General features: G+C 44.7%; 8 protein-coding genes, 1 long non-coding RNA gene, 2 other non-coding genes and 7 pseudogenes across 19 annotated transcripts; 11 read left to right on the forward strand and 7 right to left on the reverse strand.

Moving 5' to 3' along the window:
- Positions 1 to 96,318: 96,318 nt before the first annotated feature.
- Positions 96,319 to 243,725, forward strand: ADCY1 (adenylate cyclase 1). Of its 2 annotated transcripts, none has more exons than XM_055347810.1 (20): positions 96,319 to 97,130; positions 114,715 to 114,864; positions 132,339 to 132,457; positions 144,664 to 144,775; positions 170,024 to 170,151; positions 179,074 to 179,232; positions 181,375 to 181,516; positions 183,408 to 183,563; positions 199,201 to 199,395; positions 199,498 to 199,595; positions 201,038 to 201,122; positions 206,404 to 206,493; positions 207,387 to 207,640; positions 207,972 to 208,098; positions 223,710 to 223,826; positions 223,934 to 224,080; positions 224,847 to 224,945; positions 228,671 to 228,785; positions 230,847 to 230,971; positions 234,352 to 243,725. In XM_055347810.1, the coding sequence occupies exons 1-20, from the start codon at positions 96,492 to 96,494 to the stop codon at positions 234,652 to 234,654; spliced, it is 3,360 nt and encodes a 1,119-aa protein (XP_055203785.1). In that variant the 5' UTR covers positions 96,319 to 96,491; the 3' UTR covers positions 234,655 to 243,725. The 2 variants fall into 2 exon arrangements, with proteins under 2 accessions (XP_055203785.1, XP_055203786.1); XM_055347811.2 differs by having other exon boundaries at positions 96,448 to 97,130; positions 230,847 to 231,017.
- A 444-nt stretch (positions 243,726 to 244,169) lies between these two features.
- LOC101126300 (uncharacterized) lies at positions 244,170 to 289,421 on the reverse strand. Of its 3 annotated transcripts, none has more exons than XR_008667534.2 (12): positions 289,032 to 289,386; positions 279,448 to 279,548; positions 278,444 to 278,578; positions 277,303 to 277,386; positions 271,906 to 272,023; positions 268,957 to 269,045; positions 267,545 to 267,641; positions 265,331 to 265,382; positions 257,098 to 257,221; positions 248,813 to 248,942; positions 244,973 to 247,956; positions 244,170 to 244,643 (listed from the first exon to the last, which is right to left on the reverse strand). It is a non-coding gene; the product is annotated as an uncharacterized lncRNA (long non-coding RNA). The 3 variants fall into 3 exon arrangements; XR_004071004.3 differs by lacking the exon at positions 244,170 to 244,643 and having other exon boundaries at positions 244,669 to 246,358; positions 246,818 to 247,956; positions 289,032 to 289,385; XR_010134674.1 differs by lacking the exon at positions 244,170 to 244,643 and having other exon boundaries at positions 246,967 to 247,956; positions 289,032 to 289,421.
- Positions 289,422 to 289,448: 27 nt separating this feature from the next.
- On the forward strand, positions 289,449 to 326,182 carry LOC109025131 (putative uncharacterized protein FLJ46235). Of its 5 annotated transcripts, none has more exons than XM_055347814.1 (14): positions 289,449 to 289,839; positions 293,931 to 294,040; positions 295,130 to 295,261; positions 299,035 to 299,100; positions 301,260 to 301,318; positions 302,395 to 302,890; positions 309,776 to 309,840; positions 313,062 to 313,185; positions 314,301 to 314,422; positions 315,479 to 315,675; positions 316,525 to 316,589; positions 322,223 to 322,345; positions 323,090 to 323,284; positions 325,483 to 326,182. In XM_055347814.1, exon 14 carries the CDS (start codon positions 325,559 to 325,561, stop codon positions 326,180 to 326,182), a length of 624 nt encoding a protein of 207 aa, XP_055203789.1. In that variant the 5' UTR covers positions 289,449 to 289,839; positions 293,931 to 294,040; positions 295,130 to 295,261; positions 299,035 to 299,100; positions 301,260 to 301,318; positions 302,395 to 302,890; positions 309,776 to 309,840; positions 313,062 to 313,185; positions 314,301 to 314,422; positions 315,479 to 315,675; positions 316,525 to 316,589; positions 322,223 to 322,345; positions 323,090 to 323,284; positions 325,483 to 325,558. The 5 variants fall into 5 exon arrangements, with proteins under 5 accessions (XP_055203789.1, XP_055203787.1, XP_055203790.1 ...); XM_055347812.1 differs by having other exon boundaries at positions 323,090 to 323,280; XM_055347815.1 differs by having other exon boundaries at positions 322,223 to 322,341; positions 323,090 to 323,280.
- A 26-nt stretch (positions 326,183 to 326,208) lies between these two features.
- LOC115930148 (putative uncharacterized protein FLJ92257) lies at positions 326,209 to 329,853 on the forward strand. Its single transcript, XM_031013233.3, has one exon. The coding sequence runs from the start codon at positions 326,209 to 326,211 to the stop codon at positions 326,695 to 326,697; it is 489 nt and encodes a 162-aa protein (XP_030869093.2). The 3' UTR covers positions 326,698 to 329,853.
- Positions 328,040 to 329,853, forward strand: LOC134758920 (uncharacterized; annotated as a pseudogene).
- A 562-nt stretch (positions 329,854 to 330,415) lies between these two features.
- Positions 330,416 to 331,544, forward strand: LOC129523876 (nascent polypeptide-associated complex subunit alpha, muscle-specific form-like; the record flags this gene model as incomplete). The annotated part of the gene is made up of 1 exon (XM_055347837.2): positions 330,416 to 331,544. A coding segment is annotated over one exon (822 nt), but the record flags the coding sequence as incomplete, so codon positions are not given.
- A 6,936-nt stretch (positions 331,545 to 338,480) lies between these two features.
- On the forward strand, positions 338,481 to 339,169 carry LOC134758921 (putative uncharacterized protein FLJ46235; annotated as a pseudogene).
- A 452-nt stretch (positions 339,170 to 339,621) lies between these two features.
- LOC134758922 (nascent polypeptide-associated complex subunit alpha, muscle-specific form-like) lies at positions 339,622 to 340,750 on the forward strand (the record flags this gene model as incomplete). The annotated part of the gene is made up of 1 exon (XM_063708536.1): positions 339,622 to 340,750. A coding segment is annotated over one exon (822 nt), but the record flags the coding sequence as incomplete, so codon positions are not given.
- A 457-nt stretch (positions 340,751 to 341,207) lies between these two features.
- Positions 341,208 to 342,269, forward strand: LOC129523878 (putative uncharacterized protein FLJ46235; annotated as a pseudogene).
- A 679-nt stretch (positions 342,270 to 342,948) lies between these two features.
- Positions 342,949 to 345,335, forward strand: LOC129523869 (putative uncharacterized protein FLJ44672; annotated as a pseudogene).
- A 743-nt stretch (positions 345,336 to 346,078) lies between these two features.
- Positions 346,079 to 354,362, reverse strand: LOC129523879 (protein capicua homolog; annotated as a pseudogene).
- Positions 354,363 to 372,551: 18,189 nt separating this feature from the next.
- LOC129523954 (U6 spliceosomal RNA) lies at positions 372,552 to 372,658 on the forward strand. The gene has a single exon (XR_008667584.1). It is a non-coding gene; the product is annotated as a U6 spliceosomal RNA (small nuclear RNA).
- Positions 372,659 to 394,216: 21,558 nt separating this feature from the next.
- On the reverse strand, positions 394,217 to 404,157 carry CCDC201 (coiled-coil domain containing 201). The gene is made up of 3 exons (XM_055392671.1): positions 404,140 to 404,157; positions 397,168 to 397,635; positions 394,217 to 394,303 (listed from the first exon to the last, which is right to left on the reverse strand). Exons 1-3 carry the CDS (start codon positions 404,155 to 404,157, stop codon positions 394,217 to 394,219), a joined length of 573 nt encoding a protein of 190 aa, XP_055248646.1.
- A 15,600-nt stretch (positions 404,158 to 419,757) lies between these two features.
- On the forward strand, positions 419,758 to 425,057 carry IGFBP1 (insulin like growth factor binding protein 1). Its single transcript, XM_031013011.3, has 4 exons — positions 419,758 to 420,388; positions 421,946 to 422,115; positions 423,330 to 423,458; positions 424,357 to 425,057. Exons 1-4 carry the CDS (start codon positions 419,974 to 419,976, stop codon positions 424,486 to 424,488), a joined length of 846 nt encoding a protein of 281 aa, XP_030868871.1. The 5' UTR covers positions 419,758 to 419,973; the 3' UTR covers positions 424,489 to 425,057.
- An 18,622-nt stretch (positions 425,058 to 443,679) lies between these two features.
- Positions 443,680 to 453,034, reverse strand: IGFBP3 (insulin like growth factor binding protein 3). Of its 2 annotated transcripts, XM_004045417.5 has the most exons (5): positions 452,049 to 453,034; positions 448,545 to 448,771; positions 447,881 to 448,000; positions 446,137 to 446,277; positions 443,680 to 445,162 (listed from the first exon to the last, which is right to left on the reverse strand). In XM_004045417.5, the coding sequence occupies exons 1-4, from the start codon at positions 452,449 to 452,451 to the stop codon at positions 446,152 to 446,154; spliced, it is 876 nt and encodes a 291-aa protein (XP_004045465.2). In that variant the 5' UTR covers positions 452,452 to 453,034; the 3' UTR covers positions 443,680 to 445,162; positions 446,137 to 446,151. The 2 variants fall into 2 exon arrangements, with proteins under 2 accessions (XP_004045465.2, XP_055248124.1); XM_055392149.2 differs by having other exon boundaries at positions 443,680 to 446,277; positions 452,049 to 452,629.
- A 53,716-nt stretch (positions 453,035 to 506,750) lies between these two features.
- LOC115935460 (U7 small nuclear RNA) lies at positions 506,751 to 506,812 on the reverse strand. The gene has a single exon (XR_004071088.2). It is a non-coding gene; the product is annotated as a U7 small nuclear RNA (small nuclear RNA).
- A 22,239-nt stretch (positions 506,813 to 529,051) lies between these two features.
- LOC101130772 (ferritin light chain-like) lies at positions 529,052 to 529,575 on the reverse strand (annotated as a pseudogene).
- A 1,640-nt stretch (positions 529,576 to 531,215) lies between these two features.
- Positions 531,216 to 532,280, reverse strand: LOC101130397 (tetratricopeptide repeat protein 4-like; annotated as a pseudogene).
- Positions 532,281 to 576,716: the final 44,436 nt, after the last annotated feature.

Consider the following 576,716-nt stretch of genomic DNA (forward strand, 5'->3'; position numbering starts at 1 on the left):
TAAGTAAATTCTCACAAGATCTGATGGTTATATAAATGGTAATTTTTCTTGTGCTTGCACATGCTCACTCTGTCCTGCCACCATGTGAAAAGGTCCAAGTTTGCTTCCCCTTCACCTTCTGCCATAATTGTAGTTTCCTGAGGCCTCCCCAGCCATGTGGAACTGTGAGTCAATTAAACCTCTTTTCTTTATAAATTACCCAGTGTGATTTATAGCAGTGTGAAAATGGACTAAAACAGCTGTCAAGCCATGAAGAGGAGCTTTAAATGCATACTGCTGAGTGAATAAGCAATTGATACAAGAATTCACAGAAGAACATAGCCTGAAACAGCTACATAGTGTATGATCCCATTTATATGAAATTTCAGAAAAGGTAAAACTATAGAGATCATGGTTGCCAGAAATTCAGAGACGAGGGAGTTGAATGGGTGAAGCATAGGATATTTTTAGGATGAGAAATCTATTTTGTATGATTTTGCTATGGTGAATACATGACACTATGGATTTGTCAAAACCCATAGAGCTTTACAGTCTGAACAACAGTCAATACCAATGAATGCAAATTTCAGAAAACATTTAGGAGGTTAGGGGATTCTGGGAAGATATTCAGATTAAAACAAAATAATCTAACTGAATTAAAAGTGCAGGAAACAACCTCACTGATGGGAATGGTGGGGGAAAGGTACTGACATAAGTAATTTTGGAAATTAGTGGAGTCTGCAAGACAAATAGCAAAAGAAATGGCACATTAAGCATTGGACTGTAGTTAATAAAGTTCTTCCCCGGGAGTATGTGTTAATAATTTTGAAACCACTATAAATATACACTGGAATTGAAAAAGTAAGAAATAGCGTGGGTGTTGGTAGCCAAGTTTGTTACTGTTGATTGGAAAGGGAGGTTAAAGGTAAGTAAGAGAAAGGGGCTAGAATGGTTTATGTGGAGTTGGAGTAGAGTTAGGAACTCATGGATAGCTTAATTTAGATTCAGATCAACACACATAGAAACATTTACAGTTACGAGTCTATAGACGAGTTAATATACACACATTTATTCCCTTGCTGAGCAGCTGAGGGAGTCTAAATACAACGAAACTTTAGTGGCAATGAGCACACTTGGTGCCTAGATTTTGTGTTTTATACCATTCTTGAATAAAAGGAACTAGGAATCCGTAGAGAAATGTCTGATTCCAGAGCTGGGGCAGGGAATATACAAAGTGAGCCTGAAGCATCTCCTAGTGACAGGAAGAAAGAAAGTGCTCAATAACAATAATGACCACAACAGTGGAACCACAATGATGGGGCATGTCAAAGAGACACAGGAGCCTACTGAACGGGCTTCCAGTGGCCAAGGCTGGAACAACTTGGGCAACAAAGTTAACAAAATAGTATTGAATTATAACCCAAAGTGTAAAATAAATATTCATGAGTATATGTATAAACACACATACATAATATATACACACATGTATAACTCCTGTATGTACATTTATATAAATAAATGATCAAATAAATAAATAGATGAGGAAGCACAGAGAAATTTCTTACTCAAAAGAATCCCAAATAATTTATTTAGATAGTCCTCACTTGTGTTAGTCAGGACACTCCAAAGAAGCAGAACCAATAGGATGTGTACATATTGAAAGAGATTTATTATAGGCAATTGGCTCCGTGATTACAGAGGCTGAGAAGTCCCAAGATATGCAGCCAGCAAGCTGGAGATGCAAGAGAACAGACAGTATAAGTAATAGTCTGAAGACTAGTAAGCTCAAGACCCAGGGAAAACTGATCTCTCAGTCCCAGTCTAAAGGCAGAAAAAGACATATGTCCCAGCTCAAAGTGGATAGAGATAGTGGTTGCCAGCGATTCAGGGGAGATAGTTGAATGGGTGAAGCACAGGGTACCTTTGGGATGATAAAGATATTCTGTATGATTCTGTAATGGTAAATATATAATACCATGGATTTGCCAAATCCATAGAACAGGAGTTCCCTTTTAATCAGAGACAGTCACCCTTTTATTTCTATTCATTCAATTGACTGGATGAGGCCCACCCACATTGGAATGTGATTCAAACGCTAATCTCATTCAGAAACACCCTGAGAGAAAAATCCAGGGTGATATTTGACCAAATATTTGGGTACTCCATGGCCCAGTGAAGCTGTCACATAAATTAGCCATTACAATCCTCAAGGAGGAGGAGCATAACTGCCACCCTTAAGTCTAGACAATGAATAGTTACTTTCTTCTAAAATACACATTGTGGAAAGAGTGAGGAGAGGAACTTTACAGTGGAGAAACCTGACAAACATGACCTCAGCCAGGTGATCAAGGTCAACGTCAAGAGTGATAAGTCATGTCAGTAGTATGTGCTCTTGATATGATGGGATGGGGAAAATGATACTTACCTTTGTGGTCTTCCTCCCTCAAACCTATGTGTCCTCCAGGCTGGGCCCTTGATGTGCAAAAGGCTCACAGTCTAGAATCTCCACTCAGGCAATAGCCTGGCCTTCAGTCCCATTTGCATGTCACATAACAGTAGTTTACACAGTAAATCCAAAAATTCCCTCTTTATTTCTTCTTAAATTCACTTGGTGTAAATTTTAAATCCTGCTCCCTAATGTCTCCCCCAATGGATTTGGTGGGCCAATAAAGGCCAGGACTTCAGAAAGGGAAAAGAAGTTGCCTATGATGGATCTCAGAGTGCCCTCCCATACCAGCCTGGAAGGACAGTCTTAGAAGAGACTCACACAAAATCTATTTGCCATTTCTGCCCTAGCACCTGATTTACAGAGCCTTCCCCACCCCTGCTCCCTCTGCTTTAAGTCGTCTGGCTCTCCAGTGTTCCTTCCAGTCTTCCAAGGCAGAGCAGCTCTTGATGATCTCTGTCTTGGGTTCGGGCATTGTGTTTCCATGGAGGTGTCCACGGCTGCTACAGCATCACTGGTGGACATGCCACACAGTCACCTTTTATAGCCTTGCAGTTCACAGAGTCTCCCGCATCTTTTGTTAATGAGCTACTGTTGAGCCATGATCTTTTTCTTTACTCTTTTTCACTATTCAGTATGAAATGTTTCAGAAATACAGGAAAGTGGCGGGGTGCAGTGGCTCACATCTGTAATCCCAGCTACTCAGGAGGCTGAGGCAGGAGAATTGCTTGAACCCCGGAGGCGGAGGTTGTAGTGAGCTGAGATTGTGCCACTGCACTCCAACTTGAGCAACAGAGTGAGATTCTGTCTCAAAAAAAAAAAAAAAGAAGAAAGCACCAGAAAGTGGAGTGAATATGAAAATGAACATCTATAGACTCATCACCTAGATTTCATTAACACATTGCCCTACTTATTACAGCTATTGTTTTTAACCAAAGTATTTTAGAGTAAATTACACATAACGTGGCGTTTTACCCCACTTTTGTTTTCTCCTATAAAAAATTAATTTTCCTATGTAATCCCAATCCTATTGTTCACACCTAAAAATATTAGCAAGCATTTCTTAATATTATGTAATACCCATTCGAAAGTTAAATGTCTCCAGTTGTCTCCAAGATGTTTTTAAAATGTGATTTGGGCAAACCAAAGACAAAACTTTTGGTTGTATGTTTTCATAGCTCTCTAAAGCTAGTTAACCTTTCCTTCTGCATCTCTTTTTCACTGTGTTGACTTGTTGAAGAGACCAGGCCAGTTGTCTCACAACGAGTCCCACCTTCTCACTGTTGCCACTCATTCCTGCTTCCTGCTGCAGTGTGTAACTGGTTCCCTATCTCCTGTGTTGCCTATAAACTGGAAGCGAGGCCCTCAATGACCTGCTGTGATCTAGTCAAGCAATTTAGGCAAGGACACATAGGGGATGGATCATATCAGGAGCCATGCATTGCCTGGTGGCCTAAAATAGCTAAAATATGCTAAAATAGCTCTCTGGGTAGCTTGACAAACTGCATCCTCCATTGCAACATTGTGTTTCCCCTGGGTATTGGCCAGAAATCTATGGGATGTGCATCTGGAACCCTGAGAGTATCCAGCATCCCATCAACCTCCTTAGCATCCCTGGATGTGCCTTGCTTACATCAATTATTTTGCTAGGAATGTTAAAGAGGATTTTCTTACTCTATCAATTCAGTTTATTAGCTGACCTTATTCTATAAGGAAGAATTTTATCTCATCTGCTAAGCCTACTCAGTAACCACAAATATAAATTCTGCTGGAAAGGTGGCACAAGTGCTTCATTCTCCTAATTGTGAATTTTCAGAGGAAAGAGCTGACTTTATACCTCATTCCAACAGACACCAATTAAGACAGATTGTTTTTGCTGTCTTCTTTGAGAATTAATATGGGGTCATGGATTTCTAGAAATTGAGCACGTTTTAGTCAGTGACAGCCATTATTTTTTCTAATGCCCTAATTAACCCAATTTTGGTAGGGGGATCCCTGTTGAGCTGGCTCCTGCTCTGTTTCTCCTTACTTAGTATTTGTGATGTCGGAAGCATTTTGGGAGCAAATCTCAAGACTTTGCATTTATTTCAGTTAAATAGGATCCCTTGCCCGAGACTGTTAACGTATCATTTTAGATCTGGGGCTGATATCCACCGTCCCTTGCCAATCCCCATGTCACCTCCAAACCAATCCAGCTACTATCATCTGCAAACTTGCTGAGCTATTTCAAGACCATCCCAAGAGAACAAGAAAATACAATTCAAGTTTATTCACTTTGTGCAAAACAGGTTCAAAGATATGATTTTCCCTCAGCATTGTGAGAACTATGAGGTGCCCCTCAGGGCTGATTTGCCCCCAGGCATCACAGTGTATAAGTCAAGGTGACAGGATCAAGGGCGGGGTCCTCATCAATGGAATTAGTCTTAATTTGTCACATGAGAGTCATTCTGCAGTATCCCCAGAGAGTAACGGCTTAGACTTGTGGCCAATTTGCAGAAGGCTCAGCTGGAGCTAGCAAGAGAGCTGTGGATCGCCCCTCGGTCCTGAGAACTGCCCTACAGGGGGAGGCGCGGGAGTCACTGTGAGATAGTGATGAGCAAAGAAGCAGGAATAGCAAGGAAAACGGAAGGGATCTTCACCTGGGTGTAGACTACCACTCTGCTGAGAATCTGCTGCCATGTTTAGAGTGCCCGGCTAGACGCTGATTGTAGGTCAGATACTGACGGTGACGTCACATAATTTTTCCTGCAATTGTACAACAGCAGCACCGCTTTATCTCCATAGCATAAGTGAGGAAAGGAAGGCACAGACATGCCCAGTAACATGTCCAAGTATCATAGCCAGCAGGGTGTGGAAGCCAGAATCACCTGGCTCTGCTTGTCCCAAACACCTGCTCTGAAGGCCACCTGTTTGATTGACCCCCTACACCATCCAGAGCTGATTTGGTTATCAAGAGGAATGGCAGGAAAGAGGAAAAGAAGGCAGGAAGCACTATCTCTGATCACTCCATGCAAACTCACTTCTCAGAATCACTGCACAAGGAAAATAGGATTTCTGTCAGTTAAGCACTAAAGCACTGCAGCTGAAGGCCATCGCCTCACGCCACTACCAGTGGCTCAGTTCAGTCACCTCCTGAGGGAGCTGTGGCTCTCCCCACTGCCTGCTCACCCCTGCAGGGGATCCATGGGAAGCACTTCCTTTGCTGGATGGCTCAGGGCTCGTTTGCAGTCTGCTGAGAAATTTTAGTGTTCTTTTCTTCTTATTACAGCCACATTATTAGTCCGCGTAGTCCTGGTGCAAGCTGGGAGGAGTTCCCCTGATTATAGGTTATAAAACAGGATTTTCCCTCTAACAGCTTGAATGGCTTTCACAAAAAGAATTAGGAAGTTTGTTATTTCACTTGATGTGCCAAAATATGCCCATTAAATTCAGCAAATTGATAGAAAAGATACCACACACACCGTCCTGCAGTCTGCATTTACAGCATCACAATATTTGTATTCTGAAGTGTTGCCTGGAACACATTCTCCATATTTGACTTTCCAGACCCCATTATGCAGTTTCATTCAGTTTTTATTTCTACTTTAGTATCAAAGCAGTCTAAGATTTTAAAATTGAAGAAAATATGTTTTCAAGTATGTTTTGAAATATCATTAGCTTTGAAGACTAAATATGTTTTTTAAAATAAAAAGGGTGTGCATTTTCCAGGACCCTAGCCACCCTGCAGAGTTTATCCTGAGCTCTTTAGGGTCTCCACCGTTTGGCCACTTATGTCACACCTTTTATCTTTATCCCTTACACAAGGACATACCATTTTTCCAGACGCTGGTGTTGCCCATGACCTGATGTTAGGCTCAGCAATATTTTCAGATATGAGTAAGAGAAGAGCAGCACTCGTGGCTCAAATAAACAAGAAGTCTGGGGCTTGGTGCAGCAGCTCAGTGGTGTCAGGGCAGTTCCCTTAGCAATCCCCTTAGCTTGTTTCTCACAAGCCACAGAGTAGCCCCTGCAGCTCTAGCCATCATATCACCTTCAAGGCAAGAACATAGCCCAGACCTCTGCCCACCTCTCAGTGCCCTCCAGACTCTGCCAAGTGGCTCTCACAGCGGTAAGGACCAGGAGAAGGCAGGGGCACCATTCAACTTTTGAAATATATGTATATATATATACACACAAACACACACATATATACACATATATATATATACACACTATATATAGACACGTATATACATATATCCATATACATACACACACATACATATATATGTGCATATATATGCATATGTATGTACAATATTTTCGAAACTCTTGAGTTTTAAATAGAGAAGAAAAAACTTCTGTGTTATGGACTGAATATTTACATCCTCTCAAAATTCATACATTGAAGCCCTAATCCCTCAGTGTGATGGATTTGGAAGAAGAGGTGGGGCCTTTGGAAGGTAATTAGGTTAAGAGAATGGAGCCTCCATGATGGGATTAATTTGTGTTTTCATAAAAGAGACACCAGAGAACTCTCTCACTTTCTTTCCACTATGTGAGGACGGAATAAGAAGGCAGCTGTTAGGGCCGGGTGTGGTGGCTCATGCCTGTAATCCTAGCCCTTTGGGAGGCTGAGGCAGGCAGATCACTTGAGGTCGGGAGTTCGAGACCAGCCTGACCAACGTGGAGAAACCCCGTATCTACTAAAAAATATATATATATATCTATATATACAAAATTAGCTGGGTGTGGTGGCGCATTCCTGTAATCCCAGCTATTCCGGAGGCTGAGGCAGGAGAATTGCTTGAACCCAGGAGGCAGAGATTGCAGTGAGCCAAGATGGCGCCACTGCACTCCAGCCTGGGCAACAGGAGTGAAACTCCGTCTCAAAAAAAAAAAAAAAAAGAAGGCAGCTGTTTGCCAGCCAGTAAGAGAGCCCTCAACGAGAACCAAATCAACCAGCACCTTGATCTTGGACTTCCCAGCCGGTAGACTGTGAGAAATTAAGTTGTTTAAGCCACTCAGTCTATAGTATTTTTTGTTATAGCAGCCCAACCTGAGTAAGACACTCTGCATATACGTCTCAGGGAACAGTCTGTCAAACTTTTTATTAATTTTTCCTAAATTGGAAACTTTAAGAATAATTTCCGCTCACATTTTAGGAAATTGGTAAAACTCATTTGATTATCAGTCATGCTTAAGAACAGATTCAGGCTACTATTTTTTTTTTCTTAATATAAAGGCCATGTTTGGGTCTAGAAAATGCAGTGTAAGGAGAGAGGTGAAATTGGTGAGTTCTGTCAGGGCAGGGCTGCTGGACTTAGATCATAAAAGTATTGATATTCATTTAAGTTCTTTCTAATTAGCTATGTATATATTCATTGATATAAAAGAAACATATTGCATGGATATATTTGTACTAAGAATTATTCATCATTTAGCTGAAGTAAATTATAAGAATCTAAGTTACATACCTCTCTTTTATTACATTGTCTTGATGATTTGGTTCTCCTTAGCCATTTCTTGTTTGTAGAACTTGTTTAAAAAATTCCTTGCAGTGATAGCTCATTTTCCGTTTCCATTGTAATATACCTTCTATGTTGGGCACATCTACTTTAGTCACTCTTCTGCCCACTGGCTATCATTAATGAGAACAACTGTGCAACATTAGCATTATGAGCTGGCACACTGAGCACACCCTGGCATAAAGTTAGCAACTCTGAAAACTGCCCTTGGGGTTTGATTTGTTGAGGTGCATAATACCACCTCTTTAGTACAGCTTGCTTTCTCATTCTTAGAGATTCCATTGTATCTCTCATTCAACAACTTTTGAAGATGTGGCCCACCACCAACAATAAAAAGGACAGTCAATTTTTATTCCCTTTAACATTACACATGATGTTTCTGGTTGTTCCCAGGTTGGGAGAGTATTAGTAACATTCATGTAAAAGGAAGAAATTTTTAAAGTGATGAAATCCATTTCAAAGATAGTCATGGCAAATGCCATAATAATTATCCACTTTGAGCCAGAATTTCGTTTTCTGCTCATAATTAATGTTGTCCCTTTGAAGAACAGCCATGACACTTAAAGGGATAAATATTTCTTTAATGGTTTCTTTAATGTATTCACAAGTTCCTTTAGGCAATAGAGTCCTTCAATAACACTGTTTGCTCTTCTCTCAATTTGCATAATCTTATTGCTAAGGGGATATTGAAAACTCTGAGCAAGAAATAAGTAGGTTTCACTCAGTAAATTATTTATAAAGTCAAGAAGAAATTTTAGTGCCTTTTCTTCAGAATTAGAGTATGATTTCAGTGCTTCAAATAAACTGAGGAGTCTCTCAACTGAATTTGTTAAAGAGAGAAAACAGTTTTTGAATGTGAGTGAATTGAGCACTACAGAATGCCCAGAAAATTACCAAAGCCCTTTAATTACTCAGTTCAAACAGTATTAATGCTGAAATTAGAGAACAATTTTGTGACAATTACTTTGATGTCAATAGAAAGAACATCAGCTGCTGTTTGAGCAGCATTATGCAGAATATGGGCAGGACAGCCAACCCTGCCACAGAATCATTTATTATGCCACTTTCAATAGACATTGTCTTCTGCACCTTTACACAAACATCCAGCAAAATGTGTATTTGTATTATTTCCATGAAAAGCAGTACTTGTTTTCATTAACCACAAAGTCAATAAGAGAATCTCTGCGAAAATCTGCTAATATTATTGATGTCTCCTCTGAAAGATATCTTACTTGCGACAACTGTAGAAGCAAGTGTTTTTCAAGAGAAACATATTGCATGAGCAAAGGGAATTAATGTTTCTGTATTGTGATTACTTGGTTTTGCTTCCGGGTCTGTGCTGTAAAAAGATTAGGTAGTTGGAGCTTTGATAATCTCTGTGATAGTAAATGGAGTGGTTACATATTTTATTATTGCAGGAGATTCTGTTTTGGCACTTATAAATTTTCTTGCAATGTTGGAATCAGAAAATACTTTTGGCAGCAGTATGTTAAGGCAGTCATTTGAGCTGAAAGACTGAAGGTGATATACAGTGTGGAAGTCATCACAACTTCTGCAATTATTTTGTCTTCTTCATTTGAATTCCTGTAAAGCAAAAAAAAAAAAAAAAAAAGTTATTTTATCACTTTCTTCGGTACTAGTTGAGGAAATCACATGTCTCTTATGTTTAGCTGTTTGCCTGTGCTAGTTTATGGCTGACTTTCCACTCTTTCTATATTGAATGAACAATTGCATCCTGAACAAAGAGTTTTGTGGGGGCCAAGGCCCTTGGTACCTTGGAGGTTTGCTGAAAATCACTGACATGAAGTAGATTGATTAATAGGAGAAAAGTGTCAACAAAAAGGAGTCAAACTCTAAAATGTTTGAAGAGATTTATTCTGAGTCAAATGTGAGGACCATGACCCATGACATAGCCCTAGGAGGTCCTGTGAACATGTGCACAGGTGGTTAGGTGACAGCTTGGTTTTAGAGAGACATGAGACATCAATCAATACATGTAAGATATGCATTGGTTCAATTGGTTCAGTCCAGAAAGGTAGGACAACTTGAAATGGCCAGCGGGGTGTGGGGAGGGGAAAGGGGGTTGGGGAGAGCTCACAGGTCATAGGTAGATTCTAAGATTTTTCTGATTGGCAATTGGTTGAAAGAGTTGAGTTATTACCTAAAGACCTAGAATCAATAGAAAGGAGTGTCCAGGATAAGGGGAAATGTGTGTGGAGACCAAGGTTATTATTATATAGAGTAGATGGCAAATGTCTCTTATCAGGCCTTAAAAGGTGACAGACCCTTATTATCTCTCCTGGGTCAGGAAAAGACCTGGAAAGAAGGACAGGACTCTACAGAATGTAGATTTTCCCCACAATAGACAGCTTTGTAGGGGCATTTAAAAATATGTCAAAATATATTTTGGGGTAAAATACTTTGATTTCTTTCAGGGCCTTCTATCTGCATGTGATGCTATACTACAGTCAGGTTGGAATTTGGCATCTTATTGCAACAAAGTCTGTTTTGTCTTTTTTTTTTTTTTTTTTTTTTTGACCGAGTCTCACTCTGTCCTCCAGGCTGGAGTGCAGTGGTGCAATCTTGGCTCACTGCAACCTCTGCCTCCCGGATTCCAGCAATTCTCTTGCCTCAGCCTCCTGAGTAGCTGGGAATACAGGTGCACACCACCACGCCCGGCTAATTTTTGTATTTTTAGTAGAGACGGGGTTTCACGGTGTTGGCCAGGCTTATCTTGAACTCCTGACCTCAAGTGATTTGCCTGCCTTGGCCTTCATTTTTTTTTTTTAATCTTGGTTTATTTTATTACTTTACGTCTCAGGGAGTTCTCCTATCTGGAGAACAGATAAATATTTGCCTATATTTTCGCCTAGATTATTTTGTTTTATTTTAAGTTCTAGAATATGTGCTGGATGTGCAGGTTTGTTACATTTGTAGACATGTGTCATGATGGTTTGCTGCACCACCTATCAATCTATCACCTAAGTATTAAGCCCAGCATGATTAGATATTTTTCCTGACACTCTCTCTCCCAGCTCACCACATCCTCCACACCAGGCCCCAGTGTGTGTTGTTCCCCTCCCTGTGTCCATGTGTTATAATCATTCAGCTCTCACTTATACGTGAGAACATGCGATGTTTGGTTTTCTGTTCCTGCGTTAGTTTGCTGAGGATAATGGCTTGCAGCTTCATCCACGTCCCTGCAAAGAACATGATCTCATTCTTTCTTATGGTTGCATAGTATTCCATGGTGTATATGTACCACATTTTCTTATCCAGTCTATCATTGATGGGCATTTGGGTTGATTCTATGTCTTTGCTATTGTGAATAGTGCTGCAATGAACATACGTGTGCATATATCTTTATAATAGAATGATTTATATTCCTTTGGTTATATACCCAGTAATGGGATTGCTGAGTCAAATATTATCTCTGGTTCTAGGTCTTTGAGGAATCACCACACTGTCTTCCACAATGTTTGAACTAATTTACATCCCCACCACAGTATAAAAGCATTCCTATTTCTTCACAGCCTTGTCAGCATCTGTTGTTTCTTCACTTTTTAATAATCGCCATTCTGAAAGGCATGAGATTGTATCTCTTTGTGGTTTTGATTTGCATTTCTCTGAAAATCAGTGATGTCAAGCTTTTTTTCCTATGTTTGTTGGCTGCATAAATGTCTTCTTTTGAGAAGTGTCTGTTCATGTCCTTTGTTGGGTTGTTTGTATTTTTCTTGTAAATTTATCTAAGTTTCTTTTGTAGATTCTGGATATTAGACCTATGTCAGATGGATAAATTGCAAGAATTTTCTCCCATTCTGTAGGTTGTCTGTTCACTCTGATGACAGTTTATTTTGCTGTGTAGAGCTCTTTAATTAGATCCTATTTGTCAATTTTTGCTTTTGTTGCAATTGCTTTTGACGTTTTTCTCATGAAATATTTGCCTGTGCCTATGCCCTGAATGGTATTGCCTAGATTTTCTTATAGCGTTTTTATAGTTTTGGGTTTTACATTTAAGTCTTTACTCCATCATGAGTTAATTTTTGTATAAGGTAGAAGGAAGGGGTCTAGTTTCAATTTCCTGCATATGGCTAGCCGCTTCTCCCAGCACTATTTGTTAAATAGGGAATCCATTCCCCATTGCTTGTTTTTGTCTGGTTTGTCAAAGATCAGATGGTTGTAGATGTATGGTCTTATTTCTGAGTTCTCTATTCTGTTCCATTGGTCTATATGTCTGTTTTTGTGCCAGCACCATGCTGTTTTGGTTACTGTAGCCTTGTAGTATAGTTTGAAGTTGGGTAGTGTGATGCCTCCAGCTTTGTTCTTTTTGCTTAGGATTGTCTTGGCTATGTGGGCTCTGTTTTGGTTCAATATGAATTTTAAAGTAATTTTTTCTAATTCTGTGAAGAAGATCAATGGTAATTTAATGGGAATAGCAATGAATCTATAAATTACTTGGGCAATGTAGCCATTTTCATGATATTGATTCTTCCTATCCATGAACAAGGAATATTTTTCCATTTGTTTGTGTCCTCTCTGACTTCCTTGATCAGTGGTTTGTAGTTCTATTTGAAGTGGTCCTTCACTTCCTTTGTTAGCTGTACTCCCAGGTATTTTATTCCCTTTGTAGCAATTGTGAATGGAAGTTCATTCATGATTTGGTTCCCTGCCTGTCTATTATGGTGTATATGAATGCTTGTGATTTTTGCACATTGATTTTGTATCCTGAGACTTTGCTGAAGTTGCTTAGCAGCTTAAGAAGCTTTTAGGCTGAGACGATGGGGTTTTCTAGGTATAGGATCACATCATCTGCAAAACAGAGACAATTCAACTTCCTCTCTTCCTATTTGAATACCCTTTATTTCTTTCTCTTGCCTGATTGCCCTGGGCAGAACTTCCAATACTATGTTGAATAGGAGTGATGAGATAGGGCATCCTTGTCTTGTTCCAATTTTCAAGAGGAATGCTTCCAGTTTTTGCCCATTCAGTATGATCTTGTCTGTTGGTTTGTCATAAATAGTTCTTATTATTTTGAGGGTATGTTCCATCAGTACCTAGTTTATTGAGAGTTTTTAACATGAAGCAGTGTTGAATTTTATCGGAGGCCTTTTCTGCATCTATTGAGATAATCATGTGGTTTTTGTCTTTAGTTCTGTTTATGTGATGAATTACATTTATTGATTTGTGTACGTTGAACCAGCCTTCATCCCAGGGATGAAGCTGACTTGATCATGGTGGACAAGCTTTTTTGATGTGCTGCTGGATTCAGTTTGACAGTATTTTATTGAGGATTGTTGCATGGATGTTCATCAGGGACATTGGCCTGAAACTTTCTTTTTTTGCTGTATCTCTGCCAGATTTTGGTATCAGGATGATGGTAGCCTCATAAAATGAGTTAGGGAGGAGTCCCTCCTTTTCAATTGTTTGGAATATTTTGAGAAGAAATGGTACCACCTCCTCTTTGTACCTCTGGTAGAATTCAGCTGTAAATCTGTCTGGTCCTGAGCTTCTTTTTGGTTGGTAGGCTATTTATTACTGCCTTAATTTCAGAGCTTGTTATTGGTCTATTCAGGGATTCAACTTCTTCCTGGTTCAGGCTTGGGAGGGTGCATGTGTCCAGGAATTTATCCATTTCTCCTAGATTTTCTAGTTTATTTGCATAGAGGTGTTTATAGTATTCTCTAATGGTAGTTTGTATTTCTGTAGGATCAGTGATGATATCCCCTTTATTGTTTTTTATTGTGTCTAATTGATTCTTCTTTATTAGTTCAGCTAGCAGTCTATTTTATTAATTTTTTTCAAAAAACTAGCTCCTAGATTCGTTGACTTTTTTGAAGGGTTTTTTGTGTCTCTACCTCCTTCAGTTCTGCTCTCATTTTGGGTATTTCTTGTCCCCTGCCAGCTTTGAGGTTTGTTTGCTCTTTGTTCTTGTTCTTTTAGTTGTGATGTTAGGATGTCAATTTGAGTTCTTTCTAGCTCTTTGATGTGGGCATTTAGTGCTATAAATTTCCCTCTCAATGCTACTTTAGTTGCACCCCAGAGATTCTGGTACATTGTCTCTTTGTTCTCATTGGTTTCAAAGAACTTCTCGATTTCTGCCTTAATTTTTTTATTTACCCAGGAGTCATTCAAGAGCAGGTTGATCAATTTCCATATAGTTGTGTAGTTTTGAGTGAGTTTCTTAATCTTGAGTTCTAACTTGATTGTACCATGGTCTGAAAAACTGTTATGATTTCAGTTCTTTTGTATTTGCTGAGGCATATTTTACTTCCAATTATGTGATCTATTTTAGAGTAAGTGTCATGTGGTGCCAAGAAGGATGTATATTCTGTTGTTTTTAGGTAGAGAGTTCTGTAGATATCTATCAGATCCACTTGATCCAGAGCCCAGTTCAAGTCCTGAGTATCTTTGTTAATTTTCTGTCTTAATGATCTGTCTAATATTGACTGTGTAATGTTAAAGTCTCCCGCTATTATTGTGTGGGAGTCTAAGTCTCTTTGTAGGTCTCTAAGAACTTGCTTTATGCATCTGGGTGCTCCTGTATTGGGTGCATATATATTTAGGTTAGTTAGCTCTTCTTGTTGAATTGAACCCTTTACCATTATGCCCTTCTTTGTCATTTTTGATCTTTGTTGGTTTAAAGTCTGTTTTGTCAGAAACTAGGATTGCAACCCCTGCTTTTTTCTGCTTTCCATTTGCTTGGTAGACTTGCCTCCATTCCTTTACTTTGAGCCTATGTGTGTCTTTGCACATGAGATGGGTCTCTTGAATTCAACACACTGATGGGCCTTGACCCTATCCAGCTTGCCATTTTATGTCTTTTAATTAGGCATTTAGCCCATTTACATTTAAGGTTAATATTATTATGTGTGAATTTGATCCTGTCATCATGATGCTAGCTGGTTATTTTGCAGACTTGTTGATGTAGTTGTTTCTAGTGTCATTGGTCTCTGTACTTCAGTGTGTTTTTGTAATGGCTGGTAGTAATTGTTCTTCCTTTACATATTTAGTGCTTCCTTCAGGAACTCTTGTAAGGCAGTCCTGGTGGTTATGAATTCCATCAACATTTGCTTGTCTGAAAAGGATTTTATTTCTCCTTCACCTATAAAGCTTAGTTTGGCCAGATATGAAATTCTAAGTTGGAAGTTCTTTTCTTTATGAATGTTGAATATTGGCCCATAATCTCTTCTGGCTTATAGGGTTTCTGCTGAGAGATCCGCTGTTAGTCTGATGGGCTCCCCTTTGTAGGTGATCAGGCCTTTCTCTCCGGCTGCCCTTAACACTTTTTCTTCCATTTCTGCATCGGAAAATCTGACGATTATGTGTCTTGGGATTGGTATTCTCATGGAGTATATTACTGGGGTTCTCTGTTCTCTGGATTTCCGGAATTTGAATGTTGGTCTGTCTTGCTAGGTTGGGGAAGTTCTTTTGGATGATGTCCTGAAGTGTGTTTTCTAACTTGGTTCCAGTCTCCCCATCCCTTTCAGAAACCCCAGTCAGTCATAGGTTCAGTTTTTTTTACATAATCCTGTAGTTCTTGGAGGTTTTGTTCATTCCCTTTCATTCTTTTTTTCTCTAATCTTGTCTGCCTGTCTTATTTCAGCAAGATAGTCTTTAAGCTCTAAAATTATTTTCTCTGCTTGGTCTATTTGACTATTGATACTCGTGGTTGCATTGTGAAGTTCTCGTGTTGTGTTTTTCAGCTCCATAAGGTCATTTATGTTCCTCTCTAAACTGGTTATTCTGGTGAACAGCTACTGTGATGTTTTATTATGGTTCTTAGCTACTTTGCATTGGGTTAGAACATGCTCCTTTAGCTCAGCGAAGTCTGTTATTATTCACCTTCTAAAGCCTTCTTCTGTCAGCTCATCCATCTCAGTCTCAGCCCAGTTCTGTGTCTTTGCTGCAGAGGTGTTGTGATCATTTGGAGGAGAAGGGGCACTCTGGCTTTTTGAGTTTTCATATTTTTTTCATGGATTCTTTCTCATCTTCACAAGTTTATCTACCTTCGATCTTTGAGGCTGCCGATTTTTGGGGGGTTTTTGTGGGGACTTTTTTGTTGATAGTGCTGTTGTTTCTGTTTGTTTTTCTGTTAACAGTCAGGCCCCTCTTCCAGAGGGCTGCTGCAGTTTTCTGGGGGTCACTCCAGACCCTATTTGCCTGAGTCCCTCCTGAACCCAGAGGTGTCACCAGTGGAGGCTGCAGAACAGTAAAGATGGCTGCCTGCTCCTTCCTCTGGGAGCTCTGTTCCAGAAGGGCCCTGACTTGATGCCAGTGAGAATGCTCCTGTAAAAGGTGTCTGGTGACCCCTGTTGGGGGTCTCACCCAGTCAGGAAGCACAGGATCAGGGACCCACTTGATGAAGAACTCTGGCTGCCCCTTTGTGGAGGGGGTGTGCTGTGCTGGGGGGAATCTCACTCATTGGAACTGCCCAGATTCCTCAGAGCTAGCAGGGGAAAATACTAAGTCCACCGATCTGTGGAGACCACGGCCGCCCCTCCTGGCAGGGCCTTCATTTCAGGGAGATCAGATTTCTGTCTGTAAACTCCTGGCTGGAGTTCCTGAAATCCCCATAGGGAGACCCTGCCCGGTGAGTGGGGATGGGTCCAGGTCTGGCCTAAAGAGGCAGTCTGGCCAGGATCTGCCACAGCCACTGTGCTGTGCTGTGGGGAATTCCTCCTGGGTCCAAACTGCCCAGTCTCCCCAGCACCAGCGGCGGAAAACAGCAGACTGGAGCCGCAGTGATGGCAGCCGCCCCTCCCCGCGGGAACTTGGTAGTCTTAGGCAGTCTCCAGCCAAGTGGCCACCGAGAATCTCCACAGCTCTGGGCTTGGGACCCAAGGCCCTGGTGGTATGGGCTCATGAAGGGATCTCCTGATTAGCGGGTTGCACAGATCCATGGAAAAAGTGTGGTTTCCCAGGTGGGGTAGCACAATCACTTACTGCCTCCCTTTGCCCCGTGCGGCTCCCGGGTGGGTTGTTGCTCCACCCTGCTTTTCCTCGCTCTCTGTAGGTTGTGCCAGCTGCCTAGTGAGTCCCAGTGAGTGAACCTGGATACCTTAGTTGCCAGTGAGGATTCACTTGCCGTTTTCATTCTTCTTGGTGGGAGCCTCCAACCGCAGCTGTTCCTAGCCAGCCATCTCGCCCCCTCCCTCACTTCTGTTCTGTCATTCTTCAGATCTTGGTTTTAATGTTAATGCTGGTCAGTTCTGCCTGAATTCCAGAGGGAGGAGGGTATAATGAGGCACATTTGACACCCCTTTCTCATCATGTCCTGAACTAGTTTTCTGGGTTTACTTTGGAATGCTCTTGGCTGAGAGGAGGGTCTATTCAGTTGGTTGGGGGGCTTAGAATTTTATTTTTGATTTACGAAAGGCATACAATTTAATGTCTATACACAGGTGTCTTCAGAATTAAGACCCAGCATCTCAATGAAGTACAGAAGCTTATATACAATTTTGAGGTTATAGAAAGAGTAGAGGCTTGCATCCTGGCAAAACAGGTTATGGGAGTGGGAGAAGAGGAATTCTATTGAGTTGCAATAAATGATTATTAGGGAGAATGACTGGATGGGAAACAGAAATTAACTTGTAAATGGTTCTCTTTGGTATTTAAATGATCCTTGGGAACAGTCATTATCTTGAAAAAGGTCTCTTCAGGTATGGTCACATCTTGGTCTTCTTTTCTGCAATAACATGACAACAGGGAGGGGAAGATAAATCATTTGTTTTCCATGGTGGCTGTGGACTTTAGGCAGATAAAGGAACTTCAGCTTCTTTGGGAGAGGTGGTGGGGGCAGGGAGGGAGGTCAGCGAGAACTTGAGGCTTCTTCAGTTCAGCATCTTAAAGTGCCATATTTGAGGGTATCATTTTCTGAGCCCCAACAGATTCAAAGTATTTTTTTTTCTGTTTAGTAAATGTTCACTGTTCAAATAAGTTACCACAAAATTTACACTTGTGTTTTGGCATTTTGGGACTTCAATACATAAATAAAACATAGAATAAAAAAGATTGAGCTTCATAACCTCACAGCTGCTTAGGCACATCCATTACTCACAAGTCTGAACTCATAACTAATCATAGACAGGAGTTTGAACAGATGAAATTAAATGATTATGAACTCATGAACTAAAAAAAGTTGAACTTGATATTGGATACAAAAATATGGGCACTTTTTAGGGCTTGGGCGCCCAGGTTGAAGCCAAGCTGATCTCATCTAGGGTTTTGGGGACCGTGGGGTTTGGGCTGGGTGGACAGAAAAAAATAGCAGTTTTCAGGACTGGAGTTTGTTGGAAGCTTGGGATATCACCACTGTGCTTCCTTTCAGAAGCCTGGCCTCGGTTAGGAAGCTGGTCTTTAGAGCACAAGGACGGACCTGAAGTTAGCGCTGATTAGTGATGGTGACTTGTTCATGACTTGGGGCTTTGGCCAAACAACAGTCTTTTCCTTTCTGGAATATGAAAAATAAATACTTTTAATTCTTAGCCCTCCCTCACCTCCCTCCACTCCCCCACCAGCCACCATCAGCCACACCCTCAGGCAAGGCTGTAAGGCTCACTCAGACCTTGGTTGTGAAGGTCCGGCTTTCTGTGAGTGGTGCCATTTAGTGATTCAGACCTCAATTACTGCGGTGGCAAATTAGCTCTAACTGTTAAATTTTTGTAATTTATTGGAAAAAAAGAAAGCTGAATATAGGACATTTAGGGCATCCTGACAAAGCAATACACGATGCAGGGCCAAAGCATTAAATACAGGACATGCCCTGTATATACAAGATGCCAGGTTACCCTAATTTAGGAGTCAGTGGAGCTGAAGTGGGTCATAGCTTTTTTTTTTTGCTTCTACTCACTATTTTAAGACAAACGTGAAGTTTAACCATGAGACAGACTTTCAGATCCCCGACTTCTAAGTGAGCCATGATGGAATGGCTCCTGACAGTTGACTAGACAGTGGGGTCTTCCCTGAACATGTTGAAAGGGGAGGAAAGGACACTGTGGTTGCAAAGCTCCACTAAATGTCTCTCTTACCCAACTCCACATCCCCAGGCATCAGCCAAGCTCCTGTGGGCAGCATGGCCGGGGCCCTTCCCGCAGAGAACAGGGCCAGCAGAGTTCCTCTGGGCATCTCTGCTTCTGGGAGCCCCAGAAGGGCACCTGGCAGCGTGTAGTCACAGAACCCTTTGTGCAGTTGGTGATGGGCAGGTGTTTCCCATAGTTTCTATAAAAACAATTAGACTGTGAGAGAGTTTAGAGAAAGACTAGCTTCATGGCAAATATGTCAAATAAAAAGCCCTCACTTTCCCAGGAACACCTGTCAGAGAATGATGAGAAAAGCTATTCACTTGAGAATAGAAACAACAAATACACAACGTGAATGAGAATGAGATTAATGAGAGCTGTGGGAGCAACCAGGGACCTTCTGAGAAATGTCAGGAGGGAAAGAAAACCGAGAAGAGAGAGATGGGAGACACGTTCAGGGACAAGAAGGTGGAACATTGCTAAATGCAATTGCTTTTCCATGTGGGCTTAATGCAAATCCAAATCTTTGAAAGTATTAGAAGTATTCCAAAGTGAATGAACATTTGAGAAAATAACCTAAAGAAAAAGACAAAGCATATGTGCAAGATTATCAGAGATTCTGGAACCAAATAGAAGCAATCAAAAAATTCAAGTGCTATAGATAGTGCTGTTGAATTAAAATATATAAGCAAAAGTATGGACACTTAGACTAAAGGTAAAGAATGAAAACACAGCAGTGTCTGAAACTTGTCAGGGTAACTTTCTCAAAAAGGAAAAGGGAAAAGATTACTTAATGAATGTATATTGGATCTCAATCTTGGGAGGGAGCATAATGGGCTCTGTACCTTCTATCATACACTAAAATTAAAGTCAGCTAAATAAAAGAATTCCCTGGGAAAAAAATAAGGCTTTAAAAACTAGCAGAAAACATAAAATTATAGTCTCATGGAAGACTAAAGTTCTTCAGCCTTGAAGCAATGGGAGGGATCACACAGTAAAAGTTAAACAATTTTTAACATAAGGATGTTAAATTATATGTCATTAAAAAAAGCCACTGAAGTCACAGGTATAGTGGCTCGAGCCTGTAATTCCAGCTACTCAAGAGGCTGGGGTGGGGGCATTGCTCAAACATTTTCCTATAGCAATGAAGCCTGGAGTTGAGGGTGAATGATATAAAAATATTTACCCCAAAATATATTTATTTGACATATTTTGAGATGGCTGTCACAGAGCCAGCAAACAGAAGTAGCCCTGCAAAGCTGTCTTATGAAGGGGAAATTTATATCTGTAGAGCATCTGCAGGAAGCAGCTAGGTCTTCCCTTGTCCAGATCTAGGAAAGACTAACTAAGAGTTTGACCCCTTACAGATCTGAAAGAAACGTACCATCTATTCTTCGAAGGCTGCAACCAGTGAAGTTTCATCTACATAACAAGACCACCTTTGGCGGCCAGGCCTCCTCTTCTCTCCCTCCCATTACCTGTTTTGCCATTATAACCTGATTTACCACCATAACCTGTTTTTTGCCTGTGCCCTGGACTCCCATTCTTTCTGTAACCTCAAGATGATATGTAAGCTTCTGCACCCCATTGGTGAGTTGAGCAGTCACTCTGTGGTTCTCCCTGTGCTCACATTAATAAAATCTATATTCCTTTTCTCCAATTACTCTGCCTTTTGTGAGTTTTCAGTGAGCCTTCAGAGGGTAAAGGAGAAGTTTTTCCCTTGTTCCCTACAAGGGTCAGGCAAGTTTGTTCAGATTATCTATCCAGGGAGTTTTCAGAAGTTGAGTTTCTTCAGCCATGTCAGGAATAAAATAATCCCTGCTTTCTTAGAATTGTGGAGGAAATGAACACTAACGATATGTTAACCTAACAGGAAGAAACTGAGGCAAACAATATAAGTACAGAGTTTACTGGGGCCAAGCTTAAGGACTGCAACCCAAGGGCATAGACTCAAGTTGCCCTGGATATACACTCCAATTAGCAGTACTTACAAGTGGATTTGTAAAGGCAAAAAAGGGGGTCAGGGAGTGGACTGATACAAAGTTGTTTGCCAATAATTCTCATTGGTTTATAGAAATAACATTGATTAGTGGTTGGCTACACATTGCTATTCTAAAAGGTGTGAGTTACAGTGTCCAGCATGGCATTGTTAGATTAATTTATAGCTACTTGTGGCAATAGCAAGCAGTTCTAAGAGATGAAAACATAGCTCAAGGGGAAGTAGGACATGATTGCTGTCTCATTTTAATGTTTCTCTGGGCCTGATAATTTAAAAGGATTCGCATTTCTCGGATAAAATTTCTTTTCTTTTCTCATAATGAATATAGAGCATCTGACATACAGATGCTAAAAATAACTCTGATTATCACTACCACAAACATGACACCTGAAGCATTCACTGACATTTTTATGAGAAGAAACTAAGGGTATGAATAAATAAAATTATCCTTTCCCATGTATCTTTTCTTTCAATTTTTTCCTTCTTTATCTGTAAAAGAAAGGTATAAACAGTAAACAATCATCTGTAAGCTGGTCCACTCTTTTAAGATTTCCTAACATACAATTAAAGCATCTTTGAGGATAGGTAGTTGAAATTTTTTAAAGAACTAAAAAGAATGAAAAATCTTTGACACTTGTATTAAAACCTGTTGTGTTAGCCTATTTTTGCATTGCTATAAAGGAATACCTAAGACTGGGTAATTTATAAAGAAAAGAGGTTTATTTGACTCGCTGTTCTGCAGGCTGTACAAGCATGGCACCAATATCTGCTTGGCTTCTGGTGAGGGCTCAGGAAGCTTACAATCATGGCAGAAGGCTCAGGGGGAGCAGGCACATCACGTGACAAGAGAGGGAGCAAGAGAGTGAGGGGAGAGGTGCCACACACTTTTAAACAACCAGATCTCATGTGAACTAACTGAGGAAGAACTCACTCATCATCAAGGGGAGGGTGCTAAACCATTCATGAGAAATCCACCCCCATGATCCAATACCTCCCACCAGGTCCCACCTCTAACATTGGAAATCACATTTCAACATGAGATTTGGAGGAAAACAACATCCAAACCATATCACCAGGACACATCTCAACTGCTACGTCCATTGTCCATTCACATGTGTCATTTCAGAAGCAAAGGGCAGAAGTCAGCAGAGTGAGCAGCCTGCCAACAGCCTTATTGAGGGCCCAGAAAGCCCCGGGGACAGGGCTGGATGCTGTGGGTACAGACCCAACGCCCTGACTCTGAAGGCCTTATAGTCTGGTGGGCCATGTAAGGGCAAATACAAATTTAAAATAAGATTCATAGTCTCCTGTAAAAGTGAGACTTTCATTCCCTTTCATTACAGTATCTACTTCGGAAAACTTTTAATAAATTATTTCTCTGCCACTTTGAATGTACATAAATCTGTTTAAAAGCTAAAAAGCCTCTTGCTGGCTTTACAACTGTGAACCAAAAATAAATCCTAAGCCCTCAACCGACTGAATAGGCCCCCTTTTGGCCAAGGGGACCCCAGGGTAATCTGAAAAACTAAATTCCAGACCATGATGGGAAGGGAGATTGGTAACACCTCATTATTCCTCCCTTCCTTTTGGAGTTTAGGCACAACTGATTAGCATTAAGGTTAAAATAGAGATCGTAAGACTGACAAAATACACTCTTTGTGGTAATAACAAATTATAATTAAGACCTAAGGCCACACAAGGCAACAGTTAAGTCACACTGTATAAACCGTAAAATATTTTTAAATGAGTTTTAAAAATTAACCCAGTACAGGCTGGGCACGGTGGCTCACTCCTGTAATCCCAGCACTTTGGGAGTGCAAGGCAGGCCGATCATGAGGTCAGGAGATCGAGACAATCCTGGCTAACATGGTGAAACCCTGTCTCTACTAAAAATACAAAAATTAGCCGGGCGTGGTGGCGGGCGCCTGTAGTCCCAGCTACTCAGGAGGCTGAGGCAGGAGAAAGACGTGAACCCGGGAGGCGGAGCTTGCAGTGAACCAAGATCACGCCACTGCACTCCAGACTGGGTGACAGAGCAAGATTATGTCTCAAAAAAAAAAAAAAAAAATTAACCCAGTGCAATGTGGCTTTCTCTCCAAGCTGATTCTGGTATAACATCACATGACAGCAGACCCTGAAGGAAATAAAAATATTTTACCCCCAGATTTATTTCTTTGACATATTTTGAAACAACTCTGCAAAACTGTCTTTTGTGGGAGAAATTTGCATCTGTAGAGAATCTCCATAAATGCAGCCAGGTCTTATATTAACTGAGAGTCTGACACATTTAAGGTCTGAAAAGAGGCATTGACCATCTATTTTCTTTGAAGGCTGCTGCCTATAAGTCTTCATCTACATAACAAGGGCCTTGGCCCCCACAAATTCCATATCTTAACTCAAGCTGTCTTTCTATTGACTTCAGCTCTTTAGACAAAGCTCAACTCTCTCAGCCAACTGTCAACTAAAGAATTCCTAAAACCCATCTATGTCTTGTAAGCCCCCACTTTGAGTTGTCCCACCTTAGCGGGTTGAACAACAATGTACACCTTCCATGTATTGATTGATGCCTTTGCCTGTAACTCCTGTCACTCTAAAATGTATGAAACCAGGCTGTAAACTAACTGCCTCAGGCACACTTACTCAGGACCTCTTGAGACAGTGTTGTCCAAGTCATCAGCACTCATACTGACTCGGAATAAACCTCTTTAAAATATTTTACAGTTTGGTTTTTCTGTTAATGCAGCCCAGGGATGTCCTTCTCAAAGACCTGGGAGCCATCTCTTTATAAAGTCAGCATCCAAGGGAGATAGCATGTCATCTCCCAGTTTCTGTGGGACAGTAAGAGGCTAACATTGGTGGGCACTGGCTCCAAGTTGCAAACATACCTCCTGTCATGAAGATAGGAGTTTTTTTGTTTTGTGTTTTTAGAAAGCCAACTGCTAACTCAGATTACCCTTGCAATTACCAGGTAAATTTAGTATGAACTATGTGTGACAAGTGGTGCTGTCAAGTCCCCTTACTGGAGGACAATTTACAATTTATCTGTAGAACATAGATAGAGTGGGTTGTCTCTGCCTGTCTATACGAGGGGACAAGCATTCTCTCTGTCTTCCCAATCTTTTGCTAGGTTGCATATTATGTACACCACATTGTGGTACAATGCTTATTCCGTAATAAAACAGTTTTCTTTACTATCTATATGGATGTTGTAGGACTTTCTCCTTAGTTCAGCTAAAAGCCAGGTTCTTGTCACACAGTCATGAAAGATTAGGCTCGCAGACACTTTGATGGGTGAGAAAAATGGAATTTATTGGGCAAAAAGGAAAAAAAAAAAGGGAAACAGGAACTCTCAGCAAAGCAGGAGTCCACCCTGGAGCAGGAGAGGCCAGGCTCCTCTCCCCTGCAAATGGCACAAACTTCCTGAGCCTCCACCCCAATGTGCACTCCTCCCAGTGTGCAGGCTGGTTGGAGGTTCTCCAGTGACCCCTTTATACTTGGCTGTCTCACAGAGAGGTTTTATGGTTTGGGAGATTTTGTTCTTAATTGTATTTCCCCCAAATCATGAAGGGGTGCTGGGTGGGTCATGGTGTGCAGTAAGCACACAAGAGTGGAGGGTTGCATGGTCATCAGTGAAATGAGAATAACAGTGTTACCCCCAGTGTTAACAACAATAATTTACTTAAATAGCATATGCAGACTCCACAAGCTGGACCTGTGCTCAGTACTTGTGTCTTCCCAATCCTCACTCTAGTACAGAAATAAAGGAAGATGACCCAGTGGAATGAGGAGCTTGGTCATGTCCCTGGAGTGATGGAACATGTGGCTCAGGCCATGCTGACTCCAAAATGTGGAGGGATTTGATGAATTGGATCGCCGCTGGGCCCCACCAACACAGACCTGTCTAGACAGATTTTACCTTGTACTTTTTCACTGGTATGAGCCTCTCTGTGCTTAGCTGTGCTGAAAAGGGGAAATGCAACAAAATATGAGCAAGGGAGATATTTTGGCATTCTTTTCTAAGGAAGCCAAAAGAATTGCTGATTTTACAAGGAAACTTTGGTCTCTGAAGAGTTTAATGCTAATTTTGCAGATTTGGAAATCTCAGTTATTTATGGAGTATTTAAAGCAAAATCCCAAGTTCTGAGATTTATTGAATCACAGACTTCCAAGCCTCATGAACTCTGAGTGAAATCACTTTTGCAAAGATTATGGCAGTGAGAGAAATCTAGCGTGGCTGACTCCACCTTGTTTGTAGCCTCACAGGCTGGCTGTCCTCGCTCACTCCTAGGCATAGGCCAAGCTAACCGGAGGAGGAATTCACTTTACAGTTTAACTTTGCCTGACTACCATGGTGAAACACCGTCTCTACTAAAAATACAAAAATTAGCCAGGCATGGTGGCAGGCACCTGTAATCCCAGTTACTCAGGAGGCTGAGGCAGGAGAATCGCTTGAACCTGGGAGGCGGAGGTTGCAGTGAGTCAAGATTGCACTATTGCACCCAGCCTGGGTGACAGAGTGAGACTCCATCTCAAAAAGCAAAAATAGCTCCTCCTTAAAACTGATCTCCCCTCCTTGTTTGGGGGCCACAACCACTTTTGTAAGACTAGTGAAAGATCACAAGATCAGGATTATGGGAGGGGCCTGAACCCTGCTAAAATGTAGGCATTGTTTCTATAATTTCTTGCTGCTCAGAAGTCACATGGCCAAAGGTTATAAGATTTGTGATTTCCCCGATTGCTCCTATAGATAACATCACCATTGTAAAACCTAGGATTGGTCTTTTGAGATGTTTTTCAGACTGACCCCATCTGGACTCATGACTCATGACTCAACTTGCCCTGTAGCCACCAACCCAGAGGCACGCTCAGAACATGAAGACCATTTTCCACACCACTATGATTGCATCCCAAACCAATCAGCAGCACCCATTCCCTAGACCCCTGCCCACTAAACTATCCTTGAGAAATTCTAACCTCCAAATCTTCAGGGAGATTGATTTGAGTAATAACTCCATCTTCCACATGGCCAGCCTCAGGATAACTAAACTCGTTCTTTACTGCAATATCACGGTCTCAGTGAATCGGTTTTGTCTCTGTAGTGGGCAGGAAGAAGCTGCCAGGTGATTACATGAACAAGGCCCATGTCTGGGGCCAGGATTCCCAGTGCTCAGGTGGCTGCTGGTGACAATCCAGAGCATGACCTTCTGTCAACCCAACTCTTTCTTACCAACCTGTCTGTTGTTAAAAAGAGAACCAGGGGCCAGGGACAACTGGACTTAAAGGAACACAGTAGCAACTGTGGCCAAGGAGAGGGTACTTCAGAACCAGCTTCTGAATCCCTATCCCTGGAAACAGACAAAAAACCAAGGGAAAACAAAACAGGGGGAAACTTCACAGCCCCAAAAGTAGAGAAAAGTGCCCAGATGCCACATGTTCCATGGAATTCCTGCTAGATGCACTAAAAATGGGGCCAGACCAGGGGCTGGACACATCCCTTCCCAGGAGTTGGTGTATCCAAGGAGGTGTGTAGAGAAGGGACTGCAGAGGTCCACAGACTATTTGGAGGGAGGAGGTCAGGAGACTGGCTGGACCATGGGAAACACCAGCTGCTTGAGTAAGATGATGGGTCTGACCATCAGCATGACTAAACAACTTGGAATCTATTAAGTGGAATTTTCAAATAAAGGATGGTGGTGAGTCCAGCTTGTAAGAGACTCAAATGTGCAGCATCCTTGTGAGAAGGGCACAGCAGTGTATGCTAAGCGTTCTTAAGGAAATTAAGGGCACCAAAAAAGATCAAAAGGGGGTCAAAGCAAATACCTTGAGATGACAAAGAGGACAAAATGTAACAGAAGGAGCATGAGGAAATAAATAATACCGAGCAGCACTAAAAGCTCATTGATGGAGTGAGACACAGAAGGCACTCTTCAGAGAAGAAAATTAGTGATATGTAAATAAAGTCTGGGAGGCTTTTTGAGATGGTGAAGAAAATGTCAAAAGTACAAAATGGATGAGAAAGAAGGTGAAAGAAAAGAAAACAGAACTGCTGAGATCTCATATTGGCTGTCTTTGTTTCTAGAGAAAAGAAAGGAAAAGCTGAACAGACACAATATTCAATGATAACAACAACAAAAAACGTTTTCTTAATTTAAAAAGTGCAGTGGGGAGGAAGAGCAGGTGTGGAGATGATGACTGTGGGGCTGAGTGGATGTTGGGTGGCACAGCGGGGGCTTGACCACCATAGTGAACACAATGGCAGGGCCAGGTAAAATCCCAGAGTCTGGGCTTGGGTTCTGGGCCCCCCAACTCTTTTCTATGTGGAGTGGCAGGTTGAGGAGGCCCAGATGTCCTGTCTCCTAGAGGTGGAGTCAGGAGGATGGAGTGAGGTAAAACACAGACTAAAGGCAGCACAGTGCCTGGCACAAGTGACAGCATACAGGCTGCTGTGACTTTCTGTCCCAGACACTGCCTGGCACTGCCCCTACCACATGGAGGCATGGGCTCTGTGAGGATGCACATTCCCTTCCAGGTCCAGGGCCCTTCCTGTCCAGTTCCTCTTCCTGCCCAGTTCCTCTTCCTGTCCAGTTCCCCTTCCTGTCCAGTTCCCCTTCCTGTCCAGTTTCAGTTTCCCTTCCTGTCCAATTCCTCTTCCTCTCCAGTTCCTCTTCCTGTCCAGTTCTCCATCTTGTCTAGTTCCCTTTCCTGTCCAGCTCCCCTTCCTGTCCAGTTCCTCTTCCCGTCCAGTTCCCCTTCTTGTCTAGTTCCCTTTCCTGTCCAGTGTCCCTTCCTCTCCAGTTCCTCTTCCTGTCCAGTTCCCTTTCCTGTCTAGTTCCCCTTCCTCTCTAGTTCCCCTTCCTGTCCATTTCCTCTTCCTCTCTAGTTCCTCTTCTTGTCTAGTTCCATTTCCTGTCCAGTTCCCCTTCTTTTCCAGTTTCTCTTCCTGTCCAGTTCCTCTTCCTCTCCAATTCCTCTTCCTGTCCAGTTCCCCTTCTTGTTTAATTCCGTTTCCTGTCCAGTTCCCCTACCTCTCCAGTTCCTCTTCCTGTCCAGTTCCTCTTCTTGTCTAGTTCCCCTTCCTCTCCAGTTCCCCTTCCTGTTCCCTTCTTGTCCACACCCCTTCCTGTTCAAGCCCCTTCCTGCTCGAGGGCTCAGCCTCCCCATCCAAGGCCCATCTCCCGCTGCCTCGCAATCACACACACTTGTGTCACATGATCCTCAAAAGCACCCACCTATACCAAGGAAAGTGACTCAAGCTGCCTTCTCCCTAGCCAGGGATCCCCTCCTGCAGATGCTGTGGCCTGGAGCCTACTTGACTTGGGTCCAGATTGCCAACATTTGATGATTTCTGCAGTTTGTAAAACTTCCTTTATCTGGCCCTGCCATTGTGTCCACTATGGTGGCCAAGCCCCCGCTGTGCCACCCAACACCTACTCAGCCCTGGTCATCATCCCCACACCTGCTCTTCTGCACATCTGTGGCTCATCTTTCTTTCTGTGGTACTGGGCCTTACCCAGCCCTTTTTCAAGAGGGGTCAGGCCCCTGTGCTCACCCAGGGGTTCACAAAGGGTGTGGAGCTCCAGGCCTAGCCCCTTCAGCAAGCTCAGCAAGCAGCTAGCCCCTGGGGAAGCTTTTGTGGCTGCCTGTCCCCTCATTAATAGGAGTCAACCCCTGGATGCCTGGCTCCCTGGGCTTCTGTCCAGTCTTTGGAGAGTGGGAACTAGATTCATCTCTGCAAGGAATAAATCTCAGAGAAAGCAGAAAGCCGGAACCCGAGGCCTCGCCTCACAGACACTCAGCTCATGTTGATGTTACTACAGCTCCTGTACTGCTATTGCAACCAGGGCTCAGGGTATTGTCCATAACATCATTATTAGCATTCTCACTCTTTTTTCCCCCTAGTTCTTTTAGTTGTAAATACATATTATCAATCTTAAAGAAGTATTTTTTAAATTCACTGTTTTTTAATATTAGCAGTAAGCTAGCATAATGCCCAGATATTCATTCTTTTAAATCTTCAAATTCCATTTATGTGATCTTACTGCTTTAGAACTAACTCTTAAAGGATTGTACCCATAGTGACACTGTGGATTTCTTTAAGTTGTATGAAATTTTAAGAAAGTGTTTGTGGTAGAATTGAGCCTACTTCCTAACATTCAATTTTTTTAAGACTTATTTTTTTAGAGCAGTTTAAGATTCATAGCAAAATTGAGAGAAAGATACAGAGATTTCCTGTATGCCCCCTTCCCCAACACATGCACAGCCTCCCCCATTATCAACATCCCCCACCAGAATGGTACATTTGTTACAGTCAATGAACCCACATCAATACATCATCACCCAGAGTCCATATTTGTTTACATTACAGTTTATTCTTTATGTTGTACATACTGTGGGTTTGAACAAATGTATAATGACATACAACCACCATTATGGCATCATGCTGAGTAGCTTCACTGACTTAAAAATCCTGTTGCTCTACCTCTTCATCCCTATCTTCCCCTAGCCCTTGGTAACCACTGATCTTTCTACGCTCTCCACAATTTTGCCTTTTCCAGAATGTTATATAGTCGGAATCATCTAATGTACAGCCTTTTCAGATTGACTTCCTTCACTTAGTAACATGCATTTAAGGTTCCTCCATGTCTTTTCATGGCTTGATAGATCATTTCTTTTAGTGCTGAAGAGTATTGCATGGTCTGGATGTACGGTCATTTATTTATCGAATCACCTACTGAAGGACATCTTGGTTGTTTCTAAGTTTTCACAATTATCAATAAAGCTGCTATAAACATCCCTGTGCAGGTTATTGTGTGGACATAAATTTTCAACCCATTTGGATAAATACTGAGGAACACAATTGCTGGATTGTGTGGCAAGAATGTGTTTACATTTTTAAGAAACCACCAAACTGTCTTCCAAGGTGGCTGTACCATTTTGCATTCCCATATTCCCACCAGCAATGATGAGAATTCCTGTTCATCCACAACCTCACCAGCATTTGGTGTTGTCAGTGTTCCATGTCTTGGTCATTCCAATTTGGCATTTAATGAAAGTGTTACCAAAATGCGGGGGTTTGATCTAGGTCATATTGCTTGCTGCACAGAAAGCCAATCACTGAGGCAACAAGTATTGCCAGGGAGGAAGGCTTTAATTGGGTAATGCAGCCAGGGAGAATGGAAGGTAAAGTCTCAAATTAGTCTCTCAGACTGACTAAAATTTGGGGGTTTATTTAGTGGGGAAGGTAGGAAAGCAGGAATAGGAAAGGGTAAGGAAGCAATCATGATGAATGAGGGTCCTGGATGCAGTGATCTGGTGAGTTCCAGTCCCTTGCCTGAGGATCAGTTTCCTGAGGAAGGAACTCAGATGAGACAAATGTAAGTTTCAAGTTTTAAGACCAGGGAGGGTCAATATTAGTTCTCTGGGACTATTGAGCCAGTTTCAAAATAAGTATTGTTAAAGATCAAAGAGTGTATACATTTCCTAGGTGCTTGTCCGCTCCCGGGGCCAGCCTGTCAGGCTGCTTGGCACCCCTCAGGGAACAGTGGCTGTGCCCTACACACTGCAGCAAGTATCAATTTACATCTTTCCCCAGGAAACTGAGCTCCATGAAGACATTGCTTATATGTGGGTGATGTAGAAAAGGAATGAAGAGAGATTTGACTGAATGAATGACACATTATTGTCCCCCGCCCCACCCCCATGTGGGCCATTGAGGCTGACTCTGGCATTTGCTGGCGTAGGGCTAAATCTCCAGAAATATTGGCATCTGGCCAAGCTGTGGCCACAAGAGGGGTTTGAGGGCAGGCCTGAGCACAGGCTCTCAGCAGCAGGCCCACTTGGTTACTGTAGCCCCCAGGCAAGGGAGCAGTGGGAGGCCTCACACCCTTGGTCTGAGGGTTTAAATGTTTAAATAAATCATTCAAGCTCACATAGTGTTAAATGAAATATGTTCCATCCTAATGACAACACTGGAAAATACACACACAAGCCCAGGAAGTTAGCTACACAACGTCCTTTCCCCAGGGGTTGCACATGCAAGGCCCCCAGGGCCAGGCTTGGACCACAAGGAGAGGAGCAGGTCAGGGGGTCACTGTGGGCTGCACTGGGTCAATGAGCCTTGCTGCCGTTAAGAATTCAACAGGATTTTTCAGAAGCAATCAGAATCTAGGTTTTCATGTAAAAAGTCACAATTGTTTAATACTTGCTCCAAAAAACCCACAAAATTTAGATGCTACTTCCATGGGCTGGGTTTGGTCAATAAGCCTCCAGCCAGCAGCCTTGGCCTCATACCAGGTCTGAACGGTCTCCCTGAACACCTGCTCTGTGTCTTCCCCCAGCAAAGCCAGAAGGGCAGCCTAAGTCAGGGGTGACTCAGACATGAGCTGCAGGCACGACACTGACCACCCAGAGCACATGTTTCTGGGAGCACTCCTCCCAAGGACAGGAGAGGACATTATGGGAGGGAGTCTTATCAGCATGCCCTCCCCTTAGAGATAGAGGGACAGTGGTGGGACTGTAGGCCTTGGCCTCCCTGAATTCTCTCTCTCTGAGATGCGCTTCCTCACTCCAGAAGAAAGGAATGTGGGCTCATGACACCCTAAATCACAGCGTCAGAGCCTGGGAGGAAGTCAAGCCAGCAAAGTTGAGAAATGTAGCAAAGACTCTGCCAGGACCTACAGGTGAACAGCTGCGTGCCCAGGTCTGCAGTCTCTCAGGCTCACACTGCCCAGGTCTCAAGTAGGGGCTGAAAATGCAAAACCCTGCTTCAGGTGCCAGGTTAGCCTTGAGGGCGTACAGCTTGACTAATCATCATAGGAAGAGGCTCTGCAGATGGGACCAGGGCCATGGGAGGAGGCAGGGGCAGCTTTGGCTAGGGTGCCCAGAGAATGCATGCTCCCAGGCCCACTGGAGAAAGCCGGCCTCAGTGTAATCCCCTGATGCACCTAGGCCTTCTTGGAGTGACTCTGACCTGAGCCTCCCATCATCTTTGCTGTGTCTGGCCTGGCACACAGATGCCCATCACCATCTCCATCGCCCAGGAGACTGGACACGGGGGAGGAGGTGTACGGTAGAGACACGCAGCGGGGTGCTGTGGGAGAAAAGCAGGTAGGGGCGAGTGGCCCGTGGGACAGCTGACCAGGTGAGGGTGGGAGGTGGGCGTGGGGAACAAGCACCTGGAAGGGCATCCAGTGGGCATCTCCCTATCACAGTGGCAGCATGAGAACACCTCAACTTGCACAGCACATCCAGGGTTCCTGAAGTAGTTCTTCATGAGAGCCTTGGAGCTTTGCTCTTTTAATAGCTCACCGCCCTGTGCTGCCCCACTGTTGAGATAAAAGCAAGGCACCCCATTCATCTCTGTCCAGAGCCTGGAGGACAAAGCGCCCTGTTTAAGCTAAGTGGAGAAAATATGTGTGTCAAACATCTGAAAGAGGTGAGGTTAAGGACGCTCCTGCCTCGGAGTGGGAGGGGATACAACCTAGCATCAGGCGGGAGGTCTGCACTTGGCCACCTCTCCTCCTTTGTCCCCAGGCTGAGTCAGTTTGTCTATATGTTGGAAGGGCTGTGGGGAGAGGTGTGCTCACTGTTGTGGCCACTAGCCTGGACAGAAAAGGGCTGAAGCCTGCTTGGTGCAGCAATGCCCTGCTTCTTTCCCACTTCCCTTATAAACTGGGGGCCCCTTTGAAGGTCAGGTGTCCGTCGGAATCAGACCCACCTCTCACTCTACTATGGCTTCACAAGGTGCCGGTCCCAAGGAGAAACTCAGTGAATTTTCATCAAATTGGATAGAGCCCAGCAGTGATTTTACTGAATCTCCAGAAAACCTGTCTCCAAAAGCTATTTGCCTCTTGAGTTCTAGGAGAGAACTATTTTTAGTGAGTGTTTTGTTTTCTAAGGTGAATGACTATGGCAAAAGCCAGCTGGGGGCTTATCTAATCAAGATGCTCTTGTAAGTGTTTATTCTAATCAGTGCTACCAACCCCATCTATTTGGGGAACAAACCCCTCAGCTCTTTCCAGCTCTGAGCATCCCAGATGTCTGCAAGCAGGTCAAGAAGCCTGGGCCTCGGGTTCCAGGCCCCACTTTCCACACTGGCATCTCCAGTCACATCGGATGCTTTCTTTCTTTAAATAAACCCTCTCATAGAATCTTCCCTATGAAGGGGCCTGGAGATATGCTTGCTTACTCCAGTCCCCAAATTTTTCATGTTTTCAGAAATGTCTGGATTACTGAGTGATAGAGATGTGTCTACTGGCAGACACACACAGAGACATATTTGTAATTCTCTGTGCTACCTCATTTAATGCTCCCAATACTGTGTCAATCCCAAGAAGAAACCTTTGCTGTGACAAAGACCCTGCTTGACCAGGCATTAGGCTCCTATGAGCCCACTTCTCCACTAGGCCTTGTCGTTGGGCTTTTGTCCCTGCCAGGTCTGGTTTTAGCAAGAATCTTTAATAAGCCAGTTTAGAGAGAATCCTCCCAACCTTGCAATCTGATCAGGTCCCTTATCCTCCACCATCCCCCACGTGATGTCTCACCACCCTGGCTGTCTTCTGCAAGAATCCTGCTAGGTCAGTTTAGCCAGATCCCCACTACCCTGATGTTTCCTCTTGTGATTTTCCATCCACTGACCCTTGCAACCTACTCTTTGGGTATAGGTTCCTACTTGTCCTTACTATATTCAGAGTTGAGCCCAGTTCTATGCTGAGGTTTCTTTTCCCCTATTGCAATCATTTCTGAATAAAATCTGTTTTTGCCGCTTCAGCTACCATCCAGCTCTGGTCTTTCTTAACAGCTGTTAGGACAGACATTGTATCCCCTGAGCAATCATTATGCCTTTTTGCTCAGCAGCATGTGCTGCTTGTGTGTTCCAACACCGATTCTCCCACACCAGCCAGTGTCCGATGATTCAATTCAAGTCTGACACCAAACACTTGGAGTTAGTGCAGCCCTCACAGGTTAAAGGGTAAAATCTCCAACAAGACTGCCCCAGTTCAGATACCAGTCACAAGTGGAGTCCCGCTTCTACTTTGCTCACTGCAAATTCATAAGTTCCCACAACAACTATTAGGTTTGCGAATTTGCTAGAATGACTCACAGAATGGTGAAACGTGCTTATTTTCCATTACCATTTTATTATAAAGGATATAGATGAAAAGCAAGATGAAGAGGTTGTAGGCAGGGTCAAGGAGGGTCCCAAGCACAGGAACTTCTGTCTCCACAGAGTTGGGGTGCCTTGCCCTCCTGGTATATCCATGAGTTCACCAATCAGGAAGCTCTCTGAGCCTGGTGTTCAGTTTTTATCCATGCTCCATGACACAGGCAAGCTTGGTTAAATCACTGCCCATGTGATTAAATTTGGTGTCTAGCCCCCTTCCCTCCCTGGAGATGGATTGAAGGTGAAAGTTTCAACCCTCCAATCATGAGCTTGGTTTTTCTGGCCACCAGCTCCATCCTGAAGCTACATAGGGGCCACCAAGCGTCACCTCATCAACACAACAAAGACAAGACATTCCTGAGGCTGGGCGCAGTGGCTCACGCCTGTAATCCCAGCACTTTGGGAGGCTGAGGTGGGCGGATCACGAGGTCAGGAGTTCGAGACCAGTCTGGCCAACATGGTGAAACCCTGTCTCTACTAAAAATACAAAAATTAGCCAGGCGTGGTGGCATGCACCTGTAGTCCCAGCTACTTGGGAAGCTGAGGTGGGAGAATCACTTGAACCCGGAAGGTGGAGGTTGCAGTGAGCTGAGATCGTGCCACTGCACTCCAGCCTGGGCAATAGAACGAGACTCTTTCTGGAAAAAAAAAAGACAAGACACTCCTGCTGCTCAGGAAATTCAGTGTTCCTGAATCTCTTTGCTGGGAAGAAGGGATCAGATATATTTGAGATTTTAATGCAATTTAAGAAAGAGGTAAAGTAAAAAAAAAAAAAAAAAAAAAAAGAGGTAAAGTGTAAATAAATCAGTTGCACTCATTTTTTTCCTTCCCTTCATTTTTATCCTCTTCCTCCCTCCTTTCCTTCCTTCCTTTCTACATGATGCTTTTGAAAAATCAACTGTCCCAGTTTGACAGGTGGGAAGGGCAGATTGACATCAATTTGTAGGAGGAAGTTTTAGCAGGCCGCTATCTTAATCAAAACTGTGTGAAATAGTTTGCAAAGATTTAAATTGCCTTAATAGAAGAAAACCCTCTAGGAAATGGAGACATGACCCACCATTGTGCTCTGCACACATAAAATGAAGATAACAAAAGTCCACCTCATTATTAGGGCCTGAACTGTGTCTCCCCCCAAATCCACATGTTGACGTGGACTTCAGAATGGACCCCAGGACCTCAGAATGTAACCATATTTGTGGACAGGTTCTTTAAAGAGATGATTAAGCTAAAATTAGTTATTCAGAGTTGACCCTAACCCAATATAACTGGTGTCCTTATAGCAAGAGGAAATTAGGACACAGACATGTACAGAGGGAAGACGTGAGGATACAGCAAGAAGGTGGCCATCTACAAGCCAAGGAGAGAGGCCTCCGAAGGAACCAGCCCTGCCAACACCTTAATCTCAGACTCCCAGCCTCTGGAACTGTGAGAAAAGAAATTTCTGTTGAAGTCAGTCAGTCTATGGTGTTTGTTGCAGCATCCAGGGCTGACTAATATTCTCACAGACCATTATATGGCCTGAACACAGCAGATATGACCTATGCAGAACAGAATTTGCCCTTACCACACCATGAGATGCTAGATGTCACTATTCTGCTGCTGATGGTGTTGTTCCTCCTCCTTAAGAGAGACAGGGTGCCGGGCATGGTGGCTCACGCTTGTAATCCCAGCACTTTGGGAAGCTGAGGTGGGTGGATCACCTGAGGTCAGGAGTTCGAGACCAGCCTGACCAATATGACGAAACCCCCTCTCTACTAAAAATACAAAAAAATTAGCCAGGCATGGTGGCATACTCAGCTACTCAGGAGGCTGAGGCAGGAGAATCGCTTGAACCCGGGAGGCGGAGGTTGCAGTAAGCCCAGATTGTGCCATTGCACTCCAGCCTGGGCAACAAGAGCAAAACTCCATCCAAAAAAAAAAAAAAAGAAAAGAGAAAGAGAGAGAGAGAGAGAGACAGGGGCCATCAGAAAGTCACTGAGATCCTGAAAGGTTGGTAAACCCTACCCTGTGAGGACAGGCCCAAGGCACCAGCCACACTCTTAGGAGAGCGTCCTTAGACAGCAGACGGTCTGCAGGGAGACCTGGAACAGACGTTCCAGCTGCATCCTGCAGGTACAACTAGGGCCACAAGGGTAGAAGCCACAGGAAAGCAGATTTTGGTGAAACTGTACGAACACTTCCCAGTAAATAAATCCTCTCTACAATGGAATGACCACTGGTGAGATTGTGTCTCCCCAGGACAGGAATTTAAGCAAAGTTTAGTGACTGTCCAGCTAGCAGGCTGTAGGGCTACTCCTGCGTTTAGCATAGTCATCTGCGTCTAAGAAACTATGACCTGACATTTACAAAGTCTCATGTTTGCTAAGTGGACTTACAGACATGTCTTATATTAGCTTACATCACTTAGAGATAATATAATATTGAAGACATGGTTCTATATATTTTCAACTTAATTTTATTTCATTTCATTCTCAAGAGGGTTTACGATTCCATACTGCACATTTAATTTTTAAGTGTTCCTTACATCGACAACCTACCTGAATTCCATAAACACGAAAAGATTTATCCACTGTACTCAGTGTTGAAAGGTTTTCTTTGTTCTCTGGTTTCTTTGTCTCTTTTTTTACAATCCCTAAGGAAGAATGCATGAGATTACATTTTAATGTGATTAAAGCCCTGGAATGCAGCCAGCAGTTTCTTGGAGGTAATTTTCACAAGAGTCAAATCTAGAAGGGGTCTCCATAAAAAGCAGAAACTAGTGAGGATTTTTGTGTTTTGATTTTTGATTAGCAATTGATTGTCTTGTTAATTTTCTGTGCTTATCTTTCCCATGTTGTTATTAAACATGTCCCACCCCACCCCTTCTTGACACTTCAACTGGGGAAACCAGTTTTCCTGTCCCTGGTTATCAATCTTATTTTGAATTTCCTCTTGTTTGAGCAAAGACACATTAATCTACCCTCAACCTCTGGCAGAGATTTTGGATTTGGAGGACAAATGGGTGTCTTTAACAGAGAGTAATCCAAGTAGGTGTGGTCTTCTAGAGGACCTGGCCCAGCCCCAATTTCTTTGTTTCTTTGCTAGCCCAATTCTGTGTCTTGCAGATTATTAATCATGTGTATCCATATGACTGTACTTTAATGCTGAGCATATACAGGTATGTTTGGCTTCTTAGGTCACTTTCCTTGTCATTTTTGGAACTTCCTTGCCAACACACAAATAAAATCTTCCCAGTACCACCACACTGCCACACATAAACACATACTGCCTTTTCCTTTGTGTTTTGGAAGGTAGGTATATATTTAGATCTTCTCTGTTCTATTTTCTCTTCTGCTTCTTTGATCTGTCTGTGATCACACTAGTAGCCCATCCATTCATTGATTAAATGATTATATCTTTATATATTATGGAAGGCAACCCACCCCACATACCATCACTCCTCTTTCTAAAAAATTTCATTGGTCAACTCAATTACTTATTGTTTTCCTAGCAAACTTTTAGACGACCTTGCTAACAACTTAAAAAATCTCAGTGTCATTTTCTTTGAATTCATTAAACTTACATGTGAAATTAATCCAAGGAACAGCATGTGGGAAAACATAAACTGTATAGTAAATTGTGTTGGAACATGGGCTAGCCATATTATACAGTTGGAATCCATGTCTTACAACATCACTACAGATTTCATAGGGATAAAGATTCAAATGTAAAAATAATGAAAAAAAAGTTGTGTTCCAGTTATAGGCAAGTGGAGGAAGCATACTCTGGTTGTCTCTTCCACTGAATGCAGCTGGAATCCTGGACAGAGTGCATGGAGCAGTGACAAGAACCCTGTAAAGCAAATAATAGCAGATGGATAGGGAAGTAGATGAGAATTTGAAGTACCACTAAACCAGTGATAGGTTCCTGTTCTATTTTCTTCCTTGCTATCCCCAAGCTAAATTCAAGGCAGCCCAAACAGCAGAAGTGGGCACTGACATGAGCAGGGAGACCTTCAGGAGAAGCCCTCTAACTCTGACTTGAAGAATGGAAAAGGAGACTGTAACACTCAGAAAGAGTGGGTGAAATCTTTCTACCATTTCCTTTCCTTTTTTCTATTCTCCCGTGCTCCAACCCCAGTCAATCTTCCAGTGTCAGAAGTGGTAGGAAGGACAACCACCATAGCAGCAGCCATGGTGACAGCAAGAGCAACAGGGTTCCCAGGTGTTTAAAACCCTACAGAAAGAAAACTCCCTCCCAAATAAGAGGAGCTGGTGTCCCAAGAGAGTGGGGCAAACTCCTGCTACCTCTTCTCTCTTTGGCCTTCCACCACTTGACCCAAGATGTCATAAGAAGTGCGTGGTAGAGCAGAGTAACCATAGCACCAGGTTCCAAAGTGATATCAACAGGGAATCAGAAAGTACCAGGGAGTTCACAAACAGGTAGGGATCCATAAAATTGTTTGTGAATTTTGTGAACTCCTGTGTTTACTCCCATGCTGTGCATACATGGACCTGACTCTAAACAACATGCTGAAGATTCTGAGACCTGAAATATGGGATAAACCAGTGCCCAGAACCTAGTCTGGCCAGTGGATGGCACACAGGTGGGACAGATCTAAATAGCACCACAGAAGCTTTGAAAATGTAACTGACGCCAACACCATTACTTACTGAAGCAAGTTGGAACTTGTGGCCTGAACCTAACCTAATTCCACATGTTCAGGATACACTCCAAAATTACTCTGCACACAAAGAATCAGAAACATATCAATTTGTATATGAAAAGACAATCAATAGAAGCCAATTCCAAAATGACAGAAATGATTGGTATTATCAAACAGAGTTGAAAACTGCTACTATTAAAATGCTCTAAGAAGTAACAATAAGCAATCTTGAAACACATGGAAGGATAGAAAATCTCGGAAAAGTAATAAAACATAAAAAGGAGAACTGAATGGGAATTGTAAACCTGAAAAATACAGTAACAAAAATTAAAAAAATGCCCTCGATAGCAGAATAGAAATGAGAGAGGAGTCAATTTCTAACACCATAGAGAAAAAAGGCTGAAAAAGAAGATAGTACCAGAACCTCAGTGACCTGTGGGATAATGCTACAAGGTCTAACATTTGTGTCTTGGTGTTCCCAGTAGGGGAGAAGAAAGAGGGTGTTGCAGAAAATGTATTTGAATACATAATAGCTGTAAACATTTAAAATATGGTAAAAGATCTCAACCTACAGATTTAAGTAAAGCAAACTGCAAACAAAATAAGCCCACAGAAACACAGCAAAGACATATCATAGAGACACTAAAGACAAAAAATTTCTGAAAACACTTGTCGAAAAATGATGCAGTACCTACAGGAAAACAATGGTTTAAATGATATAGATTCCCACCAAAATCATGGAGACCAGAAATAAGTGGAAAAACAGTTTTGAAAGAAAAGAACAGTCAATCCATAATTCTGCATCTAAAAAGAGAATATCCTTCAGGAACGAAAGTGAAATAAAGACACTCTCTGATGAAGGGAATCTAAGAGAGCTACATGCCAGCAGACCCATTCTAGTAGAATTGCCAAAGGAAGTTATTTACAAAGAGTGGGAAAGTTACTAGAGGGAAATAAAACATCAGAAATGGAGGGACTAGGCATGGTGGCTCATGCCTATACTTTGGGAGACCAAAGCAGGTGGATTGCTTGAGTCTAGCAGTTCAAGACCAGCCTGGCAAAGTGGCAAAACCCCACCTCTACAAAAAATGCAAAAATTAGCCAGGTGTGGTGGCACATGACTATAGTCCCAACTACTTAGGAGTCAGAGGTGAGAGGATCGCTTGAGCCTGGGAGGTCAAGGCTGCAGGGAGCCAAGATTGTGCCACTGCACTCCACCCTGGGTGACTGGACCCAGAACAAGACCCTGTCTCAAAAAAAAAAAAAAAAAAAAAAAGGAGGAAGAGCAACATAAATTGTTTACATCTGGGTCAATATAATAGCTTATTTTTCTCTTGAATCCATTAAAATGTATTGACAATGGAGATAAAAAATTATAACATTGCTAGATGGGGTTGTCAAAGTGTGTAGATGTAATTTATAAGACAACAATATACAGGGGAAGACAAACGGGTTTCTATCATGATAAAGATTCTGTATTCCAAATGAAGTAGTAAAATGTGGATTCTAAGTGAACTGGGAAAAGTTAAATATGCATATTGTAATCCTAAAAACAATTGCTACAAAAATACATAAACAGATATAATCAAAACCACAACAGATAATGGATTATTAAAAGCATTCAAATAAGCTGGGCATGGTGGTTCATGCCTGTAATCCCAGCACTTTTGGAGGCTGAGGCAGGCAGATTGTTTGAGCCCAGGAGTTTGAGATCAGCCTGGGCAACATGGCAAAACCCAGTCTCTACTAAAAAAACAAAAAATTAGTTGAGCATGGTGACACTCACCTGTAGTCCCAGCTACTCGAGAGGCTAAAGTGGTAGAATCACTTGAGCTCAGGAAGTTGAGGCTGTAGTGAGCTATGATCATGCCACTGAACTCCAGCTTGGGCAAGAATGAGACCCTGTCTCAAAAAAAAAAAAGTTTAAATAATCTACATAAGGAGGAAAAGGGAAACAGAAGGATGAAAACACAAGAAACAAACATAAAACAAGAAATAAAAGGTAGAATTAAATTCAAACCTAGCAATAATTACATTAAATGTAAGTGGCCTAAACACAGCAATTAAGTTGACAGAGAATGTCAGAATGAATTTTTTAAAGTAACCTAACTGTCTGCTGTCTGGAAGAAACTGACTTCAAATACTATGGTATATTTAAGTCTGAAGTGGAAGGCTGGAAAAGAATATCATATAAAAACTTCAATTAGGAAAAATGTAGTGGCTATATTATTCTCAGACAGAGCAAACATATTACTGAAGACAAAGAGTGGCATTACATAGTGATAAAAAAGGGTAAATTTACCAAGAAAACATAGCAATCCTAAATGTGCATGCATTTAAAAAAATTACAGAAATTAAAAATATATGGAGAAAAATGAGAAATAAACAACCTCACAATTACAGCTGGAGATTCCAACCTTCCTGTCTCTGTAACTTATAAAACAAATAGAAAATCAGCAATATAAAAGAATTGAACAACATAATCAACCAATGGCATCTAATTGATATATAAAACACTCTGTTACAAAACAGACTAGGAGCTGAGTGCAGTGGCTTATACCTGTAATCTCAGCTGCTTGGGAGGCTAAGGTGGGAGGATCGTTTGAGCCCAGGAGTTTGAGGCTGCAGTGAGCTATGATCATGCCACTGCTCTTCAGTGGAGATGACAAGAGTGAGACCCAGTCTCAAAAAAAGAAAAAGAAAAAGAAAACAAAACAGAAAAACAAAATAGAAGAATACACCATCTTTTCCAGTGTCCATGAAACATTCACCACAAAAAATCATATCCTGGGTCAAAATTAAACCTTAATGAATTTAAGAGAATTGAAATCATACAAAGAATGTTTTCTGTATATAATGATATTAAACTAGAAATAAAAAACAGAAATAAAAGAGGAAAGTCTCCAAATACTTGGAAATTAAACAATGTACTTCTAAATCATCCATTAGTCAAAGAGAAAGTCTCGAAGGAAACAGGAAAATATTTTAAACTGACCAAAAATTAAAACATTAAAATTTGTAGGAGGCAGCTAAATCAGTGCTTGGAGGGAAATTTATATGATTAAATGATTATATTAAAAAAAGAACTCAGATGGTGTTAGCTCACACATGTAACCCTAGCACTTTGGGAGGCTGAAGCAGAAGGATCACAAATAAAAAAATTAACTGTGTATGGTGGTGCGCCCCTGTAGCCCCAGCTACCTGGGAGGCTAAGGTGGGAGGATTGCATGAGCCCAGGAGTTTAAGGTTGCAGTGAGCCATGATTGTATCACTGCACTCTAGCCTGGGTGACAGAATGAGGCCCTGCCTAATCTTCCACATTAGGAAAGTAGAAAAAAAAGAGCAAAATAAACCCAAAGCAAGCATTTTCTAAGTTAGCCTCATATCATTTGTAAAATTTTTGATTCCTCCTTTATAATGTTTCTACTTCACCCCACCCCTGTTTTTATACTGCATTAGTTAGAATGCCCAGGAAAAGTTCAAAATTTATTAGTGGTAGCAAATATTCTTATCTTATTGCTGATTTTAATAAAAAATCTCTAATGTGTCAGTCACTATGAAGTAAAATGTTAGATGCTCATTTGAAATGGATTATTTATTATGTTAAGCAATGCTTTTCTTCTATTACTAGTTCAAGAACATTTTTGAAAATTAAAAATAGATATTGAGTTTGATTTTACTTATATATTATTTATTTAATTTATTATTTTTTTTGAGATAGGATCTCTCTCTGTCACCCAGGCTGGAGTGCAGTGATACAATCACAGCTCACTGCAGTCTCGGCTTCCTGGGCTCAAGTGATCTTTCCACGTTAGCCTCCTGAGTGACTGAGACTACAGGCATATACCACCATGCCTGGAGAATTTTGGGTTTTCATTTTTCGTAGAGATAGGGGTCTTGCTATGTTTCCCAGGCTGGCCTTGAACTCCTGGGCTCAAGTGATTCTTCCATCTGAGCCTCTCAAAATGCTGGGATTAAAGGAGTGAGCCAGTGCACCTGACCCTATTTATTTTTTTAAGTGAAACACAGGTAAATGGAAAATAATTCTAACATTCTTCCTCTTTGAAAGATAAAATAATTTTTCATGTCTTGGGAGAGGAGGAGGAGAAGGCAAAATGAGATGTGAATAGAAACAGAAGAAGAACTGTTATATTTACAATAATAATTTTTAAAAAATCATTAGGACAAAATTTTGTACTTAAACTTGGTAAGTCTATTTGTTACTAAGAGGACATGTAGAATAATCCCAAAATGTACATTTTTCTTTAGGGAAGTTTCAATACCAAAAGAACAATTTATATGAAAATCTGTAGAGAAGGTAATTGAGAAGTCCATTCATAAAAATGATTGCAATATCATCACCCTAATTTACATATTCTTAACACTTCAAAAGGTAATAAGCAATACTAGCCATCATTTCAATTTCTTTCTTTTTTAACTATCTTTAGAGTGGATAAAGTCAGGCATGTTTCAGAAATAACCACAAAAGAAAAAAAAGTTAGAAAATTCATGGAGCAAGGAAAATGCCAACAGTTGGTATGAACGCTTGCTCCAGACCATGCGTAACTAACTGCATGTCCTTTCCCAGAACATTGCTGTCTACAATACAGAAGGTTATGCTGGGTGTGAGAGGCTTGCCATGGAGTGCTGAATGAAGTGCACCCATTGCACTGCCCCTCATGAGAGCCTGACAATGGGCTGCAGCTGCTCTGCCCAGGATGCCATTTGGTTGAGACCTCCAGGAAGACTGTGGTGTGTCTCAGTTTGTTTGGGCTGTCAGAACAAAACACCACAGACTGGGGGGCTTAACCAACAGATGTTTACTTCTAACAGTTCTGGAGGATGAATCCCAGATCAAGGTGTGGGCAGATTCGATTCCTGGGGAGGGCTCTCTTTCTGGCTTGCAGACAGCCGCCTTCTTGCTGTGTCCACATGGTGGAGAGAGCAAGCTCTGGTGTCTTTTCCTTTTCTCATAGGAATGCTAACCCATAAATATTCCATCCTCATGTCCTCATTTACAGCTGGTCACCTCTCAAAGGTCCCATCTCCAAATGCCATCACAATGGGAACTGGGGCTTCAATGTATGGATTTTGAAGGAGAGGAACACAAATATTCATCCAATGACACAACACATGCCCAGAATAAGGGTGTGCAAGGGATGCAGGGTGTGGCTGACACCAGTTCAGCCTCCATGGCTGGCACTGGCCAAGTCCCTGACACTGGAGGAGTCTGGACCTCCACTCCAGATACCCTGAGTTCTTCAAAGGTTCCTGCCTTGTGTGGGGTGCCATCCTCAGCATGCCTGCAGTGCCTCCTTTAAAGCTAAGACATCTTATGTGGGGCTGCTTTGTGTCTCGTGAGATGTTTTGTCAAATCTAGACCTGGGCCTAGCCTATTCTGAGTCAATGCTCATGCATTATTTGTCTTATGGCAATTCTTGATATGCAGATGTATGAGTTTGCTAGGGCTGCCATAGCAAATTTCCACAGACTTAGTGGCTTAGAACAACAGAAATTAACTCTCTCACAAATCTGGAGGCCAAAGTCTGGAATCAAGGTCTGGGCAGGACGGTGCTTTCTCCAGAGGCTCTAGGGGAGGATCCTTCTTGCCTCTTTCAGCTTCTGATGGCTCCAAGTGTTTCTTGGCTTGTGGCTGCATTGCTCCAACCTCTGCCTCTGTCGTCACATGGTCTCCACCTCCCTGTGTGCTTGAGTCCAAATTTCCTGCCTCTTATAAGGACACCAGTCCTTATACTGGTCCTTAACTAATTATGTCTGCAAAGACCTGATTTCCAAATTAGTTCATGTTCTGAGGTACTGAGTGGACATAAATTTTGGGGAGACACTGTCCAACCCCTGTAATAGGTAAGAAATATTAGTCAATACTTCACCTTTTCTTAGAAATTTGATCTTAGATTCCTTAACCCATTTAACTAAGGTAAAATGAGTGTAGTAAGGTAATGAAAGGCAGGTTGTTGCATTTATCTATCAATTATTATAGTGTGTTTTTCTCTTCTCCCTTGTGAATAATTTTCTTCTTTTTATAACTCCATCTCTTTTTCCTATTCCAGCTACCCTGGGATGCACTGCAATATTTCCAAGTCCTGAGCTTCCTCTGCAATGGCCTCTTCTCCTGACTTATAGCCTCTGAGTGATATTCTAGAGAAGAGGCCAGCAGGGTGGATAATAGGCACTCTCCATGGGGAGGCAGCTGTGGGAAGAGGCATCTGAACAGTGGATTGCCCATATGGCCCATGCTTAGGAATGGCATCAGTGATGGATGAAGTTAGAGAGCGGACCAGGGAGCTGGGTTTTGCTCACAGGTCTAGGCAGTTGGGGTTCCTGGACTTTTCTGGGAAGAAGCCTAATCAGAGCTTTGAGCTGCAGTTCAGGATACCTGGTACGGAGCAGCAGGGAGGGAGGGAGGGGAGAAACTCAAAGCAGGGCTGGGTGTTTGGGGGTCATTTGCTTAGTCCAGATGAGAGTTGATGAGTGTGCAAGGTGAGACCATGACACCAGAGCAAGAGGCAGGATGGTGGGTGGTAGCGTGTCCAGGAAGTGTAACCCAATAGGATTTGGTTAGGATTTGTGGAGAAAGGGAGATGAAGGTGCATCTGCAGCATGGAAACATGGTCTGATAGCTCAGGGGGGTAGTGGCAGGAGTGGGACAGGTAGCAGGGGACACCAGGGGAGCATTTAGAGCCAGAGTGTGAGGTTAAACCTGGTTCTCTACTCACCCACTGCATGACCTTAGCCCCAGCCATCTGCTTGCCAGAGGCAGTGGTGGTCCCATGCTATGCCACATCCAGTGACTGACTGATACAGGGATGACAACCTGTTCCCTCAGCCCAAGTGAGACACCTCCATGGGGCCATGTGGATTTTAGCTTCCTATGGGGCCCTGGTGCCCTGGGGGTGTTGCATGGGTCCCTTGCTCCCTCCTGCTTGCCTTTCTTCTCCCCAGGTTATCTCCCCACTGCCAAAAGCAACTGGCACATGAGTCCCCATCTCAGAAGCAGCTTCAGGGGCCACCCAACCTGCACCAGCACCTGGTAGTGATAACATTCCCTGGAATGTTGTGAGGAGAAACTGAGCTAGCGTTTGTAGGATGCTGAGAACCCCTGGCAGGTGTAACTGACCATGGACATCATTTTCCAGGCAGAGCTCTGGAGTAGGCAGATGAACATTTAGTGTGGGGCCACAGAAGGAGGTCTAGGAAAGAGGTAGTGACTCTCCTCCTTATGAGTGGAGAGGGGGCACAGAGAATGATTGCTTTATCTCCCAGGTGGCCAAGAACAGAAGCCACTGATTTTCTTTGTTTGCTGTAGATTTGCAAAGCAAGGCAAGGGTAAGCAGGCAACCATGTTAGAGCCTGAGAAGAGTGCAGGGGGAGGCCAGAATTAGACTGCAGGTGGTCACAGAGCGGAGGCCAGCGGGAAGTAAGTGCCAAATACAACATGGGGATGTTAAAAAATACACACTTAATTGCTACAGAAAGTGCTGCGAGAATCAGAACTATATTTGGATTGGAGTGACTTATTGGCAAAATATTGCAGCAGATGTGGGAAGGAGGCTTAATTGGAGGAGTCTGCCTGCTCAGTTCCCAGAGATTCTGAGTCTGATGCAATTTAATCTTTGCAAAATATAACATCTTTTAAAAGGTTGAAAGCGACAATATAAGCCATTTATAGTTGTTAGAGCAGCATTTTTCTTCTTAAGATAATTTGAAATAATCTCTAATGACTGGAAAAGAAAAGTGGTTTCTGGGAGAGCGGCGAAGGCAAAAGAATGACTAGAAATGACGTGCTCCATGTTATTATTTAATTTACCCTTCACACTGAAACCCCTGAAAATTAAACAATTTTGTTTTCCCTTTCAAAATGAATTAGACATCACAGAGATCCAGTGAAGAAAATTGAGTCTATCATTTCTAATGAGAAGAAAACATTGCACTTGAGAGCCATAAAACTCTCCAAGCACATTTGCATGCATCTTTACAGGATATGGCAGTAAAGAGTGGGTTGTCTGCCCTGCCCCAATTCTTTAAGAATTGCCTCATCATCCTGAAAGATGGACCCCCAGAGATTTTGCTTCCTGACCCCAATCCCAGCTGCAGTTGGTTGGATAACTTGGAGGGGTGGCACCTGACCAAAAGTACAATCTCATTGTTTCTGCTGGGAGTAGAGAAAGAGACAGGGAGTCTACAGCAGCCAGACGGTGATACTGCAGTAAACCTAAAAGAAATATAAACTCTTGGCTGAGTGGTCTTCTTTAGGCCTTTCATAAACCCCGAGAAGCAGAGAAAAATATGGGTTGCAGAAAGAAAAGAGCGAAACACATGTGCAAAGGGAAAAAGGGCTGAGAGATGGAGATGAGGAAGAAGGTCCCTTGGGCTCTGGCTGCCTCTTCTTGCTGGTTACAGTCCATCCCCAGTGCGTTGCTGAGTGTCTCCTCCTGAGTTCCTTGAGAAACCCCACTCTCTCTATAACTTCTGCCCTCAACACTTTTGCTCCTAAGCCTGTTTAAATTGGATTCTATAACTTAGAACTTTCCAAAAAAATTCTTTTTGGAGACAAGGTCTTGCTCTGTCGCCTACACTGGAGTGCAGTGGTGTGATCATGGCTCGCTGCAGCCTTGAACCTCTTGGGCTCAAACTATTCTACTGTCTCAGCCTTCTGGGTAGCTGGGACTACAGGTGTGTGCCACCACACTTGGCTAATTTGTTTTATTTTTTGAAGAGATGAGGTCTTGATATATTCCCCAGGCTGGTCTTGAACTCCTGGGCTCAAGTGATCCTCCCAACTCAGCCTCCCAAAGTGTTGGGATTATAGGCATGAGCCATTGTGCCTGGCCCAAAAAATTCTTAACCAAGCCAGAAATCATTCTCAGGACCGGGGCTACAGTCTAGACCTTAAGAGAGGTAGAGAGACCTATGGATTCCTCCTGGACAGCCTGACAAGCTCTCAGCCTCTACCACAAGGTGGTAAAGTAAGGACTCAGGCCACTTTGACAGCAAAATGCGCTGGTTTCTTCCTGCAGCCTTCAGTAAAGCATAATGGAGAAGAGACCAACCAGCTCAAGGGCAAAGCCGCTCAATTGAAGGAAGTCAGAGGAAGCAGGGCCATCAAACAAGGTCTGCCAATGTCTAGATCTAAGAATGTTCCCTGGTAAAGTGTCAAACTCCCTGCTCACCCTTTCCTGCAGATGAAGCTCCAGCAGGCACCTGGAAATGGGTGATCCTGGTGACTAGAAGGGTCACACACTGGAATACCTGGAGATGCTAAGGGGCTCCCAATTTCTAAGCCACTGCAAAGCACCTCCCGTTGCTGACCCTGTCTCAGAGTTGGCTTCTTGGGGACCCAACCTGCAACAGTGATTTGAGGTCAGAGGCCTTCCCAGTATACCACAGAACGGCCTGGAGGGCCTGTTAAAAAACAGATTGCTGGGCCCACCCTTAGACTTCCTGTTCCTCTTGGTCTGGGGTGTGGCCCAGGATCTGCATATCTAACAAGTTCCTAGATGTTGCTGATGCGGGGAACCACATTTGAGATTCATTGGTCTAGACAAATATGATGAAGCTTTTGATTCAAAAATAGCAATACAAATGATTAGCATAGAAATACTGTGTAGGAGCAAGGGAACATTCTAGAAGGGAAGAGATAAAAAAGCAGTTCCTCTGCCCTGTCTGTGGCCTGAGATCAAGACCTAGAAGAGAGAAAAATGGCTCCAGGTGGGTAGGAAGAATGACCTGCCCCTCAGGGAAGGTCCAGTCCTGGCAGTTAAGAAATTAACAAAACAAGACAAGAATTTTTCCTTTCTTTTTATTTTTAATGTAATGAATACACACATTTGTCTTAGGTGTACAGTTTACTAATTCTTTTTACCTACATACCCTGTACTACTGTATCAGCACCCAAGTGAAGAGCTATGGAACATTTTTTTTTATGTCTCATTCATGTTCCTTCATCTCTCCAAAACCAAGGTAACTGCTGTTTGATTTATATCACCATCGATTAGTAGTGATTGTTCTTTGAGTTCTCAGTAACGTAAGCATACAGCAGGTGCTCTTTATGCCTGACTTCTTTTGCTCAATATAATCTTCTGAGACACATCCACGTGCTGCAGAAGTCAGTAGTTTACTTTTATTTTTAAAAGTTGTACAGTATTGGGTTTTAAAAGACTTTTTACTTTGAAATAATTGTGGATGGACAAGAAGTTGCAAAAATAGTACAGGGAGGTCTCCTGTACCCTTCAGCTGGTTTCCCTGGTTGCATCCTACCTGACTGTAGAGCAATATCAAAACCAGGAAGTTGACATTGGTACAATGCATGTGCATATAGTTCTGTATCACTATATCACGTGTATAGATCCATGTAAATGTCACCACTATCAAATTATAGAAATATTCCATTATGGGGATGATCTTTCTGTGCTATCCCTTTAACAGTCACAGCTACTCTCTCCTTCCCACAACCTTCCCTAAGCCTTGGTAACCACTAATCTGTTCCCGATCCCTATAATTTTGTCATTTTGAGAATTATATATATGTAACATAATTATATACTGTAATTATATATTATAGAAATGGTATCATGAAGAATGTGATCTTTGGGGTTGCTTTTTCACTCAGCACAATGTCCCTAAGATCTTGCCAAACTATTTCATACTTTTTCACTACTGAGTAATATTCCATGGAATAGACGAACCACATTTAATTTTACTGGTCACCTGTTGAAAGACATTTTGGTTGTCTCCAGGGTTTGGCTATTACAAATAAAGCTGATATTCATGTACAGGTTTTTGGGTCAACTTAAGTTTTTATTTCTCTGGTATAAATACCCAGGAGTGTGATTGCTGGGTTGTATTTTAAGTGCATGTTTAGTTTTTAAAGAAACTACCCAACTGTTTTTCAGTGTAGCTGTTATTATTTTACCTTCCTATCAGCGTCATGAGAGATCCAGTCTGCGTCCTTGTCAACATCTGTTATCATCATTATTTTTTATTTTAGCCATCCCGATAGGTGTAAAGCAACATCTCCTTGTGGTTTTGATTTGCATTTCCTCTAGTGTCTAGAGATGTCAAACATCTTTATATGTGCCTATTTACCCTTGGAGTATCCTCTTCCATGATTTCCTACCTCTTCATATCTTTTGTCCATTTTCTACTCTTGAGTTTTAAGAGTTTTTTTTATATGTTCTAGATACTAGTTTCTGTCAGATACGTGGTTGCATTTTTTTTACACAGCTTATAACCTTTTAATCCATCTGACAGAGTCTTCTACAGAATTAAGGTTTTTAATTTTTATTAAGTTAAATTTATCATTTTTCTGTAATGAATTGTGTTTTTAGTGTCAAGTCTGAGAATTCTGTAACAAACTATAGGTCCTAAAGATTTTCTACTAAAAGGTTTACAGTTTTACATTTTGCATTTAAGTCTGGATCCATATTGTGTTAATTTTATAGAGTGTAAAGTGTGAGACTTAGGTCAGGGTTTATCTTTTTGCCTGTGGGTGTATAATTACTTTAGCTGCATTTGTCGAAAATACTATCCTTCTTCCACTCGATTGGTTTTACATCTTTCTCAAAAATTAGTTGGCTCTACTTGAGTAGGTCTATTTCTGGGTTCTCTATTCTGATCCATAGATCTATGTGTCTGTCTCTCTGCCAAGACCACACCATCTTCACTACTGTAGCTATATAAGTCTTAAAAGCAGGAAGAGTGATTCCTCATGCTTTATTTTTCTTTATCAGAATTGTTTTATCTATTTTGGTTCCTTTTGCCTTTCTGCGTAAATTTTAGAATGATCTTGTCCATATGTAGAAAGTCTTGCTGAGATTTTGATAGAATTACATTAAACCTGTATATCACTTGGGGGAGGAGTAACATCTTTACTATATTGAGTTCTCTGATACAAAACATTGCATGTCTCTTGATTTGTTTAGGTTTTCTTTAATTTCTTCCACCAGAATTTTGTAGTTTTCAACATAAAAGCTTTGTACATGTTTTGTTACATTTATACATACCTATTTTATTTTAAAACAATTATAAGTGGGCATTGTATTTTTAATTGGTTTCTATGTGTTCATTGCTAGCATAAAGAAGTACAATTGATTTTGCATGTTGATATTGTGTTCTATCATGTTACTAAAATCACTTATTAATTTCTAAGTTTTTTCATAGATTCTTGGGATTTTCCACATAGACAATCATGTCATCTGCGAATAGAGATAGTTTTACTTTTTGCTTTCCGATTTTCATGCTTTTCATTTGCCATTTTTACCCTATTGCTCCAGGTAGAACCTCTAGCGCTTTGTTGACTACAAGGGATGAGAGCAGACACCTTTGGTTCATCTTCGGTTCTGACCTTAACGGAAAAGCATTCACTGTTTCATAGTAAGTATAATGTTAGTTTTAGGCTTTTTTTTTTTTTAAATAAATCCTTCCTTATCAAGTTGAGAAATTTTTTTAAAAGTTGATAAAGTTCCTCTGTGCCTCTAATCCCAGCAGTTTGGGAAGCCGAGGCGGGCGGATCACGAGGTCAGGGGATCAAGACCATCCTGGCTAACACAGTGAAACCGTGTCTCTACTAAAAACACACAAAAAATTAAGCCAGGCATGGTGGCGGTTGCCTGTAGTTCCAGCTACTCAGGAGGCTGAGGCAGGAGAATGGCTTGAACCCGGGAGGTGGAGCTTGCAGTGAGCTGAGATTGTGCCACTGCACTCCAGCCTGGGCGACAGAGCGAGACTGCACCTCAAAAAAAAAAAAAAGTTCCTCTGTACTCTGTTTTTTTTAGGTTTTATAGAAACTAGTAGTGTTGTCAAATGCTTTTTTCTGCATTAATTAATATGATCTTGTGATTTTATTCAATAGCCTATTAATATGGTGATTATATTGATTTGAGTTTTTAAATATTGACCTATCATTGGCAATCTGGATTAAATTCCACTTGGTCATAAGGTATATATTTTTAATATATTGCTGAGTTCTGTTTGGTAATATTTTGTTGAGGATTTTTTGCATCTACATGCGTGAGGGATATTCGTTTATTTATTTATTTATTATTTTTTGGGGGGAAGGGACTGTCATTATCTGGTTTTGGTATCAGGTTAATTCTGTCCTCATAAAATTAACTGAAAAGAGTTCATTCCTCTTCTATTTTCTTTAAAAGGTTGTGTAAAATCGGTGATAATTCTTTAAATATTTAGAAAAATTCTCCAATGAAACTATCTGGGCCTGGAAATGTCTTCTGCGGGGAAGTTTTATATTACAATTTCAATTTTCTTGATAGCTACAGGGCTATCCAAATTATCTATTTTATAATGCATAGGTTCTGTAGTTTCTGGTTTTTGAGATCCACCTCATTTACATTTTTAAATTCATATGTATAGTACTGTGTAGTACATATTAATTTTCTTATTGAAGCCTGCAAGATCTGTGGTGATCTCCTCTGTTTCATTCCGAATTTGGATAATTTGTGTCTTCCTTTTTCATCTGTCTTCCTAGAGGTTTGTTAATTTTACTAATTTTTCAAAGAACCAGTTTTGTTTCATTGATTTTCTCTCTTATTTTTCTGGTTTTAATTTCATTAATTTCTCTTGTTTCCTTTACCAGCTTCCCCTCTCTGCTTTCTTTGGGTTTATTTATTTTTCTTTTCCTTGAGGTGGGAGTTTAGGTGCTTGATTTGAGACTTTCCTCTTTATCAATATGTGTGTAGTGCTATGAAGTTCTCTTTCAGTACTGTTTTCCCTGGGTCCTGTTGGTATGGATACGTTGGTTTTTTTAATTTTCACTCAGTTCCATATATGCTTTTATATCCCTTGAGACTTTTTCTTTGGACTATTATTACTTTAGAAGTGTGTTGTTTAGTTTCCAAGTGTTTGGAGTAATTCCTGTTATCTTTCGGTATTGATTTCCAATTTAATTCCATTGTGGTCTGAGAACACATTCGTATGATGTTTAATTCTTTTAAATTTGTTAAGGTTTATTTTATGGCTTCTTCTTTAAGAAGTGAGATTATTGTGGCCATTATATTTTTCTTGAATGGTAAAATTCTATCATTTATTCCACAAGTTTCAGGATGGTGAAGTGTGACCCCTCTCCTGGATGAAGATCAAACCAGAGGATGGACGTTCATCCCTAGAGAGAGCACAGAGCAGCCAGGCATGGTGCCTCAATGCCCAAAGTCCCAGCACTTTGGGAGGCCAAGGTGGGCGGGTAACTTAAGGTCAGGAGTTTGAGACCAGCCTGGCCAACATGGTGAAACCCCGTCTCTACTAAAAATACGAAAATTAGCCGGGCTTGGTGGCGGGTGCCTATAATCTCAGCTACTTGGGAAGCTGAGGCACGAGAATCTCTTGAACCCAGGAGGTGGAGGCTGCAGTGAGCCAAGATCACAACCATTCCACTGCAGCCTGGGTGGCAGAGCAAGACTTCAAAAAAAAAAAAAAAAAAAAAAGAGAGAGAGAGAGAGAGAGGGCACAGAGCAATGGCTGTAGGGCTTTTTCTGTGGATGTGACCTTGGACTGATTCTCATTATGGAAAGGTGGACTCAATCACAGATAGAGGTAAGGTGGTTAGGTTAGGTATGAGTGTTCACAAGTGCAGTCAGGGTGTGGACTGTAATATACAGTTAGTTATAGGCTATTAGCTTAGAACCTCCCTCACACTGAATTGGGGTGGGCCCCCGGGTGCCATCCGTGCCCCAGGTGGCTCCTTTCTGCACCTTGGCTCCTTGTTTGCTCTTGGTTTCTATGAGATATCCTTGAAACTGATAATGAAATCCTTTACCCTTTTGTTTTTTACTCAACTTAATTTGAGTTGCTTCTTGTAACTTACAACCAGAAGATCTCAACTGAAACAGATTTACTTTTCATGGCAACCTAGTGATGTAGGAAGGCCAAGTACCAGCCTCAGTGAGCTGCCAACACTCACACAGCTTCTAAGAGGCAGATCAGATATTGACTTAAACTCCATCTTTAGCCTACCACTCTTGTTTTATAATACTAAGGTTAGAGGGCATTTGTATTGCTATGGGAGGCAAGCATGCATCCCTCCTTCCTTACTAAGATAATAATAGAGAAGAGAGACAAGCTAAGGCACCAAATCCTGCTTTAGAAAGGATTATTAGATACCTAGGATACCTAGGTTATCTCCATTATATTCATGGTAGTCCATAATTGTCATTTAAGTGTGTGTGTGTGTGTGTGTGTGTGTGAGAGAGAGAGAGAGAGAGAGAGAGAGTTTGAGAGAGAGAGAGAGAATGTCACTTTCTCCCTCTGGCTGCCTATTAATGATTCCAGTCAGCATGAAATACTATTTTCTCACCTACTCAATAAATGCTACTAAAGTGAATTTATTATTGATTAGACCAATTTTTAGCTTTCAACTCTCCCAGATGCCCAAAGTCTCCCAGGAACCCCAGTAGACCCACAGACTCCAACAGTTCAATGGGGACCTCACCAACCCCAGGACAAGGCTCAGGTACCTACTGGCTAAGAAGCTCATCATGCAAAGCCATGCTAGCTCACATGGGTATGGTCTGTTCACACCTACAACCTTGCTAGATTGGCAGCTCCCTGAGGCCAGGAACTGAGTCTCATTTACCTTTGCATCCCAAAAGCTAATATAAGAGAAATCAGAAAATGGGGAATGAATGAATTGATTAATGAAGTAACCAACTGATGGTCAGAAGCCTGTTTCCAAAGGAGAAAGAAGTGTTATCAGTGAGAGGAACTAGAATCCAGAATGTCTCATAACACATTATTAAACTAATGGCTTTATAAGAATTTATAGTTAAAATTTTATATGTATTAACTCAGTGAAAAATCTACTCTGTTAAGAAGTATCATTTCCCTGTTCTACAGCTTGGGAGTATGAGTAGCAAAGAGATTAACTGAGAATTCAAAGAGAATTCAAAAAAGTAACTGCACTCCAGACTGGGCAACAGACAAAGACTCCGTCTCAAAAAAAAAAAAAAAAAAAAAAAAAAAAGAGTAACTGCTGACTCCCAAAGGCTATGCTATTTCTACCATGTTCTATTTAATCATATACTTCTGTTTTTTTTTTCCCCTAGCAAAATATTCACATTCACTTCCACATAAAATGCCCCTTTTCAGTGGAAAAGCTCCTACTCATTCTTCAAAACCCAAATTGAATGTCGCCTCTTCAGGGAAGCCAGACTCAGTCTTAAACTTTTTGCAAACTTCTGCTTAGCTATATCTCATAAAGACAGGCAACCCATCTTTCTCCATCTTTAAGCTCCAAGCTTCTTCAGTTCTGAGTCATGATGGATGCCGGCAGTCACTATTTTTTGTATTAAATAGAATGAGCCCATATATAGCTGATTATGAACATGAATATGGCCTGCTGGGACTAGATGCTGGGACTAGAACCCCAAATGCAATATTAGGCTCTGCTTCTGGTGAAGGTGAAGAGGTGACACCATGCTTGGCCCTGTGGGGCAGCCATAGCAGGAGCCTTGCCATCAGGTACTTTCTACAGGGGCACTACCAATGGGAACATTTCCGCAAAATGGGAATTTGCTCTACCCTCAAAAAAGAGGGTAGGGTAGAAAAGAAAAGGAGTGTGCCTAAGAGAGAGAGAGGACTTGGGGCAGGAGAAAAACCACAGAGGCTTCCTCTCATTCTCACTGCTGCTCCTTGAGCTCCGGCTGTCCCAGGCCAACACTGGAAAGTTTGCCAGGTAGAAGACAAGTCACCTTGTTCTGTTTGACTCTTTAAGGCAAAATTAGCTCCAGGGGTGGAGGTGAGAATGGGGGGCATGCAGAAGGTGGGGCTCTGTTTTGGGTAAGGAAAATTTTGTTCAGGGCGAATCCCCTGACCACAATGGACCAAGGCCTGGTGGCTTCAGGGTCAGGGGCTATCAGCTACAGGAGCTGCTGGGTCAGCATGACAGGTAACTTTCAGGGGGCTACAAGGGCTCATACAGACACAGAAAAAGCTTCAAGGAACATTGCTGGTCTTCTCCGATTCATTCAGTAAAACCTTAGACATCTTTTCATAGGGAATTTAGGGCCAGCTTTAAGGACAAAGTCCCTTTATCATTGTTCCCGAGTCTATTTTATGCATCTGGCTAAGTCAGGGCCATGTTTTATAGCTTAAATGTTTTTCCTTTTAAGTAAGAATTCTAATTCTGTATTATATTTATGAATTTCTTACAAAGCCCTACCTCAATGAGGCGAGATTTTGTGACCCCATTTTCAGCGGAGGCTCCCAAGGCCTAAATTACAGCCCCAGTCAGGGTCTTGGAGCTAAGAATGTCAGAATAGGGCTGGAGCTGGGCTTCCAAATGCAACGATCAGAATTCCCATCTGTAGTTACAGCCTCGAGCTTCAGACGAAGATCAACACTGCAGTTAGTGGATCATTTATTCAAAGCAGCAATCCTTAGACTCCAAATGACTTTTGCCTGATTCTCTGGTCCAGCTAGGGGTATGGGAGCTTGCAGAGACAACACAGTCACACGTCATTTGACTGTCCAGTGGAGAGATGGGTGAGGCCAAGCACGCACATTGTTTCATTCTTATCTACAATTTACAAGATTCAAAGCAAAAAAAAATTAGCTCATTCAACTATCTTATATGAATAATGGAATAAATATAGGGGAGTCTTTTATGGTTACTTCTTGCTGACAATGCATCAGCCACTGAGTGCAATGAGACTTCTTGAAAGCTTAAAAGAAAGGAAAAACTCAGACACCTCCCCTCAAGTGCAGGACCAACTGCAGAGTGGACTCTTTCTGGATGTTGTAGTCAGACAGGGTGCATCTATCTTCCAGCTGTGTCCCAGCAAAGATCAACCTCTTCTGGTCAAGAGGGATGCCTTCCTTGTCTTGGATCTTTGCCTAGAGGGATGGTAGAGAGCAGTTCTTATTCTTAGAGAAGTCACAGCCTCATGGGAAATGAAGATATTTAAATGGAGGATGCTCCACCATAGTTAACAGTTTAATAGAAAGATGTAACAGAATATTAACAACTATTATCTATTGAGCAGTGACCATTTGCTAGTGCTGTTCTAAGTAACCATTTGCTGGTGCTGTTCTAGTGTAGGAAAACATCATTCCTCATAAAGATCCTTTGAGGTAGGCTATTATGACCCCATTTTACAGATGGAGCAGTGCTATGGTTTAAATGTGTCCCCCCAAAAGCCAGTGTTGAAAACTTAATCCTCATTGCAGCAGTGTTGGGAGACGGGGCTCAGTGGGAAGTGTTTAGGTCATGGGGAGTCCACTGATTATAAAAGGGCTTGAGGCTGTTTCATCTCTTGCTTTCTGTTGCTATATGATGCTTTCTGCTATGTTATGACACAGCAAGAAGGCCCTTATTATATGCTGCCCCTCAAACTTGGACTTCCCAGCCTCCAGAACTATAAGAAATAAACCTCTGTTCTTTCTAAGTAAACCCAGTCTGTGGTATTCTGTTACAGCAGCACAAAATGGACTAAGACAAGAAGTCAAGGCTCAGAACAGTCAATCGACTTGTGTAGGGTCATTTGGCTACAAGGGTTGAAGGGGTCTTGAGCCAGGCAGCACAGCTGCATGGCCCACACTCTTGACAACTGAACGGGAGCTACTCTGGGAATAGAGTCTGGGTGTCTGTGAGTTGGGCTCAGAGGATGGGGCCCACTTATCCAGGGGAGGGGATCATCCATGTAGAACTCCCTAAGGTGAAGTTTATAAGCCGAGACTTTCTCAGGTGGAGAGTGGGGTGGGGGTAGTGGTCAGTGAGGAGGTTAAGCCAAAAGGACAGGTGGAACCCAGAGCATGATTTCCCTTTTGGGTCTGCACCTGGAGGTGGGGGAACCAGCAGGTCATATAGATGGAGTACTATAGTTAGGTATATGAGTGAATTTAGGAAAAGAGAAACAATTAACATAATTTCCAGGATTTTTTCTTGGGTAACTGAGTAGGTGGAGGAGTGATTTACTAGACTAAGACAAAACACAACACAACACAACACAACACAACAAATTATAACAAAACTGTACAGTTTAGGGGAGACACACAGGGATTTAAATTTTGCTGACCGAGTTTGAGAAGCTTCTGAGTTAACCAGATGAAGGGTCTTTAGACACATCAGTGGATCACAGAGCACAGTTGAGGACTCTTCAAGAGGTGGCAAGAGATTTGCTATCATAGCTGCTGAATTTCTTTCTACGTTTTGGATGATTCAGCTATGAAGATCTATAAAAAGCAAGAATAAACAGACTGGAGAACAACAACAACAAAAAGCATTAAAAATGATAGTGTGAGCCCAATATGAGTAAATACTTCAGGATAAATGGGAGTAAATTCTCTCACATTCTTAAAACAGCCCCATTACCTAGTCACTGGAAATGTCCTTGGAGGTGGTGTACAGAGGGAAATGTAATAGGAAGCATTGGCTCTGGAACACTGTGTCAGTTAATTTGGCTTTTCTATTAACCCAGACATTCACCAGATGAAGACTGATACTTGAACAGTGCCTCAGTGCCAGCAGGGAATCCAGGCAGGATAGCCCCTGATTGACTTGAAAACATTGATATCTCTTATGGCGTTAGTCACAGAACAGGCAGACTTGGGAGTGGACGTTTTGCTTAGGAAAGACCAGGCAGTGGGAGAATGCAGGGCCCTGGTGAGATCGTTTCAAACAGACATTAGAAAACAAAAATAGATCTTTGGTTTTAAAATAAAGTCTCTCTAAAGTAGTGGTTATTTTGGGGAAAGAATTAACTGGAGGGATGTGAGGGAGCCAGCTGGAGTGCTGGGAATATTCGCTATCTTGATATGAGTGGTGGTTACATGGGTTTATATAAGTAAAAATTAATCAATCCATATTCTTACTGTCTACACATTTTCCTAAAGTATTCAAGCTGTTATGGGCTAAATTGTGTACCCCTCAAATTCACATGTTGATATCCTAATTTCCAGTACCTCATAATGTGACTTTATTTGAAAGTAGGGTTATTGCAGATGTAATTAATTTATACTTAACTAGTTATACACAATCAGGGTGGGCCCCTAATCAAATATGATTGGTGTCCATATTAAAAGGGAAAATATGGACGCAAGTGCACATGGGAAGAATGTTGTGTGAGGATTGGAGTGATGCTGTCACAAGCCAATGGACCATCAGAAGCTGGAGAGAGGCCTGGGACATATGCTCCCTCATGACCTCAAAAGGAACCAGCCCTGCCAACAGCTTGATCTTGGACTTCTAGCATCCAGGACTGTGAGACAACTTTCTGTTTTTAAGCCACCCAGATTGCAATACTTTGTTACTGTTACTACGGCTCCAGACAACTAATAAACAAGCTATACCCCCAATTTAATAATGTCTGTCTAACAGCTTTCAAAACAATTCCCTCACCTTGCTACCTACAAAGACATAGTAAAAGAAAGAGATTAATTATCCATTAAATAACTTACTGAAGATTGAGTAGTCACCACATTGGCTTCTTTTTTAGGCTTTGACATGTTTGGTGGATGTTTAATGTGGACTCTTATTCTTGGGGGGTCTTTGGTGCCCCACTGAGAAAATATACCTATATTTCAATTAAGTCATTGTTAAAAGATAAATTCACAGAGGTAAACATTTACATATTCTCACCATGGGTAAAGATTTCTAGTTATAAAAATGGTAAAATAAATTAAAAAGGAAGGTGCATATTTGGCTACTTAAAAAGTAAAGACACTTTATCCAACAAGAGCAAAATATACATTCTTCTCATATGCACATAAAATGATCTCTAGACTAGACCATATATTAAGCTGTAAAACAGTTCTCAATAATTTTTAAAGGATTGAGGTCAAAATATGTTTTCTGACCAAAATGGAATAAAATTAGAAATTGACCTGAGAAAGAAATTTGAGAAATTCACAAATATGTGTAAATTTAGACATATTCCTAGATAAACAAAAGGTAAAAAAAATCACAAGAGAAGTTAGAAAATACTTTGACATGAATAAAAATGAAAATCCAACATATCAAAACTGACGGGATGTTGTAAAATCATTGCTTAGAGGGAAATCTCTACCTGTAAATGTCTATACTTAAAAAAATTAATAAACAAACTGTATCATTCAGGGTTCTCCAGAGAAATAGAACCAATAGGATGTGTGTATATATATGTATATGCATATGTATATGTGTGTGTGTGTGTGTACATATACACATAAGCACACAAGCATACATACAGAGAGGGAGAAAGAAAGAAAGAGAGAAATGTATTTAATCCAATTAACTCTCATGATTGTGGGAGCTGGCAAGTCCAAAATCTGCAGGGTGGACCAGGGTGGACCAGCAGGGTGGACCCAGGGAAGAGTTGATATTGAAGTTCAAATCCAAAGGTGGCAGAATTTCTCCTTCTTGGGGGAGGTCAGCTTTTTAAATTGCCCCTAAAGGTCTTCAACTGATTGGATGAGGCACACTTACATTATGGAGGATAATGTGCTTTACTCAAGGCCTATGGATTTAAGTGTTAATCTCATCTAAAAAATAGGTTTGCAAAAACATGTAAAATAATGTTTTACCAAATTATCTGGGTACTGTGGCCTAGCCAAGTTGATATATAAAATTAATCATCACCCTAATATTCCACCTTAATAAACTAGAAAAGAAGAGCAAACTAAATGCAGAGCAAGAAGAAGGAAGGAAATAATAAATATTTGAATGAAATAGAGAATAGAAAAACAGAATCACTAAAACTGAAATTTGGTTCTTTGAAAAGATAAACAAACTGACAAACTTTTAGCTACAATGACGAAGAAAAAGACTTAATTTATGAAAATCAAGAATTGCAGGCCAATAAATTAGTTAAGCTGGATGAAATGAACAAGTTCCTAGAAACACACAAATTGACTCAAGAAGAAAAAGAAAATCTAAATAAATCTATAACAAATAAAGTAATGGAATTAGTAATCAAAAAACTTCCAACAAACAAAAGCCTGGTGCCAGATGGTTTCACTGGTGAATTCTATTGAATGTTTAAGGAAAAATTAACACACATACATTGCAAACTTTTCTAAAAATAGAAGAGGATAAAACAATGTCTAATTTATTATATGGGCCACTATTACACTGTACCAAAACCAGACAGAAAAAAGAAAACTAGAGACCAATATTCCTTAGGAATAAGATGTAAAATCCTCAGCAAAATACCAGCAAACTTAATTTAACAGCTTATAAAAAGGATGATGCACCATGACCAAGTGGGATTTATCCTGGGAATGCAAGGATGGTTCAACATATGAAAATCAAACAATATAATATACCACATTAACAGAACACAAGAGAAAAACACATGATCATTTCATAATTACAGAAAAAACATTTAACCAAATACAACACCCTTTCATAATAAAGCACTTAACAAACTAGGAATAAAAGGAAACTTCCTCAATATGATAAAGGACATCTAAGAAAAAACCCACAGCTAATGTCACATGTAATGGTGAAACAACGAATGCTTTCCTCTAAGGTCATAAATAAAACAAAAATGTGTGCTCTTATAACTTCTATTCAACATTGTACTGGAAGTTTTAGCCAGGGAAATTGAGCAATAAAAGAAATAAAATGCATTGAAATTAGAAAGAAAAAAGTAAAACTATACTCTTCATACTTTTTGTTTGTAGATACTATGATCCTGTATGTAGAAAATCCTAAGAAAGAAACACACACACATAGACACACACACACACAAACTAATAGAGCTAATAACAAGATGAGCACATTTGTAGGATACAAAATCAATATACAAAATCAATGTAAATAAATGGGAATGGGAAGGCATTCTGTGTTCATGAGTTGGAAGTCATATTATTGTTAAAATGCTAATACTCTGAATTATCTACAGATTTGATGCAGTCCCTAGCAAAACTCCAATGGAGAAATCAACAAACTTACCTGAAAGTTTATATGATAATACAAGGATCCAAAATAGCCCTAACACCTTAAAAAAGAGAAACAAAGTTACAAGACTTATAGTTCCAGATTTCAAAAAGTTACTACAAACCTGTGATAATAAGGCCAGTATGGCACTGGCATAAGGACACATATATACATCAATGGGATAGAGCTGAGAGTCCAGAAATAGACCCACATGGTTATGGTTAATCGATTTCAACAAGGGTGTCAAGGTAGTTCAGTAGGGAAAAGAATAGTCTTTTCAATAAATGACACTGGAACAACTGAATATCCACATGAAAAAGAATGAATTTTGAGCCTTACCTTACACCATACACAAACATTAATTCAAATGGATCAAACACCTACATGTAAGAGCTAAAACTATAAAGCTTTAAGAAGAAAATACAGATGTAAGTCTTTGTGACCTTGAATTAGACAACAGTTTCTTATTTATGCCACCTAAAGCACAAATTACCAAAGAACAAATATGTAATTTGAACTACATCAAAATTTAAAATTTTGTGCCACAAAGGACATTATTAAGAAAATGAAAGTCCACAGAATGGGAGAAATTATTTGCAAATCATGTATCTGATAATTGTCTAGTATCCAAAATATACAAAGAGCTCTTACAACTCAACAATTTAAACAACCCAGCTAAAAAGGATTTTTTAAAAAATTAACAGAACACAGCATTGTTTGTATTTTTTATTTTTATCTATTTATTTATTTATTTTGAGATTGGATTACGAGACTGGCTAATTTCTGTATTTTTCGTAGGATGGGGTTTCTCCACATTGTCCAGGCAGGTCTCGAATTCCTGGCTTGAGTAATCCCCCACCTCAAACTCCCGAAGTGCTGGGATTACAACCATGAGCCACCATATCTAGACTAAAAAAGGATTTTAATTAACAATTTTCCAAATAATGTATGCAAATGGCCACTAGGCACATGAAAAGATGCTCATTATAATTAGTGATTAGGAAAACTCAAACAAAAAGCACAATGAGATAACATTTCACACCTACTGGGATGGCTATAATAAAAAAGACAATGACAAGTGTTGGTGGGAATATGGAAAATTGAAACCCCTATATACTGCTGGTGGGAATGTGAAATGGTGAACCCACTTTCGAAAACACTTTGGCTGTTGCTGAAAATATTAAATATACAGTTGCCAGAGGACCCAGCCATTCCACTCCTGGGTATGTGCTCACAAGAATCAAAAACATAAGTTCAGGCAGAAAGTTGTATACACATGTTCATAAAAGCATTAATCACAGTAGCCAGAAAGTGGAAGTAATCCAAATGCCCATAAACTGATGGAAGGATAAATAAAATGTGTTACATCCATTTGATGGAATATTATTCAGGCAGAAAAAGTAATGAAATACCCTCACTTGCTACAAGCCGGACAAACTTTCAAAATCATATGCTAAATGAAAGAAACCAGACGCAAAAGACCACAGAACATATAATTCAACTTATATGAATGTCCAGAACAGACAAATCCATAGACAGACAGTAGATTACTGGTTGCCAGGACCTGGGGGCTGGGGAGAACAGAGAATGCCTGCTAATGGGTACAGAGTTTCTTTTTGGGGTGGTGAAAATAGTATGGAATTAGTGGTGATTGCAAAATCTTGTAAATATACTAAAAATCACTGAATTATATACTTTGGAATGATGAATTTTATGGTAAATATAAATTTTATGGTAAATGGTAAATATCTTTTTAAAAGTAAAGAACAAGTAAAATTAAAATGTAAATAACAAACCAGAAAATTATTTGCAATCTTAACAACAAATAAAATGTCACTATCCTTAAGATACATAAAGTTCTGTTGAAATTCATCTTTAAAACACCATGTCTTGTCAAAAGACAAAACACAGCAAACATTCTTACATAAAACGAAAAAAAAACTAAGGGGTAAGAAGTAGATAAATATCTGTCTCACTAGTAAATTAGTTCAAATTAAAAGAGGATATCATTGTTGATGTTCTTATAGTTCTCTATTTTTAAAAAAATATTTTCTGCACTGTGTGTTAGTTTCCTATTTTAGAATCAGAAAAGTTCATTTAAAAGATATATAATGCAGTTAACCTAAGCCCCTGGAGAATGTTCCGGCAGCGGATGCATCAGCAGGCGGGAGGGGCTGTGACTATACATGCCCTGTTAGGTGCATTACACAGGCAGTTCCTTTTAATCCTATAATAGTATATCAACCCTCTCTTTACAGGTGGAGAAACTAAGGCCCATCTCACGATGGAACTCACCAAGGGCCACATGTCAATAACTGGTAAATAACCTGGAAAGCGGGTTCAACTAGGAGCCCCCAAAATCAGGCTCCTTCCTGCTCCAGGAAGCACCAGGAACCCCCTTCTTCATTTGTGCTGACAACATAACCTTAGAGATGAGGAGTCTTACCAGAAGCCATCTGAGTCCAGCCATCCCAGAAGCCTCCTGAGCCAAGGCCAAAGGATAGTACCCAGGCTGCTGGAGGGCTCAGATGTAGCTGGGACCTGGCTCCATGAAGACGAAGAGCCCTACAGCCCCTCTCACAGGAATGAAGGCAGAAGATAAACAATGTAGCACATCAGCAAGGAAGCAGCTCTTCATGTGCACCCCACAGGTGCAGAAGAGCCCAGGAGAAAACTGGGGACAAAAGGCCCTGGCTCTAAGAACCCCAAAGGCCAGAGCAGCCACCACCAACTGTGAACAGAAATATTGGAGCAAAGATTTGAGACCTAGTGGAGACTGCCAAGGTACAGTGGAGTGGGTTGCTTCCTGGGGATGCGGGAGTGCATTTGATAGGGGAGATCCATCAGGAGGGGATATGGCTTCACAAGAATCCTCCTCCTTATGATTGCCAGACCACGTGTGTGTGTATGCCTGTTTGGGTGTGTGTGCATGTGTGTGCTTGCACGTATCCATCGGAACCTACATGAGAGCATGGGTGCGTCAATAGCAGCTTTGCATCAGAACACAGGTTTCTCACTGTCTGTGTGGCCTTGGCAATATCCGTTTCTTTGGACCACAACTTACAGACCCACAAAGTGGAGCTAAGGCTACTCCATCCCAAAACCGAGTGTGCGTCCCCTGGGGGCAGGTAACCACCTGCACAGAGCTGTTCTGGTGTGAAGGATCCCCTGTCCTTGGGCCAAGAGGCTAAGAAGGCCTTTCCTGCCTCTGTTACCTGTCTCAGAGAAAAGTCCCCATGGAGATTACAGGCGTGAGCCCCCACACCTGGACAGCATACTTGCATCTTTACAGTTAGCCACATTAAAAAGAGGCTGGTGACAGCAAGAATGTGGGGCCTGGGCTACCACTGCGGGACCTTGGGCAAGTTACCTACAGCTCTGTGACTCAGTGTCCCTACATGCACCTACCTCCAGGAACACCATGAAGACAGCATGAGCTATAATACGGAAAATGCTTAGAGCAGGGCTTGGCATGTAGTGCAGGCTCTGAGTGTCAGTGACTATGATTTTTACTTATTAGAGAAAACATGAACATCTATATAGGAAGCCATATCTTCTGTACACTGGATGTTTTAACTTGCTTAGAATCATACTGAGTGTACAATTTTCTTTTTCCATTTAACATTAGTTCATAAAAGCCTGGCTATATCATTAATAATTTTAAGACTCTTGATGCACCAAAAGCTCTACATTTTCATCCATATAAATATGTGAGCTAGAAAGAGTGGGGAGAATGAGTACTTCTCCCATGGAAACTCTACTCATCCTGTAGCTCTATAATATAAAACTCATTTAAATCACCAACGTGACTCTTTGGGGTTATGCAAAGCATTTAGGTAAACATTAAAGTCCTTTCTCCAGCTTTTAAATCAATTTAGTGACATGAATTATGAGTCCTCTGTTCATTGGTGGTTGTGTGTGTGTGGATTGGGTCAGGACGGCTTAATCCCAGTTGACCTGCTCAGAATGAGAGTAAACACATATACCACTGGGAATTTTAATAGGAAGAGTTATTGCTTCTATAATTACATAGTTATAAATAGAACAGATTATGTCTGCCAAATAGAATTGCTAATTTTTATTCCTGTTCAGATAATAGAAAATGCAAATTTTAACTATTTAAAAGTATTTTCCCAGCTTTTCAATTAGATTTTAGTCCTTCTAATCTTTTAAACAGAGTGAGGAAATGGATAAGATATAGGCTTTTTAGGCAGAAGGTTTATAACAAATACAGTGGGGGTTCTTAAAATGGGGTACCCGGCATCATATCATCTGGGAAATCATTTAAAATGCATATTCTCTGGCTCCACTGCAGACCGACTAAAAGAGAAACCTTGCAAGGGCGTAGGGAGCAATTCAATTTTTTGCATGCCCTCTAGGAGAGATGATTCTGATGCTGGCTCACATTTGAAAAGCACTCTGAATTACAGCAAAAACATTGGGGTAATATTCTTGGTTCTTTGATTCCCAAAATACATACCAACATACTATACACTCATATAATACATACACACATATACAGACATATATAATACACTTTCATACGTAAACACATACACCCGCATAACATACGGATGCATAATACATATACACATTCACATATACACACATGTACACAAACATACATAATACACACATACAAAAATAGTTTAAGGCTCTCTTGAGACCTTCACAGAACAGGTTCAGTCTGTGAATGACAACCTAAACTTTTCTGCAGCTTGGTTTTTTTGCCTGTAAAAACAGGGTCATGCCAACCTGTCAGTTCGCTAAGAAACTAGATTTGCCCAGATTTTGAATCAGAACATCACTGAATCCTGGGGTCTGACATTGCATATTATCCCATCCAGCCCCAGCCCAGTCTGTTATTGGTGACCTTCCACAGGGTTTTGGCTGAGTGATGGCTCAGCCTGTCCGAGGCGTTTGAACCAGAGCAACTCCATCTTGAATAGAGGCTGGATAAAATAAGGCTGAGACCTACTGGGCTGCATTCCCAGGAGGTTAGGCATTCTAAGTCACAGGATTAGATAGGCGGTTGGCACAAGAAACAGGTCCTAAAGATCTTGCTGATAAAACAGGCTGTGGTAAAGAAGCTGGCCAAAGCCCACCAAAACCAAAACGGAGATGAAAGTGACCTCTGGTCATCCTCACTGCTTATTATAAGTTAATTATAATACATTAGTATGCAAAAAGTCACTCCCACCGGCACCATGACAGTTTACAAATGTCATGAAAAGATCAGGAAGTTACCCTATATGGTATAAAAAGGGGAGAAACCAACCTTCAGTTCCAGGAATTTCCGAGGCATTTCCTGGAAAACTCATAAATAATCCACCCATTATTTAGCATATAATTAATAAATAACCATAAAAAATAGGCAATCAGCAGCTCTCGGGGTGATTCTGCTTATGGAATAGCCGTTCTTTATTCCTTTACTTTCTTAATAAACGTGCTTTCACTTTATGGCCTCATCCTGAATTCTTTTTTGTGAGAGGTCCAAGAACCCTCTCTTGGGGTTTGAATTGGGAGCTCTTTCTGGTAACCTCTATTCGACATAGTACTGAAAGTCTTTGCCAGAGTAACCATGCAAGATAAAGAAATAAAAGGCATCTAAATAGAAAGAGAGGAAGTCAAACTATCTCTGTTTGTAGATGATATGATTCTATATTGAGAAAACCCCGTAAGCTCCTAGATCTGATGAAACAACTTCAGCAAAGTTTCAAGATACAAAATCAATGTACAAAAATGAGTAGCATTTCTATACACCAACAGAGTCCAAGTTGAGTCAGGGGTATTTCCTTCTTTTGTTAAAAACATGTTTGTGCATGTACACACTTGTACTAAGAAAATATCTTCATTTTATTCCCTTTATCATACAACATAAGATTTATTGACTTCATATCAGCATTTAAGTATCGTTAACCTTATCTAATAGTATTTGAGCTGGGGATTGATGCATTTCTGGTTGTGTGAAGGATAGTTGTGATAGTTGTGTTATGTTAGGCATAATTAATTTACTATTTTTCTAGGTAAAGGCAGCTCTAATGGCTTCCATTTGGCCTTTACCACCATAGTAGCCCTCACACTACCAGTTAGGGAGCCAATGTGGGGGTTCTGCCAGCTGCTAAGTATTTCTATGCCAATTAGGCATTCTGGCACCGGGAAAATGACCCAGGATGAGTCTGGAGACCCACTGGGCCCACTATAAGTCAGAACTGAGCTAAAACTCATTAATTACCTGACCTCCATAAGTCCCTACTTTAACTGGAGGACAATTACATTTTGGGTCCCCTGGAATCAACATCAGCTCAGAGACACTGCCCAGTAGTCCCCGAGATGTCTGACCATTTCCCTTTCCCCAATGTATAGTTACCTTGGTAAAAGGCTGGAGGTCTTCTTGGGGAAGGATGGGAGAAAGATACACTCCATAAATTGTTGGTAATGTAGCGGGGTCCTTCCTCAAGGGGACTCAGCCTTCCCTTCATTCAATGGGTTGTGAGTCTGTAAACTGGCTCAAGTCTGGAAATTGATTGAGGAGCCATGGTTCTCTGTTTTTATAATTCAGAGTAGTCTTTTGTCCATTCAACCTAAATTTTCTGCTTATATAAATTAAGTGGGAATGCAATAAACTTCCTATCAATTTCACTTCTGGGGACACCATGATTAACTAGCCAAAGCCGGAGCTCTACACAAGTCAGAGTATTCTGATTGCTGCTTTGTCTTTTCTGTCCGTTAAGGTAGCTATGCCTACCCTACCTTTGACAGTTGAGTGCCACCACTTGGCTCTTGCCACATTGGGATCTAATTATTCCCATCGTATTTAAATTTTGTAGTTGAGTGACTGCAGTTCCCACTCTGACATACAGAGAAGAGCAATTACAGGCCTCTTCAAAGATGCAGGTGCTGCCCTCACAAATCTATTTTGTAAAGCATTGGTCAAGGGTATATCTTCTGGACCCTCCCAGCTGTGATGAGTAGGACTAAAGTGACTAATCCACTCCACCATCCCAATCTCCCTAAGCCTTTGGATCCCTTCCTCTACATTAAACCAAGGGAGATAAGGCATTTCCAGCTCACTCACAGTGGGCCATCTTTTCATCCACATTTCAGCTAACCAAGCAAATAAACGATTAGAACCTTTTTTAACTCCCTAAGCTGCAACATTAAATGCAGAGTCCCTACTTAGTGAACCCAAATCAATAAATTCAGCCTGATCCAACTCTATGTTCCTTCCACCATTATCCTGTACCCTTAATATCCATTCCCATTCCTGTTCTCCAGATTTCTGTTTATATAAATTAGAGAACTCAAGCAGTTCTTTTTGAGTGTAGCATACCTCCTCATGAGTAACACTCTCAATCTCACCTCTAGGGGCCTACCAGGACTTTAGTTATAAGTCTAGAAGCAAGCAGGGGTGTTGGGGGTGGCTTCTAAGGAGAATCAACATTATTTTGCCTGGCAACTGACTCAGGGGAGGCCATCACTGTTACCTCAGGCAGGGGAGAGTTTATCTCCTCAGACAAAGGTGAAAAGGCTGATGGCAGCATGGGTCGGGGAGGGGATGTAGCCACTACTGGGGATGGGGAAGCTGTTTCTTCTGGTAAAAACGGTTCGTCAGACTCAATGTCCCCAGCTTCTTCAGGGTCCTCCTCATTCCAAGTTACAGGGTCCCATTATTTTCCAATCAATGCCCTCACTTAAACAGTAGATGCCTGGCGAGGCTGTGCATGCACCTTTCGTTGCAGGTCAGCCACTCACATGATAAGAGCTTATGTCTGTTTTTCTACAATTTCAGCTCTTTCTCTACAGGAGATAAGACTCTCACTCAGGGCAATCTTAGCAGATTTGAGGCTCAGTATCTGCTTCTGAAGCCAGGAGATAGAATCCCTGAGGTCATCATTTTCTTTCTTTCTTTTTTTCTTTCTTTCCTTCTTTCTTTCCTTCTTTCTTTCTTTCTTTCTTTCTTTCTTTCTTTCTTTCTGTCTTTCTTTTCTTTCTTTCTTTTTTTTTTTTTTTTGAGGCTGGAGTGCAGTGGTGCGATCTTGGCTCACTGCAACCTCTGCCTCCCGGGTTCTTGCAATGCTTCTGCCTCAGCCTCCCAAGTTGCGGGGACTACAGGCATGTGCCACCACACTCAGCTAATTTTTTTGTATTTTTAGTAGAGATGGGTTTCATCATATTGGCCAGGCTGGTCTCAAACTCCTGACCTCGTGATCTGCCCACCTCAGCCTCCCAAAGTGCTGGGATTACAGGTGTGAGACACTGCACCCGGCTGAGTTCATCATTTTCTTTCATCGCTTTGTCCACTGAACTTAGAAGCAACCAACCAGCTTCATTATGTTCCTTGGTTCTCCACATGTGGTCAAAGGTATTATGTATAAAGTCACTAAACTCCTTGCCTCTCACAAGCGATGAATCAGGAGTGTCAAATGCATTTATTTTGCATAAGCCTCCGAACAGTTCACGTCAAGAACTATCAGTGTTCTCCATACTATTAGAGTCCTTAACATTTTTGGGTCTAATCATATTAAGCAGCCAACTCCAGAAACCCCAAAATCAATGAAAGAACTCTATACTTAATATTCTTTTCCTCTAGAACCACTCCTGGTACCAAAATCTGTATTAGTTAGGGTTCCCTAGACGAACAGAACAGATAGGATAGATATATCTATATGAAGGGGAGTTTATTAAGTATTAACTTACATGATCCCAAAATTCCACAGTAGGCTGTCTGCAAGCTTGAGGAGCAAGCAGGGCCAGTCCAAGTCTCAAAACTGAAGAACCTGGAGTCTGATGTTTGAGAACAGGAAGCATTCAGCATGGGAGAAAGATGTAGGCTGGGAGGCTAGGCCAGTCTCACCTTTTCATATTTTTTTGCTTGCTTTATATTCACTGGCAGCTGATTAGATTGTGCCCATCAGATTAAGGGTGGGTCTGCCTTCCCCAGCCCACTGACTCAAATGTTAATCTCCTTTGGCAACACCCTCACAGACACACCCAGGATCAATACTTTGCATCCTTCAATCCAATCAAGTTGACAATCAGTATTAACCATCACAAGTCCACCCCTTGTCAACTTGAACCCATACACATCTTCTGAGATCATATATAATCTTCAAATAAAGACAATAATAAGGTCATAATTATGCCTAACATAATACAACTATCACAGCTATCCTTCACACAACCAGAAATGCATCAATCCCCAGCTCAAATACTATTAGATAAGGTTAACGATACTTAAATGCTGATATGAAGTCAATAAATCTTATGTTGTATGATAAAGGGAATAAAATGAAGATATTTTCTTAGTACAAGTGTGTACATGCACAAACATGTTTTTAACAAAAGAAGGAAATACCCCTGACTCAACTTGGACTCTGTTGGTGTATAGAAATGCTACTCATTTTTGTACATTGATTTTGTATCTTGAAACTTTGCTGAAGTTGTTTCATCAGATCTAGGAGCTTACGGGGTTTTCTCAATATAGAATCATATCATCTACGAACAGAGATAGTTTGACTTCCTCTCTTTCTATTTAGATGCCTTTTATTTCTTTATCTTGCATGGTTACTCTTCTGGCAAAGACTTTCAGTACTATGTCGAATAGGGGTTACCAGAAAGAGCTCCCAATTCAAACCCCAAGAGAGGGTTCTTGGACCTCTCACAAAAAAGAATTCAGGATGAGTCCATAAAGTGAAAGCACGTTTATTAAGAAATGCCTTTTTCTCCATTCCTGTCCATAAGGCCCTCCAGAAGCAATTTGCCTTCAGCTGTCAAGGCCAGCAATATACCTTTACTGTCCTACCTCAGGGGTATATCAACTCTCCAGCTTTGTGTCATAGTCTTATTCAGAGAGACCTTGGTAACTTTTCGCTTCTGCATGATATCACACTGGTCCACTGCATTGATGACATTATGCTGGTTGGATCCAGTGAGCAAGAAGTAGCAAACACACTGGACTTATTGATGAGACATTTGTGTGGCAGAGGATGGGAAATAAATCCAACTAAAATCCAGGCACCTGCTACCTCAGTAAAATTTCTAGGGGTCCAGTGGTGTGGGACCTGTTGAGATATTCCTTCTAAGGTAAAGGATAAGTTGGTGCATTTGGCCCCTCCTACAACCAAGAAAGAGGCGCAATACCTAGTGGGTCTATTTGCATTTTTGGAGGCAACACATTTCTCATTCGGGTGTGTTACTCCGGCCCATTTATCAAGTAACCTGAAAGGCTGCCGGTTTTGAGTGGGGTCAAGAACAAGGGAAGGCTCTGCAACAGGTCCAGGCTGTTGTGCAAGCTGCTCTGCCATTTGGGCCATATGATACAGCTGGTCCAATGGTGCTTGAGGTATCAGTGGCAGATAGGGATGCTGTTTGGAGTCTTTGGCAGGCCCCCATAGGTGAATCACAGCAGAGGACTCTAGGATTTTGGAGCAAAGCCCTGCCATCTTCTGCAGATAACTACTCTCCTTTTGAGAGACAGCTCTTGGCCTGTTACTGGGCTTTGGTGGAAACTGATCGTTTGACCGTGGGTCATTAAGTCACCATGCGACCTCAATTGCCTATCATGAACTGGGTGCTTTTTGACCCATTTAGCCATAAAGTGGGTCATGCAAAGCAGCATTCCATCATAAAATGGAAGTGGCATATGTGTGACTGGGCTCAAGCGTGTCCTGAAGGCACAAATAAGTTACATGAGGAAGTGGCTCAAATGCCCATGTTCTCCACTCCTGCCACCCTGCCTTCTCTTCCCCAGCCTGCACCAATGGCCTCATGGGGAGTTCCCTATGATCAGTTGACAGAGGAAGAGAAGACTAGGGCATTGTTCACAGATGGTTCTGCACAATATGCAGGCATCACCCAAAAGCAGACAGCTGTAGCACTACAGCCTCTTTCTAGGAGATTCCTGAAGGACAGCAGTGAAGGGAAAACTTTCCAGTGGGCAGAACTTCGAGCAGTGCGCCTGGTTGTGCACTTTGCATGGAAGGAGAAATGGCCAGATGTGCGATTATATACTGATTCATGGGCTGTAGCCAATGGTTTGGCTGGATGGTCAGGGACTTGGAAGAAGCATGATTAGAAAATTGGTGACAAAGAAATTTGGGGAGGAGGTATATAGATGGACCTCTCTGAGTGGTCAAAAACTGTGAAGATATTTGTATCCCATGTGAGTGCTCAGCAATGGGTGACCTCAGCAGAGGAGGATTTTAATAATCAAGTAGAGAGGATGACCCATTCTGTGGACACCACTCAGCCTCTTTCCCCAGCCACCTCTTCATTGCCCAATGGTCCCATGAACAAAGTGGCCATGGTGGCAGGGATGGAGGTTGTGCATGGGCTCAACAACATGGATTTCCACTCACCAAGGCTGACCTGGCTATGGCCACTGCTGAGTGCCCAATTTGCCAGCAACAGAGACCAACACTGAGTCCTCAATATGGCACCATTCCTTGGGGTGATCAGCAAGCTACCTGGTGGCAGGTTGATTATATTGGACCTCTTCCATCATGGAAAGGGCAGAGGTTTGTCCTCACTGGAATAAGCACTTACTCCAGATATGGGTTTACCTATCCTGCATGCAATGCTTCTGCCAAGACTACCATCTGTGGACTCATGGAATGCCTTATCCGCCATCATGGTATTCCACACAGCATTACCTCTGACCAAGGCACTCATGTTACAGCTAAAGCAGTGAGGCAGTGGGCTCATGCTCATGAAATTCACTTGTCTTACCACGTTCCCCAACATCCTGAGCAGCTGGATTGATAGAATAGTGGAATGGCCTTTTGAAGTCACAATTACAACACCAACTAGGTGACAACACTTTGCAGGGCTAGGGCAAAGTTCTCCAGAAGGCTATGTATGTTCTGAATCAGTGTCCAATATATGGCACTGTTTTTCCCATAGCTAGGATTCACGGGTCCAGGAATCAAGTGGTGGAAGTGGAAGTGGCACCACTCACCATCACCCCTAGTGATACACTAGCAAAATTTTTGCTTCATGTTCCTGAGACATTATGTTCTGCTGGCCTGGAGGTCTTAGTTCCAGAGGGAAGAATGCTAACACCAGGAGACACAACAATGATTCCATTAAACTGGAAGTAAAGATTGTCACCTGGCCACTGTGGGCTCCTCCTACCTTTAAGTCAACAGGCTAAGAAGAGACTTACAGTGTTGGCTGGGGTGATTGACCCGGACTATCAAGATGAAATCACTCTACTACTCCATAACAGAGGTAAGGAAGAGTATGCACGGAATACAGGAGATCCATTAGGATGGCTCTTAGTATTACCATGCCCTGTGGTTAAGGTCAATGGGAAACTACAACAGCCCAATCCAGGCAGGACCCCAAATGGTCCAGACCCTTCAGGAATGAAGGTTTGGGTCACTCCACCAGGAAAAAAACACAACCTGCTGAGGTGCTTGCTGAAGGCAAAGGGAATATAGAATGGGTAATAGAAGAAGGTAGTCATCAATACCAGCTACGACTATGTGACCAGCTGCAGAAATGAGAACTGTAACTGTCATGAGTATTTCCTCCTTCTTTTGTTAAAAACATGTTTGTGCATGTAAACACTTGTGCTAATAAAATATCTTCATTTTATTTCCTTTTCCTTTATCATGTGACATAAGATTTATTGACTTCATATTAGTATTTAAGTATTGTTAACCTTATATTAATAGTATTTGGGCTGGGGATGGTGCGTTTCTGGTTGTACAAAGGATAGTTGTATTATGTTAGGCATAATTATGACCTTATTATTGTCTTTATTTGAAGATTATGTATGATCTCACGAGATGTATATGGGTTTAAGTTGACAAGGGGTAGACTTGCGATGGTTAATACTTAGTGTCAACTTGACTAGATTGAAGGATGCAAAGTATTGATCCTGGGTATGTCTATGAGGGTGTTGCCAAAGGAGATTAACATTTGAGTCAGTGGGCTGGGGAAGGCAGACCCACTCTTAATCTGATGGGCACAATCTAATCAGCTGTCAGCAAATATAAAGCAGGCAGAAAAATGTGAAAAGGCAGGAGTGGCCTAGCATCCCAGCCTACATCTTTCTCCCATGCTGGATGCTTCCTGCCCTCAAACGTCGGACTCCAAGTTCTTCAGTTTTGAGACTTGGACTGGCTCTCCTTGCTAGTCCAATGGCATTCTTCACAGAATTAGAAAGAAAGTATTTTAAAATTCATGTGGAACCAAAAAAGAGCCCAAATAGCCAAGGCAATCCTAAGCAAAAAGAACAAAGCTGGAGGCATCACATGACTGAACTTCAAACTATACTACAAGACTAAAGTAACCAAAACAGCATGGTACTGGTACAGAAACAGACATGTAGACCAATGAAACAGAATAGAGAGCCCGGAAATAATGCCACCCAGCTACAACCACCTAATCTTTAACAAAGTTGACAAAACAAGCAGTGGGGAAAGGACTCCTTATTCAATAAATGGGGCTGGGATAACTGGCTAACTATATGCAGAAGATTCAGACTGGACCACACCTTTCTTATACCATACAAAAATCAACTCAAGATGGATTAAAGACTTAAATATAAAACCTAAAGGTGTAAAAACCCTGGAGGGTAACCTACAAAATACTATTCTCAAAAAGATTTCATAATGAAGATGCCAAAAGCAACTGCAACAAAAACAAAAATTGGCAAATGTGACTTAATTAAACTAAAGAGCTTCTGCACAACAGAAGAAACTATCAACAAACAACTGCAGAATGGGAGAAAATATTTGCAAACTCTGAATCCAACAAAGGCCTAATATCCAGAATACATAAGGAACTTAAATTAGCAAACAACAAACAACCCATTAAAAAGTGGGCAAAGGATGAAAACAGACACTTTTCAAAAGAAGACATACCCATGGTAAAAAAGCATATGAAAAAACACTCCACATCACTAATCATTGGAGAAATGCAAATCAAAACCACAATGAGATACTGTCTCACACCAGTCAGAATGGCTATTATAAAATTAAAAAAATAACAGATGCTGGTGAGGTTGCAGAGAAAAGGGAGTGCTTATACACTGCTGGCGGGAATGTAAATTAGTTCAGCCATTGTAGAAAGCAGCTCGGCAATTTCTCAAAGAACTTAAAACAGAATTACGATTTGACCCAGCAATCCCATTACTGGGTATATACCCAAAGGAATGTAAATCATTCTACCATAAAGACATACATATGTATATGTTTATCACAGCACTATTCACAATAGCAGACATGGAATCAACCTAAATGCCCATCAATGGACTGGATAAAGAAAATGTGGTACACATATACAGGGAATACTATGGAGCCAGAGCCATAAAAAAGAATGAGATCATGTCCTTTGCAGGGACATGGTTGGAGCTGGAGGCCATTATCCTATGTGAGTAAATGCAGGAACAGAAAACCAAATACCGTGTCTTCTCACTTGCAAGTGGGAACTAAACATTGAACACACATGGGCACAAAGAAGGGAACAAGAGACTGTGGCCTACTTGAGGGTAGAAGGTGGTAGGAGGGTGAGGATAGAAAAATTGCCTATCAGGTACTATGCTTATTACCTGGGTGGCAAAATAATCTGTACACCAAACTGCCGTGACACACAATTTACCTATATAACAAACCTGCACATGTAGCCCTGAAGCTACAATAGACTTTTTTTTTTAAAGCATAGTAATGGCACAAATAAGACATATAGACCAACGTAACAGAATAGGAAACCCAGAAATAAACCCATGAATATACAGTCAACAAATTTTTGACAAGGTATCAAGATACACAATGAGTAAAGGACAGTCTGTTTAATAAATGGTGCCAAAGAACTGAATATCCACAAGCAAAAGAGTGAAACTGTACCCTTCTCTTACACCATACACACATATCAACTCAAAATGGATTAAAGACTTAAACACAAAACCTGAAATCATAAAACTACTAGAAGAAAACATACAGGAAAAGTTTCTTGACATTGGTCTTGGCAATTATTTTTTTTTTTATTTGACACCAAAAGCACAGGCAATAAAAGCCAAAATAAAAAATGGGACTACCTCAAACTAAAAAATTTCTGGTCAGCAAGTGAAACAATCAACAAAATTAAAAGGCAACCCATGAATTGGGAGAAAATATTTGCAAATTACATATCCAATAAGGGTTTAATATCAAAATATATAAGGAACTCATACAACTCAACAGCAAAAACAAAACAAAAGAAAAACAAGCCAATTATAAAATGGAAAATGTATCTGAATAGACACTTTTCAAAATAAGATATACAAATAGCTAACAGGTATATGGAAACACGCTCAACATCACGAATCATCAGGGAAATGCAAATGAACACCACGATGAGATACAACCACATGCTTGTTAGGGTGACCGTTATCAAACAGACAAAAGATAACAAGTGCCGGCGAGGATGTGGAGAAAAGGGAACCCTTGTATGCTGTTGGTGGGAATGTAAATTGGCACAGCCATTATGGTTCCTGAAAAAGCTAACTATAGAATTGCCATGTGATCCAGCAATTTCACCTCTGAGTATATAGCCAAAGGAAATGAAATCAGTATCTCAAAGAGTTATCTGCACTCCTGTGTTTACTGGAGTATCATTCACAATAACATGAAATCATTCACAGTAGATATGGAACCAACCTAACTGTCCATCGAGAGAAGAATGGATAAAGCAAATGTCGCATATGTACACAATCGAATACTATTCAGCCATAAAAAGAAGGAAATCCTGTCATTTGCAGCAACATGGGTGAACCTGGAGAACATTATGTTGTATGAGATAAGGCAGGCAGAAAGACAAATATTGAGTAATCTCACTTATATGTGGAGTCCAGAAATGTTGAACTTATAGATGCAGAGAGTAGAATAATGGTTTCCAGGGACTGAGGGGAGGGGGAAATGGGACAATGTCAGTCAAAGGGTACAAAGTTTCCATTGTGTAGGAGGAATAAGTTCTGGGGATCTAGTGTACAGCATGGTGACTGTAGTTAATAATAATGTATTGTATACTTGAAACTTGCTAGGAGAGCAGATCTTGTGTTCTCACTGTACACACAAAAATGGTGACTATATGAGGGGATGGATATATCAATTAGCTTGATTGTGGCAATCATTTCACTATGTATATATATCAAAACATGTACATGTAAAATAGATACAATTTTTAATTGACCATTATACCTCAATAAAGCTAAAGGAAAATTTGTTTACTTGTTTTCTATTTAATTAATTTCAGACTTTTCTTTACTAACATGGTTCTCATATGACATTTAAATTTATTCTATAGTTCTTTAACCTCTGAAGTTGGGTTCTTACCTTTTTTATTTTGAGCCTTCTTTCTTCCTATTTAACTATTGGAAGCTATAAATTTCTTATTAAGTACTGTTTCCGTTGCATCTTTTAAGTTTTGATATTTTTTATTTATTTTTGCTCAGTGTTAAGGATTTATTATTTTTCTGTTATGCCATTTTGAGTCATGATTTATTTAGAAATGTGTTTAAAAATTCTACATATGTAGGAACATTTCAGCAATTTTTTTTTTATACACTAAGTTCTGGGGCGCATGTTCACAACGTGCAGGTTTGTTACATAGCTATACATGTGCTGTGTTGGTTTGCTGCACCCATCAACCTGTCATCTACATTAGGTATTTCTCCTAATGCTATCCCTCCCCCAGCCCCCCCACCCCCCAACAGGTCCCAGTGTGTGATGTTCCCCTCCCTGGTTCCATGTGTTCTCATTGTTCAACTCCCACTTAATGAGTGAGAACATGCGGTGTTTGGTTTTCTCTTCTTGTGTTACTTTGCTGAGAATGATGGCTTCCAGTTTCATCCATGTCCTTGCAAAGGACAGGAACTCATCCTTTTTTTATGGCTGCATAGTATTACATGGTGTATATGTGCCACATTTTCTTTATCCAGTCTATCATTGATGGGCATTTGGGTTGGTTCCAAGACTTTGCTATTGTGAACAGTGGTGCAATAAACATATGTGAGCATGTGTCTTTATGGTAGAATGACTTATAATCCTTTGGGTGTATACCCAGTAATGGGATTCAGCAATTTTTTTTAACAAAATACGTTTTAATTTTATTGTGACCAGATAACTGGTCTGTAGGAATCCGAGTCTTTGAGACTTTTGAGGTTTGCTTTGTGAGTTAGTATTACATTTTTGTAAATGTTGCGTATGTGCTTGGAAGAATGTGTATTCTCTAATTGTGTACAACACAGCTCTTGATGCACAATAAATAAAGCAAATTTGTTAACAGTGTTGTTCAAATCTCCATTATCTATTAATTTTTTGTCAGCTTTATCCATTAGTAATTGAGAGAGGTGGATTGAAATATACCACTCTAATGATAGGTTTGTCAATTTCTCCTTGTAATTCTAACAATTCTTACTTTATATACATGGAGTTCACTCTTAGCGTGAAAGTTTAGAATTATTATATCCTCGTGACAAATTGAAGCTTTGGTCATTATGTTGTGAATTTCTGTATTCTTAATGCTTTTATTATTTAAGTTGATTTTGCCTTATACTAATATTGCCAGCCAGCATTCTTTGACCAGAATTTGCATTGCTTTCCTGTTTCTTGACCTACAGCATGTGTGCATTATTATCTGTAAAGCTCTTGCAAATAATATATTGCTTAATTTTGTTTGTAGCCCTGGGTATTTATCTTTTAGTTCACTGTACAATACAGATCATCTTTCTGGGTTCATTTTATTTTCCTCCTGGAGTACTTCTTTAGAAGTTTCATTATTGTAGTGCAATATTTTGGTGCAATTCTTTTGGTCTTTGATTTTCTTGGAATGTCTTTATTATCTTTTACATCATTTATTCTGCAAATTGCACAATTCTAGGTTGAGAGGTATTGTTTTCTCAGTTCTTTGAAATTATAATCCATGTTTTATTACTTCTTTTTGTTGCTGTCAAAAAGTTTGTTTTCAGTTCACCTGTTGCTCTTGCATAGGTGACAAGTCTCTTCTGGCTGTTCTTATGATCTCTTGTTTACTGCATTCTCTATTGGTGGCTCACTTTTGTCATTACACCTTTGGTTCCTTAAAATGTGATTCACCATTATCTTTTTTTTTGAGACAGAGTCGTGCTCTGTTGCCCAGGTTGGAGTGCAATGGCGTGATCTCAGCTCACTGCAACCTCCATCTCCCGGGTTCAAGCCATTCTCCCACCTCAGCCTCCAAAGTAGCTGGGATTACAGGCGCCCGCCACCACGCCTGGCTAATTTTTGTATTTTTAGTAGAGAGGGGTTTTACCATGTTGACCAGGCTGGTCTTGAACTCCTGACCTCAGGTGATCTGCCCGCCTTGGCCTCCCAAAGTGCTGGGATTACAGGTGTGACCCAATGTGCCTGGTGTCACCATTATCTTATATTCGCTATCTGATAATTACAACATCTGGGGTCTTTGAAGATCTAAATCTATCATTTGCTTTTCTGCTGGCTGTCACTGTCAGTAGTTTGTTCCCTTATATCTTTGATGATCTCTAGTTTCTTCATCTTAATCTGTGGAGTACTGGGGGCCTAAATTTTGGATGCTTTCCCAAAGAGAGTATTTAGGCTTCTACTGATAGCCAAGGGTACTTCTGATCTGATTCTCTAGGCAGAGTCTTTCCTTTCTTCCCTCCCTCTTCTCTTTCTTAACCTTTGACATGAAAACTTTTTTTTTTTTTTTGACAGAGTCTTGCTCCATTGCCCAGGCTGGAGTGCAGTGGTGTGATCTCGGCTCACCTCAACCTCCACCTCCCGGGTTCAAGAGATTCTCCTGCCTCCCAAGTAGCTGGAATTACAGGTGTGTGCCACCATGCCCAGCTAATTTTTGTATTTTTAGTAGAGATGAGGTTTCCTCATGTTGTCCAGGCTAGTCTTGAACTCCTGACCTCAGGTGATTGGCCCGCCTGGGCCTCTCAAAGTGCTGGGATTACAGCTTGAGCCACCATGCCTGGCCAAAAACTTTCAAACATACCAAAAAGTGGAAAGAGTTTTCATTGACTGAACCAATTCCATGAAAGTTATAGACACAGTGAAACTTCATCCCTGAGCACTTCAGTATGCATTGCCTAAAAATAAGGACATTAGTTCATCCTCCCTGTATCATTATCAATCTTAAGAAAATTAAGTCCACTGGCCACTTAGTCATTCTCTAATATCGTTTAAGACCAGGCCATACTCACATTTCCATCGCTGCTCCCCAAAAGCTCTATTATGGGCTTGCTTATATAAACTAGGATCCAATCAAGATTCTTGGATTGCAACTGGTGATCAGTATGTTTCTTTTATTCTGGAACAGTCCTCATGCCTTTTTGTATAAAATAGAAGGTTTTATTTCCCCTTACATGTAATCATCCAAATGGGAGTGGGCAGTCTAGGGCAGGCTCATCCACCTACATCATGGAATTCCATTCCTGGGTCCAAAGTGGTGGCTCCAGTTGTCATTTTCTACCAGACATCAGGAAGGAAGAAAGGAGGAGTGGAAGAAGCACCCTCCTGCACCCTCTGCCCCCAACAGTGGGGCCAACCCTCTCCTGCTGAAACTGCCTTTGCAGATTATGGCAGTGAGAGAAGGCTAGCATGGATGACTCCACCTTGCATCTAGCCTCACAGGCTGGCTCTCCTCGCTCACTCCTGGGCATAGGCCAAGCTAACCATGGGAGGAATTTAGTTTATAGTTTAACTTTGAAACAAGGATGATAATAGTTTCTGTCTAAAACTGACCCCCTTCTTGTTTGGGGACTGAAACTACCTTTGTAAGACTAATGGAAGGCCACAGGATTAGGATTATGGGAGGGGCCTGAATTCAGCTAAAATGTAGGCAGAGTTAAATGATAGCCAGCCATTGTTTTCCAGCTTGCTTTTCCATCATCCTTTGCTGCTCAGGAGTCATGTGGCCAGTGGTCACAAGATTGGTGACTCTCCTAACTGCTCTTATAGAAACTAAGATTGGTCTTTTGAGATGTTTTTCAGACTTTTGCATTATAGTGGCCGACTGACTCTACCTGAACCCATGACTCATGACTCAACTGGTCCTGTGACCCCCACCCAGAGGCTGGCTTAACGCACAAGGACAGGTTTTCTACACCCTTATGATTTCATCCCCAACCAATCAGCCGCACCCATTCCCTAACCCCCTGCCCACCAAATTATCCATAAAATCCCTAGCCTCTAAGTTCTCCAGGAGGCTGATTTGAGTAATTACTCCCACCCTTCTGTTTGGCTATCCCTGTGATTATTAAACCTTTTCTCTACTGCAATACTACTGTCTCAGTGAATTGATTTTATCTGAGCAGCAGGCAGGAAGAATCCCTCAGGCAATTACACTTCTCCCCATGCCCACTTCCCTGCAGTGGGGCTTATCTTCTCTTCTTCCCCTCACCCACTATCTTGCCCCCTCCCCCCAGTGGGGCTGATGCTCTCCTCTTCCCCTCCCCAACTGTTACCACTCCTGGGGCTGACCCTCTCCTCTTCCTATCTCTCACCCCCCTCAGTGGCTGATCCTCTCCTCAGAAGGCCCTGGCTGTGACAATCTGGCTTCCTTCACTCCCCAGTCTCTCAGCACTTCCACAAAGGTCAATTAATCACTTCATTTGAGAGTCCCCCTCCCTTTTACAGATGAAAATGTTGAGACCTAGAGATTAGGGTCTCACCTGGACAGTTGAGCAGAAAGAGACTGTGAAAGTAAGTAATTCAAAATTCAAGCTATTAAAACTCTAAATTATTTTTATTATGGGGCCTGAGTCATGTAACAGACAGCTGTAACCTAGGCAGCTGCAAACTTTTGTTCCTCTGATTACAAAGTTAAATCTTTCTGTTAGCTTTATTGTTTTGTAAAACATTGTAAATGGCCAAAGGGCACCAGGAAGACCCCTTTTCTCTCTGCTGCTGATTTTCATTGTAAATTAACCTCTCTTACCTTTTTCACCCAAAACTTCTTGGCTATCACATTGCGTTAAGGTAGAATGCTAAGGGAGCTGTGGTGGCTCAGGCTGGTTACCCTGGCACTTGGGGTAGGTAAGGCTACACGTTCAAGGTCAACCCGGTCAACATTGATTAAAAAAAAATTTTTTTTTAAAAAAAGGCCAGGTGCAGTGGCTCACGTCTGTAATCCCAGCACTTTGGGAGGTCGAGTCGGGTGGATCACAAGGTCAGGAATTTGAGACCAGCCTGGCCAATATGGTGAAACCCCATCTCTACTAAAAATACAAAAAAATTAGCCAGGCGTGGTGGCATATGCCCATAATCCCAGCTACTTGGGAGGCTGAGGCAGGAGAATTGCTTGAATCTGGGAGGCGGAGGTTGCAGTGAGCCGAGATCGCACCGTGGCACTCCAGCCTGGGTGACAGAGTGAGACTCCGTCTCAAAAAAAAAAAAAAAAAATGGTAAATACGATCTTTTAAATTGGAAATAAAATGAAAACCAGCTAGAAAGAAAACAAACCACACGGAAAAAAAAAGCCAAACTATAACTAACAGTTTGTTGTAACTCATAAACCAGCCTTGTATAGAAAATGTTGTAATACTGTAAAATTTCTTCATCTTCTTCCTATATAAGCAATAATGTTGCCTTTAACTAGGGAGCACTGACCCCATTTCTCTGGAGTTTGTGTGTCCTGGTGTGGCCATCCCCAGCTTTTTGCTTCAAGAAATCTTTAAAATGGGATTCTGGCCCTTTTGATTATTTTAGCTTGACAAGGTCAAGGGCAAATAAACCTGCAGAGTGTGCACTGGTAGATACTGAGCTTGGCAGATTTTCATAAAGTGAATGCCCCCTCCAAGTAACTCCCTCTAAAACTAAGGTATAGCACCCACGAGCATCTCTAAGGCCTGCTTGGCATGCTCAAGGGCACAGGTGTGTGGCCCAGGGCCAGGGGCACAGGAGGCTGGGGTTTTGGGGCCATGTCTCTCCCACCCCAGTAGCCAAGAGCCAGCATGATCTGATGTTGCTGCATGTGTCAGGCCATTCTTGCATTGCTATAAGGAAATACCCATGCTGGGTAATTTGGCTCATGGTTTTACAGGCTTTACAGGAAGAATGGTGCTGGCATCTGCTTCTGGGGAGCCCTCAGGGAGCTTTTACTCAGATGCAAGGTGAAGTGGGAGCAGAGACCATCACATGGTAAGAGCTGGAGCAAGAGTGAGGAATGGGGGAGGGTGCCACACACTTTCAAACAACCAGATCTCATGAGAAATTTTTCACCATCACAAGGAAAGCACCAAACAATGAAGGATCCGCCCCCATGACAAAAACACCTCCCACCAGGCCCCACTTCCAACACGGGATTACATTTCAACATGAGATTTGGAGGAGTCAAATATCCAAACCATATCACTGCACCCTTGTCAGCACTTCTGAGTTGAGCCATTCTCCTGGGTACACATGTAGTGGCATCTCCTTGGAGTTTTAATTCTCCCGTGATGACTTCAGTAGAATTTTGACTCTTGCAGTTTCTCCCTGTGAATGTTAATTAAGGAGCGATAACTAACCAGTTACCCCCTGCCTGTGTAAAGCACCAGAAGAAAAGCTGGTGAAAGAAAAGACAGAGAGTTTGTCAGGAGAAGTTTGTCAGGGCTTGGCAAAGGTTTGCATGAGCCAACCCCAGTGCTCTGGGCTTCTACTCCTTTGAGTTGCAAGTGAAAGTTTTCTGGCAAATGCAATGGTAAAAGTATGTGTGAATATTAATAAGAAATATATATATATATGTATTTTTTTTTTCAGACAGAGTCTAGCTCTGTCACCCAGGCTGGAGTGCAGTGGCGCAATCTCAGCTTATTGCAACCTCCGCCTCCTGGGTTCAAGCAATTCTCCTGCCTCAGCCTCCCTAGTAGCTGGGATTACAGGTGTGCACCACGATGCCTGGCTAATTTTTGTATTTTTAGTAGAGACAGGGTTTCAACATGTTGACAAGGCTGGTCTCAAACTCCTGACCTCAGATGATCCATCTGCCTCGGACCCCCAAAGTGCTGGAATTACAGGCGTAAGCCACTGCGCCCCACAGAAATATATATATTTGGTCTCTGTCCACGCATGCGTGGTTCCTGACACACAGTTCCTAGAACACTTGGAATCTCTGAAGTGGTAAGTGTCTTTGTATTCTGATGAGATTACTGGTGGCTGGGGACACCTGCATAGCTTCAGGATGGGGACTGGTTGCCAGGGGAACCAGTTCCAACTTTCAGCTCTACCTTTGAATTCTGGGGAGGGGAGAGGAGCTGATGGTTGGGTTGATCACCAATGGCCAACTGTGTAATCAATCTTGGTTACATAATAAAACCTCCAAAAGGAGAGAGTTCAGAGAGCTCGTGTACTGGTGAACAAGAACACATCCAGGTGCTGAGAGGATGGCACTCCCCAAAACTTTTCAGAGACAGAAGCTCCTGTGCTCAGAACCCTTCCGAACCTCACCCTTCATGTCTCTTCATCTGGCTGTTCATTTGTATCCTTTCACATATCTTTTGTAATAAACTGGTAACTTAATAAATACACTGTTTTCCTGGGGTCTGTGAACCACTCTAGCAAATGATGGAAACTGAGATGGGGGTTGTGAGGGGTTGTGAGAACCTCCAATTTGTAATCAAGTTGTATGGAAGGTGTGGGTGACCTGGGGGCCTATTACTTGAGATTGGTGCCTGAAGTAGTGGCAGTCTATGGGACCAAGACCTTAACTTGTGGGGTCTGAGGCCAACTCCAGCTAGATAGTGTCAGAATTGAGTTGAATTGTTCCATCCCAGCTGGTGATGCGGAAAAAACTCATACATTTTGATAACCAGAAGTATTCTGTGTTGAGTGTAAATACACAGTTGAGAAAAATAGTGGTATTTTCCTACATACTTTGCAAGGAGGACAAATGATTTGGAGGGGGCCCAGTCTCCCATGGAGAACAGCAAGGTACATATAGAGAAGGCAAGGAACAGATCAAGAGTCCCCATTGGGGGATGCAGGTGACTGGAAGGCAGGTGTGCTGGGGGAGGGAGTGCCCAGGGCTGAGATAGCACTGTCAGGATTCCACCAGGATTCCCATAAGTGGGTTTCCTGGCTGCAGCATCCCTCCAATGCATTCAAACACAGCATTTCTTTTTTTAGGGTTTTCCTCAGGACTTGAGTGCTGTAAAAACACACCCTAGGGGATGCTTTGAGGCACTAGGAAGTCAGCAATTTTTTCAGAGCAAGAAATGGGTAAGAACCTCTCTACATTTTAGGAAAGATGTGCTGGTGACTGAGTGGCGGAGGGAGAGGAGGCTGGAGACAGAGGGCAACTGGTGGCAGCTCTAGTAGTCCTGGCAGGAATTGGCAAAGACCTGAATGAAGGCAGCAGTGGTGGGCAAGGGGCGGAGACGCACAAGAGGAAGCTATTTCAGGATACATCTATAGGACTTGGTGACAGATTGGGTGTGGGGAGGAGAGGGAGGCGTGGAGTGTGGCTGCCGGGTTCCTGGCTGGGGTTAGGTGGTGTATGGAGATGCAAAGGATCCAGAATGGGTTGGGTGGGCCACATGCTGACATGGGCGTTGTCACGAACCTTCAATGTGATCAGAGCTGCCACCCTTTCCTGGCTCTTTAGCATGAGAAGGGCCAGCTTAGGCAGAACCCCAAAAGCAGCCAGCAGGGACCACGCTGGGCACAGGTCCAGGGACAGCAGTGAGGCTCTGCTGAGCGGTCTGCCGAGCCGCTGGCCCTCTCCATGAACCTCACGGCTCATCTCTCAGGTCCCTTCAGTGCAGCCGCTGCATTTATACAGTCTAAGTCCCCTTCCCTTAAAGGAGATGCAACATTTATTTTAAAATCTCTCTGAGGTTTTGGTTTTCCTTTTAATCCCAAATGGCCTTTTAAGCTTCTGGCTCCTATATTTAACCTATCTAATGAGATTTCTTTTCCAGTAATTCCTGAAACTGGTAATCTCTAATTGGGTCAAATTCTCTACCCACAAGCCAGCGATTCTATTTTTAGTGCAAATCCTCAGGCTGAAGCTCCTCCGGCCTTTCAGACGCAGCTGTCAGAGCCGACTTTCCGCCACACTCCGCTCTCCCGAGCCAGACCCTATTTTGAATATTTTCCCAGTGCATTTCAGGGTAGGCCTGACTGTCCGGCCCTCCTGGCCTCCTCTCCATCTTCAGCCCCCAGGATGGCTTACACAAATCCATTTAGCGCTCATCAGCTTAGGTCCCCAGTGTTACCATAAATAACCAAGTCCAGGCGGCCAGCTTGGGGAAAGCACCTGAGCCCTCCCCATTCCTGTTGCCTTTTGTCCCAGTTGTGGGTGATCCACCTGGGAGAAGGACACGTAACACAGCAGAAAGACAACCCCAGTTTCTGTTACCAAGAGCATTGCTGACCCTGAAAGTCACTGGGGATTTGGAGAATTCCTTTCTGCCATCCTTATTTGGCCAGGGGACTCCGCCCATTCTGAGGATGCATGCAGGCCCCCCAATCCTGCCTACAGCCTTCTCGGGTGCTTCCAAGTGGGAAGTGGCCCCTTCTCCAAGCCCTTATATCAGTGTCCTCACCAGTGTCAGATTTTACTGCCCTGGGTGCTGCTTGCTCTCCCGCCTCCCCACCTCCACCCCTGCACTGCGAGCTCCTGGAGGGCAGGGTGGGCCCTGCCTCTATCTCTGTGTCTCCGCAACTGTGCACAGTGTGTCTGAGGCAAGCAACCGACCTTTCTCACAAGGCTGCCCTCAGGGGGCCTCTGCCTGGGGAGACCCTGGCTCCAGCTCCTGTTTGAGATGCACACATCTCAGCTCAGCTTGAGGGGCCAGGGAGAGCACGAGCTGAGTTTGGTATGGGTGTGCATGTGTTCAGAGTCCACCATGCTGAGCCGATCACCAAGGGGACCAGGGCTAGGAAAGCCCCAGCCCTGTTTCTTTAAAAGTAAGGATGCTGGTGAGAAGGGAGGCAGGCTCAGGGTGTCCATGGTTTCTTATCACCTGCCCAGCCTTTCCCACAATGTCTTTACCCCTCAGTAGGCTCTGCTAAGCAACAGCCCTCCATTGGGCTGTGTCCACAGTGAGACTCTGCTCTCTCTGGAAGGTTCTTTCCCACTTCCCACCCTCACAGAAACACTCAAAAGAAGGAGACCAGGCCAATTTCACCTTTACCTCACAAACCTCAAGTCTTGAATTTGGGAAGACATTCCCAGTTTCAAACAATTTGACCACTGGTAGTCTCTGGATGTGGCTTGATTTTGATTCACGAAAATAGAGTCAGCATATCCATAATTTTTCCCTTCTGTTGACTTTGGCCAAACTTTCCATGATGGTTAATGTTATTGTCAACTTGACTGGGTCACAGGGCCCAGATATATTTGTGGTCAGACATTATTCTGGATGTTTCTGTGAAAATGTTTTGGCATGAAATTCACATTTAAATCAGTGGACTTTGAGTGAAGCAGCATGCACTCCCAAATGTGGGTAGGCGTCATCTAATCAGCTAAAGCCTGAAGCGAACAAAAAGACCAACCTTCCCCAAGGAAGAAGGAATTCTCCCACAGATGGGCATTGGACTTGAACTACAGCATGGGCTCTTCCCTGGATCTCCAGCCTGCTAGTTCACCTTGCAGATTTTGGACTTACCAGCTTCCATAATTACATGAGCCAATTCCTTAACATAAATCTATTTTTCCATATGTATATATATGTATGCATATATAGATATACACACATCCTATTAGTTCTGGTTCTCTGGGGTGCCCTGACTAATATACTCCCCTTGTCCGGCAGACTCCAGATATCACCACAAAGTGTCCTTCCTGAGAAAGCTGCGTGAACATGTATCAAAATCAACCAGGAGGTGCTGGAAGAAAGCGGGCAAGTTGTGGCCTGGTTGTACAAATGCTCCTGAGTGACGTGATGCTCAGCAGGGAAGAACCCTAGGGCAGCTGCTGTTTCTCTCAATGCCACATTCCCTGAGTACCTTTGGGCATCCTGGTCATGCCGGCCAAGAATTGCTGTCCATTGAAAACACACCCAAACAGGATATGTGGCAAAGACCAGGCACTATTTATAAAGTCAGCAGTCATTCCCAAGTCCATCTGGGACAAGCAAAAACCTGTCCCAAGAATCCACACTCAAGGCTGACATCCTTGATCGAAAGCCACATAGAACATGGACAGGGATGGACCTCAGGAAGTCCCCTATGAGGGTGATGTCCCCCCCAGCCAGCTCCACTTTTTGACTGGAGGAGTCCTAAACATATATACATGCCATGGTTTCTAATTTGCAGCATCCCAGGGAGCATAGCAAGGACAGAGCATGTACCACATGCCATGTTTTCCACCAGATAGGAGAGCTCACCTTCATTCTCAGGAGTGGAGAATTGCAGTTCTTTAGTATACCTGCTGTAAATCTAATTTCTTTTCAATTTAGTAGAAAGAAATTGCAATTAAAAAGAACAAGACCAAGATGCACCTGCTTTGGGCTCTTGAGTGGTGTGCGACGTACATCAGGGAAGATGGCTCTGCCTTAGGAAAACCCAAGTGGGTGTGGGGGTGGGCTGGAATTACCTGCTGTCTCCATCCAATAGTTTGGACAGAATGGAACAGACAGGCTTCAGGGCTCTGCATAAGGATAGTATCGGGGTGTTAAAGTTTTTGCTGGAAGTTAAAGAAGCTGGGGCATCAGTAGGCCTGAAATGGGGTGGGGGAAACAGAAAGGGTCTCAAAGGGACTTGTGGGACATCAGGGTCCTAGTGCACTGGGGCCAATGGAGTCCTGGAAAATGAAGTCTTAGGACATCTGGATCTTATGTTCAGTTTGAAAATATCTCCCCTGAGCAGTGCTGTGCTCCTTCTTTCTCTCATCGTCTGTGAAGTTTGCTGTGCAGAAGAGCTTTCCTTTGCTCTTAGAGGATAAAGGAATGTTAGAGGATAAAGGAATGAGGGGAAGGTGTATGGTGGGAGAAGACAGAAGAAAGAGGCCATCAAAGAAATGCAAGCCCCATCCATTCCTGCAGATGTTGGGGACACTGGTTTTCCCTTAATACAAGGGAAAACCCTCTGCTGGCCCCAGGGGAGAAGGTCATGTTGTAAGCCAGCAGGATTAGGGACCACGGGATGCCAGCAATGGCTACTCATGGAATCTTAGAGATCAGTGCCCTCATGCCATATGCGGCCTGAGTTTCCAGAGGCATCTCTAGCTGTGGGTTGAGTGAGATCATATTTACAGTAATCAATCCAATGTCCAGCACTCAGGCCTGGCCTGATGCACAGCCTGTAGCCATCTACCATGGTCCCCATCCCGGGGTCATCCAGACCCTTCCACCCTGGCCCATGGCTGACATCCACTGCTGTGAGACCACTTCTTGTCTCAGCAGTGCAACACAGAAACTTCACAGGGACTTCAGCTGTGTGTAGGAGGGGAGAGCAGCTTCTGCCCACCCAGCGTCAGGGTACCACATCCTGCCCCTCTGGGAATACAGGTCTCCCTGCTGCTGCCTCTAGCCCTTCCTTTTTAGGGCTGGGCACTCTCACATAACCCAGCATGGCTTTGACAACTTGCAGCTCCTCATGCACTGTTATCTCCTAAATCCATTGCTGCATTCCCTCTATTTGCACCGCCTTACCCTGGTGCAGCCCCCACCCCCCACCTCCCACGTTCCGACCTTGGCAATAGCCTCCTCATCCAGTCTTCTCAGAGAGTCGTGTGAGGGCCAGATGCTGACCAGCCACCACCTCACCATCATGACCCCTTTTCTGCATGTTGGGGTACACCCAAGCCATGCCAGAGCCATGCTCTTCTGGCTCCTTTCTCTAGAAGCACCGGGTATATTTATGGTCACATATTTAGGATTATTGGGTTAGTATCTGCCTCTCCCACCTAGCCAGGGTTCCTGATAGAGTGAACCCCACCTACTCTGCTCAATACTGTATTATAAGTGACAATGACTATACATAAACCTCCTCCTGCCAACCAGTTCTCCCTGCAAGGCAGGACACACAATCATGTTTATCTGACTCCTGATGTCCCTTAGTCCAGCCTGAGACCCTGGCATGGCATTGAGGACAATGAGACCTCCAGGGTAATCCTCCCATGAGCATTACCCACAGTCACATGGAGGTGAATGGCAAAGCCAGCTCTGAAGCCTCGCTCAGTCCTCTCACTCAGTCTGCTTCCCATGATGCAAGGGAATGCCACACAGTGCAGAACAGTGATGCTTGGAGTGGCCAAATTGGTGAGATCAGATCTCGCCGCCCTTGTGCACACAGGCTGCTGCTGACTCACCCTCCAGCCCCTTTATCCGGTTGTAGCTCCTGCCTTTAGCTCTAGGACCCTTCCACTGGGTTCCAGCTGCCTGGGTGGTGCCCTCCCTCCCACGTTCTAGGACTGGAGGAAATGGGTGACCAGCAACCCCCACCGTGGTCATGTAGCTTGGCCAGGCCGGGCAGGGTGACATGGGCCAGTAGCGGGAGTCACCACCCAGTGGCCCTCCCCAGACCCCAGAGCTGTGGGTCTGACTGAGCTCAGCTGTTCCCTGCTGAGGGCAGACGTGATTCTGCCATTCCTGGCCCTTCTATTATGACAGCCAACACAGTCATAGTTTTGGATTAAGGTAGTTTGAGTTGGCGTTTTCTGTCACTTTTTGACTGGAAGAGTCCTAAACAGATATACATGCCATGGTTTCTAGTTGCCATCTGCAAGGGAATTAAAGACCCCTTCATTTGTCCCCACGTGCTCCAAGAGGAAATACTCAGAAGGGCTGGGTCCCACACTGTGTCTTGCATCAGATGAAGTCAGGAGTTGGGAGCTGCCCCTATGAAGGGGAGAGTTGGGGAGGAGGCTGCATCTTAGGGTCTGATCTGTCTGGGCTGAGCCCCACTGATGTCAGCTGGTTTCCAGTGTTTCACTGTTTTGAGCCTGTTGTGTGGATCATTTGATTACCTAGAAATTGCTGTGACAAAGTTAACTTTACTGACTATCCTATAGACACAAATCAGCAACCTCTTTCCTAAACAGCCTCATTTCCACAAGTGGCTCAGAGTCAATCGACCACATAGAGGCTGCTCTCTCTTTTACAAATTCACAAGGGAAATTTGTCCCAAAAGACAAAGCAGGAGTGGAGTACGATACACACTCATCTGGAAGCCAAATGTCTGACCAAAGTCAGTGGAAATCAATGAGCTCTCCCAGGACAGAAGCTGGTTAGCTGGCTTCCCTGGCTGTCATGGCTGCTGTCCAGATGCCTAAATGGATATATTTTGCTCTAAGAGTTTGAATGGCACTCACCCACTTCTGTCTACCCAGAACACTGAATTGTTAGAGGAAGAATTGTTGACAGGGCTGGTTGCTCTGCTTTATACTTTGTGTGTATAAAGTGTAGGCTCTGTGTGCATGTGGGCCTCTCTTCCGACAATAACCCTGGGGGCTAGGTGCTAAATTCCCAAACTACAGAACAGGAGAAGCACAGAGAGGTTGAGTAACTTGCTAAAAGTCACAGCTGGGAGGGGTGGTGTTGACATGTTAGCCCAACAACCCACCTCAGGGGTCCACACTCTTTTAGCCATGATATCATGTAGTTTCCCCTGTGGTGGCTATGAACTGGGTCAGATGGGCTGAGGCTCCAGGATGGGCCCGCCCTGCACCACCCCCATGATCTGGACAATTCATTTAGTTTCTACAAAGACCAGGACCTTCAACAGTTATGAGGCTCCAATGCAAAGGTAGACTAGAGAGATTTGTAAATGGTGAAAAGCCACACCCAGTGGTGGTATTGTAGCAAGAAGCACTGCACAGAAAACCAAATACCACATGTTCTTACTTATAGGTGGGAGCTAAACATTGAATATACATGGACAAAAGGAAGAGAACCATAGACACTGAGGACTGCTAGACAGGGAGGGAGGGGGACATAGACTGGAAAGCTACCTATTGGGCACTATGCTTATTACTTGGGAGATAGGATCTGTACCCCAAACCTCAGCATCATGAAATATACCCATGTAACAAACCTGCACGTGCACCCCCCTGAATCTAAAAAAAAAAAAAGAAGCATTGCGGTCATGTCTTGAATAAGGCACCAGCCTCCCATATTGGGAGAGAGAGGGAAAGAACTAGAGCCCCCACCATGTGAACAAGCAGGCTCAAATTATCCAACGAGTTTGTTTTTATTGAGAAGAAGTGTATCTGTGGCTATATGGAAGTAATTGCATGCCCATTCTCCCAGATGTGCAGACACAATGTCATGGATGATGGCGCCCTGCTATTTGCTGGCCTCTGATGAAGGAGGCAGGTGCTCCCCCGAAGAGCAGAATCGCTCATTGTGGGCCTCACAGCACCCCCCTCCCCCACCCTTGGCTGTTGTTCTTTATTTACCCAGTGCAACACGAAACCTTAGCCAGGGTAGACTATATGTTAGGTGTATTTTTTGGCTTGGGCTACCATACAAACCCACTGCAGACTGGGTGGGCTTATACAACAGACATTTATGGTCTTGAAGTTCTGGAGGCTGGAAGTCCGAGATCAAACTGTCGGCAGGGCTGGTTGCTCTGAAGGTTCCAGGGGAGCATCTCTCCTGGCTTCTGGTAGTTCCTTGGCTTGTGGCAGCATCAATCCAATTTTCACTTGGCGTTCTCCCTGTGTGTCTGTGTGTCCACATTTTTTATAAGACACCAGTCATATTGGAGAAGAGGCCCACACTACTCCAATATAGCCTCATCTTAACTAATTACATCGGCAATGACCTTATTTCCAGATAAGGCCACATTATGAGGCAGGGATTAGGACTTCAGCATATAAATGGTGGGCAGAGGGGACCACAATTCAACTTTTGACATCCACTAAGAGGACATCTTGCAATCACTTTGTCGTATCTCAGATAATTTCCCTGTTATGCCTGGTGCAAACTGCCCATCTGAAGGCCTTCTTCTTCCAACCTAGGAAATGTGGAGACAGTATTAACATATTCACAGCTCAAGTCCACACCACTGACAATAACATTTTTCAATTCTTACCCCTCCCAGGGTTTAACAACACGAGTTGGAGGACCCCCAGATTCCCACCAGAATCTGGTCCTCTCTGTGCCTTGGGGCCAGCTCCAGAGCATGTCTAGGTCTCTGCTTCTTCATCAACAAAATGAGGGTGATAAAATCTGCCTTCCAAGATGCCATGGAGCATCAATGAGAACTACAGACATGAGAATGACATGTAAACCACACCACACCATGTATCCCTGGATACTTTATTAGGACTTCATATTAGGACAAGCATGTGTGGCAGGAAGCAAAGGGTACTGCACCTATGAGTGAACCTCTTTCCGTCCAAGGCCTAATCTAAATCCTTATAACCTCGTTTGAAAGCAGTTGCTGCCAATCTTGCCAATGATTTTTTTTTTTTTTTTCTTAAAGAGACAGACTCTTATTAAAAGAGAAGTCACCCAGGCTGGAGTGTAAGATCATGGTTCACTGCAGCCTCAAACTCCTGGGCTCAAGTAATCCTCCTACTTTAGCCTCCCTTAAAACTCATTTGCCGCTGGGACTAAAGATATGTACCATCACTTTCAGCTAATTTTTAAATTTTTGTTGAGATGAGGCCTCCTTATGTTGCTCAGGCTGCTCTCGTGTTCCTGGACTCAAATGATCCCCCTGCCTTGGCCTCCCAAAATGCGGGGATTACAGGCATGAGCCACTGCACCTGTCTGAATGTCATTTTTTGAGTGAGGACAAAGTTGAGAGCCAAAACAGGTAAAAGAAGGTGCCATTTATTTGTAAACTTGGCACCCAGATTAACTTTATCATACGTTTTTCATTTTCATGTAGTTTGATCCTTTTTGGATATTATTCAGCTTTTCTTTAATAAAATTGTTAGGATCCAAAAATATACCACACTAGTTAACAAGAAAATCTTCACTTCAATCTTAACACTTGAAAAGAAAAATCTTGCAGACTTTGCTACTATTTGGGGATAAGCAGGGGACTAGTGGATAGAAGAAGGTGCCTTCTCAAGTCAGTGACAGAGGTTGGGCCATGCCATCTTTTCAGAGCCAGTGTTGCCCTCTGAGGGCTTCAGCTCAAAGAGGGGAGGAAGGCAAATGAACAGAAAATGAGGCTACAGAGCGGTGGGTATGAATTTTCACGGAAGACTGGGACTGGGGAGAAAGCAACGAGCTGTGCCAGAAGGAGCCAGAAAGGTTTCAGAAAGGATGTTCTGTTGGGGATGCTATTCCAGGAGGAGGGACCAGCTGTCATCAAGTGTCTGCTGGGGGCCTTTGGTGTGAGCTACTGGGGACAAGGGATGGGAAAGTGCCCCTATTCTAGACAAAGCCTAGAGGTGTCATCATCTGCAACTATTAAGTTGAAGCATATGAAAGAGCTGACATGTGACAACTTTGGCTCTTTTACAAAAATGTCAATTTTGTACGGTTCAACCTGAAACCAATTCCAGATAAAATGGAAATGCCTCAAATTCTAACCTTTGTTCCGTATAACAACACGTGGAATCCCTGAGAGTTAATGGAATCCCTGGGGCATTTCTAAAATAGACCAATGCCTGGGCGAGATCCCTTAAATCCGGGTTTCTGGGAGTGGGGCCTTCTGCAGGGGGCCTAGCCTCCTGGTCTCCATTATTTCATGGGATCCCAGTTCCTGGTCTATCCATATTGAGGGGACGAGAAGCAGCCGGGGTAATGGAGGAGGCAGGGGTTCTTGCAGTGGCTACTCCTCTCTAGGCCCCTTGGAGGGAGCTGATCATGAGAGATCCTCACTGTAAGGGGGATGCAGGCAGCCCAGGGGCCGTCTGAGCACCAAATGACATCATGTACTTGAAGCACCAGCACAAAGTTGTCTCCCTCATAGTGAATGAATGTAAGCAGTGGAATTCGACTCGCGCGTTTTAACCCCCATGGGCCAGCGGGTCCTTCCCTCCCAATTGTCCTGCTAGAAGAAAACGTTTCGCTCTCTCTCGGGTATCCAGCTAATCGTTAAGGCAAACAGCAGCGCCCCTTTTCCTTTCATCTGTTGCCCCATTTCTGCACCTACAGCCTCACACCTTCTTCCCGGGACACAGCACTGCCAGGAGCCCATCCTGGTTCAGTTCAGTACCCAGGAGGAATCCCTCGGGCCGACACCCAGGACTTTGTTTCTTGGACTTCACCACCGCCGCCTCCCCAGCACAGCTCCCGCAGCCCGCACCCGCCCACAGGGTCTCCGCGACCCTAGAGCTTAGGGAAGAATTGCCGAGGGGCGAGGGGGGTCCCTCATGCGCATGGAAGGGACGTACGCCCCAGGCCTCCACCTTCCTCCTGACCCCGGGGATTCTTGGACGTCGATTCTCCGTCTCGTAGGGGCGAGGGCCCTGGGTTCGCAGTCAGACGCGGGCCCCTCTCAAATCTAGTGGCCTGGTTTTATTGAGGGGGGTGAAGGCACATATTTTCCAAGATTAACTGCCCCGCAACAGGGAATTTCGCAGGATTTCAGTATTTTCGACTCCCCAGGTGACGCCAAGAGGGTGGGTTCCACTGTGCACGGTGGGGAAACTGAGGCTCGGAGGGGACAAGGCAGGTACTCGAGGTCACGCGGCTCCTCCGGCGGGCGGGAACGCAGGACGCGGAGTTGGGGCGCGGGCTGTGCGCGCCCAGGTTCGCGGCTCCCGGGGCTCGGCTGTCGCAGCGCGGTCGCCGCCGAGGACCACGGTCGGGGCACGGGCGGGCTCCAGTGCGCAGGCGCGGCGGGCGGGAGGGGACGCGCTCCGGGCGCGCGCGCGGGGCAGCCGGCGCCCCAACTCCGCCCGCCCCGCGCCCCGGCGCCTCGCCGCCCGCCGCCCGCCCGCCCGCCCCGGCGCCGCCGCCCGCGCCCCGGCGCCCCGGGCCGGCGAGGGGCGCGCCCGCGGCCGCGGCCGCTGCATGGCGCTGAGATGGCGGGGGCGCCGCGCGGCGGAGGCGGCGGCGGAGGCGGCGCGGGCGAGCCCGGGGGCGCCGAGCGGGCGGCCGGGCCAAGCCGCCGGCGCGGGCTCCGGGCGTGCGACGAGGAGTTCGCTTGCCCAGAGCTGGAGGCGCTGTTCCGCGGCTACACGCTGCGGCTGGAGCAGGCGGCCACGCTGAAGGCGCTGGCCGTTCTCAGCCTGCTGGCGGGCGCGCTGGCGCTGGCCGAGCTGCTGGGCGCGCCGGGGCCCGCGCCCGGCCTGGCCAAGGGCTCACACCCGGTGCACTGCGTCCTCTTCCTGGCGCTGCTGGTGGTAACCAACGTCCGGTCCCTGCAGGTGCCCCAGCTGCAGCAGGTCGGCCAGCTGGCGCTGCTCTTCAGCCTCACCTTCGCGCTGCTCTGCTGTCCTTTCGCGCTGGGCGGCCCCGCCCGGGGTTCCGCCGGGGCCGCTGGGGGGCCAGCGACCGCCGAACAAGGGGTTTGGCAGCTCCTTTTGGTCACCTTCGTGTCCTATGCCTTGCTGCCCGTGCGCAGCCTGCTGGCCATCGGCTTTGGGCTCGTGGTGGCTGCGTCGCACTTGCTGGTCACAGCCACCTTGGTCCCCGCCAAGCGCCCACGTCTCTGGAGGACGGTAAGTGCAGCCGCGCACCCCTCATCTGGTCTCGGACACACTTGCTGGGACGATGCTGGGATTGCCCGGAGTCGGGCGCGCTTTTTCCTATGCGGCGGGTGGGGACACTGAGGCTCCGAGTGGGGGTGTGTTCAAGGTCACTCCTGCGAGTTGGGGACGCAGTCGCGGCTGGCACCCTCCGGCCAGGGCTCTCTTCAGAGTTACAATCCACGAAGCGCCCCTGGCGTGAAGTGTGGAGAGGGGAGACAGGTGTGGAGAGAGAAAGGTTTGGCCAAGGTCAGGGAGCTGATGAGCGGCCAGACGGCGGCCAGAGGGGTCCGCCGGTCTTTTGCCGCACCCATCCCCACAGAGGGCGTGAAAGTGGGCGAGGAGAGCGGACCCCCAGGGCAAGCTCCAAGGCCGGCTCTGCGCGCAGCGCTGGGCTCTTCCCCTGCGCACCTAGAGCGCGTGCTGGGCTCGCCTCCCAGCCCTGCGGACCCGAGGGGAGTATATGGGTGGTGGGAAAGGACTTCGGCTCTTCCAGCCTTGCTGGCCACCCTTCTGTGGACATGCCTCCGGCCCAGAAAGAGTGGGGTTTGCCAAGGTCAAACACAGTCTAGTCCCTGCCGCTGCCACTCGGCGGTTGCCCTGACCCTGCCTTCTCTGCGCCCGAACTTTGTCACTGTCTTCCCAGTCGGGCGGGCGAGATGGTTGCAAGGACGGGGACGCTGTCTGCCTGCCGCGGACTCTTCCTGGGCCCTGGAGGAGCCCGCTCTTCCAACTGCCCGGAGGTGGACGTGGACCAGAGGTCTTTGCCCCACGGCGGGGCTTTGAGAGCTTCCCCTTGTGCCCATCTCCAACGGGCCGCGGGGATGGGGCTGGGGAGTGGGGGGTGGGGAGATATGGAAGACCCTGAGGAGGGTTTTGTTTCTGCCTCTAGCTGCAGTTTAGCAGGGGGATGGTATGACTCAAATGGAGTGGGGGAGCCCATCTCACGAAAGGAAGCAGTGGTGGGAGCAAATTGGGGAGAGGTAAGGGGTCGGAGGGGAAGCTGAATCCAGGGAGATTAGGGAAGAATAACTGGGGGGCGGTGGTAAGGAGTCCCACAGCCCGGCCCCAGGGGACCAGCACCCAAGGATCTAAGGAGGCATCCTTAGACGGTGATGCCAGGGGCAGCACACAGCCAGAGGAGCCGTGAGATGCTCAACCTGGCACAGGGATAGACACATCACTGGACTTGTGTCTTAGGGTCAGAGAGAGACCAGCATGTGCTCAACCCGTGGGCAGGGGCGGGAGGGAAGAAGGCAGGAGTACATGGAGAATTGTCAAAGAGGGCGTCGGAGGAAGAGAGGAAGAGAGGTAGAGGTGAAGGGCAGAGGCACAAAAGGATGGCTAAAGGCTGAGGAAAGGGGAAAGGAGCCAGAGGCCTTCATGTCCTGGAGGGGAAGGCGGCTTTTCCACAGCCTCCTGTGGGCAGCACGTGGGCCTTGCCTTACCATTCTCAGGGGGCATTCCTGTATCTCCTACTGCCTCCACCCCCCATCTGTCTGTGTTTAGCCTCGGCCTCATGCTGGCCCCCACAGCCAGACCCGCAACCGCAAGACGGCCTCCCCAATCTGACCAGATGCCAGGGCAGCTCGGGAATAGGGAGGGGCTGAGCTTGGTCCCTGGGCAGGCCCAGGGATCCCAACCACACTGCATTCTCTCTTATTACACCAGGGATTCAGCTGGTGTAATAAAAGGCTGCGTTATTGTCTTTCTCTTTTAAAATAAAGACATTTCCTATATAGCCTGTAGTCATTTCTTTTAGAGAATTAAAGATTAAAAACGAGAGAGGGGAGAGTCTATAAAGGAGTTTCTGGACACAGGGAACTCTGCCTCTCCCCCTGGGATAAGATGAGCCCCTGTGACTGTCACTGTAGTGGGGAAGGAAGCCCATCCTGGGAGCAAGGATTCTTAGGGAGCAGACATCTGGGTTTCCCTGCTAGCTGTGACTCCCTGGGCAATCCAAAGCCTTCCCTCACTGAGCCTCAGGTTTCTCACCTGTGTAAAGGGCAGAATGGCCCCCTGCAGGGTTGTAGTGAAGGCAAACACTTCCTATTGGAAAAGCACATATTGGCCTCTTTAGAATGTTCTATTCAAGTCCACGTGTCTATACAGGTGGTAGTGATACTGACGAACACATGGGGATCAATGCAGGGAGACTTACAGTGGGGGGAGCAGGGCAGATGATTCCCAGGGATTCTGTTTTCCAATTAGAGAATTCCAGGAGCCTGTGAAATCTGTCCATAATGAGCTCTGCAGTTTGGTGCTTGAGATGGTGAAGAAGACAAGCACACACATTTACACAGCATTGATGTTTCTGCTGCTCTTCACTGCTTTACCATCCACCTTCTATTCAGACCTGTGCCACTGTGCAGTGCAGTCACTCGTTGACAGCACCTTGTCCTCCATACTGAGTTTTGGGCGGGTAATAGCCATGCTGGGCATGGAGTGGATGTCCCAAAGAGGATGAAAAATGGAGTGAATGAACGAAGGAATCTTTGCAGGGGATTTCCCTCACTGCATACATAGCAGGATGCTGCTTCAGAGTCTGAGATCTCCACAGTGATCTCCTGGTGCTGAGCCCAGTGAGCTCCAGAGTCGGGTTAACTCCGTGGGGCAAAGGAGCTCCCTCCCTTGAATCCCACCCCTTTCTCTGAGACCCAAATGCCTTCTTATCAAGGATAGCCCTAAGGAGGCCTGGAAAAAGCCTGCGCTTTCTGAGGCCTGGGTTCAAGTCCCTGCTCTGAGCTATGGAGAAAGTTCTTGTCTTTTCTTTCCAGAGCCTTTGCCCCTCCAAAGCAAGGCTCTCAGGGTTCCCTGCAGCATTCATTGTTCCAGTTCTGGTGCGCAGGGCTCTGGGAATGCAGCCTGGGTGCTTTGGGGCATCTGGTTCCTCTCCTGTAAAGCCCAAGCTGCCCCAGGACTCTGGGGGACAGAGGAGAGAACGCTGAAAGCTAGTGTGCATGACTATTAGCACAGGTGGAATTGAGTAGCTAGGGCTTAGCTCCTCCCCCGGAGAAGTGCTTGATGCTGATGTCCCTGAGCAGAGAGGTCTTTAGGGGAAACAGCCTTGTTCCTACCTGGGCCAGCACTGAGGGGGAGGTATCCATAAATATGTGCTAAGTGGCCAGAACTGAGTTCCTTTCCTCTCCCAGCCCCTTGCATTTGGGTCACTGATTGTACCTATATGAAATACAATTCATTTTTATTTAGCCGAGCACCTGTCAGAACTGAAAGCATCCTATTCAAGACATCCATGGCTGCTCACAGTCAGTAGGGGGCAAGGCCTGCCAGGGTGGGCTGAAGATCGTGGGGGTGGGGTAGGGGTGAGTGCCAAGGAACATGGGGGATTAGGAAGGCGGAGAAAGGGAGACTCTGGATGTCTGGGCTTGGCCTCTTGTGATGCCACTCACAGACTCAGAGAGCCTCAGAGGGAGCAGCTTGGAATCTTGGGAAAGGGGGGCCTGGGCAGGGCCCCAGTCCTTCCCACAGGGGTCAGCTTCCCACCCTGTGCCCTGCATTGCCTGGGGAGAACCAGGGTGCAGCACATGTGTGCAAGAAGAAGGCCTGGTCTCTGCCAGCTCTGAGCTTCCTCCCTTTTCTACTTTACTCTGCACCGCCTCGAAATACCCACTTTTTGACCAGTGTGAATCAGGATATTGTATTTTTACTTAATTTTTTTCTGAAGTAGTAGGGATCCATTGCAGTGTGCAAATTATATGCTTTCAATTTCATTGCTTATCAATGTAAATGAAATACATTTCAGTTCTGCCGAGTTCTTAGCTGTAGGCAGGATAACAGAAATCATGATTATCACGGAGAAATGGGAGTCAGCTGAAATTTCCCTGTGCAGCCCCAGTTATGTCTGAGCTCTGGTTCAGAACCATGGCTTGGTTGCTTGGAGGTGAAACAACCTAACCCCAGCACGCAGAATCATAGGGCTCAAGAGCCCTGGATGACCTGGTTGTTGATAGCAAAGCTCGTGGCCTAGGTGTGCGCTGGTGACACCAATCTGCCAGCCCTCAGGCTGTGTCCCATATGCCTTTGTGTGCCCTGTGCCCACTGCCCAACATGCTGTCAACTCCCAGTTAACCCCATGCCCTGCCTCCCTTTCCCCAGCCTCTCCCTCTGCTGGCCCTACCTCCCCTGCTGGCCCCTCCTCTGGCTGGGCCTTCCTCCCCGGCTGGGATCCTCCTCCCCCACCAGCCCCTCCTGCTGCTGGTCCCTCCCCTGGCTGGGCCCCACCTTCTGTGGCTGGCCCCTACTCCCCCACGGACCCCTCCTCCACTTCCCCTCCCACTGGCCCCCTTATCCTCGTGGCCTGCAGCCTGGTCCTGTCACCATGGAGTACCCATCTGCTGTGCATCCCTCTGCCTTGGTGGAGCCACTGCCTACAGCGACAGGGCTAGGGTTAGAGCTGGGTCAGGGAGGGTGAGAGGTGGGGTGCTCCTCCTGGCACAGGGGTCAGGCTGTGTGAAGGTAGGGAGTGGGCTTCCCTGCCTCCTGCTGTGTGGTGGCCTGGCGACCTGAAGGTAGTCTCCTTGTCCTTGGCTGGACGCTCTTCCTGAGGTCAGTTTTGCTGCTGTCCTGGGCATGGCCCCCACAGTGTGCTCCCGACTCTGGCTTCAGTCCTGTGGCAGCCTCGCTGCTTCCTCCAGCTCCAGATTGCCCCCAGGCCTGTGTTTAGTGTTTAGGGAGCAACAGCAGGGGACATCCATGCCCCTGGAAACTGCCCCGCCCCCCCTCCCCCCCATTTTTGTTTTTCTCGTAGGGGTGGGTGGTCCCCTGGTCCATTTCCCTTCACCCCCTGGCTTATCCTTTCTCAAGGGCAGTTAACTTTAACATAAAAAGCTTCCAGAATTGCCCCTGTCAGGGCAGCTGTGATGAGGGTGAGCAGGAAATGAGTCTAGACAAAAGAGAGGGAGAATGGTCCTGGGCATCGGGCCAGGGGCTCCCACTCACTCCACCTCTGAAGTGATCCAGTGGGCCCAGGGGCTTTTCTCTGCCCCTCCACAATGTGCCCAGCAGGGGCTGCACTGTGGAAGGAGCCCTAGACATGTGCTGAGTCTGGTCGCACTGATGGACAGTGGGCTGAGGGGCCGGGGGGCAGCTCCTTCACGGACCAGAGAAGAGCTGGGAGCACAGGGGTGGAGTCTGCAGCTGCCGGGGCCTCCCTGCCTCTCTGCGCTGGTTCCCATGACCCCACGGTGTTTAGGTGCCAGGCTTGAGCACGGGGCTGGGGTACCGGGAGAATAAGACCTCCCTTCCTCTGGGAAGCTGCAGTCTATTGGGGAGACCCTGGTCAATAACTCACACTGTAGTCCCACAGGGCAGGACATTCAGGTGACCTTTGAAGGTGTGCACAGGGGACAGACCAGGCCTAACCACGTGAGGCGGCTTCCCTGTGGACTGGGCGCTCAGCCAGGATCACTGGACCAAGCACAGGGCTGCGAGCGAGCGAGCGAGAGTAGTGGGGCGAGTCCCGCAAAGGCCCAAGTGGGGCAAAACCACACTGTGGACTTGCCCTTTCTCCCAAGAGCAGTGCCGAGTGTGGCCACCAGGAGGTGGGAGTGTGCTGGGGGCTGTGTGAGGACCTGAGGGGACCACTCAGCAGGCTGCGGTCAGTGGTGTCCGCTTGCCACTGTCACCACTGGCTTTTAGAGTTGTTTGCCTGCCCTTTTGGGGCTCATGGTGGTTTTAGGTTGATGTCCCTCTCCTGTCACATCTCTGAGGTTGAGAGGGCCAGGGATCAACTCCTTAGGTTCACAGGTTCCTGCAGATGCCCAGAAATGTCCTTGGACCATTTCCTGACTCAGACGGAAGCTGGTGGGCATGTGAGGTGGGTGACTCTTCTGGCATTTCAGGGGCTCTAGTGTATATGTGTGACTTTGGGCTTGGGATGAGCCCCATGCCTCAGTTTCTCCCTCACCAAAGGGAACAGTAGCTCCCTTCTGTGGTTTTGTAGAACAGATACATCCTCCAGTTAATATGAATGGATTGTGCCTGGGAGGCGTTCCCTGTCCTCCCCACACTGTTCCGGGCTCAGTGAAGTGGGACCTACCCCTTACCGTCACTTACATACATAGCTGTATGTAGCTGATGACCTACTAGTTAGTCTGTGACTTAGTAAAACTGAATAGCTGCAGCGAGGCGCTGGTCTTGATCAAATGTTGGGAGAGACTCCCAGAATGCAGGTGGCAGGCATAGTCTGTTTAGCCCAAGTGTTCTCTGACAACTGTACTAAACACCCTGCGGAACAGCCCCAGTCGGAGGTGGCCATGTGTCCACAGTGGAAGCTGGCATCCCTGTGGCCATCATGCCAGGCTGACCCCTTTTCAGCCATGTTTTTGAGCCCCAAGCAGCATGGGAGCTGAAGTGGCAGGGGCAATGGTTTGGGCAGGAGAAGCAGCCTGGCCACCTAGCCATGTCCACATAACCCCCTTGGGGAGTTCACACGACCACAGGCTCCTCCCTTTACCCTGAGGGGCTGAGCAAGGTAATAGGAAGAGACCTTTCCTGCTGTCCATTTGAGCATATGAGTTATATCCATCCCTCCTCTTTGCATGAACATACACAAACACACATGCTCATGTATAAACACATGCTCATACACACACATAAACACACATACACACATACATTCACATACCCACACAAAAGCCCTCCCAGATGCATACACTCACACCCATTCTCCCCCCAAACATGCATGCACATAATCAGACAGAAACACACACTCATAAACCAGTGCATACTCACACATCCATACCCACTTGCGTGCATGCACTTACACATTCACATGCACCCTCACACTCATTTTGTACCTACACACTAGCTCACACACACACAGTACACTCACAAATGCATGCTCACCCACTTATAGATTCACACACTCACAAAGCAATGCACATTTGCACACTGATGCACACTCACAATAAGTGCACTGACATGCACACTTGTAAACTAATGCACACTTACATGTTCATGCTCACCTACACTCACTTCACTGTTACTAGTATGTGGGTCTTTTGAGTAGATGTGCCATCCTGGTCTCTGAGGGAGGGCAGCCTGTGCCCTGTGTCTCAGCAGCACCACCACAGAGACCTGGGTTGAAGCCCAGTTCCCGCACCTCCAGCTCCGTGACCTTGGCAATCTCAGAATCTGGCTTGTGAAGGGAAGCCAGGCTGCCAGTCTTACCTGCATCATGGAAGTGTAGTGAGGGCTAGTGGGAGGACAGGCATGTCCACATGGGACTTGGGAGCTGTGGAGGCAGGGACCGGGCTAGGACTCTAAAGCCTTCCTTAGGGAAGGGAGTGGGGCTGCCTGCCACTCGGCTGTGCCCCTCTCTAGTGCAGGCCAGGGCAGGCACCTGGCAGGGGGTGAGGGGGTGGGGTGGGGGGCCTGCCTCCATCGCCCAGTCTTCCTGTTCTCCCTCCCAGTGTTTCTCCTCTGTCCCCTTTAACCCTTCAGCTCCCTGTGCCCTCTTCAGGCTGATCTGGGCTCTTTTCTCAGTGGAGCATGGGGTGTCTTCTGCAGTATTTTGCTAAGGGGGTCCCATCTGTTCTCCTACCCCATGTGTGTTTCCCTCTGCCGTGCAGAGATGCCAGCCCCAGGAAGGATGTATGAGGTGTGGGGGAATCCCTGGGGGCAGGGCAAGGAGAATAGGAGCCCACCGCAGCAGCCTAGCTCTGGCTTTGTGCTGAAGGCAGCACAGTCCCTGGAACAATCCCATCTCCCTGGATTAAAGGGATGGCAGGAACTGCTTTGATCTCCAGGCTTTAGTGTTCGCTCTGCCTTCAGTTTGGGTTGGGAAGAAAGCCTGGAGCTGAGAAGAGCTGTCTGCTTCCCAGAGCTCGGGTGTGACTTCGTAGAGCCTGAACACAGCTCTCTGGGTGGGGCCTCTGTATGGGCATGTGCCTGTGTGCACACATGTGCATGTGGATACGTGTGACTGTGTGTACACATCGTGTGTGGATGTGCATGTTTGTGTGTTGGTGCATGCCCATGTGCATGTGTGCATGCATGTGTGTTCTTACATGTGCATGTGTTTCCATGCGTGTATGCTTGTGTGTGCATACAAGTGCAAGAGCATTGGTAACATTTAGAGGAACCTGGGAGCAGGTGGACAGGATGCTGCCAGCAGTGTGGTGGGGTCCCCAGAAGTGCTGGGAGCCCTGCACTACAGCCTCCGAGCCCTGCAGAGGAGAAAGTCCATGCTGGTAGCACATTCTGAATCTGAGCACAACTTTTTGTTTTGATTCTAAAAATACAGAGGAGCTCTTTTATCAGAGTACAGTGTTTCCTTGTTTCCTTCTCCGAAGTAGACTCTTCTCTGAAGTAGACTCTTCAGCCTTTGGGAAGTGGCTCAGCCTGAGAAAATGCAGATGCATGGTGTTTGGCTGGCCTGGCTTCCCGGTGCTTGGCCACCTGAGTGTTCTTTTCCCCCTTCTTTTTTTTTTGAGATGGAGTTTCACTCTTGTTGCCCAGGCTGGAGTGCAGTGGCGCCGTCTCGGCTCACCACAACCTCCGAGTCCCAGGTTCAAGCGATTCTCCTGCCTCAGCCTCCTGAGTAGCTGGGATTACAGGCATGCACCACCACACCCGGCTAATTTTGTATTTTTAGTAGAGATGGGGTTTCTCTATGTTCATCAGGCTGGTCTCGAACTCCTGACCTCAGGTGATCCACCTGCCTTGGCCTCCCAAAGTGTTGACATTACAGGCATGAGCCACTGTGCCCTGTTTTTTTTTTTTGAGACAAAGTCTCTCTCTATAGCCAAGGCTGGAGTGCAGTGGCATTGTCATGGTTCACTGCAGCCTTGAACTCCTGGGCTCAAGTGATCTTCCCGTGTCAGCTTCCAGAGTAGGTAGAGCTACAGGAGTGCACCATCATGCCTGGCTAATTTTATTTTTTGTAGAGATGGAGTGTCAGTATGTTTCCCAGGCTGGTCTTGAATTCCTATGCTTAGGTGATACCTCACCTTGGCCTCCCAGAGTGCTGGGATTACAGGTGTGAGCCACCATGCCAGGCTCTGCGTGCCCTTTTCTTACTGACCTGGTTCACCTGATTGCCGTCCTGCTGCGTGTGGCACACCCTGGCTCTGGTGGCCCCCACTTCCTGGGAGCATCGATGCTTCTGATGGATGGGGAATTGTTGTTTACGCAACAGGTGGCGTGGGGCCCAAGGAATCACATGTCCGAGTGTGGAGATGTCAGGCACCCACTGTGGACGAAGAGGATGGCCCCTTCACAGCAGGGCCGTTCCTGGGACAGAGCCCCCCGCTGCCCCCTGCTGTATGTCTTTAACTGTGGTTCTCTGGCTGGCTCTTGGCCACTAGCCCTAAGGACTCACTTGACCTCCTGTCCCTGGACATGGTCTTTCTAGCGCCCTTCCCTGACAACTGGGCTCAGTGCTTTCTCGATAAACCTGTTTAATACTGCATTCTATGCCCCCTGTGCCCCCCACCTACCACACAGTCTAGAGCCAGGTCTAGAGGTCCCAGCCTGTGGCCAGCATCTAGGCTTTCCATGTGAAGCATTACCTGGTTACACTCCAGGAGGGCTTCTCTCCCAGCCTGTGGGGGCACCTGTGGGTTTTCTCTGCTCTACTGTCCAGTCTCTGGAAGCAGCATTATTGTAGTAAGCATGCAGCTGATGAGGGCGAGTCTGTTTAGGAGGATGGTGGAAAGTTCAGGAGATGCCAGGCAGTTGCAGGCCTGTGCCGGGAGTCAGGGCAGCCTGCTCTGGAACATTCTGTTCCCCAGGGAGCATGTGGCAGTGAGCATTCTGGTTGGTCACCTTGGTGTGCACCATGTGCCAGCCAGTGCAGCAAGCCTGTGCTGGAGCCATGCTCAGTGGCAATGCTCCCAGAAATCATGAGTGCCTTTGCCTTCATTCGCCTATGAGAGGAATAGCCTCTTCTTAAGAGAATGCATTGCCTTTCTGAAACAACCGTGGCCTCAAAAGGGATCTTAAATACTTGTTCGTTGAACTTGTTTTCTGTGACAGCTGTTTTCTCAAACCCTACCTGCCCTGCAGTGTCAGTGATTAACTGAGGGAACACAGTTTAAGAAACATTGGCTTAGCCTAAAGATTTTGAAATATCTCTGATAGTTAATTTTTAAAAATCTGTACTTGCAGACATCACAGATGTTTCATGAGCACTGACCGTGTCCTGGTGCTGGGTGGGATCTCGTCACTGGCAGGGTCCCGTTGGGTGGGTACATCTTTTTTTTTTTTTTTTTTTTTTTTTGAGATGAAGTTTCGCTCTTGTTACTCAGGCTGCAGTGCAGTGGCGCGATCTCATCTCACTGCATTTCTGCCTCCTGGTTTCGAGTGATTCTCCTTCCTTGGCCTAGCCTCCTGAGTAGTTGGGATTACAGGCATGTACCACCATGCCCGGCTAATTTTGTATTTTTAGTAGAGATGGGGTTTCTCCATGTTGGTCAGGCTGGTCTTGAACTCCTGACCTCAGGTGATCCACCCACCTCGGCCTCCCAAAGTGCTGGGATTACAGTGTGAGCCACCACGCCTGGCCCAGGTGGGCACATCTTTTATGCCAAGCACCTTGGCTTCAGTTTGTTCAAGGGTCAGAAATGGGCAGTGCCTGAGAGCTCAGCTGATTGTGTGGCTCCTTTTGGCTGGTGTCACAGGTGCTGTGGGTGGGTGGGGGTGGACAAGCTGGAAGTGGCGCTGTTCTGAGGTTCTGGTGTTACCCTCTCTGGGAGGCTCAGATGGTCACCGTGTCATTCATTGATCTTCTGGGCAGGGATGTGTTGAGACACATGGGGAGCGGACTGCCTTTGATGGGAGCTGTCCCCAGGGTGCTCTACCACCTGGGGGCTTGCATCTGTCTTCCTGACTTCCCTGCCTTGTGTTCCTCACTTTCCTGCTGGTGTCCTTATGTCAGATTCTACCAATGCTTTTTCCTTTCTCCCTCCTAAGCTGACCTTGCGAGTGTGCATGACCTGGGAGGAGAGGCTGGGCTGGCTTGGAGAGGGGCACCATGGAGGAACAGGCTGCATGTGGCCCTAACACCCCCTTGGAACTGAGGTGCCAGTGGTTACACAGGAAGCACCAAAGACGGCTGCTTCTCCAGCTCCCCGTGAGAATCCTTTCCCAGGTCTGTTGAACATCGCTTCACACATTAGAAACCTGATGACGGGAGCTCAGGGAGAGCCTGTCAAATTATTTTTTTAAAAATTACGTTATTTTATTTTTATTATGGAAAATTCAAATATACACAAAAGTAGAGAGACCAGCACAGTGATTTCTTGAGTACCCATCACTGGCTCCAACAATTATCAGCATTCTGCCGGCCCTGTTTCAAATGATGCTAATTCTAAAACACTTTTATTAATTCAAACACCAGAAGCTAACAAGCAATTACGTTAATTTAAAAACCCGCTTGTGTGAGACACTGAAGAAGCAGCCACAGTTTAAAGAGAATGACGTCACACCAGCACTCAGCCGCTGGTGAGCACCATGGAGGGACTGAGTGGTGTCCACTGGGGGCTCAGTCAGGGAGGGGGACAGAGGGACCACTCCACCATCCAGACACCTGGGAGATGGCAGGCTGATCGCAGTCTGGGAATTTACCAATGAGAACATTCCCAGTGCTGTGCAGGGAGCAGTTGTGTGGAGTCAGCTCCTTTGCTGGCCTGTGGCCCAAGTGCTGTTGGTTCATATGAGAAAGCACTCCCTCCAGCAGGCCCCCCCACCTGTGCCTGCACTCTTGCTCTGCTCAGGAGAGGCTGGTTTGGAGGACTGTCCTGCAGTGGTTCTCCTGTCCCCATGGATAGTCTGAATGCCACCCAGGCTGAGAGACTGTGCTGGGGCAGCCCGGGTGATGTCATGTTGAAAATGGGAGCAAATTCAATAGAGAGGTTTTCATACCCAATAGGAGTGATCTTGGGGTGAGAAGGGACCACCCAGACCAGTCCAGGGATCAGGAGGCTGCTCCGTAAAAGGAGGGAAACCCCTCTGGGCCAAGGTTGCAATGAGGGTTGTGGGTCTGAGAGCATGCTCTGCCCAGAGCTGTGGCATTGCCGGGGCGTGTGCTCCCATGTATGTGCATGGCATGGCAGACAGGTCAGAGGTGAGTCCAGGGCTCAGCGGGTCTCTTGTGTGCCAGGGAGGTGGCGCTCCATCCAGAATCTGGGATGATGAGAGGGTCTGCCTCACGGGGACTTTGACTACAGCCTGATTGTGGGTTGTGTCAGGCGGTGGGGTTAGAGAGAAGTTGGTGGCATAGGGCTGTCAGGGGCAGGGCCTGATGAAGGCTTGAGAAGGACAGAGAGAGAACGTCAGAGGACTTGCAGGTTTGGCTTGGGCAGTGGCACCTGTCTCTGGAGGGGAGGAAGGACAGGTACCTGGGGATGTGGGATGATGATGTCAAATTGGGATACTTTCTCCAAGGACTATGGGACGTCTTGGGTTGGGGGAGGGGCCCAGGGCTCCTCCAGAGTGCTAGTCTAGTGACCACGAGTGGTGTCTAGCATGAGGGATGCTAGTCCAGTGACCCTCCAGTGTCTGATGATTTTCTCATGGTTAGACTGGGGTGTTGGTTTTCAGCAGGAGGCCTCAGAGGACATGCCCTCACCGCATTGTGTCAGGGCACATCTGTCAACAGGACTCATCATGGCCAGTGCTGGCAGTTACCAGCTGGCTATGGTGGTATTGGCAGGTTTCTCCTCCGTAAAGGTTTTCTCTTTAGTTTTCCTTTTCCATTTTGTGTTTTTCCGAAGGAAGTTACTGTGCTGAGCCCATACTGAAGGAGTGGGGAGTTTACCTTCTTGAAGGCAGAGTAGCTATAAATGATTTGGAATGCTCCAAATTTTTGACTATTTGTCTGTTATCCTTCATTTATTTTTTATTTAATCATTGATTTATATTAGTACTGATGTTTATTTTATACTTTGGGTTACAATTCAGTACTGCTTTGTGTTGCTCAAATTGTTCCAACTTTGGCCATTGGGAGCTCTTTCAATTGGCTCCTGTGTCCTTTGACACACCCCCTCCCCATCATTTGTGTGTGTGTGTGTGTGTGTGTGTGTGTGTGTGTGTGTGAGACACTTGCTTTACTTTCTGGCCCTGCAAGGTGCTCCAGGCCCGTCTGCTTGATTAGCAAATATTTTCTCTGCCTGAGCCCAAGAATCAGTCATTTCTCCAGGGAGCCCCAGTTCCTTTTATTGGAGAATTTTTTTGAAGATCATTACCTGGCCTCCTCGTGTCCTCGTTGCTCCTGGGGAGCCATTGCTTCTAGTTTTCTCTCATTAGGCAGAGCTAGAACATATATGTGCACACACATTTCTATAAACGTTTGCATATGTACCCGTCTGTGAATTAAGTCAAACACGAGTTCATCCTGGTGCCTCAGAGTCTAACCTGCCTCCCATAGTGAGGAGCTGGCCCTGGTGATGTTTTCAGGTGGTGCACAGTCAAGTAGAGATGCCCCAGGGCCTGCAGACAGGTCCTGCTCCTCCTGGCTACCTTTTCCAAGTATGCTGGTGCTCAGTCTAGCAGACTCCCTGGGAAGCCCTTCTCTTCCTGGCTGTCTGGCTGAGTTAATCTGGCCCATGAAGATTTCTTCAGGGTGTTTCCAGGTGCTGGCTCTTTGGCCATTGGGGGCTCTTTCAGTTGGCTGCTGTATCCTTTGACACACCCGCATCATTGCGTGTGTGTGTGTGTGTGTATGTGTGTGTGTAACACTTTCCTTTCTGGCACTGCATGGTGCTCCAGGCTCACCCTGATGCCTCAGAGTCTAACCTGTGTCCCACGCAGTGTCCTTTGTTGGGTTTCTCCTTAGGTCTCTTTGATAAGCTCATTTGGTAGGTACTACAGTTGCCACCAATCTGCCCATCTGGTGGATGGAGAGACTGAGCCACAGTGATGGTGCAAGCAGAAGGCAGGGCTATGGCAGGGTCTGACCCTGGTGAGGACACCTGGACTCCTGTCCTCACTCTTAGCCCAGCACAGCCCTTGCTGGGATGAGGGCCCGAGAGGGGGTCCATACTGGGAGACCAGCAGCCTGGTACCACCCAGGGCCTGGCTGGTGTGGGCAGCATGTGGCTCTGGGCCACCTTGTGGTCAGGGAGCGTGGTGGTGGTGTGCAGATGGCCCGGGCTGGGCCAGGGTTGGATCTCCTGCTCCAGGAGTGGCCAGCGGGCTGTGGTGGGGAGGCCGCCTGTCCCCCAGGCCCCTGCAGCCCCTGGAGCCCTCATCTCTGAGTAGCTCGTGGTGACCCAAGCCTGCCTTTCTTCTCATTGTGACATGTGCTAAGCCACATTACAATTGCCTTGCCTCTGGGACTTGCATCTTTTGGATCTAAATGCCCCTCTAGCCGTGAGTTCAGAGAGCTTCATGGAGAGAATCCAGAGTTCCAGACCTTGGGGACAGGTTTGGAACTCTCAATTCCAACGCAGTGGATGCATTTGGTGGTTGAGGATGCTCATCTGGGAAAATGCGGGGGTGTGGGTGTCTCGGCTGGTGAGCCCTGTGCTCATGGGCAGGTGTGGGGCACTTGGCAGATGACACCCAGCCCTACTGAAGTGTCCTTTCTGCAGCAGTCCCTTCTCAACCACCTTCCTCCGTGGGTTTTTTTTTTTTTGAAGGGAGGCAGTGCCCAGCTCCTAGAGGACTGGGTTGTTTGACGGCGCTTTTCCTTTCCAGGGGCCACGGGGGTCTGAAGCTTCCAGTGGGAGTGTTGGTTTCACTGGTGACAGTGCCCTTCAGATATCCTAAGGGCAGGTAGTGATGGTTCCCATTCTCGTGAGGACAGATTGTAGTTAACAGAAATGGGGAGGCAAGCTAACGAAAAGAGAGGAGTGGCTGGTTCCCTCTGAGAAAGGGTTCCTTGGGCCCTGGGAGGGCTTGCAGGGGCACCTCCACATAGTGCAGAGATGAGGGGGACCGGCCGCCAATCCCCCCAGCCTCCACGGGCTGCTAGCCCACGTGGAACAGCTCTGATGCAAACGGGGAGGGTCGGTCATCTTGACAACTGACCCGCCAGCTGTGCTATGTCCCCACCCCCCATGGACTCCTTGTCATAAACTTGTAATCTAAGCCTATTGTGTTGCAGGAGGAAACCAGGGGAGAAAGGAAGCTAAGATGTGGAAAATCTCCAAGGAAGGTTTTGTTGTTCCTAATTGTCGTTTTTGTTTTAAGGGCTGGGGTCCACCTGCCTTTCACTTCCTTTAGAAAGTGGGTGGTGGCCTCCTGTGCAGGCTCCTCCGCAGGCCTTGCTGGCTTAGCTCTGGCAGCTCCAGTGCCCCACGTGTCTGATGGCCCCTGGGTCTTCCAGCTCCCTGCTCTGGCCCTGACCCTTTCCAGACATCCATGGTGTTTGGTGATTCTGAGCACTGAATATACCCTAACATGCTCTGCGTTTTGTTTGTGGAAAAAGCCGGATCTGAGTGGTATCCACACCACGATGACAGCTCTGTCAAATGCACCGAGAGGGAAGCTAAATGGCCGTGTTCAGGTCCCGTGGAGATCTTCAGGGTCATAGTGGAGATTTCAAGGTCACCTTCTTGATGCTCAGGGTCTGGGAGAGACCATCCTATTGGATGTCTTTGCTGCCTTCTCTGACCCCTCACAGGTGACAGCCATCCCATGTCTGGCCTGCAGAGGGTGTGGTCAGGGTGGTGCTGTCCAGCAGGGGCAACCTTCTGCCTGTGCCTTTGCCAGTGTGTGGTGTTTAACGTCGTCAGCCCCACAGGGTCAGGTGGGGGTGTGTCTGATGTGTGTGGGGAGCTGTGCTGGGCGAGGGTCAGCTCCCCCATGGAGGTGTCAGGCAGAGGATGGCTGTCAGCTGGAGCCCTGCAGATTCGTGTTCCTTGTCCTCCCTCCCTGTCACCTCTTTGAGAGTGGCTCTGATGTTGTTTCCAGATTGCATGTGACCGTTGGTCCTAGGTTTGTTTTCCAGCCTCCTGATGGATGTGCCTTTGAGGCTATGTCATACACCTCAGGTTTGAAGGTGCTCCAAATCTGTCCTCTCCCCTCCCTGTGGCCCCTGCCCCTGGTCAGTCTCAGCTCTCCCACCTGCTCCTCAGCCCCAGCATCCAGTAGGTGGCCAGGAGCTGCCAGGTCTCCCTCCTAGAGCCGTCTGGGGGTCCCATCCTGCTGCCTGTAGCTTGGCCCCATCAGGGTGACACCCATCTGTCCCGTCTCATGGGTCTACCTCCTGGACTCTCTTGGTCCCTGTCAGGTGGCAGCTGCTCCCCACACTGCTGTGTGAGTTTGTTTTTGATTTTACTTCTGTTTCATAGTGTGCAGCACACATTCACATGTGGGGGTGTTTGTGGTTAATCTGTGTGGAGCAGTGACAGCTGGAGCCTGCAGGTTTCTGCTCCCTGGGAGACAGGTAGAAATGCCTGGGCTTAATCAGACATAGAAATTCTCCAATTTTGCGAGTGACCAAGGAACACCCATTTCATACAATACTTACAAACTGCAGCCCCTCTTCAGGGCCTCTGGCAGGACATGCCGTGGCCCTGCATGGCTCGTCAGAGTTGCCTGTGTCCAGACCCAGTGGTCTGCAAGACGTAGAGACAGATCAGATGATGAGACCGGCAGCAGGCAGTGGGGGGCGGGAAGTGATTGTGGAGGGGAACCCTAGGTCAGGCTGGCGCCAGGTGCCTGATGCCTGGGTCTGAGCCTGGTTCTGAGCCTGGAGTGTGGGTGCACTGCTAGCGCTGGCTCCTTCTCAGGCTGACCCCTTCTTTGTGTCTCATCCGTTGAAGCTGAAGTGGGGACAGGACTAAGGGAGAGTGCAGAGACCGGGCTCTGGACACTGCGTTTCCCCATCTTGTGCTGGTGCTCACTGTGTCCCCAAATCAACATCTGGGCTGTTTTCGTTTTTTGTTTTTTTTTTTGTAAACTCACCTTTCCTGAATCTTTCCAGAGGAGTTTGTGCAGGCTTTGTGGGAACAGCCACTCTACACATATGTATTCTCCAGGGGTCTTGGTTTTCTGAAGCTGCTATAACAAAGCACCACAGACTGGGCACCTTAAACAACAGAAATGGAGAATCTCACAGTCTGGAGGCCAGAAGTCCAATATCAAGCTGTGGGCAGGGCTGGGCTCTCCTGAGACCTCGTTCCTGGGCTACAGACAGCCGTCTTCTCTCTGTGCCCTCACAGAGTCTTCCCGCTGGCTGTGTCTGTGTCCTCATCTCCCTTCTTAAAAGGACACCAGGCAGATTGGATTAGTGCCCACCCTGATGGCCTCATTTTAACTTAATTGCCTCTGTAAAGACCCTGTTTTCAGTTAGTCACATCCCGAGGTCCTGAGGGTTAGGACTTTATGCATTTTGGGGGACACAGTTTGGCCTTGACACTAGGCCTGGTTGCTCCTCATCCCCTGACATGCTGTCTCACAGCCGCCCGGACAGGGTGAGGACGAGCTCCTGCCTGGCTGACTCCCTGTGTCCCTGGCCCTGCGCTGTGGGTTTGGCCCGGGCGGCGTGGCTTTTGGAGAGCTCTTGCTATGCTCTCCGGGTGGCCTGGGCCCTCTTTGTGTGTGTGGGATGTCAGGCTCCACATGTTGCCTCCTTCTCTCCCTGCAGCTCGGCGCCAATGCCTTGCTCTTCGTCGGTGTGAACATGTATGGGGTCTTTGTGCGGATTCTGACTGAGCGTTCGCAGAGGAAGGCGTTCCTGCAGGCCCGGAGCTGCATTGAGGACCGACTGAGGCTGGAGGATGAGAACGAGAAGCAGGTCAGTGGCTTGGGCCAGTCAGCCTAGAGGGGTTGGCTGTGGGGCTGGGGAGGTGGAAGAAGCTGGCTTCCTGAGCCTCAGTTTACCTCGTTTTGACATGGGCCACAATTCCCAGTGGTACATGTTGGTATTTGAGGCTGTGGAGGAGATGCCCTGAGGTTTTATAGTTAGCAAATGGACAGGCAGGCTGGGTTTGCTGCCCTTGGGATAGTGTTGGGATGGGGCTGCTTTGGGGACAGCATTTGGGCACACACGGACTTCCGGTTGCAGCTGGAATAGGTCAGCTGCCCAGGGAGGACGAGGCAGGTCCTGGCTGGGCCTCGGGTGAATGTGACCGTGCAGGTGGCCCTGATCCACTGGCCTGAGGCTTCCACCAGCTCTGCCCTTGGCTCAGTGTGGCCGTCCTCAGAGCATGCTGGCACTTCTGGAAGGCAGAGATGCCCTTTTGCTGGGAGTTGTAGAGGGGTCACAGTGGTCATGATACAGCACCCACAGCCCTTGGGATTCCTCCAGTGGCCGGCATCACCCCATTTTCAGGATGAAACAGCCGCGAGGGAAAGAGCAGTGGCTTGGAAGGAGCCATGCCTAGGTTCCCACCGCCCTCTATGACCCATCTTCTGTGCTCTCTGTCTGCTGCCCGGGGCCTGTGCCCAGCATGTGGGCTTAGGAAGGACCATCTGGGAGCCCTTGGGATAAGCCTGGCACATTCCAGGTGCCTTCACTGGAAGGATCTAGATTCTTCCCCTAGCCTTGGGGCTTACAGGCCTCTGTGATACCAAACTGCTGATGTCTCAGGCCTGTAGCTGACATATAGGATCTCTTTCTCAACGATATGAATATAAGGTGTTATACCAAATACAAATGTAAAAACTCACAAACACATTTCATGTATCGACATTATGATCCCTAATAGTTACAATAAAAGTAGGATATACAATAAAAGTAGGAAATAGATCACATATATATGTTTAGGTGGTGTGTGCATTGCTGTCTATGTGAACACGTAGGAGGGCGTGTCCATGTGGATGTTATGTGGGCAGTGGTATGTGTCTGTGTATATGTACATGTGCATCCCTGTGGAGATGCATGTGTGGATATGTGCATATTTGCCTTTGCCTCTGTACATGTGTGCATGTGTGTCTGTGAATGCCTGTGCTCATGTGTATGTGTCCATGTATGTGCCTATCTGTACGTCTGTGTGGTTGCATGTGTGTGTGGCTTTGTATTCATGTAGATGTGTTTGCGTGGGCATGCCTGTATGTCTGTGTGTGTGTGTCTGTGATATGCAGGGATATGTGTATATGTGTGTATGCCCATGTGTTGATGTGTTGTCTATGTGTGTGCATGAATGTGTCAGTGTGTGTATAAATTGAGCATCTTTCGAGGCTGAACCCTGAGCATTTTCTCTTAGACCAGAGTCAGTCACACAAGGAGAGATATCTCCTTTGTGCTTTCTGGGAGGCACATAGCCTTACTTTGTTACCACCATAAGATCCCAGAAATGAATCTTTGGAAGCCCTGTTCTCCCCTGAACTACATCCTCTGTAGTGGAGAAGGCAAAGGCTCTTTTCATGGGCCCTGCTTGTGTGCATTTCCTTTTCTTTTCCTCTTTTGTCTCCCTCCCATTTCCTTTTCCATACCTTCCTTTCCTACTTCTGTGTTGGTCTTTTTTCATTTATTTTCTGACACTTGCTGCCTTTCCTGAGGACTCTCTTTCCTCCCAGTATTGTCTAGTCTAGCCTTTGCTGCTTGATGTGCAGCATTTCACTGGGTTTTATAGCAGCTCTGTAAGCAAGGGATTTTTTCCTCAGCCCTATGGAGGAGGCAGTCCACACTCAGGGAGGCTCAGAAATGTGTCCAAGTTCTAACTGCAGAGTGGATGTTCTTAAGCAGGACATTTTCAAAATGTCACCCAATCCAGTTAACCCAGCCAAATGCTATTTAGTGTTCAGATTTTGTCTTTATGTGTATTTTTCCCCACGTGATTGTCATTTTGGTGTATATATAATTTTATTTTCTGTCTTTTTGCTTATCATTTTGCACAGACATAGCTACTGGTGTGATAAATGTGATTTAACACATCTGCTTATTCTTCCCCTTAATGCACGTTCTGCAGTGTTCTCAGTGTCTGACATTTAGATACCACGTTCTAAAAGAGTTTTTTCTTCACACACATGAAGTATTCACTGAGTAACATTTTTAGCAGTGTAAATATGTCATTTCTCTCCCAAGTTTCTGAGGTATTTTCCCAAACTTGTGCTCTTTTACATCTTTATAAATGATGTCTGCTTACACTCTGCTCTCTATAGCAGCCCAGGCCAACCACTGCATCAGCAGCAGTGGGGAGCCTGTTAGGAATGCAGATTACCAGGCCTCACCCAGCCCTGTAGGTGGGAAAGCCCCTAGGGTGGGGCCCTGGGGGGTTGGGGTTCTGATGAGCTGCTCTGCAGTCCCTGTCTTTCTCCCCTTCTCCCTCTCCTTCTGCCTGTTGGTTTCCACCTTTCTCCCTCCCTGCCTCCCTCTCTCTCTGTGAGGACTTGGCACCTCCTGTTTCCCCTGCCCCTTTCCGTTTACTAAGGCTGATGGTGACTCCTTCATGCTTGTTCACCTTCTGTATTTCTTTGTGATTAGCACGCTCCAACCCTCCGTCCCGTTATATTCTGACTTTCCTGGCAGTCGGGTGAACTTCTCACTATATAACAGAGACACTGATGCCTCATCCCCACGTTTCCCCAGGTCTGTTCCTCCAGCTTTGCTTTTCCTTGTGTAAAATTCAATCTTTTATCTTTTCAAATGGAAGGATCATTTTCTTTCATGATTTCCTCTGTTGCTTCATAGCTGAGCTGATGTTTTGACACATGAGCGCTGATTGAGGACATGCCTTCCCTGACTTTACCAAGTGTATCCTCAGACCTCAGCTGTCCTGACTTTTGCTGTATTTTTTCTGTCGATTCCCTTTGAGCCTACAGGGTTGTATCTCACAATAACTGTCTGCCTAGATGGGCTGGTAATCAGCACCTAGGTTCCTCCTGGCCACCTGCTGCCTGATGTCAGTGCAGGGAGCCTTGTCTCTTTGGGATGGCAGAGGGGAGCACTTGGGGCCCAATAGGGCCCTGCCAGCTCTTGGGTCTCTCAGCTACACAGGCACTTTGCCCCTCCGCATCTGCCTGGAGACTGCCTGGCCATCCAGAGAGCCTAGAGGTGGCCATGGCAGCCCTGCCCAGGCCTCACGTGTGTCAGCATGAAACGCCAGTCTCCTGAATGACAGGTGAGGGAGCCTTACCATGTGGCTAGTCGTGAGCATCTGCCTTTCATGTTTTAATTTCATTCATGACACATTTCCATTCAGCACCTGTTCCCAGAGCCTTCTCCAGCCACTTGAACTGTCCAGGCAACACAACGGGTGATGGGAGTGGATTGGGGGATGCACTGAGGTTCTGAGAGGGGATATGGGGGGATGTGACCTGATTCTCTTGGGGGATCCAGGGAGACACACCTGGTCCTGGGAGAGGATCTGGGTGTGGACACACCCCAGTCTGGGAGGGCTTCTGGGTGGATGGATGTACCCTGGTCCTAAGGGGATCTGGGGGACACACCTTGGTTTCGGGATGGGATCTAGAGGGGACACAACCCAGTCCTGAGAGGGATTCTGGGTCAATGCACCCTGGTCCTGGGAGCCGATGTGGGCATCACTGGTAGGAGGCGGTGGAATGCAGGGCACGTCCAGAGGGACCAGAAGATGGGGGCTGAGTGAGGTCAAGTTGAGGGGAGGCCTGTGGGCAGACTCCGAGCCTTACGCTCCCATGCACGGTGCTTTGAGGGAAATCATTTCATGTCCTGTGACCTCAGCTGGAAGGAGATGGCTTGACCGGTAGAGAGGGGGGCAGGGCTGGCTCCTGTGTTTCTGTGCTCGCAGAGGGGAGCTCCTGAGCCTAGCAGGAAAGAGACATCATGAACACGTTTTGAGGGTCAGTGCACAGGTAAGTGCGTGGAGGCAGGGGAGCAGACACACTGGGGAGTTTGGCGGTGGTTTTCTTTTTGTTTCTTCCTGGGGGATGAATGCATAACTCAGAGGCACTGTGGTCAGTGGCTTTGTGAGTAGGGAGAGCACTGTGCTCAGTTCACAAAATAGGAGTTTGGCTCAGGAGGCTCAGAAAACACCTCCCAGTGTGGACAGGTCTGCACTTTATGGCCCCCACTGACTGCCTGGGTTTGCAGGAGAGCACAGCAGGGGACTGCTGTTCTGAAATGCAAACTCCCAATATTAAAACTCCTCATCCTGTCCCAGCTGAACCAGTTTTGTTCTGGGATGGGAACTGATGGAACAGATGGAGATGGCTGCAGCAGCAGTGCCCTTGCTCCGAGCCTTCTGGCAGTGCCAGGGGTGGAGGCCACCGGCTTTCACGCTCTTCTCCACTCTGTTTACGCATTGGATGCTTCTGTTCCCCAATGCCAGATCGTTCTTGCCCAGTTTGCTAAGTTATGTTTTGACACCAGTAGTAGGGTGTGCTTCATCTTAAGCCCTGGGGAGCACCTCTCAATTTCCTGGCTTATGATGCCAGTGTTGGCTTTTACCAGCCAGGATGCATCCCTGGGTGCTCTGTGCCTACTTACTGCTAACTTTTGCAGCAACCCATGAAGAAGGTGACAACAGATACAGACACTAGGAGCTTTCTCCTTCCCCTCCTGTACTGTTTAGTGTCAATAGCCCTGCGGGTGCCCTGCAGAATCTTTGAGGCTTTAAGGGTCTGGTCTGCTCCTGCCGAGGCAGGTGCCAGTCTCAAGGGGTGAGGCTTCTGCCAACATTCTTATGAGGGGAAATATTACAGTAGCTCTCACTCTCCTCCCCTCCACCTTCTCAGGGCAGCCCATAGAACAAGAGGCTCTGGAGAAGGGTGGGGTGGGGATGGGGGCTTGTCTGTTTCATTGCACTACTTCCTGTCTGTCTGGAAAGTTCTCTGCTGTACTTAGGAAAGGTTTACCTGAATTGTCAGTGTGCCTGAGGCTGATTCCTTTGGGGGGATTTGAATGAGCTAAAATGACCCCTCCTCTCAACACAGCAAAACAAAGAAACAGAACAAAGGGTCACCCTGGACCCCTGCCCTTCATCTGTCCTTGCCTGCAGGGTCTGGGCGGAGAAGAAGGTCAAGGTACTAAGATGTTCTTTCTGAGTTGTCAGATCTCTTTAAAATTAATTTCAGCCCTCTGTATCATGGTTAGGAATGTAAGGACTTTATTCTGCTTAATAAATCTGAGAACTGGGGCTCTGAAAATTTAAATAACCCAGGAAAGATAACGGAGCGAATAATAGAGTCACCAGTGGCAGAGCCAGGGTGAGCCCGGGATCTTCCAAGGGAACCACATGGCTGTTTCCTCCTTTCGTGGCCATAGATCTCCTCAGCTAAAAAATGCTCACACAGATGTTTTAGGCTTACAAATAACTGAGCTAAAATGCTCCAAAGGGGTGTGAAGGTTCTTTTAACAGAGCTTTTTCTGTTTCTGAACAAAAATGTCAAAAGTTGGTTCTTTGAAATAGAAAAGCATTAGAGAGACTGATCAAGAAGAAAAAGAGCAGACACAAATAAGGAGCATGAGGGATGAGAAAGGCTGCAGATAAAGCAGGGATTAAAAATAGATAATAGGGAAATGCTGAGAATAATTTTATGCCAGTATATTTGAAGAGAGACAAAATGGCCAAATTTCCAGAAAAAGTGTGAGTTACCAAAGATGATCCGCAAAGAAAAAGAAAGCCTGAAAAATCCTATAATTATTAAAAAGATTGATTCAGTAATTTATAAGCTCATCAAAAAGTAAACAGCAAGCCCAGATGGTTTTACAGATGAGTTAGACAGAACTTCAAGGAAAACGCGATTGCAATTTGATCAGTCACAGCATGGAAAGCTCGCTCTCTGAGCCCAGGTCGAGCTGGCTGGTGATTATGGAGGACGGAGCTCGGATTCCCACATCTCACAAAGGCCTGTCACGTGGACGGCAGGGAAAGCCTCTTTCTCAGTCTTGTTTTCATTAGTGGTTTGGCTTCTTGGTGCCGAAGTGGATTGGGTGGGCGTCAGGTGGATGCTTGGTCCCTGCCCTGCTGCTGTTTCATGCACCAGGTTCTAGGAGCGAGGGGCAGGGCATGCTGCCTGGTTGGGGTGACATGACTCCTGTGTGCTGTCAGCCCCCTGCCATTGCCAGGACACCCGTGCAAGTGGAACTGAGGTCCAGGGTGTTTGTGGTCAGCATCAGAGGCTCTAGAATGCTCCCAGCTCCCAACTTGTTGGTCATATGCTGGGTAGTGGAGGTGACCTGCTCCATGGCCTCCTGGAGCAGCCCCTGCCCAGCCTCCTTCCTGCCTTGAATGCCAGCATCTCTTCTGAGGACCGTCAAAAGTGGTGTCGGGGGCATCCCCCTTCTGCGTGGATGTCACACATCTGGCTCCATGCTGAGGCGTCTTGTTCCCCTGTGGCTGGCACAGCCCACTGGGTTCTTCAGTCTCCTTAGCTCTCCAGGAGCACTACATTGGGCCCCTCAGTCACCGCCTTCTGCTTGGTTTTCGTGGCTTGTGCGTCACAGTTTGCTCTGTATCAGCTCCGGGAATCCCAGAGTCTCCTCCCTGTCATTCTGTGGCCAGTGCTGCAATATTGCTGAGGAAGATGCCGGAGCTGGTTGTTGCCTTGGTCTGTGGGAGGCTCTGCGGCATGTCCTGGGGGGCTGTGAGGAGGTTTGTGGGTACCCAGTTGTTTGCCACATCTGTTTTTTTTTTTTTTTGAGGCAGAGTCTCATTCTGTCACCCCAGCTTGAGTACAGTGGCGCTATCTCAACTCACTGCAACCTCCACCTCCCGAGTTCAAGCAGTTCTCCTACCCCAGCCTCCCGAGTAGCTGGAATTACGGGCATGTGCCACCACGTACAGCTAATTTTGTATTTTTAGTAGAAATGGGGTTTCACCATGTTGGTCAGGCTGGTCTCAAACTCCTGACCTCCTGTGATCTGCCCACCTCAGCCTCCCAAAGTGCCAGGATTAAAGGTGTGAGCCGCCTTAAGCGGCCTTGCCACATCTGTCTTTTTCCTACTTTGTTTGAAGTCTGTGTGGCAGATGGAGGTGGTGGCCAACATGTGGCTCCTGGACACACTGGTCCTCTTGGTTCTCCTTGATGGAACAGCCCAGGCTCGGAAGCCACATGCCAAGATATAGAGCCCAGGTGTGGCCGGGAGAGGAAAGGTCCCTGAGCCCACCAGGGCCCACCTCCATGCTGGTGAGGACATGGGATCTGCTGTGCTGTGGGCATCTGGTGGTCTATGAGGGAGAGGGCAGATCCGCTGCAAGGAGTCCAGCATCTGCAGCCTGGCTCTCAGATGATTAGGGAACTGGGCCCAGCTATGTCTAGTATAGTGACATGAAGTGACCCATGGAGGGGACCTCTGACAGGGTGAGGGACTCAGCACACACAGCTGCAGGCTGCAGGGAGCTTTGCGGTTTCCCACTGGCCTTTTCTGGAAGAGTCCGAGGAGCAGAGCCACAAGTCGGGGAGAGCAGCCATGGGAAGGCAGGCTCTGACCCCACCCGCTGAGGAAGACAGAGCTGAGAGAGCCTGTCTGGAGTAAAGTGGCCCGTTGGGACAGCACGTCAGTTAGAATCTGGTTTGGCTGCTAGTAACTGACCTGGAAAATGGTGGCTTAAACAAAATAGAAATTGTCTTTCTCATGGGCAGAAGTCTGGAGGGAGGCAGCCCGGGGCTGGCGTGGTCAGCTTAGGCTGTGTAACAGAGACTGGGTGGCTGCAACAAGAGAAATGTATTTCCTCACAGTTCTGGAGGCTGCAGAGTCCAAGATCAAGGTGTTGTCAGGGCTGGTTCCATCTGAGGCCTCTCTCCTTGACTTACCGATGGCCATCTTCTCCCTGTGTCCTCACATGGTCTTCCCTCTGTGTGCACACCCTTGGTGTCTCTCTGTGTCTCCTGATTTCCTCTTAGGAGGAGAAGAGGAATGCAGCCACATTGGATTAGGGCCCACTCAATTACCTCATTTTAATTTAATACCTCCCTAAAGGCCCTGTCTTCAAATATAGTCACCACATTGGGTTTTAGGGCTTCAATCTATGAATATGGAGGGGAGGGTCACAATTTAGTCCATAGCAGCCACTAAACAACATCTTATTTTATTTCAAATAAAAGTCGAGTGTATGATTTAAAAATAAGGAGATGTTGCGTGTGAGTCCTGGATGAGTGTGCCTGGACTGGTGAGTGCCTGGCTCTGGGCTCCCTGGATGGCTGAGTGCAAATAGAAGTACATATGGCCGCCCCTGTGCAGCTGGTGGAGAAGCAGGCCTGGGCTGGGGGATGGTCCCTTCCTGCTGGGTTTCCTCCCTTCCCCCCCTGCTCTTACTTGAACTGCATGTGGCAGGAGGCAGGAGAGGGGATCCTGCCAGGTTCTCAGCTGGCTCTGATGGACTGTGGCTGGGCAGCTCCCTAACTGGCTCCAGGCCTCGGATCCACCAGCCCTGAGTGTGGCTGGTTGTGGGTGATGAGGGGCGGTGGTATCCATACCTGAGCACACTGCACCCTTAGCCTGCTCCTCTGATCAGGGCCTGCTGTCCACCCTGGAAGGAGACTCCTTTTCGCAGTACTGCCCCAACTTTAGAGGCCATTATTGTTTGTTTTTTTTTCCAATCCTCCTTCTGGTTTGTCTCGATGGTGATTTTACCTTGTGGAGCAATGGCTGGTAGAGGTGCAGTCATGAGTCCTCATTAATAGGTGTGTAGTGAATGAACGCAATTGAGTGTGATTGGGGGATTGATCCTGTAGCTTCTTTGGCCCAGTGCTCCCAGCGGTGGCCTCTTTGTGTGTGCATCTCATACACATGCTTTTGTGACCTTGCTAGTGAACTTGGGATAAGAGGTAGGGGTGAGGACAAGTGGAGATGGCCCTCACCTTCCAGACTGTCCAGCCTGGAGTTGGTGCCAGAAGAAGGGAAGGGGCCTGAACCCCTCCAGCAGTGTGGATGGAGGACACCATGGCTGAGAACACTAACCAGACTTGGGGCAGGGCAGAGGACGCCAGGGCTGCTCTGGCTGTAGAGATGCTCTCAGAAGTGACCAGTGCCAGGGCTTCAGGAGGTGGCCTTGACTGAACCGAATAGGGATGTACTATGGGGAAGAACAAGAGCGATCAGGGCTTTGAGGGATGTGTAGGGGTTTGCCAGGTAGAGGCAGGGAGGTGGGAACTGGAGGAGGCATTCAGGCAGCAAATTGAGGTGGAGGTGGTCACAGGTATTACTTTTGGTAAGTGTGAGCTCTGCCTTCCTTCTGCTTGGAGAGGAAGGGGATATGGGCTGGAAGTGCAGCTCCACTGGGTGGTGAAGACCACTTGGGGGCTTCAGGGTGTTCATGGTCCCCCACAAGGGTCTAACCTGAAGTCTGTGCCTGTCACAGCTGGAGAGCACAGGGTGAGAGGCATAGGAGGTCACCCTCAGCTTCCTCCTCCGCTGCCTGCAGCCTGTCCAGGAAGCCCTGTATCCCTGAGTTCAGCTCCCTGTTCCATCGTATGGAGCTGGCCCCTCCCAGAGCCCTGGCTGTTCCTCAGATGCCATTATTAAATCAGAATTCCAAAAATAATATGCAGCTATTTAAAGCACACACTCAATTTGTTACCCTAACAAGGTAAATGGAACAATTTGGGTTCTCATCATGTGAAGAAATTTATCAAGAGAAAGAAGACTTCCATTTAAGTGATGCAGTATGGATTTTTAAATGGGGCTGGCCCATGGACAGCACCTTCTCAAACCACTACGGTTGTGATTTATTTTTCATTTTTTAAATGGCTTTGTTGAGTTTATGTACCATAAAGTTCAATTAAATAAACTTTGTCCAATTGAATATAGTTCATTTAAATGCTTTTTCCTATAGAGTTATTATTATATAGAATTATACAAGAATCTTAGTCTTATTAATCTTATTTAATACATATGTCAAATGATCTTATTGTAGAAAATTAGTACACAATAATCTAAATTTAGGATATTTTTATTATCCCTCAAAGACACCTCATATCCATTAGCAGTCACTCTCCATGTATACCCACACCTGCCCTCCAGCAAGACATAGGCACCCACTAATTTACTTTCTGTCTCCATAGATTTACCTGTTCTGGACATTTCATACAAATGGAATCATATAATAGGTGATCTTTTGTGACTGGCTCTTTCCACTTAGCATAATGTTTTTGAGGTGCATCCAGATCATAGCATGTTTTAGTATTTCATTCTTTTTTATGGACAAATAATATTCCACTGTATGGATGGATCACATTTTGTTTATCTGTTCTCAGCTGATACATATTTGGGTTGTTTCCACTCTGGCTATAATAAGTAATGCTACTATAAAAAATCATGCACAAGTTTTTGTGTGAACACATTTTCATTTCTTTTGGATAAATACCTAGGAGTAGAATTGCTAGGTCTTGTGGTAACTCTATGGTTAGCATTTTAAGGAGCTGCTAGACTGTTTTCCAAAGTGGCTGCACCATTTTCCATCCCTACCAGGAGTATGCAAAGCCTCTAGTTTCTCCATATTCAGAATCTTTTTTTTGTTTAAATTAAACTGTTTTTATTTTGAACTACTTGTAGATTCACATTTAGTTACAAGAAATAACACAGAGAGATCCCATGTGCCCTTTACCCAGCTTCCCCAATGGCAACATCTGCAGAACTGTGGTATAATATCACAACCAGGATATTGACATTGGGACAGCCAAGATATGGAACAGCCATCACCCTGAGGATCCCTCATGTTCCCTTTAAATAGCCACATCCACTTCCCTCCACAACACCTTCATTCTTAAGACCTGGGAATCACTAACCTGTTACCCATTTCTATAAATTTGTGATTTCAAAAAATTCATATAAATGGAATCGTAAAATATTGTAGACATTTGGGATTGGCTTTTTTTTCACTCGGCATAATTATTTGGAGGTTCATCCATATTGTTGAATATATCAATATTTGTTTCTTTTTATTACTAAGTGGCATTCTATGGTGTGGCTCTGTATCACAGTTTGTTTAATTGTTGGCCCATTGAAGAATGTCTTGGTAGTTTCCAGTTTTGGCCTATTAGGAATAAAGCTGCTATGAACATTCATGCACAGGTTTTTGTGTGAACATAGGTACTAATTTTTCTGGCTCAAATACCTAAAAGTACAGTTGCTGGGTCATATGGAAGTTGCCTATTTAGTTTACTGAGAAATAGTGAAACTTTCCCAGAATGGTTGTACCATTTATGTACCCAGCAACATATCCATGTCTTTTGCCTACTTTCTAACTGGATTTTTTAAACTGCTGGGCTTTGAGAGTTCTTTATATGTTCTAGATAACAGTACTTTTGGGGATATGTTGTTTGTGAATATTTTATCAAAACCTATAGTTGATCATTTCATTCTTTTAGCAGAGTCTTTTTGAGAGCAAATATTTTTAATATTGATGAGGTTTAATTCACCGATTTTTCCTTTTGTACTTTTGGTGTCAAGTCTAAAGACTTTTTGCCTAGCCCTAGTTCTTATGTGTTTTTCTGAAAGTTTTATCTTTTACATTTAAATCTATAACATATTTTAATTTAATTTTTGCATAAGGTATGAGGTTTAGGTTAAGATTCATTTTTTTGTCTATGAATGTCAAGTTGCTGTAGCATTTGTTGAAAAGACTACCCTTCCTCCATTGAATTACTTTTGAACCTTTGTCAAAAATTTGTTGTGCATATTTGTGTGGTCTATTTGTGGATTCTAGATTCTGTTTTATTGTCTTATGTGTTTATCTGGCAACCAACATCACACTGTCTGGATTATTGTTGTTTTATAACAAGCCTTGAAATCAGGTAAACTGATTTCTTTTACCTTGTTGTTCTTTTTCAAAATTATGTTAAGTAGTATTATTCCTTTTCCTTTACATTTAAGTGTTAGAATGATTTTGTCTATAGGTACTAAAGAATTTGCTGGGATTTTGATAGGATTTATATTAAAACTGTATATCAATTTGGAGAGGGTTGACATCTTTACTAAGTTGAGTCTTCCAATCCGTGAACATGGTATGTCTCTCCATTTATTTAGATCTTCTCTGATCTCTTTAATCAGTCTTTTATGGTTTTTAACATACAAATCCTATACATGTTTTGTTAGATTTACACCTCAGTATTTCATTTTTGAGCAACTGTAAATGGTATTGTATCTTAAATATCAGTGTCCATGTGTTTATTGCCAGTATATAGAAATGTAATTGACTTTTGTATATTGATCTTGTATCCTGTGACCTTCTGAACTTAATTATTTGTTCTAGGAGTCTTTTTGGTACAATTTTCTTTTGTTTCTGCTTTTGTAACATCCATTGTATTTCCCATGTAGACCATCATATTACTTTTATTTCTTTCTTTCCAATCCGTATGCCTTTTCTTTCCTTTTCTGAACTTACTGCACTAATAAGACCTTCCCATGAGATGTTGAATATGAGTAATGGGAGCCAACATCCTTGCCTTGTTCCCAGTGAAAGCATTCAATGTTTGTTAGGTGTAGGCTTTTTCTGAATATTCCTTATCATGAGGAGGAAATTTTTTTTCTATTTTCATTTTTCTGGAAGTTTTCATCGTAAATAGATGTTGAATTTTGTCAAATTCTTTTTTGATATCAATTGCTGTGTGATTTTTTTTTATTCTGTTGACATGGTGTGTTGCACTGATTGATGTTTCAATTTTGAATTAGCATTCCATCCCTGGATTAAACCCCATGTGTTTGGGGTATATACTTCTTGTTGCATATCACTGGATTGCTATCCTGCAAAAGATTTTTATATCTATGTTTCTAAAGTGCATTCATAGTTCTTTATTTAGTCATTCTTATGATGGTTGCTTTACAGTCTTTGTTGGTTATTCTGGCATCTCTGTCTTGGTATTGATGTGCGTTGGTTGTCTTTGTTCACTTGATGAGCTTGTTCTAGTTCTTGGTATGATGAGTGTTGGTTCACTGGAACCTAGGCATTTGGAATGTTATGTATGAGGCTCTGTATATTATTTGGACATTTTGTTTTTGATGATTTTCTGTGACATGACTCTGGTTGGGAAAGGGGGGTTGCTGTCTCTTTACTGCCAGGTGGGGTTAGAAGTTTCGGCTCCACACTGGGCCTCTGTTGACACCATGTGGGGAGGGCTCCTTCTTACTGCTGGGCAGGAGTGAGAGTTCTAGTCCCTCATGGTCCCCACTAATAGTACCTGGCTTAGGGGAGGAGAATGAGATCCCCTTGGTTCCCCTGACTCTGCAGAGTTGGGGGATGCTTGTTACCAGCAGGTGGAGAAGGAAGGCTTGGCTCACTCTGGGAGTGGGTGGGTTGATTGGGGGCCCCTTCACAGCCTGGGGTGGGGGTGGAGGTCTGGCCTCTCTACTTGGCCTTTGCTGGTGTGGGTGGGGTTGGGGCACAGAGTTTTCAGTGTCTCTGGCCTGGAGTAGGTAAGTTATTGTCTGAAAGTTTTCTTCTTGTCAGGCTGCCCAGTCCTGGGCCTTTGGCTGAAGAGAGCTGCTTTTGTTGTGTTTTCCTTTGGTCTGTGCCCATTGGTATTGCTGACTTGCCCACTTCTCCAGCACTCAGTCTGGCATATATGAGGCTAAAGAAACCTCAGGAACTCACCTTTATGTCATTTCTTGGTTTCAAGATTTCTGCCTTCTTCCCTCTTTTAGTCTTGATTGTTTGATGTGTAACATTCAGGACTTTCAGCTGTGTTCAGCAGGAGGAATAGGGAAAAATACTTCTCCATCTTCCCAGAAGTAGAGTCTTCACAATTGTCACTGAAAATCTAATTTTTGTTAAGAGTACATTTAAGTCACATTTTGATAAGATAAATTTGTTAAGATTTTTATATAGTCTTTATAGGACACTGAGGTACTTTGTATGACCCATATTCATATTAGCTTTTATACTTTTGATTTCTGGCTATTTAAATTATTTTGTTGGCTAGAGCTTATTGACATATGATCTGTTCTTGACACTAATGTTTACTGCTGCTTGGGCCTTGAGGGTTTTGAGATTGGATGTGAATTTCACGTGGAATCTTTATAATGTGAATGAGCTGCTTTGTCTTTTTTTTTTTTTTATCAGAAATGAATGCTGAGTCTTATCAGATGGCAGCTTGCTTCCTGTGGGAAAGGTTTTGTACTTTAGTCTGTGGTTATTAACTTGCATTGGCTTAGATGCTGCTGCTAATCCAATGGACGGAGCTAATGCTGAGCCCTTGGTTAGAAATGCAGTTGTCCTTAGGAACGTCATGTGACAGTGGCTTACAGAAGTAACATAGCTCTTTTTGTCTTACGTATACATTCCAGGGTAGGCACTTTATGGTGGTGCGGCAGGTGTGATCCATGAAACCCTCAGCTGTCTCCATCTAGCTCGCCACCTGTGTCCCTAGTGTGTTGCCTTCATCCTCCTAAACCAAGATGGTAGGTGGAGATCTGGCTGTTATGACTGTGTTCCCAACAACAGCAGGAGAAGACTGGAAGAGGGACAAGCTGTTTTGTTTTTTAAATTTTAACCTTCATTTTAGATTGAGGGTACATGTGCAGGTTTGTTACGTGGATATACTGTGTGATACTCAGGTTTGAGGTACAATTGATCCCATAACCCGGGTACTAAAGCATAGTACCCAGTAGCTAGTTTTCAACCTTTGCCTCCCTCTGACCCTCTCTCCTCCTTTTTGGAGTCCCCAGTGTCTGTTCTTCCCATATTTATGTCTATATGTATCCAATGTTTAGCTTCCACTCGTAAGTGAGAACATGTGGTATTTGGTTTTCTGTTTCTGTGTTACTTCAATGGCCTCCAGTTGCATCCATGTTGCTGTAAAGCACATCATTTCATTCTCTTTTATGGCTGCATAGTATTCCATGGTGTATATGTACCACATTTTCTTCATCCAGCCCACCATTGATGGGCACCTGTGTTGATTTCATGTCTTTTATTGTAAATAGTGCTGCGATGTACATACACATGTATGTGCCTTTTTGGTAGAATGATTTATTTTCTTTTGGATATGTACCCAGTAATGGGATTGCTGGATTTGATGGCAGTGCTGTTTTAAGTTCTTTGTGAAATCTCCAAATTACTTTCCACAGTGGCTGAACTAATTTACGTTTCCCACCAGCAATGTATTCCCACCAAATGTTCCCTTTTCTCCACGGCCTCACCAGCATCTGTTGTTTTTAACTTTTTAATAATAGCCATTCTGACTTCTGTGAGATGGTATCTCATGGTGGTTTTGATTTGCATTTCTCTAATGATTAGTGATGATGAGCATTTTTTCATGTTTGTTGGTTCCTTGCATGTCTTCTTTTGAGAAGTGACTGTTCATGTCCTTTGCCCAGTTTTTAATGAAGGTTATTTGGTTTTTCCTAGAACAAACTGTTTTTAAGGAACATTTCCAAAGCTTCCACATGACCTTTCAACTCACGTCTCCCTGGCCACATCTAGCTGCGTGGGAGGCTGGAAAGTATGGTCTTTATTCCAGGTAGCCAAGAACCCCAGTGAAAATAAGGGTCTCTCTTGTCAGGCCAGCAGTGGAGCAGGGCTACTGGGGACAGCCAGCTGATAGCTGGGTGACTCTGCCACAGCTGGTTCTTGCAGCACCCTGTGCCATGGCTGAGTTGTCCACGTGAGCTCCAGTCTCCCATGCTGGGGGCCGTGTGCTGGTAGTCAGGATGTGTGCCAGGGGCTTCCCAGCAGTCTTTCTTTCCTTCCTGGGATCAGCATTTGTGGCTCTGGATGCTCCCCCATCACCTGTCACATTTTCGTGGTCCTTGGAGTTCAGTATCCTGCATTTTTCAATTCCTCAGAAAGTGGGTGCCAAGGTGGAGGCCACATGGGGGCTGCGGCAGAGCTTCATGGGATCTACTTGGGGGCTATAGTGAGGGCTCGGGTGGGGACTGCAATGGGGCCCTTGGTGGGGGTGGGTTCTCAGTGTAGACCTTGGCCTTGTTTAGGACACACCTCCAGGCCACAGACTCCGGTGCCAGGACTCAGGCAGCTGAGGCATAGACTTAGCCTCACTTGGCATCAGGCAGAGCTGGACCTGGTCTTCCTCCTCTGAAGTTTATGTGGAAGTAACTTACCAGAGGAAACTTCAAGTGTGCCAAATTTGTTCTCCCATTGTAAAATGGGCTGTGCTCATGGAATGCTATCTGCCATGTGGAGCAGAGGGGTGAGGCCCTCATGGCCACTTCCCAGAGATCATCTGGGCTTTTGGGATGTGGGTAGCTATTTTCACTGTGGCGGCTCCTGAACGTGAAGGTGTCTGGGCACCTGTGCTCCTTCCGAGAAAGTCACACAGGATGGAGGCCGCTCCTGGGTCAGGGATGTAGCCTGTGCAGGAGGGACTCCCAGGGCTGTGCCTGGCAGGCTTGCGTGGCTGGGGATGGAGAGGAGGCGGAAGCATCTCAGTGCTGGGTGCCCGCGTGGCTACTGCTAAGGCTCCTTGGAGGGAGGGAATGCTGCTGGCACTGAGCAAGACAGGCCGCTGCGGAGGGGCTTGGAGCCGGAGGGCGCGGTGGGAGGGATGGAGCTTCTTCCCCTCTCCAGCCTGTTTTCGCGCTTGTCAGTGGGATGTTCTACCTGATTCTACGTGGGATTTAAACTCTGCTCTTTTGCTTTTCTTTTCAAAGCAGAGTGGGAGGGGCATGGGAGGGACTGAGGGATGAGTCGGGGACCCTCACACCACATTTCTGGAACATGGTCTCTCAGACATAGGGGTGTGCCCAACAGGTCAAGGGCCAGCTGGGGTTGGGGTCAGGGAACATCCAACTGGAGGATAAGAATCAAAGTCCTACTTACTCCCTCAGTCCAGACAAGGAAACTGAGGCCTAGGAAGGGGAAAGGACTCTCCAGGATGGCATAGTTTATTTTGAAAAATCCAAACATTTATTCTTTTCTCTTGGGGGAAAAAAGAAAATGCTTGACCTACACAGCTAAGGGAGAAATAAGAAGACAAAGACCAAGAAAGAATGCCACATGGTCCCGTAGCCCGCCTATCTGTGTAAGAACAAGAGGATTCTGTGGGTACCTCAGGAGGACAGCTTGTTTTTTTAAGCCAATGTGAAAGACTCTTTCTGGGGTATTGTTGGAGCAGTAGGGGGAGGGAGAGAAGCCAGGCTGGGGCCCTGGTGGAGACAGCAGTGTTTTCACAGCTGTAACCCTGCTGTACACTGAAGCACAGGCCGAGACTCAGGAGCGTGTCCAGGGAGTAGCGTGAGGAGTGCCGCAGGGAGGCTTGGGTGTTGGGGAGGCTGTGCCAGCCCTGGCTAGTGCTCCTGGAGGGAGTTGCTTGTTCAGTGGCAGTCCAGGCCTGGACATGGGCCTACCCAGGCTCAGGGGCCAGGCACCCTTACTGGGGAGGGTAAGGTGAGGAGGAGTGGAGGGAGGGGGCCCTGCTGTCTAACCCGGGCCCTTCTCTTCTGTCCAGGAGCGGCTCCTCATGAGCCTCCTGCCCCGGAACGTTGCCATGGAGATGAAGGAGGACTTCCTGAAGCCCCCTGAGAGGATTTTCCACAAGATTTACATCCAAAGGCACGACAATGTGAGGTAGGGCTGGTGCTGACCCGGCACAGCGGGGAGCCTGGGAAGCTGAGGTGTGGAGATAATGGTGAAGGTGGGGAGGTGGTGACAGAAGTGGGGAAGGGATGGATGGAGGTGGGGAAAGAATGGGGGTGTGGAGGTAATGGTGAAGGTGGGGAAGTGATGATGGAAGTGAGGAGGTGATAGGTGGAGGCGAGAAGGTGATAGTGGAGGTGATGGTGGAGGTGAGGAGGTGATAGTGGAGGTGTAGAGGTGATGGTGGAGGTGGGGGGGTGATAGTGGAAGTGTGGAGGTGATGGTGGAGGCGTGGAGGTGATGGCAAAGTTGGAGAAGTGATGATGGAAGTGAGGAGGTGATAGTGGAGGTGTGGGGGTGATGATGGAGGTGGGGAGGTGATGGTGGAGGTGTGGAGGTGATAGTGGAGGTGCGGAGGTGATATTGGAGGTGTGGAGGTGATGGTAGAGGTGGGAAGGTGATGATGGAGGTGGGGAGGTGATAATGGAAGGATGGAGGTGATTTTGGAGGTGAGGAGGTGATAATGGAGGTATGGAGGTGATGATGGAGGTGGGGGGGGTGATAGTGGAAGCATAGAGGTAATGGTGGAGGCGTGGAGGTGATGGCGAAGTTGGAGAAGTGATGATGGAAGTGAGGAGGTGATAGTGGAGGTGTGGGGGTGATGGTGGAGGTGGGGAGGTGATGGTGGATGTGATGGTGGAGGTGAGTAGCTGATGATGGAAGTGAAGAGGTGATGGAGGAGGTGAGGAGGTGATGGTGCAGGTGGGGAGATGGGGGAGTGTGGACAAAGGGTCTCAGTTGTGAAGGGAGGAGAGGGCAGATGTGGTCAGGAGGTTCAGGTGGACATCTGCCTAGCAGGGAAACAGGTCCTACGTGTAGGGGGCTCTTGGCTTCTTGGGTGATGCACGTTACAGTTATCTTTCCAATTTCTTATTTCAGTATTCTTACACTTCCTCTGTTGACTGGAGAGGGTAAAAAATCTGTCACTAAAACTGGCTTTGAGCAGTGACATTTTGGGCTCAGAATTTGCCATGTCAGAATAGTAGCTGAGCATTATGCTAGTTGATGCTGGGTCTGGTATATGTGTGCTCTTCTGTCTTACTCTGTTCATTTCATGACAGCCCTAGGAGGCAGGGATTGTTCCCATTTTATAGGTGAGGAAACTAAACCTTCAAAGTGAACCAACTTGCTTTAGACACTCTGAGGTTTGCTTGTTTTTTTTTTTTTTTTAAAGATTCTGTTTAAAAGTATTTATTTTGTTAAATTGTGGATTCCATTTAAAAATACTTTTCATGCAAGTACAGTGTGCTTAGAATGGTTTGAGTGTTGCCTATTTGGGATTAATGCTTTACATAAATATCACTCAGGTAGGAGATGGTGTTTGAGGGACCTGGAACACTTTTCCTTTTCTGCTGTTTTTTGCTGGTTCTTCTGGGTGTTGGTGTCAGGCCCCTCTGCCCATTTGGCCTCTGAAGACACAAAAGGTCAATAGAAACTCTCAGTCCTTCTTATGTTGAGCACCACAGACTGGGTCCCTCCAAACCAACACTCATTCATTGGAGATGAGTTGAGGTTTGTGGGTCCATCAGAGTCAGTCATCCTTGTGTGCCAAGCCAGTATGGCTAATTGCTGTCTGGTTGAGAGCTGAGCAGTCACTGTTCTGAGCACACGTGTTCACTGCCCATTGTCATGCTATTAAGTAAGGACCAGTGTTGTCCTCCTTCTGCAGAGGAGGATGCTTAAGCAGTGTGGGGTGAAGGCCCAAGTGGGTGGAAAGTAGCTGAAGAGCCAGCATTTGAGCCCAGCATGACTGCAGAATTTATGCTGAGAACCTCTCTGCTAAATACTTGGTTCTGTTTAATATCATCATGCTTCTGTGAACTGCTGGCATTGTCACCTCCATTTTATAGATGAGGAAATTTAGGTTCAACAAAGTGAAAGGTATGCAGGACTCCCTGGCCAGTGAGTGGCAGGCTGGGACAGGACCTGGGATTAGCTGACACTAATATCTGCCTTGACTTTTCTCATTTCACTCACTGCCTCTTGTTACAAAATAAGGACATGACACGCTGACCCAGTCCCCTGATGAGAAGAACAGACCACCAGAATAATCCCTGGAATACCTCGAGGGGAGCCAGAGCCTCTCCATACTGCAGGAAAGGCATCAAAAGTCAAGAGCCTTTTGACAGCTAGAGCTGGCAGACATCACTGACCCTTTCCGCTGCTCAGCATAGAGTGAACTGATGAAGAATCTCAGCTCTAAGCTTCTCTCTGGGGAGAGAAAGAGTCAGTGTGACCACTGCCTCAACTTTTATGGGGCTGCCTGAAGAACAAGCCTCTATCTCTCCCCTGGATCTCTTGATAGGTCTTGTACAGTCTGGCCAGGAGAGAACAGAGGTGGTAGTCTGGGGTGATAGATACCATAACTTCCCCCTACTCACCCCCTTCTCAGCGCAGAATGAACAGACAAAAATAACAGCTGCCTGCTTTTCCCTCAGGAGAGAAAGGGTTGGTAAAGCACCAGAATCTGTGGCTGATTGGTGAGAGTCTCCTCCTGTACAGGACCGGTCCGTGAAGATTGGGAGAGGTACCTGCTTTGTCTAAATCTCAGACACCAACACAGAGAATTAAGGAAAGTTAAGAACCAGGCAAAGATGTTCCAAACAAAGGAATGAGATAAATATACGGAAACTGACTAATGAAACAGAGTTATATAATTTACCTGATAGACAATTTAAAATAACTCCCATAAAGATGCTCATGGAGGGCAAAAGAATAATACATGAACAAAGTGAGAATTTCAACAAAGAAACAGAAAATATTAACAAGTGCCAGAGAGCATGGAGCTGAAGACCACAATTACTGAACTGAAAAATTCACTAGAAGGATTCAGCAGAAGACTAGATCAAGCAGAATAAAAGATCAGTGAACTGGAAGACAAGTCACTGCAGTCACTGGAAATAATTCTGATAGAGGGGCAAAAGGAAAAAGGAATGGAAAAGACTGAAGAAAGCTTAAGAAAATTATGGGAAATCATTAGTGGACCAATATACACCTTATGGGAGTTACAGAAGAAGAGTGAGCAACAGAACCAGAAAGCTTGCACACACAACACATACACATTATATATATATTTTCATCATATATTACATATATGATGTAAAAATATATTATTAAATATGAATATGTATACACACAATGAAAATTTCCCAAATCTGGTTAAAGAAATGGACATCCAGCTACAAGAAACTGAGATGACACCAAATAAGATGAATACCCCAAAATTCACACCTAGATACATTTAACCAAATTCTCAAAAGCCAAGGACAAAGGGAGAATTTTGAAAACAGAAAGGAAAAAGTGACTTGTCACATACAACAGAACCAGCGTAGGATAATGGATTTTCCAGCAGAAACCTTGCAGGCCAGAAGGGAGTGGGATGATATGTTTAAAGTGCTGAAAGAAAATAACTGCTGAGCAAGAATACTATGCCTAGCAAAAGTCTCCTTAAAAACATGAAGGAATAAAGACCTTCCCAGACAATTAAAAGCTGAGGAAGTTCATGACTAAACCTGCCTTACAAGCAAGGCAAAAAGGAGTTCTTACATTGAAATGAAAGGATGCAAAACAACAACACAATAGCATAAGAAAATACGATACTTATTGGTAAAGTTTTATACATCAACACATACAAAATACTGTATTACTGTAATTGTAGTGCATAAATCACTTTTTATTCTAGCATAAAAGTTAAGAAAACAAAAGTATTAAAAGTAAATAACTGGAAAGTATGTTAAAATATATACTATATGAATAAATAGAAACTGTGACAACATAAAATAAATTATGAAGAAGTTAGAGTTTCTGTATGTAATTGAACTTAAGTTGTTATCAGCTCAAAATGGACAGTTATAGTTTTTATAATCACTGAGGTAACCACAAAGAAAAAAAATGGCTATAGAAACTACACAAAGGAGAAAGAAAAAGGAATCAAAGCACATCAAAGCAAAAACATTAACGTAACACAAATGAATGCAGAAAGAGAGGAAAACACAAATAAAGAACTCCGAGACTAATAGAATACATTTAACAAAGTTGCAATAGTAAGCCATTCCCTATCAATACTTAAAGTGTAGATGGGTTAAACTCCCCAGTGAAAACACATAGCATGGCTGAGTGGATAAAAACAAAACCAAAACCAAGCCTAACTATATGCTGTCTATTTAAGGATGTACATAAACTGACAGTGAAAGGATAGAAAGAGATAGCTCATACAAATGAGACCCCAAATAGAGCAAAGATGGCTGTGCTTGTATCAGAAAAAAGGGACTTTAAGTCAAAAACTGCCAGAAGAGACAAGAAGTCTTTATTATGATAAAAGGGTCAGCTCCTGGGAAGATAAAATAATTGTAAATATATATGCATTCAGCATAAAAGCACCTAAGTATATAAAACAAGCATTGACAGAACTGTAAAAAGAAATAGACCACAAAACAATAATAATAGGCGACTTCAGTAGTCTATTTTTGATAGCAGACAGCATCCAGACAAGATCAAAAAGAAAGCAGAGGATTTTAATAACACTATAGACTAAATAGACCTAACAGACATATAGGGGACATTACAAAACTCAAAAAGCAGAATATACATTCTTCTCAAGTGCACATGGATCTTTCTCCAGGAAAGGTCATACGTTAAGTCACAGAACAAGTCCTTACAATTTCAAGAATTATATCAGGTATCTTTTCTGATCACAGAGGGATGAAATTAGAAATTAATGGCAGAAAGAAAACTGAAAAATTCATAAATGTGTTGAAATTAAAAACACATTCTTGAACAATTATTGGGTCAAAGAAGAAATAAAAAAGGAAATTAGAAAATACCTCCAGGCTGGGCATGGTGGCTGACACCTGTAAGCCCAGCACTTTGGGAGGCCGGGGTGGGAGGTTTGCTTTAGGTCAGGATTTCAAGACTAGCCTAGACAACATAGTAAGACCTCATCTCTAAAAGAAAATTTTTAAGTTAGCCAGGCATGGTGGCATGCACCTGTAGTCTCAGCTACTCAGGAGGCTGAAGTGGGAGGATTGCTTGTGCCCAGGAGGTCGAGGCTGCAGTGAGCTATGAGCACACCACTCTACTCCAGCAGTCTGGGTGACAGAGAAAGACCCTATCTCAACAAAACAAAACAAACAAAAAAACCTGAAAATACCTTCAGACAAAGGAAAATGAAAACACAACATACCCAAACTTATGGGATGGAACAGAAGCAGTAATAAGAGGGAAGTTCATAGCAATAAGTGCTTACATTAAAAAAGAAAGAAGATCTCAAATTAACAATATTAACTTTGCACCTCAAGAAGCCACAAAAAAGAAGAACATATTAATCCCAAAGTTATTAGAATGAAGGAAATAACAGAGATGAGAGCAGAAATAAATGAAATAGAAAATAAAAAACAATGTTAAAAAATCTACAAAACCAAGAGTTGCTTTGTGAAACATTAAATAAGATTTTGACAAGTTCTTAGCTAGACCAATAAAAAAAGAGAAGACTCAAATAAAATTGTAAATGAAAGAAGAGATATTATAACTGAGGCCACAAAAATGAAAAAGGATCGTAAGAGACTACTGTGAACACCAACAAACTGTATAACCCAGGAAAATTTGATAAATGTCAAGAAACATACAACCAACCAAGACTAAGTCATTAAGAAGTAGAAAGTTTGAACAGACCTATATATAGTATGGAGATTGAATCAGTTATCAAAACCCAACAACGAAAAGTCCAGGCCCAGATGGTTTCACTGGTAAATTCTACCAAACATTTAAAGAATTAATGGCAGTCCTTCTCCAGGTCTCCAAAATTGAAGAGGAGGGAACACTTTGAAACTATGAAGCAAGCGTTGTCCTGATACTAAAGTCAAACAAGAACTCTACAAAAAAAGAAATTATGGGCAAATATCCCTGATAAATATAGATTCAGATTTCCTCAGCAAGATACTAGCAAATGCATCCAGGATCACATTAAATGCCTCATACACCATGATCAATTGAGATTTATCCCTGGAATGCAAGGATAGTTCAACATGCAAAAATCAATTAGTGTGATAACAACATGTTAAGAGAATACGGAATACGAATCATGTGATCATCTCAATAGATGCAGAAAAATATTTGACAAAATTTGACACCCTTCCATGATAAAAATTCTCAACAAATTAGGATGAAAAATCCCCTCAACAAAATAAAGGCTATGTATATGACAAGCCCACAGCTATGATCATATTCAGTGATGAAAAACAAAAAGCTTTCCCTCTAAAATCAGGAACAAGACAATGATATCCACCCTCACCACTTCTATTCAACATAGTACTGGAAGTCCTGCCCAGAGCAATTAGAGAAGAAAGAACAGCAACAAAAAAAGGCATCCTAAATGGAAAGGGGAAAACTAGGAAGCAGAAGGAAAACAGGCAACCCACAGGAGGGGCAAGTGAGAGTCTTCCTGCAGCCCACTTTCCCACTGGAGATCCAGGTGATGGTAGGGCACCTTGATCCTCCCAAGTTTTGAATCCATCTGAGAAAGCAGCTGGGAGGCTGTAAGCAGGAACTGCTCCAGGGAGGGAACTTGCCCTGGATCCCACACTGATTCTGCAACCTATGTGGCTACAGCAAGATGCCATTTTTTAAATCCTAGCTTTTAGCAGAGTGTGCATTGTTTTGGGATCCAGCAGTGCCAGTCCTAGGCATTCAGGAAACTTGGGCTATTTGCTTGTGGAACTGGAGCAAAGCAGGGGTGGGCTCCTGCAGCTGTAACTGAGAAGCAATCATGGTGTGGTCTGCAGCCACTGGCACTGGGAAGCAGGCACCACTCCTGGGGCTTAAGCAGGATGTGAATTGCTACGGAGTCTCGGTCTTGAGTTGGGTGGGGGCTCGTATGGCCTGGGGCCGAGTTGCAGGCTAGGCATGGACTGCCTAGGTCTGAAGGGTCAGCTGTGATAGGTGGGACTGGGATGAGAGAGGGATGTGTTTACCCCATCTGCTGGCCAAGGCTGTGACTGCTGGGGCTGACCCCACTTTCCCCTTGGCAGGACCAAACTCTTAGAATTTGATAAATGAATTCAATCAAGTTGGAGAATAGGAAATCAATGTACGAAAATCAGTAGCATTCCCATACACTAATAATGTACTAGCTGAAAAAGAAGTCTAGAAAGCAATGCCAATTACAATAGCTACAAAAAATAAATTTAACCAAGGATGTAAAAGATTTCTACAATAAAAAGTATAAAACAATGATGAAAGATATTGAAGAGGACACATAAAAATGGAAAGACATTTCACATTCATGGATTGGAAGAATATTATTAAAATGACTGTAATACCCAAAGTGATCTACAGATTCAGTGCAATCTCTATCAAAGTATCAGTGATGTTCTTCACAAAAATAGAAAAAAAATTCCAAAATTCATGTGTTACTACAGAAGACCCTGAATAGCCAAAGCAATCTTGAGCAAAAAGAAGAAAGCTGGAGGCATTACATTACCTGGCTTCAAGATATACTACCAAGCTATATTAACTAAAACAGCATGGTACTGGCATAAAAACAGACATATAGACCAACAGAACAGAATAGAGAACCCAGAAGTAAATCCATGTAATTTTAGCCAACTGATTTTTGACAAAGGTGCCAAGAACATACATTGGGGAAAAGACAATCTCTTCAGTAAATGGTGCTGGGAAAACTGGATATGCATATGCAGAAAATGAAACTAGATCCCTATCTCTTACCATACACAAAAATAAACTCAAAATGGATCAGACATAAATGTAAGACCCAGACTATGAAATTTCTGGAAGGAAACATAGTGGAAATACTTCTGGATATTGGTCTGGGCAGATGTTTTATGGCTTAGACCTCAAAAGCACAGGCAATAAGATAAAAACTAGAGAAATGGGATTATATCAAACTGAAAAGTTTCTGCACAACAAAGGAAACAATCAACAGAGTGAATAGACAACAGAAGGATAGGATAAAACATTTGTAAACTATTCATTTGACAAGGGATTAATATCCAGAATATACAAGGAACTCAATAGCAAGAAAACAAATAATCTGATTTTAAAATGGGCAAAGCATCTGAATAGGCATTTCTCAAAAGAAGACATCCAAATGGCCAACAAGTATATGATAAAATGGTCAGCATCACTAATCATCATGGAAATACAAATCCAAACCACAATGAGAATCATCTCACTCCAGTTAGATTGGCTATTATCAAAAAGACAAAAAAGCAAATACTGATGCAGATGGAGAAAAAAGAGATCTCTTGTACCAGTTGGTGGGAATGGAAATTAGTACAGCCATTATGGAAAATAGAGTGGAAGTTTCTCAAAAAGCTAAAAATAGAACTATCATATGATCCAGCAATCCCAGTACTGGGTATATATCCAAAGGGAAATAAACCAGTATGTCAAAGAGATATGTGCTCTCCCTGTTTATTGCAGCACTATTCACAGTAACCTAGATGTGGAATCATCCTAAGTGTCCAACAGCAGATGAATGGATAGAGAGAATGTGGTGTATTTACAGGATGGAATACTATTCAGGCATTAAAAAATGAAATTCTGTCATTTGTGTCAACATGGGTGTTCCCAGGGGATGTTATATTAAGTGAAATAAGCCAGTCATTGAAAGATAAATACTGCATAGTCTCACTTTTATATGGAAGCTAAAATAGTTGATCTCTTAGACGTAGGCAGTGGAATAGTGGTTACTAGAGGCTGGGAAGAGTAGGAGGAAGGAAGCCACAGGGAGAGATTGGTTAATGAGTACAAAATTACAGGTAGATAGGAGAAATAAGTTCTATTGTTCTATAACATGTAGGGTGACTATTGCACTTTTCAAGTATGTAGAAGAGACGATATTTGAATGTCACCAACACAAAGAAATAATAAAAATTGGAGGTGTTGGATATCCTAATCACCCTGATTTGATAACTGCATGTTGTATACATATATTGAAGTGTCACACCATAACCCATAAGTATGTACAATTATGTGTCAGTTAATATATATATATGTGCTTATATACAAATATTTATACAACATACACACACACATATAAGTAACAAAAAAGAAGGAAATCTTGCCATTTTCAACAATATGTATGGAGCTGGAGGACATTACTGTAACCTAAGTAAGACAGAAATATCTGCATGATCTCGTTTGTATGTGGAAGTAAAATAGTCAAATTCATAGGAGCAAAGTAGAATGGTGGTTGCTAGGGAAAGGAGGCGGAGGAAAATGGGGTGATGTTGATAAAAGAATACAAAATTTTAGTTAGGCAGCATGAATAAGTTCTGGAGATCTAACATGCAGCATGGTCACAATATTTAACCATACTGTATTGTATGTTTGAAATTTGCTCACATACACGTAGCTATGCAGAGGTAATGGCTATTTTAATTACCTTGATTGTGTCAATTATTTCAACCTATGTAGGTTTATCAAAACATCAAATTGTACACCACATATACACATGAGTAAACACAATTTTTATGTCAATGGTATCTCAATAAAGGTGTTAAAAGAAAATGTGTTATGCACATAAAATGAAATGCTGTTAAGCCTTAAAAAAGGAAATTCTTCAATATGTGACAAAATAGATGAAACTTGAGGACATTATACAAGTGAAATAAGCCAGTTACATAAAGACTAAAATACTGCAATATTCCACTTATATGAGGTATTTAAAATAGTCGAAATCATAGAATTAAAGAGTGTCATTGTGGTTATAGGGTCTTGGGGGAGGAAGAAATGGGGAATTACCAGTCAATGGCCATGAAGCTGTAGATATCTGCTGTACAATATTTTACCTATAGTCAACAATAATGTATAGTACACTTTAAAAAGAATTAGTGAACTTGATAGCTCGATTATCCAGTGTGAAGAACAGAATGAAAAAAGGATGAAGAAAATGAAGAGAGTGTCAGGGACTTAAGGGACACCATCAAACGTATCAGTACACACATATTGAGAGTCCCACAGGAGAGGAGAAAGAAAAAGGGGCAGAAAGAATATCTGAAGAAATAATGGCCATAAATGTCCCAAAGTTTTTGGAAAACGTTAACCTACACATCCGAGAAGCTGAATGCACTCCAAGGTGGGTAAATTCAAAAAGACCCACACTGAGACATGTCATTATCAAACTGTCAAAAACTAAAGATATGAGAACAATTTTGAAAGCAGCAAGAGAAAAACGACTTATCATCTACAAGGGATCTTCAACAAGGTTATCAGCTGATTTTTCATCAGAAACCAGGGAGGCCAGAAGGCAGTGGAATGGCATGTTCAAAGGTTGAAATAAAAATATAATTCTGTATCCGGCAAAAATCACAAGAGCAGCACCTGCTGTTACCACCATGCAGAATCTTCTTCTCCCAGTGTCTGTGTGCCCCTTTCCCCCTCTACCCTTCTTCAGGACCCCCGTGACCAATCCTAGTTGACAGTACACACAGCTCCATATCTGACTTCCCTGCTTTTCCATAGTTACATGTGTCACCTTTGATGTTCTCTGCATGTTTGCCCCTTCCCTGAATAGAATGGAGTCTTTCTGAGGGCAGTGAGGTTTGTTCAAATCCTTTTTTTTTGAGACGGGGTTCCACTGTGTCTCCCAGGCTGGAGTGCAGTGGCATGCTTCGGCTCACTGCAACCTCCACCTCCCAGGCTCAAGTGATCCTCCTACCTCAGCCTCCCAAGTAGCTGGGACTACAGGTGCACACCAACACACCTGGCTAATTTATGTATTTTTTGTAGAGATAGGGTTTTGCCATGTTGCTCAGGCTGGTCTCGAACTCGTGGACTCAGGTGATCCACCTGCCTTGGCCTCCCGAAGTGCTGGGATTACAGGCATGAGCCACCATGCCCTGCCATGAATCTTTTATTCACTGCTAAATCCCAAGCACCTAGAGCAATGCCAGCACATATAGCCCTCAATAAATATTTGTTGAATAAGCAAGTGAATAAATGAATTAGAATACTTAAAAATTATTAAAAATAATTGTGAACAATCACTGAGCTCTTACTAGGGGCAAGGTATGACCTGGACTCTAGTCTTATTCCCATTTTACATGGCAGACATGCGGAACGGTTGGATAAGTTGCTGTCAATAGTGGAGCTGGATAGTTCCCTTGGAGTCCAAATTCTGAACCCTGCTTCCCTCCTGTCCCTGCCTGCTGGCCCATCTTTGGCGATACGCTGTGTTGTGAACAAAATAGGTCATTTTCCTTTACTTTGCGTTTATTTCCTATAGTGGTGCTGGGGGCGTTCTGGGTTCAGGAAGCCTCAAAGTTAGAGAAAAAGCCAAGAACACTTTGAACAAATGTTAATAAATGATTGGGACCCTGTGGAGGGATATCTTAAAGCTACAACATTTTTACAGACAAAAATATATAATTAATTTTTTTCTAATATTTTCAAAGAGCATGTTTTAATATTGCAAGAAGAGAAAACAATAGGAAACATCTTTTTAAAGTCTTATTATCTCCAGAAAACATGAAAGTTCTGCCCTGTGGGTAGACACTGTGTTGTTTAGGGCTGCCCCCAGTGCTGTGATAAGTAGACACTCAGTACGTAGAGGCTTTGATGCAAGACAGTGTGTTTCCTGCTCTCATTGCAGACTGAGGGGGCGGCCCCTTTGCCCAGGAATTTGGGGACTCCCTCCCTTTTCATTGTGAAGCATTGACACCACACTCAGGGCCTGGGAGTTTCTTGCATTCAGCTGGCAGAAGGGGAAAATTAGGGTGTGGAGGGGCCCACATGCTGAAAAGCACATCACTTCTGCTTGGTGCCGCTGGCCACATCCCAGTCACGTAACCTCCCCAGGAAGGGGAGGCAGGTCTAGTGGAGGGCAGATGGGCTTTCCCTATGTGGTGTGAGGGGTCAGCATGGGGGATGGCGAGCTCTGAATGGCCTCAGCATTTACTCCTCCAGTGGCCAAGCCTCGGCGTTCTGTGGCTTTTCTGAGCCTCAGTCTTCTCACCTGTATGATGGGAACCAGGAAGCCTTCATTTCTAGTCTGCATTGAGGAATAAATGGGGTGATTGATTCTACAGTGATTTGGAGATGTAAACATCTGTACATCTCTAGGGATTATTTCCTGAGTGACTGGGAGAAGGGCAGCCTGGCACCCCTTTCTCTTGCAGCATCCTGTTTGCTGACATCGTGGGTTTCACGGGCTTGGCATCCCAGTGCACAGCCCAGGAGCTGGTGAAACTCCTCAATGAGCTCTTCGGCAAGTTCGATGAATTAGCCACGGTAAGTGCAGCGTTTTTCTTTGTTCGAATTAAATTAGAATTGCTTCTGGAGTGACGATAAGCCAGGTGGATTCCCTGTATTTGGACCATGAACTAGACTGATTGCTAAGCATTTCTTCCAGCAAGGTTATAAATCACCTGTTGTTTTTAGCCTCACTGTTCATTGATTCCTTTCCTTGAACCGAAGCCTTGCATTTACCAGATAAGAAAATGCTTGCACAAGCATGGCCAGCATGCTGTCGAATCGGGGCTTCCATGCAGAACGCTTTGTTGTGCAGGCCATACGTAGGTACGGGTCTGTCCTGTGCACCATCCTGCTGCCATTGTGTCCCACTGTAGACAGAGCTGGTGTTGCAATCCCTCGTTCTGGGCCCTACTGGAGCAGGCCTGATTCTGGGTCTGCCACCCTCCTGGGATTGAAACTTGTCAGCTGGGGGCCCAGTTGCTGACGCCTCCTGATGCCTAGTGTAGGCAGTGGCCACCCTTGCCCTCAGCAGACTGCGTGCTGGGGTTTTGAAAGACCTTCCTTGGACCAGTCACATCTGGTAGCCAAGTTCTGCTGAACGTCGGGCCAAGGCCGTACCAACAGCCTTGGCTTGTAATGCGCATGTTAGGAAGCAAAGATGAGCAAGCTAGCCAAACCTCCTTGTACAGAGGTTTGCCCTCCTGGGACTTAGTCACATTGGCCACAAGGCTCCTGAGGGGCTGCCACTGTCCCCCTTTCTCCCCCACAGAATGTGCTGTGTTTAGAGATAGGACATGTCGGGCTGGGATCTGAGCTGCAGAAGCCAACAGACGTTGCAGGCCCAGGGAGAGCACATCTATTGCATGGCATCGATATCCTACCCCTCGTTTTCCTCTGCTGCCCATGGATACATTGTATTACTCATCAGCCATCAGATTGAAAGCTAGAATGTGCCCTATTTTCACGTGATGGAACTTCCCCTCTTGCCATTCACCTGGCACATCCTCCCTGAGATTTTCACGCCCAGACTGTGTAGGAAGGGTGGGCTTCTGCAGACGACTGACCATGGGCACAGGAAGTCTCCTCTTTCGAAGAGGGAAGGGGAGGAAGGAGTCTGGTGTCAGGAGAGCCCAGGATGTGATGCTTTTCAGGGCCACTGACCCACCTGAGTTTCCTTGGATCCCAGACACCTAGCATCCCTGCCCTGTGAGGGTGTGGGAGGAGCACAGTGAGATGGAGTCAAGTTCAAGTTCACCTCTTGTCTAGCCTCACTCCAGGTGGTCAGGGAGGGGCGCTGAGATCAGTGTGAGAGGAAGGGGCAGTGAGCTCTGTTCAGCAAGGCAGCACCTTTTCAGAGAAGGTGACAGTGAAGAGTCTTGAGGGAAAATGTGGATGCTCCCTTAATGAAGGAGGGGAGAAGAGGGCACCCTGATTGGGGGCTGGCTTGTGCAGAGTCCTGAGGGGCATTCTGAGCACAGGGCAGGGCTGGGCAGGACAGAGCCAGGCGGTAGTCACACGAGCTGAGGCCGGTGAGACTTGCCATGCCTGGCAGCAGTTAGGGGGACCCACTGGAGGTGGGAGAAAACTTGGGAGCCTGTTGCAGACACCTGGTTAGGGAGAGAGGTTAAGGTAGGAGGGGCAGGGGGAAGGAGGGTGGGCATGGGGGATTTTGGACACTACTCCCTTTGGAAGATCCCTGTGGGGAAGAAAAGGTCTTGAGATCCAGTTGTAAAGTCACTGTTTACTTTTCCAATAAACAGTGGACAAAATCAGCACCTTTTACTTTTCCAGTAAATAGTGGAAAAGTAAACTGACTTTACAACTGGATCTCAAGACCTTTTTTTCCCCACAGGAATTTTTGTGGGCAGTCACACCCCGTTGATAGCCTGGGCCAAAGTTCCACAGCAGCCTGTTTGGGAATGCCCACTTCATCTTTCTGCTGGGCACTGGAGCTTCTGGTCTGCAATGCCCTTGCAGTCTTGTCTGGGCTGTCCACTAGGCTTGTCCCCTGGACTGTGCAGCCAGTATTGTGTCCTGGGCCTGCTCCTTGCTTCCCACCCCTTCAGCAGGAAGCTGGTCATCTTGGGAACTTTTTTCTGGAGGGTCCTGCTTGGCCCCACCTGGGCCTTTTCTCTCTCACCGTGCTTGGAGCTGATGCTGGGCCCTCCACTCCTAGCATCTGATTGTCTTCCTGGCAGTCCTGAGATGAGCACCTTTGTCCGTGAGGGGACAGGACCCACGTTGGGTCAGCCCAGGCCCTTTGCAGTCCTGCTGTAGACTCCCTGCGGCTCTAGTTCTCTTATGAGGCACCTTATTTCAGTCCAGTTGCTTTGCAGTTTCTTCCTTTGATAAAGAAGTGCTGGCTCCTAGGAGAGGCTGAAGGTGTCACGGAGAGCTGCCTGCTGCTCATGGTGCTGGGCTGTCACCCTGGTCCCAGGCCTTGGCATCTGCTGTTCCTTTCTATCTGTGCCACTGTCCAGGGTGTATGGGCAGGGGCTCTGGGCCTGTTTCGAGGCATCGTCACATGCTCTGTCATCTCATGTTTCCATGTTCCAAGTGGCTCCTTGAAACCTACTTGGCTCTTTTGCCAGGACACTGATTCATGCCTGGGATGCTGGCTTACATTCTTTTATCAAGAAGAATGCACACACGCATCAGAGAGTGGGTGACGTACGTGGTGGAGATGCCTGATGGGTCAAGTGGAGTGAGAGATGTGTTGAGATGTGTGTGCCTGTACATATGTGTGTGAGTGTGCACATATGTGAGCATGCATGTGCACACGTGTGTACACATGAATGTGTGAACATGGGTGTGCATGTGTGGGAATGTACATGAGTGAGCCTGTGTGCCTGCAAATGCATATGTGTGTTATGTGTGTAGGTGTGTTACATGTGTGAGTGCTTACATGAACTCACGTGTGTACATGTGTGTAGGTGAGCATGCATGTGGTATATATATGAGTATGTACATGTGTGTGTACCTGTGTGAGTGTGCATCTGTACATGCATGTATGTGTCTGTGTGTCCCCTGTGGGTCACCACCTTTGGTTGGGAACATTCTCTTGGAGACCTTTGGCAGCACAGAACATAGTCACCTCATGAGAAATGGGGACTGAGCTGACATGATTTTGTGTCAGGGGAGTCTGTCCTCTTGACTTCCCATGTGTGCACGGATGTGTGCATTGCAGACACCTGCTGAAGCACAAAGCCCTGCACTCTGCTATTTGCTTCTCCCAGTGACCATGCTGGATTGTGGTGTTACCCCATGTCCAAGAGAAGGAGATTGAGGGTCAGGGAGAACCAGCTACTTCCTAGAGGCTTGGTGGCTCTGGACCTACCAGCCCCTAATGCGAGGCTCTCTGCCTGGGGTTAGCTGACGAGGTCTGTGAAGGGCAGATAGTAAATATTTCAGGCTCTGTGGGTTACGTATCGTTTCTGTTGCAACAACTCAACTCTGCTCTTGGAGCACAGAAGCAGCCACAAATACGTACACAAATGGGTGTGGCTGTACACCAGTAAAACTTTACAAAACAAGGAATGGTCCACGGCCTCAGCGTGCCAGCCTCTGCTCTAAACCGTGACACCCGAACAGTGTTACATTTAAAGACATCCATACGCCCTGTCTTTGCCATGTGCCTGCCCAGCAGCTGGGCAGTGGCTGATGTGTTGGCCTCTGGGCGTTGGAGTGTCCTGGGAGTCAGCCCCATGGAGCCTCCAGGTTGTGCTGCTGGCCGCCTTTGTTCTTGGGGACGCTGTTTCTGGGTAGCAGGGCTGACAGTACTGGCAGAGGTTAGGATATCATTACAGCTGCAAGATGCCTTCATGCAGCCCTTGAATTCTGCCATCTGAGAGCTCCAGGTGCCCACGAGGAGCACAGCAGAGAGAACTGAACCAGCAGTCCCTGCAGCAGCAGAAATAGCATCACCCCCGATAACTACAACTCTGGTGTAAAGTGGCTGCTCAGTCCCCAGCAACATTTGAGTTTGAGCTGAAGAGAATATTTTCTAGTTTCTAGGAACACATTATTGTAAATGGGATCCATTTGGGCATGAAGCCCTTGACCACATGGGAGCAGAGGGGAGCTCGATTAGGGATCTCACCAGCCAGGCAGGAAGGAGGATGGGGCCTTGCCCTAGTGCACTAATGCCACCACAGAGTGATAGCCTTGGGGTGCAGAGGGCTGGGCAGTGTGTGGGTGGGGGCACATATTGACCAGCAATTGTTTTATAGCACTAGAGGGCCAGAAGGAGATGCTCCAATGTGAGCAGGTGCAGGCACAAGGGGCTGGGTCTGTTTCTTCTCTTGACCCCTGCCCTCAAAATCAGGGTAGAACTTTAAGAGCCTTAGTTGAAAGTCTTGAGTTTGGCTGCACTATGCAACATGAGGAGACAAAGGCCAAGTTGTTGACCTCACAGAAGTCTTTGTAACATCCTGGCCAGGACATGATGTCATCTTCATTCTAAGAGTGAGCAGAATGAGGCTCATGTGGTAAAAACAACATCCCCAGAGCCACAGCCAGGATTGGAAGTGGTGTCATTATGGCTCCAAAGCCTGTCTCCCTAGAAGAGAACTCCTACTCATCCTGGAAAGCCCCAAAGGCCATCTTTTCTCTAGGTCTCTGCCCACTGGGCCTCTGACCTTTCACCAGCCTTCTGTGGAACGGGTGCATCCTGTCCAGCTAACCCTACTCATTCATCACTGTGTGTGTGGCTGTTTTCCAGGGAGGGATTGGCCTGTGGACAGCCCATACACATGTCTGAGTTGGCACTGAGTCCCAGCGCTGACCATGGAGCCTGGCACACAATGGCTATCCCCGCCTGTTTAAGTGGGACAGTGCCATGCCAGTGTGTCCTCTCCGATGGATTCTAGACTCCTTGGCTTGTTACCTGAAGCTGGGGGACCTCTGATGGCGCCCACATATGAGAATGGCCAGAGGAGGGGCTGGGGTGGCCTACAACAGGCACTTCTTGGCCAGCAGGAGCCTCATTTGGAGAAGCTGAGTTGGGCTGGGAGCAGGGTCAGTACCTGGGAGAGCTGGCTTTGGGTTTCCTTAGGGCTCAACTATCTGTGCATGGTGGCTCTGAAGAGCAGGGGCCACTTCTTACCCTCCCCGTAGCTGTAAACAGGCTCCAGAATCCACTCGTGGGGAGATGCATCTGCAGAGCAAGCACAAGTCTGACTGGCTGTCACCAGGTGATAGTGAGTGTCCTGTGGGGTTGGAGGGAGGATACCAAGCTCCCCAAGACCCCCGGCGCCCACTTCGCATATGCACAGCCATGGCTGAGCATGAGGCTGCCCCTGGCAGGCTCCTGGTGGGGAGGTTCTTTGCTATTTCTCAGCACATGATTGAGAAGCAATTGTCATGTCACGTGGGACACCTTAAGGTGGATTCTTAGGCCAGATCCAGAACCACTCATCAGAGTCTTAGGGATAAGGAATCTGCATTTTGCTAACTGCCCTGGATTTTGCAGGCCAGAGGCTGAGAGCCACTCTCTAAAGCTTGTGCTCGTATACAGGCCACTAGGCCTCAGAGGTGGGTCTCTTGGCATTGTCCACTCTGACCCCATGGGTTTTCCTCACACCCCAACCTTCCAGCCAAGTGAGCCTCTCGCTTTCCCTGCCTGAAGACCTCGGTTTCCGCCATCCATCTCCATGCTCCTGCCCATGCTCTAGCCCCTCCAGACCCCTGCACAGTTTGTAATGGACAGAATGGAAACACATCTTTCTTCACACAGCAGGGAAAGTGTTTCCCTGTCCTGGGATCCTTGCAGAGTGACCTGCCCAGACTCTAGCAGGGTGGCGGGTGAGTGGTTTCTGGAGGAAGGGGAACATGGGGAGTATATGAGGAGGCACCCCTGCCCTTCCCCAAGGCAGGACAGCCCATGGGCCGTGTTTTGGTGTCTTTAGGAAAATTATTCATTAAGAAGAGTTCTTGAATATGTGTGGATGACTTTTTGAATACAAAGGGAATCTGTCAGTTTTCCTAGGAAAGGTTTACATAATACTGTGTCTTCTGCAACCTGGCATGCTTCTTTCTTCCAACAAACTGCACCACGTGTGGCCTAACTAGTGCCTGCCTTCCGATAATGCGTGTGAGTTCTGTGGTTCAGTACCTCTGGGATATGTTACACCTCACCGGGATTTCTGCAGCAGCTCCTCATGGGGTGAGCATGAGGAGCTCTGCTTCCTGTTTCAAACCTTTCCTCAGCTTCCCACTGTCCTAAGTGGCACAGAGGGCTCCTTACTTTGGAGGTATGATTGACTGATAATGAGCTGCATATGTGTACAGTTCTGTTCATTTGGGCATATGTACACATGTGTGAAGCCATCACCACAGTCAAGATGCTGAGCATATCTTCCAGTGTTTCCCAGACCCTTTGCAATCCCTGTCTCCTCCCACTTCTCATTTTACTCTCTCCCTGTGTCCAGGCAACTACTAATCTGCTTTCTATCACTACAAATAAGTTTGAATTTTCTAGAATCTTATATATATGGAACAAAGCAATATGTACTCTACGTTGTCTGGCTTTTTTTCACTGAGCGTAATTGTTTTGAGATTCATCCAACTTGTTGCATGTGTCAGTACTTCATTCCTTTTCATTGCTTAGAATCATCCCATTTTGTAGCTGTACTGAAGCTTGTCTGTTTATTCACTTTTTGGTGGACATTTGGTTATTTCTAGGTGTTGGTTATTACAAATAAAGCTGCTATGAACATTCATGTACAAGTCTATGTATGGGTATTCAGTTCTCTTGGGTAAATACCTAGAAGTAGAATGACTAAAAAACATGGTAGATGTATGCTTAACTTTTTATGAAACAGACACAATGTTTTCAGAGTTATTGTAGCATTTCACATTCCCATCAGCAGTGTGTGAGTTCCAGTTGCTCCACATCCTCATCAGCACTTGATGTGGTCAGTCTTTTTAATTTTAGTTTTTTTCTAATAGGCATGTGGTGCTATTTTATTGTGGTTTTAATTTCCTATTTTTTAATAGCTAATGTGGTTGAGCATCTTTTCATTGCTTATTGGCCACTCATATATCTTTTTGGTGAAGTGTCTGTTGAAACCTTTTGACCACTTCTTTTTATTTGGGTTGACTTTTTTCTTTTTGTGAAGTTTTGAGCATTCTTTATATGTTCTGCATACAAGTCCTCCATCAAATATATCATCCCTGAGACTTTGGCTTGTTTGTTTATTCTCTTAACAGTGTTGTTTGAAGAGCAGAAAGTTTTAGTGTTTATGAAGTCCAATTTATCAGTTTTTTTAATGCATTGTAACTTTTGTGTTGTATTTAAAAAGTCTTTGCCCAAAGTACTGTAACTGTGTGTTGGTTTCCCAAGGCTACTGTGGTGAATTACCACAAACTTGGTGGCTTGAAACAACAGAAACTTCTTTGAGAGCAGTTTTGGAGGCCCGGATTCTGAAATCAGTATTGCTTGGCCAAAATCCAGATAATTTGCAGAACGATACTCCATCCAGAAGGTTCCAAGGGAGAATTTGTCCCTTAACTCTTACATCTTCTGTTGGCTGTTGGAATTCCTTGGCTTGTGGGCCAGTCTCCCTCTGTCTTCATATTGCTGCCTGTTCCTCTTCATTCTTCTGTTTTCTCTCGCTCTCTGCCTTTTCCCCCTCCCTCCCTCTCTCTTTCCCTTTTTCTGTATGTGTGTGAAATTTCCTCCTGCCTCATTTTTATGAGGATACAGGTCATTGTATTCAGGGCTTATCTGGATAATCCAAGATGGTTTCCCTGTTTTAAGATCCTTAATTTATTACATTAGAAAGATCTTTGTTTTTGTTTGCTTTGTTTTTTGTTTTGCCATGTAAGTTTGCATTTACAGATTCCAGAAATTTGACCATGGGTATCTCTGGGGGTCTTGGGAGGCATGGAATTTCAGCCTACCACACACTGAGAGCAGCCATCCAAAATCTCTCTGGATTTCAGTCTCCTTATTCAAAAATAAGACTAAATATGACTATTTTGGTTGGTTAGTGAGAAGTAAAATAATGGAAAGTAAAATAATAAAAGGTCTAAAGCATCTAGCACAGTGCCTAGGACAGGGTTTACACTCAATATATGATAATTATCATTGTTACCAGGAAAGCTGTGATCAGTGGGGTCAGTGTTGTTAAAATTATGCAGGTATTTGAAAATCCAACTTGAAAATCGTTGAGACCCTCTAACATAAAGATATGATAAACTCATTTTAAAAATCCCATCAAGTTCTTAGATAACCAGATAACATTTGATGCTAGAAATTGTCCATTTATCAGCTTTGTCTGTTTTAGAGAATTGTCAAATAACGTTGTCCTTATTAGCATTATAATGCAACCGGATTCCATTTTAACTCTGCAAATGTCCTCTCATTCTGCTATGTGCAGGAAACTGCTAATCACTGGTACGGGCATATGTAAGGAGAATACAATCTGTGACTTAGTCTGCCTCACAATCCAGTAGGGGAACAAAAGTTTTCCTTAAATACTTGTTTTACAGAGCACATACTATATCACAAGTAAATTGAGTACTATTTCACTTATTCTCCATTTTATAAGCTCTGCATCCAAACTTGAAAACAAACATCATCCACAAAAAGTCAAAGCATTAGATGCAATTATCAGATTAGTGTTTAATAAGGTGAAAACACAACATAGTGTGTTCATAATTTTTGTGCGCATGTGAATTCCGTAGCTTTACAAATACACATTGTCCTAAGGAAAACTCACATGAGAAAGATACGCAAATAATCACAATCATTTGTTTCATTTGCCAGCTATCTAAGCCAAGCCTGCATATCCCTGCATCTCAGAGTAAGGTTGCAAAGTAAATAAATATATACCTACATAAAATAAAGTAAAAATCTTTGCCTAACCAAAGTCATAGATTTTCTCCTGTGTTTTCTTCTAGGGGTTTTATAGTTTGAGGTTTTACATTTAAGTTTATAATACATTTGGAGTTAATTTTTGTGTATGTTTCGAGGTATGGGTCAAAGCTGGATTTTTTGTTGTTGTTGTTATCTTGATATCTAATTGTCCCAGAATCATTTACTGAAAAGACTATCATTTCTCTGCTGAATTCCCTTTCCAAAATGTTAGAAAAATCACTTGTCCATATGTAGTTGAATGTATTTCTGGATTTTAAAAAATTCTGTTCCATTAACCTATGTGTTTATCTTGACATCAAAAACCACACACCCTGGCCCTGTAGTTTTATAATGTATAGTCTGGAATCAGGTCCTGTGCTTTATCCAAGTTTATTGTTCTTTTTCAAAGTGATTTTTGGCTATTCTAGGTGCTTTGCTTTTCCATGTGAATTTTAGAATCAATTTGTCAGTTTCTGTAACAAAGGCTGGTGGAATTTTGTTTGGGATTTGTGTTGAATCTATGTTACCAATCTTCGGAGGATTAATGTTTAAAAAATAGTCTTCTGATTCAAGAACACCACATTTTTTTTAGGTTTATTTAGATATTCTTTAATTTTTTCTCAGAAAAAATGTATAGAAAAAATTCTATACATTTCTCAGAAATGTATAGTTTTCAGTGTATATGTATTTCTTTTTTCTTTTTTGACACAGGGTCTCTTTCTGTTACCCAAGGTGGAGTGTAGTGGTGTGATCACAGGTCATTGCAGCCTCCACCTCCTGGGCTCAAGCAATCCTTCTGCTTCAGCCTCCTGAGTAGCTGGGACGACAGGCACATGCCACCATGCCCAGCTAATTTTTAAATTTTTGTTTTTTGTAGAGACAGGGTCTCACCATGTTGCCCAGGCTGGTCTCAAATTCCTGAGCTCAAGAGATACTCTCGCCTTGGCCTCGCAAAGTTGCAGGGATTACAGGCATGAACCACCATGCTCGGCCAATGTATATGTATTTTATATATTTTATCAGATTTATTCCTAAGTAGCTCCTAGCTGTTTCTTTTTTAGACGGAGTCTTGCTCTGTTGCTTAAGCTGGAGTGCAGTGGTGTGATCTTGGCTCACTGCAATCTCTGTCTCCCAGGTTCAAGTGATTCTCCTACCTCAGCCTCTGGAGTAACTGAGATTACAGGCACACACCACCAAGCCCGGCTAATTTTTGTATTTTTGGTAGAGACGAGGTTTCACCATGTTGTCCAGGCTGGTCTTGAACTTCTGGCCTCAAGTGATCCACCTGCCTCGGTCTTCCAAAGTCCTGGTATTACAGGCGTAAGTCACAGCACCCGGCCAATGCTATTGATTTTTAGCTTTTAATTTCTGATTGTTCATTACTGGTATAGCAAAATACAGTTGACCCTTGAACATCATGGATTTGAACTGTGTGGATCCACTTATACATGGATTTTTTTCAATAAATATATCGGAAAATATTTTGGAGATTTGTGATAGTTTGGAAAAACTCACAGATGAACTGCGTAGCCTAGAAATATTGAAAACATTAAGAAAAGTTTGAGTATGCCATGAATACATAAACGATTATACATGTATTTAGGTTGGTGCAAAAGTAATTGTGGTTTTTGCCTTTAATAGCAAGGCCCGGCATGGTGGCTCATGCCTGTAATCCCAGCACTTTGGGAGGCCAAGGCGGGCAGATCACGAGATCAAGAGATCGAGACCATTCTGGCCAACGTGGTGAAACCCCGTCTCTACTAAAAGTACAAAAATTAGCTGGGTGTGGTGGCGGGCGCCTGTAGTCCCAGCTACTTGGGAGACTGAGGCAGGAGAATCGCTTGAACCCGGGAGGCAGAGGTTGCAGAGAGCCGAGATCGTGCCACTGCACTCCAGCCTGGCGACAGAGTGAGACATCATCGCAAAAAAAAAAGAAAAAAGTAATAGCAAAAACCGTAATTACTTAAATTACTTATAGCAAAAACCACAATTACTTTTGCATCAACCTAAATAAATACTAGCCTATTTATATGTTAATCAACTGTTAATGTTATTGGTAAGGTTTCTGCCCAATGGTAGGCTATTGGTAGCTATGTTTTTGGGGGTAGTCAAAAGTTATACATGGATTTTCAACAGTGTGGGGGGTTGTCACTCCTAACCTGTGTTTTGTTCAAGGGCCAACTGTACAATTGAGTTTTTGTATTGATAAACTGTTCTGAAACTCCGCTGAGCCCACTCATTTCTGGTAGGTTTCCGTATACATAGGTTTTCTACATAAATCATCATGTTGTTTGCAAATGAGGACAGATTTTCTTCTGCCTTTCCCGCTTGGGTGCCTTTTATTTGTGTTTTCTTGCTTTCTTTTACTGGCTAGAACCACCAGTACAATGTTGAATAGAAGTGTCAAGAGCAGGCATTCTTGTCTTGTTCCCAACATTAGGGGAAGGCATTCTGTCTTGCATCATTAAATATATTACCAGTTGGATTTTTTGTGGATACTTTTTATCAAGTTGAGCAAGTTTCCTTTTATTTCTAGTTTGCTGAGTTTTTTTTTTTTTTTGAATCAGAAATGGATGTTGAATTTTGTCTAATTCTTTTGCATCTATTGGAAGGATCATATGGTTTTTCTTTTTAGTCTGCTCATATAATGAATTACCTTGATTGATGGTAGGATATTTAAACATCCTTTTGTTCCTTGGACAAGCCCTACTTGGACATAAAGATGGTCCCCGACTTATGATAGTTTGACATATGCTTTTTGACTTTAAGATGATGGGAAAATGATACACATTCAATACAAAGTGCCTTCCTCTTGTGATGCTGGGAGGCAGCAGCAAACCACAGCTCCTGATCAGTCATACAGTTTTGACTTTCAATATTTTCAACTTACCATACATTTATGGGTTGTAACCCCATCAGAAGTTGAGGAGGATTTGTATTGCATTATCCTTATTTATTGTTGGCTTTGCTTTTCTAAAATTTTGTTTAGAAAATTTTTCATTTATGTTACTTAAAGATATTAGTCTGTGGCTTTCTTATTCTGTACATGGTGTCAAGGTAATGCTTAACTCATAGATGAGTTTGGGAACATTTCCTTTTGTTGAGTTTTTTGGAATAGTTTTTGTAGAAATGGTATTCTTTCTTTCTTAAATGTGTGGTAGAATTTACCAGTGAATCCATCTGGACCTGATATTTTCTTTGTGGAAAAGTTTTTAACTACAAATTTAATTTCTTTAAATAGAGCTAGTGAGGTCAGTTTTTTTTTTTTCTTAAATAAGCTTGGTGGTAGTTCTTCATAGTATTTCCTTGTTTTCCTTCTAATATCTGTAGAATCTATAGTGATGTCACCTCTTTTATCCATGGTTTTGGTAAGTTTTGTCTTCTCTTTGATCATTTTGGCTACAGGTTTATCAATTTCATTGAGTTTTTAAAAAATAACTGCTTTTCATTTGATTGATTTCTCTATTTTTTCTATTTAGTTTCTTTTCGTATCTGTATTATTGTTTTGCTTCTGGTTATTTTGGGTTTAATTTGTTCTTCTTTTTGTAGTTTCTTAAGGTGGATGCCAAAGCCATTAATTAAACATTTTTTATGTCTTTTAATATAAGAATTCATTGTTGTAAACTTACCTGAAAGTATTACTTTAGCAGTATCCCACAGTTTCTGGTATGTTGTGTGTTTTTCTAATTCTGTTCAAAATACTTTCTAATTTCTCTTGGTTTTTTTTTTTTTTTTTTTTTTTTTTTCAAACCCATGGGTTATTTAGAGATGTGATTCAGGGATATTTCAAAGATCTTGTTTTTTACTTCTAATTTAGTTCTTCTGTGGTCAGAGAACATACTTTTTATTATTCGAATCCTCTTAAATTTATGGCCCAGAATATGGCTTACTTTGGTGGTTTAGTGCTCTGATTTTGTAGAATTCTGTTGTTAAGAGTGTGTTCAGTAAGTACCAATTAGGTCAATTGGTTGGTAGAATTGTTCCATGTCTTCCATATCTTTATTGATTTCCTGGCTACTTGTTCTCTCAATTATTGAGAGAGGGGTATTAAAATCTCCAACATAATTGTAATGGTTATGTCTTCTTGATAAATTGACTTTTATTATTAAGAAATGACCTTCTTTATTCTGGTAATATTTTTTGCTTTGTAATCCCATTTGTCTGATATTAATAGAGCCATTTCAACTTTCCTTTGACTATTGTCAGAAAGAATAGTTGTCACTCAATACTTACAGGGCATTGTTCTAAGACTACCAATGGATACCAAAATCTGGATACTCAAGTCCCTTATAAAAAATGGCATAGTATTTGCATATAACCTTTATACACATCCTCCTGTATATTTTAAGTCTTCTCTGGATTACTTATAATATCTACTACAGTATAAATGCTGTGTAAATAGTTGTTATGCTGTATTGTTTGGGGAATAATGACAAGAAAAAAAGCTGTACATGTTCAGTATAGATGCAACCTTGTTAGGCCTAACTACATTCTGTCATCTGCAGTTGGTTGGATCCATAGATGCAGAACCCATGGATGTGGAGGGTCTGTGTCTTCTTCCATCCTTTTATTTTTAGTCTGTTTGTGTGTGTTCGTTTGTTTGTTTTTGTTAGGACAGAGTCTTGCTCAGGCTGGAGTGCAGTGGCACAATCTTGGCTCCCTGTAACCTCCGCCTCCCGGGTTCAAGAGATTCTCCTGCCTCAACCTCTCTAGTAGCTGGGATTACAGGTGCACACCACCACACCCAGCTAATTTTTATATTTTTAGTAGAGAAGGGTGTTCACCATGTTGGCCAGGCTGGTCTCGAACTTCTGACCTCAGGGAATCCGCCCGCCTCAGCCTCCCAAAGTGCTGGGATTACAGGCATGAGCCTCCATACCCAGCCTGTTTGTGTCTTTTTATCTGAAGTTTGTTCTTAGTTTTGCTTTTATTTTTTCTACCTAAGATGACAATCTCTGCTTTCAATTGGGGTGTTTGGACCGTTTGCATTAGTGATGTGGTTAGGTTTGGTCTGTTACCTTGCCATTCGCTTTTTGTCTCATTTGTTCTTTGTTCCCTTTTTTGTTTTCTTTGGCCATTTTGCTAATTTATTATGTTTTATGATTTCATCTCACTGCCTTTATTGGCTTACTAGTATAATTCTTTATTTTGTTATTTTTGTGGTTGCTTTAAAGTTTATAATAGGTATTTTAACATTTAGCAGTCTACCATCACATGATTTATTAATTACAGCATAAGAAACTTACAATTATATACATCTGTTTCTTCCTTCTTGGCCTTTATGACGTTGTTCCCATACATTTTACTTTTTCTAGTGTTATAAACTCCATTTTACGTTTTATTTACACAGTCAATTCTCTTTCAAAGCAATTTAAACAGTAAAAATATCTGATCTGTTTATTCATGTAGTAACTATTTCCTTTGCTTTTCATTCATTTATGCAGTCTATATTTCTTTGCGTTTTATATATCTGCCTAAATTTCTTTTGGCTGGGTGTGGTGGCTCATACCTGTAATCCTAGCACTTTGGAAGCTGAGGTGGGAGGATCACTTGAGGCCAGGAGTTTGAGACCAGACTGGACAACATAATGAGACCCCATTTCTACTGAAAAAAAGAAAAAACTTAACTGGGTGTGGTGGCACATACCTGTAGTCCTACTTATTTGGGAGGCTGAGGCAGGAGGATCACTTGAGCCCAGGAGTTTGAGACTGCAGCGTACTATGATCACATCACTGCACTCCAGCCTAGGTGATAGATTGAGACCCTATGTGTGAAAAGATAAATAAAAAAATTTTAAAAAACATTTCTTGTAGTGCTGGTGTGCTGGTGATGAACTCTTTCAGTTTTTGTACTTCAGAAAGACTCTTTATTTTGCCTTAATTTTTTAAAATGTATTTTCACCACATGGAGAATTCTAGGTTGACAGTTTTGCTTTGTTTTCTTCAGAACTTTAAAGATGTTGTTCTATTGTCTTCTCTCATGTTGTCTCCAATAAGAAGTCTACCATCAACTGTCTTTCTTTGTTTGAAATAGGTCTTCTCTGTTTACTTTTTTTTCTTTCCATCACTGGTTTTAAGAAATTTGATTTTGATGTGAATTTGAGTTTTCTTCATGTTTCCTATGCCTGCAGTATGTTGAGCTTCTTGCATCTGTAGTTTTACAGTTAAATCAAATTTGTAAAAACAAAAAACAAAAAAAAATCTGGGTGATCCTTTTTCAAATACATCTTATGACTCCTCCTCTTCCTCCTTCGGGGACATCAGTTCCACATGTATTAGGGAGTTCCACTCTTGAGGGAGCCTGTAGCTCATTGGTGATTTTCTTCAAAATTTTTGGATTCTTTTCCTTTCTATTTCATTTGGATAGTAGCTATTTTCTTCTGCAGTGTATGTCACGTCATTAATTCTATCCAGTATAGTTTCCATCTCAGACACTCTAGTTTTCATCTTCAGAAGTTCAGTTTGAATCTTTTTTCCCTTTGTTGAGGTAACTGCCTGAAAGTTCAAAATTGGAATGACCCAGTTTGCTCCTTTTTTTTTTTTTTTTGTATTACTTGTTTGTTTTTTCTTTGTGCATTGTTGGTGTTACGTATTTTTCAAGTGTATGTTTTACTCTAATCTGCCTGAGTCAGTTTTTGAGGAGCACGTAGGAGGATGTGTGTGCCTCATATATGCTGGTCTTGTGTGTGAGTCCCTGGTGTTGGACATGCAGGTGGCCCCCGTGAAGTAGGAGCATGTGAGATGCGTGTCCCTCAGATATGCTCATGTTGTGTCTGGGAGTATGGCAGCAATGGAGCATGTCTTTTAAATGCTTTGGTCTCCATAGGGGCATTATATGCAGGAAAGAGCTACCTTTCCTTCTAATGGTTTATAGTGAGTCGTGGCTGCCAGATGTCCATGCATACTGAAGCCCACTGGTAGCCAGGATGGGTCATATTTAGACTGTAGGCTCAAGGTTGTATAATTGATGGCTGCAAGGGCCTGTTTCTGAGTCTCTGGTGTTGGAGATGCAGGTGGCCCCCATGAAGTAGGACCACATGGGATGTGTGTCCCACAGATAAACTTGTCATATGTCTGAGGCCCTTGTGTTGGTGATGCAAGTGGCCCCTGTGACGTGCAGGCTTGGAAGATTACACACAGCTACAGTCCAAACATATCTTTCTCTATGAAGGTCTCTGTGGGAAGTTAAACAAACACAGAACATGTTTGCCTTAGTCTCGATAGTAGCTGATGGTTTATTTACCTCCTTAGCCATGGTTGATAGTCACAGATGTGAACAATATTTTTGACCTTTTCCCCATTTATTGGATACTTGTTAGATTTACATATGCTTTAATACCCATGTATATTTGGGAGACTGGCCACACCCCTTTGAATTGATGAGAAACACCTGCCAAGGCCCAGTCTCATTTCACCTTCACCTGTGGAGGGACAGGGCCCCTTCTCTGGATGTCAGTTTTCTTAACAGGAACATGAACTGGTTGAACTAAGCATACAGTTCCTTCATCCATTTCCAGAAGACTGTGGGGCAGCATGGAGGGGTTCACTGTGTGCCATCTGCAGAGATAAGACAATCCTAGCTTGGCAGGTTATCAGCTGGGCTGCCTGGGGCTCATCCTGATCCCATTTCTCAAGTGGATGGGAGCACAGCCCCTTAGTTCTGGTCATAACTCCAAGACCGTTCTGGGAACATTTTTTTCCCAATGAGAGCACCTCACATTGTTGTAAGTTCTCAGCCCCACAGTGACTGTTTCCTGGCACATGCCAGAGATGCATTCAGATTTCAGATGGTACAGGCGGGTCCCTGATGGGGATCAGTGCAAGAGTAGACTGGTCAGTGTGGTGAGGTTAGACAACCCCCATGAGACATTCCCATTCCTTGGACTGGGCTTGAGGCTACCTGGATCTAAGTAATCCTGTGGGATATGCTGAGCCAACTGATGGCCTCTGAAAGTCTGTGCTGACCCCAAACATGGACACATCAGTAGACATTCTGATCCATGGGGACCCAACACAGAGGAGTAGTTGAGCAATGATTTAATGAGTGTTTAAGTTAGGATCGCTTGCATTCATATAATTTGCTTTAAGGGAATATAGGACAAGTGTTGTGCCGGGTTTAAGAATCCTCCTACAGGCTGACACAGTACTGGGCCTCCTGGTCATAGATGACAAGGCGAACATTCATGGTTTTATGGTGCAGTTGTTACTCAACTGAACCTAGGTTTGATTACCCAGCACAGTAAAGCCAAAATATCTACATGGAGGGAGAAATATCTACAGCAGGAGAAAGAAGGGCCTTCATTTGCAGGGTGCCAAGCAAGGAGAATTGAGCAGCTCCCGCTTGAGACAGAACCTCTCCAATGGCTTGCAAGCAAGGTTTTTAAAGGCAGGGGTAAATTTCAGGAAAGCAGAAGTTACAGACAAAATATAAATTGATACATGGTTGTTATACACTGGTTTGGCCTAAAAAGATGGGATATCTTGAATAGGGATATCTTGAATAGGACTCCTAGGTAGAGTCAAAGTCAAAGATTTTCTGATTTTTAATTGGTTAAAGAAGAGAAGTTTTGTTTAAAATGTCGAGGCAACAGAAAAGAATGTCATCTCTGGCTTGTGGGTGTGACTTCCTTCAGGCCCTTAAGGAAGAAATTTAGGACAAAGATTGGCAGTCAGAGTTCAGTCCTCAGTTCTCCATTATTTGAGGTCACCAGCATATCCATTTGGGGACTAGGTTTCTAAAAAACAACTCAGGGACATATGTTAAGATGTTATCTTTATTTTCTATAGGGGACCAAACATCCTTTAACTTTTAACTATTGTTAAAGTGACTTTAACTTCCTTGGCTATTGTTTTAAGCTACTGTTACGTTCTTGCTTATCAAGTTGCTCATTTACCTCTCAGGGCTAGCTGGGAGCCTGGAATTTCCCTTGAAGGAACTCAGAATTTTCCTTTATTTCCATGCTTGTGGGGTCCTGCATACCCCTAAGAGGGGTCCCTTTTGTATCTCACAATCTGACCATTTTGTTCAACCTTTAATTGCCAAAGATGACATTATTATGGCTTGTGTTAGTGAGGTCATTATTTTTCATTTATTTTGTGTTTACTCTGGATATTTCCAAAAGGGACTCATGGAAGCTAGCCCAGGAGACAGAGCTGTCCCTGTCAAGTCTCAGGTTCATGGAGCTGTGTATTCACTTCCATACTTCCTCAGCCCCTCCCAGCCTTTGCTCTCCTTGTGGATCCTTTCACTGGGCTTGATTCCGAGGCCAGGAATCACCAGGCAGCTGCAAGGACTGCACCCACGTCATCCTCATGTCTTGGTTTCTATGACTATAAAATGTGAAAAGGACACTGGAGAGTCTGTACATCCTTTGCTGCTCCCATACCCCAGTTCTGTGAGCTGCTAAAAAACTGGCCACACTGGAGGCCTGAAGTGAATTCTCACCCGTAATGTAGCTCCAACAATTGTTAATGTCTGGTTAGTCTTGTTTGGTCTCTACCCTCTGCCTTCCCTCAAATCCTAGACATCATCTTGCTGCCTCCATAAATCCTTTAACTCTATCATCTGAGAACTTTTGACCTGGCACCACCACGATACCATTATCATACCCAACCAAACTGATGAAAGTTACATCATCTCTAAAACCCAGTCTGGGCTCGGTTCACCCTTGTGTCTCAAAAATGTCTTTTCATCCTGGCTGATTTGTTCCAACCAGGATACAAATGAGATGGACATATGTCTTGATTGTCTTGCAAGATTTTAATATTTGGAGGTGACTGAACAATGACACAGACAGTCCCGTGCCATTGAGGGAAGTTTATTACTCACAGCCTGTAGACCAGAGGGCATGCATGCCATGCCAAACAGGGCCACACAGTGAGCACCCAGGTCATCAGCAGGCAGAAGGAGGAAGGAGACAGTGTGGCCTTGAGCCTTCATTGTGGTTTCAGGGTAAGGAAGGGGTGGGGCAGGTTAAGCAGCTTATCAGGTTTAGGATTAGATAGTTTGAATAATGTGCATGGGCTCGGGGCTATAGGAGTGGGCCCTGGTTTGTACCTGGCCAGGGGGTGATTTAGGGCAGGTAGGTGAGAATTAGATTAGACAAAGGGTGGTCAGGGGATGGACTGGGGATGGGTTGGTTTGCATGTGAAAGTATTTACTGTTTCTAGGAATTAGCTAGTCTTGGGATTTCCCTTTTAGTCTTTAACAGTGCCCCTCCCATTTTGGCCCCCCATCCTCTGTGACATTTTTTTATGTGCTCCTCCTGCCCCCTTGTTGGCTTCTGTGAACTGGTAGATCTTCAGGAGACTTAGTAGTTTCTTGGATCTGCTTTTGTTGTTGTTGTTGTTGTTTTAATAACCCTTCCCTGGGTGGCTGTGCACTTCTTGTTGCTTCTCTCTAGCAGGCAGGTGCTGGCTCCTTTTCTTCTTGCCAGGTTGAGGTTGATGGTGGAGTGGTTATCAGTGAGACCCGTCCATCAATGGTCTCCCATCCACATTGCACCCAGTGGTTTTATAGCAGCTGCCTTGCAAGCATGGCTGACATTTTGTGTTGCATTTGACTTTGCAAGATGGAGGTTTTTAATTCCCTAATTTCTTCAGCATTATTAGCTCATGATTTTTTCTGAAAAAGAATACTTATTCAGCTATTTGGTTATTCTCAAAAATAGTAAATGTTCAATTCTTTTTACTTACCAGTTTTCAAAATAATAATCAGCACCCCGTTATGAAGTCATGGATTTTTAAAAATTTGATGTGTTTTGATCTATTGCCGTCTTTTTTATTTTTGGTGTTAAATTTCCTATTTTGGCAAGTGGGAGCCTGTTCAGGTTACTTTCTGTTTTCTGTCTTTTTTTTTTTTTTTTTTTTTTTTTTTAAGGTCAGTCACCTCTGAGCAGCATCTTCAGACTAATCATTTTTCTAGAAGGCCTGGTTTCTTTCAGTGGGAAATGGTTTTTCAGCACCATAATCTGGGTTGTAATTGGTCCGAGGCTTTTTAGGGCATTGAGATAGGATTTTTTTTTAGGAAAATAAAAATAAATTATGAGTTTATATTGATATTTCCAATTCACTTCACTCCTTGGATTTTTATATTTGTATCTTTTTGGTGATGCTGAAAATTCTAATGACAGTAATATTATTTGTTTCATCTTTCCATATATAGTAGGCTCAAAATAACATTGCCAATATTATTTTCAACAATAAGTCTGCTGAATGCAATTGGAGATTTCTTTGTGGTTATTTTTGTCCTCGCGTTATATTCTACCAGACATACAGTCAAATATGCATTTTCTCATCGCTTGGAATAATTCTTCTCTCTGTGGTCATGCTGGTAACAGGTTTATTTCATTTTGGTTTTGATCTTTTAGGTATCACTGTTTTTAATTTTTCTTTTTAGGCACATAAAATAATTGCATGGTTCAGTTCCACAGTAAAAAACCGAAGTCGAGGTACATGGAGAGACCGCTCCCTTGCCCACTGTTCCTCCCGTGCGTGTAGTTAGATGTTTGTGCTGGGTTTCCCCTTGCCCCTCCATGGTTCCTTTTGGTTCCTTTTTGATGCTGGTAGTGCATGCACTGTGAAACTGTTCCTGGAGAGTGCTTCCCAACAGGGCATGCTGATTCCTCAGTCCTCCCCTGAGGCAGGGAGGCTTCCGGGGACCTGATTTGATCCTGTTGATGAACAGGTGTCTGCAGAGTTCTTGTGTTTCAGCTCTTCTGCGCTATCTCTGTAGCAGGAAGCTTCCTCTAGGGTTTTCTAAAATTTCTTATTTCGTTCTTCCGCTGATAGCCAAACACTCCAGTCTTACCAAGTTAATTGGACTTGGCCAGTTTGGGTTTTGGATGCAGTCACTTTCAGGCAAAAACTGGATTGATTCAGGCTTTTCATCCTCTCCTTCTCCCAGGTATCTGTTTTCTTAGAATTGGGATGCAGTGTGCGAGTCCATGTGTCATCCTCTGTCCTCTCTGGACTCTACTGTTTTAGAGCTGGCCCTAGAGTGGCCTGGGCATGTCAGAGCTCTGGAATTGGCAGTGGATCTTCCTGAGCCACTGACCCTCTGCTTTCTTCTAGACGTTACCTCTGTGCCCTTCTGGGACGGGTCCTGGGGCTGGGCAGGTTCAGAGTGCACTGGCCTATGTGAGCCCTTGTTGTTCTAGACCCTTCTCTGTGGCTGCCTGCTCAGTCAAGGCCATGATGGGCCCAGACTGTCTGCGAACTGGCCGCAGCTCTTTAGGCCACACCTGGAGCAAATCAGGAGACTTTCCTATCTGGATTCTCCTGCAGTGGCTCTGTTGTACTGAGAAGCTTCTGTTGTCATGTCACCTGCCTGTAGTCCTGTCCCTTTCAAGCCTGGGAGGGAGGGGGCAGCTCTTGTCCCTTAGGGCCGAACATGCCTCTGAGCCCCTGCCAACCCTCCATCTCATCTTCTTCTTTCTTCTTTTGGAGGAGACACAACACTTCCTGTGGTGCTTATTGCAGTGGACTCTAGGTGCTGACTTTCCATATTTATACAAAAGAGTCTAAAATCAGAAACACTAAAACCAATTAGAAATACCTTTTTTGATCTCTTAAGCTTGCTAACAAAAGCCAGGGCCTCTGAGATTAAAGACAAAATAAAGCAATATATTCAACATTTGTCCTAAGCTGTCTCCACTAGTGCCAGCGTGGTGGAGGTGGGTGGGAAAGGGATGCCATGAGGGCCCAGGAGGGTTCTCAGCTTTGCATCTCAGAACAGTTTCCAGAGACTCATGTGTGATGCTGAGTGAGCTGGATTTGTGCACACATGTGTGTATGGTATGAGTTGCCCAGGTTCTAGGAGAGGATTGCTGTTCTAAAGACAACTGTTCTGGACAATTTCTTTAGAATACACAAGCTCTCATCTGCTTGTAAGGCCTTGCCACATGACCATGTGCATGTGGATAGCCTGTGCTAGATGGCTTTGCCCTTGGTCCTCATGCAGAGATAGGTTCTCCCCACTCACAGCTCGCCCACACCATGCAGTGATGGTCACACTTGAGGCTCCGTGGGCATCTCTTTAGCCTTCATTCCCATGTGCTATTTATGCCTCCTTTTACATAGGACTCCTGTAGGGATGGTAATTGAAGATTCCACCCCAGCCAGCCCCACAGCAATGTCCTTTTCTGCGGTGGCCATGCCAAGTCTTGGTGTCAAATAGGATAGTTGGGTTGACAGGGTGGGCTGTTTGGAGCAGCTGTACTGACAGGCCCCACCTTTGCCTTTTACCCTGGAGGCCCTGCTACCATCAGATCTGACTGGCCTGTTCACTCATGCACACTCATCCCTTCAGCAGCCTTGTCCTGCACACCTGTCCCACTCCAGGGATAGGCTTGTTCTGGACTCACAGAGATGACCAGGAGGCCCTGGTAACCACGGGACCCTGGAAAGATGCTGGGAACACAGCTCAGAGCTGAGGTGGGGGCAGGGACACTAGTAGTTGCCCACAATCCCTGAGTCCACTCACGCACATGAGATGCAGGGATGATCAGGGACCCACATCACCCTCAAAGTCCTCGATGTCCAGAGCACAGGTCCTTAGAGTTGGGGATTGGCGACCCTCCCAAAACCATGTGCAAGAAGAGTTCCAGCAGCCAGTGGGCATTGTGGCTCTTGTGGGCTCCCAGAGGGGTCTTGAGCCCTCATTTGGGACCTCCGAGAAGAAATCCTGATGTGTCAGGGCTATCATCACAGGTTGTGAGTGCCCACGGGGTTTCTAATCTCAGGGAGGGGGTGGGAGGTGGCAAGGGCTGGGTGGAGGAAGCCTGAGTATGAGGTGTGGGCGCTTCCCCTTCCTGGCAAGCCCTGTGCATTCAGGCCTGTGTCTGACCGTTGGGGACATTTGGGGGATGTTTGGAAGCAGGCCTGAATGCACAGGGCACACCAGGGCAGTGCCAGTGGGGACAGGGTAGTGTCCCAGGAGGGAGCCCAGAGCTGACTGTGGGCCTGGAGGCTCTGGTGAGTATGGCTTGAGAAGGCTGTCCGGTCGCATCCCTGGTGAGTCCCTGAGGGGTCCTGCCTTCAGTTTTGCAGGACAGAGACTGGCGCTGGCAGCCCACGCTGGGGTCCAGTGAATGGTCATTCAAGCTGGGCCCTGAGGGGCTGGCACTGGAACCAGGCAGCAACCCTGTGTCCAGGTCACTTTTGTGGCCTCTTGGCTGTACCTTCCCTGGGACAGGACACGGTCCTTTCTGTGAGCACTGACTGTGGTTCCAGGCCCTGTCATTGCTGCAGTGACAGTAACCATGGTGCCAGCCACTGCACAGAGACCCTTGCCCAGATCATCACTGGTCCTCCAAGCAGGCATATCCTGACCCCTTTGAAACATTTGGACACCTGGGAAACAGCACTGTGGGGCCAAGCAGCCTGCCCTTGGGTGGAGTGGACCTACCTACCCAGCTCTGAACTCATGCTCCCAGGCCCCTGACACAGGCTCATGTCAGCTGCAGCTCAGCCTGCTGGGGGATGAGGGCAGGTGGGAAGGCCCCCTTCTGCAGATGAGGAGGCCAGGGTTCTAAGGGCTAAGTAGTTGTCACAGTCATGCAGAGATGGAGGGGACCCTAAGTGGCCAGACCGTGGATGTCTTTGGACTGTCACCAGCCTCTCTGTGACCAGCTCCCTGTCAGCAGGAGGAGCCTGCCGGTCCCTCACAGAGCAGACTTGGACCCTGGGCTTTACAAGGCTGGCCTCAGTGTCCATCTCACAGACTGAAATCTCTGATCACCTCCTCCCCTTTTCTCCCGTCCATGGTCTTGGAGTGCTGAGGGAGGCTCAGTGGTGGAAGGAGCTGGGCAGAGAGCCAACTGTATGCCCAACAGCGCCCCCTCCTCTGATGCTGGGCGGTGGCCAGGGCCATCTCTCAAGGTCCCTGCAACGCCAGGCCTGAGGGCAGCTCAGGACAGCAGCAGGGTCATCAGCTGTCTGCTCAGCTCTGGGAAGATACTTCCATGGACAGGCCATTCAGCTGCTAGGCCAATCCCTGCTCAGCCTGGGAACTGGGGCTCCCAGCGGTCGGTGTGGCCTGTCCCTGTCCTGACTCACTCTGTGCTGGCCCTGGTTCCTTTTCTTTAAGAATGTGGGGCACAGATGAGCACAGGGGTCATGAGAGCTGATGATTCTCATTCCAAATGCACTTGTGTTAACTCAGCATTCAACAGGACCTGCAAGGCCCCAGTCATTTGTAAGAAACCAAAGGCTCACATTAAATATAAGCCACCGATGTGTTCTCAGAGTGGCTGAAGGAGTTCTGTGGCCTTATAAGACCATCTCAGGGGACTTGTGAGGTCCTTCCTCATCCAGCACTGTGCTTGTGTGAGGCTGGTTCCTTCACGGGCATCTGCAGAGATAGCACAGCACGAAGGCTGGATGCAGAAGGGGGTCACAGAATCCACTGTCTGCCCTGGAGACGATGGCACCACAGAGGCTCACAGAAGTGGACTGCAATACTGTGCTTCTCACTCATTGTCTTTTGTTTGGGGAAATGTCGTGATTTTTCATAAAATGTTATTTATGTTAACATGCAGTGGATTCATTATTATTTTAAATGCATTTGTACATGAAAAAATTCTTATTGTTAAATATCAGTAGCTATAACCCACCTACACAAAAAGTTTTAGTTTTTAGTGAGTCCTTAGTGATTTCAAGACATAAAGGGGTCCTGAAATGGAAATGTTTTAGAGCTGCTGTTTTAATGTTGTCCCTGAAATAAACACAACAGTCGTGATGATAATCCCAGTTGACACTGATTGATCCAAGTAAGACAATACAGGGTCTTAGAGTTAACTCTCTCCACCTTCCGTGTGCCCTGCGAGGCTGGTGCTGCTGTTCCTGTTCATACCACTGTACAGACGAGCAGATGGACATTCAGCTTTGGCCAGAGCCTTCTGCCTCCTGGGAGTGTGCCCTGTGGGTGGGGAGGTCAGAAGCCCCAGGGACACCCAGATGGGTGAGAGGTCCACGCTTCCTGGGGAGAAGCAGCTGCTGGGGGGAATCTAGCACGTTCCAGAGGGCTGTCCGTGATGGTCTGCATGGCGGTTAAGGGAGGTGCCATGGGAATAAAGGGAGTTGGGGAAGATGCCCCATGGAGGTGGCATTCCAGCCGGACCTTGAATGATCATCCTGTAGGGTTGGCTCAGTGAAGAAGACAGGAGGGATGGACCCCCGAAGGGGAAAGAGGCCATGAGCGACGTATGGGGAAAGGGAGAAGGAGATCAATGTGAGCCTGGTCCCAACCCTCAAGACTGTGCTGACCACACAAGGGTGTGGCCTGGGCGGGAAGGTGGTGGCCCAGGTGCAGCATGTCTTGCCAGCGCTCTGTGGCCACCAGTGTCTAGAGGTGGTGGAGCCAGCAGTGGCGCTCACAGCCACTGTAGTGCTGTCTCTTACCATGTGCCTTGCCCTTCCCTGAAGGAGAACCACTGTCGCCGCATCAAGATTCTCGGGGACTGCTACTACTGTGTGTCGGGCCTCACCCAGCCCAAGACTGACCATGCCCACTGCTGTGTGGAGATGGGGCTCGACATGATTGATACCATCACGTAAGTACCCCATGGGGCTGAGAGGAGTGGCCTGGGGCATCTACACATTGAAATCCTAGAAGCTGAGCCACCTTCTGCCCCATGTGGGCTCCCCTCTCAGGGCCTCGCTTTGTCCTGATGGGTCTGTGTGAGGCTGCAGAGAATGATGCCAGCATTAGGAGGATGCTGGGTTCAGGAAAGCATGAAAGGATGCTTCGGTGATTCCCTGCCTTTACATTTCGTGTGTGGCTGTATTTCTTTGTCCACAGGAATCCTGCATATTGTCAGGTATGCATGAGTCATACAAAAATAAATTAGTTTTTAGCTTAGCCAGATAAGACATACAGAAAGGTTTGGCCCCAGTCTAGCTGAATTCTCTATTAAAAGGAAGTAAATGTGTGTGTTTCTCTTCACTCAGCATGGTAACTGGGTCTCAGATGCTCTCTGTGTGGGGAGACAGGCTTGGGATCGGGGCAGGTGAGTCTTCATGGAATGAATATTACACCTGTGAGGCCAGGCCTGCCCATTTCTTGGTCAGTCTTATGTTGTCATTGTCCTTATCAGAGACTGGGATGAAGACACAGATGTTTTTGTCAAGTTAGGGAAGGTGCGGAGCTGGAAGGCTGAGCTAATGTATGGAGTGTAGATCCAAACAAACATCTCAAAATGTGGAGAGGTGGGTATGCTCCAATGAGATGGGGCCAACAGGGATTGGGGCATAGCTTCATACCTGGAGCGGAAAAGTAGTAGCACAAGAATTTTGTAGGGAGATGATGGGTAGTTGCAGGTGAAAGGATGCACAGGCAAACACCCCACCCAGCTAGGCTGAGAGATGGGGCGAGACTGCTGGCTCCCTTTGCCGCATCACTGCCTCGTGGGCTGCCCCATGCAGTGCTCCTGCAGACAGTGTGACTGGAAGGAGGCGGTTGGGAGGAGGCTGGCACCTCAAGCATTGTGCCCACTTCTGGCACCTGTGTGTCAGGGACACATGAGCAAAGCCGAGCCCTGTGGGGCAGCGGTTCACCAACACGGCTTCATGTCGGAGTTGCCTGTGAGAACCAAAGTCCCTGATGGTAGCTCCACCTCAAGAGCCCGAGGTGGCTGGTCTGGAGTGTGATCTAGGACTGAGAGTGGAAAAGCCCCCTCAGCTGACCTCAGTACACAGCCTAACAGAGAGCCATTGCCCCAGAGAAAAGCAGCCTGGCTGGAGGAGATGCTGGGCAGAAGCAGGAAGGAAGGAAAGATGCCTGGCTTGGAGAAGACTTAGAGGTGATGACCATCACCTGTTCTCTGAAAGGATGGGGTGTTATCACAGCATATCATATATATTGTATGTTGCATCTCAGATGACATCATACATCACCTTATATCATGTATCACTTGTATATCATATATGTTACATGCCACATCATGTTTCATATAATATATATCACATATCATATCACATATCACATAATCTACCATATAATATATCACATATTGTATCATATATCACACGTCATATAACTGTCTTTCGTATTTCTTAATAGATCACATATCACATTATGTCATAAATAACATTATATCACATCACATATCATATGCTATTTGTGTGTATATAGATAATATATCATATCAGATCTGGTTTTGTGTGATCTCCTTGGGGGAAAATGAGGCTCTGTAGGTGGATGCTTTAAGGAGACAGATGTCAGTCCATTTGCTTAGTAAATATTTGTGAAGCCCCCACTCAGTGCTGAGCACAGACACAAGCAGAGTTGAATGATGTGGGCTGACCTGGCTGACCAGGTGGCTCGTGGAGCTGAACTGGATGGCCTTGTGCCCTTGAAGGTTGGTGACCCTGACTGTGCCGACCGGGGTCCTCCTGAGAGGGGTCTGGTGCTTATTCTTGGCCCCTGGTCTCCTTACCTGGCTGTGTATGCTCCTGTGCTCAGTAACACCCCATCTCTTGCTTGAGGTTCTGGGCCTTAAAGGGTGCTGTCCTTCCTTCTACTCCTGTTTCTGCCTTGCATGTTGGTGGGTTATAAGCTGTTTCTGCAGACGCGCCTCTTCCTGACCACTGCCCAGGAAGCCCTGCGTCTACGCTCTGATTCTGCACCTGGCCTGGAGCTGCCTGGAGCTGCAAACTCACCTGGCTTGCTCCACTTTCTGGTTCACTTGCTCCATGAACCTGTGTCCTCTTGGCCAGCTCTCCTGGCATTCCAGCTGCTGGCTCTCAGTCTGTGAGATTCTCCAGGCTTTGGTGCCTTCAGCTCCACATCTCTAGCCCTGCTACCTGAAACTGGTCTACCCTAGTGCCAGGGGCATCTTCCTGGGCCTCCTGTAGCTGCTGTCTGCTTGGGCTCCTGATTACCAGAGTGTTCCCAGGGCCTCAGGAAGCTCTACACGCCAGAGTTCCTGTCACTCAGCTTCCTGGCTCTGGACCGGAAGAAAAGCCACCGAAGACTGAGCACGGAAGATGCCTCCCAGCCAAACAGACCCTTCTTCCTCCTCAGACTGTCACAGACCCTGGGACCCACCAGTGTGTGCTCTGCATGGCCGGCCTTCTGTTGGGACCATCTTGGCATCTGGTGCATCCCCTGCCAGCCACATTGGGCTGTGTGTGTCCCTGCCTTGCACATGCAGGATGGAATATGTTTATCAACAGGAGGAGCTTGCCCAGGCAGAGGAGGACACTTTATATAATGTCTTTCTCTTCCTCCTACCTTGGAGTGGAGTGTTTTATTTGAAACTTTGGAAACACAAAGTTTCAGGTGAACAGGTGAAGTGGCCAGAGCTAACCTTTCCCCGCAGGGCTCCATGCTGGGCCTCGCAGCTGGCACACTGATTCTGTTTGCTCCCCGCCACTCCTCAGTAGCGAGGTCTGCACTCTCAACTGCATTTTTTTCCTGTCTTGAGTCCGATTCTGTTCCAGAAAGCCCTTCCCATCTCCAAAGGAGTGGGCCATGCCCCAAGACAATTTCAGTAGTTGCCCACTGACTTCCTCTTTTAATAGAGTCCTCGGTGGCAGGCTCAGTGCCTGAGTGACCAGGAAGGAGAGGGGCCTGCAGGTCAGATGTGTCCCTTTCCAAGGCCCACAGAGAGGTCTGTTCCAGGCTTGGGGAATTCTGAGTGGGCAGAGGAAATCCTAAGGCACATAAGGGATGTGTATTAGTCTGTTGTCACACTGCTATAAAGAACTACCTGAGACTGGGTAATTTAAGAAGAAAAGAGGTTTAATTGACTTGTTCTATAGGCTATACAGGAGGCATGGCTGGGAGGCCTCAGGAGACTTACAATCATGGCGGAAGGCAAAGGGGAGGCAAGCACATCTTCTCATGGCGGCAGGAGAGAGAGCAAAGGGGAAAGAGCTACACATTTTCAAACAACCAGATCTCGTGAGAATTCACTCACTATCATGAGAAAAGCAAGGGGGAGATCCACCCCCATGATCCAGTCACCTCCCACCAGGTCCCAACATTGGGAATTACAACTGGACATGAGATTTGGGGGGGGACGTAGAGCCAAATCATATCAGGATGGTTTGGCTGGTTGGAAGATTCTTGAAGCATCCCATGCAGATTCCGTGGTTCTAGAGGCTGCTCTGATAGAAGGTGGGTGTTGGGGCTCCATTGTCAGCCTCTTTTCAGGCCGATGCTTTGCTGGTAGCACAAGAAAGAAATTGCTGCAGGTGCAGGTAAGCATGCAGCCAGAGCTGGGTCTTGATTTCTGAGGCTGGAGAAAGTCTTTCCCTTGTTGAACAAGTGGGAAAGATCTTGTTTTATCGCTTTGAAGAATGTTTATTCCTATGGGAAAAACGGATAGACATATTTTCCTTTTCTGATCTGTAAACCTAGGCCTCCCATGCCTAGCATCTAGTCCTTTTTCATGCAGATCGATCATTTGGGAAGAGTCTAGGACCCGTTTTGTCAAATGTCTGGGCCTAGTGAGGCTCCAGCATGAATCCAGGTGGGGCTGAGAGAGGCCTTCTGAAGTGCAGGGTGGGGCATCTCTTTGTAAAGACATGGTGAAGAATGCTGGACTTGAAAGTGGGATCCCAGGGCCCCTACCTTCGTCAGCCACCAAGCTTAGCCAGCCTGGCCCTCTGGGAGCCACAGCATCCAGAGGCCAGAGCAGTGGGCTGGGGCATCTCCAAGGCTCTGGGCTCCTGCAGCTGGCCCTGGGCAGTCTGACCCTGCCCCCAGCTTACTTGCCCTGACCTCCACCTCTCTCTCAAACTTGGGCTCTATTTAGGAGTGTGGTATACTATTTTAAGGAAATGCCCGTTAATTTTTATTGGTATGATTCTTAGTGAATGCTTTAAAAGTGATATACATTCCCTGTTTGGGCCAGGTGGTTCCTGTCTATAGGAGAGATGAAGATGGGATGAGAAGTATCCTAACTGTCCAGTGAGTTTGGTGACTGTGCTGATCTTGCTCCTGAAGAGCTGTGTGACCCTGGACATGTCCCTTTTGTCTTGGAGCTTCAGTTTTCCACCTCTGTAAAATGGCCAATTCTGCCTCATGACATCCTGTCTCTGAGCCCACAGAGCATTGGAAAGATGAGGGTGGCAGGACCAACCTCCCAGCTGCTGCAGCCAGGCTGACAAGACCAGGCCCTGTGTCCTGAGGTTTGGGGCCAGTCCTTGACCTTGAATTTCCAATGGGATTTCTGCAGGACTGCCCACGATGCCCAGACTACAGGGACACAGGCAGCACATCAGTCCCTGTGTCAATCTGAGACCTTCCATGTGTTAAGAGTCTTAGTCTGAGGCTTCCCAATGTTCCCTCTCTGTATTCCATACCTGGAAGTCATGTGTGACACTCTTGGGGCAGAAAGAAGGGGGCATTTTCTCCTGCTGGTGAAGTCAGATGAGGCCTGAACCCCTCCCTGGGGCCTGGCTTGGGGGATACTCAGGTTTGAGTCCCTCTCCCCAACTGGGGCTTTGCTCTGTGTGAGGTCTGTGCTCACCCACCTTCTTCTGCTCATACCCCTCTCCTCTGACACACACCACCAGCTCTGCTGCTCTCCCAGAGTTGCCCTGAGTATTAGGTCACCCTAGGAAGTTGCTCCTAGCCAGCCAGTTCTGGCCTACCAAAATGGCATTTCATATGGTTTCAGCTACCTCATTCCCAGCTGCTGTGTTTCCTGAGTGGGCTGGGGGGTTTCTGATTTCAGGAACCTGCCAGATTCTTGGCTCCCATCCTTCAGGTGATGCTTCAGGTTCCTCGAGTCCTTAATTTTCTTTGCAGTAAAATGGAGAAACAGTGTTTGCATCTGAGTTGTTTTGATAATTTAATGAGATCTCAGATTAAATGGGCCTGCATAGACTGGGTTCTAGCAGCCGCTGCAAGTATTGATTCATCAGCTCCCAGAAAGAGGGTGCCGGTGGCCAATATGGCAGGATTCTATCTGAAGCCACATGGTTCTGTGTACCCATAGGAATGTGGATTTTTCTGTCCACTTCATGGGGGAAGCCTTGTTCGTCACAGGTGATAGGCAAACCATGAATCAGATTTTGAACAGGAACCTCATTCTTCCACATGACCACCAAGTATGCAAGCCACCATTTTTGCTAAATAGACTCAATCCAGATGCCTTGCTGGCAGTGTGTATTTTTGGTTTACTACGTTGAATTAAATTAGAAGTAAATGGCATGTGCCTTTCCTCCCTGACCCACTTTTGAGCTGCTAAGTTCAGCTTGTGTGTGCTGCGGTCGTCAGTAGAACTTGATTGTCCCCCAGCCTGCATCCCTGGAGGTCGTGCGAGAAGGGATGCCTGCTGGCCTTGTCTGCCTGGCACTTGGGCTGTCCCCAGCAGTATCTTACTTTTTAACAAGGGGGCTTGTGTGTGAGCCATGGAGCATGCTTCAGTTTCTCAGCACGGAGAAACTTGGAGGATTACTTCGTCTAATTATTGGATTCTAGTTTTCAGAGCCAGACCTGTTGATACATTTAGGGATGGATTTTCTGTGGGAGAGGTGATGCCTGTGTGCACACACTTCTACAACCACCACACATGGTTTTCCCTAAAATTTTAGGGGACATGGAGCTTCTGAATCTTTATATTCTAGATCGAGAAGCTGCATTTTTACAGATAGGGAAACTGAGTCCTAGGTAGGGAAGGGAGGAGCCCAAGTTGAGGTGATGAGCTTGAGCCACCTGAAGCTGAAACCATTTGCCCCGCCCTTCCCGCCACACAAGGATGGGGGCTTGGAGTCTGCTGCAGGCGTGTGTGTTGTTGTTATTTCTAGAAATTCTGCCTAGGGGACAGTAAATCGGCCTCTATGGTGTCCTCTCTTCTCTTTTTTTCCCCCTGTTATGTGCACAGCTATAGCTACAGTGCTTGAAATAATGGCTGACACTCAGTAGATGTTTGTTGAACAGGTGAATGAATGTATGCTTACCTGTCCTTTCACTTCCAAGCTTCAGTGCAGCCATGACTAGGTTTCAGCTCTGCCAGAATTTACTCACGCCAAGGGGCCAACAGTGGCCCCCTCTGCCAGAGGTGGGTTGCTTCCTCATTTCCTTCCTGTTGGGGTCCAGCTCAGAGGACCAAGGTCAGGGCTGTAGGTGGTGGGCAAGTGTCAGACTCTTCCTCTGCATAAAAAACACTTGTGATAAATAAGTGAACCTGAGAGCACAAGTAAAGAAAAAACATAGTACAAATAAAGCCAAGAAAGTCCGTGGAAATTCTGTTCCTTGGAAATGAAGTTAAAGGTTCTGTTGGATTTAGACGAAGCCAGCTTGGGCATCCCAGGAATGGTGAAACCAAGAGGAGTCACTATGAGAACAGTTCAGGGTGCATCAGTTTTTTAGAAGTAACTGTTCAGTTAACGGCAGATTTGATGTTACCGAGAATTGAGATATTTGAGGCAGAACCGACTGGGAAAGATTGAAGATGGAGAGTATTGGTAGAACATGATGGCATGGATTTGGTTGGAGGCCAGTCGAGGTGCCCCTTGCTGGGAGCCTAAAGGTTCGCTTTGGTGAGCTCGAGGGGATCTGGGGATGAAGGTGGGCATGGGTCCCAGAAGTCTCCGTGCCATTTACTGTTTCATGGCTTCGGAGGCACAAACACTAACAGTGCACAAAAACATTATTAGTATGTTTTGTTATTTACATTTTCCCATACTCATTTCCTTTTGTGAATTTTGAAAAATAAATTTTTTATTTCAGCGTTTGGTTTCAGTGCCTCAAAGAAGATTGGCAAACAACTGAAAAAAAGTTAAAATAAAAAAGTATATTCAGCTGGGCATGGTGGCTCACACCTGTAATCCCAGCACTTTGGGAGGCCAAGGCGGGCGGATCATGAGGTCAGGAGGTTGAGACCATCCTGGCTAACACGGTGAAACCCCGACTCTATTAAAAATACCAAAAAAAATAAAAATAAAAATTAGCTGGGCATGGTGGCGGGCGCCTGTAGTCCCAGCTACTTGGGAGACTGAGGCAGGAGAATGGTGTGAACCCGGGAGGCGGAGCTTGCAGTGAGGGGAGATAGCGCCACTGCACTCCAGCCTGGGCGACAGAGCGAAACTCCGTCTCAAAAACAAAAAAAGTATATTCAAAATATGTAAAACTACATAGGTATTAAAGATATATCAGTAGTCTAACTTCCACATAATGTAAATCTGTGGCATGCATACTTCTGAGTTTACTGAGGTTTCTGAACGTGTGCTGGGACTTGTGTGATTCTGTGGTCTGGGCAGCCATCTGCCTTGGAGTGGCTGCTGGGGCCTCCATGTGCGATGGTTTTTGGGCACAGGCCCTTGTAAGGATGAAGTGGGTAGTGATGGGCAGCTGGCAAGGGTTTGAGTGGAGGTTGGGGAAGCAGTGGGGTTGTGCGGAGCAGGTGCTCCCTGAGCCTTGGCTGGGGCTCCAGGAAGCAGGCCCCAGTGGGAAGGTGGGGTGAAGGTGAACCAGACACAGGCTTCTCGGGTGGGTGGCACAGCCTTGCCTTGCATGTACCGAGTTGTTATTGAGAAATGTGATATACAGAGGCCTCTAGAATGGGACTCCAGGCTGAGCTGGTTTGCTGTCACCACCTGATGGCCCACCCCTGAGTCCTTGGAGCTTTTGTTAGTATTTCCATCCCGGATGGAATAGAAAGAGGAGGTTGGCCTCTTAAGCCTTGAGATGCACTGGGTTAGAGTTTAAATGATTTCAAAGCTTGTCAAAGTGAATTTAGCTGGAGCTGGGTGTATACACGAGGAAACTGAGGCATAGAGATGGGCATCGTGTATCCAAATTCGGCCAGGCTGGCCTGGGGTTTCCCAGAAGCCCTCAGTTCTCTCACCACCTGCTCTGCCTCTGTTCCCTTCCCTAATGCCCCTTGCCATACTCTGTTGTCCCCACCCCAGCACCTGGTGAATGCCCCTCATGTCACCAGCCTCTCATGTCTGGATGTGGCCTCCAGGCCTTGACCATAAGTTTGCATTGAGGCCTAAGGCCGAGTGTGTGTCAGGAAGGGGTGGGAGGCAGAGCCTGATGCCTGGGCTGCAGATCCTGTGGATGTTTCCAGCAGGTTGTCATCTGCATCTGGCTGACAAGCAGGCATGGGTCCCTGCGAGGGAGCAGTGGCCTCACAGAGCCTTATGTTAATCTGAACTGTCCTGATGCCACACTCCACAGTAATGACCAGGTCCACCTGGGATTTGGGGACTGCCCTGGGCAGGGAGGGCCCTCTAGGAGGCCATGAGTGGAACTCATGAGTCTGGTGTGGACATGGTGTGAGCTGGCTGGGAGCATGGGCCAGAGCCACCCCTCCTGCCTAAGGCCCTCAGCCCACAGGTGGGCAGGAAGGCACCATGTCCACTGACTATGCCAGGAGACCTCCACGCTCAGGCCACATGCAGCAAGGACAAGACCCAGTTTCCCTGGTGCTCACAGCCTAGCAGTGCAGACCAAGGTGGCCCCCTGGGCGGATACAAGGTGGGCCCCAGCCCCATGCTCTATGTCTGTGTTGCAGATCTGTGGCTGAAGCCACCGAGGTGGATCTGAACATGCGTGTGGGTCTGCACACGGGCAGGGTCCTCTGTGGTGTCCTGGGCTTGCGCAAGTGGCAGTACGACGTGTGGTCCAATGATGTGACCTTGGCCAATGTCATGGAAGCCGCTGGCCTGCCAGGGTAAGTCGGGGATGGGGTTGGGAGGGGAGGGAGGTGGGTGGTGGCTGCGCACCCCTGGGCTAAATCCTTGCTTCAGGTTCTGGGCAGTGCTCTTGAGGGCACTTGTGTGAGTGCTCCTAGAGGAGCCTGCCTGTCCCAGCCGCACCTGCCAACCAGACTCCCTGTGGTGGGCGTCCCACCCAGCGTGGCTGCCAGTCTATGCTGGGCCCAGCTGAGCCTGGCGCACATCTACAAAAAGCTGTCATTGGACCAGAAGGCCAGAGCGGATGCGTGTGGGGACCTCTGCCCATGGCATGGTGCTGTCCTCATGGCTTGTTGTCACTGCATCACTTCTCTTTTTGCTGTCTTTGGTTTCATTTTCTCAAATGTGCAAATGGAAAGTGCTGGGACTTTAGAGCTCCTTCTCCACCCCCAGGCTCCGCACAGCCATCTAGGAGCTCATGGACATCTGGGTCACAGATGATGCCTTCTTTGAGCTCTCTGAGAAGTGCCATGGGCTGTTGATGGCTGTGCACCGTGGCAGGCTCAGCCTTGTCTTGAGGAAGATTTCCATGCACCCCTCTGCCACCCCCGGGTCCTGTAATCTCCCTTTTGTATGATCTCGCAGTGGCTATCATGGCAGGCAGCTTCTCCAGAACACTGGCTGCCCCTCAGCAGGCAACTTTTGCAGAACACTGGCTGCCCCTCAGTGTGCCCTGGGCTCAGCATAAAGTAGGGGCTTCAGTGAGAGCTGGTGTTTTCCTCTCCCCGTTGGCTCCCAAGGCCGGGCTATGCAGCCGCTGTCTTCATTGCAGATCGAATGGATGAAGCATCAGCTGAACACAGGAATGCACAGACACTTGCCTTTCTGGAGACTGTGGTGACTGGAAGTTTCCAGACAGCCTCGGTGACCTTTGTAGTTCAGGGCCAGGCTGATGGGGGTGACAGTGTCCCCAGGTGCTTCCAGGGCCCCTCCAGAGGGGCAGGAAGCAGCAAGGGTTGAGGCTTGCCGTGAGCACCCTGCCTGCCCCAGGCCAATGGGAGCTGCTGATGGGGACACCCAGGGAGCATCCCAGCAGGGACTGGGCCCGGGGATCCAAGCACTCCGAGTTGATGGCAGGAATCGGCCCCTGTAGATGGGGCAGCACAGGGACAAGCTGAGGCTGGAGTCAGAACCTGCCTGTGCTGCCCTCTGGCCCCTTTGCGACCTCTCTTCTTCCTGGCCTGGCAGTCCCTCCCTGTCCCTCCTTCTCCCACCCCCTGCTCCTCTGGGGATCCTGGTGGAGCCACTGCTGGGAAAGGCCTCATGATCTCCTGAGCCATGTCCTCACCCTCTCAGGATCCCAGTGAGCATGGCAGCTCTGCCTTCAACTGCCTCCCATCTGAGCCAGGCTCCCTGCTTTTGTCCTCAGCCAGCCTTAGAGTTTAATTATGAATCCCAAGCTTTTCCCCTGCGAGGAGTTCAGAAGGTTGTGCGGTGAAGTGAAGAACTGGGTTTGCAGGGAATGGTTTTGGAAGGTGGGGAGTTTACTTCTCGCCCCATAAACCTGCGAGCTCAGGCGTGCCCTGCTAAGGAGCAGACTGTGGGTGTTCATTTTCTGCTGAGACGATGCCAACTGTGGGGGATTTTCCTGTCCTCACCAGAAGATTGGGTTGGGGAGGTGTGAATGCCTGGGCTCCACAGCGTTTCTCACCACCCTGCTTCCCACCCCACCTCATGTGTGAACACCGTGGCCACCCCTGACTTCTTGCTACCCAGTGGGGTCTGCCCACTCCTTGTGCTGACCAGACCAGACCATGGCTGGGGAGGGACTCCCATGTCTCCTCTCCTCTTTGTCTTCTTCACATCAACTTCCCTAATGAGTCCTGACATATTCTTTCTCTCTCTCCCTTTGTTCCTCTGCTCTCCCTCTGGCCCTGTGTCCCCCACCTCAGCCATCCCTGCTGTCCTGCTGGGCATGGTTCCTGATGGCCCTACTGTATCTCTGCCTGGGCCTTCCCTCCTGGCATGGACGGACTTGCATGGGAGCATGAATACTCCCTGTGGAGCCTACCCTGGTGTGGGGAAGCCTCTGTCTGTGCCCCTTCCCCTCTGGTAAGGCCCTGCAGACTCCGACAGCAGTGGTTCCCCACTCATCTGGCCTCTGCCTCCTCCTTTTGTAGGAAGGTTCATATCACAAAGACGACCCTAGCGTGCTTGAATGGGGACTACGAGGTAGAACCGGGTTACGGACATGAGAGGAACAGTTTCTTGAAAACTCATAACATCGAAACCTTTTTTATTGTGCCATCCCATCGCCGAAAGGTAGGCACCAGAGCCCCCCTCATTTGGTTGATCCTTAGCTTCTCGGCCTGTGCAGAGCTTTACAGATGTGACTCCTCCTGCTTCCTCTCCAAGCACTGCTTCTCTGGGCTGTGAACTTGCTAAGATGGGGAGAGTTGTCCCCACTAACACTGTCCTGGGCCTTGTCTCTTACTGGTGTGGGGAGGGGTCTAGGTAAGGGAGCCAGAACCCCTAGTCAGAGATCTGGGTTCACCTCGGGGCAGGCCATTCTGTGTCCTCCTTCCCCTTCCTGGGCCTTCACTGCCTCCCCTGCAAAGTGGGCATGAAACCCTGCAGGGGGGCCAGGGATGGGGAGCTTTGTGAACTGGGGGGTGCTGGGCACAGAGGTGGGCTGTTACCATCATACATGGGGCACTTGAGGTCACCCTGCCCAGAGAAAAGTGGTCCGGACATGATCAAGAGTGATCAAGTCACTTTCGGGGTCCATGTGAGGGGTCAGGCTCAGGTGAGGGTGCAGGACTCAGGTGAGGGGGTCAGGCTCAAGTGAGGTGTTCAGGGGACAGGTGAGGTGTTCAGGGCTCAGGTGAGGGGTTCAGGGCTCAGGTGAGGGTGCAGGGCTCAGGTGAGGGTACAGGGCTCAGGTGAGGGATTCAGGGCTCAGGTGAGGGTGCAGGGCTCAGGTGAGGGTGCAGGGCTCAGGTGAGGTGTTCAGGGCTCAGGTGAGAGTGCAGGGCTCAAGTGAGGGTGTAGGGCTCAGGTCAGGGGTTCATGGCTCAGGTGAGATGTTCAGGGCTTAGGTGAGGGGTTCATGGCTCAGGTGAGGGATTCAGGGCTCAGGTGAGGGATTCAGGGCTCAGGTGAGGGATTCAGGGCTCAGGTGAGGGGTTCAGGCTCAGGGGAGGGTCGATGGCTCAGGTGAGGGTGCAGAGCCATTACTGTGTTGGCTCTTTTTAAAGAAACAATTTGTGGGAGCTAGTCATTGTGCACCCCAGTGGATGCAGGCCCCTGGGCTCTGTCACATTGACATAGACAATAGTATCCAGTCCTGTAGTTTGAGGGTGAAAGGGGGTGACAAGGTAGGTACAGTATACAGCCCCACTTTAGAGAAGTTTGAATAGCGGGAGGGGAAGAGTGAGAATGCTCAGAAGAAGGGGATTTTGTTGTTTTGAAGAGTGGAGATTTGTACCTACCTGTAGGGGCCAGAGAAAGTGAAGTTGAGAGGTAGGCAGCGAGGCCAAGGAAGGGGTACCGCATTCCTGGAGAGGAGATGGGGTCAGAGCTGCTGTGGGCGTGCAGGAACTTTGGACTCACTCAGAAGACAGGCCGGCCAGCAGGAACGATGACAGTGGAGCATTCATGGGGTCCCACTTTCCTATCACCTCATTTGACCTTGAGAAGGCCCCAGCGGGTGAGTGGGTGATGTTCATCCGATTTTACAGATGGAATTTCACCCAGAACATGAGGACTGTGAGGGAACTGAGGTTCTGAGCCTCAGCTGGGTGCACTGCCCAGCCCTCCCCATCCTCCCCATGCGATTTCTTTCCTTGTCTGTAGAAGGGGACATACTGGAAACTGAACGGGGTAACAAAGACCTTCATTCCAAGCCCTGGTTGTCTTTCCTGACCAGGGCCTCCAGCCTTCCCCCGCACTTTGCTTCAGGATTCCGTGCATCACGTTGGCTTTTAGAGGCCTTTGGTGTGGATTGAGAATGGAACGTTTTGGATGTGGGTTGTGGTTTTGTTTGCTGCTCTATTCTGGGCACGTTCCCCAATGCCTGGCTTGAAGTAGTCACTGAGCAAATGAATCCCAGTGCCCTGGGGTGGCTGTGTTTGTCAGGATGGCATTCCCAGCCTGAGAGGCACAATGTGTCTCATTCACAGCATTTCTCCTTGCCCCTTGTGTGTTTGGACAGATATTTCCAGGCCTGATTCTCTCAGATATAAAACCGGCCAAAAGGATGAAGTTCAAGACTGTCTGCTACCTGCTGGTGCAGCTCATGCACTGCCGGAAAATGTTCAAGGCCGAGATCCCCTTCTCCAACGTCATGACCTGCGAGGACGATGACAAGGTAGGAGCAGCCAGGGAGCCTGCCATGCTGGAGCTGCCAGGGACTGATCTCTGTCCTGCCCTCCCAATATGGCCCCCATGCCATTTGGCTAGATTAGAATTCCCTGTTCACATGTGGATAATCTTGTAAATGCTGCTCAGAGCTGAGCTACTTTTTATTTCCTGCAAAAGTCATTATAGTGTACTTTTTTGCTCCTTGGCATTCTTTGTATTTGTCCATAATCCATGTATTTATTTCTGTTTATCCATAAATTCAAGCTAAAATTCCCCACCTGCTGTCTAAATGGCCTCTGAGGGTATTCATTCTGGGCAGATGTGCTAGGCCCTCCCTCCTTAGGTGGATTTCACACTAAGGCTGGCCCTACCCACCTGTCATCCTTGCCCCCAGCGTCCAAGCCTGTGCCTCATCTGTCTGTGCCTGTGCTGCTTCCTGGCACCCTCTCTATGCAGGAGCTCGCTGCCTACAGATGGCCTTCCTCTGTTACTCTCGGTTAGCAGCCCAGCCAGGACGTCCAGACGAGCAAAACAGCAAAACACTGTCTTCTCAGCAGTCTCCACCTCTGACCCCTCGCCCGCAGTGCCTGATTCCCCACCCCTGGACCCCAGGCTTCCCAGCTTTGCTTCAGGTGCTGTGGGCAGGGCGAGCCTGGAAGCCTGGGCTTTTGCAGTTCCAGTGTCACCCCTTCATCACCATCTGCCCCCCAGACAGGGCTCCATACTGCTGCTGCCTTGTGATGAGTGAAAGCAAGTCAGAAATGGGGAGGAGAATAGCGTCTCCACTGCAGGAGCCATCAAAGGGTGGTGACAGGGCATAGCAGGCAGGTGGTCTCTGCAGAGATGTCTGTGGTGGTCCCAGTAGGGCGTGTGCCTAGGACAAGAGGAACAGGTGCAGTCTGTGTGCACAGAGCAGCCCCCACCTGCAGCAGTCACCCTCTGCAGGCGTCCAGGCCTGTTACCACTTTCTTCTCTGCCCCTCTGTTACCCGCACCTCCAGACTCAGCCCAGGCCTGCCAGCCTCAGCGTTTGATGGAGCCCAGCCTTGGAGCTGGAGTTAGGCGTCAGGTGGGAGAGTGCATGTGCCGTCTGTGACCTTGGTGCAGCTTTGTGAGCAAACATGTCCAGAGTTCAGGGGAATGTCTTACAAAGGCTCTTGGACAGACTGGGACCACCTCAAACTGTCCTCTTCCTCAGGGTCCCTGTTCCCCAGCTATGCTCATTCAGGGGTGCAGGAGCCAGGGCAGAGGGGACTGGCCTCTAGGTGGCGGTGTTGCACAAGGGCCCAGTCGCAGCCAGGAGGGCGGGAGCTGTTAAAATTATTTGGCTGGCTCGGTGGGCTCATGCCTCTAATCCCAGCACTTTGGGAGGCCAAGGCAGGCGGATCACGAGGTCAGGAGTTCAAGACCAGCCTGACCAACATGATGAAACCCCATCTGTACTAGAAATACAAAAATTAGCCGGGCGTGGTGGCACGTGCCTGTAGTCCCAGCTACTCTGGAGGCTGAGGCAGGAGAATCGCTTTAACCCAGGAGGTGGAGGTTGCAGTGAGCCGAGATTGTGCCACTGTACTCCAGCCTGGATGGCAGAGCGAGACTGTGTCTCAAAAAAAAAAAAAAAAAAAGAAAGAAAAAAGAAAATTATTCAGTGACACTTGCTAAAACATAGTAAGACGGTCGTATGTGGGACCATAGCTATAGCATAGGAACCACGGCAGTGGCAGTGGAGTCGTGCTGCTTGGGGGAGACGTTAGACTCAGCTCCTAACAGAAGGAGGGGAGTGAGGGTCAGTGGATGGAAAATTTCTAAGAGGAAACATAGGGGTAAGGGGATTCTGGCCAAATGACCTAGCGCGATTCTTGCTGAAGACAGGCCTAGGTGATCAGGCCTCCCCTGGGGGCTGGTGGAGGGTGAGGAACCTGATCAGATAGGTGGGGGATGGGATATTGAGGGTGGGGTGTTCCTGCTAAAACTGGATTTTACAAGGAAGTGCACCGTTGGGCCTAGGAGAAGTTTCAGAGCCTGGCTAAAATTTGGTCAAGCAGAGAAACTGTGTCGGACCCCACACATCTGATGCCTCTCCTGTAGGTTCAGATCCATCCCTCACTGAGTGGCCTGGATGTCCTCCTGGGGGTTTGGTCTCCCACCCTGCAACGGGGGCGACTGTGCACGTAGCTTCAGGTCCTGCCCAACAGCCACTGTCACCAGTGCTGCAAGGATGAGCTCCTGCCATCAGCCCTTATCCCCCAGGGTATTCACGCCAGCTCTGTTTCTTCTCTCAGCACTCTCTCCTGATCGTAAACATAATTGATTATGGAAAATATGGAGAACACAAAGATGCACAAGGGAGAAAATGAAAAGCATTTATCTGGAATCCTACCATCTCACAAAAAAGCTATCATGAACATTTTGTTCCTTCCAGTTTCTTAAGTTTGTGTGTCTGTATTTTTTTAATAAACTTGACTGGATGGTACACAGGCAGTTTGGTTGCTTGTTTTTTTTTTTAATTGCCAATATATCATAAACATTTCCTTCTATTATTAAATACTTGCCAAAAATATGATTTTTTGGTCCTTATTTTACTTTAAGTTCTGGGATACATGTGCAGAACGTGCAGGTTTGTTACATAGGTATACATGTTCCATGGTGGTTTGCTGTACCCATCAACCCGTCATCTAGGTTTTAAGTCCCGCATGCATTAGGTATTTGTCCTAATGATCTCTCTTCCCTTTCTTCCCACCCGCTGACAGGCCTCTGTGTGTGATGTTCCCCTCCCTGTATCCATGTATTCTCATTGTTCGATCTCCACTTATGAGTGAGAACATGCGGTGTTTGGTTTTCTGTTCCTGTGTTAGTTTGCTGAGGATGATGGTTTCCAGCTTCATCCATGTCCCTGCAAAGGACATGAACTCATTCTTTTTTATGGCTGCAAAAATATGATTTTTAAAAATCATTATATAGATTTGCAGCCTAAAGAGAAACCATTTACTTAATCAACCTCCATTGATATTTAGGTTATTTCTGTTATATTTAAATGAAGCAAATCGTGGGCAGAGCTTTTGGTCATGAAAATACGTTTACTTCTCTGATGGTTTTGTGTAATGGAATCCAGAGAGTCAAGTGTCTGCCTGAGTGTGTGCAGCCTGTTAGGGTAGTTATGCTCATCGCCCACTGGGCCCACCAGGTGGGGAACATGACATTGCCTGCCCGAGTCACCGTGGGACACGTCTCTATTCCAGTTTCCTAATACCTGGCAGCACAGTTGTCTCATCTAATAGGTACACCCAGAAGCCTCCCAATTCAGTCTCTCTCTCTTTTTATTGAGCGCTTCTTTTGTTCTTCTCTTCACACTTAAATATTTAAGCTTGAATTAAAAAATAAAAGCAACATCCACACATGATACAAAAATTAAGTCTTCCAAAATGTTTGCCATTTTGTATTTCCTTCTAGAAAATCAATTTGGGTGTGCACCAGAGGTTAACGCAAATAGAAGTTTATCATTTTGTCTTCCACACTCTTTTCACTAGGTGACAGACTTTAGAAATCTTGGAGTCATTTCTAAGTAGCTGGATGGCCTCCCACTGCAGGAGGGAGGGAGGGATGTGACTTTACCACTGGCTTGTTGGTTGCTGGGGACTTTATTTCTAGAGGTTGATCTCATGTCTACTGGTGTCATGAACATCTTTTTTCACAAATGTCTTAGTAAATCTTACAAGGATAGCCTAGGGGTATTTCTTTGTAGTGGAATTGCTGGGTTAAATGGTGTGTCTGTTTTAATTTTGGATAGCTGTTGCCAAATTGTTCTCTCTCAGGCACTTGTTGTGCTCGCTCGCACCACTGATGCACCTGAGCCTTGGTTTCCTCAATGGAGTCAGCTCTGTGTTTTAGCATGGTTTAAAAAATCACCAGTATGCTCAATGCAGTGTCTTTTCTTTTCTCTCTCTTTTTTTAAAATTATACTTTAAGTTTTAGGGTACATGTGAACAATGTGCAGGTTAGTTACATATGTATACATGTGCCATGTTGGTGTGCTGCACCCATTAACTCGTCGTTTACATTAGGTATATCTCCTAATGCTATCCCTCCCCCCTCCCCCCACACCACAACAGGCCCTGGGGTGTGATGTTCCCCTTCCTGTGTCCAAGTGTTCTCATTATTCAATTCCCACCTGTAAGTGAGAACATGCGGTGTTTGGTTTTTTGTCCTTGAGATAGTTTGCTCAGAATGATGGTTTCCGGCTTCATCCATGTCCCTACAAAGGATATGAATTCATCATTTTTTATGGTATTCCATGGTGTATATGTACCACATTTTCTTAATACAGTCTGTCATTGTTGGACATTTGGGTTGGTTCCAAGTCTTTGCTATTGTGAATAGTGCTGCAATAAACATACGTGTGCATTTGTCTTTATAGCAGCATGATTTATACTCCTTTGGGTATATACCCAGTAATGGGAGGTCAAATGGTATTTCTAGTTCTAGATCCCTGAGGAATCGCCACACTGTCTTCCACAATGGTTGAACTAGTTTACAGTCCCACCAACAGTGTAAAAGCGTTCTATTTCTCCACATCCTCTCCAGTACCTGTTGTTTCCTGACTTTTTAATGATAGCCATTCTAAGTGGTGTGAGATGGTATCTCATTGTGGTTTTGATTTGCATTTCTCTGATGGCCAGTGATGATGAGCATTTTTTCATGTGTTTTTTGGCTGCATAGATGTCTTCTTTTGAGAAGTGTCTGTTCATATCCTTCACCCACTTTTTGATGGGGTTGTTTGATTTTTTCTTGTAAATTTATTTGAGTTCATTGTAGATTCTGGATATTATCCCTTTGTCAGATGAGTAGATTGCAAAAATTTTCTCCCATTCTGTAGGTTGCCTGTTCACTCTACTGGTAGTTTCTTTTGCTGTGCAGAAGCTCTTGAGTTTAATTAGATCCCATTTGTCAATTTTGGCTTGTGTTGCCATTGTTTTTGGTGTTTTAGACATGAAGTCCTTGCCCATGCCTATGTCCTGAATGGTAATGCCTAGGTTTTCTTCTAGGGTTTTTATGGTTTTAGGTCTAACACTGAAGTCTTTAATCCATCCTGAATTAATTTTTGTATAAGGTGTAAGGAAGGGGTCCAGTTTCAGCTTTCTACATATGGCTAGCCAGTTTTCCCAGTACCATTTATTAAATAGGGAATCCTTTCCCCATTTCTTGTTTTTGTCAGGTTTGTCAATGATCCAATAGTTGTAGATGTGTGGCATTATTTCTGAGGGCTCTGTTCTGTTCCATTGGTCTATAACTCTGTTTTGGTACCAGTACCATGCTGTTTTGGTTACTGTAGCCTTGTAGTATAGTTTGAAGTCAGATGGCATGATGCCTCCAGCTTTGTTCTTTTGGCTTAGGATTGACTTGGCTATGCAGGCTCTTTTTTGGTTCCATATGAACTTTAAAGTAGTTATTTTCCAATTCTGTGAAGAAAGTCATTGGTAGCTTGATGGGGATGGCATTGAATCTATAAATTACCTTGGGCAATATGGCCATTTTCATGATATTAATTCTTCCTATCCGTGAGCATGGAATGTTCTTCCATTTGTTTGTATCCTCTTTTATTTCATTGAGCAGTGATTTGTAGTTCTCCTTGAAGAGGTCCTTCACATCCCTTGTAAGTTGGATTCCTAGGTATTTTATTCTCTTTGAAGCAATTGTGAATGGGAGTTCACTCATGATTTAGCTCTGTTTGTCTGTTATTGGTGTATAAGAATGCTTGTGATTTTTGCACATTGATTTTGTATCCTGAGACTTTGCTGAAGTCGCTTATCAGCTTAAGGAGATTTTGGGCTGAGATGATGGGGTTTTCTAGATATAGAATCATGTCATCTGCAAACAGGGACAATTTGACTTCCTCTTTGCCTAATTGAATACCCTTTATTTCCTTCTCCTGCCTGATTGCCCTGGCCAGAACTTCCAACACTATGTTGAATAGGAGTGGTGAGAGAGGGCATCCCTGTCTTGTGCCAGTTTTCAAAGGGAATGCTTCCAGTTTTTGGCCATTCAGTATGATATTGGCTGTGGGTTTGTCATAAATAGCTCTTACTATTTTGAGATACGTCCCATCAATACCTAATTTATTGAGAGTTTTTAGCATAAAGTGCTGTTGAATTTTGTCAAAGGCCTTTTCTGCATCTATTGAGATAATCATGTGGTTTTTGTCGTTGGTTCTGTTTATATGCTGGATTACGTTTATTGATTTGTGTATGTTGAACCAGCCTTGCATCCCAGGGATGAAGCCCACTTGATGATGGTGGATAAGCTTTTTGATGTGCTGCTGGATTCGGTTTGCCAGTATTTTATTGAGGATTTTTGCTTCAATGTTTATCAGGGATATTGGTCTAAAATTCTCTTTTTTTTGTTGTGTCTTTGCCAGGCTTTGGTATCAGGATGATGCTGGCCTCATAAAATGAGTTAGGGAGAATTCTCTCTTTTTCTATTGATTGGAATACTTTCAGAAGGAATGGTAGCAGCTCCTCCTTGTACCTCTGGTAGAATTCGGTTGTGAATCCGTCTAGTCCTGGACTTTTTTTGGTTGGTAAGCTATTAATTATTGCCTCAACTTCAGAGCCTGTTATTTGTCTATTCAGAGATTCAACTTCTTCCTGGTTTAGTCTTGGGAGGGTGTATGTGTCTAGGAATTTATCCATTTCTTCTAGATTTTCTAGTTTATTTGCGTAGAAGTGTTTATAGTATTCTGTGATGGTAGTTTGTATTTCTGTGGGATCGGTGGTGATATCCTCTTTATCATTTTATATTGCATCTATTTGATTCTTCTCTCTTTTCTTCTTTATTAGTCTTGCTAGCGGTCTATCAATTTTGTTGATCTTTTCAAAAAAACAGCTCCTGGATTCATTGATTTTTTGAAGGGTTTTTTGTGTCTCTATCTCTTTCAGTTCTGCTCTGATCTTAGTTATTTCTTGGCTTCCGCTAGCTTTTGAATGTGTTTGCTTTTGCTTCTCTAGTTCTTTTAATTGTGATGTTAGGGTGTCAATTTTAGATCTTTCCTGCTTTCTCTTGTGGACATTTAGTGCTATAAATTTCCCTCTACACACTGCTTTAAATGTGTCCCAGAGATTCTGGTATGTTGTATCTTTGTTCTCATTGGTTTCAAAGAACATCTTTATTTCTGCCTTCATTTCATTATGTACCCAGTAGTCATTCAGGAGCAGGTTGTTCAGTTTCCATGTAGTTGAGTGGTTTTGAGTGAGTTTCTTAATCCTCAGTTCTAGTTTGATTGCACTGTGGTCTGAGAGACAGTTTGTTATAATTTCAGTTCTTTTACATTTGCTGAGGAGTGCTTTACTTCCAAGTATGTGGTCAATTTTGGAATAGGTGTGGTGTGGTGCTGAGAAGAATGTATATTCTGTTGATTTGGAGTGGAGAGTTCTGCGTATTTTCTTCTCTGTTTCTGATCCACCTAGGGGCTCTCCTACCCCATCTCCTGGGCATTTTGTTTAAACATGGCTAGAAATTTTTTTAAAATATAACTTCTACCATATCTATCTGAATTTAATGAAGATAAAATTTCAACTTGTTTGGTCCACACTTTTTGAAACTGATTGCAATAATGTTTTACTTAATTCTGTTGCATTTTTTTGATCTACAATAGTATGTTTTTCAAATGGTGATAATTTTGCTTTCTCCTTTTCATCCTATGTTAAATGATTGCAATAGGGTGGGCATTCTTTTTTGTTCTGGCTTTAATAAATAGGGTTTTACCACTAATTGTGATGCTTTGGGTTAGAAGTAATAGTATATGGCTAATTATTTCAAGAAAGTGATCCATTTGAGTTAGCTTTTGAATTTTTTCTTTTAATAAGCAGATGTTGAATTTTAGAAAATACTCTTGAGTAGGTATTAAGATGCTTAGCCTGGTGGTTCCCCCTCTGACTGTTAATATGGTCAGTGATATCACTGCATCCTCCAGGGTTCTTTTGACATTGTAGGAGCTTCACCTTCCTGTCCATCCCTGTGGCCTTGGGCTGTTCCTGGTACGTTTTCAGAGATGTGTGTATCATCTACTCACTGAAGGACAGCTACCTTCCTCTCAATGTGTTGGCCACTCTCGTGGATGCCCTTCACAGCCCAGGACTGTGATTTATGACTGTGGAGGACAGTCAGTAACGCAGGACACAGCAGGTGAGCTGACAGGCAGAGGATGCTGGGTGGTGACAGGGTTTGGAGGTGTGGCTGACCTGAGGGTGGACCAATGTCTATTACTCCTGACTTGAGGGAGGATCCATGTCCATTAGCACCAACCGGAAAATGGACCTGTGTTCATCAGCCCCGACCACAGGGAGGATCTGTATGCCTCAGTCCCTGACCTGAAGGAGAACTCGTTTCCATCATTCCCTGACCTGAGAGTGGACCTGTGTCCATCATTCCCTGATCCAGGGTGGACCTGTGTCCATCATTTTCTCACCTGAGGGTGGACCTGTGCCCATCAGCCCTGACCACAGGGAGGATCTGTGTCCCTCAGTCCCTGACTTGAGGTTGAAGGGTGAACCTGTGTCCTTCAGTCCCTGACCTGAGGGTAGATTTGTGTGGATCTGCCCCAACTGGAGGGTGGACCCATGTTCGTCTGCCCCGACTTAAGGCTGGACATGTGTCCATCAGCCCTGACCTCAAGGTGGACCTGTGTCCATCAACCCTTCACGTGAACTCTCAGAACTGTCAGACCAGGGAGCAGCTGGCACTGACCACTGGTCTTCTGAACAAGCCCAACCTCAGGTAGATAACCAGTGACCGGCAGGGAACTCAAGTCAAGGTCTGCTTGTTTGGGGTTGTAGCCTGAATTGGCAATGGAAAAGCTGCTCGGCGCAGCAGAGATTCGCACTGGCAAGGACTCTGAGCATGGTTTCCTCATTATCTCCAGCTTCAGGACAGAGTTTCCCCTTGAGTATGGAAGTTTTTACCTGGAATCATCCCTCTAAATGGTATCATACAGTATGTGATCTCTGAAATTGGGTTTTTCTTCATCCAGCATTATGCCCCTGGGATCCATCCAAGTTGTGTGTGTTAATAGTGCCTTCCTTTCATTGCTAAATAGTCCTTCATGTTATGGATAGACCACTGTTTGTTTAGTCATTCGCTTGTTGAAGGACATTTCTGTTTCCAGTATTTAACTTTTACAAATAAAGCTGCCATAAACATTGTCGTGCGAAATTTCATGCACACATCCATGTTAACTCATCTAGGATAGATGCCCAGATGTTTGATTGATGGGTCATGTTTAGATTTTTTTCGTAAACTGCCGAACTGTTTTCCAGAGTGTCTATTTTATATCCCCATCCGCAGTGTATGAAGGATCCAGTTCATCTCCATCCTCACCAGCATTTGGTGTTCTCTCTCTCTCTCTCTTAAATGTAGCTGTTCTAATAAGTATGTAGTGATACTTCACTATGATTTTATTTTGGCATTTCACTGATGGCTAAGGATGTTGAACATCTTTTCATGTGCTCATTTTTTATCCATATGTTCTCTTGCCCTTTGGTGAACTGTCTCTTCATGTCTTTTGTCTGCTTTTTAATTGGATTATTTGATTTTTTTGTGCTGTTCATTTTTGAGAGTTCATGGTATATTCTAGAAGCGATTCTTTTGTTAGAGGTGTGATTTGCAATTATTTCCTCCCAGTCCGTAGCTTGTCTTTTCATCATCTCAACAGGGTCTTCTGTTCTGTTTCATAGAACAGATGTTTTTAGTTTTGAAGATACCCTATTTATTGATTTTTCTCTTTTATGATTCATGTTTTTGGTGTCATGTCTAAAAACCTTTTACATAGCCCAAGTCCCCAAATTTTGACATACATTTTACTCTAAGAATCTTATAGTTTTACATTTGATAGTTTATGATCCATTTTGAGTTCATTTTTCAATAAGGTGTAAGTTTCAGTTATTTTTTAGATTTTATTTTTGCTTATGGATATCTGGTTTCTCCAGCACCATTTGTTGATAAGCTATCCTTCCTCCATTGAATTGCTTTTGAACTTTTGTCAAAAGTCAGTTGGCCCTACTTATGTGAGGCTATTTCTGGGTTATCTATTCTGTTCCATTTATCTATTTGTGTGTCTGTCTGCCAACACCATACTGTCTTGATTAATTCAGTTGTGTAAGTCTTAAAATCAGGTAGAGTGATTCTTCTTACTTTATTGTTTTAAAGAAAAGTGGGCTATTCTAGTCCCTTTTCCTTTCTGTTTGCATGAATGTGGTATGCCTCTTCATTTATTTAGATTTTCTTCGATTCCTTACATCAGCATTGTGAGGTGTTCAGCATACGAGACCTCACTGTGTTTTGTTAGATTTACATCTTGTATTTTATTTTTCTCAGTGATTATAAATGATACTACATTTTAATATTGGTCTTCCTTTTTTCATCACTAATATAAAGAAATACCATTATTTTTTACGTTTATCTTTTATACTGTCACCTTGTGGAACTCACTAATTTGTTCTAGGATTTTTTTAATATATATATATTCCTTGAGATTTTCCATGTAGATCATCATGTCGTCTGAAACTAGAGACAATTTTCTTTCTTTCCCATCTGTATGCCTTTTACTTCCTTTTCTTGCCTTATTGCACTGGCTGGGGTTTTTAGCACTATGCTGCATGGAAGTAGTGAGAGCCAACATCTTGTATTTTATCCAGAGCATAGAAGGAACGTGTTCAGTCTTTCATGATTAAGTGTGATGTTAGCTATAGGCATTTTGTAGATGTTCTTAATCAAGTCGGAGAAGTTCCCCCTCAATTCCTAGTTTTCTGATAATTTTTATCATGAATGGGTATTGAATTTTGTCAAATGGTTTTTCTGTATCAATTGACTTTCCTCTTTAACCAGTTCATCTGGTGGGTTACATTGATGTTCAAATATTTGACCAGCCTTTCATCCCTAGAATTGTTTATTCTATATAATTCTAATTATATATTACTGAATTTTATTTGCTAATATTTTGTTAGATTTTTTTGTATCTACATCCATGAGGGATATTGGCCTGTAGTTTTCTGTTTTGTACTATCTTCGTCTGGTGTTGGTATCAGGGTAATACTGACTTTGTAAAGTGACTTGGGAAGTGTTGCTTCCTCTTCTATTTTCTGGAAGAGATTGGTTAAAACTGGTGTTAATTCTTTAAACATTTGCTAGAATTTGTCAGTGAAACCATCTGGGCATGGAGTTTACTTTTTCAGGAATTTTTAAATTATAAAGTCAATTTCTTTAGAAATTATAGGATTTTTCAATTTACCCTTTATGTTGGATGAGTTGTGGTAGTTGTGTTTCAAAGAATAGTTCATTTGATCTAAGTTGTCAAATTTATGTGTGTAGAGTTGTTTTTAATATTCCTTCATTAACCTTTTGATGCCTGCAGAGTATGTAGTAAAATTTCATTTTATTTCTGAATTTGTTAGTGTCTTTTCACTCTTATTTTTCAGGCTTGCAGTGATTTGCCAACTTCATTGATAATTTTCAAAGAACCAACTTTTGGTTTCATTGATTTTCTCTATTTTTTTTTGTTTTCTTTTTATTGAATTCTTCTCTTTATTATTTCCTTTCTACTGTTAGCTTTGAGTCTATTTTGCATTTCTTTTTCTAGTTTGTTAACATGGCAATTAGATTATTGATTTGAGACTTTTTCTTTTTTCTTATGTAAGTATTTAGTACTATTAATTACCTTTCAGCACTGCTTTAGCTGCATCCCGTAGATTTTGGCATATGTTCATTCAGATGAGCATATATATATATATATATATTTTTTTTTTTTTTTTCCTTGAGACTTCCTCTTTGACCTGTGGCTAATTTAGAAATGCTTGGAAATTTTCCTGTTATCTAACTGTTACTAGTTTTAGTTTGATTCTGTTTTGGTTTGAGAGTACATATTGTGTATGATTTCAGTTGTTTTAAATTTGTTGAGTTTTGTTTTATGGCCAAGGTCTCTTAATACGTACCCTTGGGTACCTGAAAAGAACGTATTCTGCCATTGTTGCATGGAGTATTTTATAAATGTCAATTAGATCTTGTTTGATGATGTCTTAGCTTATTTTATGTCTGATTGTTCAAGGGAGATGTTGACATCTCCAACTATAACTGAGAATTTGTTTATTTCTCCTTAAATTATCTTTTTTTTTTTTTTTTGAGACGGAATCTCTATCGCCCAGGCTGGAGTGCAGTGGCGTGATCTCAGCTCACTGCAACCTCTGCCTCCTGGGTTCGAGCAATTCTCTGCCTCAGCCTCTCGAGTAGCTGGGATTACAGGCGCCCGCCACCATGCCCTGCTAATTTTTGTATTTTTAGTGGAGACGGGGTTTCAGCATTTTGGCCAGGCTGGTCTTGAACTCCTGACTTCGTGATCCACCCGCCTTGGCTTCCCAAAGTGCTGGGATTACAGGCGTGAGCCACAGCACCCCGCTCTTTCTCCTTAAATTCTATCAGTTTTGGCTTTGTGTGATTGAAATTTCTATTGTTTTATGCATACACATTTAGGATTTCTATGTCTTCCTTTTACATTGACTCTTTAATCATTTTGTAATGTCTCTCTCTATCCCTGGTAAATTTTTTTGCTCTGATATCTACTTTTTCTGTTATCACTACAGCCACTCCTACTTTCTTTAGATTAAAGTTTGCATGGTGTGTAATTTCTATTCTATTAATTTCAACCTACATATATTGCTATATTTTGAAGTAAGTTTCTTTAAACAGCATATATTTGGATGATATTTGTTAAATCATTTATTACAGCCTCTTTTAATTATTTAGAATATCTACACTTAATGCAATTATTGATATGTTATTGATAAGTCTGCTATTTAACTTATTTTTTGTTTTTCTGTTTGTTCCTTCTCTTTTTATTTGTCTGTTTTTTTTCCTATGTTGCTGTGGTTTATGTGAGCAATTTTTAGAATTCCATTTTGATTTATGTATAGTATATCTTGTTGCATACAATTTTTTGTAGTTTATCTAGATATGTATTATTTTTACATAACATTACAGCCTACTGATGTCAACATTTTAACAAGTTTAGTGTAGAAACTTTACCTCTCTTTCAGTCCCTTTATCCTTCCCCATTTATAACATAAATGTCATAAATATTTCCTCTATATATATCAGACAAATTTATAATCTTTGGTTCAACCAGAATACATGTAGAAAATTCAAGAGAAGAAGGAAAGTATATTGCATTTAGCCACAATTTTTATCCTTTCTGTTATTTGTCTTTGTGATGTTCCAACATTCCTTCTTTTACTATTTTCTTTTTTGTTTCAAGAATTTCTTTTTGCTCTTCTTTAGGTTGATTATAAACTCTCAACTTTCCTTTATCTAAAAATATTATAATTTTTTTTTCATTTCTGAAGTGTAATATTGCTAGATGTTGAATTCTGGGTTGACAGTTCTTGAGCACTTGATGAATGTTTTCCCACTTTTTTCTGGCTTCCATGGTTTCTGAAGAAATGATGCTATCATTCTAGTTACTTTTTTTCCTCCCCCAAAAAATCAGATATTAGTTTTCTCATGCTGCTTTCAAGAATTTTCCTTTGTCTTTTGTTCTTGGAAGTTTGATTGTGATGTGTGTTGGCATCTGTTTCTTTGAGTTTGCCCTGTTTGAGATTTGCTAACTTACTTCAATCTGTAGGTTTATATCTTTTGCCAAACTTGGGACATTTTCTGCTATTATTTCTTCTAATATTTGTCCAGTCTTACACCCTTTTTCTTCCTTTCAGGACTCTGATGACATGAATGAATGTTAAATCTTCCATTTTAGTTCCACAGTTCCAAAGGCTCTGTTTTTTTTTTTTTTTTTTTTTTTTAAGTCTGTTTTCTTTTCATTGTTCAGATTGGATAATTTCTGTGACTCTGTCTTCTAGGTCAGGAATTCTTTACTGTGTGCACTTCAGTCTGCAGTTCAGCTCATCCATTAGGTTTTAAATTTTGACTATTGTATTTTTCAGGTCTGTAATTTTTATCTGTTCTTTCTTATACTCTCTTTTTTTCTGAGACTTGCTATAATTTGTTTCAGGTGTGTTCATAATTACTTATTGAAGCATTTTTATAATGACTGCTTTAAAATTCTTGTCAGATAATTTTAACAACTCTATCATCTTGAAGTTAGTATCTGTTGATTATCTTTCTCAAGTTGACATTTTTTAAGGCTTGATATTATGAGTGGTTTCTTTTTTTTTTATGTCCTAGACATTTGGGTATTATGTTGTGATACTCTGGATCCTACTGAAATTTTTTGTTTTAGCAAGTCTCTTCAGACTTTACAGCACTGGGACAGTGTGGGTGGAATTCTGGGTTTCCCACTCATCCTCCATGACAGCCTGGAATTTGGCACCAAGGTGATGCCTGGCACCTTGTTACTGTTGAGTAGAATATGGACATTCTACATCCTTGTTCAGCGTCCACTGACAATGCAAGTGGGAGCTCATTACCACTCAGTGGAGATGAGCATCTCCACTCCCTATTCAGGTTTTTCTGACACTATGTCAGTGGGGCCTTGGGTGTGCCTCCTCACAGCCTAATAAAGATCAAAGTCGAGGCTCCCCACATGGTCTTTGCTGGCCTGGGTGGAGCTGGGGCCACAGATTTTTTTTTTTTTGATGGTCTTTGGCTACAATAGGGTGGTTATTGTCTAAAAGTTTTGTGTTTTGCTAGGTTGCCCCTTTTTTTTCCTTTTGGCTAGAAACAACAGGCTTTTTTTTGTGGGGGCTTTAAAAAAGTTGATCTGTATCCAGTGGCATTTTTTGGCTGCTGGTTTCTCTTGTTTCTAGTCTGGGATAAATAAGGCAGAAAGAAACCTCAAGGGACACCACCCACCCCACACTGTTTTCCTTTGAGTTGCAAGGTCCCTGCGATCACCCTCTTCTTTCCACCTTTCACAGTCTGTGTGCTTATTTGATATGTATTGTCAGTGTTTTTACCACTCAGTAGGAATAAAAACAAGTGTGTTCATTTCATCTTTTCTGGAACCGCATGGCTAGCCTCTTTTAATATTCTTATTTTCTTCTCAAGTATATTAAGTACCAGAGGTTCTGTTTATGAAGCACTGATAGTGAGTTCATGGCAAGTGGTTTTAAATTAGACTCTATTTTCCTTTTGGCAAATGGGTGCTTTCTTGTATCCCTCATGTGACATATGGAAGCTGTGGAGGAGAGGCTCACTCTCTGTTCCCATCAGCCCTGGCCAGAGTGAGAGACTGGTGAAGCCACTCCATTTGCCACCGTTTCTCTCTCTTAGAAGGAGGGGGTTGGACTCCTGCTCTTGTAACTCTGGGGAATCTCTTTCTGCATGTGTTGGGGTTTTATGAGTTTAGGAACCTGCACTTACTGGGGTGCTGTTCTCCCCACTGCACACGTGTTTAATCACCTAATCCTTGCTGCCATGCCATCACTCAGGGGCCATAAAACCCCCATTACAGGTGTGGGAACCCCAACACTGGCTGCTGAGATGACTCACCTGCCATCTCACCACCAGCAGGGCAGAGTCATGATTATTAAATGTCAGATTCCCAAACCCGACCCCACCCTGCAGCGGATCTGGCTGGAGGGAGAGTACAGGTGCTTTTCTTCAATAAGTGGAGAATTTGATGATATTCCTTTATTTCCATGATGGCTCCAGCGGAGGGCATTAAGAACAGCCTCGGAAAAACTCAGAAACCGCTCATCTTTTTCTACCAACGTTGTCTACACCACCCCGGGCACTCGTGTCAACAGGTACATCAGCCGCCTCTTAGAAGCCCGCCAGACAGAGCTGGAGATGGCAGACCTGAACTTCTTTACCCTGAAGTACAAACATGTTGAACGGGAGCAAAAGGTAAGCAACTCTGGTTTTCGGCTTCCCTGGTGCTGCTTGCGAAGGCGCTGCCTGGCTGGAGGAAGCCCTCAGCCCTGATGGATTGACTTCTCTCTTACACAGTACCACCAGCTTCAGGACGAGTATTTCACCAGCGCCGTTGTCCTCACCCTCATCCTGGCTGCCTTATTTGGCCTTGTCTACCTTCTAATATTCCCACAGTGAGTATTTCTATCAACGAGGTGAGGAACTCACCAAGAAGTCCCGGTTTCTGGGGTTCGTGGTTGTGTTTCTGGGGTTCGTGGTTGTGTTTCTGTTGTATGCTCAAGCTTCGTCTCCCACAGTTATTGTCCCAATGTGTCCAACATGGCTGACATTAGCCAGCCATCATTTCCTCATTTTCTCAAGTCAGTAGTGTAACAAGCCTTGATGGTATATGGCATGGGACTGGTCACTTTCCATTTTAAATTTTGAATTTGCTTAATTCTAAGACACCATATATTTTCATGCTTTTTCATCCATGCAACATGCACCATTGCTGTAATAATAGCTTTTGGCTGGGTGTAGTGGCTCATACCTGTAACCCCAGCACTTTGGGAGGCTGAAGCAGGAGGATTATTTGAGGCCAGTAGTTCAAGACCAGCCTGAGCAATATAGCAACACTCTATCTACAAAAAAAAAAAAAAAAAAAAAAATAGCCAGGCATGGCAGCACTTGCTTGTAGTCCCAGCTACTCAGGAAGCTGAGGCAGGAGGATCCCTTGAGCTCAGGAGTCTAAGCTGCAGTGAGCTATGATCTCACCACTACACTCCAGCCTGGATGACATAGTGAGACTTTGTCTCTAAAAATAATAATAATAATAATAAAAATAACTTTTGAGAAGAAACTGCACTTAATGAGTGCATTGGCTTCTAAATCCATGTCATTTTCAAAAACTTAAAATCCCTCTTAAAAGGAAGAAAAACAATAATTTAAATAACATTTAAACATCATATAAGTAAATGTGAGTTTGGCAGCTTTTATTTTATTGTATTTTTTTGCAAGAAAGACACCACTAAGTCTGCACTTACCACTTTACTTTCAGGTGTACTCATTTCTTAATAAAACCTACCTACGGGAATACTACCTCCTCTGAGTTTGAAAGCACATGGAGGCCACCCCACACCTGCGGAGGAGGAGGGAGCTCAGCCCTGGGTGCTCTGCATCCTGCCCAGCCCACAGACACTGAACACAGCAGCCTGCCTCATGGGCCTATTTGGGATTTAAGCGTTTTCTAAAAATGTCCTTCCCAGACAAAGCCCAGCTAGAGAATAGCTCAGCAAAGTCTGGGAAACTCTTGTCTTTCCATCATGAGGAAAACGGCTTCCAGAAAAGTTCTGTGATTCTCAGCCTAAGCTAGATCTCTGTGGTGGGGGTAGGAGAAGTGGGAGGTAGACTCAGGAGGGGCCCCCTTCTCACTCAGGAACCCCAGATGCCCTGCCCTAAAAAATAGAACCAGCCATGTCAGTTCCCGAAGACCTGAGTGGCAGGCATCCAGGTTAACGATGCTGCTTCCTCCTGAGAGCACAGGGGATTGGAGGGAGGGGCCAATTCTCAGCCATCTCTTGGGTCTGCCTCTCCTGATCCCCACCTATCAGTGACTCTCATGTTTTCTGTCCCCCAGGAGTGTGGTCGTCCTGCTCCTGCTAGTATTCTGCATCTGCTTCCTGGTGGCCTGTGTCCTGTACCTGCACATCACCCGGGTCCAGGTATGTGGGTGGCCTGTGTCCTGTACCTGCATATCACCTGGTTCATGTATGTGGGTGGCTTGTATCCTGCATCTGCATATCACCTGGTCCAGGTATGACGGTGGCCTGTGTCCTATACCTGCATATCACCTTGTTCAGGTATGTGGGTGGCCTGTGTCCTGTACCTGCATATCACCTGGTCCAGGTATGAGGGTGGCCTGTGTCCTCTACTGGCACTTCACCTGGTTCAGGTATGTGGGTGGCCTGTGTCCTGTACCTGCACATCACCTGGGTCTATGTATGTGGGTGGACTCTGCCTGCCCTCTGGGTGGGATGGGGTGGGATGGGGGAGGCAGTTCTGTTCCCTCCCCTGCCTAGACAGGAAGAAAGAGTCTGCTCATATAGCAGGTGCTCATGAAGACCCAGTTCTGCACTGGGCACATGCACTCCTTTGGGAGTGTACCTGGTGGGCACAATAGACTGGCAATTGATATTGATTAAACAAATGAGCACAAGATACTGATCCTGTTCTCTTGGAATGGAGAGTCTAGCAGCGGGACAGAAGAGGGATGTTTATTCTGTGTTTATGTCACAGACTTTGGAGAGGGGTGACATTTTCCAGGTACATTGTGCTATCTGGGCCCTGATGCCTCATCTGCTTTGCTCTGTGGGCTTTTGCAGGAAAGGCGTGAGCTTTGCGGCCTTGTACTATCTGTGGCTCACTTGGGAGGACTGTATAGTTCCTAGTCCTGCATTCCTTCATCACATTCTCCAACTTCATTTCTAAATGACTCATTTCCCTCAGCCGACCCCAGGATGTCACTTCTGGCAGACCCAGTGTTATATTTGCATAATTATTGAAAACAGCAACTTTTTGAAAAGATTAAATCTAGTTTCATTCATTTAACTTTGTCATTATTCATAGGTAATATCTTGAGTTTTTAAATTTAAAAAATGCTAACTATTAAAACTTTCCTATTTCTTTGACTTGTATAGATTGAGTGACATTTGGTTTGACAAATTTTAAAATTTACCACTTCAAGTAAAACTGCTGTTTTTCATATAATTTCAAGTGAAAGCAGGACAGAAGGATGATAGTTTTTAAAGCCTATTCCTTTGTCCTCAGTGGTGGGAACCAGTGTGCCCACCCAATGGTGTACAAATAGCATTAGACATGCAGAAAGTGTGAAAAGCCATTGGGCAAGAAGAGCGACGACAAAGCAGAAGCCAAGGAATGCACCAGCCTGGAAAGCTCTGCCCAGAGGTCCTGGCCCAGGAATACTGATTCTTGTGAGTGGATGTACACTGCTTTCTGTGACTCCACGAGAGCCTCCCAAGCCAGGTGGTGAGATGGGTCAGCCCCTTTCCCACATGTGAGGAAAGTGGGCTCAGGCAGGCTAAGGGATGTGCTCATGAAACCAGGAAGCAAAATCTGCACCCAATCTGTCCATAAAAATAATATTCAAATTAAGAAAACTCTTGGTTCTGAAAAACACATGATATGTGGGATTCGGGCGCTAAGACATCTGCCCAGAATTACCCCCCTTTTGTTAATAAGGGAGCTGCCCTCATGGCTGGGAACTTTGGCCAGAATAATTCCAGGTGCTGACATTAAAGGAGGCTAGTCTGCAATTATCCCGTGAAGCTTCTTCTGTATTCCAGTGTTTTGTTCTCTTGGTGGACTCTGCCCTGGATGCCACTAGCTCCTTTCCTTCTGAATATTCACTCTCCCTTCTCACCCTCTTCTGTGAGCAAGCATAGAGCGTTTTTTCCTAAGTATGTGGTTTGGAGGTGCCAGGCTCGAAAAGCAGTGGGGGTCCAGCTTTCCTGGGAGTGCCATCAGTGGTGCTTGTGGCTGATGTGGAGGAAGCAGAGTGGAGACTGAGTGCCCAGACTTCTCAGCTAGGACAGGAGAGGGGATTCAGCTCACAGCCAGTGTGTACTGGGTCAGGGTTTGATTGAATCACAAGTATTTAGGCTCCTGTTCGCAGGCTCTGCACCAGGCTCTGAGCATCCCTGCTGACCCTGGGCCAAGGAAGAGGCCTGTGCAAATGGCTGTGGGGATGGAGGTGAGGGAGGTTTGCAGGAAGCCAGCAGGGGGTAGGTCAGGGCCACCCAGCAGAAGGCCACTGTGGCCTGAGTGGATGCGGTGGGTCATGCAGACAGAGTTAGTTCCAGAACACATCCCTGAGAAGGCCGGGTAGAAATGTTTCCCTCCCCGACATTGACAGTGTCCAGAGCCAGGGTGCCCAGGGCAGTGTGGCAGTTCCATGGCCCCTTGGGACCTTCACCCCTATCTGGTTTCCCCATCCCCATCCCTCGGGGGTATACCAACTCCAGGCTTGGGCTCCAGTTGTCTGGGCCTCAGGGTTGCCCTCTGTGAAATGGCGGTGATGATGGCCCCCACCTCACTGGCTTGACATGAGGATTCAGTGAGCTCATTTGCACAAAGTCTGTGGAGCAGAGCCTGGCATAGCACACGCTCAGTTGGAGTGTTCTGAAGTCAGATGAGACAGAGAAGCTGCATGGGGGTGGGGTAGTGGGTGTAGCTCATCCTGGGAATCAGGGTGGGGAGGTGCCTAATCCTGTGCGTCTTGACCATCTGCAGAGGGCGGCAGAGCTGACCCGAGGGTCCTGCTGAGGGTTGAAAAGGAATGTCTGGGGCAGGATGTGGACTTTTTCTGTCAGGGTTGCAGGCTGAAGTTTGCATGGCTAGGCCTGGAGAACATCAGGAGCGGGCAGAGGAGAGGAGGAAGCCCAGGAGGTGTGCACTGGCTGGACCCCGGGGTGCTGCAGGTGGGGCAGGCCAAGGTCAAGGCGTCAGGCACATTCAGAGGCCCTTGGCTGGACCCTGGGGATGTGGGCATGATGTGGTCCACAAGGTGGCTGGGTGTGCCTCGGATAAGCTGCTTCTGCTCCTCCCACCCTGGCCTGGTGCTCACAGACCTGCATTTCAGCCCTGTTTTCCCCATTCTCCTTCTCGCCTTCCTAGGGCTCTAAGAGAGGCAGATGGGACAGGCTCAGGAGGGTGTTGGGCCCACCCAGGCTGGCTAGGGTAGAGGCCATCGTAGGTCCCCAAGCCAAGGTGTGGAAGGTGGTAGGTGGTGGAAGGAAGATTTGCACCAGTTATGATACTCGAGTTAAACTAGGTAGCTTTGAAGAAAAGAGAAAACCTTGGCAGAGATCCTTAAGGTAGGGGGAAGGGAGCCTCACCGCACAGAGGGGAGTGTAGCACCACCAGAGACAGCCCGAGGACTTCATTCTAGCCCCTGTGAGTGCAGACGGTCAGGAAATGGTGCCTGCTTTTTCTCCCTCTCATCGTCAGTTGACATCATCTCCCGAAGTGCCACAATGGCCACTTTGTTCATGAGCCCATTGGGATGACAGGAGTGGCTGAGGAAATAGAATGACTGGTGTCCACAGTAGGGGTTGTCCTATCCACTGGATTTGAATTCTCCGCTGCTTAGGTCACCCTTTGATGAACATTCATATGGGACACAGTATCTTAACATTTTTCACCCACTTGGAGAGGTTTATCTACATACTTTTCCCCCAGGCCCCCTTGTCATTAATTTTCCAACCATGTCTTTCCCAACTCCCTGAACATCCAGCCAAACCGTTGTCCACAGCTTATGAATCAGTATATGACTACATCTCACCATTTCTCCTTGGAAACAAAGCACCCACCCAGGGGAACTGCCCAAAGTTCTGCCCACTGGGAGGATTTCCCTTCACCATTGTCTCTCAGGGCTGTGTCATATGGGCTGAAGTGCTGCAGCTGCCCACAAGGCCTGAGCTTCTCTTACTCTGTCACCTAATCAGAGGGAGCTCCCCATGAGGCCATAGGTACAGGCTGGGAGAGAGAAGGCAGGGTAGCAGGACTGGGGACTATGGTCATTGGGGCCACTTTGTCGTGTCACTTACTTGTGCCTTAAGGGTCTACTCGGAGCTGATCGTATATATTAGCACTTTCATTTGATGATGGAGGGCTGCTGTTCACACCCAGCTTTATGGCTTGGTGGGTCAGGTAACGCCCAGTTCATGATGGGCAGCTCAGGTCATGCGGTAACTTGGCCCACGGGTAGGGGTTCAGGCTCTACTCAGGCCCAGCGGCAGGCCAAGAGGCTTTCTGAAAAGGAGAATAGTTACCTGCAAAAGATGGCAGGATCTTGCTCTAAAATCCTGTTCCCAGGCCTGTGGTATGGCTCCCGCATGGGGGCCTGCCAGTGGCTCTGGTGGCCTCTCTTAGCACACTGAGCTCACGCCAGGTGGAAGCGGGGGAAGCAGATGATGGGAGGCTGCAGTGGGGATCAAGGACTTGCACCTGCGTCTTGCCCAGAGGCCAAGTTGGGACTGGGAGGGAAGTGCAGTGATTCACGGTCAGTAAAGTGTTTGAGCCGCACACCGCTGCAGAGCAGCGGTTCTTCTGAGATCAGCAGAGACCACTGGGTTGGTGAAATACCCAATGGTATCTTGGGACTTGGGAAACCTAGAACTGGATCCTAAATCCGTAAGCCACCAGCTGGGTAAGCTGGGACACACTGCCATGTCCTTGTCCATAGAAGAAGTGATGCTGGACTGGGTGGATTTGTGCCACCTTTTTCTCAGCTGTAGAGCGGAGTTAGTAATGATCTGACCTCACGTGGGGGTTAAAGGAATAACCGTGTAGCCGGCGAAGGGCACCCCGACTAGTCAGGGACTCTAGCAGGGTGAGTTGTTTTCTGTAAGGTCCCTGTGTATTAATTTTAGTTTATATTTATACTTTCGTAAGTGTTAAGTGTAAAAAGGACTTCTTACTTTTATCCATGAAATCACTTTTTGAAGATTTCAAAATGTCTGTATAATACATAGATTTAAATTAAAATTTCTAATAACTTAACAACTCTATAAAACCTATGTGAACAAAATAATAAAATTTATTTAGAGCATATCAAAGAAGACACGAATGGAAATTTGTACCATTTCTGAAATGGAAGAATTCAGTCTCATGAAAATACCAAGTTAATCTATCCAGTTAACTTCAGTGCCAGTCAAAGTTACAATGCGAGTGGAAGGAAGGGAAGTATTATTCTTTGTAATTTAAAGACTTCAGGTTTCTTCTTTTTTTTAACTTTGGCAAGCTTTTCACCTGGGAGAATAAACAAATGAAAAAAGCCAAGAGACATGTGAGGAGGGTGAAAAACGGATGTGGACCTAGCAGCTTGCAGGTCATCTGCACATTCCACTATAGGAAGTATTAACTGTGCACGTGAATCACCTTGGTAATCAGAGGGTATTTTCTCAATTAACATTTCTTATTCAGTGTTTTCCAGGGTGCCTGACGATTCAGATTCGCACTGTCCTGTGTATTTTCATAGTGGTCTTAATCTACTCAGTAGCCCAAGGTTGTGTGGTGAGCATCTCCAGCTTGTGGCATGCGCTGGGGCGGGAGAGGGCATGGCATGGAGGACCAGCCCAGAAGCCAGGACCCAGGGCTGCAGAGACAGGGAGGTCAGCAGAGACGTCAGGAACAGGCATGGGGCCCCAAGAAGCCAGGGAACAAGAGACTTTACTTAGCAGAGGAAGATGCAAACTCTCCCTGGTGAAAGGAGCCTGGCTTCTTCATACAGTGCAGAGGACAGAAGCAGGGGTGGAAAAACAGGACAGACAGGGCAGGAGGAACAGGACGGAGCTGGGCAGCAGTAACAGGATGAAGCTGGGCCAGGAGGAACAGGATGGAGCTGGGGGTTGGAGTGAAAGGATGGAAATGGGTGGGAGTAACAGGATGGAGTTTGTAGTGGGAGTAACAGGATAGAAGTGGGGCAGGAGTAACAAGATGGAGCTGGAGGCAGGAGAAACAGGAAGGACAGAGCTGGGGGCAGGAGGAACAGGATGGAGCTGGGGGCATGATTAACAGGACAGAGCTGGGGGCAGGAGGAACAGGACAGAGCTGGGTGCATGATTAACAGGACAGAACCGGGGGCAGGAGGAACAGGATGGATCTGGGGCAGGAGTAACAAGTTGGAGCTGGGGGCACGTGTAACAGGTTGGAGCCGCTGGGCTGGGGAGCAGGCAGGGCTGATCCCACCTGGTCCTCCCTGGAGCCTCTTGCCTGCTCTGGCAGCCAGTGGGGAGCCTTGAAGTGCTGTGAGTTGCCATGAGGTCTGTGGCTTGGTTTGATAGCACTGGGGGTGGGTCAGAGCAAAACCTTGGGAGACCTGCTTGAAGAGGGACACCTGAGCATGCTTAGGGGCTGCAGGTCTTCACCTGCCCTTTGCTAAGCCCCTGTGACCCCTCCCTTCCCAGGTGGGCTGCCTGCCTTGGGCCTGGAGCTCCAAGCCCAACAGTTCCCTGGTGGTCCTTTCGTCTGGGGGCCAGCGCACAGCCCTGCCCACCCTGCCCTGCGAGTCTACACACCATGCCCTGCTCTGCTGCCTGGTAGGCACCCTCCCGCTAGCCATATTTTTCCGGGTGTCCTCCTTGCCAAAAATGATCCTGCTCTCCGGGCTCACCACGTCCTACATCCTCGTTCTGGAGCTCAGCGGATACACCAGGACTGGGTAAGTGTGTGGCTCCTCAAGAAAAAGGCCTAAGCAGCAGTGCTACTGAATCTGTGTATACAAATATGCACTATAGGCTTCTGAGTCCAGAACTAGTCAAGATGAATTGTATACACAATTTTTAGTTTGGTGGCTGCTTCTCTTCAACCCAAGTTCTAGCAAGGCCTCAGATTTCCCTATGATAAGTGACTCTTGGCCGAGGTCAATCCCAGCAAGCTGTTTTTGGGTGTCACCACCTGAGGGTCACTCTGAACGGTTCTTGGGTTTGGTGGCAGAGTCTTGCCCTGGAAGCTTGGCACTGACTTGGCTTTTCTTCCTCATCTTCCCCTAGGGGTGGTGCCGTCTCCGGGCGCAGCTACGAGCCAATTGTGGCCATCCTGCTCTTCTCCTGTGCGCTGGCCCTGCATGCCAGGCAGGTGGACATCAGGCTGAGGCTGGACTACCTCTGGGCCGCACAGGCAAGACGAGCGCTTTCTGCTTTCTGGGGGTGGGGGATTTAGAGGAGGAAGAAGGCTTCAGCAAGCATCTGACGGGGGCTGCCACAGACACCCACACGCCGTATGGCCCTCGGAGGGCCCTCCTCAGCAGCATGCAAGCCAGGCACTGTCCGGGGATGAAGGAGACCTATGCTGGGGGGTGCAGGGAGTGGGAGCCATGCCTTGTGAGAAGACAGTTCAGAAGGTTGTGGGGTGCATGTGATGGAGACCTGCCTGATGGTCAGAGTGTGGCTCTTTCACGAGGCAGTGAGTCCCCCTTCCCTGAACAGCATGTGCAGTGGTGGTGCAGAGGGGCTCAGCCTCTGCAGGGCTGGGCAGTGGCAGCAGGTCTCATCGGGGTCATTGGGAAATACAAGAAAATGCCAAAACTCTCACCACCTACTCCAAATTGAGTAGGTCAGCAGGTGGGGGCTGGATGTCTATATTTTTACATGTACGCTGGGAAATTCTGACGCAAGAGGCATAAGCACCCCTCTTTGGGAGACTCCATGGAGTAGCAAACGTGTGAACTGGCTTCAGGCCCCAAACATCTGGGTACCAGGCTGGAGAGGAGACATGCTTTCCTGAAGTCTGTAGGTGGCTTTCTGTTTGGATGTGATCCTGGCAATGACTGCCAGATATTTACCTTGAGTTCCTGCTGCGGAGCCACTGCAGGGATGTACCTGTGTCCACCCCATGGCCAGGGGCCAAGGCAGTGTGTGGGTGCTGGTGTGAGCATCTTCACACCAACTCCATACTCCACAGCCCTCCAGGAGGTGAGGCAGTCAAGCATTTAGGACCAGGCTACCTGGATTCAAATCCCATTTGTGGAATTTGCAAACTGTTTCACCCTGGGAAAATTGCTCCTCCTAGGTTTCCTCCCCCGAAAACCGGGAATGAAGGCTGACGAATATTAGCTTTAGCAAGAGATAGTCTTCTTATTTTGACACCTTAAGAATAGCTCTTTGCTGTTGGAGCTATTTGATCTCATTCAGTCTTCAGAACAGCACTGCTGAGGAGCTGGGATTACAGACAAGAAAGCAGGGGCCACTAAAGTAACATGCCCAAGTCGGGCAGCCAGAAGGTGGCTGAGCTGGGATCCAGCTGCCATCTGTGTGATCTTTGGGTAGGCTCTGAACCTGTGGAGAGAGCTGTGTCTGGGGCCAGGCAGGACAGGAGCATTTTCACCCTGGTCCTACTCTGCAGTCAGGACTGAAGGCAGGTGCAGCCCAGAGTTGGGGCACAGACACCAGACAGGCACAGCCCAGAGGGTGGCCAGGAGGAAGCGTGGCCAGGACCAGCTGAGGGCTCACTGTGGAAGCAGGACCAGGCTTGCTGCTGGAGTTGGGAAGCCTGTCAATTTTTTGTCCTTGTTCCTGAGGCTGACTGGGCATCAAGCCATGCAGTTAAGTGACCGAAACCCTGGTCAGCAGTAGCAGGGTTAACAAAGATTGGGCCTGGCATCATGTGGTCCTCGTCCTGAATTCCAGCAACTCCATGTAGGGTCTGCATGACTTTAACCAGTGATAGGTCAATCTGTCTTTCTGCTTCAGCAGTAAAATGGGGTGAGAACCCTAATCCAGGTGTGCAAGAAATAACTGAAATTCTCTTCCTGATGTCGTTGGCCATGGGCCTTGTGCAAAGTAGGTGCTCGGTGAGGCTGAGCAGCCCTTTGTCTGGCAGCCTGTTACTCTGTGATGAGCCATTTTTGGGGGGATCTCTTTCTGGGAGGGAGGGTTAGAGTAGGGTGAAGGGTGGGTGTGAGTAGCATCTGGAGGCAAGTTATCACTCATGAAAAAAATGAACACAATTGTTTCCTCTAGTTTTATTCATCTGGAAAAGACAGAAGGAGCTCAGTGGGTTTATGTCAGCATGACAGGGCAGGATGCATATTTAAAGTGATGGAAATTATGTTGTTGATTTGAGTAAGCAAAAGAAAGAACATATACATACATCACACACACACACTGTTTATATGTGTATCTATATACATGTGCTCACAAATGCTTGGTGAAAAACATGGCTTATTTTTTCCTTCACTGTATAATAGCTTTATTGAGATAAAGCTATTTTTCAGTATACTCACAGTCCTGTAACCATTACTATAATCAATATTAGAATATTTTTATCTCCCTCAAGAGAAACCCATCCCCATCAGTTAACACTCCCCATTTCTCCTCAACCCCCAAACCCTAGGCAACTACCAGTCTACCCCCTGTCTGTAGATTTTCCCATTTCTTTTATTTTTCAGCCTGTGTATTAAGTTAGTGCCTGTTCTGGGCAGAAGACATTCCTGTGTCCTACTAGATGGAGCTCTGAGCTAGCCTTGTAGGTGGGGAAGACCCAGATTCCCGAGGGACTCATGATCTGGCGCTGTCTTCACTGCATACCTGAATTCCAGGTTCTGGAGTGGGCAGGGGTTGCTGAGAATCTTCGCCCTTTGGCCTCTCCCGGGGAAGTGCTGCTGTGTGGTGCGCTCACTGTCAGCAGGGCTGTCTGGGCAGAACAGGCCCTAATTCCTGCTGTGGAGTGGGAGGGGACCCTGGTGGGGGCATAAATACATCTGCATTAAGCTGTTCTTGCACTGCTATAAAGGAATATCGGAGACTGGGTTATTTATAAAGAAAAGAGGTTTAATTGGCTCACAGTTCTACAGGCTGTACCAACAGGCATCAGCATCTGCTTGGCTTCTGGGAAGGGCTCAGGGAGCTTTTACTCATAGCAGAAGGCAAAGCATGAACATACATGTCACATGGCGAGAGCAGGAGCAAGGGGGTGGGGGGAAGGTGCCACACACTTTAAAACAACCGGATCTTGCGAGAACTCTGACTATCGCGAGAAAGGATAGCACCAAGCCATGAGGGATCCACCTGCTTGACCCACACACCTCCCACCAGACCCCATCTCCAACACTAGGATTACATTTCAGCATGAGATTTGGCAGGGACAGATACCCAAACCATATCAACATCTGAGTCTGACTTATCACCAGAGGAATGCAGGCTGTGGCAGGAAGTGAGTCCTCACGCCGGAAGGCCTGACTGCGGCCACAGTGGGTTTGAGAGGAAGCAAAGCCAGGCATACTGTGTTTCTCTGGGCCTTGTGCGATGCTTCAGATTTGGTTATGGAAGGATGAGGGATGGGGTTGAGGGGAAAGGGACGAGGAACATGGCAGAAAGAGGGAATTCTTCAGCAAAAACTGTGAGAGGAGTCAGAGTCCAATCACAGGGGTCAGTGCTCCCTCCAGGCCCGCTGTGGGCAGTGGAGCTGCAAAGGGAGGGCGATAGGACCCGATCCCTGTCTCCAAAGGTGGTCTGACAATGGAGTGTGACACACAGCCCAGGAGGCAGGTGGGAGCCCTGTGATCCACAGGGGACCTGAGGAAAGCAACTTGCATGGTCAGGGGCTGGCAGGAGGGCATCTCGGAAGTGGTCGTGTGGAGTCTGGCCACTGTCGGCCATCAAGTGAGGGTGCAGTAGTGGAGGTAGAGTGGGTCTCCAGGGGGCTGTGCATGTATCACAGCCTGGGCTGAGAGCGGAGGGCACACTCTAAGGGCGTGAGTTCAGGAGCCCTTATGATGCTTGGACTGTTTGAAAGACAGGGGCAGGCACAGGGCATCTCCAGGCTGGTGTGGCACTTGGGGCAGCCACAGTGGGGACGGGCCCTAGAACCAGGGAACAGAGAGGGCTGCCTGATAGGATTCACCACCTTCAGCCGGGAGACGCAGCCAGTCCGCAGCAACCATGCAAAGAGGAACTGGGAATGCTCTCCTCCCTCGCTACTGGCCCCTGCTCCCGCTCCCCATTGGCCAAACCTGGCCGGAAGTAGGAGGCCCAGGATCCTGTTGGTAGAGTCCTTGGACTGGCCTCCCTGGGACAGAACCAGTGGGGAATGGACTGCAGATACAGCACATACCTGCCCTGGAAGGGAGATCTGGCCATCTGCAGTTTGCTAAAGCCACACCAGGTAATAGGAAAAGAGCCTCTTTATGATGGGCTGTGTTGCTGAACTTGGTCTTAGTTTGGCTCTGGCTGGCTATCCAGGGTGATCCAGCTGGCTGGTCTGGGAGGATATGTTGACCCAGCCATCAGCTGGCCTCTCTGGGTTTAGATCTTTTAGTTGCAAAAACCTACTCAGAGCTTGAGAAAAATGGACTTGGGATGAGCTAGAAAGACTGGAACAGCCCAGGCCCATGAGATCTGGGGTTTCCAGGTTATTTACTAGGGTGCCTGGTTGGTTCCTCATTCTCAGACAGCAGAGTTGGGCCTTGGCTATGACTCTTCCAGTTGAGGGACACTTCTGGGAGAGACATTTTCTCTCATCTGGGTTGACATGGCTTTTTCTTGGCTTTGGTGTTCTTTGAAATGTTATTAAATGCAGTATTTGACTCTGCCATGTCGTTCTCCATCCAGTGACACCCCCTAGCAATGCCCAATGAGCATACCAGTAATTTTAGGGCTAGAATATGCATTCCTGGGCCTTGGGGCAGCCTGGGCAAGTCTGCGGATCCTTGTGCATGCGTGTCACAAGAAAGGGTTGCCCACATGGAGTACACTGCCATGTTTGTCCACAGATAGGTAACAACAAATGCCACCTGCTTTCCCATAACCCTAGCAAAACACAGAACTTTGTAGACTTTGCCTGTTTGCCCTTGGACATTTAGGTATGTAGTACAAACATTAGAGTGCCTCAAACTATTGCAAAATTGCCAGGCCAAACACTAGGTAGGTTAATTATTTACAGAGACTGGATTGATTGTCCAAACCTGCACAAACAGATAGGCTTTTCCCTTGGGAGGCATCTTTAGCCTCTTCGCCTGTAAACTCTTGTATGCTTTTGTTCCAGTGTCATTTCTTTCTTTGCATTCAGTAGATAATCATCATGGCAATTATAATTTCAATGTTTATGCTATTTAGTATAGAATGCAGTTAAAACAACTTATTTCTCTACCAATAAATGCTTAATTTGATGGTAATTCCCATTTTGCAGTTGCCATTATTAACATTTAGAGGGAAGGTTTCCTAAGATGTGGTCATGGTACAGACATGGAATTTCTGGTGGCAGAAGCTAAGTTAGAGACCTGGTTCCACCTCTTACTCTGGTCACTTGTCTTCTCCACACGTGACAGTGACACTTGTCTCTCAGGGGGTTGTGGAGGAGTTTATGTCATATAAAGCCATGGTCATCATGCTTCTTGGACCCTGAAATGTTGTACGCTTGTTAGTCGTCATCTTGTTCTCTGTTACTGGCCATAGGTTTCACATCTGGTCTTTGGGTGAGTACATCCTCACAAACAGCTTTTATGGAGGGACAAATGGTTCCAGATGTATCCTAGCTGCATCCTGCAGCACACTTCTGTGGAAACCCCCGAGGAGCCAAACCTTGGTGTGTAACCTCAGGACCCCACATCCATCAGGCCCCACGCCCACTGGAAATACACCCTTTGCCCATCTGAGAGTGCACACACAGCCTCTGGCAGGCATCCACTCTGTACCTACACACAAAGTGTTACCACCTGCCTCCATCCAACAGGTGCTTATTGGGCACCAAAGTATACCTAATCCTGTGCTGGGGACACTCACATGGTTGAGGTGTAACCCCTGCCCTTGGGTGCTCACAGGCTGTTAAAGGAATCAAACACAAGCCACAGAAAATTTCAGTACAGTGAAGGGCATGCCATGTAAAATGTAGACAGGACCCTGACCCAGGTAGGTTGGATGTGATATCATTTAAATGTAATACCTCACCCCTGAGGCTTAAAGGATGAGTAGGAATTAGCCAAGGGAAGGGCAGAGTGCTAGGTGGGGTAAGTATGTCTGTCTCGTGAGATGCTTGTTTTTATTGTTATTTTAAAAAATCAGTTCATAATACTGTATTGTGTACTTGAAATTTGGTAAGATAGCAGATTTTAAGTGTCCTCACTCCCCCCATCCCAGACACACACAAATGGTAACTGCAGGTGGTGATAGATTTGTTAAATAATTTGATTGTAGTAGTTATGCAATGTATACATATAGGAAACCATCACATTGCACACCTTAGATATATACAGTTTTTGTTTGTCAATTAAATATTTCAAAATAAAAAAAATACTAAGCTCACAAAGACTTACCAAATCTGGATCTCAAGAGCAAGAAATTAAATGTTGGTCAAAGGAAAAAAAGGGTCTTTCAGTAATGTTAGAGGGTAATAAAGGGGTCAGTTTATCAAGAGGACATAGTCCTAAACATTTATGTACCTAAAACAGATCATCAAAATACATAAAGTAAAAATTGTTAGAACTGCAAGAAATTCTTCTATCTATAATTATAGTTGGAGTTTCCAACATTCCTTTCAAAAAGCGATAGAATCACTAGACAGAAAATCAGTGACAGATTACAACACTTAAGAACACTGTCAACCAACTTGACTTAATTGACATTTATAAAACACACTATCCAACAGCAACAGAATACGTATTCTATTCAAGAACACATAAGTATGAACAGTACAGCAAGTCTCAAGAAATTCAAACGGATTCCAATCATACGAAGTATGTTCCTTAACTACAGTGTAATTAAATTAGAAGTCCATAACAGAAAGCTCTCTGAGAAATCCTCAACTAAAGAATATACTTCTTAATAACTTTTGGTTCAAAGAAGAAATCAAAAAGGAAATTAGAAAGTAATATGAGCCAAATGAAACTACATATGAGATCAACATTTGTGGGGTTCAGCTAAAGTAGTACTTGGAGGAAAATGTATAATACAAAGCACCTGTATTAGAAAAGAAGAACGGTCTCTCTCAAATCACCTTAAGAAGCCAGAAAAGAGGAAATTAAACCAAAAGTAATCAGAAGAAATTAAATAATAGAGACCAGTTTCTATAAATGTTTAAGGAATAAAATAACAAGGAAGTATTATAATCAATTTTATCTCAATAAAATTGACAACTTACAGGGAAGGATACAGATCCTTTGGGTCTTGCTTTTCACCTTTGTTAGGAAGAACCAGAGGAGCATTAATTCTCAGACGAATTTTGTCCACTCCTGAGGCAAAACCCTTTTCAGTACTTTACCTGATGCCTGGTGAATTATAAGGTTTTTTATTCTTGCCAGTGGAGGCAGGAACAATTCTCAGCATTGCATGAACTTTGGGGGTTGTTCCCTATAGTCCTTTCCCTAACCTGTGCTAATCCCTAGATGGTTCTTTCTCTAGCCTGTGCTAATCAGTACTCAACTAGAGACTTGAAGAGACCAGAACACTCTGTCCTCTCTGGCATTTTCCCTTTGAACTCAAGCTGCTTTGGGCTTCCAAGCCCCCTAGCCTTGTCAAATCTGGGAGACCCCTAGGCTCCACATGCACTGTCTCTACATGCGGCCTGGAAACTCTCCCAGCAGTATGCTGGGCCATTGCAGGCCTCATTACTTATTCCCATCACTCAAGGATCACTGTCTTTCATTGCCTCCTGTCCAGTATTTGGAAAGCTGCTGTTTTATATATTTTGTGTGGTCTGCTTGTTGCTTGTAGGAGGGCAAATTGAATTCCTGTTACTCCATCTTTTCCAGAAGTGGAACTTCATGTGGCCATTTAAGTGTCTTTGACCCCAAAACTGGTCATTATCCCCATGTAACAGGTGAGGGCCAAAGTAAATGGCCAAAGGTCAGAACCGAAATCTGCCAAACCCTAAATGGGCATTCTCATGGATGCCATGCATGACATGTCTCAGAATCCTTCTCCTGCCAGGTTAAGTACCATCCAGAGTGGAATGGCATTCTGGTGAGAACTGTCTCTAGGCAGAATCCTGTGAACACAGCCAAGCATTAGAGGTCCTCAGCTCTGAGGCCTGTGCTTCTCCCTCCACAGCAGTCAAGATTTCATATGCATGCGTGGCTGGAGGGTTTCTCTGAAAGGTTAGATCTGGGTTAGAAGGATGCAGCATAACTTCAACATAGAGCAAAAGCTCCAAAGACCCCAGAAGTTGCTTTCTGCCCACAGTGTGGACTGTTCGTGGAGAGCAGTGTGGTAGCAGTGTGGCAGTCACTGTGCAACAAGAAAGAAGATGTCTGTGGTGTGTCTCAATGCCATGTTGGGCTTGAACACATGAAGTTCACCTGCAGGCCCTAACTTGAGCACAGCAGTTTTGCTAATCTATGAGCAGCCTACAGAACTCAGTACTGCTAATGCAGGCACCTCTGTGTTCTTCTCAAGAGTGTGGAAAATAGCACCTCAATTCCTCCCTGGTTCGAAAAGATAGAGAAACGGTAACTCCAGACTTTCTGATGAGGAAATGGAGCCTTCTGCTTTAAGGCACCAGAGGCCGTCTGAAACAGCAGACCCACCGGACATCCCCCAGGACATCTTTCTGTCATGTAGTGTGGCTGCTTTGCATTTTTTTCTGTGTGTGTGCAATGAAAAATCCAGATTTTCGGCCGGGCGCCGTGGCTCACGCCTGTGAGCCCATGCACTTTGGGAGGCTGAGGCGGGCGGATCATGAGGTCAGGAGATCAAGACCATCCTGGCTAGCATGGTGAAATCCTGTCTCTACTAAAAAATACAAAAAATTAGCCTGGCATGGTGGCAGGCAACTGTGGTCCCAGCTACTCGGGAAGCTGAGGCAGGAGAATGGCGTGAACCTGGGAGGCGGAGCTTGCAGTGAGCTGAGATCACCCCACTGCACTCCAGCCTGGGCGACAGAGCTATACTCCATCTCAAAAAAAAAAAAAAAAAAAAAAAAGGAAAAGAAAAATCCAGATTTTCTGCAACAGTTTGTTACATTTATAATCACAAAGACCATGTTTAGCACAGTTAGTGTCCCTGTGGAGTGACTGGGGCCACTCTTGCCTGGCTAGTGGTTGTGGAAACAAGGGAGCTTGTGCTGGCAACACGTGCTCAGGGTCAGGCTCTCAGCCCTCCCCAGGACCGTTCAGCTTCAGAGTGCTCCCCTGTAGGATGGCCTCCCTCACATTCTGAGTGGGTAAATTCACAGTGGCCTCCCCAGCTCTGAGGCCTATGCTTCTCCCTAGACTCTCCTGCATCTTGCAAGTAGAGCAAAAGCTCCAAAGACCCCAGAAGTTGCTTTCTGCCCACGGGCTGCTGCTGCTAGTCAAGGGAGGAGAGGAGAGGAGAGGAGACTCGAGGAGTGTGGAAGACAGAATGCCATGAAGGCCCTGGGCAGGTGTTGTTTGCTCCTCAGAAAGGAGTAATTTATTCTAATTAAGGGGCTGAAGAAGACTTCCTGCAGGAGGTAGTATTGGACCAGGCCTTTCACTGTGGCAAGAAATGCTGACTTTTCTGAAAAGGGTAATTTTGGTTAATTCCCTGATTTCAATGTCTGACATTTTACCTTGGAAACTTCAGTCACTGAAACTGAGCTTGATCAATTTCCAGCAAATCCTAGCCCCACATTTTATATTGGTGTAAGTGGAAATTCAAAGCTAGGAAAGAGGACTCTCATAGGGCCTTCACTTCGTTAGACAGGGTGTCTTCTGCTTATGGAGTCTGGATGCTGTCTTCCCAGCCTCGGTTTCCCTCCGTGTACAGTGACGGTGGACCTCGTGAATCACTGAGAGCAGATCTCCCAGGGGCAGGACCAGCTGTGCCCACTGCAGCCTCATAGCTTCACTGTTAGCACGAGCTCTCTTTACCTTTTTTTTTTTTTTTTTTTTTTTTGAGATGGAATTTTGCTCTTGTTGCCCAGGCTGGAGTGCAATGGCATGATCTTGGCTCACCACAACCTCTCCCTCCCGGGTTCAAGTGATTCTCCTGCCTCAGCCTCCTGAGTAGCTGGGGTTACAGGCATGCGCCACCATGCCCGGCTAATTTTGTATTTTTAGTAGAGATGGGGTTTCTCCATGTTGGTCAGGCTGGTCTTGAATTCCTGACCTTAGATGATCTGCCCGCCTCAGCTTCCCAAAGTGCTGGGATTACAGGTGTAAGCCACTGCGCCCAGCCCTCTTTACCTTTTAAAATGGCATCCCCATCTTGCTTCCTGTCTGAAACACTGGACACAGCCCTGCCTCCAACTACTATGTTGACTCATCCTAAGAAAAGAAGAGCTACCAAGCATTTCAGCACAGCAAAACTTTCAGCTCAGAAGCTCCTTAGGAGTAAAGACTTCATTGTCAGAAACAGAGCCAGCCTCTGCATTCACCACCACCGGTCCCAGCATTTCTGTGGGGGTTGGATGTTGGATAGTCCTGGTTTATTTGAGCTGATTTGCCCTCCAGCTCGTGAACTCCAATTCCCCCAGCTATGACATCACCACAGCCTCATTTATACCACAGGGCCATGGATGGGACAAACACATCATGAGGGCTGTGGTCTGCCTTTTTATTTCTTGGAAAGAGAAATGCAACAAGATGCTAAGTATTTTATAGAAAACCACACATGCATGTGTGCATGCACACACAAACACACATACTCTCTTACACACACACACACCACTTATGGACTTCCTAGGGCAGTGTGGAACATGTACATGTGCATGCCTGCATCCACACATTGTAACTACAGCATTTGAAGGCTTATTCTCTCATTTTCTAATAAAGGTCAGGGATAACATTTTTAATTCATTGAATTGTTCAAATTTAAAATTAAGATTTCTCTTTAATGTAGTAGAATAATGTAAATCACATTTCTCCTCATGAAGCCTTAACCGAAATGCATTTTTGATCTAAAAACGGCTTTTCATCTGTTCTATGCTAAAAGGGAAGTGGAGCTGATTGGAGCAGCAGGCAGCAGGGGCCTGCATGAGAGAGAGGCCTGGGTTTAGGGGATGGCCACCTGTTGCATTGGCAGGACTTGATGGGTCTGAAGTGCTGAGTTGGGTGCCCGGTGAACAAGGATGCTGAGCTGGGGACCCTGGTGTTCAGATTAAGAACACCTGCACCACACTCAGCCTGCCCCATGCTGTAAACAGTGCTTGTGAAGTCTTGTGCTTTGGCTGGAAAAATAGTGAGAGGCAGGCATGTGTTCATGTTATGTGGTCCCTGAAGTGGCCGTGCAAAGCTAGAGTCCCCAGTGGGGAGCTGCGACCTCTCCCCATGCCTCACCCTCCTATCAAGCTGGTCATTTTCATGCATGACCATGGTCCTGTGGTTTGAGAAGAACACAGAGTAGGAGCTGGCACCAGAGTGACCCCTGGTAGGCTCAGGTTCTGTGCTCACTGCAGCCGCTGAATTGATAGAAAAAAACTGGACAAAATAAAACTGAACTGTCATTCTGTGTTTAAAATACAGTCTTTTGAGCATACAGCCAGCTGAGTACCAGCTCATGGTGTGAGGCCTGGGGAGTTGGCTGGGAGCCCTGCATTTGGCTAAAGCCCTGCCTCCAGCCAGTGCCCTGCCTGGGAGAAGCCTTAGCCAGCTTGCTGGGCTCAGCCTGGACATCCAGGCAGAGAGGGACCTTCAAACCAGTCACCAGTAAGAGGAGTGACCAAAGGAACTGAAAGTAGGATGTAGGGTGAGGGCATTTCAGTCCTTCCATCCTGGTACAGCTGGCCTCTGGAGCACACTGAGGACAGAACCAAGGCCTCTGGACAAAAGATCCAGGGAGGGAGATTTTCATTCAACGTATGTTGTCCAGCGGCTTGAGAGTTTGAGGTTGGATGAAGCTGACATGTATAGTAGTGAGTCCCCCATCTCTGTGAGGTGTTCAAGGAAATGCAGATAACTGCTCAAGGAGATTGGGTAGACTGGATTCATTAATTACTTTAGGGGTAAGATTACCTCTAAAAATGCTTCTTGGAATACTGATATTTGAGGGAAATATCAAAGCAGCCTCCCGAGCAGCCAGGGTGAGAGCTGCGGACAAGGTGGAGAACGTGTGGTGGTTGTGCACCTCTGCTGGGGGACGGGAGGGTGGGAGGCTGGTAGTTGGTAGGGGCACATCAGGGACCTAACTACATGGGAGGGAAGGAGAGTGGAAAGTGGGAAATACTCCAGAGTTCAGCCCTGTAGAGTTGCTGCCTACTCCTGGTACTCTGAGGTCGGGCTAGGTTGCGCAGCAGTCGCAGGCCTCCTGAGGGTGCCAGTAGTGTTCCTCAGATAGGACGAGTCATCTTCTCACTACATGTCTGATGCAGTACAGCAAGAGGATCATGTCATCCTTGTCCTCCAAGATCCAGGCCAGTGGACACTGGAGCTTCCTCAGTCCTGCAGCACAGAAGGGGGGCTGTGAAGTCCAGGCTGGCCACTGAGGGTCCAGCCAGAAGCCCCTCTTGGTCTCTCTGGTTATCAAAGGCTGGGACTGCACAATCCTCTCTGTCCCTGAAAGTCAGTGGTGAGCATTAGGGACTTCTACCCTAGAGCCCTGCAGGGAGGAGAGAAGCCACTGGCATCCATACTGGGGAGACTCACTGGGTTAGGGCATGTGGCTTTGCCCGTCTGGTGTTTCTGCCCTCTTGACAACAGTTATGGGGCTACTCTGGACATGTGCACCCTGCCCAGCCTGCCCAGCCAGGGTCACCCTGAATCTCAGGATTCATCCGTCCTTGGAGCAGCAACACCATGCAGAGACGTGCATCACTTCTTATTTGCTTGCTCTGATCTTTCTGTGTCCCGTCGGTGGCGTGGGTCACAGAGTGCCTCTTGCTTAAGGGAAAACCAAGTGTCAAAGAAGCTGAACATGAAGCAATTCAGCCCCAAAGTTAGAGACCAAGTTCCTCTAACCTAGGGGCTGAAGACTATTGTCTTAACTGCTGCTGTGCTTGGAGAAGTTCCTTTCCCTCTGCACTTTCCCAAAAGGAGGTGTTTGTGGACCCTGGGATGCCCGCAAAGAGGGGTGTGTGCACCTCAGGACACTGGATGGTTCAGTGAGGTTTGGGGAGAGGGCGTCACAAAGTCTGTTTATAGTGATTGTATCTGAGAATTAAGAAATGTTTTTTCCTGATGTTGAAGAATGAACTGGCAGTGCTGACCTGACACTGGCCAGATGCCCTGTGTCACTTGCAGGAGGGAGGCGGGGACATCACTTCTGAGACAGAATGAGGACAGGACCACCCTCCCTTGGCTGTTCCCTTGTAGTAAACATGTTGTTGATTCCAGGTTCTGTGGTTACTGGTCTTGTTATTTAGAAGACTCTGTCAGGGTGACTGTGGGGGTCACTCATAGCACATGTTGGCACACGGGGAGTTGCCAAGTTATGCTGTTTGTTATTTTGTTCTCTTTTCCAAATGACAAGCCCTCCAGGCTGTGACCTCTCTGAGGCATCATGTAACTATCACTAGATGCATCCTGGTCAGTGATTTCTGAAACAGAAGGACAATTGAGAAGGGAAATACCTTTTGAAAGAAACTGTGCCATAAAGAGAACATTCTGAACGTGGAGGTTGGATGGACACGTGATTTTGTTGACAGGAATAATGTGTGGTGCCCACTAACTCTTTCTTAAGAATAGAGTTTCCTGGTGGGAAAATCTTATAGACTGAGAATTTCAGTGGATTTTCATCACATTTGTTAAAATATATAACAATACAACTTCTGCTTGGTTCGTGAAAATAAGTGGCACAGGGAAAGACAGACGTTTCTCAGTCAAATTTCAACAAAGACCTTCGCATTTGTGGATGGATTAAGAGATATATGATGATTTGGGAAGGACAGCAGCTCTGATAGCCCATTAATCCAAATGTGGAAATAAGCAGAATGTAGACACAAATTTTTAAATCACAATGCCATAAACCTAGATTATGGTTTTTAATCAAAGCATATTCAATTACATTGTTTTCACTAAAATACTATTAACATTAACAATGGTATTTTGGAGAGAGCAGTAATTTTTGTGCCACTAATAAATAAAACAAAGCTATTATTTTAGAAAATATTCTTTACTTTCTGTTTATGTCACCCTTTACAAACCTTTCTTTTGTGTATATTGGAGCCTGAGGTGTTAACACATAATTAATAATGTGGGTCCTATAGAGAGGTGTTTGTCCAGAATGTCATTATTGATGAGAACTTGAGTTGAAAGCAGCCCCAGAGACCATCTGAGGCTGGAAATTGAAGGTTTCTGACCTTTGAGCATGACCCAGAGTAAGTCAGCACTGTGCCCAGACAGCCGCTGCGTGGGCAGAGCATGGCTCCAGCCTATCTGGGCAGCCAGACCCCAGCTCTGGTCTGACCGGGAAGGTTATGGTCCCTGGGTTTCTTTTGTCCTCATCTGCTTCTGATCTACACTCCTTAAGGGACAGGAAGAAACACCTGGCGTCGTCTATCTCCATGGGTCGCACTGATTCGCTGGCATTGTCTTCCCAGAACACACTTGCACCAGGCCTGCCCTGCATGCCCTGCCTGGCTTCACACACACCCCCATCCTCGTACCTGGCCCTCAAGTCTCGGGGCCTCGTCATCTCTATCCTTGGAAATCTCCACTTCTCTGTTTTAACTGGTGGAATCACTGTGTGCAGTCTAGCGGCATATTCGTGGCCAGCTCAGCTCTGATAATATCAGTACTGCCAGAAAGCAGCTGTGCTCTTTAGGCTTAACTAAGGGGCGTGCTGTCCCCTCAGCCCTTGTTAAGTACAACCCTACAAGTGTTCCCTCTAAAAGTGGGTGTGTTATACCCATTTTACAATAAGGAAACCACGGCACAGTGAGGCTGCATCTGCTGGCTGGGTCACCAGCCACCTAGGGGGACATGAACCAGGGGAGCTGGCTTCCAAACCATGGCTTGTGGTGGCCAGGCCATGGGCCGCTCCACAAGGGCAATCATTGCACAGTTTTTACTACATTCAAGAGTTTGATGCCTCCATAAATGCTGACACATACTTAGAGTATTCCCCAAGCTTCACTCCTTTCAGGAGTTGGGTTTTGTGTGAGGAAACACAGGGACCCCGGTGGCTTCTGCCTCCTAGGGCTGTGCTGGGTCCTGCCAAGAGCACTTCTTGAGCCCTCACAGTGGTCTGTGAATGGGGCCTTTGCTGTCAGCTTAATCAGTCTCTGCAGGGTCCTACAGCTAGCAGTAAGCAGGCTGGGACTCACCTGCTCCTGCCATCTGCTCTGCCGTGTCCCCATGGTGGGACCCTTTGGGTCTTTACTCTTTGCCCCAGGGGGCTGGAAGTCGGCACTCAGATGAGCTCATTGGCCCTGGATCTGCCCCTGCCCTAGGTCCCTGCAGGGTTCTACTTGTCTCAGTGCCCAGAGGGATGTGGCTCTAGTGAAGACCAGAGAGATTCCAGAGGAAACAGGAGCCTTAGGAAGGTGTCTGCCCCACCTGGGCGTGAGGCATTCTAGGACAGGTGCCCTGCGGGGCACATCAGGAGCTGCCTGGGGGCTGGTGGAGCCTGCGGATGGGCACATGCCTGAGAAAGAGTTGCTGTAGCATCTGGTACCTAAGAGGTGGCGGAGGGCAGGGCAGACCCTGGAAATGAGGTGAAGCCATAGTTTGTCCTTTGGACATTCTAGCAGATGAGGTGGTGACTTAGGCAGACATCTGCAGATCTTCCCTACCCAGTAACATGGATCTAGTCTTGCATCTAGTGGGGAGGAGGGACAGGAGCATGGATGTAGACCATCAGCACACGTGGAGTCCAGTTTGGATGATTAGAAGGAAGTGCGCAGTGGGGACAAGTGAAGGCAGCGTGAGTGGACGGGACTAATGGAGGCTCATGATACCCCAGGCAGAGGAGGAGCGAGAGGACATGGAGAAGGTGAAGCTGGACAACAGGCGCATCCTCTTCAACCTCCTGCCGGCCCACGTCGCCCAGCACTTCCTCATGTCCAACCCTCGGAACATGGTGAGCACCCAGCCTGCTCCTGGCCAGCACTAGCCCGACACTGCTCTGGCCACCCCCCTCGGCGCTCACCTGGCTGACCCTTCCTGACCCATCCTTTGAACTTCCAGGACCTCTACTACCAGTCCTACTCCCAGGTGGGCGTCATGTTTGCCTCCATCCCCAACTTCAATGACTTCTACATCGAGCTGGACGGCAACAACATGGGGGTGGAGTGTCTGCGGCTTCTCAACGAGATCATCGCCGACTTTGACGAGGTGAGGCTGTGTGTCGCCATCCTGACCCCGCCTGGTTGTGGTGGTGCATCCTGCTGCATGGGCAGAGCGTGTCTCACAATATGTCACATTCTTCGTAGCTGGAATGAGAGAAAGCAAATCCCGGGAAGCACAGGCATTCTGTCTCCTTTGGGATCCAGACCAACCATGACAGGAGAGAAGGGGGTCTTGACTCTAGGTTGGGGGACCAGGGCCACGGGGTGGGGCTGGGTGTTTGTCCTCCATGTTGTAAATGTCAGGGCTGGGACATCTACAGTGGCCAGGGCTGGGCAGCCTCATCTACAGATGGGCAGGCAGGTGGGTGCCTCCAGGCCCTTGTCTACAGATGGACAGGCAGGCGCGCACCCTTGTCTACAGATGGGCAGGCAGGTGGGCACCTCCAGGCCCTTGTCTACAGATGGGCAGGCAGGCGCGCACCCTTTTCTGCAGATGGGCAGACAGGTGGGTGCCTCCAGGCCCCCCCCGACAGCCAGCCAGGCACTGTGGCAGCCCCACCACCCCTTGTCATTGGACCTGATTCTCCTGGCGGCTGCGAGCTCACCTGTTGGGGACAGGAATGTGTCCTGTACTGTCCTGCCTCACCTCTTCTTGCCCGTGTAGTCCTAGAACTTGTCTGCCCAAAGCAAAGAAGACATGTTGCTTTCCTGAATGTGTCCATCGGCTCTGCTGTTGCTCCTGGGGGCTGACGGCTGCAGCGACTTTTCTCAAATGTTATGTCATGTTTAACAGTTTTATGTTTTAAACAAAGCTCATGGAAAAAGACTTTTACAAGGACATAGAGAAGATCAAGACCATCGGGAGCACCTACATGGCCGCTGTGGGGCTAGCGCCCACCTCGGGGACCAAGGTGAGTGCAGCCTGGCGCTGCCTGCTTGGGGACTGGGTCCCAGCTCTGCCCTAAACTGCTCTGGGACCCTGGTAGCTTCCACACTGGGGTTTGTTTGCCCTCTGTGTTAGATTACGGGAGCAGCTTGAGTGCTGTTTTTGTCCGTGGCTGGCTCTCTCCAGACACAGTCTCCTAGGGAAAGTCAGCACAGAAGGCACCGGAGCTTCCTCCAGCCCCAGCCCTGCCCTGCTAGACACCTCCCCCCAGAACCCTCACCCTGCCCCTGCTCCATTACCTCCCGCACTGGCCCATCTCCTCAGCAGCCCAGTCCCTCCCCCACCAGCCCCCACCTTCCTGCCTACTTGCCCCTCTCTTCTCCCATCAGCCTTGCACTCTCCTTTTCCACAGTAGAACTATGAATAAATACAAATAATTATTCTGAATAAGTCTAGATTTATTAAAGAAGTTGAATCAATAATTAATAATCTTCTGAAACAGAAAGCACCAGATCGAGATACATACACTGGTGAATTCTACCAAACATTTAAGGAAGAAATTACACCAGTTCTCTACAATCTCTTCCAGAAGACAGAAGCAGAAGGAACACTTTCTAACTCATTCTGTAGGCCAGCATTACCTGAATACCAGACCCAGACAAAGATGTAATAGAAAAAGAAAATTACAGACCAGTATTTCTCATTAATATAGATGTATAAACCCCCAACAAATATTAGCACATTGAATTCAATAATGAATGGAAAGAATTACATACTAAAACTGCATTGGATTTTTTCCAGATATACAAGGCTGTTTTAGTATTCCAAAATTAATTCATGAAATTTCATCAAATCAACAGGATAAAGAAGAAAAATTATATAATTGTATCAATTGATGCAGAAAAATTATTTAAGTCTGACACCCATTCCTGGTTTTTTTAAAAAAACCTCTCAGTGAACTGGCAATAGAAGACAACTTCCTCAGTTTGATTTAAAAAATTTTGCAAAATACCCATAGCTTGATATACCTAATGGAGGGAAACTAAATGCTCTCTAAGATGAGAAGCGTGGCGAGAATATCCTCTCTCACCATTTCTATTCAACATTTTACTGAAAGGCAGTAAGACAAGAAAGAAAACAGAAGGCATACAGACTGAGAAGGAATCTGCTTGCAGATGACATGACTATACGTAGAAAATGCAAAAGAATTAACAACAGCAATAACGGAAAAAAGCCCCTGGAACTAAGAAGCAATTATAGTAAGGTTCCAGGATATAAAGTGAATATATAAAAGCTCATCATTTCTCTGTATGCCAGCAATGAACAATTGGAATTTGCAATTACAAACAAAATGCCATTTATATTAGTAGCCAAAAAATGAAATACTAGGTATAACTCTAACAAACTATGTACAAGATCTATATGAGCAAAACTATAAAATTCTGATGGAAGAAATGAAAGATCTAAGTAATTGGGGAGTCAGTGTTCCTGCATCGGAAGAGTCAGTATTGTTAAGATGGCAGTTCTTCCCAATTTCATTTATAGATTTAACACAAGTCCAATCGGAACTCCACCACCATATTCTGTGTCGTTGACAAAATGATCCTAAGTTTATATGGAAAGTAAAAAGACACAGAATAGTCAACACAATATTGAAGCGGAAGGACAAAGCTGGAGTACTGACACTACCCAACTTCAAGACTTACAAAGCTGTAGTAATCAAGACAGTGTGGTATTGGCAAAAGAACAGGCAAATAGATCAGTGCAACAGACTAGGGAGCCCAGAAATAGACCCATAGACATATAGTCAACCGGTTTTTGACAAAGGAGCAGTGGCAATACCATGGAGAAAAGATAGTCTCTTCAACAAACAGTGCTGAAACAACTGGACATCACATGCAAAAATAAATAAATAAATAAATAAATATAGATGCAGACTTTACACCCCTCACAAAAATTAACTCAAAATTGATAATAAGCCTAAATGTAAAATGCAAAACTACAAAACTTTTAGAAGATAACATAGAAGAAAAATCTAGATGACCTTCAGTTTGGCAATGACTTTTTAAATACAATACCAAAAGCATGATTCATGAAAGAAAAAATTGGTAAGTTGGACTTCATGAAAATTAAAAACTCCTACTCTGTGAAAAATATTGTTAAGAGAATGAAAAGTCAAGTCACAGATTAGGAGAAAATCTTTGCAAACCACCTATCTGATAAAGGACTTGTATCTATAGTACAGAAAGAGCCATTACAATTCAACAAGGGAGAAAAAAAACCCCAGTTAAAAAGTGGGCAAACAATTCGAACAGGCACCTCACCAAAAGAGATGCAGATGACAGATAGGCATATGAAAGGATGCTCGGCATCGTATGTTTTTAGGGCTTTGCAAATGAAAACAACAATAAAATATCACTAGATACCTGTTAGAAGGGCTGCAATCCAAAACACTGACAAGACAAATGCCAGTGAGGATGTGGAGCAACAGAAACTCTCCTTCATTGCTGGCGGGAATGCAATCTAGGACACCCACTGTGGGAGAGAGTTTGGTGGTTTCTCACAAAGTGAGACATAATGTTACCATATGATCCAGCAATTGCACTTTTGGTGTATATCCAAATGAGAACTTACGTCCATGAGTATTCATAGCAGCTTTATTCATAATAAAAACTGGAAGCAAACTAGGTATCCTTCAGTAGGTGAATGGATAAAGAAATTCTGGTATATCCATAAGGTAGAATATTATTAAGTGAGAAGAAATGAGCTATTAAGTTATGAAAAGACATGGAGAAGCCTTAAATACAATTGGCTACATAAACCAGTCTGAAAAGTTTACATACTGTATGATTCCAGCTGTATGAAATTCTGGAAAAGGCAAAACGGTAGAGACTGTAAAAGGATTAGTGGTTGCTGGGGGTTGGGGGAAAGGTGGAATGAACAGACAGTAGGGAGGATTTTCAGGGCAGTGAAACTGTTGTGTGTAATACTGTCATAGTGGATAAATGTCATGCATTTAGAATGCATAGAATGGACAATACCAAGAGTGAACCCTAATTAAATTATGTACTTTGGTTAATAATATCAATATTGGTTCATCAGTTGTAACAAATGTGTCACACTTAGGTAAGATGTTAACAATAGGAGAAACTGTGGGGAGAAGGGATATATGACAATTCTGTATAATCTGCTCAACTTACCTATAAACCTAAAATTGCCCTAAAAATAAAGTCTGTTAATTTTTAAAAAGCATTAGTTTCCTGATTGTGAGAACTAATAAAATTCCCTTTAAAAATAAAAATTAGAGACCTTACAACTGTTACTGTTTCACAAGAGAAAGGACCTTGTCACACACATACATGACGATGTAGCCTCAATCTCAAGGAGGGAAATTGCCTACTCCCTGGCATGCATCTCTGTCCTTGTTTTGCTCATTTGCAATGGCCATTAGCAACGCTGTCCAAGCAGGAGTTTGAGCACCTGGTCGCCCACTCAAAAGGGCTGCCCTACCCTATTCCTGCAGGCAGCCTTGGGTGGGCCCTGTCTCTGCCCCTCAGGAGCTGGGGCTTGGCCAATACCCTGCCTCTCTCTTAGTCTCCTACCTGTAGAATGGAATGATAAATGTGCCTATAGCCAGGCACTCAGAGTGCCTGCCTCTGAAAGTGCAGCTGTTGGCCACTGCAGGTTGGTCCCTGGCCCCCTCTTGCCTAGCACTCCCCAGATGTAATGACCCCGTCTGTTTACACCTAGGCTAAGAAGTCCATCTCCTCCCACCTGAGCACGCTGGCGGACTTTGCCATTGAGATGTTTGACGTTCTGGATGAAATCAACTACCAGTCTTACAACGACTTCGTCCTCCGAGTTGGTATGTGGCTCTAAACCTATCCTGTCCATCCATGTGGAACACCTTCCTACACCCACCTAGGGGTGGGATCAGCTGATGAGGTGCCCTGGTCTTACGGGAAGGAGGGTGGTGCCACCCAGGAGGGCATGGGGACCTGTGTACCGAGTTGCCCCTGGAAGCTGCTGGTGGAAGGTGAAGATGCTTCAGAAAGTGACTTAGACTTTGAAGATTCATTGTCTGGCTCAGGAAACACATTAGAAATCTTGATTGTCCTGGAGACGTTCAGATGCTCCTCCAAGTCCACACTTAGCTGAAGTAAAATGCCCTTTTCCCTGTTCGCCAGCCACGGCTACATAGTTGAGGCCACATGGGCTGTCCAGAAAGAGGCCTTGACGGGAGCCCCACTGTGCGGACTCCGGCCGCCCTGTGTCTTCTCCAGGCTCCTTCCCTCACCTGTGTCGTGAGGAGGAAAAACCATTGGATGCCCCAGTTCCTTTCTAGCTTTTATAAAACTATGATTTGTTGTTTTTTTTAAATCATAAATTCACTTTTTCTTGAGATGTAGACAGTTTACCAGAAATAAATTCTACTAGTCCAGGATACAGTTAAACTAGAGGTTCATGGTTGTTTTTGAATTCAAACATCCAGTAGCCTTAAAAACAAAACTTGGAGCTGCGTGTGAGTGTGAAGGGTGGTAGGTGATCCATTTAGAGCATGTGGAGTTCTGATGTCCTGAAAAGCAAGCTCGACTTTAGGCATGGTGTCTGGCCAGAGGGCAGGGGCAGAGTGAGCCAGCTGGGCCCTGGGCTCTGGTCGGCAGAGCTACTGATGTGCCTGAAAATCAATTTGATGGTGGGTCGGGGAAATTCTGCTCCTCACTTTCCAATGACAAGACCAGCTGGCAAGCCCAGCCCTGTGTCTCAGTGTCTGGTCATGCAGTGGGGCTGGACAAGGATCTCTCGGGGCCCTTCTGCCCATCAGGCTGGCGCTAGCCTAGTGTTCTTTATGTGGGTGGGGCGTCTGGGGTTAGCAGAGGGTGCTCCCTAACTCCCACCAGCTCCAGCCATCTGGGAAGTGGTCCTTTGGGGTTCTTCTCTGAGTTTACCATGCCCACCTTCCCCAGCTCACACCACTGTGCCGCCTGCTCTCAGGCTCCTCCCATGCCATGCCAGCTCCCCACTGCCCAGGATGTCAGAGGAATTTTCTAGGACAAGCTCAGAAAAATTAGTCCACAAATATGGAAGGGGAAGATAGGAAGTGGCTTCGGTCGAGGCCAGAAAGCCCCAGTTGCAGGAGGTGGCTGCCAGCAGGCTGTAACAGGAGAGCAGACAGCATGCTTGGTCCCCCTCTGTCCTGCCGAGGACGAGCCGGGCGTCACAGCCTGGTATGTGCCCTACTTACAGGGAAGGAAGTCCAGGCTCAGAGAGGGTGAGTGCTTTGCAGAAAGTTGCACAAGGGGTGACTCAAGTTCGGGTGTGCCTGGGTTGTTGCGATGCTGTCCAGCTGGTCTGCAGCTGTCCGGAGGCCAGTTGGACACTGAGCTACAAAAAGAGAAGGTACTCCCTCTCCTCCCTTCAGAGCTTTCTGCACCATCTTGCTTAGTTCTGGGGCCCATACTCTAAAATAGCCATAAGGTCATGTTCCGAGAAAAGGTCCGGAGCTGCTATTTTTCTGGAAGAGAGGATGCACTTGGAGACATACCCTGTAATCACAGATACTGAAAGGCCACACTTCTGAGTGGCTCCCCTGGTAGGGCTCAGCACAGAGGCTGCTATTCCAGGAAAGGGGACTTTTATTTAGGATCAGGACTCATTTTGAACAGCCAGTGCTGTTCCCCAGTGCAGTGGACAGTGTCGTGAGGGGACCCTGCCCAGGGGAGCCTGTGCAGCAGGGCAGCTGCCTCTCTGGTGCTGTGTGTGATGCTTCAGGAAGGAGCCTGGTGCTAGGTGACCCCAGGAAACAAAGCCCTGAAAGGAGCAGCCTTTTCTCCACCAGGAGCAGCATCAGGTGCATTTGGTGGCCCTGGTGGGGTGAGTTACACTTTTCCCACTGATGACAGGTCATGTACTGGCTGTTTTCTAGGCATCAATGTTGGCCCTGTGGTGGCTGGAGTGATTGGCGCTCGCAGGCCCCAGTACGACATCTGGGGAAACACAGTCAACGTGGCCAGTCGGATGGATAGCACAGGGGTCCAGGGCAGAATCCAGGTCAGTTCACCAAGAAACCCCGAAGGCATGGGTGCCCATTCTTCAGGTGAGGAAACTGAGGCACAGGGGGCCAGAATTGAATCCCCAGTCTACAGCCCGTAAGTGGCAGGGCAGAAAGAGCTGCATATTTCGGTCTGTCTGTTCTGGAGGGCATCCTGGCCCGGGCATCTTGATTTTGCTGTTTGGTTTGTTATTTAGCCTTGGGGGCTGGCTCCTGAGTGACCAAGTGCAGCAGTGGGAGCACTGAGTCACTGGGTCCTGCTGCTGGTCCCAGCAGCCTGGTGGCTCTCATTCACTCTGCACATCCCAGGACTCCGGACTCCACCAGCTGCCATAGGAAGGAAGGGCTTTCTTGTGTGTTTGAAGGGAGGGTGCTGTGCATGTCCACCTCATCTGAGGAACTTGTGGGCAGCTCAGGTGGCCTGACACATGGTGGCTGACACCCTCTAAAAGCCATGGAAAGGTTTAGAAGGCAGCAGCCTCTGCTTTTCCTCAGTGTGGAGGAGTGTGGTTCGGCTTCTGGGATTTCCCTTGGAACAAATTTGAAACTTGACTCGGTCTTGATGACCACCAGGATGAAGCCCTTACAACTAAGATGGAGATTGTGAGGGGCCACACAGCCCTGCAGCCACCCTCGCTGGGAACTGCAGGCCTCCAGAGGCCATGGAGGGAAGGCTTGGTCCCCAAGCACGTGACAGCAGCTATTCACGGGGGCAGTTTAAGGGACAGGTAGGCCAAAATATTCATGGAGCTCTCCTCTCCTGCTCAAAACATAGATGGGGCTTCCATGGAGCAGTGCTGCACTTCTGCATTCTCTTTTTTAAAATTTCTTTTATCACAGTAAGGTATATATTGAATTTGTCATCTTTTTTCTAGGTGTACGGTTGAGTGGCATTAAATATATTTACATGGTTGTGCAGCCATCACCACCATCCACCTCCAGAACTTCGTGCTGTATATATATATATATATACACGTATGTATACACATATACACATATATATACACACGTGTGTATATATACATATATGTGTGTGTACATACATATGTGTATATATACACATATATACATATATGTGTATATATATAGCACGAAGTGTAAATATATATACTTATACTTTTTTACAATGTACTTTTAAAAATATACAATATTTAAATATTAATATTAATTAATTTTTATTAATTAATATTATATACTAAATATATAAATATATTTTATATATTATACTAAATACATAAATATATTTTATATATTACACTAAATATATAAATATATTTTATATATTACACTAAATATATAAATATATTTTATATATTACACTAATATATAAATATATTTTATATATTACACTAAATATATAAATATATTTTATATATTACACTAAATAGATAAATATATTTTATATATTACACTAAATAGATAAATATATTTTATATTATATTAAATATATAAATATATTTTTATATTATATTAAATATATAAATATATTTTATGTTATATTAAATATATAAATATATTTTATATTATATTAAATATATAAATATATTATTTATTATTTATTATTTAAATATATTAAATAAATATATTTATTAAATATATTTATATATTTAATAAATATATAAATATATTTATATATTATATTAAATATATAATATATTATATATTATATTAAATATATAAAATATATATTTTATTAAATACATAAATATATATTATATTAAATATAATATATTGTATATTATATAAATATATAATATATTTATATATTATATTAAATATATGAATATATTTTATAATTTTATAATTTTATAAATTTTTATGTTTTAAATTTTTATTTTAAATTATTTTAAATTTTAAATATTTTATAATTTTATTTAAATAATAAAATCAAATGTTAAATATATTAAATTAATATTAAATATATAAATATATATATACTTACACTTTTTTTTTTTACAGTGTACTTTTTTTTTACAATGACTGTATCCTGCACCCTTCTGCAGGATTCCCCCAAAACTGGACTTGCCAGGGGAGAACTTCATGGGATCCCCATCCTGCCCACCCCAGCCTGGCCCCTGCCCCGAACCAACATTGCATTTTTAAGTTTCTAAAATCAGATCTGGGCCTGCCACTGTCCTATTTTGCCCCTGCCTCACACACAGACTGTTCACTGGTGGCCTCTGTCCAATCCCCAGCCAGGTGTCTCCTGGCTGCCCAGGATATCACCCTTGCACTCACAGGGCCTCTGTCCTCCCTCCCCTGCTTGGGCTTCCTAGCACCCCTGCCACACTGACGGGGGCCACCCTCCCCAACTCTGGGCATTAGAAGGTGGCGTTGGCATGGATTTGGTTCTTTTAACAAAAGATGCCAGGGTTTGAATGGACTGTGTGTGGGAGAGTGAGGAGCAGCCAGGGAGATAGGGAGGAAGAGAGGAAGTTCCAAGATCACACCTCCAACATAACGCAGAGATACCAGTCGTGTCCTCTGTTCACAGGACTCATTGCATTTAGTAGAAACTATTTTCTCATCCTTTATCTTTTTCCTAACTTTGTGAAGCAGAAATTCTTTGAGCTAAAATACTGGTTGCAAACCTGTCAAGAAATGTCTCTGTTTTCTCTGGACAGTTTGCCTGCTGCCCTCCGTATGCTGGTCCCTCCCTCCCCTGACTCAGGGTTGCAGAGGCAGCTACGCCGGGGTCCTGTGAACTGGCTGGTTTGCACCCCCACCGACACCACGCTTCTGCCCCCAGCAGTGAGTTGGAAGTCAGGCTTTGCCCTAGACTCTACTCTTTGCTGCCCCTTCCAGCTGAGGGGGGTACCTTCTGCCCCCTACATTCTGTATGCCCTACTTGTAAATGTCGCTGGCTGCTGAGGTGCCAAGAGTCCTGAACCCAGAGAGTCAACCCTACTCTTCTCTGTTCTAGCATCTGGAGCTGGGTCCCACACAGCCTCTGGCATGGAGTGCATGGAGCCACCATGGAAGCTCACATCCAGACCCTGGTGCTAGGTCCCTACAAGCCGTGCCCCCCTGCCTGCCTGTCTGGGTGCTTCCTGGGCCACCCTTTCTGGCTCAGTGAACATTGCCTCCTCCTATTGTCCAGGGAACAGGCAGTGAGACTCCCCTGGGGCTGGCCCCTTAGACTCCTCCGAGTCCGCTGGGTTGTCTTTGCAGGGCTGTGTCTTTTTTACACAGTGACCCAAGTGATTTCAGCAAGAGTAGGGGCCCTGGCTGCCAGGCTGAGCTGGGAAAGCCACATCCCAGTGCCAGGGTTGGGCAGTCAGGGTGGACAGCAACAGATGCAGGATGGAGTGTTTTGGTCTCTTCCCAGAGGAGTCCCCCTCATTGCCCTGGAGTAACACTCACTTCTCTCCATCAACAGGTGACTGAGGAAGTCCACCGGCTGCTGAGAAGGTGCCCCTACCACTTTGTGTGCCGAGGCAAAGTCAGTGTCAAGGGCAAAGGCGAGATGTTGACATACTTTCTAGAAGGCAGGACTGATGGAAACGGCTCCCAAATCAGGTCCCTGGGCTTGGATCGGAAAATGTGTCCATTTGGGAGAGCTGGCCTTCAGGGCAGACGTCCCCCGGTGTGCCCCATGCCTGGCGTCTCAGTCAGGGCCGGGCTCCCTCCACACTCCCCAGGCCAGTACCTGCCCTCTGCAGCAGCTGGGAAGGAGGCTTAGTGGAGCCCACGTGGGCCTCTGGGGTGCACATGGGGTGGGAATGCTCCGGGGGTGACACATGCCACAGTGGCTCCAGCCAGGACCAGCCAGACCAGCAGAGCAGGGAACCACTTGCCAGGGTGGAGGAGGAGCATTGTCCAGGCATGGCCTGTGGCCCGAGGGCCAACCACCGAGCAGACACAGCACAGCAGTGACTCGGTGAGGGGAGGACACCCGACTGTGCACACTTCCAGGCCTCCCTGGAGAGGTGTCCACTCCATCCTTCCCTCCGTGGCGTAGGGAGCACTGTTCAGCAAGCCTGTTCAGGTTTGGCCAGGTCGGCATCAATGTAAGGACCTTCAGAGCATCCACCAGGGTTACAGCAAGAGCCGCTGAGGTGTGGCTGGCAGAGCAACTGAGGAACTCTGCGAGAGTGTGCCCTCTGAGACAGCCCTGTCCACCCCTCCCAGGTGGGACCTGACATACAGGCGGCTCCAGCCCTGGGCAGCGGCTTCAAGAGCCAGAGTGGGAAGTCAGGCCTCTCTGGGAAGGTCACAAGGCCTGGGGTTGTTCACACCACAGGCACAATACAGAGCTGTCCACTCTTGAACTGGACGGTCTGGGGAGAATTGAGAAGCTGCCTCTCACTGCATGGATAGTGGTGGCTGCTGGCTTTCAAGCGTGGTTTTTTGCTAAGAGCCAGAGGCAGGTCTTCTGGAGTTCTCAGGGGGGCCCTGTGACCCCCTCTCCACAACCATGGCCAGCATCGGCTTCTTGCTGCACCTGTGCATTCTCCACCCCTCCGCCAATGGCTTCCAGCTCCTAAAACACCTGGACATTCCCCATCTTGCACCGGCACTGTGTTTGTTCAGAGAAAACGAAGGGTGTCATTTCTTCTTTTCCCTGTGGCATCTTGGATCCTTTACATTTAGCAACAACAGTGTGAGGCTCCACTTCTGTTGAATATGAGCGGCTGTCACACCCATGAGCAAGTCTCCTTGATGGAAGATGTTGTTTCTCCGGCAGAACCAACCCTCCAGGACGAAGTTTCAGAATTGGCTGATGGTCGTGAGTGCAGGTGTCCCTGTTGTAATTTGCAGGGAAATTGACTGCAGGTGATAGTGTTGACATCTGACGTCTGACAACCTCCTATGTGCATGTCTAAATAGTCACAATGAAGATGAAAATAAGGATGAGGGGGACGGGGTCCAGGAGGGCCAGTGGGAAGGCACCATCCAGAAATAGTGGACAGAGGTCTGGCATGTGGAAACCTTGGATCTCGGTCACAGGGAGGAAGGCAGCTAAAATGGGAGGGAAGCTTCTGGGTAGGTACCATAGTAGAGGAATGTCTAAAGACCCACTGCTCTGAGATGTGGTCAGAGAGGTTTCTGTGGACTACAGATGAGGCCTGAGCCCTGCCTATGCTCAAAGCCAGCAGGGTTGGGGGTCCGCCTCCTCACTGCTCCTCAACAGCTGTAACCCTTTCCTGAGGGCCCCGACTTTTCAGAATAGGAGCAGAGAGAAGCCCAGACTTCCTTCCCTGGAGTGTAGACCTGTGTGTGGGACCTGCTCCAGGCTGATCCCTGTCCACACAGGTGGGTGATGTCCTTGGCTGCTGCCATCAGAGGCAGCCCCCTGCACAGGGAGGGGCTGACCCTGCCTCAGCTGTGTGGCCATGTGGGGGCAGCAGGGGCCTGGGCCATAGCTGGGGGAGGCCAGACCCTGAGGGCTTTGCAGGGCGGCCAGTGCAGTGATGCCTGGCGCTTCCAGCTGAGACAGGAGTCCGGACAGAGGTGGGCAGGGGAGGCGGGTAGAGGCTGCATGTAGGGGCCCCTGTCTGCCTGTCCTTAGGGTGTGGATTAGGCTGTGGCTTCTGTGATGGTGCAAGAGGCAGGATGGTCTCCAGACACCTTCTTGCAGAGTGATTTTGACCAATGCCTTTCCAGCACCTTCCCCCGATTATGACAGGGAGCTCCCAGGCCAGGCCACATGACCCCACAGGTAGGCTGACCCCATGGACCCACTGGAGACTTCGAGGGCAGAGCTCGGGCACCTTTCATCTTCCTTGGGTGGTCCTCATGTCGCTGTCCACTCATGTTCCTGGTGTTCTGGCATCACCTTGTGCCGGTGGGGGCTGGGCTCCTGTGAGGTCCTAGGGCAGAAGGAGGTGCTTGCAGGGCCTCTTGCTGCTATTGGGACATCACAGGACCTAATGTTTATGTGGAATCTCCAGGCTGCCATCGAGGGCTCCTGAGCTTATCCTGAGGACCCAGGGTCCATCTGAGCCGTCTGTGGGCTGAGATCCTGGCTGGGGCCCTGCTGTCAACCTCTCCTCCGGGCCCTGCCTTGTCCCTGCTCCTGTGCTTTCCTCTCTTCAGGACAAATAGTTTGTCCTTATGGTCCCCTTTCCACTAGGATTTTCTCATCCTCATCTGTCTATCCCAGCCGGATTTGAAGCAGTCACTTCAGACAGGAGCCACAGGGAGCCTGTGAGGGAGTAGTGCAGTGGTGGTGAGTGTGGCTGCCCTGGCTCCCCCAGCTCACCGTGGTGCTGTCCTTGACCCACGAGCTGTTGAGAAGGGTGCAGAGCCCCTGGCACAGCCAACCCTGTTGCCCCCAGTGCCGCTGCCCACCTTCGGCTATCCAGGTGGTGGGTAGACAGAGGAGTGAACCCCAAAAGTGTCCATGCCCCAGTTCTAAGCCCTGTGGCCAGGTGCTGTCACACAGCAAAGGGGACTTTGCAGGTGGAATTAGGGTTAGGGATCTAAGGATGGGAGGGGAACTTGGTTTATCTGGGTGGGCTCAGTGACCCCTTGGAATGGCTGAGGGAGGCAGGAGAGCCTGGAAAGATTTGAAGTGTCACAGAGATGGTGCCGTCATTGCTGGCTTAAAGACAAGGGGCCAGGAGCCAACACCAGAGGCCACTCCACAACCCCAGCACCAGTCAGCAAGGAAGCTGGGTGTCGCTCACACAACCAGAAGGAGCTGAGTTTGGAAACAACCCAAGTGAGCCTGAAGCAGATTCACCCCAGAGCCTCCAGGCGTGAGTGGAGCCCAGTCTAGCGACACCTTGGTTTGGCCTGTGAGACTGAGAAGAGAGCCAGCCACGCTGTGCTGTGCCTGGGGTCCACAGAGCCGGGAGGTCACACATGTACGTCCTGGAAGCTGCCCAAGATGTGGCCACTTGTAGGGCAGTGAGAGGAAGCCGTCGCGGGGACCATGCTGCCTTCTCTGGGCTCACGACTGTTCTGGAAAGGACCCCATGGCAGACTTGGCAAAGTCTCCACTTCAGGGGCAAACATCTCCATCATCAGCAACTCCAAACCCCAGCCACTTCCTGGGAGTTCAGGAACTGTGTTTAGCCATAATGTTCCTTGGGGTTTGGTGAAAAACAACTTCCTTTTTATTTGGGAAAACTGTATTATATTGCCTTATTTATTTTTAATCATGTACAATATTCATGTACAAATGTTAGAGCCATTCGGGTAGGATTCTCTCTAAATTATTTATTGAAGAGGCTTTGTAAATAGTGCACCAGTGACAGGTGCTGCCTGTTTACTCGTACCAAAAATGAAGACAAGCCCCACACCCACCTCAGCACCTGCTTGGCCATGCTGTGGCCCTTTGGAAATGACCCTGTGTGCTCCCCTCGCAACCCTTGCATGCCTTTCATGCCTGATGCCGTAGAGTAGAACACAGCCCCGGAATGCTTGCAGTTGCTTGCAGGGACCATGCCGGCCCGGGTGGTCCATGCCTGCGGGGTGTCTGTATCCTGCAGGAGGACGCCCCTACAGACCCAGCAACCCAAGTTGCCAGCCCGTGTTTCTCAGACTTTAAAGCCACCAGGGCTTCTGGAACACCTGTCATAGAAGCAATAACTCTAACTCTATACTGTAGAGATGAGTCTGGTCCGAAGCAGATTAGTTATTTAGAGATAAGCCATGCATACAAGTTTGCCCCATTCTCTGGCTTGGGGTGGTGGGAGGCGGGGAGCTGCCACTCCCAAAGCCCCCACCCCTTCCTGAAGACCCAGCTATGAAACCGCAGTTCCTGTGGGTTGGGCTGCCCAGGCTGGTCAGAGCTCAGCACCCCAGGTCTGGTGAGCAGACAGAGCCGGCGTTAAACCCCGATCAGGTCATTGTCACCACACCCTTGCTTGGATGAGGAAGGAAGGAGGCAAAGGCACCCACTCCATCCAAGATCTGTTCCAATTGATGAGCCTCAGTACTGGCCTCACACTGACCAACGGTGGTATGCTGCAGTTTGTTGGTTTGGTGCAGAGTCTAAAGGATAACATATCAAGGCTTACCTGTGATAGGCCATTTTAAGGAAATGGTGGCACTCTGAAGGCTGTCCCCATTCACCTTCCACAATGCTGGTACCATCCTGGTAGAAGAGCCCTCTGAACAGGACACCTGTTCAGGCCTGGGGGCCCCATGCTAGGCTTGCCTGGGTGTGAGAAGGTCGAACTGGGTGGCTTAGGCCTTCAAATTGAGCTTGGGGGTGTCCAAGAGAGGGGTCTTATTCGAGGAACTCACATACCCCAAATAACCATCAGTGCACAAATCATTCCATGCTCTTTGGCACCAGGCAGGAGATGCTGCAGGCAGGTGTCCGTAGTTGGCAAAAATGGGCAGTAGGGGAAATGGAGTTGCTTCAACCTTTCTCAGTCCCGGCCCTCACTGCACCCACCAAGTCAAGCAGAGCTGGGTGGGCTGAGACCAGCATCCCAGCTGGACTGAGCCTTGGGGGAGGGGCTGGAGCCAAGGAGCCCCCCTGGGTGGGGGCATCAGGAGCAGGGGCAGGGCCTGAGGACTGCTCCCCCTGCATGGAGGGCAGGCCAGGATGGAGCCCAGGGTAGACTTTGAGGAAGGCTCAGTGGGCTCAGCAGGAGGAAGGCTCTTCTCATAGTTGTGGTTTTCCACAGATGGATTTGGGTGATCTGAGTGTGGTCAGGCCCTGCCGTTGGGGAATGAGTGCCACACGGGGTTCGTCTGTAAGCTGCAGTGTCTGTGATTCTGTGTGAACTGACAGCAGGGAGCTGAAGGGCAGGCCCCGGCCTTGGGAGAGGACATGGGCATGGGCTGCTGGATGCAGGGCTCCCAGGGCTGTGAAGGCAGAGGGGTCTCTGGAGGCAGACGGGGTGGGCTGGGGGCCAGCAGCAGGGGGCAGAGCCCCAGCCAGGGCGGCTGCTTCCTGCACATAGACATTCCTCCTGCACAGGGCCAAGTGCCCATGAGCACAGCCCCAGACAGACACGGTGGGGAGCTTGGAGCCCTCCGCTCACCTAGAGGAGCCCTGGGGCACGCACTGGAAAGTATTCTAGGGGCTTCCTGCCTTATCCTTCTGTTCATACACTTAGTGAAAGCAGATCCTGTACTAGGATGTGAGGATATCTGTCACCTCCGTGGTCCATTCCAGAAACACCAGATTCCATTTCAGTTGCCACACATTTTGGGGCTAGACTTCCCTAAACAACATGCCATTGTGAAATGATGCATATATTTGTATTTTTAAACTTCCCTGAAAATTTGATCTATTCTGTTCCATATGAAGTCTGTTCACTACCTTAAAAAATAGATACTCCACTAGAGGCTGTGCTTAATTCAAATCCATGTGTGTGCCTGCATTACATGTGTGAACATGTGTTTCTGTCGTGTGTGTCATGCACATCTGTGTGTTGCATAGCATAAGCCAAATGAAAATTAATCATTTGTTCATGGGATTCATATGAGGAACAAAATTAAATTTGAATACAGTCAGATAACTGCCACGCAGGGCATTTGGGGAACCATCCCCGAATGCCCTGATGTGATTTCCCTCAGAAAATCCTTGTTATTAGAGGAGAAGGTCTGGGCAGGGGCAGCAGCATCTCAGACATCAAGTCAACTTTATCATCTACTACATCAGCACTGAACTCCAGGGGCATTGAGGCACTAACTAGGTTCCATTTTCTTTGGTTTGGTTACTTATTTTTTCCTTTTGGGTTCTCGGTGTGCAGAGGCTGTAGAGAGAGCCTCAGGGCGGTGACCGCTGCAGGAATTCGGCCCTCCAGCTCCCCTCCAGTTACCAGGAGCCAATTTGGAGGCCAGGCCTTCCCAGCTGAGTGTCTGTCAGCTTCGTTCTCTCTCAGCTGTGCAGTGGAAGAGCAACAATAGACAGGTGACCTTCTTGGGTTGTGCTTCACAATAGACTGGGAAAAACATCTTTGAAATCAGAAAATCAGGCCGGGCGCAGTGGCTCATGCCTGTAAGCCCAGCACTTTGGGAGGCGGAGGCGGGTGGATCCATTGAAGTCAGGAGCTCAAGACCAGCCTGGTCAACATGGTGAAACCCCGTCTCTACCGAAAATACAAAAAAAAATTAGCTGGGCGTGTTGGCGGGAGCCTGTAGTCCCAGCTACACGGGAGGCTAAGGTGGGAGAATCGCTTGAACCCGGGAGGCGGAGGTTGCAGTGAGCCGAGATTGCACCATTGCACTCCAGCCTGGGCGACAGAGCAAGACTCTGTCTCAAAAAAAAGAGAAAGAAATCAGAAAATCGACCACAGTGGTAGCCACCTGGCCTAATGCTGTGTTTTTGTACCTGACAGGGGTCACTCATTTTAGGCACAACTCCTTCATTCTTTGGGAAATTAGTGAGTTTCCTTCTACCCATCACCAGATTCAATATGTTCTATTAATACACCGATAACCACAGGGGAAGGGCACTTGTCACTCTCCCACCTGGTTACCACAGTCTCCATGGGTCTTTTGCCATGACCACAAATAAAGGAAACACTCATCACTAGTATCTAAGTCGGGCTTTACAGTAACTATGCACCTTCTGTGTGCTTCACCTCACTCTCTACTTCAAACAGCCCATGGAGGGAGGTGGTATTATACTCCTTATGTTGACAGTGAAGAAACTGAGGCCCAGAGAGGTTGGGGACTTGAGTAAAGTCACACAGCCCTGAGAGGCAGGACCAGGGTTCCATTCCTGCTCTATCCAGTTCCAAGCCCTTGTGTTTTCCATTACGTTTAGTGCCTCTTTGCTAACAGCAACATCTGCAAGATTTGTGTTGGTTTTGATGGAGAACTCTAGCTCATCCACATGCTAGTGCCCAAGTGGTGGAGGGGCCACCTCAGCAGGTGGGTTCTGAATGCAGCCAAGGCTGTCCCCGCAATGGGTGAGACTCGCTCCAACTGCCCGCCCTCAGAGCAGGTGCCTAAGTCCTCCCTGGCACTGGCAGGCCTTACCTCACATTGCTAAATTAAAGCAATGCAATTCCTCTTGGGTAAGAGGAATTCCTCCTTCTTTACTAACTGATCCCCAGCAAGGAAATAAAATGTTAGGCTTTAAAAATCCCTACTTTGTCATATCAGACTATATTCTAAAACTGTATTTGAGCGAAACCTGTCATTGCGTCTAATTTCAAATATACAGAATCTCCTTAAGAGCTGTTGCCTTATTTTTCTGTAAAGCCTCTCTGACATCAAATGGGGAGAAATGGTGGCACCTCCAGACACCCTGAAACTACACACCATTTCTTCCCTGCTCAGCTTCTGCTCAGGAGTTCTGTGAGCTATGGGAAGGCCATTGGTTGGATTTGCTACTTTTACTTTCATCTTCCTCTGCTGTAGAGCCATTTAATGTTATTGTCATATGCTGCTGGTGAGGTAAAGGTGGGTCCGGGTGCCTTCCCAGGGGTTAGAGGATGTTCAAAGGGCCGATTTCAGCAGGAGTTCAGAGGGCTTATGATGGATGGTGAGAGATTTGACAACCACCAGAGCACATGTGCTCTGACCCTCTCCTGGGCATTGGTTCCTGCTGGTACCGGGTGTTTCAGACCTTCAGATAGGTTGCTTTCAAAAGAGCTTTCAGGCACTTATTGAGAATTAATGTTTAAACAGACGTAATAGCCTAGATGAACTCCCAAGAGATCTATTAAATCTTGTGGGCTGAATAAATATCTCGTGCAGGACTGTGCAACAGTAGCCCAGAGCATCCTGCCTGTGGGCATCCACCTCCCAGGTGAGGGCAGTGGGAAGCTGGCCCGACGGCAGCCAGAACTTGTTTCTCACCTCCCACCAGCAACCCCCCCACCCAACTCTGGGCCCCAGGCACATGAAGCACAAGTCTCAGGGGACCATTCCCACATTGGGGGATCCTGAGGGAGCCCATCACCGCCTCTTGCATACAACTGTCCACTAGGAGGCACGCCCAGTGTGGGAGGGATGTATGGTCTTGCCTTCCACCTGTAAAAACTGCACATATGCAAGCCATTTGCACTCTGGAACTGCATGCCGTGAAAACTCCTAATGGTGTGGAACTTAGTTTGAATTTGAAATCACGCCGCATGCACAAAGGGACAGGCCCAGGCCCGACCTCAGGTCATCCGCCCGCCCGCTGGCTGCAGAGCATCCCTGGGAGCCAAGGCGAGGCCCGTGGAGCCTGAGCTTTGTGTGGCTCGTGCACTTATTATGCACCACCTCCCTTCAGTCACCACTCTTCCTCCTCCGCCATCCTCATTTATACTGATTGCACATCCCCCGCTCAAACAACAATGTCCTTATTATGATGACCATCTCGTAGTGGTAGATTCCATTCCTATTTAAGGTAAGCCCAAAGCCCACTTTTGGATTTTCTCGACTGTCCGAGAAAAGTTGTGTAAGCGCCTGCGTTCTTCTGGGTTTGGCTAGATAGGGTTGTGTCCCTCTATGGAATGGAGAGTGATGTGGGCAAGGGTGTCATTTTCTCACACAATACAACTCACTGAGGATGCTTCTGTAGAAGTGAGAAACACGATGAGTACATTCAGAATTACAATAACTCACTCTCACTGGGTAACTTCTCATGATAGATTTGTATGATCAATACGGGTCTATTTTTATGTCAACTGAACACTGTAGAGTACCTTCCAGTCTTTTTCAAGATTGTTAAATTGAGACAAGTAATTGAATAATTTGTCCTATTTTTATTTTAAAAAAGTGAATGGACTGAAATGTTAAATGTGAATGTACATTTCTTAATTGCAACTTTTCTACTGAGTGTTTGCACTATACTTTCTGGAATCTTATTTAACAAAAATAAAGGAAAAAAATTGCTTGACTAAACTCTGTGGCCATTTCAGTTGAAAAATAAATGGTTATGTGGATGTTTTGAAGACATTCCTGCCTGTTTCACATACCTTCTGGGGGAAGTTTTATTATTCAAAGTATTAAATACTATGTGACCCCATTTAGACTAAACCACACATGAACTGTTATCCCCCCATTACATACTATTCTTCTTCTTCTTCTTCTTCTTTTTAGACAGAGTCTGGCTCTGTTGCCCAGGCTGGAGTGCAGTGGCGCAATCTCAGCTCACTACAACCTCCGCGTCCTGGGTTCAAGCCATTCTCCTGCCTCAGCCTCCCAAGTAGCTGGGATTACAGGTGCATGCCACCACGCCAGGCTGATTTTTGTATGTTCAGTAGAGACGGGGTTTCACCATGTTGGCCAGGCTGGTCTGGAACTCCTGAGCTCAGGTGATCCACCTGCCTCGGCCTCCCAAAGTGCTGGGATTACAAGTGTGAGCCCCCGTGCCCAGCCCATTACATGCTATTCCTATCCAGTGTTTTCATCTTGTGCCTTTTTGAATCTCACAGTTACATTTTAGATAATATTTAAAATGTAATAGAGACTCTCTATTTTACTAGCCTTTCTTGTATCTTAGAATATCTTGCTGAGACAGTATTGCTTTTTTGGTCTCTCAGAAGTTACTGTAGCTCAGGATGCAATGATAAGTTCATTTTACATTCATCTGTAAATACTTTATTTCATCTCCTGTCTTAAAAGATAAAACTGATTACACGATCAGTTGATAATTTTTTTTTTTAAGTAAGTTTGATAATATCCCATTCAAGTTTAGTTGAATGGTGAAGATGGCTTCCATTGTTGTCATTGAAGAATCTTCTGTCTATCGAGTTGTTTTTCCTTTGTGTGTTTTTCTGGGGTTCTTCAAAGAAACAGAACCAAGAGGGCATGTGTGTGCTGTCAGAAAGAGAGAGGGGGCAAAAACAGGACAGAGAATTTATTTTAAGGAATTGGCTCACATGATTGTGGGGCTGGCAAGTCTGCAGTCTATAGGAAAGGCCAGCAGGCTAGAGCCGCAGGGAGGAGGTTATGTTGCCACTTGAGTTGGAAGGCTGTCTGGAGGCAGAATTCCTTCTTCGTTTGGGATCTCAGTCTTTTTTCAAAGGCCTTCAACTAATTGGATAAGGCCCATCCACATTGTGACGGGCTATCTGCCTTACTCAAAGTCTACTGATTACAAATGTTCATCGCATCTAAAAGATACCTTCAAAGCAACATCTACTCACAGGGACATCTGCCACTGTGTTTCGCCAAACACTGGGACCCATGGCCCAGCCAAGCACATATAACAACCATCATGAGTGGTCTATAGTTTTTCTCTGTCTCTTCAATTTCAGATGAAATCAGTTCCTTATAGAGAGAAATTAAAAAAATCATTATGAAGAGAGCAATAGCCCAGTAGAAAAATAATCGAAAAGCACATACGGAATTGTAACCACCTGAATTCTTCCTGCCTGCTGCATAAAGACCATGGCATTATAGTAGAGAAAGAGTTTAAGAGACCGAAGGCTGGTCATGCCACATGGGAGACAGAGTTTGTTCTGGAATCATCTCGTGCTCACAGGTTAGAGGTTTTTCAAAGGCAGTCTGGCGGAAGGGGTGGGGATGGTGAGGTAACAGTTACTTGCTGCTGATTGTATGAAATCACAGGGGGGTCAGAGCTGTCCTCTAGGCTGAATGGCTTCTGGGTGGAGCCATAGGAGCAGGGTTGGTGGGTCCAAGTAGAGCCATGAGTGTCAGACATGCCAAAAAACCTGAAAAGATACTCTAAGGGCCAATCTACAATAATGGTGTGATTTGCAGGGGTAATTGGGGAAGGTGCATATCTTATAACCTCCAGAATAATGGCTGATACTCGTTTATGTCTGCACCTTAGCAGGATCCGGGCTCTCCTCCTTGCCCCCAGCCTGATGGCCTCCCATTAGCTTTACAAAAGCAGCTGAGTTTTGGGGGAGGCCTATTATCATTTAAAGTATAACTTAACTGTCTCTCGGCCAGGCGTGGTGGCTCATGCCTGTAGTCCCAGCACTTTGGGAGGCTGAGGTGGGTGGATCACCTGAGATCAGGTGATGGAGACCAGCCTGGCCAACATGGTGAAACACTGTCTCTACTAAAAATACAAAAAATTAGCCGGGCATGGTGGTGCAAACCTGTAATCCCAGCTACTTTGAAGGCTGAGGCAGTAGAATCACTTGAACCCAGGAGAGAGAGATTGCAGTGAGCCAAGATCATGTCACAGTAGAAAGAAAAGAAAAGGGAAGGAAGGAAGAAAGGGAAGGAAAGAAAGAAAAAGAGAAAGGAAAGAAAAGAGAGAGAAACAGAAAGAAAAAGAAAGAGAAAGAAACAGAAAGAAAAAGAAAAAGAAAAGAAAAAGAAAGAAAGAAAGAAAGAAAAAGAATTTTGTCCCAGGAAGAGGGCCGGCCTGATGTGGTTCCAGCAAACTGACACAGGCCAAAGTGTGCATGTTACAGAGAAGATCAGGAGGGTGTCAGGACTTCCAAACACCCTGGAGCAAATTCTGGAGGCCCAGCTGTTGCCATTGATGTGGCAGATCCCAGCATACGAGGAGCAAAGGAGAGATGACCTTCTTCTGGCTCTGAGAGTCCATAACCCTTTGAGGAAGATTAAGCAACAGGTACATTCTCACATTTATTTAATCTTTAACACCCCTACTGGCTAGGTATTGTTAACTGAATATCACAGATGAAGGACCCAAGGCCAGAGAACTAAAGGCTATGCCTGGCCTAATACCTTTTCCACTACAGTGCTCCCTGATGGTGGACTTTCATATCAAAAAAGTACAAACAGTTACAAGCAGTAGCAGTAATAGAAGTAAAAATGATGGCAATAATGCCATGCAATAGAATGCTTATTATATGCCCAGCTGGGTTCTCAGTGTTTGGCGTGTAGCAACTCAATGAATTTCTGCAACAGCATCATAAAGTAAGTACTATTATTAATTCCATCTTGCAGATTAAGAAACTAAGTGTGGCTGAGAATATAGATGGCAGACATTTCCTTCAGATCTTACAAATTTAGAAGTGCTCTGGATAATTTGGAATTGCTAGTACCTGTGTCTCTGTTTCTGGAGGCCTTTTTCTGATGCCAGGAAGGTCCGCTGTAACTGCTTTCAAGGCAAAGAGAAGTGCCGAGACCAGCTCAGTCGGGGAGACCCTAACCCAGTGGTGCTAGAGGAATTAAAGACACACACACAGAAATATAGAGGTGTAAAGTGGGAAATCAGGGGTCTCACAGCCTTCAGAGCTGAGAGCCCTGAACAGAGATTTACCCACGGATTTATTAACAGCAAACCAGTCATTAGCATTGTTTCTATAGATATTCAATTAACTAAAAGTATCCCTTATGGGAAATGAAGGGATGGCCGGAAATAAAGGGGTGGGTCTGGCTAGTTATCTGCAGCAGGAACATGCCCTTAAGGCACAGATCGCTCATGCTACTGTTTGTGGTTTAAGAATGCCTTTAAGTGGTTTTCTGCCCTGGGCAGGCCAGGTGTTCCTTGCCTTCATTCCGGTAAACCCAAAACCTTCCAGCGTGGGAGTTATGGCCGTCATGAGCATGTCACAGTGCTGCAGAGATTTTGTTTATGGCCAGTTTTGTGGCCAGTTTATGGCCAGATTTTGGGGGGCCTGCTCCCAATATGTCCCCCTTCTTTGATTTGCAAATTGATAAAAGCAAAGGCAGCTTCGTCACGGTGAGCTACTTCTCTCAGGAGTCAGGATCCACATTGGCAGACTATACAAAGACAAACAACACAGAAGGGTCATGGGTGCCTATGCCTGGGAGCCCACAGCTGAGCCTCGGGGGAGGCGTTGGACCGATGCCCTCTCCGCTGCGGCGCCAGTTTCCCGAACCTCCTGGCAGGCAGGTGGTGCTGAGGGCTGGGCCTGCTGTCCCTCGCGGCTCCATGCGCAGGGCAGCTGCATGGTGCAGGGGCGCACGGCTGGGGGTGCTGGTGGGGCGGCTACGGAGGTGGTTCACGCGTCCCGGGCTAGGGTTGCCCCACAGGGGAAGGGGCGCCCGGGCGCGGCCGCTGAAGGCATTTGGCCTAGCTTGGGAGCCGTAGAGCCCTTCCTCGACCATCACCTCAGGGAGGCTTCACGTCCCCTCCACCTACGCGGACCGAGCTGCGCTTCCCTTCCACCTGCTCCGGCCGGCGCTGGGCGTCCCGGACTCGACACTTCCCGAAGGCCTGTAATTTTTAATTATAACAGATTTATGTTGAGAAAACTTCATACTGAAATTACTGATTTATTTTGGGATTACCCAATTTTTTTCCTACTATTCTCAGATATCTATCAAACTACTGCTCTATGGATTCTTATGTTAAGTTTATCCTTTTCTCCATCTTTTCTTTCTTGCCACCTACTGAAGGAAATGTCTCCGTCTTTTTGATTAATAGAAACTAAATGTATAACTCGACATCTAGAAGGGTTTCAAGATAGTAGATATGTCTGCTGGGATGTTTTGTCATTACCCTGCCCAATGTTGCGACGCTAGGAGTTACCTTGACACTACATTATAAATAAGGCCCAACCTGTTAGCAAAAATATCACATTCCCTAATTTTCTCTCCTTTAACTGTGTGTAATTTATCCAGGCATGTCTTTAGTTCAATAAAGGTTATTTCCCTCTTTTTCATTCATACACAAATAAGTCTGGTCAATTATTATTATCCTAACACTAATTTTTGTGCATACATCCAGCCCAAACTCTCATTTTTAGTGTTCTTATGCCACCTGTATGGAATGGCTTACAATTTTATTTTTCACAACTCACACTTGTTCATTATAACTTTAATAATTCATTGTAAGTACTCTATTATGCTGTCATACCTAATACACTATGTCCAAGCACTTATGTATTGAAGTCTGTATTATTTTATTGTAAACAGTGCTTGCTTGTAGAAATTTCTCCATTTTGTTATGCTAGGGTATTAATTTTTAAAAAATATGTATAAGAAGGTTATATTATCTGTAAATTTTACTGAAGATACTATTTAAAAAGGAACACAATGTCTGCTAAGAGATGGAATATTGGACTGATTACCTCAGCTTCAGAGTCCTTCAGTTTTTGAACTTTTTCTTTGACCTTCATCTCAAACACCTGCTCCATCTCCATCTTCTTAATTTTAGCTACTTGCTCCCTTCTTTCTTCTTCCATTTGTGCCAGAGGGCTCCTGTCACAAATATTAAGGGTAATCATTAAATGTTTGTGAATAAAAATTATAATAGAACTATGAAACAGTTTGATGAAAACAGAGATGCTATAAATGTATATATGCCATTATTAATATATTTATAACCTAGAACTTCTTTCCATGATATTTCATATATAAAACTTATGAAAAAAATGTAAAAAGCAAAGATATTCTCTAAACCTACTACATATCAAATCTAAGGATGATGACATACCAAATAAAGTGTAGAAGGAAAATGGGGGAAAAAATTCCCAAAATACATTCACAGAATAAAATATCAGAAGAAAATCATTTAATTTTGTTCTTTAAACAACATTTTAACATGAAAAACAGAAAATGAGTAATGAAGTTAATGTATGTAGAGTATTTTTAGTTTTACCAAAATTTCAAGTGTTACAATCTCTTCTAAGACAGCTACTAACACCACAAAAATGAACAATATTATTATTTATTTTGGTAACTGAACTGATATGCTGGAAATCACTACTAGTCAATACCTAGAGCACTATTTAGGTATACAGAGTATTTCTAGGCCCCTTATGGTAACTTCAATGCTCTTGAAAATTCATTCCACTTGGCCGGGCGTGGTGGCTCATGCCTGTAATCCCAGCACTTTGGGAGGCCAAGGCGGGTGGATCACGAGGTCAGGAGATCAAGACCATCCTGGCTAACATGGTGAAACACCGTCTCTACTGAAAAAAAAAAAAAATACAAAAAATTAGCTGGGCATGGTGGTGGGCGCCTGTAGACCCATCTATTCGGGAGGCTGAGGCAGGAGAATGGCATGAACCTGGGAAGTGGAACTTGCAGTGAGCCGAGATCACGCCACTGCACTCCAGCCTGGGTGACAGAGAGAGACTCTGTCTCAAAAAAAAAAAAAAAAATAATAATAATTCCACTTAACTCAAATATTTCAGTCTTAAATTCAATGATTTAAAACACACACACATACTTTAGAGATAATCAGAAGCAAATATTTTATTTTTTTAAATGCCAGAATATACACATAAGCATAGTTAAATAAAAAAAAAAGTTCACTCTGTTGATGTTAAAGTCCATGGACTCAAATCTCTTTGGACAATTGTGTTCAAAATTTTTCACACTGAGATATATTTACAGGTGGGATTTATGTTAAGGCCAATATACTTACTCACAGAGACACAAGAGAATACCAAAGTACCTAGTGCTTTCAGCCCAGGAGCAGAAAGAGAAGTGGGCTCTTTGCTTTGAGAGTCTCTGAAAATTATTCAATACCCTGGGACAAATTAAATGAGGTAGATCCTTCTTTGAATTTGTTAATAAAGCATGCTTGTTTTGTCTCCATAAAAACAGGCTTTGACCATTAAGGTTTATATTTTAAATGGGTAAATTTTATTGTAATACACTAATTTTAAGAAAAGAATTAACTCATGGCTTAAAGACAAAAACCAGACCTTGGATTTCACCCATAACTTTAAGGCTGGTCATTTTAACCCTGATTTGACACACTCTTATTATGGTGTCTTTTCTCCTTATTTGGCTAAATATTTCTGACCATCATAGCAATCTTTTCTATAAAGGAAGCAGGCAAGAGAGCTAGAGTGAAAATGTTAAAAACAAAACAAAAAAGACAGAATACTGGCTACCAGTTTTTCTTAATTAAGATGATCTGTTTTCGCAATTGCGTAAATTAGAATAAAATGTTATTTAACTCAAGGATATTTCTTCACTGAAAGAAAACTTACTTCTACATGCAAACCTGCCATATACTTTTCCAATTAAGCAATGGATCAAAAGTTCTGAAAATGAAAGTAACCAGACATATTAACTTAGAACAAGAACCTGCATTTTAAAAGCGAGTCAGCTGAGGCCGGGCGCCGTGGCTCAAGCCTGTAATCCCAGCACTTTGGGAGGCCAAGGCGGATGGATCACGAGGTCAGGAGATCGAGACCATCCTGGCTAACACAGTGAAACCCCGTCTCCGCTAAAAATACAAAAAATTAGCTGGGCGTGGTGGCACCTGGGACGCGGAGCTTGCAGTGAGCGGAGATCATGCCACTGCACTACAGCCCGGGCGACAGAGCGAGATTCCATCTCCAAAAAAAAAAAAAAAAAAGTGGAGTCAGCTGAAATACATATTCAAGTGTAAATATCTTTTTTTTTTTTTTTGGTTAAAAGTTGATGAGATCCTTCTTAATAATATAGTCCTCATATTAATGGCAGGTGTTTTTAATATAGTTGCCTCTGATCTCCTGAGCACACACAGTGTCAGCGACTGCCCTGAAACAGCATACCAAATGTGTTTGCCAGCATTCTTCCAGTGAAAGGGTCCAAAGCTTTTGTTACATTTTCAAAGAGTCTGTAATTCCCACTGTCCCCTAACACCCCACAAATCTTTTTTAGGCTCTAGAAAAGAAATAATCTAAAAACGATTAATTGCTAATCTTAAGTAACCGAATATGTATATTTAAGCAACTTAAGATTATTCAACAACATAATTGTGATTGTAAATACATTAAATTAGAAATCAGATATAATTAAATATCTACTCCTACTTATATAACTCATCTATAAAATGTTTATTTTACTTTATCCTTGGGAAGGAGCAGGTAATTTTGCTACCTAAATTATTATTTAAATAACTACAAGGGGAAAATAAGAGACTGCAGAGAAAACATGCAATGATGTTTCAAAATCTTCTTTTAGGCCAGGCACAGTGGCTCACGCCTGTAATCCCAGCACTTTGGGAGGCCAAGGCCGCCAGATCACAAGGTCAGGAGTTCAAAACCAGCCTGGACAACATGGTGAAACCTCATCTCTACTAAAAATACAAAAATTAGCCAGATGTGCTGGTGCACACCTGTAATCCCAGCTACTTGGGAGGCTGAGGCAGGAGAATTACTTGAACCCAGGAGGCAAAAGTTGCAGTGAGCCAAGATCGTGCCACTGCACTCCAGCCTGGGTGACAGAGCAGCGCTCCATCTCGAAGGGAAAAAAAAACTTCTTTTAAATTCAAAATTTAAGTATTAAAAATCCCTGTATAGTAAAACTACTATGTCTTCGGAAAAACAATTCCCCGCCTTACATGCCTTCAACTGTATCATATCTAAAGGAACAAAAATTAGCGATATAGCACATTAAAAGTAAAGCATGCTAAAAGCTTCAATTAAAGGCAAATGCGTAGCTTTCACAATTAAATTATGAAGGTATGTGCCCTAAATAAAAAATTTACAGTAAAATTCGCTAAAGCTAATTTATTTCCCAAATTATGTTCATAATCATTACACTAAATCACTATGAAAATAAATATGCTGTGCCATTATCTTCTGAAAGTCTGTTCAAAGTTCTAAACCTGCTAAATGTGTGTACTTTCTAAAAGAAATGTGCAATATTTAACTGTTAAGATACTGTAAGTTTTTAGGCTTGTAAAAATAATCTGACCAAACATACTCAAATACTGTGAAAAAATGTTCATGCATATTTAAAATGAATTTTTTGAAGTCTCTCACCAGTAAAATATTTCACATTTTTAATTTTTAAATTAGCGCCTCACTTCTAGACATCTTTAATAATTTTTAGAAAATCGAAACAAAAAATTATGCCTATAAGGCAGAAAATATAGGGAGATCACTTTTTGTCTTCACATTTACTATTTTTTTCCAAGTAAAACCTTTTATTAAACAGCTGGAAAAACCATTTAAGTTATATCATTGCCTGCCTGCTTTTAAATAGGAAACTCTTACCCACACACATGTAGTAGTAAAGCTTATAAACCTATCAGCGAAATTAAAAACCCAAAGAAATGAAAAAAGCCTAGTAAAACAAGCAAAAGTAAATGGTTACAACATAACCCGAATATGAAACTAAATCCCCAAAGATTTAGCTCCTTCTAGGGTTGTCTTTATAAGGTTAAAATTCCTGCAAGCCACACCCCTTCATGTGACTAATAAGAGAATTACAGCCACCACATAAGGATGACCTAGTCAAGTTCTACTTTGCTGCATTACACGTGACCCACCCTTGGAGTATAATAAAAAACAATCATGTTTCATTTAAATTATGTGTGGTTGTCTTTCCTAAAGAATACATTAAGCAAGTAGATTTACATACTTTTTCGCTCCAGTGGTTAGTAGGTCACTATGTGCAAAATTTTCCAAAGGAATTTCACTTAAATCATTTGAAAGATCAATAAAAATTTCCAAAAATTTTAAGTAATAATGGTTGTCAACATCTTGTTTTGCCAAGTAAGAGTATTAAAACCAAACATAAACAAAACTCCAACTACTATCATTATAATTTTATGAAAGGACACTTGAATAAAGAGTAAAAGATATAAATAAATAAGTTTAATTTTTTGAAACAACTTGAAATTTTCAGAAAATTGTCTTTATTTCTATTTAGATCAATGAAACTCTTGTATGAAGAATTCTGAGGATCTGCCTTTGGAACCTGTATTTTTAGTCATTTACTTATAAAGTTTTCCCAAGATGACTGATGGAAAAGGCTATGGAGAACAGAAAAATAAATTAACGTAAGGGAAAGAGAGACTAGGGTGTGCCCCAACTTGGAGCAAGGTATCTATTGTCACAATTGGTACCAATGATACACATCAGTTCTGAAAAAGAGTTACCAATCAAATGTGATTTTAAGTAAAAGGTACAAGGAAGATCAAGAAAAAAGGAGGCAGATAAAAGTTCAAGAAGGAAGTTTAACAAGACGGCCCTCCTCTTATTGGGAATCACTTCCTTTAAGAGATCAGCAATCTGATATGAACAACTCTTCTCCCCTTTCCTTTACAGACCCTTGCTGAATTTCCTTTGATTTGAAAGGCTACCCTTTCTGTGGCTTTCAGCCACCCACTACCCTCCATAAGGGATGCAAGATACATTCTCTAAGGAATTAAGAAGTACTTTGATGGCTCCATACATTCTTTGTCAGAAACAGGTAATTACTGGATAGCTGCTAAGAACAGCATCCACTTCTCCAGATCTAACCTTGAGACAAATTATAGCTGACTGGACAAGTTCAGCTATTCTTCAGATTTAAACAACACATCTAATTCTTGTTTTAAGTCCCTCTAAAATAGAATTGTTCCAGGGCTATTAACAGAAAGGCACATTTTCAGACATCTACACATATATTTTTAATTTTTATTTTTATTTCATGTTTCAATAGCCTCTACAGTTTGCCCAAAACTACCTCAGAAAATTTAAATATAAGATAAATTGATCTACAGTCACGCACTGCTTAACAATGGGGATACATTCAGAGAAATTCATTTGTCATTGTGTGAACAACACAGAGTGTACTCACACGACTGTAGATAGTATAACCTACTACACACTTAGGCTCTATGGTATAGATGTTATAATATTATGGGATCTTGTCGTATATGCAGTCAGTCATTGACCAAAACATCGTTATGTGGCGCATGAATATATTTTACTATTCAATGTCTAACATCTTTAAAAAGTTTAGCTTATATTCTAAAACCAAAGTGTGATTAGCACTTTGTGAAGCATACATTGCCAAAGATCAATTTAACTATAAATTTTCAATAGGTTCATGTTCCATTCTAAAATTCTTGCAACTCTCAACCCCTCCCCACTACCACTGTTAAAGAATACATTGCTATGGAGAGTCGCATGAGAGCAATACAAAAAGAAGATTAAAAGAAGCCTAACTCATACCTGCTTATTTCACTTATTTAAACATTAGTCTTTCTTTTCAGTTATTCATGGATATGTACTGAGCTATGAGGAAAAGCACCTTACATCAGCTAAAGCACCATAAGTTGTTAATGACTTTTAAAGAAAAATTTAACAAAAATATTTTTTGAAATTGCTAACATTTTCAAGACAATGTAAGATACAACCAATAGATAAACTTCTAAGCGATTTCTTTCAGATTCAGTATGTGTTATTCAATGAAGTAGTAACAATCTAATTTATCAAATCATATCAAATATCTATTCCAATTACAGCCATTCCCTAGTTGGCTTGATCTTCTCAAATGTTTATTGTTCACTTATTATTAACATAAAATAAAATATTATGCTAGCTCCTGGGGCAATTTGCTTTTTAGCAATGCAAACATTTCTTATTCGCATAGACAAAGTATGGTATGATTCCTCTCTTTAAGAGATATATTTCCAGTAGAATTCTACTATTTATGTTTTCACCTGGGATATAGTTTAACTCACGTATCCACACAGAATTTTGTGTATGCGGAAAAAAACCTAATGATACTGTAAAGTTTACTATTTTTCTCTGAATTATCTTACCTGCATCCAACAGCACTACTTTAAAAAGCCTTACATTTGAGACATGGGAACAATTAAACAGTTCCTTATATCGACAACATAACAAATGTTTTAAAAAATATATTGTATAAGTACATATATTTTTTGTATATTTTGTATATTTTCTTTTAATATACAAAATCATCAGTAGCTTTGTGTATGTGTTTCTTTTAATGAGTTAAAACGTTCATCATTAATGAGAATGAGTTTAAAGTGAATTAGGATTTTATGAACAATATTCACTATGATGGATCCTTAAATTTTTGTGCCAAAGTTGCTCAATAAACATTTGGCTAAAAAAGAGATAAAAAGCCTTCCTTTTGTTCATGTATTGAGGCTTACCTCAAACAGAATCTTGTATTTTAAATATTTAAGAAGGGGCATTTTTCTATTCCATGATAAAGCATGTTAACCACTACGGAAAACACCATAGCTACTTTGAGAACTTGTATTATGTATTTATATAGTTGATCCGTCAGGATTATTGTCTAATGGTAGATAACACCGAGCTACAAATGCACATTATTTAAAATGGTTTCGTAATACAGCTATGCACTGCATAATGATATTTCAGTCAACAAGGGACTGCATATATGATGGTGGCCCATAGGAACTGAAAAATTCCTACTGCCCAGTAGCATTTTGATGATCTTGACCCTGAATAGGCCTAGGCTAATGTGTAAGTTTATGTCTTCGTTTTTAACAAAAAAAAGTTTTAAGTGAAAAAAGAAAGAACTTTTAAAATAGAAAAAAGCTTATGGTATAAAGATTATAAAGATAATATTTTTGTACATCTGTTCATGTGTTTGTGTTTTAAGCTAAGTGTTACTACAAAAGAATCAAAAAGTTTTTTAAAATTTAAGTTATTATAAAAGTTACAGCAAAATAAGATTACTAAAGACAAATTTAGAAAGTAAATTTAGTATAGCCTAAGTGTACAGTGTTCATAAAGACCACAGTAGTGTACAGTAATGTCCTAGGCCTTCACATTCACTCACCGCTCACTCACTGACTCATCCAGAGCAACTTCCAGTCTTGCAAGCTCCATTCACACCAAGTGCCCTATACAGAGATACCATTTGTAATCTTTTACACTGTATTTTTACTGCACCTTTTCTATGTTTAGATACACAAATACTTAACATTATGTTACAACTGTCTATAACATTCAGTACAGTAACATGCTGTATAGGTTTACAGCCTACAAGCGATAGCTAGACCACATAACCTAGGTGTGCAGAAGGCTCTACCATCTAGGTTTATGTAGGTACACTCAATCATGTTTACAGAATGATGAAATAGCCCAATGACACATTTCCCAGAATGTATCCCCATTGCTAAGTGACATATGATGTAATTGTGATCTTCAATAATGACAAATTTTTTAAAAGTAGGGCACAGACATGGTTACCAGCTTCCTCACACATCTCTTTTTTTGACCCCAACATGAAACCACCACAGCTTGAGATATAAGCTCAATAGGGCAAAGCTACACACTTCGTAGTCACTTACACCAGTCTAACAACCAAAAGAAGAAACTGAAACTCCAGCTAATTTACTCCCTGGAATAGGAATAGAGAAGGTAACCAAGAATAAATTCATCTAAATATTCCTTTTCTTAAAGCCTGTCCTTTGTTTCCACACAATCTGTAAGTGAAAACTCTATCAAAATGGTTCATTCAAAAAAGCTTCTACTATTAACAAAGCATAACAATATAAATTTATGCTGTTGTGCATAGAGAATATTATCCAAATTTTCTACTGAGTAGTTAGGAGAAATTTAATGAAAATGAAACAATATGATTATTGACTACAGAAAGAATACCTTTTTTTGGAGAAAAAATATATACTTACTTAGTGAGCTGCCCTTTATTCTTCTTGTTATCAACTCCATGATAAGTCACAGCTGCCAGTTTTCTGATTCCATAGTTCTCGTAGTGGACATTATTAGTAACATCTTTCAAGTCCTGCGTGTGTTCTGTCATAAATAAACGGCAAGAGTTTGCTTCTATTAATAGCTAGGGGGGAAAAGCTGAAAAAAGCTTTAATATACATTCAAAATGTTACCAAAACAAAAATTTCAGATTTAAAATGAACAAAAGACTATTGTTAAGGAAGGTGGCATTCATCTGCTTTCATTTACACCCAAAGTAGAATAAAAAATAAGCTAACTTGACACCAAATTTAGATTCCATAGAGATTTTGAGACCCATAGCAAGGTCTTCATGACTAAAACAACAAAAGCAATGGCAACAAAAGCCAAAATAGACAAATGGGATCTAATTAAACTAAAGAGCTTCTGCACGGCAAAAGAAACTACCATCAGAGTGAACAGGCAACCTACAGAATGGGAGAAATTTTTTGCAATCTACCCATCTGACAAAGGGCTAATATCCAGAATCTACAAAGAACTCAAACAAATTTACAAGAAAAAAACAAACAACTCCATCAAAAAATGGGCAAAGGACATGAACAGACACTTCTCAAAAGAAGACATCTGTGCAGCCAACAGACACATGAAAAAATGCTCACCATCACTGGTCATCAGGGAAATGCAACTCAAAACCACAATGAGATACCATCTCACGTCAGTTAGAATGGTGAACATTAAAAAGTCAGGAAACAACAGATGCTGGAGAGGATGTGGAGTAATAGGAACGCTTTTATACTGTTGGTGGGAGTGTAAATTAGTTCAACCATTGAGACAGTGTGGCGATTCCGCAAGAATCTAGAACTAGAAATACCATTTGACCCATCAATCCCATTACTGGGTATATACCCAAAGGATTATAAATCATGCTGTTGTAAAGACACATGCACACGTATGTTTATTGTGGCACTACTCACAATAGCAAAGACTTGGAACCAACCCAAATGTCCAACAGCGATAGACTGGATTAAGAAAATGTGGCACATATACACCATGGAATACTATGCAGCCATAAAAAAGGATGAATTCATGTCCTTTGCAGGGACATGGATGAAGCTGGAAACCATCATTCTCAGCAAACTATCACAAGGACAGAAAACCAAACATCACATGTTCTTACTCATAGGTGGGAACTGAACAATAAGATCACTTGGACACAGGGCGGGGAACATCACACACTGGGGCCTGTCAGGGGGTGGAGGGCTGGGGGAAGGATAGCATTAGAAGAAATATCTAATGTAAATGATGAGTTGATGGGTACAGCAAACCAACATGGCACATGTATACATATGGATCAAACCTGCACGTTGTGCACATGTACCCTAGAACTTAAAGTATAATTTAAAAGAAAAAGAAAAAAAGAAAAAGAGAAATGGCCATAGGAGGGAAGACTTTCTTCTAGGGCACTGAGAAGATTGTCAAGCCCAGATGACAGGCACCACCTTTCCACCTTATGCCTCATTAATGGAAATATCACAATGCCCAGGTCTAAGGCAGAGCTTCCCACCTATGAGCCTGCATCTCAATCTTCACCTTCCAGGAACCAGGCAGTGTCTTCTGGGCTGATTACTTCCAGTTTACCTCATTGTGATGTCCAAATATTATAGCTCCCCTCTCCCTTGTGATGAGCATGGAAAATATCGGTGGCTCCAAATTCCGATTGTTTCACCTTAGAAAACAAATCTGAGAACCCCCCTAGCACCAAGCACAGTACCTGGATACAACAGGCACTCAATAAATATTTGCTCAGCCAACGCAAGGATAAATGGATGAAATTCCTCATCCCTGTATTCATTTCTGAAGACCTGCTGGTGAAAATCTAGCTCTAAACATCTTTCAGATTTATTCCATTGAGGTATGAAAAAGGAAAAAAAAAAATGACGATGCAAACGAACTCAGCAGCTGGCACAGAAAGTGCAGTCAGATTCTGCTTCCCCTATAATTAAGTGTGCCCAATGCCTCTGACTTAGGCGATGACAGCGTGCAGCTTGCCTGCCTGCCCTGGGTGCCTGGGAGGGCAGGCAGCCCTCAGGATGCCACTATACAACACATTCGCCACCTTATCAAGATTTCCACAGCCACAGGAAGATTTCTCACCCCGCCATGCCCCCCACAGGCTGCCCTGTGCTGTCATCCCCCTTCCTGGCTGAAGACATGCTGGCTGTCCCCTCCGCTCCTCCCCGGAGATGAGCATCTTTCCTGGGCCTCCCTTGGTGTTTTGACAGCTGCTCCATGTCCCCGCTGCTCAGAGAGGGAAAGCCACTAGGGAGGCCTTGGATGGAAATATTACTCTCTGTCCAGGGTAGCATGGGCTTGATCGCGCCGGATTATTTCTGATTGTTGTCACTTGGCCAAGAGCACAGCGAAGTCAAGAAAGAAATGGCCTCATTAGTGAGAGTGCAGCGGTCTGGGTAGGCAGCAGTGGCGTGGAGGACCTGCTTTTGCGGGAGCAGTGAAGAGAGGGGAAGGAGTGGTGTCTTTATATTGAGATATTTTGAGATTCCTGGTTTCTCCACTCACTTCAACTGCCCATATAGGTTCTGCAGGTTCCAGGAAGTTCTAGAACTTGTACAGGATCGAGCCCACAGCTTCTCATGGAATAAACACAGAATCAAGAAAATCTGGTGGAAGTCGCCTGGTTTAACTCCTTTGAGGTCTAGAGCAGAAATTAAATAGTGCTTAATCTGTTACTTTAAAGAAGCCTAGTTCTAACTTTTCCTCAGCTCGCTCCCTCTTTTGCCTAGGATAGGAAGGGTGAGTGCAAATGGCCAGCTCCCTGTAGGTCTGCCTCTTGGAGCCCTAAGTTTTCCGCCACTTCTCTGCACTACAGGCTTTGCCCACAGTGGGATCCTCAGCCCAGGGACCTTGTTTGTCCTCCTCTTGGTGCTGGTGCCTGCTGCCCAGCCACACACCCTGAGATTCATTTTTAAAGAAACATCAACAGCTCTTAAATGGCAAATAAGCCCCTTTCAAAGAGCTGGGATGACTTTGAAAAAGGGCCTGAGACAGCAGTCGACCTCTGACCGTCTCCCCTCAGATGCCCTCTCCATCCCACCCTCTCTCCCCATCCCTGTCCTCCGCTCTCCCAGCGAGCCTGTCTGCTCTTCAACCCTCCTCCCTGCCCGATTGTGCTGTCTCCTCAACACGTCCCATGTTGCTTGATTCCTAAAATAACATAGGGGAAAACATTTTTTTTCTTTGTTCTTTTTTTTTTTTGAGACGGAGTCTCCCTCTGTCCCTCTGTCGCCAGGCTGGAGTGCAGTGGTGCAATCTTGGCTCACTACAACTTCCACCACCTGGGTTCAAGCGATTTCCTGCCTCGGCCTCCTGAGTAGGTGGGACTACAGGCGCGTGTCACCACGCCCGGCTAATTTATTTATTTTTAGTAGAGACAGGGTTTCACCATGTTGGCCAGAATGGTCTCAATCTCTTGACCTTGTGATCCACCCACCTCGGCGTCCCGAAGTGCTGGGATTACAGGCGTGAGCCACCGCGACCAGCCAAAAACATTTTTTTAAATAAAGAAAATGAATCCTCAAAAAAGAAAAAAAAAAACCCCACAAATCTCCCAAAGCAGTAACTGAAGGATGACCTTTCTATGAAAGAGTATTCATTTTTATATTATCTATTTAAATACTAGACAAGAGAGTGTAGATTAGCTACTACTGAAGCTCATAAAATCTAAAAGTAACTGCCTTTTAGCAATATTACTAAGGTAATATATGAGTTTTTATTAAGACATAATAATACATTTCAGATGACATATCAAGTTGCTTTCAAACTAGGGAATTTTAGAGTAAATTTCTGTTTCTTCAAACTGTCTAGGTGAATGTGGTATTTTGGTTAAACAAATTTTTGCTTACAGCATTTCCATCATATATAAAATCAATACATATGAGATAAATCTACAATAAATACGGGATGATGTCATCATTATTTAATTATTCAAGACACTGAAGATACCCTTAGCTGCTCCATGGATATCCTTTACCAATGTAGTGTTCTTGGATATACACGGTGTGGCAATACTCTGTATTGTCAGTTCTCCCTCTTCCCATCATCTATTCTATCTCAAACTTCCTATATCTGCCATCATTCATCTTCACCACTTTACTAAAACTCCCTTCTGGGAGACAAACACAAAGGTGTATTGTTGGCTGGGTGTGGTGGCTCATGCCTGTAATCACAGAACTTTGGGAGGCCGAGGTAGGTGGATTGCCTGAGCTCAAGGAGTTTGAGACCAGGCTGGCCAACATGGTGGAACCCCACCTCTACTAAAAATACAAAAATCAGCTGGGTGTGGTGGCGGACACCTGTAATCTCAGCTACTTGGGAGGCTGAGGCAGGAGAATCGCTTGAACCCAGGAGGTGGAGGTTGCAGTGAGCCAAGATCGTGCATTGCACTCCATCCTGGGTATAAGAGTGAGACTCCGTCTCAAAAAAAAAAAGCGTATTGTTGTACTGTTTTTATCATTCCTTACTTCCAGAAAACCTTTACTGTTACTTCACAATCCAGCTTCTTGAATCTCCCCCTTTGTGAATAAAATGTGATATTCAATTACTCTGATTCATATCGTACTGACATTTCCATGCAATTCTCTGATAGTTCACTCCCCTTAGTCCTAAGTCTGAGTTTTCCAAAAATCTCATCTCCCAGACTTTGTCCCTTGATAAATTCATGTTCTCTTATAGCCACAACAGTTACTTCTAAAGCTCTACCACTCCACTTAGGGCAAGTCAGACAGCTCCCTACTCCTGGCATATCTGGTGATTGACACTGAACAGTTCAGGCTAATTTGTCAATCTCTCATCAAAGAGTTCAACTGCTTTAGAAACCTTTGTCCCAGCCTTGACATCAAAGCATTCCAACCATGAACATTTTCTTCTTGGTTGTCATTCATTTTTGGTACAAGTATATGTCACAGGTGACATCATATCTCTTCAACTATAAGTTCCCCTTTACAAGGAACACACCATTACCTTTTGTGTCCCAATGCAGATAGCAGAAAATAGGAATTTTAACAAAATTGGTAACTCAAGATTGAAGCTGAGATATGATAAACACTTTTTGGAATAAATTATTGTTACCAGTTTCTCTAAGTGGAGAATAATAAGAATAAACACCTATGCCAATATAAAAAAAGTTTATGTAATTTTTTTCTTTCTTTTTTTTTGATACAGAGTCTTGCTCTGTCACCCAGGCTGGATGGAGTGTGGTGGTATGATCTCAGCTCACTACAACCTTTGCCGTTCAGGCTCAAACCATCCTCCTGCCTCAGCCTCCTGAGTAGCTGGGACTACAGGCATGCAATACCACGCCCAACTATTTTTTGTATTTTTAGTAGAGATGCAGTTTCGCCATGTTGCTCAGGCCAGTCTTAAACTCCTGAGCTCAAGCAATTCTCCCACCTTGGCCTCCCAAAGTGCTAGGAGTACAGGTGTGAGCCACTGCGCCTGGCCTAATTTTAATTATTATATATTACATATCATCACTACATCACTGAAAAATCATTAAAGGTTCTAAGGAAGAATACTTACATGAAATGTTTGCATGAATGTGTAAAATAAAGGTAAGGTGAATTTACTAATTGTTAAGCTATTTTTGTTAGTGTCATCTAATGTTTTAGATAATGGATGATTTTCCTTTCACTAAAATCACTTTCACTTCTATATGACTACATAATTCTGATTTTTTCAGGTTATATAAGTCTTTATTTCCATTTAATTAAATATGCTTTAACCTTTTATGATTCATCCCACTCCTCCATTCTCACAATAATTTGGTAATTAGCAATACAGTTTCCCCAGTTTCAGGAATTTGTCTCTTCCATTTCCCATTGCTGATACCATAACTCTTTCTGTTCTCCTTTTGTTTTCTTTCCGTATTTGATTTCTGAAACACCCATCTCCACACCCTGAAAATATTTGTATAGTCTTCCTCCTTTCCATTGCCTTCTTTGGTTTGCCTGGAGTAATTCAGTTCTCTTAATTAGCAAACACTTCTTTGAACTTGACTCTTTCTTAGAAGCAATCACTATTCCTTTGACCTGAAGATGTCAATTACTTGGGATTTACAGACATCTGCAATACTGGTATTGTATTTCCTTCCTTCAGGTATTTACTAAATATCCACTAGACGCCTTTGTCTTAAAGACATGAGCTAAATTAAATATACATCTTTCTAATACGTATAACTTTAGAATTTTTAGGCATACTTTTATGCCTAAAAGCAGTATGCTTGCTGCTCTGCTGTATTAAATCTTCCTGCAGGCATGGTCAATTTGCTCTGTAATGCTTATACTAGGGAGGACCCTCACTAGCTGCCAGGCTGTGAACTTTCAAATATTCAAAGTAGCCTCTGGGCTGGGTGGGCGTGGTGGCTCACACCTGTAATCCCAGCACTGTAGGAGGCCAAGGCTGGTGGCTCACTTGAGGTCAGGAGTTTGAGACCAGCCTGGCCAACATGCTGAAACCCCATCTCTACTAAAAATACAAAAATTAGCTGGGTGTGGTGGCACATGCCTGTAATCCCAGCTATTCGGGAGGCTGAGGCAGGAGAATTGCTTGAAGCAGGGAAGTGGAGATTGCAATTAGCCAAGATCGTGCCACTGCACTCCAGCCTGGGCAACAGAGTGAGACTCCATCTCAACAAAGTAGCCTCTGGCTTAGTAACTAGCTTTCCCCTCTACAGTGTTTTAGGTATGTAGGAAATTATTGATTGTATACTTTTAAAATACACAAGAAAAAGTTATAGAATGCCACCATGTCAAGCACTGGGCAAGTACCATAGAAGATTTAAAAATAAGAGGAATGCAATGGTAATTAGCATTTATTAAACATTCTCTACTTATATACTGTCATAGCAGATTATATTATTAATAGGTATCCTTTTGAAGTCACACCTTAAGAATGGAAGAGGAAGGGAATAGTTCATAACACAGCCTCAAGTGTTGTATTCTCAAAACCCAGAGGATGACCTTCTCGTGCATTTGCTCTTCTCCCCTAATTGAGGCCTGGCAACCCCAACTGCTCAATCAACCCTGTCATGTAGTTCCTACCAAAAACACCTGCTCCTTTGAAAATAAAAATCAATTACATGTCAATTTCTTTCATTTCAAAATTCACTCTCATCTCTACTGTATTTCTTGAGGTAGCAGTTTGACTCTCTTAAATTTTCCCCCTCACTTCTCACTTGTGAGAATGACCTTCTTGTTATTCCATGATTTCCAATTATTATCCATATTTATGTTACTACCTTTCTTTACATAGCTAAAGAGATTCTTGCGTTTTGGGAAAGTGGGTAAGAGGTACGAAAATGAATAGATATCAACTTAAGACAGATATCTAAAACTGGAGATTAAAGAGAGTATGTGGTAAAGGCGTAGAGAAGCAAGAGAGAGAAGCGGGGAATAGGGAGTGAGGTAGGGAGAGGAAGGAATGTGTCTCAAGATGAAAACACTGAGGATCATTTTGATGCCCTTTCTGTTCCTTACCTACTAACATCTCTAGTCCTATTACACTTTTTCTTCATGATTTCCTCTCTGCTGCTGCTTTTCTAATTCATTAGTAAGAGCTCCTCTTCACTAGTCCTGGTCCTCTAATCAGGATGGCCTCAATGTCCTGCTCCCATAGGCTTTCCTTCTCTTTCAGCAGGTGTGCAAGACACAATGTAGGGATTTTTTTGTCTCACCTGATAGGAAGATTGGTTTTCTTCTCTATGTTCCAGTATATAAAATATGCCCTACTCACCAGCTACCAGGTTGTGTACCTTTTAACATTCAAATTCTAGCTTTTGACTCAAAAACTAGCCTTCTCTTATACAGTTTTCACAAGTTTTTCACATTAAGAAAGAAGAAGAGCCTCTTCTATTTCACCTTCCATAGTTATTTCAGTATTAAACCTCAACACGAAGTATAACGATAAAGTAAAGAGACTAATTTTCCTATGTATCCCTAGACACACAAATTATTTTGTAACTTTTGCTGATGACTTCAAAACCTTGGAGAAAGAATCGTCTACCTGTAGTGCTTACTTCATTACTAGACTGAAGATATAAATTTAAATTAGCTACCTTTATAGAAGGCAAAAAGTAAATCTATCCAACTCTTATTTAGGGAAAGAAAATCTTATGCTATTTCCATCATTGCTTGCACTTACCTTATCAACATATTTCTTAGAACTGTAAAATCACAATGTTCACCATTTTCAACTGTAAGAAAAAAATAGACCTCAAATATTATATTTTCACTAAGCCTAGTCTTTTCAAAAAATATTTCACAGGAACTTGGGGGATAAAAACAAGGGAGGGGAAATGCAAAACAGCTCAGATCAATTTTTTTGAGATTTAACACTAACATAGTACTCAATGTAAGGGCATGACAGAGAAGTGTACTATATTATTACCTTACTGTAGTTTAATACTCAGAAACAGATGTCAACCTAACTAAAATGAGCTCTCCGGAAACAACTTTGAAATTTTGAAAGGGGAAATCACGCATTTTCTCATTATTGGTAAAAAATATATTTATTATATAATACATTTAAAAAATTCAGTGGTGTAAGTGAACGGGGAATCACTTTAGAAAAAAATCTTAAGGTAACCAAAATGAAAAAGGGAGCCAAGAACTTTAAGATTCTTTACTTTTATTTTTAAAGAATGTATCACAAACAGGAATATTACTTGGGAGTAGAGGGGTGAACTACAAAAGAGAGATGCAAATCAGTTTCTCTGGTGCCTATTTTTAAGGGCTATGTAAGTTCTAAAGCCTCAACTCAGCAACTGAAAGTTGCCTGGGCATGACAGAGAGAGCTGGGAACAAGGTACAGGGGTCACTGGTGGGAAAATTGTCAATAAGGACAGTAACTTGAAACAATATCCTAAAAATTAAAGAACTGTTCAAAATAAACCAGGGGCAGTGGTGTGTGCCTATAAGTGATGTTATGTGGGAGGAGCATGTGGGAGGATCACTTTGAGCTCAGGAGTTTGAGGCCAGTTGGGCAACATAGCAAGACCTTGTCTTTAAAAAAAATTCAAAAATAATAGCAACAAACATAAAACAATCATGTCTCAATTTTGGTTTCAGCTTACTATAATACAGAAGATTAAATATCAGATTAAACCAATACAATAAACCTATTGCCAAGAGGAAGGACTTCTGAGGTTTGGTGTTATAAATAAGATTTTATTGGTATTTAAAACTCCTTACTTAACCCTTAATAATTTAAGATAGCAGGTTAAAAAACAAAAAAAATCCTTACAAAACTAGTAAAGAGTATCTCTTACTAATGAAATTTTTTTACTCTAAATATGCGATGTCAAAAAAGGCAACTTTTGCACTGAGGAAAGGAGACTGTGAATGTTTTAACTGGGCTTATTCATTTTTAAAATAATTCTTGAGGGTCCATGACCCATCTGACATTCCGATAAAAGTGACTAGCCTTCTCTCCAAAATGTTTAATTCCAGGAGGTTCATTAGATTCCCTGGGAGCAAACTTAGGGCCCCAGGTAAAGAACCCCTCAATTTTAGTTACGTTTTCAAATAAGAAAACAGAAATAGACTTAATAATGAGGCAGGGATGCCAGCCAGGGTGGGGCAAGTTGAGTATCCCTTATTTGAAATGCTTGGGGCCAGAAGTGTTTTGAATTTTTTTGGAATTCTGGAATATCTGTGTCATACTTACTGGCTGAGCATCCTTAATCCAAAAATCCAAAATTCAAAATGCTCCACTGAGCATTTCCTTTGAGTGGCATGTCAGTGCTCAAAACGTTTTAGATTTTGGAGCAATTCATATTTTGAATTTTCTCTTTAAGAACGTTCAACCTAGGCCGGGCACAGTGGCTCATGCCTGTCATCCCAGTACCTTGGGAGGCTGAGGCGGGTGGATCACAAGATCAGGAGTTCAAGACCAGCCTGGCCAATATGGTGAAACCCTGTCTCTACTAAAAATACAAAAATTAGCCAGGCGTGGTGGCACGCACCTGTAGTCCCAGCTACTTGGGAGGCTGAGGCAGAAGAATCGCTTGAACTCGGGAGGCGGAGGTTGCAGTGAGCTGAGATCATGCCACTGCATTCCAGCCTGGGTGACAGAGCGAGACTCCATCTCAAAAAAAAAAAAAAAAAAATTGAATGTTCAACCTATACTACAACTTTAGGACTTAACACATACTTGCCTGACTTAGTAGGATACAGGTTTGAAAAATATGAATGTATTTAAGAGGAAAATGAGACTACAAGAACCTGAAATCAGTACTATCCTTGAAATCTAGATTATATCAATACAGTATGCATATTATACTCCTTACTATAAATACACATTTTTAATCACAGTTTTGAGATCTTATAGAAACTCGTTCACTGAAGAAAACCTTACCTTCAGCAACACTCCAAGGATACTGCCTTCCTATGACCCTTTTGCCATTAACTTCAATGATAGTATTACTACCCACCACAGCAAGAGGTAAATGGTCCTATAAAACAAAGTATTCTTGTTCAAATACATCTCTATAGTATTCACAAATTTCAAGAATAAAAAAAGTTACATGACTCAACAGATTAGCCAAAAAAAATTACTTTTGATAGTTTCTGCATTAGTTTTTATAGGCCATTTAACCAATATTTAGTAAATTGACATCACATGATATTACCACCAAGGTAAATAATAAATAAAATTAAATGTTCTCTTTAAAGTTAAGAATATTCAAGCATATACTGGTCAAATTATTTACTAAAAATCACTACAGAAAGTTGTCCCATGCTTGGGGGGAAAAAGGTAAAAAATATATTAGTATCTGGGAAAATAAAAGGAGGCTAATGACTAGCCTGACTACTTGATCACAAACCAACTGTAACAGTACCTAAAGCAGGGAATAGTATATTTGCTAAGCTCTAACTCTGGAACTTCAAATCCAGGTGACTGGATTTGTATTCATCCATGTGTAGCCCTTCACAATTCTGTGGCTCCCGGAAATATCTAACCAGCTATTCTATATAACTGCAGAAATTCTTCACTGGCGAGGTATAAGCATTTCATTATTCCAAGGTATTTGCCTACATAATGCCATTATTCAGTATACCATTTGTAGGGACAAAGTACTTAGAAAACCACGATAAATTAAAATACAGAAAATTGTGTCGATGTGAATTTTTGGTTGGTTTTTATTATTTTTAATTGAAACATAATTGTACATATTTGTGGGGTAGAGTATGGTATTCTGATACCTGTATACAAATATGTAATGATCAAATTAGGGTAATTAGCACATTTATCAACTCACACTTATTTTTCTATATTGGGAACATTCATAATCCTCTCTTCTAGCTATTTGAAAATATAGACTAAATTACTGTTAACTACAGCCACCTTACAATGCTACAGAACACTAGAACTTATTCCTCCTATCTAGCTGTAATTTTGGTTGGCTTTTATAAAGATAAAAGAAATACAGTTTTTGTCTGGCAATTAAAACATAACAGAAGGAATTCTCTCCTTTCTCATCACTTGTTTCTTAAGAGGGAAAAAATTACATAATATGAAAGCCAGTTAATTAAAAACAATTTGAAATAAGGATTGTGTTATTCACCTCAGTAGTTTACACAATTGCTTGTTATATATACTAGCTAATCTTCAAAGTTAACTATAAAGTTGAATTCAACATTAAATCTCCCTAGGCATTTTGTAAGCCAACTACTTAAAACACTGATACTTTTGATCTTTCCTGTGGATGCTGTAGTATGTTTTTAAGGCCTCAGATTACTTTACTGTATGTACAGGGATGAACCTACCTTTATCTTTTTAACAAGTTTTTTTTCTTCTTCATCATCTGTTTCTGGAAATTCATATATTTTAACTTTATGTTCTTAGATTTCTTTATCTAAAATGGAAGTAGTCAGCAAAAGAGCACCATACATAATTAGTACATTAGTCTTATGTTTATTACATGCTTCTTAGATTCCTATATGGCTCCTTGTTTCCACATCCTTTACTGTTTTTTTAATGATGCAAAGTTGTAATCTAAAATCCAAGTACTATGCTGGTCTTTTTTTTTTAAACTGTAAAGTTGATATATAAACACCAAATCCAATTACTTCAGAAGTGTTGAAGTCATACAGCTATCATATCAAAAGAGTTCCAAAAAAGATGTAAAACTCCAGAAAGGAATTTCTCTGGTTGATTTCCAGAATAATGACTTTAAGTCATTTATTTACAATGACTGAGATTCTTCCTTTAGATATAAATCTCCAAGTATCTTATTTAGTTGAATAAACAGGGCTAAACTCACCTAAAATTTTTAGTAGAATCTGGCAAAAGTAAAGTAAAACTAAGTACAACACTGCCCCCTGCACATTCATCAGAAAAATCCTTGCATGTACATGTGCATACACACAAACTGAGGAGCAGCAGGTATAAGATTAGGGGAGGACACAGGGAGAAAACACACCCTAAAAATCAAGAATTAGTAAGAACGCAGAAAACTAAACAAGACAACCTATTAATAACATCAGGAATGACCTAGTTCAAATTAAATTATCATGTCCAAAACCACTCCAAATTCTAAACAGAATACAGACATCCAAATAATTTTCAACTACCTATCCTTCTTTGAGCCCATAACAAACCAATGGCTGATATACCTAAAACTAGCTTCCCTGCCTATACTTATATTTTGGTGCAATTTTCATGGCAAAGCTTCCCAGCAGCTATAAAAGGACCCTGAACAAATTGTGTTACATGGTTACTATACTAGATAGAAGTAAACAGAAGTAAAACTGTCACTGAAGAAAAATAGGACCACATATCTTTTATAATTAGGGTATGTATCTACATATATATTAAAAAAAAACAGAATAAATGAGGCAACATATACATGATGAAGAGAAAAACAAATAACGGTAGCTAGGTCTAAAAGCAGTGGTTTTAGTCAGAGGTTGTATATTAAAATGACCTGAGTACAACCACCAGAATGTGACCAATTTGAAAGAAGACATCATTTCATATTCATCTTTTTTTACCTTAAAGTTATCAGTAAAAATCCAAATTGAAATATATAATAAAAGAAGAGAAATGTATTATGATAGTACTTGAAACTTAGAAATAGCACATTACAAAATAAAAATGGGAATGGATAAGTGTAAAAGAGAAAAATACTAGATACAGTAAAAACAATGTACTAAAACATTCTGAAAATTTACATGAATTTAGCGTAACTTCAAAGCAAATTTTAACAGGCTTTTTATAACAGGTTTCAAGGTATTCTGAAATTCATATTGAAAAAGGTGAAAAACAAAATATTTTGTTACAACAGGACTATATGGACAATAGAGATAATTACCATCTATTTTTAAATATCATACAAACTTGCTGTGGTTTAAACAATATAATACTGGCTGAAAATAAAGACTACTGGAATAGAGAAAGTTTCCAGAATTGACCCTACATTTCATAAAATGTAATATATAATGAACCAAACGCAATTAAATTAGAAATATGTGTGACTGTATAACTCAATATTATTGAGACAACTAGACATGAGTCTAGAAAAACAGTTTAGCGGTCTTCCAGCTAGCTCAGTCATACAGCATGAGACTCTTAATCTTAGGGTCACAGGTTTGAACGATAACTTAAACTATAAATATCCCATAGAGTGCACTGAAAACAAAATTAGGATATAAGCAGCAAAAGAGAAAATATAAAAAATATTGTGAAAATAAGAGACAACTAAATACCCAGAATAAAAAGAACCCATATCAATAAATACAGGCAATACCAAGTACTACTGGTCAAAAAGACAAAGGAGTTGAACAGGTGTTTACAAAAAGTGAAAAAAAAAACTTTGTTTTTAAATGTTCAGCCTTTCTGGAAAATAAAAGGAAAAGATAAAGAAATGATTAGGTACAACTTTATTCCAAAAAGGTTTTCAAAATAAAAATAACAAACAATGCTGGCAAAGTCACAGTGAAACAGATGTACGCTTTATAAAATGAATTTGTTTTATTGGGAAAGCACCATGACAAAATGGGGAGTGGGGGAGATAAAGACCCATAAAAACAATCATAGCCTTTGAAAGAATAATCCTCTTCCTGGGAATTCATTCTAAGAAAATAATTCCAAAGAGTATGGGGAGAAATTATCTGTGTGGGGGTGTTATTAAAGAACACTTAAGGCTGGGTGCGGTGGCTCACACCTGTAATCCCAGCACTTTGGGAGGCCGAGGCAGGTGGATCACGAGGTCAGGAGATCAAGACCATCCTGGCTAACACGGTGAAACCCCGTCTCTACTAAAAATACAAAAAATTAGTCAGGCATGGTAGTGGGCGCCTGTAGTTCCAGCTACTCAGGAGACTGAGGCAGGAGAATGGCATGAACCCAGAAGGCAGAGCTTGCAGTGAGCCGAGATCATGCCACTGCACTCCAACCTGCGCAACACAGCAAGACTCTGCCTCAAAAAAACAAAAACAAAAACAAAAAACAAAACAAAAACAACAACAACAACAACAAAAAACTTAAAACAGCCATATTTAAAAACTGACAAAGGATAAGGATACTATGACAATGGGTAAGAGCTTTGAGGGGAAAACTAAGGCAGAAGATTCAAGAGTTATTTTTAATACAGTATAAATGACAATACAGTAAAGCAGTAAGAGGAATGGATTGCAACACATTATACTAAAAATAGTAAAACCTGCAAATTATGAGAATGGTATAAGAAACCTGAGTTAACACATCCTGCTCACCTGCTTTTTAAACTGTTGGCATTCCTCTGGCATGAGTGTGTCTGCTTTGGCAATAAGTGGGATGATATTCACTTTTTCATGCAAATGCTTTGTAAACTCAATATCCAATGGTTTAAGTCTGAAATAGACGTATTTTATATGACTGAATTAATCAGTTTGAGAGAACAAGATTCTTCACATCCCCAGTTAGATTTCAATTATCTTCAGTTGGTCGACTGACTCTCAAATCTTCATACACAGCCCATATCTTACTGTTAAGTTCCACATTTGTGTTTCCCCAGTGGATATGCTACCCAGGTGTTCCATGGGCTCCTTAAAATCAAAAGCTTGTCTGAACCCCATTTTCCCTCTTCTGTGCTTCCTATCTCAGTGAATGGCACTACAGTCTACCCAGTTACTCAAGTGTGAAACCTAGCATTCCTCCCCTCCTCTAATCCTCTTCCCATATATATAGTATGTGTATAGATGTATATATGTATGTATGCATATCTCCAATTCCATTACTTCAGTCTAGGCCACCAAGACCTTTGGAATGAATAACTATAATACAAACCATCCATACTAAAGTCAGAGTGGTCTTTCTAAATCCAAATCTTACTGAGTTATGCCCTGACCAAAAATCTTATTAAGACCTGATGCCTTACCTAGTATGGCCTACGAGGCTTGTGAAGACATAGATTCTCCAGCTGACCTCATCTCTTAGCATTCCTGGACTTTCCTTTGCCTCCTACTTCCAATGTGCCAGCCTTTTACTTCTTTTACTTTTACTTCTTACAATTCCTTGAAAGCACCATACTTTGGCATCTGGCCACAGGCTACTACCTTGGCTGGAACACCCTCCATTCTCATCCTCCTTCTCCTTGGCCTGGCTAATTCCTATTCATCCTTTAGGACACTGGCTTACGATCCAATTTCCACTGGGAATCCTTTTCTAACCTAAGACTAGGCATATTTCTATGTGGTCACAACACTTAATGCGCTGTACAGTAACTGCCTGCCTGCATACAGATGGTTCCTCACCAACTATGGTTCCACTTAACAATTTTTCAGCTTTTTGATAGTGTGCAAGCAATACGCATTGAATAGAAACCATACAACCATTCTGTTTTTTACTTTCAGTACAGTATTCAATAAATTACATGAGATATTCAAAACATTATTACAAAATAGGCTTTGTGTTAGATGACTTTGCCCAACTGTAGGCTACGCTATAATGTTTAGTAGGCAAGGTGTATCAAACGTATCTTCAATGTACGATGGGTTTATGTAACCCTGTCCCAAGTCGAGGAGCATCTGTATTTGTTTCTCCCATCTTCTCACTGAAATACCCTTTACAGTGAGGGCCTTATCTCATTCATCTGTATCCTCAGCACTTAGCATGGTATCTAACACTCGAGAAGGTGCCCAAATATTTGTTGACAAAAAAAGTAAGCTGCTGTAATTTTCCTTTAGTAATTCTAAATGAGAACCAAAGTCCTCAAATCTAGAATATACTGTGGACTAAAATTTAATGTTTCACAAGAATAAATGAAGATACTAGAAATATTTTGCAAAGGACTATCATTCTAGAGTGGTATTCCTTGACTGTTTTTTTTTTTTTTTTGAGACGGAGTCTCACACTGTTGCCCGGGCTGGAGTGCAATGGCGCGATCTCGACTCACTGCAACCTCCGCCTCCCGAGTTCAAGTAAGTCTCCTGCCTCAGCCTCCTGAGTAGCTGGGATCACAGGCACCCGCCACCATACCCGGCTGATTTTTTGGTATTTTTAGTAGAGACAGGGTTTCACTATGTTGGTCAGGCTGGTCTCGAACTCCTGACCTCGTGATCCACCTGCCTCAGCCTCCCAAAGTGCTGGGATTACAGGCGTGAGCCACCGTGCCCGGCGGTATTCATTAACTTTTATAAAAACATGAGAAAAATGAAACAAAAGTCTCATTCTGTTATTAATTTTATTGACTAATACTAATAATTGAATTGACTGACATTTTAAAATGAAGAAAGAGAAACATATATATTAAAATTGGGGGGATTCGAGCCCTAAAACTAATAAGATAGTCCAGTCCTTTTTACTAACAAAGATTACCGTATATACTTCACTGTGGCGGTAAGACTGACAGGCAGAAAGACAGAGACAGTGAAGGGGAGAATGCAAATATGGAGAATTAAGATAGTTGCCTCCTATTCTAATTCTCCTTGTCTTAAATCCCTTGAAATTTGACACTGGCATTCAGAGAATAGGGAGCACATTGAAAAAGAGTGTGTGGATGGAATAACACTGTTTAGATTATCTGTAAACTGTGTTCTTGCCTCACTAGTGTTAACTAAAAGAACCTATCCATTTCTATTTATTTATTTTTTTGACAGGGTCTTGCTCTGTCACCCAGGCTGGAGTATAGTGGTGTAGTCATAGCTCACCATAGCCTCCAATTCTTCCACTTCAACTCCTGGGTAGCTAGGACTACAGGAGTGCACCCCCATGCCCAACTAATTTTTTTTTTTTTTTTTTGAGTTTCGCTCTTATTGCCCAGTCTGGAGTTCCGTGGCGCAATCTTGGCTCACTGCAACCTCCACCTCCCGGGTTCAAGTGATTCTCCTGTCTCAGCCTCCTGAGTAGCTGGGATTACAGGCATCCACCACCATGCCCGGCTAATTTTTGTATTTTTAGTAGAGACGAGGTTTCACCATGTTGGCCAGGCTGGTCTTGAATTCCTGACTTCAGGTGATCCACCTGCCTCAGCCTCCCAAAGTGTTAGGATTACAGGCGTGAGCCACTGCGCCCAGCCCCAGCTAATTTTTTAATTTTTTGTAGAGACAGGATCTCACTATGTTGCCTAGTCTATGGCCTCAAGCAATCCTCCTGCCTTGGTCCCCAAAGTGCTGGGATTACAGGAGTAAGCCACTGCATCTGGCCTGAACCTATCCATCTTTGAAAAAAAATTTAAGTTTTGCTTCTTTTCATTAATCATTATATAAAACACTAAATATAAATGCCCTGAAATATTCAATCTCCGATTTCTAAATTGTTATGATTTTTCAATTTATACTCATGACAAATTTAAATTGTCACTGCCTTATTAAGCTATTATGTCAGATACAAGCCTGCTTATTAATCCAGTGACAAAAAAGCAGAGTTCAGTTAATCTAAAATTTTAATAAATCTTAAAGGCATTTAATATAAAGTATTAAAATCCAAATAAGAAGATTTTATATTTAAACGCAAAATACTTGCTGAATATTTATTATAGTATCCCAACTTTTAAAGAGAAAGATATTTAAAAATAAACATGACAAGGAAATTAGAGAAGTCAACTTCTTAAATATAACCAAAGGGTCAAAAAACATTTAAGTCAGTTTAGAAATTAAACTTTAGGAAAAAAGGTAAACCTTGTAAAAGTCTCATTAAATTTCAGAAGCCTACAAAACGTCAGCAACAGAAAGCATTTAGTTCACATGTGTATTACATTCCGGTTGAATTTTTTCCCTCTGTCCATTTAGATTTATATTGGCTAGTCTTTTCATCAACAAATTTAGTCTTTAAATCTTGTTTTTAAGAAATAGAAAATCCTTTATCATTTCTAGAAGATAAACCCACAGTAGACAGAAAAGACTATTTAGCCTCAAATTCTACAGCATAATAAACAACTACAGGGAAAATGACAAATTTTTTTTGTATGTATGTATGTATTTCTAACGGAAAAAATCCTTCTGTATAAAACTCACTGGATGACACCAATTTTTCTAAAAGTGGGAATCAATACTAGAAGGATAAAATACCATTTTAAAATTCATGTTCCAAGTCAGTATTTTACTTTAATAACAGTTACAAAATAGTGAACAACGCACATGAAGCGATAATAGCCAAAATCATAAATCAGCTATGCATGCAGTTCATACTTGGTAGAGAGAGGCAGGAGGCACTGAAAGTGCACCGTTGGATGCATTTATAATCACTCTAAAAACAAAACCCTCTAAAAAGGGAACCTAGGGACTACCTAGACAAGATGGAAAGGCTCTGATTTATTTACTAGACTGCATAGAATTTCAGTCTGTAGTGAGCAGGGTACCTGGAACTCTATACATAAAATTCTGTGTCATATTCTTTTTTTTTTGAGATGGAGTTTCACTCTTGTTGCCCAGGCTGGAGTGCAATGGTGTGATCTCAGCTCACCGCAACCTCCACCTCCCAGGTTCAAGCAACTGTCCTGACTCAGCCTCCCTAGTAGCTGGGATTACAGGCATGCGCCACCATGGCCAGCTAATTTTGTATTTTTAGTAGACACGGGGTTGCTCCATGTTGGTCAGGCTGGTCTCGAACTCTCGACCTCAGGTGATCCGCCTGCCTCAGCCTCTCAAAGTGCTGGGATTACAGGCGTGAGCCACCGCGCCCAGCCTCATATTCTTTCACTTAATCCACAATATCATGTACCAATGGGTAAAACTTTGCTCCATTTCTAAAAATAGTTAAACTGAGAAATTATTCAAAGGTACATTTTTATATATAAGATATAGCAATTTTAAACATCTTACCGCTTGTGACGAATAAGAAATGGCACAAAGCCACTACATACCATTTGAATATAAAAAAATTTTTCTTTTAAAAAAGCTCTCATTTCCCATGCAATTTTAAGAAATAAAATTTTCCCCAAGGGGATGGCAGGAATGTGATTTCATGAGAATTACCCTAGTTGGAGAGAGTCCGGAAAATCTAAAATAATAAAATTGGTTATAAGCTGACAAATTTTATTGACTTAACTGCAGGTTAAGATTTCACTCTGCTGGCTTTCAGGAAAAGGCCCTGACAAGTTAAATGAGAATGATTTAAAAATATAAATTCAAGAAGCTACACAAATACTTATAAAATGTTATACAGTGTGTTGTATTTTTGAGATGACTTTTTTTGAGCCTTTTAAGTCAAAGAGTCAGTTTAGTGATTTAAATATGTAAACTGAGAACACCATAAAATGATAGACTGGATTAAGAAAATGTAGCACATATACACCATGGAATACTATGCAGCCATAAAGAAGGATGAGTTCATGTCCTTTGCAGGGACATGGATGAAGCTGGAAACCATCATTCTGAGCAAACTATTGCAAGGACAGAAACCCAAACACCACATAGGTGTTTCTCACTCATAGGTGGGAATTGAACAATCAGAACACTTGGACACAGGGCGGGGAATATCATACACTAGGGCCTGTTGTGGGGTGGGGGATGGGGGAGGGATACTATTAGGAGAAATACCTAATATAAATGACCAGTTAATGGGTGCAGCAAACAAACATGGCACATGTATACATATGTAACAAACCTGCACATTGTGAACATATACCGTAGAACTTAAAGTATACTACTACTACTACTACTACTACTAATAATAATAAAAACTGAAATTACCTCAACAAAAGGCAATGCCAGGTAGTTACAAACATGTACTACCCAATCCTGCCTGAAGGTGGGAGTCTTCAGTTATGTAATGGTCTAGGGCACAGCCAAAAAAACAAAACAAAACAAAACAAGAGTATTAGACATAAAAGAAGAAACATTTTTACCCCACTCCAATCTGACACTGCAAAAATATAAGTATATAATTAAGGCTCCCTTATCCATCTAGAGTGATAATGGGCATTGACCCATCTATAAAAACAAACAAAAAAAAAAGAGCGAGAAGCCAAAAATGGAAGATAAAGGTATACCTGAAGGAATTGGTTTACTCTACTGCAATGTGAGTGTTAGATAACTTAATGCTATTTAGCCTGATGCTACTACAGTTCTTTTGGTGGAGAGATGGTGGAGTTACAATCACCAGGTGGCTGAATTATGTATGCTGAGTTACTTACCCAAAGGAAAAGACTGAGGAAGAATAATTGGGAAAATCTGCAGTTACAAATGACACATATATGTACTCAAAATGAAAGGGGAAGTACAAAGAACAAAAAAAGGGAGTACAGGCTAACTATAACAAACAGAACAATCACATCAGATTAATGTCTAGATTCTTAGGTCTTATGTCCTAATAAACAAAAGGTTAGTACTGACAATATGATACTTAAACGACACGTCTATGACAGCTAAGGTGAAACAGAAGCCAAACAGATTTCTTGCAGAAAGAAATGGCACAAGAAAACATTGGCATGCAAGTGCTTTTGATAACCATCTCTTATGAGACTTATAATAAATAGCATCTTTGGATTTATTTTGAATATGTCTAACTGGTTTGGCTGCTTCTCTTTATTTGGTAGTTCAACCTGAAAGCTAAATTTGCCACATTGAGACCTCAAAACCATGGTGGCAACACTGTTTATTTCCATGAAGCAGGGAAAATCCTTATGAATGAAGAACTAAGGAGTAAAATCACTGTTAGCTTACACAGGACTTAAAAAGGCTTTTCAACTAAGACATTTCTACATGAAATTTGGTACTTAATAATGGGTATAGTTGTATGTACTTCACAAACTTAAAGATTACTCAAATATGCACATAAAGGTAACAGTAAGCAACAACAACAAAAAGGAATCAGAAGTATCAGGTTACTGACCCATGTCCTGAAGGAGCAATGAAGTATCAACAACACTGCACCCTGTTACCAGGCATCTGACATCTGTTCACTCGCGATTCTGCATTTAGGTAGTCCTCAAATTTACTATCAATGTAATTGATAACAGGCTGCCAGCTATAGAATGCAAATAAACAAAACAATTAAGTTGCAATTCTACATATGAATTAACTGATGACTGTTAAAGGACAATAATCAATATTTTCAAATAGGCAAAATGAATTTACCAATGGAAGACATGTCAAGTTATTCTATATAAAGATTCAAAAATATAAATTATGTTGAATAAATCTTTATTCATTATTTCAAAACTTTCCAAATGAAAGAAAATATTTATTGTTGAAACACAGCTAAATTATTAGCATATTATTGGCACTAGTAAGTGTATCAATAACACACTTCATAATATGAAAACAATTATATTCAGTTTCAAATTTCAAATGAGAGATTACTTTAAATAATATAAAAACTTCTTGATGAACTTAGGAGTTTTAAGAGTTGACAGAAAAATACCTCAAAAACAATGTGAATTCAAACAAAAATAAAAGTTATTTATAAAATACTAAGATAATTACTTCAGACTAAAATTTCATAGTTGTTTTCTTCACTTAGGACTTATGGAAAAACTGAAGGTCTAAATATCAGGTTTAAATTAGGATTGAGATAGAATTTATACAAATGGATAAAATTAAAGCAAACAGTTTTAAATTTCTTACAATAATGAGAATTCTTCTATCTAGCTACATTATTTTGGAATATGTCTTAAAAACAATTTTTATGATAGGTATTATCTCCATTTTATAGAAAAGTAAACGGGTTTGAAGAAGTTAAACTTTGTCAAATAAGTGGCAAAGCTGGTATACAAACCTGTCATGTTACTTGAAGTTTGGTGACCTTTGCTAAGAAGAGTTTCAAAATGTTGAGAAAGTTTAACCACCCCAGTACCCCAAATACACTGGAAAGTTGTGAGGACAAATCTTTCTTACCAATTACTATTATCCACTGCATCTCCAAATCCTGGGGTATCAACTATTGTAAGCAGCAACCGAACACCACCTTCTTTGATTAAAACTTTGGATTGTTCCACCTATAAGAGTAATTGGTGCAGATGTTAATATCATACATTACACCAGTGATTTCCTACCAGGGGTGATGGTAGGGATGTTTGAGTTTATCTACCTACTCCCACATTTTCTTTAGGATCAATGATTGTGGGCATTGGGAATCCAGATTATTTGAAAGAAAAGCATATATACAAATAGTATGCCAATCTCTTGGCAAATTAATACTGGGTTTATGAGTCATACTTGGTATAAAGAAAGACAGAGGAACTGATAAAATAGTGATCACCACTAAAGACATGTAATACATAACTTAAATGTGCATCTAATAATACAAATAAGCAGTTTGAGTGATTCAGTCATTCACAGAGTTCAAATGTAATTAATCAGGCAAAAACATTTAATCTACCGTTTATAGTAAATGTCTTCCTGGACTATTCTCTATCAAGTTTGGCCCAAACCACTCACTCAAATGAACTTACTATCATTCCTAAATCTTTCTCAGCATGGATGTAATTACCCTTATATTTATGTTATGGCTAGGATCCAATCCTCTTCTCAAACGCGATACTCCACATTCTGGACAATGTAATCAGCAAAAGTCCAGACAGTTAATAAAAAAAAGTGTATTCTGGTAGGGTGAAACCTTACTGATTATTGGACTTAAATGATAACAACAGCTCCTGGAACAATTTAAGATATTCTGTAACCTCGAGCTCTTGTATCAGAAGATGTATTATCATTCATCCTGGGCATATGCTGCTATTAAATGCAAAGTATCAGTTTTTAGGAGCCCAAGATAAAGCAAACACGGATTCAAATAAAAAGGGAATAATTCCTTCATAAGATAGGCTTTCTCCTGATACATTTGTATCAAGTCCTTATTAAGGCAAGAGGCTCCAAGTATGCTGATAAGCTAATTTACAAGACAAAAAGTTTGGGACACTTTTACAGATAGCCTATTTCCTTTTGGCATGTTTTACAGATGCTACCTAATGCATGAAGAGACTAACATGCGGAGACTAAGATTGCTGAGCAAGAAAAGTCTGTAGCCACACTATCCAATAATACTTTCTTAGATGATGGAATTGTTGTGTATCCACTGTCCAATACGGCAGCCACTTGCCAATGTGGCTACTTACTCCTTAAAATCTGACTAGTGCAAATAAGGAACTGATATTTAATTTTATTTAATTTGAATTAACTTAAATAGCCACATGTGGCTAGTGACTACTGAATACACAGCAGAGGTCTATAGCAATCAAGAGTTTTCTGTTAAAAGAATTTTATTATCAAGAATAAAACTTATAAAACTGAAAAAAATTGCCTGAGATGTGGACATGCATGACTTATCTTTTAGAGAAATGAGATGCCAAAGTCTTATCTTTTAGATTAATGTTCTTCAAACTGCTTTGATCCTGATACAAACTATCAGTGAAAATTTTGCTGATCCAAAAGATATTTACACACCAAATATATACTATTGGCAATCTGAATATTAAGTATTAATATGTATTATCATTTATCTGTAGATTAAAAGTAAACATCAATATATAAGAGTTGTAATAGTTTCTGATCATCCTCAGTATCAGTGATGGATGCACATCATTTAGAAGATCACTGTTACATACCACATAACTAAGATAACATGTCTATTATCAGGTTACCCTAATAACATGAGAGAGGCAAAATGACTCAGAGAACACAATCAGATTCATCAGTATGAAATCATGAGAACCAAAGGAAAAAAAATTTTTTTTTTTAGTCAGGGTCTCATTCTGTTGCCCAGGCTGGAGTGCATGGTAGATCATAGCTTACTGCAGCTTCAAACTCCTGGGTTCAAGCAATCTTCCCATTTCAGCCTCCCAAAGTGCTGGGCCAAAAAAAAATTTTAACGATATCATCTTATCTGGTTTAGGAAGTTTACATATTCTTTATCTGGTGATCTTCTAGTCAAAGGACAACCCAGTCAAATCTAACATCTCAATATCTTGAATTCACCTCCCTCTCCTTTATAAAGACAGATCATTTATTCATGGTAACTGTGGCTGAAGCAGAAATATCCAAAGTAATTATACCACTCCTTTACGTACTTACTCTTTTAAACAACATAGTACTGTATTCTAGAAAGTGATACAACAATATAGTTAATCTACATGAATCATCTCCCAATTTTACTTAAAAATATTTCTGGTTCCTTTATTACCAAATGAAGCCCATTCTACCTTCAGTAATATGCTGTATACCATATACACATTTTAACCTAACAGCTTAAATTTTAAGATATTTCCGTTTAGAAAAAAAATCAGTTCAACAACTTAATTACTTATTGACTTGCTAAGACAAATGAAGATTTGTATTTTACACACATAAGGAATGTTTATAAAGCTTCTTTTCTTCTCTGGCCTATGAAATTCTGTATGTCCATACATGGTCAAATACAAAGAAGTCAGCGACATATGGAAGAGATCCAGAAAACATAACCATAAACTAGTGCCATTCACAGGATCCAACTGGATCCTATCATCTGCTTTTACAAGTATCCTCATGGGATCCATGGAAAACAAATTAGTTCAAGTCCAAGAATTTCAAACTTTTCTAACAAATCTATTCCAAATGGCCGCTTTCCCATGCACTTTCCTTAAGCAGGTCACATCAACATCTTTTATGGCATCACTCAAGGTTCTCTAAGATTAGCTGCATCATTTAATACCAAAAGAATGAATCAAGGGCATTTTCAACTGTTTTTCCCTGAAAAATAAATAAAACTAAAACTATCGTCTATGAATCATCTATGTATAATTCATCTATTGAGACCTCTTTTGGCATCCAAGATTCCAGAAATCCAAGGTACTCATTTTCTAATACTGAGTGTATACAGTATACAAGAGTATTAGTATACTGAGTTTTCAGTTTTACAGTCTGAGGAAAAAAAGTCAAACAATGTTGATTATACAGCTTCATATACACTAACCTTTTCTAACTTAATGTTTACATGCCATTTATTAAGGTAAATTAAGAAGTTATTTAATTAAGCATATAACATTTTGAAGAGAGGGTTAACATTTTCTTTCAAGAGCTCACCTCTACCTACACTTGCTCAAGAGGTAGCATTACAGCCAAAACTGGGAAGACATTGGAATGGCCTGAGATACTCCACTCAGCTCAAACACAAAAACTATCTATTTCCCTTATTTATTGGCTCAAAAGACAAATATCATCTTAAGTGTTTCATCGTGTTCCACAAGAAAACGAAAGAGGAAGTAACTAATAGTAGAACAGTTATGCCTAAAGAATACTTCCTTCTCATGAAGACCCAGAACTACTTTACTAAGAAGAAAGTTGATCCCAAAACTCTAATTTGGCTTTCTATTCTGAACCTCTCCACTCCTCATATCCCTGTCTCCTTACACTGAGACCTCAAATTCCTTGCCCCTCTCAATTTCTATTAGCAACCAACCTCCTTCCCAAAACCTTTATTTCTTTCCCTTTCCAACTCAAATCCCATTCTGGATTAATCCATCTTTCTATTCCTATACCATAAAATTCATGACCTTCAACCTCAATAAGAATTTCTCTGCTAATATTCCTCTTATGTGCTCCTTAGTCTCATGCCTCTCCCATTTCCTAATAGGCTCTTCCCAAGCCCGTGCCTGTCACAATGCTCAGTGAAGTACCTCACATCACCACTTAAAAATGAGACCATTCCCAGTCTGTCTGAATCAGCACTGTACCTTCCATGGTGCAGTGTGTGTGAAATTTATCTTTTTCCTAAAGCTAATTTCTCAATCTATTCTAGGGAACTGATTAATTTCCATTTTAGATTCATCTTGACAACCGTTTACACTATTTCCCCTATATCTTCAAGACTACTGGGCTTGATAAGGAGCCAGCCAACTATTAAAAAGATTACATTCTCATTTTCTAACTATATTCAGGCTTCTTGAATGACTCTGACCCTGTCCATAATATGGCATGTTCTTTCCTAACTGGGCAAGAGAGTTTAGATTATCTTCAGCTAGTTTTCAGTATATAAAGGAATACACCTCCATGGTTCAATCAGGAAAGAGGACTTCTACATGATTCTACTAAGGATCAATCTGGTTCTCAAATGTTACAGGTCTTCTTTTTGGTAAAGAAAAGATATTTAACAGTGGTGCACAGGCCTGTCTTAAAAATCCTACTAGAGATATTCTCACCTCCATTACCCCTTTGTTTTCAAGATAAAGAGAGTTTCCAGGAAGATATTCACAACAGAAGAGGGTATTTTTGAAGTGTTACTTTAAAGGAAGGTAAAATGGGTTTAGGCAATTTATTTTGAAGCTAAGCCAATGTAAGAATTCTAATAAATTGAGGGCATGTCACATCTTTAACAGATGCTCACCTGGGGAGAAAATGTCTGCAATATCTAAAATATAGGGGATTATTAGATTTTTCAAACTCCTATAAATCAGCAAGAAAATGACAGAAAATATTGATTACCAAAACACTTTAATGAAATCTGAACAGTTATTAAGTACAAAAGACATGTTCAACCTCACTAGAAATCAAATAAAATAAACTCAAATACCTTTATATCTTTATGCACACACAACAGCAATGTGTGCCTAAGTCTACTAAGACATGCACAAGAATGTTCCCATTAGTAAAAAACTGAAAACCTAAAGGCTTATCTACAATAAATAATAAAGGATATATACTGATACATTCACACAATGGAGTATTATACAATGATGAAAAAAACAACTACACCCAACATGAGTAAATAATACAGACATAATCTGCACTGAAAGAAAACAGATACAAAAAAGTATATGTATATAACGTTCAAGAACAGGCAAATTTATGGAGAAGGCAGTCAGTATGGTGTTTATCTTTGGGGGTTGTAATACTGAATGAGAGTGAGCACATGGAAGAAACTAGGGTTCTGGAAATGAACTGTATATTAATTTGGATAGTGGTTAGTTTTACCTTTCATATCTAAATTCATAAATACTTAAGTGAAGGTATTCATAATAGATACCCAAATTAAGAAAGTTCAAAGTTCATTTTCTTACTTAGGTTTAAAATTTCCAACATTTATCACAAAATAAATAAGCATGTAGGATCAAGTTTTTAGAGTAGAATTTTGCAGGTAATTTTAAATCTCAAGCCCTATGAAGGTTACTAAAAAAAAAAAAAAAAAAAAAAATTCCTAAAATGGAAACATTAAAAAGGAGAAATAAGATATTTACTTCACAAAATTACTCCTTTGGGGTCTTGCAGTATGATATATATGAGTTACTGCTCAGAATATATAGACTGTCCTCCTATCCTGTGCACTGGGATGATCACTACCACTTCTTCAAATCCAGCTAAAAGCATCACGGCCTCAATGAAGCCTACTCCCGCCAGAACTGTTGACGTGCCTTCTCTCTGCTCGTGTCCTATATATTACCTAAGCAGAGCTCACCAACAATATTTTTCATCAACAGCTTAGAGCAGCGCTGCCAAATAAAAATACCATGTCAATCATGTAAGTAATTTAAAATTTTCTTAGTAGCCACTTTTAAAATAGGAAAAAGGTGAAATCAGTCAATTTTATTTAACCCGATACATCCAAAATATTATCACTGCAGTATACAATCAATATAAAAAATTACAGAGATTTTCTTTTCCATGCTCAGTCTTAGAAATCTGTGGTATATTTTATATTTGCGGAACATCACAATTCAGACTACCCACATTTTAAAGATTAATAGCCACATGTGGCTACAGGCTGCTGTACTATTTAATAAAAAGTGCATATCTAGAGTCTAGCCCCTTGCTTTATAAAGTGTGATCTACCATCCAGCAGCATCAGCATCACCTGGGATCTTGTTAGAAATGTAGAAAGGCAGCCCATCTCAGAACTACTAGAAGAACTAAATTTAACAGGATACCCAGGATTGGAATGCATAGCAAAGACTGAGAAGCAGTAAATTAGATCGCATATACCTTGGGAGTCTTACAGAATTGCTATTGCCATTCAACTATGATATGGTATTATCCCACTGACTAATATAGAACACTGTATTTAAATAACAATAGCTTTTCTATGAATCATGTTTTCTCTACACTGTCCAATGCAATTTTCTACAATGATGAAAATCTTCATATATGTGCTGCACAAAATGGCAGCCACTTGCCACATGTGGCTGTTGAGCACTTGAAATGTATCTGGAGCAAATGAGAAATTGCATTTTAATTTAATTAATTTTAATTTATTTAAACATGTGGCAAATGACTATCATACTACATAGCACAACTCCAGGGGAATTGGTTACTATGTCACAGTGTCATCTCTAGGAGAATCCTTAGGACAAATTTGGAAAGTTCTAGTCAAGACAATTCTTTCGATTAACTGTACTTCTTCTGTTTTTTTAATTTTATGAAGTCATATTTACCATCTTACACTGGCTAAGGGCAAATTTGCATCTTACCTCCAAGGAAGCATAATAAAAGTTACAACATGTGCTTTGTGTGTATTAATATTATTCCAGCTTATCATCAATTAAAAATACTAATATCTAGACCTGTACAGTCTTTTTAATTCTCTGAGAAGGACCTGGATACTCTGGAGAATACAAATCTGTGAGGAATAATGAGTTGATTAATGTCAACTTTCCCAGTCCAGATTCGCCTAAAAGAAATAACGGAAAATATCTGTTAAACTCACCCACTTTACCCAACCTTAAATATTCAACAGATGCTATAATTGAACTTGCTTTATGCAAGTATTTCTTGGTGAGACAATGAAATGACATTAGAAAATATGCTACAAAGAATAAGTATCTTGTCCTCAGTTTCTTAGATATCAAATTAAACTCACGTTTCCAAGGATTCTTTTCAGCCTTCTAATTATACCACTTATATTCATTAAAAGTAATGTATCTAATAATCTACATTTTTAACAGTAATGTATTCCCAAAGAAAAAAGTCAGTCATTATTTAAAAATCCAAGTTGGATTATATATCACTGCTTCAGTGAAATAAAGTTTTTCTTTATTAATAGACAATAATGAATGAATAATAAACAAGAAATCATGCAGCTATAAAAAGCAAAAGTCCGCTAATACAAAGAATAATTAATCACAATGAACATCTCCGTATAAAATTCTAAATCACAAAAAATACTTTCTAATTTCGCTGCCCATCAGCCTAAATATAAGGGTGCTTCTCCACAAACCAGAATCCAAAAAATCTTAGGTAATTACTTTTTCTACAGCTTCTACTCAAGGTAGGAGGTAGACACGAAGGAAGCTAGGGCATGATTTCTACTCTGACCACATACTCTTTTTTGACTCTCCCTGTTTAGTCCAATATACATAGTCCAGTGTATAGTAACTATTACAAGTATACCAAAATATAAATGGCTTCAAGGTATATATAACCTAAGTTTAAAACAAATTATAAATCAGATTATGATAATTAACATGGCACAGAGTTAAAGTATTTATTGTTAATAACTCACTTAGCATAATAGGCATGTTTAGCCTAAGTAACTGATGTCACAATATTTTTATGCCTAGGAGGAATTCTTTTTATATTAGCTCTCAAAAGAGATAAGATTCTCTCCACGTGGTTTGGGCTTACCCCTTTGACTGAGAGCATGCCACTTTTTACTAGAGGTTGATGTATGACTCAACTTAGAGTTGAGGATGAAAAGTGGGGATCATAGCACCTGCCCATACCCTGGTACAGATCATATGATGTTGATTTATTTATTTGTGGAGTCAGGGTCTCGCTGTGTTGCCCAGGCTGGAGTGCAGTGGCACGATCATGGCTCACTGCAGCCTTGAACTCCTGGGTGTGGTGGTGTGCACCTGTAGTCCCAGTAACTCTGGCAGGCTGAGGCAGGAGAATCGCTTGAACTCAGGAGGCGGAGGTTGCAGTGAGCCGAGATTACGCCACTGAACTCCAGCCTGGAGACAAAGTAAGACTCCATCTCAGGAAAAAAAAAATTTAAATTAAAAAGTTCTAGTATCTAAAATGAGCAAAATCGCCAGGCGCGGTGGGTCACACTTGTAATCCCAGCACTTTGGGATGCAGAAGTGGGTGGACCATCCGAAGTCAGAGGTTGAGACCAGCCTGCAGTGAGCCGAGATTGCACCACTGCACTCCAGCCTGGGAGACAGAGTGAGACTCCATTTCAAAAAAAGAATTAGCCAAGCGTGGTAGCATGCACCTGTAGTCCTAGCTACCGGGGAGGCTGACAGGGAAGGATTCCTTGAGCCCGAAGGTCAAGGCTGCAGTGAGCCTTGTTTGCACCACCTCACTCCAACCTGGGCAAAGACCCCATCTCAAAAAAGAAAAAAAAAACACAAAAACAAAAAACAAAACAGAACAGAACAGCATCACTTCCTTATCATTAGTTTGAAGGAAGTGAATTGCCTGTAAAAGTTTCCATTTTCAAAAAAAGTATTAAAATATAGTGTAAAGCCAGGCACGATGGCTCATTCCTGTAATCTCAGCACTTTGGGAGGCTGAAATGGATTGCCCCAAGAGGTCGAGGCTGCAGCTGAGCGATCCTCCCGCCTCAGCCTCGCAAGTAGCGGAGACTACAAGTTCATGCCACCATGCCCAACTAATTTTTTGTATTTTTGTAGAGACAGGGTTTCACCATGTTGCCCAAACTAGTCTGGAACTCCTGAGCTCAAGCAATCCACCCGCTTCCGCCTCTGCCTCCCAAAATGCTGGGATTAGGGGCGTGAGCCACCGGGCCTGGCCCAATTACTTTCTTCAGTCTGAGCATGAGGGCTGGAAGAAAAGCTCTCACTTGCATATAATTTTTTAGAGACAGAGTCTCCCTCTGTTACACGGGCTGGAGTGCAATGGCGCAATCTCAGCTCACTGTAACCTCAACCTCCCGTGCTCGATCGCTTATATAATCTCAGCTCACTGTAATCTCAACCTCCCGGGCTCGATCGCATGTATATACACACATATATTTGTTTGTTTAGACGGAGTCGTGGTCTGTTGCCCAGGCTGGAGTGCAGTGGCGCGATCTCAGCTCACTGCAACCTCCGCATCCCGGGTTCAAACAATTCTCTGCCTCAGCCTCCCGAGTAGCTGGGATTACAGGCACCCGCCACCAGGCCCGACTAATTTTTGTGTTTTTAGTAGAGACCGGGTTTCAGTGAAACCATGCTGGCCAGGCTGGTCTTGAACTCCTGACCTCGTGATCCACCCGCCTCGACCTCCCAAAGTGCTGGGATTACAGGCCTGGGCCACCTCGCCCAGCCGATCGCTTATGTTTTTAAAAAGATGTTTTCTTCGTTTCCTAGCCCCTTCTACCCCGCTACAAAGTTTCAAAGACTTAATGCTATTACAAAGGGCCTTCAGACGTCAAGCTCAGGGGTGCAGCTCCCTCATGCCGGGCAGCCTCAGAGGGGGCCGACCCTGCCCAGGATGAACGGCGCCAGGTAGCCGGGGACGCTACCGGGAGTCCCCGGGCCCTGGCTGGTGGAGGTGTTGTGGAGCGCACGTACCCAGGCTCAGGTGAGGCGAGTGGGCGGCCGGGGCTGCAGCTGGCGCTGGCCATTGAGGAGCTTCTGCGCGACAGTGCGATCGGTTGCACCTTCTGCGACAGGGGCCGGCCGGTTGGCGCGCAGCGCCTGCTAGCGCAGAGTCTGGCCCTTGCTGCGCCCGGCCCCGAAGACCGGGAAGTCGTAAAGCTCCTCCTCGCAGTTTATGTGCGGCGGCGGCCGGGCCGAAGCCTGGGGACACACAACTGCCAGGTCAGCAGCCGGTTACATCCCGCCCGGCCACCCGTAGCCAACGTCCGCTCATGCGCGATCCTGGAAGACCCAGCAACCCCGCCGCGAGTTCCGATTGGCTCCGCGTGAGTGGCGGTCCCCTGCGAAGTCACAAGAGCGCGCCTTCCGTGACGTCACAAGGGCGCGTCTTCGCCGACAACGTAGAGGTGGGCCTTCCGCGACGCCACAGGAGCGGGTGTTCGGCTACGTCATTGGGGCGCTACAGTGCCTGGAGCTGGGCACTCTTCTCGTCAGAGTGGGGACTAATAACAGCGACCTCCCCGCCAGGTCCTGTGTGTTGCCGGCTGAAGAAGGGTAGCTGAAAAATTCAGACCCAGCGCAGTGTTTATGTTGGTCAAAAATAGAAAACTATGTCTGGCGTGGCGGAGGCGAGAGGACCCTTCAGGCCAAGAGCAGCCTAGCAACATGGCGCAACCCCATCTCTGTAGTCCTACCTCAGACCCCCAGCTACTTGAACCCAAAGGTTCAAGGCTCCAGTGAGCTATGATCCCACCACAGCATTCCAGCCTGCGAGATTGAGGTAAACCCTGTCTAAAAAAATTAAAAAACTATCCAAGTGTGCAACAGGGAGGGACTACTAAATAAAACATGAGGCTGGCTGGGCCCTACTGTAATCCCAGCACTTTGGGAGGCCGAGGCGGGAGGATGGATGGCTTGGGCTCAGGAGTTCGAGACCAGCCTGGGCAACATGACGAAACCCCGTCTCTACAAAAGATACAAAAATTAGCCGGGCGCGGTGCGCACCTGGCCTAATTTTCCTATTTTTTCTAGAGATCGTGGGAGGGCCTCGCTATGTTGCCCAGGCCAGTTTCGAACTCCTGAGTTGAAGCGATCTTCTCACCTTGGCCATCAGAGTTGTCGGGATTACAGGCGTGAGGGACCGCGCCCCACCTGGGTTAGGCTACTTAATAACATAAGAAAGTGCTCCGCCAGGCTCAGTGGCTGACGCCTGGAATCCCAACACTTTGGGAGGCCGAGGTGGGTGGATCACCTGAGGTCAGGAGTTGGAGACAAGCCTGGCCATGGTGAAACCCAGTCTCTACAAAAAATACAAAAATTAGCCGGGCATGGTGGCGCATGCCTGTAGTCCCAGCTACTTGGGAGGCTGGTAAAGGAGAATTACTTGAACCGGGGAGGCGGAGGTTGCATTGGGCCAAGATCTCACTACTGCACCCCAGCCTGGGCGACACAGCGAGACTCCGAAGTTTGACACCAGCCTGGGCAATGTAGTGAAACCCTGTCTCTACAAAACAAACAAACAAAAACCCAGGCGTAACTGTGTCCACCTGTGGCCCTAGCTAGTTAGGAGGCTGAGGCAGGAGGATCACTTGAGGCCAGGAGCTCAAGGCTGCAGTGAGCTATGGTAATCCCACTGCTTCCCATCCTGAGCAATAGAATGAAAGCATGTCTCTAGATAGCTAGCTAGCTAGCTAGATAATTGATACGTAGTTTTATATCAAATTTTTTCCCTAGATTTGAACATGTTTTTCTAAAGTAGCATTCAACACGTCAGCATTTTACAGTGTTATTAGTTATTAATGTGATTATGTTTTTGTAAAGTATCCTTTACAAAAGCAGTTTTGTCTTTCAAAGCACACAGATAAGGCCCTCAAGTGAATTTGTCTGATGTTGGCGACCTTGGTACCATTTTGTCCACCTGATTGGAAAAGTCAGTCAATAATTTCAGGTCACTGTTGGCCTTAGAAGAAGAGCCCAAAGGCAACAAGCAAAGGCGCTGGTGTCCAGTCGCCTTCTAGAAGCATTTTCACTTTCCCTTAAGGTTTCCCTTGATGAACATAGAAGTATTGTATGTAGAATTGACCCAGTGCTGCCCTGGCAACTTTGTATATTAGGCCAAATTTACATTTCTTACCTTTATGAGAGGCACCCTGGTAGGCTAGTGGAGTTACACACACAGTCTGATCTCAGCTGCACTGTCCAGAGATGCAACACGGTGCAATCAAATAACATTCTCTGAGCCCGTTTCTTTAGCTGTAAAAGAGGAATAACATACCCATCTAAAAACGCAGCTTATTGTATTTGATTGGTCTTTTATTTTCTATGAAACTGTGTTTAACACAGTAATTATTTTCATTTGTATACTACATTTGTGTTGTGTTTTTGGTTTTAGTTTTGTTTTTGAAATGGAGTCTTTTTTTTTAGTGATTTTTGTTTTGTTTTGTTTTGTTTTGTTTTTGAGATGGAGTCTTTCTATTGTTACCCAGGCTGGAGTGCAGTGGCATGATCTCCACTCACTGCAACCTCCACCTCCCAGGTTCAAGTGATTCTCCTGCCTCAGCCTCCTGAGAAGCTGGGATTACAGGTGCCCAGCACCATACCCAGCTAATTTTTTAAATATATTTTTAGTAGAGATGGGGTTACAACATGTTGCCCAGGCTGGTCTCAAACTACTGACGTCAAGTGATCCACCCGCCTTGGCTTCCCAAAGTGCTGGGATTATAGTCATGAGCCACCGCACCTGGCTTGTTTTCAAATAAGGGTTTCTTGGCTAGGCATGGTGGCTCACACCTGTAATCCCAGCACTTTGGGAGGCCAAGGTCAGTGAATCACCTGAGGTCAGGAGTTCGAGACCAGCCTGACCAATATGGAGAAACCCTGTCTCTACTGAAAATACAAAATTAGCCAGGCGTGGTGGTGCATGCCTGTAATCCCAGCTACTCAGGAGGCTGAGGAAGGAGAATTGCTTGAACCCAGGGGGCAGAGGTTGCAGTGAGCTGAGATCGCACCATTGCACTCCAGCCTGGGCAACAAGAGCAAAACTCTGTCTCAAAAAAAAGATTTCTTAAAATGATATTTTCAGTATTTTATAGATGATGTGTAAGCAGCAATCTTAATAGGATGTTACCCGACACTTTGCGAGACTGGCAGCTGATTTGATCCAGATGTCTCTAATTCTTTTTTCTTTTTCTTTTTCTTTTTGTGTTTTTTTTTTTTATTTTTTTATTTTTATTTGACAGAGCCTTGCTCTGTCACCCATGGCAGAGTGCAGTGGCACGATCTCGGCTCACTGCAACCTCCACCTCCCGGGTTCAAGTGATTCTCCTGCCTCAGGTTCCCGAGTAGCTGGGATTACAGGCGCGCGCCTCCATGCCCAGCTAATTTTTTGTATTTTTGGTAGAGACAGCATTTCACCATGTTGGCCAGGCTGGTCTCGAACTCCTGACCTTAGGTGATCTGCCTGCCTCGGCTTCCCAAAGTGTTAGGATTACAGGCGTCAGCCACTGTTCCTGGCCCAGATGTCTCTAATTCTAACATGAGATGTATTGCAGGATCATAGCAGAGTGAGTTGCTGATGTATCCAGAAGGAAACGAGCGTGGACTCTCACGACAGCTGTCCTGAGAAGTGTGTGTGTGCTGTGCTTGAATATCTCACTGCTCATTTATACACAGACTTTCTGGTGACTGAGTTAACAGTATCTGTTTCATAAATAATGTGGCCCTCTTTCTTTCTCTCTCTCTCTCTTTTTTTTTTTTTTTTTTTTTTTGAGACAGGGTCTTGCTCTGTTACCCAGGCTGGAGTGCAATGGTGCAGTCTCGGCTCACCGCAACTTCAGCCTCCTGGGTTCAAGCGATTCTCCTGCCTCAGCCTCCCAAGTAGCTGTGATTACAGGCGTGTGCCACCACGCCTGGCTAATTTTTTCTTTTTTGTTTTTGAGATGGAGTTTCGCTGTTGTTGCCCAGGCTGGAGTGCAATGGCACAATCTCGGCTCACCACAATCTTTGCCTTTCGGGTTCAAGGGATTCTTCTGCCTCAGCCTCCCAAGTAGCTGGGATTACAGGCATGTGCCACCACACCCGGCTAATGTTGTATTTTTAGTAGAGATAGGGTTTCTCTATGTTGGTTAGGCTGGTCTCAAACTCCTGACCTCAGGTGATCTACCCGCCTCGGCCTCTCAAAGTGCTGGGATCACAGGCATGAGCCATCGCTCCTGGCCTAATTTTTGTATTTTTAGTAGAGAGGGGGTTTCACTGTGTTGGCCAGGCTGGTCTCGAATTCCTGACCTCAAGTTATCTGCCTGCCTCGGCCTCCCAAAGTGTTGGAGTTACAGGCGTGAACCACCATGCCTGGCCAGCTCTATTTCTTTAAGCCTACATGTTTTGCACTTGTTAAAAGTATTTGAACATACAGTTACTCAGCTTCCCTTGTTTGTGCTTGAATTTTGTATAATCTTAAATATTTTTTCCAACCTAAGCTTTATTTTATCCTGTTTCTTCTATATTTGTATAACTTTAGGTGGCTATCTTCATTGAAAGTTTTTTCTCAAAAGCCTTAAAATAGAACATAGTTCTTGGCAGCGATTTGAAAGTTATTTGAGGAGAAGGGGAGACTTACAATGATGATTCAAATGAAGCAAACTAAAAAGTAATGAAGCAAGACAGAGGAAAAAGCAGTATTCACTTGAGCACATCCCAAAAGAATAACATTTCAAATGTAACTAGAAAAAAGTATGCTGAAGTTTGCAATACAGAAATAATTATTAATAAGATAGCTTTAAAGCCCTGCTCAGCTTTTCAATGTTGGGAATTGACCCAGAGGTGGCTGTAACCTAAGATGGTTCCTTCAGTAATGACCATTTTTTCTTTTTCAAGATGATGATTATTCCCCATCTTCTGAGAGACAAAGACCAACGAGCCACCACAGCCACCAGTCCCAGAACCCGCCAATGCTGGGGAACGGAAAATGAGGGAGTTCAACTCTGGTAAGTTCTTAGCAAAATCCATGACCTTTTCCTTTCTCTTCTGGATTCTCAGTGTGACTGATGAAAGTTACCACATGCTCTGCAGGGGGAAATTGTTTAGCATGTATTGCTACGTCTTAGTCACATCTTTGTAAAGCCAGGAGCATTTTGAAAGTCACGTTACAGACATTGTTTAAACATAGTCTGTATTTACCAAAGTATAGGACATTGTATCATCTCATATTAATTAGTTAGTCGGCTCAAAATTAGTGCTAATAACTTAGTAATTCAGTGATTTCTGTTAGCTTTAAAACCTTTATTTCAGAACTATTTCACCTCTTGGTTTTCATTTTTGCCGTGTGTCACTGCCTGCCGGCTGCTAATTTATTAACTCCCAGTGAATCATGTGTCCTGTGAAGGGACTGAATATTAGTGGCAAATTATGTTGATGATTTGTATTTTGAATAAATAGTTTGAATACATAGAACATTAAGCTTGTATACATTTTGAAAATAGTATTTTAATATTCTACTGTGTCATAGTCACAATGATTGGATATATATTGAATTTATATGTACTTTAAGTTGTTATATGTTTATGGTCTTTGGCATTCTAACGTGCAATTGTGTATCTGTTAAGTCTTATTTTTTTTTCAAGATTACACTCTGATTTATTGAGGCATCTGTTTGATGCCACATTAAGTGGCCCAGGCTTTGTGTAGGGGTTGAGGTTAAAGCAGGAAGAAGGGTGGTGAGAGGCAGGGGTACCAGGATTAGGTTGGAATACCTGGGGGTGCTCTGAGGCTCTGGAATACCTGGGGGTGCTCTGAAGTTTCCCTGGTCTTGGCCGGCTGTGCTGCTGGCCTGGGCATCTGATGGGCCTGCAAGGGTGGTCCAGGGGCTAGGGCAGGGACTTTGGAGTCATGCCGTTGGCTTTGAATCCCGACTCCTACACTTCGTAGCTGTGAACTCTCCATGCCTCAGGGACCTGCAGAACTGAGCTGTGTCTGAGCCAGGTTCCATCCAGGCACTGTGGATCCATCCAGAGGGGCACTGCCTCAGGTTGCTCACTATTCACTGCCTTCTCAAGCAGACCCTTGTCTCCTTCTAGGCCCTCACAATCCAGTGGAGGAGACGAAACTCATCTGCCTCTGTCCCTCTGGGCACGCCTCATGCCAGGTGCATCTGTAGACAGGGGCCATGCTCCTGGGCTTCCAAAGTTGGAGAAAGCTGCCAGGCTCAGGTGGGTACATCGCAGCAGCTGCTGCCCTCTGGACACAGTGACAAAAGAACCCTCTGGGCCTGGAGCCGTGGTCTGGGGCATTGGGCAAGGCTGTTGCACTTCTCTGAGCCCATTTCCCCATCTGGAAAGTGTGCTGATTGTATCTCCCTGTGGGCACTGAGGGCTCAGTGTTAGTTTGAGAGCCAGCATCTGGGGTTTGGGCTGTAATTCCCCGTCAGCCCCATAGCTGCGGGGAACCAGGGACTTTGTTGGGATTACCCTAGGCATCAGTTTAGCTTCCTGCCCCTGGCTTGGGCTCAGCACCTGAAGTAGTCTAGGGGGTAGGTGGTCCTGGTGGGGGCTGGGGCTTTTCCCCAGACTGAGGTCACACCCAGAGCCAGAAATCTTGGTGCCTGCTCTGGGCAAAGGTGCCAGCCTGTGCGACAAGAGCGAAACTCCGTCTCCAAAACAAAAACAAAAAACCTTGCATCATTTCAAGGGGCTCACACCTCCCTAAGGGCCTGGTAATTGGCTGGCTCTGGCCTGCATCTGGCCCCGAGGGTGTAGGTAACACCCCACCTTACCTGGTTTCTTCCTGCCAGGGCCAATCTTCAGACCTCAGGACTTTGCAGCCTATCCCACCTCCCCTCTGGCCAGCCTTGAGCCCTTGTGGGTCCAGCACTTTTTCCAGGCTGTCTCCTGGTTGTCCTTCTGCCTCGAGGCCTGGCTTATGCTGCTCCCCCTCCCACTCACCAAGACCCACAAGGACCACTCCACACCCAGCTCAGCCCCATCCCCTCAGATAGTCCTCTCTCTTTCCTCAGGTGGCCGGGTGCATATCTTGGTGTGAGGACCTTCACTGTATCTGGGAATGCCTACTGGTCACCTCGGTGACAGAGACCAAGGCATTTACCTGATATGAGTGTCTTGGTTCATTGTCTACATGGCTAGGGAGGGAGTCAATAATAGGCTTTTCACTTGCTGCAAGGGCCGGTTCTCCTGGCCCCATGGCTCTAGGGATGGAGGACGCTGCAGGAGATGCACCACTCACTTCCCAGCTGAGGACTGTGGGTCATCTCAGGGCGATTTCACAGTCCCCACATGCCCCACCCCCTCAGCTCTGCAAATACCAAGCAGTGCAGCCTGCCTAGGGGATGATGGGCTCGAGAGTGCCCAGGTAGTGCCCAGAGTGCCCTTGGCAGGCCCCTCACCTAGCTGCTTCCACAGCTCTGTAGCCAGAGTTCTAAACTTTTTTGACCGTGAAGTCTGCTGAGAATAAGAGCTGTGGACTGTTTTCCCAGAAAGGCATGTACATGCTCTCCACACAAAACCTTTCATTGTGGCCAAGCACAGTGGCTCATGTAATCCCAGAACTTTGGGAGGCAGAGCCATTCGGATCACCTGAGGTCAGGAGTTCAAGACCAGCCTGCCCAACAAGACGAAACCCTGTCTCTACTAAAAATACAAAAAATTAGCCAGGTGTGGTGGCAGCCACCTGAAATCCCAGCTACTCCGGAGGCTGAGGCAGGAGAATCACTTGAACCCGGGAGGCGCAGGTTGTAGTGTGGTGAGATCACGCCACTGCACTCCAGCCTGGGCGACAGGAGCGAAACTCTGTCTCAAAAAACAAAACAAAACAAAGCCTTGCATCCTTGCAGGGGACTCACACCTCCCTAAGGGCCCAGTAATTAAACCCCTTGGGCCTGAGGGTGAGAAACTTTGTCTCAGTTCTTCCCTGAGTGATCAGCCCAGGGGTAAGGAAGGAGAAGCCAGAAAGCAGGACCCATGAGAAGGGCCCACTCCTGGAGTTTGAGGCCCACTCCCTCCTGCCCCTGCTTCTCCTCTGTCCAGGACTCCTCCCTGCTCTGCCCCACTCCTGGGGCCATAACCGTGGGGAGCTGTGGTTCTCTACAGGCTCCTGGGCACAAAGTGGGCAGGCTCACCTGGAGGCGATCAGAGCAACATGGCAGGAAGTGAGGGGGAAAGCCGCCCTGGAACTGCACCTCTCTGCCCCCTGATGTCACTGGCGTGCACTCCTCCCTCCCCTCACTCAGGCAGTGGCAAGAGTTCCATGTGAGCACTGTCCTGCTCCCTCTGCTGCCCTTTTTTTTTCTTGGGGCTACCATAACACTCCCTTCCCCAGCCCTGCCAACCTGGTGGGACATTGTGCTTCCCTCTCACAGGGTCCTGGGGACAGGCCCATCCTTTATCATACCCACAGAGAGACCCCTTTTTTCTTCAGGACCTGGGGAGCAGCCAGGTTCCATGAGTTAAATGCAGATCTGAACCAAGCTGGGATTGGGGTACACATACTCCTGTACTGAAAAGTAGCTAGGGATTCCAACTAGGTGAGAAGGAGAGTGGGGCAGAGCCAGACCAGACAAGGACTGATCACCTGGAAAAAGCCTGCCATCAAAGGTCTTGGCAAATGCTGGGTGCAGTGGCTCACTCCTGTAATCCCAGCACTTTGCGGGGCTCAGACAGGTGGACTACTTGAGGCAAGGAGTTCGAGTCCAGCCTGGGCAACATGGCAAAACCCCATCTCTACTAGAAATACAAAAATTAGCTAGGCGTGCTACACTCCTGTAATCCCAGCTACTCAGGAGGCTGAGGCAGGAGAATCACTTGAACTGAGGAGGCAGAGGTCGAAGTGAGCCGAGATTGTGTCCCTGCACTCCAGTCTGGGAGACAGAGTGAAACTAGGCCTCAAAAAAAAAAAAGAATATGGCCTTGGCAGAGAGGGGCCAGCCCGGCAGTGCCTTCCCTTGGGTTTCTCCTGGGTAGGCCTCTGTCATGAGGAGGCGCTTCCTTCTGCCTGTCCATGGCCCACAGCAATGGAATGTCTGCTTCTAGGGGTTGGGTGGGAGACTGCTGGCAGAACTGGAAACCTTCAGGTGGGGTTTTTTTGTTTTGTTTTGTTTTTGAGATGGAGCACCGCTCTGTCACCCAGGCTGGAGTGCAGTAGTGGAATCTCAGTTCACTGCAACCTCCGCCCCCCTGAGTTCAAACAATTCTCCTGTCTCAGCCTCCTGAGTAGCTGAGATTACAGGCATGTGCCACCATGCCCGGCTAATTTTTGTATTTTTTGTATAGATGGCATTTCACCATGTTGGCCAGGCTGGTCTCGAACTCCTGACCTCCAGTGATCCACCCACCTCGGCCTCCCAAAGTGCTGGGATTACAGGCATGAGCCACTGAGCCCAGCCCCTTCAGGGGGGTTTTGAGGCTTCACTACAATACTAGTTTCCTGTGGCTGCTGCAACAAATTACCACACACTTAGTGACTTAAAACAACCAAAATGTATTCCCTTACAGGTCTGAAGGCCAGAATTCTACAGTAAGTCCTACTGAGTCAAGGTGGGAGCAGGGTCGGTGGCTTCTGAGGCTCTGTGGGAGAATCTGTTTCCTGGCTGTGGAGGTGGCCTGCACTCCTCAGCTTGTGCTGGGATTACAGGCCTGCACCACTGCACCCGGCTGCTGTAAAGTCTTATTTCACACAGCTGAGACATGTTTTAGGAAGTTTGCTAAAAGACCCCTGGAGACCTCCTTGTTGTGACCTCCCTGTTATTATGTCTAATTTGATTGAACTTTTCTGCCCTCCTGCTTTTCAGCTTCTCTAATAGTCTCCCATTAAACCAATTCTAAGAACCACCAAAAAAGGGAAATTTTTTTTTGAAAGCAGTAAAATGATATGGACTGTTAGAATGTAAAATATATGAAATAAGTCATTATATGTTAGCGCTGCTCTGACATAGGGATGTATTATTGAGAATCAACTTTTGTTCGATTTTCAGAGAAATGGAATAATCGTATCGCTGATCTACGTAAACAAATTGAAGAATTGTCTGAAAGAAAGTATGGTATGTCTAAACTGGAAAAGTCCTGTAATCTTATGTTCATGGGCGTTTACACAACGGAGTTACTGTTCATCATGGGGGTACCGTGGACAAGCCCAGGGCTGCCGGCGAGTCATGCCATCCTTACACGTTTCTCCTTGTAAGGTGCTCTATAGTGTCTACACACTTTGTTTCTAGATTGGTGCAAAGCTGAGGAAAAGTTGTATTTCTTTAATTATTAGTTAGCATTTCTTTTAAACTTTCAGTATGGAGATTGGAAATTTATTTACATATTTATTACAAAGTCCTGGATCTTAGGGATTTCATTGAATTATTTATTTATTTATTTTTGAGATGGAGACTCACTGTGTCGCCCAGGCTGGAGTGCAGTGGCACGATCTCGGCTCACTGCAACCTCTGCCTCCTGGGTTCAAGCAGTTCTCTGCCTCAGCCTCCCGAGCAGCTGGGATTACAGGTGCCAGCCACCACTCCTGGCTGATTTTTGTATTTTTAGTAGAGACGGGGGTTTCGTGATCTTGGCTAGGCTGTTCTTGAACTGCTGACCTCCTGATCCACTCACCTCAGCCTCTCAAAGTGCTGGGATTGCAGGTGTGAGCCGCCATGCCTGGCCAAATATTATTTTTTTAAATGAATTGTTTCTCTTAGTCTGCTTTGTTAAATTTGGAATTCATCTGGGCGCGGTGGCTCACACCTGTAATCCCAGCACTTTGGGAGGCCAAGGCAGGCAGATATCTAGGTCGGGAGTTCGAGACCAGCCTGACCAACATGGAGAAACCCCGTCTCTACTAAAAATACAAAATTAGACGGGCGTGGTGGCGCATGTCTGTAATCCCAGCTGTTTGGGAGGCCAAGGCAGGAGAATCGCTTGAACCCAGGAGGTAGAGGTTGCGGTTAGCCGAGGTTGCACCATTGCACTCTAGCCTGGGCAAAAAGAGCAAAATTCCATCTCAAAATAAATAAATAAATAAAATGTTCAGTACTCACCAAGGTGCCCCTATTGTCTCTACTTTTATCTTGATGCATCACTGAATTGATGTTAGATTTCAAATTCATCATTGCCCTTATGCTATTCTATCCTGAAGCCACCTTTATATAATGTTGAAAGAAATTAGTGATTTGTTATTATCCTCTCTCTGTTGGTATACATCAAATGCTCACCTAAAAAGAGCAACAACCAGTGGAAAACACATGATGTTTTTATTTGGATGACTATTTACTTGTAACCTACTAGCAAACTATAAAATTGTATGATATGCAGAATTTTAACTGAATTGCTTTAAGTGAACATTTAAACAAGATAAACCATATTGATGGTATTTATGTTAATATACTTAAAATGAACATTTTTCTTCATCATGAGTAATATAACCTACTTCTTAATGAAAACCTAGCGTTAAATTTGCTAATGAATTCAATAACATTTTCATAATATTTTTAGTTACATGCTTAAGGTTCTCTTAGTGTTTCTCCCACTTTTTAATAGCTTATGCCTTTTTCGCCTTTGGGTTTTTTTGGTTCATTTTAAAGCAAAAACCTCACAACATGTGATACCTGGAAACACTGTAACCTAGTGGTAAGACCATAGGCCCTGGGGACACAGGCTGGCCATGTCTCTTCTCCTGTCTGAGCTTTAGTATCCCTCTTCTGTGGTCATGAGAACTGAAGATCTGTTCCAAAGATTTGATAAGATAGTAAAGTGCTTCACATAATACCACACATATAAATACACACTAAATGCTTCCTCCTTATATTTTTATTGGTTGATTGATTGAGACAGAATCTTGCTCTTTTGCCCAGGCTGGAATGCAGTGGCATGATCGTGGTTTCTGCATCCTCCACCTCCTGGGTTCAGGCAGTTCTCCTGCCTCAGCCTCCCGAGTAGCTGGGATTACAGATGCCTGCCACCATGCCCAGCTAGTTATTGTATTTTTAGTACAGACGGGGTTTTACCATGTTGGCCAGGCTGGTCTCGAACTGCCGACCTCATGATCTGCCTGCCTCAGCCTCCCAAACTGCTGGGATTAGAGGTGTGAGCCACTGTGCCCAGCCTGTCTTTTCTCTTTACACCCACAGTTCATGATGAAATATTAAATATGTACTAGTGGATATTACTTTGCTGAATATTGCCTAGTGAATATTAAGTATTTATTCTCACCTTTCAGACATGAACTTACGAATTCAACAGGTGAAGATTTACAACTTGATAAATCAGCTTCGTGAGGTACGTCTTCAGTCTTAAGTCAGATTAGAAGATTATGTGAAGTAATTAACGCTTAACATCGATTTAATGGTAGCTTCCACATGAAATAGTATGCCTCTAAGTATTAATTATGTCCTGGGACAGGAGAATTCATGTTGTCAAAATTCTCATACTCTCTAGAACAATAAACTCATTTTCTTTTTATTAGTAAATATTGTATTTATGGGTAGACAAAACTGAAAGAACAATATTTGTTCTACTTTTGAGATGCAAGATTCATCTGGCATAGTGCATTGAACAGGTTATTATTGAAGTCTACACCAGTCAACTGAATAAGCATTCATCAAATGTCCATGATATGCAGGACATAAGTTTTCTTTTAGAGTGTGGAACCATGCATATTATCTTGTAGTTAGATATGTTTTTAAAGAAATAGAAATATAATTGATTTTCTTGTTTTGGCTCTGGAGTGGGGACGAAACAGAATGGATTCACACTGTTTAGATTTACTAAAATGGAAGGATTGCAGCAAGATCATATCCCTAGTCTCCCTGTAGCAAATGTCACCTGCTAGCTGTTTTTTTTTTTTTTTTTTTTTTTGTAAGTTGAAGTTTTGTTCTGTCGCCCACGCCGGAGTGCAGTGGTATGATCTCAGCTCATGGCAAGCTCACCTCCTGGGTTCAAGCAATTCTCCCTGCCTCGGCCTCCTAAGTAGCTGGGATTACAGGCCTCTGCCACCAAGCCTGCCTAATTTTTATATTTGTAGTAGAGTTGGGGTTTCACCATGTTGGCCAGGCTGGCCTCGAACTCCTGACTTCAGGAGATTCACCCGCCTCAGCCTCCCAAAGTGCTGGGATTATGGGTGTGAGTCACTGCACTTGGATTTAATGGGATATTTCACTACAGACTTTGGTAAACAGAATATTAGCATTTTTGGTGTTCTTTTTATTTTACTCATACTATTTTTCTTTGGACTCAATCACAATAACAGAATTAAAGATCAAAGTGTAAAAGTTAAAGACCAGTACAGATTCAATGATTATTCTTTTCTACATATTGTGTTTAAATGATATCCCTTTTTCTTTTTGTTCTTATAGCTCGAGCTGTAAAAGCCAAAGGTCCAGTGATGATCCCATACCCTTTTTTCCAGTCTCATGTTGAAGTTTTTTATGTAGAAGGCCTTCCCAAAGGAATTTTTTTTTTTTTTTTTTTTTTTGAGATGGAGTTTTCGCTCTTATCGCCCAGGCTGGGGTGCAATGGTGCAACCTTGCTGGTCACTGCAACCTCTGCCTCCTGGGTTCAGGAAATTCTCCTGCCTTAGCCTCCCAAGTCGCTGGGATTACAGGTGCCCACCACCACACCAGGCTAATTTTTGTATTTTTAGTGGAGATGGGGTTTCACCATGTTGGCCAGACCAGTCTTGAACTCCTGACGTCAAGTGATCTTCCCGCCTCGGCCTCCCAGAGTGCTGAGATTACAGACGTGAACCCATGCCTGGCCAGGAATTTTGTGTTTTAGGAAGGCTTTCTAATGGAATTCCTGGCCTTGAGAGGATATTACTTTCGAAGGAAAGGATTTTTTTGTTATTAAAAGGTAAGATTCTTGGATTCTTATTGGACTGTTAGCTCTGTTATGAGTAATTCATCTTTAGTCATTCACCAGTAGGGTTGTATTTAATTATGTCTGAGTTATTTTATGGTGGTTTTGTTTTGTTTTGTTTTTTACCAGATTTTGTTCTCATTGCTCTGGCTTGAGGGCAATGGTGTGATCTCAGGTCACCACATTCTCTGCCTTCTGGGTTCAAGCAATTCTCCTGCCTCAGCCTCCTGAGTAGCTGGATTTACAGGCATGCGCCACCATGCCTGGTTAATTTTTTGTATTTTTAGTAGAGATGGTGTTTCACCATGTTGACCAGGCTGGTCTAGAACTCCTGACCTTGGGTGATCCACCCGCCTCGGCCTCCCAAAGTGCTGGGATTACAGGCATGAGCCACTGCGCCCGGCCTGGGCCTGCTTCTTTCTCTTTTTCTTTTTTTTTTTCATTAGCAGCTTAAAATTGGTGCCTTATTCAGACACAAGCAAAAGGACATTAGCCCAGCTTTGGAAATAGGTGTGAGCCCATATATGATCTTCCTAGTTTCTCCTCCCCCTTTGCTTTTTGCTCTCTTGTTAGTATGTTAATTGTTTTCACTCTCTGAATCTTTTTTCCCCATTTCTTTGGCAGACATTTTTACTTGTCTTGGAAGAGTAGGCGAAGAGCTGTTTTTAGGACTCTTTGAAAGGGTACAGTATGGGTGACAGTCTTGGCTAATGGTAACATCCAGGGAGCTGGGGTCAGCATGAGCTGGAATCAGTTCAAATTAGCAAAGCACTGGCACTCAGTGGCAGGAATACAAGTGACTGCAAAGTGTTAAACACATCTGGAAAGGGATACTGACATCATCCTCAGAATCTGTGGGGAGTTCACATAGCCAGTTAAGACCCATTCTTCTTTGACCCTATAAAGATTCTTTAAAGAATAATACCCTTAGTGGTTTTCTAGCCAGCTTGCCTGCTCATTTATCTTTGAGGACAACATGCCTTGTGGAGCTCCACAGGCCCCAGAGGGGTATGGATTCTGCATTCGAAAGTGCTGAAGCTGAGAGACTGGGTCTTGGTGGACCCCAAGAGATCTGTTTCTCCTCTACTCATTGTTCCTTTTTTTCCCAGCAGCTGGCATTGCTGTTTAAATGGGTTGTTCTTTGCTGTTTTAAGTTGTTTCATAGTGGTGTGTCAGGATTTGGGTTTTCTGAATACTTTCCAAGCTGGTGACTTGAGTGGTGGTTAGGGAGGAGCTGTTTTAGGGCTGTTCTGGAGCTATTGAGGTCAGGTGTCTAGATACTCCCAGCTTGTCTGTTGAGGAGAATGCTGTTCTCATTGTGCTGCCTTTGGTGGTGCTGTGTGTGGCTCTTTAGATGGGGGTGGAGGTGAGCTGGGGGAGTTAATGAGATCTTTTTTAGGTGCTTTTGATAAAGTAGCCTACACTACAGGATTCATTGTGACTTTTTTCCTTAACCTGTGCATTTCTCTCTGCTAGCTTTTGCTGTCTTTCTCATGCCTTTGATTTTCCCAGCTCCTCTTGGTTGAATTAACATAAGTGCTCTGCTATGGTTTAAATGTGTCCCCCAAAGTTTATGTGCTGGAAACTCAATCCTCAATGCAACAGTTGGGATGTGGGGCCTAATACAATAGCCTTCATGAATGAGTTAATGTTGTTATTGTGGTAATAGATTAGTAATCACAGAGTGGGCTTATTATAAAACAGAGTTCAGCCCCTTTTGCCCTCTTGCTTTCTTGCACTCTCTTTTCCTTCTGCCTGCTGTAGTGGGATGATGCAGCAAGAAGACCCTTACCAGATGCAGGCCCCTCAACCTTGGACTTCCTAACATCCAGAACTGTTAAGAAATAAAATTTCTTTCTTTCCTTTTCTTCCTCCTTTCCCTTCTCCTCCCTTTTCTTCCCTTCCCCTCCCTCCCTCTCTCTCTCCCTCCCTCCTTCCCTCCCTTCCTCCTTCCCTCTTTCCCTTCCTTCTTTTCCTTCCTTCCCTTCCTTCCTTTCCTTCCCTCCTTCCCTTTTTCCCTCCTTCCTTCCTTTTTTCTTTCCTTTTTTCCTTTTTATAAATTATGCAGTCTGTGGTATTCTTTTATAGAAGCATGAAATGGACAAAGACAGACTCCATTTTCAAGAACAAGCACTTTTGTAGTTTTTGAGCGAATTATGACTGTAAAGGAAGTTCTATACGTAGCCTCAGATCTACTACCTAGGAAGCATGCTACCAAGCAGACCTAGGATCTAGGATTTGATCAAGTGCTGGGCAACATGATACCTCTGCAATTTAGCACCTCCCTATATACCTCCAGTTGGCTCAGCCCATCAGGACTAAAACTACCCCTCATATCCTAATGTCTCTTGTAGGCAGAAGCCTTGCCTAAACCCTAAGCTGCTTGGCTCACATTCTGTCTTGTGCTTTTTTTGTAGGGGTTCAAATATACACAAAAGAAATGTGTTGAACCTCCATGCACCCAACCCGCAGATTAAGCAGTTACCTCCATTTTTCCAGATTTGTTTCATCTGCTTCCATCTCCCTAAAAATTTGTGTTTGTACAGGAAAAACTGAATAAATAGCTAATTCTCCACCCTACCTCTCATCTTAAGTCACTTTTCAGAGTAGTAAGTTAGTGACCTAGTAACCTTCCCTCTAATGACCAGTAGTTTTTTTTCTGAATACCATTATGAACTCATAGATTATTGTTTGCATTTGATGTATTTCAGGCCATTGCAGTCTTTATTGTTTTGGATGCTTACATTGTCTCATCCAGGTTAATAATTATCTCTTCAAGTTGACTTTCATGTCTTTTTGACGTGATGTCTTTTGGACTTTGATGGCTTCCTTGCTTTCTGGCAAACAAGATGTTCCAGGATCAATATACTGCACCATACATGGAGTCAGCCATTTCTCTAGGGAACCTTGATTCCTTTTAGTAGAGAACACAGTTTGAGGTCTTGGACTGAATGACTTTTGTGAACCTACTCTCCTGAGACTACAGCCTGCATCCCTGCATATAGCCCGTTAGGAGCTCTTGCTGGGCACCAACAGATCTCCTAAAACTGCTATATAGTTCTGCCTCACTCTTAAAAGATTCCTCTCTTGGGAGTTTTGTGCTCTACCCCCAGATGTGGTCTTTCTGGTTCTGAAGCTTTTGCTTCAGTCACCCTGAATTTTGCCAGCCCTATGCATGCTATACCTTGGATTGCCAACTTGCCCTCACTGAAGCCAGTTTCTCTGGTTAGAATAGTTGCCCCAACCCATGCCTAATACTCTAGTAAACAAGGTTCTACCTGGGCTTGGGTTAACTTTTGCTCCTTTGGGCCCTGTGTTCTACCAGCATTCCATTTATCTGAAACTCTCCCTCACCTTAAGAACCTATCTGTTCTTTAATGATTTACTGCTGCTTCCTGGGTTCAAAAGAACCCAGTTCAGGAGTTTCTGTTTTAGTTTGAGATCTTATAGGCCTGTCTCATCAGGTTGGTGTCAGCCCAGCTAGGATTAGGCAGAATTGGGTGGGGGCTGTAGTGCATTTTTGGCACAGCATGTACCTGTCTGACTAATTCTCTGTCTTTTCTTTCCTTTTGCAATTCATGGGTCTTAGCGTCTTCTGAATGGTGTTTAGTAGGTCATCCTGTTGATTTCCTGCTAGGGAGTAGCATACTCTGGCTCTGTACCATTGGCCAAGGGACTTAAGGATAGATGAAGGGCTGCAGTTTTGTTAAATGGAACAATATGAAGAGATGGCATTGTAAAAAAAAAAAAAAAAAAGGCTTGGCAGCAGGGCCCATTTGAATGGTTGGTCCTTGGCTCCTGTGTTGATATAGGCAGATCCTTGACGGGAATTTGGAATGATCCCAAATATTGTAGATCACTGGTACATCAAGTCATCCTCAAGGTTGTCTGTGTAACAGTCTTGAATGATATTTTATCAGTCTTTGGAGATTCTCTGTATAGGGTTTAATCATTTAGTTATTTCAGTTGAGCCTGTTTAGTTTCTTTGCAAGGAGATAAGAAATGTGAAAGAGATGCAGACATTAGGGAAAAAAGTCAGGAGCCTTGTTTCCCCACCCTCTACTTGGGTTCTGGAACTGGACTCATAGGTGAGTAGTGAGGAGCTGGGCCCAAGCACATTAATCCTAGATCTAGCTCTGCTTTGCGCTCGCTCCAGTTCTTGTATCAAATTCTCTTCAAGCCACCCAGAGTAGTATGTAGAGGAGTCATTCAGGACCGTGCTTATACTTCATTATATCAAATGGGAGATCCAGTAATTTATAGCCTGTTATTTCTGGAGTCTGGAGATGGCTCTGCATAAGATTTGCTGAAGCAAATTTTATTACATTAGAAGAGAACGTAGCTGGCTGCATCCTACACTGGAAGCTTTTAGATGCTAATAAGGAGGTCATGTAAAGGTCACAGAATGACTCTGGAATCCATTCCCCACGAAGAAAGAATAATGACATTCTATGTTGGCCTCTTTTCATTTCCCTTTGATTTTAAGTAATAAATTCTCTCCTCACTTCCCAGCTGAATGGTTTGGGAGTCTCTATTCCCTAGAAAGACTCTGGTCACATACCCATCAGATTAAATTAGGTGAAAACTCTTTGGTCTTCATGAGTGTTGAAGGATTTCAAAGGGCTAATGGAAATTCTTCTAGAAGTAACTGCAACCTCCTCCTTCCGGGTTCCAGCGATTTTCCTGCCTCAGCTTCCCAAGTAGCTGGGATTACAGGTGTCCACCATCATGCCCAACTAATTTTTGTATTTTTAGTAGAGATGGGGTTTCACCGTGTTGGCCAGGCTGGTCTAGAACTTTTGACCTCAGGTGATCCGCCCACCTCAGCCTCCCAAAGTGCTGGGATTACAGGTGTGATCCACCGCACCCAGTTAAACTTCAGTTTCTCATGTTCCATGCATAGGTCAGGGTCTTAGGGAGTGATTCATTCTAGCAGAACTCCCTGGATTTTAGGGCAGGTATTCCATTTATTAATTGACAAAGGAGGCATATTTCTCCCCTGATAACCCAAAGATTTAGGTCATTTTCCCAGAGACTCCATTTCTACTGTGAGGGTTCTTGGAAAACTAAGCAGAGGATGAGGAAAAGTCTGTGAACAAGCTTGCTGGTCTCTCCCTATCCTACAGAAGAGCATACCTCTTCTGTAACCAGAAGGCCCTTTTGATTAGTCAAGGCTGGACAGACTGAGATTAGGGGTGTGTGTGTGTGTGTGTGTGTGTGTGTGTGTGTGTGTGTGTGTGTGGCTTGAGACAGGGTCTCACTCTGTCACCCAGGCTGCAGTGCAGTGGTGTGATCTCGGCTCACTGCAACCTCTGCGTCCCAGGTTCAAGCGATTCCTGCCTCAGCCTCCTGAGTAGCTGGGATTACAGGCACATGCCACCGTGCCCGGCTAATTTTTGTATTTTTAGTAGAAATGGGGTTTCACCATGTTGATCAGGCTGGTCTCGAACTCCTGACCTTGTGATCAACCCACCTCGGCCTCCCAAAGTGCTTGATTACAGCTGTGAGCCATGTGCCCAGCCTATTTGTCACATATTTTATCTTTCCTTATGTTAGCTTATTAGCTTTATTTCTTTATTGTCCTTTTTTTTTTTTTGAGATGAGGTCTCGCTCTGTCTCCTAGGCTTGAGTGTAGTGGCACAGTCTCAACTCACTGCAGCCTTGACCTCCTGGGCTCAGGTGATCCTTCCACCTCAGTAGTTGGGACTATAGGCACATGCCACTATGCCTGGCCAATTATTTTTATTTTTTTATTTTTACTAGAGACGAGGTCTTGCTTTGTTTCTTAGGCTGGTCTGGAACTCCTGGCCTCAAGCGATCCCCCCAACGCCCCATCCCAAAGTACTGGTATTATAAGCATGAGCCACCATGCCTGGGGTATCTGTGTCTTTTCCATTTATTTATAGAGTTACTTTGTCTTTTACTAATTCAATGATCTGTTTAATCTTTTATTAAATTATAAAAATAGTAAATACCTTTAAATAAGTGAAGAATGTCCTTCACTCTTTAGACCCATAATCTTATCTCAGGAAACAACTGCTATTGAGAAAACGGGCCGTATCCTTCAAGATACGTACATGGTGATTGAACATCACTTCACATTTTCGTATTTTGTGGACATTTGTGCCAATACCTATTGATCTATCTTAATCCTTTTCATGGTTGCATAATATTTTATTATATGGATGTATCACAATTTACCAGTACCAGTCAACTGCTGGAGGCATTTAGGCTCCTTCTAATATTTGCTTTGAGCTCTTTATATAATTAAAAATTAACCCCCTCAGCCAGGTGTGGCAGCTCATACCTGTAATCCCAGCACTTTGGAAGGCTGAGGTGGGAGAACATCCTGAGTGTAGGAGATCACCACCAACCTGGTCAACATAGCGACACTTTGTGTCTACTAAAAATTAAAAAAAAAAAAAGAGCTACATGTTGCAGTGCACACCTGTAGTCCCAGCTACTGGGGAGGCTAAGACTGGAGGATCACTTTAGTCTAGAAGGTTGAGGCTGCAGTAAGCTATGATCACACCATTGCACTTTAGCTTTGCTAAGAGCAAGACTGCATTTCGTAAACAAAATAAAAATTAGATGGGAATATTGCTCAAGCCCTGGAGGTTGAGGCTGCAGTTAACTGTGATTGCACCACTGCAGTCCAGCCTAGGTGACAGAGCAAGACCCTTTCTCTAAAAATAAAATAAAATAAAAATTAACCTTCTGTCATATTTCTGAGTAACACCTTCCCTCCTACGTTTCTCCTAGAAGCCCTTAAATTTTGTTTTTCACATACCATTTAAAACTTTTGTGTGCTGATGTCTGTCTGTGTCATCCCTCTTTTTTTTTTTTTTTTTTTTAAGAATGTCTTTTTGTCATTTCTAGCTGGACCTACCATGAAAGACTTCTGAATCCAGGAAGAGAGACTGACTGGGCAACATGTTATTCAGGTACAAAAAGACTTGGACCGTAACTCAAAAATGATCAGATAATAGTGCATGCATCAAGTGCAATGGGAAGCTCTTCTGGAGAGGGAGAGAAGCTTCCAGTTAAGGTGACATTGAAGCCAAGTCCTGTAAGATGAGGAAGAGTTATATGAGAGTAGGGAGGGAAGGGGGAGGTGGAGGGATGGGGATTGGGCTGGGATGGGATGGAATGAGCTGCCCAGGCAGGGAAACCAGCACTATATAGACCTGAACAATGAAGATGGCACATTTTGTTCAGGGAATGGTGAGTTAAGTGTGGCAGGAATGCTTTGGAGAGACGGTCATTTGCTTGTATGGAATTTTGCCCAAGAGACCTCATTACAGTTTCTAATTTTTTGATGTTATCATGCATCACTGCCCTTGTCAGTATCATGATCACAATAACATCAAGCATAATATTTCATTGATCCTCACAAAAACAGGTGGGTGCCACAGTTATCCCCATTATATGCTCAAAATGATGAAGACTTGGGGTTAATGAGCGATTTGCCCAAGCTCACCTGAATATTAAGACTGAGTCAAATGTTATTCTGGTCTGACTTTAATGCTTGACTTGTTCATGAGCACCATGCATTGCCTCTCCTATGCAGTTAAGCAGGTAGACAGGTGAGAGAAGAGCCTGTGTGATATCGGGGGAAATTCACCCCTGATATTTCATGTAGGTTCTTTTCTATTTTCCCTGAGTGTCGGCCAGTCTGAGAAATAAAGGGAAAGAGTACAAAAGAGAGAAATTTTAAAGCTGGGTGTCCAGGGGAGACATCACATGTCGGCAGGTTCCGCGATGCCCCCCAAGCCGCAAAACCAACAAGTTTTTATTAGTGATTTTCAAAAGGGGAGGGAGTGTACGAATAGGGTGTGGGTCACAGAGATCACATGCTTCACAAGGTAATAAAATATCACAAGGCAAATGGAGAATATATATGATTCACATACCCTTCAATTGATTTATTTATTGAAATCTGCAATTCAGTAGGTTTTAGCATATTCACAGAGCTGTGCATCGATCACCACAGTCACTTTTAGAACCTTTCATTATCCTGTAGGGAAATCCATACCCCTTAGCCGCTACCTCCTACTCTCCCCACCTACCTTCACCCCCAGCCTTAGGCAACCATTGATTAATTTTTTTGTCACTATAGATTTGACTAATCTGGACAAATAGAATTGTACAATATGTGATCTTTTGTGGCTTTTTTTCCCTCTTAGCACAGTGTTTTCAAAGTTCCTTTATGTCATAGTGTGTATCAATGTTTTATTCCTTCTATGGCAGTGTTCCATGGTAGAGTGTACACACTGCATTTTGTTTATCTGTTCATCAGTTGGTGGATATTTGGGTTGTTTCCATGTATTCCATGTATTGGTCATTATGAATAATGCTGCTATGAAGATTGTTGTACAAGTTTTTGTGTGGACATATATTTTTATTTTTCTGGGATATATGCCTATGAGTGAAATTGTTGCATTATAGGATGACTGTACATTTAGCCTTTTGAGAAACTGCCAGACTGTTTTCTAAAGTGGCTCCCAAGCCATTGGGTGCAATGGCTCACACCTGTAATCCCAGCTACTCAGGAGGCTCAGCTAGGAGGATGGCTTGAGCCCATGAATTCAAGACCAGCCTGGGCAAGATAGTGAAACCCTGTCTTGATGTTTTTAAAATCCAATTAAAATGACAAGAAAAGAAATACCCAAACAAAATGGTTACACGATTTTATGTTCCCACCAGTAATGTATGTGGGTTCCAATTCCTCCACATCTTCACTGACATTTTTTTTTTTTCTAGATAGGGGCTTGCTCTGTCTCTCAGGCCGCAGTGCAATGATGCCATCACAGTTCACTGCAGCCTTGACCTCCCAGGCACAAGTGATTCTCTCATCTCAGCCTCCTGAGTAGCTGAAAATTACCGGTGTACACCACCATGCCTGGCTAATTTTTATATTTTTTTGTAGTGATGAGATTTTACCATGTTGCCCAGGCTGGTCTCATACTCCTGGCCTCAAGTGATCTGCCCACCTCAGCCTCCCTAAGTTCTGGACTTACAGGCTGAGCCACCATGCCTGGCCTTCACCAACATTTGCCATTATCTGTTTTTTTTTTTTTCCTTTATACCTTAAAGCAGTATAAGAACAAGTGTCTTCAATTATAGGAAACAGTATAATCCCAGGGCATTGGGAGGCTAAGACAGGAAGATGTCTTGATGCCAGGAGTCTTTTTTGTTGTTGTTGTTTTTGTTTTTGTTGTTGTTGTTGCTGCTGTTGTTGTTGTTTTTGACAGAGTCTCGCTCTGTCACCCAGGGTGGAGTGCAGTGATGGGGTCCACTGCAACCTCCGCCTCCCAGGTTCAAGTGATTCTCCTGCCTCAGCCACCCGAGTAGCTGAGACTAGAGGTACACGCCACTACTGCCCAGCTAATTTTTTTATTTTTGGTAGAGTCAGAGTTTCACCATGTTGGCCAGGCTGGTCTCGAACTCCAGACTTCAGGTGATTTGCCTGCCTTAGCCTCCCAAAGTGCTGGGATTACAAGCATGAGCCACCATGCCCAGGAGTTTTAGACTAGCCTGGGCAACCTAGCAAGACCTTGTCTCTACAGAATATTTAAAAATTAGCCAAACGTGGTGGTGCCTGTGTATAGTCTCTCTCCCTCTCTTTTTTTTCTTTCTAACTTTTTGTGACACGGTCTGGCTCTGTCACCCAGGCTGAAGTGCAGTGGTGTGATCATGGCTCACTGCAGTCTGAAACTCCTGGGATCAAGTGATCAGTCCTCCCACCTCATCCTACCAAGTAGTAGAGACCACAGGTGTATGCCACCCAGGTCTTGCTGTGTTGCCCAGGCTGGTCTTGAGCTCCTGGCCTCAAGCAATCCTCTCACCTTGGCCCCCCACAGTGCAAGGATTACAGGTATGAGCCGCCATGCCTGGCCCCTACCCTGCCTATTGAGAACCAAAAGAAGGATCCAAATTCTCCTTAGCTCAACTCGAGCCATTTCCTGATTGCTTCATCAGCAAGGAGCTGGTTATTGGGCTGTCCAGGCCTCCCAAGCAGTACAGAAATGAGGTGAAGGAGTTTTCCTGCTGCTCCACTCTGTAAGGAGTTGGAGGGTGATGTTTACTCGTTTGCAGAGAGAGATGCCTTGTAGGCACCTCAGGATGGAGAGGACCCTGATTCCAATGTCCTTTTTTTCTTTAGAAACAGGACCTTGCCCTGTCATTTAGGATGGAGTTCAGTGGTACAATCATGGCTCATTGTAGCCTCAAACTCCCAGGCTCAAGCAATCCTACCATGTCAGCCTTCCCAGGAGCTGGGACTACAGGTAAGCATCGTGACACTCAGTGAATTTTGTTTTTATTTTTTTGTAGAGATGGGGCCTCAGTATGTTGCCACGGCTGACCTTGAACTCCTGCACTCAAGGGATTTTCCTGCCCTGGCCTCCCAAAGTATTGGTATTACAGGCATGAGCCATTGTGCCCACCGTCTCTGGTTCTTAACCTTCTGCCTCCCTCTTCCAGTTTTAAAGAATGCTTGTAATTACATGGGCTCTCCTAGATACTCCAGGATAATCTTGTTTTAAGGTCAGCTGATGAGCAACATTAATTTTATCTGCACTCTTAATTCCCCCTTCCTATGTAATTGTGCTGTGTAACATAGGACATGAGCAATTGGTGGCGGTGGGGGTTATTACTTTGGCCACCACAGTAACTATTTTATGCCAGGTACTCAGATAAGCATTGGTGAATTAAGCATGAATAACACACACTCCCTAATCTCCATCCATTCATGGGAGGAGCACCTCACCTGCCATGCTCCTGACAATCTCGGGAGTCAAAGAAGTCTTCTATGAGGAGGTGATGCCAAAGTGGACAAGTGACAGAGGAGTCGAAGCTAGCTAGGAAGAGATTAGAGGTTTAAGGGGAAGCATATTATAAGCAGAGGATATCACCGACTTCAGAGACTCCCAGAGGAGAAAGAGTGGGCATTCAAGGGGCAGATGAAGCTCAGTTGGACTCCATAGCAGATGAAATGGAGAGGGGCAAGCAGTGAGGCTGCCTTGCAAGGCAGGGCAGAGCAGGGGCAGTTAAGGAGTTTGGACTTAATCCCTGAGGCAAGGAGAAGTGATGTAAATGGGGGAGTAACATGATGAGATTCATGGATTAGAGACATGGCTCAGGCTGCTGTAGAGAAGGCACCAGGGAGAGCAGATGGCTCAATGGGTGTGCAGGAGACCTCTCACTGAGTTTAGGGAGAGGTTTTTAAAACAGAAGAAGTTTGAGTAATTTAAATTATTATGGGAAGGAGCTAAAAGTGGGGGATAGGTTAAAGATACAGGAAAGTGGGAGGAAGAACTGACAAGTGAGGTTCCAGAGAGGGCAGCAGAAGAGGAGATTCCGATAGGGGGATTAACACTTTCTTTTCTTTTTTCTTTCTAAGACAGGGTCTCACTCTGTCGCCCAGGCTGGTGTGCAGTGACACAATCTTGGCTCACTGTAGTGTAGACTTCCCAGCCTCAAGGGATCCTCCCACCCCAGACTCCCAAGTAGCTGGAATTACAGGTATGCACCACCACCACACCTGGCTAATGTTTCTTTTTTTGGTAGACACTGAGTCTCACTATTTAGCGCTGATTGGTCTCCAACTCCTGGCCTCAAGTGATCCTTCTGCCTAGGCTTCCCAAATTGCTGGGATTACAGGCATGATCCACAATGCCTGGCCTCTGCTAGTTCCATATTCTCTAGAGTTGTCTTTACTTTCTGCTAGTGTGTCCCTCATTGTGCTGATCCTCTGTAAAAATTAATACCTTTTTTTTTTTTTCGAGATGGAGTTTCACTCTTGTTGCCCAGGCTAGAGTGCAATGGCGCTATCTCGGCTCAGCGCAACCTCCACCTGCCGGGTTCAAGCGATTCTCCTGTCTCAGCCTCCCGACTAGTTGGGATTACAGGCATGTGCCACCATGCCCAGCTAATTTTGTATTTTTAGTACAGATGGGGTTTCTCCATGCTGGTCAGGCTGGTCTCCAACTCCTGACCTCAGGTAATCTGTCTGCCTTGGCCTCCCAAAGTGCTGGGATTACAGGCATGAGCCATTGTGCCTGGCCAAAATTAATACTTTTTATATTAAATTTACGTATATATACGTTTTTTCTTTTTGATACCGGGTCTCACACTGTCACCCAGGCTGGAGTACAGTGGCACAACCTCTGCTCACTGCAGCCTCCACCTGCCAGGCTCAAGCAATTCTCCTGCCTCAGCCTCCCGAGTAGCTGGGATTATAGGTAAGTGCCACCACACCCAGCTGATTTTTGTGTTTTTTGTAGAGATGAGGTTTCGCCATGTTTCCCAGACTGTTCTCAAACTCCTGAGCTCAAAGCAGTCCACCCATCTTGGCCTCCCAGAGTGCTGGGATTACAGGTGTGAGCCACCTTGCTCATTCTGGTTTAAACTGTTGAGTGGTTTATGTCTCCTGATTGGACTCCTACAAATACAGAATTGATGCTAGGAAGGGTACCAGGAGATAGACGCACACAGATGGGATTTGGGAATAGGTTTGGTTATCCAAGGAGCAGTGCTGAGCTCCTTGCTAATGGGGTATGGGATGCTGGTGATTTCCAGGAAGTGACCTCACAATGACTCAAGCTACCACATAGTGTTGATTGTGAAATGCCAGTTGAAGCATATGTCCTGCGAGCTTAGGGGTGCTACAAGTTGACCACTGCAGCAGTAAAGATGACTCTGAAGAATGGCATGGGATGGATCCTTTCGAATGCACTTGAGCAGCGGTCTCCAACCACAGGGCCACAGAGCTGGAGGTGAGCAGCAGGCAAGTGAAGGGAAACTTCATCTGTATTTCTAGCCCCTCCCATCACTTGCATGACCACCTGAGCTCCATGTCCTGTCAGATCAGCAGCAGCATTAGATTCTCATAGGAGCACAAACTCTGTTGTGAAGTATGCATGCGAGGGATCTAGGTTGTGTATTCCTTATGAGAATCTAATGCCTGATATTCTGTTACTGTCTCCCATCACCCCAGATGGACAGTCTAGTTGCAGGAAAACAAGCTCAGAGATCCCACTGAGTCTACATTATAGTGCGTTGTAGAATCATTTCATTATATATTACTATGTAGTAATAATAGAAATAAAGTGCACAATATATGTAATGCACTTGAATCATCCTGAAATTATTCCCTCACTCCCAATCTGTGGAAAAATTGTCTTCCACACATTCACTCTGTTTTTGGGTAGAGGCAGGGTCTTAATATATTGCGCAGGCTGATCTCAAACTCCTGGCCTCAAGTAATATACCTCTCTCAGCCTCCCAAAGTGCTGAGATTACAGGCATAAGCCACCACCCTCAACCAAGACTTTCTTAAACCAAATAAAAATTAAGTGAGATTACTTGAGCCTAGGTGGTCAAGGCTGCAGTGAGCCTGATTGCACCACTGCACTCCAGCCTAGGTGACAGAATGAAACTGTCTCAAAAAATAAAATAAAATACAAATTAACCCTTTATGACATTCCCAGTAACTTTCCCTCCTAAGTGTTCCCCACAAGTCTTTGAATTCTGTTTAATTTTCACATAACATTTAAGACGCTTAAGAACTTATGTCTGTCTGTGTCATCCCTTTATGTCAAAAGATGTCTTTTTGTCACTTCCAGCTGGATCTACCATGAAAGACTTCTGAATCCAAGAAGAGAGACTGACTGGGCAACATGTTATTCAGGTACAAAAAGATTTGGACTGTAAGTTAAAAATGATCAAATAATAGTGCATGCATCAAGTGCAATGGGAAGCTCTTCTGGAGAGTGAGAGAAGCTTCCAGTTAAGGTAACATTGAAGCCAAGTCCTGAAAGATGAGGAAGAGTTGTATGAGAGTGGGGAGGGAAGGGGGAGGTGGAGGGATGGGGAATGGGCTGGGATGGGATAGCGCAAACTGCCCGGGAAGGGAAACAAGCACTGTACAGACCTGAACAATGAAGATGGCATATTTTGTTCAGGGAATGGTGAATTAGGTGTGGCAGGAATGCTTTGTAGAGACAGTAATTTGCTTGTATGGAATTTTGCCTGAGAGACCTCATTGCAGTTTCTGATTTTTTGATGTCATCCTCCATCACTGTCCTTGTCAAATAGTTTGGAATAGAATAATCACAATAACCCCAAGCATAATATTTCATTAATTCTCACAGAATCACAGGTAGGTGCCACAGTTATCCCCATTTTATGAATGGAGTGATGAAGCCTTAGGAATAATGAATGATTTGCCCAAGCTCACCTGGATATTAAGACTGAGTCAAATGTTGGGTCTAGTCTGACTTTAATGTTTGCTTTGTTCATGAGCACCACTTATTGCCTCTCCTATGCAGTTAAGCAGGTAGACAGGTGACAGAAAAGCCCATGTTTGTCTCTACTCACACTCTTCCGACTGAATGTATGTATGGAGTTTCTACACCAAATTCTCCAGTGCTCTGGATATTAACTGGGTATCCCATGATTTTATTCTGACACTGCCTGGAGTTAGCACAGACCCCACAAGTTAGGGGCTCAGTCCCACGAGACCATCCTCACTTCAGATGCCAATGGCAAGTCCTAGGTTGTCACCTGTACTTTTGACCAACCTGTTACAAATCGGGGGTTCCCATAATTCTATTCTTGGGTTTAATTATTTGCTAGAACAGTTCACAGAACTCAGAAAAACAGTTTATTTTCTTTTTCTCTGAGAGAGAGGGTCTTATTTTTTTGCCCAGGCTGGTGTGCAGTGGTGCAGTCATAGCTCACTGCAGCCTTGACTGCCTGGGCTCCAGTGGTTCTCCCACCTCATCCTCCCTAGTAGCTGAGACTACATGCCTGCACCACCACATCTGGCTAATTTATTTTTTGTATAGATGGGGTCTTGTTGTGTTGACCAGGCTGGCCACAAATTCCTGGTCTCAAGTGATCCTCCCACCTCTGCCTCTTAAAGTGCTAGGATTACAGATGTCAGCCACCGCATCTGGCCAGTTCATCTCCTATTGCTGGTTCATCGCAAAGTATACATTTCAGAAACAGCCAATGAAAGACGTACATGCTGGATGCAGTGGCTCACGCCTGTAATCTCAAAACTTTGGGAGGCCAAGGTGGGAACATCGCTTAAACTGAGGAGTTTGAGACCAGCCTGGGCAACATGGTGAAAACCTGTCTCTACAAAAAACAAAAAAATAATAATAACTGGGTGTGGTGGTGTGCACCTAGAGTTCCAACTGCTAGGGATGCTGAGGTGAGAGGACACCTTGAGCTGGGGACTGGGGAGGCTTAGGTTACAATGAGCTGAGATTGTGCCACTCCACTCTAGCTTGGACAAAAGAGCCAGACCCTATCTCAAAAAAAAAGAAAGATGCCCAGGGCAAGGTAAGTTAGGAGGGGCACAGAGCTCCCATGCCCTCTGTTGAACATGCCACCCTCCCAGCATCTCCTGTGTTCAGCAACCCCGGAAGCTCCGCAAACCCTGTTCAGGGTGTTTATGAAGGCTTTATTATGCAAGCATGATTGATAAAATCTTTGGCCGTTGGTGATTAAGGCAGTCTCCAGCCCCTCTTCCTCCTGGAGTTCAGTGCATGAGGCTGAAAGTTCCAAGCGTCTAATCATGTGGTTGCTTCCATTGGCAATCAGCCCTCCTCCTGAAGAAATCTAGGAGCTTACAGTCACCCAGTCATCTCAACAACATCCCCAAATGCATTCTTACCATGCTGGAGATCCCAAAATTCCTAGAGGCTCTTGTGTTAGAAACCTGGGACCAAGACCAAATATTAAAACAAAAGATGTTCCTGTCACATCTATCACTGAGGTCTTTGTAAGAGCTTTAGAAGCTCTGTGCCAGGAACCAGGGACAGAGATGAAATATATATTTCTTTTCTTTTTTTTTGAGACAGAATCTACCTGTGTCATCCAGGCTGGAGTGCAGTGATGTGATCATAGCTCACTATAGCTTTGGCCTTCTGAGATCAAGCGATCCTCCCATCTCAACCTCCCAAGTAGCTAGGACTACACATGCATGTAACCCATGCCCAGCTCATTTTTGTAGAGTCGGAGTTTCACCATGTTGGCCAGATGGGGTCTTCTTTTGTTGCCCAAGCTGGCCACAAATTCCTGGGCTCAAGTGATTCTCCCACCTCATCCTTGTAGAGATGAGATTTAGTTATGTCGTCCAGGCTGATTTCAAACTCCTGGGCTAAATCGATTGTCTCACCTCAGCCTCTCAAGTAGCTGGGACTACAGGCGCATACCCCCATGTTGGGCTAATATTTATTTTTGTTTTTTTCTAGAGGCGGGGGTCTCACTATGTTGTTATGCTAGTTTCAAACTTCGGGCCTCAAGTGTTCCTCCTGCCTTGACCTCCCAAAGTGTTGGGATTCTGGGTGGTAGCCACCATGCCCAGCAATTACAAGGGTCTTTATAAAAGAAAGAGAGTAGGAGATTCAGAATTGGAGCAGGAGATGTGGTGATGAAAGCAGAGGTAAGAGAGGGAGATTTGAAGATGCTTCACTTCTGGCTTTGAAGATGGAGTCAGGGGCCATGATCCAAGGAATGGGGGTGGCTTCTAGAAGCTAGAAAAGCCAAGGGAACACTTTAGAGTCTCTAGAAGGAATGCAGCCCTGCTGACACCTTGACTTTAGCCTTAATAGACTTAGTTTGGGTTTCTGGCCCCTAGAACTGTAAGATGGTAGATTTGTGGTGTTTTAAGCCACTAAATGTAGGAAACTGCAAACTATGTTGCAGCAGCAAGAAGAAATGAACATGAAGCCAGGCATGATGGCTCATGCCGGTAATCCCAGCACTTTAGGAATTTAGGCAGGAGGATCACTTGAGGCCAGGAGTTCAAGACCAGTCTGGGCAACATAGTAAGACCTTGTCTCTACAAAAAATGAAAAAATTGGCCAGGCATGGTGGCTCACGCCTGTAATTCCAGCACTTTGGGAGGCCGAAGTGGGCAGATTACCTGAGGTCAGGAGTTCGAGACCAGCCTGGCCAACATTGCAAAACCCCGGCTCTACTAAAAATAGAAAAATTAGCTGGGCGTGGTGGCACACAGCTGTAATCCCAGCTACTTGGAAGGCTGAGGCAGGAGAATCACTTGAATCTGGGAGGTGGAGGTTGCAGTGAGCTGGGATTGCACCATTACACTACAGCCTGGGCAAGAAGAGTGAAACTCTGTCTCAAAATAAAATAAAATAAAATAAAATAAAATACTAAAAAATTTAGCCAGGCATGATGGCATGAACCTGGAGTCCCAGCTACTCAGGAGACTGAGGTGGGAGGATCACTTGAGCCTGGAAATTTGAGGTTGCAGTGAGCTGTGATTGCACCACTGCACGCCAGCCTTGGTGACAGTGAGATCTTGAAAAAAAGAAAGAAGAAAGTAAAGGAAGAAATGAGCATGGTGGGCATGGGGACAGATGGCAATGTTAAATAGAATGGTCAGGGGTGGCCTCCTAAGTGAAAATTGAGTAAAGACTTGAAGGAGGGGAAGGAGCTGGCCAAGGTGCTGAGGGAAGAGGATTGTAGGCAGAAACAATAGAATAAAGTGTCTGAGGTGTGTCTGAGGCTCTGGAAGGAGGCCCATGGAGCAGACGGAGAGAGGGAGAGAGTTAGGGGAGGGGGCCAGGGAGTTGCTGGGTGGGGATCATTACAGATCACATAAGCCCTGGGAGGTTATTCCTGGGGCTTTGGCTTTTACTCTGACTCAGATGGGAACTGCGGGAAGGTTCTGAGCAGAGAGGCGACATGATCTGTCTCCCGATTTAAAAGCATTCTCTGGCTGCTGAGTTGAGAAAGACTGTGGGAAGATGTGGGTAGAAGCATGGGGGCCAAGCTTTGGCAACATCCAGGTGGGAGATGATGGTGGTCCTGACCAGGGTCGTGGTGGTGTTGAGAGATGGTCAGAGGGGAGAAGTAGGGGAGGAGGCCAGAGAGTTGCTGGGTGACGATCTTTAGTACATGTCGAAGACAGTCAACAGGATTTCCTGACAGACTGGATATGGGGTGTGAGAGAAGGCAGGGGTCAAGGTTTAGTTTGATTGTTACTGAAATTATTAAGTAATTTTAAAAAACACTACTGCCTTTCCCAATCCTACCAAGTATGGGATGCTAGATTAAAGAAATCTCTTCAGGCTCATTGCAGTGGCTCATGCCTGTAGTCCCAGCTGTTTGGTAAGCAGAGGTGGGAGTATCTTTTAAGGGCAGGTGTTCAAGACCAGCCTGGACAACACAGCAAGATCTGCTCTTTACAAAAATATTTTTCAAAATTAAATAAATGTCGCTAGGCATGGTGATGTGTACTTGTAGTTTCAACTACTCAGGAGGCTGAAGTGGGCAGATCTCTTGAGGTCAGGAGTTTGAGGCCAGCTTTGGCAACATAGCAAGACCCCTCACTCTACAAAAAAATTAAAAAAATAACCAGGCATGGGGGCACTCAACTGTACTACCAGCTACTGGGGAGCTGAGGCAGGAAGATGGCTTGAGTCCAGGAGGTCGAGGCTGCAGTGAGCTGTAAGTACACAGCTGCACTCCAGTCTGGGTGACAGAGCAGGACCTGTCTCACAATACAAATAAAAATACAAGTAAAATAATGAAATCTCAAGTCAGAGCCTTTTGTCTCTGCAGCCCTTGCAACCCCTCAGCCGTGCAGTGGGGTTTGTGTCGCTGGGAATGAGGAGACCCCTGCCCGGTGTTGTTACCTGTCTAATCAGTGTTTTAAAACATATATTAATCGGGGTGGGCGCGGTGGCTCACACCTGTAATCCCAGCACTTAGGGAGACCCAGGCGGGTGGATCACCTGAGGTCAAGAGTTCAAGACCAGCCTTCTCTACTAAGAAAACTCCTTCTCTACTAAGAAAATACAATAATTAGCCGGACATGGTATTGGGCGCCTGTAATCCCAGCTACTTGGGAGGCTGAGGTAGGAGAATCGCTTGAACCTGCGGGATGGAGGTTGCAATGAGCTGAGATTGCGCCACTTCACTCCAGCCTGGGCAAAAGAACAAGACTTTGTCTCAAAGAAAAAAACAAAAGTATTATATCAACATGTAATGGTTTTATTATTAATCTGTGATGAATATTAAATATTTTTAAAATCTTGTATTATATCAACATGTAATGGCTTTAATATGTGATGAATAATATTTAAAAATTTTTGTCTTATTTTCTAGTTTTAATATAATTATTTACAGAAAGAAATAGTCTTAGAGATCTTCAATAAAGTTAAAAAATGTAAAGGGATGTTAGACCCCAAAAGATTGAGAATTTCTAGTTTAGAAATATTCAGAGTAAGCCACATACAACTTGCTACTTGAACTATTTTTTTTCTTTGTTTTTTATTTTAGGAGATGGGGTCTCACTCTGTCACCCAGGCTTGAGTACAGTAGTGCTATCACAGCTCACTGCAGCCTTGAACTCCTGGGCTAAGGATCCTCCTACCTGAGCCTCCTGAGTAGCTGGGACTGTAGGTATACATGATGATACTTGGCTAATTTTTAAATTGTTTTGTAGACATGGGGTCTCACTTTGTTGGCCAGGCTGGTGTCAAACTCATGGCCTCAAGTGACCCTTCCACCCCTGCCTCCCATCCTCGAGGTATGTGCCACCACAAGGAGCACTTGTTCAATTTTCTAAAAAAAAAATTTCTAAAGTAGGGCTGTGGGATGATGGCAGGAAGATAAAAGAAAAACAGAAGAATAAGTTAAAATGACTTATTCACACATATTCTTTTGACAGCAAGATGAACTTTTAGTATATACATTCCTTACAAACAAACAAAAGGCAGATAAACAATGTTGTATAGGAACTTCAACACACACTGTACAATATTCCCACTTTGCTGACATAAGTTATGGAAATTTCGTGGTTTACTTGAGTGTCGCTACCAGTATTTTGCTTCTCTGATCATTTTTATCAACTTCCTCATCTGTTAACTTCTCTCCAAGGTATGTCATATCATGACATACTGCCGCTGCACGAACATGGCCAGTGTCTTCCTATTAAACACGTAGAATGCTTTCCTAATTTCTCTTTTTACTCTCTGTCCTTGTGTTTTGCATTTTCCTTACTTTTATTGTCAGAAACTCCAGAAAGTCAATCGTACTAATTTATCACCATTTGCTTTATTAATTTATACTTTGCTTATATGGAATTTTGCCCAACAGACCTCATTACAATTTCTAACCTGTTTTTTTTTTTTTTTTCTGAGACAGGGTCTCCCTCTCTTGTCCAAGGCTGGAGTGTAGTAGTGCTATCACAGCTGACTGCAGCCTCAACCTTCCAGGCTGAAGCGATCCTCCCATTTTAACCTCCCACGTGGCTGAGACTATAGGTGTTTGCCACTATGCCCAACTAATATTTGGAATTTTCCTATACGTGGATTCCAGAGGGGTGACAGCGAAACGTGAGTAAGCATGGATTTTGGTATATGCAGAGATGGGGGGCTGGAACTAATTCTGTATACTGAAGGACGACGGTATATGTTTTTATAATTACGCTGTAGGATACATACAGTTGCATAGCCTTGAAAATAATAATTTTTAATTGAGTGGAATAATAATAATATTGATAAAAGTAGCAGCTGGCCAGGTGTGGTGTCACACTGGTAATCGCAACACTTTGGGAGGCTGAGGCAGGAGGATGGCTTGAGGCCAAGAGTTTGCGATAGGCCTTGGAAACAAAGGGAGTCACCATCCCTACAGAAAAATACATGAATTAGCCTAGTGTGGTGGCATGTTCCTGTAGTCCCAGCTACTTGGGAGGCTGAGCTGGGAGGATCACTTGAGCCCAGGGAGGCTGAGACTGCAGTGAGTCATGATCAGGCCTCTGCACTCCAGTCTCAGTGACAGAGTGAGACCCTGTCTCAGAACAACAAAAAAGTAGCAGCTAACATCAACTGACCTTTTACCGGGTGCCTATTGATACCATAGTTTAATTTCTTATAACTGTTTCTTATTTCACTTACCAACTCTGTCTTCAGTTACTCCCCAGATTTTTACTGTGTTTGTACAGATGACCTTTTGTTGAGATTGAATTGTCTCCCCAGAAGTAAGATTACTCTGAGTCATGGTGAATGGATATTCTCCTTACCCTTGATGTAAATGGACAAGGTTTTGGGTGCCTCCCAGCTATAATCTTAGCACTTTGGGAGGCTAAGACAGGAGGATTGCTTGAGGCCAAGAGTTGGAGGAGGCAGTATGGCAGTATGGTGAGACCCTGTGTCTATTATTTTAAAAAATTGACAAGCTTTACCCTGGAAGGCTTATACACAATTTAAACACCCCTCATAGTATAAGAAAGTGCCCATTTCACTGCACCTTTGCCAGCACAGGGTATTATAATTTAGTAAGTCATTTTTTGATTGATTATTTTAAATAGATAAAAGACCTCATATTACTTTACTTGTCACATTTCAACATCTTCCCTTAGCTTATTAGCTCTATTTCTTTTCTGTCTGTAAATGGTTGTTGTTGTTTTGTTCTTTGAGACAGGGTCTTGCTCTGTCACCAGGCTGGACTGTAGTGGCATAATCATGCCTCACTGCAGCCTTGACCTCCCAGGCTCAAACTTCAGCATTCCGAGTAGCTGGGACTACAAGTGTGCACCGCCACTCCCAGCTAATTTTTTTCTTTTTTTGGATAGAGACAGGGTCTCACTGTGTTGTCCAGACTGGTCTCTAGCTCCTGGCCTTAAGCAATCCTCCTGCATTAGCTTCTCAAATCGCTGGAATTTCAGGCATGAGCCACCATGCCTGGCCTGGGCTAGTCCTATATTCTCTAGAGTTCTCTTTACTTTGTGCTAGCCAATCTCATTATGCTGTTCACCTGTTATAATGAATAATTCTCTGTATTAAATTTTACCACTTTAAACTTTTGAGCAGTTTATGCTTCCTGATTGGACTCTGACTAATATGTTAGGAAGGGTCCCAGGAGATAAACCCACACAGATGGGATTTGGGCATAGGTTTGGTTTCCCAGGGGGCAGTGCTGAGCTCTTTGCCAGTGGGAAATGGGATGCTGGTGATTTCCAGGAAGTGACCTCACAATGACTCAAGCTACCACTTACTGTTGATTGTGACGAAATACCAGCTGAGGCACATGCCTTGGGAGCTAAGTGGTTGCTGCACTTGACCACTGTGAAGACTGGTGTGGGAAGGGTCGTTTTGGATGCACTTGAGCAGGGGTCTCCAACCCCTGAGCCATGGAGCCGTAAGGAGCCACACAGCAGGAGGTGAGTGGTGTCGAGTGAGGGAGTGAGGGAAGCTTCGTCTGTATTTACAGCCACTCCCCTTTGCTCACATTCCCGCCTGAGCTCCACCTTCTCAGATCAGCAGCAGCATTAGATTCTCATAGGAGAACGCACCCTGTTGTGAACCGTGCATGTGAGGGATCTAGGTTGCGCTGTCCTTATGAGAATCTAATACCTATTGATCTGTCACTTTCTCCCATCACGCTCAGGTGGGCCTTCCAGTTGCAGGAAAACAAGCTTAACACGCCCACTGATTCTACATTATGATGAGTTCTATAATTATTTTATTATATATTACAGTGTAATAATGGAAATAAAGTGCCTAATAAATGTAATGTGCTTAAATCTTTTGGCCCAGCTCCTACCTCCCGGCAGCCTCTCCAGGCCCAGAACTTTCTCCAGTCAGCCTCCACAGACCAAGCTCATGACTCACAATGGCCTATTTAGGCCCATACCCTACCTCACAGCAGTCTCCGCAGATGAGCCTACTGCCTCACAACAGCCTCCACAGGCACAGCTCCACCGTTACAATGGCCTCTTTAGACCCAGCTCCTGCCTCCCAGCCTTCTCTCCAGGCCCCGAACTTTCTCAAGTCGACCTCACCAGGCCCAGCTCATGCTTCTTGGCAGCCTCTCCAGGCCCAGCTCCTGCATCTTGGCAGCCTCTCCAGGCCCAGCCTCTGCCTCCCATCAGCCTCTACAGTCCCAACATCTGCCTCACAGCAGATTCTTCAGGCCCAGCATCTGCCTCACTGTGGACCACCCAAGCCAAGCTCCCAACCTTTCAGCAGCTTCTACACACCCAGCTCCTGCCACCCAGTGGCCTCTTTAGGCCAAGCTCATGCCTCACAAGGGCCTTTCCAGGCCCAACTTTTGTCTCATGGCAACCTTCCCTGGCCAGATTCCTGCCTGTCTCCCAGCAGCCTAGACAGGCCCAGGTCTTGCCTCACACTGGCCTCTCTACATCCAGCTCTTGCCTCACGGTGGCCTCTCCAGGCCCAGCTCCTGTCCCAGGACGTCATCTCCAGGCCCAAAACTTCCTCAAGTCAGCCTCTCTAGTCCCAACTGCTGCCTTCTGGTGGCCTATGAAGGCCCAAAATCTCCTCAAGTTGACCTCTCCAGGCCCAGCTCCTGCCTCCTGTCAGTGTCTACAGGCCCAACGTCTGCCTCATGGGGGCTTCTCCAGGCCCAGCTCTTCCTCTGGGCTGAGTCTACAGGCACAACTGCTGCCTCACAACAGCCTTTTTTGGCCCAGTTCCTGTCCAGCTCACAGCGGCCAATGTAGGCCCAAAACTTCCTCAAGTCAAACTCTCCAGGCCCGCCTTCTGCTTCCCGGTGGCATGAACAGGCCCAGCTTTGACTTGAGAACAGCCTCTGCAGGCCCTGCTCTTGCCTCCCAGGGGCTTCTCCAGGCCCAGCTCTTGCCTCGTGGCGGCTGCCCCAGGCCAAGTTTCTGCCTGCCTGCCAGCAGCCTCAACAGGCACAGCTCCTCCCTCACAGTGGCCCATTTAGGCCCAACTCATGACTGTCAGGCCATTTCCAGGCCTAGTGCCTGCCTCCTGGCTGACTCTTGAAGCCCAAAACTTCCTCAAATCAGCCTTTTGCCCAACTTCTGTCTACTGTCGGACTCTACAGGCCAGCCTCTGCCTCACAGTGGACCCTCCAGACCCAGATGGTGTCTCACTGTGGCATCCTCAGGCGAAGCTCCTGCCTTTCGGCAGCCTCTACGGGCCCAGCTCCTGCCTTGCAATGGCCTCTTTAGGCCAAGCTCGTGCCCCACGGCGACTTTTCCAGGCACAGCTTTTGCCTTTTGCAGCCTGTCCAGGCCCAGAATGTCCTTAACTCGGCATCTCCAGGATGAGCTCATCCTCCCAGTGCGTCTACAGGCCTGTCTCCTGCCTCACAACAACCTCCTTTGGCCCAACTCCTGCTGAGCTGCTTGGCAGCCTCTGTAGGTCACAGAGTTCTTAAAGCTTTCCAGGCCCACCTTCGGCCTCCCGGCAGCCTCAGCAATCAAACTATTCCCTCACTACGGCCACCGAAATCCAAGTTTCTCCCTGCCTCATGGCATCCTCCGAAAACTGAGCATTTGCCTCACGGTGGCCACCCCAGGCCACGAATCTGCCTGCCTCCCAGGCAGCTGCTGCCTCACAATGGTCTCTTTAGGCCCAGCTCTTGCTAAAAGACGGACTCTCCAGGCACAGCTCTTGCCTCCTGGCAGGCTCTGCAGGCCCAAATTCTCCAAAAGTTGGCCTCTCCTAACTCAGCTCCTGCCTCATGTCGGCCTACACAGGCCCAGACTCTTACCACAGAGTAGACCCTCCAGGCCCACCACTTGCCTGAGCATAGCCTCCTAAGGCCAAGCTCCTGCCTTTTGGCAGCTTCTACAGGCCCAGCTTCTGCCTCGCAATTGCCTTTGTAGGCCAAGATCATGCCGCGAAGTGGCCTTTCCTACCCTAACTTTTGCTTTTTGACGCATACTCCAGTCCCAAAACTTCCTCCAGTCAGCCGGTCCAGGCCAAGTTCTTCCTCCCAAAGGCTTCTGCAGGCCAAAATCGTCTGAAGTCACCCTCTGCAGGCCCAGCTCCTGCCTCCAAGTGCTGTGTAGGCCAAGCTAATGCCTCACAGCACACTTTCCACACTGAGCGTTTCCTTTTGTGCATCCTCTCCAAGCCCTGAACTTACTCCAGTTGGCCTCTCCAGACCAAGCTCTTCCTCCCAGTGGCCTCTACAGGCCAAAATTGTCCTCAAGTCAGCCTCTCCAGGGCCAACTCCTAGCTACCGGTGGCTTCTGCAGGCCAAAATTGACCTCAAGTCAGCCTCTTCACACCCAGCTCTTGTCTCTAAGTGGCCTCTCGAGGAGCAAAACTTCCTCAAGTCGGCCTCTCCAGGCCCAGCCTCCTGCTTCCAGAGGGCATGTACAGGCCCAGCCTCTGCCTCACAGCAGACTCTCCACGCCCAGCTCTTCCCTGTCTGCTGCCTCTCCAGTCCAAAGCTGCTCCTGCCTTTCGGCAACTTGTACAGGCCCAGCTCCTCCCTCACGGTGGCCTCTTTTCGCCCAACTCATGCCTCTTGCAACCTGCCCAAGTGTCAGCTCCTGCCTCACACTGGCCTGTTGAGGCTCAGCTCATGCCTCTCGTGGCCTCAACGGGCCCAGCCCCTGCCTGTCGGCGGCCTCTACAGGCCCGGCCTCTACCTCACAGTGGGCTCTCCAGGCCCACCTCTTTCTCACCGTGGCCTCCTGGGGCAATGCTACCCACTCTCGGGAGCCTCTGCGGGCCCAGCTCCTGCCTCCCAGTGGCCTCTATAGGCCAAGCCCGTGCCTCAGGGCAGCCTATCCAGGCCTAGCGTTTGCTGCTTTGCATCCTCTCCAGGCTCTGGACTTCCTCCAGTCGGCCTCTCCAGGCCCAGCTCTCCTCCCGGCAGCCTCTGCAGGCCCAGACTGTCGTCAAGTCGGCCTGTCCAGGGCCAGCTCCTGCCAGCCGGCGCCCTCTGCAGGCCCAAGTCGTCCTCAAGTCGGCCTCCCCAGGCCCAGCTCCGGCCTCTCGGCCGCTCCGGGTGCAAAAGTTCCTTGAGTCAGCCTCTCCAGGCGCAGCTGCTCCTGCCTCCAAGTGGCCTCTTTCGGCCCAGCCCAGCTCATGCCTCCCGGCCGCCTTCCCGGCCTCCTGCCTCCCGAAGGCCTGCACAGGCCCAGCCTCGGCCTCAGCGGACTCTCGATGCCTAGCTGGCTCTTGCATAACTGCAGCCTCCCGAGTCCAAAGCTCCTGCTTCTCGGCCGCTTCGGCAGGCCCAGCTCCCTCCTGCCAGTGGCCTCTTCAGGCCCATGGGGCTTATTCCTCACAACGGCCTTTCCAGGCCCAGTTTTTCCCTACCGGCGGCCTCTCCGGGCCCAGAACCTCCTCAAGTCGGCTTCTCCAGACCCACTTGCAGCCTCCCGGCGTCCTCTCCGGGCCCGGCTCTTCCTCCCGGCTGCGTCTCCAGGCCCGACTGCTGCCTGCCAACAACCTCTTTGGACTCGGCGCCTGCCCATCTCCTGGCGGCCTTGGTCGGCCCACAGCTTCCTCAAGCCAAGCTCCCCAGTCCCAGGTCAGGCCTCACGGTGGCCTCTCCAGGATCAGCTCCTGCCCTCCGATGGTGTCTCCAGGCCCCAAATGGTCTCCGGTCGGTGGGCTCCTCCACGCCCAGCTTGGGCCTCCCTGCGACCTCTGCAGGCCCAAGTCGTCCTGAAGTCGACGTCTCCCGGCCCTGCCTCCCAGCAAGTAAGCAAGCTCTTTTGGCTCAACTCCTGCCCAGCTCCCAGCCGCCTTTGTAGGCCCCGAACTTTCTGAAGCCAAGCTCTTCGCGCCCGCCTACTGCCTCTCGGTCGCCTGTACAGGCCTAGCTGTGGCTATAGAACAGCCTCTGCAGGCCCCGCTCTTGCCTCCCAGGGGCCTCTCCAGGCCCAGCTCTCGCCCCCACGGCGGCCTCCTGGGGCCAAGTCCCTGCCTGCCTCCCCGCAGCCCGCGTGCGGCCCAGTTCCTCCCTCACGGTGGCCTGTTGATGCCCAACTCATGCCTCTGGCACCCTGCCCAGAGGCGGGAGTACCTGCCTCACACTGGCTCCTCCCACGCTGAGAGAGGTCGGCATGAGCCCTTGCCTCACGCCGGCCCCTGCCACGCTGAGAGAGGTCGGCGTGAGCCCCTTGCCTCACACTGGCCCCTCCCACGCTGACCCCTTGGCTCACACCGGCCCCTCCCACGCAGAGAGAGGTCAGCGTGACCCCTTGCCTCACACCGGCCTCTCCCACGCTGAGAGAGGTCCGCATGAGCCCCTTGCCTCACACTGGTCCCTCCCACCCTGACAGAGGTCGGTGTGACTTCCTTGCCTCACACTGGCCCCTCCCACGCTGACCCCTTGCCTCACACCGGACCGTCCCAGGCAGAGAGAGGTCAGCGTGAGCCCCTTGCCTCACACCCGCCCCTTCCACACCGAGAGAGGTCAGCGTGAGCCCTTGCCTCACACTGGCCCCTCCCACGCTGAGAGAGGTCAGCGTGAGACCCTGCCTCAACAGGCCACCGTGAGGTACGAGCAGGGCGGCACGCAGGCTGCCAGGAGCAGGCAGGGACTTGGCCCCGGGAGGCCGCGGTGGGGCGAGAGCTGGGCCTGGAGACGCCCCTGGGAGGCAACAGCGGGGCCTGCAGACGCTGTTCTGCTGCCAGAGCTGGGACTGTACAGGCCACTGGGAGGCAGGATGTGGGCCTGAAGAGCTTGGCTGCAGAAACTTCGGGGTCTACAAACGCCGGCGGGAGCTGAGCCAAAAGAGCTTGCTTGCTGGGAGGCAGGAGCTGGGCCGAGAGATGCAGCCAGGAGGAACAGCTGGGCCTGCAGAGGCCGCCATGCGGGAGGCAGAGGCCGGGCCTCCTCAAGTCGGCCTCTCCAGACCCACTTGCAGCCTCCCGGCGTCCTCTCCGGGCCCGGCTCTTCCTCCCGGCTGCGTCTCCAGGCCCGACTGCTGCCTGCCAACAACCTCTTTGGACTCAGCGCCTGCCCATCTCCTGGCGGCCTTGGTCGGCCCACAGCTTCCTCAAGCCAAGCTCCCCAGGCCCAGGTCAGGCCTCACGGTGGCCTCTCCAGGATCAGCTCCTGCCCTCCGATGGTGTCTCCAGGCCCCAAATGGTCTCCGGTCGGTGGGCTCCTCCACGCCCAGCTTGGGCCTCCCTGCGACCTCTGCAGGCCCAAGTCGTCCTGAAGTCGACGTCTCCCGGCCCTGCCTCCCAGCAAGTAAGCAAGCTCTTTTGGCTCAACTCCTGCCCAGCTCCCAGCTGGCTTTGTAGGCCCCGAACTTTCTCGAGCCAAGCTCTTCGCGCCCGCCTACTGCCTCTCGGTCGCCTGTACAGGCCTAGCTGTGGCTATAGAACAGCCTCTGCAGGCCCCGCTCTTGCCTCCCAGGGGCCTCTCCAGGCCCAGCTCTCGCCCCCACGGCGGCCTCCTGGGGCCAAGTCCCTGCCTGCCTCCCCGCAGCCCGCTTGCGGCCCAGTTTCTCCCTCACGGTGGCCTGTTGATGCCCAACTCATGCCTCTGGCACCCTGCCCAGAGGCGGGAGTACCTGCCTCCCACTGGCTCCTCCCACGCTGAGAGAGGTCGGCGTGAGCCCCTTGCCTCACACTGGCCCCTCCCACGCTGACCCCTTGGCTCACACCGGCCCCTCCCACGCAGAGAGAGGTCAGCATGACCCCTTGCCTCACACCGGCCCCTCCCACGCTGAGAGAGGTCCGCATGAGCCCCTTGCCTCACACTGGTCCCTCCCACCCTTACAGAGGTCGGTGTGAGCCCCTTGCCTCACACTGGCCCCTCCCACGCTGACCCCTTGCCTCACACCGGACCGTCCCAGGCAGAGAGAGGTCAGCGTGAGCCCCTTGCCTCACACCGGCCCCTCCCACGCTGACAGAGGTCAGTGTGAGCCCCTTGCCTCACACTGGCCCCTCCCATGCTGACCCCTTAGCTCACACCGGCTCCTCCCATGCCAGGAGAGGTCAGCGTGAGCCCCTTGCCTCACACCGACCCCTCCCACGCCAAGAGAGGTCAGCGTGAGCCCTTGCCTCACACTGGCCCCTCCCACGCTGAGAGAGGTCAGCGTGAGACCCTGCTTCAACAGGCCACCGTGAGGGACGAGCAGGGCCGCACGCAGGCTGCTGGGAGCAGGCAGGGACTTGGCCCCGGGAGGCCGCGGTGGGGCGAGAGCTGGGCCTGGAGACGCCCCTGGGAGGCAACAGCGGGGCCTGCAGACGCTGTTCTGCTGCCAGAGCTGGGACTGTACAGGCCACTGGGAGGCAGGATGTGGGCCTGAAGAGCTTGGCTGCAGAAACTTCGGGGTCTACAAACGCTGGCGGGAGCTGAGCCAAAAGAGCTTGCTTGCTGGGAGGCAGGAGCTGGGCCGAGAGATGCAGCCAGGAGGAACAGCTGGGCCTGCAGAGGCCGCCATGCGGGAGGCAGAGGCCGGGCCTCCTCAAGTCGGCCTCTCCAGACCCACTTGCAGCCTCCCGGCGTCCTCTCCGGGCCCGGCTCTTCCTCCCGGCTGCGTCTCCAGGCCCGACTGCTGCCTGCCAACAACCTCTTTGGACTCAGCGCCTGCCCATCTCCTGGCGGCCTTGGTCGGCCCACAGCTTCCTCAAGCCAAGCTCCCCAGGCCCAGGTCAGGCCTCACGGTGGCCTCTCCAGGATCAGCTCCTGCCCTCCGATGATGTCTCCAGGCCCCAAATGTTCTCCGGTCGGTGGGCTCCTCCACGCCCAGCTTGGGCCTCCCTGCGACCTCTGCAGGCCCAAGTCGTCCTGAAGTCGACGTCTCCCGGCCCTGCCTCCCAGCAAGTAAGCAAGCTCTTTTGGCTCAACTCCTGCCCAGCTCCCAGCCGCCTTTGTAGGCCCCGAACTTTCTGAAGCCAAGCTCTTCGCGCCCGCCTACTGCCTCTCGGTGGCCTGTACAGGCCCAGCTCTGGCTGCAGAACAGCCTCTGCAGGCCCCGCTCTTGCCTCCCAGGGGCCTCTCCAGGCCCAGCTCTCGCCCCCACGGCGGCCTCCTGGGGCCAAGTCCCTGCCTGCCTCCCCGCAGCCCGCGTGCGGCCCAGTTCCTCCCTCACGGTGGCCTGTTGATGCCCAACTCATGCCTCTGGCACCCTGCCCAGAGGCGGGAGTACCTGCCTCACACTGGCTCCTCCCACGCTGAGAGAGGTCGGCATGAGCCCTTGCCTCACGCCGGCCCCTGCCACGCTGAGAGAGGTCGGCGTGAGCCCCTTGCCTCACACTGGCCCCTCCCACGCTGACCCCTTGGCTCACACCGGCCCCTCCCACGCAGAGAGAGGTCAGCGTGACCCCTTGCCTCACACCGGCCTCTTCCACGCTGAGAGAGGTCCGCATGAGCCCCTTGCCTCACACTGGTCCCTCCCACCCTGACAGAGGTCGGTGTGACTTCCTTGCCTCACACTGGCCCCTCCCACGCTGACCCCTTGCCTCACACCGGACCGTCCCAGGCAGAGAGAGGTCAGCGTGAGCCCCTTGCCTCACACCCGCCCCTTCCACACCGAGAGAGGTCAGCGTGAGCCCTTGCCTCACACTGGCCCCTCCCACGCTGAGAGAGGTCAGCGTGAGACCCTGCCTCAACAGGCCACCGTGAGGTACGAGCAGGGCGGCACGCAGGCTGCCAGGAGCAGGCAGGGACTTGGCCCCGGGAGGCCGCGGTGGGGCGAGAGCTGGGCCTGGAGACGCCCCTGGGAGGCAACAGCGGGGCCTGCAGACGCTGTTCTGCTGCCAGAGCTGGGACTGTACAGGCCACTGGGAGGCAGGATGTGGGCCTGAAGAGCTTGGCTGCAGAAACTTCGGGGTCTACAAACGCCGGCGGGAGCTGAGCCAAAAGAGCTTGCTTGCTGGGAGGCAGGAGCTGGGCCGAGAGATGCAGCCAGGAGGAACAGCTGGGCCTGCAGAGGCCGCCATGCGGGAGGCAGAGGCCGGGCCTCCTCAAGTCGGCCTCTCCAGACCCACTTGCAGCCTCCCGGCGTCCTCTCCAGGCCCGGCTCTTCTTCCCGGCTGCGTCTCCAGGCCCGACTGCTGCCTGCCAACAACCTCTTTGGACTCAGCGCCTGCCCATCTCCTGGCGGCCTTGGTCGGCCCACAGCTTCCTCAAGCCAAGCTCCCCAGGCCCAGGTCAGGCCTCACGGTGGCCTCTCCAGGATCAGCTCCTGCCCTCCGATGGTGTCTCCAGGCCCCAAATGGTCTCCGGTCGGTGGGCTCCTCCACGCCCAGCTTGGGCCTCCCTGCGACCTCTGCAGGCCCAAGTCGTCCTGAAGTCGACGTCTCCCGGCCCTGCCTCCCAGCAAGTAAGCAAGCTCTTTTGGCTCAACTCCTGCCCAGCTCCCAGCTGGCTTTGTAGGCCCCGAACTTTCTCGAGCCAAGCTCTTCGCGCCCGCCTACTGCCTCTCGGTCGCCTGTACAGGCCTAGCTGTGGCTATAGAACAGCCTCTGCAGGCCCCGCTCTTGCCTCCCAGGGGCCTCTCCAGGCCCAGCTCTCGCCCCCACGGCGGCCTCCTGGGGCCAAGTCCCTGCCTGCCTCCCCGCAGCCCGCGTGCGGCCCAGTTTCTCCCTCACGGTGGCCTGTTGATGCCCAACTCATGCCTCTGGCACCCTGCCCAGAGGCGGGAGTACCTGCCTCACACTGGCTCCTCCCACGCTGAGAGAGGTCGGCATGAGCCCTTGCCTCACGCCGGCCCCTGCCACGCTGACCCCTTGGCTCACACCGGCCCCTCCCACGCAGAGAGAGGTCAGCATGACCCCTTGCCTCACACCGGCCCCTCCCACGCTGAGAGAGGTCCGCATGAGCCCCTTGCCTCACACTGGTCCCTCCCACCCTTACAGAGGTCGGTGTGAGCCCCTTGCCTCACACTGGCCCCTCCCACGCTGACCCCTTGCCTCACACCGGACCGTCCCAGGCAGAGAGAGGTCAGCGTGAGCCCCTTGCCTCACACCGGCCCCTCCCACCCTGACAGAGGTCGGTGTGAGCCCCTTGCCTCACACTGGCCCCTCCCATGCTGACCCCTTAGCTCACACCGGCTCCTCCCATGCCAGGAGAGGTCAGCGTGAGCCCCTTGCCTCACACCGACCCCTCCCACGCCAAGAGAGGTCAGCGTGAGCCCTTGCCTCACATTGGCCCCTCCCACGCTGAGAGAGGTCAGCGTGAGACCCTGCTTCAACAGGCCACCGTGAGGGACGAGCAGGGCCGCACGCAGGCTGCTGGGAGCAGGCAGGGACTTGGCCCCGGGAGGCCGCGGTGGGGCGAGAGCTGGGCCTGGAGACGCCCCTGGGAGGCAACAGCGGGGCCTGCAGACGCTGTTCTGCTGCCAGAGCTGGGACTGTACAGGCCACTGGGAGGCAGGATGTGGGCCTGAAGAGCTTGGCTGCAGAAACTTCGGGGTCTACAAACGCTGGCGGGAGCTGAGCCAAAAGAGCTTGCTTGCTGGGAGGCAGGAGCTGGTCCGAGAGATGCAGCCAGGAGGAACAGCTGGGCCTGCAGAGGCCGCCATGCGGGAGGCAGAGGCCGGGCCTCCTCAAGTCGGCCTCTCCAGACCCACTTGCAGCCTCCCGGCGTCCTCTCCGGGCCCGGCTCTTCCTCCCGGCTGCGTCTCCAGGCCCGACTGCTGCCTGCCAACAACCTCTTTGGACTCAGCGCCTGCCCATCTCCTGGCGGCCTTGGTCGGCCCACAGCTTCCTCAAGCCAAGCTCCCCAGGCCCAGGTCAGGCCTCACGGTGGCCTCTCCAGGATCAGCTCCTGCCCTCCGATGATGTCTCCAGGCCCCAAATGTTCTCCGGTCGGTGGGCTCCTCCACGCCCAGCTTGGGCCTCCCTGCAACCTCTGCAGGCCCAAGTCGTCCTGAAGTCGGCGTCTCCCGGCCCTGCCTCCCAGCAAGTAAGCAAGCTCTTTTGGCTCAACTCCTGCCCAGCTCCCAGCCGCCTTTGTAGGCCCCGAACTTTCTGAAGCCAAGCTCTTCGCGCCCGCCTACTGCCTCTCGGTGGCCTGTACAGGCCCAGCTCTGGCTGCAGAACAGCCTCTGCAGGCCCCGCTCTTGCCTCCCAGGGGCCTCTCCAGGCCCAGCTCTCGCCCCCACGGCAGCTTCCCGGGGCCAAGTCCCTGCCTGCCTCCCCGCAGCCCGCGTGCGGCCCAGTTCCTCCCTCACGGTGGCCTGTTGATGCCCAACTCATGCCTCTGGCACCCTGCCCAGAGGCGTGAGTCCCTGCCTCACACTGGCTCCTCCCACGCTGAGAGAGGTCGGCGTGAGCCCCTTGCCTCACACCGGCCCCTCCCACGCTGAGAGAGGTCCGCCTGAGCCCCTTGCCTCACACTGGCCCCTCCCACCCTGACAGAGGTCAGTGTGACCTCCTTGCCTCACACTGGCCCCTCCCACGCTGACCCCTTGCCTCACACCGGACCGTCCCAGGCAGAGAGAGGTCAGCGTGAGCCCCTTGCCTCACACCCGCCCCTTCCACACCGAGAGAGGTCAGCGTGAGCCCTTGCCTCACACTGGCCCCTCCCACGCTGAGAGAGGTCAGCGTGAGACCCTGCCTCAACAGGCCACCGTGAGGGACGAGCAGGGCCGCACGCAGGCTGCCAGGAGCAGGCAGGGACTTGGCCTCGGGAGGCCGCGGTGGGGCGAGAGCTGGGCCTGGAGACGCCCCTGGGAGGCAACAGCGGGGCCTGCAGACGCTGTTCTGCTGCCAGAGCTGGGACTGTACAGGCCACTGGGAGGCAGGATGTGGGCCTGAAGAGCTTGGCTGCAGAAACTTCGGGGTCTACAAACGCCGGCGGGAGCTGAGCCAAAAGAGCTTGCTTGCTGGGAGGCAGGAGCTGGGCCGAGAGATGCAGCCAGGAGGAACAGCTGGGCCTGCAGAGGCCGCCATGCGGGAGGCAGAGGCCGGGCCTCCTCAAGTCGGCCTCTCCAGACCCACTTGCAGCCTCCCGGCGTCCTCTCCGGGCCCGGCTCTTCCTCCCGGCTGCGTCTCCAGGCCCGACTGCTGCCTGCCAACAACCTCTTTGGACTCAGCGCCTGCCCATCTCCTGGCGGCCTTGGTCGGCCCACAGCTTCCTCAAGCCAAGCTCCCCAGGCCCAGGTCAGGCCTCACGGTGGCCTCTCCAGGATCAGCTCCTGCCCTCCGATGGTGTCTCCAGGCCCCAAATGGTCTCCGGTCGGTGGGCTCCTCCACGCCCAGCTTGGGCCTCCCTGCGACCTCTGCAGGCCCAAGTCGTCCTGAAGTCGACGTCTCCCGGCCCTGCCTCCCAGCAAGTAAGCAAGCTCTTTTGGCTCAACTCCTGCCCAGCTCCCAGCTGGCTTTGTAGGCCCCGAACTTTCTGAAGCCAAGCTCTTCGCGCCCGCCTACTGCCTCTCGGTCGCCTGTACAGGCCTAGCTGTGGCTATAGAACAGCCTCTGCAGGCCCCGCTCTTGCCTCCCAGGGGCCTCTCCAGGCCCAGCTCTCGCCCCCACGGCGGCCTCCTGGGGCCAAGTCCCTGCCTGCCTCCCCGCAGCCCGCGTGCGGCCCAGTTCCTCCCTCACGGTGGCCTGTTGATGCCCAACTCATGCCTCTGGCACCCTGCCCAGAGGCGGGAGTACCTGCCTCACACTGGCTCCTCCCACGCTGAGAGAGGTCAGCATGAGCTCTTGCCTCACGCCGGCCCCTGCCACGCTGACCCCTTGGCTCACACCGGCCCCTCCCACGCAGAGAGAGGTCAGCATGACCCCTTGCCTCACACCGGCCCCTCCCACGCTGAGAGAGGTCCGCATGAGCCCCTTGCCTCACACTGGTCCCTCCCACCCTTACAGAGGTCGGTGTGAGCCCCTTGCCTCACACTGGCCCCTGCCACGCTGACCCCTTGCCTCACACCGGACCGTCCCAGGCAGAGAGAGGTCAGCGTGAGCCCCTTGCCTCACACCGGCCCCTCCCACGCTGACAGAGGTCGGTGTGAGCCCCTTGCCTCACACTGGCCCCTCCCATGCTGACCCCTTAGCTCACACCGGCTCCTCCCATGCCAGGAGAGGTCAGCGTGAGCCCCTTGCCTCACACTGGCCCCTCCCATGCTGACCCCTTAGCTCACACCGGCTCCTCCCATGCCAGGAGAGGTCAGCGTGAGCCCCTTGCCTCACACCGACCCCTCCCACGCCAAGAGAGGTCAGCGTGAGCCCTTGCCTCACACTGGCCCCTCCCACGCTGAGAGAGGTCAGCGTGAGACCCTGCTTCAACAGGCCACCGTGAGGGACGAGCAGGGCCGCACGCAGGCTGCCGGGAGCAGGCAGGGACTTGGCCCCGGGAGGCCGCGGTGGGGCGAGAGCTGGGCCTGGAGACGCCCCTGGGAGGCAACAGCGGGGCCTGCAGACGCTGTTCTGCTGCCAGAGCTGGGACTGTACAGGCCACTGGGAGGCAGGATGTGGGCCTGAAGAGCTTGGCTGCAGAAACTTCGGGGTCTACAAACGCTGGCGGGAGCTGAGCCAAAAGAGCTTGCTTGCTGGGAGGCAGGAGCTGGGCCGAGAGATGCAGCCAGGAGGAACAGCTGGGCCTGCAGAGGCCGCCATGCGGGAGGCAGAGGCCGGGCCTCCTCAAGTCGGCCTCTCCAGACCCACTTGCAGCCTCCCGGCGTCCTCTCCAGGCCCGGCTCTTCCTCCCGGCTGCGTCTCCAGGCCCGACTGCTGCCTGCCAACAACCTCTTTGGACTCAGCGCCTGCCCATCTCCTGGCGGCCTTGGTCGGCCCACAGCTTCCTCAAGCCAAGCTCCCCAGTCCCAGGTCAGGCCTCACGGTGGCCTCTCCAGGATCAGCTCCTGCCCTCCGATGATGTCTCCAGGCCCCAAATGTTCTCCGGTCGGTGGGCTCCTCCACGCCCAGCTTGGGCCTCCCTGCGACCTCTGCAGGCCCAAGTCGTCCTGAAGTCGGCGTCTCCCGGCCCTGCCTCCCAGCAAGTAAGCAAGCTCTTTTGGCTCAACTCCTGCCCAGCTCCCAGCCGCCTTTGTAGGCCCCGAACTTTCTGAAGCCAAGCTCTTCGCGCCCGCCTACTGCCTCTCGGTGGCCTGTACAGGCCCAGCTCTGGCTGCAGAACAGCCTCTGCAGGCCCCGCTCTTGCCTCCCAGGGGCCTCTCCAGGCCCAGCTCTCGCCCCCACGGCGGCCTCCTGGGGCCAAGTCCCTGCCTGCCTCCCCGCAGCCCGCGTGCGGCCCAGTTCCTCCCTCACGGTGGCCTGTTGATGCCCAACTCATGCCTCTGGCACCCTGCCCAGAGGCGGGAGTACCTGCCTCACACTGGCTCCTCCCACGCTGAGAGAGGTCGGCATGAGCCCTTGCCTCACGCCGGCCCCTGCCACGCTGAGAGAGGTCGGCGTGAGCCCCTTGCCTCACACTGGCCCCTCCCACGCTGACCCCTTGGCTCACACCGGCCCCTCCCACGCAGAGAGAGGTCAGCGTGACCCCTTGCCTCACACCGGCCTCTCCCACGCTGAGAGAGGTCCGCATGAGCCCCTTGCCTCACACTGGTCCCTCCCACCCTGACAGAGGTCGGTGTGACTTCCTTGCCTCACACTGGCCCCTCCCACGCTGACCCCTTGCCTCACACCGGACCGTCCCAGGCAGAGAGAGGTCAGCGTGAGCCCCTTGCCTCACACCCGCCCCTTCCACACCGAGAGAGGTCAGCGTGAGCCCTTGCCTCACACTGGCCCCTCCCACGCTGAGAGAGGTCAGCGTGAGACCCTGCCTCAACAGGCCACCGTGAGGTACGAGCAGGGCGGCACGCAGGCTGCCAGGAGCAGGCAGGGACTTGGCCCCGGGAGGCCGCGGTGGGGCGAGAGCTGGGCCTGGAGACGCCCCTGGGAGGCAACAGCGGGGCCTGCAGACGCTGTTCTGCTGCCAGAGCTGGGACTGTACAGGCCACTGGGAGGCAGGATGTGGGCCTGAAGAGCTTGGCTGCAGAAACTTCGGGGTCTACAAACGCCGGCGGGAGCTGAGCCAAAAGAGCTTGCTTGCTGGGAGGCAGGAGCTGGGCCGAGAGATGCAGCCAGGAGGAACAGCTGGGCCTGCAGAGGCCGCCATGCGGGAGGCAGAGGCCGGGCCTCCTCAAGTCGGCCTCTCCAGACCCACTTGCAGCCTCCCGGCGTCCTCTCCGGGCCCGGCTCTTCCTCCCGGCTGCGTCTCCAGGCCCGACTGCTGCCTGCCAACAACCTCTTTGGACTCAGCGCCTGCCCATCTCCTGGCGGCCTTGGTCGGCCCACAGCTTCCTCAAGCCAAGCTCCCCAGGCCCAGGTCAGGCCTCACGGTGGCCTCTCCAGGATCAGCTCCTGCCCTCCGATGGTGTCTCCAGGCCCCAAATGGTCTCCGGTCGGTGGGCTCCTCCACGCCCAGCTTGGGCCTCCCTGCGACCTCTGCAGGCCCAAGTCGTCCTGAAGTCGACGTCTCCCGGCCCTGCCTCCCAGCAAGTAAGCAAGCTCTTTTGGCTCAACTCCTGCCCAGCTCCCAGCTGGCTTTGTAGGCCCCGAACTTTCTCGAGCCAAGCTCTTCGCGCCCGCCTACTGCCTCTCGGTCGCCTGTACAGGCCTAGCTGTGGCTATAGAACAGCCTCTGCAGGCCCCGCTCTTGCCTCCCAGGGGCCTCTCCAGGCCCAGCTCTCGCCCCCACGGCGGCCTCCTGGGGCCAAGTCCCTGCCTGCCTCCCCGCAGCCCGCGTGCGGCCCAGTTTCTCCCTCACGGTGGCCTGTTGATGCCCAACTCATGCCTCTGGCACCCTGCCCAGAGGCGGGAGTACCTGCCTCACACTGGCTCCTCCCACGCTGAGAGAGGTCGGCGTGAGCCCCTTGCCTCACACTGGCCCCTGCCACGCTGACCCCTTGGCTCACACCGGCCCCTCCCACCTAGAGAGAGGTCAGCATGACCCCTTGCCTCACACCGGCCCCTCCCACGCTGAGAGAGGTCCGCATGAGCCCCTTGCCTCACACTGGTCCCTCCCACCCTTACAGAGGTCGGTGTGAGCCCCTTGCCTCACACTGGCCCCTCCCACGCTGACCCCTTGCCTCACACCGGACCGTCCCAGGCAGAGAGAGGTCAGCGTGAGCCCCTTGCCTCACACCGGCCCCTCCCACGCTGACAGAGGTCGGTGTGAGCCCCTTGCCTCACACTGGCCCCTCCCATGCTGACCCCTTAGCTCACACCGGCTCCTCCCATGCCAGGAGAGGTCAGCGTGAGCCCCTTGCCTCACACCGACCCCTCCCACGCCAAGAGAGGTCAGCGTGAGCCCTTGCCTCACACTGGCCCCTCCCACGCTGAGAGAGGTCAGCGTGAGACCCTGCTTCAACAGGCCACCGTGAGGGACGAGCAGGGCCGCACGCAGGCTGCCGGGAGCAGGCAGGGACTTGGCCCCGGGAGGCCGCGGTGGGGCGAGAGCTGGGCCTGGAGACGCCCCTGGGAGGCAACAGCGGGGCCTGCAGACGCTGTTCTGCTGCCAGAGCTGGGACTGTACAGGCCACTGGGAGGCAGGATGTGGGCCTGAAGAGCTTGGCTGCAGAAACTTCGGGGTCTACAAATGCCGGCGGGAGCTGAGCCAAAAGAGCTTGCTTGCTGGGAGGCAGGAGCTGGGCCGAGAGATGCAGCCAGGAGGAACAGCTGGGCCTGCAGAGGCCGCCATGCGGGAGGCAGAGGCCGGGCCTCCTCAAGTCGGCCTCTCCAGACCCACTTGCAGCCTCCCGGCGTCCTCTCCGGGCCCGGCTCTTCTTCCCGGCTGCGTCTCCAGGCCCGACTGCTGCCTGCCAACAACCTCTTTGGACTCGGCGCCTGCCCATCTCCTGGCGGCCTTGGTCGGCCCACAGCTTCCTCAAGCCAAGCTCCCCAGGCCCAGGTCAGGCCTCACGGTGGCCTCTCCAGGATCAGCTCCTGCCCTCCGATGGTGTCTCCAGGCCCCAAATGGTCTCCGGTCGGTGGGCTCCTCCACGCCCAGCTTGGGCCTCCCTGCGACCTCTGCAGGCCCAAGTCGTCCTGAAGTCGACGTCTCCCGGCCCTGCCTCCCAGCAAGTAAGCAAGCTCTTTTGGCTCAACTCCTGCCCAGCTCCCAGCTGGCTTTGTAGGCCCCGAACTTTCTCGAGCCAAGCTCTTCGCGCCCGCCTACTGCCTCTCGGTCGCCTGTACAGGCCTAGCTGTGGCTATAGAACAGCCTCTGCAGGCCCCGCTCTTGCCTCCCAGGGGCCTCTCCAGGCCCAGCTCTCGCCCCCACGGCGGCCTCCTGGGGCCAAGTCCCTGCCTGCCTCCCCGCAGCCCGCGTGCGGCCCAGTTTCTCCCTCACGGTGGCCTGTTGATGCCCAACTCATGCCTCTGGCACCCTGCCCAGAGGCGGGAGTACCTGCCTCACACTGGCTCCTCCCACGCTGAGAGAGGTCGGCATGAGCCCTTGCCTCACGCCGGCCCCTGCCACACTGAGAGAGGTCGGCGTGAGCCCCTTGCCTCACACTGGCCCCTCCCACGCTGACCCCTTGCCTCACACCGGCCCCTCCCATGCAGAGAGAGGTCAGCATGACCCCTTGCCTCACACCGGCCCCTCCCACGCTGAGAGAGGTCCGCATGAGCCCCTTGCCTCACACTGGTCCCTCCCACCCTTACAGAGGTCAGTGTGAGCCCCTTGCCTCACACTGGCTCCTCCCACACTGACCCCTTGCCTCACACTGGACCGTCCGAGGCAGAGAGAGGTCAGCGTGAGCCCCTTGCCTCACACCGGCCCCTCCCACCCTGACAGAGGTCGGTGTGAGCCCCTTGCCTCACACTGGCCCCTCCCACGCTGACCCCTTGGCTCACACCGGCCCCTCCCACGCAGAGAGAGGTCAGCGTGACCCCTTGCCTCACACCGGCCCCTCCCACGCTGAGAGAGGTCCGCATGAGCCCCTTGCCTCACACTGGTCCCTCCTACCCTTACAGAGGTCGGTGTGAGCCCGTTGCCTCACACTGGCCCCTCCCACGCTGACCCCTTGCCTCACACCGGACCGTCCCAGGCAGAGAGAGGTCAGCGTGAGCCCCTTGCCTCACACTGGCCCCTCCCATGCTGACCCCTTAGCTCACACCGGCTCCTCCCATGCCAGGAGAGGTCAGCGTGAGCCCCTTGCCTCACACCGACCCCTCCCACGCCAAGAGAGGTCAGCGTGAGCCCTTGCCTCACACTGGCCCCTCCCACGCTGAGAGAGGTCAGCGTGAGACCCTGCTTCAACAGGCCACCGTGAGGGACGAGCAGGGCCGCACGCAGGCTGCCGGGAGCAGGCAGGGACTTGGCCCCGGGAGGCCGCGGTGGGGCGAGAGCTGGGCCTGGAGACGCCACTGGGAGGCAACAGCGGGGCCTGCAGACGCTGTTCTGCTGCCAGAGCTGGGACTGTACAGGCCACTGGGAGGCAGGATGTGGGCCTGAAGAGCTTGGCTGCAGAAACTTCGGGGTCTACAAACGCCGGCGGGAGCTGAGCCAAAAGAGCTTGCTTGCTGGGAGGCAGGAGCTGGGCCGAGAGATGCAGCCAGGAGGAACAGCTGGGCCTGCAGAGGCCGCCATGCGGGAGGCAGAGGCCGGGCCTCCTCAAGTCGGCCTCTCCAGACCCACTTGCAGCCTCCCGGCGTCCTCTCCGGGCCCAGCTCTTCCTCCCGGCTGCGTCTCCAGGCCCGACTCCGGCCTCCCAACAACGTCCTTGGAGTCAGCTCCCGCCCAGCTCCCAGTGGCTCTGGTAGGCCCACAACTTCCTGAAGCCAAGCTCCCCAGTCCCAGGTCAGGCCTCACGGTGGCCTCGCCAGGCTCAGCTGCTGCCCTCCGACGGCATCTCCAGTTCCCAAACGGCCTCCGGTCGGTTGGCTCCTCTAGGCCCAGCTTGGGCCTCCCGGCGGCCTCTGCAGGCCCAAATCGTGCTGAAGTCGGCCTCTCCATGCCCAGTTCCAGCCTCCCAGTGGCGTCTGCAGGCCTAAGTCGTCCTCAAGTTGGCCTGGAAGTGGGCCTGGAAGAGCTGCAAGTTGGCCTCCCCGGTCCCAGCTCCGTCCTCTCGGCGGCCTCTCTAGGTGCAAAACTTCCTCGAGTCAGCCTCTCCAGGCCCAGCTTCTCCTGCCTCCCAGTGGCCTCTTTCTGCCCAGCCCATCTCATGGCTCTCAGCAGCCTTCCCAGGCCCCACTTTTGACTTTTGGTGGCCTCTTCAGTCCCAGAACTTGACCTCCGGTCAGCCTTTGCAGGCCCGGCTTCCTGCCTCTCGAAGGCCTGCACGGGCCCAGCCTCGGCCTCACAGCGGACTCTCCACGCCCAGCTAGCTCTCGCCTCACTGCGGCCTCCCCAGTTGAACGCCCCTGCCTTTCAGCCGCTTTGGCAGGCCCAGCTCCTGCCTGCCAGTGGCCTTTTTAGGCGCAGCTCATTCCTCACAACGGCCTTTCCAGGCCCCGTTTTTCCCTTCCGGCAGCCCCTTGGCCTCTAATTTGTTTATCTTTTGTGTATAAATCCCAAAATGTGGAATTTGGAATATTGCTACCATTATGTAAATATTTTTGTATGTAATTTATTTGGAGTGAGTTTCTGCACCAAGCCCGAATTTTTTATTTTAGTTTCCTTATTATTTGGTGTTAAACAGGTTTAATGACGGTCATGGCAACTTTTTGGCACAATGGAAAATACCGCCCATGATCAACGTGCTCTGTTCTGGGGAAGGGGGCAAAGGCAGGGTGAATCACTTTCTTAAAAAGTACAGCTCAAGTTGGGAGTGCAGAGAGAATGGGGAGAAAACCCTCCTGCTGCCTGTGTCGAAGTGCAGGAGCCCCCACCCCCATACTCACCTGAGTCCAGCCCCTCTGGGGAAAGAAGGGGTGCATGAACTCCCGCTAGTCCACAGGCGCCTCCCTGTGGCCCAAGGCCCTCTTCACACTCCATCTTGTAGCCCCAACAGGAGCTATTTTCCAAAAAGTGAAAAGCTCTGAAGGTCCCACACTTCATGGTATGTACAGGGGCTCGGAGGAGGGAAACTGCCCAGCTTTCCCCCGGCACAGCTGCAGGGCTAGGGGGTATAGATAAGAGGAGCAGGCCTTGGCCAGGTGTGGTGGCTCACGCCTGTAATCCCAGCACTTTGGGAGGTGGAGGCAGGTGGATCACGATGTCAGGAGATCGAAATCAGTTTGGCCAAGATGATGAAGCCCCGTCTGTACTAAAAATACAAAAATTAGCCGGACGTGGTAGCGTGCACCTGTAATCCCAGCTACCCGGAAGGCTGAGGCAGGAGAATGGCATGAACCCGGCAGGAATAGGTTGCAGTGAGCCAAGATCGCACCGCTGCACTCCAGCCTGGGCGACAGAGCAAGACTCCGTCTCAAAAAAGAGAGGCAGACCTTATTCCATCCCAAACTGAAAGGATTAAATGGCTTTACCCAGGAGAAGATAACCATCCTGCCCTCCATTGCTACCCCCACATACTGTCCATGTTCTCAGGGGGTACTGTGAGTCCTGGGATCTTCTTTGGGGTCACCCACCTGCCTGTGGTAGTTATGGAGACCCCCAGGTGTTGAGGCAGGGCTGGGGTGTCCCCTTCCAGCCAGGCTGTCAAGGCCCCAACTCTGGGGCAGAGGCAGTGGCAGGGCAGCCAGGGTTGCACCAGAGCCTGAGCAGGGTGAGGTGGGGTCAGACAGGGCTGGGAGTCAGGGCAGGGGCAGCAGCAGTGGACCTGCTATGCACACATCTTCTTCTCCTAGGTTTGTGTGCAGAACATCCTGTTCATGCTGCCCCAGCGGCTTCAGTTGGCACCTGCCCCAGTCCAGCCTCTGGGACACATGCAGTGGCTCCCAGCGGCCCTGCACTCACCACCAGCATCCGTTTCACCTGCAGTTGAAGATCCTTGAGGTGCCCAGAAGATCATGCAGTCATCAGTCCCACGGAGCAGCCCGCGAGGCTGAGGCTTCTCCCACTGGACCGCCCCCCAACTGGCACCACTGCTGCCCCTGCCCCTTCTCTCAGCCTCACGTGACTCTCCGGCAGAGGCAGTGGTGGGGCAGCCAGGGCAGCGTCAGAGTCTGAGCCAGGTGAGGTGGGATCAGGACCCCCACAGGGCTGGGAGTCAGGGCAGGGGCAGAACAAACCTTGGAGGGGAGGATGTGTGCATAGTGGGCCTGGAGGGCGGCTGTGGCCTAGTGGACGGGAAGAAGCAGTGGGCCTGGAAGAGCTGCATGATCAGGGCCGGCACTGGTCCAGGGCGCGTGCAGTGAAGAGGACACTGCCTTCTTGGTCTCCGGTTCCCTGAGCCCATCCCCGGCTTCTCCCACCTGTACAGGAAAAGGGGAAGCTGTCCCCATCACACATGGCACACTTGGGGGTGTTGGGCTTTGGGCTGCAGCTGGAGCATCTTCTTATCTTGCATTTGAGCGTGGTGGGGTCCTCCAGTGCGGGATCCATGTCCGTGGGGTTCCCTCTGCCCCGACCCCCAAAGCCCAGTCAGTTTCTCCTCTTCAGGCTCTTCCCCCCGGGTGGCTCAGCCCAGCTCCTGCCTAGGAAAGCCTTAGTGTTGGGAGGGACCATGATGACTGAGGAGCCTCGTAGCTCCAGGTTGCCCACACTTTCAGGTCTCTTGCACCAGAAGGTGGCAGGATCCATTGGGAGGAAACAGGTCGCCTTGGAAGGCGTCCCTGGGCCCCCATCCCCAGGGGTAGGGGCCATAGGGGGCCCGCTCTGCTGCCCTGACCAGATTCCTGGGCTTTGAAGGCTCCTGGGCCCAGTAAGGAGGTGGGTGCCAAGGTTGAGGAGGAAGCATAGGAGTGTGTAGGAGGAGGACGGGGTGGGACCATAGACTTTGCCAAAAACTGCAGGTGGATCGGGGGACCCTGGGGGCTCAGGATCCAGCAAGGGGCAGCAGGAGTAAAGGAATGACAGGTGCAAATACCTTCCCACCAAAGCCCTTGTTGCCCTCTGGCTCCTCCCCAGAGTCGTCCCCACTCTCAGTCGGTCACTCACTCCTTGAACTTGAGATCAGTGTCAATGGTGCTAAAGCCGTCATCAGCAATGACATCATCACCTCTCCTCCTCATGGATGACCATGGGCTCCTCGTCACTCACTGTGTCCTCACTGGCCATGTGCTGGGAATGAGCAGCTCAGGTGGGCAGCAGCAGGGCTGCCCACTGGTTACCTCCCTCACCAGGGGCCGCAAAGTGGCCTGGAGCTCCATACTGAGTAGAAGGCTTTGGGCCAGAGTATGATGCAGTGCCAGACACCACCTGTGTCAGTTCCTGTAGTGCCTGATGGTCTATTTCCCTGCTGTCCAGGCTGTGTACCCGCCTGTGGGAGAAGGCTTGGGCCAGGCTGAGCCAGGTTCCCTGACTGTGTGCAGACGTCCTGCCCCACAGAAGCTGCTCCTTGGTATCCAAGCTCTGGAGTGTCTGGGCTGCAACTGACAGGAGTTCAGAGGACACCCCAGGGGCAGTGGCAGTGCCCATCTGTGATATGCTCTGCTCCCACGAGCCCTTGTACACTCCTGCTAGCCCCTGGCTTGTGGGCTTGGCCTCTGAGCTGGACTTCTTTCGGTCCTTGTTGCAAGTGGGCCACCTTCACTTGGAAGGCCAGGTCGTGGTACTTCTGCATCTCATTGGGCCCCAGGGTGTACCACCGCTTGCTCAGGGTCTGGCTGACGGTCCAGTTATCCTGGTTGGGGTGACCCTGGTGCGCCCTGCCAGAGCCTGGTGCCGCTTGCTGAAGATCATGACCACCACTCATGGGCCACCGGATGTGGTCCTTGTCCCATTTGTTGGGGCTGCATCCATCCTTCTCAGAAGATGAGTCCTGTTCCTTGCACAGGGCACTGAGGGACTGGGCCTGACATCATCTGAGTGGTAGAGGCAACTGGGTGTCAGGAGACATGACGGAGAGGAAAGCATCATCGTGGTCATTCTCTGTCTCACTGTCCAGCAGGGACTCCCCTGAGGGGCCCAGGGCTCCTCCTCCATGGTGGGAGGTGGGCTTTTACCAGGTTCCACCACCCCCAAAGTGTGTGGGGTTCCGGGCCCTGGGCTTTCAGGGCAGGTGGCTCCAGGGGGCCGCCCAGCGTCAACACTCCCTGTCCCACCTGGTGGACGCTCATGAGCAACAGCTGCCAAGTTGGCAGGTTGTTTGCTCTGGTTGGAGGCCACTGAGTGACTGGCAGGTTGCCGGGCCTCGTGTGGCTGCAGGGAGGGGTCAGGAAGGGGACGGAGTACCAGGGAAACATGGCCACAGAGCGAGGTTCCACATTCCTCCACATGAACATGCTGACGCCACGGGAGGCCTCGCTGGACGCAGGCCTGTGGACCGAGTACTTGGTCCAGGCAGGGGGTTCCTGGCAGGGGCTCACACCTCCTCAGCCCCCTCCTCAGCCAAGGTGGCTTGGGCCCAGAGAAGGAGGGGTTGGAGAGGAGCAGAAGGCCAGGCCTCATGTTTTGTTTTTTTTGTTGTTGTTTTGTTTTTTGATTTTGAAATGTAGTTGGACTCTTGTCACCCAGGCTGGAGTGCAGTGGCACGATCTCAGTGGCCTGCATACCTGGCTAATTTTTTGTATTTTTACTAGAGGTGGGGTTTCACCATGTTGGCCAGGCTGGTCTTGACCTCCTGACCTCAGGTGATCCACCCACCTCGGCCTCCCAAAATGGGATTACAGGCATGAGCCACCGCTCCCAACTTCATTCATTTTTACTTGAAAAACTCCCTTAAGCATTTTTTTAAGGTAGACCTAGTGGTCCTGAATGCCCTCAGCTTTGTTTGTCAAGGAAACACGTTATTTCTTCTTTCTTTCTGAAGGACAGCTTTGTCAGACATAGTATTAGTTGCTGGCAGTTTTTTTCTTTCAGCACTTTGAATGTATTATTCGATTCTGTCCTGACCTGCAAAGTTTCTTTAACTTTTGACTATTTGATTATATTGTGACTTGTTGAGTATCTATTTGGTTTGAACCTCTTTAGGAATCTTTAAGCTTCATGGATTTAGATGTCTAAATCTTTCCCATGATTTAGGCAGTTTTCAGCCATTCTTTAAATAAGCTTTCTTCTCCTTTCTCTACTTTCCTTCTCAAACTCCCATAACCTGACAATGGTTTGCCTAATGGTGTCTTGTTGGCTTTCTTTTCTCTTTCTCTTTTTTCTTTCTTTTTTTTTTTTTTTTTTTTTTTTGAGACAGAGTTGTGCTCTGTCACCCAGGCTGGAGTGCAATGTGTGGTCTCGGCTCACATTGCACTCCAACCTCCGCCTCCTGGGTTCAAGCGATTCTCCTGCCTCAGCCTCCCAAGTAGCTGGGACTACAGGTGTGTGCCACCACACCCGGCTAATTTTTGTATTTTTAGTAGAGATGGGGTTTTGTCATGTTGGCCAGGCTAGTCTTGAACTCCTGACCTCTTAATCTGCCTGCCTCGGCCTCCCAAAGTGTTGGGATTACAGGCTTGAGCCACCATGCCCAGCATTCTTTTCTCTTTTTTACTCCTTTTTTCTTTGTCCTCTGACTGGATAATTTCAGAAGATCTATATTCAAGTTTACAGATTCTCTCTCCTGTTGAAGTTTACTATTGTGTTTTATCACCCAGTCTGGTCTTGAACTCCTGGGCTCAAGCGATCCTCCCACCTTGGCCTCCCAAAATGCTGAGTTTACAAGCATGAGCCACTGCATCCAGTCAGTCCCAGCACTTTGGGAAGCTGAGGTGGGAGGATCACTAGAGCTCAGGAGTTTGAGACCAGCCTGGGCAACATACTGAGACCTTGTCTCTATTAAAAAAAAAAAAAAAAAAAAAAGCCTTTGGGAGGCCAAAGCAGGAGGATCACCTGAGGTCAGGAGTTCGAGACCAGGCTGGCCAACATGGCAAAACCCCATCTCTACTAAAAATACAAAAATTAGCCAGGTGTGGTGGCACACGCCTGTAGTGGTGGTGCATGCCTGTAGTCCCAGCTACTCAAGAGGCTGAGGCAGGAGAATCACTTGAACTGGGAGATGGAGGTTGCAGTGAGCCCAGATCGCACCAGTGCACTCCAGCCTGGGCAACAGAGTGAGACTCCATCTTATAAAAGGAAAAAAGAAAGAAAAGAAAAATTCCGTATCTGAGTGTTTACTCCTGAGTTTTTGAGATTGTTATTAAGATCATGCTCTACTGTGATGATTTGGGTTTGTTTGATAATCAGAAAAAAGCATATTCTTTTGGGTGTTCAGCCACACTGTGCTTTGGTGTCACAACTGCACATTGGTTTCACAGCTGCAGGACAAGTTCGAGCATCTTAAAATGATTCAACAGGAGGAGATAAGGAAGCTCAAGGAAGAGAAAAAACAACTGGAAGGAGAAATCATAGATTTTTATAAAATGAAAGCTGTCTCTGAAGCACTGCAGACTCAGCTGAGCACTGATACAAAGAAAGAGAAGCATCGTAAGAAGCAATAGTTTCTGTTACTATTCTGAGAGCCTTATCATTCTACATCCCATCTTCCTGTGAGATTGTCTTTGTAGCATTTAACTCTAATTGCAGTTCTCATTTTAAAAAATTGGCTTGCTTATTGTATATTTTCCCCAACTAAAGCGTGAACTCCTAGCAGGGCGTGGTGGCTCATGCCTGTAATCTCAGCACTGTGGGAGGCCGAGGTGGGTCGACTACCTGAGGTTAGGAGTTCGAGACCAGCCTGACCAACATGATGAAACGCTGTCTCTACTAAAAATACAAAAATTAGCCAGGCATGGTGGCCGGGACCTGTAATCCCAGCTACTTGGGAGGCTGAGGCAGTAGAATCACTTGAACCCCGGAGGTGGAGGTTGCAGTGAGCCGAGATCTCACCATTACACTCCAGCCTGGGCGACAAGAGCAAAACTCCATCTCAAAAAAAAAAAAAAAAAAAGGGTGAACTCCTTGAAGGCAGGTCCTGTGTCCATCTTTTCAGATTCTGTATCCCAGCACTTAGGACATAGACAAACACGAACATGACAATCAATATTTGCCAAAATGAAAAAAACAAAAGAAACATGTAACATATGTGAAAGGAGCTGGTTAGGTGGAGAAATTTCTTTACCATAGTCTTGCTTGTGGATCCAGTAGTGACTTTTACATTTTATATCTAAATAGAAGCGGGAGGCTTTGTTGGGGACTCATAGGCATAAAATATTATGTTATTTATTATAGAGTTAAATGCTACAAAGACAAATCTAATTAATAGGCCTATTTTCCTTTTTAAATTCTACTCATAATTTCTTCATAGTTTTTATGATAAAAGGTTGGATTTTGATTAGAACTCCCATGATTTTGTGTCAGAATTAAAACTGATATTAGAATAAATAATTCAAAAGCTAGAGAAAGAGTACAATGAAAAGCCATGAGTTGCATTTGAATTATATTATGTCTTACAGATTTGAGGTATATGCTAAAGTTACCAAAGTTGTAGAAAATAAGGCCGGGCATTGTGGCTCACATGTGTAATTCCAGCACTTTGGGAGGCTGAGGTGGGCAGATCATTTGAGGTCAGGAGTTTGAGACCAGCCCAGCCAACATGGTGAAACTCCATCTGTACTAATAGTACAAAAATTAGCCAGGCATGACGGTGTGCACCTGTAGTCCTTGCTACTCAGAAAGCTGAGGCAGGAGAATCGCTTGTACTCAGGAGGCAGAGGTTGCAGTGAGCAGAGATTGTGCCACTGCACTCCAGCCTGTGTGACAGAGTGCTGTGAGTCACCACACCTGGTATGAGCCACCGTGCCTGACCCACAATGACTTTTATACATGTTGTTAAATCATCTTACAGATTTTATAATTTGGGGGAAGAAAAGTTTTACTAAATGGTCTTTTAATGGAAACTCTACAAGAACCAGAATCTTTGCTTTGTTCACTTATGTATCCATTCCTAGGCCTAGAAAAATGTCTGACACATAGCGGCAATTATTCATTGAATAAATGGACCCAGCGATAGTACATTAGCTATGCTATATGCATACATTAAAGATGTAGATTATTGACTTTCAAAAGATAATTAATGTAACTTCTTACTGCTTCTGAACATGTTTGTGAGTTATATTGCTGAGGGACCTTTATCTTCTCATTCTTTCATCTTAACCCAATGTTATAAAATTGAAATCACCAATATTATTCCATATCTAAAATTAATATCTACCTTGTAAAAAATATCACTCTGCTGCATTTGAGAATAGACTTTTTAGGTAATAATGATGCAATCCATAGGGTTTTCTGGGGGCACAGAAGGAGTCATGCTAACAGAACATTTTATTTTCTATTTTCCCAGAGCTGTAAAACATGAAATTATGATAGTATAAGGCATATTTTTACTCTTTTTATAATGTTTTCTAAAAAAAATTAGTGTTTGTTCCCTATATAACTTTTAACTTTGTAGGTAAATATTTGTCTCTTTCAGCTCCAGTTTTATGTGAAATAGAGTTTTCAGATTTATGTAGCATGGAAAGTTTTAATACGTCAGAGTTACTGATTTTTGCCTATCATTTTCTCAATTATTTATTTCTTTTTTATCTTTAGTTGATTTTTTTGTAGTGACACGTTTTGTTTCTAGTCTCATTTCCTTTTGTTTATATTCTATGTATATTTTGTTTTTGGTTACTATGAGAATTACATATAACATCCTAGAGTTATAACATTTTAATTTGAATTTATTTCAACTTAAGTTCAATCACATACCAAAATTGTACTGCTATATATAGCTCTACTCTTTTTATGTTATTGATGTAACAAATTATATCTTTATTCATTGTATACCAGCTAACAGATTTACAATTACATTTTATGCATTTGCCTTTTAAATTATGTAGAAAATAAAAAGCAGAGTTACAAACCAAAATTACAATAGGACTGTTTTTATGTTTGTTTATGTATTTACCTTTACCAGAGAGCTTTGTATATTCATACAGCTTGCTTAGTTACTTATATAGTTATTGCCTAGAGTTCATTTATTTCAACTTGAAGGACTTAACACTTCTTGAATGGCAAATTCAGGGATAAATGGATTTTTTTCAGTTTAAAAAAAAAATCTGGAAATGTCTTAATTTCTCCCTCATTTTTGAAGGATAAGTTTTCCAGCTGTAGATTTCTCAATTGACAGGTTTCTTCATTATTTTAAATATATAATCCACTGCCTACTGGCCTTCAAGGTTTCTGCCAAGAAATCAGCTGCTAATGTTATCTGGATCCCTATCTGTGAGAGTTGCTCTTCTCTCTGAGTTTTCAACATTCTCACATTGTCTTTTTTGTTTGTTTGTTTTTTGAGACAAAGTCCTGCCCTGTCACCCAGGCTGGAGTGCAGTGGTGTGATCTCAGCTCACTGAAACCTCTGTCTCCTGGATTCAAGTGATTCTCCCATCTAAGCCTCCCAAGTAGCTGGGGCTACAGGCATGTGCCACCATGCCCAGCTAATTTCTTTGTATTTTTAGTAGAGATGGGGTTTTGTCATGTTGCCCAGGCTGGTCACAAACTCCTGGCCTCAAGGAATCTGCCCAGGATTACCATTTACCCAGCAATCTCATTACTTGATATAGACCCAAAAGAAAATAAATCATTCTACCAAAAATGCACATGCACTTGTATGTTTGTCACAGCACTGTTCACAATAGTAAAGACATGGAGTCAACTTAGATGCCCATCAATGGTGGACTGGATAAAGAAAATGTGGTACATATACACTGTAAAATACTACACAGCCATAAAAAAGAATGTGACTTTTGCAGCAACATGGACGCAGCTAGAGGCCATGATCCTAAGAGAATTAACATAGAAACAGAAAACCAAATGCTGCATGTTCTTACTTACAAGTGGGACATATGGACATACATTGGGTACATATGGACATAAAGATGGGGACAGCAGACACAAGGTACTACTGGAGGGGGCAGAGGGAACAGAAGGGGAAGGCAAGGGCAGAAAAGCCACGTATTGGGTACTATGCTTACTATCTGGGTGATGGGATCATTCATACCCCCAACCTCAGCATCACATGATACACTCATGTAACAAACCTGCATATGTACTCTCTTTATCCAGTCTCTGCTCTGTCCCCACATTGCCTTCTCTTTGTTTTTTTTTTTTTGTTTGTTTTTTTGAGATGGAGTTTCGCTCTTGTTGTGCAGGCCAGAGTGCAATGGCACGATCTCAGCCCATGGCAACCTCTGCTTCCCGAGTTCAAGCGATTCTCCTGCCTCAGCCTCTGGAGTAGCTGGGATTACAGGCATGTGCCACCACGCCTGGCTAATTTTGGATTTTTAGTAGAGATGGAATTTCTCCATATTGGTCAGGCTGGTCTTGAACTCCCGGCCTTAGATTATCCTCCCACCTCAGCCTCCCAAAGTGCTGAGATTACAGACGTGAGCCACTGCGCCCAGCCTTAATCAGATTTTTCTAAAAACCAAGTGGGAAATCTCCTGGGGTCCCCAAGGTAGATTCGGCCCCTGGACCATATCTTGTGGTTTTCAGAATGAGAGGCTGGAGGGGGTCCTCAGCCTGTCTCTTCAGCAGCAACAGCGCTCTCAGCCACAAAAGGGGGATATGTGCTCAGGAACATCAGCCCCAAAACTGGAAATCTCAGCCCTGGCACTTGGTGCTGGCAGCTCTCACTCAGATCACCCTTAGTCACTCCTAGCTTTATTGCTTACTGCTCAGCGTGCCTCTTGGAAACCTTGGTTCATGAGGGAAAAAAAAGAACTCACATGCTCACTCTTGCACCATTCTGCCCGAACTTGTCTGCCCTCATGTTGCAGCCTTGGGCTTTGCAGGTCATCGCCCCCAGCCTCACACCCTTCACCAATGTCCCATCATTGCCCAGGACCCATAAGGCCTGTCGGGCCCGGGATGTCCTGGTCCAGCTTCCGGCCTCCTTCCCTGTCACCTGCCACCCCACACTCTCTGTTTTTGGACAGCAGTGGCCTTATGTCAGGTGCAATTGTGATCACTCACCTCAGCCACCGGCAGAACTTCCTGCATGCTGCTTTTTTCCTTTTTTTTTTTTTTTTTTTTTTTTTTGAGATAGAGTCTTGCTCTGTTGCCCAGGCTGGAGTGCAGTGGTGTGATCTTAACTCATGGCAACCTCCGCCTCCCGGGTTCAAGCAATTCTCGTTCCTCAGCCTCCCAAGTAGCTGGGACTACAGGCACCCACCACCATGCCCGGATAGTTTTTTGTGTTTTTAGCAGAGACAAGGTTTCACCATGTTGGCCAGGCTGGTCTTGAACTCCTGATCTCAGGTGATCCACCAAGCCTCGGCCTCCCAAAGTGCTGGGATTACAGGCATGAGCCACCACACCCGGCCTGAATTTGGTGAACCTTTGGACAGCTCTCCCCTTGTGTTGTAGCCTCAGGCTTCGCAGGTCATCTCCCCCAGCTTCATGCTCTTCACTGGTTTCCCATCATTGCCCGGGACCCAGTTGTGAACTCCTTATAAGGCCTGTCAGGCCCCGATGCCCTGGCCCTGCTTCTGGCCTTTTTCCCTGCCACAGCCACCCCCACATGCTGTTACCAGACAGCACTGGGCTCATGTCAGCTGCAATTGCTATCACTCATCTCTGCCACCAGCAGACCCTCCTGTATGCACCTTTCTGGAAGGGTCTTTATAGCATTTCTTTATTTTTTTTATTTTTTATTTTTTTTTGAGATGGAGTCTCACTCTGTGGCCCAGGCTAGAGTGCAGTGGCATGATCTCGGCTCACTGCAACCTCCACCTCCTGGGTTCAAGAGATTCTCCTGCCTCAGCCTCCCAGGTAGCTGGGATTACAGGCACATGACACCACACCCAGCTAATTTTTATATTTTTAGTAGAGACGGGGTTCCACCATGTTGGCCAGGCTGGTTTCGATCTCTTGACCTTGTGATCCTCCCACCTCAGCCTCCCAAAGTGTTGGTATTACAGGTGTGAGCCACTGTGCCCAGCCTTCCCAGTATTTCATAAGCAGTTACCTCTTCCCAGAAGTCTTCCTCCACCCTGTGAGTCTGTGTAATTCTCTGAGCTTCTCATTGGGCCCAATGAGCCCCTGTCACACCACTTAGCACACTGGAGTGTCTGCCTGCCTTCTCAGATGGAAGCTCCATGAGGGTGAGCACGTGTCAGCCTCATGCACACATATGCCCAGCACCTCGATACCGTGCTTTGCACACCACAGGGCTCAGTAAGGATTTTACTAAATATGGCCAGGTACAGTGGCTCTTACCTGTAATCTCAGCAATTTGGGAGGCCAAGGTGGGAGGATCACTTGAAACCAAAAGTTTGAGACCAGCCTGGGCAACATACTGAGACCCCATCTCTTCAAAATATTAAAAGCTTGGCCAAGTGTGGTGGCGTGCACCTGTAGTCCCAGCTACTCAGGAGGCCGAGGTGGGATAGTCACTTGAACCCAGGAGCTCAAGGGTGCAGTGAGCGATGATTGTGCCACTGCACTCCAGCCAGGCTGGCAGAATGAGATCCTGTCTCTAAAAACAAATTGACTAAATGTGTGAATGAAGGAATGAATGAGTGTATTCTTCCCTGTTCCCTGAGAGGTGTCTGCAAAAGCCAGTGTACTTCCTTCCATCCCCTTCCCTCCCTGTTCACCAGGTGCCTCTCATTGTCTCCCAAGCCTCTGCAGGCACATCCCAAGGAACAGTGCTGCTGAAGGACTAGTTCTGTTCCTTGTGATGGTGGAAAGAAATGGGATTCGGGCTGGGCGCGGTGGCTCACGCCTGTAATCCCAGCACTTTGGGAGGCCAAGGCAAGAGGATTGTTTGAGGCCAGCCTGGGCAACATAGTAAGACCCCCATCTCTACAAAAAACAAAGATTAGCCAGGTGTGGTGGTGCATGCCTGTAATCCCAGCTGCTCGGGAGGCTGAGGCAGGATGATAGCTTGAGCCCAGAAGGTTGAGGCTGCAGTGAGCCATGATCATGCCGGCGCACTATAGCCTGGGTGACAGGTGTACCCTGTCTCTAAAAAATAAAAAAAAGAGGCCAGGCATGGTGGCTCACATCTGTAATTCCAGCACTTTGGGAGGCCAAGGCTGGTGGATCACCTCAGGTCAGGGGTTTGAGACCAGCCTGGCTAACATGGTGAAACCCCATCTCTACTAAAAATACAAAAATTAGCCGGGCATAGTGGGCGGGTGACTTAGCTGTGCTGGTAAAACGTATGGGGATTCCCACCCCCTGCAGCACGCCATCTCATTTGCCGAGTGTGGTGGCTCACGCCTGTAATCCCAACACTTTGGGAGGCTGAAGCGGGCAGATCACCTGAGGTCGAGAGTTTGAGATCAGCCTGGCTAACATGGTGAAACCTCTAGCTTTGCTTAGAGAAGCCAGAAAGAGGTGCAGTGGCTCAGGCCTATGTAATCCCAGCACTTTGCCGGGCTGAAGTGGGCAGACCACGAGGTCAGGAGTTCAAGACCAGCCCAACCAACATGGTGAAATCCTGTCTCTATTAAAAATACAAAAATTAGCCGGGTGTGGTGGCCCGCACCTGTAATCCCAGCTACTCGGGAGGCTGAGGCAGAAGAATCAAGAAGGTGGAGGTTGCAGTGAGCCGAGATAGTGCCACTGCACTCTAACCTCAGTGACAGAGCAAGACTCTGTCTCAGAAAAAAAAAAACTAAAAATAAATAAATAAAAGAAATGGGATCTGGAGGAAGGCCGACCCAGCCTTAGAACTGGCTCTACCACTTACCAGCTGTGCACATACCTTATTTTCTCCATTTGCAAAGTGAGAAAACGGGACCAAGCTTGCAGGGTTGCTGTGACACATTGCCCGCCAGCCTGACACATGGTAGGCAGTCATTAGATCAGGGTCCTCCTCTCTCTTTCCCAGTGCCCCTGCCTAAGCTCCCTCACCTCTGGAGCCTTGGGACACACACACACTCCTGTAATCTCAAGTAGCAGCTGCTACTTCCTGATCCACCTCTGTCCTCCCCAAGGTTGCCCTTTCCTCTATCCCCTGACAAAGAGTAGTGCCAGGCATGGAATAGATGCTCCAAAGACATGAAAAGAATGAAGGAATGAATGAAGCAGCCATCACAGTATCCCCTGGGGCATGTTCCCCTGTGGCCACCAGCCTCCTTTTTTTTTTTTTTGTGAGACAGAGTTACTCTGTCACCCAGGCCAGAATGCAGTAGTGTGATCTCGGCTCACTGCAACCTCCACTTCTGCCTCCTGGGTTCAAGTGATTCTCCTGCCTCAGCCTCCCAAGTAGCTGGGATTACAGGCACCCACCACCATGTCTGGGTTTTTTTGTTTTTTGAGACGGAGCCTCACTCCGTCACCAGGCTGGAGTGTAGTGGTGCAATCCCAGTTCACTGCAACCTCCAACTCCCTGGTTCAAGTGATTCTCCTGCCTCAGCCTCCTTAATAGCTGGGATTACAGGCATGCACCCCCATGCCCAGCTGATTTTTGTATTTTTAGTAGAGATGGGGTTTCACTATGTTGGGCAGGCTGGTCTTGATCTCCTGACCTCAGGCAATCTGCCCGCCTTGGCCTCCCAAAGTGCTGGGATTACAGGGGCGGGCCACTGTGTCTGGCCTGCCACCAGCCTCTTGATAGGCAGGCCAGGCAGAGAACATGTGAACACACAGGTGCCAGGACACCCTCCCAAGGCAATGACAAGGAACAGAAAAATTGACATTGGACTTTACCAAAGGACAAAGAGGAAGGAGGAGGGAAGATAAAGAAAATGTATAGCTCTGTGGGAAAAGGAAACTTTGAGAATTGCTGGGCTGGATTCTTGTGCATGGCATAAGGGCACCCCTGCAAGTCACCCCAAGGGTCACATGTGCACAATTGTGTCCTCTGAGCAAACTCCTCTGAAGGGTATCTGTGTTCCCCACAGCCATTCCTGGTTCTAAGAGGACAAGTTCCAAAAAAGCTTTTAAAATTTTTTTATTGATTTATTTTTTATTTTTGGTAGAGATGGGGTCTTGCTATGTTGCTAAGGTTTGTCTTGAACTCCTGGCCTCAAGTGATTCCCCTTCCCCTGCCCCACCTCAGCCTCCCAAAGTGCTGGGATTACAGGTGCAAGCCACTGTGCCCGGCCTGAAATCACTTTCTAAGTTTGCCCCTTTCATCTGAAATGTTTTCCTCTTGTGAACGTTTTATGTCACGTGTACCCTTAGGACCCCCTGACAGCCCTCCTCAGGCCCCTTCTGCAGCCTCCTTTGTTATATGTGATCGGAGCACCCCGAGAGCTTCATCATCCATGATGAGCACCCGCCCTCTCTCCAGTCGGAACCATTGGCTGATGAGTAAGGGCTGATTTCTTCTCAAATGATTACCACCCCCAATTCATTACATTGCAAAGACTGAGCTCAGAATGGCTTGTCTGATGCTTGATGCAGTTGCGCTTTTTTGGAACGCCATTCATTGAGGATGCACGTTCTCTCCCGTGTGATGCTTTCAGGTGCAAGCTGCGACATGGTTCCACGTGCTTCTATGCTTTGTCCTCCCCTGTGATTTTCGCATCTCCAATAACAGCTCGCCTCCGTCTGAGGATTTTCCTCCACTGGTGCCATTCACTGGGAGTCTCTCTAGTATGAATTATGAGATGAATGGAAATTTTCCCTCATTCATAATATTTGAAGCTTTCCTCTGCCCTGTGAGTTCTTTGATATTCTACTGCAAATCCTGACCAAGTGTTTTGCCATGTGTATCAGGCCAGTAGAGTTTAGGTTTAGAGTCTGCAATTTCCCCAAAGTGGTACCTTTTTTTTTTTTTTTTTTTAAGAGATGGGGTCTTGCTCTGCATTTCTAGGCTGGAATGCAGTGGCATGATTATAGCTTACTGCAGCCTTGACCTCCTGGGCTCAAGTGATCCTCCCACCTCAGCTTTCTGAGTAGCTGGAACTACAGGTACACACCAGCATACCTGGCTAATTTTTAAATTTTTTATAGAGATGAGGTCTCACTGTGTTGCCCCAGCTGCTCTCGAGCTCCTGGGCTCTAGCAGTCCTCCTATCTCAGCCTCCCAAAGCACTGGGATTACAGGCATGAGCCACCGTGCTTAGCCCAAACTCTATTCTGAGTGCCATGTCATTGCTGATGGTCAGCGCCCCCTGGAATGCAGTGGGGTGCCCACCCCTGCCACTCCGCATTCTGCCCATCCTTTAAGCCTGGCCCAAAGCCCACCTGTTCCCTGAAGCCTTCCTGGGATGCTGTGAGCCTGGAGCCCTGCTCCCCTGCTTCCCTTCATGAGAATGCACTGCCTGTGAAACCCGTTTAACACTCATGCCACACTTAGCCCTTCGTTATCTTTTGATGACTTTTTCTTCTGAAGCAGACTGAGAGATCTTTGAAGAGGGGCCGCCCCTTGTCCTCTGGATGGTCCAAGAATCCTTTGAACCCTGAGACACTCAGGGTGGCTTGGCGGACTGTGTGGAAAGGCAGACTGCTTATAACTGTGACGATGTCATCTAGGCAGATGGGTTTGTTGTTCAGGTCATTTACCTTCCACTGAAGATGTAGCCTGCCTTCTTCAGGGTGGTTGCCCCTTGAAGGTCACACGGGGAGGAAGGTGATCTTATACTTACTGCCACCTCTTCCTACCCTCCCAACCTCCAGCCCCAGGCAGGCCAGCCGCATTAGCCAAGGTGGTCGATGCTTGGTCTCCACAGCTTCAGCTCTGCCTGAGAGTTGTTGCTAGTTGCCCTGCATTACACTAGGCCCTGGGAACGATTTTGGGGATGGAAAGGCAAGGAACAAGCAAGAAGTCAGTGTTGTTGGCCAGGTGCGGTGGTAGCTTACACCTGCAAGCCCAGCACTTTGGGAGACCAAGTTGGGCAGATCACCTGAGGTCAGGAGTTCAAGACCAGCCTGGCCAACATGGTGAAACCCCATCTCCACTAAAAATACAAAAAATAGCCAGGCATGATGGTGCACACCTGTAATCCCAGCTACTCAGGAGACTGAGGCACTAAAATCGCTTGAACCCAGGAGGTGGAGATTGCAGTGAGCTGACAGCATTCTACTGCACTCCAGCCTGGGTAACAGAGAAAGACTGCTCTCAAAAAAAAAAAAAAAAAAAATAGAAGTCACCATTGCTGGGGAGCTGTGCATTCACAGTCCTAGTTAAGTATGACCAGCTAAGGGACCACCCTCGATGTGAACTTGGGGCTCTCTGAAAGCAAGGCTATGCCTTAGGCCTGTCTCTGTGTCCACAGTGCCCAGCTTAGCATCTGGCTTGTAGTAGGTATGCACTCAGTATCTGTTGAATGAATGTTGCACTCTGGTTCCCAGGCAGCCAAGGAGTTCTTGGAGGTAGCGAGGAGAACAGACCTTAAGGACTGTGCTGAAATGTCCCACCTGGGTCTGCTCCTGCCCCTGGGGAGGACATCATCCCATTGGTATATGGCTAAGTTCTGGGTCTCAAGGACACAGGACAGAAAAGGCCTCTCACCTTTTGTTGGTGGTAAAATGTCAATCTCCTCTGAAAGGGAACAAATTTGTGTACAAGTCCAGAGTTTTTTTGTTTTTGTTTTGTGAGATGGAGTCTTGCTCTGTTGCCCAGGCTGGAGTGCAGTGGCGTGATCTCGGCTCACTGCAACCTCTGCCTCCTGGGTTCAAGCAATTCTTCTGACTCAGCCTCTCGAGTCAGCTGGGATTACAGGCGAGTGCCACCATGCCTGGCTAATTTTTGTATTTTTAGTGGAGACAGGGTTTCACCAGGTTGACCAGGCTGGTCTCAAACTCCTTACCTCATGATCCACCTGCCTCGGCCTCCCAAAGTGCTGGGATTACAGGCGTGACCCACCATGCCCAGCCAAGTCCAGAGTTTTATATAGACTTGGAGCTCTCTTCTAACTTTAAAAGTTACTAGCCAGGCACGGTGGCTCACACCTGTAATTCCAGCACTTTGGGAGGCTGAGGCAGGCAGATCACCTGAGGTCAGGAGTTGGACACTAGCCTGGCCAACATGGTAAAACCCCAACTCTACTGAAAATACATAAATTAGCTGGGTGTGGTAGCACACACCTGTTATCCCCGCTACTTGGGAAGCTGCGGCAGAAGAACTGCTTGAACCTGGGAGGTGGAGGTTGTGGTGAGCCAAGATCACACCACTGCACTCCAGCCTGGGTGACAGAGCAAGAATTTGTACCAAAAAAAAAAAAAAAAAAAACCTAGTAAGTTAAAATTCTTGGTATCTTGACACAGATGGTAAGAACTAGTCCTTAGTGTTGGCGCTGCCTGTGAGAACTGCATTTCCTAGAAAGCCAAGTCTTCCACACTGCTGAACTTTGACTTGCCGAACATGTCAGCAGGTCATTGAGCATTCAGGAGAGAAGGAAAGGGAGTTCCCTGGCCAGCTGCCTCTCCGTCTGCTTACCAGAGGCTCATGTATTTACCCAGTTCTCTACAGGCTACAGGAGAGAGCCGGTTGCTGGCTTCATTGCTCAAGTCCTGGAATTGTATAGCTGGAATGCCATTTACAGTGAGCCTCCAGAATATCCTCAGCCAGGCGCAGAGGCTCATGCCTGTAATCCCAGCACTTTAGGAGGCCAAGGTGGACAGATTGCTTGAGCCCAGGAGTTTGAGACCAGCCTGGGCAACATGGTGAAACCCTGTCTCTACTAAAATCACAAAAATTAGCCAGGCATGCTGATGCACACCTGTAATTCCAGCTACTCAGGAGGCTGAGGCAGGAGAATCACTTGAACCTGGAAGGCAGAGGTTGCACTGAGCTGAGATTGTGCCACTGCACTCCAGCCTGAGCAACAGAGTGAGACTCGATCTCAAGAAAAAAAAAAAAGAATACCCTCTCAAATCCCTCCTCCGATGATGATCCCCAGGCCAAATTGGATAAGAAATTACAAAAACAGGTGGAGGTGACGGAGATTGACATTAATAACTTGGCTGGACATGGTGGCTCATACCTGTAATCCCAGCACTTAGGGAGGCCACAGCAGGAGGATCACTTGAGTCCAGGAGTTCTGGACCAGCCTGGGCAACATAGCAAGACCCTGTCTCTGCAAACAATAATATTTAAAAATTAGCCAGGTGTAGTGGAGCATGCCTGTAATCCCAGCAACTCAGGGGGCTGAGGTAGGAGGATTGCTTGAGCCCAGGAGTTCGAGGTGGCAGTGAGCTGTGATATCACTGCACTCCAGCCTGGGTGACAGAGCAAGACCCTGAGAGAGAGAGAGAGAGAGAGAGTAGGAGAGAAAGAAAGAGGAGGAATAAAGAGAGGAGGAAGAAAGACCAGGTGAAGGCTATTGGAGAAGCTAGGCATCCCCATGGAGGTAGCAAAGGCCATTCTAAAGAGAATGAGAGGGCCAGGCATGGTGGCTCATGCCTATAATCCCAGCACTTTGGGAGGCCAAGGCGGGTGGATCACTTGAGGTCCATAGTTCAAGACCAGTCTGGCCAACATTGTGAAACCCTGTCTCTACAAAAAAATACAAAAGTTAGCCGGGCATGGTGGTGCAGGCCTGTAATTCTAGTTAGGAGGCTATGGCAGGAGAATTGCTTGAACCCGGGAGGCGGAGGTTGCAGTGAGCCATGATCAAGCCATTGCACTCCAGCCTGGGTGACAAGAGCTAGACTCCATCTCAAAATAAATAAATAAATAAATAAATAAATAAATAAATAAATAGAACGAGAGGCTTCTCTGAAATTGCTCAAGAAACTGGATCTAGATGGAGAGCTGTAAAGACACCCCTACCCCATCCCCAGTCCCCACCATGGAGGGCACCAGATCCCTGTTAAGAAGAGCCAAGCCAGCGCCCTGAAGCTCTAGCTGGGTCTCTCACTGGGCCTTTGGCCCTCACTTGCCAAGTGCATAAGTGACTCACAATCGCAGTCACCATCATGTGTCCTGGGCCAGTGGTGCCAATTGTTTCCCATGCAGTATCTCATTTAGTCCTACCAGCAACCCTGTGAAAGAGGTGTGTTTCTATCCTCTTGTTACAAATGAAAAAAAATAAGACTTAAAGAGGCTAAATAACTTGCCCAAGGTCATGCAGCTAGTAAGTAGAAGAGCAGGGGTTCAAATCCAGCTCTGCTCATCACCCATGTTTCTAAAAGTTCTCATTTTTCCATTGAAGAATTTTAAAATTCCATTTGCTGGAAGAACCAGCCCATTTTCTGTCTGTAACAGGGCCATCTTGAAATAGTCCTGCCTCCACAGTTCCTTCTTCAGCCTGTCAAAGCCACAAAAAGTTTCCCAAGGCCGGGCGCAGTGACTCATGCCTGTAATCCCAGCACTTTGGGAGGCCAAGGTGGGCATATCACCTGAGGTCAGGTGTATTGAGACCAGCCTGGCCAACATGGAGAAACCCCATCTCTACTAAAAATACAAAAATTAGCCGGGTGTGGTGGTGCATGCCTGTAATCCCAGCTACTTGGGAGGCTGAGGCAGGAGAATCACTTGAACCCGGGAGGCAGAGGTTGCAGTGAGCCGAGATCACGCCATTGCTGTCCAGCCTGGGTAACAGATCAAGACTCCAACTCAAAAACAAAATAAAAAAAAATTAGCCAGGCATGGTGGTGCACATCTGTGGTCCCAACTGCTCAGGAGACTGAGGCAGGAGAATCGCTTGAACCTGGGAGGTAGAGGTTATAGTGAACCGAGTTCATACCACTGCACTCCAGCCTGGGTGACAGAATGAGACTCCGTCTCAAAAAAAAAAAGTTTCCCAACATCCTAAATCCAGTAGGCAAGAAACACTTCCAATCACTATTAAAGCCATGTTCATGAGAGAACTCAAGCTTTCTACCTGCAGCAACTGGAATTTCTGCTGTGGGAATTGGGGGACATTCTTGAGCCACGGAAGCCTTGAGGCCGCTGGGACTCAAGAATCTGTGATGATGTCCTCAGCTCCGTGAGTCTTGTATTCCAGTTTATTTCTGCTCCACTATGTCTGAGGTCTCCTCTCCTCCACAGCTACTGGGGCTGAAATGTCCAAAGTGGCTTTTGCAGTCACATGACTGATGCCTCATGTTCTTCCATGTGGTCTCTCTCCCTGACAGAGTAGCCTTGTCATCTCGTACAGTTGTTGGGCTCTGAGAACCCTCTATGGATACCCTACACCATTGCACCATCACCTGTGCTACCCCCAGCCCCTCCATGGAAACCGCTGCCCAGGCAGCTGTGTCACACCATGTGACCCTGCCTCTCTGCCACCCCCCAAGCCCCCAGATATACAGTTCACTGGACCAGGATCACATACAGGCTGGCCAATGATTTTTGAAGTCATCTGGCTCACAAATGTAGGGAAAGCCAGCCAGGCCAGTCAGATGGCCCCTTTTGGAAATTGGAGTGGAAAAACCAGACAGTAGAATCAGTGAGCAACAAGATGTCCTAAGGGCAAGTAGGGCCTGGTCAGACCAGTGTGCTGGCCAGAATTACACCAGAGAAGAAACTTGGCGATTGAAGCAAAACCAAAATAAGCTATGCCATGGAGAAAATCCCCTCGCGGAGGGAAAATGAGCTTGGTTTTGGCGAGAGGATAAAGGAGGACAGGGCAGGAACTGAGCTGGGACTCCAAAAAGGGCCGAGAGAAGCCATCCCAGGGGGACCTCCTGCCTGTGGGTGTCATTGCAGCCACTTTGCCACTTGTTCCCTTTGCTGTCAGTTGGCTTAGAAGTGGGTGGGTGACTTAGCTGTGCTGCTAGAACGTAGAGGGATTTCCAGCCCATGCAGCACGCCATCCCATTTGCCGGGCATGGTGGCTCACGCCTCTAATCCCAGCACTTTCAGAGGCCAGGGCAGGTGGATCACGAAGTCAAGAGTTCAAGACCATCCTGGCCAAGATGGTGAAACCCCGTCTCTACTAAAAATACAAAAATTGTGGGCCAGGCACGGTGGCTCATGCCTGTAATCCCAGCACTTTGGGAGGCCGAGGTGGGTGGATCACCTGAGGTTGGGAGTTTGAGATCAGCCTGGCTAACACGGTGAAACCTGGTCTCTATTAAATATGCAAAATTAGCTGGATGTCGTGGCACAAGCCTGTAATCCCAGCTACTTTGGAGGATGAGGCAGGAGAATCGCTTGAACCTGTAGGCGGAGGTTACAGTGAGCCGAGATCATGCCACTGCACTCCAGCCTGGGTGATAGAGAGAGACTCCGTCTCAACAACAACAACAACAACAAAACAAAAACATATGGCGAGATGGCTGGGACCATCTTGAGACCACGAGGCAACAAGACCAAGGGGAAAAGCCCACATACTGAGGATGGCAGAGCCTATGTCCTCCATGACAGCGTTGAGCCACCATACCTATCCTGGAACCCCCACTTCCAGTCTTACTGATCTGTAAGTCATGTGTCTTTATTTTCTAGGCAGATTTCTGCTACCTGCAGCCTAAAGCATCCCTCACCCCTTCTCAGAACCCTGTGACTGTTGCTGTAACTCCCAATGGAAAATCAACCTAAGTTTAGACATTAGAAATCAAATTATTGCTCATATGGAGGGAATAAGAATCAGGATTGGTCTTAGCCTACAGAGGAATCCCAGCTCAGAGTCCTAACCCCAAGGCCTAGGGGACATAGACAAGGAAAGAAAGAGATATTCGTGCAAGTTCCAGACATCTTCTTTTTTTTATTTTGAGACTGAGTTGCTCTGTTGCCAGACTGGAGTGCAGTGGTGCGATCTCGGCTCACTGCAACCTCTGACTCCCTGGTTCAAGCAATCCTCTTTCCTCAGGGTCCCAAGTAGCTGAGATTACAGGCAAGTGCCACCATGCCCAGCTAACTTTTTTTTTTTTTTTTTTTGTATTCTTAGTAGAGACAGAGTTTCACCATGTTGGCCAGGATGGTCTCCATCTCCTGACCTCATGATCCATCCACCTTGGCCTCCCAAAGTGTTAGGATTATAGGCATCAGCTACCTTGCCCGGCCTTAGACATCTTCTAAAACAGGACTCGATGAATTGTGGTAACTCAGTGGGGCTTTAATGCCTGAGATTTTGAGTGTGAGCAAGGGAACTAACTGGAAAAAGTTGATGGCAGCTGGAACTAAACTGGCCTAGTGGGAACTAGGCCTTTCAGTTACTCTCTAGCCATCAACCTTAGTGCCACCTTAGTTCTCAGGAATAAGGTGTCCTCAGTTGCCATTCTCTATGTGCATAGCCACCGCGCCCCCCCCCCCCCCACCCCCTCTGCAACTTTGTTCATTCCTCATCTCCTCTGCCGCTCCTCTTTTTTCCTACATTTTCTTTCTGGCTTCTCTCTCTTTTTTTTTTTTTTTTTCTTGGGATGGAGTCTTACTCTGTCTCCCAGGCTGGAGTGCAGTGGTACGATCTCGGCTCACTGCAACCTGCACATCCCAGGTTCAAGCGATTCTCCTGCCTCAGCCTCCCCAGTAGGTGGGATTACAGGTGTATGCCACCACACCTGGCTAATTTTTGTATTTTCAGTAGAGATGGGGTTTCACCATGTTGGCCAGGCTGGTGTTGAACTCCTGACCTTGTGATCTGCCTGCCTTGGCTTCCCAAAGTGCTGGGATTCTAGGTGTGAGCCACTGCGCCTCTTTCTGGCTTCTCTAAGCAAAGCTAGGAGCCAAAAATCTACAAAACCTAACTCACTTCTATTAAGAACTCAATGGGCCGGGCGTGATGGCTCACGCCTGTAATACCAGCACTTTGGGAGGCCGAGGCAGGTGGATCAAGAGGTCAGGAGTTTGAGACCAGCCTGACCAACATACTGAAACCCTGTCTCTACTAAAAATACAAAAATTAGCGTGGCGCGTTGGCACATTGTGCCTATAGTCCCAGCTACTTGGGAGGCTGAGGCAGGAGAATCGCTTGAACCTGGGAGGCAGAAGTTGTAGTGAGCCAAGATTGTGCCACTGCACTCCAGCCTAGCTACAGAGCAAGAATCCTTCTCAAAAAACAAACAAAAACAGAACTCAATGGGAGAGTTACTGTAGGGAGAGACAAGGATGTATTGGAAGACTTAGAATGCTGGTTCAAGGCCAAGGAATGAGGTTGGTAGGAGAGAAGCTTTCTTCTGGTCTGACTTTTGCCAAACAACATGTGCATGTGCATGTGTGTGTGTGTGTGTGTGTGTGTGTGTTGCTTCAACACAAGAAATACGCCTGATTCTTCCCTTATGAAATAAGAAGCTGAACGTAAGAGCTCTAGCCCGTCCTCTTTAAATCTCTGTTTTTGAAAATATGAAACAAAGAGAAACTGGCATCCTCCTAATGTATCTTAGAAATACCCACTATTTCATTTTACTCAGACCTGGAGAAAAAGCACCCCTAGCCGCATTTTCCCATCTCCAAATAATCTTCAGTATTTGTAGAGATGTGGCCCTGGAAGTTCATCAGATATATGGGGCCCACCTATGAGTGTGTTGTGATGATATTAGAATTTGCAACTGCCAGATTCTGGCACCAAACCCAGCACCTCTCAATGCTGTCCTTCTGCACCCCACATATTGTGTAATGTTTTGAAAGGCAAAGCCAGTGCACCATTGATTTTTGCCTGCTGCTTCATTCCTTCAACAGAGACGTAAGGAATGAAAACTTTGATTGGGGTGAAAGAAGCAAAAAAGTTTAAACTCCTACTTTAATGGATTAATGCTTTAATGTGAATCTTAATAAACCCTGAATTCCTCCAGCAAGTTTCTCTATATGTCACTGAGGATTCTCTGAAATCCAATAAGGAAAAAAACTGGAAGACTTTTTCCCCTTCTTCATCATCAAGGTTTTTCTCCGGGATGAATTAGCCTGATTAGTGCCTGAAAGTTCTCCCATGATCCGTCCAAGCTCATTCCTTTTTTTGTGTGAATTCTCCAATGATGAGAAAGCTAAGCTTGTCCCCAAGTGATTTTCCACACTCATTGTACTCCTAAGACTTCTTTCCAGTGTGGATGATCTCACATTCCATATTCCCCATGCTTCCCCGAGTTTTCCGTCTTCGTTACGTATGACTATTTTAAGTCCCACCTGAATTAGCTGATATTGTCTAAGTATGGAACTCTGATTGAAGGTTCTTCCTCATCCATTATACTCACAAGGCCCCTCTGTGCTACAAAATCCCAGAATGTCTGATTAGCTCTGGGCACCATCTCAAAGCATTTTTACATCCATTACACACATACGATTTTCCTCCATTGTGAATTCTCTGATGTTGAATGAGCTATACTTTTCCAAAAGCTCTTGCACATTTCTGTATTGATAGACTCTTTGTTGCATGTGAATTAGCTGATGCTGCATTGGAATGTTGACGATGCCTCCCCCATCTCCACGGATTCTCTCCAAAATAAACGTTACAGTGTTCAATAGCATGTGAGCCCCAGGGAAAACTGCCTGTGTAAATGACAAAGATGTTCTCTGTGATATAAACACTGTAATATTGAATAAATTCTGAATTCTGTTGCACAACTTGACCATATCATATTTGGAGTTTCTCTCACTTCTAAAACATGTAAATGGAATCACGATTTTTTCTGTATTCATGGCACTCAATAGGATGGGGTCCCTAAAATGGTCCTCTACAATGTCCCCATGTTTGTAATGGCCCAAGGGGTTCTTCCTGACTACCACACGAACAAAATTCACTGAAGACCATGGCATTAAAGAGTTTCATTGATGCGAAGCCAGCTATGCCACGTGGGAGATGGAGTTATTACTCAAATCAATCTTGCTAACATCTTGGAGATTAGGGATTTTTCCAAGATAGTGTTGTGGGCAAGGGGCTAGGATAGGGGGCCTGCTGATTGGTTGGGTGCAGGAGATGAAATCATAGAGAATTAAAGCTGTCCTCTTGGGCTGAGTCAGTTCCTGAGTGGGGGCCACAGGACTGGTTGGCAGGTGGGGACATCCAGTTGTCAGAAATGCAAAAATTTGAAAAGCATTTTTTCCTTTTCTTTTGAGATGGTGTTTTGCTCTTTTTGCCTAGGCTGGAGTGCAATGGTGCAATCTTGGTTCACCGCAACATCCACCTCCCAGGTTCAAGTGATTCTCTTGCCTCAGCCTTCCCTAGTAGCTGGGATTACAGGCATGTGCCACCATGCCTGGCTAATTTTGTATTTTTAGTAGAGACAGGATTTCTCCATTTGGTCAGTTTGGTCTTGAACTCCTGACCTCAGGTTATCCACCCACTTCAGCCTCCCAAAGTGCTGGGATTACAGGTGTGAGCCACCGCGCCCAGCCCTGAAAAGCATTTTTTTCTAAGAATACATATAGATTTTCCCCATTCATCAGATTTTTCTTTTCCTTTCTTTTTTTTGTTTAATTTTTATTTTGAGACAGAGTCTTGCTCTGTCACCCAGGCTGGAGTGCAATGGTGAGATCTCGGCTCACTGCAAACTCTGCCTCCCGGATTGTTCAAGTGATTCTCCTGCCTCAGCCTCCTGAGTAGCTGGGATTATAGGCACCTGCCACCATGCCCAGCTAATTTTTGTATTTTTAATAGAGTCGGGGTTTCACCATGTTGTCCAGGCTGGTCTCGAACTCCTGACCTGAGCTGATCCACCCACCTCGGCCCCCCAAAGTGCTGGGATTACAAGGCATGAGCCAGTGCACCTGGCCTACTCTGCTTTTTCAAAATGTTTGTGGTAAAAACAAGATAGATATGTTGGAGTTAGTATTCATGTAGAGATTTAAAAATGTCTTCAAGAGGGGTTAAGTGTGGTCAGTTGTGTCTTTATGGCCAAGCACTTAGATAAATTGAAAAAAGATGAAAATCATGTAACATAATCACAAAAGATTGTGTTCACAGTGATGTCAGGGATCTCATGAAGGTTCCTTAATATAGACAACATTTTAACCGTAGCCATATTTTAAGCAGTCATCTTTTTTCTCTACAATGTATTCCTGGACTGTTTTGTTAAAAAGTCACATTTTCTTTTAATAATTACTGATATCCTGAAGCGGCATCAAACAAATTCTAATTCCAATGAATATCTCATAAAAGCAAAAACATGGCCAGGTGCGGTGGCTCACGCCTATAATCCCAGCACTTTGGGAGGCCGAGGCAGGCGGATCACCTGAGGTCAGGAGTTTGAGACCAGCCTGGCCAACATGATGAAACCTCGTCTCTACTAAAAATACAAAAATTAGCTGGGCGTGGTGGTGGGTGCCTGTAATCCTAGCTACTCGAGAGGCTGAGGCAGGAGAATCGCTTGAAACTGGAAGGTGGAGGTTGCAGTGAGACAAGATCATGCCACTGCACTCCAGCCTGGGCAACAAGAGCAAAACTCCATCTCGAGTTAATGGGTGCAGTACACGAACATGGCACATGTATACATATGTAACAAACCTGCACGTTGTGCACATGTACCCTAAAACTTAAAGTATAATAATAATAAAATAAAAAAAAATTCTAGTCCAATAACACTGAAAAGAGATTTACTTAGCCAAAAAATCCTAAACAACCCTTTTGTCAATCAAGAGGAGAATAAATAAATTGTGGTATGTTCACACCAAAACCTCTACTCAACTATAAAAAGGAAGCTACTGATGCATGCAGTGTGCGTGAATCTCACATTGTGCTCAGTGAGACGTGATAAACACAAAAGGGCACATACTGTGTGATTTTAATTACATGAAATTCTAGAACAGGCAAAGTTAACCTATAGAGAGAACAATCAGATGAGTGGTTGCCTGGATTGGGGAGTGAAATGGAGATTGACTGTAAAGGGGAGTGAAGGAGGTGAAAATGTTTTATACCTTTGATAAAGGTCACCTACTTGATATTTCAAATATGTAGAACTTATTGTCCGTAAATTATGTCTCAATAAAGCCAGTTTATAAAAAAAAAAAGGCAAAAACATAACAATGGGGTAGTCTTTAGTAATATACAAGGGTTACACTATGCTTGGAGTGCTGTGACTTTGGATACAGATGTCTAACAAGATTGGTTATTTTACAGCCTTCAATGCACTCTGAAGTCCACACAAAACACAAACTATTCTGCTTTTCTGTCCAGTCCAAAAACAGCCCTAGGAAAAAACCTTTTAACATTAGCAATGTGCTTCCCTTTTTAGAATTCTGGAGAATCATGGGGAAATTATGTATAAGATATAGGGCTCTTTTCAAAATCAGCTTTTCCGAGAAAACTGAAATATCCTTTCTCTTTCTTCTGATAAATTTCCCTGAAAGAAACAGAAACACACCAAGTAATCCCATTGATCTTTTTTTTTTCTTTTTTTTTTTTCTGAGATGCAGTCTTGCTCTGTCATTTCAGCTGGTGTGCAGTGACACGATCCTGGCTCCACTGCAACCTCCGCCTCCCGGGTTCAAGCGATTCTCCTGCCTCAGCCTCCTGAGTAGCTGGAATTACAGGCAGTCAACACCAAGCCTGGCTAATTTTTGTATTTTTAGTAGAGACGGGGTTCCACCATGTTGGCCAGGCTGGTCTCAAACTCATGACCTCAGGTGATCCACCCACCTTGGCCTCCCAAAGTGCTGGAATTACAGACATGAGCCACCATGCCCGGCCTCAGTTTCAGCACTTTTTTTTTTTTTTTTTTTTTTTTTGTGATGGAGTTTTGCTCTTGTTGCCCAGGCTGGAGTGCCATGGCGCGATCTCAGCTCACTGCAACCTCTGCCTCCCAGGTTGAAGCAATTTCCCGCCTCAGCCTCCTGAGTAGCTGGGATTACAGGCGTGTGCCACCATGCCTGGCTAATTTTGTATTTTTGGTAGAGACAGACAGGGCTTTGCCGTGTTGGCCAGGCTGGTCTCGAACTCTGACCTCAAATGATCCACCACCTCAGCCTCCCAAAGTGCTGGGATTGCAGGCATGAGCCACCTTGACCGGCCAGTTTGAATGCTTTCTATCAATCCACGTTTGTCTACTGACTCTTCCTCACCTTCACATTGTTAATTGAGTCCATCTAGTGAGTTTTAAATTTTTGTTATTGTATTTTTGTTTTAAAATTTCCATTTGAGGCTAGGTGTTGTGGCTTATGCCTGTAATCCCAGCACTCTGGGAGGCCGAGGTGGTCGAATCACTTGAATTCAGGAGTTTGCGACCAGCCTGGGTGACACGGCAAGACCCTATCTCTACAAAAAATACAAAAATTGTGCACGCTTCGGTAGCACATATACTAAAATTGGAAAGATACAGAGAAGATTAGCATGGCCCCTGCACAAAGATGACATGCAAATTTGTGTTCCGTTCCATATTCGCTTGAACCTGGGACAAGGAGGTTGCAGTGAGTCTAGATCATGCCAGGGCACTCCAGCCTGGGCAACAAGAGCGAAACTCTGTCTCAAAACCTCAAAACAAAACAAAACAACAAAACAAGGCCGGTGTAGTGGCTCATGCCTGTAATCCCAGCACTTTGGGAGGCGGAGGCAGGTGGATCACCTGAGGTAAGGGGTTCAAGACCAGCCTGGGCAACATGGTGAAACCCCCGTCTCTACTAAAAATACAAAAATTGGGCCAGGCATGGTGGCTCATGCCTGTATTCCCAGAACTTTGGGAGGCCAACGTGGGCAGATCACAAGGTCAGGAGATCGAGACCTTCCTGGCTAACACGGTGAAACCCTGTCTCTACTAAAAATACAAAAAATTAGCTGGGCATGGTTGTGGGCGCCTGTAGTCCCAGCTACTCAGGAGGCTGAGGCAGGAGAATCGCTTGAACCCAGGAGGTGGAGGTTGCAGTGAGCTGAGATCAGGTCACTGCACTCCAGCCTGGGCGACAGAGCAAGACTCTGTCTCAAAAGAAAAAAAAAAAGAAAAATTAGCCAGGCGTGGTGGCGGGCGCCTGTAATCCCAGGTGCTCGGGAGGCCAAGGCACTAGAATCGCTTGAACCAGGGAGGCAGAGGTTGCAGTGAGCTAAGATTGTGCCATTGCACTCTAGCCTGGGTGACAGAGTGAGACTCCGTCTCAAAAACAAAACAAAACAAAAAAACTAACAAAAGGATAATAAGGGAATACTAAGCAATTCTACCCATATAAATCCAACAAGTTGGATGAAATGGACCAATTCCTTGAAAACTACAAACTACCAAAAAACACTCCATATGAAACATAATTTTTTAAATCTTGTAACAATTTTAAAAATTGAATTCATGGTTTTTTATTTTTATTTTATTTTATTGTGAGACTGTATCTCACTCTGTCACCCATACTGGAGTGCAGTGGCACAATCACAGCTCACTGCAGCCTTGACTTCCTGGGCTCAGGTGATCCTCCCACCTCAGCCTCCTGAGTAGTTAGGACTACGGGCGCCCGCCACCACACCCAGCTAGATTTTTATTTTTTGTAGAGATGGGGTTTTGCCAAGTTGCCCAGGCTGGTCTTCAACTCCTGGGGCTCAAGCAATCCACCTGCCTCAGCCTCCCAAAGTGTTAAGATTACAGGCATGAGCCACTAGGCCCAGCTGAATCCTTTTTTTTTTTTTTTTTTTTGAGATGGTGTCTCAGTCTGTCACCCAGGCTGGAGTGCAGTGGCACAATCTTGGCTCCCTGCAACCTTTGCCTCCTGGGTTCAAGCGATTCTTTTGCCTCAGCCTCCCAAGTAGCTGGGACTACAGGTGCCCACCACTACACCTGGCTAATTTTTTGTATTTTCAGAAGAGACAGAGTTTTACTATGTTGGCCAGGCTGGTCTCGAACTCCCGACCTCATGCGATCCACCCACCTCAACCTCCCAAAGTGTTAGGATTACAGGCGTAAGCCACCACGCCTGTCCTTGAATTCATAGTTTTAATAAAAGAATTTCTTGTCTTCATGGTTGCATACAACTAGTTTGGTGATTCCCTGGAAGGACCCATGTGACTCTAGATCAAGTTATACTCTAGGTGAAGGTTTATTACAGTGGAGGATACAATACAAAGACAGCAGGAAAAAGGATATTAATAGATGAAGGCTGGAAGGTCAAATGCATACTTATCCTCTGTAGGGACAGCACAGACTTATCTTTTCCAGGAGCAAACTGCAAGGACTTGTGTGAGATGTCCTTGCCCAGGAAATCCCACTTGAGTTCTGGAGTCAAAATTTGTGTGGTTAGGCCAGGCACAGTGGCTCACCCCTGTAATCCCAGCACTTTGGGAGGACGAGATGGGAGAACTGCTTGAGTCCAGGAGTTTGAGACCAGCCTGGGCAACATGGTGAGATCTCGTCTTTATTTTAAAAAAAAAAAAAAAGGCTGGGCATGGTGGCTCATGCCTGTCATCCCAGCACTTTGGGAGACCAAGGCGGGCGGATCACCTGAGGTCAGGAGTTCGAGACCAGCCTAGGTAACATGGTGAAACCCCATCTCTACTAAAAATACAAAAATACAAAAATATTAGCTGGGCATGTTGGCAGGCACCTGTAATCCCAGCTACTCTGGAGGCTGAGGCAGGATTTTCGCATGAACCCAGGAGGCGGAGGTTGTAGTGAGCCTTGGTCGTGCCACTGCACTCCAGCCTAGGCGACAAGAGCAAGACTCCATCTGGCTCATGGCTGTAATCCTAGCATTTTGGGAGGCTGACAGGGGCGGATCACCTGAGGTCAGGAGGTCGAGAGCAGCCTGGCCAACATGGTAAAACCCCGTCTCTACTAAAAATGTAAAAAAATTAGCCGGCTATGGTGGCACACACCTGCAATCCCAGCTACTTGGGAGGCTGAGGCGGGAGGATCACTTGAACCCAGGAGGCGGAGGTTGCAGTGAGCTGAGATCACACCATTGCACTCCAGCCTGGGTGACATTCCTGCCATGTGACCAAACAGCCCTAAACCACCAGGTTGGGCATCATGAATCTTTTATTCTTTTTTTTTTTTTTTCAAAAATGGGGTCTCACTATGTCGCCTAGGCTGGAGTGCAGTGGCATGATCATAGCTCACTGTGGCTTTCTTTTTTTTTTTTTTTGAGACACAGTCTCGTTCTGTCACCCAGGCTGGAGTGCAGTGGTGTGATCTTGGCTCACTGCGACCTCTGTCTCCTGGGTTCACATGATCCTCCTGTCTCAGTCTCCCAAGTAGCTGAGATTACAGGCACTCACCACCACGTCCAGCTAATTTTTTGTATTTTCAGTAGAGACAGGTTTTTGCCATGCTGGCCAGGCTGATCTTGAACTCCTGACCTCAAGCGATTCCGCCTGCCTCGGCCTCTCCAAATTCTGGGATTACAGGCGTGAGCCACTGTGCCTGGCCAAGCATCATGAATCTGTATGTTTACTTTAAATCTGCTGACAGCCTGGTTTATCTGGGCTCACTGTTTTGGGCGTGGAGAATAACATCTGACCCAGTAGCTATGTGAATATTCCAGGAGTTTGGTTTTCAGAGTTTGACCAATGGCCATGCTTTGGCTACAGAAATAAGTGAGAAATGAATGAATCAGACCTGTTGTGTTAACTCTTTCCTCCCACTCTTGAAAAAGGTATCTCCAGACCCAAATAGTTTCACTGGAGAAGACTGCTCATAGTTAAAGAAATAGCAACACCAATTACACGTAATCTCCAGAAAACAGAAGAAGGAGCATTTCCAGACTGACGAGGCCAGTACAGTTGACCCTTATAACTGCAGGTTCCCCATCCATGGATTCAGCCAACCACAGATCGAAAATATTCCAAAATATGGACTATAGGCACGGTGGCTCACACCTGTAATCCCGAGAATCACTTGAACCCAGGAGGCGGAGGTTGCAGTGAGCCGAGATCACGCCACTGCACCACTGCACCACTGCACCGCTGCACTCCAGCCTGGATGACAAGAGTGAAACTCCGTCTCAAAAAGAAAAAAATCACTCTGGGTGGGCATGGTGGCTCACACCTGTAATCTCAACATTGTGGGAGGCCAATGAGAAAGGATTGCTTGAGCCCAAGAGTTTGAGACCAGCCTGGGCAAATAGCAAGACCCTGTCTCTACAAAAAAATTTAAAAATTAGCTGGGCATGGTGGTGCATCTCTACTGTAATCCCAGGTACTTGGGAGGCTGAGATGGGAGGATCACATGAGCCCAGGAATTCCAGGCTGCAGTGATCTATGATTGCAACACTGTACTCCAGCCTCGGGAACACAGCAAGATCCTGTCTCAAAAACAAACAAAAAAACAAAAACAGAAAAAAACTCAATTCTGAAAACTTTGCCTTAACTTGTAGTCTAGAGTTGAAGACCCCTCCGCTAAGCTCTGGTGAGAGGCTAACTGAATAAGAACACTTTCACCATCATATTATAATAATTGCTTTCTCTCTTTCTTTCCCTCTCTCTCTTTTTTCTCCCCTCCCTCCCTTCCTTCCTTCTTTCCTTCCTTCCTTCCTCCCTCCCTCCCCCCGCCCCTCTCTCTTTCTTTCTTTCATCTTGCTCTGTCCCCCAGGCTGGAGTGCGGTGGCACGATCACAGTTCACTGCAACCTCAACCTCCCAGGCTCAAGAAATTCTCCACCCCAGCCTCCTCGGTAGCTGGGACTACAGGCATGCACCATCACACCCGGCTAATTTTATAATTTTTTTCTGTTTTTTGTTTTGTTTTGTTTTGTTTTTTTGAGACGGAGACTCGCTCCGGTTGCACAGGTTGGAGTGCAGTGGCACAATCTCCGCTCACTGCAAGCTCCGCCTCCCGGATTCACACCATTCTCCTGCCTCAGCCTCCCGAGTAGCCGGGACTACTAATTTTTTGTATTTTTAGTAGAGATGGGTTTCACCGTGTTAGCCAGGATGCTCTCGATCTCCTGACCTCGTGATCCGCCCACCTCAGCCTCCAAAGTGCTGGGATTACAGGCAAGAGCCACCGCACCCTGCGAATTTTGTACATTTTTTATAAAGAGGGGCATTGGCCAGGCACCCTGGCTTACGCCTGTAATCCCAGCACTTTGGGAGGCCAAGGCGGGTGAATCACCTAAGGTCAGGAGTTCCAGACCAGCCTGGACAACATGGTGAAACCCCATTTCTACTAAAAATACAAAAATTACCTGGGCATGGCGCCACATGCCTATAATCCCAGCTACTCAGGAGGCTGCGGCAGGAGAATCGCTTGAATTCAGGAGGCGGTTGCAGTGAGCCGAGATCGTGCGGTTGCACTCCAGTCTGCGAAACAAGAGCAAAACTTTGTCTCAAAAAAGTAAATAAATAAAAAATAATAAAATAAAGAGGGGTGTCTTGTCATGTTGCCTAGGCTAGTCTAGTATTTCTGGGCTCAAGTGATCCACCCGCCTCAGCCTCCCAAAGTGCTGGGATTACAGGCATGAGAGCCACTGTGCCCGGCCAGAGCTGGGCTACATATCTCTATTAAGCTTTTCATCAGGGTCAACTGGGCCCTGGCTCCTGCTCCACCCATCCTATGAGGCTGCAGTGTGTATGGCCCCAATAAAGATTCTTCCCCGAACCCCCTACCCCCAGATCTTCCTGCAAGGTTGGCAGAGCTGGATGCTCTGAAAGCTAAGGGCATGTGAGCCAACCGGCGCCTGGCCCGAGAAGGGGAGGAAAACATGTGAGGGCTCACAGGTCTGGAGTCTAGCGCCTGACTGAACGCAGAACAGCCACCCCTGCGTGCAGTTGCAGGGCGAGGAAGGTCAGCTCTTGCCCCCTTCTCAACCGTCCTCCCAAACACCAAGCAGGTTTCTGAGAATAGTAAAAGGCCAGCAGACCCATCTTCAGGGCCTCTGTGATCAGAAATGTGCAAATACCTTTTTCTTTTTTCTTCTTTTTTTTTGAGACTGAGTCTCACTCTGTCGCCCAGGCTGTATTGCAGTGGTGTGATCTCTGCTCACTGCAACCTCCGCCTCCTGGGTTCCAGCGATTCTCCTGCCTCAGCCTCCCAAATAGCTGGGATTACAGGCACCCATCATCATGCCAGGCTAATTCTTGTATTTTTAGTAGAGACAAAGTTTTGCCATGTTGGCCAGATTGGTCTCGAACTTTTGACCTCAAGTGATCCACCTGCCTCAGCCTCCCAAAGTGCTGGGATTACAGGTGTGAGCCACTGCGCCTGGCCCAAAGACCTTTTTCTTCATGCTTTTGGGAGTTAATTAAGCACCAGTATCTAAAAAGCTGTTTCTGCATCCCACACTCAGAGTGAATGGCAGAAACAGAGTCCAGGAATGCACAAGGCTGGGATTCAGATTCAGCAAGTTCTGGGATAGAAAAACTGAACCTAAAGGAAAATTGTATTGTGCACTCACCAGTACTTTGAAAGAGTGTTTCAGTACATTATAAAAAGAGGCTGAGCGTGGTGGCTCATGCCTGTAATCCCAGCACTTTGGGAGGCTGAGGCAGGAGGATTGTTTGAGGCCAGGAGCTGTAGACCAGCCTAGGAAACATGAAGAGACCCCATCTCTACAAAAAATATAAAAATTAGCCAGGCATGGTGGTGCATGCCTGTGGTCCCAGCTACTCTGGAGGCTGAGATGGGAGAATCCCTTGAATCCAGGAGGTCAAGGCTGCAGTAAACTGTGATTGTACAACTGCCCTCCAAACTGATCAACAGAACAAGACCCTGTGTCAAAAATAAAAATAAAAAGACATGAGCTAGCTGACTTTTTTTTTTTTGAGATGGAGTTTCACTCTTGTTGCCCAGGCTGGAGTGCAACGGCATGATCTCCACCTCTCGGGTTCAAGCGATTCTCCTGCCTCAGCCTCCTGAGTAGCTGGGATTACAGGCATGCGCCACGACACCCGGCTAATTTTGTATTTTTAGTAGAGACGGGGTTTCTCCATGTTGGTCAGGCTGGTCTCGAACTCCCGACCTCAGGTGATCTGTCTGCTTGGCCTTTCAAATTGCTGGGATTACAGGCATGAGCCACCATGCATGGCCCCATCTCCCCTTCTTATAAGGACACCAGTCAGATTGGGTTGGGGCCCACCCCAATGACCTCATTCTAACAACTTCTTTAAAGACCCTATCTCTAAATATAGTCACATTATAAGGTCCTGGAGGTTAGGACTTTAACATATAAATCTGGGAGACGCAATTCAGTTCATGACACACATACGTCTCCAGTAGTTCAACACCTAACAAAAGTGTGATTTCTTCACGTTTTCCACCGCTTTCTCTTCTCAGTTGTTAACATAAGTCTCTGAGTTTTAAAAATACCTTAGCAATTTTGACATTTAGGAAGGTTCATAGCTCTCAGATTTGCCCAGCTTGACGTGTTGTTATTTTTCAGAGGGAGCAGCCTCTATTCAGCTCCTAGTCACAGCCGGCCTTTTGGAACATTCTTTCTAGCATTTGAAGGTTTCTAAGAGGTGGGAGGGGGTATCTTTTATACTGGGACTCTTTGAGTAATCTAGCTCATGCAAGGCATTCCTCTTCATGAATGACTGAGCTACCTGACTTCTGACCAGAAACAGATGATTTTTTTTTTCTTTTTTTGACCAGAAACAGATGGTCTGCTTGAGCCCAGGAGTTCCAGGCTGCACTGAGCTATCATCGTGCACTGCACTCCTGCCTGGGTGACTGAGCGAGACCCTGTCTCAACAACAACAACAAAAAATAAAACATAAGCAGCAGTTAAACCAGGAGAGAACGGAGTGGGCGGGGACATAAGGTCATTTTTTTAAAGCATATAAAAGCTTTAAAGGACTGTTATTGTTTCAACTTAATACCCTGACAAATTTCTGCTCTCGGCATGCCACCATGCCCAGCTAATTAAAAAAACATTTTTTTCTTGAGAGACAGGGTCTCGCTTTGTCACCCAGGCTGGAGTGCAGTGGCATGAAGACAGCTCACTGCAGCATCAACCTGGGTTCAAGGGATCCTCCTGCCTCAGCTTCCGAAGTAGCTGGGACTGCAGATGTAGGCCACCATGCCTAATTTAAAAAAAAATTTATAGACACAGGGTCTCACTATGTTGCTCAGGCTGGTTTTGAACTTGTGGGCTCAAGTGATCAATTTTCCACCTCAGCCTCCCAAAGTGTTGGCATTATAGGTATGAGCCACTATACCCAGACTAAAAAATTTTTTGTAGAGATGGGGTCTTGCTATGTTGCCCAAGCTGTTCTCAAACTGTCCTCAAGCTCCTGGCCTCAAGTGATTTTCTACCTTGGCCTCCCAAAGTGCTGGAATTAAAGGCGTGGCCTGTGTGGTTCTTTTGGCACTTACACGTGGTCTTGTCTGGCCGGTTGTCTGGTCCTGTCTGTTTCTACCTTTCCTCTTTCTCCAGGGACAACCTAAGCTTTCCTTATTTGTCCTCATTTGTGTTTTTCTGGGTCTATGGGCAGAGTAGAGTTCTGGAACGTTTCCTAAAGCAGCCAAGCCCTACCCATTGATTTCTAAGTGCATTTAGAAAAACACATATAAGGCCTGGCGTGGTGGATCACGCTTGCAATCCCAGCACTTTGGGAGGCCGAGATGGGTGGATCTCGAAGTCAGGAGTTCAAGATCAGCCTGACCAACATGGTGAAACCCCGTCTCTATTAAAAATACAAAAATTAGGCCGGGCACGGTGGCTCACACCTGTAATCCCAGGACTTTGGGAGGCTGAGGCGGGAGGATCACCTGAGGTCAGGAGTTTGAGACCAGCCTGGCCAACATGGTGAAACCCCAACTCTGCTAAAAAAAAAAAAAAAAAAATACAAAAATCAGCTGGGCGTGGTGGCACATGCCTTTAGTCCCAGCTACTACTTGGGAGGCTGAGGCAGGAGAATCACTTGAAGCTGGGAGGCAGAGGCTGTAGTGAGCTGAGATCGTGCCACTGCATTTCCAGCCTGGGTGACAGAGTGAGACTCTGTCTTAAAAAAAAAATGGTGGAGACTTTAGAAGGGAGACTTTTGTTAATGGATTACTGAACTACAGCTGCCCTTGGGGAAGCCTCCTGTCCCCTCTCTGGTCCATAGCGGTGCCACAGCTGTTATGTTATCTCAGCTCTCCAGTTATATCAAGGAGTGACTGATAGTAATATTCTTTTTTTTTTTTTTGGAGATAGCATCTCACTCTGTTGCTCTGGCTGGAGTGCAGTGGCTTGCTCTCGGTTCACTGCAACCTCTGCCACCCGGGTTCAAGCAATTCTCCTGCCTCAGCCTCTCGAGTAGCTGGGATTACAGGCACCCACCACCACACCTGGCTAATTTTCGTATTTTTTTTAGTACATTCAGGGTTTCACCATGTTCGTCAGGCTGGCGTTGAACTCCTGACCTCAGGTGATCCGCCCACCGCAGTCTCCCAAAGTGCTGGGATTACAGGCGTGAGCCACTGTGCCCGGCCAAGGGGGCTGATATTCTTAAAACCAAATATTTAAAAAATGTAAATATGTTAATAGAATATTCTTGAATGTTCCCAACTGTAGTTCCCAACTACAGAGCCAGTCCTCTACCTTCTAGTGAAAGCTTCCGGTGGACAAGAAAAGCTTGGGAAAGCCAGAAGGAATAGGAAGCACAGCTCAGGGTGGTCCGTGGCTTCATCAATCAAAAGGACAATTTTTTTTTTTTTTTTTAAGAGATAAGGTCTCACTCCATCGCCCAGGCTGGTGTGCAGTGACCCAATCACAGCTCACTGCAGCCTTGACCTCCTGGGCTCAAGCGATCCTCCCAGCTCCTCCTGAGTAGCTGGGACCACAGGTGCACACCACCATGCCTTGCTAACTTTTATTTTTACTTTTTTTAATTTTTTGAGATGCAGTCTTGCTCTGTCACCCATGCTGGAGTGCAATGGCATGATCTCAGTCCACTGCAACCTCCGCCTCCCGAGTTCAAGTGATCCTTTTGCCTCAGCCTCCCAAGTAGCTGGAATTACAGGCACATGCCACCAGGCCCTGCTAATTTTTGTATTCTTGTAGAGACAGGGTTTCACCATGTTGGCCAGGCTGGTCTTGAACTCCTGACCTCAGGTGATCCGCCCGCCTCAGCCTCCCAAAGTGCTAGGATTACAGGTGGGAGCCACCGCACCCAGACCCTTGCTAATTTTTAAACTTTTTGTAGAGATAGAGTCTCACTATGTTGCCCAGGCTGGTCTCAAGCTCTTGGCCTCAAGCAGTCCTCCCACCTCAGCCGCCCAAAGTGCTGGGATTACAGGCATGAGCCACCATGCCCAGCCCCAGAAGGGCAATTATTACACAGTGACAGTGGAAGGAACAGAGACACAGTTGGTGGGTGGTGGGAAGATAAGAATATTCATTCTCGGCTGGGCGCGTCCACGCCTGTAATCACAGCACTTTGGGAGGCCAAGGTGGGCGGATCACGAGGTCAGGAGATTGAGACCATCCTGGCTAACACAGTGAAACCCCGTCTCTACTAAAAATACAAAAAATTAGCCGGGCGTGGTGGCGGGCACCTGTAGTTCCAGCTACTAGGGAGGCTGAGGCAGGAGAATGGCGTGAACCCAGGAGGCGGAGCTTGGAGTGAGATTGCACCACTGCACTCCAGCCTGGGCGACAGAGAAAGACTTTGTCTCAAAAAAGAGAAAAAAAAAAAAGAACATTCACTCTGATGGCTTCTAATAACGTTAGAGAAGTGAGCTTCAGCTGAGCAGAAGAGAGGGAGGGAAGGAAGCACGGGGGGTTTGAGGAGAGAGAGAGGAAGTATGAAATCACTGTTGCAAACCTCCTGGGGGAATGTAAAGGGGTTGCCAGGCAGCCTACTTGAAGTCTGTGAATTTAAAGTGAAAGTCTGGCCAGGCCGAGCGCACTGGCTTACTCCTGTAATCCCAGCACTTTGAGAGGCCGAGGTAGGTGGATCACCCGAGGCCGGGAATTTGAGACCAGCCTGACCAACATGGTGAAACCCCATCTCTACTTAAAATATAAAAGCTGGCCAGGCATGTTTGTGGGCACCTGTGATCCCAGCTACTCAGAAGGCTGAGGTGGGAGAATCGCTTGAACCCAGGAGGCAGAGATTGCAGTGAGCCGAGATCGCTCCACTGCACTCCAGCCTGGGCAGTACAGCCAGACATGGTGGCTCACACCTGTAATCCCGGCACATTGAGGGGTTGAGGTGAGGAGGATTGCTTGAGGCCAGGAGTTCAACAGCAGCCTGGGCAACATGATGAGACCTCATCTCTACAGAAAATTAGAAAGTCAGCTGGGCATGGTGTGGTGCACGTCTGTGATCCCAGCTCCCAGGGAGGCTGAGGTGGGAGGATCGCTTGAGCCCAGAAGGTGGAGGCTCCAGCGACCTCTGATCACACCACTGCACTCCAGCCTGTGTGACAGAGTGAGAAGCTGTCTCTAAAATAAATAAACAAATGAATAAATAGAAGAATAAATAAAGTAAAAGTTTAGCTGAGTGTGTGCTTTCCCAGTGATGCTTGGCTGTCCAGGTGCAGACGCAAGACATCTAGCCCGTTCATGTCACCCTTGTTGAGGGGAACAATGTCAGGAGAGAGAGAGACAAAGGAGTTGATTTTTTTTTTTTTTTGAGACGGAGTCTCCCTCTGTCGCCCAGGCTGGAGTGCAGTGGTGTGATCTCAGCTCACTACAACCTCTACCTCATGGATTCAAGTGATTCTCCTGCCTCAGCCTCCCCAGTAGCTGGGATTACAGGTGCCCACCGCCACACCTGGCTAATTTTTGTATTTTCAGTAGAGATGGGTGTTTCACCATGTTGGCCAGGCTGGTCTCAAACTCCTGACCTCAAGTGATCCATCCGCTTCGGCCTCCCAAAGTGCTGGGATTACAGGCGTGAACCACCTCGCCCTGCAGGAGTTGATTTTAATTATGAACGATGATTAAGGAAGGCAGTGGACACAGAGAGAGTGACAGTGAGGTTATGAGGCCAAGTGGAGAGTTCTGGAACGAGAGAGGAGAGGTCAGTGGGGAGCTGTCTGAAGTCTCCTTTCTGGGTGATGGAGGGTCCCAGGTGTGACTGCAGACAGGGAGAGGTGGCTGAGAGGCACACTGGAAAAGGTCACTGGAGCTGCAGCAGTCCTGGTGACCAGAGAGACAGGGAGTAGCCTGGCCTGTCCACGTGGGTGACATCACCCTCGGGGAGTAGCCTGGCCTGTCCACGTGGGTGATGACGCCCTCAGGGAGTAGCCTGGCATGTCCACGTGGGTGACAATGCCAATGTCTTGTATGAAATCACTGTTGCAAACCTCCTGGGGAATGTAGAGGAGTTGCCAGGCAGCAACCCCTCTAACGAGATGACAAGAATGATGGAGAACACTGTCAACTGAGAGCCCAAGTCCTCAGTGGATGAGGGGGTGTAAGCAGAAGACCAGCAGACAGCAGTCACCGAGAGGGACAGCAGGTGACTCTGCTGCCTTTGGAAGAGAAATGTCTTGGATGCAACCACAGGAAGCATGGAGGATATAGACCCTACTTTAGATTCTGCAGTACGTGGGGTATAGGAGAAAAAAAAGACTCCCTGCTCCAGACGGTGCCAGAGGAATTGGGGTCCTGAGGGGCCAGTGGGGTCGGAGGGAGGGGACCCTCTTGCAAGAGGCTGAGTGGCGGCTCCAGAGCCGATGATGTCATCAGAGGAGCTGGGGCAGGATGAGGGGTGAGGAGGAGGGTCCAGTCATATTAGGCAATGCACAGATCCGGGGGAAGGGCCCATGGCACAGAGGCTCTGTCCTTTGAGGGTCACTGAACCAACAGGGGAAGGTGAGGCATGACGAAAATAGCCGTGGATGTCCAGCCGCAGTGGCTTACACCTGTCATCCCAGCACTTTGGGAGGCCAAGGAGGGTGGATCACCTGAGGTCAGGAGTTCAAGACTAGCCTGGCCAACATGGGGAAGCCCCGTCTCTACTAAAAATACAAAAATTAGCCGGGCACGATGGCGGGCACCTGTAATCCCAGCTACCTGGGAGGCTGAGGCAGGAGAATCATTTGAACCCAGGAGGCAGTGGTTGCAGTGAGCCGAGAGTGCGCCACAGCACTCCAGCCTGGGCAACAAGAGCGAAACTCTGAAACTCTGTCGGGAAGGGGAGAAGAGGGGAGGGGAGAGGAGGGGAGAAGGAAGGAAGGATAGAAGGAAAGACGGAAAGAAGGAAGGAAGGGAGTGAGAGAGAGAGAGAGAAAAGAAAGAAAGAAGAAAGAAAGAGAGAAGAAAGAAAAAGAAAGGAAGAAAAAAAGAAAGAAAAAAGAAAGAGAAGAAAGGAAAGAACGGAGGAAGAAAGAAGGAAAGAAAGAAAGAAAGAAAGAAAGAAAGAAAGAAGGAAAGGAAGGAAAAGAAAAAGAAAATAACTGGATGACCTCAGACGGCTGCAGGTGACATTTCAAGCTGTGAATTTGAAGAGTGTGGATGCTCCAGGCAACTGTTGGTGAACTCCGCCCTCTGGTGGCCATATATGGCTAAAGCAAGTACAAGTCCAGACTCACACCTGGAGAACAGGTGCCATCGCTTGAAAGCAACAGTAACCACGACAACAAGGCCAGGTGCAGAACCCAGGTCTCCCCTCATTATTAGAGCCTGTGGAGAGATCATGAACGTATTCCCCGATAAGTTCATTTTCAGGGGTAAAACAGCTCAACAATCTCCCACAGTGTCACTTCTCCCAGGAATATGTGTATGTTGCCCTTGACAAACTGTTGCCCTTGACGAAGAAATGTACCAATTTCCAATGGCAGCATATTTAATTGAGGAAAGATCTCATTAACAGATGTAAGTGCAGGGTCTCAGCATCAGAATTTCCCTTCAGTGTTTTATTATAAAAACGTTTGGGGTGTGGGGCTTACACCTGTAATCCTAACACTTTGGGAGGCCAAGGTGGGAGGATCACTTGAGGACAAGAGTTTGAGACCAGCCTGGGTAATTAGCCAAATGCAGTGGAGCGCACTTGTAGTTTCAGCTTGGGAGGCTGAGAAGGGAGCGTCCCTTGAGCCCAGGAGTTGAGGCTGCAGTGAGCTAGGATCACATCACTGCACTCCAGCCCAGGAAACAGAGCAAGACCCTGTCTCTAAAAAATAAATGAATTAACACTTTTAAGAAATGTTCAAACTTAATGAAAAGTTGAAAGAATTTTGCAGTGAACATTCATACCCACCCCTGAAGTCTACAATTAACATTTCATTATGCTCAGTTTATCATATAATCTATTCAACTATCCATCCCTCAAACCATCCTATTTGGAGGCATTTCAAAATGAATTGCGGCATTAGTACATTTCACCCCTAAACACTTCAGCACACATAACAAGACTTTCATATTTATTTATAGTCCTTTTTTCTTTGGACATAAAATACGCATATAGGTCAGGCGCTGTGGCTAAAGCCTGTAATCCCAGCACTTTGGGAGGCCGAGGTGGGTGGATCCCTTGAGCTCAGGAGTTCAAGATCAGCCTGGGCAATATGGTGAAATCCCGTTTCTACTAAAAATACAAAAATTAGCTGGGTATAGTGGCACATGCCTGTAATCCCAGCTACTCGGGAGGCTGAGGTGGGAGAATCACTTGAACCCGGGAGGCAGAGGTTGAAGTGAGCTGAGATGGGCTGAAATCTGCTTCCTGGGAACACTTATCTTGTTGATTCAGCACCATGCACCACATGAAGTGAGTTCTGATTCCTCTTCCTTATGAAAGCTCTTAAACTGTCCAAAGATGGCCATTCTGTCCCTTTGAGTCACTTCATCTGATACTGAATCTCCAGTTTCTCTACCTGTTCATGCCCAGGCAAAGCTTCCAGCACTCAGCACTTCACTGGCTAGGCTTTCATGTTTGCAAGGGCGCTGACGCATCTCATCTTTCTATGTCAGTGGAAGAAAATAGATGGTTCAGAGCTGGCCTGCAGTGACAAAGAGGAACAAGGCCTGTTTGCGGTGGATATGATTGGATGGCCAGGACAGGAAGCCAGGACCTGGAAGGAGAGCAAACAAAATGAGTTTTTCAAAAAGCTAGATGACAGTGGAACCATGCAGAGATCAAAAACGGTGCAACAGGAAACTAGGAAAGCAGAAAACAGAAATAATGTAATTTTGTAACATTAACAGGGGTAACATGACACTAGCGATATTTCACAGGGGATATTTGTCAGTGCCTGCAGCAAAATGTTTGAATGCCTTTTAATTGCAAAATTAATGCTTGCATACGTTTTCTTTGTTAAAAAATGAAAACAATTCAGATAAGTCTAAAATGTCCCTGGTCCCTACTGTCCTTCCTTCCCTACCCAATTCCAGAAGTGTGTGTATGAGCAGGTGCATGGGTGAGCATTTGCATGTGTGTGTGTATATATATATATATGTGTGCATATATATATGCACATATATGTATATGTATACACATATATGTATATATGATGTACACATGTATACATACATGTGTATGTGCATGTATATATACACATGTATACATGCACCTGTGTATATATGCATATACATATATGTACACATACATATATGTGCACATACACATGCATATGTGTACATAAATATATGTAGCTATGCATAGATAAGTGTGCATATATGTATGTGCAAATACATATCTATATACACATATCTACGTACACATACATATCTATGTACACATATCTATGTATACATATATTTATGTATATATACATACACGTATATATCTATATACGTGTATGCATATATATATATAGAGAGAGAATGAAAGAGAATAGAGAGAGATTTATTGTAAGGAATTGGTAAGGAATAGGTATGTATACATAGGTTTATGTATATATACATATGTGTATATATCTATATATATTTATGTGTGTGTATATATATATATAGAGAGAGAGAGAGAGAGAGAGGGGGACAGAAAGAGAGAGAGAAGAGAGAGAGATTTATTGTAAGGAATTGGGTCACACAATTGTGGAAGCTGGCAAGTCCAAAATATGCAGGCAGGGTAACTCCAGCCATCAGTGTGGAGACCCAGGGAAGAAGTGATGTTGCACCCTGAGTCCAAAGAAAGCCTGGAGGCATAATTCCTTCTTCCTTGGGGGAGGTCAGCCTTATTTCTTTTAAGGCCTTCAAATGATTAAGTGAGGCCCATCCCACTATGGAGAGTAATCTGTTTTATTCAAAGTACACTGATCTAAATGTTAATCTTACCTAAATAATACCTTTACAAAAACATCTAAGATAGTATTCGGCCATGGCCTAGCCATGTGATATTTAAAATTAACTGTCGCAATATGGAATGCATATAAACATTCCTATATAATTAAAATATGCTATATTTTGTGTGCATTATTTAAATGTTATTATAGCATATGACCTGCTTTTATCACTCAAAGTTATGATTAGAGTTCTTTCTTTAATAGGAAATAAGGAATACCTCATTCTTTCTCAATGTTATGCTTAGAGGTATTTCCTTAAGAAGAAATAAAGGAATACTTCATTCTCGCTTTCTACATAGTATTCTGTTCTATGGCTATATCCTGATTTATTTAGCCATTACTCTAAAAATTGGCATTATATTATTCCCAGCTGGTGAGCTGCTTGATTATGAATTCAAGCAAACTTCTTGAATTCTTTTAAAATGGCGGTCAATATTCTGTTCCTGGGCAGGTGCAGTGGCTCATGCCTATAATCCCAGCACTTTGGGAGGCCAAGGTGTAAGGCTCACTTTAGGCCAGGAGTTTGAGACTGGACTAGGCAATGTGGTGAAATCCTGTTACTACAAAAAATACAAAAATTAGCTGGGCATGGTGGCATGCATCTGTAGTCCCAGCTACTGGGAGGCTGAGGTTGGAGGATCGCTTGAGCTGAAGAGGTGAAGGCTGCAGTGAGCCATGTTCAGTGCACTGCACTTCAGTCTGGACACTGGAGTGAGAGAAAGGAAGGAAGGAAGGAAGGAAAGAAAGAAAGAAAGAAGGAAGGAAGGAAGGAAGGAAAGGAAGGAAGGAAAGGAAGGAAGGGAAGGAAGGGGAAGAAAGAAAGATGAAAGAGAGAAAGAGAAAGAAAGAAACAGAAAAAGAAAGATTTTCTTTTTCTAGTCTGGGTGACAGAGCAAGAATCTTTCTCAAAAAAAAAAAAAAAAAAAGTCTCTCAGAGTTAGCTTGGCCCAACAGCCCAGGAATAATTAAGGGAAAGGCAAGATGGGGTGTGGGTTAGCTCACATCTCTTTCACTGTCGTAATTTTCTCACTGATAGAATTTTCAGAAGCAGTTTCAGAATTGTCAGAGAAATACAACTAAGCAAAAAACATATGAACATATATATGTTCAATGAAACTGTTAAATGCAAATTGAAAAGAATGATAGACCACAGACATCTTTCAATATGCCAAATGTTTTTAAGTGTATTATGTTACAGGAAAGGGGTCCCAATCCAGACCCCAAGAGAGGGTTCTTAGATCTCATGCAAGAATTCAGGGCGAGTCCATATATTAAAGTGAAAGCAAGTGTATTAGGAAAGTAAAGGAATAAAAGAATGACTACTCCATAGATGGAGCAGCCTTGAGGGCTGATGGTTGCCTATTTTTATGGTTATTTCTTGATTATATGCTAACCAAGGGGTGAATTATTCATGCCTCTCCTTTCTAGACCAAATAGGGTAACTTCCTGACATTACCCTGGCATTTGTAAGCTGTCATGGCGCTGGTGGGAGGGTAGCAGTGAGGACGACCAGAGGTCACTCTGGTGGCCATCTTGGTTTTGGTGGGATTTGGCTGGCTTCTTTACCACAAACTGTTTTATAAGCAAGGTCTTTATGACCTGTATTCTGTGTTGACCTCCTGTCTTATCCTGTGACTTAGAATGTCTTAACTGTCTAGGAGTGCAGCCCAGTAGGTCTCAGCCTCATTTTACCCAGCTCCTATTTAAGATGGAATTGCTCTGGTTTAAATGCCTCTGACAATAATGCTGGCAAAATGACAGTGAGGTCACACTTGGACACTGCTCCTGGAAGTTCATACTTCATTAACTGAAACATAACAAGGACCATAAAGCATTCACATCCTTTAACACAGTCAACTTCTGGATCCTATCTATCAAAATTGGTAGACACAAGTACAAGGTTTTTTTATGCAAAGGTTATCACTGGTATTTATAATGAGGAAAAATTGGGAATGGTGCTGGATAGAATTTTAAAGACACTCCTCTGTATTCCATGCCCCCAGTCTCCAGAAGCTGTGAGTGGGATGAGACACTACCACTTCCAACAGTGCAATGGGCTCTGTGATCTGGCACACCGGAACTCTCATGAGCCCTTAACACAGAGAACTTTTGCTGGCAGCAGGAACAGCCAGTCAGAGGGATTCCAAACCTGAAAAGGTTTTGTTCAGCCCCTGGTGACTTGAAAGTTGAGGCAGCCAGGTGATGAGGAATGCAGCGGCCTTCAGGATCTGAGAGCAGAGCAGCCCCCAGCTGACAGCCAGCAGGGGAACAGGGAGCAGACCTCAGTCCTACAACCGCAAGCAACTGGATCCTGCCAACCTGAAGGAAGCTGGAGATGGATTCCTGCCCAGATTCTCCAGCTAAGAAGCCACTGTCTCACCTGGAGAGAGCCCAGGCAGAGACCCAGCTGAGCCACCAGGACTGTGAGATAATGAATGGATATTGTGAGTGCTATTTGTGGTCATTTGTTATGTTGCCATAAAAAATTAAAATGCAACAGAAACACTAATAGAAAGTAATACACAATAGAAAACTGATATACAAGTTAGATGATTTAAACACATAACATCGGTATGTCTTATAACACAATGCTGGCAGTGCCCAGAAATCAGGTCTTTGAACCACACTTGGCTACAAGGAGGCAGAGGGGTTCAGGCATTGTGTGTAAATATATTTATTTTAGGGAAAAAGGGTTTGATTTCAATAAAGATGAGTTTGTGGGCATTTTAAGTTGAATAGAAACTGTACAAGAATGCACTTCCTTTCCTCATAGGTTTTGTCATGCGCGTCCGTGTGAAGAGTCCACCAAACAAGCTTTGTGTGAGCAACAAGGCTGTTTATTTCACCTGGGTGCAGGCAGTCTGAGTTTGAAAAGAGAATCAGCAAATGGTGGTGGGATTATCATTAGTTCTTACAGGTTTTGGGATAGGCGGTGGAGTTAGGAGCAATGTTTTGTGGGCGAGGGGGGGATCTCACAAAGTACATTCTCAAGGATGAGGAGAATTACAAAGAACCTTCTTAAGGGTGGGGGAGATTACAAAATACATTGATCAGTTAGGGAGGGGCAGAAACAAATCACAATGGTAGAATGTCATCAGTTAAGGCTATTTTCACTTCTTTTGTGGATCTTCAGTTGCTTCAGGCCATCTGATGTGTATGTGCATGTCACGGGATATGATGGCTTAGCTTGGGCTCAGGGGCCTGACAGGTTTCAAAACTGCATTTTCTGCAGAATACATGGGTTCGCATACACAGTGAGAGTTAAGATCTATTTTATCCCAAATAATTGCTGCAAGTTACATTATGCTTATCTCTAAGTGAGCATTGTTGGTGTCATTACCAGGGCTATTGTTTAGCTGTTTATTATTTTCCTCAAAGATGATCATTTAGAAATCTTGCCCTATGTCTAACATAAGCGGGCAGCACTCATTTCTCCGTGTCCCTCAGTCTGAGAATGCTGTCTCCCTTTCTAAGTTTCTCATCGTCTCCTGTCCCCAAGAATTTGGAAAGCTTTGTAGCAGCCAGAGACTCAGTTCCATAGGCATGTCTAGGCGCTGGGGCAGCAAGACTTGTTCTGTCTTTAGCTGCTTCCTGTAGGTATCTTCCCATGGATGGAACATGGGATGTGCACCATCTTATTTGTGAAATCCAAGAGATTGCATTTTGAACACTTTAACTAGAGTGCCTATGGATAACTGCATATACTCCAAATATGTAAAAACATAGTAAGTACATTTTGCTAATATGTAGAAGATGCAATATGAATATCTAGGAAATCATCTTATATGTGAAAACATTCTTCTGAGTGCTGGTAATTCCCAATCTTTCAAGGACACAGTTCCCCAGAGTCACTCACATTATTTTTCTTCCTCCAGGAACTCATTTTGAATTTGAATTTCATTCTTTGAAAAATGAGATAGAAACATAACTACATGCCTGAATCACTTTGCATCAAACACAGACCACGGGAATAGTTCTCATGAAAACAGTTTATTTTTAATAGTAAAGACTGGAAAGAATTACTCTGATGCATTTATCTCTATGGTGTGCAATATAGGCAGTTTTTTTCTGCTTCTTTGTACTCTAATTTGTAAAATAAACATTTTTTAAATCTGATAATTTTGTAACCCAATAATCTATAAGTTATAAAAAAAGAAAAAAGTAAACTTTTTAAATAGCTTATATAGGAGGAACTAGTTCATAAAACCTAGAAATGTTTAAACACACTACACAGTAAATAAATTTTTATCATTCATATAGAACATCCAGTGAAATATGAAGTTACTCTCTAACTGCAGCCGCTATATCTAATCCCTCCTGTGAAGAATCTCATTCTCTGTCTGTTGGAAACCTCCAAAGAAATGTGGGTGTTTCCAAGAAGAACCCAATTATTGATCAGGAATATTTTCCACCCACCCTGCAGATCTAAACTTTTCACCTGTCTCTTAAAACTGAACATCCTAGACCTCACATGCCCTTAGAATCTATTATGTCCTATCTTTTAAGCCAGTCTGAGCCTATGTTTTAAGCCAGTCTCAGATTTCATCTAGGGGTTGCCCTTCTCACTTGGACTCCAGATGCCAGCCCACCTGTCCACACACTTGAAGGGAGGCAGTGTAGGACTAGGCTGGAAATGTGTGCATTCTTTTTAGGAAGTAAAAAGCAAGCTTTTTAGAGTGGATGATGCAAACATTTATATGAATAAACTCTAGCTCTGTATTTAGTAACCATAACATTTCCACACAAACATGTCTTGCTGAGATGCCTGTACTTGCGAGAATTGATGCTGACTTTGGGTTAAACTGAAGCTACCTGGACATCTCTTTCTTCTTCCTTACAATATGTATTACCTTCATATTATTGATCACCTGGGTGGGACCCTGATGTTAAGCAGGGAGCACAGCATTGGAGAGTGTAGGGGGTTGGCCCATGCAACTGTTAAAGGTTAAGTTCCTCTAGCCCTACACACTCAACAAACACAGCCAGCACTCTCAGATTTCCAGAATGCCTTCCAGGTGAGAATCACGGTTTTGGGGCTTTCCTAGAGTGGCATTTCAGACTCACTAGGATACCTACCCTGCCCCTGATACCAGGTGTGGTGACTCCTGGAGACTTCTCAGCCATGCAGTGTGGGTGGACTGGCCTCTGAGTTCCTCTAAGCTTCCTTGTCTTTATCTGCAAACATCCTGGGATCCCACAGTCTGGTTCCTCCTACAGCCTATTGAGGAAGGAGGTAGGTACCCTCTAGGGGTGGGACTATGGGCACTCCCCTCCTCTCAAAACCTGGTTCCTCTCCACATAATGGAAGGGAACATATGTCCCTCACCATTGGTGCTCCAATGAGACCACCATAACCATAGGGTTGGAAACCCACCATCCAGTGCAGAGATTTTCTTTCCAGTTCCTGCCTCAGGCCTTCAATCCTGCTGTCTCAAATATGCTCATGGGGCATTGGCCCAACTCTTTCCTGAGAGGGCTGAGTGGCTACGGCCGCCCTCGCCTAGACATCAGCTCCACAGTCATTTCATCAGTCTGGGATGGGGTTTCCTCATGTTTCAGGTAAGGAAGCTGAGGCTCAGACAAGCAGAGAGCTGTCCCCAAGGCCAGAGCTGGGCAGTGGAAAACCCAGGGCTCAAGTTACACACCATGCAGAGCCTTGTCTTCTTTAACCTGCCACCTCTACTGACCCTTATCAATGTCAGTGCCTCCCAGAAACACATTTACAGTCTAAGCAACAGGATCTTCTCAAACCTGTTCTTCCCACCCCATGGAGAAGGGCAACAGCATGGGGGGCCAGCCCAAGGAGGGCAGCATGTGGACGATTAAGCCAGCCCAAGGCAGGCAGCTCTAGAGAACCCTGCCTTCCTGTCCTGGCACCAAGCACTCAGTCGTCTTCGATGGTGAGCTCATGCTGGGTGGCTTCCTCAATGTTCTGAAGCACGTAGATCTCCCACTGTCGCACTCGCTCCATCTGTTTAAGGGAAAGGCATCACCCCATAGCAGCATCCATCTTTACTGGAGACAAGCTCTTCTGCTGCAAAATGTGCTTTAGAAAATAAATGCCCACTCAAGGTCTGCAGCTGGCCCAGCCAGCCCTACACAATTCTGCCTGTGTGCTTCAAACATACTTCATATGGGGTACTGTGCCACCCAGAGGGCCCACTCTTGGTGTGGAGACAGACGAGTGTATAGGTGAATGGGGTAAGGTGCAGATGAAGTCTGTGTCTGACAAAGGAGGGGACAGGGACAAAAGGTGCCAGGGAAGGGGCAGACAGGCTGCGAGCATGGAGTAGACGAGCCTGCGTGGGAACAGGTGCATAGGTCAGTCTAGATGGGATTTTGTAACTGTGCTCTCTAGAGCCCCCTCTTCTAGGAGGGTGTTCAGGGCAGCTGCAGCAGGGAATGAAGGAGGCCTCCCCAATTCAGCACAGGGAAGACGAGGATGGGTAAACTCCTGACACTAAACACGATGCCAGGATGGAGTAGAGACTGGAACCTGGGGATTTTGGGTGGCTGAGTCAGATCATGTGGAGTGTGGCTGGGGTCCGCTGGCCAACAATGGCAGGCCCACCATGGGTCAGTGGTAAGTGTCTTCCTAACGCCCTGAAAGTGTAAGACAGAAGCAAACCCACAGGACTGAGAATAAGGAACGAGAGTGGCCTTCAGAGGGCCAGCTGTAAGAGCAGAAGGCCTGAGCCAGAGCCAGCAGGAGCCACCAAGAGGCGTCCTGGAGCAGAGACAGAGTGGCCAAGGCTCTAAGCACCACTGCTGGCCAGCAGAGAGGGCCAGGCTGGGGTCTGCAAGATCCCGTGATCATCTGGTAGGAGGACCAGCAAATTCCCAGTGCCCCTCCCTACCGGAGGTGGGGGCTGCCTTCCTGGTGCCCGGTGTTTATGTCCGTCCACAGAGGGTGACCTCTAGGGAGGCTGCTGAGAGCTGAGGCTCTCAGAGGGCTGTGTGGTGCAGGCACTGCCTGTCCGGACTCCCAGAAACTCAGTTTGTCACAGCGACTGAGGAAGATGCAATAGCCTCTGATCCCACAGAGGGGCCTTGTGGGGATCCAGGCTCAGCTGGGGGCAGCTGGGATGCTCCATCGGGAGCATCCACAACATGCGTTCCACATGGGTTGTTCCCCACAATCTCTACCCACAGTGAGAGCTTCAGGTCCCTTCTCACCTTCAGCTCCCAGAATACCCCAGCCAGTCCCACCTCTCCTGGCCGCAGGTGGGAACATTAACCCATGGGGATGCTGACTAGCAAGAGGTGGCAGATGTGGTGCAGTGAAGAAGCAGTTAACCCCCGGGTGACCCTTGGTGGACAGTTCCCACTCGGAACTCGGGGCTTTCCGTCAGCTCCCACCCAGCCCTGTGATGGCCCCCTCCAAATCAGGAGGCAGCAGCCAGGCACAGCCACAGGACAGCAGGACATGGAAGAGAGGCTGGAAAACTCCACTGCAAAATCAGCACCCTCAGAAGGTGAGAGAAGACAGCAAGCAAACCAGGGTAAAGAACATAAGGGAGTGCGGCAAGGAAGAAAATATCATCATGCAGTAACCTCGGAAGACAGAACTGAGCAACTCTCCTAAAAAGTAGAAGAAAGGGCTAAATAGCAAATAGAAAAGAAACTCAGAGTATCAATCAGGATGTCCAACATCCAACTGCAGAGGATCACAGACAGAGAAAGAACACAGAGTCCAAGGTTAGGAAGGAAAAGTACGGGAAGGTCTTCCAGAGTCAGATGGGCCCAGGGAGTGTCCAGCAGCTGAGCAAGACTACTCACCCCAAAATGAAACTCAGCACCACCAAGAACCACAAAAGGGACCTGGAGAGGCTTGGGCAGGTGGGAGTCAGGGACAGGGGCATACAGGGCCTTCCAGTTCTGAGAAAGGGCTCCAAGACTGCTGGCCGGAAAAGTGCCCCTTCTCAGGAAGCTACTAGAACAAGGCCAGAGGATAAACCAGCAAATGGGCGAGGAGGCAGAATTCTGCCAGGAGAGGGCCAGGGCACCTCCCAACTGGCTGCTACCCTGGGGATCAGAGCCCTTGCAATCCTCTTCTCATTGGGTCCTTTCAGCTTCACAGCATCTCCAATTAGCAAAGGAAGAAGATGACCTCTGAGAGTAAAAGGTAGGTCTGAGACAGTGTGTGCCCTGCTGGTTCTCCAGCTGTGGCAAGGGCCTACAAACCTGGCTATGGTGAAGGTGGGACATCCCTGTCACAATGGTCCATGGGAAGACACCAGAGCCACCCTAGCCAGGTCCTTAGAAATGCAGGAGTGCTCCAGGAATGTAACAGCTCCCTCTTCAAAGCATAGGAAGATGCCAAGAGACTCAGCACAGCCAGGCAGATTTTTACTAGAATAGGCTGTTTTCTGCTATTCTGTAACAAGATGACATATCAGACCTTCCCTGTCACCCCAACATGTCTGCAAAGCCCCAAAGCTGAAAGAGTCATCACCCAGACTCCTGTGAGCTAAAGAGCAATGACAAAGCAGGCAGCCAGCGGCAGCCTGGGTCTGGATGCCAGACCATGAGGCCAGGAAGCTCATGTTCACCATAGGCAGCATCAGTCACAGGGGCCCTCAGAGCAGAGAGCTGTCTTGGGACAGGGCAGCAGCAGGTGTCAGAAAGGCTGGACAGCCTTGATCCTGTCCCATGTGACCTCATGTGCAGAGTAAGGGTGTGTTGGCCCCCAGTGCCACGCCATGGGAGCATTAATTGGGGGAAGGAGGGTGTTGAGTGGTCCATGTCCCAAGCAGTGCTCACTCTCCTAATCTTCCACAGGGACCCAGAACTCCTGGGGGAAAGGGATGGGGCAGGGACAGGGTTAATGCATACCGCAGCTGCCCGCTTCTTCGGGTCTCGTCTCTTCCTCCCAGTTGTGTTCAGGATCCCAGGCAATCCAGGGTTTTGTGGCCAGCTCTTTGCCCGGAGGGACTCTTGCTGCTGCCGCTGCCGCTGCCGCTGCCGCTGCTGCCGCTGCCGCTGGGTTAACGAGGCTGATGTGGGTGGTTCCTCCCCAGGAGCTGAGAGATCCAAGCTGGACTCCTTGGAGGCCCAGAGAGTAGAAAGCCTCCTTTTCCTAACAGTGGCTGGAGGGCTGACCCCTGCTGGGTGGGATGCAAGGTCCTGAGAGAAGTGTGCAGGCATTGGGGACCCACTGAGATAGGAGGCACCTGCCGATGGCCTTGGGCTCCAACCCAGGGCTGCCTCCTCAGGGGTGCTGTGTTTCAGGGGCTTTCTCAAGGTGGGGCTCCTGATTGCTAGAGAGGGGCTCTCATCCTCAGAGGAGCTCAATCCTGGATCCTGCAAAGTAAAAACAGAGTTTTGAGTCCTAGAAAGTCCTGGGGAGCCTTGAGACAGGCACTAAACTCTGACCCCAGGCACATTCTTATTTAAGCATGATGGCCCCATGAGGCAGACCTGAGTTGTCGCCCAGAGAGGGGAGTGTGCAGAACCCAGGGGCAGAACTGCAGGCCCTGAGATGGAACCCTGCACAGGGCTAGACCACGCCCCTCTGTGCTTGCCTTTTCATGGATGTAATTATTGTCAAAACAGTAAGCATTAGTCAGAGATGTATTTTTCAAGAATAGGATTGAAGCATAGATAACATTCAGGTAACCATATTTTTCCACCAAGAAAAATCTGTAAGGCATTGTCAATGAAATCATCCTGACTTGTAGACTCACAACATAAAAAGGCAAAACTGTTGACAAACATTGTAGTATTTTATGAACAGGTGAAGCACACTGGGCAGGTGGCTTGCAGTAGGTGCTGTGTGCCCTGGAGGTAACATCCCAACCCCAAGCCCCAGGATGGACTGTAACAATTCCATCACAGCCAATGTTTTCTTCCAAAAGAATGCCTTAAGTGAATCATGCTCCTGCACTCACACCCTTTTCTCAGATCCTGATGAACTATACCCGGCAAGCACATTTGTGTTCACCATAAGGTATGTGCCTCTGCAGTGCCCCTTGAAGTCTGTCCATGTCAAAGTGACCTGACAGCAGATTGAGTTGTCCAATTGCTTTGTAATGATCTCTTGGTGTCTCAGACACACACATGCGTGCTCCTAACTGGATCTCCACACATCTGGCCGATTTACTACCAATGGAGGTAACTGCCAAAGCAATATCAGATTTTTCATTTTATGTTTAATCCCACTTGAGTGGAACAATTTCCTGCATTTATTTTTTGGTAGTAGGAGTAACAGTGCCCAGTTACAATGTCTGCTGCAGGCAATGACATCCTAAATCAATTAAGGAAGCCACTGTCATTCAGGGTGTAGAAAAAACTGGAACTTTTCTAAAAGAAAAGAATGTTAAAAATTGAAGGATTTTGACATTTCCTGATGCATGCCTGCCAATACTGTATAATTAGCAAGTGCATGTCCATTGCCTGGACAGAGCCAGCAATCACAAGAATGCAGAACATACCTAGGAGAGACTCAAAAAAGCACATCAGCATTCCTGAAAACAGGTCCACTCCAGTCTAAGGTGAAACCCTGAGGGCTGCACCTAGGAGTCCGCCTGCTCAGGACTGGCTTGCAGCTTCTTCCCAGGCTGATAACTGTGTCATAAGTTCAAGGACGTCACCACTTTGCTAAATTATTATATGCATTTGTACACAGAGAGGATTATCTGGTAGTTAATTTTGGGGGAGGCACAGCTAGAAACCATTTTAATGATGGTGAAGTAATAGAGAGCTAAGTTTCTCTTAGAACAAAGAGATAGATGAGCACTTGCTTTAAACTTGAGACGGATTAGGAATATTCATTCAAAGTGGTGAGAAAGTATATTAGTTATTTACTGGGTAACAAATACACCAAAACATAGTGGCTTAAAACAGACATCTGTAATTGTAATTTCTATGGGTCAGGAATTTGGGAGCAGCCTCTCTGGGCAGTTCTGGCTTGGGGTCTCCCATGAGGCTGTCATTGAGGTATTGGTTTCATTCATCTGAAGGCTTGACTGGGGATGGAGCTTCTATGCCAAGGCTGCTCACTACTCACATGCCCTGCAATTTGGTGCTAGCTATTGGTGGGAGGCCTCAGTTTATTTCTGCCTGGCCTCTCCGGGGGCTAGTTGAGTGTCCTCCAGATACAGAATAGTCTTCTCCAAGGAGAGTAGGCCAAAAGAGCACAGCATGGAGGCTGCAATGTCTTTGTATAATCGAACTTCAGAAGTCACACTCCTTCATTTCTGCAAAACCTATTGCTTGCACCAGTCAGTTTTCTTCAGTGTGGGAGAACCCCACAAAGGTATGACTACCAAATTGTGATGGTCACCGACGGCCATCTTAGGGACTGGCTGACATAGAAGAGATAGTGAAAATTGCATTTAAGGAGAAGCCACAGTCCCTGGTCTGTGGCTTTTCCCACCTCACCCCCAATGTGAGGCCTCAGGACTCCCCTCACTCTTCAGAGCACAGATGGCTGGACAAAGAATGGAAAGAGTCTTATATCATCCTAGGAGATGAGCCCTGTATTTTTCAAAGCCAGCACTCTGACATGGTTTTTGCATCCACTCTGGGGAGGACCCTTCCTCAACCACCCTGCCCTCAGCTTTCAGGGGAAGGGGCTGTAGCACTTAAACACAGCTCTCATTTTCTAAGTGAATTCATCTTGTTAAAGTCAAACAATATAGAAACAAACAAGTTATACTAGAAAGTCCAGTTGAAAGTCCAGTCTTAACCTTTCTCTAGTCCTTCTCCCTCTAGGTAGTTTCCTTTAGCACTGTGTTACCTCTCCTTCCAGCATATTTCCATGTAAGCAAATATGACACATGCATTCCACATATAAAGGAAAAAACTTAGGTATCTGCATAAATGGAATCATAATACACATTGTTACATAGTTTTCCACATCCTTGACGATTTCTCATGTCACTGACTCTTTTGAACAAAACATGCACAATAGAATATTTGGATGTGGCATAATGAGATAGTATAGAAAGAGCTATGTGTTTCACTTCCCACCAAGGCCTTAGAATGAGGCCAGGGCAGAAGAGGTTTGAAAAAAAATGTGGTCTAAGGAAGGTTCTTCTTGGAACCATCTATTCAGTAGAGTGTGCTGGAACATTAAAATCTGTTCTCATTGATTTCTTATGCATTCTTATGAGGTAAGTATGATTGTAGTCAAGTCACCAGAGGAAATATTCAAACCCAGATGGCTTATTGGCCTGAAACAGAAGCAGCAACAATGAGGTGTGAACTAGAGTTGGTGAAACCAAGGCTTACCCAGGAGCAACTGTTCTGTGGAGGTCTGGCTTCACATCCCAAACCCCTCAGTCTTGGCCGGAAAGGAGGGAGGGAGTGCCTCCTCCTTTTGGGATGATGAGTTGATCATGACCACTTACAGAGCTTCTACTGTGTTGCTCTTGGAGTATGTTTATTTTGTACATCGTTTCCTTCAGCAAAGCCCTTAAAACTGGATTTGTGTGAACTCCAAATAACCTGAAGGATAGGATTTACTCCACAGCATGAGTCAGCATCAGAAACTGCCAAGCTGCTTTCCAACCTGCCTGCACCATGTTTCTATCCCACCAACCAGCATCCCGTACATTGCTGGTGGGTTGGAAGAATAGTACAGGCAAGTTGGAAAACTGCTACTTTACAGTTTAGTTGCTCCACATTTTTTTTTTTTTGAGACAGAGTCTCGCTCTGTCACCCAGGTTGGAGTGCAGTGGTGCAATCTCAGCTCACTGCAACCTCTGCCTGTTGGATTCAAGCGATTCTCCTGCCCAGCTTCCAGAGTAGCTGGGATTACAAGCATGTGCCACCATGTCCAGCTAATTTTTATATTTTTATTAGAAATGGGGTTTTGCCATGTTGGCCAGGCTGGTCTCGAACAGCTGACCTCAGGTGATCCACGCGACTCGGCCTCCCAAAGTGCTAGGATTATAGGCGTGAGCCACCGCAGCCGGCAGTTGCTCCACATTCTTACCCACATTTGGCACTGCCAATTTTTAATTTTTATAAAAGTTTTCTGACAGTCTAGTAGTGCATCTCATTTGCACAAGCAGCATCTTACTTGCATAGTGGTTTTGATTTGCATTTCTGTAATGAGTAAAGAAGTCGAACATCTTTTCATGTATTTATTTACCATCGATATGACTCCTTTGGTAAGCTGAAAGAACTAGAAGCCAAATATATTTGTCATGTTAATAAAGGCAAACAATAAACTCACCTATTAAAACACTGAGATTGGATTAGAAAGCAAAATCCAACTACACATTGCATACAGTGAGACATACCTAAGACAAAGTACTGTAGAAAGCTTCAAAGTAGAATTATGGGCAAAGATAATGCCATAGAAATGCAAATGAAAACATGTGGACATCAATATTTATATTGGAAAAGGTTGAATTTATGGCAAAATACACAAAACAAGACCAAAAGTGGAAGTACAGTGTAATAAAACCAAAAACCAAAATGCATAGCTGTTATGATTACAACAGACAATACAGCATCAACATTCATAGAGCGAACTCCTAGGAAAAAAACACACAAAATCAGAAATAAAGTAGTAACTGAGACTGATTCACCTTTTTAAGCTCATGCTAGATCACGGGGCGGGGCGGGGCGGGGAGTGGGGGGGGAACAAACCAACAACAACAAAAAAACCAACAACAACAAAATCAAAATCCCATGGAAGATTATCTTGTTACTTGGAGGATAATCAGCACTTGGAAAGACTTTAAATTCTTCAACTTCAAAAAAGAGATCGAGATCTCAGAGTAAAGTTAAGAAATGGGGGTGAGAAGACAGACTGGGACTTTTATCAAACAGAAACTGCAAGGTAACATAAGTATATTTTTATTAACAGAAACCACTTTTAACGAATCTATTTATAAAAGTGATCTAAAAATCAGTACTTAAATGTTGATAATTTGATGTTTTCTGATAAAATATTGTAATATATTGAAAGCTTACAGAGAAAACAATTTAGTATGTTTTACAAATATATGCCCAGAACAGATGACCCAGACATGCATAGGAGGATGTCATGTGGCAGAAGGTACATCTCAAATGATTAGAGAAGAATGTGTTTTTGTTCTCTTTCATCACATCTTCTTCTGGCTGGTTGGCCACTTGGGAAAAAAATAATAACAGCAAAGCCAAGTCCCTATAACTCATGGCTTACACTAAAATAAATGACAAGGAATCTAAGATTTTAAAAATTCATAAATTACCAGAAAAAAAAACAAAAAAATTGAAAATCTGAAACAAAGTCGGGTTCTTATATCACATTGTTCACCAAGATAACTCCAAGTGGATTAAAGACTTACATGTAGAAAAGAAAGCCATAAGAGTATTAGAAGGAACTATCAGTGCATTATCTATAAACTTATGTAAGGCTTTGCTATGACTTACAACATAGAGGCCATAAAAGAGCTAGACTACATATAAACTTATAAAAACTTCTACAATAAAAAGGAAAGAAAAAAGATACACCAATGCAAAGACAAAAGATGAACCACAGTTTCTATAGAAGATAAACAAGCAGTGAATCTTCCTATTTAGAAAAACATCCAACAACCTGATGGATAAATCCACAAAGTTTCTTAACAGTTCATAGAAACTGGTCCTTCAGTATACACATGCTGAACCTCATTCTCAGTAATAAAAATGCAGATCAAAATGAAACCAAATTCGCATTTGGTTTTATCTATCGGACTTCAAAAATTTAGAAGTATGAAAACTTTAGACAACACAGAGAGGAAACTGGAACATCTTCTATGGAAGGCAGTTTGGAAACTGGAACATCTTCTATGGAAGGCAATTTGGTAGCACTCAGATTTGTAAGTTAGTGTTCTATTTGGACACCAACTCCCCTTCTAGAGAGTTACTCTATAGAAGGATATTCGAAGCAGCTAAAAACAATGTTTCCTTATGGTGGGGAAAGGGCTGGAGGACAGCAGTGGTCACTGTGCATCTCATGCTTTTGAAATTTTATGCTCTTATACTTTTGATCACTTTTGAAACCACAGGCATGCATTTTCTATTTATAAATAAAAGACAGAAAAAGAATCCCTACTTCTCTGACGAAGAAGCCCAGGCACGGGAAACTAGGAATGGGGTGCCCAGGGCTGCTGGGTTGGGAGAGGGAGTTACTTCTCCATCCAGCAGGCGGAGCTGTAGGCTCCAGAGCTGTATGCAACGCAGGGTGCTAAGGACAGGTTTTAACTTCAGGTGGGATTGTGATCTACTTCTGCAGGATGGCATTTCCTTTTGCATCTAGAGCATGAGGTGTCCTGTCACTGTGCCCTGGGGCTGCTGGTCCCCTTGGTGGCCTGGCTTTCACTAAGGGCTGTGGCTAAGGTGGTTCTTAATGCTGAGGTTCCAAAGGCCTCATGAGACAGGCCAGGGGAGGAGATGGAGGAGGACCAATGCCCAGTGTCTCAGGACAATGCCTGACCCCACCTGATGTCACTGAGATTGTGCATGGGCTCTGGGGAATCTGGAGGGCCTGGGACACACCTGGGGCCTCAGAGCCCATGCTGGGGAGATGTGGAAGCCCAGGGGCTCTGGCAGAAAATCTCTCCTGCAGGCCATGTCGTGGGCATCAAGAGGAGACTCTGGGCAAGGCTCCCGAGGACCCCAGGGTGTTAGTGCCCGGCCTGCCCAACCCACAGGCCGCCAGGACCAGGCCACAGCTTTGTGCCAGCTCAGGACAGGGCCAGGCCTAAGGCCAGTCCTCAACCAACCTCTTGCTCGGGCAGCCTTGAGTGCCCTCCCTTCCTTCCCACCCGCCACCTCTTACTGTATTCAGCTAGATCTCATTCCCAGGCTGCACCCCTCCCCACCTACCTGCACCCCAGGCTCCATCCTGCTTTGCCTCTGGGGCTGGCTTCCAAGTGGGCAGTTGCAGCGCCCACCCTGTGGCCCTCAGCACCAAGAAATACCTGCTGTGTCCCCACTTAGGCCCAGGTAGGTATGCAGGAGCCCACCCGAGCCCGAGTTAGCCTGATGGCCACGCCATTGCGCAGGTGTGGGGCAGGTTTCCCTCGCCCTCTAGGCCTTCCCCTTGTTGGTTTCTGTTGTGTGCACCTGAGCCTGCGGGAAGTGAAGGCTGGCTGGGCACTTGTGCCCCGCCCCTCCAACCCCCAGCAACAAGCCACCTGTGCCAAATACTGTTTGATGTGCATCACAACCACCTACGGGAATGGAGATTACCACCCCAACTCAATCCACAAGGCAACTGGAAAAAAAAAAAAAAAACATGTTTCCATGTCAAGAAAAGAGGACCCACAACCACTGGACTACAAGGTATATTTCTCTGCAGAAGACTCCTTACCAGTCAGTCCTTCACTGAGTGCTTCTGAAACTTGAGCTGCTCAGAACCTCCTGGAGGGCTTGTTAGAGCCCAGAGCACTGGGCCAGCCCCAGTTCCTGATTGGGCAGGCCTGGGCAGGGACCCGTGATTGGTATCACCTAACGACTCCCAGGTGTTGCTCTGCTGCAGGTCCACTTAGGAACCACTGCATGAATGAAAGGCAACACGTGCCACAGAGTAATGGTAAATTAATCTTTACCAATCTATACTAAAGCTGATCTATACTAATAGTAATCTCTAACCATGCCTTAACTTTTTTGGCGAATGAAACTAAAAAGAGCAATTCAGAAGCTAGTAACGACTAGAATGATCTGTGGTAGTTTGTTCTTAGACATAATCTCAGTTTTCTAACAACCCCAAAGCAAAGGTTTTAGTGTGCCTATTTTATTTTATTATTCATTTACTTACTTTTTTTTTTTTTTCCAGACAGAATCTTGCTCTGTAACCCAGGCTGGAGTGCAATGTGATCTTGGCTTACTGTAACTTCTGCCTCCTGGGGTCAAAGGATCCTTCTGCTTCTGCCTCTCAAGTAGCTGGGACTACAGGTGCATGCCACCATGCCTGGCTAATTTTGGTACTTTTCTGTAGAGACAGGCTTTGCCATGTTGCCCAGGCTGGTCTCGAACTCTGCGTGATCTGCCCGCCTGGCCTCCCAAAGTGCCAGGATTACAGGTGTGAGCCACCATGCATGGCCAGTAAGCCTGTTTTAATAAGGGAAAGACAGCCCATAGTTGTGGGGCAAATTGCTGGAGTTTACCTGGTGGTATTTAGCAGAACCAAGACAAGAACCCAGGACCGTCTGACTCCAAAATAAGTGCTTTTTATTCCCTTGCTACTCTGTATTGTTTTTCTGAACTTTGCCACTAAGTTGCCATGTGATTTTGGTGAATGAATGCTGTCACTGGCTCTCTCCTTTCTCTGTAAAATGAAGTGCTATGTGAGGGCTTTCCCAGCTCTGAAACATCTGCACATAGGAACCTAAATGAGGAGGCACGGCTGCAGAGCTAAGGGGCTCTCAGCACCCAGGCCTGTGTGCAGCACGCAGAGCTGAGGCCTGCGGTGGATGCTCACCCTCACCCTCTGACTGTCCGCTTTCAGAACACTCAGTGGCAAGAGAGGTTGAGATCCCTGAATCCTGGGTTCTTCCTGAGGCTTCAGAGAGCACTAGAAAGGGTTTGTCAGAGAGCCATCCCAACTTGCCCTGGTTGGCACAGAGCAACACAGCAGGGTGACTGGCTCCAGGTTCAAGTGCTGAGAGTGGCTCGAAATTCTTCTACCCTGGGGGAGGGGCTCTAGGGGTACAGCCTTTCTGGAGTGCGAATTGGTGTGAATGTATGATACACTTAAAAGTATGGATGGCCTTGAACCAGCAATTCCACTTGTATGAGTATGTCAGGAGATAATCAAACTGAGTCATTCCTTATTTCCTGTTACTGGTAGCCATGGAGTGTTATCTTTAAAAGCCCAAGTAGATGCAGTGTGCATAGCCAGGAAAAGGACACTGATGAAATAAATTAGAATGAGTCTGAGGGAAGGAATACTTTGCAGCCAGTATGTGAGTATGAACATGTGTATGTGCATGGATGTACACATGTGTGCATACACACACTACAGACAAGATGTTTGTGATATATTAAAGGAGAAAAAAGCTATAGAATAGACAGTATAGTGTGATCTCATTTTAAAAATGACACAGGGCTGGGCACAGTGGCTCACGCCTGTAATCCCAGCACTTTGGGAGGCTGAGACAAGTGGATCACCTAAGGTCAGGAGTTCAAGACCAGCCTGTCTAAAATGGTGAAACCCCATCTCTACTAAAAATACAAAAATTAGCCAGGCATGGTGGTGTGCACTTGTAGTCCCAGCTACTTGGGAGGCGGAGATACGAGAATTGCTTGAACCCGGGAGGAGGAGGCTTCAGTCAAAAAAAAAAAAAAAAAAAGAACAAAATTAACACAGGCACATATGTACGCACATATCCAAAAAGAGACACACAGAAATGGTAGCGTTTGTGACATCCAGATGGCAGGATGGTGGATAAACTTTAACATCACTTAATTGCTTCGCTTTTTTCTAAAAACAACACCTAATGAATAAGAGTGTTTGAAAGTAAAGCTCCCTTAGCACCGTCAATTCATTTTCCAGATGGGGAAACTGAGGGCAGCAGAAGGGAGAGGCTTGTGCAGAATACTGGAGTGAAGCAGCGGGGCTGCTTGGTCCCGGTTCCCAGTTCCTGCTCAGGTCTCTCTTCCCCGCACTATGCCACCTGGGCGTGACTGAGGACAGAGTGGTTTGTTCTTAGTCCTGAATTACTTTTGAAAGCACAAAAGTCTAAGTTCCCTGTCATAAGACCTTAACAGTTCCAGGCAAGGATGAAACAGATGCACATGACAAGTATTTGTCAGAAGTACCACTTGGCCCCAGAATAGTGGCCTGCAGAGATGACCACGCCCTATTCCCCTGAACCTGTGAATCTGTTCTGTCACATGGGAGAAGAGACTTTGCTGATGGAATTAAGGGTCAGACCTTAAAATTTGGAGAGTATGCTGGGGAGTCAAGAGGACAGCAGAGTGTGTCCTGGTTAGAAGGGGTCAGAGGGCAGGAGAGACGGGCAGACAGCATCAGAGAGCCATCAGAGTGAGGCCATGTTGAATCTTGTAGAGGATGAAGAAACCACAATGACTTTCCCAGAGAGCCCTCTTGAGCACAAGGAAGAAAACAGTAACTCAAATGACTACCATGACAACCCTCTTACCTGGTGAGGAACTCTGACCTCCTATAGTGTAATTATTTTCTATCACAAGGACTGATACAGAAAAATCTGATGCGGCAGGTGCTATTCCATTTGCCAATGGGAAAACTGAGGCACAGAGCTATCAGGCTACTTGCCCAAGATCACAGTGCTGCCAAGGACCTAGCCTGGACCCCATCTCATGTCCCAAAATGCAGCACAAAGCTGGCCAGGCCACCCCCAGGGCATTCTGACCTCCAGGTCCCCAGAGTTGCCTCCTGACTCTAGGGTTGCCCTGACCTCTTGACTTAAGGGTTGCCCCAACCTCCTGAATCTCAGGTCTCTGTGACCTCCTGGCACATAGGTACACTGGTTTGGGCAGTGTAAGGATATTTTGTTTGTGTCTGTGAATAATATAATTGGGAAATCAAAGTGTGTTTTCACACAGTGGTGTTAGCCTGGCACTGGGTGGCAGCCGTCAGGTGCTGTCATGGCCATCACTGGGCAGCAGCCAGGGGAGAAGCCATGCATGCGCCTGCAAGCTCCTGGGTCCAAGCCTAGAGCCCGACACATTCTTTTCATTGGGTCCCAGGAAAGCTCTGCAGCACAGAATCCCAAACCTCTCACTGCACAGGACACACAGGCTCTGAATTCAGATGCGATCCAAGTCCAAGCTGCCAGTTTGGGTGTGGCTGCTAGTCAGCCATGCTGAAACCCCATTAGGGTTACATACAGTGCTTGTGGAAGTGGTGGCAGGATGAGGTTCAGAGCCCAGCTCTTGTCATCTTGCTGACATGGGCCTTGGAGGGGGCACATGGCCCTGGACGATGAGAGCCCCTCGCTGGGTCTTGTGATAAGGTGTAGAAAATCCTCAAGACAGTGTGTGGCATGTGGTCAACTCAACAACTTTTAGCACCTTCTCTCTCTACATCTTCTACCCACATTGTTACAGTCATGATATTCCACCTGCATTTCCCTTCTCTGCCCCCATTTCCATTTCCATTGAATATGTTTTTGTGGAAACTCCACCACAACAGATAACATGTTGTTTTCTACACAACCAGTGTGCTCTAGGTTTCTTTTGACCCCAGGATGTAAATAAGTGGTCAGTACTCTTTGTAAAGCACCACAAGGCAGGGAAAACTATTGTGTTAGTCTGTTCTCACACTGTTATAAAGAAATACCTGAAACTGGGTAATTTTTAAGAAAAGAGGTTTCATCAGCTCACGTTTCTGAAAGCTGTACAGGATTCTGCTTCGGAGGTCATCTCAGGAAACTTACAATCATGGCAGAAGGCAAAGGGGAAGCAAGCACTGCCTTCACATGGTGGAGCAGGGGAGAGAGAGGAAGGGGAGGTGCTATACACTTTCAAACAAGCAGTATTGGGGGATGGTGCTAAACCATTAGAAACCACTCCCATGATCCAATCACCTCCCATCAGGACCCTCCTTCAGCATTGGGAATTACGATTCAACATGAGATTTGGGTGGGGACACAGAGCCAAACTGTGTCATTCTGCTCCTGGCCCCTGTGAAATCTCATGCCCTTCTCACATTGCAAAATACAATCATTTCTTCTCAATAGTCCCTCAGAGTCTTAACTCATTACAGCATTAACTCAAAAGTCCAAGTCCAAAATCTCATCTGAGACAAAGAAAGTCCCTTTCACCTTGAGCCTGTAAAACCAAAATAAGTTAATTACTTCCAAGATACAATGGGGGTACAGGCACTGGAAAATGCTCCCATTTCAAAAGGGAGAAATTGGGACTTCAGGCCCCATGCAAGTCTGAAACCCAGCAGGGCAGTCATTAAATCTTAAAGCTCCAAAACAATCTCCTTTGACTTCACATCCAGGCCACAGTGATGCAAGGGGTGTTCTCCCAAGGCCTTGGGCATCTCTTCCCCTGTGGGACTGCAGGGTTCAGCCCCATCAGCTTCTTTCAGAGGCTGGCATTGAGTGCCTGCAGCTTTTCCAGGTGCACAGTGCAAACTGTCAGTGGATCTATCATTCTGGAGTCTGGGGAATGGTGACCCTCTTCGCACAGCTCTACTGGGCAGTGCTCCAGTGGGCCCTCTGTGTGGGGTCTTCAGCCCCACATTTCACTTCCACACTGCCCTAATAAATGTTCTCCATGAAGGCTCTGCCCTTGTAGCAGACTTCTGCCTGGACATCCAGACATTTCCATACACCCTCTGAAATCTAGGCAGAGGCTCCCAAGCCTCAACTCTTGCCTCTGTGCACACACAGGCCCAACACCACGTGGAAGCCATCAAAACTTGGGGCTTACACCCTCTGAAGCAATGGCCTGAGCAGTACCTTGGCCACTTTTCACCATGGCTGGAGCTGGAGCAGCTGTAATACAGGGCACCATGTCCCAAGGCTGTATAGAGCAGCAGGTCCCTCAGCCTGGCCCACAAAGCCATTTGCCCCTCCTAGGCCTCTGGGCCTGTGTTGGGAGTGGCTGCCCCCTTAGGTCTCTGAAATGCCCTGGAGGCATTTTTCCCATTGTCTTGGCTATTAACGTTTGATTCATCTTTACTTATGCAAATTTCTGCAGCTTTGAATTCCTCCCTAGACAAAGGGTTTTTATTTTCTACTACATGGCTAGGCTGCAAATTTTCCAAACTTTTTCACTCTGCTTCTCTTTTAAAAATAATTTCCAGCTTCAGATAATCTCTTTGCACATGCATATGAGCCGATGCTATTAGAAGCAGCCAGGTCATGTCTTGAATGCTTTGCTGCTTAGAAATTTCTTCCAGCAGATACCTTAAATCATCTCTCTCAAGTTCAAAGTTTAACAGATCCCTCGAGCAGGGGCAAAATGTTGCTAGTCTCTGCTAAAGCATAGCAAGATTGACCTTTACTCCAATTCCAAATAAGTTCCTCATCTCCATCTGAGAACTCCTCAGCCTGGACTTAATTGTCCATATCAGTATTAGCATTTTGGTCACAACTATTTGAAAAGTCTTTAGGAAGTTCTCAACTTTCCCTCATCTTCTGTTTTCTTCTGAGCCCTCCAAACTGTTCCAATCTCTGCCCCTTACCCAGTTCCAAAGTAGCTTCCACATTTTAAGGTATATTTATAGCAATGCCTTACTCCTGGGACCAATTTTCTGCGTTAGTTCATTCTCATGCTGCTATAAAGAAATACCTGAAACTGGGTAATTTATAAAGAAAAGAGGTTTAATCTCTTCATGGTTCTGTGGGTTGAACAGGCTTCTGCTTCTGGCGAGACCTCAGGAAACTTACAATCATGGCAGAAGGCAAAGGAGAAGCAAGCATCATCTTCACGTGGCAGAGTGGTGGGGAGGAGGTGCTATATACTTTCAAACAAGCAGCATTAGGGGGATGGTGTTAAACAATTAGGAACTGCCCTCATGATCCAATCACATCGCACCAGGCCCCTCCTCCAACAGTGGGAATTATAATTTGACATGAGATTTGGGTGGGGACACAGAGCCAAACCATATCAACTATAAACTTCATTAATAATCAACTAAGTGCAAAATAACCTAACACAGTATTGCTTTAAAATTACTGTATCTGGCTGGGCACAGTGGCTCATGCCTGTAATTCCAACATTTTGGGAGGCTGAGGTAGGCAGATCACTTGAGGTCAGGAGTTTGAGACCAGCCTGGCCAACATGGTGAAACCCCATCTCTATTAAAAATGCAAAAATTAGCCAGGCATGGTGGTGGGTGCCTGTAATCCCAGCTACTCGGGAGGCTGAGGCAGGAGAATCACTTGAATCTGGGGGATGGAGTTTGCAGTGAGCTGAGATTGCACCACTGCACTCCAGCCCGGGTGACAGAGTGAGACTCTGTCTTCACACACAAAAAAATAAAGTTACTGAATCTGCAAACATGATAATGTCAACATATAACACAGCTGATATTGAAGTGAAACTTATACCCTCATACATTGTTGTTGGCTGTTTAAATTGAGATGAAGAGGAGTTATTTTTTATTATTTTATTATTTTAAAATTGGAATTTTATCCTGAGAAAATATCATTAGGAAAGGAAAGGAAAGATTAAAATGATTGCAGCATTATTTGTAATGAAGAAAAGTTGGAAACAAACCACAGTCCAAGTCCCCCAAAAGTAACATGCTGTGGTTTTCATAAACACATGATCCTCATATGGTAACTCCAGTGATGGCACCCTGTGTGATATGCACACCATATGCGGGTGATGGCACTCCAGGTGATGGGCACACTGTATGCAGGTGATGGCCTGCCAGGTGATGGGCACACTGTATGCTGGTGATGGCACCCCAGGTGATGGGCACAGTGTATGCAGGTGACAGCACCCCATGTGATGGGCACGTTATATGCAGGTGATGGTACCCCACGTGATGGGCACACTGTGACTTGGGGAATGAGACTCCCACTCTTTTTACCTTAGGGTCATTGCTGCCTGGCCATGTCACAAAGTCCTGTAGAGCCGGGGTCACCTGTCCTTAGTGCTTGCTGCTGTGTTGTAATTGACAGCCTTTGCTCCAACTCAGTGTGTGTAGCGAGTGCAGCAAGGGCCTGGGGACCTGAGGACAGTAATTCGACAGCTCCATCCTGGGGTGGGAGAGGTCCTGCTGCCCCTGTGGGGTGACCTATTATGGGCTGGGTGAGTGGCAGCCCTGGTGTTTGTGTTGGACTGATGGCCTCACAAGCACATTGAGGTTTCTTGCTGACAGAATCCCCATGGGGGTCATGGCATGAGTTCACGGGGCCAACCTGGTATGGGAATTTTCACCTCACCAAAGTGATGGACACTTCCCACCATCTAGTGAATTCAGGGTTAATCAAACAACACCACGTCTAACGTAGTAGAGTAGTGACTTTCCTGAAGCCCATGCATGGTCCAGGTAAGTGTCATCTTCTACCAAATCATCTTAGTTTGTATATGGGTGGCAAAGATTCTTGGGGGAATGAGTTGCATGTGTCTCCTGGGAGTGAGCAACAGGGAGCTCTGGTGTCCTGGTGGCTAGTCCTCATTTCCCTCCACCACCCAGGCCCTCTTACCACCCAGCTGCAGCAATGATAGCTCTGCCACTTTGTTTCTTCCCTCAAATGTATCCATTACCCTAATCTCTCACTTCTTATGGAGTGGTTTTGTGCAAGTGCGGGCCCAGAAGTGCTTTGTGAACCCATGGCCTCAGACTTGAGCATGCAACAGATTCTCCTAGGGGGCTTGCCAAGTAACAGAGTGTGGGATGCGCCCCCAGAGGCCGGAGTCTGGGGTTGGTGTAGGGCCTGGGGATGGGCCTTTCTATTCATCTAGGTAGAGATGCCAATTAGTGAGTGACCATGGTCTAACCCACCCCCCTTTACCAGAGGTGAGAAATTAGGAGGGGTCTGTCACCTGAGCAGCCTTGATGTGGGGGGAGCATAACAGAATGAAGACGAAGAGCACCTGCCCTATGTTTGGCACTTGATACCTGCCCTCTTTCACCCAACCCACTGCACCCTGAATGCAAATGCTTCGGGATGGCCTCGCTTCCACCACCAACACTGAGATTCAGACCCTGGTCTTCTGACAGGGTCCCTTGGGCTTTGGCCTGGACACATCTGTGCTCCTCCTGTGTTTAGAGACTGGGTTTTGTTGACGTGACAAGAGCTAGGTGACTTTTCCACTTTGATTAGTGGGGAGTGTGGGCGAGAGCTATTTTTTCAAACTTTCCCATCAGTTTGCCAAGCGGTGTCCTTCATCAGCTTGGGAGATAAGGGCAGCACGTCGGGCCTTTGCACAGATTTACATCATCCGCTGTGTTGATCATGGAACATAAGCAAAACATCACTTTGTTTTTTTTCCCCATGTTAAAAACAACTTCCTTTCTGAGGTGTCCCTGGATTGCAGCATTTCTTCCCTTTGAAAGTTTGACTTTGCCCTTGACTCTTGTATTGTTTTTCAGAGCATGGATTGCCCAATTTTCAGCTGCTGGTGAGTAAGCAGCACACTGCACGAAGGCAGGATTGGGAAGAGCAGATGATGGAAGTACCCGTGTGACTGCACCACCCCAGAGGTCCCAGCCTCTGCCCTTGGCAGGAACGAGCCACCGTGCTGCTCAGGATGACAATAGCTCCTGTTCATGCAGTGCTTTCTTGTACCAGGCAATCCATCATCCCCATCTTACAGGTGAAAAAACTGAGGCCAGGGGCTTTTTGCAACATGCTAGGACATAGAAATCTAAGGCACAAAAACAAACGGTCTTGCTCCAGAGCTGCTCTGCTGTTGATACTTCCCAGCTTTCATGACCTCCCCTTCAAGGGCTAACACAATTGTCAGAGTTGAGTTGTTGAGTGCAATGGTCAACACTTGTTCTTGCTGTTCCCACAAGAAAAAGACAGATGCGTTATGAAGTGCCATCAAATTACTGGCAGAGGTCGTGTGTGGCCCTATTCGTAGGCACCCCCTGGAGTGACACAATGGGACTGCTATGATTATGTGCCCCTCACCTTTTCTGAATCACTGATAGTGGTTTCCTTTTCTTTGCAGCACAGAGAATTTGCAATGTGTCAGGAGGTCTCCTGGTCCCTGGTTTAATACCCTTTTTTGCTCAGTTGATTGAATACAAATTCCACATCTAGCACTGAAAGCTTTCCACACTTACCCCAAACAACTGTTCATCCCTGCCTCCCAAAATATGCTCCCAGTTGCCCCTGCACATACAGACATTTTTGGCCCTAGTCTACATAAAATGCCTGTATGCTATGGCAGGAAGGGTAAAGGCTTTGATTCGGGTGAAGAAGGGGCTTCATCTCCAGCTGGTGGTGATGAGACCTACTGGCAACTTTGGCATGTGTGGCTTGGCATGAGGTATGCCCAGTATAGTAAACATTTATGAAACACTAGCTCCCCCACCCCTCCCTGCTCTCGTGCTCTGATTCCAGGTGTCCTGTGAAATTGGATTCATAGTTCTTTATCAAATGGGCATGGGGCACCTATTCGTGCCTGTGTGGTGCTGGACAGAAGGACATCTATGTGCTTGTCCCCTGTTCACTAAACCAGGTGAGACACACACACACCCCAACACACACACACACCCCAACACACACACACACACACACACACACACACACACACACACACACACAGAAGTACATAGATAGGCATTTATTTTAGCTCCTCAGCATGAGTATAACCCAATGTGACATCAAGCATCAGGATTGCACAGGGGGCCACTGAAGTCAGGCTGTGCAGAGGTGAGGACATTTATGGTGGGTCCCCAGGGATGGAGAAGGGGGTCATAGGAGGAAGGAACAGTGCCATGAAGATATAACTGAGCCCAGAATGGTCCTCAACCTTTGGGTGGTCAAAGGCCCATTAGAGTCGATGACGACTCCCAAAGACCACACGGAAGCACACAGTTGTGCAGTTGGCTCCAGGGAGTCCGAGGGGCCTTGAGCTAAGGCATGGACCTCGTCTATGGCTCTCTGACTTTTCTTATCTGTCTCTAACTCTTCCTCTCACCAGTTTTGGTCACTATGTGGGCCATCCCATCTGAAGCATCATTCCATACTCCCCTTCCTGATGTTCTTTTCTTTCTTTCATGCATTAATCACAAGCTGCAGTGCATTTGTTAAAGTATTTGTTTACTATTTTTCCCCCTCTACATCTTTGAGGGTGGGGCTCTGCCTCCTTCATGGCTGATCCTCAGCTTCTGGGTGTCTGGTTGGTGCTCAGAAGGGGTGCAGGAATGAGGGGTCCCCAGGCACCGGCTCCCTCCCTGGTGATCTTCCAGAACCGATCTATCTTTCTTTCTTTCTTTCTTTCTTTCTTTCTTTCTTTCTTTCTTTCTTTCTTCTTTTTCTTTCTTTCTTTGTTTCTTTTTCTTTCTTTCTGTCTGTCTTTCTTTCTCTTTCTCTCTCTCTCTTTCTCTCTTTCTTTTTCTTTCTTTCTTTTTCTTTCTTTCTTTTCTTTCCTTCTTTCTTTCTTTTCTTTCTTTCTTTCTTTCTTTCTTTCTTTCTTTCTTTCTTTCTTTCTTTCTTTCTTTCTTTCTTCCTTCCTTCCTTCCTTCCCTCCATCTCTCTCCTTCCTCCCTTTCCTCCATTCTTTCTCCCTTTCTTTCTCTCCTCTCTCTCTCTTTTTCTCTTGAGACAGGGTCTCACTCTGCCACCGAGGTTGGAGTACAATGGTGTGATCATAACTCACTGTAGCCTCAAACTCCTGGGCTTAAGTGACCCTCTCACCTCAGCCTCCTGAGTAGCTAGGACTACAGTCATGCACCACCATGCCTGGCTAATTATTTTTATTTTCATAGAGACAGGGTCGTGCTTTGTTACCCAGGCTGGTCTCAAATCCTTGGCCTCAAACGATTCTCCCACGTCAGCCTCTCAGTGTTGGAATTACAGGCGTGAGCCACTTTGCCTGACTCAGAACCTCCTTTCTAAGGATATCCACTCTCTTAGCCTGCTTATACCCCTGTGGTGGTGGCCTCCTGCCCTAACGAGGAGTCTAAACCCCTTTGCACAGCCTCCAGGCCTCTTTGTGCCTGCTCCCCTGCCTGCTCCCCTGCCACTCCCTGCCTGTTATTCCATCTCCCAGCAGGAAGAACTACTGGCTCTTCCCTGAACACACTGCACTCTTCCCAGCTGTCTGCTGTCATCCCACCATCATCTCTATTCTCCCACATTGCACACCCCATCCCTTTGCTGCTTGGGGGAAGGCCACTTACCCTCCAAGACCAGCCATGGCCAGCAGCTTATGGAGATGTACCCAGACACAAATAGACCTGCTGTCCCTTCCCACCTCACTTATCCTAAGGGTGAGGTTGTAAGTAGCCCACCCTTGACAGACCATCCTGCTGCTAGATGGGGGCAAGACTGTGGCTCAGTGTAGGGCATCCCATCACCCCTTTCCCCCACACCTAGCTCAGTACCTGCCCTACATTGGAAGGGTACCTCCCTTCCACTCCACTGCGGTCACTGTTGGGTGAGGGAAAAAATGCAGACAGAAGCTTGGGAGCTTGAGATGGAGAAGCTGGAAGGAAGAGCAATTCATTCTGAGGGGGCAGCCGCAGGAGGTGGGGGATATCAGGATAGACTCCTGCAAGAAACAGTTTCCGGGATGGATGGAAGAGACCATGGACTTGATAAGCATGATAGGGTGATGGAAGTTCAGGCACTGAGAACAGCAAGACCAAAGTCATGGGGTTAGGGTCAGGCCAACTGAGGCTGAGGTGCAGCAGGTCCGGAGACCTCTCTCCCAGGGCCCACCCTGCACTTCCCAGAGCTGAGAGATGCACCTTCTTTCATGTCTCCCCTGGGCACTTCCCCAGCCTCCCCAGCCAGCTGTGAGTCAGAGCACTGGGACCACCAAAGGCAGGCCAGGCTGTGACCCCTGCCAGGGGGCAGTGGGGCTTGGGGATTCATGAATGTTCCCAGAAATGGCTGTGTGAGCAGTCACATCATCGGCTGTGACTCCAACCTGCCAGGGCAGGGCCGCTCACTCCCACACAGGATGGACGGATGGACAGTCGGCCTACACAGGCCTGTAGGGAGGGGCTTGGCTCCATCTGTGTTGACAGAGGGTCAGGAGTAGGAGGAGAGCTCTGTCTTGATTTGGGGGCTGTTTGGTTTGCTGTTGCTATGAAGCAAGCAAGGAAAACATTTGGGAAATCGATCCTTGAGGGGAGGAATTTTCACTACATGCAGGACAAGTGAGACCTCAGGGAGGATGGGTGGGACGAATACTGAGCAAGTGCACAATTATCCAGGGCGGAGTACACTGCCTGGCACACAGCAGGTGGCCTCCAGATATTTACCAAAGAATTGCCTCTTTCATGTGTTTCATTAAGAAAACATTTCAGGTGTGGGCACTGATTGCAAGCTGAGGAAGTCAGAGAGAAAATACAGAGCACACATTCTTCTTCTGGAAATCAAATTGCTTAGGCATCTACCCTAAAAATAATGTCAAAAAATTCAAAACCGTTGGTCAGTTCCTTTACCAAACACCAAACTCTGCTCTGTAAAGAAATAATGACAAACAATCATAAACTTCCAACTGCAGTGACCTCACTGCCTTATTTTGATTTTTGCAGGAGATGCTGGGGCCATTACTCTTTGGAGACTTTGGAGGTAGAACAAAAGCCAGCTTGGCAAATCCAAGTCACTTCCCGAAGGCCACAGAAACAGGAAAGTGGTGAGAAAAGGAGGTCGTCAGTTAATTTCAACTTGGTTATTTTTTTATTTTTATTTTTTGAGTCAGAGTCTCGCTCTTGTCTCCCAGGCTGGAGTGCAATGGCATGATCTTGGCTCACTGCAACCTCTGCCTCCTGGGTTCAAGTGATTCTCCTGCCTCAGCCTCCTGAGTAGCTGGGATTACAGGTGACTGACACCATGCCTGGATAATTTTTGTATTTTTAGTAGAGATGGGGTTTTGCCATGTTGGTCAGTCTGGTCTCGAATTCCTGATCTCTGGTGATCCGCCCACCTTGGCCTCCCAAAGTGTTGGGATTACAGGCATGAGCCACTGCGCCTGGCCCCTTGGTTATTCTTTAGATTGATAATGTAATAGACAGTGTAAATACATCTACAAATTCAGAAGGTTAAGAAAGGGTATGCAAGGAAAACCGGTCTGTCCCTCAGTCACATTTTTCACCACCACACACAAGAAGGCATTGCTATCAATTTATGTATTCCTCCCAAAACATTCAATAAATGTAGAATCAGTTGCATACATTCATCTTGCTTTTATTATACACAAACAGTACCACACTCTGTACTTTCTCATTTGTACTTAGCTAGGAGATTTTACTTCGGTTGAATCACTTTACTTTTAGAGATTTTTCTCTATAAGAAAATCAGAGTTGCTCTTTCTTGTTGATAGCTGTCTATCTTCCAGTGGAAGGATGCCCCAGGATTTATGTATCCAGCACCTAGAGATGGGCATTTAGGTTGTTTGCAGTATGGCTTCCAGATAGGGATTGGTTTGCGTATTTTTTCATGTAAGTTTAAAATGATCTCTCATGTCTGTCTCATCATCTGTAGGATAAACAGTTGAGGGTGGCATTGTTAGCACAGACCATTCTACCTCCAGCTTCAGAATTTCAGGGTAGTTATTATTTTCACCTGCCCTTACACCCGCCCTGAAGGGAGCAGCAGGGATCATTTCCTTGAATGTAAGAATGACTGTCACTTGAGGTGATTCAGCAATGCTCTACTGTTTTAGAGTGTTTTAGCCAGATTACAGAGAAAGGCATTTACTTAGGGCTTGCTTACAGTAAACAGGACTGTATGGGCATCAGAAACGCGAATTCTTGTTCAGGATCCACCGTTATAGCCTCTGTGACTTTGACCTGGCAATAGCCTTCCTTCTCTGGCCTCAGTGTTCTCCTCTATAAAGCAAGGGGCTGGACAAGCCATCTCCAGTTTCCCAGTTTGGCAACACCACTCCTAAAGGATCTGAAGGGACAACAGGAGGCCCAGGCCTGGAGGTAGGGTAGCCCTGAGCCTGTGCCTAGAATGGGAGACAAAGATGGTGGCAGGTGGGTGGGAAAATGTGGGGTTTGGGGGGTCACAGGAGAGGCCAAGGGGCAGGCCTGGAGCATGGCACGCTCCCTGATCACAGCTCTCCACTGGAAGGCCATGGAGGGAGTGATGGGGAGAGCCTGCAACTCCTGGAGATAAGCCTGATTCTGACTTTCTTTGAAGGATTTTTTTCTTGCGACTTCTTTCCTGTGAAAGAGAATATCCGAGAAATGAGAATTTTAACTAAAGAGAAAACCTTTGCATTTGCTACTGATAAATATCTGGCCTATGCAGGAAAGTCATGGGTGCCCTGGGATTCTGGCTCCACTGCTAACAAGTCCTTGTTAGACCTTCTTAACTGCCCCTCCAGAGAGGAGAAAGGCTCATGGAGGTAGAGTGAGATTGGGGAGCTTGGCAGAGCCCTAGGATGAACTGTGTTTTTGTTTTGTTTTGTTTTTGTTTTGTTTTGTTGCAGGTTGGAGGCTTTTTCCTGCAGAAAGAGAAGCAATTCCGGGCTTTTCCACAGATAACCTGCTAGGGCTTGCAGAGACCTGGATTCTAACCCCATCTCGCCTTTCCTCACTTGGGGCCTTGTTTTCTGCATTTGAGAACTGCTGGGTGGGCTGGTGTTACCCAGGATTTTTTAATTTTTGCAGGAGACGCTTTGCAGGAGATCTCTAGGGCTTTTTTCTGTGTCAATTAAAGAGCCTGGCCAGCTGGACCTGGGCTGTCTTTTTGACAAAAACAAACGTCATCCCCCTCCCAGCTGAGCACTTGTTAGAACTGGACTTTAACTCAGGGCCTGAACCCCCTAACAACGGGACAAACAGTATGAAATCAAAACCGTTTACCCTCCTCCCACCAGCGGTTTGCGTAGGGCCTTGGGTGCACTAGCAAAACAAACTTATTTTGAACACTCAGCTCCTAGCGTGCCGCGCTGCCAATCATTAACCTCCTGGTGCAAGTGGCGCGGCCTGTGCCCTTTATAAGGTGCGCGCTGTGTCCAGCGAGCATCGGCCACCGCCATCCCGTCCAGCGAGCATCTGCCGCCGCGCCGCCGCCACCCTCCCAGAGAGCACTGGCCACCGCTCCACCATCACTTGCCCAGAGTATGGGCCACCGCCCGCCGCCACCAGCCCAGAGAGCATCGGCCCCTGTCTGCTGCTCGCGCCTGGAGATGTCAGAGGTCCCCGTTGCTCGCGTCTGGCTGGTACTGCTCCTGTTGACTGTCCAGGTCGGCGTGACAGCCGGCGCTCCGTGGCAGTGCGCGCCCTGCTCCGCCGAGAAGCTCGCGCTCTGCCCGCCGGTGTCCGCCTCGTGCTCGGAGGTCACCCGGTCCGCCGGCTGCGGCTGTTGCCCGATGTGCGCCCTGCCTCTGGGCGCTGCGTGCGGCGTGGCGACTGCACGCTGCGCCCGGGGACTCAGTTGCCGCGCGCTGCCGGGGGAGCAGCAACCTCTGCACGCCCTCACCCGCGGCCAAGGCGCCTGCGTGCAGGAGTCTGACGCCTCCGCTCCGCATGCTGCAGGTACCACAGTCCCGCCCCTGCTCCAGCACCTCCTGCCGCCCGCCCCCGCCCGCCACCTCCTGCCCCCTCCCGCCCCCACTCCCCTAACTACTGGGTGGGGCTGCAGCCGGGCAGGGGCTTGTCCACAACTAGAGCTTGAAACCAGAGCACGTAGTTGGGGAAGGAGCTTGGGTCACCCAGTAGAGCCCGATCATTGCATGGTCTTGGCAGGACGTGCCCTGGGAGAAGAAGGAAGATGTTCCAGGGCACACATAGCTTAGTGGAGACTCAAGGAGGAAGCTCGCACTTGGCCCTCGTAGCCCAGGGATCTTTAGAGACCCAGACAGCAAGAGTAGAGGGAGGCGGTGGGGCTGCCTCCGCAGTTGGGATGCCACCCTGGGTCCCCCACCAGTCTCCTTGCCAGCACGTGGGCAGCCCCAGTGGCTGGAGCATCCGGGAAGGCCTAAGAAGGGAATCCCTCCTGCTGGCCTCCCCAGGAGGTGTTTGGAATGTCCTTTGTAATATACGTCCTGGATACAGTATGTGCTTCCCAGATGTTTACAGAACATAATGTGAGAGTTGAGGCTAAAAGCTTCACTTCCATTCATTGCCATAGAAAAACAATGTTTGATGTGTATGTTGCCCCCTAAGAACATGACAATCAGGTTCTTTCCTGGATTTAAGCAGGCATTTGTTTGTAGCGGGAAGTGGAGGAAATGCCTATTTCTCTACTCCAGCCCCTATCTCCTCATCTGGGCTGCTTGCACGTCCTGTCCTGTGCCATTCTTGGAGGAATTAGGACTTCCATACCCTGATAGGGTGTTAGAGTGAGTGTGTGAGAGTCAGTGACCCTTCCAAGGAGGGAACAGGGATTTCCTGCGGATTCTCTGCCCTTCAGAGGAAATGAAAGGGAGTCGTCTCACTGATCCTCAAGGAGATGGATTTCCACAGGGGGTCCCTTATAGGCCAGTGTGCTGATTCTGTTCATGTACCTTTGGACTCTATCTGCAAGATCCTCTTGCCATGGGGGTGGAGGGGGTGTTGCAGAGAAGTCCCTTAGGACTTGGGAAGGCAGGGGCCCCAAAATAGAAGAGGGTAGTAGTTTGGGTCAGGAGAGCTGCATTCTAGACTCCACTTCTAGATGAACTGTACCATCCATTCAGGGATATTAGTAAAATCCCCATTTTAAGGATGGGGAAGCTGAGGTTTCGAGGCTCCCTACTAATGCGGTTAGGAACTGAACTCTAATCCTGGCTTCTTTAGGGTTGTTCTCAGCCTCAGCAAATGCATTTGTTGCTCTGCTCCCCTGCTGCTTTAAAAGCAGGAACGTGGGGCATCCTTGCCAGGCCCTGAAACTTACTATTGTCAGGAACAGAGCTGGCATTGCTGTTGGGTCATCACTCTTCCTGGAAACCATTACAAGGTCCTTTACAGTGAGAGTCAGTGAAAATCAGGTTAAGGAATGTGGCCATCCTCATGGCCCAGCCTGGTTTTGAGGGAAGGAAGTGATCTCCTGGGGGCCCGAGAGGGGCAGATGCTTTGGGAGGGCTCATGGGGTCTGCAATGTTTCCTTTCCAGAGGCAGGGAGCCCTGAAAGCCCGGAGAGCACGGAGATAACTGAGGAGGAGCTCCTGGATAATTTCCATCTGATGGCCCCTTCTGAAGAGGATCATTCCATCCTTTGGGACGCCATCAGTACCTATGATGGCTCGAAGGCTCTCCATGTCACCAACATCAAAAAATGGAAGGTGAGGCCCAGCAGGTGGGTGGTGGGAACTCTCCTGTCAGAGGATGTAGCTTGAGTCGGCTGTGACAAGCAGACCTGGCCCACTCCTTCCTGGTCCTGATGCCCTGGAAAGAAATACTTTTCCCCCAAAACCTAGTGGCCATTTCTCAGCTAAACTTTGTCAAACTGTGAACCCATGGACTTTCAGGAGAGGAGCCCACTGGATGCAGAGAAAATGTAGTTCCTGACGATAGGTTACTTCATGTCTCTGAGCTCCTCTCTAAAGGGTGTCAGAACATTGAGTTACATTGTTCCAAAACTTAGTACAAGGGCCTAACTGCTTTCACCCCCATTGTATCATTTGCCTCCCTTTAAAAAAATTGTCATAAAATAGACATAAAATGTACTGTCTTAACTATTTTGAAGAACAGGTTTCTGTGGCATTAAGTAACAATAAGTAATGCACGTTATTCTGCAACCACTACCAATATCTACCTTCAGAATTTTCATCTTCCCAAACTGAAGCTCGGAACTCATTAAACATCAACACACCATTATCTTAATTATGTCTGTTTTGAATTCTACCACTTGAGGGCGACAGAGAATCAAAGTCGGAGTGATTTGATTTGAGAAAAAAAATTACTTCCACAAACATGCCTACCCAGAAAAAGGCAGGATTAAACCATTTTCTCAACATTTTGGAATTTCATCTGAGAATAACGATAAATGGAGGAAAGTTAATTCTTAAATTATCCAAATGAATGCCTTAATCCTCACTTGATTTAGTTTATGTAAAAGAACCTTGTAGATTGCAGAGGAAAGTTACTCAAAATCTAGAAATGTCTTCTGCTAAATTCTTAATTAAGAGTTATGCCCACTCTTCTAACCAGATGGCAGGTGCCAAAAGTATTCAGTAGGTGGCAGGAGGAGTTGGGAAGAGTTTTGTGGTGTTGGTGAGGCTCTTGCCAGGGGATGTCTATGTGCAGGTATTGAGAGAGTGATTGGTGAGGGAGAGAATGGTGTTCTTGTTCTTTATCTGAACAACTTAAGACAGACTAACTGCAGGTGGGAAAAAGAGGCCCAGAGGGAGCACATCACATGACACCTAGTCCCAGGTCCCCGTGGCCAGATCGTAGGGCCACTCCTGCTTCTATGAAACCTCTTCCATCAGTCATTGTCTAGGCTGATAATTCACTGTGTCTTGTTAGATATGCTAATGTCAAGTTATTCTCTTAGGAGCCCTGCCGAATGGAACTCTACAGAGTCGTAGAGAGTTTAGCCAAGGCACAGGAGACATCAGGAGAAGAAATTTCCAAATTTTACCTGCCAAACTGCAACAAGAATGGATTTTATCACAGCAGACAGGTAGGTGGCCTTGCCAGTGTGCATCGTCAGGGTGAAAGGGACTACTGCCCTACATTCCTGCCAAGCCACGGTCATTCATGGCAAAGAAGGTCCACTCCAAAGTAGACACCAGAAGTGGTTGTATTGAGCCAGATCCACCCCTCTGGGAACCTGGAACAGCTAGGTGAAGAAAGCCTATTGAACAGGTCAATATGTCACTGCCAGAGGTGGAAAACCTGTGCTGGACCAGGGGCCCTGGGGCTAAGCCTGAGCTCCATCACTCAGCAAGCCAATAGCTATGGAAGACTTTCCTAGGCCCCCTAATGCTTGGATCTTGGGTTCCTCACCTATACAAGAGAGGAAGGGAACAAACTTAACTTAGAAAAGCAAGTATCTATTTGGACAGCTCTTACACTTTTTTCTCCTTGAACTGTCTAATAAAACACAACAACATTTTTGTGGCTTGCCAGATAATAAATGAGATCAAACAGACCAAGATTTCATATTGAGGAGTGCTTTAGGTCTCAGTGAAGTACAGGTTCTGTAGATTTTATTGGGAGAAACTGAGGACTAGGCCCTGCTTCACAGGCAATGAACAGTGGGGCACACACGAGACATGTTCCCTCTGGGTTGGGCTCCCCTGACATCAGGCTATGAAGCAGACAGCTGTGCACACACTGTACTGTTTAACACACATGGGAAGTCATTATTGCACATGCCACTCGGTCACTGTCTCTATTTTATGATGAGAACCAGGAGGGTGTGAGATTTGCCTGCATCATGGGCAGCTGGTTTCACAGCTGGGACTGTTGGCTTGGCTCTGCAGTGCTCGGCTGCACTGAAAAAAGGGCCAGCTATGGCTCTACTTTCCTTGTCAGCTTGTCATCTGCTGCTCTTGACCTTGGTCTTGTCTTTGCAGTGTGAGACATCCATGGATGGAGAGGCGGGACTCTGCTGGTGCGTCTACCCTTGGAATGGGAAGAGGATCCCAGGGTCTCCAGAGATCAGGGGAGACCCCAACTGCCAGATGTATTTTAATGTACAAAACTGAAACCAGATGAAATAATGTTCTGTCACGTGAAATATTTAAGTATATAGTATATTTATACTCTAGAACATGCACATTTATATATATATGTATATGTATATATATATAGTAACTACTTTTTATACTCCATACATAACTTGATATAGAAAGCTGTTTATTTATTCACTGTAAGTTTATTTTTTCTACACAGTAAAAACTTGTACTATGTTAATAACTTGTACTATGTTAATTTGTATATCATGAAACACTTCTCATCATATTGTATGTAAGTAATTGCACTTCTGCTCTTCCAAAGCTCCTGCGTCTGTTTTTAAAGAGCATGGAAAAATACTGCCTAGAAAATGCAAAATGAAATAAGAGAGAGTAGTTTTTCAGCTAGTTTGAAGGAGGACGGTTAACTTGTATATTCCACCATTCACATTTGATGTACATGTGTAGGGAAAGTTAAAAGTGTTGATTACATAATCAAAGCTACCTGTGGTGATGTTGCCACCTGTTAAAATGTACACTGGATATGTTGTTAAACAAGTGTCTATAATGGAAACATTTACAATAAATATTCTGCATGGAAATACTGTTATCTCTGTGGATGTTTATTTAGTGATATTATCTTTGTTTCTGAAATCCCTTTGTCCTTCACCCTCACCTTCCTTATGCATTTTGTGCTTTTGTGATATCAAGATGGTGTTTTGGGTCTGCAGAGCCCCTTGTCCTAACTACCCTAGATCTTGCCCCGGCTGCCCCAGGGTTTCCACTTCCCAGTGGCATTGGGACCTTCCTCCTCTGCCTGGCCAGGCTGGGCATTCCTGTGTCCCACCTCTCCATTAGTCCCCATCCTCCCCAGGGTCCTCAGCCTCTTCCTCTTGGTTTGGTTTGTCCCTTCCGTTCAACTTATAAATAGGAACAGGGTTTCTTTCCTCTTAAACACAAGACAGAAGTGCTTCCTTGGTTTTGCTCCCTAGCCTTTCCCTTGCTTGCCCTCCCTTCCTGCTAGCCTCCTTCTTCCACAGGGCTCCCAGCATCCTTTTTTCACTTCTGTTTCCATGACTGAGCCCTGATTGCATCTCTCTTCTCTGCTCCTCAGAGCTCTTCTTCCTTAACACTGTGCCCTGCTTGGTGTGCCCAACGCTGCCCCTCCTAACTCTTGCTCACCCTGTTGACTGCTTCTTTCCTCCCCTCCACATCTTTCCTGGCACCTTGCCCATCCCAGGGGATTCCATCTCGGTCTGCTGGCTGCCTCCAGCCCTGTCTCTTGGACTCCCCCTGCTCTATGTTGGGGTGAAAGCCCACACTTCTCTTTGCCTCAGGCCACCTCTTGGAGGCTGGGCATCCATGGCTGCTTCTCTCATCTGTGGGGCTGGTGGCCTCCCTGACATTCTGGTTTTTCCTGGAGGATCTAGCTCCCTATCTTGGGTCCCCCCTTTAACCCTCCAACCCCATAGCTGCCAGGCTGCCATCCTCTCTGCCATGACCCTAGGGCTGGTCTGTAAACTCAGCACTCAGACTCATCAAGAGGAGCAGCCAGACCGATGTGGGACAGGGACAGACTGATAGCTGCAGCCCAGGGCCAGGAGGTGTGTTCGTTTGCTCAAGCAATGAAACCACATCTGGCACAGCAGCTGCAATTGGAGTCACCACTCCATTAAGCTTATAATAATTCACTGTTATTGTCCAAGATCCAGCTGTCTTCTGCACAGGCCAAATAGCAGAGTTCAGTGGGGATGTGGTGAGAATCACCACTCCTGCATCTTTCAAGTCCTTGATGGTGGCACTAATTTCTGCCATCTCTCTGGGAATGCAATATGGCTTCTGAACTGATCAATGACAGTTCAGAGCCAGTGCCCTGCAGTTCCTGAAAGGTCTGATTACTTCCTTTCCCTCAATCCACAATTGCCCCAGTGAAAGCCTCTAGGTCCCTTTGGAGAACACTGGGAGAAATATTTTCAACAGTGTACTGGGGCCCTTTCTCAAGGGGGCCCAGCCCCTCCTTCATTCAAGGGGTTCTGGGTCTGTAAACTGGCTTAAGTCTGAGAATTGATTGAGGTGCCAAGACTCTGTTTTTGTGATTCAGATTAGATTTTTGTTCACTTGTCCTTGAACTTTCCTGCTTATACAAGTCAATAACAATTTAGTAGGTTTCCTATCAGTTTCACTTCTAGGAATGTCATGATCAAGTAGCCAACGCCAGAGATCCACAGGAGTCTGACTATTCTGAGTGCTGCCTTGGCTCTGCTGTCCATTAGAGTAGCTGCACCTACCTTGCCTTTGTTGGTTGAGTGCCTCCACTTGGTCCCTGACACCCTTGGACTCTCATTATTTCCATTGCATTTATGTTTCCCAGTTCAGCAGCTGCAGTTCCCACTGTACGGTCTGGCCTACAGAGAAGAGTAATGCCAGAGCTCTTCTAGTATGCTGAGGCTCCCCTCATAAATGTATTCCTTATGGTCAAGGTGCAAGATAATGCCCTTTGGACCTGCCCATGGTGGGTAAGAAAGTCTTAAATGACAAATTCCCTCTAACATTCTAGTGTCCCTAAGCCTTTGAGTTCATTTCTACTGTAAATCAAGGCAGATCTTGCAGTTCAAGATCTTTTGGTCTATGCTACCTTTTGGTCTATGTTTCAGCCAATTAACTAAATGAACTGTTGGAGCTGTTTCTAGCTTCCCGAATTGCAACCTTAAACACAGAATCTCTGCTTAGTAAGCCTATATCAATAAATTCAGTCTGATCCAACTTTTTGTTCCTTTCACTATTACCCCATACCTCTAATATCAATTCCCACACATGTTCCCTGGATTTCTATCTACATATATTAGAAAACTCAAGTAGTTCTTTCGGAATGCGGTGCGCCTCCTCGTGGGTTACATATTGTACCTCACTTTTAGGGGTCTTATGGGACCTGGTCTATAACCAAAGAAGGGTGGTAGGGGTGAGTCCTGAGGAGAAGCAATATTGTCTTGCATGGCAACTGCCTCAGTGGAGGCCATTACAGTATCCTCGGGCAATACAAAGTTAATCCCCTCAGATGGGGGTGGACAGCCTGCTTCTACTGGAAAAGAAAACTCAGCAGAAATTAGTGTCTCAATGTCTCCACCTTCATCAGGGTCTTCCCATACATATCTATTCCAACTTTCAGGATCCCATTCTTTCCCTATCAATGCCCTCACTTTAACAGAAAGCACTGTTAAAGTGGAGGCTGGGAATTCAATTTTTGTTGTAAGTCAGTCACTCACAGGGTTTTGTTTTTACCAATTCTGGTCTTGGAGCTACAGGAGACAAGGGACTTCTTCAGAGTAGATATCTAAGCTTTCAGGTCATTTATATAGGCTTGAGCTGGGAATTTGAATCCCTGAGCTCATCCTTTCCTTTCCCCACTTTATCCAGCTTAATTAGAAACAACCAGCTAATGTCATTATGCTTGTTAGTTAGACAAAAATGTTTGAAGATACTATATACATAGTCACCCAGATCCTTGCCTCTTACAAGTATTTGAGAATATCCAGTGGTAATATTTTGCGTATCTCTGCTGCAACATTATGCCGTGGACTATCAGTATTCTCTTCGTTACTGGAAATGGAGTTATTAGTGTCTTTAAATATAATCAAAACAGGTAGCCAATTCCAGAAATCCCAGAACCAATTCAGAAAACTCACCCTTAAGATTGAGTTCCTGCAAATACCATTATTTCATTCCTTTTTGTTGTTGAGCAGTATTTCATGCATACATATACCACATTTTCTTTATCTACTCATTGACTGAAGTGGTGTAAACTCAGCACTCAGCCTCATCATTTGGGCTGGTTCCATATTTTTGCAATTGTGAATTGTGCTACTATAACTTAGATGAAATTGGAGACCATTATTATAAGTGAAGTAACTCAGGAATGGAAAACCAAATACTGTATGTTCTCACTTATAAGTGGGAGCTAAGCTATGAGGACACAAAGGCATAAGAATGATATAATGGACTTTGGGAACTTAGGGGAAAGGGAGGGAGGGGAGCGAGGGATAAAAGACTACACATTGGGTACAGGATACACTGCTCAGGTGATGGGTGCACCAAAATCTCAGAAATCACTATTAAAGAACTTATTCATGTAAACAAACACCATCTGTTCCCCAAAAATCTATTGAAATAATAAATAAATAAGTAAATAAATAAATAAATAAATACTTTGAAATCTAAAAAAAAGATTGAGTTCCTTTAGAACCACTCCAGGTACTAAAATCTGTATTAGTCAGGATTTTCTGGAGAAACTGAACCAATGAGATGTGGATATAGAGAGATATTTTAAAGAATTGGCTCATGCAATTATGGAGCTGGGAAGTCCAAAATCTACAGGGTAAATCAGCAGGCTGGAGACCTAGCAGGGAGCCACTGCTGTGGTTAGAATGCAAAGGCAGTTTGCCAGCAGAATTCCTTCTTGCTTGGTCAGTCTTTTGTTCTATTTAGGACTCCAATTGATTGGATGATGCCCACCCCCATTATGGAGGGCTATCTGTCTTACTCAAAATCCACCAATCTGAATGTTACCCTCATCCAAGAACACCCTCACAGAAACATCCAGAATAATGTTTGACCCCATTTTTGTCATTGTGGTGCAACCAAGTTGACACATAAAATTAACTATCACAACCAGTTATAATTTCTACTAAATAAATACAATTGATATGTAAGAGAGGACAGAAAATTAAATTATGTGAAATGTTCAATTAAAACTATAGTTGGTAGAAAAAGAGGAGGAAAAATAAACAAATAATAATTCAATAAGTAGAAGACATTTACAAATGTGGTTGGCTTTAACAAAATATATCAGTACTCCCTTTAAACATACTAGATGTCCCAACGAAAATAAAGAGGTTGTCAGTATGCTTTAGAAAATGAAAAACAAAATCCACATATATATTGTTCATAAGATTCCTACTTAAAATATAATGACGCTATAGGTTAAGAGTAAAGAGATGGAGAAATATATATCACCCTAACTCTAATTACAACAGTAGAATTAGCTAGGTTAATTACAAAGAAAACTTCAGAACAAAGACAATTATCAGCATTAAAGAGGGGCATTACATAATGAAACAGATGTCAATTATCCAAAAGACACAATCGCCCTTAATGTGTGTGTGTCTAATAACAGAACATCAAAATATGTGAGGCTAAAACAAGTAGAGCTGCAAGAAGAAATAGATAAATCTGCTACCATAGTTGGAGACTTCAACACCCTTCTATCAAAAATGGACAGATCTAGCAGGCAGAAAATCAGCAAGGTCATTGTTGAACTCAACAGCATCATCAATCGAGGATATAATGAACATCTTTGGATGACTTAATCCAACAACAGTAGAATACACATTCTTCTCGAGATTGCGTGGAATAGTCATCAAGATAGAGCACATCCTGGGCCATAAAACACATCTCAACACATTTAAAAAAATAGAAATAATACAACGTCTGCTCTCAGATCACAATGGAATTAAACTAGAAATCAGTAACAGAAAGATAGCTTGAAAATCACAAAATATTTGGAGATTAAACAATACATTTTTAAGTAACACATGGGTTAAAAAAAGAAGTCTCAAGGGAAATTAAAAACTATTTTTAGCTAAATGAAAATTAAAATACAATTTATCAAAACCTGTGGGATGCAGCTGAAGTAGTGCTTACAGGGAAATTTATAGAATTAAACACAGATAGAAATTAAGAAAGGTCTAAAATCAATCATTTAAACCTCCACCTTAGGAAACTAGAGAATGAAGAGCAATTTAAGCCTAAGGCATGCATAAAGAATGAAATAAAGCAAACATCAATAAAATCCGAACCGGGAAAACAATAGAGAAAATCAATGAAACCAAATATGGTTATTTGAAGACATTAAGAAAATTGATAAACCAGTAGCTAGACTAACCAAGAAAAATAAAATGCACATTTTACCTACATCAGAAATAAACGAGAGGCCATCAGTTCTAGTACCATGAGCATTAGAAGGATAATAAAGAAACACTATGAAAACCTTACACCCACAAATTTGATAACATAGATGTAATGGACTAATTCCTTGAGAACACAAACTACCAAAACTCACACAAGGAGAAACAAATAACTAAATAGAATGATACTTATTAAAAATTAAATCAATAATTAGCCTTCCAAAAATAAAGCACTAACCCCAGATTGTTTCACTGGTGAATTCTACCAAACATTTAAGGGAGAAATGACACCAATGCTCCACAATCTCTTTCTCAAAATAGATACAAATTAACACTTAACTCATTGTATGAGGTCAGTATTATCTTAATATGAAAACCAGATAGAGACATTAAAAGAAACGAAAACTACAGATCAATATCTCTCATCAACATAGATGCAAAAATTCTGAGAAAATGTTATCTAATCATATCCAACAATGTATAAAAAGAATACTATATCACCAAGATATAATGCTAAGATCCAGGTTATAGTAAGATTGCTAGTAGTTTTACATTGGTTCCGCAGTGGAAAAACAACAGGTTGAAAAACATTCAGATTTTAGCTTTGGTTGTGTAGAAGCATTAGGGCTGTGGTGGCATTTCCTCTTTCTTCTCTTTTCTTCCTTGTCTCCCTCTCTTCCTTCCTTCTATAAAAATTATCTTTTAGTTACAGTACTCGTATATGAGAAAAATACATTTACAATAGAAATAGAAAACAAAGAATTTCTCATAGACCGTCATTACATAGATATCGAATATGTGTATTTATATATGATATTTAAAAATGTCATGACAAGAAGAAAGAAACGTTTTAGAAAATAAAATTAATTTCTTAAGTCTTGTTATATTGTACTTAAGAATACTGGACTAAATGTTTAAAAAATCAATATGACACTCAGAGACTCACATTAACAATTTTCCTTAAGGCCCTTGGTTGAAAGCTTTAGACTTTACTGAGGCTACGTTGAAAACCATTGCTCTACTTCCCTTAATAATTCTTTGGCTTCCCCAGGAAGCATGTGCACTCATACCTTGTCTTTCTCTTACTGCTTCTTTGGCCAAGACAGTAGGTTTTGCACAACTCCAGGGGGCATCTTTCATGTTGTGTTCTACGGGCTCTACAATAGGGCATTCACAGGGACTGAAATGTCAGTTGTGTCCCCAGCATAGTACAGGGGCTGAGTACCACCGCTAAGTAGGAAGGATGCTGTCAGCTTCAGTCCCTCCATCCGGAAGGGGCCTTGGAAAGAGAATGAAGAGATACTGGCTTGGTCTGAGAACAGTGACTTGGAGTTAGAGCCACTTTTCTAGACAAAATGGTTGGCCCTCCTTCATCTGGGTACTGTTGGTACAAAGGATTTCCACCAGAGATGTAAGACAAGAGGACAGAGCAGGATGCTCTGGGAGATCTAGGAGAAATAATATAGACTGCCCCTGTGGCATCTTGGAAAATGTGGGAGCTTCTGTGAGTCACTGCCACTCTAGTCCAGAGATGATGGAGGACAAATATTTAGTCTGAAAGACCTTATTAGTGTCATTACTCAATTGTCCTATTAGAATGGAATGAATGTCAGGAAATGCTTACAGGACACATACATTAGCTGAAATACTAAAAACAAACAAACAAAAAACAAACAAAAAAACTCGCTCTCTCCTTAAAAGAAGTGCTCCTTCACAGTGGGACATACTAACCCTCTCCTGCATAGGTGTTCTACTCTGGACTCTCAAAGCTTTTACCTAGCTTTCAGCACTCTTACCTCACTTTTACCTCAAATTTCTTTTTTCCCACATGATATTCCATGTGGTCATTGTTCTCTTGAAACTCAGCTTGTCAAATCTGAACTCCTGGCCCCCTAACCAGCTTCTTCTCCAAACTTCCATACTTCATGTCTTCAGCACAACCCTTCTTCTGTGTGAGAAGATGTTGAAGTATGGTGTTGTTTTGCAAGACAGCAAGTAAGATGGACAGACATTGGCAAGCTTTTGGGCGAGGTAAACATGTTCAAATCCAGAATTATCCACACATCATGGCTATAGAGAGAGTGAAAAATTATCCATGGTGCATCCCTGGCCTTAATATTTCCTTGTAGTCTCCCTCTACTCTAAAACTGAGACAAAATCTTGCTGATTTTGCTCTTTAATGACTCTTACTTTGTCTTTTTATCCTCTGATTTGAACTCTTACCATGTCACAACTGGGCTGTTGCAGCAGTTCCTTCTTGGTTTGCCCTGTATTTATCCAATCTCGTTTATGCATGCATGCATGCATTCATTTAAAAATAATTAATGAACGTTATTCATGACATAGGTGCTAGGGAGGTGACAACGTCAAACAGGGAAGAATCTTTCTTCTAAAGGATTTGGTAGTTGTAGGGGAAGGAGGTGGGGAAGATAATAACAACAAAAGTAAGTCAAGTCCATTAAAATATACTGAGATAGTGCTGGGGTTTTCAGAGGAGAGAGAGAAACTACTCTGTATGCAGTGGATAAGAGGGCTTCTCAGAGGAATGGCCTTCAGGCCATGACTTTGAAGGATGGGCAGATAGGATGGTTCGCCTGAGCAAGATGGAGGAAGGACTAGTTTCAACAAAGGAAAATACAAGAACCAGAGAGTACATTGTACATGCTGGGTTTAGTAAGCTGTTTGGTGTAGTGAGAACACAGGGTATGTTTATGGGCATTAATGAGAGGTGAGGTGTGCTAGGAGTTTCCAGTGTGGGCTGTAAATGTCAGGCTCAGAGTTTTGATTTAGTTGGAAGGCAATGGGGAACTTTTAAGATTTGGAGGCAGCATGACAGTGTGAGATGCTTCACCAACCTACTCCCTAGTAAAACTGGTGAAAAATATTAAAAAAAACAAAACCAAACCATTCAGAGTCCTAAAATGGCTGTAAAAGCAAACAACAAGTGAAAAAACATCTATCCAAGAAAATCTATGAAAGTTCAGTAAGAAAGATAAGAGTGTAGTATATGAACCAAAATCCCTTGTTCCCTTCCCCTCTAAGCTCTGTGGGTAGAGATTACACTCCAGACTGGTGCAGCTAAGAACACAGAGCTTCCTCTCCTCCCAGCTGCCAGTCAGTGGGCTGTCTTTCCAGGAGGGTCAGGACTTCAGTGTCTCATCCTGCCCCCAGCTACCTGTTGCTAAGGTAAGCTCCAGACAAGTGCAGTCAAGAGCAAGGAGGTGGGGAGTTTAAGGAAGGGGAAGGGGAGAGAAGAGAAGAGGGGAAGTGGAAGGGGGCTCACTTCTGCCCAGCCCCAATTCATGGAATGGAGTCTACGTTGGATGTGGCATGCTGAGAACACTAGGGCTCTTATTTCCTTTGCCCAGGCTCTGGTTTCACACCAGAAGAGGCAAGCCAAAGGACATGATCCCCCCTCCAGGAAGTACTTAGCTCTCAGAGCAGGGAAATCATTTAGAGAGAAGATTGTCATTGTCCCTACCCCCAGTCCAGAGCCCTGACTCAGAGATTTTTGCCAGAAGGGAGATGCAGGACATGAAACAGGTAGCTCCTTTCTCTTCTCATGAAAACTAACATCACTTGCAGGAGAACCTGGAGAAGTTTAAATCTATGGGCACTCTCAAGAAAGTGGAGATTGTAATGACAGGCAATTGGAAGGGGATTTATAGATCTAATGAAGATACAGCCGGGACTATAGCCCAGCTAGTTTGCAGGAGAGAACTGAGGGATGACAGCTGGGAGGAGTCCTCTTGGGTACAGAAAATATCAGACTCTGGGATCAGAACAAATATCAAACTCTGGCTTCAGAAACTATTCCTTCAAATGAGCTACAGTTTGGAATTTGTGCCCAGGGAATTGTTGAAAACAATACAGGAGGCCATTGGCAACCAGTGGAGTTTAATAGCTGGGCATGGCCCGGGAAGAGGAAGAGAGTCCTACCTGTACCACTGTCATCCCAGAGTGCCTGTGGACATACCCATAGCAAAGCAGCCTGAGGAGGAACATCAGCTGCTGAACCCTGGTGGTGGTGAGCAGGAATAGTCTTCACTAAAATAATTCAGCCAATCACTAAAAAACAAACAAGAAGTAGCAGTACCAAGCCCTGGTGAGGGAGAGACCAGGGCCCAGAAGTGTTACAATATACAATCTAAAATGTTCAGTTTCCAATAAAAATTATGAAGCATGCAAATAAATAGTAAAGTAGATCCTATACACCAGTAAAAAAGCAGGCCGGGTGTGGTGGCTCACACCTGTAATCCCAGCACTTTGGGAGGCTGAGGCAGGTGGATCAAGAGGTCAGGAATTCGAGACCAGCCTGACCAACATGGCGAAACCCCATCTCTACTAAAAATAAAAAAAAATTAGCCGGGCGTGGTGGCGCATGCCTGTAATCCCAGCTACTCGGGAGGCTGAGGCTGGAGAGTCGCTTGAATCCGGGAGGCGGTGGTTGCAGTGAGCCAAGATCGCGACATTGCACTCCAGCCTGGGCAATAATTGCAAAACTCCGTCCCAAACAAACAAACAAACAACAACAACAACAACACCGGATGGCACAAAGTACTTTTCAGATGCCAGATTTAACAAAAATAGATTTCAGAATATGAAATCTATTATAAATATGTTCACAGACTTAAAGGAAAACATGATTAAAGACGTAAAGAAGGGTATGATGTTGCATCAGATAGATAATATCAATGCAGAAAAATTATGAAAAAAAGAGAACTAAATGGAAATGCTGGAGTTGAAAAGTACAGTAACTGAAATACAAAACTCTCTAAAAGGAGTCCATGGTAGATTTGAACTTCCAGAAGAAAGAATTAGTGAACTTGGAGATAGGTCAACATATAAAAAGTGAAAACTTTTCAACTCATTTTATGAGACTAGTATTACCCAGATACCACAACCAGACAAAGACATCAGAGCAAAAGTATAGATCATATATCTCTTATGAGTATGGACACACAAATTCTAAACAAAATGTGATCAAATTGAATACAGCAACATATTAAAAGAATCTTGATCAGTGGGGAATATATCCCATGATCAGTGGGATTTATTCCAGGGGTGCAAAGTTATTTTAGCATCTGAAAATTAATTAATTAAAATAATATTAATTATTTTAGCATCTAAAATTTAATAAAATTAATCAATAAGTCATAGGATAAAAAGAAAAAAATTACATGATCGTCTCAGTAGATGCAGAAAATAATTGACAAACAAAAATACCCTTTTATAATAAAAATATTCAGCAAACTAGGAATAAAAGGGAACTTCCTCAAGCTGTTGAAAGAGATCTAGGAAAAACCCACAGCTGACATTATACTTGATGAAAGACTATAGGCTTTTTCCCTAAGATCAGGAACAAGACAAAGATGTCTGCTCTTGCCACTTCTACCTGTACTGGAGGATATATTCAAGAAAAATAAATAAATGGCATTCAGATTGGAAAGGAAGAAGTAAAAGAATCTCTATTTGAAGATAACACCATCTGCTATTTAGAAATTCCTAAGGAATATACTAAAAGTCCATTAGAACTAATAAATGAGTACAGCAACATTGCAGGATATGAAATCAAGATTAAAAAATCAATTATATTTCTATATGCTTGCAATAAACAATTCAAAAATAAAATTATTTTATTCATAACATCAAAAAGAATAAAATATTTAAAAATAAATTGAAAAAAGAAGTGTAAAATTTATATTCTGAAAGCTATAAAACACTGCCAAAAGAAACTAAAGAGGCTCTAACTAAATGGGAAAATATTTCATGTTCATGGATTAGAAGACTTAACATTGTCAAGATGGCAACATACCCCAAAATGATCTACAGATTAAGTGTTGTCTCTATCAGAATCTCAGCTGACTTCTCTGACAATCTGACTTTAAAATTCATAATGTATGCAAGGAATGCAGAAAAGCCAAAGCAATCCTGAAAAGAAAAATACAAAGTAGGAGGACTCATACTTTCTGTTTTCAAAAATTACTACAAAGTAATGGTAATGAACACAATGTGGTGTTGGCACAAAAATAGACAAGTTGAGAGTCCGTTGACAAGCCCATACATTAATAATTAACTGATTTTCAACAACGGTGCAAAAAGTAATCAATAATCTTTTCAACAAATGATCCATAGGCAAAAGAGTGAAGTTGGTCCCCTACCATATACCATAACAACAATTAACTCAAAAATCTATCAAAGACCTAAACGTAAGACCTAAAACTAAAAAACTCTTAGAAGAAAACATAGGGGTAAGTCTTCAAGACTCTGAACTCGGCAAAGATTCTTAGATATGATACCATCAGCATGAGCAACAAAAGTATAATAGATAAATTGGACTTCCTCAACTTTAAGCCTTGTGTGCTTCAAGTAACACCATTAGGAAAGTGAAAGACATCCACTGAATGGTCAAAAATATTTACATATCATATATCTTATAAGGGACTGGCATTTAAAATATATAAGAAACAATTACAACTCAACAATATCAAGACAAATAGCCCAATTAAAAATAGGCAAAGGGACTGAACAGACTTTTCTTCAAAAAAGATGTATTAAATGGCCTATAAGCACATGAAAAAGTCTTTGGCATTATTAGTCATGAAGGAAGTACAAATCAAAGTTATCACTTCACATCCACTAGGATAACTAGAACCAAAAATTCTGATAACAGTAAGTGTTTATGAGGATCTGGATACATCAGAACCCTCTTAGAATACTGGTGGGATTGCAAAATGGTGCAACTGCTTTGAAAAATAGTCTGGAAGTTTTCCAAATGTTTAAACATAGAGCTACCATATGACCCAACAATTCTACTCCTGGGTGAATGCCACTTCTAGGTATACGCCCAAGATAAATGAAAATGTATGTCCATTCAAAAACCTATACATAAATGTTCATAGAGGCATTATTCACAATAGCCAAAAGGTGGAAATAAATCAAATGTCCATCAATGGACAAACGGATACACATTTGTCAATTGTGGTATATCTAGACAATGAAATATTAATCAACCATCAAAAAGAATGAAGTACTGATAATGCTACAACATGGATGAACCTTGGAAACATGCTAAGTGAAAGAAGCTAGTCACATGCAATTATACATTATAATTCCATTTACATGAAAGTGCAGAATAGGGAAATCTATAGAGACAGAAAGTAGATTAATGGTTGCTTAGGGCTGGGGAGGGAGGATGGAGGATGACTGTTAAAGAGTTCAGGGTTTCTTGTTGAAGTGATGAAAATGTTCCACACTTGGCCTATGGTGATGGCTGTACATTTAAAGCTATACTAAAAGCCATAACATGGGTGAATTTTATGATATGTTAATTCTGTCTCAATAAATTTGTTAAAAAGAAAGATTTTTCAGTAGGAGCAACTCTGTCAGTGTTGAGATTTAGAAAGAAGACTCAGGGAGCAATGATTGTCATGGGATTTGAGAAGATAAAGGAGATTAGAAAGCCAGATAGAAGTTGGTGAAACTTATTTATGTTGCAAATGCTGAAGATCAAAGTAGAAGGAAGCAGATTGGGGTACACAAGGGACAGAGAATCAATCTCTGGAAAGAATCACCTGTGCTTGCTGACTCCACCTTCTCTCCTATTCTCTTTTGAACACTTCCTAATCAACTGCAAGAGCTGATCATAATTGGTTTATAACACACTCTCATTATGGAGCCACGCCTTGTCCTCTCTTGTTTATTTGTTGTATTTTTTAATAGTGCAATAAAGATCCATCAACTACCCATCCAACTTAACAACCAGAATTCTGACAACCTATATGGAATTAATCACTCACTGCTTTTCTTTGCATATGTTTTATCTATATCTATTTTTTAAACATATATTTTTATTTTAGATGATTTCAGTTACTTTTTTAACATCATAAAAAGTGTACCATGCAGAAAATGATCTTTAGGCACTTGGCTTTTAAACTGATGCTGTAAAGCTGCCAGTCTCTTGATTGTTTTATGCACCTGCTGTTTATTTATTTAGGCTTCTACAGGGTCCTCTCTCTTGAAAATACACCACAGTTTATTGATCCAGGCTGCTGATGATGGGAACTTGGTTATCTTCAGGTTTTAAAAAATTGTCTACAGTGCTGCAAAAATATTCTTGTACATGTGTGTACATATATTTCTTAGATTAGATCCCCAGAAGGCAGATACTAAGAGAAAGACTCAGGGAAGCAACTTACTAGGAAGCGTTCTCATGAAAAATCAATATGGTTATGAGGAAATGGGACCCAGAAGGTGGGAAGGCCAACCCAGGCCAAGCCACACTGAACTCCACAGAAGTTCAATTCATCAAGATAGGGAGGGTCACACCTCAGAGTGGCCCAGGCAGGGCAAAGGGAGCTGGTATTTCATGTTCTCTGAGATGATTTTACATTGTCTTTTTTTATGTTGGTTGTTGCTGGTAGACAGAAATAAAATTCACGTTTGCATATTTTTATACCTGGCCATACTGCTAAATACTTTTATTATTTATAATAATTTGTAGATTCTGTTATTTCCATGTAAATATCTGCAAGTAGTGACAGTATTTTTCAACTGTCAAGTCTCTTTTTTATCTTACTGTACAAACTCAGTTCTCTCATACTGTGTTGAATGGAAATGGTAAGAGTGAATATCCTCGTCTGATTTATTATTTTAAAGAGATTGTTTCTAATGTTTCTCCATTTACAATGGTGCTTGCTGGGTTTTGTTCTTCAATATATACACATCATCAGATAATGGGCATTCCCTTTCATTCTTAATTTATTAACAGTTTTTGTTGGGTTGAATTTTGTAAACTGCTTTTACTGTTTCCATTAAATATCACTTCTCTAATATATTGTGATATATATATTTATATGTTTTATAATATTAAATTATTTTACATGCCTGGAGTAAACCGCAGTTGGAAATAGCGTAATGCTTTTAATAGGGACTGTGGAGTTTGCTTTATTAATGATTTCCTTGGGGTTTTTCATTAATGAGCAAAATAGGCCTGTATTTGTCTTTGCTTGATTTTGGCTTTGGGGTTATACATACTGGTTTTGTAGAATAACTTGAGGTATATTCTTTCCTTTTACAGCTTCTTAAAAAGTTTTTGTTGAATTGGACGATCTGTTTCTCAAGCACTTGGTGTAGAACTTAAATAACTTGGTGATTTCTTTGTGAGAATGTTTAAACTAGTTGACCATGCCCTCACTTTTAAAGACGGTTTATCTGGGTATAAAACTCTAGCTTCTAAATTATTTCCCTCATCTTCCTGTGTCTAGAGTCACTCTTTAAAAACGTGGTGTCAACGGATACTCATTTCTTTATCTGTGATATGTTCTTTCTGTGCTGAAACTTTGCTATTTTAAGATTTCACCATAATTTACCAAGCAATGCTTTTGAAATTATCTCTTTTTACATTCTATGAGGTCTTTCAATATAAAGTCTTCCCTTTTTTCAATCCTAGAGAAAATTATCTCTGTGATTTCTTTAGGTATTTCTTAAGACTTCTGTTATCTGTATCCGTTTCTGTCCTTCATTTCTCTCAACTGATCTTTTGTATTTCCCAGTCATTATTCTTTCTGCTTCCTTCTAAGAGAGTTCCTCCACTTGTTCTTCCCCTTTACTAAATTGTCCTTTAGCTGTAGCCATTCTTTTTTTTTTTTTTTTTTTTGAGATAGGGTTTTGCTTTGTCACTCAGGCCGGAGTGCAGCAGCACAAACATGGCGGGCTCAAACAATCCTCCCACATCAGCCTTCCAAGCAGCTGGGACCACAGGTGCACACCGTCATGCCTGGCTCTTTATTTTTATTTTTTGTAGAGATAGGTTCTCACCATGTTGCCCAAGCTTGTCTCAAACTCATAGGCTCAAGTGATCTTCCAACCTCGGCCTCCCAAAGTTCTGAGATTACAGATGTGTGCCACTGTGCTTGGCCTAGCTGTTATCATTTTTTAAAAATTCCATCTGCTTTATTTTTCATTTCAACTATTAGATATTTCATATCTAATATGAAATATTAGATGTGTCCTATGGCTTGAATGTGTCCCTCCAAAATTTGGGTGTTGAAACTTAATGGCCAATGTGATGGTAAGAGGTGGGGCCTTTAAGGGTGATTAGACCTTAAATGAGAGCTCCTCAATAATGCATATATCAAAATAGTTCTAAGAGAGGATTTTGAATGCTCTCACCACAAAGAAATGATAAATGTTTGAGATGATGGATATACTAATTACCCTGACTTGATTATTATACAAAGTATACATGCATTATATACATGCACACTGTACCCCATAGATATGTACAAATAATCATTTTGTCAATTAAAAACAAACAAAAGAGTAACCTTCTCAATGAGACCTTCCTTGGCTAGCTTTTCTAAAAATGAAAGAAAGGAAGGAAAGAATGGAAGGAAGGAAGGAAGGAAAGGAGGGAGAGAGAAGATGAAAAAACCCCTGCATTAACAATACTTGACACTTCACATTTCCCTTTATTTTTTCCCCATAGCACTTAACACTATTGACTACCCTACCTATCCCACTGACTAATCTTGTTTATTGTCTTTATTTACAAGGGCAGTGATTTTATATGGCTTGTTCACTGCTATGTGCCCTTCTAGAACATAAAAAGTAGATAAACAATTATGCCTGAATGTGGGACAAGGAGAGAAACCAAGACAATTTCCAAGGTTTGGGAAGGTGGCTGGACCAGGAGGTCAGGGTTCTAGACTTCTTGGAGATGACCAGTGGGCTGATGGAAATGTAGGCTCATTGCTCATTCATGAAGTAGAGGCAGGGGCATAAAACATGCAGCAAGTTTTTCTGAATGAAAAGAAACAAATCATGTTCACTGTGGAAATTGTTGAGATTGTATCAAAATAGAAATAAAACAAGGACATTATCTACACTCACATAGCCAGGGTTAATATTTTGGTGTATTTTATTTTGGTTTTATGTGTGTGTGTACACAATATAATTGCATTCTGCTTTTCTTTTAGCCCACCACAGACATTTTTCTTACTGTAACTCTTATTCAAAAACATTTTTAGTGGTGGCATAATATTTCTTTGTACCAATTCATTTCAGTGTAAAATGCCCTTGTACTTAACTGTCTGTGCACGTCTCTGATGATGCCTGTGGGATTTGTTTCTCCAGTGGGATGACTAGTTCAAGGAGTTTGATCAGATCAGAAATGTCCCTCTAGACAGGCTGCCACAGCAGAGAACCTGGAATCCCATTAGGGTACCCTCATCAACAATGGTGATTGTTATTTTTCCTAAAGTGTGTTGATTTGATAACTTAATCTTAGGAAGCTGTCGTTGTAGCACCTGCATCACCTTGACTCCCATGGAGGAGACCACCCTTACTTGTTCATTTCTGTGTGTGTCTGCGTGCAGGTTGCTTGGGTACATGTGACCTTAGGGGTTAGTGGAAGCAAAAGCCCCAGGGAGCAGAAGTTGGCTGAGGAAGATGGCAGAGGATCAGAAGAGGCCCCAGGAGTCTACCTGGGAGGCCAAGGCAGGGAGGTAGAAGAACTGGAGGGTCCAGAGGAGAATGAGAGTATGCAATTTTAAGGTATTTACTGGAAGTGGCAGGAGAGCATTTAGAGGGAATAGTTGATCATAGGTATTGTGTCAGGGTTTCCCAGAGAAACAGAACAGGTTATATCTGTTTGTCTGTCTGTCTGTCTGTCTATCTATCTAATCTATCATCTATGTATCTATCTCTGTCTAATCTACCTATCTAATCTATCTATCAATCTATCATCTATCTAGTCTGTCTACCTACTTATCTCTAATCACCCACCAAAAAAGACTTATTACAAAAAATTGGCTAAGTATGGAGGCTAAGTCTCACCATCTGTAATCTGCAAGCTGGAGAACCAGGAAAGCTGGTGGTGCAATTCTGCCCAGGCAGACAGAAAAAAGGCACAAACCCTTCTTTCCTCTGCCTTTTGTTCTATTCAGAACCTTAATGGATCGGTGGATGCCTGCCCACATTGGGGAGGGCAATCTATTTTACTGAGTCCACTGATTTAAATGCTAATCTTATCTGGAAACACCTTCACAGATACTACGCTCACAGTATCACCCTCACAGATGCTGTATCTGGACACCCCATGGCCCAGTCAAGTTGACACATAGAATTAATCATCATGAAGTGTGGGAAGCAGCAGAAGTTAGAGGTTAAGAAATGAGGACAAGAAAGGGCACATGAGTTGGTGGCTCCCAGGAAAACAAACCCAGTGGGCTTAGAAGGCAAGCATTATTTTGTAGCTCATAGCTCTTCAGCAGCTCCCAAGAGGTTGCCACGTTCCGGTCCTGGATTTCCAGACACTTGGCCTCGCTTCCCAGGTGCTCCAGGATTCTGCCGCACAACTCTCCGTGACGCTTGGTGCCTGCTGCCTGCAATGGGCTCCCTCTGCTCACTGTCTCCCTCCATCCTCACAGCCTTGCAGTCACAGCACCCCCAAGGGGCCTGCTTTCTCATTTGTCCTGGTTTCTCATGTGATCAGCCTGAGACCACACACCACAATACCAGTCCTCTGAACACTTACAGAACCAACTTGCTGCTCATCACATACAGCACATGTGATAAGGGTATCATTTTAGATGTTTCATCAACAAATCAGACATGGCGCTAGACAGGAGGTAACTCGACAGGAGGTAACTCTTCGACTGCAGTTTATCCTTGGATGCCCTGAAGCCACAGGCTCAGTGTTTTGTCTAAAGTGGCTTTGACAAGTAACAATTGTTCCAAGGCTGCAGATAGGGGGCTTAGATCCCAGAACCCCTTCTGCTTGGAGCAGAGAAGGGCCACTCTCTGATTGGAGATGGGAAGGGGACAAAGCGGTAAAGGACAAGAGACTGAATTGCTGAGTGTCTGTTCTGGTCCTTCCCTGCTTGTCTGTGGATGGCTGCTAGTGTTAGATGGGACAATACAGGACACAACCCAGAAAAGGCAAGGACCAGTCACATAGATGCACATTGCTGACCTGATCAAACCTGGGCCACAGACTGTCCCAACAACACGACCTCCTAGAATTGGACCATCTTGCAGATATGACCCAATGCCTCCATAGGCTTCCCACAAAGCCATGGAAACTGACTTGGGTTCTTTTGCTAAAAGGGAAAGCAGGGAAACATTTGTGGTTATGAAGTTTTCCACTAGAGCTAAAATATTTTCCCCTTTCAGGATTATTATAATAAAATAATTATTATATAATAAAATAATAAAATAGTGATACAAAGCCCAGAGATGGTCAATAACAAAGGGAAAGAGATTTTTTTAATGGTAAAAACTTTATTTACTATTTATAAATACATTGCAAGACAAACTTCTCAAAAATACTTTTCCCCCCAAAAAATTAAAAAAATAAAGAAAAGCTAATAGGTAGGCAGAATGTCTTGAGACCCCTCTGTTTTCAAGGAGAGCTCTATGCAGCGTGTGTCCACACCGAGGGCTGCAGCAGGGCAGAGTCTCCCTGAGCCTGACTTTGCCAGACCTTCTTGGGTTTGGCCTCTGGGAGAGCAGCCCAGTCTCTGGGCGTGAGCTCCTTTCCTCAGTCATGGCCACAGTTGTATCATATAGCATCTCTAACATTTCATCTAGGATTATCTAGTATAGATCTTACTATATTTGGGGCTATGTTGTATACAATGTTAACAAGAACATATCTTCTCTGCATATATGTGTGAATTATAAAGAAAAGCATGAGAATGACTCTAAGTTCAACAAACATGGGTGAATCTCTATGTGCTCCCAGTGTCCTGGATGGGCTCCCCAGCAAGCCATTCCTCCTTCCTGTTCTGATATTACCATTCTTTTTTACATTGTGCTAAGGAGGACAAAAGATGAGAGATGAAAATAAAGCTTTGCCTTTAAAGAGCTTATCCTAAGAAATAAGCTTCGTCTTGAGTTGTTGAATTACAAAACACTATTTTCTGCAGTCATCCAAAGAATTGTGCCATTACTTGTGATGCCTCTGAATGTGGAGGCTGACTCTCCCTGTCTCTCTGTCCCTCCTACCCCATGGGGCCGCAGCAAAAGCCATCCTGGGCCTTCGACTGGGCCATGTCTTCAGGAAGATTCCTGAAGAGGAGGGCCCGAAATACCTGCCTTTATAGGTTCCCAGAGTGCCCTAGAACATTCTTAGATACATATTTTTTAAACAAGTAGGACTCCACCTTATTTTCTCCAATAGTCCCCAAGCAGTACAGGTCACTTGAAGACATAAACATTCTTCTTGGTTGAGGGACCCAGGCCCTTGTTTCAAAAATGACACCACAGAAGGCTGTGAGCTCCAGGAGCATGCGTTGGGATGTCCGGATGACCGGGGTTTAAAGGTTTTCCTATTCTCGATAAAGCCTGTGTGCACTGTACAGGGAGTGGGGGTGAAGCGTGTTCTCTACATAGGCAACACAGCCGCCTAAGTCACAAAGTCAGTGGTCGGCCGCTTCGACCAACATGTGGTGAGCATTCCACGGGCGCATGAAGTCTGGGTGCTGTGCTCGAGTCTCTGAATATTTTGATAGGAAGCGACAAGAAAATTCAAACTGCTTTTTGCTGACTACTGGAAAGTGAAAAGATGCTCAAGTTTACCATTCGAAGAAACCATAGGCATTTCAAAAACCTCTTTCTAAACTTTGGTTTAAAAAAAATCAGTTCACCACAAACAGAAATATAAATCGAGGCTGTAGCCAGCTGCTGGTCATGTCCTTGGCAGTCTTTTGTGCAAAATAAGGCATATCTGAGCTCCACATTAACTAAAACAAAAAGAAAAAGAAATATATTGAAATAATCCCCCCAAAATCAAAAGGGCTCGACTCTTACCCTGAGATATCCAGTACAGCCTGCAGGCTAATGGCACTAGGCCTGCAAGTGCAGGGCTGGGGTCTCAACTCATGTTTTCAAACAAAGCAACGAGTACCAGATGCTGCTCACAGTGTTCATTGTCAAAGAGTTACCCTTAAATTAGAATTATTTTTTCCAACTTGTAAGGAAAAAAGAAACCCTTATAACTAAACATGCAAATTTCTTCTGCTTACCAAATTTGTCTTAATAAAATGAAAGAAAATGTATTTATTCCTTTCCCCCAATAGTTCCCTCATTTATTAAAACAAAAAAGAAGACTGGATATAATAGCATTCTCTAAAATTATCATTTAAAATTTCATTTTTCTATGAGATTTAAATTAACTTTATTAAAATTATATTAGCCACAGACTAACAGAATATTCATTATATATTTTACAGAAAAAAAAAGCTGCATCTTCAGACTGATGCTCTCCCAACTGAGCTATTTCAGCTGTCTCACATTCATTCACATCTTTAATTCAGAAACATGTATCTTTAGCAGGTTCTTGCGGATTAAAACGGTTTCTCTGTGAAGATAAATGGACCTCCAGACCTCACGGGTAAAGCCTAACTTTGAAAATCTTCACTTTGTGTGTGGATGAATGATAGCTTAGGTACTGTGAGGTATCTGAGATAAAGCAGAGTGTCCCTGAGGCACACTGACCGGCCTCCTTCCCCACACTTGTTTGGTTGGGTTGATGGGGTCTCCCTCTCCCTGCACCCTTCTGAGGGCTCTGTCCTATTTGCTTTGCTCTTTCTGGCCCTGAGCTGCAGCTCCTGGGTCTGTAAGCCTGGGGAAGGGCCAGTGGCCACGCCCAGCCCCTGAGGCTGGTCCAAGGACAGTGAGGCCCTGGAGCCCCAGGCTGCCCCTCCTGAGTACTCACCCTTGCGGCAGGCGTCTACTTGCTCTGCATGCTGTAGCAGTGCACGTCCTCCTTCCCCTTGGTGGTGTAGCCTGGGAGAGGCTGCCCATACTTATCCACACACCAGCAGAAGCCCCGCTTCCTGCCTTTGGAAGGGCGACACTGCGGGAGAGAAACAGAAGACAGAGAAGTGAATGCCCCTGGGTCTGGTGTCAGGTCGGTGGCCAGGGCGCATGATGGTTTGCCAGCGTGACTCTGCTATGCTGAGAAAGCACAACAGAAATTTCAGCTAAGGCAACATAAGAGCCACGCGTGCCTAGGCCCGCTGAGTGTGCACCTGTGCATGCGTGGGTGTAACTTCCTGCTCCAAGAAAGCGGGGGTGGGGGCAGTTTTGTGTTTCTAGGAGTGTAAGGTGGACACCAGCCCTTGTAGAACCTCTTGGCCGACTTCTCTGCCAAATGCGGGACTGAGAACATCCCCGCTGCCTGCAAATGTCACAGCTATGACTTTGGAGCCCACATCCAGCCTCACATGACACCTTCTCAGTATGACTTTGTTGAATGAATATGACTTTGATAGAAAATGTGGGTATAAATAAGCAATGGCAATGGAGGAAAGCTTAGGCTTTCTGACTGTGGCCACTACTATGAATCCTAGTATATGGTCACCCTGAGGCCACTGTGGCTCACTTAGGTCTCCAAAGGCCAATTCTGTAGATAGCATAGTATCAATTGTCCAATTAGAAAGCCAACTGAAATAGTGCCATCACATAACACAAAGTCTATAGAAGCATATTTATTACAGCTTAATATTACTACATCTTAAATTTGTTTGATCATTTTCAGGTTAATTGGGATTTTAGGCATATGACTACATTTGGGGCTGATGTGTAGCCAGGATTCTCACTCCATTCCTTTTCCAGGAATGGGACTATGTTGCAATATAAAGATTTTGAAAAGACTGTTGTTTGATGTTGATGACTCTCATGCCTTCTTCTCACTTGGACTTTCTAGGGAAATGCCAGTGAGTCGGAGGAAGACCACAACATGGCCAGTTTGGAGAGCCTGGCCGTCCCCAGCACGGACCGAGTGTCTGATTTCAAGTTCCATCCCCTCCACGCCAAGACAGACACCTGGTATGTGCTGGGGATGGCTGGGCTCTCCAAGCTGGCCATGCTGCAGTCTTCCCCCGACTCACTAGCATTTCCTTGAAAAGCCCAAGGGAGACAGAGACACAGGAGTCACCAACATCTAGCAGCAGCCTTTTCAAAATCTTAATATTGCAACCTGCTCACTATCGGGAAGGCATCAGTAGGAAAGGGGACAATTGTGGGATTTCAGGGTAAGCTTTTTGTGGTATGACCTCATGTCACACTTCTTGGAAACTGACTATAATAGTTGTTTGAAATGTCACTCCCTGACGCAGCATTAACAAATGTGTCAACATGTCCACTTGCAGTTTATAAAGGGTGCCCCTGGGCAGCATCTTGTCTGCCCTGTGGGTGAACCATTGAAAGGACAGGAGTGGGAAATGGGTGGTGGAAAGGCACTAGGGTTGAGGATTATGGCCAATATAGCAGCACTCAGAGCAACAAGTCAAAGCAGCCCTTGGTCTGACCTCCTGAGACTGGCACCAAGTCCTGGGCACTGGTGCTGCACAGGTTCAGAGTTAGAGCTATGGCCAGAAGAGCCTGGGGGCTGGTGAGATGGGTTTCTCCTCTGTGTCAACAGAAGAGGAAGAAAACACACTGAGGACCTCACTTACCTGCTTTTTCTTATAAAATCCCTTCTTGTCACAGTTGGGAATGTGTACACCCCTGGGACTCAGCACGTTGAGGAACTTCAGGTGATTCAGTGTGTCTTCCATTTCTCTACGGCAGGGACCCTGGGATCAGGAAGGACCAGAGCAACAGAGTCACGGTTATTACTCTAGAACGTGTGCTTTAAAAATCTTACGATGCTGCACAACTACCAAAAGTGGGACCTGTAATTTGCTCCTCAGATACCTTATGTCTGATGTAGCATGAAAGTCCCTCGAATAAGCTAACCATCACTCCCTGTCTCCCTTTTGCTCTTCCCAGAGTAAGGCACAGAAGCTGGTATGGAACCAATAGCAGGTCAACAAGCATAGAGGATGAAGTAAATAAAACTATCTTTATGAGAATATTTTTCATTATCTGCAGAGGTCTTTATGACATCCCATATGCTTTTAAGAGTGTTATTTCAGCTTGATCCTCATAAGATTCTCCAAAAGGGTCAATATTCTTTATGTAAGGAGAGGAGAGAGGTAGGGCACAGAGGGGCTAGGGGTTGCCCGCCCATCAGCCAGACGCTGGGGTTTGTTGAGTAAGAATTGCCCTCAAGAGGCTCTGAGTACCCAGGCTTGGCAGGTCTTGCCCTCCTCCTTTAACAAGAGGAAAAGCTCTCACATATTCTGTCTCCCGCTTGGACTCGGAGGAGAAGTTCTGGGTATCTGTGCTCTGAGACTCGTAGTCAACTTTGTAGCGCTGGCTGTCTTTAGCATGCCCTTTCTTGATGATGATTATCTTTGAATGGAGGGGGTGGAACTTGGGATCAGACACCCGGTGCGTGCTGGAGATGGACGGGCTCTCCACACTGCCGGCGCTGCGGTCTTCCTCCGACTCACTAGCATTTCCTTAAAACGCCCAAGAGAGACAAACACATGAGAGTCATCAATATCTATCACAGTCTTTTAAAAATCTTAACGTTGCAACCAGGTCACATGTAAATGACAATATTAGTTGACAATCCAAGTAAGTTTTTTTTTTTAAATACCTCGATGAAGTATTATTCCATAATACTACTCACTACATGGTGGTTGCTCTACCTCAAGAAGTTATCTGTTTGAAAGTCAATCTGACAGGTGCTCTTCCTAAGTAGCTGCAACTAAAGAAGGCAGAGAAACGCTTAAGTGCCCCTCAGTAGAAGGTGAAGGCAGTATGCTTCATCTTCCACCGGCAGGGGGCAGACCTGAGCCACGGGAGGCTGCGGCAGCGCCGGCTCAGAAATTTTGCAGTCAACTCCAAGTGTGATCCTCCCACCCGTGGGAGCAGCGGCAGCCCGGGGACTTGGAAGAAATGCACATTCTCCACTCCGGAAACGCTGGAGTGGCGGCAGCAGTCTGCGTTGTAACAAGCCCTTATGGGAATTCCAAGGTTGACCAGTACCATCCTCAATGCTACCAGGTAAACAGGCTTATAAGAGCTTGGTGTCCAGCTCAGATGGGAAAACTGAATTATTACCTGCAAAGCGTTTTGCCTCAGGGGCTCAGAATCATGCAAGCATGTTGGTGGCTTGTTTTCTAGGTCCCCGTTACATCTCTAAAACTCAAGGTCTACACAGACCCTGTGCATCTTGCTGGTGCCTGCCTAAGTGAGTCCTCTTCACCCCCGGGTGAGCACAGGAGCACATGGATGCAGACAATGCCAAAGTCCCACTCACAGCTCAGACTTCTAAGTGCCAAAGAGCTTTTCCTTCCCTGGGTGGGGGTGGGGTAGGAGAAATCCCCCTCCAGCAGATCTCCCTTTTATGATAAAAAGTGCTAAATGAAGAAAGTCTGATGCTTAAAATGGATGCTGGAATGTTAACAGTTGAATTGGAATTTTAAGTATATGACTAAATTCAAGACTGGATCTGCAGCCAGGACTCTCACTCCATTCCTTCTTCAGAATGAACTTGGAGGGGCTGTAAGACCGCTATGGGGATCAAAGGCTACATTCAGAGCCCATGCTCCCAGGGCCTGCGGACCATGCCAAGGTCTGGAGGCTTTGGCTTAAGTTCACAACTGAGAGTCATGAAATTTCTCTACTACAACAAACAGGGCTATAATGTGTAACCCTATCAGGGAGCTCAGGTGGCCCATCTGGTCCACAGTCTATTCTAGAAAGCTACCCGGGGCTGCAATGATTTGGCTGCAGATGCTCTGCTCTCCCCTGGAAGTGGCTACTGGCAGGTCACTCACCAGGGCCTTAGGAAAGTCCTTCTCCTCTCTGGGTCTTAGTTTCCTCACCTGCCAAACAGCTCACTGAGGTCCCGCTGTAAAGTTCCCCAAGGGGTTTTATACCTTGGGAAGCACACATTCCCAGGGTCCAGCACAGAGCCTCACAGAGGAGGTCCCTACCTGCGAGGATTTGGTTTCAATTTCTTTTAATCTTAGCTTGCTTTCTTTTTCAAGGAAATACTGAGATAAAAGAGATACTAAGAATGTAAATACTCTAAGAACATGTAAATAAACGTATTTATACTTCTTTTCTAAGAACCTTGAGTAATTTCTTAAATTTCCTTGGTTTCTTCTTAATGCCTGGGCTGCAGACTAGGGCATGAAGAGAAAACAGTTCTATTTAAGCAACAGATAACTGTGACTTTTGACTATCGAAAATTTACTTTTGTCAAATGGATTCTAGAAGTCACTTAGGTCTTTTTATAATCTTATAACTCACATCAACCTATACTACAGTGCTACTAAGGTGGTAATCATGATGATTGCTAAAGCCTAAGAATGACGATGTGTATCAGTATTTCTAAGATCACTTTTTGAATACCCCAAAATGCACAATAATGTACAACACTTGGCAAATGACATAAATTTGCCCCGAGAGACAAATGCCTCCAGCAGCTTTAACAGCTGACCAGAGCCAGTGTATGTTTCAGGCATCTTGCCTTTCCATGAATCCAGCGTTTCTCAGCCAGCCTTGCTGAGCCAGAAAATAACTTCACCCGGGCGTGGAACTCTACAGCTACATAAATTATAAAGGGACTGTTCATCCTGCTAGCCCTAGATGGGGGTCTGCCCAGTGACAACTGTCCAACGTGATCGTTGGGGAGTTGGGGGAATTAGGATGGGGAGAATTCTCCCAGCCTTCAGCTGTGCAAGGCAGGAACTTTATTTCTCATATAACTAGGTGAGGCTGGCTAAGAATGCTTGAAAGAACAGCTGCCAAATCCATTTAAACAACCCCCGCTCCTTTTTTTAAGGGAACAATGTGATGCCCTCACCAGAGTCGCTGCCTGCCTGATACTGATAGTGGCTAAGGCAAGAGGGTAACTCTGCCAAATGTTCGCATTTTTCCTCTTCTGGGGCTCCCCTTAACAACATCTCATTCCCCCCCATTTCAGATTAAGAAGGGAGACAGCCCTAGGACTGATTCCAATTCCCTTCCGTGTCATTGAAATTGACTTAGTCCACATTGCCCGCACCCACCACGCACCTGGAAGTTTGAGGTCGGCGCAGGTGCAGGGGTGGCCCGAGTTTTAAGAATGGTATGGTACTGAAAGCGGCACGCGGAGTTCAAACCTACACTCTGTTGCGGCCGCTGGGTAACCTTAAGAAGTTACTTCTTTTTCAGCTTCAGGTTTTCCAACCGCAGAAGATATCAAAACCCGAATCCACTTTACTTGTTTTTGGACATACCGGGACTAGACATTGCTTTGCAAACCAAAAGGCTGTGCAAAGTCAGTATTTTAAAAGAGAGGTACTATTTCCTACAACGTGCCTGCCCACCTTCCTTGGTCCAAATCCGCCTACATCCCCCATCCCCAAGCATCCCTGGGATTGCAGTTCGTGTGCACCCCCGTGCGGGGCGAGGAGAATCTCCTGTGTCCAGGATCTTTCCAACAGCTAAACATCGGTACCGCTCCCCTCAGCTCCGGAAACCTTTAACCCATTTTCACTGAAAGCGCTTTGCAATTTACAAGTACTCTGCACTTAGAGAATCGAGCAAGTAGAGGACCGGCTGGGGAGCGTCCCTCCGGCGACCGCCTTCACCTTTCCCGGAGCGCCTTCAGTTTCCCCACATACTATCTCCAGTGAGAAGAAAAGCGGAGTCTCCCGCAGCGGCACCCAGCAACCCCCAGGCCCTTCGGCGCCAGTGCGCCGGGTGCTGCACGCAGCGCACCTGGCGCGGGCGGCTCACCTGGAGCTGGCGGCGCTGGCAGCAGGTAGGCGCGCAGGCGGCTGACGGCACTAGCGTTGACGCAGAGCCCGCGGCCGTCCAGCAGCGCCTGCAGCGGGCGCGCCTCGTCGGGCGACGGCTGGCAGCGAAGGCCGGAGCCACAGCGCTCGGTGTAGATGCCGCACGGCTGGCCCTCGCTCAGTGCGCACGTCAGGCAGCAGCCGCAGCCCGGCTCGCGCACCAGCTCGGCGCACACGGCGGGCGGAGGCGCGCACTGGGCCAGTGCACGCGCGTCGCACGGCTCGCAGCGCACCACGGGACCCAAGCCCGCTGAGCTCGCGCCAGCCCGCGCCACCGGCGGCCCGCGGAGCAGCACCAGCAGAGTCAGCGCAGCGGCCCAGAGCGTGGGTCGCGCCCGCTGCATGACGCCCGCAACCGGGGCACGCTGCTTGGCAGGCTGGGCGCGCAGGGATGGGGCGACAGTACGCTGCGCGAAGCTGTGGAATCCAGGCAGGAAGCCGCTGATCCTTAGCGCCCAGCCGCAGTGCTCGCATCTGGGCGGCCCGGGCGCGCCGGCCGCTATATAGAAGCCGGGGTGGCCCAGGACACGCCCCGGAACGGCGCGCCCAGGAGTGGGGGTTGGGAGGGGGCGGGTCGGCGCAGGCACGGCTGCGGGGGCGCGTGCCTCGCCCTGAGCAGCCGGGGCAGAGCTCGGGGGCGTGCAGCTCGAGACTCGCCCGGGCACCTGCTCCGGGTGCGCACGCCCGGAGCCCGGGTCACCTTGTCGTCTACAAGAACCAAGGTGTGCCCGGCCACCCCGGCACTCCAGGCCACTTCAGCAACCCGGGTCACCCCAGTCACTCCTGGCCAACTCAGCACCCCCGATCTCCTTGACCCCGCCGCCCTTCCCCCTTCCGCTCTCGGGGTGAGGTCTCCCCGCGGCGAGCCGGTGTCGGGGAAACTGGCATACAGCGCTCCGCATTCGTGTGTACCTCGTGGAGCTTTCTAAAATTTAATTCCGTTGGCAGGCGAAGTCTTGGGACATTTCTGGCTTACATTTGGGTCTCAGGGAGCCAAGGCACTGCGGGGTTTAATTTACACCCGCTGGGCTGTTTATATCCCCAGGGGCCCACAAATACGCATCTGAAGATGCGCCCGGGGCCTTCGCCCCTTTCCAGGCTTGCTTCTCAACGCAAGAAGACTCACACGTGTTGCTACACCGCAAGTGCCCAATTAAGAGTGGACCGGCAAGCGAATGCGTCCTTAAGGCAGGGCTTTTCAAATATTTTAAATGACAACTGTTCTTCTTGTCTAGGGTATTCTCCCTGATTATGTTTTCAAATAGAGTTTACACCCACGACAAAAGAATAATAAAGACAATAAACTGGGCACTGCTGAAACGTAATTAACCAAATAGTCCTTTAATAGGCAATTTTCATTGTCATTTTTTGAAGGCGACTTCGTATTACTGTATTCTCGATGCGTTGGGATTCTAGCTTATCTGTGCAATCTAAACACTTTTCAGTAAAGTTCGGAGGCGCAATTGCGCGCTGAGGTCGCTGTAACTCCTGTCGGCCTTCTCTGGCACTCGAGCTTCTTCAGTCTTGTCTGCGCACCCCCTCCCTTCGGTGACCAACAGAGGACGCTGGTGGTCCAGGATTGGATTGAGGATTAAATTTTTCAAGGCACTTTTCCAAAGAGTTTGTGGGGGTGGAGTGGGAAGCGGTGAGACCTCCGCGGGAGGAGACTTTCCTGAACGCTGTTGAAATTGGACGCTTGCCTTAGGGGATGGATAGGTGACTTGAAGGAGCCCTTTGCAGTTTGGAGTGGTAATAGCAAATCAGGAGCTCCTCCATTCCCCTCCAGCACGAAGCCTTGGGTGAAGTTAATCTTCATTCATCATTTCTGTCTCTCCTAATCGATCTCTCGCCCAGTGTCTCTCCTTGTCCCTCTCCCTCCCTTTCTCTCTCTCGTCCTCTCCCCTTTTCTCCCTGTCCACCTCTTCCCTCATATCTATACATCTTCCTTTTATACATATATACTCTCCTTTTAGAATGGAAAGATCAATTTCGTTCCCTCTTGTACTAAATAAATAAATAATTGGACCTCTACAAATAAAAAGAGACCAAAGATAAGAACAATGGAGGGCCCCGGGGTGACGAAGGCCCAGCACCGTCATTTTCTTATGAGCTCTTCTCCCACAGTGCTCAGGCTGTGGCTACACTCAACCTTGTTTACAGGAAACCATGCCATAATCGTCGCTTGCTGTTTCCTTTCTCTTGTATCACCTCCTTCTAGTATCTGCGTTGACACCCAAGAACAGGATCTCTGATTTCATTGGAAAATTGAAGGAAACAAAACGAATCCCCCAGGTTTACATCCGTTCCTTAAATACTCGCAGAGACCTTGACTCTGAAATTAGAGCTGGGTTCGGCATCAAATGCAATTCTTGAGGTCCCAGGTCTGCCGTTCTGGTTAGTGCAATGTTGCAGCAGAGCCTGGACTGACCACTGGTTAGTGTAGCACTTTTTATTCAGCTTTATCATCTGGAGAGTGGACAGGGGAAGATCAGAAACAATGTCTTTTTGGAAAGGATTAAAAAATATGTTTTATTCTTGGTTCTCTTCTTTTTTTCCTCGCATTGCAGTTGGAGAAACTTGTTCAGTGCCGAATGGCTAGGGGGCGCCAAAGCTCCAGGCGTCCAGCCCGGCCTCAGGGACCACGGGACACACGTAAAGACTAAGTCACACTTGAACTTTCAAAGGCCATTCCAATAACAATGTTTTATATAGATTGCCATCACCTTTATCATGACATCTTGCAACAGCAGAGTAAATTTGAGGCAGTGACACGGGGAGAATTGTGTTTTGTTATTTAGCCAGTTTTATTTGATAACTGCAAGCTCCCTGCCCCTCCCGGAACATAGTTGTTGCAGGAAGGATTTGGACTGGATAAAACTTAATTTTGTGACATGCTCGTTAATTCTGTTAAACTTCCAATTCATCTGGTGTTTGTAGTTTTTAACATAAACTAGTATTTAGTGAGAAAGATGTTTACCCCCTGTGAAGGTGCTTGGCATACAATTGCTAATCATTGCAAAAGTAGCGAATAACCATCCGAATAGAGGTCAGGAGGCTGCATAGATCTCTTTTCACTAACGGAGTCCAGCTGACCTGATTATAATTAGTGTTTCCTTTGGTCAGCCTCGTTATTTTCACCAGGTGACCTAAACCACTCATTTCTTTGAGCCCACTCCTGCTGCTAAAGGGCACCTTGTCGCTGCGTGATACTGGCTCCTTTGCTTTTCTTCTGCTCAGCCCCCCGGCTGGACAAGCCACCCTAGGGTCTCTCTCCTTCTGACAGCACTACTGCTTCTCAGTGTCCTCTGAGGTGTGGCTATCAGGCTTACTGACCACCAATAGACTTAGAAGAGAAAGAGCCAAACTTCTAAAGGCAAGTAATGTTGGGGACCCAGTTGCTAGGACTCAGTGGCTCTCACCCTATAAGCTTCAGGTTTTTTTTCCCCTTTAGGGGAAGTATTGGTGGGGACAGGAAACCTAATTTTCTCTCCATCAGATCGCCTGCTGGGTGACCCTCCCGGAATTACATATACTGGGCTTGGGGATGCATTGGGGACCATCAACTGCCAACATCACGGTGGCTAACAACACTGCAAATGACTTTTACTCACAAATAACATCATTAAGAGTTCATCTGTCCACTTAGTCCAAGAATGATTACTAAGCACCTCCATGTGCCAGCTGCAGGATTTCACAGGCTGGCTGGAGTGACTCACCAGAGTCCAGACAGTGGTAGGCAGTGTGACAGCAGAGAAAACAGAGAGGTTCACCGAGTGCATTTATAACCCTGCTGGAGGGATAGCAAACCTGTCCGTGTGGTCAGAAAAAACTTCTGAGAGGTGGTTGGCATTTGAATTGACTCTTAAACAATGTGGGAGAGTCCAGCTGAGAGAGGCAGGCAAGAAGAAAGTATGGGCATCCACAGAGAGTCATTCTGTGTGCCTGGAGGGATGAGGGGGAGGGCTCAGAGGGGATGGTGTTGGCATTGTGCATGTGACCTGTGGAAGGCATAATTCTGAGATTTGGAAGAGAAGAGAAGGTAACTGGTTGTACTGGATGGGGACAGTGGTACCTGTGGCAGTGGAAATCCATGGTCCAGAGACAGGGGCTCCTCAGAGTTAGTACTGTCCCGTGTTGTCAGACAATCTGGAGATAGATGCTCCAGAGAAGGGGCCTGGACATTGGGAGCCCACCCCACGGAAGGGAGGTTTCTGCTCAGGACAGTGATACTCCTGTCATGGCTTTCTCTCACAATAGTGCTACCTTCTACATGTGGACACGCACACCCTTGCCTACACAGTTAGTCATTTACATGATAAGAGTTACCTCTCTGTCTCCTGGTCATTCAAACAGAGGCAATTCCTGACTCTGTCTAACATCCAACTTTTCTTCAAGGTTGAAGCTTCAGAACAATGAGAGAGACTGGGGACTTCAATCACAGTAGACTAGAGTTTATTCTTAACTGCTTGCTCAGTTCTCCTCTCAATAGCTTTCTGACATTGGGCAAGTTCTGCAACTCAATTCTAGGACCAGGTAAGGGCACTAGTACCTATCTCACAGCACTGATGGAAGGATGAACTCTTAGACACAGTGTTGCCTGGTGAATGGGAAATAAAAGTTCATCCTTGTGTTCACATAGCCACCTGAACAATCTTAAATTAAAGGTTTTATTCTCAAATGAGTCCTAGCACACAGCCCACATACCTTGTCTCCTTAGTTCAAATGTCAACATGCTAACAATTGAGTCGACCTGTGGGCATGACATACAGTCTTCAAACTGGCCAACAGTCTAATATGGTCTTTCCCTGCCCAGTGAAGTCTTAAAAGGGGACAGGAAAGATTTTAGGAGCACTTTTCATTCAGCTGGTTTGTCCCTGGCACCAGTGTCAATCCTGTGTCTTTACCCAAGGGCATCTTTGGTGCCACTTCAAGCTCCTTTTCCAGCTTTGCAAGGCCAGATAGAAAGGAGAAGATTCCCAGTAGCTCTCCTATCATAGCTAGAAGAGTCCTGAGAGTCCTGTTATCTATCCCTTTCACTGGAGATGGAGAGACGGAGGCAGACCCTTTTTGCTGGATTTCCTAGATCATAATCCACAGATTCCATGGTGCCTCTCCAATTTGATAGACAGAGATAGATTTTTCTTTTTCATTGATGTATAATTAACATACAATATACTACACAGATTGGAAGTGTATGATTTGATGGGTTTTGACATATGTATACATTTAGGAAATCGCTAACATACAAATGAACCTTTCCATCATCCTCAAAAACTTCTTGACCTTTCATAATCTTGAGCCCTCCTTTTCTCCATTCTTATCTCCTGGAAGCTGCTGATCTCCTTTCTGTCACACTAGATTAGTTTGTATTTTCCAGAATTTTATGTAAGTGAGATAATATGGCATCTACTTTTTTTCTCCTGGTTTCTTTTACTCAGCATGATTATTTTGAGATTCATCCCTATTGTGGCATGTGTAAATCGGTCGTTCCTTTTTGTTGAGTTGAATTCTATTGGATGGATATATCACGGTGTGTTTATCCATTCATCTGTTAATGGACATTTGGGTTGTTTTCATTTTTTTGTGGCTATTAAACAGAAATAAGCTGCTATGAATATTTGGGTAGAAATCTCTTGAATATTTTTGTGGAAATCTCTCCATGGATGTATGCTTTCAATTCTCTTGGGTAAATACCTGCTGGTGGAATGTCTGGATTTTTTAATTATAAATAAAAAGCACATATATATGCTTTATTTGAAATATGTGTTATATGTGTGTGTGTGTGTGTGTTTGGTGTTTTCAAAAATGTTCAAAGTGTATTGTACCATTTTACATCCTCATCTGCAGTATATCAGAGTTCCAGTTCTCCCACATTCTTGGCAATACTTGATATGGACAGTGTTATTAATTTTTTTTCAGTGTTATTAATTTTATCCATTCTATTAGATGGGTAGTGGCATCTCATCTTGGTTTTAATTTGTTATTGGCCTCATGACAAAGAATGTTGAGCAGCTGTCATGTGCTACTTTTTTTACCTGTATATTTTCTTTGGTGAAATGTCTGTTAAAATTTTTGCCCACTTAAAAAATTAAGACATTTGTTTTCTTATTGAATTTTGAGAATGCTTTGTACATCTTGGATGTAAGTCCTTCTTTACTAGACATGTAAATTGCAAATATTTTCTCCTATTCTGTGGCTGGTCATTTCAGTTTTTAATGAGGCCTTTGAAAAGTGAAGATTTTAATTTTGATATGGTGCAGTTTGTCACTTTTTTCTTTTATGAATCATGCTTTTGGTATTCTATTTTCTATTCTATTCTATTCTATTCTATTCTATTCTATTCTATTCTATTCTATTCTATTGTATTCTATTCTATTCTGTTCTGTTCTATTGTATTCCATTCCATTCCATTCCATTCCATTCCATTCCATTCCATTCCATTCCATTCCATTCCATTCCATTCCATTCCACCCTGTTCTGATCTATTTATTATGCCATCTGTTTTTATGCCACGGTTACAGTTTTCATTATGATAGCTTTATTATAAATCTTAAAATCGGGTAGTGCTACTCTTGCACATTTGTTCTTTTTCAAAGTTGTTTTGGCTCTTTCAGGTCTTTGAATTTCTGTATGGGTTTTAGAATCAGTTTTTAAATTTCTACAGAAGAGGCTACTGAAATTTTGATTGGGATTGTATTGATTCTAAAAATGAATTTAGAGAGAATTGACCTCCTAACTATACCGAGTCTTCATACCCATGAGCATGACATGTGTGTTCATTTATTTAGGACATCTTTCATTTCTCTCAGCAATGTTTTGTAGTTTTCAGTGTATAAGTCTTATACTTCTTTTGTTAGACATATTCCTAAGTATTTCATATTTTTGGTGCTGTTGTAAATACTATTTTTTTTAAAGATTTAAACTTCTAAGTTTGCATTGCTAGTATATAAGAGCACAGTTGATTGTGGAATACTGATCTTGTAGCCTGAAAACATGCAAAACTCACTCATTAGTTTTTGTAGTTTTATTGTGGGTTTTGCCATCTGTGAATAAAGACAGCTTTACTTCTTTCTTTCTAATATGGGTGCCTTTATTTCACTTTCTTACCTTATTACACTGATTAGGACTTCTAGTATAATGTTTCAGAGGAACAGTGATGACATCCTTGTCTTGTTTCTGACCTTGGGGGGAATGCATTTGGTCTTTTACTATCAAGCATGATGTTAGCCGTAGGTTTGTCACAGATGGCATTTAGCAGGATAAGAGAGTTACTTTCTCTTTCTATTTTGCAGACAGAGCTGTTGATCAGGAATGGATGTTGATCTATGTCAAATGCTTTTACTGAATAGATAAAATGATCATATAATTTTGCTTTTAAGGTTATTAATTTGGTGAATTACACAGATTAATTTTTTGAATGTTAAACCTTCCTATATTCCTGAGATAGAGTGACTACACACACCTGGATCAGGATGTATCATTCTATTCTTTTAAAAAATATATTGCTGAACTTAGTTTTTAAGACTTAAAAAAATTCTAAAAAAAAATTTGCATTGGTGTTCATGAATGACATTGATCTGTAATTTTCTTGTAATGTCTTTTTCTTGAAGAGATATGCAGAATTCTTATTTTTTCCTTTACATGGTTGGTAGAATTTACCAGTGAAGCCATTTTGGACCAAAGTTTTCTTTGTAGGAAATTTTGATTTTTGTGCTTGCTTTTGTTTTGTTTTGATTTTGCCTCTGCAGACCCAGAGGGTGAAGCATTAAGCAACAGAGGAGTGTCGCTATGTCTCGAAACCTAATGTAATCTTTCTTGCTAGGTTCTGAATTTTCTTGGAACACATAAATCTTTTATTCCTTCTAATTTCTCCCTTTTGGAATGGGACTCCCTATGCTATGCCTGTCCCACTATTGTGTTTTGGAAGCAGATAACATGTTTTCGAGTTTAGAAAGTCCACAGATGGAGAGGAGTTTTGCCCCAGGTTGGATCATACCCAGAATATCACCCATCTGGGCTACTTAGACAATTAGATGATGAGATTTGGGAATTTTGAAGTGATGATACTTAAATGAGACTTTAAGAGTTGATGTCATAGTAGGTTCTAGGGTTGTTGGGGTGCGGTGAATATATTGCACATGTAAGACACTTGTCAATTTTTGGGGACTTCCAAGGGTAGACCATAGTGCATTGAATGGTACCCCAAAAGATACGTTGAATGTGACCTTATTTGGACTAGGATCTTTGGAGATGTAATTAGTTAAGATGAAGTGATACTAGATTATAGTAGGTCTTAAATTCAATGACTAGTCTCCTTACAGGGAAAGAAGAGTTTGGAGACACACAGACACACAGAAGGAAGAAGGCCATTTGAAGACGGAGGCAGAAATTGGGATGTTGCAGGTACAAGCTGAGGAAAGCCAAAGACTTCCAGCAATCCCCCAAAGCCCGGAAGAGTAAAGGATGGATTCTTCCCTAGAACCTTCAAAAGAAGCACAGCCCTGCCATCACCTGGATTTCAGCCCTATATCCTCCAGAACTGTGAGAGAATAAATTTCTGTTCTTTTAAGTCACCCAGTTTGTGGTAATTTGTTATGACAGCCCTAAGAAATTAGTACACATGGTAATTATCACCACAATCAAGATACAAAATAGTTCCATCACCCCCAAAACCTCTCTTATGCTGACCCATTTCAATCACATCCCTACCTCTCCCCTAAGTCTTATTAACTAGTGATCTGTTCTGTCTCACTATAGTTTCATGATGGTCTTAAAATGTCATGAAAATGGAATCATACCATCATGAAAATAGAATCATATAGTACCTTTGAGACTGGCTTTTATTTTGATTCAGCATAATGCCTTTGAGATTCATCACGTTGATACATATATCAGTAATTAATTCCTTTTTATGGCTGACTAGCATTCTGTTTTATAAAAATAGCATAGTTTGTTTATCTGTTCACCCATTGAAGAACATTTGGGTTATTTTCAGTGTTCAGTAATTATGGAAAAACTACTATAAACATTTGTGTACAAGTTTTTTTGTGTGTACAAACATAAGGTTCCACTTTCCAAGGTAAATATCTAGGAATGCAATTGCTGGGTTGTATGGTGAGTGTATGTTTAGCTTTATAAGAAACCACCAAATCATTTCTCAGAATATGTGCCATTTGCATTCACAGGAATATATGGGAGTTTTAGTTGCTCTGTATTTTCCTCAGCACTTAGAATTGTCAAATTTTTTGTTTGTTTTTCAGCCATTCTGGTAAGTATGTAGTGGCATCTCACTGCAGTTTCAGTTTTCATTACTGTAATGGTAATGAATTTTAACAACTTTTTATGTACTTATATGCCATTTGTATATTCTCTTTGGTGAAGTGTCTGTTCATGTATTTTAACTGATTCTAATTGAACATTTTCCCCTTTACTCTTTTATTTGAGAGTTAGTTATATATTCTGCATACAAATTCTTTGTCACATCTGTGATTTGCAAATACTTTCAGTCTGTAGCTTGTCTTTTCAGGCTCTTAACAGTGTCTTTTAAGCAGCAAAACTTTTGAATTTGATATAATTTAACATTATTTTCTTTTATGGATCATGCTTTTGGTGTTATCTCTAAGTTCAGATCATAGAATTTGCCTCCTATATTTTCTTCTAATAGTTTTATGGTTTTACATTTTATATTTAGACCTAGGATCCATTTTGAGTTAACTTTTATAAGGTACAAAGTTTTTGTCAGGGTTGTTTTTTGCGTATAGATGTCTGTTTGTTCCAACATAATTTATTGAAAAACTATCATTCCCCATTCAACTTCTTTTGAGACTTACATCAATAATAAAATTGTTGTATTTGTGTGAGTTTATTTCTGGACTCTATTCTGTTCCATTGATTTATTTATATGTCCTTTTATGAATATCTCACTGTCTCAATTACTACAGTAATCAAGATTACTATATAGTAAGTTTTAAAATTGGATAGTGTGATTCCTCTAAGTTTATTCTTTGTTTTAAAAATTATTTTAGTTGTTTTTAGCCTTTTCATATAAATTTTAATCTACAGGTTTTCTGTTGAGATTTTAATTGGAATTGGGTAAAGTCTTTATATAGATGTGGAGGAAGTAACATCTTTATCAGTCTTCCAATCCATGAACATGGTGTGTATCTTTATATATTTAGATATTTTAAAGTTTACTTCATTAGGGTTTATCATTTTTAGCATAAAAATTTTATAGGTATTTCATTACATTCATACCTAAATATTTTATGTTTTGGAGCTATTTGGAATGATTTTTTTTAGTTAAAAATTCAATTGCTCATTCTGGTATACAGAAATATGATGGAGTTTTCTTTGTGTTGACATTGTATCCTATGCCCTTGCTACACTTATCTATTTATTCTATGTTTTTTGTAGATTCTTTGAGATACTCTACATGGAGAGTCATACCATCTGCAAATATAAACACTTTTATTTCTTCCTTTCTAATTATTCTGACTCATTTATTTTCCTTGCTTTATTACAGTGGCTAGAACTTCTAATACAGTGTTTAATAGAAGCTGTGAGAAAGGACAGCCTTGCCTTGTTCCTGATCTTACTGATAAAGCATTCATTCTTACACTATAAAGTACGATGCTAGCTGTAGAATTTTTATTGATGCTTTTATTAAATTGAGGATGTTCTCTACTGTTTCTAATTTGATGAGAAGTTTTATCATGTTTGGATGTTGAATTTTGTCAATTTTTTTCTTGTATCAATTAATATGATAATATTTTTTATTTCAAGTCTTAATATAATAAATGACATTAATTTATTTTAGAATATTGAATCAGCCTTACTTTCCTAGGATTAAACCCCTTGATCATGGTGGAACTTAAAAAATACATATTGCTATTTTTGATTTGCTGAGAATTTGTTTAGGATTTTTGTTGTTATACTCATGAGGGATATTGGTCTATGTTTTTCTTTTTTGGTTTTATTTTATTTGTAATACAAATAAAACAATTACATATTTATGGGGTACAGTGTAATGTTTTACTATATATATATAAATTGTATAATTTTTTAGTTTGTTATAAAGCCCATCCTGGCCTCGTAGAATAAAATGGGATGTATTCTCTTATTTTCTAGAAAACAATATGTATAATTTGTATAATTTTCTTCTCTTTAGAATTCACTCATGAAACTTGGAGATTTCTTTTTTTGAAAGGTTTTAAACATTAATTTCATGTATAAATAATGACAGTATGGGTTTTCTATTTAATCTTGGGTGAGTTTTAGTATTTTGTGGTTTCAAAGTACTGATCTATTTTTTAAGTTGTTGAATATATGTGCGTAGAGTTGTTGTAGTATTCACTTATTATTCTTTTACTATCTGCAAGGTCTGTGGTGATATCTCCTATTCTATTTTTGTCATTGGCAATTTGTATGTTCTCTCTCTTTTGTTTGTCAGTCTTGCTAGAGGCTTTTTAGATTTTAAAAAAATCTTATTGCTATTTTCATTGCATGTTTAGATCAGTCTTTTTGTCCTGTCCTGTGTGTGTGTGTGTGTGTGTGTGTGTGTGTGTGTGTCTGCTTTCTTTCTTCAACCTTCTGCAGGGTTATTTGAGCCTTTTGTTTAAATATAACATTTTAATTTTCTGGTTTATTTTTGACTTTATCTTTTTGCATAATTTCTTCTTAGTTTTTTTTTTAATTGCAAAAGATGTACTTAACCTTTGGTAGTCTAGTTAGAATCAATACTTTACCACTTAAAGAGGAATTTACAATCTTTTCATCTTATAGGTTCCATTACCCTCCCCTTTTTATGTTGTAGTTGTTTTACGGATTATATCCATATGCATAAAAAGCCCCATCAGATGATGTTTTTGCTTTTGAGTATTACATTTATTTTAAAGAACTCAAGATGTGAATAGTCTGTTATATTTACCTAGATGTGTACTATTTCTGTTGAGCTTCATTTATTTATCATTATTTACTTAGGATTATTCCAGGTTTCCCTCTGATAACACTTCCATTCTGTTTGAATGACTTCCTTTAGTAATTGTTTAAAGTAGATGTGCTGACAAGATCCTCTTTGTTTTTCTTCACTTGGGAATGTATTAATTTCACCTTTATTTCTGAATGATATTTTCCCTAGAAACACAACTCTCAGTTGACTATTATTTTCTTTATTTTTTTCTTTGGGGCTTGTTAGCCTACTTTATTATGCAAGTCTATGTCTTTGATTAAATTTGAGACATTTCTGGGCAATATTTCTTCAAGTTTTTTTTTCTAATCCACATTCCTTCTCTTCATCTGGAGAATGTTAGACTTTTGTATCACCTACAGGTCTCTGAGTCTCTGTCAACATTTTCTTTATCTTTTCCCTCTTTTTTCTGATTAAATAGTATTTATTTATCATCCAGTTCACTGACTCTTTCCTCACCTGGGTGGCTTGCCACCCACACTCATTCATCTCCATTCTGCTACTAAGCACATCTAGATAAATTTTTACTCTGGTTATTGTATTTTGAAGTTCTAAACTTTTTATTTGGTACTTCTTTATAATTTCTATTGCTTTTCATGCAAAAAGTTTTAAAAATTTTTCCATAGGTTATTGGGGTACAGGTGGTGTTTGGTTATACAAGTAAGTTCTATCATGTGATTTGTGAGATTTTGGTTCATCCATCACCTGAGCAGTGTACACTATATCCTATTTGTAGTCTTTTATTCCTCACCCTCTTCCTACCCTTCCCCTTAAGTCCCCAAAGTCCATTGTATCATTCTTATGCTTTTGCATCCTCATAGCTTAGCTCTCACATATCAGTGAGAACATATGATGTTTGTTTTTCCATTCCTGAGTTACTTCACTTAGAATAATAGTCTCCAATCTCACCCAGGTTGCTGCAAATGCCACCAATTCAGTCCTTTTTATGGCTGAGTAGTATTCCATCATATATATATATATATATATATATCTATATCTATATATGCCACAGTTTCTTTACCTGCTTGTTGATTGATGGGCATTTGGGTTGGTTCTACGATTTTGTAATTGTGAACTGTGCTGCTATAAACATGTGTGTGCAAGTTTCTTTTTCATATAATGACTTCTTTTCCTATGAGTAGATATCTAGTAGTGGGATTGCTGGATCAAATGGTAGTTCTACTTTTAGTTCTTTAAGGAATCTCCACACTGTTTTCCATAGTGGCTGTAGTAGTTTACGTTCCCACCAGCAGTGTGGGAAGTGTTTCCTGATCATCACATCCACGCCAACATCTACTGTTTTTGATTTTTTGATTATGGCCATTCTTGCAGGAGTAAGGTGGTATTGCATTTTGGTTTCGATTTTCATTTCCCTGATCGTTAGTGATGTTGAGAATTTTTTCATGTTTGTTGGCCATTTGTATATCTTCTGTTGAGAATTGTCTATTCATGTCCTTAGCCCACTTTTTGATGGGATTATTTGTTTTTTTCTTGCTGATTTGTTTGAGTTTGTTGTAGATTCTGCATATTAGAACTTTGCCGTATGTAAAGATTGTGAAGATTTTCTCCCACTGTGAGACTTTATATTTTTGTCTTTGTTTCATGATTGTTATTCCATACTTTTCAGAGCACTTTCATAATAGCTACAGAAAGCCTTTCTCTTATTATTCTAATACCTCTGTCATCTCTACATTGGTGTCTGTTGACTGATGTTTCCCACTTGAGTTGACTCTTTTGGTATTGTAAATAATTTTGGATTCTTTCCTGGACATTTTAAATATTTTGTTAGGAGACTCTGGGTCTCATTTAAATTTTTAAAAAAGTTCTTGTTTTTATTCTAGCAGGCCATTTACTCAGTTGAGTTTAGGCCAGTTCTGGCCAGCATCCTTTAAGCTATGGTTTTAATGCCCTTTCCATTTTCCAAGCCTTTGCAGTACTGTTGGGATTTGTCCTACATATGCATCACTAAGTGGCCAGTGCAACTTCAGTGTGAGCTCAGGAGTTCATAAATGACTTTATGGGGTTGACTTCTCAGTGTCCTCCTTCTTCATGATGTCTCACAAGCTCTCCAGTTTCCTGAGCTCCCTATTTTTTGTCTTCTAACTGGAAAGCTGTGGCTTTATTCACTCTGGGTGGAAGGGTATTACTACTGTATACGTCCCACAATTGTGCCCATGTCTAGGCAAGCAACAGGAGACTGATGGGAAAAAAAGCAATGGGAGTTTACCCCTCAGGGTTTTAGGTATCTGCCCCTGCAATTGTCACTGACTCTGTTACTATGGGGTTATCTGAAGACAGGGATATGAGACAACAAAAAGAAAAAGTGGGGGACTTCCTCTACTGTCTCTGAGGGATTAGCTCCTTTCTTGTTTCTCAAGCAAGAACCAGAGGATTTATCCTAGAAATTTCTCTGAGCTCCAGGGCCCAATTCTAGATTTGGGGATGCCTCAGCTCTGGGTCAGGAGATCTACCAGAGGAAAAATGGGAAATTTACCACTTATGTAGCTTAGGATTTAGAATTCTGGTCTTCCTTCCCAATTTGCTTGCTACTGTTTCCTTATTAGAGTCCTCAAATATCTGCTCCATGCATTTCATGCTGGTTTTATTGCTGCATTCCATGGGAAAGACAGGGTGGAGTGTTCTTACTCCATCTTACCTGGAACCAGACCATTCTTTTCATGCTCACAGCCCCCTTGCAAGTGTGGAAGTACAGTGCTGGCTGCATTGAAGCATAGGTGGCTGTTGCTACTACACTGGTCATTGAATTTTATGAAGGGATGTGGGCAAGATTGGCCCTCTGTGAGTTAAAGGCACACTATTTGCACTTGTACTTCAAGTGCAAAGCAGCTTGTGCAGCCCTTCCCTGGAACTAAGCTCATTTTTTCTTTTCTGACACGGTCTTGGAAACCAGTGACCACCCAAGCCTCGATTATCACATGGAGACGTTTTCTTTCTTTCTCTTTTTTGAGAGACGGAGTCTCGCTCTGTCGCCCAGGAGTACAGTGGCGTGATCTTGGCTTACTGCAGCCTCCACCTCCCAGGTTCAAACTATTCTCCTGCCTCAGCCTTCCGAGTAGCTGGGACTACTGGTGTGTGTCACCACACCCGGCTAATTTCTATATTTTTATTAGAGATGGGGTTTCGCCATGTTGGCCAGGCTGGTCTTGAACTCCTGACCTCAGGTGATCCACCTGCCTCGGCCTCCCAAAGTGTTGGGATTACAGGCGTGAGCCACCGCGCCTGGCCGAGATGGTTTTCAATTACAAATTAAAATATATGTATATGAAATTCAGCTTATCTATTGATTCATTTTGTGTGCCTAGATTTTTACAGTTTGTTTAATTGAGATGTAATTCACAAACAATAAAATTTATCCTTTTATAGTGTGCAATTCAGTACAATGTAGTGTGTTTTCATATATTCACCCTTGGTCTATTTGTGCAGGCTGTCAGGGTACCAGAGCTCTGAGACCGGTTGTCTTCAGCTGCAGTCATCCCTGTTTGTTTATTCTTGTGTTCTCACAAATATTAGCATTTCCTATTTATAATTTAAAGTGTAAAAGGCTGGGAGTGTCACTCTAAACCTCCTCCAAAGTGCCTTCCCACTCTGCATCTCCATGTTTCCATGGACCTGTGTTTCCTGCCTTCTGGTTGATTTCTCTTTCTGCTGTGCCTTCATGGCATTGTGTGTGGTGCCACATTGCAGGTGAAGGAGTAATGGCCTGGGCTGACCCAAGTACACTGATAAAAACAAGTAGGCAAAACCTAGTGAAGATGCAGATTCCCAAGCTGCTGTGATCTACCCACCCCACTACTCAGTCTACACTGAGGGAAGTTCCAGTGCAGACGTGTAAGGAGACACACAAGTGAATGCACGGTACAGCATGGTCTGCAAGAGCGTGCATCCCTCAGTAAGCAGAGAGCTCTCTTCAGACACTGGCAAACTGTGCTACAAACAAGAGGAATGAACCAGCACAGGTATCACAATGGGTACATTTGAGAAACATGAAATAAGCAAGAAAAGCAAGTTATTGAATATGTTCATTATATCAAAGATAGTAGGGGTGGAAAACAATAGTCTATATTGTTACGGAGAGATGCAAAGTCTTCAAAGAAGGGGAACATGCATGTCAAAGCTGCAAAGTAATTTTGGGAAGGTGGTCACCTTTGTGGAGGGTAGGAGAGGAATGGGTCGTGTAGGGCATCCAGGAATATAACTGGTGTGCCACACATTGCAATGAAACAATGACATCATGGCAGAAGATTCGATGAATTGCAGGCTGGGTTCTGGTCACACAGGCACTTGTTGTGCTACTCTTTTTTTTTTTTTTTTCAACTTTTTTTGGAAACATTAAAAAACAAAACTAAGCAATGAACTGAAGGGCTCCATGTCAAGCACTTAGTCCTCGTCCCAGCACATGAAGCTCCCATTGAACTTGAACTACTCACTGCATCTTCCCAGACCTCCTAGAAGTTCATGATTTCACAGATGAGAGACAGGAGTGCTGCGGGGTTGTGCGGAGGGTCTAAGGTTGCACACAGAGTCTCAGGCAAAACCAGATGTGACCCACGTCTCTCTGAAGCCAGAGTGGGACCCTCAACATCACTCTGGTCCACAGGTTCTTGGGATGCTCCTGAGGCTGAGGGACCAAATAATGGGTGACATCAGTCCCTCTCATGGCCAGCCCTCTGGGATTGTCTAACCAGGGTGAGTGGTTAACAGCAGGCACTGCCATCCCCTGAATGGGGCTGTGCTGTTTTCTTAATCCCAGGCGTGCATCTGCTAAAGAGCAGCAGGGCGTTTGCCTCCGGCTATTGTGCAACATGATCTTGATTCCTCTTTTAAGGGGAGCTTTTAAGATGAGCTTACTCGTGTCAGCCAAAGCCCAGCATCAGGCTGAACCATGACAAGCCCCCCTGGACAAACCTGCCAGGGCAACTCAGAGAATCAGTCCCCAGCCTCAGTGGCACTTGGTGCAGACCTGCCAAGTGTCCCACAAAAGTTGGGAGCCTTGTGATGTCCCCCACTGCCCACATGGCCTCCAACCTCTGTGTTCTCCCCAGGATCTGAGGGCCCGATTCATGTCCGGTCCCCTAGCAACTGGTGCGCGGCCCTGGACAAGTCATTCCCTCTTAAAATGCTCTGGTTTCTTTGTTGTGTAATGAATGGGTACAGTCAGCAGACTCTTGGGTCTCTACCACCTTCAGTATTTTATGGTGAGGAGCAAGCAAGCAAGAAAGGTATTAGCAAGCAGGAAGCACAGAGGAAGGTTGTGTGTGTGTGTTGTGGTGTGTGTGTTTTGTGTGTACTGTGTGTGTATGGTATGTGGTTATGAGCTGTGTGTGCTGTGGTGATCTATGGGTGTTGTGTGGATGGGATGTGTAGAATGTGTGTGTTGTGGTGTATGTTGTATGTTGTGTGTGTGTGTTGTAGTATGTGTGTTTTGTTGTGTTGGGTGTGAGGTGTGTGTTGTGAACTGTGTGTGGTTTGTGTGCCGTGTTTTGTGTGTTGTATATGTGTTGTATGTGTGAGATTGTGTGTTTTGGTGTGTGTTGTGTTGTGTGGTATGTGTATTGGGAGCTGTGTGTGGTGAATATTTGTAAAACTTGCACACAACAGGAAGTGTCTTCTGGATCTCAAACCTGGTTGCTGGCTACCAGAGGAAGCGAAGTGTCTGAATAATTCAAAGGTCTTTTGTGAAAGTTGAAGATGCAAAAGACTTGGGGTGAGACGAAGCTTCACTGAGAATAAACCTAAGAGTTCCTAAAAATCCGGAGTGCCGGCACCCAGCTCGGGATTGATTCTGGATGCCCCGCCCTACAAAAGTCTGTGCTGTAGGTTCAGTAGGAGGAACACTGCCCTACATCATTCGGAAGACACAGTTCACTGTGCTCAGTCTTGCTGCCCAGTCAGTGTCGCCAGACATGCATGCGTGGGTAAAGGGCTGGGCAACTGAGAGTTGAAAGAAGTCCACTTGCCAAGCGAGCCCCCAAGTGTCTCGGCAAATCCTCACACGGTAGAACAATTCGTAATCACCTGGAAGACAGGCATGGGCCTAAATAGATCATTTTCATCTCAAGCTTGGTCTTTTCCAGGAAGGAAGAGGCGCAGTTTCGCCATTGCCAACCACAGAGCAGCCGACCTGTGCATCACCGAGGCCGGCTCCGTCAGCTCGGTCAGCTCGGGTGGGCTTATTTCTTCGAGTGGAGGCACCACTCAGTTCTCAGTTCAGAGGAAAAAGAATGAGTGGACAATGTTGCTGTTGTTGTCTGCACAGGATGCTAGGGGAGTGAAAGGTGTTTAAATAGAGGAAGGGAAAGTTCAGAACAGCTGCCAGGGCAGAGCAGATGCTGGGAGGGCGGGAAGCGGTGAGAAGGCTGGGGTACAGGATTGCTCCCGAGACCCGCCCAGGCACTGGATGCACCTCCAGCCTGAGAGCAGCAGGGGGCGGGGTGCCGGGAGGAGAGGGATTTCAGATCTCCTGTGCCCTGTGGGCGTCAGAACGCAGGACTTTCTCTTCCGAAACCTGGGCTAGTTCTCAGGTGCAACAGGCCCTGGGTGTGATGCTCTAACCAGGCGCCCCGGGTGTAAGTACTCAGGCTTCTCGTGCTTCCTCTTCATACTACACCTTTTGGAACCCAAGAACCTCGCGGCTGCTCCTTCTGGCAATGGAAATGTCAGAAAGCAAAGGAAATTTAAGCTCCACTCAGAGAAAAGAGAAGATACCAAAAAGTCCAGGGCAACAGACTGTGGTAAGATGAATGTGTCATATATGCTGATGGGGCTGAAAGAATGATCTGGAAAGCCAGGGCATGGTAATCAGAGAGTGGGGTCCATGATGAGACCCTGTCAGGGCAGGGCTGGAGTTACTGCTCATGTAAGTCTGGGAGTGGAAGGCCGAGGTGGGTGCAGGACAAGGTCCTGGGAGAAAACAAGGTCAAGAAGAAAAGGAGGTCAGATAGGACAGGCTTGTAGACAAGAATTAAGGTAGCCAGAGTTTTGGAGAAAATGACAGAGGCACTGGAGCTAGACTCACCCAGGAAAGAAGGGGAGTGGCCCTGTGGGAGGGCAGAGCAGCAGCAATGAGCAGTAATGGGTGAGGGACTCCACTAACAGAAGAGCGGTTCAGCCAGGAGCAACTGTCAGCGAGAAACAGGAGTGCACCTGTGTCCTCTGCAGGTCGAGGGGTGCAGGAGCCGGGGCAAAACAAATTACAGTGGAGAGGCAGCAGCACCCTCTGGGGGGACTGATCCCCTTCAGAGTAGGAGTCAGCAAACTGCTGCTCAGGGGCCACATCCAGCTACCCGTTTTTGTAAACAAAGATTTATTGGAGCATGGTTGCCCCTATTCATTGGCAGTGGGTTTTGCTATTTATCGGATCAGAGTTTTCTTAGTATTATGCTCTGAGAGGGTTACTGCAATAAATAAGATGACTATATTTTTTTTAGCAGAAAGGTCGTATGATAGTGAGAGGTGAAGCCGGCTGGGATTCTGGGTCAGGTGGGGACTTGCAGAACTTTTCTGTCTAGCTAAAGGATTGTAAACACACCAATCAGCACTCTGTGTCTAACTAAAGCATTGTAAATGCACCAATCAGCACTCTGTGTCTAGCTAAAGGTTTGTAAATACACCAATCAGCACTCGTAAAAATGCACCAATCAGCACTCTGTGTCTAGCTAAAGGTTTGTAAATACACCAATCAGCACTCGTAAAAATGCACCAATCAGCACTCTGTGTCTAGCTAAAGGTTTGTAAATGCACTAATCAGCACTCTGTAAAAACAGACCAATCAGCACTCTGTAAAACAGACCAATCAGCACTCTGTAAAATGGACCAATCAGCAGGATGTGGGTGGGGCCAAATAAGGGAATAAAAGCTGGCCACCCGGGCCAGCAGCAGCAACGTGCTTAGGTCCCCTTCCAGGATGTGGAAGCTTTGTTCTTTTGCTGTTCACAATAAATCTTGCTGCTGCTTACTCTTTGGGTCTGCACTAGCTTTAAGAGCTGTAACACTCACTGCGAAAGTCTGCAGCTTCACTCCTGAAGTCAGCAAGACCACAAACCCACCGTAAGGAAGAAATTCCAGACACATCTAAACATTGGAAGGAACAAACTCCAGACACACCATGTTTAAGAACTGTAACACTCACCGCGAGGGTCTGTGGCTTCATGCTTGAAGTCAGCCGGACCAAGAACCCACCGGAAAGAACCAATTCTGGACACAATCGTATGTAAAACTTTACTTCCTGATGTGGGAGTTCATGAAAATGAATTTAAACATAATTTTAATTATGCTTATATTCTTACTCCCTCCTGTTGCCATTCCGTCCTATATATGACCCCAAACCAACAAACACTTGAATTGTTTATTTTTAATTACACCACGAGGCTACATTTTTATTGTTTTACAAGGCATAGGTAAAAAGCAAGGAGTTGAAAGCAAGTGGACTGGGGCATGGAGGTGGAACTGAAGCGCACTGCAGTCAGAACCCTGGGTTGGAGGTTTTGTTTCTGTCTCTTCCAGAAGCCGTCTAATTGTGGACAGATCTTGTTGCTGAATGGACGCTTTCAATATTTCTTCCTGAAGTCTGATATTTGCTATCTATAGATTTTATTTTTTTCTGTGGCTATAGATACCCTTTATCTGATTAATAAAATTATCTATTACTATTTTGCTAAGTTAAAGAAAAGCATGACTGTTGAAATGTATCACATACTTTTCTCTGCACCTACAAAGATGACCAAATGAACTCACCATTGGTTTATTAATGTTGTGAATGACATTGATTTTGCTCCTAATGTTTAACCAATCTGTGTTCCTGATCATGATCAAACCTGGTCTTTATTCTTCTTCCCCTTCTTTTCTTTTTCCTGCTCCTGCTGCTTCTCATCCTTCTCCTTTTCCTCTTCCTCCTTTGAATATTACTACATTAAGTTTGCTAATTATTTAGTGTGTGATTTTTGGGCTTACATACTTTCTTGTACTGCTCTTCACTCTTTAAAAAATGTTTATTTTGAAATGTTAGATTTCTAGAAGAGTTATAAAGATACACAGAGAATTCTCACATAACCGTTCACTCAGCTTCCTCTCATTCATCTGACATGACCATGGTACATTAAGATTAAGAAATTGGCCAGGCGTAGTGGCTCATGCCTGTAATCCCAGCACTTTGGGAGGCCAAAGCGGGTGGATCATCTGAGGTCAGGAGTTCGAGACCAGCCTGGCCAACATGGTGAAACCCCATCTCTACTAAAAATACAAAAATTAGCTGGGCGTGGTGATGCGCACCTGTAATCCCAGCTACTTGAGAGGCTGAGACAGGAGAATCGCTTGAACCCAGGAGAGAGAGGTTGCAATGAGCTGAGATCACGCCACTGCACTCCAGCCTGGGTGACAGAGCAAGACTTCATCTCAAAAAAAAAAAAAAAAAAGAAAAAGAAAGGTTAAGAGATTAACGTTGGTACAACGCCATTAACTAACTGCAGACTTTATTCAGATTTCTGCATTTTTTTTCCTCTAAGATATTTTTTCTGTTGTGGGATCCCAATCTAGTACACCTTGTTGCATTTGGCCATCATGTTTCTTTATTCTCGTCCAATCTGTGATAGTTTTATGGTTTTTCCTTTTTTAATGACTTTAATTTTTTAAAGCGTAATGATCAGGTGTTTTGAAGAATGGCTGTCAATTTGGGCTTGTCTGTTATTTTCTCATAATTAGACTGAGCTTACAGATTTTAGAGGGAAATGTCATAGAAGCGAACTTCTCTTCTTCACATATTATATCAGAGTGTCATTACCGGCATGTTAACTTTGATCACTGGCTGCAATGTTGTCTTACAAAGTTTTGTTCAGGTTTTTCTAGCCTGGTAAAATAAGTTAGGGAGTATATCTTCTCTTTCTTTTACTGTAGAAGAGTTAGTGTAAGGCTAGATCATTTAAACATTCTAGAATTCACCGTAGAACCATCTGAAGTTGGAGTTTTCTTTGTTAGAACATTTTAAATCTCCGATTGGATTTCTTTAAAAGTTTTAGGAATATGTGTTTTCTCTTTCGGCACTTGTCAATTTTGGAAGGTTATTTTCCCTTGAAATTATTCTTTTCAACTCAATTGTGTATTTATTGACATAAAAGTTGGTTACAATATCTCCTTGTTGTCTTCTTAACGGGGACAGGATCTCAAATAATGTGTTCTTTTTCATTTGTGTTATTGATTATGCCATCTCTCTTGTTAAACAGTTTTGCCTGAGGTTTTGAGTTTTATTAGTTTTTGCAAAGAATAAACTTTCTGATTTCTTTTGGCTCTCTATCGTTCTATTATTTATTTTCTGTTTCGTTATTTCTGCACTCATTTTTTATTATTTGCTTCTTTAAGCTTATTTTAGTGTTCTTTTTTGATCTTTGGGGACATACGTTTAGATTGTTAATTTTTAGCTGTTCTTTTCACACATGCACACCATACACACACACATATGGTAAAATTCATGTCCTACTAAGAATTATTTTAAATTCATTACTCAGTTTTGATATGTAGTGTTTTGTTTGTAATCTAGTTCAAAATATTTTCTGTGACCCTTAAGTTTTCTTCTTTGACCCATCTAATATTTAGAAGCATGTTTCTTAATTTTCAAATACATGAAATATGCCTGATTTTAAAAATGTATTTCTAGCATGATTACACTGTGATTGGAGAACTTTCCCTGAATGATTTCAGTTCTTTAAATATTTAAAGGACTTCTTAATGGTCCTGTATATGGTTAATTTTTTAAGAAGCTTACATGAGTTTAACAACAGAATGTACTCTATAATTTTTGGATGCATTGTTCCTAGGTCAAGTTTATGAATCATGTTGCTCAGATTTTAGATAAGATCTGTATTTTTTGTGTGTTTTATTGTTACTTAATGAGAGATATGTATTATAATCTTCCACTCTTATTGTGAGTTTGTCAGTTTCTTCTCATGGTTCTGTCAATTTTTGTTATATATTTTTAGGCCATGTGAATTAAGTACATATACATTTAGTATCTTCCTTGTTTAGCAAATCATTTATCATTATAAAACAACTGTATTCATCTCGAGTAATTCTTTGGACTTCTTTAGAATTCTTTGCATCTATTCTCTTCTGATGTTAAATAGAACTACCCCAACTTTCTTTTGGTTAGTTATGTATGCTATCTACACAGTTATTTACTCTTACAACTTTCAGTATGTACCCAGCAAATTTAAGCGTGTCTCCTTCGCACAGCACAGCATTAGATTTTGATATTTAAATCTAGTGATTGATATTTCACTCAAACATCCAGTCTACTTACCATTATTGTACTTACTAATATATTACAGGGTAAACCAACCATCTAATTATGTGTTTTCTATTTGTCTGGTTTTATGCCCTTTCTCTTTCTTGCCTTCTTTTTTGGGTTGATTATTTTTTTCTTTGCTCACAGTAACACTCACTCTTTTTGGTGTACAGTTACGTGAGATTGGCGAATGCATGCACTTATGTAAGCACAAGGCAGCGTCATCGCAAAACTCTCCCCGGCGCTGCCCATTTGCACTCAGTCATCTCATCTCCACTCTCTGGCAACAACCAATGTGTTTGTGTTCCTCTAATTTTGAATTTTCCAGAATGTCATATAACTGAAATCATAGTTGAGCATGGTTTCCGTCAGTTATGTTATGTGTTTGAAATTCATTCGTGGTGTGTGTGTGTGTGTGTGTGTGTAATAATAATCCATTCCTTTTTATTGCCAAAGAGTATCGGCCAATAACATTAACTTTGGATGCACCACAGCTTTTTTACCCAGTTGCAAGTTAAAGAACATTCAGTTGTCTAAGCTATATTCCAGGGCCAGGCACACCCTGAGGGGATATCTTGGAGAGAAAATAATGGGGAAAATAGGGGATTCCCATGTACACTCGTTTAGCCTCAGGAGCCCTTTTCTTGGTTTCTCAGGCCTAACACACAGAATCCATGAATTCTTAACCACCAATGTTGAACAGTCTATGATTAGGACTGCCTTTGGATCCATGTTGTAAGAGAAAAGAGAAAAAACAAAACTAGAAAACACCTCCGTTTAGGCTACTTTTCCGTGTTTTGACTCTCCCCACGATTGTTGACTTTTGTTTACTAGATATTTTAGTTGTAATCAGTGATTTTTGTAGCTGTAGAGGTCTAATCCTAGCTAGAAGGAGCTTTCCTAGTTGATTAATTTTATGATTTTATAATGCTACTTCCTGGTAGTTTTGAAGTGTTTTTTTTTTTTTTAGTCATCCTGTAGTATTTCCTAGAAATTACAATAAGCCTTCTTAATTTATAAAATTCAAATATTAATTGATAATTGTACTCTAGTCCTGTGAAGCAAAAGCACACTCAGACATTTCACTTCTATTTGTCCCTTTCCTGATTTCTATGCTCTTGTTGTCATGTATTTTAATTTCACCTGTATAATCTACATCCTAAAAATGTTAGTGTTCTTGTTTTAATACAGCGTTCATTTCAATATAGTCTCACAATTCTTTTGATCCCTTTCTGCATCTTCAATTTTTCATCTGTGATAATGCTCCTTCTGCCTGAAGTACATACTTTTTTACATTTTTTAGTGTTCTATTCTATTGTATTTAGTATTCTATTCTAATAAATAAGTTATTTCAGTTTTTGTTCATCTGAAAACTTCATGTTACCTTATTTTTTACCAACCAGTCAAGTGTCCTGTATAAAATGAAAAACATGCATTGATTGTAGTAGTTTCTGGCTAATGTTATATAGAATAATTAAGATTATTTTTTCTGTGGAATAAGCCTCATATTTTTGATCCTTTAAATTGAATTGCAAGAGCCAGATGATGTGATCTATCTATTTCTTTTTTGTAATATATTAATATATCAAATTATTTAAGCAATCTCAGTTTCTTTTCTTTTGCCTTTTCACTTTGGTTCATTTCATAAAATAGGTGTTATTTTTAGTTTTGCTGGTGCAAAGTTAATTCCTGATTGCTTTATGTTTTTTGCACCACGTCATTTTCAACATTTATTCATTTCCCACCATTTATATGCTGCAAAGTGTTATCACTAACAATGTATTTTTCTGTTTGCTTGCTCTTAAATGTGTAGACTTCTAGTTAGGTGTGGTGTGTTTTACATGAACAGTGAATAATGACTTTATAGGTTTTCTCATCATTCTCTTCGAATACCATTGTGGATCCTAAGGTTCAAGTCTTGATGCCAGTTTAGTGGGTGGAGGGAGGGAACTAAAGCTTTGATTAATTTTTGGAAAGGAAATTTGCTTCTCTATCTGTGTCTTTTCTCCTCTGGGTTTGGCAAATCTCATTTTTTTTTTTTAGTACCAGTCTTGACATGGCTGAGTCCCATTCCTGGTGGAGGGTGGAGTAGCATATTCCTTTTTCTCTTTGGAGAGGAGCTAACTCCCCACCTTGCCTGTTGCCTTCTCCTGCTGTTTGCATAAATGAAGAACTCTTGCAGTCCTGGGAAACTGTCCTGGGAGACAAAGTCCCATAGACCTGAGCCTTTTGATCACTACCCACAGATTCCACTGCAATGGCCGTCAAAGCCATCTCAGATGTAATTTTCATTTTCTCCTCTATCCTCCAGTTTGGGGGTGCATTGGAGTCTCAGATCTTCATTCGTATCCTTTGGGTCCATACTGCTTCTTCAGTGTGGTGAAGTTTCAAAAAGTTCCAAGAGTTCTTAATAAACCTGGTCCCATTTTCACTGTTCCTAATAAAAATTCTTTTGAGTTTTGGAATTTTTTGACTTCCAGTCTTAACATTTCAGTTTGCACATTTTCCTCATAGGATTCATAATTAATATATAACTTCTTTTTTTGTATGAAGGTGGGAGAATAAAACTTACCTCCTAGATTTACTATATTCTCCAAGGACTTTGTTTTCGGTGACTTTTAGAAATTTTTTCTCTCTCTTTATTCTTTATTTCATTAGTCGTTTTTTCTGATCAAGTAATCCATGCTTATATAAAACAATGTAGAAAGTCAGAAATGCAGTAAATCAGAAAATATTATCTTAGACTTTGTTGTTTAGTAAAGAATCTATCTGGTCTTTGTCCTTAGTTCATGGGAGGCAGCCCCTAAACCTTTGGAATCTTCCAAGTGGTAAGAATGTCTATTTTTTTTTTAAAGGTCTAAATTTCTTTAATATACAAAGATCTCTTACAAGTCAATAAGCAACAAATAGGCAAAAACCACTCACATCCAGATACTGAAATGAAAGATAATAGCCTATTGACATGAGTATATTTAATATCTTCACAATTCAGAAAATGCCAATTAAACAATAAGGATATAATTTTCCTTGTGTCTGATTGACAAATTGAACAGGTTAACATTTAATATGGGGAAGGATGTGGGAAAACAGAAATATTTTGTTGGAACGTAAATGGAATTAACCCTTTTAGAGAGCAATTTGGCAAAATATATCAAAATTATAAATGTGTATTTCCATGTGTAACAATTTTATTTATACCATTTTCTATGAGTGCTTGAAAATATTAGTATATTCCAGGTAGAATCCCTAAGGAAAAAAAAAACACTAGTACAATGAACTTAATTATCCCAAATGCTAGGGAAAATGGATATGGAATTTATGGTCTGAGCAAAGCATTCAATGCTTTTCTTCTTTTCATCCTTATAGTTGGTTACTTCCAAATACAAAGGCTAAAGCTTGGCATTACCGTGTTTTCAGAGATTCAGAAACTCTTCTATTTTTTTTTCTTTTTAAAAATTTTTTTTTTTATTATACTTCAAGTTTTAGGGTACATGTGCACAATGTGCAGGTTAGTTACACATGTATACATGTGCCATGCTGGTGCGCTGCACCCACTAACTCATCATCTAGCATTAGGTATATCTCCCAATGCTATCCCTCCCCCCTCCCCGCACCCCACAACAGTCCCCAGAGTGTGATGTTCGCCTTCCTGTGTCCATGTGTTCTCATTGTTCAATTCCCACCTATGAGTGAGAATATGCGGTGTTTGGTTTTTTGTTCTTGCGATAGTTTACTGAGATTTCCAATTTCATCCATGTCCCTACAAAGGACATGAACTCATCATTTTTTATGGCCGCATAGTATTCCATGGTGTATATGTGCCACATTTTCTTAATCCAGTCTATCATTGTTGGACATTTGGGTTGGTTCCAAGTCTTTGCTATTGTGAATAATGCCGCAATAAACATACGTGTGCATGTGTCTTTATAGCAGCATGATTTATAGTCCTTTGGGTATATACCCAGTAATGGGATGGCTGGGTCAAATGGTATTTCTAGTTCTAGATCCCTGAGGAATCGCCACACTGACTTCCACAATGGTTGAACTAGTTTACAGTCCCACCAACAGTGTAAAAGTGTTCCTATTTCTCCACATCCTCTTCAGCACCTGTTGTTTCCTGACTTTTTAATGATTGCCATTCTAACTGGTGTGAGATGGTATCTCATTGTGGTTTTGATTTGCATTTCTCTGATGGCCAGTGATGGTGAGCATTTTTTCATGTGTTTTTTGGCTGCATAAATGTCTTCTTTTGAGAAGTGTCTGTTCATGTCCTTCGCCCACTTTTTGATGGGGTTGTTTGTTTTTTTCTTGTAAATTTGTTTGAGTTCATTGTAGATTCTGGATATTAGCCCTTTGTCAGATGAGTAGGTTGTGAAAATTTTCTCCCATGTTGTAGGTTGCCTGTTCACTCTGATGGTAGTTTCTTTTGCTGTGCAGAAGCTCTTTAGTTTAATTAGATCCCATTTGTCAATTTTGTCTTTTGTTGCCATTGCTTTTGGTGTTTTAGACATGAAGTCCTTGCCCATGCCTATGTCCTGAATGGTAATGCCTAGGTTTTCTTCTAGGGTTTTTATGGTTTTAGGTCTAACATTTAAGTCTTTAATCCATCTTGAATTGATTTTTGTATAAGGTGTAAGGAAGGGATCCAGTTTCAGCTTTCTACATATGGCTAGCCAGTTTTCCCAACACCATTTATTAAATAGGGAATCCTTTCCTCATTGCTTGTTTTTCTCAGGTTTGTCAAAGATCAGATAGTTGTAGATATGCGGCGTTATTTCTGAGGGCTCTGTTCTGTTCCATTGATCTATATCTCTGTTTTGGTAGCAGTACCATGCTGTTTCAGTTACTGTAGCCTTGTAGTATAGTTTGAACTCAGGTAGTGTGATGCCTCCAGCTTTGTTCTTTTGGCTTAGGATTGACTTGGCGATGCGGGCTCTTTTTTGGTTCCATATGAACTTTAAAGTAGTTTTTTCCAATTCTGTGAAGAAAGTCATTGGTAGCTTGATGGGGATGGCATTGAATCTGTAAATTACCTTGGGCAGTATGGCCATTTTCACGATACTGATTCTTCCTACCCATAAGCATGGAATGTTCTTCCATTTGTTTGTATCCTCTTTTATTTCCTTGAGCAGTGGTTTGTAGTTCTCCTTGAAGAGGTCCTTCACATCCCTTGTATGTTGGATTCCCAGGTATTTTATTCTGTTTGAAGCAATTGTGAATGGGAGTTCACTCATGATTTGGCTCTCTGTTTGTCTGTTGTTGGTGTATAAGAATGCTTGTGATTTTTGTACATTGATTTTGTATCCTGAGACTTTGCTGAAGTCGCTTATCAGCTTAAGGAGATTTTGGGCTGAGACAATGAGGTTTTCTAGATATACAATCATGTCATCTGCAAAGAGGGACAATTTGACTTCCTCTTTTCCTAACTGAATACCCTTTATTTCCTTCTCCTGTCTAATTGCCCTGGCCAGAACTTCCAACACTATGTTGAATAGGAGTGGTGAGAGATGGCATCCCTGTCTTGTGCCAGTTTTCAAAGGGAATGCTTCCAGTTTTTGCCCATTCAGTATGATATTGGCTGTGGGTTTGTCATAGATAGCTCTTATTATTTTGAAATACATCCAATCAATAATTTATTGAGAGTTTTTAGCATGAAGGGTTGTTGAATTTTGTCAAAGGCCTTTTCTGCATCTATTGAGATAATCATGTGGCTTTTGTCTTTGGTTCTGTTTATATGCTGGATTATATTTGTTGATTTGCATATATTGAACCAGCCTTGCATCCCAGGGATGAAGCCCACTTGATCATGGTGGATAAGCTTTTTGATGTGCTGCTGGATTCATTTTGCCAGTATTTTATTGAGGATTTTTGCATCAATGTTCATCAAGGATGTTGGTCTAAAATTCTCTTTTTTGGTTGTGTCTCTGCCCGGCTTTGGTATCAGGATGATGCTGGCCACATAAAATAAGTTAGGGAGGATTCCCTCTTTTTCTATTGATTGGAATAGTTTCAGAAGGAATGGTACCAGTTCCTCCTCGTACCGCTGGTAGAATTCGGCTGTGAATCCATCTGGTCCTGGACTCTTTTTGGTTGGTAAGCTGTTGATTATTGCCACAATTTCAGATCCTGTTATTGGTCTATTCAGAGATTCAACTTCTTCCTGGTTTAGTCTTGGGAGAGTGTGTGTGTCGAGGAATTTATCCATTTCTTCTAGATTTTCTAGTTTATTTGTGTAAAGGTGTTTGTAGTATTCTCTGATGGTAGTTTGTATTTCTGTGGGATTGGTGGTGATATCCCCTTTACCATTTTTTATTGCATCTATTTGATTCTTCTCTCTTTTTTTCTTTATCAGTCTTGCTAGCGGTCTATGAATTTTGTTGATCCTTTCAAAAAACCAGCTCCTGGATTCATTAATTTTTTGTGTCTCTATTTCCTTCAGTTCTGCTCTGATTTTAGTTATTTCTTGCCTTCTGCTAGCTTTTGAATGTGTTTGCTCTTGCTTTTCTAGTTCCTTTAATTGTGATGTTAGGGTGTCAATTTTGGATCTTTCCTGCTTTCTCTTGTGGGCATTTAGTGCTATAAATTTCCCTCTGCACACTGCTTTGAATGCATCCCAGAGATTCTGGTATGTTGTGTCTTTGTTCTCGTTGGTTTCAAAGAACATCTTTATTTCTGCCTTCATTTTGTTATGTACCCAGTAGTCATTCAGGAGCAGGTTGTTCAGTTTCCATGTAGTTGAGCGGTTTTGAGTGAGAATCTTAATCCTGAATTCTAGTTTGATTGCACTGTGGTCTGAGAGATAGTTTGTTATAATTTCTGTTCTTTTACATTTGCTGAGGAGAGCTCTGCTTCCAAGTATGTGGTCAATTTTGGAATAGGTGTGGTGTGGTGCTGAAAAAAATGTATATTCTGTTGATTTGGGGTGGAGAGTTCTGTAGATGTCTATTAGGTCCGCCTGGTGCAGAGCTGAGTTCAATTCCTGGGTATCCTTGTTGACTTTCTGTCTCGTTGATCTATCTAATGTTGACAGTGGGGTGTTAAAATCTCCCATTATTAATGTGTGGGAGTCTAAGTCTCTTTGTAGGTCACTCAGGACTTGCTTTATGAATCTGGGTGCCCCTGTATTGGGTGCATATATATTTAGGATAATTAGCTCTTCTTGTTGAATTGATCCCTTTACCATTATGTAATGGCCTTCTTTGTCTCTTTTGATCTTTGTTGGTTTAAAGTCTGTTTTATCAGAGACTAGGATTGCAACCCCTGCCTTTTTTTGTTTTCCATTTGCTTGGTAGATCTTCTTCCATCCTTTTATTTTGAGCCTATGTGTGTCTCTGCACGTGAGATGGGTTTCCTGAATACAGCACACTGATGGGTCCTGACTCTTTATCCAATTTGCCAGTCTGTGTCTTTTAATTGGAGCATTTAGTCCATTTACATTTAAAGTTAATATTGTTATGTGTGAATTTGATCCTGTCATTATGATGTTAGCTGGTTATTTTGCTCGGTAGTTGATGCAGTTTCTTCCTAGTTTCGATGGTCTTTACATTTTGGCATGATTTTGCAGTGGCTGGTACCAGTTGTTCCTTTCCATGTTTAGCACTTCCTTCAGGAGCTCTTTTAGGGCAGGTCTGGTGGTGACAAAATCTCTCAGCATTTGCTTGTCTGTAGAGTATTTTATTTCTCCTTCACTTATGAAGCTTAGTTTGGCTGGATATGAAATTCTGGGCTGAAAATTCCTTTCTTTAAGAATGTTGAATATTGGCCCCCACTCTCTTCTGGCTTGTAGAGTTTCTGCCGAGAGATCTGCTGTTAGTCTGATGGGCTTCCCTTTGAGGGTAACCCGACCTTTCTCTCTGGCTGCCCTTAACATTTTTTCCTTCATTTCAACTTTGGTGAATCTGACAATTATGTGTCTTGGAGTTGCTCTTCTTGAGGAGTATCTTTGTGGCGTTCTCTGTATTTCCTGAATCTGAATGTTGGCCTGCCTTGCTAGATTGGGGAAGTTATCCTGGATAATATCCTGCAGAGTGTTTTCCAACTTGGTTCCATTCTCCCCGTCACTTTCAGGTACACCAATCAGACGTAGATTTGGTCTTTTCACATAGTCCCATGTTTCTTGGAGGCTGTGCTCGTTTCTTTTTATTCTTTTTTCTCTAAACTTCCCTTCTTGCTTCATTTCATTCATTTCATCTTCCATCGCTGATACCCTTTCTTCCAGTTGATCTCATCGGCTCCTGAGGCTTCTGCATTCTTCACGTAGTTCTCGAGCCTTGGTTTTCAGCTCCATCAGCTCCTTTAAGCACTTCTGTATATTGGTTATTCTAGTTATAGATTCTTCTTAATTGTTTTCAAAGTTTCCAACTTCTTTGCCTTTGGTTTGAATGTCCTCCCGTAGCTCAGAGTAATTTGATCGTCTGAAGCCTTCTTCTCTCAGCTCGTCAAAGTCATTCTCCGTCCAGCTTTGTTCCGTTGCTGGTGAGGAACTGCATTCCTTTGGAGGAGGAGAGGCGCTCTGCTTTTTAGAGTTTCCAGTTTTTCTGCTCTGTTTTTTCCCCCATCTTTGTGGTTTTATCTACTTTTGGTCTTTGATGATGGTGATGTACAGATGGGTTTTTGGTGTGGATGTCCTTTCTGTTTGTTAGTTTTCCTTCTAACAGACAGGACCCTCAGCTGCAGGTCTGTTGGAGTACCCGGCCGTGTGAGGTGTCAGTCTGCCCCTGCTGGGGGTGCCTCCCAGTTAGGCTGCTTGGGGGTCAGGGGTCAGTGACCCACTTGAGGAGGCAGTCTGCCCGTTCTCAGATCTCCAGCTGCGTGCTGGGAGAACCACTGCTCTCTTCAAAGCTGTCAGACAGGGACATTTAAGTCTGCAGAGGTTACTGCTGGCTTTTTGTTTGTCTGTGCCCTGCCCCCAGAGGTGGAGCCTACAGAGGCAGGCAGGCCTCCTTGAGCTGTGGTGGGCTTCACCCAGTTGGAGCTTCCCGGCTGCTTTGTTTACCTAAGCAAGCCTGGGCAATGGTGGGCGCCCCTCCCCCAGCCTCGCTGCCACCTTGCCGTTTGATCTCAGACTGCTGTGCTAGCAATCAGGGAGACTCCGTGGGTGTAGGACCCTCTGAGCCAGGTGCGGGATATAATCTCCTGATGCGCCGGTTTTTAAGCCCCTCGGAAAAGCGCAGTATTCGGGCGGGAGTGACCCGATTTTCCAGGTGCCGTCTGTCACTACTTTCTTTGACTAGGAAAGGGAACTCCCTGACCCCTTGCGCTTCCTGAGTGAGGCAATGCCTCGCCCTGCTTCGGCTGGCGCACGGTGTGCGCACCCACTGACCTGCGCCCACTGTCTGGCACTCCGTAGTGCGATGAACCCAGTACCTCAGATGGAAATGCAGAAATCACCCGTCCTCTGCGTCACTCACGCTGGGAGCTGTAGACCGGAGCTGTTCCTATTCTGCCATCTTGGCTCCTCCCCAAGAATCTATTATTCATCGGAGGCCCCTGGGATAACACCTGAGTTTAGACTACTAGAGTAACCCATGGTGGGCTCCCTCCGTATCTTCAGGTCAGGTCAGAAAGACCAACAAAGTGATTAGAGGGTTGGTGCTTTAAGCCACATCACATCATCCCAACCTCTGGGGAGGAAAGCTGGAGACTGAGTCAATCACATGGGCAGTGATTCAATCATGTCTAGCTAATGAAATCACAATAAAAACTGTGGACACTGAAGCTGGGGTAGGCTTTTCTGGTTGATGGTACACATCAGTGTGCACAGAGGGTGCCTTGTCCTGAGGACATGGAAGCTTCACATTTGGGACCTTCCCAAGGGTCATCCTACAGGTCTCTTTTTTTGGCTGGTTCTTATTTACATACTTTTTTCTGTAATAAAACTGTAATCATAAGTATATGACTTTCTTGAGTTCTGTGAGTTGTTTTCTGAATTATTGAACCTCAGTGGATGGTGGAAGCCTCTGGATTTGTAACCAGTTGGTTAGGGTTGCCTGGGAACCCCAAGCTTGTGGCTGGCATCTAAAGTGAGGGCAGTCTTGTGCTAACTGTGCCCTTAACCTGTGGAATTTGAGCCAACTTAGTTAGTGACAGGATTGCATTGCAGAATGCCACCCCTCAGATCCCCTGCCTATTTACATGTTGAAATACTTTAGTCTTTATGAATTTTTCTTCCTTATAACTGAGATCACCCCATCCATACAATTTTCATATCCCTTTTCTTGTCATTGGAGACTTCCAATTTGAAATAAGGTGTACAAGACGTAACTTTACCTACTTAATTTTATATTTGTAAATTAAATCTTGTTCCTCATTGTTAGATGTTATTTCTTGAACTTATCTTTTATGGCTAATTCCATTTTTCTGATATACTGAAATTTATTTTATTGCCTCCTTATTGTTTGACATTTATGTTGCTCTCAAATTAATTATAAGAATATTTTTACAACTCCTTTGTACATAAAGCTTTTATCACATTTTGTATTTTTCCAATAGATACCTAGTAATAGAGCTATTAATACTTTATTAAAAGGCATATCAGTTTTAAAGCTCTTTGCCGAGACTTTTGAAAATTTGCAAAGTGCCTCTTTATTGAGGTATAATAAATCTGTGCATTTGAGATCTGTGCATAGAGGAAAGTGCAGAGATCTTAAATATATACTTTGCTGGATTCTGACAAATGTGTACACCTACCTAACTGTAACCCACCACCTGTCAAGAGGGAATATTTTCTTCACACTAGAAATTTCTCCTATGCCTCTTTCCAATCAACGCTCACCCCCAGCATCCTAGACAAAACCCCTATTCTGATTTTAATTATTATAGTTTTTGCCTATTCTAAGCTATTAATGGTCATCATAAATACAACTTATATGAACATTCTTTTTTTAAAAATGAAATTTTTATTGTGCATATTTGAGATTTGCAATATGATGTTATAGGATACATATAGGTAGTAAAATGGTTACGATAGGCAGATTAACGTATCTCTCATCTCACACAGTTACTTTTATATAAACATTCTTGTACAAACCTTTGTGCAGACATGTCATTTCCTTTTTCTTGGACCTCAATTAATCTATATATTCCTTCTCCATTTTTTCATTGAGTTGTATTTTTTGAAGAGTCTGGATTCTTTATCTTGCCTTTTCCCAAAGTCTGGAATTTGCTAATTGTACCTCTAAGATGTTAACATGTTTCTCCATCTCTTATAATTTTTCTAAATGGGTAGATGTGCTCAGAGGTATTTCATTGTTTTTTAGAAATAACTCTTTGTAGGTGGTAGTATTTCTATTAGGAGGCATAAAATGGTATTTCTGACATAGCAAAATTTATTTTATTATTTTCTTATAGTTTGACATTTATGTTGCTCTCAAATTATAAGAATAGTTTTACAATTTCTTTATACATAAATCTTTTATCACGCTTTGTGTTTTTCCAATAGATACCTAGTAATAGAGCTATCATTACTATTCAGACAGTCACAAAGGGCTGACAGAGCTATTCAGACAGCCACAAAAATGCTGTCTCCTTTTTGTGATATTAGTAGGCATTTATGAACATTGCTTAGAACCAGTAATTTATACCAACCTGAAAGGTGGTGATATTTCAATTCTATTTTCTTAATTTATTAGTCAGAATACCCTTGTGAAAAAAAGCTCTTAAGTAACAACCTTTCTGAGAGACACTAGGGCAGGTGACCACTGGCAAGTGGGACACCACTACCATTAGCAGCACAGTCCTGGTGGCTTCCTCGTCCCAACTGGCCTGAGACTCTCTTTCCCCATGGCCCACTGGAGAGCCCCATCCATCCCCTCAATCAGCAGGGATAGCAGTAGCCCCAGTAATACAACACCAAGGAAACAGAAATAAAACTACAAGAATTGGAAAGTAAAATTCTCATTCAAACCAAAGCCCACAAAACTAAGCCAGCACCTGTATGATACATCTAAAGAGGTGACTGGATACTGAAATAGAAGATGTAAATGGAACCAGAGCCTCCAAAAGTTGACATGCAGTATGATTCTATTTATATTACATTTTTGAAATAACAATTTTAGAAATGGAGAGCAGATCAGTGATCCAGGGTTACGGATAAAGGAGGGGAAGACAGGAGCAAGGTAGGTATGGTTATAAAAGGGCATCAGGAGGGGCTCTTGTGGTGATGGAATTGTCCTGTGTTTTGACTGTAGTGATGGATACATGAATCCACACTTGGGATTTAATTTTCTAGAATGAAATACACACACACACACACACACACACACACACGTTTTTAGAAGTAAAACTGGCAGAAATTACCTGAATTCAATTGTTGGATCTATGTCATAATATATTGGTTTTATAATATTGTACTATAAATTTCAAAATGTTACCACTGGGGGGAGTTGGCTAAAAGGTACATGGGGTCTCTATGTATTTATTATTTTTTACAAGTGTATGTGAAGCTACAATTATGTCCATAAAATTTTCAGTTACTTCAATCAATGTTACCAAAACTCAGTTTTTTGGGGAAAAAAAAAACAAAAAAAACAAAAAACAAAGCTCAGGGACTAACAAGGGGACATTATTACAGATCTTACAGACCTTAAAAAAGTTATGACAATATTATGTAGCATTTTTTGCAATAAATTCAACTACTTAGGTGAAAAGAATAAAATTATTGATTGACAAAAATTACTAAAGTTGACACAATAAATGACAGAAAACTGACACAACAATTTAAGTTCTAGGTATATATATTTATGGCCCATGAGAAAGGAGAGTCTCAGACAAGATGAAACAAAAAGGCCTCTAGTACTGGGTTTCTAGTTGCAGTGGTATTCCAATTGCCAGTGGTCTCATGCCTCAGTTTCTCTCAGTGTAGGTAAGAAGAGGCCTCATGAATACTCTCCCAGTGTCTCTTCATGAAGAGAAGAGTATGGGCCAGGCAGAGAAGTGCATATCACCTGGCCCCTCATTATTAGAGGGCTTCCAAGCAATCTTTTTTGCTGATGGTACCTGACTCCCTTGTGTTGTGAAGAGACTTCTGTTAGATCCAGGGGAAGATCTTACCTTAGATGCTCTAACGGTAGGTTAGGGGTTGGAAAGTGCCAACTATGGGTCACCTTCTATTGGTGGGAGTCATGAGATATCCTGTCACTGTGCTGTTCTTTTAGTCTGGGGAGTGCAAACCAGTACTCCTTCCTCTTACTACTTTTTAAAGTTCTCCTTTGGTTGGCTCTTGCATTACTTCCAGAGGTATAGTTGTATCTCATGGAGAGGAGCAGGGAAAAATAGTCTGTTCCATCTTTTCCTGATCAAAAGTTGTTTTGATTGATTCTTTCTACTCCTATTTAATTTCTATTTCTTTGATTTCTACTTTTAATTATTTTTCTCTTCGTCCTAATTTTAGGTTTAACTTGCCTTTTTCTCGAACTTTTTAAGGTATAAACTTAGATCATTGATTTAAGCTTTTTTTCTTTCCAATTTAAACACTTCAAGCTATAAATTGCACTCTAAGCACTGCTTTAGTTGTTTCCTACCTATTTTGATATAGTGTGCTTTCATTATAATTCAGTTCTAAATGTTTTCTTATTTCCCTTGTGATTTTTGTCATTGAACCAAGGATTATTTAGAACTGTGCTACTTAATTTCCAAACATTCATAAACTTTCTTGTTATCATTATGTTATTGATTTCTAATTTAATGCCATTTGGTAAGATAAAATATTCTGTTGATTTCATGACTTTGTAATTTATAGAGGCTTGTTTTGGAGCCCAGGAAGTGGTCTATCTTGGTGAATGTTCCATATGCATGTGTAAAGAGTGTGCATTCAACAGTTGTTGAATGTAGTGTTCTGAACATGTCTGCTGGTTATGTTAGTTTATAGTGTCTTTGTTATCTACTGCTGCCTAATGAATTACTCTGAAAGTCAGTGACTTAAAAGAACAAATATTTATTATTTCACATAGTTTAGAAGTTTCAGGAATCTAGAAGAAGCTTATCTGGGTGGTGTTGGTTCAGGGTATCATGAGGTTGTAGTCCAACTGCAATCCAGTGGGGCTGCAGTCAGCTTAAGGCTTGGTTGGGTCCAGAGGACCCACTTCCAAGATGGCTTAGCCATATGGCTATTGACGAGAGGCCTCAGTTATTTACCACATGGGCCACTTCATGAAGCCACTCGTGATATGCTGATGTCTTCCCCACAGTAAGTCATTTGAGACAGAGAGAGCAAGCAAGATAGAAGCCATAGTGACTTTTTGTGACCTAGTCTCCAAAGTCACAATTTGTCAATTCCATTACTCTATTCATTAAAAGCAGGTCCAGCCCATACTCTAGGGGAGGGGAATTGGGCTACACATCTTGAAGAAAGGAATATCAATCAATTAACTATTAAGAGAATAATATTATAATTTCCGGTTACAACTGTGGATTTGTTTATTTCATCCTTTAGTTCTATTGGATTTTGCTTCATGTATTTTTAAGGTCTGTATTAAGCATCTATGCATTGAACATTGTCTTCTTGATAAATTGATTCTTTTTTAAAAATGGAATGTCTATATTTATATAATTTGTATCTTTAATATAAATAACTTAATAGAAATTTTAACATCTTTAATGTAGCTTAATGGAGTGACCCACATGGTGAGAAACTGAGGCCTCTTGGCAACAGCTATGTCACTAAACCAACTTGGAAGTGGGTCCTCCAGGCCAATCAAGCCTTAAACTGACTGAAGCTCCACTGGGTTGCAGTTGGACTGCAACCTCATGGAAGTTTCTGCCCTGGGTACTTTTCTTGTCATCTACTTGATGTGGTATTAACTACTTGGTATGTATATTTCATCATTTAAATTTTAACCAAATGGTGTGTTTATGTTTAAAGTTTGTTTTTTATAAATATAGTTGGGTCTTGTCTTTACTTTTATTTTTAAACCTAGTCTGATAATCTTTGTCAGATTAATTGGAGTATTTAGTTAATGTAAATCTAATATAATTATTCATTTAATTGGGTTTAAGTCTACCATCTTGCCATTTATTTTCTATTTGTCCTGTTGAATCTTTGTCCTGTTTCTCTTATTCTGCCTTCTTTTGGGTTTATTATCTTTCAATATTTCACTTTATGATTGCTATTGATATTTATACGTTTTTGTATTGTTTTTAGTGTTTAGAGATTACAATTACACTTTAAACTTTTCTCAGCATACCATTATTTAATAATATACCATTTCTCAAACAACATAAGAATATTAGACCATCATTATTTTATAATTTGACTTGCTATGACCTCTAATCTTTGTGCTATTTTTGTAATAATATGTTATAAAACACACAATACAATATTCTTATATATTGCGTGTATGTTATAAAACATACAGTGTTCTTACATTGTGTGTATGTTATGCAATACACAATACAATGTTCTTATTTTTTCTTTACAGAATCAATAGGCTTACATGTTTTGAATTTTATCTTTATTATATCTAAACTCACTGATTCACTCTGGTGTTCCTCATTCCTCCCTGCAGATCCGTGCTTTCATCTTGGCTCATTTCCCTTCAGCCTGAAGATCTTCCTTTAGTATTTCCTTTGGTGTAGACCTGCTGCTGATGATCCTCTCCGCTTCCTTTATTTTCTGAGAATGATATTATTTCATCTTTATTTTTAAAGAATATTTTTGCTTACTGTAAAACTTAGGGTTATAAATGTTGTTCTTTCCACACTAAAAAATAATTGTCTTAATTCTGGCATTCCTTGTTTCTAAGGAAAAGTTACTTGCCTTTCTTATTGTTGTTACCCTGAATACAATTTGTTTCCTTTCTGTGTGTACTTTTACCATTTTCTCTTTATTCTTGGTTTTAGAAAGTTTGACTAGGGCATACTTTGTTATAGATTTGTGTGTGTGTGTTTATCTTTCACTGAATTTGTTGAGCTTTTTGAATTGTTGGGTTGATGACTTTAAACAGCATTGGAAAATTCTCATTTATTATCTTCAATTATTTTGCTTCATTATCTCTCTCCCCTTCTGAAAATTTAATTTCATCCTTATTAGACTTTGATATTGTCTATATCTCTCTGATATGCTAGAATATCTCTTTTCTATCTTGTCCATATTTTTTGTACTTCAATGTGAATACTTTCTATTAAGGTGTTTTTGAGTTCACTAATTTGTTTCTTATTGTCTTATTCAGCCCTTTTTTTAAACCAACTGAATGTATTCTTAATTTTACTTAATTTTTTCATTCTAAAATTTCCGTTGGGATTTTTTAAAAATAGTTTTTCATTTTTTTGCTTAAATTATCTCTTTTTAAATACTTTCATATTTTTCTTTAGTATTTTAGTATATGTATCACAGTTATTTCAAAGTCTTTGTCTGTTAATTTCAGAATCTCTGTCATCTTTCAGTGTGCCTCTACTACCTGCTTTCGCTCTCTCTCTCTTTTTTTTTTTTTTTTTTTGAGACAGAACCTCCTTTGTGGCCCAGGCTGTAATGCGGTGGCGCAATCTCAGCCCACTGCAACCTCTGCCTTCCAGGTTCAAGTGATTCTCCTGCTTCAGCCTCCCGAGTAGCTGGGATTACAGGTGCCCGCCACCACGCTCAGCTAATTTTTGTATTTTGTAGCAGAAACGGGATCTCATCATGTTGGCCAGGCTGGTCTTGAACTCCTTACTTCAGGTGATATGGCTGCCTCAGCCTCCCAAAGTGCTGGGATTACGGGCGTGAGCCACTGTGCCTGGCCTGCTTTCTCTCTTTATTATGGGTCTCATTTTCTTGTTTCTTTGCATGTCTTATGATTTTTGATTGTATAGTTGACTTTGAATATGAAGAACAGTAGAGAGGACATACCTTTTCCTTTGTCAAGCAGCTAGAGTGAGGAGCTAATCACTTTCCTACAATTATGAAAAGAAATTGAGCCAGGCCATGGCTGGTTTGCAGTTTGTTCGTAGCTCATTCTGGTTTGAAACATCTTCAGGGCGACACCAGGTTCTTCTCGGTAGTAGAAGATTTGGATCTAAATATTTGAAAACAGTGATGTCTCTCTCACTCTCCTCTTTGTGGTCTCACTTCCATCCTCTCAACTGGGAGAACAGGCAGGATAGGTGAGCTAGCTGCATGTCTGGGAGTCCTCCAGATTCCAACCCAACATGCCAAGCCAGTAAATCTCCTTACCCCAGCAAAGTTGCTCATCTTATATTCTGCAATTGCCCTCAGAAAGGAAAATGGCCATTGGCTTTTTCTTACCTGGAAAGGGCTTATAAGCCTTCTGGAATTTAGTAAATTTAGACTTCTGTGCATATGCAGATCTCTGATGGGTCTAAGTAAAATACGATATTTTAGAAGTTTATCAGCTTATCTTCTTTTCTCATTGCTTTGGTGAGAGCGATGTCTTGTAGTTGAACATTCTATCTTGAAGCAGACATCTTAGTTATTTAAGTATGATACTCCATTAAGTGATTGTATGATCATTTGTTTAATAGTCCCCTATTGATAAACATTTTGGTCATTTCTAGCATTTTCCTTTTGTAAAACAGCACTACTATGAGTAATCCTGTGGATGTCTTTCCAGATTTTTGCTAGTATATTCTTAGAAGTGACACTGCTGAATTCAAAGGGTAAATGAAGTAGTGATTTAGTTATATCCTCCTCCATAGGATCTGTGTCACTTTGTATTCTCACTAGCTATAGATGAGGAAGCTTCCCCTTGTCTTGCCCATGTTATAGGTCATCAGTCATTTGGATTTTCTGACAATTTGATACGTGAGAAATGGTAACTCAGTATACTTGGAATTGGCATTTCTATTATGAAAATAGTTAGTTGAGCATCTTTCATTATATTCAAAAGTTATTTGCAATTCTTTTTTTGTGGCCTGTCTGTTCATACCTCTAGCCCATTTTTTTTCTATAGGATTCTTATTCTCTTTTCTTCTTTAAGAAACTTCATATTTTAGGGATATTAATCATTTTTATATAGGTTGCAAATGTTTTTCCCTTTTTGATTTTTTCTTTCTTGTAAGATTAAGCATAGATTTTTATTTATTTATTTATTTTTTTGAGACTGAGTCTCACTCTGTTGCCCAGGCTGGAGTGCAGTGGTGTGATCTCAGCTCACTGCAACTGCCGCCTCCCAGGTTCAAGCGATTCTCCTGCCTCAGCGTCCCCAGTAGCTGGGACTACAGGTGTGTGCCACCATGCCCAGTTAAGCATAGATTTTTGAAGATTTATTTTGTAGTATAATTGTTTAAGACACCAGTTGTCACTTCAAATAGAAAGTTATGGATACAATTTTTTTTTTTAACTTATAACATAGATTACAGACTTATTTTGGTATCCCGGAAGGTTCCCCTTGGTACCTCTCTGTGTATCTTTTGCACATTGTTGATTGGATTGGCCATACTGAATTATGTCTTGAAGATATTACACTGTTTTCTGCCATTTTGTGTAAGCTCTCAATGACATTTTCCTTTCTTAGAGCTTCAAATCAAAGTTGAAAGGTCACTGTTTCTCTAAGTCTTGCCTGATGCCTCCAGATTTTTCATTACCTTTTACTATGATTTTCTTGTGCTCTATTATTGACCTCTATAATGGAGCTTATTCCACTTTTAAGAAAATTGATTTTATGTCTGTTTCTCCTCTTCAAAGTCAGGGACCAGGTCTCACTTTTTTTTTTTTTTTGAGACGGAGTCTCCCTCTGTCGCCCAAGCTGGAGTGCAGTGGCGCGATCTCGGCTCACTGCAAGCTCCACCTCCTGGGTCCACGCCATTCTCCTGCCTCAGGAGTAGCTGAGTAGCTGAGACTACAGGCGCCCGCCACAACACCCGGCTAATTTTTTCTATTTTTTTTGGTAGAGACAGGGTTTCCACTTTGTTAGCCAGGATGGTCTCGATCTCCTGACCTCGTGATCCGCCCGCCTCGGCCTCCCAAAGTGCAGGGATTATAGGCGTGAGCCACTGCGCCCGGCCTCTTTCACCTCTAATCCCAATTCTTCCAGATAGGTGCACTATGGATATTTTAACAATGGAGAAAACCCTATTCATGGGCTATGATCCCTGGGAAGCTGGGCTGCCAAGTGTTTAAACATTTAATGATGGGACCAGGTGCCTCAGTGGCTGGGAGCTGGGGTGGACATAGAAGTCATGAGTCCCTGGAGACCAAGCTGGAGCTTATGGCTTTGGAATCAGGATCAGGATGGAATGCTGCTGTGGCCCTCTAGCAGCCAGCCACATAAAAGCAAGACCGATCATTCATTAAACACTTATTAGATGTCAGTCTTTACACTAGGCATTTCATGTAGTTTATAATATTTAATCCGTACAGCAGTTACATTATGAGGATTTTACAGATAAGGAATCAGACCCAGGAAGCCCTTTTTGAAAATGTCACTTCAATGGGCAATGACAGCATAAGGACCTGTTCATTTGAAGATTTCCTAGCCCTGAGGTGCATGCCCTTCTCCACTGTGCTGCCACGCCTTCATTTAGTATTGTTCTCCAATGCAATTTCAAATAACTCTACTCGATTCAGAGATGATCATTTTTGCTACATAGATGTATGAATTATGCAGTTACTTTCTGAGTTTGAAGACCTGGTATAAGAAAAAGAAACCAGATATTTGATAGAGTCAAACCTGGTAAGGTATTCAAAGGCCAGGGGTTTACAGAAAGTGTGGGAGAGAAAGAGAAGGATGTCTAGGTAAATAGTTCAAACTAGAGATTTAAGAAAATAAAAACTTCCCCTGTTGTATGAGCATGCCATCTCCTTTTAAAGAGTTGGGTGGAATTTTTGGGGGAAATCCTATTTCTCAGTAAGGCAGCAGAAGAGATTTCTGATGATCTGAGATACATTTCTTATTCCATTTAAAACAGCCTTTCCCTAAGGATTGTGTATGTTTGGGTGAACTTGTGTATGTGGACATGTGCGAGAGCGTGTGCACACCTGTGAGTGTATGTACATGAGTGTGTGTTAGTGTCTGAGTGTGAGTGTATGTGAATCTGAATATGAGTTTGTGTGTGTGTGAGTGTGTTTGATGCAGGCACAAACTCACATTTTCTCATTTTATCACTTGTTTTTAGTTGAACAAAGTATTAGCTAGAGGCATAATGAAACAATAATGATCAAGATTGGCAGGAATACAAGCATCAATTAAATTTGAAAACAATTTTACTGGCCAAAGATAGGTTGTATTTTGTTGAAATGCAGAAAATAATTTTCACTAATTTTAGGGTGGAAGGGTTCAAAAAATAAAGCCTTTTGTAAAGACTTCTGAATATGCCCCCTGAAATCACCCAATTATATGAGGATGATTTAAAATGTCATTGTTAACTTCAAAAGTTCAGAGGCTTCTGAGCATGCCCCAGAACATGTTGAAATATGTGAAAAAAATTACGAATGAGAGCAAGTAACTTTTCTAACAAGCCGCAGGCAAACAAGCAAAAATCCCATTTCAACAGGGGCAGGCCATGTAGGCGGAAACCTCAAGCTGTACACAGCCTACTCCCTACTGTAAGGTTTGTAGAGTGTTGATCCACCAGAGTATAGAGATTGGGCTTGGAAGAGCCTCCAAACCTTGCCTAATTTCCAAACGTGTGAGCTTTTTCAATTCTAGTTAGCTTGATGCGGAAAAGGTAATTAGGCAAATCCCAAATACTCTGGTAGCACCCTTTGTGGTGTGGCCTGTCCTGGGAGGTGTGGACGCCTGGCCTAGAGGGCGTATGAGCTATGTGGCCCTCCCTACCTCTGTCAGCTCTCTGAGTTCAGGCCTGGGATCTGCCTCCTTGGGGTGGTGCTGGCATGATCCTCTAACTTGGGACACATTAACAGGTTTAGGGGCTCTAATCAGGGTGGTGGACACGATGCCTCACCTCCCCACAGGGGATTCAACAGAGAAATAATTCTGATATCCCTGTAATGAAGCACAGAGATGATTTTATTATGTAGATGTTGACCCCTTTTGCCAATACAGCTTGGTACAATATTTGGGGGTTTCTTGGTGGGTCAGTTTGGTTTACTCATTCAGAGTGGGACTGAGTGGCCTGGTCTCATAGGTTGACGATCAGGCTGGCTGTTACCCTCTGCCTGGGCATGGCCCACATAGGGGAGCAAAGGCAGAATTTCAGAGGCAACGTACTAATGCTGGGGGTTGGGGGTCTTTCCCGCTGACACCCTCTCTTCCCCTGCTCTGCCCTCCTGGCTGGGCCTCGGGGTGAGTCTGCCTCTTCTCCACCTGGTTAATGTGTGGCTCCGCAAGTGTGTCATTACATTTGTGTGGCTCTGCTCATCCAACCCCATGCTGGGCCTGGGTTTTGGTCTCCATGAGAGGCCCTGTGTGGGCAGACCCCTAGCCAGCAGATGGGACCCCATCTGGGGTGACAGCTTGCAAAGACGGCACCCTGACTCTGGGTCTGCACAGTGTCTGTGTGGTCTGCAGAGCTAAGTCCTTCTCCATTTGCAAGGACACAAAGCGCACAGGAGAGTGAAGACACACTCGTATATGTTTGCTTTAATGCTTAAAGGCCTGGTTTGGGGCTCAGTGCAGTGGCTCATGCCTCTAATACTAGTATTTTGAGGGGCTGAAGTGTGAGGATCACTTGAGGCCAGGAGTTCAAGACCAGCCTGGGCAACATAGTGAGACTGTGTCTCTCCATGCAAAACAAAACACAAAATCGAAACCAAAAAACTTAGCTGGGTGTGGTGGCATGTGCCTGTAGTTCCAGCTCCTCCGGGAGGCTAACTGGGGAGGATCCCTTGAGTCCAGGAGTTCAAAGCTACAGTGAGCTGTGATCACACCACTGCACTGCACTCCAGCTGCGTGACAGAGAAAGACCCTGACTCAAACAAAAAAAAGGAAAAAAATATCTAGTTCGACTTCCTTTGAGAGTCTTTTCCCTGGAGCTATGGAGCTGGCAAAGCCTTCAGGAGTCCTGAGATATTTTCTCCCTGAGAGTCCTAGGACACCCTTTATCATTGGAGCCTGCAGAGCCCATAAGGAATGTTTAATTACAGCTTCGGTCCTTAGAAAAGAAGGTCCATCTCCTGGGTCTGTCCCTGCGGTTCGAACCCACCATGCAGGTCTAGGCACGCATGACCACATGTTTCTACAAGTGCATACTCATATCCAACTTCCCAGTTTAAACAAACAAACAAAAAATACATCAAGGAAAAGTTATTTTATACTTAGCAATCCACACTATCAAAATTTTTCAGTCAGAAAAGTCCTTAGTATGTGAATCAATTCCATCACTTTATAAAACCGATGTTACACACCTTGTCTTGTCTCATAGAACTGAGCCTTTTTATCAACCTCTTGCTGTTAGAACCTGGCCTGTTTCCTCTGCCTGCCTGGCATAGTTAGAGACAGGACACATTTTGGTTTTTTGTCCCCTTTGTAAGATCCCCATGAGGTCTTGAGTGTGAATCTCAGAAAACAGTTTTGCTCAAAAACCAAACACCCCCTAAGATCCCAGGAAGTGGCGGTGACTTTGCACTGTTTTCAGCAGTGCCTGTTCCAAGGAAGGTTGTTAGCATTGGGTTAAAACCATCAGAAAATCCATCATGAGGGCGTTTTCAGCTTTACCAGAAGCAGGAAGTTACAGAAATCTCTGAAGTAGAGTCCGTCCTGGTGCAGCCCGGCTGACTCAATAGGTTTACATGTTTTGGTTGTGGTTTGAGGATATAAAACCTCTGGATGGGATGTCAGGTGAACCTGCAGTTTGCTGATGGCTAGTAGGGTTTGAGTATTTCTCTGTATGTTGCTAGCTGTTTGTGTGTGATGCTCCTTTCCAATTTTGTTCTTCCAGATCCCCTCCTCTCCTTCAAGAATGTGTGGACTTGTGCTGCTATCTCCTCAGCCCTTCGCAGAGCTGGGGGTCTCCTTTGTATTTTGCGATGTTTCAGAGTTTCTGGGGCTTTCTGGGTTGGCCTCCCTTTGCCTGAATGCAGGCCATTGTCTTGTACACTGACTTGCCCCAACTATTGTATGGCTGTTCCCGAAAAGTAGACTTCACAGCTCACTTTGTTAATGCTACCAAGATGTACTCTATAAAATCTTGGGGGAAACAGCTGAATACGGAGGATGACATTACCTCCCTAGAACCGGCTGCTGGTAGAATCACACATCTGGATCTGGCCCTAACCTTTCCCAAAAGGAATCTCTGCACTTTGGGATCCAGGCCTAATGTGCTGCCCCCTCTGTCCTGCAAGGAGAACCTCATTCCAAGTTGCAGCATAGTCAACCGTGAGGACCTCTGTTTTCTCAGGGATGATCTTTTCCCCACCCAGGGGAATTGGGACCTCAAAGAGCTAGAGCAAGGTCATCATAAAATGTAAGTTTACTTATATTTTTATATATAAGATGGAAGACTCCGTCAGGCTTCCCTCCCACTGTGGGCGCTCTCTCAAGCCCTTCCTGCTGCCTCTCCATAGCTGGTCTGGCCCAGTCTCCCCAAAGACTTTGCCTCAAATTCTCAGTGAGAACATACTTGAACCAAGAGAATAGATTCATAAATTCATAGGTCATAAATAGGTCATACATTCATAAACTGGGAAAAGCAGTAAGTTCTTAACCTTCCAGGGCTGTGGTCTTCCTATTCCAACCACAACACAGAAGTGCTGTATCCTCCTGAAGGTGGATTAGAAGGGATCCCCTGGCTCAGAATCACGCACAGAACGCTGCAAAAGTTTACTCCAGGGCAATCCCAGCCTCCCTGAGACTCACTCACAGCCTTTCCCCTTCAGAGTGGACCCACTGAGCCCTTAGCTCTGACTTGAACCTGAACAAGGTGACCTTGGGCAGGTGGTCTTCCCCAGCCTGAGTCTGACCCTCAAATGTGGAGGTTGGAGGTGGCCAGGTCTGCCCCTTGCTGCCATCCTGTGCTCTCCCTCGCTGCTGGAGAGGGGATTTGCTGGGGCACGCTTGCTTTTCTGACCCAGGCAAGCTTCTTTTTGGTGCCTTTCTCTAACAGATAAAAAAATGGTAAGAGAGAAGAATTGAGCACCTGTGAGATGCCTGCCCATTCCCAAGGGTTGGGGAGCTCAGCCTGACTCCCACTCCCTGGGCGGGCCTGGTTGCCTCACCCCCAAGGTCTTCACAGTCCAGGCCACAGAGAGCAAGGGCTGTGGCTGTTCTGTCTTTTTCCTGTGTCATCTCAGCAAAGGGGGATCCTGCCAGTTAATGCAGGAAACAGACTGGAAAAGATGGCAAACCCAAAGGTAAGGGTGTCCTGCCAGAGCTCCCCCCAGGGTTCAGGAGACTTCCCACCCTTCTCCTGAGGGTGGGCCTGGCTTTCCTGCCTCTCCCACCCCTGGTGCCTGCTGCTCACCCGACAAGACCCCATTTGGTCAGTGCCCACATCCTCTAAGGCACACAATCCTGGGCCTCCAGGCAGGGCCTTCTCCTTGGATTAACAGGCGGGGCCTAGGGGAAGGAGCTTGTATTCTTCCTCTCTCTCTGTCTCTTCTGATCCTTTTTTGTTTTTCAGAGAAACTATTCCAACAACACAGGAATAGACAGACTCAGGTGTGCTGGTTCTCGCTCACCTGCCCTCCCAGCCCTCTCTCCCCGCGGAGGTGAACAGAGCCATTGCCTGGTGAGCCCCTGCGGGCTCCATAAGTGCTGCTTCCATGCCCTTCCTTTAAATAGGCCGAGGGCGGGCTCTACTGATGTAGCAACTTGCTTTCCACAACGTGTCCCGGCTCTTTCTATGTGGGTGGACACACATCTCTTTCATCTTTCAAACTTTCCCCCTTTGCCCAGGTATGGTAAGTGTCCAATGGCTACAGAAACTTGACGAATAGACTGTATTAAGCTTCTGATTAGCTGTAAATCCTTGTGCCTGGTGTTGGAGATCTGGGGTAGTATCTGTTGCATGCTGACCTTCCCAAGTCAGGATTTCTCTCCCTTCTGATTTGCCTTTTTCCGATTAACGTCCAAACATGAGGAATATTCAGTTCTCTTTAGATGAAGAATCTCCTCAACTAAGAGTCATCTAGATGGAAGATTTTGAAAATTTAGTTGCAAAGAGGTGAGGCTGTGTCCTGTTTTGTATTCTGCTTTCTCTCTTGTGGGAATGTCCCCACCCTTCACGGAGCTGCGCTCCTTCCTCGAGGCCGGCAGGGCAGATGCCAAGTGTTCTGGAGAAACTGAATTAAGTACACATTGTTTTCTACCCCTCTGTGCACTCATTTTGTTTCATATCAGATGATATCATTTTGTTTGGATATATATCAGATTATACCATTAAATCTGAGGGGACCATAAATATCACAAAGTGAATCCCTGGCTAACATTCTGACCTTGCTTACCTGCCTGGACTCTACACTTAACAGAAAGTAATTTATTCCAGGGGTGACAGGGAATTTCCATGGTATGAGTGGAGAAGAATTCTGAAGGCTTGCCCATGCTGGCAGGAAGGAGTGTCTTAATGATTAATTATGTCCTCTAGTCACTCTAAGGCCAGTGACAAAGGGTGGGCAAGTATTTGCCATCTTTTGGAGTGAGCAACTGTTGCTACCCTCTTGGGCCCATCCAAAAAGAAACATCCAAGCTCCCGAGGGACAGAGAGATGCACATCACAAAAGCCAGTGGGTGTGCGCTTTATCGCTTAGTGCTTAACCTGGTCATCTCCCTGCCAATCAGTTGAAACATACCAATCTACGTGGGAAGCTTCCATTCATATAATCCTGCCGCTTCCTGTGGCCGCTGCATATTCGATGCTCCTTGCTGCTTATTTCTGGAGTTGAGGTGGCCTCGTGCTTTTATAGGACAGCAATTGACACATTTGCCCTGGCAGCTGAGACAGCCCATGAGGAAAGAAGCTTTGGGGTCCACCTGTGCTATTTAGAAACAGTTACACAGTGAGTTAATTTCCAGATGCTGGGTTCATTTTCAGAAAGTCTTTTGGAAGCAGGGAAAAGAGTGGTTTGGAACCCTTGTTCTTTTGGAGTTTTTTGGGGGAATGGAAAATAACCTCTGGGCAGTTCTCTTTGTGTCAGAAACCTTGTATCAATCACCAAATAGTTATCCAACATTTACCCAGTCTGGAGTGTATGGGGCTCCGGGCCAGAGCCCAGGCACAGAGCCCTAGTTGGGAGGAGCCCACGTTCAGCAGGGCACATGGCAAAAGGTGATACTCGTTCAGGTCAGGGCTGGGAGATCAGCAGTATAGAGAGACTGGTGTGGCTGCCCAGGCAGGGGGTGGTTGTGCCTGCCTGGGGCATTGGGAAGGCTGCCGAGACCCAGTGACACTTGGGCCTGGCCTTGAAGGTAACTAGGAATTTGCAAGCTAGAGAGTGAGGGAGAGGAGAGGTTGGGAAGGATGCACAGAGGCTGTGTTTTGGACTTGGGGAGAATTGGTTGGGTTGAGGGAATGTCCAGAGAGAGATTTGGCAAGGACACTCGGAGACTGGTGTGTGGGTGGCCTCCTGGGCTGCCTTAGACCCTCATCTTCATGCCCTGCTGCTATGAATTTTTTATTATTGTATTTTGTTTCATTTTGACAGGATATTTTGATAGACTTCTAAAAATGGACAGGACTGTTTTTCTAGCCTTTTGTGATAAAAGTGCCCTTTGTGCTAAAAATTCTAGCCCATGGTGTGTTGCATCTGTAGGTCTCTAGCTTGGCCAGGCCTGCTTCTGTTTGGGGTTTCTAGAGCTGATATTCTTCTGCTGAAGGCTTTATAAGCTCAGATGGCATTTCCTGCCCTGAATCCAAGTCTGCCGCTTAAGAATACGCCATTAAAGGCTCACTGGGTTTGGGTTGGAGTGTGGAATTCTCATTCCACTTAGAATAAGCACGGTTGGGCACAGATTGCAAGACCTCTTTTAGATTTGAAGGTCTCAGCTCTTGTACATGGAAATGACTGAGCTCCTGGTGCTGACCTGAGAGCTGACATGAGACAGAGGAACTGTGGGCACCATCCACATTCACCTGGATCCTGAGTGTGGCTTCTTTTTTCCTCTGCCCTTCTCAGTTTGAAGTTTTTGAAGCTCTCATTTCTTCCTCCAGTTCTGTTTACTTTGCTTTTTATTTCATTTCCTTTATCCAGTCTGTTTCTCCTATTTCTGTGAGAAACTATCCTAGTTCAATCTCTCATTTGAATTCAGTGAAAGCTGTCTGCCTACAGACTCCACGTCTCTTAAACCTCTGCTCCTTGGAAACCCAGATTCCTTCTTCCCTTCAGAGCTCAGTTTCATCAGCACTTCTGGGAGATTGCAATGTTGTCTGCACAGAAAAATGACCCCTTTATTTCAAGGCACTCCTCTCTACCTTCCAGAAGCATGGTTTTGGGTGTGAGCTGCCAGTTACAGTCCTTAGCATGGTTTGCTAAGGTCTGGGCCTGGGCACATGACCCATCCCAAGCCAAAGGCAATCCTTCCCTGGGACTGCATCTGGAGCTGGCATGGGGGAGATATGTTTCTCTGTGGTCCTAAAGCCACAAGGTCATTGATTTGGAGATGCTTCCAGCCTTGGGGTGGATGAAAGAACTCCTCCCTTAGAGAATGAATCCATCACCAACCAGGAGAAACACATGAACAAGAGACGTGGGCCTTCACCTTTATATCTAGGCCCATTCCTTTATTGCTCAGTCCTTCAATTCACCCACTCTTTTTACCTTCTCTCCCCCAAACTCTTGCTACAGCATTGCTCCTTTGTGGTACGCTCTTTGGAAGATTTCTGTTGAAACTAGAATGAAATCTCGACTCTCATGTGGTCAACAGGCCTGGCTCCTGCCTGCCTCCCTCCCTGCTCCCTGGGTGTCCTAGACCCATCTTGCTGCATGTTCCTCCCTCAGGGTCCCTTCCCGGCCCTCTTCAGAGAGGCCTTCCCTGGCATGTCCCTGAGGGAAGCCACCCTCCTCACTCTGAATCATCAGGTCCCAGAGATTTCTTTTTGAAGCACTTACATCATTTTATATCTGTACCTGCCTTTGAAATTTACTTGCTTTGTTCCCTCTTTGTCTGTCCCACAAAGAGTTCAGCACCACGGGGAGCCCATCTGCCCAGGACACTGTATCCCTAGCGTTTGGCATGCGTGGGCTCCAGAAACTGCTTGTTGAGTGCACGAATGAGAGTGAGAATACTGGAGAACATCCCCCTGTGGCCAGAGGCTTGTCCCCTAAGCCAGCCAGCTCTGGCTTTCCCAAGGTTACGCTATGTGCACCAATAGCGTCTGGGTGCCATCCTTTCCTGTCTCACTGTGGTAAAAGGTGGGTTAAGAAGAATGAATTTCACTGGGTGTGGTGGCTTACGCCTGTAATCTCAGCACTTTGGGAAGCTGAGGCAGGTGGATCACTTGAGGTCAGGAGTTCGAGACCAGCCTGGCCAACCTGGCGAAACCCCATTTCTACCAAAAATACAAAAATTAGCCAGGTGTGGTGGTGTGCGCCTGTAATCTCAGCTACTTGGGAGGCTGAGGCAGGAGAATAACTAGAACCCGGGAGGCAGAGGTTGCAGTAAGCTGAGATCGCACGACTGCACTCCAGCCTGGGTGATAGAGGGAGACTCCGTCTCAAAAAAAAGAAATAAATAAAGAAAAAAGAACAATGAATTTGAGGGGTGTAGTCTTTGGGCTGGGCCCTGAAGGGCACATGGGATTTGGGCCCAAGAGATATTCCCAGCTGGGTGAGGTCTCAGACCTCATAGCCGTGTGAAACACCTGAGTCTTAGGAAAGGCCTTTCAGTACACCCCATTCACATTGGCTGCCACTCCCTTCCCCTACCCTCTTATTTATGAACTTTGGCCTCACTTGTTACCTTCCTGATATGAGAAAGCATCTTTTGTTCGTTTCCTGCATGGTTGGACCCAAGGTCTGTGAGACCAAAGACAAGGTCCAGCCCAGGATGTGGAATGGCAACAGAAGATGATGGTGACAGCTTGGGGCTGAGGGAAACCGTGGGAACAGAGCACCCACGGTGTGGGCTGGGCTCAGTCCCCAGGCAGGGCGACTGTGCGGCTGGGATGTAGGAATGTCAGGTGCTAGTTGGCTGGGGAGGCACAAGCCCCTGTGGGCAGGGGGAACGCAGGCAGCCCTATGGTTGGTTTATGGGGCCCTGGGGAGCTGTGGAACAAGTGAGGGCGTGGTCAGGCTGCATTTGGGGAAGACAAGTGGAGGGGGAAGACAGAAGCTGGGACAGGGCAGGCGGCTGTTGGTGTCGGTGCAGAACTGGGCAGACACCCCAGGTCACTTGTGACCAAGAGTCTTTTCGGAGGTGAGACCCAGGATGTGGGTGTGAGTGAAGAGGGCTGAGCCAGAGGAAGTAACTCTCCTGTTTTCTGAAGGAGCTGCCTGATTTCCTTTCCACTCGATGTCTTCCTGCACCTTTCCTATTTCCACCTGCGCTTTTCTCATTCAGAAAAGAGCATAGGCGTGGATGCCACCCACAGCAGACGGTCCCGAGGGGCCTTGAGAAACACCAACTGCAGCTTCTGCTGTCCTGGGGCTCCCCCACCCCCAGAAGCTCCCCCGCCTCACAGAGTCCTGAGCTAAGCACAGAATATTCTGGATCATTTTCCCTGTATACCCTGGGGGAGTGGACACAGAGCTGGAATTATCACGGTTCATCTCAAAAACGGACACATAGTTTGTATTCTGTTCTGTAATACGTTTTTATTTAAAATAAATACAATGCTTTACATTTTTACCCTAGGGAAAATTTCATGCTGCAGCATCTCATTTAAACTACACTGCAGCACCTTCGAGTGGGTTCTAGTGTTATTATTACTATGACTAAAACTCCCATTTGACATTGACGTAGATTTTGGGAGACTCAGAAAAGTGAGGGCCTATGAGCACTCACGCCAGAACCGAACCTTAGGTTGTTGGCCAGGTGGGGATCCTGAGGAGCCAGTTGATGAGGATCAGGACCTGGGAGGCACCCACTGCACAGTTATTTTATTCATGTGATTCCATCTTCTCAGCAATGCCGTCCACAGGCACCGTGGCTGTCCTTACACCCTCAAGGAGGAACTGGAGACTTAAAGTTGCCGGGATCCTCTAGGGAGGCCTGCCTGGGAGATGGATGGGATGCTGCCACTTCCACCGGCTGCTTCTCCAGCATCCACTACTGTCTCCTGGGCGTGGGCCTGGCCTTGGAGAACCAACTTGATCCCTTGCCCACTGTGTCCCCTCTGTGGTCATTTGTTAATTGTGCTTTCTTTTCCCAAAGTCAACAAAACAATGCACAAAGCCCCTTTCATTCTGGAGAGCCTATTTATTTGTTTAGATAGAGCTTCAGAGAGTTGGCAGCCCTCACGCAGCTGCCCGCTGACCATCCCAGGCAGGAAATGGAAACCCCCACACAATCGGCCTGTTGTGTAAAGCACAGTGATGACCATCAGGAGGTGGCTCAGCCTCCCGGGATGGGGGTGTCTGCTTGCTATGCAGCATCTCCAAATGCTCCCTAGTTACTAGAGTCAGTGTGCTCTCCCACTCCGGGGGTTTCCTTAACAGCCCATACGCTGACACATGGTTCTCAGCATTTTTCTGCCTCCATGCTACTCACACTAAACCCTCTGGTCAATGTCAGTGTCACCTCTCTGATGGTCAGTGATCCTCCTTTTGTCCGTGGGGGCAGCACCCAAGGAAGGGCTGGGGAAGTTTTCTCCTCCCAGAGTTCCTATTCATAGGGAGTCATGGAGAAGGTCCCAGAATAGAAATATCCTACACCCCCACGTACCAGCCACATAGCCCCCGCTGCCTGGGGACTGAGCCCAGCCCACGCCCTCGGTGCTCTTCTCCCTAGGTTTAAATTCAGAGCCCTGTTGCCTGAGTTGACCCTGCTCTCACCTTGAATGCACTGGCAGATTTCCATGGGCTTCCAACACCTCCTCTGTGCCCACTGGCGCCTGATTCTGGGGATGACAGCAGGAGTGAAGAGGGGATGAAAACTGTCCCTAAAGAGCCAAGTGATGTTGAGTGCATGGGGAAGGGAACAGCATGATCTGTGGGTACACACAGACCATGGGGGGCTGACAGGGAAGGATATGGCTGGGCTCCTTGGAGGTGCATGAGGCACATGGAGCACCGTGCTCAAAGGCTGAGACACCAACGATGAAACGGGTGCGTTTAACACACTGACAGCTTTTAAAATGTGCCCTGAGGCAGGTGGCTGAGCTTATGTGTGATATTGATCCCTCCAGGGGTAGATGAGGCAGCACCACAGACTGAATGCTCACCCGGCACCAGCATCACGCATCCTAACTCTCGAAGTCATCATTCGAGTGGGGTTGTATCTACTTTTTAAAGATGAGGAAATTCAGTAATGTTTTTGCAGACATGGTAGAGCTAGTGGATGGCAGGAGCCCCTATCTCTGCTCAAGGGTGTCTGTCTTAGTCCATTTAGTGTTGCTATAACAGAATGCCTGAGACTACGTAATTTATAAAGAAAAGAGGGTTTTTTTTTGTTTGGTTGGGGGATTGCTTTCCAGCAAAACCTGAAAAGCCTGCTAGACAAGTTCTAAAAGAGCTCTAACACTTAAGAAAAGAGGTTGATTTGGTTCATGGTTCTGGAGGCTGTGAAGTCCGGGAAGCATGGTGCTGGCTTCTCATGAGGACCTTGTGCTGCACCCTAACATGGCAGAGAAGCAGCAGGGGAAGCAAGCATGTGCAAAAGGCCAGCCATGAGAGGCTGCCTCAACCTGCCACAAACTGCTCTTGTGAGGGTGAATCAATTCCCGTGAGAACTGACCCAGTCTTGTGAGAATGGCATTAACCCATTCATGAGGGTGAGTTCTCAAGACCCAAACACCTTCTGTTAGGTTCCACCTCCTATCACATGAACTTTTGGGGGACACACTCAAAATGTAGCAGTGTCCTTGTCCTCAGGCACCCCTCAGGTGGGGTGAAGGCTGGGCACAACAAAATTGGTGTGAAGACTCATCCCAAATGAATGGGGCACCCTCTTCCCTACAGGAGCGTCCACATAGCAGCTCCAAGCACTCAGCTTCCAGGGCCAGCAAGCTGCACGGGTGGCACCACTGGGCTCCCGAGAGGTCTGGGGGCTGCCAATGACATTTGCACTTCCCTTCAAAGCACCGAGGCACCAAGACTCTGAGGATGATGCCCAGAGGGAGGGTTTGGATGAGGTCCAGGAAGAAAGAAAGCTGAAGCCTCTTTGGGCAGGTGAGGGAGATGGCAGGAGCTTGTGGTTTTAGAGGCTGTGTGAAGTGAGATTGCACATTCAGCTGGGTCAGCCCAGAGGCTGGGTCCTGAGGTTGGTCTCAGGGCAGCTCCGGGAGACTCCACGTGCCCCTTCTGCAGGATGCTTCCCTCTCCTCGAGGCCCATCAGTGTGGAGTGGAGCATCCACCAGGGCCCCCAAGAACTTGGCACTGAGGGCACTGGGAATGCTCAGCAGGGCAGTGCCCAGCCTCAGCATGACAGGCTCGATGGCCCCAGGAGGACGTTCCAGCACCTCCCCTGCCATCCTCACCAGGGCTGGGAGGTGGAGATAGGCACTGGTGCTGCCCGTGCAGTGCCCTGGGTTCTACATCTGGATTTCCCAGCAGGATGGGGTTTCAGGAGTCCCCTTAGAGAACCAGCTAATTTAACCTTATTAATCAGATGGGAATCAAAGGTCCTGGGTGGGGAAGTGAAGAGCTGCATGCTACAGACACATGGAGGTGGTAGGGGCTCCTCCATCCACCTGGGAAAGGGCTCTGGATGGGAGTCCTTGCTCTGCCAACCTTGGGAGGGCTCCATCCATCTCCTGGACACTCCCAGGGCCTGAGGAATCCTTGACGTCTCCTCTAGGTGCAACCCATGTCCCTGTGTGCATCCCAGGGGTCATCCTCAAATACTACCGTGGTCTTGGTGTCCAGAATCTTAGCAGGTGGGGCTCTCCTTTCTTCACCAGCCTGTTGGGATCAGCTCAGCCAGCCTGGTTAAAGGACAAGTGGCTCTGAGCTTTATTGTAGAACTTACTTTGTTTTCCTCATAACTTTCTCTTTCCATGTCTGCAGCTGCCATTGTATGGGGCTTCTCGAGGATGGGGACCCCCTGTTCTCTCAGCTCCACTCCCCAGCATGAGTCATGGTCTCTCTAAAGGCCCCATGGCCTTAAAGCAAACATCACCAGGTGCACCCAGCAAGGCTGGTGTCATCTCTGGATTCTCTTCATAACGCTATGGGAACACAGGAAGATAAAGCTCAAAGTGGAGGGAAATTTTTGGTGGCTTTGGGTGTTGGAAGTGGTGCAGCTCCCCAGGACCCCAGCCCTTCAGCAAAGCCGCCCTCAGATACTGTGTATGGGCTGTAGCAAGTCTGTTGATTTCTCATGGGGTAACGCCCTCCTTGGATGTTACTCTTTGCAGTTTACATAATACTAGACACATATTATTTTCCTTTGTCTTCATACAACCCTACATTTTCAGCATTCTGGGAATTAACCACAGGCCCCACTATCTGGTGCCCAGAAAGACATGGGACACCCTTGGAGAGGAGCACTTGGCCTCTTTGCTGTCCTTGAACTTAGTGCAGGGTGGTGGGTGACGGGTGCGGTGGATGGGGCTGGGCAGCAATGATGGTGCCCTTTGCTCTTCTCCATTTACCTCCAAGGTTCTTCATGGTCTATGACTCCAAGGTCTGAAATGATCTCATTTACCCCACATGATAGATGTGGCCCTTCCAGATGAGGAGTTCAACAAGACTACATGGTAGAGCAGCCAGAGAACCCACTAGAAATAAGGCTCAAAATAAGGAGTAACCACAAAATAAGGTGATTTATAAAGGTGCATTAACTTATTTCACTAGAGAGGCAGCATTTTATTGAGTAAAGAGCACTGGGTTTTTAATCTCAGAGTCAACTGTAGGGTTCTGCTGTCTGTCTAAAGATCTTGGTCAAGAGTGTCTCCTTTCTTCCCTTGTAAAGGGATGAATGGGAATCCCCACCTTAGAATCTCTATGACATTATGAAGCTGGAAGTAAATAAGGGACATAGACAACCTTTCAAAATCAGCAAGGGTTGTCCCAATAGGGTGTTGGCTACAAGAATTATTTCATGAAAGAATATCTCAGGGATCACAGTTGAGCTGAATCTGGATCATTCTTTTGACCTGTACTGAGGAAAAGACAGGAATTTGAGTGCATTTAGGGTGAGCTGGCATTTTTCAGTTCTCACCTCTCCATGCAATGATGCTGTCTGCTGGCCCCAAAGGCACTGTATTTGCCATCTCTCACCAGAGCCTTGTCAGAGCCTGCTGCAGCCAGGGGGCTGGGCTTGCCTAAGAGCCGGGAGCCACTGTTCCCAAGTGGGCATTACAGGGTTAACTTGTGTCTGTGGCCAAGGCACAGAATCAAAGTAGGATGAGTCACCTCTTGTGCATTTCTTATTTCAGCCCTCCTGCCACTTTAGAAGTTTCTGATGTTTAATTTCCTCATTTCATTCCAGAGACAGAGAATGCTGATTCACTATGCAGTGAAACATGCCTAACGTGTCAACAGCTAAATGCCCGGTGACAGTGTGGTTGTCTGGGCAACAGAAGAAGTCACCCACGCAAACACTTAAAGGTGAGCTGTGAGAGTTAAGCAAGCGGGAGCTTTTCACTGAGTGAACTCACGTCCACACAGGGTGCGTGTTCAGACTCACGGGGCAGCTCCAATTATGGGGAAGGTCGGAGAAATTCCAGGCTCCGAGGAGTCCAAGACAGGATTCCAGCTCATTCCTAATTTTATATTCAGGTTCCTTAAAACAAAAACTTCACTATGAGACATTCAAAGCCTTTGCATGTTACAGTCTGCAAAGTTTGAAAAGCATTTCCTTCCTTAGTGTCTCTGAGTTGCCCTAAATACTTTCTTTCAACCAGCAGGATAGGGGACAGTAGGTTTTTGTGACTACTTAAGTCTTGGCAGCAAGAATGGGGCGCCAGAAGGCGCTAGTGTTTCTGGAACAACCGATATCAGGGCAGGTGTCTTGTGCTTGGCCCCTTGGTGGGCCACTTGCCTGGAGTTACGGGACAGGGATGAGCATGTTCCTGCCCCTGAGGAGTTCATGGTCAGTAGGGGAGGCTGCATAGACAAAACTCAACCCCTGGACTATGGCTGTGGCCCTGGATGGCCCGGAGGCCCAAGAAAATATTGGGCAAGAGTACCTCTTTTCTTCCTCTGTAAAGGGAGTAATAGGAATTCACACACTACAGTCATTGTGACAGGATGCATGGGTGGGGGTGTGCAGGGGACTTGAAGAGGCCACTGCATCCCAACTTTCTCTTCTGCTGATTATTTCCTTTAAATAACTTCTCGTGGATATTGCTTATGAGCAGATGCCTTGCTGGGTGGGAAGGGGGATGGAAGTGAAAATACATAAATCATCATCTCTGTTTGTGGAACTCGAGGTCAGGTGTGGAGAGGGCTGAGCAGGTGAAACTGAGTCTCCAGGTTGGGGCATGAGCCGGGGGCTGAAAGGGGCTCTCCCTGTACTGGCAGGGAGGATTCTCTTCTTCCCTGCTCTGTGGCTGCATGTGGCCTGCCAACCGTTTCTCTGTCACACCACGATGCAGTCATGGGTTGTCCACCCATTGATCTCAGGCATCTGTGGTCCTTCTCAAGGGAGAACATATGTTGGGTCATCTTCGTCTCTGATCTTTGTCCCTGCTGTGCCTGACCATGCTGGAGGTCAGGAAGGAGCTAGGCTCACAGGTGTGCCCAGGTGTTTGGCAGGGCAAAGGCCTGGGCTGAGACTCTACAATCTTGGGCTTGAGTTTTCCCATCTGTAGGACAGGAGCAGGGCCAGCATCCTAGGTTTGTGGTGAGGACTGGTTGAGGGCCACACCAGGCTCCTGGATGTGGCCGGCTGACCAGGGCTGGGTGTCTCACTGGCTCGCAACAGGGAAGAACAGAAATTGAGAGTAAATCAATGTGAACTTTACAGCAATTAGGCAGAGTAATTTCATATCTGTTGAATCTAACAAAAAATGGGATTTGTGTTTTGTCTTCATTTCATTTTTCTAGGACCTTACTTATTTTACAAGAGGAACAGTTTTCAATGGAATGGATATTAAAACACACACTTGGATCCCTTTACCACAGGTGCTTTGAGAGGCACCATCAAGGACAGTGAGCTAACGCAAGTAACTCAGGTAACAGGGCAGTGAGCTAATGCAGGTAACACAGGTGACAGAGTCATGGGCTAATACAGGTAACACAGGGTAGTGAGTTAACTCAGGTAATATAGCTAAGCCAGGTAACCCAGCTTACATAGCCAACACCTGGCAGTGGGCTAACACAGTTAACTCAGGTGCTCACCTCGGGCACATCCCCAAGGCCCCTCGTGAGGTGGTCTGATGGCTGTCTACATGTGCCCCTGGACATCTGTATCCTGATGCAGGGGAGCCTGGCAGGAGAGGGGACCCTCAGACTCTCCCTCAGCCACACAGGGCAGACATCCTCCACGTGGCTTCAGCTGCAGCTGTCAATTGAGTGGTGGGCAAGGCCATGCTCTGGGTAGTCTACCTGGTCCTCAGTGAGGCCCAGCCCCACTGACAAGCATTTGGGGTCTGTTTAATTGCTCAGCCTGTCTGCTGCTATTTGTCACATGCTAGTATTGGTGTGGCAGCTGCTTCTCTGAGTTCTAGAGCAGGAAAGTCCTGGAGACGAGGCCACTGCCAATGGGGGGACCCTGCAGCCTGGAAGGGAAGGTGCCTGTGTGGTCCAGCCCTAGTGGCAGAAACTTGGGTCTGCTCTGTGTGTTGCATCTACAGGTGTGTCTGCTTGGCTCCTCACTGACAACAGGAGTCTAAGAGATTCCTAACAACTGACTAAACAACACAGAGTCTGAGCAAACGTTACAGAAATGGGGGAAATTGCAATGAAATTCTGGAAAAGGAAACAGGCACAACTGAGACAACATGGAACCTTGCTTCTGAAGGAAGGGGTGGGGTGCTGTCTGGAAAGTTCTAGAAGACAAAGCACTAGCAAAAGGCAAGAACATATTGTGAATGACTCAGGAGAGGGATTCTGCAATTTTTTTTATCCACTAGGACAATCCTGTACTGAAGAGAGTGGGGCTCTGGGCAAACCCTTCTCTCCCCCGAGTCTCATTATTTTCAGTCTATAGTAGGGCAGTAGTGGGTAAGATGCCGCTAAAGTTCCTTCCAGGACCAATGCTGGGAGTTTTCTTTGAAGGGACACGGTGGCTGCTCCTTTCCACCCTGATGGCTTCCTCATGCCTCTTCCTTCCTTGCCAACCCACATCATCTCCCTGGGACTTTGCTTGCAGTCAGCTCAGAGGCTGCCTCCACGCCTGCATTCCTACTGTGCTGTAAACACAAAGGATTCTTGCCAGATAGGGTGGAGTGGGGTGGGTCTTACCCCTCCTAAGGGAAGGCTATGAACTCTGACTTAGTGAGTTAAGGAGGAACACTTCTCAGGTGTGGAGAACACATACGCTGCTGTGTTGAAGGTGGTGCTGGGCAACACTTAAGTCTCCTCCAGGAGCCCCAGGAGCAGCCTCTGGGGGATGACCTGCACGTGGTCCAGTAACCTGTGTCAGGTTTGCAGGATGTTAGGGCCTTCAAGTTGATTTAGCTCAAAAATATTCAAACTTCCTTAGCAGCAAAAATATTCTTTCTCAAACAAAATCTTATATGAAGTCCAAATATATAAAATTTCTATATTAAAGACAGCATTTTGTAAATTTCTTTATAATTTCTCATTGATGATGCTTATTTATTTGTAATTAAGCCAGTCAACAAAAATGTAAAGGACATTTTGGTCAACCTGGATACTTTCAGTTGTTTCAATATTTTCCTATCTTGATCTTCCTCATGTGGTTCCAAAAAATTCCAATTCATAAAGATAAGTAGGAATATAATAATTTCTATAATTTTCTTGAATAGATATGCCCAGTTTTGAATTTCAGGGAAATAAAAGGACCTCCTAATCAAAGACATGCTTGAAAGAATTTGACTCGAACTCAAAATATCTGAGATGATTGATAAGCTAATTACCCAAATCTGACCACTATACATTATATGTGTGGAAGCTTCACTCTGTAGCCCATACATATGTATAATTATTATATGCCAATTAAAAAAAGAAATTTGAAATATGCTTGTGTAGGAGTCATGAAAGAAGTATTTTTTAAAATTGAGGTAAAATTCACGTATCATAAAATTCACCATTTTAACCATTTTGAGGTGTACAATTCAGCGGCTTTTACATTCTCAATGTTGTGCCAGCATGGTCTCTATCTAACTGCAAAACATTTTTATCACCTCCAAAAGAAAACTGACCCTATTAAGTATGCATATTTTCACTTAAGTTTTGAAGTAGTTACAATATATTAAAATGAAATGAATGCAAACCAGAATAACCAAGATGGTTTTAGGTCATGATAAATTCCGTGAAGGGAAAGTGATAGTGAATGAGAAGGAAGAAAGACACTTGATTTAAGACCCAGATAATGGGAAGGTGTCAGCAATGGAAGGGGCAAAGGACGGGCCTGAAGAGGGGAAAGAGAGGGTGTGCAGAAGCCCTGAGGCAGGAATGAATTCAGCAGGTTTAAGTATAGAAATGAGGCCTGTGTGCTTGGAAGGGAATGTGCCCAGGAAGGATGGGGGAGCTAGGGTGGGCTGCTGGGGTTTGGGGTGCACTTTAGAATCCCCTGAACAATGTGGGAGCTCCTGGCCTGGGGCCTAGCCATGGTCGCTGGCAAGCTCTGCAGGTGATCCTAGTGAGAAGCCGGGACACAAATACCTGATGGCTGCTGACGGATTTGAGAAGCAGATACGCAAAAATGGTCTGAGTGTCAACCATAAAACTCAGGAGTTGAGCTTTGTTTTTTCTCAGTCTATGCATATAACACCTTTAAAATGTTTCTTTCTGACATTATGAATCTTGACTTCATGAAACTAAGAAGAAATATACAGAAAACAAGTTATTCTGGGTGAAATGTTTTCATGCTGGGTCATTAGCAGTTACAGAAAAAAAAAAACCATTATCTCCTTGCTAACTATTTTCCAACAATGTTAAAGATTTTATGACATTTATTTTATTGAAAATAATTAGTGCCTGCCGGCCTGGCAGGCAGCTGAGAGGAAGGCACTGTCCCCAGAGGCCTCTGCTGCAGCCTCTACCCAGGTCCAGGGGCTGCCGTTCCTGCACCTGCGCTTATCCCCGCAGGCGCTTTTGTAGCGGGTGTTAGTGGTTCTTGGCTGATTAACAAAGATAAGTTTAATTTTACCCTTAGATGGGAACACAGAGATTCAGTCTTATCTGATGCCTGCCAACTTCAGGCTCTTGGGTCTAAATTATGGGAATTTGGATTTCCTTGGCTGTCCACCGTCAGAAATCAGTAGATTTCTGCAAAGGAAACCAAACAAGACTCCAGCTGTCCAGGTACCATCTGCCAGAAATGGGTTGATGCTGCTTCTATTTACAAAAATACTGGCTGTGGAGCGTGTGTCTGTCCCACAAATCCAAGGCTTTCTAGCCTGGCCCTGGGGGTCCAATGTAGGGAGGGAGTTCAGCTGTGAGGCGCAGGCCAAGCCTGTGCTGTGCCTGGGGGAGATGCTCAGGGACCTGGCAACAACTCATGGAAACTGTGCGTGGCACATCCTCAGGAGAAATCCAGGCCACCCACAGCCTGTGGGGCTGTAAGTGGACAATTTGCTGCTTTGAGTCTCAGTTTCCTTGTCTGAAAAAGGGCCTGATGATAGAGCTTGCTTCTTAATTTCAGCTGTGTTTGTCCTATGCTCTGCCACATTAACTGGGGCAACTTGGTTAGAAGCAACCCTGGCCCCGACCTGATCCCCTTCACTGTGGGGCCCTGGCCAGTTCTCTATGGGGATGGGAGCCCCCAGCCAGGCTGATCCACAGCTGCCCTCATGGGATTGGTTGAGTGATGCAGCACTTTGGCCACCATCCCCTGACCACGCCTGGCTCCTAGTGCCCTTGGGGGTCCTGAGCTTTTGGCTGTGGGAGCAGAAGTCCCAAGGGAGGCTCTAAGAATAGAGTCCTTTCCAAAACTCTCATTTCCAAAGTCTGAACTGACTTTGCAATACTAAATAAATACTGAACGAAGTTGACCCTCTCTCTCCTGCCAGAATTTCCAGCTTCTTTTTCTAAAATCCATGCTAATAGCTTCTGAACCTTTTCCTCTGCGAGAAACCCCCTCTTTTTCAAAATACTTGCTGAAAAGTCGATATCTCATAAAAGACAAATGCATGAAACTACCAGGAACTTAGGAAGTCCAAGGGAGTCTGAGAAAAATCATAACTTGGTAAGAAAATCTTAAAAAATATTTTTATTAGCTTCTTGAGTAATGGAATTTAGTCAGGACTTCAGACAGAGCCAAGTATGAAATTTGTTGTTATTTAATATTATCCAATATGAAACTGCTCTCCATTTTAAGCAATGGTTTAAATGTTAATTTTCATTAGAGATCTTTCTGCTTTCAGGAAAAATAACAGTCAAACCTAGCGCAAACTTGATTAGGTGATTGTTTTGCTTAAAATCCCCAGAGATTTAAGGTTAGAGATTTCATTCTCATTGTCCTTTGGCTCTGACCGAGGCTTCTCACCTTTCAGTCTTGCTGTTGACTACTGTCTACTGTCTACCTGCCTCCACTCTGTGCCTCCACAACTGCCCCCAACCAGTTTCCAACTGGAGGGGACTGGCTCCTCCATGGAACCCTGGAAATCTTGCATATATCCACCAGGCCATGTGGCAAGACTGTCACTGTGGCTAAATCCAAATCTTTGCAGAGTGTCTTGTGGTCCTCTTAGACCATGGGATTGATCATGGAGGCTTATGAGAAGCTGCCATTTCTCAGTTGCTTCCCTGGGATTGAGGAGGCTGTGGTGAAAGTTTCTCATGGCCTCCTGGCTTCTGACGAGACCTCCCTTTGGGCACAGCTACAGGTGATAGAGCTGCTTTGCCACAGGGTGGCAGGGTGTCCCATCCCTTATTCCTGTTGCTGTTGTTTCTGCGCTGTCTTGAACAGGGACCTGGGGAGCTGGCACGTGCAGCTCCTCCTCTTTTTGCCGTTCATGGGCCCAGTAAACTCTCCCGGCCTGAGAAGGGCTCCTTGTTTCTCTGCCTGCTGAATCAGTCCTGTCAGCCTCTGCTTTGTCTTGTTCTTGATATCTCCTCTCCTCCCTGCTCCCGGCCCCCTCCCTGAGATTCAAGTCTGTGTTTGGGGCTCTTCACTTGCTCTGTGGCACCTCTTTCTGAGATGCTGCTTGCCTATCTAACTTCAAACTGTGGAGTGGTCTGTCTTCTCTGTAGTGTCTTTGCTCTGCCCTGCCCAGCTATGGGCTGGAATCTCCAATGTTTCAAGTGATGAAAGTGGTAGAATATGTCACCTTTGAAAATGGGGAAACTGCCCTGTCTCCCTCAGCCACACAAAGCACCAGCAGGGCAGGACACCAGGGGTCTTGGCTGAGGTCCTTTTCAGCTCTGAAAGCTCAGTATCCATCCAGAAGCGCACCAGTCTCCTTGGGAGCTTTAGAGCAGATGACAAGATTGTTGGATACAGGTGGCCAAAGGAGCCCTTTTTTCTTGGGACATTGAAGAAACAGATTAAAATGCTACCTGCACATGTGATACTTAAAACCCCGCTGTGCTCCTGAATTCCCTCATTTGTAAAATAGTAATACCAATATTTCTCTCTCCACCTGTTGAGAGGACCCCAGAAAGGTGTCTAGGAGGACACTCTGCTCCTCCAGGACCTGCCACCACATGTCCTATGGGAAAAGCACAGACATGGGATCCGAAAGATCCTAGGTCTTGCTCTAAGTCTCTCCCTCAACAGGTGGGAGAAAACCTTAGTTTTCTTATGTACCATATGAATGTAGCATTAATAGCTAACTTATGAGGTTTCTGTGAAGATCAGTGAGATTATTAGCAAAAATATATATGAAAGTTCCCAGGCCATAGGAGGCACATAATAAATGTTAACTGTATTGATATTTGAAGTTGTAGGCTTTGCACATCCTATTGGCTTAAAACTAATTAGAGATATGTGCTCTCACCAGGAAATAAGTGCCTAACACTCTTACCACATCGTCTTAGGAAGGCAGTGTGGAGCTGCTTGATGGCCTTCTGAGTCACATTTCTTCCCTAGAAGCTTATTGGCCAGAGTTGCAAAGTTCTGCTGCCTGAGCCATCTTGAGGGCTGTGTCTGCTCTGCTGGTGCCCATCCATGTTGGAGCAGAAAGGACCCTAGCTGAAGCTCAGAGGCTGTGACTGGAGCCACGACAGGAAGGGCAGGCTGCTGCTTCTGCAGAACCAGAGGCCTGGGGGAGAGGCCCCAGAGCTCAACACAAAAGCCCCAGATGAAGCCCTAGTGAGGCCAAGTCCTGTCTGAGACTCTGCCATTGGGGTTGCCTGTGAGTGGCTGACACTGACCCCTGCCCCCAGCCCCTTTGTTGGGATTCTGCTGTTCTCATCCCTGTCCCCTGGTGCAGCTACACACATTTGCTCAGAAAGAGAGCCCCCAGCAGCTTAGATTTCAAGATTTTCTTGTTGGAAAAACACAACTTTTGGAGAAAATAAAAATGTTAAAATGCTAAATGCTGGTGTGAGCCAAGCATGTGTCAGGCGTGTGTCAGGCACGTGCCACACATATCAGATCATCCTCTGTGTTGTTTCTATGGTTCTTTTCCACCATGTTGTGAAAGACGCATCATTGTTCCCATGTTGAAGAGGAAATGGAGGCCCGAAGGGTAAAGTGTGTGTCCACCTTGCATAGCCCATAGAACGCAGGCCCAGGACGGGTGGCCCTGGTCCTGCAGACTCTGAATTTGCTGTGCTGTGATCACACCCATTGTAATCATGATGCCATAGCCACTGGCACTTGCATTGCTCTCTCAGCCTTAGAGACTGTTCCCCTGACACTACGTCCTTGGATCTTAACTTAGCCCAGTTGGTAGACAAGCTGGTCATACCCATCAGAGGATTAAAGAAGCACATGGGAAGTTGGCTGCCCTGCCCTGCCCCTGCCACCTGGGGAAAGGTTGGGAGGAGAGGACTGTTGGAGCCACCCATAGGAGAGCCAGGTTGGGACTGCCAATGCAGACCAGGTGTGGTGATGCTGTGTGGAGAGTGCCTCTTCCTCCAGGAGAGTGGCTCCGTGTTGAAGAGGACTGAGAATGTGGCTGGGACAGGCAATGAGAACCGTTGTCAGCAGGATGTGCCCACGCTAGGGAGCCTGGTCCCGAGCCCAGGGGTGCGGGTGTGCGGGGAGGGGAGGTGCAGGAGGTTGGAGGTGGCAGAGGAGATGTACCAGCTCCTTCACTGCATCGGTGGTCCCAGTGGTCGACAGGATGGGCTGGTTGGGACTGGCAGTGGACAGAGAGAGGAAGTGTGTCTCCGAAGGGCAGCACAGAGCCATGTGCCCAGCCGAGGGGCATGCAGGATCCTGAAGCCAGCTCAGAGATGGTGTGTCTGGGTAGCAGGGAACTGGGGCATGTTGCAAAAACAAAAAACAAAAAACAAAAAAAAAAAAACGGGAAGTGGGGCATGCAAGAGCCTGGATGGCAATGATCTATTAAAGATGGAACTCCGGCCTTCTGATACATGACCTGGGTCCCGGAAACATTTGGGTGCCCCACAGGACAGAGCATGGTGTGGCAGGGCTGCTGGGGGAGATGACCTCGAGGGGAGGGGAGGCTGGAGAAGGTGAGATTAAGCTGTAGGAAGTCCCTGTGACCGACAGCTCCAGGTGTGAGGCTTGCGGTTCACAAATGGGTTCACACCCACAGCTGCTTTCACCTGGGTCCCAGAGGACCCTGAGGTTCAGGAAGTCTCCTGGAATTGCCTGGGGTCACAGGACTTGTAGGGCCAGAGGTCACCAGGCCTGGCTGTGCCCTGTCCTCCCATCCCCTCTACCGACTGGACACGTGATTTCCTGTCTACTGCAGAGGGACATACGGGGGAGGGGCAGGGGTGCAGAGACTGTGGGGTGGAGGGTGCTTTATGGCACGTTTACCCTCACATGATCAATAAGCGCTTTTACCTTATTCCCGTTTTTTTTTTTTTTTTGCAACATACCCCAGTTCCCTGCTACCCAGACACACCATCTCTGAGCTGGCTTCAGGATCCTGCATGCCCCTCGGCTGGGCACATGGCTCTGTGCTGCCCTTCGGAGACACACTTCCTCTCTCTGTCCACTGCCAGACCCTCGGAGGCGTTTCAAAAACAACTTTCCCAGTGTTAAAATGAGTGAAGTCAGAAGCTGAAGCAGGCATGTCCGGGCTCCCTCCGGTGTGTGCGTTTTCCTGACGTCACTGGGCTTCTTGCCCTGCTGGCAGCTCCACACCAGCCCCTCAGCCTGGAGGCAGCAGCCCCAGTGGTTGAGCCAGGGGTGCTCCCCAAAGGACCCTGTGCATGTCCAGTCTAGGGAGAACCAGCCTCCAGTCTAGGGAGAACCTAGGCTGGCAGACGATGAAGTCACTTCTATTTCTATTAAATACTGTGCGGCCTGGAATAGGGACACATGTACAGATTTTAAAACCACACTCAGCCAAGACGGTTCAATGATGTGTCAAAGACATCTGACAGGGGTCACCTGTGAGAGCAGCTGAGGTTGACCTTTGATGTTGGATAGTACACAGGACACTTGAGTTTCTTCTTACCGATGACACAAGTTCAAACCCAGAGAGAAAGTTAAGCCCATTTTAGTCCTTCCTAGTTTATAAGCATGGACCTATTTTCTTCTGAGCTGGGGGAAGCAAAAGATACTGCGGAATTTAGCTGGGAAGCGCACATTCTCTGAGGTCTGATTGTCCACTCTGGTGCCAAGGATGCTCATGAGCACTCTCTGGCTGTTCCGTAGCCAGCTTTGACGTGGGGCATTCAAGGACATCCAGGGACACGGCTCACCTTTGAGTGTCAGCCAACCTGGGGAGCAAAGATTCCCCAGGCAATGCAACTGTTAAGTCCCATCCACAAATGCTTACTGAACACCTTCTACAATTAGTCATTGCACCTCATGGAGTGACAGGGACGTGAGGAATCCATAGCCCTGGGGTCTGAGGGCCAGGCGTACATGTGTGTGTGATGTTAATGATCGCCTCAGGAGGTGGAGCAAACTCCTCACTCCTCAGGTTGGGGCACACAGAGCAGCTTCCATCCACAGAGCACAGCATGGAAAATGGGAAGGGAGAGGCACTCTATGGTGGAAAAACTAACAGGACCTCCTCCCGGTGGTCAAGGCCAACACCCATAGTGATGAGTCACACTGACAATGTGTACCATTTATGTGATGTGAGGCCCTTCACCGCTGTGGGCTTCCTCCCCAAACCCATATTCCAGTCTAATCATGAGAAAACCATCAGACAAACCCTATTTTGGAGACATTCTACAAAATACTTGACCAGTCCTCCTCAAAACTGTCAAAGTTGTCAAAAACCAGAAAAATCCTGACAGCCAAGAACTGCCAAAAGAGATATGACAACGAAATGTCCTTGGTATCCTGGCACAGGAGAAGAACGTTAGGCAAAAACAAAGGGAACCTGAGTAATTTATCAATATTGGTTCATTAATTATAACAGACGTGCCATACACATGTAAGACATTAATGATAGGGGAAACTGGGTATGGGTTACGTGGAAACTCTCTTCACTATTTTCATAAATTTTATTTGCAAAATTTGTGACTTTTTAATCTAAATCTGTTCCGAAATAAAAAGTTTATTAAAAAAGACCACTCCATCCAGTAGGCAATAGCAGGTGACCTGCCAAAGAGGTGGAGCCAGTTGGTGGCTGGAGGCAATCGAGATGCTCGGGGGATGGTGACAGATGCATCTAAGACACGACAGTGATGAGGCAGTGTCCCAGACACCAAGGGCGACACCCCCAGGAACCTGGACCCTTTATGGTGGCTGAGATCCTTGCAAGATCAGTACAATGAGAGTTATTATGGCTACTCTGACCCGTCAGTAACCAGGCTTGTGAGATTGGCAGGAACCTGGGATAACATAAAGCTATGAAGGCAGAGGCTCAAGAAACCTGAAGAATGTAGCCAAGGTCATGTTGAGATCAGAGCTCACAGCTAACAGATAACAACACAGCAAAGGCATGAAGCCCAGCACGAGTGAGGGGCATCAGTGATGCAGACACCAAGACGACAATAGAAAGGGTCCAGAAGGGTCGTCCTGAAAATTAAGTTGATGTAAGTGTCTATTGGAGAATTTACCTTTCCTTTGTATCAGCAATCAGCATGCTTGCTCTTTCTGACATAGGGATTCAAGTTCATTCACTAAAACCAATCTTAGATATAGGAGAGGACTGCTCTTTCTGTCAGATGAGTCCAACTAGAGCCTGAAATAAAGCCAAAATGCAAGTTGGCAAAACTGTGGTTTGGAGAGAGACAGACTGCACACACACTTGATAGTGTTTAGTTCCTGGATGGAGCTGTTCCTGAAGTCTACACCTGAGCTTGCAGTATAACTTTTGTTTGTATTTTGCTTAAGCCAGTTTGAATGGGATTTATGCTACTTACAATAAAAGGGTCCTGAGAATCTTTCTACTACTGAGAAATATCGCAGAATACTGAGTGCTTCTGTCCCCAGAGGCAGTCCTGGGAGGAAGTTTGCAAATGCATTGGGGAGGAGATGAGATTTTCTGAAGTCAGATTGTGGTGAACAGGACATATCCTCAGGAAAGTACAGAATGCCACAGCTAGCCAGGCTGTGAAAGGCTCTCTGGAGCCTGGAATGCCATCATTGTTCTGAGGTTTTGCATCATGTCTAAAGTCACTGTCCTGTCCTCCTTACAGGAGAATGGAGTCCCAGAAACCTAGGAGGAGAAGACAAAGTGTCAGCCTCTTGGCGTCTGCAGTGTTGCCAGGAAAAGAGCTCTGATCCCAGGGGCTTACCCACTTCCACAGGTAGGAAGCATCCCTGAGAGGACTGGAACATTAGCATATCTCAGATCCATCTGCAAAACTTTTGCAAACATGGAACTCCCTTGTTCTAATCTTATCAGCAACTTCCAGAGCTGAACCTTGATTAATCTGGATACAAAGAGGATTGAAACGCCACATAGTAAGCATTAACAGGAGGGTGTTTCCTTTATCAATGAAGCTTGATGGATCCATGATGATCTAGTGCATTCTCCTCCCAAAAATCAGGATCATCCTCTGCATATGAAGGAACAGACAAGCCCTCAGCTCTACCACTTTGGAGAGAGGGGGATTGGACAGCATGAGCCTTCAATTGTATCTCTTGGATGACCAAGGAAGGCTGGATTTCTGCACCTAAAAAATGGAAGCACAAACTGTACAACAAATACTCTCCATTCAAGTTGAAGTTCTCAAATAAGGTATCCAATTAACCAATGTATTAATAACATTGAAAATAATAATCTCATAGGAAGATTCTAAAAATTTCTGATTTTATATCTAGCAAAAACTTCATGCACTATGTTTGATTTGTATGTAGAACTCAGGGTGAACATGCCAGTGACAGTGGCAATGAGAGGGGTAACTGGGGGCCAGAAGCAGTCTGAGGGAGAGGAGAGGAGGGGGCAGAGTACGCTCAGGGAACCATGAGCCATGCAGGATAAGCAATAGGGCAGAATAAACAGGACATACCCATCTGTTTATTCTCTCTGTATAATGTTTTGATTCTCTTTGTACCCTAACTAACCAAGGCACAGCTCAGGAAGTTGCTGCCAGGATTAGAAAAAGGGAGTTGCACATTCTCAAAAAGCGATAGTACAGTGCAAAGAATGGTAATTAATCCCCCAGCACACTTGACCCAGCCCCTAAAGAACTTTGTGACCTTGGGCCAGGCAGGCAGCTCCCAGGCTTCTGTTTTGTCATTTTTGACCTCTTCTGGCTGCAGTGATTCATTTCCAGATATAGGTTGCTTCAGCTCATCTCAAACTCTTCTTGTAGCCTGTTCTTTGAGAAATGGTAATATATCTCTTGAAAAGTTTCTTTTTCTTGCAAAGTCACCCAATTCATGAGTTAATGAGGTCCCACCAGTGATACGATTGCAGAGTCACAAATATCACTAACTGAAAGGAGTAGAAGGAAGGTGGGAAATGCAGACACACCATGAGTGGGTGGCTTCCAGGAGATACACGTAAGACCAGCCCTGTGGTGGGCCAGGTCAGAAGGACTTCTGCTTAGACTAGGTGGAAGCTTCTCAGCATTCTGAGGAGTACCACCATCTGACTGGCAGTTTGAAGGTATCACTTGGGCTGCTGTATCAAGAATAGACTTCAGAAGACAAGTTGAACATAGCAAGACCAGTGAGAAAGGTGTCATAGCAGTCCAAGTGCAGGGTGGCAGTGGAGATAGGAGTTATATTAAGGAGAGAGTCACCAGGATTTGCTGATGGGTTAGGTGTGGGCTGTGGAAGAAAGATCAAAGTCAAGAATGACTCCAATGACATTGTCCTAAGTGATTGGAATGATGAAATCGTAGTTGTTGAGATGGGAAACCTGCACATGGAGTGAGTCTGGAGGAGAGATTAGTTGTTTGGCTTTGGACATGCTGAGTTTCAGATGTGTTTCGACACACATGTGGAGGGGTTACGCTTGAATATCTGAGTCTAATCTTTGTATTGAGATGTTCCTATCCTACTTCTTCCTACCTCTACCCTGCAAAGGACGACCATTGTATCTTCAGTGCCCCCACAAGGCTCTGTGCAGATTCCTGGTATGTCACATTTATTTCAAATGGCTTTACTGAGATGTAATTTATATATAGTTCACCCATTTAAATTGGACAATTGAATGGTTTTTAGTATATTCACAGAGTTTTGACCATGTGTAACATGGTCTATTTTTAGAATATTTTTGTCACCCCTTCCCCTCTAAAAAACCTCATAGCCATTAGGAAACATTCTCCACTTCCTAGCATAGTATTTTAAAATAGTGACAATTCCTATTTTCAAGTCTGTCAGTAAGCCTCTTAATGGTAGGGACTTCCATGTTATTTGTTTTTGCATTTCACCCTATAACAATTACTCAAAAAAGCTGTTGTATGAATGAACTACAGTTTGAAAAATACGACCCCAAGACTGTGTGTCTTTAAGAGAGAACCAACCCTTTGCATTCCGGTGCTCTTCATATGGCTGCCTGTAGCATTTTTCAGATCTAGTTGAGAAACCGATGGGAGAATATGGAGATAAGTCTCATTACTCTTTTCTTTCTTGGCTATACTTCTGTAGCATCTGTTGTAAACAAAACAGAAAAGAGTCTTTCTAAACCTGGTGAAAACATCTCAAATGCAAGGAAGCCAGTGATGAAAAATGCAATATCAAAGTTCGGGCTGTTATAAACACATGGCATAAATCACATCTGCTCATAAAACTTATTACAAAGAATGATAACAAAAGCAAAGAGATGTCTGAAAATGTCTTGGGAAAAATAAAGTAGCTGATAAATTCTTGGTTTTACTGTTTTATGTCATAAGGATGGATATAATTTCATTTGGGACAAATGTTTCTGGACTCAGACTACAGACTACAGATTTGGAGCTGAAGGCCACTACCAAGGCAATCTCCTCTAACATCTTCATTTCAGAGCTGATGAGCTAGGTAGTCATGCCCTGTGACCTCTCAGCTGGTTATGGCAGAACTCGCCCAAGAGCAAGGGGCATAATGTATTAATTAGTTTAAACTGATATGCGTTATGTACTAACAGGGTCTGGGCAGACCAGTAGCATCTAAATATTATTCTAAGGGTCAGAAGCTTTTTTTCCAACAAAGCCTTATGCTGAAAACAATAATTATGGCAGAATCCTTCTGATGGAGCCTGGCGGGTGGACTGCCTTTTCCCTCTGCTGCTGCAGCCCTGACGTGGTTTAGTGTGTCCCGGGACTATCCCTTTGACATCCCTCCTCTGTGTTCTTCTGAAATACAGGACCCATCCACCACATATAGTCACTAGTTTACTTGCTTCTCTTCCCTCCTAAACTGTGGAATCTCTCAACATAATGATTGTGTCTTACACAAAACTGCATATCTCAGTTTCTGAACTCAGGAAATATTAACTTTGTTCTTTGACTTGCCAGGTTCTTTTCAAGGTGTTGGTGACACAGATATGAGGAAAACAGAGTTGACTCATGGTGATGGAGCTTACATTCTATGGGGCAAGAGTGAGCAGAGGGTAAATCATTAAATAAAGAACCTACTATAGACACATATTGTGGGGAAAATACAGCAGCAGAAGATAATAGGAAGTGTCAGGACATTTGGAGTGGCTAAATTTGCTGTTTTTTTTTTTCCAGAAGGTGGACAAGAAGACATCTTCAATAAAGTGACATTTATATAGCGACATAAAGAAATGAAGGGGGAGCCATGCATATCAAAGAACATAAGTGCAAAGGCCTTGAGTTAGAATCCTGTAGGGTGATTTGTAGGAACAGTAAGGCCAGAGAGGAACACAGCTGGAACAGAGTGAATTAGGAGATGTGGACAGAAAGGTTGCAGGGAGTCAGGTTATTTAGGACTCTGTAGGCCACTGTAAATATTTGGGATGGGACACTGGGCAGAGGAGTAACATCATCTCATTTCAGTTTTGAAAGGTTCACTCCAGCTACTCTGTTGACAATGGATTATAGAAGACTGAACATGGAATCCAGGAGACCAGTCAGAAAACTTCTTCAGGAATCCAGCACAGTAATGGCAAATTCATCCTTCCCCTTTATTAGGCCTCTCCGCTCCACATTTTTCATTGCCTACATTCCAATCCATCTGCAAATCCTTTGGCTGTACCACCTAAATATGCTCAGAATCTAATCACTTCTTATCACCTCCACTGTTCCCCATCTAAGGCACCCTCATGTCTCATCTCATTATTGTCATTAGCTTCCCAGCTTCAGTCCTCTCTGTTGCTTCCTCTTAACACAATAGCCTGTGGTTCTTTGAAAATGTCAGTCAGAAGCAGAAAATGGCAGAGTAGGGAACTCTAAAACTGTTTCTTCACTAAAGCAACAATAAAGTTGGCATAAACTATTAGGTTAACTTTTTAAAACTAAGGAATCTAATAAAAAATATACAACAATGAAAGAAGTGTTTCACAATGAAAGAAGCTCCTAAATTTCAGCAAAAGAGTATTGTGGTGCTTTAACTTACCTATACAATTTACCACTTTCCAGCTTGGTGGTAGCTGTGGGCCTGGCTGCCCATGTTATTGACATAACTTGATGGCCCCAGAGGAGGCACTTAGTCTCAAACAATTATGATTGTATGTCTGTCTGGTGGCTCCCCAAGTGATTGGTGAGGGAATTCCGTATGTTTCACATGCCTCTGAACTTTCTCAGTCCTGAAACAGCCTCCTGAGTGGCATTTAAAGAAATCATTTAAGGCAAACATACTCACTGCTGCTGCCTGGGGAAGGTTATAACAGATAGCAAAAGCAGCAGACAGACTAGAAAGGTTGGGAAAAGTCAGGGAAAGAATATAAATGTGAGAATAAGTATTTTAATAGATTCCACATAATTGGATAACCTGGAGGTCCACACAAATGCCCAGGACTAGACATGCTCAGAAAAGACTGGAGAACACCATGAACTTTCATCTCTGGCTCCTGTCTTTAGGCTCCCGTGAAGCTGAAAGTGGACATTAAGCAAATGTAAATGGCCTAGCTAAGCATTAAAGGAATGCTCAAACACATAGGCAGTCCACAAAGACTTGAAGTATTTTTTGTTACGTTGGGTTTAGGCATTTAAGAAAATCTCTGTTAAATCACCAGCTGACCAGTAAGTTAACAGAACTGGAACTTTGGTGACTACACATACCAGAGAAAACAGTCTTATAAAAAGAATTTAGAAGAGTCACTAAACAACTACAACCTACAAGTAGCAACAGCAAATCCTGGGGAGAAGAAGATTATGATTTCTAGAGTTACACATTATGATATTCAAAATGTTCAATTATCAAAAATTTACAACACATGCAAAGAAACAAGAATGTATGGCCCACTCACAGGAAAAAATAAATGAACCAAAACTGTCCCTAAGAAAACCCAGACATTGGATTTACTATAAAAAGACTTTAAATCAACCATCTTAAATATGCTTAGAGAGATAAAAACCATAGACACAGGAGACCATAAATATGATGCCTAGACAAATAAAGATTACCAACAAAGATAGAAAATATAAGAATAGACCAAACAGAAATTCTGGAGCTAAAAAATGCAATCTGAAACTAAAGCTTCACTAGAGAGATTCAGCATAAAATTTGAACAGAAAGAAGAAAGCATCCTCAAAATTTCAAACTAAACTTAAGATAGCTCAATGTGGATTATTCAATTTGAGAAGCAGAAGTGGAAAGAAATGAAGAAAAATGGACATACCTTAAGAGACCTGTGGGACACTGTGAAGTGTACCATTATTTGCATAATGGAAATCCTAGAAGAAGGAGAGAAAGAAGCAGAAAAGTTATTTCAAGAAATAATGGTCCAAATTTTTCAAATGTGAGAAATAACATAAATCAGCATATCAGGGAATCTCAATGGACTTTTAACCGAAAAAGCACAAAGACTCCATTACGCGTTATAATTAGACTTTCAAAAGGAAAAGCCAAAAAAGAATCTTGAAAGCAGGAAGTAAGAAGCAACTTGTCATGTTTTTGTACAAGGAATCTTAAATAAGAATAAGAGTCAACATCTCATCACCAAGCATGAAGGGCAGAAGGAAGTGGGATAATAGATTTAAAGTGCTGATAGAAAAAAAACTGTTAACCAAGAATTCTGTCTGGCAAAACTAATCAATGAAGAAGAAATTAAGACATTCCCAGATAAATAAACTTTGAAGTAGTTCATCACTAGTAGGCCTGTCCTACAAGAAATGCTGAAGGTATTCCTTGAGGTTGAAATAAAAGGACACCAGACAGTAACTCAAAGCTGTATGAAGAATTAAAGAAGACCAGTAAAGGCAACTACAGAGATAAATATACAAGCTAATATTGTATTTCTGGTTTGTAACTTCTCTTTTCTTTTTCTTTTTTCCCCTATATGGTTTAAAATTCAAATGTCCAAAATAATATAAATTTGTGTTAATGGGCACTCAATGTGTAAAGACAAAATCTGTGACAATAATAACATAAAGAGATGGATGAGGCTGTATAATAGCAGAGGTTTTGTACACAATTCAGGCTGAGAGGGTATTGATTCAAGCTACATTGTTATAAATTTAATATGTTAATTACAATCTCCAGATTGTGCGGTAGAAAATAAAGAAAATAACTTAAAAAAGTGAAGAAAATAATTAAAAACTATGCAGAAAAGAAAATAAGAATTGAACAAAAATGGACTAGAAAAAATCAATTACACAAAAAGCAAATCCATAATGAAGGAATTGAGAAAAACATATACAAAATCTATGGAATATAAATAGCAAAATGAGAGAAGGAGGCCTTTCCTTGACAGTAATTACTTTAAATATAAATGAATCAAACTATTCAATTAAATGGCAGAGATTTTCAGTATGTATTAAAAAACATGATCCAACTATATACTATCTAAAAGGGACTTATTTTAGCTATAAAGACACAAAAATGCTGAAAATAAAAGGACAGATAAGATACTTCATGCAACTACTAATCAAAAGAGATCTGGAACATCTCTACTATTATTAGACAAAATAGACTTTAAATTTCTTTTTTTTGCTTCCAAAAGCTTTATTTTAATTTGATCCAAGGCTTGGGAGTGTGCTCCAGGATAGTTAAAAAGCTGCCCAGCGGCTGGAGGGAGAGGCTTAGGCAGAAGCCCTGTTACTTTGCAAGGGGCCCCCCAGAAGTCCCTGGGCTCAGTAGGCTCCTAGTTGTACTTGAAGGTGAGCCTTTCAAAGAGATACTCACCCAGCCCAGCCTCCAGGCCAGCCAGCCTGTGGAGGTTGGTCAGGTGGTCACCCATCTTCTTGATGAGTTTAACTTCCTCATCTAGGAAGTGACTCTCCAGGAAGTCACAGAGATGGGGATCTGTGTAGGCAGAACTGAGGGCATGAAGATCCAAAAGGGCCTAGCTCAGATTTTTCTCCAAGGGCATTGTGGCTTCCATGGCATCCAAAGTTGTACCCCACTTATCTTGAGCCGGTTTCTGGATGTCCTGGAAGACAGCATGCTGCCACACTGGTTTTGTATCTTTGAGCGATGCTCGGTGCTCTCATGCTTCTCCTCAGCTGATTTGCAGAAGTGGCCCATGCCTTCCAGAGCCACATCATCATGGTCAAAATAGAAGCCCAGAGAGAAATAGGTTTAGAGGACCCACAAGTACAAATTGACCAGGTGGTTGGTGGCTGCCTCCACCTCAATGGAATAATTCTGATAAATCTGGGAGCTCATGGTTAGTCAGCAAGAAGGAGCTAACTACAAAAATGGTGTTGGCTGGTCCCAGAAGCAGGAGATGACCGAGAAGATGTTCCCGAAGGTTGAAAATGGAGAGAAGATTGGAAGGTAGCTGGAGACTGGAAGAGAGAGAGTTCCTGGATCTGTTCCATCCAAACACTGTTGAAGCAAGAGACAGATCCACAGGACTGCTGAATGTGCTGCCTAGACTTTAAAATGTATCATAGAAGACAAGAAAATTGTGTATTCAAAAAAGGTTAATCCATCAAGAATATATGACAATGATAAACATACCTGAACATCAAACAGAACCCCCAAGACACATGAAACAAAAATTGACAGAAATAAACTGAGAAAAAAAATTCTACAATAATATTTGGAGACTTTAATATCCCAATTTCAATAATGAATAGAACAAAGAGACAAAATGTCAGTAAGGAAACAGAGGACTTAAACAACACTATAAACAATTGGAATTAGTAGACATATAAATAACATTCCACTACCACAAACACCAGAATGTGCATTCTTCTCAAGTGCACATGTAACATTCTCCAAGCTAAATCTTATATTAGGCCATAAAACAAGTCACAGTAAATATTAAAAGGTTGAACTCATACAAAGTATTTTCTCTGACTACGAAGGAATGAAACCAGAAACCAGTAACAGAAGGATAGTTGGAAAACTCAGAAATATGTGGAAATTAAACAACATACTCATAAATAAGCTCTAAGTCAAGAATTCAGAAAATACTTTTTTTTTTTCAGGATGGATAAACCCCTCTTAGGAAGCAGGCAACAAACAGCTGCAGACTAAAGTATACCTTATAACAACAACCCAACATGCTAGAAGATTTTCCAGTTTAAAAGGCACAGAATCCTAAAATGTGAAACTGCAGAGGAACTCAGAGGCCACTGTCCAAGTCTGTCACAGTCCTCCATATGGCAAAGATGAAGAAAACTGGCAATCTTTTTAGGGGTACCAAGGATCTCCGTTTGTATGGTCTTTATAAATGCAGAGCAGGATGTGGCTTTCCTGCCCCAATTTCACCTCAAGGCATCTACAGCAACCCCACATGGCTCCCCTCTGTGCTCATGAAATAACTTGAGGTCAGGGTCTCTCAGCTTTAAAGCCTTGGAATCCTACGCATAGTTTGTTTGCGTGTAGATATGCAGTTTGAAGGGTAGCTTCTGTAACAAGGTATTGAACTCCACAAAAGTTCAGAATCATGTCACTGGATCCCTAGTCCGTCTCCACAGACCAGGGTGCCAGTCAGGTCAGTTGCTGTGGTAACTGCAGCAGATGGTCCCTTTAGAGATGGAGTCCAGGGATGTCATGGCCAAGGCACAGAGTTTTATATCAACTGAAGAAAGTGAAGACCAGCCAGAGAGGCTGCAGTTCAGGGAATCCAGAGGCTCCTCCCCTACCATGATACTGGGAAGGTCTATCCCCAGGGTGACAGAAATAAGGCACTGGACTGATTCAGGCATGCTAGGTTCCCAGCAGGGGAGGGTGAGGGAGGAGATCCAGGGGGCCTGGCTCAGTCATCTTATCTGGTGCACCTTTCTCCCCCCAGAGATAATTCTTTCAAAAAAGTTTGGATCCTACACAGACCAAAAATGCTGGTGTCAGGGCTTTTACAAAGTGCCTGTGGTGCTGTAGATCCTGCAGCAAGGTGCTCTTGGCAGGCCCCCAGTACAGTTCTGCCCTGTCCTCATCCTCAGTGTAGACCTCCAATTATCAGGGCAATATTTTTGCTCTAGGTCCCAAGAGGGTGTTTCACCAAACATCACCATTAGATGATCAATAAACCTGGAGTCCTCATGAAAAGCAGAGATGAAGTCCGATTGGGCATACTCTGGGTACAGAAAGAGCACAGGCCAGCTCAGCCTGCCCTGGTCATCTAGACTCAGTCTGGCTCCATGGGGGTTCTCAGAGCTGAGTCCATCCAGGAAAAGCTCACCTAGACCTTCTGAGGCTGAAACTTCATCCTCACAGGCAGCTTCAGAGAGCCTGATATTCCTAGCCTTGATATCCTGGAGTAAAACTTCATTCTGATTCCTCTCCTTTTCTTTCAAGTTGGCTTTCCTCACATCCCTCTGTTCAATTAGCTTCAGCTTGTCTACTTTAGCCCTCATTTCCAGAAGCTTCTTCTCTTTGGCATCTATCTGCAGTCCCTCATCACATCAGTTCACAGCCTTGGCAAAGTGTTTCAGTTCCAGATGGCATAAGGCACCTCTTATTATTGCTTTGAGGTAGCACGGTTTTAACTTTTTGGCAGCTGTCACATCACTGAGAGCAGAATGAAAATTGCCCAGATAGTATTGTGCTGCTGCCCGGTTGGTATAAAGGACAGCATTCAAATCAGGATTTGCACATTTCTTCTTTAATCCTTCAGTGTAGGAAATTACAGCTTTCTTGTAGTCTTTTTCTTTAAAATAATCATTGCCCTCATCTTTATAGGTCTTGGCCTGTTCTGGAGAATGCTCCTCATCAAAAATAATTGACTGGAGACAAGCCAAGTCAGGATTCTCCCTGGGATCAATTTCTGATGGCACTTTCTTCATAAACAGGGGGACCTTTTCAAATTCCTCTTCCCACTGGTCCTCATGAAAGCCGCCACGGTAAGGCTGGCTCTGGAACTTTTCCAGGAACGAGTCCATGGCATCGTCTGAGGTGGGGTCCTGCTCAGGTTACTCCATAACTGATGCCCTGCCCTCCAGCCCAGGTCCCGGCACCGTGAAGTGTAGAAAATACTCTACAATGAATAAAAATAAAATACAATATTCAAGATTTATGAATGCAATAAAAGCAGTGGTCAGAAGGAACATTTAAGCTCTAAACACATTAAAAAAGAAGAATGATATTAATAGAAAATCTAATTGTATATCTTACATAACTAGAAAATGAAAAGCAGTCTAAAGCCAAAGCATGAAGGAGGTAGGAAATAATGATCAGAGGAAACATAAATGACATAGAGAATAGAAAAACAAGAGAGAGTGTCAATGAACCTAAAATTTGGTTCTTTAAAAAGATTACCAGATTTGACAAACCTTTAGCTATACTAATAATAGAAGACTAAAATAAATAAAAATGAAATCATAGACATTATAACTGATACCACAGAAATACAAAGGATCAAAAGAAACTACTAATGAACAATTATATGCCAACAAATTGGATTACCTACAGGAAATTGATAAATTCCTACAACATACAACCTACCAACACTGAATCATGAAGAAATAGACAATCTAAACAGACCAATAGTGAGTAAAGAGATTGAGTCTGTAATCAAAAATCTTACAAAAAAGAAAAGCTCAGTATCAGACAGCTTCACTGATGAGTTCTATCAGTCCTTTAATGAAAATTTATACCAATCATTGCCAAACTCTTTCATAAAATTGAAAAGATGAAAATAGTTCATAATTCATTGTATGAGGCTGGCATTACGTAGATACAAAGCCAGACAAAGACATTACAAGATTGTCTCTTTTAAGTATAGATGCAAAGCCTCTCGATAAAATCCTATCAAACTGAATACAGCAGCATATTAAAGGGATCATACTCCATGACAAATGGGATTTATCTCAGTAATGCAAGAGTGGTTCAACGTATGAAAATCACTCAATATAAGAAACCACATGAATAGAATGAAGGGAGAAAAAAGACCCCAAAATATATGAACATTTCAGTTGATGCAGAGGAATCATTTGATAAAGTTTGACATTCTTTTAAAACACTCAGTAAATGAAGAATAAAAGATATCTTCCATAACATGATAAAGGCGATATATGAAAAACCCACAGCTAACATCACACCGAATATTGAAAGACTCGAAGCTTTCCCTTAACAATGGGAACGAGAGCAGGATTCCTACTATCGCTATTTTTACTCAATATAGTAGTAGAAATTCTAGCCAGAGCAATTAGAGAAGTCAAATAAATGAAAATCTTACAAATTGAAAAGAGAGAAGTTCTCCATTCACAGATGACCTGGTCTTATGTGTAGAAAGCTCTAAGGATTTAATAACAAAACTATTAGAGCTAATAAATGAATTAAGAAAAGTTGTAGGACACAAAACCAATAAACAAATATCAGTTGTGTTTCTATACACTAGAAATAAGCAATATGACAAGGAAGTTTTTTAAAACTATCTTTTTATAGTAGCATCTGAAAGAATAGATATTTAGGAATTTAATCGGAAATTAAAGACATGTACTGAAAACTACAAAACATTGCTGAAATAAAGAAGGCATAAATCAATGGAATGTGTTCATGGTGTAAGATTTAATATTGTTAAGGTGATAATGCTACTCGATTTGCTTAGCTAATCAAAGCAATCTACAGATTGAATCCAACAATTTTTTTTTTCTTGTGGAAATAGAAAACCCATTCTAAAGTTCATATGAAATCTTAAGGGACCTTGCATAGCCAAAACAATCTTGAAAAGAATAAATGTGGACAATTCACATTTCCTGATTTCAAAACTTATCACAAAGATACAGTAATCAAAACAGTGAGGTACTTGTATAAAGACAGACATACAGACCAATAGATTTGAATAGATATTCCAGAAGTAAACTCTCACATACACAGACAATTGATTTTTGACAAGGGCACAAAAGCCATTCAATGGGGAAAAGGACAATCTTTTCAACAAATGGTGCTGGGAAAACTGTATCCACATGTAAAAAAATGAAGTCAAACCTTTTCCTCAAATTATATACAGAAATTCACCAAAAATGAATAAAATACTTAAATATAAGAACTAAAACTATAAAACTCTTAGAGGAAAACATACAACTAAATCTTCATGATATTAATTTCTTAGATATGACACCAAAAGGATGAGGAATAACAAAAATAGATAAACTGAAGTGTAGAAAGCAAAGTGATAATGGAAGATGAGAGTGGAGTGATGTGACCAGGAGCCAAGGAATGCCATGGCCTCTAGATGTGGGGAGTTAAGGGACCAATTTTCCCTGGAAACTCATGAAGGAACTTGCCATGCTGACACCTTGATTATAGCCCTTTAAGATACATTTTGGACTGTTGATCTCCAGGATTGTAAGATAATACATTCGTGTTGATTTAAGCCACTGAATATGTGGTGATTTGTTACAGCAGCAATAGTAAACTGATACACAATCTCAATGAAAGTAGGGATTTCTGTCTTCCCACACCCTGCTCACTTCACTAGAGAATTTATAGCACTTAGTGTATTCTTCGATAAATATTTGTTGAGTAAGATGAATGAAGCCAGACTTTAGAGTCAGATTACACTTGGTTGGTTAACTGTTGTGAGGAAAGCAGTTGAAAGTTCTCTTGGCCTTGCTTCTACTTGCACTGTTAAGCACTGTCATCAATGAAGGGGTTGCTGTGGGTTTCAAGAGAAAAGAAAAGGTGTGAGAATCTCCCAGGTACAGTGGGAGCTCATCTGGACTAGGGAAATAAAATAGGATTGCTTGGTTATTGCTCACTTGGTCACTAATATAACATGAATTGAGACAGTATGGTTGTATATTTTTCTCCAGTTAAGGTTATGGGGAGGCATGGCCTAGGGGAAGTTACTTATTTTGCAAGGGTGATTTGATAGAGGCAGCAAGTCAGGTAGCTGGGGTGTTTGCAAGGGCATGATCATAATGGTGTACCATGCAATTTAAGCAGGGGCAGGTGGAAATAAGGACTTGATGTGATATGTTCAGATCCATGAATAAGACATCATAACAGGAGTCACAGTATTGTCAGACTAGAAGTACTGGAGGAAGGGAGCTGGACATTTGAAAGAGATGGGAGGGTGGAATGTTTGAGATTGAGTGAATGGAGGTGCTGTGTTCATTTGGTCATGCTAAGGTCTTGGGGTGGCCATGGGAGGGGTGGGTGGCTGAGGTGGGGCAGAGGACAGACTCATCTGGAGATGATGCAATAAATGAAGGGGAAAGCTAGGCCCTGCAAGGAGCTCTCTTGTGTGTATTAAAATCATCAAAAACTGTGGCAGGAGTGATTGCAGAGATCCTAGTGACCCATGATCAAGGAATGAAGAGGAAGACCAGCAGTCTAGAGATTACTGCACATGTGGGGTGGGAAGAGGGCGGTAACAGATGACAATCATTAATTTGATAAAAAAGTATTGAATGTCTGCTCTGTGCCAGGCACACGGTGGTAGGGTCTGATGGGAGGTTAAAGGGAAGAGAGGTGGATAATGATCTGGAGATTTCAATGAGCAAGAAGGGTATTTACCCCACATCGAGGCCCAACAGATTGAAGCCTTAAAAGAAAACAGCAACACCCGAGAAGGATGCCAGGAAATGAGTCCTAGGGGTACACGTGGAGTCAGCTGGAGCACATCCAGGAAGAAGGACAGAAGAAAAACTGTGAAGGACTTGAGTCAGGGAGGGCTGTGAGCTGACTCAGAAAGGGTGATGCATGGGTAGGCCATGGGGTGAGGGATGAACGGGAGTCTTGGATTTCCTGTGGTCACTCAGGGAAACCCAGCAGCTAAAAGTAAGTGATTTAAGCAAATGAATGGACAGATGAATTAATGAATAGACTAAAGATGGCCAAATGCTTCCACCAGCCTTGCTTCAGGCCCTATTTAGAACTGAAGTTGACTTGCTCTTTCTTTTAATAGCTGCAAAAATGATGAATTTGATTTTCATCTCTAGAAGCAATTTCCTTTTTAAATCAGGTGAGGATCTTGGCAGATGCGAAGAATCTTTCAGAACCTGCATGTATATGAGAAAGGGATATGACAGCATGAAGTTCTCCTGTTTGAAGAAGCTAAATGGAGCCACTTTTTGACTCAGTTGACTGGGACCTGGAGCTGGTGCACTCTTTGAATTGCATGGTGTGCCTGCTGCTGCCTTTTGACTTCTCCAGCCTGTACACCTGCCTTTTTGGGGAGAACTGTGGTAACATATGGGGAGGCATCCTGTATTTTCTGCAATATCTGACAAAGAAAAACTAGTTGGTTCATACGTATATATGATCTTTCAACAAGAATGTCAAATAAATGTCTTTACTCCTTGGGGAGAAGCAGGTCAGAGCCCCACTGTCTCAGCTAGCTCTCACTTGGCTGTCTTGTTTTGGGGCTGGAAGGCCACACTGTGTTTCCTGGGGTAGAGGCGGAGTCTGGGCATTGTCCCTTTGTAGCTGAGAGCTAAGAGCAATTATGTCTGCTTTGATAAAATAAAGTTATTTTTTAGTTTAGTCTGATCTCCAAATCCTTCCCTTTCAGATACCTCTGCCATCCAAGATCAGGGGATACTAAATTTTCAAAGCATCTTCTCAGGAGTTGCATGAGAAAACATACACCTGCTCTTCTTTTCAAGGGTTGTGGGCAAGAAGTAAAAAGGACAAACTGTTAATGAGAACAGTTTCTGTATTCCTCCCTCCCCACCGATACATACTAGTACCATAAAATTTAAAATGAGTCAAATGACTGCAGTAAGACTTTACTTTGGTATACGAGGCAAAATGTTGGACATGGGTGCTAATTAATCATCAGAGAGTTACAGGGGAACCTGGACGAATTAAGACTGGGGCAAGAGACAGCTCATCAAGGATCTTGCCCTGTAGCTCAAGAAGAAAATGTTTAACTTAGTGCCTGGACACTCTGAGGATAGAATGAAATGCTGTATGCAGCCTGTTGGCCTTGGAAGCCGGCATGGTTTCAGCACCCAGGGTTGGGGTGAACCTTCTCTCCCTCACTGTGTCAGGCATCTTAGTCTGCCCCAGGATGTGCAGGCTGCCTGTCCCTGGCCTCACATCCTGCTGTAAGTGGGATTGTGACCCCCTGAAATGCATATGTTGAAGCCCTAACTGCCTCTGTGATGGTATTTGGAGGTGAAGCCTTTGGGAGATAATTAGGGTTAGATGAAGTCCTAAGGACCTCCACGATGGGATTAGTGTCCTTACAAGAAGAGGAAGAGACACCAGAGCTTCCCCTGTCTCACCTGTGAGGACAGAGGCAGCAGATGGCTGTGTGCAAACCAGGAAAGGAGCCCCCACTAGGGAACCAGTTGGCTGGTTCCCTGATCTTGGATTTCCAGCCTCTGGAACAGTAAGGAACAAATGTTGGCTGTTTAGGGTGCCCAGGTAATTTGTTATGGGAGCCCAGGCTAAGATATGCACCTTCTCAGCACCTGTGTGCGACGGAACACAGGCTTTGGTGCCAAACATACCTGCACTCCATCACATACCTTGTTATGTGGCCTGTGGTCAGGCACTGCCCCAGGGACACCCCACGTGGATTAGAAAGTCCTTCTCATGCCACATGTACTCCCTGTGCCATGGGTGGTTCCCACTGTGGTCTCTAAGGCCACCAGCCATTCAGATGCTTACACAGCAAATGTGTGGGGCTGTGGTTGGGTTCCTCTCCTCTCAGTGGTCAGGGGCATGAAGAGCCGCCTCTCACCACCTTCCATTCTGCTATCACATGCCTTTTGTATTGAACTCTTGTAAGTCTGTGTTATGAGCCAAATCCTGTCACCCCAAATTTCATATATTGAACTCCTAACCCCCAGGAGCCCAGAATACACCTAGATTTACCAATTAAGGTAAAATGAGGTACTTAGGGTGGGTCCTGATCCAATATTACTGGTGTTCTATTAAGAAGAGGAAATTAGGACTCACACACGCACAGAGAAATGACCACATGAGGACACAGGGAGAAGATGCCCCATCTACAAAACAGGGAGAGAGGCCTCAGGAGAAACCAGCCCTGAGAACACCTTGATCTCAGACTTCCAGCCTTCAGGATGGTGAGAGAATACATTTCTGTTGTTTGAGCTGCACAAGCTGTGGTGTTTGTTACAGCAGCCTGAGCAGACTGATACAGGCTGTCACCACTCAGGGCCTTCAGCTGTACTTCTTGTCAGGATGCCATTTCCTTGGTCTCCATGGAGCTAACTTCGATTCCTTTCTCAGGAATTCACTTGGGCATTCTTAAATGCTCCAGGAAGGCTTCTCTGCACCCCTCAGGCTGGGCTGTGCCTTCAGGGTGCCCCTGGCTCCCTGGGTGTGCTGTGTTTGCAGGGCTGATCCCAGTGTGCTTTATCCCACTGTGCTTCTAGGGTCGTTGTTTGACCGCAGATTTCTCTTGTGTCCAGTTGTTATCTTTGAATTGTGTCCTCAGTGTCCAGTACTGTGTTTGGGATATTGGCCATACTTAATAAACGTATGTTGAATGAAGAAATAGATGAATCACAGTGGTAAACCAAGATGAAAATCTGAATGATAAATTATCAAAGAAGCACAATAGACTACTATAGTCCAACGGAGCCATGCCATTGGTGCTTTCCTGGCCTTTTGGTTTGAATCAACTAGTAATCATGTTGATGGTCTACTTCACTTTGTGGTTTTGACATGACTATCATGTCACTCAAAGATAAACAGATCCGCTCTTAGGGAAGAGTTACTTGAACTGAGGCCAGGAGAGATACATTCTCTTGTTTTTGATGTCACATTGACTATTTTTCAGAAAGCAAGGATAACAACACAGCCTCTTGAAACTGTTATTGAGGATTTTGAAGGGATTTGTAAATTATTTTTTTAACTAAGTAGGGAAACAGCTTTTTTATATACTGCAAAATTGTGGAGATAAAAGTTTCCTTGCTTGTGTTTCCTTTTAAAATTATCAAGGCAGACCCAGCTTACAAGGGGAGAAATAGCATGGATGTAGAAAGAGGTGCGTGAGGTGGGCTTTTGTATCCTCTGCACCCTGCCTTTTACACAAGCCCCAGAGCCCCTTCTGCTCAATGAGGGACCCCTCGGGTGCCAGGCCTGGTTGGCCAGGCTGGGCTGCAGCCCCTTCATAAGCTTCTAGTATGACAGTGTTGTTAAACAGCTCTGTTTTTTAAGTTTTAGGTTCCACTTGGAGTTTGTACATAGAAGACATTTGGAAGAATAAAATCCATATAAAACCATGTTTATCCAGCCTACTTATTCTTGTTATTCCTCATTCTTGGAACATGTGTGGAAATCTTATAATAATTAATTGCTTGAGATTTTATTTCCTTGTCCTGTTGTTTTGGTGTTTACTGCCCGTTTCCCGGGATACTGACGAGGAAATGGAATGAAAGGCCCTTAACACGCTCTGGACATGGCCACCCTGAGTTGTACTTGGCTATGGGAGCTCAAGCTCACAGCAAGAGAACAGAGGCCAGAATGGCCAGCTCAGTTTCTTGGCTGAATTATCATGTGAACTTTTCCCTCCCTATCAGTATTAAACCTTTTCCCAGCTCTACATGGGACATGCTTTGTCTCTGGGGTCAGTGGGGTTGTTGAAAATAAAGACTGTGATATTATGAGTGATGTGCTGCTGTGGGAGAGGATGGATCTCAGTAGCAAGAACTACCCCCCCACCAGTGACACCTCATCTCATCGTCCTGGACCGCTGGTGTAGAGTCATTGAATTTTGTGTGATGTTAACATGGATGGCTCAGATCAGTAACACAGAGGCAAGGAAAGAGGTACCATGAATGGGAACAGTTCAGGGAAGCTTTATCAACCTCTCCAGACCTTATTTCTCCATCTAAGTGAAGGAAGAGTGTGATGTGAAGATGTCATGTGTCAGGTGCCAGCTCTAGTGCCAGTCATGTGTCAGTGCCCAGCTGAGGCTCACTCTTCCTCCCTTTTCTTGCTTCTCAGCTTCCAGCCTAGAATCCTTGTTCTGCATGCTGTGGGAGAGCACCAACCTTGGAGTCCCCCAGCCCTGAGTGTGACTATGGGTTCTTGCTTTTCATGAGTGTTTTTGGGCAAATTTTCTCACATTTCTAGGCCTCAGTTTCTTCTGTAAAAAAGGAAAAGCACTTATGTCATTGTGTTGTTTTGAGGATAGAAAAATACTGTGAAGCATTTAGTATGTTTCGAGCACATTGTATGCACTCAATTCATGGTCACTATTATTTTATTTACAAATATAATATAAATATAAATATAATAAAATGCTTCCCAACTAGTCCTCAAAAGAAGACTGCCTGAAATGTATTGATATTTTTCTTTTTGATGTCTGGAGCTGTCATATGCCAAATGCTCTTGGGATGCAGAATTCTATTTTTCTGGAAATGAAGTCATGGGTCGAATGATTGGCAAAGAAAGTCATATTTCATTTTGTTTTTTATTCTCACAAAGTATGAAGTGGATCATTGGCAACCCTAATTTAAAATAGTGCTAAATAGAAAGTATATGTAACAGTACTTATTTATTCTGGAACTTTAAAACTATAGTGAAAAATTTTCTAGACCAGGAGTCAGCACACTTTTTCTGAAAAGGACCAGATGGTATATATTTTAAGCTTTGCAGGCCTTCCTGTCTCTGTCACAACTACTCAACTCTGCTGTTTAGTGCAAAAGCAGCTGTGAACAATATAGAAATGATGAGTGTAGCTACGTACCAGTAAAACTTGAGCGGTGTGACATTGACTTGTCAGATTCTCCCTGTATATCTTGCTTTCCTCATTACAAAAGGAACATCAGTCTGAGGATGCTAAACAATGTACTTAAATGTACCTAGCACAATGTCAGGCATGAACTAATGGAGCTCACTCTGGCCTTTTATGCCATGGGTCCACAGTTCATGTGCTGTTCATGGTTAATTTAATTTTGGAATGGTGAAGGAATTTCGTGATCTATCTATTTGTAGCAACTGGGGTGCTGTGTTGAGAATGATTCTGGGACTGTCTGGGCTTGGCTGAAAAGTATGCGGTGACGTCCATTCCTAGACTAGGCAGTGTTTCTTGTTTTCTTGTTATGTTTTCTGTATTTCAGCCATTTTTTTCTTCTGGTTTCTTCAGTCTAGTTTTTTTTTTTTTTTTTTTTTTTTTTTTTGCAATCTCATATCACCCCTTACCTTCACTCACAGTGGGAAGTGGGTATGTCTATAGTTCTGGGTTGGAGAGGAGATGTTGACATGACTATTTCTTTAAAATTTTGTATGGTTTAAACTCTAATTTTAATCTGATGATTAAGCAAAATGTACATTTTAATTGATTAGTGTTTTCTTAAGGTATAGGATAAAAGTATTTCCACCTGTCTGTCTGTCTGTCTGTCTTTCTTTCTTTCTTTTTTTCTTTCTTTCTTTCTTTTTTCTTTCTTTCCTTCTGTTTCTTTCTCCCTTCCTCCCTTCCTTCCTTCCTTCCTTCTTTCTTTCTTTTTCTTTTTGAGATGGAGTCTCCCTCTGTTGCCCAGGCTGGAGTTCAATGGCATGATCTTGGCTCACTGCAACCTCTGCCTCCCGAGTAGCTAGGATTACAGGTGTGGGCCACCATGCTACAGGCTAATTTTTGTATTTTTAGTTGGCCTGGCTGATCTTGAACTCCTAACCTCAGGTGATCTGCCTGCCCTTGGCCTCCCAAAGTGCTAAGATTACAGGCATGAGCCACCGTGCCTGACCTCTACATGTATGTTTTATGTGTGAGATGTTGTCAGTCTTAATTTAGGAAAAATCCTTTTTAATTTTCTAAGGTTTATTTTTTCTTTTTTTATACCCCAGGGTTGTCATATAAATCTGTCTTCTGCAGTGGAATGCAGAAGCGGAGATTACAGCTCTGAAGCATCATTCTCCACACCTTTGTCTTGCTGCCCTCCCAGCTGGAGGTGGACACCACCCCTGCAGAGCAGAGCAGGGAGGCTGGCCCAGTACTGCAGGGGCTTCATGTGCAGGCTGATTCCTTTCCTGTGTTTGCAAAGTTGGAGGCAGTCCACAAGGCAGCTTTCTGCACCATCTGCAGAATTTGTAGGTTCTTAAGGTCACGCTCAGGTTTGATAATTTGCTAGGTGAGTTCTTACAGAACTCACTGAAAACTGTTATACTCATGGTTATGGTTTATTTGAGTGAAAGTATACAGATTATCATCGGCCAAGGGGGAGATGCAGGGCAGAGTCGAGAGCTTTCCAGACGTGGAGCTTCTAGTTGTCCTTATGGTGGAGTATGGACAATGTCATTTTCTGCTGGGAATGGTGTGTTACAATGCTTGTGGGGTATTGACAACTAGGGACAGTCACCTGAGTCTTGCTGTCCCGGGTTCTGATTGGTGCTTGAGCAAAAAAACAGGGTTGACTGCCCAAGTCACTGACTTTTACTCTCCAGCCCCTCTGGAGGAAGAGTGAATACTGCATGGCCCAAAGCCCCCATCATAAATGACACTGCTGTTAAACCACCCAGTGGCCAAAGCCCCAGGCTCAGGTGAGCTTCATGGTTGGAGATACTATGTTTATCTTAACACGTGTCATCCCTTGAAGAAATTTATGCCGTCTGTGAATCCACTGGACAATGACACCTGGAAGATCTGCATTTGGAATCCTCTGGGACTCTGCCCCATGTATCTCTTCCCTTGGCTGATTTTAGCCTTTCACTATAATATAACATTCCATAAATATGCTAGTTTTTAGAAGAATTCTGTGAATTCAGTGGAATTCTGTAGCTGGAGAAGGGAGTGAGGGTGGAGGTGTATGAGAAATACTTGTACAAAACATACCATGAGGCATAGGCCAACCAAAATACTGAGAAATAGTCAGGAGATGAGAAAATGCCCCTCCTCCTACACCTTATCACCCTGCTAACAAGCCACCAGTAATAAGTGGATTACAGCTGAACAAGTTGTGAGATAAAGAGTCTCTCTGAGAACGTTGTATAAAAGAGGGGTGAAAAAAAAAAGCAAAGAGGGGTGGAAAATTTTTAAAAGCAACAACAACAAAAGCACTTACTGGAGGCATTTGAAGTCTTTAGTGGCTACAGCTACAACAAGCATTAAACATATCTCAACTCCTAGACATATCAAGTTTAACATAAATCTTGATATATATTAGATAATGATTATTTAACATATGTTAAATGAAGATTTACCATAAATCTTCATGTTAATGTCCTATTTATCTCAATAACTATTATCCTAGGCAACACGGCTGGCTTTCAACAAGAAATTACAAAGAATGACAAAGGCAAAGTAAACAAAAAAAGCTTCACAATCTGAAAAGGCAAAATAAAAAGAGAGAAATAATCAGAATCAGACTCTGATATGACACAATTGTAGGAATTATCAGATAGGAACTTTAAAATAACCATGTTAAGAGCCAAAATAATATAGTAGTAATAATAATATACAAGGCCAGGTAGACAATGTCAGAAGAGAAATTGAAACTATAAAAATGTACCGAAAAGAGGTGCTAAAAATAATAATAATAATAAAACAGTAACAGAAAAGAAGGGTGCCTTCAGTGGAGTCATCAGGAGACTCAATATAGATGAAGAATCATGGAACTTGAGTTTAGGTCAACAGAAACATCTAAAACTCAGATGCAAAGAGAAAATTAGAAATAATAATAATAATATGGAATAAAATATCCAAAAACTGTGGGGTAATATAAAAAATTACAACATATACACAGTACCAGAAAAAAAAAGAAGAAGAGAATGGATGGATAGAAAATATTAAAAAATATAATAGCCAAGCACTTTCTAAGTTTCACGTTTTATTGATTGAAACTACAATAACATACAGGTCCAAGAAGTTATACATATTATATTCAAATTGTAGAAAATGAGAAACAAAAAGAAAATTTTGAAAAAAACCAGGGAAAGAATATACATCACTTATAAAGGAATAAAGATAAGGATTACAGCAGATTTGTTATAAGAAACCATGCATACAACAAGAAAATGAAATAAGTTCTTTAAAGAACCTGTTGAAAAAAAACTCAACCTAAAATTTTATAACCAGTGAAATTATAGCTGACCACTTCTTAAAAGTGGAGCAGAAAAAAAGACTTTCTGAGACTAACAAAAAAATGAGAGCATTCATTGTAAACTGATCTGCCTTGAAGGAAATTTTAGAATAAATTCTTCAGGCAGAAGGAAAATTATATAGGTCGGAAACTTAGATCTATATAAAAAAGGAAAGGCATCAGAAAAGAAAGAAATGATGATAAAATATACTAATTTGCCTTATTTTTAATTGATCTAAAAAGTAACAGTCTCCTTAAAGCAACAATAGTAATAATATTGGAAGTTTATAGCATATGGATAAGTAATATGAATAACAGCATTGTCAGAAGAATTGAAAGGGGGAATTTGGAAATATTCTGTTTAAGATATCTTCATTACCCATCAATATATATAAAGTATTATTTGAAGATAAATTTAGATTATTTAAAAATGTGCGTTATAAACCCTTGAGCAACCACTCAAGAAGTTAAAAAAAAGTACAAATTATATGCCCAGAGAAGAGATAAAATGGAATCAAATAAAATGCTTAGTTAAAATGAGAGAATGCAGAAAAGGGGAAAAAAGGGAGAAGCAAAGAACAAAGCAACAAATGGAAAATAGTTAGAAAGATAGTAGATTTTTGTTAATAATCAACTTAAAAATGGCCTAATTGTAACAATGAAAAGTTAGAGATTATCAGAGTAGATTAAAAAAAGAGACCCAATCATATGCTGCCTAACCATTTTAAATATTAATATAAAGACTCAAGTAGGTTAAAAGCAGAGATGGAGAAACTTATGCCATGCTAACACTAATCAAAAGAATGCTGGAATAGCTATATCTGTTTCACACAAAACAGACATTCGAACAAGGATGATTTATCAGTATAAGGAGGTACCTTGCATGATGATATAGAGACCAATTCTCTAGGAAGACATAATTTCAAGTATGTATACACCTAACAACAGAGCATCAAATAGATGAGGCAAAACCAAATAGAACTGAAATGAGAGGTAGGCAAATCTACTATTATAGTTTGAAACTCCAATACCCCTCTATTAATAATAGATAGATAAGGTGAGGAGAAAATCAGTAAGGATACATATTACCTGATCTGCACTGTCAAGCAGACTGAGCTAATTGGTATTTATAGAGCACTTTATTCAACAAAAGCAGGCTACATATTCTTCTCAAGTACATATGGAACATTCACCAAGATAGCCCATATTCTCAGTGAAAAAAAACCACAACACTTAAATGGAGAGGAATAGGGAAATTATACAAAATGCATTCTCAAGACACAATGAAATTAAGAAATCAATAAATGAAAAATAGGAAAATATCAACATATGTGGAAATTTAATATGTTTAAAAAAACTCGTTGGTTAAAGAAGTCTCAAATGAAATTTTAAAAATTAAACTGAATGAAAATCAAAACTTATAATTTATAGGATGCAGCTAACACAGCACCTTAAGGAAATTTATAACATTGAATACATATATTAGAAAAGTAGAAATATCTACAAACCCATTACCCAGGCATCAGTCTTAGTAAGCTGGAGAAAAAAGAACAATTAAGTGTAAAGCAAACAGGGAAAACAACCAATAAAAATTATAGCAGAAATCAATGAACAGAAAAAATAGGGAAAATCAATGAAACAAAAATTTGGTTATTTGAAAAGTCCAGTGAAATTGGTAAACCTCTAGCCAGACTAACCTGTAAAAAAGAAAATAAAGATACATATTTCTAATATCAAGAATGAAAGAGGGGTTATGACTACTGATTCATAGATATTGAAAGGATAATAAAGGAATACTACAAACAACTTTACACCTGTATATTTTATAACTGAAATGAAATAAGCCAATTCTTCGAAAAACACAAATCACAAAAATCCAATTAAGGAGAAAGGGGTAACTTGACTGTCTCTATATCTACTAAAGACGTTAAATTGTCAATTAAATTCTAAACAATTTGCCAGTGAAACCACCTGGCAAATTATATTAAATATTTGAAGACATAATACAAATTCTACATAATATTGTCCAGAAGTACAAAAGGAAGGAAACTTTTCAATTCATTTTATGAGACCAAGATTACCCTAATTACCAAAATCAGATAATATTACAAGAAAATTGCAAATATATCTCATTAATATAGATGCCAAAATCCTTAGCAAAATGTTAGCAAATAAAATCCTGCAATAAAAAGGATAATACATTACAATCAACTGGAGTTCCTTTCAAGAATGAAAAGCTGGTTCAACATTCATAAATCAAAAAATTTTATTCATGATATTAAATTAAGAAAAACTGTAAGATCATATTTTGTGTATATGTGTATTTAATTTTTCAAAAAATAAATTTAAAATTACTACTAAGAGATCTGACTAGGAGGCTGGTATGATCCATGGAAAGGAAGGATGAACAGTGTGGTGTGGGGCCGCCCACCTGAGAGCCACATGGGGCAGGGGAGCCCCCTCCCCCCAGCCAAGGGAGGCGGTGAGTGAGGGTACCGTGCTTTTTCCATGGAACTGTGCAACCAACAAGTTGCACAGTTGGAACTTTGCAAGTGGAAAATCCCACTTGCAAACCCACACCACCAGGGCCTAGCGTCCCAACCACAGAGCGGTGCAGATTCTCAACAGCCTGTCAGCTGGAATCTGGTTAAGCCTACTGAGGTCCTGGGGGGAGGGGCGACCAGCACTACAGCTGCAGCTGCTGTCTAAGCTGTTTTTTTTAGCTCCTTGGGGGAGGGGCAGCAGCCAGCATTGGCACTCACAACTGCTTAACACGCTAAGCTCCGTGGGTGGGGGGAAGGGCGGCATTCATCTCTATAGCTCCAGACTGTGCTTTTCCCCTGCTGGAGCCAGGGAGGCTGGATGGCTTGGTCCCAAGACATGTTCCCCACAGCCCAACACACCAGCTGTGGCAGATTGCGGCCAGAGTGGCCAGAGTGCTTCTTCAGGCCTGACCTTGACCCATCCTTCCTCATTGGGTGGGGCTTCCCTTCAGGAACTCCAGTAACTCCAGCCAGAGGCTCAGGGACAGAACCTGGACCTCCCTGAGCCTGAGCCCCTAGTGGGAGGGGTGGCCACAGTCTCTGCGGACCAGCCAACTTAGCCTTTCCTCCTGGTAGTTCTGAGGAATCTGGGCAGCCCAGATGAGTGGGTTTCCCCCAAGTGAAGCACATCCCCTCCACCAAGGGACAAAGTGCTTCATTAAACAGGTCCTGTTCCCTGAGCCACCCAATAGGGTGAGACCCTTCAACAGGGGTTGTCAGACCCTATATAGGAGCAATCCTACTGGCATCAGGTTGGTGCCCCTCAAGGTCAGAGATCCCAGAAGAAGGTGTAGGCACCCATCTTTGCTGTTCTGTAGCCTCTCTAAATGACATGTCCAGGTGCAGGAGCAGACCAGATGAATAGGGCCTGACGTGAACCCCCAGCAAACCACAGCAGCCCTGCAGAAGAGGGACCTGACTATTGAAAAACAAAAACAAACAGAAAGCAACAGCAACAGCATCATCAACAACAAAAGCCTTCCGCAAAAATCCCATCCAAGGGTCAGCAGCCTCAAAGAGTGAAACTAGACAAACTCGTGAAGATGAGAAAGGATCAACAAAAAAAAAGCTGAAAACCCAAAAGGATACAGTGCCTCTTCTCCTCCAAATGATTGCAACGTTTCTCCAACAAGAGCGCAGAACTGGATGGAGGATGAGATGGACAAATTGACAGATGTGGGCTTCAAAAGATGGGTAATAAAAAACTACGCTGAGCTAAAGGAGCATATTTTAACCCAATGCAAAGAAACTAAGAACTTGATAAAAGGTTAGAGGAGCTGCTAACTAGAATAACCCATTTAGAAAGGAACATAAATGACCTGATGGAACTGAAAAACACAGGATGAGAACTTCGTGAAGCATACACAAGTATCAACAACCGAATTGACCAAGCAGAAGAAAGGATATCAGAGATTGAAGACCACTTTGCTGAAATAAGGCATGCAGACAAGACTAGAGGAAAAAGAATGAAAAGGAATGAACAAAACCTTCAAGAAATATGGGACTTCATAAAAGGACCGAACCTACGATTGATTGGAGTACCTGAAGGAGACAGGGAGAATGGAAACAAGCTGGAAAACACACTTCAGGATATTATCCAGGAGAACTTCCCCAACCTAGCAAGACAGGCCAACATGCAAATTCAGGAAATGCAGAGAATATCACTAAAATACTCCGTGAGAAGATCAACCCCAAGACACATAATCATCAGATTCTCCAAGGTCAAAATGAAGGAAAAAAAATGTTAAGGGCAGCCAGAGAGAAAGGTCAGGTCACCTACAAAGGGAAGCCCATCAGACTAACAGTGGACCTCTCAGCAGAAACTCTACAAGCTAGAAGAGATTGGGGATCAATATTCAATATTCTTAAAGAAAAGAATTTTCAGCCCAGAATTTCCTATCCAGCCAAACTCAGCTTCATACGTGAAGGAGAAGTAAAATCCTTCCCAGACAAGCAAGTGCTGCAGGATTTCATTACCACCAGGCCTGCCTTGCAAGAGCTCCTGAAAGAAACACTAAATATGCAAAGGAAAAATTGGTACTAGCCACTGCAAAAACACACCAAAATCTGAAGACCAATGACACTGTGAAGAAACTGCACCAACTGGTGTGCGAAATAACCAAATAGCATCATGAAGACAGGATCAGATTCACACATGACAATACTAACCTTAAATGTAAATGGGCTAAATGCCCCAATTAAAACACAGTCTGGCAAATTGGATAAAGAGTCAAAATCCATCAGTGTGCAGTATTCAGAAGGCCCATCTCCATGCAAATAAACACATAGGCTCAAAATAAAGGGATGGAGGAAAATTTATCAAGCAAATGGAAAGCAAAAAAACCCGCAGGCATTGCAATCCTAGTCTCTGACAAAACAGACTTTAAACAAACAAAGGTCAAAAAAGACAAGAGCATTACATAATGGTAAAAACAACAGTTCAACAAGAAGAGCTAACTAGTTTAAATATATATCCACACAATACAGGAGCACCCAGATTCATAAAATAAGTTCTTAGAGAACTGCCAGGAGACTTTGACTCCTACATAATAGTGGGAGACTTTAACACCCCACTGTCAATATTAGACAGATCAATGAGACAGGAAGTTAACAAGGATATTCAGGACTTGAACTCAGCTCTGGATCAAGTGGACTTAATAGACACCTACAGACCTCTCCACCCCAAGTCAACAGAATATACATTCTTCTAGTGCCATATGGCACTTATTCTAAAATCGACCACATAATTGGAAGTAAAACACTCCTCAGCAAATGCAAAAGAATTGAAATCATAATGAACCATCTCTCAGATCACAGTGCATTCAAATTAGAACTCAGGATTAAGAAACTCACTCAAAACCACACAATTACATGGAAATTGAACAACCTGCTCCTGAATGACTCCTGGGTAAATAATGAAATTAAGGCAGAAATCAAGAAGTTCTTTGAAACCAATGAGAAGAAAGAGACAATGTACCAGAATCTCTGGGACACAGCTAAAGCAGTGTTAAGGGGGAAATTTATAGCATTAAATTCCCACATCAGATTCATGACAGAGGCATGGGCAAAGACCATGACGAAAACACCAAAAGCAATTGCAACAAAAACCAAAATTGACAAATAGGATCTAATTAAACTAAAGAGCTTCTGCTCAGCCAAATAAACTATCATCAGAGTGAACAGGCAACCTACAGAATGGGAAAACAATTTTTGCAATATACTCATCTGACAAAGGTCTAATATCCAGAATCTACAAGGAACTTAAATTTACAACAACAACAACAAAAAACCCCATCAAAAAATGGGCAAAGGATATAAACAGACACATCTCAAAAGAAGACATTTACATGGCCAACAGACATATGAAAAAAAGCTCAACATCACTGATCATCAGAGAAATGCAAATCAAAACCACAATGAGATACCATCTCATGCCAGTCAGAATGGCGATTATTAAAAAGTCAAGAAACCATAGATTCTGGTGAGGCTCTGAAGAAATAGGAACACTTTTACACTGTTGGTGAGAATGTAAATTAGTTCAACTATTGTGGAAGACAGTATGGTGATTGCTCAATGATCTAGAACCACAAATACCATTTGACCCAGCCATTCCATTACTGGGTATATATCCAAAGGAATATAAATCATTCTATTATAAAGATACATGAACATGTATGTTTACTGCAGCACTGTTTACAATAACAAAGATATGGAACCAATCCAAATGATAGACTGGATAAAGAAAATGTGATATGTATACACCACAGAATACTATTCAGCCATAAAAATTCATGAGATCATGTCCTTTACAGGGACATGGATGAAGCTGAAAGCCATCATCCTCAGCAAACTAACACGAGAACAGAAAACCAAACACCACATGTTCTCACTCATAAGTTGAACAATGAGAACACATGGACACAGAGAGGGGAACAACACACACCGGGGCCTGTTGGGGGTTGGGAGGCCAGGGGAGGGAACTTAGAAGACGAGTCAACAGGTGCAGCAAACCACCATGGCACACGTATACCTATGTAACAAACCTTCATCTTCTGCACATGCATCCTGGTTTTTTTTTTTTTTCAGAAGAAATAAAAACAAAAATTAAAAATAAAATTACTACTAACGTCATATTGAATAGAAAGAACTACAAGATATGCAGATTGGAAACAGAAATTATTTTTATTTTAAGATGACAAGCATTTCCATTTTGGAAATAACTTAATAAAAATTTCCTGGAACTAATAACCAAGTTTAGCAAGGTCACAAGAACAAGGTCGATCTACAAAATTAATGTACCTTAATAACTGGAATAACAAATTTAACACAATGACAAATCACAACAAAACCAATACGTATAAGTACTTGTTTATAAGTCTAAGAGTATATATACAGGATCTGCATGAAAAAATCTAAAAAACATTGAGGAAAGAAATCACAAAAGATATAAATAATGGAATGATATTCTCTATTCATGGATTGAAAGAATTAATTAATCAAGATGGCAGTGTATTGGTGAAGAAAAGAGATCAATGGAACTCAATAGAAAGCCCAGAAATGAGGGTACACAAATATAGCCAACTGATTTTTTTTTACAAAGATGTAAAGTAAATTTAATGGAGAAAGGAGGGTTTTTTCAATAAATGGGATTGCTACAATTAGATATCCACAAGCAATAAAATGAACCTCACATTTATACAAAAATTAACTCAAAATGGTCATAAATGTAAAACACAAGACTATAAAACTTGTATTCAACAGATGATACATTTTGAATGGCTTTTGGTTTGGTGATTGGTTTTTGGAAACAACACCAAAAGTACAATCCCTGCAAGAAAAATAAAAGGACAAGTTGGACTTTATTAACTTTAGTAACCTTTCTTTTGTTGAAAGCACTATGAAAAGAACAAAAAGACCACAAACAGACTACCGACAGGGTGAAAATATTTGCAAGTCACATATCTGAGGAACTTTTATATACAACACAAATAATTTTTAAAACTCAGCAATACAGAAACAAACAACCCAATTTAAAAACAGGCAAAGGATCTGATCAGCTATCTCACCAGATTACAAATTAGCATATGAAGTGATGTTCAATATTATTTATTAGGTAAATGGAAATTAAAACAACAAGAGATACCTGTTAGAGTGGCTAAAAAACAAAAGCAAACCAGAAAACAATACCAGTGCTAAATGCTGGTGAGGATGTGGAGCTATAGGAACTTTCATTCATTGCTGCTGAGAATGCAAAACAGTACAACTACATTGGAAGACAATTTGGTGGTTTATTACAAAGGTAAACAGTCTTACCATATAATGTAGCAATTATGCTCCTAGGTATTTATGCAACTGATTTGAAAACCTCTATCTTTTGTATGCAAAACCTGCATGCAAATGTTTATAGTAGCTTTATTCATACTTGCCCCAAATTAGAAGTTACAAAGATGCCCTTCAGTAGGTGAGTGAATAAACAAACTGATAGACTTATGTTTTAGAATACTATTCAGTGATCAAAAGGTATAAGCTATTAATCCATGCCACAACACAGCAGTATCTTAAATGCATATTGCTAAGTGAAACAAACCATTCATAAAAGGTTATATGCTGTAAGATTCCAACTATAAGACATTTCGGAAAAGGTAAAGCTATAGAGATGGAAAATAGATCAGGTGTTGCCAAAGATTACTAAAGAGCTGCAAGAGATGACAGATGACCCATATTGAACAGCTATGAGATTGACAAAAGACTTCAACAGTAACAGCAGAGGTTAGAAGACAATATAAAATGTTTGCAAGTGTAAATGGATGCTAGATACCAATTGAACATTTTATATCTAATAAATTTGCATTCAACAATGCAGGTAAAATAAATGCATTTTCAGGCAAAAACTGAGATAATTACACTATTTATCTTCCCTAACATGTCTTCTAAAAGAATTTAATCTAGGAAGAAGCAGCTTGAACCCAGAAGGGAGGGATGCAATGCAAAAAGCTTTGATGATTAAAAAAATGGTCAATATGTAATAAACACTGATGATGTTGAGTGATAAAAGACTTTATAAAACAAGATTAAACTACACAGCAATACTAGGTCAGACAGGAGAATATGATGAGCTAAGGTGTTGCAAGGTACTTCTACTATCCAGAAGTTAAGTGGTGATACTAGTAAATTTTATACTTAGTCAGGCTTTATTATTGAAACTGTAAGAGTAACCATTGAAATAATATAAATAGACTAGAACGCTAAACTGTTTGAAGTTAAGGCAATGAAGAAGTGTTATTAGGAATGAAGAGGGAGTTATCACATAATGACAAAAATACTTTTTCATAAAGCAAAATTGACATGATTTCAAGGAGAATTTGAAATACAATCATAATGGGAGATTTTAACACATCTTTCAAATTAATTGATAGAAAAATCAGACAAAATATAGAAGATTTGGATAATGAAATTAACAAGCTTGAGGTAATATAGAGCCCTGCGCACCAACTCAACTAAGAATGAATGTAAAAACTATTAATATATATAGAAGATTTACAAATTTGACCATAATCTTGGGCACAACATAAACTTCAATAAATAACAGTATAAAGAACAGAAGCTGTTAGAAATTAGAAATTAATATTTAAAAGCTATTCATTTCCATGCAGTTAGAGATTTAAAAAAAATCCAAGATTCATGGGTCAAAGAAGAAATCATTTTGGAATTTTTGAAATAGTTACAACTGAATAATAATAAAATTCTACATATTTTAATTGGTAGAATGCAACTAAACCAGTATCTAAAAGTTAATTTAAATCTTTAAATGACTGTTTTAGAAAGTCCAAAAAATAATGAATTTAACGAGTTGTTAGGAATAAAATAGAGTAACTTCCCATTAAAGAAAAAGGAAAGTAACAAATATTGGTGGAGTACTTAGTGAAACAGAAAATAAATAATAGATAATCCAAGAAACTCAAAGCAGATATTAAAGAAAAATAGAAAGATAACCCATCTTTGTGTCCATGTGAACTCAGTGTTTAGTTCCTGCTTATAAGTGAGAACATGCAGTATTTGGTTTTTTGTTTCTGCATTAATTCACTTAGGATAATGGCCTCCAGCTGCATCCATGTTGCTGCAAAGGACATGATTTCAGTAACTTTCTCCTGATAAGAGACCATGGCCATGGGCTGGTTGTGACTGGTTTACAGAGGCTGAGCACTGAGTGCCTGCATGCCCTGCTTCATCTTTTGATCTATAGGACTTAATTGTAATACATTTAAATGTCGTTTCCACTCCAAAATGAACATAGGAACCTTTTTGCTTATTATGCATGTGTGTGTCCCCGCTTTGTGAATATTCATAGCTCTTCCTGTAACTTGTTGAATGTGTATACCTGGCCGTCCTGTTCAGCACAAATCTCTCTTCCACTCTCCCCTCCCTTGAAGCACCTGTTAATGGTCTCTGCCTGAGACTACACTTCCCAGCTTGTCAGAATGGCCACCTTGCAGGCTGTAACCCTTTATAAGAAATAAAGCTCTCCTTTCTAAATTTATAAATCTTGTGATTTTTAAGTTGACACCTTCACCACCAGGAGAGCTAGTTGCCTCTCCTAAATTGATCAGAGTGAATATCTCTGTCTTAAAGACTTTTAATATATTATAAAATAAATTTATTTTGCCCTAATAAGACTATGAACTTATTAATATCATTTTTATGTTTAAGCAATTTTTATCTCTCCAGTAACTATGTGTGGCTTGATATCTAGCAAATATTCAGTATATTTATTTTATGAATATTTGGGAGTTTCTATCCTCAAGTTGTGTGTGTCTGTGTGTATGTGTGGGTTGTGGTTCTCTGTTTGTGTATCACTGTTGTGGCAAGTAACTCTTTTTTCTCCTTCACTAATCCAGACCTATAGATGTTGATGTTATTAAATTCTGATCAATTTCCCCTTATGTTCTCTTATGACTAATGCCTCAGTCAGTTTCAAAGCATATTTATTTTGTATTAATCAAGTAGAAAGTGCAGATATCAATTGTTTGACATTACAAATGGTGAAACGGAGGCTCAGAAATTTTAAAATGCACTAGTTAAGAGGATCATTAGTGTGGAAACATTCCAGGTAATAATTCCATGCTTGAATTTTAGAGTCAAATACTTCACATATGTCTGGATTTACAGATAATTAAAGATTTGCATGTTAATATTTCTGTGCCTATTCTTACATAACATTTCTACCCTTTTATACCAAGTCTAATTGATATATTAAATTTAATAGCTTTGCTTATATATTCTTTATTGAAAATGCAAATGAAATCATAGATGCTGTAAGTTCTTATCACAATCAAAATGATCAGCAGTCATATTCAACCCAAGTTTCTTTAAAACAATAAATTGATCTCCATGGGGGTTCTGGATCCTGGCAATACTCTTATTTCTTTCCCCACTTGGTGGCTTCTCAGGCATTTGTTTATGATTATTCATTAATCCACTTGTATATTTTACTGCCTTATGTGTGTCATATTTCCAGTATAAAATAAATAAGTTTAATAAAGTAAATCTTTTAAAATCTCTTATTACAAAATTGATATATTTTAGAACATTTCAAAATAGCAATATAAAAAAGAAGAAAATAAAAACCTCCCATAAGCCCACCATTTGCCTGATATCTGCTGATATAGAGACCTAAGTTGCCTATGCTTCCGCACATTCGTTCAAACAGACTTACGGAGAGATACATACATGTACCTACCCCCAACCACGCCACCTACTCCTGCCCTCAACTCACTCGCAGACTTTTTAAAGTAAGAAGTTAGTATTGGTATAAAACTATTAGCTAGACTGCAGACATTATTTGGATTTCACCTGTTTTCCCACCTGGTGCCATCCAGGATCCTCTCTTGCATTTAGTTGTCATGTCTCATTTGCAGTGTGACCAGCTCATCCTAGTTTGCTCTATTTGTCTCAATTTTAAAAATAAAAGTTTTGCATTCCAGGAAGCTCATTTGTCCTGAGTCAACTGAGACAGCTGGTCACTCTACTCCTTACTCTTTTGCAATCTGTGGCAATTTTTAGTCTGTTCTCATCTTTCATGACCATGGTTCACTGCTAAAGGGTGCTTTTTGGTATGTTGTAGAATGTTCCCAGTTTGGGTCTGTCTGGTGTATTCTCATGATTAGACCCGGGGTTATGGATCTGGGGAGGAATATCACAGAGGCATCTTGTCCTTCTTATCATGTCACGTTGGGGGTGCTGATGTTAACACAAGTTATTACCGTGATGTTTGTTTGGATCACTTGGCTTAGGCCAGTTGGCCAGGTTCCTCCACCGTCATGTGACCTTTACCCCTTTCTGTAGTCTGTTCATTAGAGCCACTAAGTCCAGCCCCACTCAAGGGCTGTGGAATAATTCCAGCTCCTAGGAGGAAGAAGGAGTTTTGAATTTGTGGACATATGTTAAAACCACTCAGTAATTGATAAGTGTTTTGGGGGTGAATACTTTGAGGTTATGCAAATCTCCTGTTTCTCCTTAAAGTTTCACCTATAACTGCAGGGGCATCAGTGGCTTTTGCCTGCAGGGTTATTGCTGTGGAGTTCCAGTGATAATTTTCTCTTTCCTTCATTACTTCTATATTTATTAACTGAAATTCCTCTGGAAGGAAGATTTGTTCCTTCACTCCCACTTAATTATTCATATTAGTAAGGATTTAGGGAGATTTAATTGGTGGGGGGGAGTATCATCTAGTACAAATTTTATTTAATTTGTTGCTCAAATTGTTAAAGGCTTGGCCACTGGAGGATCTTTAAGTTGACTCCTGTATCCTTTTCAAGTACTCTCATTGTTTATTTATTTATTTTATTTATTTATTTATTTATTTATTTTTTATTATACTTTAAGTTTTAGGGTACATGTGCACATTGTGCAGGTTAGTTACATATGTATACATGTGCCATTCTGGTGCGCTGCACCCACTAACTCGTCATCTAGCATTAGGTATATCTCCCAATGCTATCCCTCCCCCCTCCCCCAACCCCACAACCGTCCCCAGAGTGTGATATTCCCCTTCCTGTGTCCATGTGATCTCATTGTTCAATTCCCACCTATGAGTGAGAATATGTGGTGTTTGGTTTTTTGTTCTTGCGATAGTTTACTGAGAATGATGGTTTCCAATTTCATCCATGTTTATTTTTTTAAGCACTTAATTACTGGCACTGCTAAGCTCTTCAAACTCATTTTGTAGTTTCCCTGTCCCAACCCTAGAAAACGCTATTTCTCTAAAAAGCATTGGTGCCCTGGTTCCTTTTACGGGAGAATGGTAGTTAAATTTAGGCTTTAGTTACTCGTTGCTACCAAGTGTTGCTGCTTCTAAGCCCTTTCAGTAAACAGAGCTAGAAAATATACCTATGTATGCTAACCCACACATATACACACAGCATATTTATTGTGATAGCGCTGTTTCATATTAAAATAAACACGAGTTTATACAGATTTCTCTAACTGCAATTTACAGTCACAGAGTTTGTTCTAGCCTTCCTTCTTTCTGTGACAATGAGAAGCCTGGCTCTAATTTTCTACTCTATATTTAATAATTTGTTCAATCCTAGTATTATCTTTTTACATAATGCTGGATTTAATTTGCTTACATTTTGTTGAGGAATTTTGCATCTCTGTTTATAAAGGATATTGGTTTGTAGTTTTCTTGTAATGTTTTTGTCTCCTAAAATGAATTGGAGAGTGACCCTTGCTCTCTCATTTTCTGGAAAAGTTTGTGTATTGGATGGGTGTTATTTCTCACCAATGAAACCATAATGGCCTGAAATTTTTCTTGATGAAATGTCTTTAAGAGTTTAGTTTATTTAATTGCTACAGGGATATTCAGGTTATACATTTATTCTTTAATGAATTTCGGCAGTTTTTATCTTTGAAGGGACTGGTCTACTTCGTCTAAGTTGATTTTGTGGAGGCAGAATTGTTTGTAGTATCTCCTTATCTTCCCTTTAATGTCTGTGGGGTCTGTAGTCAGTCTGCTTTTTCATTTATGATACTGGAAATTTGTATTTTCTCCCTTTTTGTTTCTTGGCCAGTCTTGTTAAAGGTTTGCCAATTTTACTGATTATTTTTTAAAAAGAATCAATTTTTAGTTTAATTAATTTTCTTGTTTTTCTGTTTCCAATTTTATGACTTATGCTCTAATATTTATTATTTTCTTTTTTCAACTTGCTTTGGGCTGATTTTGCTCTTCTTTCTCTACTTTCTTAAAGTAGATGTTAGATCTTCCCTTTTTATAAATATTTAATACTAACAATTTCCCTCTAATATTTCTGTGGCTGAATCCAAATGACTTAAAAAATTTAAAAATGCAGTCATACTATTTTGAAAGCTATTTATTTAACTATGTACCATGAATACATTTCATACATATATTCTTCTGTAGCAGCCTTTTCATTATTTAGTGTTTTCTAATAATGAGGCATGAGGCAAGAGTACATATTTTAACAAATAAGCAACCATTGCATAAATGACTCTATGCTACACACAGTGGGCAGGAAAATATAAAGGTGAGTAAATCACACCCATAGGTAAGAACATCCAGGCATTCAACATTGAGTGGTATGACTGTGATAACACATGGATACTTAGAAGACAGGTTGGGAAGGGGGTGCTGGGATAGGGCTGGTGGGCATCAGAAAAGCTAATTCTGATGTAAGGCCTATAGGTTCTCATTGCAGTGGGGTACATATTGCTCTCATTTGGAAGAAGGCTGGCAGTCCCCACCATGGTGTATTTCAAAGGCAGTGGAAATATTTAGAGCCAGGAGGTCAGCAGAAACCTACTTTTGGAAAGTGAGTTCTTATGGCTTACAAACCTATCCAGCAGCAGCTGGAGTTAGAGAACAGAAAGTGCTGAAAAGAAAAAATGTGTCATCAGAGAAAAGTGCCGTCTCACCAGTCAGACAAATGGGTTTCCCCATTTGGGAAAAGTGTTATTTCAGCAACACTGGGAGTCTTGAATTGGGAATAAAGCAACATTTCCAGTGGATGTATTGGAGGAACACGGCCAGGGAAAGAAAAGTCAGTAACTTAGCAATAACCTGAGTTCTCTTCAAGTTACTCAATTCTTATCCCGGAATGGCAAGACTGAAATGCAGACCAGACAAGGTGGTAGCTGAGCATCCAATGTTCTTTTTGGTTTGGTTGGTTTGGCTTATCAAGAGGCTGGGCTGTCAGTGGATAGAATTAGATTGGAAGGAGATGTGGGAGACTTTTATCCCTATGAGACTTCCAGATATTATGTAAGAATGGGGAGTCAGTACTGAAGACCAAGGATAATGACTGCAAGACGTCTGAAGTCCCGGAATAATGGCTACTTACCTGTGGGGTGGAGGGCCTGTCTCCTACTTTTTCTCTTGTTTACACATTGTGTTTTCTAAACACACGTAATTCTACAGTATAGATTCATGTTCTTACTCTAGCAATAGAAATGGGGTAAAAATTTGAGAAGACAAAGATGCAACTGAAAAGGCTTTGGGGCAGGAGAATAGCAAGAACCTGTAGAGGCAGGGATGGCTTAGAAGAGGTATTAAAGAAAAGCTGTTCAGGAAAGGAGCTGTACAGGAAAGCTGGCTGGTTTCCCCAAGGAGTCCCTATTCAAGAGTATTTCTAGCCCAGTTGCTAAGGGACTAGCTTAAGATCTTTTGCATTTGACCTATTACCTTCCTTCTAGATTATGTGGAATCATTTTTACCTACGTGGATTTGCTCAAATCAAATGCAATGGTTACGACAGCTTACTACTTCAAGAGGAGAAAATGTCTTAGTTTTTAATGACTTTCTATAGCAGGAATACCAGGAAGGCCAACTAGGAAGGGAAAAGGGTCAGCTCCAGGTAGCGTTAGCTGTCCACCTGTCTGTCTGACATCTCTCTCTTTTCAGCCATCATCTAATGCCCGTCTTCGAGGGTGGGGCCAAGGCACAGAGCTCAAGGACCTGTGTTTTGATGGGAATCCATAGTTCTGCTTTGGCCAATCCAAAGATATCCCATCACCAATAAAGTTTAGTGTTTATTAGGACCATCTGTTATTAAATTGATACTTCTCTTCTTATTGTTTAATTCAACAGGGGAGAGGTGCTATAAGTTGTGTTTATTAATTTATTTATTGTAACAGGTTTCCAAAGAAAGCTTCAAACCTATAGATTTGCTGAGAACAGGGCCCACAGATTGGTATTTTTGACAGATTCTACAGGTGATTCTAATCCAGAAACACTGGTTTATGATATAGTACTTCCCCCAGACAAGGCTTTTTGAGATGGACCAGGTTAGGAACAGCCAAGACCAGGAAATGTGTTCAGGAATTCTGGTGTTTTTCCCATAATGAACAATCTCATTCTGAGTCTCTGCCACTGAAATGTCCCTATAATTCCTCACACTCATCACTAATATATTTTTGGTATGTTTGATGGTGTCCCAAAGTGCTCTTAGGCTCTGCCCATTTTCTTCATTCTTTTCTCTTTCTGCTTTTCAGGTTGGATAATATTAATTGTCCTATCTTCAACTTCACAGAATATTTCTTCTGTCAGCTCGGATCGGTCATTGGACCTCTCTGGTAAATTTTAAAACTTCAGATTGCACTTTTCGTCTCCAGAATTCCAATTTTATTCAACTTTATAATAATTATCCCTTTATTGATATTCTCCATTTGCCAAGACATTGTTCTGATTTCCTTTAGTTCCTTGTCTATGGTCTTTCTAGCTTTTTGAGCATATTTAAGACAGTTGATTTAAAGTCATCGTCTAGGAAGGCTAATGCCTGGGCTTCTGCAGGAATCATTTCAATTCATTTATTTTTTTCTTCATGACTGGGACATACTTTCTTGCTTCTTGGCATACCTCATACATTTTGGTGAAAACTGGATACTATGAATATTATAACATGGCAAGTTTACAAACCAGGCTCTTTCCCTTCCCTGAGGTTTGTTGTTGCTGCTTGTTGTGGGTAGTTGCTTGCTTGTTTGTTTCATGATTTTCTGAACTTTTCCCCTAAAGCCTATATTCTTTATTGTGGTTGCTGTAGTCTGCATTTCATTATCTTAGTTGTCAGCTAGGTTTTTTGAGTTTCCTTACATGCTTAGAATGCACATTCTCCTGGTCATTGCAGATTGGCTCTCTGTGGGGGCACTCCTTCAATGCCTAGCTAGGCCATTTTCAACTCTGCATCAGCCTGCACTTCCTGTTAGCATGAAGGTATGCTGGAGGTGAAAGCCAGATAACCTTAGGGCCTTCTGAGGCCTTTTGTAAGCATGCATCTAGCCCAGAGAATGCACATAGCATTCCTTATTGCCCAGCATACAGAGCAGCTCCTCTTAAAAGCTCCTATCTCCCCATATGTCTCATTTCCCAGCCTCTTGCTTCTCAGGCTTTGTGATCTGTCTGTTACTTGTCCTGATTGTTATCCCTTGCCCTAGGCTTCCACAGCCTATATTTTTTCCTTTAAATGCTTTTGGAAAATGCTGTCCAGAAGGCTGCCACAGCCCTGAGAACTCTCTGAGTCTAATGAAACAAAGGCCAGCTCTTGTGCTGGTGTTTCGGGGACCTCACCCCATCAGGCTGGAGAAGACATCACAATTGTTTGAGAATAAGGTTTGTTTTGCTTTCTGTGGCACCAGCAACATGCACCATGAGCATGGGCTGGAGTCTTCATGACTGCCACTGATCCAGGGAAGCAGGCTGGCGGGAGGGTGATTTCAATGTCACCACAGTCTTTTACCACAACACAGTGGCTTCTTCTTAAGTATCTCTTTGGTTGTTGTAAGTTTTTGACTAGATTCCAGAATTCTGCAGAATTCTGACAGTTTTTGTCAGTTCATTAGTTGCTTTTGTGGAGAAAGGAAGATTGGGGATTTTCTAGTCTGCCATTTTTCAGTGATGTTTAATATATTTTTAACTTCGATTATAGAAAATTAATATAAAACATGCTTTAATGACTATTGTCATCAATGGAATGATATACAATTTCCATTTTTGAAAATGTTTCCAATTCTATATTCTTTACTCATGTATAGACCTTCATGCTAAAATACTCAGTGTATGTCCTTCAAGTCATTAAATATGCATTTATATACATATATGAGGATCCTTGAAAATGCATACTTCACTTTTGTAGCATCAAAAAATTAACACAGATGTTTCTTCCTTTCCCACTGACTGGCTGCGGCATTTAATTCATTAAATATTTCTGACTTTGTGGTAGGGCCTTTGACCTTGCTCCATCATTGTTCTTGGTCCTGGAAAACCACATTCATGATGGAACATGTTTTTGTCCACAGCACAATATATATGTATTTTTTCTGGTTCAGAGAAGAGACTGCAGCCTCAGAGATGTTTATGTCTCAGGACTTTCTTGGGAAACTAGGGCTTTTAAACTTTCATCTACATGGTGAGGAAAAGCAAGGGAGTGTGCGGTGGCCACAGACAAATGTGGAAATGCCATTTGGTGTCAGAACATGCAAGTTATCTTAAGGCATGTCAGGGAGATAGGACTAGCCCTTGCAGCTCTGTGGAGCACAGAGTCTAGCTGGGAGAAGCTTGATGCTGAGGCAAAAGAGGAGCCGATGCCAATGTGCCACTGAGAGGGGCCAAGAGCAGCCACAACAGAAACAAAGAGCAGGACACAGACTGAGGAACCCTGGGGAGGGTGGCAGAGTCTGCAGGATGTTGCCAACAATTAGAGGTTTTCTCCAAGCTCAGAAACATGGTGAACAGAACTGTCAATTAGTGTCAGTACATGTCACAGCTTGAAATCTCCAAAACTTCACTCACCTTGTAAAAACAGGTCAGCCACCAGCATTTTTATAGGCACCATTACCATAGGTTGAGAAACTGGAGGCTGGAGGGAATCATTTCAGTTCGACATACTGCTTCTGATGTCCACTGAGCATCAGGCACTCCACTGGAGTCTGGGAATATGATGATGAAAAGACTCATTTTCTACCCCAAAAAGCTGGCTGTAAAGTTAGGAGGGATCTTTAGCTTGAAGTTCTCCCTGTATCTCCTGTAACATTCGTATAGCACAGATGGCCTCCTGTAGCAGATGTAGCAGGACAAGCCACAGACAAAACTCCTCAGACACCGAGTTAAAGAAGGAAGAGGTTTATTCGGCTGGGAGAATCGGCAAGACTCCTGTCTCAAGAGCCGAGCTCCCCAAGTGAGCAATTCCTGTCCTTTTCAAGGGCTCTAAGGGGGTCCGTGCGAAAGGGTTGTGATCGATTGAGCAAGCAGGGGGTACGTGACGGGCTGCACGCACCAGTGGTCAGAGTGAAACAGAACAGACCAGGAAGTTTCACAATGTCTTTCTATACAATGTCTGGAATCTACAGGTAACATCAGTTGATAGGTCAGGGGTCAAATTTTAACTACCAGGCTTAGGTCAGGCAGGCCCAGGCCTGGTTTCTGGTCTAGTTCCTTGGTTTCGGGTCTGGTTCCTAGGCACCGGGCTACCTGCCTTTAGTTTTGCTTCTCTTTCCTTTTCTGAGTATAAAACAATATAAAACAATATGAGAGGGTCTCTCTCTCTTCTCTCACTCCGAGTAAAGTCCTAACGTGGGTAATTTGTGTCTTCTTTCTTCTTTCCTTGGTTGGACCATGTAACAACATGCAGACTTAATTTTCTTTGCTAAACATGTATACATTTTTTCTACATATGCTTTGTATGAGTTTTCAGTCTCTGAAATAGCTAGCAAAAATTAGGCCGTAAAATCAATGAATACGATTTTAAATATATGATTTTCCTTTTGTAAACTGTAATGAGACACAATTAGATAAAAATGTCATTTTGAATTTTAGTCCCTATTGGTACCACTAATTATTATTATTTTGTTAATTTGTATTCAAGTGTAGAAAATAAAGGCATACAGTGACTTGGATCCAGGAAAAAAGATAATGCAATTGGAAGAAAATACACAGGCAATTTAAATCCAGCTGTTCTGAGCTTGAAATCCTTGAGTGTGGGAACAAATGATTTGTAGTCATTGAATTCTCAGATTTCAATTCATTACAGCAGAATTTGAGTGTGAGCTGGAGATGATCAAGGGAAAGTCTATAAGGGGAATTCGGATTACATCAAAACGTTTGTAATGTTGGACAAAGGCAAGTTCCCAAGGCACAATTTTAGCTTCTTAAGTAAGTCTTTCTCTGAAGGACCTTAATTTAGGTATTTTTTTTTTTTTGAAAAGAGTCAATGCTTTTAAAGTTAAGAAAGAAAAACTGTAGTTGTAGTAGGGCAGGATCAATAAGAATGTTAAAAATGGAAAAGTAAGCCAAAGTTAATATCACAATGTGATCAAAGCATAAAAATGTTTAAAGCCTTTTATGTGCTACTTCTGGGTCATCTGAATGCCAGGGCCAAGTCCAACCAATTAGCCAATACCATTTTGTAAACTGTTTTTCCCGTTTCCTTTCTATATTTGCAGAGACCTAAAGTATGCTGTTTAACCCGAAACAATGATTCTTAATGGGTGAGGTCACAAGAGCCAGCCTCTTTGGTCAGATCCATTAACTAGAATGGGGTGGGTTTTCCATGATATGCAGGTGTTCGTAACTTGTGCATCTTGAGCATGGGGCCCAGACTGTTAATGACAAAGTATGTAGGGTGTTTTCAGAGATCGGATTTGATAACACTGCTTTGAGTCTGGACAGAAGATAAGGTGCCTTCCTTAAGTGGCTTTTTCAAATGATCCAGAAGGAAGTGCATGGAAATGGGATGTGCAAGTTCCAGCTTTTCTACTCGGACCAAAGACTAGCCTGTTACCTTCTATGAACCTTAACTTTCTCACATGCGAAATGGGAGAACTCACCATCACGTGGCTTACCAGGGGCAGGTGCTCCAATGTTCATGCGTCAACTCAGTGAGGTGTTGAAGGTGTACTCTGTGCCCTGCACTCTTCCAGGGAGATAGTGGCAAGCAGGACTGTGGCCCTTTTTTCACCTCACTGAGTTTATGCTCTCACTGAGTGTGAGAAAGCAGAAAACAAGCAAACAAACAAACAAAAAAAACCCAAATAAATACTTAAGATATTTTCAGAGGTGACTCAAGAGAAGTCAGACATGTGCCAAACTGGTGGGAAGAGCATTTTAAGTACAGGAAACAGAAACACCAAAGGCCCTGAGGCAGGAATATACTGAGAGTACATTTGGATTAGGTCAGTGGCTCTCATACTTTGCTGCCTTATTATCCCCTGGGGCCTTGCTAAAACTCTGAATCTCCACCCCAAGGTTTAGACTCAGCAGATCAGGGTTAGGGCCTGAGAATCTGCATTCTTCATTGGACTCCCTGGTGCTGCTGGCATTGGCTCCACATGTTGAGAAGCTTGGATTAGAGGAAAACACAGCAGTCTAGTTCGGCTGACTGGGAAGCAGCAGGTGGAGAGTTGGGTAGGGAGATCTGTGAGGGAGGGGCTTGTGCAGGAAGGAGTTTAGGTTTTACTGATTGAAGTGGGAAGCCATTAGAAACATCGCCCTGTTGCTTTGTGGAGAACAATTCACAGCAAGAAAGCAGGGAGACAGGTTAGGGGCTCTCGCAGCAGTTTAGGCCAGCAGTTAGGGCAGGTTGGGCTAGCAGTAACAGCGGAGGTGGTTGTTTTCAGTTATCTCTTGGAAGTAGAGGTGTCAGGCCTTGCTGATGACAGGATCTGGGATGTGAAGGAGAGAAATGAGCCAAGGACAGCAACCAGATATGAAGCCTGGGCACCCTGCAGCTGGTCAAATGTGTGTAAGGACCATTGACAGTCATGTGGTGGGGCTGGGCAGGGGCTGTCTCCCTTCTCTCCCAAACACGGCTTGTAATAATATCAAGACATTTAAGGTGTGGTGAGGTAAGTCAACCAGGGGCTGGGCACTTTTCCTCTTTAAGACCCCAGCCTGCAGGTGGCCGGACCTTCTGCGAAGCTCCAGTTGACGAGTTAGTTTTTCTCGTGGTTCAATGACAGGGACTGACAGAGACATTGTTTTGACAAAGTCTGCTCTTTTTGCTGTAATATTCCTTCTCCACATCAGAGTTCTGATGATGGATAGCTCTAATACCCACCCTTGGAGATTACTGGAGATAAATTTATGTGGGACAGTGTAACAGAGGAAAAAGCATGGTGTTTGGAATGCCAAACCTAGGATTGTATCTTTACTCCCTCCTCCAGACTGCAGGCATATTACTTAACTTCTCAGTGTCTTCATTTTCTTATTTGAAAAATGGAGATAATAATGTCAAGTGATTCGCAGCTTTTTGAAGATGAAAGAAGATAAATCACGTGGAGGATTTTTTAATCTAAAGGTCTATGTGAAAATAAGTTGTTTTATTGTTATCAATGTTTTCATTAGGATGTTGCAAAAGTACTTGATGAATTGCAAATGACTCTGGAAATGGATGATGTTGCTATGAGTTTACAAAATGTTCATAAATGGATGATGTTGCTATGAGTTTATAAAATTTTCAGCCCAATTCGTGAACTCTTGACTTGGGACTGTTCCTGTGTCTCATAGTTCACACATGCCCCGTCAGACAAATTGTCTGGTAGATTTGAATTTCTTCCATGGGTAATGAGTAGGTTTTGGAGAGTGGAACAAGGGTATCTTGGGTTTCACATTCCTCTGATTTCTCCAGAATATTTCCTGAGGACTGTGAAAGAAGGCAGTTCTAAACCCAAAGCAACTCTGGTATTGAAATGGTTTTGACATTCCAGGGAAAATCCACCAAATTAAGACAAGAACTGTGGTAGAGGGTGTACACATTTTTATTGGTTGAACTGCTATAATTCTGGAGACAGTTCATTCAAATCTGCAAATAATTTTAGGATTTCATTTGTAAAAAAAATGTAGTAGCATGGGAAACCTCATTGGACTCAAGAAACAAAGGAATCACAAAAATGATGAATTCTCTGTTTATTATGGAGGGATCAAGTCTGGTAATAAATTCAGGTGGACGTGCAAGATAGTCAGCATCTCACATGATGCTCAATGATGCCAGCCTTCACACAGATGCCTTCTTTCTGAAACTGTTGTTTCTCTTTGGCTGGCCCTTTGTAGGGAGCTGCCTATCATCATGATAACCACCTCTAACTGAAACTCACCATATGCCCGTGGTGACCACCGTGCTGAGCTCTTTCCATACTGTTTGGTTTTTCCCTGTACTGTTGGTAATCCTGTCACCAACCCTGTGAATTAGGGACCAGTACAAACCTCATTTTAGTGCTGAGCAAGCAGAGTCTCCAATAAGTTGAAGAATTTGCTAATGAGAGGGTTTGCCTTGGTCTGCCTGACTCAGACCTCTGTGATCCAGGAAGTGGGATCCAGGTGAAAGGCTTATTTTCTTCTTGGTGTGGCACATATGAAATATTAGTCTTTATGTTTCTCTCTTTGGAGCTGGAAACCTGTGAATTACCACATCTTGTAGCTTCATAACCTTGGCCAGGCCCTAGTAGTGCCTGTGGCAGGAGGGGCAGCAGGGAGGGGTTCCTTGCTTAGGGTTCTCCTTGCAGACTATGACTTGGCCCCTTGGGTCCTGATCTCTTCCTCTCTGGCAGTGTTGGCTGTGAATCCATTGGGAAACAAGTATCTGTGGATATGCATGTGTATGCGTAAGTCACATAGAATCTTGGAGTCAGTACCTTTCACTCTTAGAATTGGTGTGTTCATTAAGAGATTTTCTTTTTCTTTTTCTTTTTTCCTTTTTTGAAACAGAGTGTTGCTCAGTCACCCAGGCTAGAGTGCAGTGGCATGATCTTGGCTCACTGCAACCTCTGCCTCCCGGGTTCAAGCGATTCTCTTACCTCAGCCTCCCGGGTAGCTGCGATTGCAGGTGCCTGCCACTGTGCCTGGCTAATTTTTGTATTTTTAGTAGAGATGGGGTTTCACATCTTGGCCAGGCTGGTCTCGGACTCCTGACCTTGTGGTCTACCCACCTCAGCCTCCCAAAGTGCTGGGATAACAGGCATGAGCCATCGTACGCAGCCTGAGATTTTCTTCTCATTTCAGTTTCCCTTACTTTCCAGTCCAGTACCCTAAACCTCCTGGGATTGGAGACTCAGGATGTGTAAGGTAATCCTTTTTTTTTTTTTTTTTTTTTTAGACAGAGTTTCAGTCTTGTTGCCCAGGCTGGAGTGCAATGGCATGATCTCGGCTCACTGCAACCTCTACCTCCCAGGTTCAAGTGATTCTCCTGCCTCAGCCTCCCAAGTAGCTGGGATTACAGGAATGTGCCACCACACCCGGGTAATTTTGTATTTTAAGTAGAGACGGGGTTTCTCCATGTTGGTCAGGCTGGTCTCAAACTCCCGACCTCAGGTGATCCACCCTCCTCAGCCTCCCAAAGTGCTGGGATTATAGGCGAGAGCCACTGCACCTGGCCAAGGGAACCCTTTTAAACTGTGAATGACTCTGAATGCTCCTAAGTTCTTTTTATAAGTTTCTGTTCTTGGCAAACTTTCTTTATCTTATGTTTTATTTATTTCCTTGAATATGTTAAATCGACAAAAATCCCAAAAATAAACAAAAACTGTTTATCTTCTCTATTTTAGTTCCGTGAAAAAGTTGGTTCAAATCATTCAGCCTGGCATTACTGGAAATCTCTAACAAGATTTACAGCGGTGCCACCCCAATGAACTCCACCCCACTGAATTCATTGTTCATTGAGAGAGATTAGAAAATGAAGATACCATGCCCCTTGGCTTCCCTGCTAAAGGAGACACTGGGAAAGGAGAGGTAAGTCTAGCCTATCATTAGTCTCTTAATTTTCTCATATTGATTTAGTTTGAAGAGTTTACTTACTTTCTTTAAAAATTATGCCCTTTTTGTTAAATTAGTTTAATTTTTAAATTGAAAACTGTATATTAAACATGGAGGAAAAAAAGAACACGTGCACAAAATGGGAAAGCCTCCAAATAACAGCAACCTGTCTGCCTCTGTTAAGTGGTGTTTATAGCCATATCTGTGCCTGTCATCCACACCAGGGTGGGTGATGTTGCTCTTGACACACCCATCCTCTGGGATTGACTCCACTCCTGGGACAGGCTACAATGAATTGGAGGCAGCAGCAGCAGCACCAACAGGGAACTTGTTAGAAATGCAGGTTCTCCACCTCCCCCTTCACTAGGAATCTGACACTTCGGGGGTGCGACCCAGCAATCTGCACTCTGTCAAACTCGTGAGGTGATGCCCATGCATGCACAACTTGGAGCACATCGTCTGACCTCAGGTAATCACGGTGATCCCAGCTGCATTCATTTCTTGGGGCTGCCAGAACAAACTACCACAGACGGAATGGCTTCAGAAGAAATATGTATTCTTTCCCAGTTGTGGAGGCTGGAAGTCTGAGATCAAGATGTTGGCAGAACTGGTTTCTTGTGAGACTGAGGGAAGGATCTGTTCCAGGCTTCTCTTCTTGGCTTGTAGATGGCCATCTTATCCCGGTGTCTCTTCTCACTGTCTTCCTTTAAGTGTGCCTGGGTCCAGGTTTTTCCATTTCTTAAGGACACAGTCACAATAGATTAGTGCCTACATTCATGATTTTTTTCTTAACTAATTACATCCACAACAGTCTATTTCTAAATAAGGTCACACTTGGGGTTAGGACTTCACTGCAACTTTGAGGGGACACATTTCAACCCATAATGCCATCCCATGCCAGTGGGAAGCTTAAGGACCAGGCAAATGCTTAGCAGAGCGTGGCTTTCCCTGAGTCTATGGTTCTTAGCTGGGCAAGTGACTTAGCTACTTAGCTTGCACCTGGCAGGTGTTGACTAAAGGCATGCTCACTTTTCCCTCTGCATGTGAAGGAATAAAAACAACACTGGGAATTCCACAACTTGTTTGGTAATGTAGTGGTGAGTCTGACATTGTGTGGAGCAAGGCTGGAAGTCACCAAAACCTGAATCTTTAAAAATCTCTAAGTTCCTGGACCAGCAGTTTTCAAACCGCTCATGCCCTCTGGACTTGTGATTAATGCCCTAAGAGTCTCTATTTTATACAACATCTTGAGCTGGGGTCTTAGGAATCTGCCACTGAAATTTGCTGCACACACTTATATAGATATAGGTATTTTTGAACTTGTATCATGCCAACATATTCTTTTTTAGCTTGATTTTATTTTTTATTCAGCAATATATTATATGCTGAGACCAGCTTGGTGGGGGAGACCCTAACCCAGTGGCGCTAGAGGAATTAAAGACACATACACAGAAATATAGAGGTGTGAAGTGGGAAATCAGGGATTTCACAGCCTTCAGAGCTGAGAGCCCCGAACAGAGATTTACCCACATGTTTATTAACAGCAAAGCAGTCATTAGCATTGTTTCTATAGATATTCAATTAACTAAAAGTCTCCCTTATGGGAAACGAAGGGATGGGCCGAATTAATTGCAGCAGGAACACGCCCTTAAGACACAGATCGCTCATGCTATTGTTTGTGGCTTAAGAATGCCTTTAAGTGGTTTTCTGCCCTGGGCAGGCCAGGTGTTCCTTGCCCTCATTCCTGTAAACCCACAACCTTCCAGCTTGGGCGTTATGGCCATTATGGACATGTTACATTGCTGCAGAGATTTTATTTATGGCCAGTTTTGGGGCCAGTTTATGGCCAGACTTTGGGGAGCTTGCTCCCAACATGTCTCCCTTCTTTGATTTGCAAAGAGATAAAAGCAAGGGCAGCTTTGTCACGGTGAGCTACTTCTCACGGGAATCGGGATCCTCATCTGCAGACTATACAGAGACAAACAACATAGATTAAAAACACAGTCATCATTGAAATCACAGAGCTTCCAAGTGTTTTTATCCATTTAAATGGGTTACTAGATGCTAATTTGTCTGCAACTCCTTTAAACACTGCAGTTCCTGGCATTAAGGTCAGGTGTGCCTGGGATGCTTTAAATATTTGTTCTTTTAATTTTGCTATATTCTAAAACAAGTTTGTAGAGTGTCCTTCTAGAGGCTTTTTTATTATTTCCCAAATTTTGATCTTATTAAGAGCATTTAATAGTTTCCACAAATCCTTATGTTCAGCTCCTAGAGCGGGCCATATCATTTGAGGTTGAGGTGCCACTATACCGCCATGGTTCCAGATAATAGGAACTTTTACCATACTTCTTATCATTTCTACCATCTGACTGTTTTGTTCAGATCGTCTGAACATAGTGTGGCCGTGGCACGCAGACTCAGCAGTGCAATTCAAGCTAAACACCCTCTTAGGGGACCAATTAATAATGATTCCATAGGAATTGTTGTGCAGCACCTCTGCCTGTTCTGCAAAGCAATCTTCCTAAACAAGTATGTTCATTTTTTCTAACTGGGTCCAATCCTGTTTACAAATAGGTTTTTGAGGGCGGTATGCCTCAATTATAGGAGCAGATTTATTATGGTAAATACTGAGATCAGAAAACATGTGTAACTGTGTCATAGAATGATTGCATCCAGGTATTATTACCATCCCTTATTGAAGGAATACTCACGGCAGTGGCGATAACCGCTATGATAGCTACCATTAAATTATTCATTGTGACTGGTTGTCCTGCTTTCCTTAGGTTTTCTTCTGCCATCTGTGACAGCTTCTTGATCTGTCCCCAGGTGGGTGGCTGTGTTCGACGGGTGTTGCTCATGACAGTTGGGGTCCTCCTCAGTGTCAGCCTTGACATGGCTGCAACCGGGAGGTCCTCGAGATCCTCCCGGAGTTTCTTTCTTGACATCTGGCTCATGACAAGGTTTCAGGTGTCTTGATGGTATCCAAATCGGCTGTTGATTTTGGCCTGGAGAAACACAAGCATAACCTCTACCCCAAGTTATTATTTTACCTATTTCCCAACTTTTTGTTATTGGATCTCTCCACCAAATCAGTTGTTCTGTTTCTGTCTTTGCAGCTGGTTTCTGTAGATGCTGTTCAGCTGCTGATAACATCCGGCCTTTGGGCAGGCTCAAAAAATTTAAAGTTAATAATGCTAGATTCAGTTGCATCTGTGGGGTTCCATTATTGTTTCTCCCTTTCTGCTTTTGCAACTGCTGTTTGAGGGAGAGATTCATTCTTTCCACTATGGCTTGTCCCTGAGAATTGTATGGGATACCAGTAATGTGTTTAATATTCCACACAGAGAAAAATGTAGCTAGAGCTTGGCTAGTACAGCCTGGGGCATTATCTGTTTTAATAGAAGCTGGAGTGCCCATCACCGCAAAACCACTGTAAAAGATGACGTTTAACACAGGCAGAAGACTCTCCTGTTCGGCATGTAGCCCAAAGTGAGAAAAGGTGTCCACACATACATGTACATAAGCTAGTCTCCCAAATGAGGGAACATGTGTGACATCCATTTGCCAAATAGAGTTAGGTTCCAGTCCTCGAGGATTAACTCCTCCTGTAAACGATGAGGAATGCACTATTTGGCAAGTTGGGCATCACTGGATAGTATCTTTAGCTTCTTTCCAGGTAATGCTGTATCTGCATTTGAGACCAGAGGCATTAACATGGGTTAAATTGTGAAAGGGTCTAGCATTAGATATTGAGGTAGCAACTAGGTGATCAGCCATTTGATTTTCTTCAGTCAAAGGTCCTGGAAGAGGTGTATGAGCCCTAATGTGAGTGATGTAAAAAGGGTGCATTCTACTTCTAACTGCTGTTTGCAGTTGGGTAAATAAAGTCATCAGTTGTTTATCTGTATGAAATTGTAACTGACCATTTTCAATTAACTGTGTGGAGTGAACCATGTATGAATAATCAGAAATCACATTAATAGGCGTATCAAAAGCAGTCAATACCTCAATTACTGCTACAAGCTCTGCTTTTTGAGCTGAAGTATAGGACATCTGAAAAACTTTACTTTTTGAGCCAGAATAAGAAGCTTTACCATTACTAGACTCATCTGTAAAAACATTCTCAGCACCTTCAATTGGTTTAAATTTAGTTATGTTAGGGAGAATCCAATTAGTTAATTTCAAAAACTGAAACAGCTTCATTTTAGGAAAATGATTACCGAGAATACTCACAAAGTCAGCTAAATGGGTTTGCTAAGTAAGACTATTTGTAAAAGCTTGCTGTATTTGTGCTTTCGTGAGAGGGACAATAATTTTTCCAGGATCATATCCATGTAATTTAACAATCCAAATTCTCCCAATCCCTATCATAGTAGCGATTTGATCTAAAGAAGGAGTTAGAGTCCGTGAATTAGTATGTGGAAGAAAAAGCCACTCTACTAAGTCCTGTTCTTGGACAATCATACCAGTAGGTGAATGCTGAGTTGAAAAGATTAGCAAACCTAGAGTCTTCTCTGGATCTATTCTATTTATCTGAGCTTTGTGGATTTCTTCTCAATCTGTTGTAACTCTGCCTCAGCCTCTTTTGTTAATTGCCGAGGGCTAGTGAGACTAGGATTTCCTCTAAGGTTAGAAAACAGATTACTCATGGCATAGGTAGGAATGCCTAGAGCAGGTCTTATCCAATTAATATCCCCTAGTAATTTCTGAAAATCATTTAATGTTTTTAATTTATCCCTATGTATGGTTACTTTCTGTGGCACAATGGTAATGTCATTTACTAAGGTCCCCAAGTAGGAGTAAGGAGTAGTAGTCTGAATTTTGTCAGAAGCTATAATTAAACCAGCATGAGAAATAGAATTTTGCAAGTGATCATAACATTGGAGTAATATTTCTCGAGTGGGGGCTGCACAAACTATATCATCCATATAGTGAATAATGTAACACTGTGAAAATTTTTTATGAGTAGATTCAATTGCTTGCCCCACATACTTCTGGCAAAGAGTCGGACTGTTTAACATGCCCTGTGGCAACACTTCGCAATGATAACACTTAGCAGGCTGCAGGTTGTTTATTGCAGGAATTGTAAATGCAAACCGTTTGCAGTCTTGCTCAGCTAAATGGATAGTAAAGAAACAGTCTTTTAAATCTATAACTATTAAAGGCCAATTTTTTGGAATTATAGCAGGAGAAGGCAATCCTGGCTGTAATGCTCCCATAGGTTGTATAACTGAATTGATGGCTCTTAAGTCAGTTAACATTCTCCATTTACTTGATTTTTTCTTAGTTAGGAAAACTGGAGAAATCCAAGGAGAAAATGTTGGAGCTATGTGCCCATTTTCTAATTGTTCAGCAACTAATTTCTCTAAAGCCTCCAGTTTTTCTTTACTTAGTGGCCATTGTTCTATCCAAATTGGCTTATCTGTTAACCATTTTAAAGGTATAGGTTCTGGAGGCTTAACAATGGCCGCCATCAAAAATTTTTTCCTAATCTTTGGTGGGAACTTTGTTTTTCCACTTGAAGCGGTTCTTTCAAATTTTGCAAATTTTTTTTCTAGTCCCATACCAGGGACATACCCCATTTCATGCATTGTATGTTGACTTTGAGGGCTATGTAATAGTTCTGGAATTAGAACTTGTGCTCCCCATTGTTGTAATAGATCTCTTCCCCATACATTTATAGGTACAGAAGTTAGAATTGGTTGAATAGTCCCAGGTTGTCCATCGGGCCCTTCACAATGCAAAATATAACTACTTTGATATACTTCAGCGGCTTTACCAACTCCAACTATATTAAATTGAGCGGGTTGAATTGGTGACGTGGATGGCCAGTGCTGTAGAGAAATGATTGAAATGTCTGCTCCTGTATCTACCAAACCTTTAAATTTCTTTCCTTGAATAGTTATTTCACAGATAGATGTTTATCAGTAATTTGATTTACCCAATAAGCTGCTTTGCCTTGTTTATTTGTGCTTCCAAATCCTCCTGTTCGTTTAATTTCACTTTTCCCCATTCCCACATACGGCACAATCAGGAGCTGTGCTATGTGCTCTCCTGGCTCTGCTTTCCAGGGAACAGAAGTAGATATAACAATTTGAATTTCCCCATTGTAATATGAATCAATGACTCCTATATGTATTTGTACGCCTTTTAAACTTACACTAGATAATCCTATTGTCCCTGCTGGCAAGGGTCCACAGACTCCTGTTGGGACCTTTTGCAGGGGTTCCCTAGGCAGAAGACTCACAGCTTTTGTGCAGCATAAATCTACTGCGGCACTACCGGCTGTGGCAGGGGACAGACATTGTACGGGGGTGAGGGAATGGCCTGAGCCAGAAATGCCCTAGTTTAGAACGGGGCCTGGGACAGGCCCCTCATGGCATTTCCTGAAATCGGGTTCCCTTCTTTATCAAACTTAGAGTGACACTGACTAGTCCAGTGTTTTCCTTTTTTACATATTGGACATATTTCAGGCTCAACAGTTTTCTTTTTTCCCCTATCTGGTGGTCCGACTCACTGATTTTTTCTATATTCTTTTTTAGTATGACCATGCTTCCCACAGTTAAAACAAGCTCCAGGAAATGGAATATTTCCTTTATCCACTCTCAGTCCTGCCAATGCCTGTGCCAACAAGGTAGCTTTATGCAGATTACCTCCGATACCATCACAGGCCTTGATATAATCAACCAAATGTGCTTTCCCTCTGATAGGTCACAGAGCAGCCTGGCAATCGGGATTAGCATTGTCGAAAGCTAATAACTGCAACACTATATCCTGAGCAGCCGAATCTGCAATAATCCTTTTAAGAGACTCCTGTAACCGAGCTGTAAAATCAACATATGGTTCCCTTGGTCCCTGTTTTATAGCACTAAAGAAAGGGTATTGTTCTCCAACTGAAGTGATTTTTTCCCCAAGCTCTAATGCACACTCCTCTAAGCTGTTCTGTGGCATCATCCTGCATGACCAGTTGTGCGTCTAAACCAGCCCGGCTACCAACCCCCAAAAGTTGGTCTGCAGTTATATTAATTTGAGGTTGGGCCTGGGCATTGCAAGCAGCCTGAATGGAAGCTTCATCTGCCCACAAAGTTTTAAATTGTAAGAACTGAGCAGGAGTTAGACAAGCTCAAGTAAGAGTGTCCCAGTCACTAGGAATCATCCGACTGGAACAGTAACATTCTTTAACAGTCCCATTACAAAAGGAGAATCTGGTCCATACTAACTTATTGCTTGTTTTAATTCTTTGAGTAATTTAAAAGGAAAAGGCTCAAATGTAGCTGTAATATTTCCCTGTTGATCTGTGGGGTATATTCTAACAGGGAACTGCCAAGCCTCTAAATCGCCCTCTCGTCTAGCTTGCTGTATTCCTGCCTGAATAGAACTAAGAGCAGTCGCTCAAGGCGCTGCTTGAACAGTCACTGGGGCAACTACTTTTCGCCCAGTGTCCTCCAGGAAAGAAAGATCTGGTGGGTCATTTTCTTCAAAATAATGATGAGGGGGTGCAGAAGGGTAGGGATGAACCTCTTCTTCCTTTGCCACTTTAGCTTTAGCTGGCAAATAAACATGCTCTGTAACCTCTTCTGTTACTTTGCTATGCTCTTGTTCTTCCTCCTCATCAGTGTGAAAAAGTTCCAAGGTGGACCGAACCAGACCCCATACCTGTCCCATTGTTACCTTGACACGTCCAAGCTCCCCTTCTTACTCACCACAGGGATTGCTTTAAGAGTACTCGGGTGTCCTCCAGCTAGTTTTCCATTCTAGCCATCACTCCGGTGACCCTTTGACCTGGATTCGAGCCCCCCAGAATGGACACCACTTGCTGAGACCAGCTCAGTCGGGGAGACCCTAACCCAGCAGCGCTAGAGGAATTAAAGACACATACACAGAAATATAGAGGTGTGAAGTGGGAAATCAGGGGTCTCACAGCCTTCAGAGCTGAGAGCCCCAAACAAAGATTTACCCATGTATTTATTAACAGCAAGCCAGTCATTAGCATTGTTTCTATAGATATTAAATTAACTAAAAGTATCCCTTATGGGGAATGAAGGGATGGGCCAAATTAATTGCAGCAGGAACACGCCCTTCATCGCTCATGCTATTGTTTGTGGCTTAAGAATG

Source organism: Gorilla gorilla, chromosome 6, assembly GCF_029281585.2.
Source record: "Gorilla gorilla gorilla isolate KB3781 chromosome 6, NHGRI_mGorGor1-v2.1_pri, whole genome shotgun sequence".
Lineage (NCBI taxonomy): Eukaryota > Metazoa > Chordata > Mammalia > Primates > Hominidae > Gorilla > Gorilla gorilla.

Excerpts from the sequence above, each read along its gene's own strand:
- ADCY1 (XM_055347810.1), top strand. The coding sequence starts at position 96,492 with ATGGCGGGGGCGCCGCGCGGCGGAGGCGGCGGCGGAGGCGGCGCGGGC. Across the intron at positions 207,641-207,971 it reads AGCGGATACACCAGGACTGG|GGGTGGTGCCGTCTCCGGGC; the intron begins GTAAGTGTGTGG and ends ATCTTCCCCTAG. Across the intron at positions 224,946-228,670 it reads CGCCCACCTCGGGGACCAAG|GCTAAGAAGTCCATCTCCTC; the intron begins GTGAGTGCAGCC and ends GTTTACACCTAG.
- IGFBP1 (XM_031013011.3), top strand. The coding sequence starts at position 419,974 with ATGGGCCACCGCCCGCCGCCACCAGCCCAGAGAGCATCGGCCCCTGTC. Across the intron at positions 420,389-421,945 it reads CTCCGCTCCGCATGCTGCAG|AGGCAGGGAGCCCTGAAAGC; the intron begins GTACCACAGTCC and ends TTTCCTTTCCAG. Across the intron at positions 423,459-424,356 it reads GATTTTATCACAGCAGACAG|TGTGAGACATCCATGGATGG; the intron begins GTAGGTGGCCTT and ends TTGTCTTTGCAG.
- LOC115930148 (XM_031013233.3), top strand. The coding sequence starts at position 326,209 with ATGAAGGCCCAAAATCTCCTCAAGTTGACCTCTCCAGGCCCAGCTCCT.
- IGFBP3 (XM_004045417.5), bottom strand. The coding sequence starts at position 452,451 with ATGCAGCGGGCGCGACCCACGCTCTGGGCCGCTGCGCTGACTCTGCTG. Across the intron at positions 448,772-452,048 it reads GCCAGCGCCGCCAGCTCCAG|GAAATGCTAGTGAGTCGGAG; the intron begins GTGAGCCGCCCG and ends GGGCGTTTTAAG. Across the intron at positions 446,278-447,880 it reads GATTTTATAAGAAAAAGCAG|TGTCGCCCTTCCAAAGGCAG; the intron begins GTAAGTGAGGTC and ends TCTCTCCCGCAG.
- LOC109025131 (XM_055347814.1), top strand. The coding sequence starts at position 325,559 with ATGGCCTATTTAGGCCCATACCCTACCTCACAGCAGTCTCCGCAGATG.
- CCDC201 (XM_055392671.1), bottom strand. Across the intron at positions 394,304-397,167 it reads CGAAGAAGCGGGCAGCTGCG|ATGGAGCGAGTGCGACAGTG; the intron begins GTATGCATTAAC and ends TCCCTTAAACAG.